The 576,716-nt window shown below is 43.8% G+C and overlaps 1 protein-coding gene and 1 non-coding gene across 6 annotated transcripts; one reads left to right on the top strand and one right to left on the bottom strand.

Moving 5' to 3' along the window:
• Positions 1-150,035: 150,035 nt before the first annotated feature.
• On the bottom strand, positions 150,036-150,154 carry LOC121158880. The gene has a single exon (XR_005884252.1). It is a non-coding gene; the product is annotated as a U5 spliceosomal RNA (small nuclear RNA).
• Positions 150,155-191,284: 41,130 nt separating this feature from the next.
• BACH2 (BTB domain and CNC homolog 2) lies at positions 191,285-561,357 on the top strand. Of its 5 annotated transcripts, none has more exons than XM_040983783.1 (7): positions 191,285-191,480; positions 278,460-278,556; positions 388,436-388,584; positions 468,078-468,332; positions 532,823-534,433; positions 549,316-549,522; positions 555,244-561,357. In XM_040983783.1, exons 4-7 carry the CDS (start codon positions 468,090-468,092, stop codon positions 555,736-555,738), a joined length of 2,556 nt encoding a protein of 851 aa, XP_040839717.1. In that variant the 5' UTR covers positions 191,285-191,480; positions 278,460-278,556; positions 388,436-388,584; positions 468,078-468,089; the 3' UTR covers positions 555,739-561,357. The 5 variants fall into 5 exon arrangements, with proteins under 5 accessions (XP_040839717.1, XP_040839718.1, XP_040839714.1 ...); XM_040983784.1 differs by lacking the exon at positions 191,285-191,480 and adding an exon at positions 191,857-192,737; XM_040983780.1 differs by lacking the exons at positions 191,285-191,480; positions 278,460-278,556; positions 388,436-388,584 and adding exons at positions 393,851-395,196; positions 400,693-400,784.
• The last annotated feature ends 15,359 nt before the right edge of the window (positions 561,358-576,716 follow it).

The raw sequence follows: 576,716 nt of genomic DNA, 5'->3' as shown, positions 1-576,716 counted from the left end.
GGCCCCTGCTGACACATGTTCTGCTCTGTATTTTCTGCCAAGCCTTACTCTGTTTTCACCATGAGTCCCATCAAAAGAAATACTTGCCAAGCAGGCATCCACACCGTAAGACCTCAACAGAGCATGTGTTCCCAAGGATGGTAACTTGGAAGGAATTTAGATGGGTTTTCAGACTAATGTCAAAGATGATTTCATAGTTCAGACACGGAAAAATCAGTCACAAACCTACAAGGCCCAAAGAGGAACCGTTAGCCCAAAGGTTTATTGTTTTGTGGGCTATTCCCAGAGTTTTATGCTAAAATTACAAATATTTAAAAATAAGTTCAAAATAACTACAAGAGCATTTGATTATTAGGAGTTTGACTCTAATTTTTTAAAAATGGAAGCAAACCTAATTAGCAATATGTTATTGACTGAATAAATTGTTACAACCCTATGATTGCAGCTAATTGTCTTGTGTATGTCATCACATTTAATTTTCAAAATCCTACTTGGGGGACTTACACGCAGTGAGTATAAACTACTCAGAAGGGAAAAGTTCCTTGTGTCTGACCATAAGTGCCTGCAAGATAAGATACCCCGTGATCTCTCAGAATTCACCTCCACCTAAAAACCTCAAAACATAGACTAAATTGGAAATAGAATCTTTGCAGATGTAATTAGTTAAAAAAAATACGAGATTGGGGGGGTCAGTTTTGAGGCACAATAGGTTAAGCTTCTGCTCGCGAGACGAGCATCTCATATCATAGTGCTGGTTCGAGCCTCAGCTACTCTGCTTCCGTTCCAGCTCCCTGATGGCGTGCCTGGGGAAGCAGCAGACAATGGCCCACGTACTTGGGTTCCTACTGCCAAGGTGGGAAAGCTGAATGTAATTCCTGACTTGCAAGCAGCCCAGCCCTAGCTGTTTCAGGTGTTTGGATAAATGGAAGAGATCTTTCTCTGTCTCTCTTTTGCTTTTTGTCATTTTGCCTCTTAAATAAATACGCATTTTTCTTTTAAAGATTTAGACAAGAGATTTCTGGTGGGCCCTAAGTCTAGGGACGGTATCTCATATGGGAAAGAAGGGAATGATTTGAGACTCGGAGTCACGGGGTAGAAGCTGATGTGAAGAAAGAACCGACTGAAATCACCTTTTTCAAGGCAAGAAGGCCAGAGGTTGTTAGCATCCACTAGAAGCCAAGAAAAGGCATGGAACCAGTTCCCCCTCTAAGCTTCCAGAAGGAACTAACCTGGCCCACATTTTGATTGCAGCCTTCTGTCCTCCTGAAATATGAGGGAATCAAATTCTGTTGTTTGAAGCGTCTCAGTTTGTGATACTTTGTTATGGGAGCCACAGGAAACAATCCAGCAAGTGAGCAACACACAGGACCCGAGCCCAGGCTGACCCCAGAAACAAAGTCCTCTGCTGCGCTGTGCTGCTTCCAATTGCAGGGCTCGAAATTCTACGCACAAAATCACAGTTGCGTAGAAATGTGAATATATGCACAGAAAAGAACTGGAAGAATATGCAGCAGAATGTTTATTTCTGGGTGGAGAGATTCCAGATGGATTTTAATTTCCTTCCTTTTCCTTATCTGTGTTTTCTTTTTTCAGCATCGAAGTGCAGTACTTTTCCCAGCAAGATACATGCTGAAGTATGGCAGAGTAAAGGAGCATCATGCTGCAACTTGCTCTGAAGCGGTTCAGACAAAAGCTCATGTGCACAGACACGCAGACAAAGAGAGAGCAATGTGGCAAAGCCTTAGCCACTGGGGAATCTGGGGAAGGAGCTGGGGGAGCTCTTTGTATTGCTCTTGTAGCTCCTCAGCAATTCTGAAATTATTGTGAAATTTTAAAGTGACCGAAACAATTAAACGTGTTTAAAGAAGTACAATGTCCAACACCAAAACAAAAATTTTATAAGAATAGAGTGAGAATGTCCAAGAATCAGTAAGATTACGTGAGGAATGAAAGTGAATATTGGTGTTGCAGCAAAGACATATTTATGGAAGAAAAAATGCAGAGGCAGGGGGAGACAGACAAGGGGTGATGGAAGAAAGCAACGTGGAAACCAACAAGCCCGTGGCATGATGGCAGTGAAGCCACTACAGGCCGTGCAGTCCCAATGCAGCTTTCAAATGCTCTTCTTAGCCCCTAGGGGAGATGGACTGATTTGGAGGGAGAACTCAATCATGAGTCACAAAACAAGGGTTCACTCTACCTGCAGGGGCAGAAATGAGGACCATATCAAGCTCAGGATGCAGCTTTGATTCCAGAGTTCCTCCATCCAGCCTTACCCCTCAGGGTGGTCGTCCATAATTATTATGCAGACCACATTTGTAAGATGCTATAGATAGAGACAAGCCTGAACACGATTTCGTGGTGTCTCAAGCATGCAAAAACTATTAACAGGCCACTTGATATTTTTATTTTAGTAGGACAGAGATTCTAATTATGTGCCAGTTTTCGAGCTCACTTCCAACCCACATGTCTAGTTTACCATCTGGACCAAAACAGGGAACAGTATGTCCATCATTTGGGCTTCTTTAAAGGGGAAAAAGTCACATTACTGAATGGCATTATTTCAAATGGCCCACTTCTCTGTTGCCAATTTCTGCAAAAATCTGTGGCCTTTGCAAAACCAGCTCAGCGTGTTGGCATCACCTGACTCACATTCAAGATGTGCAGCTGAGCTAGGTCTCATCCAGCTGGAGAGACTGCGTGTTCCTCTCACCACAAGGTTGGTGAGGGCCAAGTCTGGTGATAATGGGTCTTGCTCAGGGGTAGCCCCACCCACACTCTCGAATGGCATAAGTGCATTTATGGTTTGGCAAAAGCACGTTGAATGTATCATGTGTGCTTAATTGAATCAAAGAATAATGGGGCCATTTTTATTCCATTCTCAAGTTGTTTCACGTTCAACATTCCTTCATCACAAAGATTGGCTAATTGTTCCAATTTGCAGTGCCAAGCAATTTGTGCCTGGTAATTCTCTAAATGTTTGCATTTCTCGATTCCTACAGAGCAGCTTTACTATGCTTTTAAGTCACCACTTATAGGGAAAAGATCCCTTGAAGAGCATGGAAACAGGTGGTATTCTGCCCTATTCCCTGCATGTGTATTCTGCACACCCCAGAGCTGTGGTGAGTAGCTCAGCCATGAATTGGCTGCTGGGAAGGATGCCACCCACGGACCATTCAAATAGAATTACCAGCCAAGGGAGGTGTCTGGGTGGGAGGTTTGTTGTGTGTATAGATATTTTTTTCCTAATGTATTTAAAGCTAGTTTGAAGTACAAATGGGAAGATTCCTTTTTAGTCTGACTCCTTAGGGAAAGAAAAAGCAGCTCTCTGGTAAGATTCCAGGCCACCAGCCCCACCTCTGCGCTAAGCTCTTTTGATCCTTTTCCTACCGGTTTTATTAACATTTCCTGCTTTGAGCCTTCATCATGGGATACGCAGAATGTTTCCATTTTGACCCTCTATCTTTTTTCCCCCAAGGTTAGACCTCCTCCTGAGGCTGTAGTGGCTATGACATTTTGAATTTTTGTTTTAATTTTTTTTTTTTGGTGGTAGCAACAGTGCTGTCAAGTTTCTGTGTAAATCATGACCTAGGGTCATGATGAACCTGAGACCAAAAATTGCTTTTAAATGGTTTAGGTCAGCCTGGCCCTGGATCTGAAGATGGTGCTGTCATTCACGGGGCCTTGAGGGTGTCTATTGATGGCAATTCCTTTCAAGCCGTGTTCCAGGGGAACGGCACAGAAATATAGGGAAACATGGCCAGCCCAGGTTTTCATGAAACTGGCTGAGATTTTGCAGATCTCAGGACACTTGCTCAATACACATTCCCTGCTCTTGCACGCGTCTGACAAAGGAGGCAGGAATTCAGTTCTCGTGTTTGAAGAGTACCCGTACGCAAGGTGATAAGTTCTAGTCTGTCCACTTCTAAAGGGCTGAAACCATTGAATACATGATGCTTTGGGACAGAGTTTCTGATATGGTTACGTATTTCTTAGAGCCCTGACGTTGTGTTCCCTAGGCTGTAAAGTGTGCAATGGTCACCAAAGAAGCAGAGGTGTATCTCTTAGGTTTAAGCTGGTGACACACTCAAACTGCAGCATGTGTAAGAATCAGCTGTCAGTGGCCTAAGTGGGGACTGTTAAAAATGTGGAACTCTGGAGGCCTATGCCATGTATCAATTCTGCAGGCTAAGAGATGTTGGCACTACAAATACTCTGGGTGTTTCCACTGTAAGCGGTTTGCAATAAGAAACACTGTTGTATAAATCCTGATGGAGAATGTCAAGTGTGCTTTGGGGTTTTTAAAATTTTCCATTCAAACTTAGAGTAGTTCAAATATTTTTTTGAATTAAAAAATACATTTAGGACATGAAAAGTTTACCCAACACCAAGTACTCGAATGCAATTGAAAATTACAGTGATAAGTTACTGCGTATTCATTTGAATAACTATAATGAAAAACACTAGTGGACAGTTGTGTGACTCAGCGGTAAAGATGCCCCTACCCCATGTCGGAGCACCTGAGTTTAACTCTGGCTTCTAATTCAGTTTCCTGGCAGTGCAGATCCTGGAAGGTGGCAGGTGATACCTAAGGTGATGCCCACGTGGCAGACCTGGCTGAACTGCCAGCTCCCAGCTTTAACCCAGCCCAATCCATTCGTGTTGTGGGCATTTGGGAGAGCCGAGCAGATGCTCACTTGTTCTCTTTCTATCTCTTGAATAAATATTTTATACACACACATACTTGTGTATGTGGATGATAATACCAAGCATAGATGGAGAATGTAGAGAAACAGACATCCTCATCTATTGCAAATTGGAACATACAATGGTAAAACACTTTGGTGGCTTCTTAAAAAATTAAACATATGCTTACCATATTACCTAGTAATTATACTTCTATTATATAACAAACAGAAGTAAAAATTTAGGTCTAGGTTGGAATTCCAGCTTCCCGCTAATGCACACCCATTGCTGATACCCCAAGTACTTAGGTTCCAGCCACCTGAGTGGGAGACCAAATGGCGTTCTCGTCTCCTGGCTCCAGCCTGGCTTAGCTCTAGTTGTTGCAGGTAGATTTCTGACTCTTTCTGACTCTGTCACTCTGCTTTAAAATAAATAAACAACTTTAAAAAGCAAAGAAACTATGGAGTGAGTACATAGCCCAGTGGTTAGGACATTTATTAAATTCTGAGTCTCTGAATTCAATTCCCAGTTTTGGCTTCTGACTCCAACATCCTATCAGTGTAGATCCTGCCTTTGGCTCCAGGCCAGCTAGGTCTTTGCTGTTGTAGGCATTTTGAAAGTAAACCTGTTTAGAAGACCTCTCTCTCTCCAATATGGATGCATTTCAACAGCATGCCAAAGAAAATAAGCCAGACACAAGACTGCAGATCGTGTGATTCCGTTTATACAAACTTTCTAGAAAAGGCGAATCTACAGAGCTAGAAGGCAGCCCATGAGTTGCCTGGGACTGGGAGCAAGAACTGACTATGAACATGTGAAATGGAATTTGTTGGTGAGGTGGTAACATCCTAAAACTGTGTTAGGAGATTTTGCAGTTATCACCCACCACAAGTCATTAAGCTATACATTTACAATGCAAAAATGTTAATCTGGACAAATCATACCTCAAGAAAAAGGTATCGGGAAAAATAATCCCCCCAAATGTCAATTGAATGTTATTTGCATGAACTGATCAACAAATCAAAAAAGTGAATTGATCATTCCTTCAACATTTCAAAGTATTTAGGCAATGGTGTTCAGAAAAGTATGAGTGTACTTCAAAGAGTTTATACAAAAATAGAATCAATTTTAAAATCCATAGTTTTTTTTATTGTATGCACACCCATGAAGTTTTTGAAGACTAATTGCATGCATAGATTTTAAAGTTATTTTGTATAAAAATAAACTTCTTGGGAGCATGTGGTTAGTGCAGGTGGTTAAGTTATCAATTCAGATGCCTGCATTTTATGCTGGAGTGCCTGGTTCAAGTCATGGTTCCTCTGTTTTGGCCAAGCTTTCTTTTCCTTTCTTTCTTAATTTTTTTTAATAAGTCAGAATTAGGCAGAGGAGGCGACAGGGAGATCTTTTCTGTTGGTTCACTCCTCAGATGGCCATAACCACAGAGGCTGGAGCAGGCTGAAGCAAGGAGTTAGGCACTCTACTCAAGTCCCCATTATGGAAGTAGGGGCCCACGCACTTGGGCCACCCTCTGCCGCTTTCCCAGGTACATTAACAGGTAATCAAGAGGGAGTAGCAAGGACTTGAACTGGTGGACAAATAGAACGTTGACATTACAGGTGGCAACTTAATTGGCCACTCAAGTTTCCTTCTAACATGCGCCCTGTGAGGCAGGAGATAATGGCTCATGTACTTGAGCCCCTGTCACTCATATGAAAAACCTGGAGTGAGTTCCAGGCTCCTGGATTTAGCCTGACCCAGCCCTGGCTGCTGTAGGCATTTGGGGAGTAAGTCAGATAATGGAAGGGACCTTTCTTTCTCTCTCTCTTTGTGTATATGTGTGTGTGTGTCCTTGTCTTCCTATCTCTCTGAATCACAAACAGAATGAAATTAAGACATAAATGACAACCCAATCTCTTAATTCCATTTTCCATGGACTTTGAATGGGCCCACTCATCTCCTTATGATTCTGCAGTTCCTTCTACAGCTTGAAACCAGCCGCCTCAGCAGCTGAGGGTGTTCTCTGCAGCTTGCCCTGAGCTGCTGTGCCAGCCTCGCCTTGGCTCACTTCTCCACAACCCTTCAGCTGCCTCCAGCTTCCCAGGTTGAACTACCACCAGAGCCTTCCCCGGGAGGCGCTCTAATTGGCTACTCTGGCCCTTTTGCTTTCTTAACAGCTAGAGATGAGCGTCCACCATTCTCTCTGACGCACCTGCTACTTCTTTTTCTTTTTTTTTCTATGAAGCAAGAGAAGAAAAAAAAAAGAGTTTTCAGTCATATTATATGTCTCTGTGTCAGCAATTCAATTGTTCCCTTAGCAACCATTGCTGGTTACCGTTGGCTTTCCAAGACACTGCCTTCTCCAAGAGCTTAGAGACACAAAATATCCTACTTACTGCCAGAAGCTGCTCTTAAAAAAAGCCAGTACCTCTTCTAAAGCTGATTACTTAAAAAAAAAAAATCCATCTCCAAACACAGCTTTCCCATTGCCAGATGAAAGTCAAAATGGGGACACTCCAGCAGGTGAAGCCTCGTGGGGTCATTTGGCCCACATCTGACAAGGGATGTTTACAGCCACAGACTCACAGCTCCTTTCCAGCCCGTGGATGGCCAGGGTCACCAGGGGGCTGAGTAGTGGGGCACAGAGGATGGGCCCAGGCTAAGAGTTACCCGGGGAGCCTCCTGCTGTTGGAGGGCAGGGGACCTGGTCCGTTTGTGTAGAGGCTCCAGAACACACAGGGTCTCTCAGGACTCCTTGTGGGCATACACGGCTCCTCAGTGTGTCTGTACCTCCAGGTAAAACCAGGATCAGCAAACAGCCTGGAATTACATATGGTTTCCTTCATTGTTTAACCCTTTCGTTTCCACCAGGGTCCATCATTCTTCTTCCTGAAGCAAAGAACACATTTGTCTGTGATCCAGCACTGACAGCAAGAACATCCCAGGCTGTGAAGAGCAAACACGTATTTTTTGAGAAAACACGTATTTCCCCTCACCTTGGAAGGGTTTGGGAGTTGTGGTCATTGTTCTTCACGGGTCCATCTCTTGGAATAAAAATCCCCTAGTAACTGCTTCATAGCTTTTTTTTCATAAATTTATGTACATTAAAATATTCAGTTAATAATAATTGCACTGCTTAGGGAGTATAGTGCAACAGTTCAGGACATGCTCACCAGTGTCCTGATCAAACCACAAGGTAATGAACATTTCCCCTTTGTGACTACTTTGCGATTAGAATCGGATAGCACCTCCCAATTTTATTTTTGTTGACATTTAATTTGTAGAAGTCGCTCTGTCAGGACACTGTGGCCACTCGGCATTTTAGAACACATTCACAGCACATAATTGGTACCAAAGAGCTTTACTGAACATCTGCTAAATATTAACTCTTGGGCACTTGCAGTTGGGTATGTGGATTACAAGATTTTGGCACCTTCCTCTTTTTAATATACATACATCAACACTCAGACTTCACTGGGATGGCCATGAAGCAGGTGGCTCTAGTAGGAAAAGCCCCCAGATTTAGCTCACATGCAGATGGGTGAAGATCTATCCACTTCTTTTTTCAGAAGGGGAAAGAGAGTTGTCACAAAATGGGTTTGTCTTAGAGAAAATGCTAACATTTGTTTCATTTCAACCAAAGGAGCATCATGCCTTCTTCATTCCTCTAATCTTAATTAGACTGGTGCTAATGCAGGCAAGTGCACTGAGTCTAACCCAGGCTCACTTAGTGCCTGCAGAACCGAATTTTTTCTGTTGAGCTCAGTGTCCCTGGGCACCAGTGAGGACTGGTGAAGAGAGTGGCTGGGAGGGAGGTCCTCTGAAACCCCACTAGCTGGGACCCATGTTTTTCCTTGTTTTGGGGAGACCATCATTCTATGGTTTTTAGGTACCTGGATCTTCTGCTGGGAACAGAGGCTTTCACAATCAATAGACTTGTACTCCAGTTCACGCAAGCCTTGCTTCTGATCGACCTACGTGTTCCACTCAGAAGTGATAAAGGGAAGAATGAGATATATATGAGGGTACTTAGGAAGGTTCACTGAGGAGCTGTGGTGCTCTGGTCTAGCAGGGAAAGCTGGTGTTTGTGGCGATGCTGGTTGGAGTCCCTGTAGTTTTGCTTCTGACCCAGCTCCATGTTAATGTGCCGGGAAAAGCAGCAGAGGATAGCCCCAGTCCTTGGGACCTTGAACCCAAATGGCAGACTCAGAGGAAGCTCCTGGCTTAGGACCAGTCCAGCTCCACCAGCACACCAGTTGGCGAATGAAGCAGCAGATGCAAGACCTCGCTCTCTCTATGTAACTCTGACTTTCAAGTAAATAAATAAATCCTTAAAATAAATAAATAGAATGTTCATGGAAAATGGAATTAGAGGACAAAAAGTCTGAAATTCATCCATAGTTTCTTCATAACGTACATGCCCCATGACCTTATTAAAGCACCTCATACAGGTGCATATATATGCACTTTTAACTACATTACTAGGAAAGTTCAGGAGTGAGCTAGCATGTTTCCTGCTCTGAGTCATCAATATATCTACCCTTGCAGGAAGGAATCTTGTTTAGTCACATGGGAGTCATTACACCTCCCCTTCCTGGTTGGGAAAGGCTAGCCTGCTACCCAGCCTTGTTTGCAGGCTAGAATGACCAAACATTCAGCAATTTCTTTATAAACTTATAAGGCAGTTGAACTCAGGAAGTTGTATGTTACTGCCCCATCTGCAGTTGCAGCCCACACCAGCAGCCTGCCTTAATCTTTCACATAAACCCTCTGTTAAGTAACTTGTCTTGAGTGAAAGTCTAGTATGACAAGTGGCTTCACACTCTCAAAGTTGGCTGGTCATTTTACCAATAGGAAACAAAAGATTTGTCCTAATTGTCTTAACTCTCATTTAGGAAATAAGGAACAGAAATCTTGTAGGGTTCTTATCTCTACCCCTTTCCCTGGCCCATCAAAAGCAGATTAAGAATGCAAAGGATGAGTGGCTGTGCTTGGCACAGAGGTTAAGATGCACCTCAGGACACATACGTCCCATCCCATCTCAGAGTGCCTAAGTTCAAGTCCTGGTGTTCGAGCTGTGATTCCAGTTTCAGGCTGATGCGCATTGTGGGGAGTCAGCAGGTGATGGCTCAAGTATTTGGAAGTTCCTGGAACATTGTGGTAAACCCACGATGAGTTCTAGGCACGTGGCGTAAACCTGACTCAACCCCAGCTGTTGTAGGCATTTGAGAGAGTAAACTGGCATAGAAAATCTCTCTCTTTCAAAACATCAAATCAGTAAAGAAAAATGAAAAAGCAATACAGATCAAAGCCAAGATGTTTCTCTTGCTAGGTGGCAGCTTCAAGGCTTTTGGCAAGTGACAGTTTTTAAGTGAATGAATGATGTCTGATGGCTGTGTGACTTCTGTGGTTCACATCAATGATGGGATTTTAGGCTAGAGCTAAAGGGAGATGAGCCAGGCGGTTGGGGGACAGGGGTAGGAAACAGAATGGAGGAGGAGGTATTCAAAAGGGAAAACGAAATATATTCACGAATGTATGTAATTTATGTAACATGCATATACTAAGTCACAGTGAGTGAAAGATTCAAGGAATAGAGAAAAGTTTAAGGGAAGAAACAAACTACAGCTTTCCTCCTGAGACAGAAAACCCTCGCAGACCCAGGAGTATCTTTCATTGATCTTTAGTTCGCTTGCTGCTGTGAGTAGGATTTTGATTTGAGGCTGCATAACCCACTTTCATTCTTGTTGCTCCTATGTCACAGAACACTTTGCTGACCAGTAGGCTGAGCTCCTTGAAGCTCTTTTGTCTTATTTGATGGCTCAGGATCCAGGCTTTGGATTGGACCTGAGTTCAGTGAGGATAGTTTTCAGAGCTGCAGAATGACAACCTGCAGGAGCTTGAAGGGTCTATGAGTGCTCCTGGAAGTCACACCTTTCACCTCACATCCATGTGCAAACTGAGCCTCACTGCAGCGAACACAGGACTGGAGCCAAACCCATCGCTCAAGGTCCGCAAAGCTGAAAAGTCTTCCCTTTCTTCCAAGAGCTCATGAGAGAACTCCAAGTAGAAAAGGGTGTGCAACCTTTTCAAGAGCTGTATTTAACAGTGATGGCTCTGCCTCATCCAGTAGAAGGAGAGGGCTGAGTGGGAGCAGGCACAGGGCTCAGCCAGGTATCACAGACAAACTGTCTAGCTGTTCCAATCCAGCAAAATGCCCAGGGGCATACTTACCCTTGCAGAGATATACCCACCCTTCCAGAGGATGAGTCCTTATAGCTCAGCCAATTCTCACTCCCCGCTCAGCTGCCACCCTACTTGGAGCCCAATTCCTCTCTGTCTCTGGGATTACTACAGAAGCTCTTTCCTTAACCAACACCCTTGCTTCTTCCCTGTTCACCGGTCCCGTGGGGCAGAGCTCCTGCCGTGGCCAAGGGGATCCTTTCCAAATACAAAACTGTTCAGAAACTGCAAGGGTAGCCACAAGTCCCATGTTACTCTGAGTGAAAAGACAACGCTCTTACACTGTCCCCAGGTTCCCTCCCCACTCATCTGCCTCTTTGTGCCCCTTTTGCTGGGCTCCTGCCAGCCTGGCTGCCTCTGACTTTCTCAACTTCTCTTCAATAGAAGTAGATTATAGGAACCTTGCAAACTGTCTGTTTAATTAGCCAAGGGCCTTTTATTACAAGCCATAGGCACCATGCATAGCCAGCTTAAGGGGGAAAGGAAGGTGGTTTATTCCAAGATCTATTGAAATCTGGAGGTATATAGTCCAGAGAGAAGGATGAAGCAGCAGACAAAGCAGCAGAGAGAAGCCAATGGGAGAAAAAGAGCTCTCACCTCTGGTTTCAATACCTTTGGGAAGCCAGACCTCCTCTCCTGCACCTGTAGGAGCTTACACTCCAGTGGGAGAGGCAGGTTGCAACACAGCACCAACTAGCATCACACAGCATGTTGGATGGGAAAGAAAAGCAGAATGGAGGATGGTGATGGGACCATGGGAGCCCAGGCAGCTGGGATGTGGTATTTAGTGCAGGTCAGAGGAGACCCCAGTGAGATGAAGGGGCTTGCTGAATGTGAATTGAATAAGAAAGAAAATGATGTACCAATACCAACGGACAGCTCAGCTCCTGCCTCCTGGGGGGAGGCTGCCATTGTCCATTCAGAGCACCAGCAGACTCAAGCCTCATCTCTACCCTCAGGATTTTCTCCTGGAAAGAGTAAAACATCCCAAAGGACTAGGGGAAAGCGAGGAATAAGACAAGAAACAACTTGTATGATATTGTGGCAGAAGCCATGGATATGGGTTACTTCCTTCAAAGAGAGGCAAAAATAGGAACAAAAATCAACTCTAAGTCCTCTGATGCTTTGCAAGGAAAATCCAAGGGACTTTTGAGCCTGGAGGGCTGGCTCAGGGGACCACTGAGTGGTTACATCTAGGAGAAGGAGAAGAGTAATATCTACACACTTACAAATTTAGAACCGTCAGACCCCATGATTAGACCCAAGTAGTAGTGTAACTCTTTTCTAGGTTCTGGTGTTTTGGTATAGCAATTTCTGGGACACCTTTAATTTTTTTTATTCCACATGAGTGCTGGTTTGAGTCCCTGCTAGTCCACTGCTGATTTAGCTCCCTGCTTATGTGCCTGGGAAAGCAACAGAGTGGGCCCCTATCACCCATATCGGAGACCCAGCTAGAGCTCCAAGCCCCCGAATTTAGCCTGATCCACTTATGGCTGTTGGGGGCCATTTGGAGGGTGAATAAGCAGATGGAAGATGTCTCTCTCTCACACACACACACACACACACACAATCTTGAAAAAGGAGTCTTTAGGAGTTTCACATAGTTCACCTCTGGCTGGGAGGTAATGGCCAAGCTCTAAGCTGACCTCAACCTTTCTCATATTCACCACTCTGATTGGTAAGCCCCCACTTGTGAGACTCCTTGCAAGTGGTAGAGGACAGTGGAACAAAGAATATTCTTTGTCAGCTCTGTGTGTGTGTGTGTGTGTGTGTGAGAGAGAGAGAGAGAGGTACTCCCAATTCCTGGGACTTTTTATGGAGGTTGCTTGCCAAAGACCTCCATGCCTGGTGAACAAGCAAGCAAGCTACCTAAAAGAAAGCCCTGATTCTGGTTTGCACCAATTGCAAGCAGCCAAAGCTCTGGGGAGCTCCTAGGGAGAAGAGGCGTGGTCCCTGGGTCACCTTTGATCATTTGCTTCCTCAGAGGAGGCAATTAACGCATAATCACAAGCACAACGGGTGTTTGCAGAAGTTAAGATCAGGAAAGCTTGTTCTGAGAAGCCCTTGAGCCTCAGGAGGATTCGAACACTGACTGGTCAGTCATGATTGTCATGATTGTCAGAGTCTGCCTTTCATGCTTGGAGACAGATCCCTCAGGGACTGGCTCCTCCCACACCTCTGACTATGCAAGGACCACACAGCAGGGACCTCAAAGGCATTTTGGAGACTCCCGAGGCCACAAGCAGCTGCTCTATAAAGTGGGAGCATCTTGGCTTCAGTAGCCAGACAGAAAAATGTCTCCATGGGTTTTCTAGAGCAAGAGGAAAGCCTCGCAGGTGCAGCTGGCTCCTCTCCCTATATGAGGTTCCATTTGAGGGGCTGCCCAAGGGCCTCATCTTGGGTCAGCTGCACCAGGGCCTCATCTCTCAAGGGTTGGAGCTCAGCCAATGGCTCAGCCCACTCTCCATACTGCAGGCAGTGAGCTACACACCACCGTGTGGGCACGTGCTGCTCCCTGCTTATGTTAGCAGAGCACCACTGCTCACTATTGGCTTCCCCCAGGAATCTGGCCTTGACCTTGCTGCCTAAAAATCTACTTGGATGGAAGAAATTGTACAAGCATAGCACTTAGCTCTTTTCAAATCATGTGCCTGCTGTGTCTCCCAAGCGACCTTGCTGAGTTCCCGGGAAGATGGTGATGGGAACATGCCAAGCAATGCATCATCCCACAGAGAGCGAGAGTGCAGGGAGCCCTGTGCTCAGGGTCATTGGCTGAGTCCCAGCTGGGTTCCTGGCATCACTCAGATGATGACTTCCGCCTAGGGCAGATAGATTTTTCTCTTGAATGAATTCAAGGAGTTGTAAGGTAGCAGCCAGTGAGTAATGTTTGAAACCTGCTATAAAAAGAATGTGTCAGGATTATGAAGAAACACATATTCCTGTGTGAGTTCCTCAAGGCAAAGGGTGGGCTGGGCAGGATATTGGCTTGAGAGTCATGGAGATGGAAATTCAAATGCCAACTCTATCCCTTGCTGATAGGAAGCTTGTGGACTCTTTTGAGCCTCAGTGTCTTTATCTGTCAAGTGTGGACAGTGATTTTTGACCTTGTAGATAGGATTAGAGTAATTGGATTGGATGCTAGGTCCTGACATCAGTGAGTATAACACCTGGAACATTCCAATGCCCATTGGATAATAGTTGCTATTTCTAATAAAAAAAAATGGCAGTAAAGGTCACAAGAAAACTGGCTGGGATGGATGCATCACAATACCATCCCTGATGCTGAGGAAGCAGGTTCATGGTTTGACACATATAGCTATCAAGTATGGGGTGCGGGGTAGTGCTGACAGGCCATCTTCCAATCCTCTTTCCTATTCTCACTTCTTCACTGTGGAGATATCAAATCTGAAGAGTCACCTTTTCAGCCTCCCTGGCAGCAAAAGGTTGCCATTAGACATAGTTTTGACCAAACAGGTGTAGCCAAAGAAATTTCGTGATAAAGACATGGCTAGTGTAACTTTCACCTTCACTGAATGTGAGTGTGATGCATGGAGCTGACACAGCCATAGAGGTTTCTTAGAGATGTGTTTGGGATTTCACGATGGTTCTATTGGCTAATCCTACACTTGCAAGTGCAACATCCCATATGGGCGCTGTTCGTAACCTGGAAAAACAGTAGAGGTTGGCCCAAAGCCTTGGGACCCTGCACCCTCATGAGTGACTTGGAGGAAGCTCCTGGCTTCTGGCTCCTGGCTTCAACTATTGTGGCCATTTGGGGAATGAACCAACAAATGGAAAGGTCTTTCTCTCTGCCTCTCCTGTTTGTGAATCTGCCTTTCCAATAAAAATAAATTAATATTTTTGTAGTTTAGTTTTGATGATGTTTACCTGGTTGATTAGGTTGGTAAGAGTCAAGGGTTAGGAGAAAGTGGATGAGACCATCGTTCCCACATTTTAGTTTTTCTTTTTCCTGTATCTTGGAAAAGGGGAGAAGGCACATCCAGCCTCCTAACTGCCTCAGTACCCAGCCCAGGGTCACCGCTGTGCAGCATGCTCCAAGGGTTCTTAGGTGGTTTTGACAGTTCTAAAAGGCTGTCAGTTTTGCTGATCTGAGGATGAGGACATCCTTCCATTGGCTGACACAGTCCTTAGAGTCGCCATTCGCCCAGATATTCACTGCCAACACTTGGCTGGGGTAGTTGATCAATTTGTTCTGCCCTTCCTCCTCTGTTATGATACCAAATGTCCTCTGCAGGCTCCAATGGACTGCCGTATCCTCCATGTGCATCTGGGTGTGACGTCCACTGCTCCATCGAAGCCACTTAAGAGGACTCTGACACATGCACTCCATTATCAGATCATAGATCCTGCAATTCTCCCCATGGTTGAAGTTCTGAGTAGGGGGGTTCAGTTGGGATAGTCCCCAAGGAATCCTCGTCTGAAGTGATCCCACCTGATTCATGTGTGCTTGCCAGTACAGGGTCTGTCATCCACATCAGCCTACACAAACACTGTAGTGGCAATTGTTGGGTCAGTTCTGTCTCTAGTTCCTTCTCCTATGCAAACAAATGGGTGCTACAGCCCAAACCCAATCCTGCCTACCATACACTTGGCCCTCATGTATACCAGCGAGAGCTACAAGTTAGTCAGAGTGACCCATAGAAACCCCCACTGGGCTGCTTCCAGTCCTGGTTCCACTGCTTGCCATGATGTGCAGCAGACTAGTCCAATCTGTTCTCATACACATCCATGGACATTGAAGCCTAGCTAAACCCAACCAACCCCACTATCCAGCCACACTGTGCTGGTGGGTGTCACTACCTGTGTAGCCAGGCCTGTCAGCAGCCCTGGTTCTCATACTCACCAGGGTCTGGCTTAGTCTGTCACCCACATCAGCCTACACATACACACTGAGTGGCAGTTGTTGGGTCAGTTCTGTCTCTAGTCCCTTCTCTGATGAGCTGCAGCCCATCAGAGAGGCACCCATAGTTTCCCTACTGGGATACCTCCCAGCCCCAGATCTTGCACTCTCGAGATGGTTCTGTAGTCCAGCTTGTCAGGATTTGCCCTAGTCCCAGTGTTGCCAGCTAATGCTGTAGCAAAGCCCAACCAGCCCGCACCCACTCTGGCTTATACATGTACCAGTGGGTATAGTTGGTTAGTCCAGCCTAGCTCTCTCTTTAACCTAGTTCCCATGCAGATCAACAGGCATTGTAGCCCTGCCCAGCCTGGTCTGCTCCCAATCCCAGTTCTCACGCTCACCAGTAGGAACAGTGGCCCAGCAGGGGAGCACCCAACTGCCTACTTACTGGGCTTGCACCACACCCTGCTGGGTCTCACATGTGCCAGTGGGTGCTACAGCTCAGTCTGGCATGGCCCACCTCACCTCAGCATGCATTTGCTGGGAAGTGCTGCAGCCTAGCTTGGCCCAGTCTGTCCCCAGTTCCACCTCATGTAGATGAATGCTGCAGCCTAACCCAGCCCAGTCAGCCACCAGTCCTGGTCCTAATGTGAACTGGCAGATGTTGCTGTTCAACCCAGGCCTGTCCTGCACACCTCCCTTCCTGGTTCTCAGATCTGCCAGTGGGCACTGTGGACTGGCCCTGCCTGGCCCATCCCCATACCTCACCTACATGTATGCTGGAGGGTACTGTAACCTGGCATTGTCTGCGCTTCTTCCACCTTGATTCTTGGACTCATCTGCAGGGACTGGGTCCTGACAGAGGAGTTCCCCAAGCTCCTCCCAGTGGCAGGTCTCAGGCACACAGGTGGGTCATTAGCCCAGCCTGACTTTTACTCCATTTCCTTTCCTGGTAGGAACAGTGGCCTTACCCAACTGGCCCGCACACATTCCTGTATTGTTGGATGCTACAGCCCAGTCACACCTGGTTCACACCCAGACCCGGCTCTTTCATGGCTCAGCAGGGGCAAAGATCTAGCCCAGCCAGTCCTACATCCATCCTGGCACCAGTGCGTGCTGAGGTCTAGCACAGTCTGGCACTACTCAGAACTAGTCCACAGCTATGCCAAGACACACTGCAGTCATATCTAGCTTAGTTCACTGCCCCCATTCCAGCTCTCACATTCACCAGTGGGAACTACAACCCAGCCAGGGTATCCCCTTAGCTTCTCAACCAGGCCTGTTCCCAGCCACAGATTTTGTGTGTGCCAGTGGTTGCAATGACCCAGATTAGCATAGTCATTCCCTGTCTTGGCCTTTGTCATCGGATGCTACAGCTTGACCTGTCCTGCCCTGCCCCTAGTCCCAACTCTCGCTGGCAGGTGCTGTAACCTGGTCCTGCATAGTCGGCTCCCATCCTTGGTTCATGCAAATTGATAGGTGTGATAGCCTAACCTGGTATGACTTACACTCTAGCCTGGCTTTACATATGCCTGTAGGGTAAGTTAGCCCAGCTCCATCCTCCCCTCCTCCCGCCCCCTGCCCCCCAAACCAACCCACTCACTTGTCAGCAAGTGTAGCTACATTGCCCAGCCTGACCAACACTCAGGGCTGAATCACATCCTCTCCAGTGGGGCCTATAGACCACCAGGGGAGTTTTTTAAGCTCCCCACAGGTCTATCCCAAACCTAGATCTCACATGTGTCAGTGGGTGGTAGGCCCTTACCCTGCATAGTCTGCCCCCTTCGTTCAGGTCTTTGTATGAGCTGGTTGTTGTTGCAGCCCAGCCTGCCTCACCCTCTACTTTTGGGTGTGCCTGTGGGTGCTATAGCCTGGACCTACCTGGCCTGTTCCCAACCCCAGTACCCATGAGTGTTGGAGGGTTACATGGTTATCCCTAGTTCAGGCCATCACTACCCCTAGCTCTTAAGCCAATCAGTGGAAATTGCTGCTTCACAGGGGTAGATCCACACATACCCCACAGAATCGGATCCCAGATCTGATTGTCTTATGTGCTAGTTAATATCATGGCTCAGCCTAACATGACCTGTTTCCTGTTTCGATTCTCATTGGAAGATACTGTTATCTAGCTCTGCCAGTAGGCCCCCAGCTCTAGCTTTAGTGTGCACTAGTGACTGGTGGTCAGCTGTAGACCATGCTAACTAGTCCAGCTGATATCTCCCACATTGGCCTGTGAGCCTGTCTGACCCGTAAAAGTCCTGCAGCTTCCGCCTTCCAAACTGCTGGGTCTTAGTCCCCTTGCTTACCGGCAAGTACAGCGGCTTTGTCAAAGGGAGTCCCTCAGAAGTCAATTATCACCTGCAACATATTCCCTCAGTGGTCTTCCCTTCCACACATCTCCTTGCCCTCCTTCCTGATCAATCCATGGACCATGCTTGTGGGGAGATCCCTAGGCTCGCTCTGCATACCTGAACCCAAAGTCCCAGGTCTCCCCAGGCCCCTGGAAGTACCATCCCTCTGTCTCCCTACAGACCCATACCACCAGGCTCCTGCATGGTGCCTGCTGGCCAAGGAGCATAGGCCCGGGTGTGTGCAGGCATTGGGGCTGGGTCCCTTGTGCCTCAGGGGCAGCCAGCCCACATGGCCAATAAACAGATCTTTAAAACTATATTAGAGAAGAAGAGAGAGATACTTGCTGCTGGTTCATTCCCCAAAGACCTCATGAACCTGGAATTCCTTGCATACATCCCATACTGGTAGTAGCAGAAACTTAGTCCAATTATTAGCTGCTGCCTCTCAGAGCTCACATTAGCAGGAATCTGCACTCAGGTGCCAGAGTTAGGAATCAAAATCTCGATGGTGGATACATATGTCCCAACAGCCAGGCTCCTACGCCATCTGACACAGTCCTGTGGAAGCTATAAAACAGAAAACCAACGTGGGAACATGCATCAGACAGGTCTGGGCTGCCCACCTACTTTCAGACTTCTTTGTTTCATAACACTTTTCTGTTTGTTTAAGTGACTCAGATGGGTTCTCAGTTGCCTTCTCTACTGCTGAAAACATTCTTATCTGATAAACAACTTTATGATAAGTTTCCTAAATACCTTGCTGACTGAGCAGAAAATCCACCTTCACTTTGACATCCACTTCCACCCCTTGGGGTGCATAAGATCTGCCTCTGCTAAGAAATCCTAAAGGCTTTCAGTGGAAATAAATGTGCATCAATGTAAGCAGACACACAGTTGAACTTACACAGTTGCTTAGGCAGCCGGCAAAACAGGCTCTAGATACAATCTTTGGCCTTTCATACATACATGTGCATCACAGTTATGGTGACAATCACCTGTGCCTAGGCTGAAACCCTGTACATTCTGGTTCCAGGGCCTCTGTAAAGATTAAGCATCACAAATGTGTAAGGTGCCTGTACGCCAAGTGAGAACTACCTAGAAGCTCTCCTTACTGGGAAGTGAGCTTAGCAAATCCTGTCTCCTAGGTAACTAACTCCTCTGAGCAACAGGTTGGAAATGTACAATAGCCTTATGGGCAGCAAGGGATAGCTCAACTGTTTCAATTAAACAGAATCCTCACACATAATTACAGAAAGTTGTCAGGTTTACCATACCATGCAGGACTTACACCTACCCTACGGTAAATTACTTAGGTTTCTGCTTTAATTGTGTACAGTATATGTCTCAATGAACCTCACTCAACCTGGTAGAGACCAGTGCTATCAAAATTGCCATTTTTTAAAAAGAATTACCACATGTTTATTTTATTTTCACAAACCTGGATAACCACAGTGTAAGCGTGATGTGCTGGCTTATGGCCTGTTAACTAAACCCCACAGAGTCGCATACAGGCAAACTAGAGTCCTCCTGATGCCACCTATGATATATGGAATCCCCTGGGATGGCAAGTTCCAGATGGTAGCGTAAGACACATTCCAATTGCAATCCAGTATGTTTCCCTTCAAATTTCTAATTTCCCACATTATCTGTAATTCCTCTGTTACATTTACACACTTGCCTATATTTCCTGTATAGTGTTTGAATGAGATATTTACCTCCACAAGATAAATATATGTAAATACCTGAACAGTTCTTCTGATTTTTGCTTTAGTCTCTACAAAAGTCTTTATGGGTCAAATTTGTTAGCTGGTCAGTTAAGCTTCTATTCTAGTATAACTCAAAGAAATAATTGCTAACTAATCTTCAGATCATAGATTAGGTGTTGTGTTAATTCCTTTACCTACTCTGAACAATAATTGCTGTGGTTCATGTTAGAAAACCTGTGAAATAATTTTGGTAACACATTTCACATTGCAGTTTTGGTTTTCACCAGGAATAATAGTATAGCGCTAAAGAGCTCTAGATATATTGAAAATCATATGTTGCTCTTTATATAAATTATTGCATTTAATGCACCCCTATAGTAGGGGTGGGTACTGTTATCATGACCATTTTATAGATGAGTAATCTGAGTTTGGGAATCACCTGGCTGAAGTAAAAAAGCTGGTAGGTAATAGAATCAGACTTCAAACCAACATTGTTTTCATTCCAAATGCTACCCTCTTACACATGATGCTCTGTAGCATCATTTTCCACCTGCAACTGGAGGCCATATTTTCCTAAGAGGCATGTTATGGGAGTCTGTAACAACTGTCTTGCCATGAATCCCCATCAGCAACCCCCAAAGTTGGGCTCTGCTACAAATTTTCTGTAAAGTCTTTTAAACCCTGAAATGGTCGCAGGCCTGCATGACATTGCTCCCATGGCGGATTTTGTTGTATCACTGCTTCAGAGGCCCATGTGAGGGTACGAGCACAGGCTGTGAAGTCAGAGGCTTTGTTGAGTAGCCCTGGCTGGGCATTTAAGCACTGTAAGCTAAGGTTCACATTTCTAAAAAGGGAGGTGTTGATGCAGCCCTTCCCACTTCCCAGGCTTGTTTTAATGGCTGAATAAGCGAGCTGAGAAGTGCTCTGTGAACAATGGTGCCATACACATGCATGATTTTATAACTTTCTTATCAGTACAGTTTTTCTTCCTGGTTTCACTCCAACTTACAGCCTCACATCTCACACTGGCCCTTGGCACTGCCTGGCATCTCCATGCTCTCTGTATCTGTTCATTTACGCATTCTTTGGAGTAGTCCCTTTCACATTGTCTTCTCCCTAATTTTAGCTGATGACCTGGCCTCACACTTGATCAGGAAAACAGAAGCAATCTAAATACCCTCCCTCATCATACCATAGCACCACCACCATACATTCTCAATACTTCTTCCTATCATCAAAGAACAAGGATCCCTCTTTCCAAGGACTGACCATCTTGCGGCTCCCTGCTCCACCCTGTCCTTCTCTTTGGCATCATCAATTTCACAGCATGCGAAATCCATCCTCCATTGATGTGTTGGGTCACTAGGTCCATACAGCAATCCATCCACAGGGTGTGATCTTCCTTGCCTATCCAAACATAGTCCAAAGAGGGTTGGGTACTTGGCTGAGATGCCGCCTGGGATACGCACATCCCTGATTGGAGTACCTGGGTCTGTATCCCAGCTCCATCTTTTATTCTACCTTCCCACAATTGTGCATCCTGGCAGGCAGTAGGTGATGGATCAAGTACTTGGGTTCCTGCGAGTCATGTGGCAGGGTTGACTTCTGTGCTCCTGGCTTCAATTTGGTTTGTTCCTATTTGTTGTGGGCATTTGAGGGGAATTGAAATATTGGATGGAAGATTCCGCCATCTCTGTGCCTCTCCTTTCAAATAAGATGAAAGTAAAACGGACAAAAGAATAAAAAGCTCCCTTGACCCCCACATAACTGTCCAGCTACTACCCCTTCTCTCTGTTCTTCATGGCAAAACTTGTTGAAGTACTTGGTTACTCTACTGCTTCCTTGTCTTCTCTCACGTTTTTTGCTTAATTCATGTCTGGCGGATTCCTCCCCAAAGCCCTTCATGCTGTGAAATTCAGCACGTACTCCCTGTACATATTAAATTTGATCTCTCGTTCAGGAGAATCGGCTGCTCCATCCTTTTAAAAACATCTTCTTGGGGCTAACATGGTAACACAGTGGCTAAGCTACCTGCAATGCTAGCATTCTGTATGGGTTCTTGTTCTCATCTCAGCTGCTCTCCTTCCCATCAAGCTTCCTGCTAATGTGTCTGGGAAAGCAGTAAAGGATGGCCCAGGTGCTAGGGTCTCCCTTGTGCCCACCTTGCCACATGGCGGTCAAGCAAGCATTCTAACCTTAGGGTCCTCCAAAACTCTTGATTTCTCCCTCCTATCTGTGTCCATGAATGGTGTTATAGGAAAAGGAGTGATGGTGGCAAGGGGTAATCCCTTTTCTCCTTGTCGTAAGAGATCCTGCCAACATTTCACAACCAAAAATAAACTAACAAGAGAAAAACACACAAAATCTGCTTGATCAATTTTTACTGACATGGAAGCCATCCAACTGAAGACCCAAAGAATCAGGGTAAACTATTCACTTTTAGGCTTATGTTTGATGAAGCCTAGAAAGCCTTAAAGAAACGTGACTAGAGCTGGCCCTGTGGTGTAGCAAGTAAAGTCACCGCCTGCAATATCAGCACCCCATTTGGGTACCAGTTTGAATCCCAGCTGCTCCACTTCTGATCCACATCCCTGCTAATGGTATGGGAAAGTAGAGGTAGATGACCCAAGTGTATGGGTACCTATAGTCATGTGGAAGACTCAGATGAAGCTCCTGACTCCTGGCTTTGTCCTGGCCCAATCCCAGCTGTTGCAGCCATTTGGGGAGTGAACAGTGGATGGACGATCTCTCTCTCTCACTATGATTTTCAAATAAATAAGTAAATCTCAAAAATAAAAAAAAAATTATGACTGAACCAAAAAAGGATGGCCGAACAGTACTAGACTGAAAGAAGGCAGAGGTCCAGGATGAACGATCAGTTGAAGTTCCTCTTTGCCCACCTGTCCAGCAGTCCTTCCTCCTGAAGGACTGAGGCTGGAGAACTTCTTTATAATCAGCTTTTACACAGACAGAAAAAAGAGCAGTATTTTTGGAACTGTAGCTGACTTTTGGAAAAATGGGGGTTTGTTATCTGTGAATGATCTTGAGGAAGAGGAATTCTAGTTGCTGCAGCTTGCCTTAGGGGAGGATGAGGACAAAAGGCAGGAGGCAGAGAAGCTCAGAGAGAAACTTGGCTTCTGAGGCCTTTGCTTTGGGATACTGCTTTCTCAGCTCCAGTAATATCACTGATTGAGACCACCAATAGTCCCATTTACTCATGACAAAAATGTTCTTTACTAACAATTTCCACATTATCCCCACATCTAAACCATCTAAACCTTGCCTCTGAAACACAGCCTGATCCTATATGTTTCTCTCCCTCCCTCTGCTCTGAGCCTTAGGATCAAGCCATTATTACTACTCAGGTGAAATACTTCAATCACCTAACTGGCCACCTTCTTTACCTTTGCTATCCTACTTTGAGCTTTTTCACACATACACACAGCAGAAAAAAGGAAAGCTCTTACTTACCCCTGAGTTTCAAATAAGTACAAAAAAATGATGACTTTAGAAATTCATTAATGGATCTTAAAATTAATAAAATTTGGATGAGCAACAAGAATATTTATAAATTTCCAGAGAAAGTGTTCCATGAATTACTGATTAATTACAAAGGGGGAGGGGAGACCTGGAGCACACTAAATTAACCAAGTTATCAAAGCTAATCTCAGCAGCACGGGAACACATGGAATCACTGGCATCTTGACATCACACACTAGGAAGGACACATCGAATCCTCTTCTGCTGGTGCTCCTGCCTCAAACAGATGACTGACTAATCATGAAGAAAAATCAAATGAGCTTAAATGGCAGGACATTGTACAGAATAACTGGCCAGTGTTACAAAAATCAACATCAAGAAACACAAAGAAAAGCCAAAGGACTGTTCCAGATGGCCATGCCACAGCTGCGTCCTTCGTGCCCGAGTCCCCAGGACACACCCAGTAAACACCTGCTGAATGATGCTAGGTGTGTGCTATGTATCTTGATACTACTGTCTGTTATTCCATATTGAAATAAGTCTGTTTTGGTAGAGAATGTGCCTCACAACGGTCATGGATACTCTCTGCTGTTAACTCCAGGATTTTCATCCTGGGGGTCACTCTTGTTATATTCAAAACAATAGATGTTTTGTTTCAATTCCTTCCCCTCCCCCAGAAGCCAAAGCTCATTAAAGCCCTTCCCCATTAGATCCTTGGGGACTGAGGCAATTACAAAGAGGACAATGGGCATTGTGTGCTGTTACACTGGCCAGAAATGATGCCTGCATCTCCTAAACGCAGAGCTTGTGTGCGCAGTGATTATTTTCATCCTCATTGTTCCAGTTGCACCAATGAAACACCCTTCCTTTGCCAGTCCCTAAGAGACATAGAACAGCAATAGTTGTCATAAATCAGGGGTCAGGAGAGGAGTTTGATCCTGCTATCTTTTACTAGCTCTGAGTTGAGTCTTCGGTTTGCCATGCAAGTTTTCTGTGGTAGCTGCTTTTTTTTTTTTTTTTTTTTTTTTAAATTTAGAATCACTCTTTCAGCTTTGTGAAGGAAATGTGGAGCCTGCAGAATCCTAAGCCAGGTCCCTTCCCCTCTGGGAACCTACCTTCACAACCTCCTGGGTTAGTCGCATTCATGCACAGCGGTGAGTGAAACACTATGGATGATGTGCAGTCAGAGAAACATTTGATCTGCTCCATGAAAGTCAGGTCTGTTGTCATCATGCTTGCACCCCAGGAGGCCCATCAGTGGCCTGCCCTTCAAACTGGCCCCAGATGCTCAGGAATACCGCGCCGCTCTACTAACCCACATGAAGGGAGCTGGGGACTCCAGGGAGTACAGGAGAACTGTGTGCTGACGTAAGAAACAAGTCTTTCCTAGTGACTGTGATTCCTAGGAGGTTGGTCCTGCTTTCGGCAGCTTCGCAGGAACAGCTGTGCGGTGTAAAGGGATACTGGCCGCAGGCGCCGCTGGGCAGATGGATTGATTACACCATCTAATGAAAAGCAGTGATTCCCTGTGCCTGAGGGAGGAGGTTAGAGCATAAAGAAGGTGCACACACTTGACACGCATGCAGGATTTCAGATGGGGCAAAGCCTCACAGCAGTCCTGGTGACAAGAAGCTGGTGTTCCTCTCCCGGCTGCTGAAAACGCTCCATGACTTGCTTCAGGTTCATGTCCACATCCTTGGCATGTCTGATGTTTTAATAGAAGCCAAATTCCCTTCCTGGCTTATATGGAGCTGTACAATCTGCCCCCTACCTGCCTCTCAGACCTAATCCCGCTTTACCCTTGCTTACTAATCTGATACCAGGTTAGTCCATTTCCTTACCTGAAATGTATTCACCACATTCTCATATTAAGGATTTCTGCAGGTTAGAAAACAGACACAGGGGCCAATGCTGTGAAGGCAGTAGGTTAAGCTGCCATTGATGATGCTAGCATCCCATAATGGGATGTTTGTTTGAGTAGCCACTTCCTACTAAAGACTCTGGGAAGGCAGTGAATGATGGTCCAAGTGCTTGGGGCCTTGCCACCTGTTTGGGAGACCCAAATGAAGCTCCTGATTCCTGGCTTCTGACTTTGGCCTGGCCCAGTCCAGGCCATTGCAGCCATTTGGAGGAGTGAGCCAGTAGATGGTTGATTTCACTTGCTCTGTGTCTCTACTCTCTCTGTAACTTTGCCTTCCCTAGCCTCTGGTCCAGCTGTGACTTTTGCAGTCATTTGGGGGGAGTGAATTACTATATGGAAATTCTGTCTCTTCCTCCCACCTCCCTCCCTCTTTATAGGGCCAATCTGAAGCCAGGAGCCAGAAGCTTCTTCTAGGTCTCCTATGTGAGTGTAGGGGCTCAAGAACTTGAGCCATTTTCTGCTACTTTCTCAGGCCATAAGCAGGGAGCTGGATTGAAAGTGGAACAGATGGGACTCGAACCAGCACTCATATGGGATACTAGCACCTCAGGCAGAGGATTGGCATACCAAACCACCAGACTGGCCCCTAATAAAAACATTCAACACAGGTTGTCAGACAGGTTGTAACGGTTACTGTGTCTCTCTAACCACAGAAAGAGGTTTTAAACCAGGAGAGCCTCCCTGAATAGCTCTACTTCTCCCCTCTGCACTGATCTGATACAGTTTACCTCGCTAGAAGAATGTCTCTAAGAACCAGCCTGATTTCCTCATCCACCCTGCAGTAGCCCGAGGGTTTACGTCTCAAATTTTCACCCAAGGTCCCTCACCCTATCATTCTGTTTCTAGTCCTTGGCATACATCCTCTTCCTTTACCAACAGCCTCTTAGAAGCCATCATAGTCCCTGCTACTTCAAGTATACTTGGCATCACCCAGGAGCTTATTGAAAGCGCATAATACCAAACTTCTTACTGAATCACTGCATCTGAATTGCAATCTGAATTGGAATTTTTTTTTTTTAGCTTGTTTTATTCTTATTGGAAAAGCAAAATCTACCGAGAGCGGGGAAAGACAAAGATCTCCCATCCACTGGTTTACCCCCCAAATGGCTGCAATGGCCAGAGCTGAGCCGAATCAAAGCCACAAGCCAGGAGCTTCTTCCAGGTCTCCCATGCAGGTCCAGGGCCGTCCTCTGCTTCTCCAGGCCACAAACAGGGATTTGCACGGGAAGTGGAGCAGCTGGGACACATACCAGCACCTACATGGGATGCCAGTGCTTGAAGGAGGAGGATTGGCTAATTAAACCTTTGCGCTGGACTCTGAATCAGAATCTTAACAAGATCCTCAGTTAACCCACAAGCCATGAGGCCTGAGGAGCCCCGCTCTTTGCTCATTTCTTGGCAAGGTAGTAAATGAATCCCCTTGGATTTGTCCCTCTGGTTTTCCAGCCTCTGCACAATCAGAACATCTGCCCCTCCCCCCGCCAAGCCCAAATCAGCATTCTGAACAGCTCCACCTGCTCCTGACAGCTTGCTCCCTAAGTCTTTCAGCCAAGAGGCAGTTAATTGGCCTTTATAGACAGAGCAAAACAGACCTGTGAGATGCTCACTCACCCCACTTAGAGGTGTTATTTCCACGTCACCTGGCATGAGTCCCAGCCACACAATCTGATCGTTATTGTTAAATGAAACGTCATAAACAGAAGAGTTTGGTTTACTGTCTGAGGACCAAGGCACATGTCAGTTTCCATTAAGCAGACATAGCAATCGGGGAAGCCCATCCATAGGCTTCTGCCTCGTTCTGGTGTCTCCTTGCTAGTGTTGCTTACTTTTGTCCAGCTCCTGGATCCCAACAACCAGTAGAATAACATTCTTAAAACGGAGTTGAGGAAACAGATGTTAGCATAGCAGTGAAGTCATCCTCATCCTGCATTGAAAGTTCTGGGTTCAATTCCTGGCTCCAGCTCCCGGATTTAAGTTTCCTGCTACTACAGACCCAGGGAGGGAGCAAGTAAGGACTCAAGTAGTTGGGTTTCCACCACCCAATAGGGGATCTAGACATGTCCAAGGCTCCTGACTTGGCCTCTACCCAATCCCAGTAAACAGCAGCGTTTGCTCGCTCTCTCACTCCCTCTTTTTCCCTCCTTCCTCTGCCATTCTACCCATGTCTTTCTGCTTCTCTGCCTCTCAAATGAATAACAATTTTTAAAAAGACTTATTTATTTTTATTGGAAAGACAGATACACAGACAGAAGGACAGACAGAGATAAAGATCTTCCATTTGCTGGTCCACTCCCCAAATGGCCACAATGGCCGGAGCTGAGCTGATCCAAAGCCAAGAGCCAGGAGATTTTTCCGAGTCTCCCATGTGGGAACAGAGCTCTAAGGCTTTGTGTCATTCTCCTCTGCTTTTCCATCCCATAAGCAGGGAGCTGGATGAAAAGTAAGGTAGTTGGGACACAAACCAGTCCTATGCGGGATCCTAGCACTTACGAGAGGAGGATCAGCCAGTTGAGCCATCACGCCAACCCTAGCAAATAAAATTGAAAATAAGTATAAATGACTTGCTATTTTGTATAAAGACATTACCAGAAAGATTAAAGGTATTGTTGCAGACTTCGAGTCTACGGGTTTCTGAATCCTATAGCTTTATACATTACTGTCAGACTACAAGAGTTAGGGATACTTTCCAGAAAAAGTCTGATCATCATGATGGAGCCATGGGGATAGTTCAGCCAAACAGCGCACTCTCTCCCCAACCCTACTCCACACAAACATGGCTATTAAAATCATCAAATGGGCTAAAAATAAGAAAAACGTCAGTCATGTGCAACCACATCACAGATTTCACATTGACAAATCCACCTTCGACAAGGAATGCTCTGAAAGATCCGTTGGAAACTTCCCTTCTGCCATGCCCAGTTCTCTGCTGGTGGAGCCAGGCTCTCCGGGAAGGGGGTGTGGGAGGAGTGAGTGTTCCTCTAGGGTCCACCACAAGTGTTCTAAGAAGAAACATGATCAGTACAAGGATTCAGGGAGATGGGAATCAGATGATTTTCTACCATCTGAGGTCAAGTATAGATGATGTAATTTTTTTCTCATGTAAACCTCAACCCAACTTTTTTAAAGAGACCAGACAATAGTACTTGAACTGCTTCTCTGGGCCCTCTTTTTTTTATTGTTGTTGTTGTTCTTTTATTAATAACAAAAAAAAAAGTGATGAGAACAAGGTAATATCCTCTCTAATATTACCACTAATATTCAGAAAGCTCACGTTTTTCTGACATTCATTCACTTCTCCTCAATCATCTGACTCTGTTAATAAAGCTTAGACAATAATGTGGCACTTTGGCACTTTGAGTTAAATTTTTAACTACACCAGCCCACCAGCGGGTCACCATTCCTTTCCAGGAAATGAAGTGAATAATTAAAAAAATTGAGAAACATTTTCCACAGCCTTTGCTTTCCACTTTCCTGTTTAATTTCCTCTTGCAAGTTACCTTTTATGATGTGAGTTCTTAATGAGCAGCCTTATCTCTTGCCCTGAAATAATTGACCAGGCGAAAGGAGTTCTCTGAATCCTGCCTTTCAGAACGCTGCCTCTGTCTCTTCATATTCTATCTTTCCAAAGAGTTGGCTGAACATCTCAAGCTTGTTATGTTCACAGAGAATAATAAGTGTTCACATTGTTTCCTTCTGCCATCTTGAAAGAACATTCTATCCAGTACATGTTTTCAGATGGCCACTTATCTACAATGTAACATTAAAGCATGAAATAAAAGATAAAGCCAAATAAGTTCAATGGGGGACAAAAAAGCACTGGAATATACAGAGTAGATTATTTCATTTCTTTTTCTAGAGGAACACTCATTGCCTGCCCTCCCCCTTTCTCAACTTTTCTATCTCCATAGGCTGGATATGAGCTCTGAGTGGTGAAAGAAACATAGGTAGGTAGGGTTTCGTTAATTGTGTAATAATTCAACAATGAGATACATTGCATTAGCAAGCAGCTTTCCATGTTCTACTCCATGGTGGCCCTCCTGCTCTGGGAAGCAGCACTGGCCCTGGTATGTCTCATAAGCTTTTGATTAACACAGCATAGAGGCCCCAAGCAGATAAGTAGATAAGTGGCCCTACTGTTGTGGCCATTTGAGGAGTGAAACAACTGATGCAAAATTTTTCACTGTCTTTCTTTATAGCCTGACCTTAAAAATAACTCATTGAAAATTAAAATTTTATTTTATTTGTGAATTTTTTTTTTATCTTTTATTGTTTCTTTTTTTAAAGTTTAATTTTGAATTCTGAATTTTATGGTACACATCTACAGAGTTTGGGATTCCCCCCTCCAGATTCCCATTCCCTGACTTTCCCTAAGTTATTACAGCAGTACAGTCCCGCAAAAGGAGTATGATTCCATCAGCCCGTGTGTGCCCCAGCATTGCTGATACAATGTCAGCCAGTCCAGCATCCCGTTGTCTAGATGTGTCCAGCAGTTTCACTGGGAGTCCATCTTTGATTTGGAAGTAGGGATGTGTATTGCATGCATCTTCACATCTGGATAAGGTAGTCTCTACTATGCCAATTTATTTATTTTGAGATGCAGAGAGACAGTAATACAGAGACACAGAGAGCACTCCCCTCTGCTGGCTTACTCCCCCAATTCCGCCAGTGGCTTAGGCTAGGGAGCAACCGAAGCTGGCAACTAGAGTTGGATCCAGATCTCCCACGCAGGCAGCATGATCCGGTTAGAACTGTGGCTACCTCCGAGAGGCTGCATTAGCAAACATCTGGATTCAGGAGCTGAAAAGAGTAATCATACTCGGAGGGGAAGTTAGGCTAAACACCCTCTCCTCTCAAGTGTTAATAACACCAGCCCTTTATTATCACGGCTGCTTTTCTACCTCCATGCGTTCCACATCCGAAGACTCACCAATTCTAAATCAAAATTGCTAACCAACTGAAAAGCAAACGTATACGCTCTTTCTTGTTAGTACTCCCTGAACAGTACAGTGTAATAACTTTTTCCGTAGCATTTATGTTTTTTCAAGTATTATCAGTAATACAGAATTTAAGATTTATTTTATTTTTATCGGAAACTCGGATATACAGAAAGTAAAAGAGAGAGGAAGATCTTCTGTCCGAAGATTCACTCCCCAAGCAGTTGCATTAGCTGGAACTGTGTCAATCCAAAGCCAAGAGCCAGGAGCCTCTTCCAGGTCTCCTACATGCATACAGGGTCCCAAGTCTTTGGGTCATCCTTGACTGCTTTCCCAGGACACAGGCAGGGAACTGGATGGGAAGCAGGGCAGTCAGGATTAGAACTGGCGCCCATATGGGATCCCGGTGCATGCAAGGGGAGGACTTTGCCACTAGGCTACCACTCAGGACCCTCAGAAATATATTAAAGAGTGCAGAAAGACATGCAGAAGTTAGATGCAAATGCTACAGCATTTTGTACAGGAAATTTGAACATCCATGGATTTTGCTATTCCTAGGGGCAATCCTGGAATCAATCCCCCAATGAATACTGTGAAATGATTATGTTAATAAAGCTTAAACTGTCTTGGCAGAAAAAAACAGAATAGACCAATCAAATTTGCAACATTCACACCACGGTGTTGGTGTGAGGATAGATACATTTGTAACATGTTTTATGTGAGAATAGCGCACTTGACTTTGGAGTATCGGCAAGGTCACGACTGGATACCTAGGTAGGGCTCCAGCAGCACGGCGGTGGCTCTCCTAATTGGATGTGCTGCTAACGAGAGGGGAACTTGCAGTTGCTTTCTTTGTGTACGCAGCTTTTCGATGATGCACACGTTCTCTAATTTAGAACACAGTTTAGTCTGCCAGTTGGGAAAATCAGGCCTGCAGGGTCTGACTTCAAAAACAGAAATAAAGAAAGCTCCCAACCCTGGCTCCACTTTGGCCTTAACTAGCTCCTATTGTGCTCCGTATGGCAAGACATATGTTTCTCACTGCACACATTTAAAACATCTGAAAGCCCTATTTCCCTGTTTGTGCAGCCATTAGGGATGAGGCAGCATTTTCTGAACAGAAGATCGAGTGGGGTGGACCTGCGAGGCAGTGTCAGAGGGCTGGTTCACTGGGGCGTATCTCCAGTTCCCCAAGTCCCAGCCGCAGGGGCTGGGAGGGCAGCTGACCCTCCCTAACCTTCTGCACAGGCCCACTCGTGGCTGGAACACAAACTTCAACCTGAAGTAGAAGAAGGAGAGAGACACCTTAGACCTGCACCAGAGCAGTATTAAAATACAAGGTACTTCAAAAAGGTCATGAATGATAGAACTAAAAGATGAGGTGTTTTTTTTTTTTTCTTCAGTGCAAAGGATTTGAGATCCATGTGTGGTTTTCTTCCTTTTCCTCGTGAAAAAACATTTAGTTACATGAAAGTCAGACTTACAAAGAGAGAGAATTTCCTTGCATGTGCTGATTCACGTTGCGTATGACCACAAAGGCCAGGACTGAGCTAAGCCAAAGCCAGGGGTCTGGGGCTCAATCTATGCCTCCCACATGGGTGGGAAGGGACCCAGGCACTGAGCCCATTTCTACTGATTTTCCCAGGTCATTAGCAGAAAGCTGGATTGGACATAGGGCAATTGGGATTCCAGTCGGTACCCACATATCACAGGCAGCAGCTTTATTCCCCCCATACCACAGTACTGCTGCACAGCCAAGGGTAATGTTTCTGTGGTCTGCATTTTCCATAAACTGTTTGAAGGCCTCTCATATACATATTTAATGCATTAATTCTTTTTTAGAAATTTTTGTTTTTTAAGATTTTATTTATTTTTGTTGGAAGGTGAGATATACAGCGAAGAGGAAAGACAGATTCACTGTTCGCTGATTCACTCCCCAAAGCAATGGTCGGGCCTGAGCTAATCCAAAGCCAGAAGCTTCTTCCAGGTCTCCCACACGGGTGCAGGAACCCAAGGTTTTGGCCGTCCTCAAACCGCTGGAGGACAGCCATAAGCAGAGAGCTGGATGGGAAGCAGGACTCCTAGAACATGAACCAGTGCTCATATGGGATCCTGATGTATACAAGGCAAGGACTTTAGCGGCTAGGCTATTGCACTGGGCCTAATGCATTGGTTCTTACCATCATATCTGTACTTTCCATAAGGTAAATTTTAGGCTGTGGAGAGTCTCATGCATACACTGGCAGGGCAGAGAGACAGTGGAGACAGAAAACTCTTCATGGATACTATGTCAGTTGGGTGGCATCAGGCCTGGCATAGAACAACATTCAGAACAGGAACATGTGGCTGGTGGTGTAGCCATGTAATGTGCATTATGAGAAGCCCATTGGAGAACTTAGCTTGTGGCAGGTGGAATGCAGAGAATGTTGGCAAAGATGGAGATAGCCTAATTCACCAGGGATGCTGCTTCAGGCCAGCTGAAGGCAGCATCCCATTCAAGCCTGACATGTAGAAGCCCGAGGAAATTCCTAATCCAAGGCGATCTGCAGAGGCAGCCAGCAGCCAGCTCCAGAAAGCAGCGTCCATTGAGCCAGGAGGGCTGCTCAGACTGGACTGGAAAAAGGAAAAGAGAAAGGAGGCTGAGAAGAAAGGGAGGTAGAGGGGAGGGCGCAGCATTCAAGCACACAGTATTCAAGATGTGGTCACCTTCCTGCCTCCTCACTCCCTGCTCCAATCCAGTCACCCCTTTCTGTAAGGCTGACACTGGGTCCCCTCCTGCCTCCATCACATCTCACTTCTGCCTCACTTCTCAGAGGCCTTTGGTTAAAATGGACCTCACCCTGTTCTGTCAGCTCCCACGTCGCCACGTGGCTCTTCTCCTCTCTTATGTCAGTTACATTAGAGGGATTTAGATGAATGCCTTGTCTGTAAAGAAAGAGATTTTTTTTTTAAAAAAAAAGATTTATTTATTTTTATTGGAAAGGCAGATATACGGAGAGGAGCAGATACAGAGAGGAAGATCTTCTGTCTGGTTCATTCCCCAAGTGGCCGTAACGGCCAGTGCTGCACCGCTGATCCGAAACCAGGAGCCAAGAACTTCTTTCCAGGTCTCCCACACGGGTGCAGGGTCCCAAGGCTTTGGGCCGTCCTCGACTGCTTTCCCAGACCACATGCAGGGAGCTGGATGGGACATGGAGTTGCCGGGATTAGAACCGGCGCCCATATGGGATCCCAGTGTGTGCAAGGCGAGGACTTTAATCACTACACTATCATGTCAGGCCCAAGAAAGAGATTTTGATTCCTCTAGAATTCTTTGACTCAATTCACAAATATTTAAGGAGTGCTACCTTTCTAGATACCTTTCAGAGTTCCAAGTGACAGACAAAACTGATAAAACCTTTGCTTTCATGCAACCTAACTTTAACAGTTGATTCTGAGCCAGTAACATGTGTATCACCCTCCCCACAACCCAACACTTAAGAGGTGGGCTCTCAGGTGCCCCCAGACCTAAAGACATAAAGTTTGTATTTTTAATAAGATCCCAGTTAAGTTCCTGCTCACATTAGGTTTGAAAAACTCTAAAGGAGAAGATGGCAAACAGGTAGATAAATGTAGAGTATCCTATCTTTGGCATTAACATTAAATTGCTATCATTTCAAAATAGCTTATTAAAATCTAGAGGTTTTTTGTAAGCTTCACAGTTTTTTAAAAGCATTTTTTTAAAATTTCAAAAAATTTACCAAAAATAATAAGTGTGACTCAAAAAGTACTACAAAAGAATGTCATTTAACCACAAAGGAAGATCATAAAAAAGAAAGGAACTGCCACAAAATTAGAAAACACGTATCAAAATAACAATAGTAAGATCTTGCTTAAAGTCAAATTATCTTAAAGTTAAATTCATTCAATAACCTAGTTAAAAGACATAAAGTGATTGACAAGAAAAAATACTCAGCTACATTCTACTTATAAGAAATTCATCTCTAAGGACATTCAGACTAAAACCGAAGAAATGGAATAAAATATTTTATGCAAATGGAATCTAAGAAAAGCAGGAATATCTATACTTGCATTGGGTAAAGTAGACTTTAAATCAAAAGGAGCAAAAAGACCCAAGGAAGGTCAGCATATAATGATTAAAGGATTGATTCAGCAAGAGGAAATAACATTTATAAATATATATACACCAAAATATGTAAAGCAAATATTAGTAAACCAAAAAGAAGGGATATACTCTAATATGGTAGCACTAAGGGACTTCAGTATTCCATTTCTAGAAGTGGCCAGATAGTTCGAATAGATCATCTAGACAGAAAAATCAACAGAGGATCATCAGAGCTTAACTACACCCTAGACCGAGTGGACCTAATAAATATCTACACAATGTTCCACCTGGGCGCAGAACACTTCCCAGCAGTACAGGCATATTCTCCAAAACAGATCATTCGATAGGTCACAAGCAAGTCTCCAACGTACAAACATCATACGGAGGAGTATCTTTCATGGCCACAATACAATGCTGGAAACCATTACAAAGAAAAGTCTCTGGAAGTTTTAAAAACATTTGGAAATTAAACACCATTACTCTCTTAATGAATCAAAGAAGAAATTAAGAAAGACATTTTAAAAATTCTTGAAACAAACACAAATGGAAGCATAGCATACCAAAACCTTTGTGATGCAACAAAAGCGGTACTAAGAGGGAAATTCATAGCAATCAGTTGATCACCTCAAGGAATTAGAAAAAAATAATGACAAATAAATATACAGAATGAAACAAATAGCAAAAATCAGAGCAGAGATAAATGAAATAGAGTCAATAAGATGATGATGTTTCAAAAGTGGTTGTGGAAAAATGAAATTAAAATATCATGCTCATTTTGAATCCTCCTTGCAGAGAAGTTCAACAAGACAAAGAAATGGCTCTTTGAAAAGACAATCATCGATACCCTAGTGAGGAATGACTGATCTTTGTGTCCTACCTAGTGAGGCACACCCCCAAAATTGTTCTGCTCCTCAATAGTTAACATATGGCTTGTTAGAGTTATAAGCCTATTTGGACTATTTTAAAATTCACGAAGTTCAGTGAAATCATGCTTGAATACTATAAGCTGGTAAATATAAATATGAAGAAAAAAAACACATGAGACAGCTGAATAGTATCCTATAACCATTTTAAGGTTTATAGCAGTCAGTTATATATAAACTAAAATTGAGATGTCAATGAAATAATTACAGGATGTGGTTAAAAATTTTCATTTTCTAACATATCGGTCACTCAGTAGCATGTTAATTAACTTCACGATGTTGTAAAAGTTGATGTTTCTTCTTTTGTTGAATTTGTGTTGTGACTTTTCAGTGGAGGGGATGATATTCTGCCAGCTCTACTTTCAGATCAAGGATGGTTTGCCAATGAAACTATTGAATTTATCTGGACAACAAGCTGCTGAACTCTGCATGGTCCATGCCCGCAATGATGGAATTATGACTGGCTATGAGCTGTACTACTGTAATAATATGGAGGAAATCAATATGGGAGGAGGGCTGGGGAGGGGTTGGAGGAATCCCAGAGCCTATGGGACTGTGTCACAAAATGAAATGATAATAAAAAAAATACTTAAACATAAAAAAGACAATCAAAACTTACAAGTCCTGGGGCCCAGCAGCGTGGCCTAGCAGCTAAAGTCCTCTCCTTGAATGCCCAGGATCCCATATGGGCACCAGTTCTACTCCCGGCAGCTCTACTTCCACTTCCCATCCAGCTTCCTGCTTGTGGCCTGGGAAAGCAGTCGAGGACAACCCAATGCTTTGGGACCTTGCACCGGTGTGGGAGACCCAGAAGAAGAAGTTCCTGGTTCCTGGCTTCGGATCGGCGCAGCACTAGCCGTAGCATTCACTTGGGGAGTGAATCATCGGATGGAAGATCTTCCTCTGTGTCTCTGCTCCTCTCTGTATATCTGACTTTGTAATAAAAATAAATAAATAAATAAATAAAAAACTTACAAGTCCTTAGGTAGACCAGGAAAAAAAGAGAAGGTGCTAATAAACTTAGCAATTAAAAGGAAGACATTACAACTGATACCACAAAACACAAAGGATCATTAGAGATTATTACGAATGATTATAAACCAACAAAGTTGATAATCTAGAAGAAATAAATAAATCCCTAGACACACACATCTTATCAGTAGTTCATCATGAAAGAATGCAAAGCCTGAGCATTCCAATAACAAATAGCAAGACTGACTCAGATAAAAAATCTCCCATGAAGGAAAAGTCCAAGACCAGATGATTTTACTCCTAAATCCTACCAAGTTTTCAAAGAACTAATAAAATTCCTAAATTATTCCCAAATATAGAGGAGGAGGGACTTCTTTCAAACGTATTCTACAAAGGCCAGTATGATCCTGATGCCCAGCCTAAGAAAGAGAAATCTATACGCAATGTCCTTTATCAATATACTTGCAAAAACTTCCCCCAAAAATGTCCAGAGCAGAATTGAAAAGCCCCTTAAAAATATTATTTTTTTACTTTCTTAAATATCTATTTATCTGTTTCAGAGGAAGGGTCACAGAAGGAGAGAGAGGGAGAGACAGAGAGGTTTTCCATCCAAGGATTTCCATAATCCATAAACAGCTACGGTGATTTAGGCTGGCCAGACCAAAGCCAGAAACATCTGCATCTCCCGCAGCAGTGCAAGGCACAAGCACTCGGACTGTCATTCACTTCTTCCTCTCCACACCAGATACAATGGCAGGGGGCTGCTTTGCAAGTGGAGTAACTAGTATTTAACCAGCAATCATATGGGATGCAGGCATCACAGATAGTGGCTTTACCTGCTATGCCATGGTGCCAGCCCAAAAAGATTATTTAGAGATTACTCACTATGATGAACTGGAAGTTGATTCCAGGAATATAAGGCTGGTTCAATATACCTAAATCCTTAAGTGAGATACTCCACTTTAACAATATGAAAGACCAGGACCATATCATCATCCCAAATAATGCATAAAAGGTTTTGTTAAACTTTAGTATTTGTTTATGATATAAAATGCTCTGAATAATTAGAGGTAAAACAGGAATATACATTCAACATAATAAAGACTACATACTACACACCAATAGCCAACCCCATTCTAAGTAAGGTAAAGCTGAAGATTTCCTATGTTCTGGAAAATGACAAATGTGTTCACTTTTAATCAACATATCACAGGATGTTATAGCCAGAACAATTGGGCAAAAGAAAGAAATAAAATACATCCATATTAGGAAAGAGAAAGACAAATTATCAATGTGTCCTGAAGGCATTTTGTATAGAGAAAATTCCAGGTACCCCACCAAAAGAAATTAGACTGTATGAATTAAGCAAAGATGCAAGATACAAAATCAAAATACAAAAATCAGAAGCACTGTACCATGCCACTACTGAATTATATTAAAAAAAAAAGTTTGGAAAAAGATCCCATTTCTAATGGCTAAAAAACCCCTAAAATACTTATAAAAAGTTTATTCAAGGAGATGAAACATCTCTACAATGAAAACTAGAAAGTATTAATAAAGGAAATTTTAAAAGACACAAACAAGAAGATATCCCATGCTCTTGGACTGGAAGAATTATTATTGTTAAAATGTCTTTATTGCTCAAAGCAACCTGTAAGCTTAATGAAATCCCTATCAAAGTACAAATAACATTTTTTAGAGAACTAGATAAAGCATTGCTGAAATTTATGTGGAATCTCCAAACTCCCTGAAACACTAAAGCAATATGGAGCCAAAAAAAAAAAAAAAAAAAAAGGCAGGACACATCACACTACCTGATTTTGCAACAAAACTATAGAAATTGCTTTTATTTGAAAGACACACAGAGACAGAGAGATGCAGAGATAGACAAAGACAAATATTGAACCCACTTGTTCATTCCCCAGATATTTACAATAACTCACAATGAACGGGAGTGTGGAATTCCATCCAGGTCTCCCATGTGAGTAATGAGTTTCTAAATACTTGGGCTATCACCCACTGCCTCCAGGGTGTGCGTCAGCAGGGAGCTGGAATCAGAAGTGGAGTTGGGATTGAATGTGAGCATTCCAGTGTGCATTAGAAGCATCCCTAGCAGAGTCTTTACCATTGCATCGAACACCTACTCCTGGACCACAGTAATTAAAACAGCATGGCATTGGCATTAAAACATCCACACAACTGACAGAGCAGCAAGCCAAGAAGTAAGCTTCCTCATTACAGTCAGGTCCTCTTGGACAGATATGCTAAGAATGCGTCTTTTCTGTAAACAGCGCCAGAAAAATTAGATTTTCACATTCAGGAGAATGATCTTATTTATCACGATATACAAAAATCAACTCAAAATGGACCAGAGTCTTAAATATGAGACCTGTATGAGGCTACTGGAAGAAAACAAGGAAAATGCTTCAGGTCATTTCTAATGAAATAGATAAGCAGGATTTATTTGTCCCTCGATTAAGACCCCAAAAGCAATAATAGATAAATGACATTGTATCAAATAAAAATGCTTATGCATAGCAAAAGTAATAAGCAACCAAGTGAAGAAAAAACATGCAAAGTGAGAAAAGATATTTGCAAACTAATATCTGCCTGGGAGTCAAAATAATCAGAATATGTAAGGGTCTCAATTCAATAAGCTTAAATACACAGCTTTCAAAATTACAAATTGCCAACAGGTACATGAAAAATGTTTAGCATCACTAATTATTAAGGGAAAACCACAGTAGAGATGTCACCTCATTCCAGCTAGGTTGACTAAGATAAAAAGACAAAGCTGGCAGTGCTGGTGAGGACCATGTAGAAAAGCTTGCTCACTATTTACAGGAATGTAAACTAATACAACCATTGTGAAAAACAGCATGGAGTTTTCTCAAAAAAACTAAAGCCAAACAGCCATCTGATTCAGCAATCCCATTATGGAGCACACAGGCAAGGGAAATAGAGTCCCCCTGTCACAGGGACATCTGTCTTCCTATGCCTATGACAGCAGTATTCACAATAGCCAAGAACTGGGAGCAACCCAAGTATCCACGCACCGAGAATGGATGCTTGATGAGAAAATGTAGCATCTGTACTTGGTGGGCTAACTGGCCAGAGATAGAGGAAATTTTGTCATTTGTGACAGCATGAATAGAAGTAGAAGTCATTATGTTAAAGCAGGCAGTTACAAAAAAGACAAATACCACATGATCTCAATTCTTGGTGGAATCTAAACAAGCTGATCCTGCAAAAGCGAAAAGCGGCATGGTGGTTATCAGGGGCTGGGGAGGGAAGGGATCACTAATGGGTATCAAGTTATAAGGGCAAGAAGTTGCAGTGGTCTATCTATTGCATAGATGTGTACCTATGGATGCTGATAACTTTACTGGATCTTTAAAAGTGGGGAGAAAAGAGATTGAATTATTTTCTTATAAAGTATACCTTTTTAAAAAAAGGATTTATTTATTTTTATTTATATAGAGAATGAGAGACACAGAGAGAAGATCCTCCAACCACCAGCCTGCTCCCCAAATGACTGCAATGGCCAGATATAAGTCAATCTGATCAGAAGCCAGGAGCATCCTCCAAGTCTCCCAAGTAGGTGCAGGATCCAATGGACTTGGGCCATCCACTGCTTTCCCAGGCTATAAGCAGGAAGCTAAATTGGAAGCGCGGTAGCCAGGACTAGAACCAGTGCTCATATAAGATATCGGTACTGTAGGCAGAGTATTAGCCTTAGGAAGCATCAGACCAGCCCTGAGAAATTATACTTTTTTTTAAAGTGTATTTATTTTTCCTAGGAAGGCAGATATGCAGTGAGCAGGAGACACAACAAGAAAGATCCTCCATCCTCTGGTTCACTTCCCAAGTGGCCGCAAAGGCTGGAACTAAGCTCCAATCCCAAGCCAGGAATTAGGAGCCTTCTCCAGGTTTCCTGCGTGGTCACAGGATTCCGAGGCATTGGGACTTCCTCCACCGCTCTCCCAGACCACAAGCAAGAAGTTGGATGGGAAGTGTAACAGCTGGGACACAAACTGGTGCCCGAATAGGATCCTGGCACATGCAAGGCAAAGATCTTAGTCACTAGACTATCATGCCGGGCCCAAAATGATGCATTTTTAAGGCAATAAATGCTCAGCCTAATTTGAATGTTACACAAGATACACAAATGGCAAGCATAATGAGCCCCCCAAAATATAAACACTTTAAATATATCAGTTCAAATTTTTGAAATTTGGAGGCCCTGTGTTGTAGTGTAACAGGTAAATCCAGCATCGCATCACATGTGAGCGTTGGTTCAAGACCCAGCTGCTCCACTTCTGATCCAGCTCTCTGGGAAAGTGGTGGAGGATAGCCTGAGTGCATGGACCCCTGTATGCAAGTGGGAGTTCTGGCGGAAGATCCAGACTCCTGGTGTTAGCTTGGCTCAGCCCAGGCTACCTTCTCTCTTTCTTCCTCTCTGTGTTTTTCTCTCTGTGTGTAACTCTGACTTTCAAATGAATAAATCTTTTAAACATTTTTCATTCACAGTCCATTAAAATGTGCAGTAAAACGTTAGAAATACTGAAAGATGAAGCAGAGAGGAATGAGAGCAGTGGAGATCTTACTGAGCAGAGACTTAACTTAGTTAAAGCAACTACCACCAGTGACCTGTGCGCACTGATGTGATATTGTTCCATTAGAAATAGCATAAATTGAATTTAACTGAACCCCAGAGTTAAAGGAACTAAAATTGGGGTGGGGTAGCAGTGGGGAGAACAAGCCATGAAAGAATGAAAGACAAAGAGAGAAGTCACATTGAGAAGGCGTGGAAGGCAGGTGGCACCTGAACCTGGTGTAGGCAGTGAAGGCAGGGCCCCATCTCCTCTCCCCTGAAGCATCACTAGTGCTTCCTATCTTCACTTTTCCTTTTTTTTTTCTACATCTACTGTATATTTATTATACTTTCTTATTTTCTTATTCTTTATCCAGCATGTAACGTAATCTAGAAAAGAGCTGAAGACCAGAAGAGTGAAGGACAAGGTTAAACTATATGAAAAGTATCATTTTGCCATATAATTACATCCAATATTAACATTGTCCTATGACAGCTGTATACCCAAGATTACACACTTGGGTAGAGAAATATAGATGAAGATGCACATCCTTCTGTCTAATTTCAGTGTCCAAGTTCAAGGGCAAAGCCATTCCTGGAGGAAGTACACCACAAAAAGCCTTGTCATTGAATCTCATTAGAATAGTCTTACAGTGAGGAATGGGATAGGGAAAAAGAGGTTGAAAGTAATTGTGCGAGCTGCAGCCATATGGCCTTCCCAAAATAAGACCTTAACTGTAACCTGAAGCCTCCTTATTTAGCCTCAAAAAAGAACGAAATTCTGACATACTCTGCAGCATAGTTGAACCTTGAAGATACTTAATAAGTCAGATGTAAGTGGGAAAACCCTATATGATGCACTTACATGTGGGACCTAGACAAGTCAAGTTCACAGAGATAAAAGGTAGAATGGTCATTGCCAGAGGCTGGGAGGAGGAGGGAGTGGGAAAATAATTTTTAATGGGTACAGGATTCCAGCTGGGAAGGATGAAAAAGCACTGGGCATCTACATTGATAATAGTCACACCACAATGTGTGTGTGTGTGTGTTTGTGCCTGTGGTGTATTTGTTAGCCAGAGTCAGAAAGAGGTGATCTTCCAACCAGTAGTTCCTTTCCAAATGGCCACAACAGCCCGATCTAAGCAGGCTGAAGCTTGGGTCTGTGACCCAAGCATTTTTTCATCTCTGGTGGTTTCTTAGGTACATAAGCAGGGATCTAGAACAGAAGCTGAGCTGTCAGAACTTGAAATGGTGCTCTGATGTGAGATGCCATCGTGGCAAGTGGCAACTTGGCACATATCTCTGCTGTACCAGCACATTGAGTCATACATCTTTAAATAGTTAAAACAGTAATCTTTATGTTGTGTGTTTCACTTCAATGACATAAAAAGGAAGCAACTTGCTTCAATTCAGATCTGCCAGTTCTAAGCACTGTTGGATACTTTGATGGTAAAAGATGACTATATCACCCAACAGGATGCCGATGTCTTCCTTTTGGTTTGCACTCGCCTGCTGTCGGAGGTCCATCACCCCGCTTGTACCATTCAGAATCTATGGAGCTTCAAGAATAAAAGGCTCTATAACAATGACTGATTAGGAGAAGGAAGGAAAGATAGCCGACCACAGAGGGTTGGTGTGAAGGAGACTGCAAAGAGAGAGGGATGGAATGCGGCAGAAGAGCGAGCAAGGAAAGCACAAAATTGCAGGGAGAGGTGCGCGAAGTTCCCAGGACATCCCAGAATCAGGAGGATCCAAGCAGCCAAAAAAAAAAAAAAAAAAAAGGAAGGGAAGGCAGCACCCCACTGGAAACTTGGTGAGTCATGATCCCAGGCAGGGGGAAGGCCAGCTGGAGTCTCAGCCGACCCAGAGGAGACAAAGGCAATTGGAAGAATCTTTTACAAGTACCCCCACCAGCGGCGGTGACAGAACGTGGGAGTGCCAGAGGCCCTAATACAGGTGGCGATGTTGAACTTAGGGGTCACCCACGCAGAGGCAGTGGCCAAGCGGGGCTCCCAGAGCCCACTCCCTGAAAGGGAAACACCTTTGAGAGAAAGTAGTGGGAAGTTGAAATGCACAGACTGGAGCCGCCCTGACCCTGCTCCCCAGTAGCCGGTGGTGAAGGCTCCAGGGGAGTTGCCTGAGGTGCAGCGGAGGCCTGAGAGGTGGTGAGGTGGTGGAGAGTTTGAACGCAGGGCCAGCCCAGGCAAAGATGACAGCCAAGCGGGGGCTCCCAGATCCCGCTCCCCCAAAAAGGAAACACCTTTGAAAAGGAGAAGTGGTAGTTTAGATGTGTGGGCTGGAGCCGCACAGAGAGCACCCGACCCTGCTGCTCAGTGGCCAGTGGCGGTGGCTCCAGTGGAGTTCCCTGAGGCGCAGTGGAGGTCCCAGAGATGGTGGTATGGCACCTTCTCCAGAATCAACCACATGATAGAGCATGACTCCAAAAAATTGAAATCATACCATGTACCTTCTCAGACCACCAAGGAGTGAAACTGGAAATCAATAAATCAAAATGCCCCAGGAAATATGTAAACACTTGGAGGTTGAACACTATGGTACTAAATGAACAATGAGTCAGAGAAGAAGTTTAGGATGAGATTAAAAAAATTTATGAAAACCAATGAAAACTCAAATACAACATTCCAAAACTTGTGGGACAACACCAAAGCAGTGTTACATGGTAAGTTCATAGCAATTGGTGCTTATGTCAAAGCCCAAGAAAGCACCAAATACACAAATTAAACACACACCTCCAGAAATTGGAAAAACAGCAGCAAAATGACCCCACAAAAAATAGGAAACAAGAAATCATCAAAACAAGGGAGGAGATAAACCAAATGGAAATTTAAAAAAAAACTATACACAAAATAAACAAATCAAAAAGTTGGTTTTTGAGAAGATAGACAAAACAGACACACCACTGGCGCAACTCACTAAGAAAAAAAAAAAACAAGAGAAAATGAGGATTAATAGCATCAGGGATGAACAAGGCAACATAACGACTGACACTGTAACAATTAAGAAAATAATTCGAAATTACTATGAACAACTGTACTCCAACAAGTCAGAAGACCACCAAGAATTGGAAAGGTTCTTGGACTCCCACCACTTACCAAAACTTAGCCCTGAGGCAACAGACCTGAACAAACCTATGACTGAGGCAGAGATCGAATCAGTGATTAAAGATCTCCCAAAAAAGAAAAGCCCAGGTCCAGAGGATTTCACTTCAGAATTCTACAAAACATTCCAAGCAGAGCTAACCTCAATCTTGTACAAACTCTTCAAAACAATAGAAAAGGAAGCAACCCTTCCAAACTCAATCCGTGAAACCAACATCACCTTAATCCCAAAGCCAGATAGAGAATTAACAGAGAAAGAAAACTACAGACCGATCTCCCTGATGAGCATTGATGATAAGATCCTCAACAAAATCCTAGCCAAGAGAATCAAAAAAAAAATCAGACAGATCATTTAGCCAGATCAGGTAGGATTCATCCCGGGAATGCAGGGATGGTTTAACATCTGCAAATCCGTAAATGTAGTACACCACATCCAAAAACTGAAGAACAAAAATCATTTAATAATATCAATATACACAGAAAAAGCTTTCAACAAAATCCAGCACCACTTCATGCTAAAAAGTCTAAACAAGGAACAATCCACAACATAATCAAAGCAATATATGAAAAAAACAATGGCAGCATCATACTGAAGGGAGAAAAACCGGAACCCTTTCCACTGAGATCTGGAACAAGACAAGGATGCTCGCTATCTCCACTGCTATTCAACATAGTACTAGAGGTACCTGCAGATGCCATAAGACAAGAAAAAGAAATCAAAGGAATTCAAATAGGAAATGAAGAAGTCAAGCTCTCACTATTTTCAGATGACATGATCTTATATATAGAAGAACCAACTGACTCAATACAAAGACTGCTAGAACTTAGATGAGAGTTTGGCAGAGTGGCAAGGTACAAAACAAATGAACAAAAATCAACAGCCATAGTGTATGCAAACAACCCCAAGATGGAAAAAGATCTAACCAGCAGGGTACCATTCAAAATAACAGAGAAGAAAATGAAGTACCTAGGAATAAACATAACTAAAAATGTAGAAGACCTCTTTGGAGAAAACTACAAAAAACTTACAAAAGAAATTGAAGGAGACCTCAAAAGATGGAGAAACATACCATGCTCCTGGATAGGTAAAATCAATATCACTAAAATGTCTATATTACCGCACCAGGCCGGGCCAGACCCCAACACTCTCTGGTGTCCTGGAGGACCAGGGTAGATGTGGGACGAACTAGGCTAGGTCTCGACCCCTACTGAGCCATATGTGAACCATATGTGGCTATGGACGAGCCATGGCTGGGCTGAAACATCCAACAGTAAGAACCAGATTGGGTTGAAGGCCAGTCAGGAAAAGCCACTGCTAGGACAGGAGGTGAACTGAGTAGGGCTGGTTCATGGACCCCCTGGTATGTGAAAAATCTGGCATTGGGAAGGGTTCTGATGGAGAAGACTGGGCAACTCCTCTGGCAGGACACAGTCCCGGCAGGTAAGCGCAAGAAGCATGATAGGAAATAGCCCAGAAAAGGCCATTGAAAGTTTCCCACTGGCATACATTTGGCATGGGTCGGAAGCAGACCAGGCTGAATCAGTTCATGTCATCCACTGGCAAATCCAGTCACCAGAACAGTGTGGGTCGAGCCAGGTCAGCTCGCAACGAAAACCAGTGCATAATACAGAATGCCAAGCGGATGTGACCACAGCACCCAAGCAGCACGTATGAGAATCAGGAAGGGAGGGGGCACAGCCGGTTGGGGGAAGAAGGGGGTTGCCTTGCTGGACAGCTACTCCCACTGGAGAGTCTGGGCTGGGATGTGGGCAGACCAGACTAAGCAGGGCTACAACACCTGTACCCTCTGGTGGACTAGATCAGGGAAAAGCCAGGCTGGGCTGATTATTCCTACTGTTGCAAGCATAAATTAGAGTGGGTGAGGGTTGTTTGGGCTTAGGCACAGCATCAGCTGGCAGAAGCTGGCACTGGGGGGGCTAATTCTGTCAAGTCTAACCACAGAACCACCTGAAGAGTGCATAATCCGGGAGTGAGAGAGACCTGGGAGGGAAATAGTGGGCTCCTCCCTCTTGGGTTACCACCCCCCACGGGAGGGCATGAAAACTAAGACAGGGGCTGTGGTGGCTAGACAGAAAAGCACTCAACAACATCCATGAGGGCTGGATAGTTGAGCTGGTTACATAGAACTAAGCTTCAATACCCATCAACGTGTACGAGAGCCAAATGGGATGTAGGACAGACTGGACTAGTCTGCTACACGTACTGGCAAACCAGGGTAGGGGGCGGGCCTGGTGGGGGTTATTGTGGGTTCCTCTGACTGGGCTGCAGCTGGCTTATGTGAGGGCCGAGTATGTACTGGGCAGAACCAGGCTGGACTGCAACACCCGTTGGTTCCAGTGGAAGTTGGGTGTGAAAACAGAAACAACCCAGCAATTGCAACCACCAGCTGATCAGAACGATGGACTGTGCCGGGCCCTGTACTTGCTAGAACACACAAAAATCTGGTCTGGGAATACCTGAAAGTTTCTTTGGCGATCTCCCCAATCGAACGGCCAGACTCAGAACCCCAACCAAGAAAAGAGAGAAGACAAAAGAAGTCAATCAACCACCTCAGCTATATGTTGGCAGCGAAATACTGGGCAAATGGGAGACTCTATGATGGACTGTGTCAATCAGTAGATTCTTCAATGACCTCATAGTGCTTGAAGTGGTGAGATTGGCAGCAATTCATAACTGGTGAACTATCAAGACAACTTGAACAAATATCTCAGAGCATGCCCCACATCCAGGACCTGGGGTGGGTGGGAGACTGGGTGGGGCTTTTCCCTCAATATCCCCCTTTACCTCAGATACATGAAGGACACAATATGGAAATAATAGTCTTACCCACTTTTCTGTACCCCTTGAACCTTTTTACCCTAATTAAGTATGTAAAGATTGTCAAACATATAATTTAAAATTTTTTTAAAAAGATGTATACTAATTTGGAAAGTTGTGGTTCAGAATTTCATTTAATTATGCCTTAACAATTTCTTAATTAATAAAAACCACATTAACCAGAAAAAAAGTCCATATTATCCAAAGCAATATATATATTCAACGCAGTCCCAATCAAATTACCCAAAACACTCTTCATAGAACTGGAAAAAATGATACAAGGTTTCATCTGGAAACACAAAAAACCATGAATAGCCAAAACCATCTTGAAGAATAGGAAGTTAACAGGGGGGATCACAATTCCAGACCTCTGGACATACTATAAGGCAGTGGTTATCAAAACAGCCTGGTACTGGCACAAAGATAGAGAGGAGGATCAGTGGAGTAGAATAGATGCAACAGAAGGAAACCCACATAGATACAGCCAAATAATCTTTGACAAAAAACCAGATGGCAATCTAAGCAAATGGGAAGGTCTCTTCAATAAATGCTCTTGGGACAACTGGTTGATAGCCTGCAGAAACAAGAAGATAGATCCACATCTTTCACTGTACACTAAGATCAGATCTAAATGGATAAAACACCTAAACCTGCATCCAGAAACCTTCAAACTTTTGGATGAAAATGTTGGAAACACCCTGCAAGATTTAGGTGTAGGCCCTGACTTGCTAAACAAAACACCCAAAGCAATAGCAATCAAGACCAAAATAAACAAATGGGACTACATCAAACTAAGAAGTTTCTGTACAGCAAAGGAAACAATCAACAAAGTAAAAAAGCAAACCACAGAATGGGAGAAGATTTTGGCACACTATATAGGTGATAGGGGGCTAATCTCCAGTGTAAACAAAGATCTCCAGAACAACCAAAACACCAAAACACCAAAACAAACAAACCACTCAAGAAATGGGCACAGGAAATGGGCAGACACTTCACAAAGGAACAAACCCAAATGGTAAACAAACATATGAAAAAATGCTCAAGCTCTCTGGCAATAAGGGAAATACAAATTAAGACATCGATGAGGTACCACCTAACACCAGTACAAAAAAACCACTGACAACACTTGCTGGTGAGGATGTGGGAAAAATTGAACCCTACTGCACTGTTGGTGGGGCTGCAGGTTGGTACAGCCTCTATGAAAATCAACACTCAAACAACTAAAAATCTGCATATCACATAGTCCAGCAATAGCACTTCTAGGAATATATCCAAAACACTTGTTACATGAGAAACCAACATGCACCCCTATGTTCATAGCCACACAATCAATAACTGCAAAAATTTGGAAGCAACCAAAAGGCCCATCAACAGAAGACTGGATAAGAAAGCTATGGTTCATCTACTCCATGGAATACTACTCAGCTATTTAAAAAAAACAAAATGCAGTTCTTTGAGGCCAAATGGAAACAATTATGCTAAGGGAGATGAACCAATCCCAAAAGGTTAGATACTACATGTTTGCCTTAATTTAAGATGAAATGATGTCAATATGAAAAATAGTACCTGTAAATTGTAATATTATGTCAACCTCAAACAGCCTATATCCCATGCAACAAGATATTGTGATATAACCAATGAACCAACAATCAACATGAATCAGACTGCTTATGAGCTACATCAAAGAACTAAAAAACCTAATTTGCTTTTAATACCCTGTTGTTCCACAATGGGTCGGGAGAGCAGGGAAATCTTCTACCTTCTTAGAATGTGTGAGGAAGACATTAGGTATAACCTATCAAGAATATAACAGGTAACTTATAGACAGCAGAATCGAATCTGCATTAGACATTAGCAAAACTATATAAGCATACAGTGGGAATCAGGAGCAATCCTGACAGCCTCTTAACAGGAGGTCATATGCACAGAGCAGGGGGAGACCCAGAGTGGAGTAGGAGGACAGGTGGAGGCTTGTATCCCAACCCTGGAGACTCCCGGATTCACCAAGGACTATCAGCACGGGCACCAAAGGCTATATCCCAACTGCCAAGGAGACTATTGAGACTATTGAGAAATGGAATGCCCTCATAGGCCGAGAACTCTGAGGTCATCCATTCCCTTTCAGAACTCCCACATGGGATGCAAGAAGCCCAGATCCTTCCTCACAGGATTTAATGTCATCGGAACAACAGCCGGGAGCCCTGAGTGGTCCTCAGAAACAGAAGAACAGTAAACTTCCTTCGGGACTCAGGAGAGAAGCTTCCTCTGGTCCTTACTTAGTTCCAACTTTAGATCCCCACCCTCTCTTTCAATAACCATCAGGATTATTCCAGAGGCCCCCTCCAAAAAAAAATTAGATTAGACAGACAGAGACCAATAAGGAAAGCTTAGAACAGACAGGAAACATTCAGCTTGGACTCACATATGCCTTACTAGGTAGGACACAAAGATTAGTTACTCCTCACCCCTCCTAATACTCTTCTGCCCCAATAGTTAACTTATGCATTGTTAGAGTTATAAGCCTGTTTGAACTGTGCTAAATTCGCCAAGGTCAGTAAAAATCGTGCTTCAAAGCTATAAGCTGCTAAATACAAAAATTAAAATAGAGACGAGACAGTTGAAAAATACCCTTTAGCCATTTTAAGGTGTAGAGCACCTGGCTGTGTATAAACTAAACTTGAAATGTCAAAGAAGTAGTCACAGGATGAGGTTAAGAACTTGCATTTTCTAACATATCAGTCACTCAATACCATACCAATGAACTCCATAATGTTGTAAATTGTTGTTGATGTTGTATTGTGAGTTTTCATTGGAGGGGATGATATATTCTGTCAGCTCTATTTTCAGACCAGGGATGGTCTCCCAATAAAACTGTTGAATTTATCTAGGCAATAAGATGCTGGACTCTATGCATGGTACATGCTTGCAATGAGGGAATCATGACTGGATATGAACTGTACTACTACAACAATGTGGAGGAATCCAACATGGGGGGGAGGGCATGGGGAGGAGTTGGGGGAATACCAGAGCCTATGAAACTGTGTCACAAAATGAAATTTAAAAAATTTTTAAATTTAAAAATAAAGTGAAAAAATGTATGTTAAGACAAATATAGTTTTTTTCCTTCTTTATTGGAGTGGTAAGCAAATCCTGAAAACTGTGTTAAAAGTTAAAGAATAAATGCAGTTTCTTTAAAAACAAAACAAAACAAAACAAAACACTATGACTGATTAGGCCAGAGGCAGGGAACCACCCAATCGACATCCTCAATACATGTCTAAATGACCCATAACCCAACTGAACGACCCAGGAGTCCTTCACCTTCAGCTTTTCTGAGTGCATTCCTTGATCTTTGCTATCATCCGAGCGTTATATAGGGAAAAGAGGAAAGAAAACACACACACACACCTTGATGAAAATTTCTGCCGCAATGCGTTCTGATACTTTCAGTGGAATGTGACTAAGTACTGCCCAGGAAACCTGGCTGTATTTGGAAATGGCCTTTTGTTTGTTTCGCCCAAAGTGTAGACTCTCACAAAAATCTCAGCCTTTTTACGTGAAGGCGTGCATGCAGTAGCTTCAGGTGGCCTGGCTGTTTCTGTGGGTGAGGTGACCTCTCTCCCCCCTCCGCCACCGTCTCCCCCCTCCCAGCCTCCTGAGAATTGGGACTTTGTGTAGTTTGACCACAGAGTATTTTTAGTTCCAACTCGCATGACTAGAAGTGGGTGTAGGATAGTCAGCTAACAGTTCTCTCTAATTGTCACACCTACTACACAGAAACTGGAAAAAAAAAATGATTGAGGCTCCAGTCACAATTCTGCCAGGAAAGGTGTGATGTCTGTCAGCTCCGCAAGAGTTAAGCAGCCACTTCCCCCTCACGTTCTTAGCCCTTGTTTTGCAAGAAGTCTCAAGTGAAAACAATGAGACAAAACGATGCTTTTGTGAAAGACAGTGACATCCGTTCAAATGCCTCTCATTATCTCCTTTCAATTCTCCTATTTTGCACCAACTTGTATCCAGAATTATCCTCTTCTATTAACTAGTCTGGTACAGGCTCAAAGAAAAAAAAAAAGACAGTATTTTTCCTCCTTAAATGCTGGTAGTGTGGGAGAGAGAGAAAAAAATGAAAAGCAAAAGGCGTCTCTTTGAATTCGTGGAGTCCCAGAATCCCTGGGCTGGAGAGGTTGTTTCTAGTCAATTCCTTTCAGCACTTCATTGGAAGAGCCAAGAGCTTCTTGGAGGCGCAAATTCCCAAGTGCATGCTACGGATTTAAAATAACTCACTTCTCTACAACAAAGTAGCCCCCACAGCAGGAGGCAAAGGAAATGTCCTTCTGCCGCTTTTCTCCTTTTGCTTATTAACAGGATTCGTTGCAAAAATCCTGGAAACCAGGGAGAAAAGCAGCTTTATTAGGTTTGGGGTCTGTTGTGTTGCATTTCCAATTCCTTTCAACACATTCCGCAGAGATTAAACCCTCAGATTCTTAACTAGGACGAAGGCATGCTCAGCACTCCCCAAGGAGCCGAGTCCATCATTTATGGGATTTTGTGGTCAGGACATTTTGACTTCTGGTCTGTGGTTCAGGTTTATTGCAGTTCAAGTTCACGGCACACAGGGCGCAGGGAGATTGGGTGGCAGGAAGGTGATCTCCATGCAAAGTTGTTTGTGAGGTTCAGGCAGTGGGAGGTGTACAGGGAGGTGGGTGAACAGGGCTCAACAACAGCATCTACATAGCAGCAATGACTTCAGCTATGGCTTGGTTATAGCAACCCTCAGGGGGTAAATTTGTTAGCTATCTATCAATCAATTGTGTATTTGCCTATCCATCATCTATCTAGTTGTGTTAGTCTATCATCTCTCTTCCTACCTGTCAACCTGTCCACCATCTGGATGTTCTCCCACTCATCTTTACCACTCTTTTCTGAAAAGCAATTGCGTTCTCACAATAACCACAGCATAGTACCATGATCTTGCATTAGACAATTATTATCATACGGGAATTTTGGGGGAAGCGCTGCAAATATGGAAGTTGGAGGAGATGTGATATTTGAGACCCTTCAAGCCCACTAAAATCTTGGCCACACCTTCAAGTGCATGGCGCAGGAATTGTCCATCCATTTCCTAATCAGTTGGGTGACCACCAGTGGGGAATGTCTTCCCTGCACGTTCCCATTCACACAAGGAATCAGGGAATGCTTAAAATCCCAAGACCCTTCTGAAAACCTTTGGTGTCTCTCCCTCTGCCCTTTCAAGAGGCATCGCATCTCCTAGCTCTCGCCTGGGAGGTGCTTTTCCCTTTTCTCTTCTTTCCACATTCACCTGGTCACTTTACAAATAAAACTTCTCTGTCTGCAACCGATTCCCAGCTTCTATTTTTATGCTAACAGGAAAGAAGCACCAAACTTTGCCAGTAACAATATTCACTTGAAATGCTATGACAGCTGGACCCAGGCAGTACTGCTGTGGGTCTTCCGGCAGAGAATTACCAGCTGGAACATCCATATTCTTTAAATTCAGCTGCAGCACTACCCTACCCCCCATCCCGGGGTGGGCATTCCCGCAGGTCTACGCTAGGCTCTGTGCTGACGGGGAAGAGTGGTGGTAGTGACAGCATGGGCAGCCAGGCCTGAAGGCCAGCAAATAAGTGTCTTGGTCATTCCTGTGTGACAGGCTACTGGGGTGTTCAGCCCAGTGCTCAGTAACAGCGGGCTTCTAGAGGTAACCACACAGAAGGCTGGTTGAGCAGGCTGCCAGAGTGGACAGGTAATCAGGCAATTAGGAGTAGAGAACTTTGTCGAGACTCCTGTCACTTCTGCAAGGAACTGATGGTGATGACTGGTTTACAGGCACTTTGGAGAGAGCTACCAGGGATAAGACACTTGGGGGGGGGGCGGAGTGGCCACAGGGGAGGCGGGGGACAGAGCCCTTAGAGCCTCTGCGAGTTAAAGCCTAACCGTAAACATGACCCTTTTTTTTTCCCCTCACAGGTTGCTGAAACCAAGGACAAGTTTTCTGAAACCAGGGACCAGTACAGACTAGACAGTTTAAGTGAAAAGATAAAACTTCAGAGTTCAGCTAAGGAGAGCTAAGGAGACAGCCAAGGTCCAGGGAAAAACATCCAGAAAGAATATGCAGAACTAAAACAAAGCAAAAGAAAATGGAAAATTGTTTCGCCTGCTTTAAAAATGCCAGTTAAGGAAGCAGCTAGCTCAAAAGCTAGCCTGCTTAAGTGCTTGAGATAAAGACCAAACCAGGCCAAACCCAGGGAGAGTAGCTAGAGAAATTCTGAGAAACATATGAGATCTTACATCAGAGAGCCACTCGTCCAAACCCCCAGGGCTCTCCCAGCTTGGGATGGCAGAATCCTTGGCTCAGGACCTTGGCATAAATCTCACTGACAGCGTCTCCAACCAAAATTCACCTTCTCAAATGGGTCTCACTCTCCAGGAGTGCTTGCCAGAGGCCCTGTCACACTGTCCCTCAGACATTGGCCATCAGTCACTTTCACCTCTTACTTCTCTGTTGGGCTGATTGTGCCCTGTTCTCTTCGTGGAAATCTGTGAAAGGGCAGAGCTTCACGTACACCTGGCTAGGTGTGGGGAGAAATTATGTTATACATCTGAACTCCAGATTTTGAATTAGGCCATTTCATTTTTTAAAATGTTTTTATAGATTTATTTATTTTGTTATTACAAAGTCAGATATACACAGAGGAGGAGAGACAGAGAAGAAGATCCTCCATCCAATGGTTCACTCCCCAAGTGACTGCAATGGCTGGTGCTTTGCCGATCCTAAGCCAGGAGCCAGGAACCTCCTCCAGGTCTCCCACAGGAGTGCAGGGTCCCAAGGCATTGGGCCGTCCTTGACTGCTTTCCCAGGCCACAAGCAGGGAGCTGGATGGGAAGTGGAGCTGCTGGGATTAGACCCCGCACCCATAAGGAATCCCGATGCGTTCAAGGTGAAGACTTTAGCTGCTAGGCCGCCCTGCCAGGTGAATTAGGCCATTTTATCTTAACATGAAAATGGACAGTATTAGGCCATTTTATCTTAACATGAAAATGGACAGTATCAGAGTCTCCTTGTGCCCATTCAGACCATGATTATCATACATCTATGACCATCCATGCATATCCAGGACTGACAGGAGTTTGAAAGAGCAGGAAATTAAGTTACTCAAATGCACTGGAACAACTCCTAAGCAGTCTAACACACCCTTCTCTAAACTAGTGATTTTATTTAATTTAGAAAACACTTAGGACCCAGCATAGCAGCCTAGTGCCTGAAGTCCTCGTCTTGCATACACCAGGATCCCATATGGGTGCTGGTTCATATCTCATCTGCTCTACTTCCCATCTAGCTCCTTGCTTGTGGCCTGGGAAAGTAGAGGAGGATGGCCTAAAGCCTTGGGACCCTGCACCTGTGTAGGAGACCCTGAGGAAGCTTCTGGCTCCTAGGTTCAGATTAGCTCAGCTCCAACCATTGCAACCACCTGGGAAGTGAACCAATGAACTGAGGCTCTTTCTGTCTGTTTTTCCTTCTTTTTGTAAATCTGACTTTCTAGTAAAAAATAAATAAATAGGAAAAAAAGGAAGGAAGGGGAGAGAGAGAGAGAAAGAAAGAAAGAAAGAAAGAAAGAAAGAAAGAAAGAAAGAAAGAAAGAAAGAAAGAAAGAAAGAAAGAAAGAAAGAAAGAAAGAAAGAAAGAAAGACAGGAAAATAAGAAAGGAAGGAAGGAAGGAAGGAGAGGAAACTTTTCCTGGGGCAAGCATTTAGTGCAGCAAGTAAGATGCCACTTGGAATGCAAGCATTGCATTTTCCAATGTCTGGGTTCAAGTCCTAATTTTATTTCTGATTCCGGTTTGCTGAGAATACCACCATTACAAGCAGCAGGTGATGGCTCAAGTGCCTGCCACCCATGTGGAATACCCACATGTGTTCTAGGTCCCTAGCTCAGCTGGGTCCAACCCTGCTGCTACAGGTATTTGGGGAGGGAGTGAATCAGCAGCTCTCATCCTCTATCTTTATCTGTTTCTTTCAAACAAAATGAAAAAAAAAAGTTGAAAAAATGAAAAGATGTTTATTAAATACCTGCCAAATTTCTGACATTCTGCTGGGCAAGTACAGTAGAAAGACATCTGAAGTACAGTCCCTGTCATTGAGGAATTGAAGTCACTGGGGACTTAGAGAATTCAGATTTACAGATTTTTTAATATGACATTGGGAGAGAGATAAACACAGGATGACCTGGGGCATCTGATTTGAAGGGACAGAGTTGAAACTTGTCTGGGGCAGGGCTTCTGGACACACATGCTAAAATGCTAAAATTTAAGCTTGCAGTATCTCACATCAAAGAAAAAGGAGCTATATATGTCTAGGCAACTGAAACAATCATAATAAGCAAAAGCACTGTAAGATGTGTTGTTTTGCTTTATTTTGGAGGAGGAGATCATAAGAAGCAGTTCCATATTGCTGAGCTGGGCAGAGACTATGACCCTAAAAGCTGATAGATGGGCAAAAACCCTGAAGCTGTATGTTGCAAAAGATTGGGAGCTAGAGAAATGCCTCAAATAGCAGAACAATGGTTTCAGTCTTGTATTTCTACTGAAAGTCAATTTCTAAATAAATTTTTACTTATATGAGAGGCAAAGAGACAGACAGAGCTCCCATCTGTTGGTCCCCTCATCAAATGCCCGTGATAGCCAAATCCTGTTCTCCTATAGGAAAGGCAAGAAGTCAATTGCTGTAGCCACCCTTGCTGCCTTCTGGGCATCTGTGTTAGTGTGAAACTGGAGTTGGAACCTAGAGCCAGGAATCAACCCCAGATACTCCAGTGGGGAACAAGAGTGTCTTAACCACTACCCGGCTTTGCCTTTTAGACAACTCACTCCAGTGGCATCGTGGAGCAGGGCACATCTGGAGAAAGGGGACTAGGCAAGGGCAATGTTCAGGCGATAGCTGCTGAAGCCCACAAGGGACTAGAGCAGGAAGAGGACCTGTGTTTTCATGGGTATCTTCCCTAAATCACAGCATTTCACTAAATGTGATACTTCAGATTCATATCTAATGTCATACCTCATTTCTCTAGAAGAGATGAAATTGCTATTTCAAGAATGAATCTTTAGGTGATCATTTGTTACAGCAGACATGCTCCTTGGGACACCTACATTGCGTACGGGGTCCCTGGGTCTGAGACCCAGCTTTGCTTCCAGGTCCATTTTCTTACTATTGTACATCCTGAGAGGCAGCAGTGATTGCTCAACTCTTTGGGTGGGAATCTTTGATTGAGTTTCAAGCTCTAGCTCCTGGCTTTGGTATAACTCAGCACTGGCTGTTATGGACATTTGAGGAATGAAGCAGGAGAAGGAAGACCTCACTTGACTATCTCTATCTCTGCCTTTTCAATAAGACAAAAATGAATAATGTTAAAATTTATTAAAATAACGTCTATAACCTATGTGGCTAGCATTATTTACAGTTGTTGGAAAGAAGAATTAATCCAAATGACCATCAGTGGATGAATGAATAAACAAAAGCATGATATACAGTCATTCCCTTTAGAGATATGTTCCAGGAGCCACTGATGCCTGGAGCTACGAACAGTGTTAAAAGTCATATGTCTTATGTTTTTCTCTATACAAGCATTATAGTCATGTAATGAGATTAGTGATGACAATATAGTGATTAGAACAACACACTGTATGAAATGCCAGCATCACCACTCTTGTCATTTAGAGTCATTATTATGTAAAATAAGGATTACTTGATTACAAGCATCCCAGTACCATGACATTCCATCTACAGAAGAATCAATGACTAAGTGACTAACAGGCAGGTAATATATACAGTGTAGGCAGCTTGTAGAAAGGGGTGACTGACATCTCAAGCAGGACAGAGCAGAATGGTGTAAGAATTATTATTCAGAACAACATGCAATTTAGGAGATACAAATTGCTTATTTCTGGAATTATCTATACGCTATTTTCCTTTTCTTCTGAAGTTATTTTATTTATTATATAAATATAACAAAATATTATATATAAGGGCAGAGTGAAAGAGAAAGAAAGAGAGATGGAGGAAGAAGAACTCTCCAATCTTTTACTATCTGAGTCTTCCTCATGGGTTGAAGCTGCCCAAATGCTGGGGCTACTGTTTGGCTGCCTTTTTAGGCTTGTTAACAGACATCTGGGTTGAAAGTAGAGCAGCCAAGGCTCAGACCAACCCTCTAACATGGGTTCATAGTGTTGCAAGTGGTGGCTTAACATACTGCATCTCAGTGCCAATACCTCGTGTATTTTCACATCATAGTTGAATGCGGGTAACTAAAATGCAAAAAGTAAAACCTCAAACAATGGGAAAAACTCAAGATCTATACAATGTGATATAGTAAGTTTAAAAGGAACAAAATTCTGACATATACTGCAGTATAGATTTATCTTGAAGATACTGTGCTATCAAACATACACTAAAAATTCTGTATGATTTTAATTGTTTGTACGATGCTCCTGAGCAGTCAGCTTCATACGAACAAGAAAAACAAGAAGTACAGTGATGTTTACAGGAACCGGAGAGTGAGGGGAGGGGAGGTGAAGGGAGAATCATGTGAGTTTCTGCTGGGACAGTTTCAGGTGGGTGAGACAAGCATTTTCTGAAGCTTGGTAATAATGGGGGTTGCACAACAATATGAATGTACTGAATATCAGCTAACTGTACACTTAAAAGTAGCTGAAATGCTAAGCTTTATGGTATTCATATGTTACCATTTTAAACAAGAAAGGAAGACAGAGCAGTGTAGTATTTACAGTACAAGTCAATGCTTTTCAAACAAAGACTTGACCTGTAAGAAGTAGGATCTTGGAAATGAAGAAATGTAAGAGGCACTTGACAAGGGCACATAGTTGGATAGACAATCCAGGTCACTCACAGCAAATCGTCCTCCAAGAGAACTCTGACCTCTGGAATGTGCCTCACGCTGTGAAACTTACTAATGCCAAGATATCACCATAAGCCAAATCTTACAAAAAAACAAAAGAATGAGTCTAGACCAACCCATCACTTGTTTTTATAAAATAGTTTCACTGAGATTTTATAAATAAAGTTTTATAGAGTAGTTGTAACTAAAACTGTCTCAGATGCAAAACTCAAAATATTTAGCATTAGTGTCTGGTCCTCAGCAGAGAAAGCTTGCCAAACTGCTCCATGCATTCACATATAAACTATAAATTAGGTAATTGCATTGCATCATATGAACTTTGTCTCATGTGAGGCCCTATTGTGATTATTGGTGAGAATGTCCTTGCTCTTTTAAAAGAAGTGCTGCAGGTTTGTGGGGGACATTAAAATGATATATAGCCTGATGCCAAATAAATTAATAGAGAGATAGATACATACATACATGCATACATAGATAAACTACATAGATGGGCAACACACATACCAACATAATACATTTGATGAGCCTTGATAAAGGGTAGAAAAGACTTCATTTTCTTATTGCAAATTTTCTAAAATTAGACGTTTGTCAAAATAGGAAGAAAAAACCAGCCCTACCTTTACAACTCAGTGCCTGCCTGTCTTGTTCTGCAGCTTCTGAGTGACTTGGCAGCTTTATAAATTCTTAGGATTGCAGATGAGGAACAGATTCACATCAGGGATACGATCAGGCCCTCTCTGCCCTGGTAGGGCATATGCCAACCAGCCATAGCCGTTACACCCTGCATTTTTTTTTAATTTAAGATTTTTCTTTGGAGATTTATGTTGTGAGGATAATGTGCTATGTGAGTCATTCCAGTAAATCATCCTGCAGATGGGCTAGATAAATAACAAATAGGAGTGGGCACTTGGCCTTACCATTCAGGTTGACCCACTGCATAGTGCCTGAGTCTTACGCCAGCTCTAGCTCTTGATTCCAGCTTCCTGCTAATGCAGACCATATCAGTCAGTGGCAATAGTTCAAGCAATTGGGTTCTTAGGTTCCCCCACTTATGTGGGAGAACCAAATAGAATCCCAGATTCCAACTTCAACTCCTAGCCCAGCCCAAACCTTTGGAGGAATCTGAGGACAAGTAGATAGTTCTTTCTTTCTTTTTTAAAAGATTTTATTTATATATATATATATTTATTTATTTATTTATTTATTTTTATTGGAAAGGCAGATATACAGAGAGGAGGAGAGACAGAGAGGAAGATAATCCATCCAATGGTTCACTCCCCAAGCAGCTGCAACAGCTGGAGCTGATCCGAAGCCAGGAGCCAGGAGCTCTTCCAGGTCTTCCATATGGGTGCAGGGTCCCAAGGCTTTGGGCCATCCTACTTTTCTTTTCTTTTTTCTTTTTTTAATTTTATTAATTACATTGCATTATGTGACACAGTGTTATAGGCACTGGGATTCTCCCCACCCCTCCCCGAACCCTCTCCCCGTGGTGGATTTCTCCACCTTGTTGCATTACCACAGTTCAAATTCAGTTGTGGTTCTTTCATTGGAAATATTTACCAAGCATAAACTCCAGTGTCTTATTATCCTAGTGGGTTCAACGATCTCTTGGTGAGACCATCTCTGGTCTGAAGGTAAATCCAGCTAAGTATCATCCCAAATGATTAAAGGCCCCGACATGACCTCAACAGCCATTTACAACCTCATGGCATCAATTGACATGACATTGATTAATAGTATGTTGATAGGAAGATGCGGTTTCTTAACTACATCCTGTGACTTCTTCATAGACATTTCAACTTTGGTTTGTATTCAACCTGATTTCATACAGTTATCAGCTTAGATACAATACATTTTTTTTTTTTAATTTAGGATGGTGTGCAGAGAAAACACCAATACCCCAGTGAGGTGTTACTAATCTTTGTGCCCCACCTAGTGAGGCCTGTTTGGGTCCACGCTGGGCGTTTCCTGTCTGATTCTAAGCTTTCCATGTTGTTGCATCCTTGACTACTTTTCCAGGCCACAAGCAGGAAGCTGGATGGGAAGCGGAGCTGCTGGGATTAGGACCGGCACCCATATGGGATCCAGGAGTGTGCAAGGCGAGGTCATTAACAATTACGCTACTGTGCCAGGCCCAGATAGTTCTTTCTTCTTCTCTTTATAGCTATATATCCCCTTTTGTGGGGAGCTGTAGGGAGCCTGCAGCCCACACCTAGACGGACAGGCGCCGAACTGCTGCTTCTTGCTGTGGTAGAAAAAACAAGTCTCAGGAAGTCTGCTGTGATTGGCCCAGGGGTGCGTGGATGGCGCGTGGACAGCGCGTGATCTGTGTGATGATTGGCCTGCCAGCTGCGTGCACAGGTGACCTTTACGCTGATTGGCCGGGTTACCCAATATATAAGCGAGCCAGAGAAACAGGGGGAGAGAGAGGGAGAGAGCGCGCCTCGCCAAGATGTAGCTGCTGCGCGCCTCGCGATGTGGTGGCTGCGCGACAGCTGCATGGCAGCCGCTGTGCAGCCGCTGCGCACTGGTTTTGCTGTGTCATCTCTACAATAAAGGTTCCACAAAGACAACGAGTGTCTGGGTTTGACTTGCTGGCCAAGGGACCCCGACACCCTTTTACATAAATTAATTGATTTAGTTTAAAAAATAACAAGTGGCAAATAAAAACCACACTAAGTTTCCACCTAACTCCAGTGAGATTGGCCTGCATACAGAAATAAATGAACAACAACTGCTGAGGGGTATGTAGAAAAAGGTACCCTAATTCACTGTTTTAAGTGTAGATCTGTGCAGCCATTACGGAAGTCAGCATGGAGAGTGCCAAGACAACTGATAATTGATCTACCATATGACCCAATCATCCCACTATTGGGAATATATCCAAAGGACATGAAATCTGCATATGAGAAAACGACCTGCAACTCCATATTTATAAAAGCACAATTCACAATATAAAGACATGGAAACAACCCAGATGCTCATCAACAGATAAATGAATAAGAAACTGGTGCTATCTACTTTATGGAATACTACTCAACCACAAGAAAGAACAAAATTCTATTATTTGCAGCAAAATGGTTCTCACTAGAGACCATTATGCTTAGTGAAGCAAGCCAGTCTCCAAAGGATAAATATCATATGTTCTGTCTGATACAAGACTGTCTTTAGACAAATTAGAACATAAATAGATATACATAACCAAGTATATACATATACTCTCACAGACAAACAATATAGCAGAAACTAATAGCTGCAAATTGAACAGAGAAAAGCAAAGAAGAAATGATAGGCAAAATTAAACATTGATACGTTCTTTAAAAAGAGAATGACCTAGAAGAACCACTGATGAGTTTAAAGTCAATGTAAGAAGGAAGCGCTGGAAATACATGTGTGAGGAAAGCATGAGGTAAGAGGCAATCAGGGGAGGTGGTTGACTGGGGAATCTTTTCGGAAAGGTACATTAAATGTATCACACTTCATCCCTTGTTGCCATCCCATCACTATCACTTCAGCTACCACAAAATAGCTGCAACCATTGCATCCATTAGCCATACTTAATGATAACACTATGTTCTGAATATTCACTTAGTACCAAAATACAATCTTGAATCATTTAGACACATCATTCCACCTCCACAAAATTCTATGAGATGATAATAACTGTTCTTCTGTTTCACAGATGGGGAAACTGAGACCCAGAAACCTTCAGGTTTCCAAGGTGATAGCAAGGCAGAATGGAAGAAAACAACACTGATGGGAGGGCACTCCGTTCTCTTTGCCTACAAAGGCTGTGCTCTTAGCACCCTAATGTTGGTGGCACACAGTCGACAGGAGCTCGCGCAAGGCCAGGTCACATGGCACCATTGCTCTTACAGCATTGTTCCAAATTGAAGCCAAACATATTAAAACATGTTAACAAACATACTTGTAATGACAGGCTGCTCCAGTCCAGAATCTCTCTAAGTTTGCTCACTCATTGAAAAAGAAAAAGATTTATGTGAGAATCTGCATGTGAGCCACTGTTGTAAAGACTAAGGATAATTTGGGCCTGGTCTCTTGATTTCCAGTGCAGAATCTTGCTCCCCACAGAGACTGAATCTAGATGGAGGCAGAGTATCATGTACAAGTGAAATAAGATTTATTTATAAGATGAGAGAGTGAAGATATATTCATACTTGAGAATTTGTGCCACCCCCCAGAAATACCATCATGAGTGGGCCAAAGGACTACATAAAGACAGAAGAAAAGGGATTGACACTGTGGCCTAATGGATATTGCCGCTGCCTGCAATGCTGGAAACCCCCATGGGAGCTGATTTGTATCTCAGCTGTCCCATCTCTGATCCAACTCCACAGGGGTTTGGGAAGGCAACAGAAGATGACCTGGGTTCTTGGACCTCTCTGCAACCAAAATGGGAGACCCAGCTGGCTCCTGGCTTTGAGGAGTAAAACAGATGATAGAGGCAGAGTTCTTCTGTCTCTCTTTCTTGCTTTTTCTCTCTCTCTCTCTCTCTCTGTAATTTTGACTTTTAAATAAAAAAAACCTTAAAAATGAGAGAGAACTGACTATTGCAACCATCCATGATTGGCACACAAAGAGGCCTCGCCTCCATTCTCAACCTCTTTGGCAAGGTAGAGGACATTGTTTTCATTGAACAAACAAATGGGCTGGGGTGTTAACACACATGAAGTCATCTGGGGTTTTATGGTACTTCCATGTGGCATTTCACATCTGCATGGTCATCATCTTTCTCTCCGGTCCCAGGTAAAACACAGGTACATCCTGGGAAAGGCGGGCCTTTTAGGCTAACAGAACAAAAAGGAACATTATATGGCAGAGTTGGCAAAATTCCCAGTTCACCTAGCTCTAACTAACTCTGACTATCCACAGCATAACATGGATACAGCAATGAGCCATTCAGACGAATCTCCTGCTTTCACGGACTTAGACTGTGGTGGAGGGGGACTGAAAAGTGACAGAAGACAATGATCAAGGGGGAGTTTCTGAGGATAGAGAGACCAAAACAGCGCAAGGTGATAGAAGTAGAACATAGAAGGCCACCTTACCTGGCTAATCAGGAAAAATCCTCCAAACAGCTGAAGTTCCTGCTGAGATGTGAAATGACAAGAGTCAACCCCAGACCCAAGGAATAGGTATTGCAAAGTCCTAGGGCAGAAGCCAGTTTTGTGTATTCAAGAAACCTAACAAAGGTTGATGGAGGCAGGCAGTGAAGTGGGGACCCATAAAGATGAGAAAATCAACACTAGGTTAGAAGAACCTAGAAGATGAAAGCAAGGATTTTGGATCCATTGTAATGACAATGGGAAGTTCTCACAGGATTTTGCGAAGTGTTATTAGTTGACTTAAATTTTTATGAGGCAGGGCTAGCACTATATGAGTTAAGCCACTACCTCAGTGCCAACATCTCCTGTGCATGCCAGCTCCAGTTGTGGCTACTCCACTTCTGATCCAGCTCCCTGTAAAAGCACCTGAGACACAGAAGAAGATAACTCATGGGTCCAAGGCTCTGTATCCATATGGAAGAGTCAGACCTGGCCACTCAGACCTGGCCACTGCAGGAAATATGTGCATGGAGGAGCTCCCTCTGGCTGCACTTTTCTCTCTCATCTCTAACTCTGCCTTTCAAATAAAAACATAAATCCTGAAGCTTTTTTTCAATAAGGCCACGTGATTATGGATGCAGAAAGGATGATAGGGGCATGAATGGTAACCAAATAGAATTTAAATGGCTTGTTAAAAAGTTGAACCAGGGTCCAGCACTGTGGTATAGCTGATAAAGCCCTGAGTTGGTGCAGCATCATCCCATATAAGTGTCAATTGGAGCCCAAGCTACTCTACTTCCAATCTAGCTCCCTGTTAATATGACAGGAAAGCAACAGAGGATGGCTCCAGTGCTTGTGTCCCACACGGGTGACCTGAAAGAGGCCCCTGGATCCTGACAGGAGCTATTTGGAAAATAAACCAATGGATGAAAATCTCTATTTCTCTCTCTCTATATTTCTCTCTGTAACTTTTGCTTTCAAAAATAAACTTTCCAAAACAAGAGGGGGGATGGTGCAGTGGTATGTAATAGGCTAATCCTCTGCCTGCCAGCTCCAGCATCCCTTATGGGTCCTGGTTCATGTCCTAACTATTCTACTTCCTGATCCAGCCCCCTGCTATGGCCTGGGAAGCCAGCAAAGGACGGCCCAAATTCTTGGACTGTTGCACCTGCATGGGAAACCTGGAAGAAGTTCCTGGATCCCAGCATCAGAATGGCCCAGCTCTGGCCAATGCAGCCAGTTGGAGAATGGACTAGCAGATGCGAGATTTCTCTCTGTCTCTCCTTTTCTCTCTGTAACTCTGACTTTCTAAGTAAAATAAACAAATCTTTAAAAACGTTTTTAATAAAATAAGCAAAGAAATCAATAAGCAAAAAAACAGTTTTCTAGTTCTGACTACAAATATATAGGTAGTATAATATCCTCGTCCTATAAACCAAAAATATACTGTATAAATAGAATATAAAAATATACTCTATGAATATAATATAAAATTGTAAGTGTTTATGTGTGTGTGTTTGACATTTATTTGGATGTTCACCCTAAGCATGTGTCCCCACCTGTTGCTGGGAAATAGAATCCAAGTGCCAAACAGTTATGGCCTCACTGGGTAGAAGAAATAAATATAAGAATCCAGGAGCAGAGTACTAGGAAAAAAGATGACCACTCCCACAGACAAAAAGAGACTTCAGAAGTTGGGTAATATGCTTAGTCATTCGTGATTACCTCTAAGGATGGTTAATTGCATAAGTTAACATGGATAGGCCAAATCCAGACGTCTGGTCAAACATCAGACTACGTGTCATCATGAGGGTATTTTTTTTTTAACAGAGATTAACTTTTAAATCAATAAAGTGAATTAAGCAGATGAGCATCCACAATATGAGTGAGTTCATCCAATCAATTTAAGCCTCTTAAAGAAGTCAGGTCTCTCAAAGCAGATGGAATTCCGTCAGCAGACTTGTTTTGTGCCTGAGACATTGGCTCTTCCCTGGATCCCGCTTCCCTGACAGCACTACAGATCTTAGACTCGCCTGCCTCCAGAATCACAGGTGCTAAGTCCTTAAAACCGTTCTCCAGCTCCCTTTCAGCCACTGGAACTCTATCTCTGTAGAAACCAATGTGGCCCTTGAGCTGCCTATGCCACATACAGGGTAACAGTTAAGTGGTCAAGTTTGAGACCAACTGGTTCACTCAAAGGAGAAAATGGAAAGAATCAACCAATATTTCCCAGGTAAAGCATGGAAATCAAAGATTGCGCAACTAATTTGATCTTACAGAAGTTGTAGGGGACTTCATTCCTAAGTTTACAGAAAATGAAGCATATGAAAAGTTACATCAACTGTTAACTCTCAATAAAACACAGTACCTTTCTGACTAATCAGTTAGTAGTAGTTAGACACTCATTAAATGAAAACACCTAATATAGATTGAACTAATGGTTTTAATATAAATAGAAAGTCAAGATAGGAAGGTAAAGAGCTACATTAAAATTAAAGTTGCCATGCATTATACTGAGTCAAGATGATTCTAAAATATTGTAAGTAATGATATGCATGTATATTTGAAGAAAACATGCAAGCAAATATGAAAAAAATTATTTGAAAGTAGTTCATGTAGTTACTTCAAGAGAATGGGATGTGTTTTTGTGTGTACGTGGTGGTACTTTGGTATACATTTTTGTAGATTTTGATTTTTTTAAACTGTGCGCATGCATTGCTCTGTTAAACCACACACTTACCAAAGCTGGGAAAGACCTTGAATGAGACCTACAGCAAATAATTCATGTATTTTTCAATTTAGTCACAGCCTCTAAGTCATCAAAGAAATTATCCTTTTTTTCCAAATGTTGTATTCCTAAATCTTGGAGCATTTATTGCCCATTCAAAAGGTTAAAAAAGGGTTTATTACTAATAAGCTTAGTTTTAAGATAACCTGGGAAAGTTTGTAAAGTTATAAAGCATGTTTGTTTATCATATCTAGTTTACCAAAAAAAAAAAAGCAGTCTGACCACAGACTCATAATTTGAAGAATTCTTATCCAGCTCGATTCACTAGCTACCAACTGAATTAAATCCAATGATGATTCATAAAGATTAGGAAAATGTAAATAAAAGTAATAATGATATGAGTTACAGGACTGGTTATCATTCAAGAGCAGCAAAAAGAGCTTGAATTGCTTTAAAATGGGAAAAAATAGACTGGGATAAATATATGACTTAACCTATCTTTTTTTTTTAACAAATATAAATATAATATGATGGTGGGGACTGTCCAATATATGAACTTGCAGCAGATCAATATACATCAGATTCTGACACTGACAGGCAAATTGCTCTCAACTGTTCCTTTAGTAGTATCAGGGGGTTTACCTACACATTTTTCCACATTCATTGCTAGTGTTCATTGTAATTTGCTTGATTCTGTTTCCGATCCTATAGCTTTTCTTTTTCAGTAAAAACCAATTATAGTACTTGATTTAATGAGATTCTAGAAATGTTGGAAAACAATTCCAAGATACTGACAGTTTGATAAATAATTCTTATGAGAAACACCAAAATAGTTAGATCCAGTAAGTCAGAAATAAACAGAACTTAAGGCTCTTTTCTTCAGTTTGTAACCAAACCAACAACAACAACAACAACAAAATACAGACAAATGAGCAGCCAAGATAAAAGTGGAAGTCCCTAATTATAACTGATTAAATTTTGCTGTTTGTCCTACTACTGACTTTAACGATTTGGTTCCCAATGGCTACTAACATTTAGTCTTAATGAACACAGATTCTAAAAAGGACTAGGATTATCTCTCAGTCTCTAAATACAGTTGACAAAGCAAAACAATAACATTGTTGTTAAGGTTTAATCTGTCCCAACCAGTCCAAATGTCATTAGTTTTCAGGTATTACATTTCCCTGCATGTTCTCCCACCAGTGACTTGGCACTAAAATCCATCTTCAAATTTGGCCACACAGGCTTGACTTTGAACCAGACAGGGGATTTCCATGTTTTCCCCATCTTTGCTTTTATAAGCTCCCCTCTGTGTTTCCTTTTTTTTTTTTTCCAGGAGAGCTTTTTAAGCACAATGCTCTACTCTTTAAGTACAATACTACACTCATTCAAACTACAATACTCTACTCTTTAATTTCTTGGACACAGAACTTGAATGTTAATAATAAAAGAATTGTCTCTAAGAAATTTAAAAATTAGAATTACAGTTTTTTAAGACGCTTATTTAATTGTATTGGCAGCTCCCTGCCTGTGGCCTGGGAAAGCAGTCGAGGACGGCCCAAAGCTTTGGGACCCTGCATCCACGTGGGAGACCCGGAAGAGGCTCCTGGCTTCGGATCGGCGTAGTATCGGCCGTTGCGCTCACTTAGGGAGTGAATCATCGAATGGAAGATCTTCCTCTCTGTCTCTCCTCTCTGTATATCTGCCTTTCCAATAAAAATATAATAAAAATAAATCTTTAATTGTATTGGCAAGGCAGATCAGATTTATGGAGAGGAGGCAGGACAGAGACAAAGATCTTCTGTCCACTGGTCCACTCCCCAAATGGCCACAACAGAGCAGAGCTGCAATCTGAAACCAGGAGCCAGGAGCTTCTTCTAGGTCTCCATGTGGGTGCAGAGTCACAAAGCTTTGGGCCATCCTCAACTGCTTTCCCAGGCCAAAATCAGAGGGCTGGAAGTGAAGTGGCGTATCCGGGAGACAAACTAGGACCCATATGGGATCCTGGCACTTGCAAGGAGATAATTTAGCCATTGAGCCATCATACTCAATGGTTGTCATAAGAATTTTAGTTTTAAGAGATCCAGGTTTAAAATGTCATGTGTGATAGACAGAAGTATGAATGAAACTGTAGAACTGAAAATGAAATACAGACATTAAGGGTATAGACAAAGGAGTAGGAGTGCGGAACAGATAAAGCTAAGGGCGTGGTGGATTGAATTAAGATCTTGGTAGTAGAAATGAACATCTAAAGCATTCAAGTGTGCCTCAGAAGCAGATGAGTCATCAAAGGCAGGTAACAGATGATGGCAAGAGGGGACAGGATGGTGTCTAAGCTCAATAGAAGACTAGTTACTGTGTGGGCTAGGGCATAGGTGAGGAGAGGACCATTGTAATCTTGTGGACATTTTACTTTCAAGATGCCTAGCAGGCTTTTAAATGAAGATATTAAATATGTTATTAGAAGTACGACTTTAGAATTCCAAGAGGAGGCTAAGGCCACAGGAGTAGATCCAATCATCTTTAGGCATGTAGATTGAACTCAAAGTCCTAATCTCCAATGAAATGACCTAGAGAAAAAGCGTGAAAAACCGAGAACGTGGGCTACAAACATGTCCCAAGTTTAGATTTTGCAAAGAGGAAACAGCAAGTGAAACTGAAAAGTTGTGAACAGAGGTGAGGGACAGCAGGAGGATGATGGATGATGTGACAGAAACTGAGAAAAGAAATTTACAGTAGCTGTGACAGATGGAGTTGAATAAGGAAGGAAAATGACCTGATACTTTGACCATATAGAGATTAGTAGGTCAACACTGACCTTGACAAGAACTTTGATATGAGTCCATGGAGTCATGGGAAGAAGCTTGAATGGGAGAGGAAGTAAGGAAATAAAAACCCTGCATACAGTCAAAATTTTCAAGATGTTTTGATAGGAAAGAAAGTACAGAAACAGTATGGCAATGATAGGGGAACATGAAACCAAGCTGTTCTGTTTTCCGTTGCTGTGGTTTTTTTTTTTTTTTTTTTCCTTTTCTCTTTGGAAACTTCCATACTTAACATCCACAAAGTCAGAGAATGGTACCCTGAGGTACTCATCACCTAGCTTCAACAATGATAATTTGTCTGTTTTGCCTATAGACCCACTAATTTTTTTTATTATGGTGAAGTTTATATAAATAATCACTCTTCTTGGGATCAATTCCAAAAGTTTGTGTAAATTCTTATAGCTGCCTAACTGCCATAAAAATCAAAATACAGAGCAATTTGGTCCCATCGCCCCCCATCACCACCCTTCAGACTACCTATCCCTCCCCTTTGTTGTCGTGCCATCTCACCACATCCCCTAACAGTCTGCTTCCTCTCCCTTCTCCTTTACTTGACTCTCATAGTTGAAGCGGACTTGCATTCTCAGGATAAAGCCCACTTAGGATGATCATTTTTTTTAAATGTTGCTGGATTTCTTGTTAATAATTCTATGGAGATTATTCTACCTATTTTCATGGAGAAAAAGTTGATCTGTACTTTTTTTTTTACAGTGTCCTTTATCTGACTTTAATAAGAGGGTAATGTGAGCAATAGAAATGAGTTTTAAAAATTTCCTTCTTCTGAAAAAGCTTGTGTAGAATAAGTATTATTTCTTTTTTAATTTTTGAAGTTTTTGTATAGTATTGATATGAACGTGAAGGCATCTTTTTATTTACTTTTATTAGAAAGGCAGATTTTGTAGAGAGAAAAAGAAAGAGAGTGAGGTCCTCCATTTGCTGGTTCACTCCTTGAATGACCTCAATAGTCAGAGCTGAGCTGCTCTGAAGCCAGGAACCAGGAGCCAGGAGCTTCTTCCTGGCCCACCCCTTGATTGCAGGGGTCCAAGGAACTGGACCATCCTCTGCTTCTTTCCAAGACTGTAAGAAAGGAGCTGGATTGCAAGTGGGATGGCCATGACAAGAACCAGTTCCCCTTATGGGGATGCCAGCACCACAGGTTAAGGCTTAGCCTACTATGCCATGTCCCCTAAGTTAACTACTTAAAAACAAACTTAATTTCTTTGAAAGATGAAAAGACATAGATCTCCCATGCACTGTTTTATTCCCCAAATGCTTCCAGTAATCAGGGCTGGGCTAGACCCAAGCCAGGAGCCTGGACCTCAGATCCAGGTCCCTCGGGTGAATAAGAAGCACCCAAGAAGTTGAGCCATTGTCTTCTGCCTCTCACGGTGCACATTAGCAAGAAGCGAGAATTAGGAGCAGGGCTGGGACTTGAACTTTGGCATTCCAAGCAGTCTCTTTACATGAACATCAAATACCAACCTCATGTTGAAATCATAAATGAAAGCACAACAAAGAGAGAAGCAAGCATAAGTTCATACAAAGACTTGCACACAAAGGGTTATCATGTTATTTGTAACAGCCTGGATTAAAAGCAATGGGAATATCCAACAACAGCTGCTTGGCTTTAAAAATTATACATCCGTAAAAATGGGACATATTTTGGCAACAAGAGGAAATGAACAGTAGTATGTATCAGTACTATGTGTATATAAGGCATGGGTGGATTCACAAGTTATGCTGAATGAAAGAAGACAAGCAAAAAGGAATAAATCTGTTCTAGAAAATTCATACAAGTTTATGGCACAGAAAGCAAATGAGTATTTGTTTCCCTGTTGTCTGGGAGGAATGGAAGAAAGGACTCCAAGGAAGCCCAGGAGATTTTTGAGGATAATGGAACTGGTCTTTATATTGGTTGTAGGAATGGTTTTGTGGATATAAATATGTTGAAAATCCATCAGACTTACATTGTGAATAAACATAGCATCTGACCAATTATACCTCAGTAAAGCTATGCACAACACCTGCCAGACTGACCCCTCTTTAATTAAGGTTCTCATTTTTTTATGAATGGCAGTACTCTCCCCTTAGCCCAGAGCCAGCACTCTATAGTCCGTAGTCATCTCTGATACCTGTCTTCTTCTCATCCACCACTCAAAAAATAATTGTTGTGCCCAGGGCAATAGCATAGTGGCTGGGGTCCTCGCCTTGTACGCCCCAGGTTCCCATATGGGTACCAGTTCTAATCCTGGTGGCCCCACTTCCCATCCAGCTCCCTGCTTGTATCTTGAGAAGGCAGTTGAAGATGACCCAAAGCCTTGGCACCCTACACCTGTGTGGGAGACCTGGAAGAGGTTCTGGGCTCTCAGCTTTGGATCAGCTCAGCTCCGGCCGCTGCAGCCACTTGGTGAGTGAATCAACAGATGGAAGATCTTCCTCTCTGTCTCTATTCCTCTTTGTATATCTGCCTTTCCAATAAATAAATAAATCTTTTTTTAAAAAATTAATGAGATATTGACACACACATACATTCTATTGTTTTACTTTACATGCAGATTTCTTGACCAAATATCAATCACAAAAGCAGATTTCTTGGCCAAGAGAAAACAAATAACAAACACATAATTTTCATGCTGTGTAAAAATAAGCAAAATATACACAGTCTTCAGATATATGTTCACTGTGTCCACAGAAGCGTCTGAGATATCATGTTGGAATACTTTTTGGAAACAATTGTCTTTAACACAGATGGAACAGACACTGGTAAATTGCACATATAAGTCTATTATTTTACCTTTCTCCTTTATTCTACTTCGGGGGCATTTTCAAGTACTATCCTTAAGTATGCCTTTTAACCTCCTTAAGGTACCTCTTATAAGATGCTAGGGAAATACACATTACTTGAGAATTAATTACAAAAAATTTGGAGGAATGTGTTGTGTGGCATGATACCTGCTTTTAGCTTGCCAACTCTAAAACAATACAACAGATGCTTAAATATTAACATTAAATACAATTCTCTTGGAGACTGCTTCAGCTCAAACTTTGCATGTAATCATTTTGGCCACAGCTCTGCTCTCAACATGTCTTTGTAAGATGGCTTTTTCTTCCTGTTTTCAAGCATCACCTACTTCTGCTGTCTGTGGGTATCTCCCCAACACCAGGCATATTGTAATCCACCTTTACCTCAAAGACCAATAATTAGGATATGTGCAGGAAGCAGGCTGGGAAAGATAGCAGTTGTGGACACATCTGCCAACAGCTCAGGAGCAAAAATATGGTTTCACTGGTCCTACGCACTAGGAATATCTTGAATAGAATATATTCATATACAAGTATATATATATGCACATATACAAAGAAATAAAAATGTACTTATTTCCTGCCTTTCTCCATTTATTAAAATTACCTGGAAAATTTCAATTGCTTCTATTCAGCCATACATTCTTTGCATTTGGTAACCTTGGGATTTCTCCTCATCACAGGCAATGCTTCTACATAGTGCCAGTATTGCAAGGACACTGACTTGTAACTAGACGACAGTGTCACATCAATGATCTGTTACCTTTGGGAATAAGTAATCTATTGACACCCACTATTTCCATTAGAAACAATGGTGCCTTCCATCATAAAAGAAAATAGAATGTTCCCATATTGAGTGCAGAGGAATGGGAACCCCAATATAAGCTCTGAGAGACCTACCTGCATGGTTATAGTGGCTGAAGCTATCCGCTACATTTTCTGTGACTGTAGGAGACTAACCAACATACTGTCTGAAAATAAATGGATATAGTTTCCAGGAAATATGGTATGTGTAACTGACATGTTCATGGAGTCTTCCTTCTAAAAGCATCTGGAAATGCTTGGCGAAATAAAGCAAAAATAACTTGTTTTATATACAGTCAAGCTCAAAGTTAAGGAAAGAATATTTCTAGAGGCTTGGAAAGAAGTAGGCTTCCAAACCTGAAGAATTAGAGTAGAGGAATACACAGCCAACACTCAGAGGCATGGATGCTCAGAGCTTCAGGCTACCAGATGTCCTTACCAGAACAGAGACATGGAAGCCCCATGCTGTTGAGAGATGAGATGTGAGTACTGGGACACAGCAATCTGTCCAGTTCTCCCGGCAGTTCTGAGGATCATCTCCAGAACAATGAGTGAAGAGACCCACCAAAGAAACATGAGACACAGGAGCCTGATCTGAGCTTGTGGTATCTGAACATGACAGGAATTTACAAAACTGTGCAAGACACAGACAGATCATAACATCTCTGCAGAGGCCCACCCAGCTTCAAGGAGATGTCTACAGAAGGGAGTCTACTAGCAGTGAAGTTGATAGACTCCTACACAGGGTTACCCAGTAGAACAAGAGCATGTAGAAGTAGCAGAACAAGCTGAAAAGTTCCACCAAAAAAACATTTCTAACTAGACTTTAGGGGTAACAGAGAAAGCAATCAGCCAAGAGTTTCAGCAGTGCTGACCAGGCATGAGATGGATGCAGAGAGATGGTGAGGATGATTCAAGATGGCTGTCTTCATACATGAGGATGGAGGACAGAAGAAACCATCTCGTATCTCAGCTCCATGGTAGCAATAGAAATAAGGAGATTTCATCATACCAAAGGCCAAACTGGCAGCACAAATCTATTAGAAATGGTCATGAATTCTGTAATAGGTAACCATGATAACTGCCAAGGGAACCTGTTCTACAAAGATCCTTGAAGACAGTTCAAACAGCATCCATAAAGATGGCTCAAGTTTATCCAAAAGGCATCAAAAATGAATGAATAGAAGGTGGGGTCAGTCAATCCAGTGGAGAAACATAATCCATTACTTGATGTTAAAAGTAGAACTAGTTCCCTGACCCAGAGCCCACCGGGTAAAAGAGAGGCTGGCTATCCACTGAGAAAGTGCTCTGCACCAAAACAGCAGCAATGCACCTGGTCTTTCCCAAGGAAAAGCCTATGGCTACTAGTCCAGCTACATGGATTAGGGCAAGAGGAATACTCAAAGTGCCACCATGGCTCTCCTTGTAAAGCAAAGACAAGTGGTGGTCAGGCAGTAATTAGTAATTCTAGTTGGTATAAACCTACACCATTTTGTCACTGTGATCTTATGCCCTCAGTGGATTCCAAACACATGCAGACTCATCCACTGGCCAATGTCTTGGATCCCAGATGTACATTTGCAGGGGATTGATCTAACACCTCACATCTGGTTTTTGACCTATGTAGTAACAGCTATAGAGATAGGAAAAGGCCAAATAGATGAAAATATTGCTTGACCAATGTAATAAATCAAAGTAATATCAGTACTAGAAGAATGGCAGAGGCTATCGTGAAAGACTTGGAGGATTTTGGATGGCAGTCCTCATTCTACATTTCCATTTCATTCATCAGTCTATCTCCTGGATTGCACATGGCAGTAAACCATCACAGCTAAACCATGTAGAAGCCCTAACCTCAGTTGCTGTGCCAGATGTGGTACCTTGCCTGGAGTAGATGAACACAATCCCAGGTACACAGTACAAGGTTATTGGCGTGTTGTGTAGGGTCAGAAGCACTTCGCATTCACAAAACAGCCAACTATATGTATTTATAGTTTTTCTCAAAGCTATATCAAATTTTCTAGTCTCTGTTGTAATAGAGTTTGAAGACATAGGGTTAGGTGATTTGGAAAATCCACTAGCTTTGAGGACAAGAAAGGATTCTGTAGTGAAGTCCACCTTCAGCAGAAACGGCCTTGCCACCTGGGTCCCTTAGTGCTTAAAGGTATCTGTGGTAGAGAAAGGCAATACATAGCCCCTCTGGCAAGTGCTATTAGAAAATGAAGGGTTCTGTAGCAAACCGTGTAGTCTACAGAACAGTAAACAGCAAAGCAATTCTTGATTTGCTCCTAACCTTGGTGAAGGCTAGTTTCTGAATGTGCCGTCAGAGTCAACAAGGCATGAAGTGGAATGGGCTGAGACAATCTGCCATAAGATGGAAATGCTGACATGTGAGGACAGGATCAAGAGGATGCAAAGGGCACAAGATGTTGGGTTGTAGGTGGATGGAATTTAAAAGTTGATACAAATTGAACATTGAGTGCTTGTATCCAGCAGTCCAACTTAGGGTCTTTCAGGAGATACTAGGGAAAGAAAATCCTTCTGATGAATGCATTGGAGTGGTGTCCGTCACCACTTACTCATCTTATCTACCCCACATAAAGGTATTCATGAAATTATGGGCCTCAGCAGGTAGTTGAACTGATTAGTCAGGGACTTAGAAGGAGTAAGGCTAAAATACTAGTATAAGAAAATTAAAGCTGGGAGATGGAAACACTGCAGGCCAGTGCGTCACTCAGCATTTCTCCAGCTGTGGTCCACTGTTGTCCAGGGACATACTCAGGCCTGTGTCTGTCTCCTTCCTGAGTAGGCCAGAGGAGGTAACTAAATAGCCTTCCTACAGTAGCTCCCCACTGCAGATCACCAAGTAGGAGTTCCAGACCAGTATTGCCTCCTGAGACATTAAAACAGCAGCCAAGTTTATTGGTGTTGGGGCCAGCACAGTTGTATGTAACTAGTTCAGGGGCCAGCACTGGCACAGTGCTTGAGAGCTCGATCTTTGGCAATGCCAGGTAAGTCTGAAAAGGGCCACAGAATCACCCACTGTGTGTTCCACTCTGTTCAAGTAAAGCCTTAGCAGGGTGGCTGGGGTGGTGCACTCCGGATTGGTTTCATCCACCTCCCAGTTTCCCTGAATTAGAATTTAAATGGGTGGCCACTCAGGCTTACTTCATCTTGGCCAGCCATGATTGTGTCTACCTGTCCCAGTCCCCAGCCCTCTCCCACTCTAGGCATACCCCAGTCACCCTAACCCCCTGGACCCTCAGCCCTCCCTGACCCGGAGCTGGCATGGATCTCTGTCCCTGGAAGAAACCAATCTCTCAAGCAGCACCTCTTCTCCTGTGCCATTCTGGGTTCTGTGCTGTCTGAGGCTAGGGGATTCTTCTGATTGATGCTGCCTTCCTCATCCTTTTTGCCATGTGAGGCTCCGGGAGGCTCACCTACCTGTCCTGGCTGCTTGGGACTCATTGCCCTTCCTGGTGTTGGAGTGCTAAGATTCACCATTAAATGACATTTATCTAAATAAATAAATAAGAAAAAAGAAAAGAAAAGAAAAACAAAGTTTAGAGAGATCCAGGTGGATGGACTTACATAACAAGTATACAATGTGAGATTATCCACTTCTAGCCAAAGAAGGGCACCAAAGCAAAGAGATAACGAATAAGCAGAAAAAGTTATTTACAAATCAGTATGCCAAGAAGTCAGAGAGTTCTGGCTTGTCTGCCAAGGCCTGCAGATGTTTGCCATTTTATAATTCTTCATTCCCTCGGAAAGCAATGAAACGCAGGCACTGCTATGGCTAGAGGCGTTGTACATAAAGCCTACTTCATTGCAGCCCAGGAGATAATTCACACAAAATGCAATTCTTGCATCTCACTTTCTGTTCAAGAAAATGATGTCTGCTTGCCGCTGTTATCAGCAGTAAGCCCACATCTCAGTGTTCCGAACAAGCATATTACAGTCCCAATTGGATGTCATTTCTGTCCGTCATTCTAGTGCATGGGAAGGGGAGTCAGGATCTTCCCACTGGAGCGAGTTACAAGGCTATATCCACTGAAAGGCAACCTTTCATTTAATTTTAGCAGCAAAACCCAAGAAGACAGTACAGTTAATTAATATTTAGACATAATATTATTTTAGTTAAACAATAAAAGAGATTTATTTATAAAATCCTTGGGCTAATATTATTCCTTTTGAGTTGATATCTCATATATAAAAGAGACAACTAATTCATTGATGTGTACCATAGAGAAGAGCGTCCCCTCTGTTCTTTCTGAATATTCTAAAGGTATCCCCATCAGCAACAAATGTCACTGCTCAGGGTGCTTAAAGATCTCCTGCAAATATACAAGATTTAAGTAAACATGCAAGAGAAACTAGGCAAAAGATTCACAGAAGAGGGAATGCGGAATATCTGAATGGTCAAAAACACATAAAGAAAGAAGTGCAAAATAAAACAGTGGTAAAATGTTATTCGTTTCTGAGCTTTGGCAAGGTTGCACAGGAATGAGACTTCTCATGAAGCCCTGATTGGAGCTCAACTCTTTTGGAGAGTAAATTTAGTAGTAGCCGGAAAGTTGAAGCTTTGTATCCTATATATACATCAGAAGTTCTGTCACGCTGTGCACAAGAAGATATGCACAATAATATTTTTAGTTACACTGACATAGAAAATGTTGGCAGCAACCCAGATATCCATCAATTAGGGAATTCAATTATGATATATTCCTAGCTGGAAAATTATATAGTTATTCAAAATATGAATGAACTACTTCTACAAGACTCAAAGTTGGTAAATCTTGGAAACACCGTATTGAATAAAACAGCAAAATGTTATATGTGTGAGCATTTTAGATACTATATGCAGCGGCGCTTGTGAATCTGTGAAGCACAAAAGCATGAACAAGAAACAAGAATCAGCGCAGAGAATACTTGGCCCTGGGGAGGGAGAAATAAAGACGTGGGTTCCATCTGTATCATTGTGAAAAAAACATTTTAAGTGATCTGAAGCACGCAAAGCTAACATTTGTTAAATCTGGGCAGAGGGTTTGAAATGTTTGGTTACTTAATTCAAGCAAACAATGTAATCAATCCATAAAACTGAAATATATGATGAAATAAAGCCATATATTTATAAAGGATGTAGGCCTGGGTCAGGCAGACTGTGTACTCCTGGACCAGAGCAGGTGGAGCACACAGGAGTGCTAATGGGGGTCTCCAGGGAGCTGTCAGTGAGAGGCTGTGGCCAGGCAGGCCCAGGTAGCAGATGCCCTGATAGAGATAAAGACACCTGACTCAGACTGGAAGAAGGAAAGAGGTAGGCTGGGGGCATGCACAGGCCTGGCAAAGAGTGAAGAGTTGGCTGGGGGGCACTCTCCTCCCCTTCCAGTCCGCTTCCTCACCATGGAATTCTCCTTTCCTTGCCTGAACCGCCCTCTGCTTTGTCTCTGTTACAGCATTGATATCCGTATTAGTTTATTTGCTCTGTTTTGTAAGAGATTCAGGTTTCTAACAGTCACTCCACATACATTTTTCTTACATGATCAGCAATTAAAGTTCAATTAACTTTTAAAATGTCGTGGCTTCCAGCAGATACTCCCTCACCCTATTCAGCAGCCTTTGAGAAGAAAAAAGGATTTCCCTTTCAATCCCTTCTTTATTTCAATAATAATAACAATCCATGAAACATCTACTGTGTGCCAATCTGCATGTGATATCAGTACTTTACATGAGTTATGTCTTTCAATGCTTGAGAAAAAGACACAAGAAATCACCATAGGAGGTAGCTCATCCCTGCAGGTCATTACCACTTCACAGATGGGAAGCTAAGGCTCCACGGAGGTTAAGGGTCTTAGGTAAATTCTGCAAAATGGTCAGTAGCAACTTCCATTCCATCAGCATCCACAGCTCCAACTCTCACCACTGGGCTACTGGGGAACGGCTGCCCTGGACAGAAAGTTAGAAAGGACCCCCAGAGCCTCTTATTTTACTCAGGATCATAAACATTTAGAACTCCTTAACGTTAGTTAGAACCGTGTGGCTTTTCAGTGTAAGTACACAGATGCTTTAAAATCTTCAATAATAAAACTGAATTTTATTTTAAAAAGGTGTCCTTAAACCTGAAAAACTTTTTATGGGAGAAACATCAGACATCAAATAAACCCATTTCAGCATCTCAGGATGTTTCTCTCTCCTTCTTACACACACACACAGTCCCTCCCCAAGGCACCCACACTTGTGGGCTCTGCTAACCTAATCAGCATGCTCCAGGGTTTCTCAGAGACTGCCCTTCGCATTAAGGATGCTAATTGCTACTCTCGGTGTTACTGGAAGATCAAAGAGCCGCCCACAGAGCAGAATTGCCGTTTCATCTTCCGCAGACTAAACACTAATACTCCTTACCCCTCCCCCCACCAGCTCCCCCTCTCAAGCTGGCGCTTTTGGACAAGTTCCCTCTCCCCTTCCCCACACGCCCCTCCCCTCCCCCTAAAATAGCACTATGCCAAAAATAAATGCTCAGAAAAATGCTGGCGGAATGAATGGAGAAAGGTAACATCACTATCATTATGCCTCCCTTCTAATTACGGTGGTTTGTCTAAGGATGTGCTTGTTTGTTTCCGGTAACCATAGCCAGGCAGAAACCATCACAGAGCTCTTCTCCACTTTTCTGCCAGGAGCAGGGGCAGGAATGCAGAGCCTGCTCAGCCCGGGGATGTTAAAAGACACTGGGCACAAACTGTGACTCGCCTTCTGGAACCAAGGAAGCCCTGTGCCTCCTGGGCTGCATGCAGTCAGGAGATTTTTCATTCATCTGGGTTTTGTGTTTACTGGAAGGCAGGGCAAGAGAAAATGGTCCGCCTCCTGGGGCAAGGCTTCCCTTTCTTGGGCTAGCACAATGCGGAGAGCAGCTGTCATCGTGAATAGCCAAATGGAATTGGCATGACCAGGGGGACCTTGTCATTCTGATGTTGCAAAATGTCTGGCCCTGATGCCAGATAAATGAGCCTGCCCTCCACGCTGTAGGGGTCTCTGGCAAAGCTCTCCCTAGTTCAACAGAGAGAAAAAAAATCTGCTGAGTCTAAAAGGCAAGCCAAGGAGTGCCAAGGAGGAGAGGAAACAGTGTCTCAGAGAAGTAGGGCCTGGGGCACAGGGAGCGGAGCAGCCTGGGTGGATCAGGTGCATTGGGCCGCCCATCACTGAGGCTTCACTAGAAGCTGAGTCCCACTCCCATGAAGAGGTTTGCTGCTTCTCCAGACCCTGGACAAGGGCCCTCTTTCCACTGCCATTCCAGGTGGACAGGCACAGCTTCTCCAGCCATGGTCACTAACAAGGAGCTGAGGCCTGGTCCTACATTTACATTATCGTACCTGCCCTTAGTGCCTGCGGAAAGCTCAGCCAGTCTCAGCCCAGCTCCCACTGCCCAGTCTGTGTCACTGTATCCTCGGGCCACATGTTTTCAGGTCCCCTGCTATGCTGAATTCCTTTCTGTTCCTATTCTATGAAAACCTCTACAGAGATTTCTTACCTTCCTCTTTCCCTCCCTCCCTTCCTTCCTTCCTCTTTCACATGGTTTCCTCCAAATCATTTTTTATTATTTTTTTAATTAAAAAATATTTTTAATTGAAAAATGGATATACAAAGAAGAAGATCTTCTGTCTGCTGATTCACTCCCCAAGTAGCCGCAGAGGCCAGAACTGAGCCAATCCGAAGGCAGGAGCCTTCTCCAGGTCTCCCACATGGTTGCAGGGTCCCAAGGTTTTGGGCAGTCCTTGGCTGCTTTTCCAGGCCACAAGCAGGAAGCTGGATGGGACACAGGGTGGCCAGGACACAAATCAGAGCCCATACAGGATCCTGGCACTTGCAAGGCAAAGACTTTAGCCACTAGGCTACCACACCAGGGCCCAATTTATTTATTTTTAAAAATTTTTCATTGGAAAGGCAGGTTTATAGAGAAAACACAGAGAAAGCTTTTCCATTTGCTGGTTCATTCCCCAAGTGGGTTAGCCAGAACTAAGCCAATCCAAGTCTCTTCTTCCAGTTCTCCTACACGGGTGCAGGGTCGCAAGGCTTTGGACCATCCTTTATTGCTTTCCCAGGTCATATCTAGGGAAGTGGAGCATCCAGGATACAAAACGGCACCCATACGGGATCCCAATGCATGCAAGGCAAGAATTTAGCCACTGAGCCATCACACTTGGCCACCTTCTCCCCTTTCTGTGTCTACCCCAATCTCTCCTGTTTGGGGCTGGTGCCTTGGATGAATGAGTCTCCTAAAGATTGGCCACTTCTTGTCTCTACAGCTTCAGGCCTGTCAGAAAAAAACAGTGAGGGCAGTATTTCCTGATACAGATGCTATGCAGGGACTCAGGGCTCAGATGCTCCCCATAGCTCCCCCACGAAAGACTTTATTAATGAAACCATGGCAAAGATCCCCAAGCAGAGATTTCTAAAGTGAAATAGCAAACTGAGTTCTAATTTGTGCGATCTTTCTGTTTGGGCAAAGGGACTTGGCACACAGGAGTCCACGTTACAAAATGACTCTTAAAGCTTAGAAACAAGATTGGAGCTAAACGAACAGGTGTTGAATTTTAGATTCTAAGACCCCTGAATGATAACCACTCCCCAGCATCCTGGCTCCAGAAGCACGGATTGGAAGAACTCTGAGTACGATAAAGGACAAGGTCGCCTACATGGTCTTCCATCCAGAATTCCTCATCCCATTCACTCCTTCCAATCTGTGTCCTGAGATAAGCAGGCAAGGGAAGACGAGATGAGAAGGCGGCAAGCAGAAGGTGAGGAACAGCCAAGTTGCTGTTGTCGAGGCACTCTGACCACCAGCTACCTGCGTCCTGTGCTGCAGTCAGAGAGAAGGTGCAGGTGCCAGATCCTCTACAGCCAGTTGTGGTGACACCAGCGCCGCAAGCCAGGCTTCTCAGACTTGTGGGAAAGCCAGAGGCTGAAAGGAGAAAGAGGAGAAAGACATCACTTGTGAGTTATCAGGCGGAACACCCCAGGGATCCCTTTACAGAAGCAGTAATCCCTTGTCTACATATGCAGGTTGGTAACATGAGGGGATGTAAGTCAGAGCTGAGTGACTTGAATAAAACATGCCGCGTTCTCCTTGAGCATTCTCATGCCGCCCCAAGCTCTGACACAAGGCATGACGCATCCCCGAGTCACTGCTGAGTGCTGGCACCGTCCTTAAGCTGGGGAGAGCCCTCCTGCCCTGCACTTCTCTAGTTTTTGTTTTAAAGCACTACGCACTCATCAGGACCCAGCAGGAAGCTCTGCTTGAATGTCTAGGTCACAGTGACGCCTCTCCCCGGTGGCACTCACAAGCCACTTGTGCCTGCGTCAGGATCCCTCTCACCTCCCCCTTGGTGAGAGAGCTGCATGCAAGGGTGGGAGGGAACCAGTTCCTTTCCAAGAGGCTCCATCCCAAGGGCACTTTTGGTCCTCGATGCCCTTGATCTCTTAATAGTATTTCACACTCTTGAATGTGCTCGTCTTAGAGTGTTTATCCTTCTGATATCTGATAACACAGCAGGAATGTTGCCTGCCTGGCTTCTTTGCTTGTTTCCTCCTCTGGGGACAGTGCTCATCTTTTTGGAGGAATCAGACTTCCTCTGACTCTTGCTCCCTGGGGGACTGATGTCAACCCCCAGCCCTCAGCTCACACTTAAGCTGTACTGACAGTAGCAATACCTGCTGCTTTGCTGGAACCGATAGAAGAGACATATTCCCTCCTCCTAGGGTCGGATTTAAAGCTGACTTTTCTGATGGTGACCAGACCAGACCAGACCAACTGCCAAAGAAGCCCATGCAGAAGAAAGCAAAAGTGAGGAATGGAGCAGTGGAGAGAGCGCAGGAGGCCCTCGGACTCGGCCTTGCACGCCATGCTCCTCGTTCTGTTGGGGAAAAGGGAGATGATCTGATCTGTGTTTTGAAAGATCACATTGGGTGACATGTGGAGATCAGATGAGATGATCCCAAAAGTTCGTCTTACACTGTTTGTTAAAAGACCAGGGGAAGAGAGCTGTCAGGGAGAGGAGAGGTGGTAAGTCAGATCTGAAGCAACTACCTCGAGCGGCGGGGTGGATTTGAGTAGGCACACTTAGGAAGCAGGTGCACATGCCTGCTTGGAGTTCTAAGAGAAGCTTGGAGTAAATTAGCTGCACATGTGAGAGAGTACCTGAAGCCCTGGGTGGTTTGAGATTGCTTCAAGAGGAGAGCAAGTGGAAAGGGGTGGCTGGGGCCTGTCTGTAATGAAGTCTGACACATGAAGTCAGAGGTGGGCCAGGTATTTTTAGCAGTTGACACTGGTTAAAACACCGTCATCCTACATTCGAGTGCCTTGGTTCTGTATGCAGTTCCAGCTCCGGATTTTAGCTTCTGGCCAATGCAGGCAGGCCCCGGTGTGTGTATGTCTATGTGTGTGGGGGGAGGTGGGGGTAAGCCAGGAGACTGTAATGAGACAGAGGCTGAGTAAGGACACTTTCAAATGCACGTGATTTAAGTTTACCTTCTGCTGGCGTAAGCAAAAGAGAATAAGCTATGAGCTCTTCTAACTAAAAATGAGGACGACTCAGAAATGGCTGGAGCCAAGAGCTCCAGCACGCCCTTGGGAACCTGCTCTTCAAAGCACCCAGCTGTCCTTCATTTATCACCACTCTCCACACCTCAGCCCAAGCAGACTCTGAGTAGTTGATTAATATCTGTGTTGCTCAGGCAGCTGTACTTGAGGCCATTTTTCTCACACACATTGCCTTAGCCTCTACGCCTGACTTCATTTCTGCGGATCACAGTGAGGCCTGTGTGATATCTCCTGCTACGGAAATCAGTTCCCGCAGACATGCAGAAGCAAATGGGAGGCCAGGGAGGGCAGCAACCAATCTGTGGTGCTGCCCATGGGGAGGCCAGCCAACGCATGGGGGACCTTCCAGGGGAAATAGCTCCTGTGGGCAGACAGAGGCTGGGACAACACAGGGTGAGGCCGGGCCTGAGTTAAGGTCGTGCTGATGAGGGAGAGCAGGATAGGACAGGACTGTGAAGCACTGTGTGTGAAGACAGATGCTGGCGGGGTGGAAAGCCCCGCTGATGTTTTCTAGCACAGATGAGCTTTGAGGAACAGCACGATAACCCGATCGAAGGGCTTCTAACCTGCCCGTGATGTGTATCACAAAGAAAACCAGAGTGAGACACAGCGTGGGATGTTGTGGACGCGTCTGTTGCGCAATCTTCAGATAGGTGATACTCTTGTTCTCGCTGTGTGCTCAGAACTTGGAGGGGGATGCAGAGCTCTTCTCTGGCTAAGTGAGCAGGGCAGGGCCCAGTAGCAACACCTTTTGCAAGTCCCACAGGGGTCTTCTTTGTTACTGAGCAGTAGCAGCCACCTGGGCAGGAAAATTCAGAACAAATTACTTTTTAAAGCCTAAAGAACACGTATTGAGTACTTCATGTAAGCTACTCTGCAGGGCCAGTATTGTGGCATAGTTGGTAAGGCCACATCCTGCTGCACCCTCCCTTCCTCTCACCCCATAACTCTTTCACATAAATAAGTGAATAAATAATTTTTTAAAAAGTTTATGCCATCCATCTCTGTCATGTCTTCAATATGTGCCCTCATTTAATTTCTTGGTGTCTTGTACAACCAGGATTTAAAATTTGTTAGGGAAATACTAACACATGTAAGTTTCTTCAAAGCAGTACCTGTCGCACTAAATAATTAACCGTTATTGTTCTTGAAACTTTGATTACGACTAGTGTGAGGAGTGATTCAAACATGCCATCTTGGACCCAGCGCAATTTCCTGCTTCCCCTTCCCCATAGTTCAGAAAATTCACACACTCCGGTTATCCACCAATCAGATATAACCTTGCGTCTAACAGAAGAATCCCACCGCCCAATCTCTGGCCCCTCTCCCTCGTCTCCACCCACCTGCCTGTGGCTCAGACAATCTCAGCCACCAGTTCCTGGAGCCAGCACACATCCCACAGAGTCCCTCCCTTCTCCTTCCAGCTCCCCCTTCCCTTCCCTTCTCACCTAGCTTTTCCCCTTCCCCTTCCATCTTGTCCCTTCCTCTGCCCTGGCAGCCCCCAACCTGCCACCATGACAGGAGATGTGTCCCTTCCAGTTTTCTTCCCCTCCACCCCTGCTCCTGTTCCTACCCTGCTGGAATAAAGGACCTATAAGCACCTTGCCGCATCTGGGATTATGGCTTGCGGTAAACATCGTGAATAGAGGACTTGGCTGTGGGAATTAGCTGCATGTAACAACGTAAGAACTTTTTGAGAACTTTAAATGAGCTTTAAAACGTAGCAACTAGATCCTGGGTCCTTTCTGGGAGTTGAAGCTACTGTTGTGAAGAAGAAATCGGGTTTGATCCTCGGGAAGTTTCCATTCCAGGGAAGATAGAGAAAAACTGGTACCTGAATTAGTGAACAAGTTCATTCAGAGAGCTATCGATGCAGAGGCGAGCAATGACAGAGTGTCCCCGGAAACAGAAGCCATTCTAACAAGGGCAGTTAGGAAAGGCCCCTCTGAAGAGATGACAGCTGAGGCATGGGCAACAGGCGCTCAGCCCAGCATCCTAGCAGGGGCTTTGCAGGCCTTTGTGGGACAGATATAAAGGCCTTGAGGAAGAACTTGGCTGAAGTAAGAACAGAGTGACATGGTTCCTTGTCCATTGTAAGGCTCACAGCCAAGATGAACAGGAACAAAGCAACTTACTAGTCGGAGTTTCACTAGTCGGGCCCTCAGAAATGAAGACCCAAAGACCCAGGGGAAAGTGCCCATTTTGAGACCCAGAGGAAGCTCCTGACTTCAGGTTGGCTCAGTTCCTGCTGTTGTGGTCACTTGGAGCATGAACTAGCGAAAGGAAGATCTTTCTCTCTGTATCTCCTTTTCTCTGTGAATCTGCCTTTCCAATAACAATAAATAGAATCTTATTTTAAGTGTCCCCCCTTTTTAAACAAGAGTTATTTAGTTGAAATGGAAATTTACAAAGATACATAGAGAGAAAGAAATAGAGAAGGAACTTCCATCTGCCATTGATTCCTTGCTAAATTGCTCCCCAACAACCTAGATACCAGGAGTCTGGAATTCCATCAGGGTCTCTTATGTAGGTGGCAGAATCCCAGGTACTTGGGCCATCTTTCACTGATTTTCCAGGAGAATTCGCAAGAGCCTGGATCAGAAGTGGAGTAATCAGGGAACTGAACCAAAAGTGCCCACTAAGGATGCTGTCATTATAGGCCAAGCATAACCTGCTCCATCACAATGCCCACCCCAAGCTGTCCATTCTTATGCTTGGCTTTGATAAAGAATGGAGAGTCAGATGGAAATGTGATTGGACACAAAGGATGTGACCTGATGCAACAGACAGGAAGGGAAGCTGCAGTAAGCCCTGACTGTTGCAATCCTTTCTGGCCTGAGTCGCATTCCTTTTTCCAGGGTAGGAGACAGGACTCTGTAGGAAGAGGACCACGAGATTGTTTCCAGTTAATGAGGGTCAGAGACTTTCTCTGTAGCCAGCCCCTAGTTTAGAAGAACAATTTTAGGCTTGCGGCTGGCTTTGAAGGAGAGTGGTCTGCGTTCTTTTGTCCTCCCTTGGAGAAGGAAGGGAAGCAAGAAGTAAAAGCATGGAGATTCAGAGACTTTGCCTTCAAGGCCTTCCTGGTATCTTTGAGGTCCAAGAACCCAACAGATTGAAAAGCCAGATTGGGGGTAGGCATCATTTTCTGAGCCTGTGTGAAGTGTGAAAGGCTCAGGAATGCGCTGTGGCTATGGTAGGATGAGAGAGGAAGAAAGTGGTACAAGGCAGGGTCAGGTGTAGTGAGACAGAGAAAATCAGGATGAACAAAGCAATGCATTCCTTCCTCCAGGCTTGGAGTCTTGAGGGCATGTGCCCGTGAGCTGGAAGCCATCCTGTGATGTGAGCTCACAGGTAAGACAGTGCATGGGCAGAGCGTTACTGCAGAGGAGCCCTGGAGGCAACACAGCTGGAGAAGGAAGGCAGCACACTTTCACTGGCACCTGTGCCCCACCTAGTCATGGTGGCAAATACCACTGGTTGCCTAACCAATATTCGCTGCCTCTTTCTTGCTAGCAGCAGAAGCTTGATTTTGTTCATGACAAAAGATTTAATCCAACCCAATCAAAAGAAGCATGCCAGATGAATTGAGAGGAGGGGCCTGGGCAGACTTCCTTTCTCAGTTATGTCCAACTGGGAATGGAGGTCACCTACATGAATATGATTTTGCTATCCCACTGTCTTTGTTCCTAACACTTAACTTCTCCAGCAGATTCCTGTCTGGACCTCATGGGAGACTCGTGGTCTCTGCAACACAGGCGTTATCACACCACTTCACCCTAGGACCCTTTGTGTCCCTCATCTTTCCCTAGAGATCTTACCTTTAATGCAATTGAATTCTGACAAAATGGTCACAGCTATGAAATATGCTCACTCTGCCAAGATGGCATGCCTGGTCTCCTACCATAGTGACCAACCTTCTTTTTGTCCCATGTGGTAAAGGTCCTGCGGGTCATGGTTAGGGAGCCAGCCTTTGTCAACAGCCTTTATGAGTAAGCAGATCCCATCTTTGGATATATTCCCAGAACTCCAGATTTCAGTGGTGGCCAAAGAGACAGAAATGTACCCATTCTGACTATCCCTCTGAAAATTAAGGGCCCTTTTGCCAAAATATCCGCTCATAAATTTCCTGCAACGTATAAACATTCTGAAATAGACATGTAGAGCAGGAAATGTATCTTGTCTTCACCCACCTGAGGCAGATTAACGAAAGAAGAGCATACAAATATATTTACGTTTTATATAGTACAGGATTCTTCATGAGCCTGCCATGATCCAAATAGTACTTTAAATTTTTTTTTATTATTATTATTTGTTTGTTTGAAAGGCAGTGTGATAGTGAGTGAAGGATTGAGAGAAGGGGAGTATATACAAGATATCTTTCATTTGCTGTTTCACTCTCCAGATGGTAGCAATGGCTATGGTCACTCATTGGGTGGTAGGGATCCAAGAAGTTGGATGATCAGCAGCTGCCTCCTTATTGCACATCAGCAGGAAGCTGGATCAGAAGCACAGTGGCTGAGACTTGAAACTGAACTCCAACATGGAATTCAGGTGACCCAGCTAGCAACTTAATCCAATGCACCACAAGGCCTGCTCCAGAACATATTTTTCTTAATTACCTTATTACCTTATTTACTACCTTAATTACCTTATCACCTTATTACCTTTCCAGAATCTGGACAAATGATAACTATTAGGTAAATAAAAATACTTTGAAGTTAATGGAATCATTGCTCATGTTATTAGGATCAGCAAATATGTTAGCAACCTATTGTTTTAAAATCATTTCTATATTTGGAGTTCTAGATAGGAGCTTATTGTTATCTATTTATATACAATTATTGGTTGATATTAATGAATTTATTAAGTCGGTTGATTTTATTTGTAGACTGAGTTCCGCAGCCAATGGATCCAGCAGGCTTTCTACTTTGTAAAATGGAGCAGAGTGTCAGGCAACGTCTTGTGAAAACAGAACGTTCAGGAGAGACACCTTGGATGTGTAGTGACAAAGCACAGCCACACCCCATCATGGAGTGGGCCATCAAGTGAGGACGTCTCATGCAGGAGAGCCTGGAGGAACCGTAGGATGCAGGCAGCAGAGGCACTGCCCCTGGTCTCCTGCTCACCAAGTCCAGTGCACGCACGCAAGTCGACACTTTCTGCGCAAAACCTGGGCTCATATAGGAGTTTAACACTCCCTGGAACATCACACAGCTAGTAAGTGCTGAAAGTAGAATTCAAGCCAAGGCCATCTGTCATAGGCTCTGCATAGTCACACCCACTGGCAGTGGCAAAGGAGAGGGGAGAAAGCCAAATGAACATGCACGGCCCTGGGGAGCCAGTGGGTAGACCAGGAGGCTCATGTTCACCATGGTTTTACACCCTAGCTATGTTGCAGGAACAGAGATAAGATTCTGTCTCATTTCCAGCCCCAGAAAAAGCTGCTCCTTGCTCCAGCAGCCATCAGAGAGGCCTGGTTAATAATGCAAGCGTGTAACCCAAGCACTGTGTCAGTTCTGCAGCAACACTTGCCAGCTCTGCTGGCTCAGCACACAGCAGGTGAGCTGCATGCCGTGGGCCCATGGGATACTGAGATTCTATTAGTCTTGGAGAAAGCCTGGAGTCCAGGATGTGGCAGAAGCCAGGAGGCTGGGGGAAAACACTGGTGAGAAACGGGCCACCCACTGAGATGACCTGGAGGACAAGGGCAGGCCAATGGCAAATGCTGAGCAAGGTTGTGAAGACAACCACACACAGAACTCAAGGTAAGCGAAGCAAATCCCTTGCGGGGCTGGAAGAGGGATGCACCAAAAAGAACAGATTAAAGCCACAGGAGGGATTTGCTCATGTGTGACACAGATGTGACCCCACACATCCACAAGGTTACAGGAGAGCCCCAGTAGTCATGATGGGAGCGTGGACCAGTGCCTCTGCTGCCAGCAGCCTTGGCCTCATGGCTGTGAGTGGGTGAACAGCATGGTGGCCAAGCTGTGATGATTTTACTCCCGTTGTACAAAGGGGCCTCAAAGGGCAGATGGAGTGAACAGAGAAGTTAATTTTGATTACAACCATTTTTGGAACTTAATTCTAGTGTTTTCTGAATACACATTTTCCATGAGTTTTTGAGGACTGCTTGTAATTCTAGGACACAGCAAAGTATCCGGAGTTTAAAACAAAACAAACAAAATGAAAGAGGGAATGAAGGAGGAAGGGACCCAGAGCTGTGACTCAAGAGCAGCACCACACCAGAAGAGACCAGCTGACTGCACATTGGATGCCACCTGCCTCATTCTACCTCTCAGCCTCTTCTCCCAATGTGACATGATCTCAGGCCCACAGCTCAGACACAAGAGGACCAAACAGCCCAGGCATGTAGAGAAAAGCCCCAGGAGCTTCGATCACACTAGCCGCACTCCCAGGGCCTGCAGTGGAGCTTGAAGCCAGTCTCTGCAGCTTCTGCAGCTGCTCTGGGGTTCACTTCTAGTCCCTGGGCACTTGGAAGCACAGTCCAAAGGGTGAACTGGCATTACACATGCTCGCATGTCCTCAGTTGCTCAGTGGACCCGCTGTCACACTCAGAGCTTGTGGAACCTCATCGTTCAAACCAATACTACCTCTTGTTCCATCCTGGGACATCCTGGGATTATGGCCAAGAGGAAAAGGACAAGACCCAGGCTCAGATCTTGCGTGTAAATCAGGACAGAATATTTTGGAATGAAATAATGATTCTCAGGCAGGGGGCCAGTGCAATGGCTCAATTGGTTAATTCTCCTCCTGCAAAGTGATGGCATCCCATGTGGCTGTCAGTTCATGTCCCGGCTGCTCACTTCCCATCCAGCTCCCTGCTGGTTGTTTGGGAAAGCAGAGGAGAACAATCCAAAGCCTTGGGATCCCGTATCCATGCGGGATACACAGAGGAAGCTCTTGGCTCCTGACTTCAGATCGGTTCAGCTCTGTCCATTGTGGTCATTTGGGGCAGTGAACCAGTGGATGGAACATCTTCTTCTCTGTTTCTCCTTTTCTCTATAAATATGCCTTTCCAATAAAAATAAAATAAATCTTCAAAATAGTCATAAGAATCCCCAAGACAGGCATTTCGTACAGCTGTAAGGTTCCTGCTGGCGATACCTGCACTCTCAATTCCAGGACCTGCGGTTGAGTCTACACTCTGCTCTAGATTCTACTTTTCTGCTACTGTGCACCCAGGGACAGCAGGTGATGGCTCAGCTCGCTGGGCCCCCATCACCCACTTGAGAGACCTGGATGAAGTTCTCAGCTCCTGGCTTCATCTCTGCCCAGGCCTAGCTGTAGCAGGCGATTGAGAAATGAATCAACAGATGGGAACACTCTATCTCTCTTTGCCTTTCAAATAAAAACAAAGGAAAACCCCAAACCTCACTAACTGAGAAGCAAGATTTATCTCTCACTCGCACTTTCTACCTACCCCAGCTGGCTGGTTCTCTGGGACCCAAGCTAACAGAGCAAGAACAGTGTGCCTCTGGTGGAGGGAGAGAAGACTGGGGAGGGTCTCACCCTCGTGTTCATACACTGCAAGCCTCAATCACATATGTCACTTCTGTGTGCGGCCAATGGCTGAACACTTATGTGCTGCTATCCAAGTGGGAAATCATGACTTCAGTTTGCTACAGAATCTTAGGTGTGTAGCCCAGTAAGTTCAAGGCCCCTGCACACTTGACTGTGGATGCCCCACTCAGAGGACTAGGGGTGGTGTCTACTCAGTGGTGCTCTGAGACCCCTTCCGCATCCACTCAGGTCATAGTGCTCCCGATGGGGGATAGCTCTCATGAGGACAGTAACCATGTGCAAGTGGCCCTGCTGAGACCCCAGCTCTGGGAAGACTATCATCCTTAAACGGCCCACCGGCTCCCATCAGAATCCAGTGATGGTAGTGCTGAAATACAACTATAACAAGGTGGCTGGTTTGAGGACTCGCTTCTTACGCTAAACAAGCAAACAAATAAATAAATGAATAAATAAATAAGTCTTTTACTTCTGTTTAGGAATCCAGCAATAAACAATCTCCTTCTCCAATCTGCCCATTCTACTGCTTGATGTCACTGGTGAGAGAGTGATGTCACCGGTGAGAGAGTGATGTCACCGGTGAGAGAGTGATGTCATTGGTGAGAGAACAGGCAGATGGGCAAGAGAAGAGGGGTGTTCTGAGCCCCATACTGCAGCAGAGTGGCCAGACTCTGCTGGAGAGAGCAGCCAATGAGTGGCAGGACTCAGGTAGAACCGTGGGAAAGGAGAGCCCTGGGGGAGAATGCCAGAGGCAAATTGCTGTCCCAGCCCCGGGAGGTAGATTTGCAATTTAAAAACTTTCTCCTCCTTCAAAAGTGGGTCAGGAGGGTTTGTGATTGGGCAGAGCCCCAGCATTAAGACGGGGACAAAGATGGCTCCTGGGCTGAGAACCTCTCCTTGGGCAGGTGTGCAGGCCAAGTGACAGGGAATGAAGGCTTCACAGGGCAGGGGAGAGGCGGGGCACTCAGCATGCCAGCACTGTGCACACACTCTCCCTGCGGTCAACAAAAGGATGGGTGTGGAGGAGGAAGAGCTTGGGAAATGATCTGTTTAGAGCCCTGGGACAATTGCATCCCTGGTTCAAGTCTCAAGTTCTCGGTTTCCAATTCAGTTTCCTGCTAATGGGCATCTTAGGAAGCAACGAGTGATGGTTCTAGAACTTGAGTCCCTGCCACCCATGTGGGACACCTGTTTTGAGTTCTGGCCTCCTAGCTTGGCCTGACCTAGCCCTGGTTATTCCAGTCATTTGGGGGAGTGAACCAGTTGGTCAAAGACCTCTGTCTCTCTCTCTCTTCCTTACTCTCTTTCAAATACAAAGAAAACAGAAATTTGAAAAGAGAAGTAGATAGAGGGTCCAGTGCAATAGCCTAGTGGCTAAAATCCTCTCCTTGCACATGCTAGGATTCCATGTGGGTACCGGTTTGTGTCCCAGTGGCCTCGCTTCCCATCCAGCTCCCTGCCTATGGTCTGGGAAAGCAGTCAAGGACAACCCAAAACCTTGGGACCCTGCACCCACATGGGCGACCAGGAAGAGGCTCCTGGCTCTTGGTTTCGGATAGGCTCAGCTCTGGCTGTTGCGGTCACTTGGGATGAATCAGCAGATGGGGGAACTTTCTGTCTATTTGACTTTCCAATAAAAATAAATAAAATCTTAAAAAAGAGAGAGAGAACTAGATAGAATCTTTAAAATATCAGATTAAGAACTATTTTTAGTCTAGACCTCAAAAGGTAAACTAGGTGACTTCTATTTTTTTTTTAAAAAGATTTATTTATTTTTGTTGGGAAGTCAGGTTTACAGAGAGAAGGAGAGATGAAGAGAAAAATCTTCCATGTGCTGGTTCACTCCCCAAGTGACTGCAACAGCCAGAGCTGAACTGATCTGAAGTCAGGAGCCAGGAGATTTTTTTGGGTCTCCCATGTGGGTGTAGGGGCCAAGGCTTTGGACCATCCTCTATTGTTTTCCCAGGCCACATGTGGAGAGCTGGATGGGAGCTGGAGCAGCTGGGATACAAACTGGATTCCATAAGGGATCCCAGAGCATGCAAGGCGAGGATTTAGCTACTAGGCTACCACTCCGGGCCCAACTCCTATTGTCTTATTGTTTTGTTGTTTTGTTTGTTTGTTTGCTGAGAATAAGAGAGAGCTCCTACATACTAATTCATTTCCTAAACACCCACAGTGGCCTAGATTGAGCCAAAGTCAAGAGCCTGGAAGTCAATTCAGGTCCCCCTTGTGGGTGGCAGGAATTCAGTTCCTTGAGCCATCACCCCACCTCCCAGGGTCTGTCCTAGCAGGCAGCTGGAGACAAAAGCAGAACCAGGACTGACACCCAGGCAATCTGGGACGAGATGTGGGTGGCTTAACCACAAGGCCAACCATCTACCCCTCTCCTGGGCTACTCTGACTGTGTTTGCTCCCTGAGAACCTGCACAGGTTCTGGAACCTTGTGAAACCCGTAGAAAGCTGTGTGGGCCCTGGTGCTGAGCAGCAAAGCAGGACTCTCAAATGTCCTCAAGATGATGATAGCATCCCTTCCCTTTTCATCACTGCCCATCCAGAGTGCCGCTGCTCCCAGCCCACACTGCCACACTCTCACCTGCCAGGCTGGTACTTTCTTGTTCTGGCTGCAAACTCTGCTGGGTGACAGCCAACAGGAAGGAATGAGTCTCTGCCAACCCCAGGCTGCCCTGGGGGTCTGCTTCTGCTGGGGCCCCCTCCAGAGGGCAGCAACTGAAACTAAAGACACTCAGCTCTAGAGAGGGAAGGAGAGCAGTGTGGAGCTAGCCAAGAAGGTGGGGCAGCAGCCAGGACAGCCCTCAGGGCTGTGATGGGAGAGAAGTCTTTTTTGAGCAGTGGCATTCTGGCATTCTTGCTGCCCTGTACCAGGACGTCCGTGGGCTGCCCAGCCTCCAGCATGCCCTGGCTGGGCAGGCAGGCCACATGCTGTCATCACCGCAGTTGGAAGCACTGAGCACACTTATTCATAGGAGAAAGAATCCCACCACCCTTTCGCGCCAGCTCCTGCCCTCGTTTCTGCTGTCGCTTCCTCACTCTCTTTCCATAACTCAATGGGAGGAAGCTGAAAGATGTTCAGAGCTAGCCTTTCAGCAGCCGGTCTCCAGGGGTGAGGCATATACAAGGATGGATTCAGCCACCCTTTCCTTGGCTGAGCAAAATATTCACAGGGAGTATGCTGTGGCCCATGCTGTGATTCCCACTAAGGGATCCTTACCTGTGCTCTCTGTCCCTCTCTAATGAATAAGTGCACATTTGTTGGTAAAAAAAAAAAAAAGGGGGGGGGTTGGGAGGGAAGGAGGAGGGAAGAGGGAAGAAAGGGAATGAAGGAAAGGAAGGGAGGGAGGGAGGGAGAGAGGGAGGGAGGAAGGAAAGGTAAGTAAGCAAGGAAGAAAGAAAGAATGAAAGGAAGGAAGGAAAGGAGAGCAAACCATGTGTGAAATACAGCTGGAGACCGAGGCCCACGAAGGCCACAGGACTTACCCCAGGGCTCCTTTTCCCAGAGCCAGCATTGGAGACAGGTGAAGTTTCTGCAAGTGACTTCCCATTGCACATGCACAGTAGCATCTGTTGACCAGATGCCCAAGCCTTTGACCTTTTTGTTTTTCTTCTTGGGATTCCAGGGTGTACATACTGTACTGAACACTAGTTGTGTGACATCTAGTGGGTCTCAATGTGAACCTCTGCTGGGCCTCAACATGAACCTTTACTGGGCCTTTTCTGCTGGGGCCGGATGGAATCCAGAGGTTCTCAAGGCAGAGAGCCTGGCTAAATGCTTGTGGTCTGAGTAAGGATTGAAAGACACACTTGCACCCAAGCTCAGATGCATGATCAGCCCCTGCTGTCACACTCTGCTGTCTCCCTTGGGTGGGGTGGGGAGATCGTGGAAGTGGGCGGCATAGAGCAGCCGCTGTGGCTCACACAGACACCCGTCACCCCCTGTGATGTATTAACAGAAGATAACCTCAACGAGTGGGAGGAGGGGGCTGATGCTTGGCCTAACCAAGATATAGAATGACAATGTCTCATCGAAACAACGTATTTCCTTCTCAACACCACCTCTGTAGTCAGCTTTTCCATTAGGGCCTGGCGTTCTCTTCCTGTCAGCATAAAAAACACTCAAACTGTGCCTGATACCCTCACAAGCGCATGCAGTAAGAGGTTTCACTGCTATCGATCTGCTCTCTCTTTCCCCCCATTTCCTCTCTGAAGGTGCTTATAACCCAATGCCTGGCAACCCCATCCAGTGGTGCCCCGTGAGGCAGGCCGGGCCAGAGGCCACCGCTCAAGGGAATCCCCCAGCTGAAGGGCAGCTCTGCCAAGGACATTATCAGATGAAGCGAGGGGTGACTCAGATGCTAAGAGCCATTACTCATCTCAAATCACACTTCCCCTTGATCAGTGCAGGCTGGGGCTAACCAGCTGCAACGAACCAGGGGCCTGTGCCACATACAGGTTAGAGAAGCTTGCCTCTCTAATGATTCTCATGGGGCACCCTTTATCTACAAAACTTCATTCATTCATCCAGATGCTCATTCATTCAACATGTCCATATTTAATCAGGATTTCCGGAAGGGCCCAGGCATAGGGATGGGAGAAATCAGATGTTTTCCAGCACGTATAAGCTTCTGCTCATTGCACAACCACAATAACAGGGAATGAGGACTGGTGAGGTGCTAATCAGTTCCTGGCTACAATGGTCCTTAGTAACAATTGCCTATGTCAGACGAGTGACAAAACGGAATCCAGTTCCTTTTTCCTCCTTTCTGAACCACAGCCCTACCACCCATTTCTGCCTGTTCTGCCAGAGCAGGATCTCTCACCTCTTTTTGTCCAGTGGGTTCATTCTCCTTAGCTTTGGTGCAAGTTTTAGAAGCTATTTCATGTGACCTGCAGAGCTTGTACCCAAAGTATATCTAGGGAATTGATTCCCTGAACAGAGAGCAGGAGACAGGAGCACGTAGTCTATGGACAGAAACGCTTAGCAACATCCCATAAAGCAAGTAGGTTTCTGACTGGGTGAAATTGGGTGTCTGAAACAGTGAAGAGAGAATGGCTATAGGAAATAAGAGGAAAATCCCATACCAAGTTTAACATCACTGCTACAGTTCCTGACATCTGCTTTCACAGCAGAGAAACCAGCCCCAGGAGTTGCCATGACCCTGCCCCCAAGGAAGATTTAGCATGCTGTGCAAGTTCATTTTGTCAGGCTTCTTTCAGTTCAGAGCAAGAGCTGTTCATTTGTTTGTCCTGTGAGGGTGTGTCTTCCTGCCCAAAGGGTCTTAGCCAGGCCTACCCAGCTAAGAGCTGCCATCACACAGCATTACATCAGACTCAGAGTCCTACCGTATGACCAGGAAGGCACTACAATGGCCCACAGCCATAGGACACACCACACTTCATTTCTTCCAGTCCAAAGGCTGTCATTAGATGGGCCTCTCAAGGGTCCAGCCCATGTCCAGGCTAGAGAAAAAGTCATCATTTACTATACCTTTGAATCATGACTCCCAGTGACCCAATAAGGAAATGTGTACTTTCTGTTCCTTAAATTTTACTCAGGGCTAGTAGGAATCCAAGAGATGGAAGAAGGGAGCTGAAGGGCATGCTAGTGAACTAGCAATTTGTGACAAGGGTAAGGAGTTGGAGGAGGCAGACAAAGTGGCAACAATAGGCAGACCTCAGACCATGGAGAGTGCCAGGGTCCTTCTTTGGGAAGCTCAGTTATGTCCCAGCAGCACTAGAAACCCACAGACATAAAGGTATGACCCAACTGGTATATGGGGAGATCAGTCTAGCTACTGGTAGAGAATTCTTTTGAGGGAATAAGACCGGCACAAGGAGATTGATGTTTATATTGTATGTATAGATCTGGGTCTGGTGTGCAGGAGGTGGTGTGTATCAGTGCTGTCATGAAGTCCACTGTAGAGGGAATGAGATGTCATAAAGAGAATGTTAATGGTACAGTGGCTTAATAGGCCGATCTTCTGTTTGTGCTGCCAGCGTCCCATAGGGCACCAGTTCTAGTCTCAACTGCTCCTTTTCACAGCTCCTTAACTGTGACTTGGGTCAGCGGTGGAGGGTGGTTCAAGTCCTTGGGATCCTGCACCCATGTGGGAGACCTGGAGAAAGCTCCTGACTCCTGGCTTCAGATTGGCTCAGCTCCACCCATGTAGCCATCTGGGGAGTTAATAAGCAGATAGAGGATCTCTCTCTCCTCTCTATAAATCTGCCTTTCAAGTAAAAGTAAAATAAATCCTTTAAAAATAAAGCAAAATTTCAAAAGTAATATGAGAAGGGCAGATAGCATAGGCCTAAGCCCCAATGGAGACAAAGACTTCAGGGAAGAGTAGAGGCAGAGACTATGGAGAACGCAAGGAAGAATAGCCAGAGAGGTGATGAAAAGCTAAACGAGGGAACCCTGGGCAACAGACTGCTTGGAGAGGGTAAGGACAGTCTGCAGTAACAGGTACTCTTGAGAGGATTAGAAGAGAAGTCACAGCCACTGTTCTTGGCACAGTAAAACAGCACAACCTTTCAGGCAGTCAGTTATGCCCAAGAACTGGAACCCAAGCCTTCATATTTCATAGGAAATACAAGGTTACTTCTTAAATTTTATGAAAACAGAATTAAAAGGTAAGTTTATATGGGGGCCAAAATATGTTTAAAGTCTATGTATACAAGCATACAAGGGCTCCAGCTATAGGCAACATCCTGCAATGCATTGTGCCTAGACACATGTTACACTGCTGGGAAGAAAGCAGCTACTAGTTGGTAGGCATTCTGGCCTGATTAATGCCAAATTTGTGCTAACTATACCAATATGCCAGCATAGCTGTCTATTCTGTTTTCTTCCTTTTCTTCTTCTTTTTTTTTAAGATGTTGGCGGGCAGATGCTGGCATACCAACATTCAGGGTGTGGGGACCCACGTGTGAGTGTTTGTGGGCCCTGAGTAGTCAGGCAGGGCCCCAGGCTGGCATGGCACACCACTTGGGGATCTGCATGCTTGGAGACATGGGGGGCTATGGATTGCTCAGGGAAGAGGTTCTGGAGATGTATGGGAGTGAAAACTGCTGAGGGAGAATGTAACAGGTAAGGAGTGACATCTGGGGGACTTCCACCAACTTGGCTGCTGTGCTTGCCGGCAACTTAGGAGGCTGACACTGGATGATTTAGAGGAGGGAAACCAGAGGACATTATGAGGCCAAACCAATACACCTGGCCACATGGGAGATCTGGGCTGGGCTGGTTGGCATTGACCATCACCTACCAGCACACACGAAAGCCATGCTGGGGGCCTGCCTGGCAGGGCTCAACTACTGTACTCACTAGTGAGTGTCAGGGCAGAGTGTGGACCACTTTAGGCTGGGCTTTGACACTAAACAGCTCAAAGGAACTGGGTCAGGGAGCAGAGACTGTGGGGGATTGTGGGCTCATCCCTCTGGGACTATGGGATTGCTATACCAGCTGGTTTGCTCAAGATCTGGGAATAATTATGGGTCAAGCTTGACATGACCATGGAACTCACCAACATCCATGGGCACTGGGATTGGGAACAGGTTGGGCTGACCAAAGCTATAGCACCCACAGGCAAACCGAAGAATTGGGTGTGGGGCAGGCTGGGCTGCAACAACCTCCGATATACATTAAAGGCCAACACTGGGAGGCAGACTGTACTGGGTAAGGGCTTAGCACCCACTGGCATGCATCTGGGTCTAAGAGTGGGCCTGGTGGGGGTACTTAGGGAACTCCCCTGGTAGACTGTCACCCTTGCTGGTGAGGATGTGATTCAAGGCTGGGTGTTGTTCAGGTCAAGCAGAGCTGCTTCACTTGTTAGTAGATGTGTGGGTCAGCTTGGTGAGGGGGCGAGGGCAGACAAGGCAGGATCAGGCCAAACCACAACACACTGTTATTCATGGAGAGCCAGGAGGGGATGTGGGTGATGCCACGCAAAACCAGGCTATCGTACCTACTAATTTGCCTGAAAGCCAGGGATGGAGGCAGGCTGGGCAAGACTAGGCTCTAGCACCCACCAGTAAGAGTTGGAGCTGGGGGGTTGGGGTGTAGGCCAGGTCAGGCTGCAGCATCTGATGGCAAAGGCCAAGACAGGTGATGGGTTATGCCAGGCTGGTCAGAGCAACCAGCAGCAAGATCTATAGCTAGCCTGGACGGGGAGCTAAAGGATGTCCACCCAGCTGGCCTGCAGTTTCCACTGGTGAGCTCCTGAGCCAGAATGAGGTCAGTGAACTGAGCTGGATATGGTTACAGTATCCCTTGACATGGATGAGGACTGGGACAGGGATGTGCCAAACTGGGCTGGACCCCGGCATCTGCTGTTGTTTGCAAGAGCCAGAGTGGGTGTAGGATGGGCTGGGCTAGTTCTTGGCACCTGCTTGGATCATGTGAGAGCTGAGCAGGTCTGAGCTAAAGCACCCAACAGTAAGAGCCGGAAGGGTGAGGGCTGGTCTGGCAAGGCCACTGTATCTGCCAGGACAGGCGATGGGGCAAGTCAGGCTGAGCTAAGAACGCACTGGTATGAATGAGATCTGTGGCTGGGAGATGACCTTACAGAGGAGACTGGGGAACTCTTCTGTCAGGAAGCAGTTCCTGCAGATAAAAACCAAGGCCAGTAATAGCCTAGACCAAACCGGGTTACATGTAGGTCAGATATGGGAATGAGCCAGGCTAAGCCAATTCATAATACCTACCAGCAGATGTAAGAACCAGGACAGGGTGCAGGACAGGCTGGGTTGGGCCATAACACCCCTCCATTCATATTAGGGCCAGAACTGGGGGCTGGCTGAGCTGTAGCACCCACTGGTGAATGTCAAGGTGAGTCGAGCCATGTCAGTCTTAGCCTCAGTTCCCACCAGCACACTTAAGACTCAAGATGGGGAGCAAGCCCAGCAGGGGAGCTGTGTGAGATCTGGGACTGGGGGCAGACCAGGCTGGGTAGGACTACAAAACCTGCTGGTTTGCATGTGAGCTGGGTCATAGGGAGAGCCAGGCTGGGCTAAGCGACCATATCCATTGTGCATGTATGAGCCAGTTAAGTACGGGCTTGTCAGGCTTTGCCACAGCACCAACTAGCAGATGCTGGGGCTGGGAGCAAGTCCTGTCAGGCTACCCCACAGAACCACCTGGAAAGTGCAAGATCTAGGGATGGGAATGGGCCTAGTAGGGAAATTGTGGGCATGTCTCTGATGGGCTGCAGCTCCCACCAATGAGTATGAGAACCAGAGCTGGGGGCAGGCCTGTCTGGACAGGCAGTAGCACCCACCAGCATGAGTGTGGGCTGGATTGTGGGGTCAGTTGGGTTGAGCCAGGCTCCAGTGTCCATTGATTTATACAAAAGTCAAATTGGATGTGAGTGAGATAAGCTTGACTAGTCTGCTACACATACCGGCAGGCGCAGGAACCAGGACTGGGAGTGGACCTGCTAGGGGTTATTGGGGGTCACTCTGACTAGGATGCAGTCCCCACTGTTGTATATGAGGGCCAAGTGTGTGCTGAACAGGGTTAGGCTGGGCAGCAGCATATTGGTTTGTGTATGAAATAGGGCTGGGAACAGAAAGACCAGGTGACTACAAACACCACTGTGGGTATAAGGCCCATGTGGGTGATGGACTCAGCTGGAATCCACACTGGCTGACACACAGAGGAGTCAGGTTGGGGTCACCTCAGACAAGGTTTCTTTGGGGATCTTCTCAGCTGGATCATTGGACTCAGAACTCCAACCATGGTGAAAATCACAGGATCGTGGAATGTGTGTGTCAGAACTGGGTCTCCACAGCAGCGGATGGCATACCCGGGTGCTCATGGAAGACATGGCAACCATTTCACTGAGGCCTTCAGGGGGTGCCTAGTACCTTGGAAGGCAGAACAAATTGGATAGCTCTCCTGGTCAAGCTTTAACAGTGAGCATCTGGGAGAATCAAGACTCGAAGGTGGACTATGTCAGCAAATAGACCTTGAAAGGACTTCCTCAACCTTGGAACAACGAAATCAACAGCATCTCAGAACTATCAAAACCACTTAAGCAATACCCTCAGAACATGCTCCACATCAGAGACCCGGGGTGACATTGGGTGGCTGTCCCCCATCCCTATGTACTGATGCAGTTGGGTTGCTGGGAGAGGCCCTCTTCCCTTCTCTCCCCATTTTTCCCAGATACACGAAGAAAAAAGGATTGGAGGCAGTTGTCTCATTCACTTTGCCCTATTCCTTGATCTTCCCCACCCTAATTAATAGTCTACATAGGCATGCATTCCTCTCAATTATTTAAACATCATCAACAATAAAATGAGCTATTATTTTAAAAAAAAACAAGCACACACGGGATCTTCAGAAAATTCACAGAAATGCATGTTATGAAAAATTATGCATGAGATCCAAAAATTTTTATTAAAAGCGATTTTAAGATTTTAGAATTTTAAAAATGTTTTGCATCAAAATAAACTCATCCTTTGTTTTTTTTTTTTTAAATCACTTTTGATTTAAAAAGCAAGAAGAAAGACAGACTGTTGATTTACTTCCCAAATGTTCACAGAGCTAGGGTTAGTCCAGGGCTGAAGTTGCCCAGGAGCACAAGGCAGGCAGCTCACATCATGGCAGGAACCCGGCCACTTGAGCCATCACTTCTGTCTTCTGGGATCTGCATTGGTGGAAAGTTGGAATCAGAAACTGGAGTCAGAAACCAGGTACTCCACGACGACATGTAGCCCTCTGAAACAGTGCCTCGCTGTGAAGCCAAAAGGTTGCTTACCTCTGAATTCAATTTCTCCATGAACTTTTTGAAGTATCTTCAAATTCAAGCACAGGAAAAAAAAGCTCTACTTAGAAAACTATACTGATATTCATAAAGGTTACAAAGAACTAGCCAGCACCCCCCACCAAATCTTTAATGCCTGCGATAAATAATTGGCTGAGTAAATTAAAAGATATAAATGTAATGAAGTAATTTGCAACCATTAAAAACTTCAGTTATGGCTTTCATAAAACATTAAAATTATGTAAAAACAGCTTCAAGTGAAAAAGCAGAAAGAAAGGTTTTTTAAAAAAATATATATTTATTTATTTTTATTGCAAAGTCAGATATACAGAGAGGAGAAGAGACAGAGAGGAAGTTCTTCCGTCTATTGATTTACTCCCCAGGTGACCACAACAGCCAGTGCTGAGTGGATTCAAAGCCAGGAGCCGGGAACCTCCTCCAGGTCTCCATGCAGGTGCAGGGTCCCTAGGCTTTGGGCCGTCCTAAACTGCTTTCCCAGGCCACAAGCAGGGAGCTGGATGAGAAGTGGGGCTGACAGGATTAGAACCGGCTACCAGATGGGATTCTGGCACATTTAAGCTGAGGACTTTAGCCACTAGACCACCATGCTGGGCCCAAAGGCACGACTTTATATATAAAAGTATTCACATGAATAAAGATTAGAAGAACACAGAAATTGAAAACCCCTTCCCACCTGAGAGGAGGGGGATTGTGCTTCTCTTCTTGGTTCTTGCTATTTACTGTTAAACGAGTTACAGATCACAAATTACAGTGAGGAGGGAGCTACTGCAGAGTCAGTATAAACACCAAAGAATTTGCTGTCTGAGTAAAGAGGAGAACAAAATATAAATTTTGCCACATCTAGTGGGATTTGGGGGACATAATTATTGCTTTCTGGATCAAAGAGAATCAGACAACCATATTTAAACTCAGTGATCATCCAAAGAGAACAAAAATCTAAAATAGCATTTAGTGTAAAAAGTGTTTCATTTGGAAGCTATGAAAATAACAGTAAATTAAGTATAATATTCACTGGAAATAAAGAATTTTCAAAACCACACATTCCACACACACTCTCCCTTCGATGGGGAAAACAGAAAGAACATTTTTCAAGTGCCAACTTGCGTTAAGACTAAAGTCTCTGGCACACATACAATAGCTCAGACCAACTCAGGAAGCAGGGGACTCCTGTGTCATCAGATACGTCCTGTCATCAATAAGCACCAAATCCCACCTGTTCCTGCTTTGTTTCCCTCTGCTCATCAGAGAATCAAAAGAATTTCAGCGACTATCTGCAAGACTGCTGGAATCCAGTGAAACGCAGCTCTGTGTCATCCATTCATCCACATTTCAGGGTTTGATTGCCACCTCCTCCTCTTACATCCCCTGCCTCTCCTCTTTGGTGCGTCCTCTCAGGAATGCAACTCAATGTTTCGTAAGCCTACAGCGATGTCTCTGCTGTGGGGTGTTCTTTCACCCTAGTATTTATCTTCTTTTCTTCTCACCCGTGTAGCACAAAGCTGTGGAACATCAGGGCACGCTCTTCTGATTGGTTCATCAGGAAGACTTCATTTCATCCCTTGGAAATCACATCCTGAGTTTATTTACTCTTCTAATGACTCTATTAGAATGTTTATAAGATGGTGTGCTTTTAATTGTTTCCTTCATCACAAGAATACCCAGTAAGTTTCTCTCATGTGCATTGCCATGTCCGTGCTGTATTTTTATTGCTAATGGGCTCTCCAGTAATATAAAATGACTGATGAGCACAGACTGAGAAAAGCAGAAAAATCAATACCTGCCCAAGCTCCCCATTTGTTTAAAGCAGGTGAGCAGACAGGCAATAGGATTTCCTCTGCCTCCCATGTACTGCAAAGGGATGAAATTATCTCAGATGGGCTGCAAAGCTCTCCACAAGGGACACTTTGAATGTGGGGCATTGGAGCATGGAGTGCTGAAATGATTTGGGTATTCCTAATACATCTGTGAGCATTGTCTCCAGTAGAGGGCAGTGGAACATGCACATCCTGACCCCAGGCTTGGCCAATTATGCTGCCTCTCTCTGGTTTCTCCCCTCACCTGCCATGAGGATAGTGCCTCTGGCTCTACCAGACTACAAAGCTTGGCTTAGGCATGGTCATTGAGTGGAGCCTCAGCAGCTACAGGTTCATATCTGATGAGTCCAGTTCCCCCTAGCAGGCATGCTACCTCCACTGTGTATATATATCATCTCATTTAGGCATCACAACAACCCTAGATATAGGTACTGTCATCAATATTGTCCCCTTTATAGGTAAGGATAAAGAAGTTAGGTTACCCAAGCACTCCTAGGCAGTGGTTAACAGACCCGAGGTTGAAGTGGACTCTCCTTTGCAATCTCAAAGCTCGGCTGCCATGCACCAGGCTCAGGCCTTGGTTCCTGTTCTCATCACATCCATGACCTCACTCTGTGAAATTTCTACATGGCAGTCCCTGAGCTGCTCACCCTTCCACCCATCCATAGCTAACAGGGGCTTTGTGTGTAAAATAGAGGCTCCATAAATATGCTTGGCTGATTCATCATTCAAGAGTACTCCAGTGTGTCTTTTTACAATCTTATAATGGGTGGAGTGGGTTTAGACATGCTTCCCCTTCATCTTCATTTACAATCTAGACAAGTAAACAGCAGCGGCAAGGATAAACCTGTTGAAGATGTAGAGAAGTGAGAGATAAACTTGAACAAACACATATGGATACAGAGCTTGGGCTATATATAAAAATCCTCAGACAAAAAGGCTCAAATAGTTGTATATGCCTGCTTCATTAGACTTCCCACTGTGCTGCTCCTAGTTTTATTTTTATTTCCTAATTTTTTTAAGTTTATTTATTTTATTTTTATTTGAAAGGCAGAGAGATGTTCCATCTGTTGGCTCAATTCCCAGATGCTGCAACATTTAAGGCCGTGCCAGGCAGAAGCCAGGGTCGCAGAACCCAACCCGGTTCCCCCCTGTAGGTGGCAGAGACCCAACTCCTCAAGCCATCACCTGCTGCTTCTAGGATACAAATTAGCAGGAATCTGGGTCAGAGACAAAGGAGTCTGAGCTTGAACCAAGCACTCTAATATGGGATTCAGACATCCCAAGCAAGGCTTAACTATTGCGCCAAAAATCTTAAACCCCTAGACTTCTTCAAGCCTTCCATTAAAGTACAGACTAGTTATAACTTCTAATTGCTGTCTCCCAAATTTTCTGCCAGTGGCTACCCCGGGGTAAGGTGGATTTGAGTGGGTTTCTGCGTTGAGCCTTCCCTTTCAAGTTTTCTCCCAACCATTACTCTCTTGCTACCTGCTTCGCTCATCCCCAGTCCCACTCTGTCAGAAGCTGTGACACGGACGTCCATATTGTCTTGATCCAGACTAAATACATACTTACATTTGAGGGAGTCTACAGGTCATCTCTTTTGCCATCTCTATGATTATGAGCGGTTTTGTTTGTTTGTTTTTACCAATTATCTGATACAGGGCTGTGCTTTTAGAAATTATCTGTTAATAACTGAGATAACAACAGAAACAAGACATATTTTCAAACTCTAAAGAACACTATGTAATAATGGCTTCTGCTAATAAATAATAAAGGATTTCAGGATAGAGAATTGAATGATGAGTTCTTAAAGAAGCTTATAAAATATTTCTAGGTGAGCCTAAAAACCATCTAGTAGACATCTTTAATTTTGTGTTTTTAAATTATAACTAATCAAAAGCTAAAATAAACATAGTACAGATTATGATTGCCTTGGAAATGTTAGGAATATAGAGGTTATGAGCTTGGTTCTGCAACAGATTGTCTAGGTCCTTCTTACTAACCATGTGACCTTGGAAGTTCTTGCTTTTTCATCTATAAAATGGAGTAACTTCACGTAGTAAATAGTAAGAGTTACATGATTAAAATACATAAAACACTTATGATTGTGTCTAACACCCTGTGGGGCCATTGTAGCTGTTGGTCATGTTTTTATTTAGTAGGAAAAAAAATGCCAAAGTATTTCATGGTTGATGTTTGCCTAGGTAGTTATAACATTATCACCATTGCCATGATTTGACCTTCAAAGTAAAAAGAGAAAAATAAAAGAAGCCTGGATACACGAATGATGTACACACACCAAATGAAGTCCAAATGTTCTCACAATGTGCCAGGCAATGATAAAATTGTAGAAGTTTTCATGGAGAAAATGGAGAATTGAATCACTCACCAAGGCTCACAGTGGGAGGAAACACTGACCTCAAAATAATGTGTTTCAGGCCCAGTGCGATAGCATAGTGGTTAAAGTCCTCGTCTTGCACTAGGATCCCATATGGGCACTGGTTCTAATCCCAGCAGCCTTGCTTCCCATCCAGCTCCCTGCTTGTGGCCTGGGAAAGCAGTCTAAGACAGCCCAAAGCCTTGGGACCCTGCATCCACGAGGGAGACCCAGAAGAGCTCCTGGCTCCTGGCTTCAGATCGGCGCAGAACCGACCATTGTGCTCACTTGGGGAGTGAATCATCGGACGGAAGATCTTCTCCTCTCTGTATATCCACCTTTCCAATAAAAATAAAATAAGCTTTTTTAAAAAATGAATTTGTGTTAATCATAGTAGGCAATATCATATTCCCATTGCACGAGGCAGTTTATTCTTAGCAAAATCCCATCTGTCAATATTAAAATAGCTTTGCTATTTTAAATCTGTTTGTTTAGTTTTATCAAATTTCATTTATAAATCATATTAAAATAATGTAACACCTTTAAGTCTGATGAGCTTATGTCTCATTTTGATTTTAATGACATAAGTAACTTGAGTTCAGATTAATAGTGGAGCTCCAGACCACTTTATGTTTGAGAGCTTCTTTGGAGCCTCTAGCAGGGGAGTGCAGCTACTCAGACACCCTTGGCTGAAGACCCGTCCTCCTCTGGCGTGGAAGGTCTCACTGCTCCACCCAGCGTGCAGCTTCGACAGGGACGTACAAGCAGCACGAAGGGGCGGGGGGACACCTACGCAGCCAGCCAGACGAGCCGAATCACCCTCCTATCAGTAAGGTGACAGCTGTCACAGTCAGATCGCCCTCACAGCAGGCTTTTTACCTTTGAATATTTCCCTTCATTTACTCGGGTTTAAAAGCTGTACGCACTGCTACAGCCTCCCCACCCTGGGTTAGTAGAGAGGCCATCGGTGGACCAAGTTTTTTCACAAGTTAGATCCAGTTTGGCTTTGGTCATGACAACCCCCGTTACTGATGTGAAACTAAAGCCACACAGATCCCTGTTAGCATTCCATGACCACAGCCTGATCATCGTATTAACTCATTCAACTTCATAATTATCGAACTTTTAACATTTGAAAATGTTCTTATGGCCTAGGGTAGCTCATCTTACATACTGTAAATTCATTCAAATGTTTTGTACAAATAAAACAGCAGACAACAGTGTTGCTGACGCAGTCATGAAGAAATTAGATTTGTCTATATATTCAGCAAGCCCCTGTGCTTTGCATGAAACACGTTCAACTGACAAAATTCCTCCAGCCAGAAGAAATCTAAGTAACCAAGCAGAGTTGGGAAAATAATCCAAGGTTGTGGCTGCTGTAGGTCCTTCGTCAAGCCTTTACATGTATACCAAATACATAAAGGGATGAAGTACCGTCATTTAAAATCTACCAGGAGGACCCAGCGCAGTAGCCTACCTGCTAAAGTTCTTGCCTTGAATGTGCTGGGATCCCATATGGGCACCGGTTCTAATCCCAGGATTCCTGCTTCCCATCGAGCTCCCTGTTTGTGCCCTGGGAAAGCAGTTGAGGATGACCCAAAGACTTGGGACCCTGCCTCCACGTGGAAGACCTGGAGGAGTTTCCCGGCTCCTGGCTTCGGCTCAGGGCAGCACTGGCCCTTGCGCTCACTTGGGGAGTGAATCATCCGAGGGAAATCTTCCTCTTTTTCTCTCTTCCTCTGTGTATCTGACTTTGTAATAAAAATAAATAAATCTTTTAAAATATATATATACCAGGAAATGCCTACTTCTCTTACCATGCATGCACATAGAATGTTCTGTTGCTTATACAAGTAGAGGTATATTTACAGAAGCCTTGAAGTTTTAATTAACTGGACTAAATTGTTGAATAAATGCCCATGTCCCTAAGGATCAAACCCCAACTGGCTAAGAGGAAAGAAGCTAAGTGTATCGACTGAGACAAATTCCTAGGAGTAACATCCAATTAGTGGCTCTTTCTTTCCTCAAGTAGTGAAGGGCTATTGATGTCATCATAAAATATAAGAGTTGCATACATAGTGAAGAAGGTAGATGCGCAATCAGTCATTTTTAGCATGATGAATGCAAGCCAGGGGTGATAGCCAAATTAGTTAACTGCTGGGAGGGAAAGGGACTTGAATGATCATGCCAGCTTTCCTGAAGGTCCCAGCTGTGCCAGATGTTAACTTCTCAGTGACTACCATGATGAGGGTGGTCTAAGAGATCGTAGAAGGAGGTGAGGGAGTAATTTTTTTTTCTTGTTCCTTTTTTTTTTTAAATTTTATTTATTTATTGGAAAGGCGGATATACAGAGAGGAGCAGAGACAGAGAGGAAGATCTTCTGCCCAATGATTCACTCCCCAAGTGAGCGCAACGGCCGATGCTATGCTGATCCGGAGCCAGGATCCAGGAACTTCTTCCCGGGTATCCCACATGGGTGCAGGGTCCCAAAGCCTTGGGCCATCCTCGACCACTTTCCCAGGCCACAAGTAGGGAGCTGGATGGGAAGTGGAGCTGCCGGTATTAGAACCGGCACCCATATGGGATCCCAGCACGTTCAAGGCAAGGACTTTAGCCGCTAGGCCATGCTGCCGGGAGTAATTTTAATGGAGCTCAGAGTGCATGGATTCATTTATTTCTCTAATCCGCACTCACTATGGTTATCCTAGTGTTACCAGCTAACTATCATCACTTTGTATCCCAGAATATCTTGATGCATCAAAAAGGCTGATGGTAGGAAAGTAGGCTTTAGCTTAGGTTAAGAGTAGTTTACAAAATGTGCTTATATTCCTATTTTCCATTAGAGAGCAAAAGTAGGAGCTTCTTCGATGCCAGGCACTTGAATTAGTGTATCAGAGGCAGCCGCAACACAAGAGATCACATCAGAATCTACCTGAGTTTGAGGGCAAGACCTTAGATTTTTAGCTGAAGTGGACAGAGAGTGGGTTTTAAATTGAAGTCACGAGCCACTTAATGATGTCTAGATCAACAGTACACCACACAGATGCAGGTCATCGCATAAAGTCATAAGCGAGTAATGCAGCGTAGGTGTGTAGCAGGTGTACCATCCAGGTTTGTGTAAATACACTCTGTGACAGCTGTACAACAACAAAGAACCTAATGGTTCATTTCCCACAATGAATCCCATCATTAAAGGTTGTGATTATACAGTTGAAGCATATAAGGATACTTTAAAAAGTTCAAGGAAAATAAAAAGATGAATTTGGGGCCGTGTTGTGGCCCTGCAGGCTAAGCAGCCTGTACTACCAGCATCCATATGAATGCAGTTCGAGTCTCAGCTGTTGGACTTCTGATCCAGCTCCCTGCTAATATGCCTGGGAAAGCAGCAGATAATGGCCCGGTTGCTTCAGCCTCTTCCACTCAGAGGAAAGACCCTCGTGGAGCTTCAGCCTTTTGGTTTCTTCCTTACCAACCCTGAGTGGAATGAAGCAGCTGATGAAAGAGCTCCATCTCCTGTCTTTCCGTCTCTGTAACTCTGACTTTCAAACAAACAAATATGTCCTTTTTGGTGTGTGTGTGGCGGTGGGGGGGGGGGTGGAATTTATTTGGGTTCTAAGAACTTGAAGTCTAAGCATTTTTGATGTGAAAGGGGCAGTCAGGCCTCCAGGACGAAACTCACAAGATTTTTGATGAAACTGAGTGATAAAACTGTAACCACTGAATTGAAGAATGGAATACGGGTTCATGGAACTTTCCCAGGTGTAGATGCCAGTGTGAATACACATGAAAGGCCTATAAAAATGACCTTGAAAAGAATAGAGAATCCACTCTGAGGACAAGAGGACATAACATCTGATATTTTATTCTACCGCATGGCTTACGTCTGGACACACGATTAGTGGATGGCTCACCCAGGGGAAGCCTAAGAAAAGGGAAGCTGCTGCAGGACATGGCGGTGGTAGAGGAACAGGGGTCCAAGGTGACGATGGCACTCACAATTACTGTTTCAGGGTGATAAACGATTGCACATATTTTTTGGTACAGGTTTTGCTTGTTTATGTCACTTTCTAATAAACGTAAGTGTTGAACAGAAAAACAATCGAAGTATCGCATAGTTTTTCAAACATACAGTTTCCATAAACCTTTTTGGAGGCTGATCTTTCCATGAGAATTTGCTCATATTCAAATCCAGTTCCAAACCATTCACTGCACAGATTTATTAAAAGGTATGTTCTCTAGCTGATTTCAAACCAGGTGCAGAAATCAAAGCTCACTCACCGAGGATGAAAGCCCATTACTCTGGGGGTGATTTTTAACTTGTTGTGGGCTGGAAGTTAAAATCCACTTTTTCCCATCTCTTGCAGGAACTGCAAGGACTGGGTGCAGAGGGAGAGGCGAGGGTAGGCAACTGAGAGAAAGAGAAGCAGTGCCTGCATGAATGGGAGGGTGGGGGTTCAAAAGGTAAGTGTCAGGATTGTGAATGATTGAAGGAAATGACTTTTCTCAACCAACCTTGCAAGCTGATTAAGTCAATCGGAGCGCAATTCCTTTCACACAACGTGGTTCACCCACCCATCCCATCCCCAGCTCCCACACAGCCCACATGGACTCTGAGCCATACTCAAAATAGCTCGAACCCACTTTGCAATCTCAAATAACAACACGTTCAAAGACACAAGCGCTCACCAAATCTGACATGGTAAACTAAAGCTATCATTATTTCAAATCACTCGTTACTTAAATATCTTCCAGGCTAAGCTACGCTTTTCTGTTATTTTTTTTCCTTAGGAAAAAAAAATAGTTCCTCAAGTCATGTTATTTAAGGCAGTTGTCCAAGCTTGTCATTTAATGAAAATGATGTGAAAAAACTGCCAAGATAGGAGTCTTGTAAGCAGAGGCAGGGAAACGGAACAAATTCTCTCTGTCTGCACTTTGTGAATTCTAGTGAGGGGAGTCATTTATCCTTTCCACCCTCAGGGATGGGATGCGAATAGTGACTTTGACATAGAACCCCTTCCAGCCCAAATGTGCATCTAATAATAGATCACCTTTAGGTTAGCGTGAAAAAAAAAAAAATAGATCACCTATCCCCATCCCTTGGGAGGGCCAGAGCAAAACACAGCTCCAAGCAGGTGTCTAAACACAGGTCTGCAAAGAGCCTCATGGTGCCTGCAGTGTTGCTGTTTATGATCTCCAGAAACAAGTTTCATTTTCTTCTGGAAAAAAATGAGTGCTTTTGTTTTGAGAAACAGAACCAAGCGGCTGCTGCCTCATGCCCTTGCCTGGGCTTTGTTTTGCAAATGTAACCTGAGCACGAATTAGTGGGTCCTCAGAAGGCTATGACATGGAGACCACTCACAGTGCCTGGGACTGGGAGATGACAAGCTGTAGGGCTGCTGCCTCCACTTCTTTCCTTCTGTGGCAGCCAAGGCACCCACCCAGCTGAAGGGCTCCCTGAAAACCAAGCCCTGACAGAAAAATTAAGCATTTGGATGTCCTTTGCTGACGGACCCCAGATAGTTACGTCATCAACAAATCCCTAGAGAGGTTGCAGGGACTGTGGTACAGCAAGTGGAACTACTGCTTGGGAGAACTGCACCTTCTATCAAAGTGCCAGTTCGAATCCCCACTACTCCACTTCAGATCCAAATCCCTGCTAACGCAGGGAGGCAGCAAGGTGGTGGTACAGGTACTTGGGTCTCTGCCTGCCACATGGAAGGCCTGGATGGAACACCTCACTCCAGGCTTCATTCTGGCTTAACGCCAGCCATTGTGAGCAGTGGAGGAGTGAACCAGAGGTTGGCACATCTCTCTTTCTCTGTCACTCTGTCTTTCAAAAAAATATGAAATACGTGTTTTACAAAAAATTTCTGTAGGTGTTCCATTTGATGGCAGGTTTGAAAGGAAATGGAAATGGATGTGGAGTGAACACCTCTTTACACTGGGCAGGAAGTAATTTACTCTTTCCCAAAGCTGTTAACATTATTTTCCGGATGAGGAGATTGGGGCTCACAGAGAGGTAAAATGAGTCAGGAAAAATGGATTAGGGATCAGAAGAGAAAGGGAGGCGCCCCCTCCTCTTCCCTCAGCCTCTCAGCCCTCTCTCTCTATGATAACCCCCCAACCCCAGTTTCAAAATGCCACCCTGGGACCCAACCAACAGCCAATGCAGCACTGTGCTTTATGGTGGTGCCCACCTAGGCTGGAGGCTGGCAACTACAGGCCTGTGGCAGCATCCATGAGGCACTCAGGCAGTGCATTCAGTCCAAAGGAAACCTGGGGTTCATGTATTGCACGTGATCTACCTGCTCCACTATGCTTTTTTCAATCTTCTCTCCAGTGATTTCTTGTCCTGTGCCCTTTCCCTTCTTAATTACAGTGTTATATGCAGATAAAGTGACCCTGGCCCCATGAAACCCAATCCCCAGCTGATTTACTTGCCTTGTGGACAACTTTTAAGTGCTCTCCGCAGAAGTCTATAAAGCTAAGACAAAGGCACTAAGCCCAGGAACCCTACACACCAACTTGTTAATGCTTTGGCAAACATTAACTCCTCCATAAAGGCTGAGATAAAATCCTGCCTTCCCTTTCTGCTCCTTTTTTTTTTTTAATCCAAGCCTAAATAAATAAATATACTTCTTGCTTACTAGAAAGCTGGTCTCTATTTTTTTCCAAGACAATTGTAAAAACCAGCAACATGGATGCACTGGGGGAAATATTCAAACTGCTCATGTGCACACCTCACTTCTTATCTACAGAACAGCACAACATTATGGAGGCACAGATGCCTGCTCTGTGAGAGCCATTGCCACACACAGCTTGGCATCCCTCATCTGTCACTCTGCCCTCTATGCAGTCCCAGGGCTTGGGAGAATCAAATCCAGGGGGCCATGTGTTCTCTGTGTCCAAATTCATTTCACAACGCATCCATTACAAAGGATTTCTGATATGTCACCCAGGGGAAGAATGGGAGCAGTGATGATGGTGTGACAGCAGAAGGACTGGCAAGCCTGGGGCCACATCCCCCTTCCACCCAACCTTGCAAACACACGTGTTCTCTTCTGAATCACCCCTGAGCCGAGGCTGTCATTTACACCTGAGCCAGCAGTGGTTTTTCCAGAATGCACAAAGGGTAATTAAGGCAAGAACCCTGCTGGTTTTCATAAATAATCCTATCCTAGGACTTGAACTCAGACCCCCAACTTCACCTATTTCCTACATAGCTTACACCAGATCAACACAATAGACTAGAACTCCTCTGGAGAGAAAAGAAGTAAGCAGGGGGTGGAGGTGAGAAAAGGGAAGTGCAGACTAGCTGAGTCCCTGCTCATGAAGATTATTATAAATCCTTTAGCACTGTTGTAACAATTAGATCACTTGATTAGCCTTAACATTCCACATCCTATAAATTAGTCTGGTGGGTGCCTCATACTGTTAAGAATGCATTAGGTTGTTCATACACCGACATCTGGCCACAGGAAAACAGACCAATTTTAATTTCAACTCTTAGAAATTATACCTGTTCCAGTCCTTATGACAAGCTCCATAATGAGTATGTAGAAATGTGGCTTTTGCTGCTAACACTGTATTTCAAAAATTAGTTTTGCTTTAGGTGTAATGTGAATAAAACTTTTAAACATAGCTCAACTTCGAAAGTTATTTTCTTCCTTCCTCAAAATTAGGAAGGAGATATTTGCAAATGGTAAATTTTACTCAAAATTGGTTTTTTTTCAGCTGCCATATTTTACAAATTGCATATAATAATACTTCTGAGATGGACATGTTCACCATGCTATCTGGCACTCTAATATGAAAGCAAAGAGAACATGTGTTCCTTGATTCTTTGTGATTCTTCTAAATGATAAAGCAAAATAAATAATATGCCCATTGTTGGAACTCGTACAAGAAAAGGATGTTTCAACTTCTTCATTAATTTTCACCTATATCACAAAAGAGAGAGGAGACAAAGAGGGGACATACAGGAAAGAGGAGAAGAGAGAGAAAAAAGAGTCTAAGGACAGTGAGAACAAAAGTAAAACGGCAGCCCCTGGCCTTGCTAACAGGGAAAGCCACTGCTGACTGAGGAAGCAGCCACCTACCTAAGGTCCCTGGGTGGGTAGATGCAGCAGCGGGGACCCATAGTGGATGATGGCAAAGGAGTGATCAACCCTAAAGCAATGCCTATTGTGTGCCAGGCACCTAAATATATTAACTTCTTCTAATCCTCCTAACAACTTTTACAGATTCAAGTCCATTTTCAGGTGATGAAATCAAGAGATTAAGAAGCTAAGTAAGCTACCTAAGGTCATGTGTCCAGTAGGTGAACCAGGATTGGAACAAAGAAGATAGACTGTAGCACCTCATTCTGTTCTTTCCAAGGTTTCTGGAAGTGGCCACACTGGTGTCATCCCACAAGACCAGGGCCATGATTATCTCCATCCTTATTATTTTATTCAAAAATAAGACCACTGTTCAGCCTTTGATCACCCCCTTTGGAATTGTCCTCAGACCTGTTCCACATTCTTGTGCCTCTCCAGTAGTGGAAAATTTGTAACTTTTCAGAATAAATATAATTGTGTGTATGTGTGAGGGAAACTGTCAAAAATCAGAGCGAGCCATGGTTAACAGGGTGAGCTCTAAAAAACATATTTTACATGAAAATCACTGGGAGATGGTGAAGTACCGTAACCAATTTCCCTTTGTGGCTGAGGAATGTGCTATGATAGTAATAAAGGAGCTTCAATTGTGTAGACAATTGTATATAACTCAAATTTGCACGTAAAGGCTATTTGGATTTTCTGAGAAGTTCGATTGTTTTTATAACTTCCTAGCCATCTCCAGATTCTGCCATCACTTCCCAGGTCCATACAGCCTCTCTACTAAGCTATAATGTTTACCTGTAGTGTCTTGTAACCTCACCTTTCCCATGTGAACATCTACAACATCTAGAATATTCTGGTCTTTTTCAATAAACAGAGAAAATATTAGGTTCCATAACATTGCTAGCATTGAAATAAGTCTTGATCTTTTCTAAAATTTTTTATTTTTATTGGAAAGGCAGATTTTAAAAAAAGAAGAAGGGACAGAGACAAAGACCTTCTGTCTGTTTGTTCACTCCCCACGGGGCCCCAGTGACCAGAGAGCCAGAGCTGAGCCGATCCAAAGCCAACAGCCAGGACTTCTCTAGGTCTCCCATGTGGATGCAGGGTCTCAAGGCTTTGGGCCATCCTCGGCTGCTTTCACAGGGCACAAGCAGGGAGCAGGATTGGAAGTGGACCAGCCAGGAAACAGACCTGCACCCACATGGGATCCCAGCATGTGCAAGGTGAGGATTTACCCACTGGACCCAGAGTCTTGATCTTTTAAACTCTGATATCTAATGAGAGATATACTACAAAGAGGCATAACAAATTCTCTGCCCATATTCCACAAACCATGATCTCTAAAACTTTCAAAATCCAGGGGATTCAGGACCTATTGGCTCTTGTAGTTAATTAATTAGGATCAGAGTAAACAACATGTTACCGGCTGATTTATAAACCAGAATAGGCTTACTTATTTGCCACAAAGGATTTGTCTTCCCATAACTATTCAGCCTATTCTGATCAAACAGTCTAATCCCATGGTGTTACCACTTATTTCTCTCTGGACTTCAAGGTCTTTGATCATTTGCCACCATTCCAGAAACAATGGATCTTATCATAGATTAAGTTACTAATCCTGCAGTAGATTATTTGCATTATCCATTTCCTTTGCATTGTCTTTTATGTTTGATCATCTTAAGTGAACTGGTGGTTTCCCAAACTATCTCTAATTCACCTTTTATAATTTGGACCACCACCTAGAGTTTTTCAGTTGATGATCTATATACTCCTTCGTAGGTTTGTTAGGATTCAACCATATGGTAGTAATTTCAACTAAAATAAAAGCATGAACCGTCCCCTGTCACTACAACAGCAATGATGGCTGACCTTTGTCAACTTCCCACTCTTACGCAGGTGCTATAATAGCACTTTGCAGGTATCAACTCATTTAACCCTCACAGCTCTTCTTGGTGGTAGTTTCTATTATTATCTACATATTACAGATGAGGAAACTGACCTGAGAAATAACTTCATCAGGGTCACAGGGCTAGCAAGGGGCACAGCCAAGAGGCAATCACAGTTTGATGCCCACATTCTTAACCGCAACACTAAATTACTTAGGCTCTTGGCTACTCGGGGACAATTAAAGGGTGAGGAAGGCGGAAGCAGCTGTTTTTCTCACTTGTTCTGACTCTAGCTAACTGTCCTTGACATTTTTGCATTTTTTATCCATGCGGAACAAAGCTATATTTGTCATTAAACCCTAGATAAGCAAGTACCTGTTTTTCAGCAAGGTAAAATGTGAAAAGGTTTAACTGAAGCTGGTAAAACAATTAAATCCAATAACATCCTCAAAGGAATGCAAAGATCCTTCCTTGTGCCACCACAACCTAATGGTATCCACAGCATCATTCCTTTTTCATTTTTAACATTTATTTATTTGAAGGCAATGTTACACAGGGAAAGAGAGAGATGGAGACACAAAGATCTTTTTTTCTCCTGGTTCAATCCCCCAAATGAACACATTGGCTGGGGTTGGGCAAGATAGAAACAAGGAACCAGGAGGACTTTCATCCAGTCTCCATGTTGGGTGACAAGGGTCCAGTATTTGGCCATCCTCCACTGCTTTTCTATGCATGTTGCATGGCACTTGATCAGAAGTGGAGCAGCAGGAACTCAGATCAATGCCCATATGAAAACCCAACATTGCAGGCAGTGGCTTAACCCAGCAGCAGCCCCAGAATTATCCCATGTACATTATTTCTAGTTGCTTTTCTAAGGGATACCCACTGTTATCCTTACCTCCAGTCTTTGGGGCCACCAGCTAGGTACTCTTGTCCCTGGGCATGAGATAATGTGAAATGTTAAGGTTGTGTGCAGAATGAGGAACTAGATGAGGGGATGAGGGAAAGACAGCAAAAATGTCAGGCATGAAGAATTGCTATTCCCTTGTGGTTGGCAAATCTTAGCTCATTTTATCATTCTGCCTCTGTTCTTCTCCCTTTGAAATGGCATCAACAGTACTCACCTCTGTACCACATCAGATGGTATTTATATACAAGAAGCAACTTTTAAAATGTTTAACCCATTTATTTATTAAATCACGGAGACAGACACATTCTCCCATTTGCTGATTCATTCCTTTAATAGCTGCAACAGCTGGGGCTGGAAAAGGCTAAGGCCAGGAGCCAGGAACTCAATCCAGGTCTCCTATATAGATAACAGCAACTCTTTGACCCCAAACTAATTGAGCCAACACCTGACGCCTTCTGGAGTGCATATTAGCAAAGAAGCAGGAATAAGGATTCAAACCCAGGCAGTTAACAGGGCATGCATCCTAAGTGGGGTCTTTATGACATGAAATCTTTGTCCCCAGTGGCAATGGTTGAAGAAGCACTCTGCCCTCTTCAACGTGTATAACCCAAACAGGAGCCATATGCGGTGCACTGTTTTCTGCTGCTGTACACCTGCATGGGGGTCATGTTCAAGCTCGCTTCTTTTAGCCTCTTTATAGAAGCAGATATATTTGGTATGTTTAACCTCCACACAGCCTTCAGTAATATTAGTAAACAAAGCAGACAGCCTGAGTTGGTCACAGTTGAGGTGCCATGGAAGGACTCAGGGTGAAGCCAGGGTGCCTGGGCTTGAGATCTGAATCTAGGCTCTGTCCTGGGGAATCAGATGACATGGAAGGAGGGAATCTCTTCACTGTAAAACAGAAGCTCCTGCAGGGACTTGGTGGTGACCACACTGATATGGCTATGAAACGTTTTCCCAAGTGGCGAGGTGCCAAAATGGAACTCTCAGCCTCCTCTGCCTTGTTTTAAAAGTGGAGAACTCAAAGGCTTGCCAGTGCATGACTCTTTCATTGTACAGTTCTGAATCTGGAGCTCACAGAGGCCAAGGCCTGTCCCCTGACTCCTGTACTCACATTGTCTGTGTGTGCCCTAGTTCCTGCGTGGTTCCTTGCAGCAGAGGGTACAGGCCCCGTTTAGGGACAAATGGCTCTCAGCTGAAAGGCTGGACATGGGAGAGGCACTATTTAAGGACACAAGTCGGCTGCCTCTCAGCTGTATTGTCTGCACAGAGGAGAAAGTCTATGCTTAGATGTCACTCAGGGTGTGAAAGAGACTTGGCCATTAAGGCATTTCACACACAGCTCAGTGAGTAAATACAGTCACCCATATAACAGCTGGCAGGAACAGAACAACAGGTGCTTTAAAGGTTTTACAAGAAGCATTTGTACCAGGACCATGTAAAAGCCACTTCCAAGCCAAGAGGAAGGGCATTTATTATTTTCCTTTATCATTTATTAAACAAAGTATGTCTCCGTGCAGGTTCTCATAATCAGAGCCCCTTTTGGCTACATGCCAAAGCTTCTCAGATACCTGCAATTCCTTCCTCCTCCTTACAGGGATACCCACTGAACCACAAAAGGAAACTCCACGTCAGGAAACATCTTGAAAGAAATCAGACGACTAGTTGAAAGGCCTGTCTAGGTAGAAGGGATCAGCTAACTGACCTTTGGTGCATCCCATAAAATGCCAGCCGAAGAGACCAATCCTCAAACGTTGGTTCTATTGGTTACCAAGAAAAAGCAGAAAAGCTTCACATCTGTAGGAACACTCTGACTGGTCTAGATACCCAGGGACCTTTTTGAAATGCAGATGCCATTGGCCTGGGGTGTGTGCCGAGATTCTACATTGCTAACAAGCCCCCAGATGACCGTGATGCTAAACTAGGAACTGCACTTTGAGTAGCAACATCATTCTTCAGGGATCCATCCCTTACATTTTTTGGACGGTCTGCAAAACTTTCTGGGGCTAGCATTAAGCAGAAGACCACTAAACAGTATCTCTGTGACCAAAGGCAAATGTCTGAAAGTTCTCAGTTACGTGTTACAGAGTCTCAATCCACAATGTCACCTTCTCACACAGCTGCCTTTTGGTAAGGGCTGGAGGGAGCAGACAATGTTTGGTACACTGTTCCTGCAGTGATGTCTTCAGGCATGAACAAAGGGTTGGTGACAGAACCTCCTTGGGGATCATACCTTTTGTAGCATCCCTCAGTTACTTGAAAACATTCTGATTTGGGGCTATCAGTTTTGGACATCCACACCTGGAGTAACCAGAAGAAAAACATAGCATGTATGTATAATTTTGTAGAACCCTAAGCAAATTTCCAAGTGTAGAATTTGAATTTCCAGGAGAGGAAGGATTACAGGTCAGCCACCCTGCGTCTCCCACTGCATCTCGCACTATGCTTAATTTGAATAAACCCCTAATAAATGCATCTGGCTGAAGGAGACTGAGTGGTTATCTATGCCTACCTCTGGGAGATACACTGCTTGCAAAAATTATCTCTTACTGATTCTGAAAGGCAAAAATGACAGAACAAACTGGGTAATTCATTAGTTTGTCCCCAAGCTATTGGCTGATTTCATGTAATTAGATACAACCTTAAACTGTCCCAGGAGGTCTTCGTAGCCAGCCTCTGTTGTTTGTGGAGAAATTCTGACATCAAGGGGCACACGTGGCAGCAAGCATGTCACCTGGAACCGTAAAAATTCCAAGACTCTTAATAAACACTTCACACGATAGTTGATCCGTGTGACAGATCAAGAGCTATAAAGATGTACCGATTCTGAGAGAGCTGTATAGACCCTAAACAATATTATCAAGTTAATTTTTGTTATGGACACCTTGATTTCAGTTTTTTCAACCAAATATTTTCTGGACAATGAATTCAAAATATCATTTTTTCAGTAATAGAAATAACTTCAGTGTCAAGATGGCAGCTAAAACACTTTAAATATTGGGGCAGAATATGTGGGGCTGCACTCAATGGAAACTGACTCTGGAGCTATAAAAATATAATCATCTCCCTTAAGAGGGTACTTCAAAAAGCTGGTGGGGAAAATTGAATTGAAAATTAAGTTTGGGGCCAGCATGGTGGTGCAGTAGGCTGATCCTCTAACCTTCTGGCACCAGCACCCCATATGGGCATGGGTTGGTATTCTCGAAGCTCCACTTCCAATCTGGCTCTCTGCTTATGGCCTTGGAAAGCAGCAAAGAATGGTTCAAGTCCTTGGCCCCTGCACTCACTTGTGAAACTCCTGGTTCCCAGGTCCAGATAAGCTATTTGGAGGACGAGCCAGAGCATAGGAGATCTCTCGCTTTCTCTCTCTGTAACTGCCTTCCAAATAAAATAAGTTTTTATTTTTTAAGAAATAAGTCCATTTTTGATACAAAAAATTGAAATCTATGCATAGCTTTTCCTAACATATATTTCCATGAATTTCTGAAGATATTTATGTAGTTCAGTCACAAAGAATCTGTCACATTATTTTGTCAAACTAATTTATTGAGATGCATTTTTTCAAAAGATTCATTAATTTTTATTGGAAAGCCAGATATACAGAGAGGAAGAGAGACAGAGAAGAAGATCTTCCATCTGATGATTCACTCCCTAAGTGAGAGTAATGGCTGGTACTGCGCCGATCCGAAGACAGGAGCCAGGAGCTCTTCCGGATCTCCCACATGGGTGCAGGGTCCCAAGGATTTGGATCGTGCTCAACTGCTGGTCAGGCCACAAGCAGGGAGCTGGATGGGAAGCAAGGCCGCCGGGATTAGAACTGGCATCCATATGGGATCCTGGCACATGCAAGGTGAGGACTTTAACCACTACGCTATCACACTGGGCCCGAGAGGCATTTTTAATATGAAAAGCAAAGAGACAAAGAGGGAGAAAGAGGCATGGAAAGAGCGCGAGAGAGAGCTTCCATCCACTGATCTACTCCCCAGTTGCCCTTAACAGTTGGGGTTAGGCTTGAGCCTAAGGTGGCAACTGGCAAGTCATTCCATGTTTCCCATGTGGGAAGCAGAAACACCATCATCTGAGCCATCACTACAACCGCTCAGGGTCTGCATTCACAGGAAATTAGATTGAAGAGCCAGAGCTAAGAATCAAGCCAAATAGTCCAATGTGGACTGTGGGCCTCTGAGTCACTACACTAACCACCTGCTCTCAGGGTATAATTTAAAATGGACAGCTCACTGTATCCTGACAAATACCACATCAATTTCACTACAATAAAGAGCTAGAGCATCCTGTTCATTTCCAAAGGTGCTTCATGTTCTTTCACGGTCAGTCTCCCTCCCACCCCCTTGACAACAACAGCTCTGCTTGATATCACTAAGGTTTTCCATTTCCAGATTGTCTTATAGTTAGAACCACATAGTAGGTAGTTGTTTCTGTTTGTTTGTTTGCCCAGCTTCTTTCACTTAGCCTGTTGCTTCTGAATCTTATGTCTGTGTTTATTGGTTCCTTTTTATTACTAAATACGATTCCTTTATGTGGCTGTATCACAGTGGCCCACTTCCCAGCTAATGGACATTTGGTTTGAGTCTAGTTTGGAACTATTGTGAATGAAACGTCCATGAACATTCGTGTTCAGGTTAGTGCAGACGCAACAGTTCATTTCTCCTAGAAGTAACACTGGTGAGTCATATTGTGAGTGCATAGGAAATTGCCAGGCTGTTTTCAGAAAGTAGCTGTAGCATTTTGCATTTCCACAAGCAGAAACAAGAGCTCTTCTTGCGTGATAATTTTATTACCACCTAGTATCGTCCGTTACCTTAACTTTAGCCAGTTGTGTGTGTGTGTGTGTGTGTGTGTGTGTGCGCACGCACTTGTGTGTGTGTTTGTGGTGGTGCCTCTCTATTTTAATTTGCACTTTCCTAATGACTAGTGATGCTGAGCACCTTGCTAGATGCTTATTGGCCATATGCATAGTTTCTTCTTCAGTTCACAATTGTTTATAATACTTTTAGAGAAAATGTGGCCCCGCTTTTTAAAAAGGTAAAAAAAATTAGCTTCCACATTTATTCCACACAGCCTCTGAGACAATGACTTTAGAAAATAGGTGAGAGGTGGGGTCCAGCGCGGTGGTGTGGTTGGGGTCCAGTGGTTGAGGTCCTTGCCTTGCATGCCCGGGATCCCATAAGGGCGCCGGTTCTATCCCGGCAGCCCCGCTTCCCTTCCAGCTTCCTGCCTGTGGCCCGGGAAAGCAGTCAAGGACGGCCCAAAGCTTTGGGACTCTGCATCCGCGTGGGAGACCTGGAAGAGGCTCCTGGCTTCAGATCGGAATAGCATCGGCCGTTGTGCTCACTTGGGGAGTGAATCATCGGACGGCAGATCTTCCTCTCTGTCTCTCCTCTCTGTATATCCGCCTTTCCAATAAAAAAATAATAAAAATAAATCTTTTTTTTAAAAAAAGAAAATAAGTGAGAGGTTTTATTAAATAAAGTTAGAAAAACTGGTATGTGTGAATTTCCATGATATACTTGATTATATGCATTCATTAATAGAATAATTTTCAAATGAGAAAAAATAGACACCTAATGCCTAAACAGTAAGTTAAAGTTAGGGAAAGACAAGCCCCTAAAACATGAGCTTTAAGTCAGGCATTTAACACAAAGGGATCACAGTCTGATGGCTTAAAGTGCTGGCATAAAAATTGGGTGGTTCTGGTGCAAATGGTGGTTGCCACATGCAGGTGTGTAAGCCAGGGTAGCATTGGGCTGCTTGAGTCTCAACATCCTCCTGATTAAAATAAACATCATAATAGTTACCATGAGGCGTGTTGAGATTACAAATGTCAAGTATTTAGACTGGTGTCTGACACATTGTAAATGCTCAATAAATATTAGTCACTAGTATTAACACATAAACCCGTAAGAATGCAATACTGCAATAGGGACACATAAAAGCCTCTGAACTAATACATAATTATATGTGTGTATACATACACACACACTCATTCCATTTACTCTAAAGGAGACCTTTAAAGTCTGACACTTGGGATAAATCCAGGTTGGCTTTGACTGGAATGAGGTCTCTTTTCTCTCTCAAAACCTACTCAGCAGGATTTCTTTCTGCAAGATCTTCTCAGACAATATACCAGGTGGATTGTCCACTTTCTAAAGGAAGAGCTTCATCCTTCCATATTCCAGCTCCAAGGAAACAAGGCTGAGGATGGCTTTTCAATCCAGTAATTGGCTAGTGGCTCCTAAGGAGTTCTGTGTAAGACATTCTGCAGGGGAGTTCAACCACTTGCTGGGGTAGCAAGCAACTCTTACACTGTAGTTACATGCAGGTTTCAAAAAAACACAAGTAAATCAGTACAAATTTTAACATGAAAAGCAATTGTGAATACCAAAATGTTGATATTACATTAAAATGAATATTTTAGCCGTCATTCCAGTATTCTCATCTTTATGAAGAAAAAAAAAACACCAGTACATAGATGTGTCACATTATATTACATTGGCTAAGAATGTTCAGTGCTGCTAAAATCTGGGGCTTACAGATGGGAACCTCCATGCTAGAACACACGTGCGGATTTTCTAAGCCATGACTCTTGTGAAGGGACCCCTCCCTCCCACTCCATGTTGTGCTCAATGATGTCGTCTTGATTACCCTCAAGATTGTGACATAGCCCTGAGAGTTTCACATTCAGCAGGAGCAGTCAGTCATACAATGTGTGTCCAACTCACAGAGGCCATCTTCAGGGTCTCCCAGTGCAGGAGAGACCACGAGGTCTTTCAAACATGGATTCTATCTGTGTTCATGACCATGTGGTAGTTTCTGGCACCTTCCTTCTGTTTCTCTCAGGATCCTCTTGGTGGCTGATCCTATTTGCTTTCGAAACCAGCACAGATTGTTCAAAGAAGAAGCTCTTCTCCTCTTGCATGGCATAGATGAACCTCCTTTGGTGCAAGGACCTCAGGCACCTCTGTACACGTTCAAGCCTCATCGGAAGCCCCTGCAGCGGCAAAGTGCCCGGATCCTCTCTGTCTCTGACCACCGGGGAAAGCCAATATCAGGTAGGGAGGGCAGTCAGAAATGAATAGACAGCAGGGGCCAATTGGTGGGCAACCTTTGCAGCGAATTCCAAGATTCTGGAGTCATTGGAGCTCCAACAATCACCTGGGCGAGTGGGGGAAGGGAGAGCAGTGAGAAAATGGAAGCGAGAGAAATGCAGAGTGTCCTCGCTGCTCGTTAGACCAGTGCTGAGCCAGTTCTGTGTGGACTCAACAACGGATCCTTTTTTTATAAGTAACTGAAGAGCTAGCTATAAAAAGACTCACGTTGAAGAAAACAGCAAACAGCTGTGGTGAGTGAGCAAGAAAAATCTAAACAGTGAGTGTGTCTGGGTGGCAGAGGTCATGCCGCTTGAGGAGGAAGTGCTAACCATCACTAGCATCTGCTACAGCAGTGGAGTCCCCTGGCTGGTCCCCGGCCCCCCTCTGCCCCCGCCCCCAGCCTCGCCCTCACTCTCCTATGAAAAATAGAACAAACTCCTGCCACCAGAGTGCTCGGCAAGGAGTTCCTGAAAACAGCCTCACTCCACACGCGGTGCCTAGCCATGTGTTAAGAGGCGGCGGTGCACGTGAGGCGTTCCTGACCAGCAGAGTGAGCAAACAGCTCCTGGCCGGGTTCCCTGTGCACTCAGCCTGAGCCGCGTGGCCCCGGGGGGCCCTGGGTCCAGTGCACGTGTCTCTTCAGGTGCCATGCAGCTGTTCTTGCCTCTAACGGAAAACGCCATCTGCAAGGGACCAAGGCGAGATGGGCAGCAATAGCCTCCAGCCCCCACTGCCTCTGGTCACTGGGCATACCCTCAGTGGTGAGGCAAGTTACGGGGGCGGAGGGGGGCGGGGCGGGAGGAGGAGGCACTATGGCAAAGTGATTCAGTACATTGGCTTTGGCTCCTGAATCCCAACTCTCATGCTTGCTGCTTGGTGCTTTGGAGCCGGTCAACGAACCTCTGGGTTACCGTAGTATCCTTAATAGTGATCAATAAATCAGATGAAGTTTTCCTCCCCTAGTCTCCCGCTGTGCTTTAGATGGGCTTGTTAGATTATACTCTGATAGCTTTGAGGCGTACCAGGCAATCTTCTCTTCTTGCTAAGTCTCAGGTAACTTTTCTGAACAGTGCATGCTAAATATGAGTTGGATCAAAGAGAGTAAATAGGAAAGTGGTAGAGCTAAATTCAACTATAACTGTGTTAAATCCAAGTCAACCAAACACTTTGAAAAACAGAGATTGTCAGAAGAGATAAAGACCAAATCTCAACTTTGTTGCCTATAGGAGATATACTCTAAAAATAGTGATTCAGATCAATTGAAATAAATTAGGTGGAAAAAGATGTAATGCAAGCAGTAAGCACAAGAATACTGCAGTGGCTGTGGGAGCATCAAATAAAACGGACTTCAGTTTTGCTGAAGAAAAAAAGGAACTTTTCATACACACACACAAAAGTAATAGTCATAAATGGACATTTTGCCCACCTGAGAATAGAACTTAGAAGTACCTAAAGTGAAATTGACAGATAATTTTACAGAGCTGGAAATTTCAACACCCCCGTAGCAATAGATAGAACAGTTAGACAAAAGCATTCATAAAGACCTGGAGAACCTAAACAGCATGATTGATAACTATCAGCTGCCATAATTTTCTCTTTCCTTTCATTTGTCTTTTTAGCTGCTTGCAATGCTGCCAGTATAGTCCCCTGGCCCCAGGCAAAAAGCCACCCAGGAAGGCATAGCAGTAAGGATGCAATCATACTGCGTGAGCCTGTTAAACCTTGGTCTACAGAGAAATTGCTTAATGCTGTAAGGTCTATAAGCATACTTATTTTTCCTTTCTGAGACAGTCTTCTAGGAACCAAATTGGACCATCAGTCCGTTCCCACAGCCATCCTGCCATCTAATTAGGCGTGGTAGCTATCACTGCAGCTTATAGAATCTTCCCCCCAATATGTTGGGAATGTTGCCACAACAAATGTTTACCTATCACATTTTATACCTATTCCTACGGGAAGAACTTCACATGTGGAGATGGCTGGAGATTGAGCATGATATTACAGTTTTCTCAAGAGTCAATAGCAAAAGAGTATATATTTGGTCTCTGCCCTTCAGGTAAATTCTAAATCATGTTTTGGTAATAAATACTTGTGTACTCGCTGGAGTGACACAGAGCAACACAGAGAGGGGGAAAAATGGAGAGATCTTCCATTCACTGGTTTAACCCCCAAATAACTGCAACAGTCATGGCTGGAAGTTAGCAGGCCATAGCTCCACCCTTGTCTCCCACAAAGAGAACAAGAGCCCAGGAATTTTCAGGCTACCATTGTTGCCTTTCCAGGCACATTAGCAGGAAGCTGGATTGAAAACAGAGCAGCCAGGACTTGAATTTGGTATCGGATGTGGGTTTCCGAGTACAGATTAACCCACTGAGACACAATTCTGGCTTCCTCCTTTATCTTTATGTCAATTACCTTTGGTTTATATAGCCTTAAAGATTGTATTTGAAGGGGAAAACCCTTGCCAAAACGATTGTCTTTTTGAAGTGCATGAAAGACCAGCTTGCTCTCAGTGTTGCTACATCATAGTGGTCAAGTCCATGAAGTGTTTGTGGAATGAGACATATGTGAGATTACAGCCTTCTTATCCCAGATAAACTGAGGAAAAAACCACCTCGTTCACATGAACCCAGGTGTTAGATTTAAAAACTTTTTCAATGTAAAGATCCGCAATGTGAGAGTCTTCCGTTAAGACACCTCTGAGCACCATGTATCTTCCTTCTAGTATTCAGTCACTCCATGGTTCTTGTTAACCTGAGGCTGTGATGGAGGCCAGGCAGTCCAGGAAAGTCTAGGGAGTGTGGATGTGGGGCAAGAAGGAGTCTTTGTAGAAGTTGCCTTTAAGATGCATGAGGTACATTTACACTGTTGGTTCATTGAGACAAGGACTGAGGACATAGAAGATCATGACCTGAACGGAAGGAGAGAAGCCATGTCTGAACAGTGAGGGCTTCTAGACTCAGGGTGCCCTTCCAACACTAAATCAGCTCCTGCAGGGAAAATCTCCTACTTTTCAAGTCCATTCACCTTGACTCCCCCTGGCAACATCCTTGTTCCATCTCCAGGAGTATACCTAGCACATGCTTCTCGAATGCCAATTTCACAGTCCAATCCACTCTAATAAGATGGCCATTAATACCAAGATAGTTCCTCCCTCCAGGAACGGGTCTGTCTGAATTCTTCCTTTACTCAAACGCCCTGTTAAAAATGGAACACAAGTTTAGTGGCCTTCTCTTACAAAAGAGATTTATTCTCTGTTGACCAAATTAGAACCTCTGGTTTATTCTGCGATGAATCTTTTCATTGTTCTAGAAGGGCAGAAAGGTGACAGGCCTGGGAAAAAGCACTTCCATGAACACATTCTTTACTGGAAGTTGTCCTATTGCAAAGCTCTCCTGCCAGAATCCATTAGGAAATTGCATGAAGATTCATATATCCAAGTGCTCCTCTCTCTCCTACTCATAAATATATAGGCATCATATGGCAGGGAGAGAAAGAAGCTGACTCTCCTGCATGGCATACCCTTGCACAGCAGATGTGTAGGCAAATGCAAATACCGAACAGGGTAGCTGGTGCATATGTGCACATGAATATATATCACATTATTACTACTCATCAATGAGATTCCAAGTTGCTACCAGGGAGGGAAGAGCAAAGTCATAATTAATACATCTGTACTTCAGAATGTCACTGGAAGGCGGTGAGAGGAAGATGGGCAGGCTGCCCCCAGCAATATGGAAATAACAGAAACACCTAAAGATTGATTAGGGGCTGGGCCAAATTCCAACCCTGAACTCATCACAGATTATGCTAAGAGCTCCCGAGGGAAAACTCCAATTGGCATTTTTGAGCCACATGTCCCATTCTTTTGATAACGACACTGGGGACTGCCTGGAAAATGATTATAGAATTTAAAAGCCTAAGCAAAAAGTGATTTTGGGAAGGACTGCTTTCCCATCCAAGCGGTTTCAACTTTCCTGAGCAATTGCTCAGCCTCTTTAAGACCAGCTGATAACATTATTCACTTTGCCTTTCTTGGCCCTGATGAAGGACAAAGGCAGTGTGCACAAAGCTAAAGTGATGAAAACATTCATGGACAGTCTGCAAAATGACAGTGCCCTCCAGCCGGAATCAACAGGAAAAAAAATATCTTTAGGACATTACTCTGTAAGGCTTTTTTCCTTTTCTTCCAGAAACACTTGGGTCTCGTCTTTTTGTAGACAGTGACATACACTTAATCACAAACATATTGTATGAAAACAAAAGTATAGACCTTCTAGACCCCAAAATATATAGTGATGGTTCCAATTTTCATTACCAGAAATAACTAGAGGAAATGAGAAGCAGGTGTGGGAAGGCTTCCCTGAGCAATGCCAGGGCTTCCTTTTAATTCAGCTGTGGACGGCCTGCCTCTGCCTCCCAGCCCTGCTGTTCACACACACAGAGGTCAAGGTATTAAAGTCAGCCCAATATGCTCCAATTAATTACTTTTAGAACCCAGCCTTGCCAACAGGATACCATGAACTTCTGGCAAAAGCAGCTTTAAATCTCTGTGACAGGAAATAAAATTTCTCCACAGACAACAACAAAAAAATGTTTGGCACATAAGCTTATGAGTTACGTCTTCATGGAGTCTGATGTATTTGGTTTACTGATATTATCAACTACAAATATGCCAAGAATAGTTGGTAATGTCTCTTGTTTGAGGACTGCCACCTGCAAAAAGGAAAGAGGAGGTAGATCTGAGGCTATACCCCTTTTCCTTCTCCTAAAAGAACCTCTTACACAACCCTTTTAGTTCTTTGAAAGTTGGGAGTTGGCCAAGAATTAAAATCTAGTTAGCATCTTCTTTGAATATTTGTACCAGAGCATAATGCACGCAGAGAAAAAGTGAAAAGTAAGCAATTCGTTGGACATGAGTCCGTCGGTGTCCCTGTTGTAGCGTGGTGCTCACTCTACAACTCAGCTCTGAGATTATCCTGTGGCTGTTTTGGTGGACAAAGAGGACCAGGAAATGGGTTGGAGGCCTACTTCCACCCACTTCCTGGTTACTGACCTCTGACAAATCACTGAACTTCTGTGGAACTTGATTTTCCTATCTGTAAAATGAAAGCCTGAGCTAGATAATTCCCAAGGTCACTTTCCGCTATAAAATTTTATGACCCAAGTCTCTGGTTCTCTGCACATGTCACTATGCTTATGTGAACTTGCTACACTTAGCTCTATAATGAACAAAAAGACCTTCAAGTGGTCTTTCAAATGATTATTTCTGACCCTAATAGGCTAGCCATGATCCTGATGAATGAATTTGCTCAAAATTCTTCTCCTTGTCAGGCACATTAGCACAGTAGTTGTTTTTGGCCTTGATAAGCTGATTGGATGAAAGTTTCTTTCCCTAAGAAAGATCTGCGTTTCAAATGTAGTGCCTGAGCACTTTCACTGGTGATTTCACCCACTGGCTTCCTTCTACCTTATTCAGTTCTACTGGACTTCACACATAGAGAGCACAGTGTTCACAGATGGATAGAATTGAGTCCAGGCTAAAGAGATAGGTTAGTACATCAGCTAATCACTTACTTTTCAAGGCCAGTATGATCTCCTTTCTGTGATCGTCATCAGAGATAAAAAGATTCAACCCACGAATCCAACACCTTCCTGAACTTAGGACCCATTTACTGTCTAGCTGAGCTTTCTGCTCTGCTCATCTTGCTCTTTGACATTGGGGCCCAAGTGTCTCATGGTTGTGTTTTTTCACTTTCATTTACTTAACAGGCTTGCAACTGTTGGAAGTAACCCTGGTGTAAGTTGCACACAAGAATGTATTGCTGATTACAGGTATGTTCACACATGTGCCCACTCACTTTACAGGAGTTGTCAAAAATAAAATAAGCAATTTGACAACCTAAAAAAAGCAAGAGTCATGAAATTGTAGATAATCTTACAATTTTAACAAACTTGTTAAAATGTTGTCTACTGTTGTTAATGGGGAGGGAGTGCTTGTATGGCATTTGCATTTATGAATGCAGATGTTAATTTTTCGATATTGTACCAAGATGACAGGAAAAGAAATATGCTTTAATTACTCTGGTGCTAGAAAGACTCTCTCTCTCTCTCTTTTAAAAGTTTATTTATTTCTATTTAAAAGTCAGATATACAGAGAGTAAGATCTTTCATCTGTTGATTCACTTTCCAAGCGACCGCAACGGCTGGAGCTGAATCTGTCGGAAGCCAGGAGCCTCTTCTGGGTCTCCCACATGGGTGCAGGGTCCCAAGGCTTCGGGCTGTCTTGGTTTCCCAGGTCACAGGCAGGGAGCTGGCTGGGAAGCAGGGCTGCCGGGATTAGAACCGGCACCCATATGGGATCCCAGAGCGTGTGCAAGGCCAGGACTTTAGCCTGTAGGGTACCATGCCAGACCCAACTCTCATTTTTCAGTAGTCATTCCTTTAACATGAAATGCACTCAAATGTTTTGTAAACTCTGAACTTCAAACAAAGCCGAACATTCAGTCTCACAGAATTTCACAGGGAGCTTACTTCTGTAATAAATTATCTGTGACTGACAGGCAACTTGTATGTGTCGAATTCTTTCTCCCTCTCAAAGTCACATGTGGACATCCTAACCCTCAAGACCTTCAAATGCAACCTTATCTGGAAATAGGGACATTTGCAGTTGTCATGACTTAAGATGAGGTCATGCTAAAGGAGAGTGGGCCACTCATCCAATGTGACTGGTGTCCTTATAGAAATAGGACATGCAGACAAATAGGACATTTCACTGTGATGTGAAAGCAAAGATCAGGACGATACCTGTGCAAGCCAAGGAATGCCAAAGATGGCCAGCAGTCCCGTAAGTCAACAGAGAGGAGTGCAATGGAGCCCCCTTCCCAGCCCCAGAAGCAGCCAACTTCAGACAGGCTGAGCTCAGATTGCCACCCCTAGGATGACACAGTCTGGATAGCTCTAGAAATTAATTACAATAGCCACATTCTGAACATTTCTTCCAGACTTTTCTTTAATTTTCCAGGAAATTAGAAGTTTGTTTCCTTGTCCTGCTAACCACACACACACACACACACACACACACGACCACGCCTAAACACCAAGATATGTGTCTGAACTTGGCCCCGTTGAGAGAGGCTGTTGGGAATGCCCCGGAGACCATGCTGTAATAGCAGACGTCAACAGTGATGGTGTTTTCACTCCCAGTCTTGAATTAGTAAAAGACGAAGAAAAAAAAAAAGAGCACACTTGCGTATTCATTGGTTTAGGCCCAGTCATGATTCCTTTAAAGATGCTGCCAATAGATTTTAGTCATTCTCTGGCAAAGATTTCTCTTCAACCGCAAACACTACATAGTTGCTGAATGAGTCACCTCCTTGAGTAATCTAATGCCTTGACCAGTACATGCCTGCTGCGTACAGCACATGGTGTCTTGGGCTGTGTGTTCTGTTTTGTTCCATTCTCTAGGTCGTCTTTAACACTTCCTTAAAGGGATGGTTAAATATTCACCATAAATCCTTACAGGACAAATCTCACTGAGTCAGCGGCATGGGAACTGGCGAGTCATCAAGATCCAAACTGTTCAGCGTTTATTACCATCTCTTACCGGAGCTCAGCTTTATGTGACCTTGTTATTGCAGAAAAAGTAATACATATGGACTAGAAATGTTTTCTCCTTGAATGTAAGCCTTGGGTTAAAATTTTCAGGGGGAAACAGAAAGAGACTGGAAAGATGCAGGGAAAAGGCGACACAGGGGCTCAGCCTTCCCTGGCATCAGCCGGGCCCCAGCAGGAGCCCCCTGTGCCACCGGTAGGAAGAAAGCAATGGAATGACCACCAAAAGTGACAGAATGTGGCATTTCTGTCAACAAAGAGAGAAGCCAAAAATATTCTATGCTTATTTTTGCATAAGTCACTTTTGAAAGTGTGACTTAAACATATTTTCCCTCTTGACGTATTATAACCACAGACTCTTTGTTCTTTAACCGAGAAATATTTTATTTTCCGAGGCTGCTAAATTGAAGCATTGTGAATATATACCATTTTCTTGTGCAGACAGTCTTATGACTGTCTGGCCAACTCTTCCTGAGTTCCATTTTCTTGCTTTTTCTTTTAAATGCTTACTTAATTTGATTCTTCCATGAGTGGGTATTAATATGAAAATAGACATTGAAGGAAAGTTCTTTAAATCCACCATGCAGATGCCACCCTATCACCTAACCTTCCTAAATACAAGGAAAAGAAAGACTATTCATAACTCACCTTTGTAGGGTAATTCACGGCTCTCACAAAACCCACTTCATTCTCAAAATGGCCCCAAGAGCCAGATGAAGAGTCTGCATAGCCAGCAGAAGTCCCCAGGCTATGCGGGAGGTGATGGGGCCACAGATTTGGTTCAGTACTCCCTGCTTCTCACCCTGCTAAGACCACTTGCCCTGGTTCATGGCTCGGCCACTGGCCACAGAGAACGTTGTAGTTAACTCACCATCAAACTCCTCTCTGCCTAAAGATACCTAACTAAGGCAATAAACTTGAAGCCTCTCTCTTCTCATCTACAAAACAATACAGCCCTCAGTTCCCAAGTCAAGCATCATCAATAAACTCAAAAGTGTGATACAAATTCCTTCTTGAGAAACTGTTGGTGCGTATGTGAACTAGTAAGGACAGCACAGAAAACTACATGAAGGTTCCCATCAAAAATTTCAAAATAGAACTACCATATGACTCAACTCTCCTGAATATGTACCTGAAGGCACCCTTCTTCTGAGCGGACACTCAAAAGAAACGAAATCAGCATTTCATCAAGATACCTATGTGTCTATGTTCATGCCAGTATTATTCACAACAGCCAGCATAGGAAGACAACCTACATCTGCCAACAGATGTGTGAATAAAGAAACGGTAGCACATCAGGCAAGTGTTTGACCTAAGGTTATAACACCCATGTGCCTTATATGAGTGCCCAGGTCGGAGTCTCATCTGTGTTTCTACAAATGTGCATCCTGGAAACAGCTGGTGATGGCTCAAGAATTTGATCCCTGTCACCATCACAGGAGAACTGGATTGCCTTGTTGGCTCCGGGCTTCTGCTAGCCCGGTCCCAGGCATCGCAAGTATTAGGGGAACGAATGCCTGGATAGGCGTACTCTTTCTGTCTATCCCACTCTTTCTCTTTCTGTTTCTTACATAGAAATACTTAAATATTTTAAAAAATATTTTATTACTTTAAAAATTGGGAAATTTAGTAGACAAATGTGATGGAATATTGCTTAGTCTCCTAAAAGGAGATCCTGCCATTTTTGATAGTTACAGATGAACTTGAAGGATATTATGCCAAGTGATAAAAGCCAGACACAGGAGGAAAACCACTGCATGATCTCCTATGCAGAGCCTATGAAACAGTCACATACATAAAAACAGAGAGAACAGTGTTTGCTAGAGTGCTGTGATTTGAGCATGACTTGGCTCTCCAACACATATGGACGTTTGAACTTCAGTCTTTTAATAGTTCATGGGTTGCTGTTAAATGGTTGCTGGATTAAGGGTGGAGGCTCGATCCAATTATGGTGTCTGGGAGGTCTTTGGGCCATTAGAAGCTTGCCCTTGATAATTCTCATGAGAGAGTTGTTTATAAAGCTAAGCTGAGCCTTTCTCTCTCTATCTCACTCTCTCTCTCTCTGCTTCTTAGCTCACTGAGTGATCATGCCTTCAGCCATCACCCTCATCAGACACCAGCTTAATGAACTTGGTATTGGTCTGTGACTCTCCAAAATTGTAAGTTAAAATCAATCTGCTTGCTCTCTCAGTAGCTGCTCTTGACATTTTAGTTAAAACTGATTAATGCATAGGAGCACAGAGGTGTGGGAGATGAAATGAAAAACAGGTAGGCCAAAGGATATGGAATTGCACTTGTAGGCTAGAAAGTCTAGTCACCTAGTATTCATCCTGAAGACTAAGCTTATCTTGTTCTACATCTGGGAAATTTGCTAAGAAAGATTGCAAATGGTCTTATCACATGCACAGAAAATGACCATGTGAGGTGACATAGACAAGGGTACTTCAAAAAATCATGGGGGAGTGGAATAACGAGTTTGTTTTGGTGCAAAAATGTATAAAACCTGTGTGTGGTTTTTTTCATGAACTTTTGAATAGCCCTCACGTACTAATTTGCTTGACAATGGCAGTATCCCTTTATGTATAGAAAAATCATGTTGCACATTTTTTTAAATATGTTTTAATTTTGACTTTTGAATTATGTGGTACAATTTCATATAGGCTGGGAAGAGGCAGAAGTGAGCATTTCATTGAGTGGTTAACACATAGCTCAAGTCAGAGTGCTGAGTTCACTGTTTGGCTCCGATTCCTGATTTTAGGTTGCTGCTAAGGCAGCCGTGATGGCACAGGCAATTGGATTCCTACCCCCCCAAATGGAGAACTGGATTCAGTACTCTACTGCCAGCTGCAGCCCAACCCAATCCCACACATTTTAGGTATTTGTGAAACAAACAATATATTGGAATCTGTCCTGTCTCTGCCTTTCAAAAGATTAGAACAAGATAAAGAAGGTATATGGCAAAATACATGAGGATTTTTTTAATTTTTCTTCTTTTTGATCAGCCTCAGGTAAGTTTCTTAATACTTATAAGACTTGGTTTCCTTATCAGTTAAGTGAGGAGAGTACTAGAACATTTCACATTACATTATTGCTAAAGAGTAAAGATGTCCAGGCCAAGCAGGTGGGCAGAGGAGGGACATGGCAAATCCCAGCACATCTTTAACTGGTAAGGTCATCCACATTGGATCCTGGTTTTTTACCAGCCTTAGTGAAAGCAGCTGAGCAAAACCCAAGGCAGTCTATAGACCCCATGTTATAATCCTGTCTGTCCAGGCCTCTTGGCTTGGATGGCCATGTCGACTCTGCACTCCCCATAAAGACATTCTTGGAAGAGTTCCACTTACATTGGGTTTTGCAGGAGTAACATCCAGGCCCACAGCCAACGATCAGCTATGGAACCAGGTCACTCCCCTTTTGCTCCTCTTGCACCAGATTTCAGGGTGTGGTTGGAAACATCACCGCTACCTTGGCACTGATCTGCAGGAAACCCACACCTCGATTTTCCTACTTGGAGAGGAGACAGTGCTCCTTCTAGGGCATCAGGCAGCAGCAGAGCCAAGCCATAACACACGCAAGACTAAATCCTCTCATGTGCTAACTAGGAAAAGCCAATTCAAGTTGTCATCGGGTGAAGGAACGCAAAACCCAGCAGTGTTCCTGACATTGCATTGGCACTTGAAACAGGCTGGGGTGGAAGACATAAGTAGCTTGGTGTCCTCTTGATTGGGTTGGTGTCTGATCACAGCTTTGAAGAATGTTTCAACAGGAAGAGCAGAATAAACACCGGCACAAACTAATCTCCCCATCTCATCAGTCTCTGGCAATGTACACTACCTCTTCATTTCATCAGGCAACTACATTTTCTGTGACTTAGATCATCTGAATATATGTATCTTGACACGTTACCAGAGGGTCAGATAAATTACACATATCAACACTCACATGAATGGAAACTGTGTGTTTTCAGGTACAGTGGAGGTATCGGGGCCAGTTCCCCAGACATTGCGATGTCTCAGTGGCTTTTAGAGAGGAATGAAACTTAAACTTGAGACAGTGAACGCAGATGTACGCTCCCTGAAATGCTGGCATGGTCTTGTACTTGACATTCCAGAAGAAAAAATGTGCTAATCACTCTCAAACATTTTATTTTCTCCTTAATTCTTTCTCCTGGGAGGTCTTATAGGATGTGTTATTCAGATCTTGGACTTCCAAGCCTGTCTGTTTGGATTTTTTTCAAAACCTAAAAATGGGAATGTATGACTTGCTATTGCATGGGGCGAATTCACTCTGAAGGTTTATTAAGCGCCTACGACCCAAAGGCACCCTGCAAGGCTGTGTGGCTGACACCCTAAAGCCTCACTCATCTACAAACAATACTGAAAGCCAACTACAGAGCACTCCAGATGCAAATTTGAATCAAGTTTATCGTTATTTCCTTGATTTATGGACAAGTGTGTGTGTGTGGGGGGTGTAGGCATGTCGATAAGGAATTATGATGCAAGGCAGAAAGTACAAACTTGGTGGCAGACCTGTGGATTCCCCTTCCCGCACCTTGCCCACTGAAAACGTGATGGATATGGTAGTAAACCTGGAGTACCTCCTGGGAAAGCTGCTGTCAGGGCTCCAGCCCCTCTGGGCATTCCCCAGCACAGCGCATGCGCAGGCGGCTCTTTGTGTGTGTTTGCACTCCTTCTCCTAAGACCCACAGAATCTCCTTGTGGCTCTACAAAGAGCAGCCTTTCTCCATGTCGTCTTGTTCTTCCTTTTCTTTTTCTTTCATTTCCCCAGGTCCACTGGCATTTGTGACTTCCTTTCCTCTTGTTGTTCCGCTGCTGCTCTCCTCTCGTCATCTAGGAGCTGCTCCAGGTGGCTTCTTATCAAAGTGCTGACTCCCTAAGATCTGCCCAGCTAGACCTGTGGCAGTGGGGGTGAGTCTGCCACACAGCCAGGCCTGGGTACCTGTACCTTCTGGAGACATGGATTCAAGCAAGTGCAGTTCAAATACGATTGGGAAAAGAAACTGTGCCTCTACTGAGCGTATATGAACTTGTTTTCTCTTGTCATTATTCTCTATACAATACTGTATGGCGACTGTTCACACAGTATGGACACTGTGTTGGGTATTCTAGGTCATCTAGAGCAGTGTACGAGGGAGTGTGTGCAGGTTCTATGTCAGCACTGTGCTCTTCTATGTCGGGGACTTGAGCACCTGCAGCTTTCAATATGTGCCAGTGCCATTCAGCTACGGAGGAATGGCTTGACTATTGCAACACTTGAAGTGTTGGATGTGACCATATTTATGCTGAGTATTTTGGGTAGAAAACAAAAGTCTGTAGGCAAAATATCTCTCCTTTTAAGACTGGAATAATGAGTTCATGAAAACCTGCACAGAGCCTTTAGCTCTTTATGCTCATAAACTTGACCCAAATGAAAACATTAAGAAAATTATGTCCTTGGGAGTGCTTCCTCCCTGCCTCACGATGTTGACATTTCTGGAAAAATCAAGACATGGGGAATTCTATGTATGAGATGAACTAAGCCAAGGGAGGGGCCTGCATCACTTTTTGTGGCCTCTCAGTCGGCTGCTGTGGCTTTAGGGCGCTTTTTCTCCAAGTGGGCGAGACAAGAATGCCATGTGGCTGCTTTTCCCACAGTTCTGTGAGCCAAGCAGAGCAAACCTTCTTCATTTGTGCATCCCACTGTAATCTCTTGGTAGAAGATCTGTGTTCCTGAAGGTCTCAGTGTGAAACATGTATTTGGAACCATGTTATCCGGAAGACATGCAGGGTGCTGCATAGCTGCGCTGACCCCAGGCCCCCGAAGCCAGGTGGTTCTGCTTCTCTGTGTGTGGTGGGCTCAGAGGTAATGTTGGGACCCTGAGAGGTTATGGATATGAACACAGACTCAGGTCTGGCTGGCTACAGGCAAATCATGGCTCCTTCACTTCCCAACATGACCTTGAACTTGCGACTGAATTCCTCTGCGCCTCAGCTTCCTCTCTGTGGAATCAGGCAGGAAGGACAGTAACGGGCCCCTTTGGTCCTTATAGGATATGAGTGTTTCTGAAGTTTTGAAAGCCATGTCTGGTGTGAAGGAAGCAGCTGAGTATATGTTTGTCACTTGATTGCCAGGGAGTAGCAGCATGGCTGTCTGTATCGGACGTGAATCAGGGAGTGCCAGTATTTATTATACTGACACCTCAAGTCTCATAATCCTGAGCCCTCAGCACAAATATTCGAAAAAGACCCCATTTCATTGCTCCACCATCCCCAGGTCACAACATGGGGCAGAGGACAATGCTGAGCCATCTCCATGCCCAAAATGAAGTGACCCAACAACAGTCCAGGGTAGTATCGCTGCCCTCCTGATGCTCCCCTCTCAGGCCTTGGCTGTGGACCAGTGGCCAGACGCAAACCCCATGAGACACACTTTCTCCCCAGACTCCGAAGCTTGGAGAAACCCACAGTTCACCAAGACAGTTTGCTCAACCCTAATTAGGAATCTGATTGCTGGTTGGCCTTGCACAAAGGACTTTTAATTAGGGCTGAGAATGCTTAGAAAAATCCACTTGGCAAGTTGACTCCCTCTCTCTATCTCTTTTTTAACATCTTGCCAAGATCATAAGGAAAGAGAGAGCTTAATTACAGTTGGTGTATATATCTTTAAGAAAAAAAATACATTAAGTGCTTTAAAATAGGCTCTCTTGGCTCTGTGATCACAAGGATTTTACTCACTTCTTATCCCTGATTGGTCTCATTCTCAGTTACAGATGAATCAGACACATTTTGAGCAGCTTTAAGATTTGCTTTTCATCCGCAGCCAAGTAGGCAAATGGCAGTGAATTCACAAGCTTTTCCAAATGATCTCATAGGCTGCTCTGGCTCCACTGTGGGGCCGTTTGCCCTCTGCGATGCTGTTATCTTAAACACGCCCGCCTGCTTGTGTCCGAGTGTGGTGCAAGGCGCTGCGCTCTTCTCTAGAAGGCAAGCCTGAGCCCCTTCACATGTGCACATGGCAGCTGGGAATCAAAGAAGGAGAACAAAAAAGAACACATGAAAGCGCCTGAGCCAGAAAGGTGGGCCTGGCAGGGGAGAGGGGGAAGGGAGAGGGTCTCAGAGACGGCTGCTGCTGCTGTCCTTAGATCCTTGGCAATAGTTTTGTCCTCTCCTGAGGCACTGGCCACCCTCTCATTAAGTCATCCAGCCTGCAAACAAATAACCCAAACTCCTTTGCCATCCATTTGAATTTGGCCTTGGCAGTCAGTGGCCTTTTCATTATTGATAGGACATTCTGATATTGCTGTGGAGCAGCTGGCCCCAGTTCTCCGGTGCTCGGGGTGTTAGGGCAGTGCAAAGCACCCACTCAATTGCCCAAGATTTTTCCCATTGAAGTTTGCCCTTTACTACTCCTTTAGTCTCTGCCTTTTGTTTCAAGTCTTTGTGTCTTGGTGCTAAGGATCTCTTTCATCTCATCTCAGGAACCTGAAGCTCTGCTATTGAATTACATTTCTTCCCTTACTATTTATGTTTGATGCAAAAAATAAGAAGCTGAGGAGGAGCAGAAGAGGCTGTCACTTACTTCAGAAAGGACATGTCGATCATCCCTGCACCCCATCCAGCTCTTTCACACTGTTAAAGGCAATGCTTCTGTGTAGACTCTTGAGTTTGGCTCTATAGAGTTATCTTGCAATTTCAGTTGCCTCTCTTCTCTGCTCAGAGCCCACTGCCTTTTAACATAAGAAAACCAAGGGAGGAGGGGACCAGGATGCCTGGAAATGGTCCCTACCACCCAGCACTCTGATCGCTAAGATATACTTTCTTACACAGACTGCTTTCTCAGGTCACTCTGATTCTGTAGTAGCAGCTGCAACAGATTCATTTAATGACTTTATGGTGAGTGTCACTGGATTAAAAAAGAAAACTTCCTGTCAAAGAAAACATTGGAAGGAGAACAACTTTTTAATTCATGCCAGGTGAATTTCCCAGAGATTTGGCTGATTTATTGCACTATAGGTATTCCTCTCCTTAACATTTTTTTTTTGCTCATCTTAAGAGATCAGTCATCTATTTATCACTGTTACATTCTTCGCATTATTAAAAATAATCAGGTTTATGAGTTCCCTCCTTCCCCAACCACCAAGAACATGCTCTGAAACTTCACATTCGCAGGTCTGATGGGCTGGGGAGGAAAATATCATTATCCTGGTTTTACAGATGGAGGAATCTGAAGCCCAGGGAGGCTGTTTTGCCTTAAGGTGAAAGTGTTGTTTTAATCCTAGACTTTTATTTTTATCTCTTCAAATTTCTTCCTGAGGGTGGTAATGAGCTCAGAGAATTCATCAGGATGAAACCTTGTCTGAAGGCTTGTTTATAAAATTATTTCAATAAAATCCACAATCAGATTGCTGGGGCGGGTCTTCAACCCGAGTGTCTTCCCTAATGAGCACACGCTCATCAGGGCAGCCGAGCCTCCTCGTTAGGAGCCGGCCGCTCCCACACTTTGTCAAGACGGGTGGTGGGGGCTGGTGGAAACTTATTAGTAATAAAGAGCAGGGCCTTAGGAGCTTTTGTACTAGGATCTGGGTTCTTTTTTCATTTGTTTAATTATTTAAGAAGTGAGGCTGGAAAATGTTTGTGGAGCAGCTAATAATGTGACTTCAGAGAGGAACGTCTTTGGCACATCCTGCTCATTAGCTCCCAAGACCACTTGAAGTTGGACTTGCCTCATTTCGCTGCTGTGTCCTAATTTTCTCTCCTTGTGGTTGTTCTGTTTTGCCCTCCGTTTCTTCCTGGCTCCTTCAGCTACATGCTTACCCTCCACGAAAGTCACAAGGAGACTGTGTAGGTTTTAAATCTCAGGAGCTGGTGTGTCTAGGTACTACACAGGTGTCAAAGGAGCTTAGGATACATAGAGCAAGCCAGAGACCTTAGACGCATGAGGCCACCCTGCAGTTCCTTTGTGAGACTAAGTTATCAAAAGACTTCATCACCATAAGGTGGGAAAGTGCTTTGTAATGCTGAAGTTCCACTATTATGCTCATGCGTGCACACGCACACACAGACACATACACACACATACACACACAACCCCAAGTTAACTGTCCCATGGAGACACTGAAACGGAATAAAGGCACATCTAGTTACACCTCACTAAAAACTGCCTTGCCTAATGGAAGTGCAGCTGCTCCCAGTTGTGCTTCAAACATCCAACGTCTTGTCTAAATGTGGCATTGGATGCAGATGGAGAGATGGTTCATTTTCATTCCCATTTTGGTCATTTCTAACAACACTTGTAGTTTCCCAATAAAGCCTCTGGTTTGCAAATGATAAAGCAAGCCATAATCATTGAGTCACTGTCAAGAATTTAGAAAATAGGAAACAAAGTATTGGGAAGAAAATTACATTTTCTGCAATTATATCACCCAGATAATCAAAGTTAGCATTTGGTCCAGATCCTTCCACTCATTAAAAATGCCTGTTTTTTTTTTTTTTCTCTTTAGGATTAGTATGAATGCAATTTTGAACCTACTTTTCTTTTCCATTCGGTGTTATTTTTGATCATTCTCTCGTGTTATTAGTCTTTGAAAATACTTTTACCAGCTGTTCAAATCTCACTGTCTGATACACTTGATTTATGTATTCATCTCTGTGATGTTGGACATTCAGGCTGCTCTACTTTGTAGTTATCACAAAGCGTTGTGTAATGCACGTCCCTTTACAGCACTCTTTCCCCACACATCTATTTTTGGAAGGATAGACTTTTCAAATGGAACTAATGAGGTAAAGCCTGTTAACATTTTGAAAGTCCTTGGTATCTGTATTCAACTTGTTTTCTAAAATCATAGCAGTGAATTACAGTAAGCATTAATCTGAATCTCCGAGTTCCGTTTTAACCTTACCAATTGGTTAGATGTTCACTTTGGTAAATGGCACCTTATTGATGCTAATTTTTATTTCATAATAACTGATTAAGATCTTCATTGAGTTATATATAATGTATATACTACATAACCACAATTCAAAGATTTTTAGTAAATGTCTACAGTTATAAAACTACTACTAGTTTTAGAATAATTTTAGGACAATGTGTTTTACGATGACTTCTATTATTTACCTTCTCAGATTTCCTCGATAGTTCAACCCTCTGCTGATCCCATCCCAGGACTGCCAATAATCTGCTCTCTGTGGAAGATTTTCTCCAATGGACATTTCAAAAAGGAGAAATGCTCCATAGCATTCTGTGTCTGCCTTTTCTCATTTAGCACATCCTTGAGGTTTTTCTTGCAACAGCATGTACATTTTATTGCTGTATCCCTTAGTCTTCAGACGTTCCTTTTATTTTCCTCTTCAACAGGTGATGGGCAGCTGGATCACGTTCACTTGGAAGCTGTTGTGAATAATGCAACAATAATGGTGGCATAATATCCTACGCTGGCATGTGAGTCTGTGTGGATACAGATTTTCAGTTCTCTTGGTAGATTCCTGGGAGTGGAACAGCTGGGTTCTCTAGCCTCCAGAATGTTCATTAACTGGTGATTGGATAAACAAAATTTGGAAGATTTCACACTTCACTTATTTTCCTGAATGGTTGACAAATCATAGAAATCCCACGTCCTCAGAAACTGAAAAATTCCTCGGTAAGCTGCAAGAACTGGAAAGTTCTTAAAAAGAGATTTTTAATGACTTTTTCAGTTCCTTCTCAATGTTATTGATCTGTTCACATACAAAGTTGATTCAACCTTTAGCAGCTTTCCCCAGAAACTCATCAACTTCATCAATATTTTCAAATTACTAACAGGAATGTTTTTCTACCTAAATCTTCTCTGTAATATATTCATATCCCCTTCCCAATGCCTTATTCCAAGATTAATAGATGAAAAGTAATTCTACTTTTGAAGCCTTAAAAAATTAAGTGTGTTTCAATTTGTAAAATATATTTTGGTATTTTAGTTATAAATTATCATATTTATCTTTAATTATTTCTGCTTTTTAAAAGCTTTCCATTTCCCCCCTTCTGATCATATGTTTATTCATTTTCATTGTTTCTGGTTTAATAGTGAGTGTGCATGGAGCTCTCAACATACCTCTGTGTGGCAATCTGGCTACAATTCCTGAATGATTATCAACAACAGGACTAATGCTATTTTCTAAATAATTGTGACTGTGGTGTTGATTTTCTTTTTATGCATACATGTAGACCATTGTTTTTTACTCCCAAGTGAGTGAGAATTCAGAATTTTATATTTAGTTAAACAAGCCTTTGTTAGTTTTTTTCTAGTTTTGTTGCAGTTTGGAAAAGAGTTTTCCCTGTGATCTTAGAAATTGTTTGTTTTGCCTAGTGTTTCAAATAATACCTCAAGAAAGGATTGTTATTTGTTGTGCTCAGGAACACAATTCAATATTTGCTGAACAATGAATTTTAAAAATTACAGTATGATTATAGTGTTTGTATATTGGTGTTCCTTATATTTCTCTCCTGTTGCCAAATCTGGAGTTTAAGTCTGATATAGCCATTTTTTTCTCTTTCATCATCTCCTTTATTTCTGTTTGTTTTTCTTTCTTATGTTTAATAACGTGTTTTCATTACTTGAGTTAGACCACCATAAGATCTTCATTCAGCATTATACTTTTTCTCAAGACAGAAATCCAATAATTGCTTTGCAGTAAATTCTTCCTCTGTGACTGACATTCTTTTCTTTTTATTTGCATTTTCTTGAAAAATACCTGGCTGCCATTTTATCAGTGTATTCATTAGAACTGATTTCAATATTTATTGGTGTCTTTCTTGACTTCAGGATGAATGTGTGTTCACCAAGAAATTTTGGCTACCACAGAAAAGTACACCAACATCCAGAACTCAGACTTTCCTCCTTTCCTTCCCCCTCGTTTTTTATGCTTTCTTTGATATTTTCAGAGAAAAGCGCAAGAGTCCACACTAGGTCCTGCAAATCACAGACCAAATAAACCTGAATTTGTGCTATTCCACAAACCAGAGCCAGAGGGACAAGGTTCTCAGGGAAGCAGCCCTTGCTTCTGTTTCATTTCATGAAATCCCAAACAACAAATTGCATTTCCCTCTTACAGTGAGAGCACAGAAATAAAATCATCAGGTTGCTAGGATGTCCCAGCAAGAATGCCTTGAACTGACTGTTGTGAATGGGATGAAGCCAGGGTGGTTGCCTTGTCAAGAGGTCAGAGGAGGCAAATATAGGGCCCACCATGTGAAACAAAACCCAAGCTTCAGCAGGAGCCCGTGGTGCATGTACCTGTGAGTGTGTTTGTATGCATCAGTGAGCCAAGAGGTTAGACAGTGGTGGCAAGAACTGGCAGCAGTTCCGAGGTGTGCTGAGGGCAAGCAGATTGCCAGCAGCTCTGGCTGCTTCCTTCCAGACATCCCAGGAGGCCCAAGAGATGGTGGGTCTTAGAGTCACCTCAAGTCCTGTTCACTGAGAAAGCAAAGTCCAGGACTTCCGCAAAGCTGTGCACCTGTTCCAGAGGGTCTAAAATAGGCTCTTTAAGGCAAGCTTGGAGAACTGACTGCCCCTAACATCAAAGCAGAGGCTTAAGTGTCTATGTGATGACCCATCAAATCCATGAATGCTCTCTCTCTCTCTCTCTCTCTCTCTCTCTCTCTCTTTTTAATAGCAGGGGCATGTTAAGCTCCTGCAGGAATGTAAGATATTGTTTCGATTCCCATCACCCCATGTTGGTTTAGCCCTAGTTTTTGTGCAGGGCCCATCTTAGTTTCCCTTCCCCTGAGTCCGCTCAGTGAATTCTGTTGTGGTTTTGGTTTTGGTTATTTGTTTGTTTGTTTGTTTGTTTGTTTAATTGGAAAGTCAGATTTGCAGAGAGAAGGAGAGCCAGAAAGATCTTTCATTTGCTGTTTCACTCCCCAAGTGGCCACAACAGCCAGAACTGAGCTCAGATCCGAAGCCCAGAGCTTCTTCCAGATCTTCCATGTGGGTGCAGGATGCGAAGGCTTTGGTCCATCCTCAACTGATTTCCCACAAGCAGGGAGCTAGATGGGAAGGGAACAGCCAGTATACCAACTGGTTTCCATATGGGATCCTGGTACATGCAAAGGCGAGGATTTAGCCACTGGACTATCACACCAGACCCATTAGTACAGTTTTGATGGAGTGGGCCAGATGACATGTGACCCACCTGTTGTAGCCAGTGAAAACATCTGAGTTCTTTGTCAAGAACAACTGGATCAGGATTGGAAACAGCCCCATTCACAGCCAGGAGAGTTTGCTGCATAAAGTGTGGCCACCTCTTCTCCAGGGCTGGAGTCTTCTTTAACAGCCTGAGAATGAAAACACACGTAGGAGAGTAAGGCTGAGTTCAGATACTGGGAGCAGCCAACTGAACCCCTGGACTTTCTGCTTTGTGACACAACGATTTACACTGTTTGTTTAACCCAGTTTGCATTCCAAGTGCCACAGGCAGTGTAGGCTAGACAAAAATAAATAAGGCTAAAGAGCTGATAAATTATAAATAAGATGTTTGATTATTAACAAGAATAACAATAACACAGGGCAAAATATTATATACTATTGGTTTGGTGCTTGCTCAGTACTAGACACTGTGCTAATCTCTCTATGTGCATGCTTTTATTTCATCTTCACAACAGCTATTTGAATGGAAATTGCAGCCTTTGATCTTGAAATGGGTAGAAGTTGGACAAGTGCAAGAGGAAGGTAGGCTGAGTAGAAGAAGGAGTGAATACAGGCTAGAAAATGCATGCACGGTTTAGGATTACTGACATTTGTGTTACTTGGGGCATGGAGGATACAAAGGACATAGCATAGAATACAACAGGAAAGGCAGATTGTGACCAAAACACAGGGCGTTTGGAACACACAGGCACTGAATCTGAGCTATCGATAATGAGGTTTCTGAAGCAGGAAAAGAAACTCAAATATCTACTCTCACGTAGCTTACATTTATCTGGAGGAAATAATTTTATAATGCAAAAAGTGGTTATCTTTCCTAGGGCAAGAATAGAAGAGGAGAGAAATGATTAGCGTAGAAGCACTCTCAATTTCTGCCCCATACTTTTTGAAGAGTGACATGCTTAGATCAGCAGGCAGGTGCCCTCCCTTGAGTAATTACATAATGGAGAAATAAAGCAATATAGGCGCAGTAATGTTGATCCATATAAAGAACAACGGAGAGAGGCAGAAAAGCTGAGTGTTGCCGCTTGAGGGCTTGGAATTTGGTGAGGCAAGAGGGAGGGGTCCTTCTGGAGCTGCAGCCATGCAGTGGAGAACTCTGCTAGTGACAGGGAAAGAGAGAAAAGTAAACACTTGAGAGGTGATACCTAGAGAAGAGCAGGGCTGTCTGGTCATGAGGAAGGGGAGGAGTATTTTGTCTTCAGCTCAAGAGGAGACCCAGAAAGGGTTGGCACAGGTGATGTGATGAGCACCGGCCTTCCTTGAAAGCAGCACCAGCAAAGAAAATCAGGAACCAAAAATGCAAGTATGTGAAAACCACGGGAATGGGGTTCCTCCAGGGCACTCCAAAAGTTAAACACAGAATTATAACATAATGCAATGTAGCAATAGGAACTGAGAGAAGAGACTCAAGTATTAAAACAATAGCATTTAACAGTACTGTACACAGTAAGCCAAAAGGTGGAAACAACCCAAATGCCCATCTACAGATGCCTGGAGAAGTACAGTGTGGTTTATATAATGGAATATTACTCATCCTTAATGAAGAACGAAATTGTCAAGGATGCTATAAGGTGAATGAGCCATTAAAACATTATGCTCAGTCCAAACAAAGGACAGCGATGGAGTGATTCCACTGACATGAGGGTCCTAGAAGGGGCCAATTTATAGAAACAAGAGGCATAGCCAAGGTTATTGGGCTGGGTGGAGGGTGAGTGGGGAGTTAGTGTTTAACGAGTACAGAGTTTCTGCTTGGCAGGATGGTTCGTGGTGATGGTTGCACAACAATGTGAATGGGTGTAACACTACTGCATTTTACACTTAAAACTCTTCAAATGAGAATTGCTATGAAACTTTTGCTGCAGTTTTCAAAACCACCTGTCATACACAGTTATTGAAGTTCCTCTAAAGAGTGGGGATTGACCTGGTGGCTCTCTCTGTCTAGACAAGCTCCATTCAAAAGGTTAGGCTACCAAAATGTGGTTCTAAGAACACTGATCAATAGCCACGTGGTAGAGAAGCCTGGGCAGGTGCCAAGTGCCAGGCTAACAGGTGAACTCTCAAATCAGGGATGATGTGTTAACTCCAAAAACTCCAAGGCAAGGGAGAATCAGAGATTTGTGATCGTTGCATGGGGAGAGAGGTGTTGAGTAAACTGAACAGTTTTTTTAGATTTTGGCTTTCATTTTTTTTCTCTTTGCAAAATATTTGGTTTCTGCTTTTTGACAAGCAAAGTATCTCCTCCTTACTGTGGCCTAACATTACCTTCCCCAATTGTTGCCACTAATAGAAGTCATCTATAAATGTCAACCTCAGCCAAGAAACAATATGGAATGTATGGGGAGAAGTGGGCAAAGCAGCTGATTTTCTCAATGGAAAAAGACATCCCATGCTTAGATCTTGATCCAGAGTGGCACAGAATGTGACTTTGAGGTTTGTAAATAAACTTTTTTTTGGCACTGCAATGTTTCCTATTGCATCATTATATGCCTTGACAAAAAGGCGAATGCCACTCTCTGTCAATTGATGTAAAAACCAATTTACAGCCTGTTCTTCATCATTTCTCAAGTCTTTGCATGCTGTCATTGTCCTGTTTTTCCAATACTATTTTCAAGATTTCAGCTTATGGGCCCGGCACAGTGGTCTAGCGGCTAAAGTCCTCACCTTGAACACACCAGAATCCCATGTGGGCGCCAGTTCTAATCCCAGCAGCCTTGCTTCCCATACAGCTCCCTACTTGTGGCCTGGGAAAGCAGTTGAGGACTGCTCAAAGCCTTGGAACCATGTTCCCATGTGGGAGACCCAGGAGAACCTCCTGGTTCCTGGCTTCAGGTCAGCTACATCTCACGAGTGATTTTACTGTGGCCAGATTTATACTCAAACGCTGCACCATCCAGACACATTTGGGCTATAGATGGCTAAAGGCAACAGTGTCAGGCAGTTGCTTCCATGGGCTTGTGTGTCTTTGTGTAAATATGTTATAGGCAACAGGCAGCTGAGCCTTGAAATAACAGAGATTCCACTTCCTTTCCCAAGTCTTTTGACTCCATCTCCCCATCTTCGAACCTCTGTAAGGATCTCTTGGTGATCTCTGCTCTGCTCTACTGCAGGGGATCATCTTGGGGCAGTGCCTTGGTCATGCCAGGCCCAGAACAAACAACCTTCATAGAATGTTGCAGATAAAAACTATTTAGTCTGGCATTCAAGATTCTACACAATTTCACTTCTGCTTTTCTAACTTCCCTTCCCGTACTTTCCAACACACACATTATGCTCAGCTAGGTTGTCCTAGTTATTCATTATGCCCTGGACTTAGGTCAAGCTTTCCCACTCTCCTTTTCTCTCTCCTCTTTTCTCTCCAAATCCTGCCCATCCATCATAACCCCTTCCCAGCTTCTCTCTCCTGGAAAAAAACCTCCTGGAGCTCCCTGATGCACAAGGATCTCTCCATCTGCTAATTTTTAAAAATCCTTTACATCTGTGCCTGTCATCAGAAGCTCATTGTACACTGTCTGGCATGGCTCATTTTCTTCTTTTGGGCTTGTGCCATATGGCACCAACCGGATTATAATCCCATGCAGAGCAGATGGCCCACTCAACACTGCTGTGAATACCCAGCCTCGTCTGCGTCCTGACTGGACCATGGACCATGAGGCAGAACGAGCCGACAATGTAGTTGAGCACAGGTGTAATAAACAGACTTCACCCAATCTACTCTACCTACGTTACCTGAAAAGAAAACCTTTCTCTACTCCACAATCATCCTACTTTCTGGTCTCACTGAGGTTTACTATACCTGAGGTAGATATTTGGCCTCCCAAGCAGCTCTCCCATTGATAATATTTTCCAAAAAGACTCAAACTGTTTTCAGTTGATGGTGATGACAGGAGCATGGAAGTCATGATGCTAAGGATAGACTGGCAGCTGTGTTGGACAAAGCAAGCAAGATTATTGTGCCGAGGAAGTTGGTTTAGGACACGGGGCATGACCGATATCTCTGTAGCTCCTGCTAGCTTGCTGGCTCTCAGAGCCACAGCTGCTAAGCAAGGTCTGATTATACTTCCTGTCTGTGAGATCCCCTAGTAAGACTGCAGAAAATTGGAGCTACTTGGAGTGGCCTTCTAGATTTTTGCTTTGTGTTATGGGTTGCCAGCAGAGGAACCCTAACTAGGAAAGAGGCAATAGGAGCTCATCATAATTTGCACTTTCCATTTTTCACACCCCTCCCAGACAGGCCTTTTGCGAGGATCCTTCTCCTTCTCTTCTCCCAGGGCTGTCACTGCAGAATGTGACTCCCGAATTCCTGATGTGGAGAACCAGGGATCAAGTGCTCCAATGCTGTCAAAAAAGTGACGTTGAGTGACAATGATGTCTCTGCTCCTGTCCCTATTCACTTCTCTATTTTTAGTTCTGTTGCTGCTCTCTTAAATCCCAGTGCCTGGAGTTTAAGTAATTGCCAGAAGTTATTTAACAGGAACCTTACTCTTCTTTGAAGATGCTGCTTTGATCTTGAGCCTAGATCCTTCTCTCAGCAGCAGGGATGGTGGAATGTGCCATTTCACAAAACACCCAAAGAGAGTTTGAGTGAAGGGCTTGACCTGCTGGTTGTAGCAGAAACGAGAGCCAGCCACAAGGAGTTTCCCATAGCCCAGTGTCTTCTGCAAGTTCCTCTCTACCTAGAAAATGAAACTAAGATGGTCAGGCTTTCTGAAGGATACCAGGAAATAAATCAACATACTAGTTGAGAAATGTTTTAGAAACAAATTCCAGATAATGTTGTTATTGTCAAAACCCACTTATCCTCCAAATAGTGTTAAATGAGTAAATGTCATATGCAAAGAACTCTGCAGGACTCAAAGTTGAGTGAGGATGCATGGGGTTACATGAGGTCTGCTGGTAATGATGGCTAAACTTTTGATGTGCACCGAAGCCTGTACAATACCCCTATAATTTGTGAATTTTACGTTAAACACAAATTATATCTTCCATCAGAAAATACTTGTAAAGTCTTTTTTTAATCTATATATGAATTAAGAATCAGTAGAGTTAAAGCAATTGAGAAAAACACTATCATTTCCAAAAAACGGCACAGAAATTCACCTGAGTCTTCCTCCAAAGTGGATCTCTGCCCTTCAACATTGGTTGGCATTCAGAGTAAATTGCTGTGAATCAGAGGTCAGGTCCCCCGGAGCAGACGGGGGCACAGGAGGAGTGCTCTGGGGACCACATTAGTGCGAGGCTGGAAGAGCAAGATTGGGCAGAAGAGGAAGGTGGATCTCATTGAATAATAACAAGGTCTCACCTAATTGTATGAGGTGTTCTGTCCATGGGGTGAACCCACCCCAAGCCTTGCTGAGAAGCCACGCCCCTCTTCCCACACAGCCATCACAGTAAGAACTCCACAATGCTAAGAGGGTCTCACGCTAGTATTCTTGTGATTCTACAGGCACACAGCTGAGGGGTAAGAATATATTCCAGACCCACCGGTATGTTAGTTTCAGTAGAATCTAAGTGGTCAGGGAATCTTCATACAATCTCGGCACCTTTACTCCAAGCCCAGCAATGCCAAGTCGCTGGCTTCTTTACCATGGATTTCAGAGCCGGTATGTGGTGCAGTGGTAAAGCTGTGACACCAACATGCCTTATGGGTTTCCGAACCAGTTCCCTGCTAGTGCGATTGGGACAGCAGCGCAGATGTCCAAGTGCTTGAGCCCCTGCATGAAGCCCCTGGCCCCTGGTTTTTGCCCTTGTTCAGTCATTTGAGGAGTAAACCAGCAGGAGGAAGATCTCTCTGTGTGTCTGTCTCATTTCCTCCCTCCATCACTCTTCCTTTCAAATAAATAAACAGAGAGAGAGAGAGACTTGTGCTGTTTGTCAGTTATTAAAAAAAAAAGATTTATTTTAATTGGAAAGTCAGATATACAGAGAGGAAGAGAGACAAAGAGGAAGAACTTCCATCTGATGATTGACTCCCCAATTGGCTGCAATGGCCAGAATTGCGCTAATCTGAAGCCAAGAGTCAGGAGCTTCTTACAGGTCTCCCACATGGGTACAGAGTCCCAAGCCGTTGGGCTGTCCTCAACTGCTTTCCCAGGCCACAAGCAGGAAGCTGTATGGGAAGTAGGGCTGCCAGGATTAGAACCGGCGCTTATATGGGATTTTGGCAAGCAAGGCAAGGACTTTAGCCACTAGGTTACAACACTGGGCCCTTGTCAGTTATTTTATTCCAAGAATAAACCAACCTTAACCCAGATGAGAGAATTATTCCTGTTTTTCCATGGAAATCTTTAGTAAAAGGTAAAAGATTTATGCGATCTGAAGAGAAACCAGAGTATTATTCCTGTTTTTCAAACTTGCCATTTTCTTTAGCACATACACCTACGAGTTAACAGTATTATTTCAAAATGGACTAACAATTAAACAGGCATCATGAAAAAGGAAGAAAATAACATTACATTCCTGGAATTATATTTACAAATCACATTGACTCTGTTTAGAAAATGAATTAAAATGGGCCTGGCTTGATAGCCTACCAGCTAAAGTCCTTGCCTTGCATGTGCTAGAATCCCATATGGGTACTTGGGGAGTGAATCAATGGACGGAAGATCTTCTTTGTCTCTCCTCCTCTCTGTATATCTAACTTTGCAGTAAAAATAAATAAATCCTAAAAAAGATAATATATATATATTCTAGTGCTAAATGTTTTTTAAAATAAAAAAGGAAAAAGAATTAAAGGGCCTGGCACGATAGCGTAATGGTTAAAGTCCTCGCCTTGGACACCTGGGATCCCATATCGTCGCCAGTTCTAATCCCGGCAGCCCTGCTTCCCATACAGCTCCCTGCTTGTGGCCTGGGAAAGCAGTTGAGGACGGCCCAAAAGCCTTGGGACCCTGCACCCATGTGGGAGACCCAGAAGAGCTCCTGGCTCCTGGCTTCAGATTGGCTCAGCTCCAGCCATTGCAGTTACTTGGGAAATGAGTCATGGGATGGAAGATCTTCCTCTCTGTTTCTCCTCCTCTCTGCATGCCTGCCTTTCAAAAAAATAAATAAATCTTAAAAAAAAAAGAATTAAAATGAAAATATAAAATGAAAAACATGAAAGACCAAGATAGCATCTAGAACACTTGTAATATCCTCATTAGATAATAACACATAGTAAAATTTATTTACATACAATATTGTAGGATTGAAATTCTTCTAGGTTATTTTTAAGCTTGCATAAGGTCTCATCCCTTGTAATATTTTTATGTAACTTACTGAGATGAATTATTTAAAAATTTGCCTTGATTTTTATCTAAATCAATTTGTAGTTTGAATCCCATGTTCTAAAGAAAGACATCCCCTGTCACCTAATGAAACTCCAAAGCCACATCGCTAATTACTTCTTTGTCCGTTCCTGTTGATGACCTTAGCTCAGAAATGTATCCAGATCACTGTGATTTCAGCTCACCCCTAGCAGACGGCATGGCCAGGTCATGTCTGCTGAGAGGATACATATATGCGCTTTTCCTGGATGGCCAATTCTTCGTGTATCTGTGAGAGTTTTCATCAAGAAAAAAAATGTACATCATCTTACATTCATGGTTTTTCAGATTATAAAGAACCACTCTTCCTTTCTGATTTGGCTGCTCTTCAGATTACTAAGTGACTTTAGCAGATACTTTGGGTAATTTAGGTTCTTTCCAACTTATTCTTATCATATTGCTGTTGTATCTACTGAATACACTAAATGCCATTCGCTTTATGCCTGAGCCTGAAGCCAACCCCTATCTGCATTCAACAAATTCTCACCAGCTTGTTCATAGCAACGATTCTTGAGCTACAGTCTCTAGCTTCAAGCCCTACCTCTGCCTGCTGCTTAACTCTAGGAATAATCACCACCTTCCATGACTGTTTTACCATCTATATAGTGGGGATATCTGCTCATAGGATCACTATTACAAAGGCTTGAATTATAGACAGTGGCTGACATATTTTAAAAAGCAAGTATTGCTATCATTATGCCATTTTATTTTTTTAATGTACTTGTGTTTACTAGTATCATTTGATGATACAACATATTAAAAATGTATAAAATATATACATTTTAAGTATAATGTATAAGATGATAAAATGTATCATTATGCCATTTTAAAGGATTCAGTTAAAAGCAGTAGTTAGCATATAAATACTATATGTATGAGTATTGTATAATTATGCTACTTTTTACACACACACACACGCACAAACCCACAAATGTAAAACTGTTCCCACTTATAGAGCTAAACTCTGACACTGATCTTTTTTTAAATGACAGTACAAAATCCGTTGTGGGGCTTGATCATTCTCTTCTGTTACAATTGAGATCACATTGCATAACACCAAAAAGAAGATATTCAAGCTAATGAAAACATGTGTTCAATTCCTCCCTCAATAGCAGGGTGCCCTGGGCTGGATGCTGCTTTCTGGTGGTGACTGAGAGCCGGGCCAGTTCCTCTGTACAGTCCTTGCCACTGTTTCTCTCCCATAGGTCCACTAACCATAACCCTTTGTGGACGCAAATCACAGAGTTTCTGGCACATTTTCATTTCTCACATTTGTTCTCAAGTAGTTGTTAGCAAAATCCCTCAAAACCTGAATATGAAGCTTCCTTGCAGGTGGTTGAAAGCTCAAAAGAGGCCTATATTGCATATAACAGAGCGAGACGGTTTCTAAGAAAAGAATTTAGCAGGTGTTGTGTGTTTTTTTCTACAAAATGATTGTGATATCCTACCAATACCTATTTCTAGGCAAGTACACTTTTAACATAGCCACTTGCTACACATCTGGAACTAAAAAGAATGGGTAGTTTTTCCCTTTCCTTCTAATTTCTCAGAATATGGGTTAGCTTCACAGAATCACTTGACTCCTTGGCATCCTCAATAGTATTTCTTGACTGCATCCATCCCGAACAGTCTCCTGTACTAATTGAATCTGATAAACATGAAACCTACCCAATTCATAGAAAAAGTCAAAATTTAAAAAAAGGACCAAAGTTTGAATTTCAAAAATAAGTAAATAAAGGAAAACTATGAATCCAGGAAAGCTCTAATGAGGTGGTATTTTGGGCCAAGGAAATTACCCTACATGGTTTGGTGATCTCAGAAAGAGGGTCCTGGTGTTTACTAGGGCAAAAGGGAAGACTTTAGGAAATCTCCCTCTGGTAACACCACACACACATGTGTGCTTCCACCTCAAGTTTGTATTAGGAGAAGGCTAACCTGCCCATGAACTTGGCAAATATTGCAGAGTGTCTGCCAGGTGACTGGATGCAAACCACAGATGCTATATTCCTTGACCATGACCTTTGTGAGGTTCCCCAGATGAGTTCATCGGGAGTCCCTTCAAGTGCCCCCCTCGCCCTGCTTGCAGGACTCTCAACCCTCAGAGGATAAGCTATCTATCAGTGGACACTGCGTAGTAAATTATAATCCCAGGAACTATTGGAGAGGGATTTTTTTTCTAAAGATTTATTTTATTGTTATGGTTAAGGCAGATTCACAGAGGAAAGGAGAGACAGAAAGATCTTCCATCTGCTGATTCACTCCCCAGTGGTCACAGCTGCCAGAGCTGACCCGATCTGAAGCTAGGAGCTGGGAGTCTCCCCCTGGTCTCTCATGTAGGTGTAGAGCCCCAAGGCTTGGACCATCCTCAACTGTTTTCCCAGGCCACAAGCAGGGAGCAGGATGGGAAGTGGGGCAACCACCTGGAATACGAACTGGCACACATATGGGATCCTGGCATATACAAGGAGAATACATTAGCTGCTAGGCTACTGGGCCTGGCCTGGAATGTTTTGTTTTCTGTTTTGCTCTTGTTTTTCTAGAATGTTTCTTTAAAGGCAGGGTTAGACAGAAGAAAAGAGGGAGAGAGATCTTCTATCCACTAGTTAACTCCTCAGATGGTTTTAGCCAGCTTTTTCTATGTCTCCCATGTGGGTACAGAGGTCATCCTCTGCTGCTTTCCCAGGTGGCTTAGCAGGGAGTTGAATGGTAAGTGGAGCAGTGGGGAATTCAACCAATGCCTATATGGGATGCTGGCATTGAGGAAGCAGCTTAACCTGCCATTCCACAGAGCAGGCCCCGGAAATATTTCTGATCACAGCACAAGAAGTATTCCAGGGCTTCCTAACCCAGAATCCCCAGTAGCTCATGAGGGGCTTTACAGCTGTCTTCCTGTGGCGATAGCACAAGGAAGAAAATAAGATGCTAAAGAAACCACACACTGAGAGAACTCAGGCTAGAAATTCACAAAGCAGAATCATCTGGCTCCAGTTCCCATCATTAGCAAGCAAAGATTAAGACCTCTGGCAGTGATGGGGAGGTACAAGAAACAGATGTCCAGGGCACAGAGTGACAGCCTAGCGGCTAAAGTCCTCGCCTTGTAACCACTGAGATCCCATATGAGCACCGGTTCATGTTCCATCCGCTCCACTTCACATCCAACTCCCTGCTTGTGGCCTGGGAAAGCAGTAGAGGATGGCCTAAAGTCTTGGGACCCTGTTCTCATGTGAAAGACCCAGGAAAACCTCCTGGCTCCTGGCTTCAGATCAGCTGCTATCTGAATAAATCTTAAAAGAAGAAGAAGAAGAAATGAATGTCCACACTTGCAGACAAGTTTGGAACATGAACAGTATAAACATATTTGTGTATCAGACAGGACCAGTGCTCGCTCTCTCTCTCTCTCTCTCTCTCTCTCTCTCTCTCTTTCTCTTTGTCTGTGGGTCCAACAGTGATATGGTGCCTCATATCAAATCTATACCCCAGCACAATCTTAGGAGAAACATCAAAGTCAAACTTTTTCAATACTTTGATCATCATGAAATTCCTTTTCAGTCCTAACTCTGAGCATTCCTGAACCCAAAGAACACGAATTTCAAGGTTACCCAGACTGAAGCAAAGCAAACCAATCAAGCTCCTTTCCTCTGCCTCTACCCTTAATAAATTGTCCTAAAGGATGATCTCTTTTTCTTCATGCCACACACCTCAAGGACACATACCTGGGACACACACCCTGGGCAGACACCAGGCTGGCCTGAGCACCTTTCTGGTATGTTCTGAGTACCTGAACCCTCTTCAGTCCTGAAGTGTTCCTTCAGTACTGCTCTGGACAACTCATTAGAGGAGGGAGCCATCTATTCACCTTGCATTGCCTCAGTTTCCCCATCTTGAACTAGGTTTGTGTTTAACAGGCTCTTAGGTAGTGATGACTACATTCCAGGCACTGCATTAAGTACTTTATAGAAATGACCAATTTACTCCCCACTGTAAACTTCCAATTATGTGCTTTCCTCTGCACACACACACACACCCTTGCCTCCTGTGTGTCTTCTCTGTGTATGCTTTTTATGTAATCATGCATTGTGCACTAGGTTATGCATTTATATCATCCAAACCTGGATTACTGGGTCCTAGCAGGCAAGAATTTCTTGCTGGCATTTGGCCAAGTGCTGCTGCTTCCAGGAACCCCTGCATTTGTTCTCTCACTGGCAATCCACTGAGCAGTATGCCACTTGCTCATGCGGTAGCTTCCTCTCAGGAGCATGCCCTTCAGGCTTCCTGAGAACAAAATAGCTTGCTTCCTTTGTTAGTTGAGGTTCTCCAGAGAATTTGCTCACGCGATGGTGGAGACTGAAAAGAACTGTGAAAGCTGCAGAAGCAGGGAAATCCACGGTGTGACTCAGGCCTAGAACCAAGCAGACTAGGTGATGCCCTCTCACACTGCAGAGGATCACCACCTTATTCACAAACAGAAATGCTCATTTCTTCTGGAAACACCTTCACAGACATACCCAGAAACCATGTTTTACTAGCCACCTGGGCATCCCTCAGCCCAATCAGATGAACACATAAAATTAACCTTGGTCAATTTGACACCTACAAGTGTATACTTTTCCTTCAACTTAATTCATCTCTAAATAAAGTCAGTAACTAAGTAGCAATTCCATGTAACACCATACAAGTGTCCTGCATCCAACCACAAAGGCACTAATTCTCTCCCTCACAACACAAGTGAAATCCTTCAGTGATGTTTACTTTTCCCTTTGATATTCTGTAACCCACTTACAATGTAAAATCAATACTTAAATCATGTTTGATATAAAGTCAATACTTTTTAAAAGATTTACTTATTCTTGTGACCATCAGAATTAGAGAGAGTCAGAGGGAAAGAAATCTTCCATCTACCTATTCACTCGCCAGACGGCAGCAATGGCCTGGGTTGGGTCTTTGTGAAGTCAGGAGCTTCACCTGGATCTGCCATGTGGATAGGAAGAGCCCAAACACTTGGACCATCTACTGCTTTTCTCATATGCATTTGCAGGGAAGAGGATTGAAGCTGAGCAGCAGGGACATGAACCAACACAGATATGCAATGCTGGGTCACAGGCAGCAGCTTAACCCTCAGGGTCACAATGCCAATCCTAATATAAAGCCAATCTATTTTATGTAACATAAGGAGATAAGAAGAAAACAAGCACAGCTACTTGTTTAATATATATGTACACACACAGACATAACAAAATAAGGAGATGTCATGACACTAATGATCTTCATTTTTATAACAGGTCACAGTTATATTTATTACCTTCCTTGGCTACTTACTGCATATTCTTCTTGCCTTCAGCAAGTTATCTCATGCAGTCATGCTTTTTAAAAGATACATGCATATATATAAATATATTTTTTTTTCTCATTTTACTTGAAAATTTGAGTTCCCAAAGGCTGCAATGGCTAGAGCCAGGCTGGTACAAAGCAGCAGACAGTACCTCCTTTTGGGTCTTTCCACATGGGTGTAGGGGCCCAAGGATTTGGACCATCCTCCGCTGCTTTCCCAGGCCACAGTCAGGGAACTGGATCAGGAGGTTGAACAGCTGGAACTCCAACTGGTGCCCATATGTGATGCCAGCCTCACAGGTCAAGGCTTTGCCTGCTATATCATAGCACCAGCAGAGACAGATACAATCTTAACATTCAGTTCCATGAAATAAGGTAAGTCTCCTAATGGAAATTTTCCTGCCTCTGGAATGAAGAATTCCACAGAACACAAAGTCTCGACAAGCAGTAGCAAGATTTTTGCCTGTGGGTCACTTCAGCTTATAAATAAATGGTGTCAATCCCATTTCTGTACGTTGATCTATGAGTTTGTGACCGTGATTCAGAGTACATACAGCCCTCCAGAGAATCTTGCTCCAGCCCTGCCAGCAGCTCTGGCTACTGCTATAACTGAATCTTCAAAGGTTTCCAGGAGCTAATAAGATGGTGGGAGTATAGTAAGGCCAGTGAATTCCACGAGCCTGTATCCATGGCAATTCTTTTTTTTTTTTTTTTTTTTTTTTGCTCTGAGGTAGCCTCTTGATAAGTAATGCTGGGTGGAATAACATAATGATAGGTAAGGCATCCTATGAAGTTATCGATAGTCAAAATGCAAGGTCAATTCCGTTGTGGGATGGTACAGGACTCCTAGCAAGAACTCATCAGATTTTAGGGGCTCAACTTTATCAGGGTCTTCCCAAACATTACTATCCCAACTTAAAGTAGCCCATTCCTTCCCAATAAATACCCTCCCTTTAAGTGTAGATACGCTATCCACTTGAAGTCCATTCAGCTGCAAAATGAAATTCTGCATTTGATTTTCTGCAATTCCTGCTGGAAGCTAAAAGAGGGAAGACTCCTTCAGAAAATACCTGGAGCTCTTAGTTCACTTATACAGCACGTCAGCTTTGATTCTGAATTCCTGAGCTCATCCTTTTCCTTCACCACTTTGTCTAGTGATAGTAGGAGCAACTGATCAGCACTTTATAGTGCCAATTTTTCAAAAGCTACTCGAATTGTCACATCCAGAGTCGCTTGGCGCCTTCCTACAAGTGGTTGATTAGGCATAGCCGATGCAGATAGATAGTTTATATTTGGATGGCTCACAGGCCATAGACTATCAATGTACATCTAGAAATAGATTCATTAGCATCTTTAAATCTAATTAGATAAGAGAGCCAATTCCAGAAACCCAGAAGCAATTTGGAAACCCATCCCTAAAATTCTGCTCCTTTTGGAACCATTCTTAGCATTTTGTATGAATATTCTGAAGAGAAACAGAACTAACCAAGTATGTGTAGGTTTATTATGGAAACTGGCTCGCATGGCTCTGTAAGCAGGCCGAGGAATCCCATGATTGTCCAGTGTTCAGCCGGAGTCTGAAAGCCCACAAAGTAGGAGCACCACCATTGGAGGGCAGGAAGAGACGAATGTCTCCACCTTCACAAGACAGAGCATTCCCCATTCCTCTGGGCTTTGCCACCCACACTGGCCAGGACCATCTTCTTTACTCAGCTTGCAAAGTCGAACGCCAGTCTTTTCCATAGACATCCTAGCAAAACTCCACCAAAATAAGTTTTGTCAGCTCTGACGTGTTGTGTCCCAGTCAGGTTGACATAGAGCATTAATCATCAGACTTCCCCTTCCTACTTTCTCAGACAGGGTTTGTGGTGTCTCTGTGCTGTGAACGCCCAACATGTCCTTCTGCCTCATTGTGGCCACCCCCACAGTACAGGTATCTCAGCATGGCTGGGATATTTGCGCAGACATCATTTTTCTGTTCAAAGTGTAGCAGCCTGTGAACAAGAGTTACGGCCATAGCAATTTTTCCCACTGTGCCTGTGAAGCTGTCTTTATGGAGTACTGAGTGCAGTGCTCTAGGCAATTAGGGGCTTGACAAATGCTTTTTTTTTTCATGATGCTGAAGCTGAAGATCAGAGGAACAAAACAGTCCCTGAAACAAAGGGGTATATTGTGAGTGAATTCACCTTTCAGAGTGAGCTGTCTGGCTCCCATGCCCCTCTGAATGCAGTATGCAGGGGAGCAGATCCCAAACATGCGTGCAAGACTGAGCAGGCAGGGATCAGAGACACTTCTCTTCAACACCAAAATGTCTCCATGGCACAAATGGAGGCATGAAGAAGATCTTAAATGTAATAACCAAGTTAGGACAATATCAGCTGACATCAGGATTAGGAACTCACAAACCAGCACAAGAAATACCCCCACAGATCCTTCAACTCAACAACGAGTGTTTATTCAGAAACATTAATTAGCAGACAAAATGCAGGTTCATGAAAAACAGCTTTTAGGGAAGTGAGGAAAGATGGAGAAGTCAGGTGGGGCGGGGGGCAGGGAAAGGGGAGCAAGGCAATTTTCTTAGTGGAAATGATGAGAGAACTGCTTGCTCAAGGGCAAATTTTATGGAAAATCATGATCTAGTGCTAACAGGGAGAAGCTTTTCCAAAGAGTTAATGGAGCAGTTAGAGAAATTCAGCTTCAGTATATCATGACAACTGTGAGTATCGATCCGAATGTTCTGGTAGATGAAAATACAGAGCTGAGCTGCTGACCCAACTATATAGCAGAAGAGCTCTTCCCAGGTAGCTGGGGATTTAGCTGCCAAGCTGATGCTGAAGTCTTGTCCATGGAGCTCTTCCTTCCAAGCAGATTCTCTTAAGAAACTGCACAGCTGGTCCCTAGAGGTTGGGTGATTGTTAAACTCACATAACTGTACCTCCCGTCTCCCTGATGGTTCCCAAATCCATAAGCTGTGGTCCACAGTGGGTATTTCTGCTCAGGTGATTCCTGCATTGCAGCTTATCAGACCCCCATCATTCTCAATGAAAAAGCAACAAAGCAAGCACATAAGCCAGAAAAGCATCCAGATGGTGACCCCTGTCCTCACCTGTGACTCCTCCTGTTCCTCCAGCTTCTCTTTCTCAGCTTGCCCATACATCAGCAGTGGACATCAGCTAGCTATTCAGCCAGATCTAGAGAAGGTAGCACAGGGTGGATGCATGTGGTGAACAAGAGCAGGCATGTGGCATGCTTACAATGCTATCTGGCCCAAAGTTACACAGGAGCCATATTCCTTCACTTCTTTCCTCAACAGTAGCATCAGCGAGTACACTTGATTGCTTCAGCCCCATGTTAGAGATCTAAGCTGTGAGATCCAGGATACTTCTCAGAGAACTGAAGACCACTCCTTGTTGCTACCAAAATCTGTCGGGAACTTTTTCAAAATGCATATTTCTAAGCCCAACCTTGCCCCTTCCCCCAGAACCTGATGAATCTAAAATTTGGGAAAAGGAGTGCCTGGATGTAATACCGTTTGCTTTCTCAACAGCTTTTCTGTGCTCCCAAACCTGAGTTTGGGAGCCACTGTCTAAGACAATGCTATCGCACTCCATCCTTCTATAGATGAGCAAACTGAGGCAGGGAAGGATACAGAGGTTCCATCAATGATACACAGCAGCTCACTGACAGAGCCAGAATGAAACTCGGCGCCTCTGATTATCCAATGTTGAATGGTTTCACTTCTTTGTCTGGCTCTTCCTAACTCCGTTGCTTTCCAAGTATTTTTCAGTTCTGCTGACTCCACCTCTAATGACTCAGCCTGTATCAGCACTGTCCCAAAACCTACAGTGGTCCCAGGACAAAACCACACACCTGGAATGTGAGCCATAGGCCAATGCGTAGTATCAGGTCATGTGTGCAAACTGAATCTGATCAAAAAGTGAGCCCATGGGAGATGTGGCCATTTACAGATAAAGCTTTAGAATGATGGGCTTTTACTGATAGCCAAATCTGCATGTGAAATTCTCCTCTTCATTCCTCCAGATTGAATTACTCCAAATTAGCAGATTGGAATCATTCTAGAGAGCCAGTGTTAGGCAATCTCACAAATAAGTAAACAAATCACCTGCTGACTAGTGTCAGTGGAAACATGATCCCCAGGCTTCTCTCTTGAATCTGTCTCCACCTTGGTCCTAGGGTCAGCACTCTCCTGAGTGTGGATGTTGGAGTTCTTCCGGATATTTGTTCATAGAATGAATGGAAAGTAGAACAGTCCCATGAAGGGGAGAGGTGGTAAATGGCTTGACATTCCACCCAAATAGCACAAGAAGCCAGGGGCTTCCTTCATGGAAAGCCATACAAGTCATGGGGACCCCTTAAGTAGAGAAACCGAAAGGAAAGTCTTCCTCAGTGAAGAGCATTTACTGTTTCATTAACTAGTGAACAGATTGGGTGGCTACGGACAAGTACTTCAAGGCCACTTTTGCAGAGCTTTATGAGCATGTGTGGCCAATTGCATTGTATGTTAAATAAGTAGGAACTTAGATGCATTAAAAATTAATAGAAAATTTTATGAATAATAAATCTATAGTGGTATTTAAATGATCACACATAACCTCACGGTTAGACAATGTATCCTTGAAATGGTATGGATTATGTGACCTTGAAGTTGAGAACAGGAATAAAAGCAAATAAAATCTGGATTAGGCAAGGTGGAGGACATTTTGCTTTCAAGCTACTTGTAAAGCCCTGTGCAGGAGAGTTCATCCCCATTGCTTCAGAGATGTGCCGCACAGCCCTGAGACTATGAGCCTCAATCACAGGAAATATAAATCCCATGAATGGGCCCATCCTCCTAGGATGGAGAGAGCCCCAGGATGATGGCAAAGTAGCTGGGTCAGCCAACCTGGAGCATCCACATGTGTGGTTATGAGAAACATTGCTATGGCCTGGCCCTCAGATAATGGAGAATCAAGCCATGTTTACTGTGGTGCCACCTCCAATCCACCCTCATCTGCTCCTCCACACCATTATAACGGGATATAATCATGCCAGCTTCCAGCTTCATGATGTTATTTCACAAGAAGTGGTTTCCATACACTCCTTCTCACCCTCCTGTAAGTGTCTGGGTTACTTAGTTATTACACACACACACACACACACACACACACACACACACACACACACACACACACCATGCTGGTATATTTAGGTGTGCAAAGTTCAGGTGGTAGGTTAGCTCATCAATATAAATAAAAACTAGAAATTTGCATTGCCTAGGAAATTCATGGCCAGTAGAACCTGGTAACAGGTGATGAGACAAACATTTACAGAAGTCCTGCCCTCACAGCCTCTTTGATGCAACTCTTCTTTGCTCTGAAGGAATTCCATGGTAAGGAAATCTGTACTCAAAATTAAGTTTTCTAACTGGAGCTATGGTGGGGCTGCTTGCTCTCTGCACTGTAGCTGTGTGCAATATGACCAGTTTCTGCATGTGTGTGTCTCTGAGTGTGTTCTCGGGACAAGGGGATGTCCATAATGGTGTGAGATCCAAGTCTTCAGAGTCTGCTCTTCAACCTGACTCCAAGGGGTAAAATACAATAGGAACCTAATTCAATGAGAGGCTAAAGTCCTCTGCATTCTCTTGTCTTAACAGAATGTTGGTGCTTGTTTTCATTCTAAAGATCTGCAGTAATAACTTTATTCCATGCTTGGAGGTATCCCCCCTGGATGGATAGTGGGAAGTCAAAGATGCTGATTTACAAACAGAGGTTTCTTAAGTACTATTTTTAGAACAATGCTATGCCAGACATATAAGGGGGAGGGGGAGAAACTACAGTCACTTTTGAGCAAAGTAGCATTTCACTGCATAATAATTAAGTACTAATTGCTCTTTGTCATCACTTTTTATGCAAATTGCCCTGCAGCATTTGCCCAATATGCATTTCACATTTTAACAAAGAAAGTGGAGTCTTGACAAACAAGAATCCTATGCCCAAGCAAAAATAAAAATATCAGCTATAAAATAAACCACTTATGGTGCATTCTCCAAGCATATAAGTTTTCTATTACATCGTTCCTGTTGTTAGATCTATTTGACTAGTAAGGTTTATTTGAGCCTAAAGTAATGGCTTACGTAGCGGCAAAAAAATTAAGTTGATGTGCAAAAGTTGCATATTTTACTCATCCTACAATTTACCATGAAAGTTTGATGTGGAAATTATTTTCCCAGCAGAGTTTGACCAGGTCAGAAAGCAAATTGTTCAAGGATGTAAATCCTGTCAAAGCATTTATCACAGACATATGGCTTGCCATTTTAAAGGTTTTGGCTATTTTCTAATGGATTCTCATTTTCATAGAGATAATCATCAACATTACCAAAAAGAAACAAACATGGTTTGAAAATCACAGATAAATACAGAGCTGGAAACACCTCAGAAATGTGTATGAGTTCCAACTCTGGCTGGGAGACCATTACTAGTCACTCGTAAATGGGACTTTCAGAGTAACCTAAATGCAAAACTGGCAGTCCAGGTCATTATGAAGATATATTTGTCAAGATAAGAGGATAGAACATAATTTATTTAACAGTCTGTTAGCTTGATCTATACCATTTAAATATTTAAACATACAGTGTGTGGGATTCTCCATTTATACTCTTGCCCTAGGCTTCCCAAATGTTTGTGGCAGGCCTGCTTCTGATAACCACTCCCTCAACTTCCAGCTCAGAAGCTTCAGTGAAATCTGCAGATGTTTATCCAAAAGTGGAATGCAATTTAAAGGCAGCTGACTTCTAAGGCCAGCACCAATCTTTTCAGTAAATCCACACTTTGCAAATAGTATGTGACAAAGGTGCTGTTTACCAAACAGTGGAGGGTTTCTTCCCAAATGCACTGCAATCAAGTGTTGCCTTATATAGATGACCATCATCAAGTGTTATTTTTCAAAGTGGGATCATTCCTTGGGAGGGGGGGTGGAAACAGTTATTAGACTGTGAAGCCTATTTAATTCTAGACTTCAAAGTCATTTACAGACCTAAAATAATTAGTCTATAGCCCCTTCTTCTAGGGTGGGTCTATAAAGTGTTATCACTCCATTTTTACAAGCACCGCCTCCCTCCTGCTCCATCCAAAAGAGTATTTGCCTAAGGTCATTGAACGAGTCAGGGGCAAGTGGAGTGCGGAGTTGTCCCTCATGGTCCCAGACTCCCTCCATTAGAAAACCTGATTATGAGATGAAATACTGGTAAACATGAGCTCTGAACCCAGGAAATGTACTGTGAAGGGCATAATGAATTACTTATGCTGTGTAGTGTATGTATAAGTCATATTAAAGCATGCTGAATAGTACATTATCATGCTTCTATTTTGCATTACAAAAGTAACTAATGTAAGCTGCAAAGTGTACTTTTAATCCATTATTCATTTCTAAAAGCAGTCAGACCACTATTCAAGCACCATAAAAGGCTACTAGTACAAGTAAATCTGCTTTTCAATTTATGAAGATGAAACAGCAAGATTTTCACATCAATTTTAAATTAGCTAAGTTATATTTATCAAAATTTACATGAAATCTAGGCATGCCTAGCTCAAATGGAGGAATTGTGACAAACCAGAACTTTTGCCCTCAAAGAGATTATATTTCTCAAGTCCAGAATCAACATAATTACTTTCATCGTGTGTGCTTCTCTGATATTTGTTTTTCAATGCTCACACTATTTACACTTTTCATTCTCCTTTGGGCTCAGCAACACACATTCCAGTTTTCTCCAGGGGACTAGCACCTCTCCCTGCATTGTTTGCCCAAGCACAAGCTAGGAGTTGGGGTATGCCTCTTGCCCCAGGCACATCTCTGGAAGGACAAGTGACCCTTTGGTCAGAGCTTGTCCTACCGTGGCTTCAGTGGAGTGCTGCCTGCCAACACCCCCCACAGTGCAGGTACCAAGTCCTTAATTCCCAGGGGAGAGAGGGCACAGCACAGGATCCATCTCAAGCACATACCAAACCTGAGTACAGCTGCCGGAGTGCATTTATACGCATCTGTTCCAGCAGTAATTCCAACTTTTTGTAATAATAATAAAAAAAATACCAGGAAATACCATTCAATAGATGTTATTTTCATCTTGTTTCTTTGGCCTTTTTGGAATGTATCTGAGTTTGTGTACTCAGTTTCAACAACTTACCTTTGCCATTGTTGCACAAAAGTAACCCTGCAAATATGTGAATGGACATGGCTATGTACATTTGATAAATACAAAACTTTATTTGAAAAATAAGAGGTGGGTTGAAATGAGCCCACTCATAATTTGGCAACCTCAGTTCAAATTAGGAAGGAATAAGAAAACAAGTAATTACACAAGAAAAAAGAAATGCTACTACCTTTTAAATTTGCTTTTTGGTAATATATGCTTGGACTACCAATGAGTTACAACTACCATTGTTAATTCCACCATTTCTGATACTCCTTAGAATTATGCCGATTTCTTTTCTACCTAGTCCAAATTTTTTGTTTGCCTTGAATGGTTGAGGAAGGTGTGGTGGGGGGTATCTATAGTACGATTGGTAGGAATGATGCGGGACGGATGGGGGTTGTGGTAATTAAGATGGAAAGGATAATTAAGAGATGTATTTATTAGTTTAATAATAGGTGAGGGATAGTTATTTTGATAGAGAAAGAGATTATAAATTTGGGGGATGATATAAGAGAGTGTGTATGGTATGGGATGATAGGTGTTTTATTTGTTTGGTTTGGTTTGTGGTTTGGTATTTGGGGGTTTTTGGTTGGGTGTTTTGGGTTTGTGTGGGGGTGGGGGTGGGTTGTTGTGTTTGGTAGGGGGGTGGGGGTGGGGTTGGGTTTGGGGGTGGGGGGTGGGGTTGGGTGGGGGGGTGGGTTGTGTTGGTGGGGGGGTGTGGGTGTGGGTGGTGGTGGGGGTTGGGGTTGGGGGGGGGGGGGGTGGGGGGTGTGGGGTGGTGGTGGTGGGGTGGTGGTGTGGTTTTAGTTGTTTGTATGGTTTTTAGGGTATGGGGGTGGGATGTTGTTTGTTGGGGTGGGGGGTATGGGAATTTGTGGTGGGTATTATATTTGGTTTTTGTTTATATGTGCTATATAATTAGATTTTAGATTCTAGATGGCAGATGGGAACACCGTTAGTGCAGTTCAAGGTGAGTCGGGCTGCACAGTCCCTCCTTTCCGATCTGGCTTCATGACTGTTTCTGAGTGGCAAGGTCCAAATCACTCACTCACTGGCTTTAGGATCTTGCCATTGGAACATATGTCTGAATTTCACTGAACTTCAAAACTTAGTGTTTGTTTAGCTTTACTTTCCTACGCTAATTCTGTGTGGGGTGTTGACCCAGCATCAAAACAATTCTCACACACTAGAGCACAAGGAAACGACTAAGATAGCTTTGTAAAAACAGACGCCTGAGTTGCAGCCGCCCGGATAGTGTTTCAGTGGTGTAGACACTTGTCCCAGCTTCCCAGGGAAATCTAACACAGCCACACTTAGCTTAATGCCACACTGCAAGTACAAATCCTGAAGACTTCAGAACTGTCTAATGAAAGAAAACATTTGGCAGAAGACAACTTCCTTGACGTCATCCACCCTCAGTGGGACAATGAGACTGTGTGACAATTCTGGTACTAAAAGATTTAATTCAAATCTCATCTTTTTATTCCCATTCACCTTGTGGAGTTCATCTTCTATCTCAGCCCCATCAATTATTTTCTTCCATCTTTCAATCATCTCTCCGCACCATCTGTGCCCTCCTAAATGACTCATCTCTGAAACATGGCAGATTCCCTTCACGTGTGGTGCCTAGCTCACGGAACATGTGTGTTTCACCATTGGCGCTGGAGGCTTGTCTCTCTCTAACAGAGCCGAGGCTCGCTTTGTCATGTGTGGCGGCAGCAGCTCTTCCACTGCTGACAGGAAAGCTAACCATATTGCCTGAAGACAAAAGTACAGCAGTTTTCAAAGTATAATTAACAGCCCTATTCAGGAGTCAAAGTCTTATGTGTTGACACAGTTTAATTTCATAACCGGCTGAAAGCCATCCAAGGATTGTAGGACACTGAGTTTTGCTGTGAGGTTTGAGCAGGGAAGATATAACCTGATGCTTGCATCGTTCAACATAGGTTCTCTTTAAGTGCATCCTAGGTTCAGGGAAACACAAGGTGAATGGGGGCAAGTATTTCTCCTAACAGCCAAGACACCAGGTTAGATCTGATTGCCTGTGTTTGAGTCCTGGATGTGCCCCCAGTCCCAGCTAATGAAGACCCTGGGCAGTAATGGTGATGGCTCAGGTCGCTGCATTCCTGCCACCCATGTGGAGACCCAGCTTGAGTTCCTGACTTCCAGCTGCAGCTCCCATCATTGTGGGCATTTGGGGAGTAGCTGGGAATTTTCTCATTCCCTCTCTTCCTCTTTCTGCATCTGAAATAAAAGAAGAAAACACAAGGTATAAAAATTAATAATCCATAAAACATAAGATATAACATAATGAAACACATTTCAAATATATTCTTACCTTTTCAAAAAACTATTTACATAAATTTTGAAATAGAAACAGTCTATTCAGCACTGACATATCATTGAATTTATTCATGATACTGTTTCTTAATCCAGTTGCTGGTTATATGAATGTGTTCACTTTGAGAAAATGCATTGAACTGTGAACTTATGTGTACCCTCTACAGTGTTGTACTTTAATAACAAAAAGTTTCCCTAAAATCCATTTGATTTATAACCCAATGTGTTTGCATTTTTTTTATGAATGTAAAACACTGTGTGTTTTGTAGATGCCATGTTAGAAAACCAAACATGGGGCTGGCATTGTGGCCTAATGGTTAAGGCTCTGCCTGTAATGCCAGCATCCCATATGTGAGCTTGTTGATATTCCAGTTGCCCTACATTCAATTCAACTCCCTGTTAATAATCCTGGGGAATTCATGGAAAAGTGCCAAGCGCTTGGGCCCCTGCATCCACATGGGAGATCCCGAAGAAGCCTTCGACTCCTGGTTCAGCCAGCCCAGCCCCACCTTTGTGGCCATTTAAAAATTGAACCAGTAAATGGAGTTATCTCTCTCATTTTCTGTTCATCCTTTATCTCGTCTCTCTGTAAAACTGCCTTTCAAATAAATAAAAAGTGATTCTTTAAAAAAAAATGAAAGAAAAAAACAAACAAACATGGAAGAACGAAAGAGGCAGGATGGATCTTGTTTCTAAAATACAATAAATAAAGGCACAGTACAAGGTTTAAGTAAAGAGTAACTCATGAAAATCAGATGACATATGGCCATTCTTACGGTAAAATGAAATGTCAAACATGACCACTGCTTTTAGTCTTTTTAAAGAAGCCATACAGATCTAAAACATGAAACAATGTAATTTCTCTCTTGGTATTTCTAAGAGAAGTAGTGCAAACCATAGAAGCAGGTATTTGACTTTTTAGATTTTACTTGAGTGACAAAAAAGAGAGGAGAGAATGAGTTGGCTACAAAACTCCCTTACTTCTGTTGATGCACTCCCCAAATGTCCACATGGCCAGAGCTCTTCCAGGCCGAAGCTGGGAACTCATGTGGATAGCTGGCAGCAACCCAATCACTTGAGCTGTCACGTCTGCCTCCCAGTAACAGGTCGGTAGCCAGAGCCAGCAATCAAGCTCAGGCGCTCTGAGGTGGGACGGGGCACCCTAACCAGTAAGCTAAACAGCTGCTCTCAGAAGCCTGAATCTGAATACTAACCTGGTCATTTTTTTTTTTTAGCAATTTTGACATTGGCCTATTTAATCTACCTGAGTGTTAATCCGTTCATCTGTCACAGGGAGATATCACCTATCCTGTGGGATTGTTATGAAGCTTAGGCAAGTAACATATTTGAAGTATCTTGGTCCAGTTTTCACCTGAGATAGCAGTGATTATTGTTGCAGTTTCTGCCTCAGATATAAAGTTTCAGAAAAATAAAAAGTTTCCCAAAAATCAGTTAAACTTGTTTAAATGCAAAACGTTTTTACCAAAAATCTTTCCTTTTCCATGTTAGCACTAAACTCATGTTTAGGATCAGTCGATGATTCCTACATGCTGAAAGCATGTGGTCTGGCATGTTTCCGTTCTAGTTTTTGAGTATAACAAGTAGCTAAGACATCTTGGTGGATTTCGGTTGTTGATGCCTCGGCCCCTGGTGATTAGTATAAGCCCTGGATCCACGTGGCTTTCTGTTTCCTTTCCAACAGTTACAAGAGCTGACTTTGTCACTCTTGTTTGGGGGCACCCAAGAGAGAAGCCAAGGTGAAAAGAACAGCCATGCTGCTCAAACCGTCTTCAGATGAAAATGATTTTATGCAAGTACCAGCTTTCATTTTTCCACCCAAGTCAAACATGAAGTTGGACGTACACAGGGCTTGGATCTAAATCTCAAGTTCAGTTGTGCATTTTTATCTGCAAAGTATTGGAGCAAGGGAGGGGGTGCTTCCCAGAAGGACCTCCTTGGCCATCATATGCTGTTTAGTTAGCACCAAATATCTCTATATTTACAGAAAGCGTTAATATAAACAAAAATCTGTTGACACTAAAATGCTTTAAAATAACCCAGAGGCCACATGAAACCCACAGAGGCCAGGAAGTTTAAGGGCTGCAAGTTGCACCTTCTTTCGGGTGTCCTGTTGGTCTGATGGCTGAGACAGTGAACCGGAACCAAATTCACCAGAGGCACGTTCGCCCTTTCAAGTCCTACAGATTACATTGAGGTCTTGTTTTTAATTTCATTTCCTTTTTTATTTAAAAAAAGAACTTGTTATTCACTTTTCAAAGTAATGCTAACATTTAACTGTCCCAGTGCCACCTGTCCGCCTGGTTGCTCACTGGATAACACACAAACGCATGGTCAGAAATAGCCCCGTGGTGGGTGGCCCAGCACTGCCAGTAGAATTGGCTCAGGAAGACATGAAGGATGACATAACCACTGTCTGGAAGTCTCTTACCCAGAAAACGCAACAAGGTTTTTGTTCTCAAATCAATTTCAAGCACTGGAAAAGAATAGCAGGAGTTTCATCTTGATTTTCCAGAGGAAATTGTTAGAAAATAAGTGCTTAGTTGGAGCCACATTCGAATGCCAACAACGTTCTGGTTTCTTGACTGTATCATAGTCTTTGCCATTACCACAAGTGTGCTGTACCTTCTGTAATCGATGCACCATTGGAAACATGGGTCAGCTGAAAATACAATTCACAGCTTTGACCATGTTCTAGAAAAAAGTCAATATTTTAAGAATCTCTTTTGTGGAGTAAAGAATTCTTTTATACTTTAAAAAAATACAGTTAAGTGTTCTGTTCTGTCAGGAACATGGTCTAAGAAGGGCAAAGTGTGGTGGGTTATCTTTGGGGACACTGCATATTGCCCTGTGAGTTTTACTTTTAAGTTCTAAGCTTTATTGATTTAAATGTTTTTTTTTATTTTATTTTTATTTGAAGGCTTTGAGGGGGAGGGAGAAGGACTGAACAAGAGAGCTCCCATCTGCTGGTTCCCTCCCCAAATGCTTACAAGAGCCCAGAATGGACCAGGCTGAAGTTGGCAGCTGGAAACTCAGTTCAGAAGCTGTGCATGAAACTCAGACTCAGGCCCTCTGATTTGGGAAGCTGACATTTTAACAGCTGCACCACAAGCCTGCCCTAAGGAACTTTCAGAATGTCTGCCTCATTCCTGCTCAGCTTTTTGCTGCATGCCAGGGTGGTAGGTAGGTGTTGGTAATGGAGAGGTCTGTAGTTACAGAAAAACTTACCAGGCATTCCAAAGTTTCCATTGTTGGGGGACCCCTGGGAATGAGAAGTATATGCTAGCACAGGACAGGTGAGCATTAAGGTGAGGAGGAAGAGCTGGGCTGGTGAGGTAGGTTAGATAATAGCTGCTAGAGAGAATGATATGTTGGAGAAACTTAAAGTGTGGATGAATGAAGGGAAGGAGGTACAAGGGAGGCCAGGGCCAGGTCCCACAAGGGCTTGGAGACTATGGACAGGATGTTGAAATTGCAGCCAAACCTCAGTGTGATGCCGCTAATAGGTTTTGAACAGAGGGGTGACACAACAGCATTCACATTTCAAGAACTTGTTTTTACCACCAGGTGAGCATGGATTTGGAAGTAAGCAAGCAAAGAGACTGCTCTTCAGTAACAACTCAGTGGACTTGCAGTGCACCTAGTCTAAGATGAAGGAAGTGCACATGGACAGCAGTGGACATCTATAGAACGGGACTTGAGAACAGGCCTGTCAGCGAGAGGAGGACGACTTGAGGGGAAGGACTTGAGGGTGATGCTACAGTTCCTAGAAGGAATGATGGAATGCCATTTGCTCCCTTCGGTTCTCTGCAGTCTTCTGTGTGTAAGCTCAGTGTCCTTACTGTGTCAGCGATAAATCTACTCACATTGTTGTTCTCCAGCTCTGACCTTTCCCTCCTGTCCCACCAAGATCCAGATTCATATTTCCAGCTGCCAACTGCACATCAAATCCAATCTCTCCTTCCTCTTCTTGTTCAATTCCAACACTTCAGAATTTCAGTTTTTAAAATTTATCTCTCATTCTCTGTTGCTCCCCAACATCAGACCAGTTTCCAAGAGCTGTGAGACTTAGCCTCCAGGATGGTCATACATTCTAATGCCTTCTCTTTTCTGCCCCATTCTTTACTTCTCAACAGCTGCCTCTGTTTTCCCGATCCATCTTGCACTTTCTTCCAGATTGATGTTCTCAGAATGAGAAATCCTGTCATTTCATTCCTGTGCTCAAAAGCAATCAACATGTTCCAACTAGTGAGCAAATTCAGTATAAACATCTATGTTTGCATTTGTCTGCCAAGAGAACACCAGCACAGTTTAGGAGCACTGCCAAGCAGAAGGGGCACAAGACTTTGGCCACTGGAAAGAAGAGACAGAGGGGGTATGTACGTTGATTGGATGCAAGTAGACTAATCATAGAGTTATGTCTGGATTGTTCATATGTATAAAGAACTGCTACTTTTCATGTCAAAGTAAGACCCAGCTCAGTATAAATGCCTAAAGGAGACCATAGTAGGCATTGGCTGCCTCTGTCTGCCCGGCAGCACTTCTTTTTGCTTCAAAATGGGAATATGCCAGTTATGGTTTCCATTGCGTTTTGTTAGTGATGGCTCCCCAGCAGGCACCCATGATTCTGCAAGGCCAACCCAAGATCTTCCAAATATTTGATGTATGGACCCCAAAAGATAATTATTGTTGTTCATCCCCAGAGATGTTGATGAGGAAGGAGCAGCTCAGAGCTGCTGGTGGCCCTCTTTCCCTTCATGCCACTAGCACTGGCTTGAGAATGAGTCTAGGAAGAAAAAGAAACTGAGAGAGTATCAGAGTCCTTGAACATGGCAGTTAGACATCTAAATGGACAGTGTGTGGATATGAAAGAAGAGGGAAATGTAGAACCTCCCAACCCAGTGTCTTTATGAGGGAATAACTATTTCAGTTCACCTCCACCTGCCCCTTGCCCTTGGAGTGTTCCTCAATCAATTTCATCCACCCAGGTCTGTCCCTAATCCTCCAGGGGAGGGCCTGCTGTGGCTTCCTATCCTCCACCCCTGGCAACGGGGCATCTTGTAGATAATAGTGCTGGTTCTTCTCTGCCCACCCCTCCTTGCCACACTGTAGCGTTAGGATGCTCACCTGGGTGTTTCACTGCCTATGTTCTCTTAGGCATCCTACTGCCACTCACCTAGTGATGCTTAAGAAGTTACTTGAAAGCCAAGGAGAATTCCTTATCTGTTAAAACGTTTGAGCCTTGGGCCCTGCCCTAGCGGCTGAATCCTCGTCTTGCATCTGTCACCAGGATCCCATATGGCCACTGGTTTGTGTCGCAGATGCTCTACTTCCCTTCTCATCTGCTCCCTGCCTGTACCCTGGAAAAGCAGCAGAAGATGGCCCAAGTCTTGGGACACTGTACCTATGTGGGAGACCCAGAGGAGGCTCCTCCTGGCTTCTGGCTTGGATAGGCTCGGCTCTAGCCATTGCTGCCATTTGGGGAGGTGCATCAACGAATGGAAGATCTTAATCTCTATGTCCCCTTTCCTCTGTATATCTGCCTTTCCAATAGTAAATAAATAAAACAAATCTCTAAAAAAAAAATTGTGAGCCTTGTTTAAGGGAAAAATGCAGCACTAGGAAGTGACTCGCGGTTGGGTATAAAACCTCATTTGTTTGAGATCAAAAGTTGGAGCACAGGGGCCAGCACTGTGGGTGCTACATGTTGAACTGCCACCTGTGACATTGGCATCCCCTATGGAAGTGCCACTGTGAATTCTGGATGCTCTATTTCCAAACCAGCTTCCCACTAATGTGCCTGGGAGAAGAGCAAAAGATGTGCCAAGGCCATGGGTCCCTGTGGGCCACACGTGAGCCTCCAATGGAGCTCCCTGCTCTTGTCTTCAGCCTAGCCCATCCATGGCCATTGCCAACAGTCTGGGGGGATGACCCAGTGGTTAAAAGATCTCCCTCCCCTACCCCTTCTCCGTGTCTCTCCTTCTCTCTATATAATTAACTCTGAACTTCAAACACATAAAACAAGTTTTTTAAAAAAAGAAAGAAAAAGCAAGGGCATATGGTCAAGCATTTGGCATAGAGACGAAGCTGCAGAGGGAGTGCCCACAGCCCACAATGAAGTACTGGATTTGTTCTTCACTCCAGCTGCCCACTTACGTGCCTGCTAATGGGAGGCAGCAGGTAATGGCTCAGGTAGTTGGATACCTGCCACTTCTGTGATAGATGGGGTCCCCAGTCCATGGCTTTAACTTGGATTAGGTTTGGCTGTTGCAAACATGTAAGGGGTGAATCAGCAGGTATCTGAGTATGCTATCTCTCTTGCTCTCTCTCTTATTCATTTTTTGAAGATTTATTTATTTTCCATTAACTTTTACATTTGTAATTTTGCATTGTCTGATATAGAGTGTGTCCAATCAATTGGAGAACAGCAACTACCTTAAGTTACTCACGATGTTAATAAATCAGTAATAGAAGTCCTTTTTTGGGCCCAGCACAGTAGCCTAGTGGCTAAAGACCTCATCTTGCGATCGTCAGGATCCCACATGGGCAATGATTTGTGTCCTGGCTGCTCCACTTCCCTTCTAGCTCTCTGTTTATGGCCTGTTTAAAGCAGTCAAGGATGGCCCAAAGCCTTGAGACCCTGCACCTGCATGGGAGATCTGGAAACTCCTAGCTCCTGGCTTTGGACTTCAGATTGGTTCAACTCAGGCTGTTGCAGCCACTTGGGGCATGAAAGACAGAAGATCTTTGTCTCTCTCTCTCTCTGCAAAATCTGACTTTCCAATAAAAATAAATAATTTTTTAAAAGAAAAAGTCCGTTTTATTTGCATTTGAGGCTACATTTGAGGTGCAGTTCTCTCCACACCTTTGTCTTTGGGGCACATAAGCTGCCTCTGAGCACTGATTCTCAGGCCATGATAGTCACCATTTACAATATAAAATGTGACACTCATGGCCTGGTGGCATTAATGTACCCTTCAAAAGAGCCCAGTTTTCTCCTTTGAAGTAATTTCAGTGGTGATAGGCTACAAATGAATACTTTCTGATAAGCAATTAGCATTTATCAAATCAAGGCATGTTATTCTCGGTTTATATTGTTGGTAGAGATAGCAGAGATTAGCCACGTCAAGGCATCTATGAAAAACTTGTTATTATTATGGAAGCAGTGGGCAATATTCAACTCAAGGCAACTCAACCATTGAAATAAATGTATTTTTAATCACAAAATGTCATTGCACTGTAGACCTGTTTTTCCTATTAACGTGTGGGAGATAATTGTTAATGAGATTTAGTTAGCGTTTTATTAGTGTTTTAAGAGCCGTTGAAGTCTTATTGTGAAAGGTAGCAGAGGACACAGCAGTATTGTGAAGCTGTGAATCATTACTTTATCTGTGTGAAATCTGATGGTGCTGAAGTCTACATGCAAATCATCCAAGCAACAAAATCACAGCCTACATGACAACACCGATTGTCTCCCAGGCTACTCTTGCACGCTACATTACTTTTCAGCCCTGAAATGAAAATCAAACCAAATCAAACCACAGCAGTGTTGAAAATATGAATGGGGGACAAGGGGTCCCAAGTGAACTAGTTCAAGTCAGTGCAGTGTCAAGTTTGAATATATTAGAACTGACGGTCAGTACATTTGTCCACTACAACCTACATACATTGGGTGCCAAAGTGGAAGGCCTCAGCAACCATGATTTACAACTAGAAACACCTTTCTCACTTGGCTCCTCCCAACCCCAACTTGGCTACAGTCGATTGAACGAATGGTGGGCCCCCTTGACCAATCCAAGGCAGCCAATCCTTGCCCTGCCATTGATGTGGGTAGAGCAATTTCCTGGGGTGAGCAGATTTCTCTTCTCACAGATATGAAGTAAGAAAGACCTAGATAAATGCAGACCTGTCATGAAGAGGAGTCAGAACCTCTATAAGGGCCACATATTTTTTTTAAGATTTTTTTTTTAAGTTGGAAAATCAGATATAGAGAGAGGAGGATAAATAGGAGGAAGATCTTCCATGTACTGATTTACTCCTCAACTGACCGCAACAGCCAGAACTGAGCCGATCTGAAGCCAGGAGCCTCTTCCAGGTCTCCCACATGGGTGCAGGGTCCCAAGGGCTTGGGCCATCCTCGACTGCTTTCCAAGGTCACAAGCAGGGAGCTGGATTGGAAGCGGGGCTGCCGAGATACAAACTGGCACCCATATGGGATCCTGGTGTGTGCAAGCTGAGGACTTTGACCACTAGGCCACTGCACTTGACCCAAGGGCCACATTCCTTCCTGGAACTTTTGTGAACCGGAAATCACGGACCTCAGCTGGTGTCTTGACTGGGCCCTATTCCGGGGCTTAGATGGGCTGGCATCTCAGAAATTGCAGAGGGTGTGGAGTAAGGACACAGCAATATTCGCCAGGTTTCCTGGGGGCTGAGTGGGCATAAGGCTGGCTTCTAGCTTGGCAAAAAGCAAAGGAGAGCAGTTATGGGGGCTGTACCACAAGAAACAACTTCAGGATCCCAGAGAAGGAAAAAAAAAAGTCTACAAGCAATGTTTCTTTAAGCAACATTTCTTCCCTGATGGGGAAGGCTGGAGGAAGTAATGGGGCACAGGCTTGGTCAAAGAAGTATGGTTTTGGATACAGCCTGTGGTTCCATGTGGAAGCCACAGACTTTCCCTCACAAACTTCTCCTCTAGGGAGGAGGGTGACATAATCCAAAGGACTCTGCCACGGGAAGCCGCCATTCCCACATCTCCTAGGCTTCATGGGACTAGCAAGAGAAGTCATTTCCCTGGGAGACAAGCAATGTCTTAGGGTGTATCACAGGGCAGGGCTGACCAGTGCTACTGGGGCATGGATCAAGTCTATCATAGAAAAACAATAGACTGGGGGCCAGGGCTGTAGCCTTGTGGCTAAAGTCCTTACTTTGCATGCACCAGGATGCCATATGAGCACCGATTCATGTCCTGGCTGCTCCACTTTTCTTCCAACTCCCTGTTTGTGGCCTGGGAAAGCAATCAAGGATGGCTCAAGTCCCTGTGACCCTGCACCTGTGTGGGAGACCCAGAACAAAATCCTGGCTCCTGGCTTTACATCAGTTCAGCTCTGGCCATTGCGGCCACTTGGGGAGTGAATCAGCAGATGAAAGATCTTTCTCCCTGTCTCTTTTTCTCTCTGTAAATCTGACTTCTAAATAATAAATAAATGAATCTTTTTAAAAAATCAATAGGCTGGGCCCAGCAGCGTGACCTAGCAGCTACAGTCCTTGCCTTGAACGCGCTGGGATCCAATGGCAGCTCCATTTCCCATCCAGCTGCCTGCTTGTGGCCTGGGAAAGCAGTCAAGGACGGCCCAAAGCCTTGGGACCCTGCAACTGTGTGGAGACCTGGAGGAAGTTCCTGGCTTCTGGCTTTGGATCAGCATAGCACCAGCCGTTGCACTCACTTTGGGAGTGAATCATTGGACAGAAGATCTTTCTCTCTGTCTCTCCTTCTCTCTGTATATCTGACTTTCCAATAAAAATAAAATAAATCTTTTTTAAAAATCAATAGGCTGCAGTAACAGCCAGAAGAGCAAATGGCAGTGGTTAATGAAACAATACACTGAAATGGGTCAGAGTTAACATCTTGCCCCTTGGCAAGTGGGAACAGGGATTCCATTGGCTCCAGAGATATGTTGTTCAAATAGATTCACCCAGGTACTCCAGCTGGTGGGGCTCAGGCAAGTGTCATCAGGATTTCCTGAGGAACTGGGTCAATTGTGAGGAGAATGGCAGAGACACTCACAGAAATGCGAGACCACACAGCCCTTGGGACTGTGAACAGCTGTAAGCCTCCAGTTCAAACCAAGTCTGTACAGTTTCTTTTTGCAATAACTGCTCCTACCTCTTTCTTGCAGTGCCTTGAATTTATTGTAACTAAACAAAAAAAAAAAATCAAAAGACCCAAAATAGCAAGCCTGCATCATTCTTTGTCCAACCATCACCCAATTGTTGGTATATGCACCTGTCGCTGTACCCTTGTGCCTGCAACCACCTTTGTCCTGTCCCACTGGCTGCATGTACTCTTCCCCAACTGTGCCATGCTTCTCACCCCTACTCTACACCCAGTTGATAGATGGGCCCCAGAGCTGAGCAAAGTACATTTGGTTAAGCATCTGCAATGTTCCAAAGGCTTAGCTTATCTCTATCACTCTTGTCATCTCATTGAATCTGTTGACTAGTCTCTTGTGGAGTTATGTTTGTGATTTCACGAATAAGGAAAGTGGGTTTGGGAAGATGGACATGGTAGAGTAAGGACTAGAATATGGGTCTCTCATCCACAGCAGTCACTCACTGTACCACAATGCCCTGGACTAAGAATCTGAGCTGAGAATCTAGTATTTATACCTGCACAGGGTGGATGCCCTGGAGCATTTGCAAGGTAGCGATCGTAGAATGGAGGCAGCAGGAGAAAAGGAGACCGTAACACCAGCTGGGAGACTGTACATGAAGAGAAAGCAAAGAAGCAGAAGATTCTATCAGGTGGACTGTGAGTGACAGTGTTCTGAAGGGATGACAGAAGATGTGAAAGCCCTTCTAAGGTAACCTGAATCCCATGGAATTTCCATGCTTCCCCAACCCACCTTAGAACTGCCTACAACCAAGCTTATCTTTTCCATACTTTCCAGTCCCAGCTCACCAAAATGAAACACACAGCCAAAATTAGAATAAAGTGAGGCACCAAATCCAATAGCCAGTCAAGTCTAGAAAGCAATCTTTGGCATTTTGTCAGCAACAAAGTACAAGTTTCCGTTTTTAATTTTGGGAAATTTTGCATTGCACAATTTACTATTTTCCCCACAGCCGCTAGTGCTGTTTGCCATGCATTTGGTATCTGGACCAAGCCCAAGCATTTGCTGGCACAGGCTGCTTTTTTAACAGGCTTGGGGAGCATTGCATATTGGTTATGAGCACAGGCCCTGGAGCCAGACTGTGTGAGTTCAGATCCTGCTTCTGATACTCAATCAGGGTACATCTTTAGGAAACCACTCCACTCCTCTGCATCAAGTTCCCTAGGGAGGCCAATCTTTCTGCTTTACTCAGCTCATTTGAATGTTTCTTCTAGGCTTTACACATTGGGAACTTAATCCCTACATAAAGGTGTTGATCAGTGAGACCTTTAAGAGGTAGTTGGGGCATGCTCCCATGAAGGAATGAATGGCATTCTGGTAGAATGGTAGTATTCCACCATAAACCAGGGTATATTACCATGAGAGTCAGCTTGTTGTAACACCAAGTTTGGCCCTGCCTTGCTCCTCCCATACATACTCTTTTCCTTCCATCCCTTGCCATGGGAAAATGCAGCAAGAAGAATTTTACTGATGTAAACCCTTGGATCACTCAGTCTCCAGAACTGTGAGAAATCTACTTTCTGTTTAAGAAACTGTTCAGCTGTAAGTATTTTTTTATAGCAGGAGGAAACAGATTAAGCCTAAAACTAAAGAGCTTTCTGCATTGTGGAAATTTCAGTGATGTAACTAGGAAAATCATATAATTAAACAACAGGCAAACTGGGACAAGTTAGTCACCAAAGATACGACAGGCAATGTGCTAAGGATAATGAGTGGCCAACACAGGTTCGTGAACCTACTGCTAGCCACTGGGAAGGTCACTATTTCCCTTGAATTCAGGGCTCTGGACCTGATCCTTGCTGAACAGCATGGCCACTTGTATTACTAAGAATCACTAAGAGCAACAAGGAGAGAGAAGGCATGCCTGTGCTGACTACAAAGTCCATAAACAAAGAAAGAAAGGAGTGCACATGAGCCAGACTCTGGGTTTATCCTCTGCTGACCCAGAACAAAGCTAGAAGCTTTCTTCTTCTCCCTGAATGTCCTCCTCACCTCAGGAGGCTCAGCCTGAAACATGCTAGCTGGCTGGCAGATCTGAGCTGGAAATCTACGTGCAAAGCTTGATGTGCTGAACAAAGACATCTAGTCTGTGCTGACTTCTGCAAGGACACTCTAATGCCCCCAGGAGTCCAGGAGTTTCTGAAGAACGAAGGTTGGGAAAGTCAGGCCGATCCTGCATGCTCAGACCTGGCTTCCTGGGCAGGTCCATCTTTTTCAGACTCTAGAGTTTTCTCACTGTCTGATTTCACATACAAGGAAGAAGGAATACAAATGTTTAGTGCAGGGCTTGGGTACTTAGGGATTCTAGGCTGCCTGTCAGTGATCATGGAAGTCCCAGCCTCTTTCAACCTTGGTTCCCACATTTGCAATGATGAGATTGTTGCTATTATCTAGTAAGCACTTATTGTGCACTAAACACCTGGCATATAATGTCTAAGTTAATCCTCTGGATAACCAGAGAGGCATGCAGAATTGGAATTTCATATTCCAAGTTCCTGAGGCATATGGCAGTAAAGGAGGGTATCCAAGTCCATATGGCTTCCAAGTATTAAAACCAGATTCAAATTTGGGAAGTCTGACCACAGAAGCCAAAGTAATAGCAAGGTATAGTCTGACTCTATGCCTATCAACCTATGTTGTGAAAAACAAGGTAACACATGCACAAATATTTTCCAATAGTAAATGCCCAATAAATACTAGATGCTATTTTTTTTTAAAGAGAGAAAGGTTAAAGAGTCAAGGTAAATGTCTTAACATCAGTGAATGAAGATGAATGAAGCATTAACTTCATTCATCTATAAAAACAGACAGTGCGTCTACTAAACCATCCTGACACTGTCAGAAAGACAGCAGATATTTTTCGAACACACGCAAAGTAATGAGTGCCGTACAAAGAGCCAAGAGTACACCATGACTAAAATCAGAGACGGTTTCCACCTTCTTGAATCTTGTAGCCCCAAAATACTAAAATTGAATAAAAAGCAGTGGATGATGGCCCACGTGCTTGGGCAGCTGCACACATGTGGGAGACCCAGAAGAAGCTCTGGGCTCTTTGTTTTGGCTTGGTCCAGTCCCAGTCATGGTGGCCATTTGGGGAGGATATTAAGAGAAACACCTGCAATAATCTCAAAAGAAAGAAAAAAATATTTAGGATTAAACTCAACTATGAAGACTAAAAGCATATGCATTTGAAAACTACAAAGCATTACAAAAAGAAATTTAAAAAACTAAAAGTAAAGATATCTCATGTCAGTGTATCTGAGGACTTAAGATCGCTGCCTTCTAAGAAGATCTACAGCATTAATGCAATCCCCAGAAACGTCCCAATGACATTTTTGGAATATATGGAAGAATTCATTCTAAAATCACCAGATCCAAAAGAATCAGTAAAATTGTGAAAAAGAAGTGTACTTTTGAAGGTCTCATTTTCCTGCTCTTGAAACTTATTATAAACACAACAGCAGTTAATATGTCATTGTGTTGGCATAAAGACAGGCATGCCCAGTGCCCAGTATGGCAACCTACTGGTTTAAGGCCTTGTCTTGTGCACACCAAGACCCCAATAAGGGCACCTGCTTATGTGCCAGCAGCCCCGCTTTCCATTCAGCTCCCTGCTGTGTCCTTGGAAAGCAGTCAAGGGTGACCAAAAGCCTTGGGACCCTGTTCCCACATAGGAGACCCAGAAGAAGCTCCTGGCTCCTGGCTTTGGATCGGCTCAGTTCCAGCTGTTGCGGCCAGTTGGGGAGTAAATCATCAGAAGGAAGATCTTTCTCAGTCTCTCCTATTCTCTGCATATCTGACTATCTAATAAAAATAAATAAATCTTAAAAAAAAATAGACAGACATGCCCAGACCAAGAGAACCTAGAAATAAATCCTTGCTGAAATGGCCAAATGGGTTTTGACAAGGTTGTCAGAATCATTTAACAGGGGAGAAGACAGCTTTTTCAACAACGAGTGTTAGAAAAACTGAATGGATACGTGCAAAAGAATGAAGTTGGCCCTTTAGCTTACACTATATGCATGCAATAGTATGAGTTATACGGTGTAAACTAAAGGATCAAAAGCACGAGGAACAAGAGCAACAATAGCTAAACCAAGCTACATCAAAATTTGAAACTTCTGGGGCTGGTCCTGTGGTATAGCATGTTAATCTGCCAACTGCAGCGTTGGCACTGGTTCAGGTCCTATTGACACCAGCAGGGGATGTTCTGTTGAAGATCAAAGAGGTGACAGCCAAGAATTACCTGGGTCCCTGAAGTGGATCATGTTCCTCAAAGGAAGAGAGAGACTGATGGGGCAGTTAATGAAATGTAAACAGTCTCTGGATGAGGCTGTAGCATTACCTGTGTGCTGACTTCCTGATCTGGATGTTGTGTAAAAGGGAAGGGGGTTGTGGTGTGCCGTGCTGACAACATACGTTGAAATTACTCATAAAGACACCCGGGAATGGCTACACACACACCTACACATGAGGAGTGTTCAGAAAATCTATGAACAGTGTGTGCTTTGAAAAAAATCTGCATGAATTTCAAAATAGTTCTGTACCAAAATAAACCTAAACTTTAATTCTACTTCTCTATGAACGTTTTGAAGCACATTCTGTGTGTGTGTTTTCGTAAAGTAACAGAGAACAAATGTGCTAAACTTTTTACCAATTGGGATGTCTAGTTGAAGGATATTTGTGAGTTTTCTAAGAGTTTGACATCTAAAGAACAGTCATTTTAAAAAGATACTGTATAAGATTGACTAATACCAGAGAGACCAAAAATGAAGATCAATGTTTTATCTATCTCCAAATTTAAAAAGCAAAGTTTGAGAGGAAAAATTTTTTGTGTTCATTTTTCTCTCTCTCCAGAATAAAGTGCTTGCTGAATCCTGAAAATAACCATGTAAGTCTCATGGTTGATAGGGAATTCCAATTCAGCATCTGTGAGTCACTGGATCTGGGCAAATGGGTCCTTCTGGACAGCACCCAGCAGCAGTCCTCAGACACAGGGCACCCAACCCTCTCTGACCTTTGTCCTTCTGGCAATCGAAGGACAGAGAAAATTGCCAACAGGGTCCTGCCTGACAAACAGACGCATGCAAAGCTATAAATCCAGACAGTGCTGAAGTGAAACTGGAGCGAACATAGGACACTTCGGTGTTTTCATCCACTTGCAAAATTGTCCAGTGCCAGTCTGAACATAGATGTGACTGGGCACATGCATCCAACAATCAAACACAGTACGTGGCACGGTGGAAGAACTGCAGAGGGAGAATCTTGGAGGAATCGGGAGGACACACGAGGTCCACACTGTTGTCATCCACACAGGTTTGGTGCTGGAGACACATATGTGAGCATGGAAGAGCCGTACAAACCTGCGCAGGGCTGTAACCCTGTTCAGGTTGACTGCCCTTGTGTAATTATATCACATAAACAGTTTTTTAAAAATAGATCAGAAACCGTAAGTACAACCCTGCATATTCTTTGGGGAAATCGCTACTGGGCTAGTGAGCTCAACTGTGCACCTCTCAAAAAATCCTACACTGGCTGGAGAAGAACTCTAATAAGTAAAATCACGCAAGCTCTTTTTTTTTTTTTTCATGGTCGTCACATGACTTTTATCTACAGCTAAACTTTCTCAAGTTTCTTAAGGTCATAAAAGTTGGAGAGTTTCTTCATCAAAAGTGCCTTTTTGAGGTGTCAGTGTTGTGACACAGTGCATGGTTAGGCTGTCACTTGTAATCATGACATCCCATGTAGCAGCACAAGTTTGACTCCAAGCTGTACCACTTCTTCTCAGCTAGTGGGTAATGCACCTGTGAAAGCAGCACATGATGTCCAAGTGCTTAGACCACTACCTCAATATGGGAAACTCAAATGGAGTCCCAGACTCCTGGCTTCAGCCTGGCCAGTCTTGGCTGTTTGGAGTCCCAGACTCCTGGCTTCAGCCTGGCCAGTCTTGGCTGTTTGGGCCCTTTGAGGAAATAAACCAGTGCATGGAAGATCTTTCTATGTGTGTGTCTCCTCTTTGTCACTCTGCCTCTCAAACAAATCATCCAAAGCAAAGCATCTTTTTTAAAATGAGCAGAATGAACAGAAAATCAATTTTTTCACTTAGGAAAAGCTGGACAGTATACTCCAGGCAGGAAAACAAATATACTGTTACAGTTGTTAAAAAAAAAGAAAAGAAAAGAAAAACAGAACAAAAAGACCAGGATCTTGTGCTGAGAGTGCTGCTGCTGCTTGTTTGAGCTAGACCTCATCACTTCCTTCTCTGTTTCCCAGGTGAGAAAAAAAAAAAATCCAATGCTTACCCCCAACTCCCTACCTGCTGGGTCTGTCATGATGAATCCTTTGGACTTCACAGTCACCCAACTGGTTTGCAAGTTCCACTTTTCTGAGACTGAAATGTTTCTGACTAGTCCTACAATTAGGTTTAATGCTCACATTCCACCCTCCTCCTACCAGTCCCTGGCCATGCCCTGCTCGAGAGTTCTGGATTCTTGCCCTGTTTCTGCCTCTCCATCCTATGCTTTTCGCTATTATCTTTCTTCATCTCCTGTTCACCCCACACTCAGTTCTCTACCTCAAGGAATGTTTTGTTTTGTTTTGTTTTAAAGAAGACAGAAAACTGGGCCACTTTCAGAAAGATATAAGGTCATTCTCAGTGCTAGGGGAATAAAAGAAAAGCAACTACCACAATGGCCTTCCATCATTGCAGTAGTTCAGTGCTCTTAGAGGTCATGCCAGCAGTATGACCATTTCTTCTTGTTAAAAGACTTATGTATTTTATTTGAAAGGCAGAGTTACAAAGAGGAAATTTTTCCATTCACTGGTTCATTCCCCCAAATGACTGCAATGGTCAGGGCTGGGCCAGACCAAAGACAAGAGCCTGAATCTCTACCAGAGGCAATAGCAGGGAGCTGGACTAGAAGTGGAACATAGAGGATTTGAATTGGTGTCCGTATGAGATGCTGGTGTCACAGACAATGGCTTAACCCACAGTGCCACAATGCTGGCTTCTACCTCCCACTTCTGCCATACTTTCTTTTCTTTCTTTTTTTTTTTTTTCTCAAATTTGAGAGGGAGACAAACACACACATACATAGATAGAACATTCCCATCTACTGGCTCACATTCTGAAGCCTACAATGGCATGAGCAGGGCCAGGGCCAAAGCCTGGAGCTAGGAAGTCAGCAGGTATTACACATGGGTGGCAGGAATTTAATTACTTGAGCCGTCCCAGGTTGCCTCCCAGGTATGCCTCAGCAGGAAGCTGGAGTCAGACCCCAGGCTAGGATGCACTTGCTGTGGGACTTGGTGGCTCCTAACTGCTCAGCTCCACATCCCCTGGTGACCTGCCTTTCTTGGGGTCATCATATCTCACCATTTCTCAGTACTCTGAGCCACGGGTGCTTTTGTGCAACCAGAGTCTGCCTCAGAGGCTCCTTGTGTGCTGACAGCCACTCTTCCTCCTCTCTGAATCCTCCCTGGCATTGAGGTTCAACTCAAATTCCACCTTTTCAGGGAAACCTTTCCTGGGTGTTCCAACTCTTTCATTTCTCTCTCTCTCTCTTAACACCTGTAATATTTCTTATTAGAATTTAATCACACAGATCTGAATTTTATAACTTCTAGTGAATTTCTTTATTAAAGAAGCAATACATTTATATCAGAGAAAGCTAAAAAAATGTTAAGCAAAAAAAAAATCTCATATGTTCTCCTTGAGAGAAGAATTTCAGGGCCCAGCATAGTAGCAGCTAACGTCTTCGCTTTGCACGTGCCAGGATTCCATATGGGCACCAGTTCTAATCCCAGCAGCCCCACTTCCCATCCAGCTTCCTTCTTGTAGTCTGGACAGGTGGTCGAGGGTGGCCCAAAGCCTTGGGACCCTGTACCCTCTTGGGAGACCTGAAAGAGAGTCCTGGCTTTGGACTGGCTCAGCTCCGGCTGTTTCAGCCACCTGGAGAGTGAATCATTGGATGGAAGAGCTTCCTCTCTGTCTCTCCTCCTCACTTTATATCTGACTTTCCAATAAAAATAAAATCAATCTTTTTTTTTAAAAAAGAACTTCAAAAGTATATAGAAATCCTTCTAGACATTTTTATGCCTGCATAGACATTTTTTCAATAAACAAAGTCAAATGACAGTTTTTAAAATATACTAATAAAACCTTACCATGCCAATATACATATTTCTTCTACACTATTTCTGATTAATTCATATTATTCAATTTTATATATGAGTCACAATATGCTTAGCCCATCCTCCACTGAAAGTGTTAGATTTTTCCATTTTCCTTATGTTTTCATACAAAAGACGTTCTGTGCATTAATTCATTCACATAAATTCCAATAAATACAATTTCAATATTACTGATTCTGAGTAATACATTACAATAATTAATTAACTAATTTGGGAGTAAAATGATTGCATTTATCAATTATTCCATGCATATTCACTTTTACTATTTTCCTGGATTTTTAAGTCTCTTAAGGACAGGGTCCAGTATTTTCTAGTTTTCATCTCTCACCAACTTAGCATGCTCTAACATACATGTTGAAGGATTCGTTCATGGATAACAGGGACATTAATTCTTTATTATAGAAGCAGTCCTAGACAATTTTAGCATAGTTTATGAGGCAATAACATTGCTTTTCTTAGGAATTATTTTCAAAGTCTTTCTTAGGAACAAAGGTGCCCTTTAGGGAGAAAGATGGCACAAATAAGAGAAATATATTGTTTCTAAGAAAAAAAAAAAGGTTGCCAGCCAAATTTAACAATAACTAGATGTGAACATTTTGCATGATTTTAGTTACCATGGAAAACTGCAGGGCTCTCCAGTTTGGAATACACTGATCATTTTTTAAACCTGTGTGAGAATTCACACAATGAGAAGTAACCACTAGCAGTAGCCATGTGCACAAAGACTCCCACAGTGACCCTGGGCCCCTGTGCTGCCCAGACACTATCTGCTGCTCTCATTCACAGCACACCTCTTCTCTCCCCCAGTTCCCCACTCCCTAAACTCCATTAGCAAGCAATCTGGCTTCTGAGTCCACCACGACAATAGTGACTCAAGCAAAGGCCCCCACGCTCCCCACAACCACATTCCCACCTGCACTGCCTGTCCCTGTGTTGCTGGGGATGCTGAATCCTGACCCATGTAAGGCTGCATTATATCCAACTCACGAACTTCACCCCAGAAACAGTACCATCTCCCTTTACGTGCAAATCCCTCTACTGATGGGATTATTTCCTGCCAGTGGACTTTGGTTTCTCCCACATTAGTCTAACCAATTCCCCCTTTTCTCTTTAGCAACAAAACCCCTCTGCAGAGTGGGCTACTCTCACCACTTCTGCTCACTCTTCTACTTTCAAACGCACTCACAGCCAGGGCTCATCTCATCAAAGGCACCAATGCCCTTGAGTCCAATGTGGGGATAGAGTTTTGGCCTACAGGTTAGGAGATCCACTTCGCACATCAGAGTAGCTGGGTTTCAGGCCCACCTCCAGCTCCTGCCTCCAGCTTAACTGCTAATGAGGACCTTGGGTGGCAACAGGTAATGACCCCAAAACTTGAGTTTCTTCCACCCACTTGGGAGACCTGGATGAATTCCCAGCTCCTAGCTTCGGCTTGGCTTGGCTTTTGGGAGCACCTGGGAAATGAGTCAGTGGACAGGAGCTAGTCTTTTCTATTTCTCTCGCTCCCACTTCCTCTCAAAGAAATAAACTTTCGAAATGTAAAAAGTCAAAGTGTTCTCATTTTATGTGACCCATCAGCAGCCTTGGCACAACTGACTGCTCCATACTTTGGAAAACACTCTCTCACTGGCTGCTGCCTCTCACCCTCCTGTTCACATTTCCCTGTGTTTCTTCCTCTTCCTGAACTCTGCCTGGTGTGGAGGCCAGTCTTCCACCTTAGGCCTCTTCTCTACCTGCTTCCAGACGCTCTCTTGCTGATGACATACAGATTTCTATCTCTAAATCCCAAATGGCCACATCTAATCACCTGCTCCACCTTCCCACTTAGACTCTCTGCCAATTTTCTATATTCCAGAATCAAATGCTTGCTCCTTCCCCCTTTACCTGTTCCCATTGCAGCCTTCCCCATCTCACTAAATGGACTCTCCGTGAATCAGCTGGCCAAGGTCAAAATCTAGATTGCTTCAACAATTGAATTATCAGTAAACTTCCATCTAATTTATTTTGAAAAATTTTCTGGACCTCATTCAAGGCTGATATTCTTTTATCCTGTCTCAATAGCCTCACATCTTGTCTCTCTGCCCCCATTCTTGTCCTCCCTACACCAAACAAGCAAAGTGATCCTTCAGAACTCAATCTAAGATCATTTTAACTCTCTGCAGAAGCCCCTGTAAGCATGCTTCCATGTCACCTAAAATAGGAGCTTGCAGGCTGTACCGCTGCCATCACCTCCTGCCCCTTCCCCTAGCTGCTCTTCTGTGTCAGCCTTCTTTGCCATCTGGTTCCCGGGACATCTCAAGTCCACTCTATGTCAGGGTCCTTGCATTTGCTCTTCGGTTGTCTAGAAAGCTTTCCCTCTAAGAGAGCCTCAGATATTGACTCCTTACTTAATTCATGTCTGGGCTCAAATGTCTCCATGTCAAGGAAGATTGTGCTGATCCAACTATCCAGTCCTGTAATAGAATCACCCTATTCCTCATGAGCTTCTTACCTAACTGACTTGTGTACACTCATTACATCAGTCCTAACATGCAACATTACATGTTATGCACATACATGTGGCTCATTCTGACTCCTTATCCCAATGATATCTCTAGACCCAGAATTCCTTGGCAGCAGAGGCTATTTGTTGTCACATCCTAGCTAACAGAATAGAACCAACCACACAATGGGTAGTTCAACAGTTGTTGAAACAACCACCACTCAACGCTATTCAAATTTTGTCAGTTCTCCAAAATATCACCTGGGCAGCACTAAGTTGAGGTTTTCTGGTTTAGATGCACTCTAGAACACCTTGTTTTGAAATGATAAATCCTGCTTATAACTGTATAGAATTTGCCCCAGTGAGTGATAACTCAACCCTTAAAGCATGTTGGCTGCTCCACGCTCCTGACAGTCTTCCCTTCACCATCTGCTCTTCATCAGATTATCTTTATTTAGATTATCCCAGTGTACCTGACCCAACGCACCACACTGAAAACTCTGCTTTAAAAAGAAATGTTTGGGGACCAGTGTGATAACTCAACTGACTAACCCTTAGATGTATAGCACCAGCAGTCCTATATGGATGCTGGGTTGTACTCTGGCTGCTCCACTTCCCATCCTGCTCCCTGCTTGTGGCTTGAAAAAGCAATAGAGGATGGCCCAAAGCCTTGGGAATCTGCTCCCATGTGGGAGACCTGGGGGAAGCTCCTGGCTTCAGATTGGTTCAGTTTCAGCCATTGCAGCTATTTGGGGAGTGAATCAGCAGATGGAAGATTTTTCTCTCTCTCTTTCTCTTTCCAAATATGCATTTCTAATAAAAATAAATACATCATTTTAAAATTCAGCACATTTATTTTTGACAGCATCAAATCTCAAACAGCGTGCTGGGGAGCAAGGATATCTGACTCAAGAACAAGCCCTCATCTTTCTCCTGGCTTCCTTGCTTCATTTTTTTTTTAATCACCTGCAAGTTTTAACTTTTTCCTCTTTAATTCAATTGGAGAAATAGTGTGTATTAGTTTCCCTGAGCTGACCATCCAGCATAGGAGAGCCCATCTCAAGCATTCCCAAGTACAAAGGTTAGGTTCCCTGAAAACCCTCTTTTGCTTAGAAAGGTATCACAGAGAAAATCTGTAATTCTGGAACAATCCACACATGTTCTCACCTGGAAAGCACAATGTGCAAGAAAAAGGCTGAACGTAGCGGGCATGGGAAATCCACTGACCTCTAGATCAGTCACTACCCTGAACACACAGAGGGGAGGATCTGCATCTGTTTTCCATTGTAAACAGCCGAGGTGCCGGAGTGGCACATTTAAACCCGGGGCCAGGGCAGCAGGCACTCCCGTAGGGCACAGAACCTGTCTGCAACCCAGCCTCTCAGCAGTACTGCTGAGGGAGTGTCCAGGACTCAGTCGGCCGTTCTACATTGACTACAATGCAGTCTCTGACTGCAAGAGCCCGTTTCTACTGATCGAAACTCAGCCGAAATAACCAATTCCCTCCTTGAAAGCACAGGTTTCATCTTACTGTAAGCCAGAGAAGTAGGTGCTTGCAGATCTGGATGTGACCTCAGGGGTTAGCCGGTTCTGATTCAACCTCCCTGAATGACGGGATAATGCAGCCCATCACCGTGGCACTAGCTTTTGTTCATCACCACTCATTTCCAGCTGGACATCCTGCAATTGACTTGCTGGGCAGATAGTCATGTCCAAAGGTCCAGCCAGCCTTGGCTGTGTGCACCTGGGAGCAGAGACGTGGCGATCAGCCTGTAGCCCCCTCACTCACCTCCACACAGCTACGCCCAGTATTGCTCACTGCTGGGCAGCCAGCACCTGCTTGGAGAGAAGCGAATTCACACAACCTTGACAGACCAAGCCTGACTCTTTTGAGAAAAGCATTGATTGGCACCATCACAATGTATGAAGATAACTCACTGACACACTATTGGGCAGAAAAATCCACAAGATAATACTGGCAGTGGCCTGGGTAGGGCAGAGCCCAGACCAGGATTCTGGCCTGGCCTGGGGCTCAGAACCAGGGCAAATAGACAGTAGGACCTAAACACAAGTGGCTAAGGGAAGCTCCCAGCCTTGTGGCCCAAAAGGATCAGCTGAGAAAACAGCCCAGGCCAGGGCCAGACCTCCCCACCGGCTGCACTAGCAGCGCTGTTACAAAAAAAAAAAAAAAAAAAAAAAAAAAACAGGCGTTAGCGCCTTCAGCTTGCTTTTGGCTCTGGCTTAGCTTTCCACACAGCCTTTCCAATGGGGCCTCTAAAAATCTTGCCCTCAAACGAAGGTGGCTGGAGCCACACTTTGGGATGATATCACAAAACTCCCAGGGCGAGGCTTTCCCTGCTTCCTCAGCATACGCCTGTGCCCAATTTATGGGCGGGATTTACGATCCTTCTCTCAGTAGAGTGAGCCAAAGTTTTATAATATTCATTAAAAATGCGCACCACATGTAATAATACGGAATACTACTCTTACACAAGGGGCCAAGTTATAGGTGTTTAAGGAAACAGGGCAGAGTTTTCCTGGCCGTGCCAGTGGGGGTAAAGCTGCAAGCAGCAGCACTGCGCTCACACAACCTGATTTTACTGCAAAAAAAGATTATTTATTTATTTAGCTTTTTGCCCATTAAGCCTCTAAGGACTCTTTTTAAAACCCTCGCCAGCAGCAAGCTGTCCTCCGAAAGGGCCGGAACGCTCGCGGCTTGACGCCCCTCGGCCTCCAGGGACAGGCACGGGGAGGCGGCTGGAGCGCGGTCGGAGCTGGGGATCGATGCCCCGGGCCGCCGGCTGCAACCCCCGAACCCCGCCAGGCTGCGGGGTGCTCGGCCAGGCCCCCAGCGCTCCGGAAATCCATCCAAACGGCAGCTTCGCTCCTGGGCTCTACGCAAAAAGAGGGGGTCCCCTGTCAGCTCCTGGGGGTACCGGTGAAGCACCTCCAGAGAAAAACAACGCAGGAGAGTCGCAGGTCTCGCTCCCCCTGCCTGAAGACAGTGCCCTCCTCCGCTCCGCACTGCCAAGACCCCAACCCTGACCTTGCAGAGGCCTGGTGGGGTCAGGCTAAAGCGGGCGGCCAGCCCCGCACGGAGCCCCGGGTCTCTCCGGGCCGCGCGAGCGCACAAAGCGGGGAGCCCGTGAGGCGCGAGGCGAGCGGCATGAGGCGAGAGGCGCGAGGCGTGAGGAGAGTGGCGTGAGGCGTGAGGAGAGCGGCGTGAGGTGAGCGGCGTGAGGAGAGCGGCGCGAGGCGAGCGGCGTGAGGAGATCGGCGCGAGGCGCGAGGCCACAGGCGCGAGGCCACAGGCGAGAGGCGCGCCCCCTCCCGCGAGCCGCCGGCCGAGCGCGCGCCCGCCCCCGCCGCCGCCCCCGGAGCGCCATTCGCGGAGCGGCTTACGCTAGTCGCCCGGCGTACGGCGCCCCAGCGGCCGGGGAGGTGCGCTGCCCGGCTCCCGTAAAGTTATTGTGAATGGGGAGCGGGTGACGTCAGCGCCGAATGTCAACAATGTAGCGATTGAGAGTGTGGGCGTTCCGGGGAGAGCGCAAGCCGCGCGGCGCGGAGCAAACAGCGCCGAGCCGCCGCCGCCACCGCCGCCGCCGCCGCCGCCGCACAGCAGCGGCCGTGCACGCCCGGCTGCGCTCGCCGCAGCGCTCCCGCTCCCGCCGCCGCGCCCTCGCCGCCCGCCCGCCCGCTCCCGCCGCCGCCCGGCTCGCGCCCTCGGCCCCCCGCCGCCCGGCCCCTCCCCTCCCCCTTCCCGGCGCACTCGGGGGCTGGGAACGAGCTGCCATGTGATGCGCGTCCCCTCCGCGAGCCTTCGGTGACCCCCCGAACCGCCCACCGCGCCGACTGCCGGGACGGGGCTCTTGCGGGCAAGAGGAGACGGAAAGGACGCCAAGTTCCCTCGGTGAGGTGAGTGTCGGCGGGGCGGCCGGCGGAGCGTGCAGGGGAGCGGGTGCGCGGAGCAGGCGGGGAGGCGTGGGGGAGCCGAGCCGTGCCCGCCGTGCCCGGCACCCCGCTCCGCGCCCTCCCGTTTTCATGGCTTTTTTTCTTCTTCTTCTTCTAGGAACGGGAAGCGGGTGGGCGCCGTGGGCGGACGCGCCGCGGTGAACGGGCGCTCTGCCGCCCGGCTGTTTACGGCGGGCGAGGCGGCATTGTATTTTTGCTCGCGTCGACGGGTGTTTTGGAACAGCAGGGGGAGGAGGAGCGGAGGGTAATAAGTCAGGCGCGGGAGGGCGGGTGGAGCGAGGCGCGCGGCCGGCCGCGGGAACGGGAGCAGCTGTCAGACCCACGGCCCTGCCCCGGCCGCGCCAAGCCTGCGCCGCCCGGTCCCCCGGTCTCCCGGCCCGAGATCCCCGCGCCAGGCCGGGCCGCCGCCTCCTCGGCTCGCTCGGCTGCTCCCTGCCCGCCGCGCGTCGGTGCCAGGAGCTGCGCCGCGAGGACCGCGGCCGCCGCGCCTTTGCGCTCAGCTGTCAACCGCTGCCTGTGGGCCAGACCTCCGCGACTGGCGGGAGATCCAAACCCAAGTTTAGGGTCCCAGGAACCGGCAGGCTAGGGGGTGCAGGGAAAGAGGACAGGGAGCGGCGGAGCTCGCGGCGCAGAGCCGGGTGCAATCTCTGCGTGCCGTGTTGTCGGAGTGCGTCTCCGGGCGCTTAAACCTCAGGGCTCGAGGCTCTTGCAGGGAAACCTCGCACCTTTCCCTCCCAGGGAGAGTCCTTTTGGGGAGCCCTGGCTCCCCAAGCCGGGAAGCGCCGCAGATCTTGGTTCTTGCGCCCTGTATGGCCGGGCGCTCTGGGCAGGGCGGCGGGAGGCGCTCAAGGGCTACCCCAGGTGCCCGCGAGCGGGGACTTCAGCGAGCATCGTGACCGCTTCGATCTAGCCGAAGGTTTGCGAGAACTGAGGCTGGTCCGGACCGGGCAGAACGCACGTGTGTGCAAGGGCCCGCGTAACCCGACTTCGGGGATCGTGGCGCGCGGGTTGCCTGTGCCCTCTCGCTCGCGGGCGAGTTGAATAACTTGGGCAAGTTCCCGCGCAGTCAGTGTCCGGCTGGTTTTGTCTGTGGTCCTCCGGGTCGCGGCCGTCGCCAAGACCGGTGCCGCGGGGAGAACTAGGAGGGACTAGGGCTCCCTGGCCACGAGACGATGCTGCAGACGCCCCTCGGGCGCGCAGGTGAGGGAGGCGCGTAGTTCACCTTTGCTGTCTGGGCTACAGTCTCACACTCTGTACGTTTCATCTGTTGAGCGTGTTTAACTCAAAAGGGTAATTACTTTAGATTAAAAAAATCCTTTCCTGCCTGGTTGGAACCTTGGCGGGGATGATGCCTAATGAGATCTTTTGCTTTTGTCTGTTTAGAGTAAAATTAGAGATGTTAACTCTGATAACGGTTTTCTCAGATCATTAAAATGTAACTTGTAGGAAGGGCAAGTGGAGCCGCGAAGGCTCCAGACTGACGAACAAGGACCGGGGCTGGAGCGTGAAGGGTTGCCGCTCTCGCGGCGGGAGGGGGCGTCTGGCTTCAAAATGCGAGCTCGCTCCACCCTCGGTCTCAGGCAGCTCGCAAGGAAACGGCGTTTTTCATTCTTGCAGGTAATAATCACCGCGAGTCAGAATGACATCTTGTTAGAATTAGTCTTCAGTCTGTAAGCGAGATTGCTAAATTACAGTGTTGCATTCAGGCGGCTCCAGTGAAAGATCTGCCAGCGCCAGCGTTTCCATTATCAATTCAGTGTTTGAGGAGTTTATAATTTCACCACAAAACTTTGAGTGACTGCATTTTTTTTTTTTTGCCACTTTGTTTTTCCCCTTCTAAGGTTCTAGTTTACAAAAACTCCTTGGCTGCCCATCTCCATCCTATCTGCTGATGTTGAAACTTCATCTTTGGGATGAAACAAGGCTGGGGGGCGGGGCGCGGAATGGGTCCCGGAAGCGATGGAAAACGGAACTATAGCTAAATTACTTTTGCTAGAATGTGAAGAATGTAACTTTATTTTTGTAGAGCAGTATTTTCATTCTGGATTTTGGATTCGGCTTTGCAGGTTAATGATCATGAATGTTTTGGACAAATCTGTGTTTTCTGCAGGTGGATTGACTTGCCAGTGGTGATGTGTGTGCTGGGATTGCAAGGAGAGAGACTCTGTGTGTGTGAAGTCACAGATTTTGAACATCCCAGATAGTTTTCAGCCCTTTTTCTGTCGTATGCCAGGACCAGCCCTAGGGAAGCAGGGGTGAGGCAGGCAGGAAGGGAGGGAATGGAGACCTGATTCTGTTTGGTATTGCCAGCTTCTGGGAGGAGGCTCTTTATTCCCTGGCTGCTGAATTATGCCCTCTGCCTTGGTATCTCCAGGCAGTTCCCTTCTAGTTGCTCACCCCTGGCTGCTGGGTGAGGGGCTTAATTATTTGCAAACTGCCTTGAAATCCCTGGATGAAAGACAGTAGAGGAGTGCGAATTATTGTTATTCAGATATGGGATGTAATGATCCATTACAGTTCATCAGGAAAATGCACTTTGCAGTGATGGGAGGAAGCGTTTCCACCTGATCGAGGGTAATAAAAGTAGGTTCCGATTACAGATGAGACAATTAACTCTGGCCATGTGCTCTTCAATTTGTTGCAATTCATTTTGTGATCAAAGTGAGTCTTGGAGAGCCAGATGGCCAGGTTCACGTTCAAGTCTCTTTCCTAGGCCAGCCCTTCACTTCTGGGCCACTGTCTGCACAGCCCCTGGGACTTTGTCATTCATTAGCATCTGTGTCTGCGAGCTGCTCCTCAGCATTTGTAATGGAGGCTCCCGAGACACCGACAAAGGGCGGCCCTTCGGCCTGGTGGAGAGCGCTTTAATTTTACTTGGATTAACTCTCACCCAGGTCTCTCACAAGGAGGAAAGAGACCCTGGTGGCATCCTGACAGTGCTGTGGGCAGCTGCCCTTGTCTTTGAATCTTAGCTTTCTGTAATGCTTTAAAGGCTGACCTGATTGTTGAATGAATGAGCAAACACTTGAGGCTGTGACCCCTTTGTGTTGGTGGAAGGGAGGACTGGAGAACAGTGGGGAGGACCTGAGACCTGCATTTTTTCAGATGGCCCTGTTGCCGGTCCTCTGGGTCCTGTGCCGCTTAAGGATTCACACCTGGCTGAAGGTTCTGTCTCTGTTTCCAGGCAGTCCCTCCTATTTCTCAGATGTGTGTTCACCACACCCTCAGATGATCTTGTCGTGGTGAGGAGGGGGCACCTGCTGGGGCCGCAGGCACCCATTGCCATGCATGCCTCAGCCGGCCTCTGTCAGAGGGAAGCTGGGTTGTGGGATTTCTGAATTCAGACAAGTAAAGTTGGATGAGCAGGCATGTAAGAGCTAAAGCTGACCAGGGGAGCACCTGTCGTCCCTTACCACGCAGCCCAAGGGTGTCTTACTTGCTGCATTGTGGGACTTATTTTCTGAAGACCCCGCACATCATGCAGGATTTGTGAGTGTACAACAAAGAAACGGTGATGATTAGAAAATGTTGCATTCAGAACAATCAAAGCTATTTCAAATCCCATCAAGACCAAGTCTCACTCAGGGGTTGGCAGCCCTCTCAACAGAGAATGCAGCCTGAAAGGCCACTTGATTAGTCACCTGGGCACAGCGTCAGCCTCTGCAGGCAGATACGCCATTGCTTTTTGAGTGACCTGCCCTCTTGTTCCTAAGGCCTGAAGACCTCCAGGGAAGGAGTTTGGCATTTGGGAGCATCCAGCAGAACCATGAATTTGACCCTTTTCTGATTCCTCCCTGTGTGCCAGACACAGTGCTGACTGCTTTCCCTGTGTGTACCTGTTTGGCCTTACAAAGTTATTCCTGCAGAGTAGGCATTGCACCCATGCTACAGAACTTACGGACCTGAGCTTGTGCTGGGGTAAGTGGAACACAGTGTGTTTTCTCAAATGTCTAAAGATGATTTTCCCATCCTCCATGTGCCTGTGCGCACGCATACACACACACACACACACTGAATCCCTCAGTCAGTGATGGGTGTAGCATAGGACCACAGCATACACAGAATGTCATCTCTGCTCTGGGTGTAGGTGGAACACCTAGGATGGAAGGTGTTGGGTGAAACGTGCAGTATAGACAACACTGCCCAGTGGCTTTTCACTCTGCTTTTCCCATCCGGGTGCAGAAGGAGCTCCATTGACACATGACCCTTGTTGGAGGATTTTGAGGTTCTGAAGTGAGGACTGGTTGCTCCAGCAGATGAACAGCAGCTTGGCTCAGGGCTGCAACTATGCTGGGAAAAACAGTACACAACCTTGGCAGTGAGGAAAATGGCCCTGTATCAGCAGGGACAGTATGCATCCCATGGCTATCTTGTCTTGCAGTTTTGTGCAGATATTTGTCAGTTGTTCAAGTCTGGAAGGAAATCTGTTGTGAACCATACATTGTGTCCCATTCCTATAAGATCACCCAAAATGCAGCTCACCCTAGTTATTATTTTGGGGAGGAGGAATCTGGAATGATGTTTAATAGACAGGTGGTTCTCTTGGTCAGTTTGCAGTTTTGCATTTTTGTTGATTTCCAGTTGTGGTTGACCCAGAACTGGAGCACAGCCTCACCATCAGCATGCTGCCTAGTTTCCTCACTATGGGTCCTTTGCAAGGGCCCTTTTCTTTCTGAAGAACACGATAATTCCAGAGCCTCCCACTTCTGCTAGTGACACTACTTCAAAAATCAGGTAGTAATCTCGCCTTTGTTTTCCCAGAATAATAGCCCTCCTGCAATCTCAAAGCCTTTCGCGTCCATTCCTGTGGTCCCTGGAATTCACACAACTCTTCCCCTGCAGCTGTGCCCACCAGGTCCCTGGCACATTCGCCTGCTTCTCTTTTGTTCCTTAGCCTGATGTGGGTCTTTTGTCCTGAGGTGTGTCTTCCCTCCCTGACCATTTTTTTGGCCCTCCCCTAAAGGCTGTGGGCCAGGATGTGGGCCAGGCTGTGGCTGCTATGATGTAGCACATGCTGGCACTGCCTCCTATATTGTGTCAGCCATACTGTCCTTCTGTAAGCACCCACCGCCTCCACCCCTCCTTATCCTGAGCTGGTCACCCAGTTAGCTCCAGAAGGAAGCTCTTAGAATGTCCCAGGCCATTGTTACTAGATTCCTGCACTGTCTTCTCTTCCCTGTACAACATCACCTTCCTCCTAGGCAGGGCTGCTGCACATGGGAGCCTGTGGCCGGCATGGGAATCTCCCATGGTCCTTTGGAGCAGGGGGCATGATTCCCAACCTGCAAGCAGGAAACAAAGTGGCTGGGCATGCTCAGGAGCCTGCCTTCCCATGCCAGTATCGAGGGGTGCCTGCTGGTTCTTATTTCCTAACCATCCTCTGAAGAGGCTTGAGGATCCTGCAGAAAGGGCGCGGTGTCCAAACACCATCCTTTAGGCATTCGTTCATCAGGCAGGAGTGCGCTGAGTGTGATTTGCAGCGTGCATCACTTGAGATGCCATTGATGCCAATGGGGAGCAGCCTCTTTCCTGGCAAGGATGGCATGAGTCAGTCAGAAGCAAGTCACTGATGCTGTGAAGGACGGATGTTCCCTGCATGAGGACTGGAGCCACCCCCCCCCAAGATGAACTGCCCCCATGCTGGTCTGAAGCTCTAGGCTCTCCTTCCTCTGGCCTCATCCTGCTGGTTCACTACTGTCCTTCCAAGTAGGGCACATGCAGCAATAAACTGTCTGGAGCCATTTTGGCAACAGAAGGTTCCTGTATACAGAGTCCAGAATTGATTTATTTACTTGTGTCCCCAGAACTCGATACAAACAAAATGAGCTGCCAAGATTTAACTATTGACTCCCGTACTTGGTTAAAGGACAAGCTGGCATTCTTTTCTTGAATGTAGCAGGGAGGGAGGGGCGCATCTGATGACACCTGATGGATTGGTCAGATGTTGCTTGGACAGCCTCTCCCAGGCCCTGGAGTGGACAGGATGTGAGGATCTTGCGTGGGAAACCTGGGTCCAGCTGCAGTCTGGAGTTTGCTTCCCCAGAGCAGGGCATCCTCATCCTCCAAAAGTGTCTTGGAAGTGCTTAGTAGGGATGTGGATGCTCTCTGCATAAAGCAAGTTTTAGTATTCTGTGTGCCAGAATCCTCAGTTGCCTTTTTTCTTTGGTGGCAGCTTAGCTCCGCGGAGGACTTCTTTGATGTGTCCCTTGCGCTGGCTCACGAGAGCCTCATGACAAGTGAAGCTGGGTCTGCATGTTGCCGAATGCTTGGCAGAGCTGCTCTTGCAGGCCTGCCATCTGCCCTCTCCCCTCCCACACCACACCTTTCTCTCCTTGGTAGTTCCTGCATTTGAGGTTGGACCCTCCTCTGCAGGAGTTCCCTGGTGGAAATGGAGGCTGTGTCACCCTACAGCATTGGCCATTTTGTTGACATTTCTCTGAAAGACAGAATAGAAGAGCCATTGCTCGGGGAGCTGGAGTGAATCCAGTCCGTGTTTTGTCTCTCGCGTGACACACTGGCTAATGCAAACCATTCTTTCCGTGTTGGGATCAGAGAGGGGCATGATGACAAGCAAAGACCAAAGGAGAACTGCTCTTAGCACAGGAATCCCATGGCTCCATCCTCAAGAGCCGCCTCTAGCTCACCTTCCTACCTGCTGTCAGTGAAGAATGTGGCTTTTGGGCCCAGTGCAATGGCTCAGGGGCTAAATCCTCATATTGCATGTGCCGGGATCCCATATGATGCTGGTTCACGTTTGGCTACTCCACTTCCCATCCAGCTCCCTGCATGCAGCCTGGGAAAGCACTAAAAGAGGGCAAAAAGCTTGGGACCCTGTACCTGCATGGGAGACCTGGAAGAATCTCTTGGCTTCACATTGGCTCAGCTTCAGCCATTGCAGGCATTTTGGGAGTAAACCATCAGACAGAAGATCTTTTCCGCTGTCTCTCCTTCTCTGTACAAATCTGCCTTTCCAAAAAAAAATTTAAGTAAATCTTTTAAAAATTTTTTGATTTTTCTTTTTTTTTTTTTTCTATTTTGATGGAATAGATAAAATGTGAGAGGTGATTCCTCTACTAAGTATCCTGGGGAAGAATTTCATTCTGAAGTGATTTCATTAGAGCCCCTATTTAGAAATCCCAGGTACCAGTAACAGGCCAGGGCAGGAAACCTTTGTTCTCGTGCTGGTCAATTTCAGGAAGTGATTATGTTGCCAGATGAGCCTGTTGCAACTCTCACACTGAGATTTCAATGGTTTTCACCGACTCAGCTTGACATCTGGCATAGCAGTGAACCCCAGCCACCCAGGGTGGACAGGGTCACTCTTTAGAGTGCTGGCTCAGCTGTGCTGGGGCGGTCACCCAGGCTGTCACCTTCAGCCCAGCGGTACGTGGAACACACATTGGAAGTTTGGTTTGGGAAATGATCGTGGATAGGGGAATGTGCTGTGCTCCTTCCTCAGCGTGTAGTTCTGACTCTGGAGATGGCTGAAGGGGGGATGCTTAGTGTGTCGGAGGTTCTGAGTGATTAAAAAATCAAGTAGATGAGTGCGTAGAGATTTCTATGCAAACAACCACGAGCTTAAATGGAAGCAGCTGATTTCGTGTGAGAATTGCTTGCATTGATTTGTAGACTATATGGGTTCAAGATTCCATATTATGCAAATGAGCAAGCCTTGAAAAGTCAAACTGAAAAAAAATTTTTTGAAATCAACTGTGAAAGACATTATCAGCAAGAAGAAAATGTCGATCCATTCAGAGTTAACTCCTGTTGTGGCAGGTGGATGTCAGGGCTGCTGGCTTCTGAGGTGGGTGTACAGCAAGGAATGGTCCCTTTCAGCGCTGCAGTCCTCCTGTCCTGACTCCCTGGCTCTGAGCCCTGCAGAAGGTGCTGGGCCTTCAGCTCTGGACCACCACCATCCTGCATTCCTCGGTGTCACACTCAGCACACCACGTGCATCCTTTTCTGGAGACATCAGCACATTCTTGGGAGAACAAAGCCAGAGCAGCAAAACCCTGAGGATGAGGTTACTAGAATCCCACATGCTGGTAACCTGGACACACACCTCTGAATGAACAGGGGACTGTTTATGAAGCCAGCCCTGGGTGAAGAACACAGGCAAGCCACTGATAGGATACAGACCAGAGTCCATTAGAAACACAAAGGGCAGGTGCCTTTGAGTGCTGCTGTGGTTGGTGAGGCTGCCTGCTTGGCTAAACGCTGGGTGGGATCACAGAAACCTATGTGGCAGGATGGGGTGGTGTGTGATGTGTAACCAGACTTGCAGGCACAGCCCACTTGGCCTGTCAGTAGTAATGAACCCAAGGTTTTCTCTCTCATCCTTGAATGTTGAATTTTCAAAGCAAAAGCAAAAAGCATTTAAAAAAAACGGTAGGATGGTGGATCCAGTCTTACCACCTCTGTTCCCTCTAGTTTCATTCATAAAAATTGAATTGATACTTTTATTTCCATACGGATGTGCAGTACTGCTTGGAGTGGCGGTGGCATCTGGAATTTGGGACAGGTGATTGTTGGAACCGTGTTCACTTCAGGTTTGGTTATTGACTGGTAGATACTGACCAGGAAGGGGCTGCGATGCCCTCCAGGCTGCCCCTCCCTCCACCCCCCCCCCAAGCCTCTCCAGCAACCATGCTATGCTGAGTTGATGGCGCCATCTAGTGCCCGTATGTGGAACTGTTGCTCTGGGCTCTCCACTGTCCTTGTTTCTCTGGCTGTAACTAGCTCCTTTCTCTGGTATTGCACTGTCCCCTGGGGACCTGGCTCAGCTGCGAGGTGTGCTGCGTCTTTGCAGTTGAGTCAGGGGCCGCCTTGTGTCTTTCCTTCTCTCAGATCCCATTTCCTTCTGACACCTTCCCTCACCCCCACCTCCACCCAGTGTTCCTGCTTTGCAGCTCCTTATCCCTCCCACATCCCTGTTTTATTCCACTACTAATTCTTGGTCAGTGTTTTTGGAGGGAAAATGTGGATGCTCACTGCTTTTAAATGTAACAATGCTTCTGACGTTATGGTCTACCAGTGTGAGAGAAAGCCATGCGTGGCAGAGTGGAATTAACCACGTGAGTTGTATCGAACTAGAGTGAAATTGGAGGCAAAGTCCAGTCGTATCAATGACACAGGACTTTGTGCCCTTGCCCTGTTCTAACTAGATGTTTCCTGCAACTCGGCCAGGACTGCTTTATTTTTGCTGCTGTTGAAATGACCAGTGTGTTGTCATTTCCTCTTTAAATTGCACATGTAACTTCTTGCTCATACTTTAAACTGGAGCTTTTTTTCATGGGTAACTTGGAAAATGGGTATGCCGTCTTACTGACATAAGACTGTTACTGTGGGAAAATGTGTTCTGGGTTAAGGACAACCGGGTTTCCTGTGGCCTTTTGGATCCTGCGTGAAATGAGAGAAGCACGTTGGGCGAAGCCTCACATGGATCTCTGCGTGGTGTTTGTGGGATCTGAGCTGGTGCACAGGTCTAAGTCTCCCACGTTAAACAAGTTTAAAATTTCCACTTGGGTTAAGCATCTTGATATTGTGGGTTTGAAAGTAAGTCCCCTCTGAAAAACAGGAACTGTGCTTGCCTGTTACAAGTTCTGTGGTCGGTATGGCGACTATTTTGATTTTTCAAAAAGGAGGAAAAGCAGTTAAATCTAGTTAAAGTTAAAACCAGTTAAAGCTAACTGGCTCCCGAGATTTCAGTGCAGCTGTTGCACACATGGCGACGCCGAGAATAAGTTGTTTGTTGATTACAAGCATTAATTGTTATTAGTCGTTCCTGCTGGCTGAGCAATGCCATGCATCTTTATATTGTTGGCCTCACCTCGGAAAAAAAAAAATAGGAACTTACAAGGGTAGAGAGGTTCCCACTGGCTCGTTTGCATGTACCCTGTTTTTGTTTTTGCCCGGTAGGTGTGTGCACCTTAAGTATGCAAGAGTAATTTAGTCTGTCAGCAGTTTCCTTCCACAAGCGCATGCTGACTCACGCAGCTGTTCAGCATTCAGCTGGCTGCGCTGTGAGCTGCCACCACTGGGGCCAGCGTGCTGCCCAGAGGCCCCTGGCAGACCCGTGGGCACCCTTGAGCTGCATGCCCTTCTGTTTCCAGAAGCCAAGACAGCCTTCTGCTTGCAGGGTCAAAAACCCGAAACCATTTCTACCCTCTGGGCTGTGAGAGAATTACTGTGTTTCTGCAAATGCCTTAGGGAAAACTGATTTTCATTTCATCTCCTGGGGGAATCTTTCTTGGAGTGACTGAACCCTGACCCACTTCTTCCTCACCCCCTCCCCAGCCCAGGAGGGGGAAGCAGGGTACCCTGAGAGGGAGAAGGGAGGTGGTGGAAGAAGTGAGAGTGACATGCCCAGCTCGGTTTCGTGTGGCTCAAGTCCCCAAGTGATGACAGCTTTTGTTTATATCTGTTGCGTGTTGCTGAGGTGAAGACAAAACACCTGACCCCCAGGCAGCGTGTCTTTGCAGAGATGGTTTCACTGTTTGTTTTCAGAGGTTGGCCTGGCTTATTTTCGTCGGAAATTATGAAATGGTGCTTTTCAGAGGTTTCTGAATTCACTTCCTCTGGTAGGCAGGAGTTGATCAGATTACCCAAACACCCCCTGGAGAGGAGGATTAAGGGGAGCTCTGCCAGGAGATATGTCCGGCTTGGAGGCGAACGCCTCCTGCTCCTCTCTGCCCCGGTAGAGCACCTCAAAGCTGTTCTGACCAGTAACGAAGACGAAGCCGCAACACTGGTGTAACGTGAGGTGGATGGAAGTCCTGGTTTCCGCCGATACGCATGACTCATCAGTATCAATAGAATTGTGACTTCTAATAATAACACTGTGCAAGACCTTCAAAACATGTGGTTTTAGCCCAGCTCTTAGTGAAAGGTTGGAAAATATTAGTTGGAGCTTTCTTTTGAAAAAAGAAATCCTGAGCTCTTGAGTTTTATCTGAGTCTATAGGAGTGACACTGACCCTGCTGGTTTCTAGGTCCACTACTGCCCAGAGACCAGGCATGCGTGAACTGTTACCGTTCTTTAGCAATCTCCCATCATGGCTGGGTCTGCAGGGAAATGTGGCCAAAAAGTTAACCTTCTGCCCACACAGCCAGAAAAACGGGTGTAGACTGCAGTTCCCGCGTGCTGCTGGCATCTATTGTGCAGCGCTGTGGGATTGCCCAGTAGCCCCACGGCCTTGTGAGTCATCACCAAAGGATTCCAAGAGGAAGGTCAGAGGAGATGGCAGAGTGGGGAACGGAGCCGCTGGCACCGGAAGACGTGTGCTGCCTTGGCTTACACGTCACGGGGAGGTCACATGTCTGCTCAAGTGTGTGCTAGTGTGTTCTGCAGCTTATTTATTTACCTGAGTCTGCAATGGGTGTGTTCTTGCTTTCTTGTTTAGCTCGGGTTGGTACTTCCTGCACTCTGCTGACTGCCATAGCGGCCTCATGGACACTCGAGAGCTTTTTGCATCATTTAGTCTAGGCAGCCTCATTTCTATACTGTCAGACCATGTGCCTATTTACAAGTCCCCCCCACCCCTGCCCTGCCTTTTTTTTCCACCCTCCATTCTAAATGCTCGTCCTTGTTGTCTTCCCTTGTCATCATTTCTTGGTTGCTGAAGCCAGAGGCTTCTGTGCTTGCTGGTGATTTTCAGTTTGATCAGGGAAGTAAATCCTGGGCAGTGAGGCATACAATTGGAGTTTTTCTGGGTGGAAATGTTGTGTCTGCCTCGCTTCGTAGCCACCACCTTGGAGATGGATTCTTTTTGTCTCCTGCCATTGTCGCAGGATGTACGACCTTTCAATATAGACCCGTCTGTGCTTCTCTGTTCTTTTGACTTTTGATTCACTGGGGGTATTCCCCATGCCTGGGAAAGCATTGAGGGGGCACACAGTAAATGTTTGCTGAATCAGTGGCTGAACTCCTTGATTCTCCTGCTGTAACAACCCCCGTGATGCCTTGTTGCAGAGATAAGTCAGACTCCCTGGTACAGCATCGAAGGAGTTCTTTATGATCCATTTCCAACCTACTATTTCAGATGTGTTTCATCGGTAGTTTCTTTGTATTAATGCTGATCTCCATTGAAATGTCTCTCGAACCAGTTTATGTTTGCGTTTTGTTATCTATTCACACATGGGTCCTTTGAGAAGTGTGTGGGGACTGGAATGAAAAGCTAAGTTCATTTTAGTGCAAAAAATTAAACTCCATGACTAGAGAGGTCTTCGGAAAAGTTTGTGAAAAAAAAAATCTCTCTTATGAAAAATCTAAGCGAGGGTCTCAGTTTTGTGTCAAAAATAAACTTCCCTTTTCATTCAATTTTCCATAAACTTTTTGAAGCAGTCTTTCACATGCTGCAGTCCTCTCTTGTCTTGATAGTTTTCATGCATGAGTTTGTTCTTGAGTTATGTACATTGAGTCTGATGTTCTTGCAATTTTTTCCTAAGCTTATCTGTTGAATGAATCAAGAGTAATTTATTGGTAGTTTATCATTTGTATATAACTCTGTTAGGCACAAGGTCCCATGTCAAATATAATGCCAGCAGAAATGATGGTCCTTGTGTGCAGGAAACTTGATGTCATATATGTGTGTGTATGTATACAGACATATATGTACACACATATATATAGCACACATATAAAAAACTTGTAATGTAACATGTGTGTGTTTAAGGGCCTGAATGGACAGCAGAGATGAGTGTGCTCAGAGTGGGGAAAAAAGAGGGGCTGTTATGGCACAGCATGGTAAGCTACTGCCTACAGTAGCTAGCGATCCACTGGGGTGCTGGTTTGAGACCTGCCTGCTCCACTTCCGATCCAGCTCCATAATGATACACCTGAGAAAGCAGCCCAAGGTGGCCTGATTGTCGGCCTCTGCCACCCACGTGGGAGACACAGGTGGAGTGCCAGGTGTCTGACTTCAGCCTGGCCTATCCCTAGCCAGTGTAGTCATTTGAGGAATGAACAAGTAGGGTGAAAGATCTCTCTCACTCTCTCATGTCTTTATTATTCTTCTTTTTGAATAAGTTAATTTTTCTAAAGAAAAAATTGAGAGGAAAGAGAGCAAGGATTGGAGGAACAGGAAGTTTTAAAAGGAGTTAGAACAGGCCCCGGCGCAGTGGCTTAGCAGCTAAAGTCCTCGCCTTGAACGCACCCGGATCCCGTCTGGGTGCCGGTTCTAATCTCAGTAGTCCCACTTCCCATCCAGCTCCCTGCTTGTGGCTTGGAAAAGCAGTCGAAGACAGCTCAAAGACTTGGGACCTTGGACCCACCTGGGAGACCCGGAAGAGCTCCTGGCTCCTGGCCTTGGGTTGGAGCAACACCGGCCGTTGCGGTCACTTGGGGAGTGAATCGTTGGACAGAAGATCTTCCTCACTGTCTCTCCTCCTCTCTAAAATCTGACTTTACAATAAAATAAATAAATACATCTTTAAATAAATAAATAAATAAAAGGAGTTAGAACTGAATGTGTGCTTAGGATATTGTGGGATTTGCTGAGATGATCTTCAGCTGTCTCATTGAGCTTATGGTTGGTTTTCTAAATGTCACATCTGTAAACTTTGTTGCTGGTCAAAATTGATCATGGTCATTGTACTGTCCTTTTCTTGGTCATTCACAAATTAGATCTTCTGGAGGTGTAGTAGTAGTGAGATTTGCAACACATATATAGGACTGGCCTTAAACATGTAAAGGACATATCTGAATCAGTAAAAGAAAGCCAGAAATCCACTAGAAAAATGAAAATATGGCTTCATTTACTTGAAAAGAGGAAAGTCGGTCAGTATGCACACTCATATGTATTTCAGTCTTATTAATAATCAAACACATATAGATTAAAATCATAATGACATAGCTTCTGGACTGGCACAGGTGAAAAAAATCTGATTATACAATGTGTTGGTTTGCTTGTGGATGAATAAGAGCTCTTGTAGATAGCTGGCAGGAGTATGACTTGGCATACTAATACTAGAAAACAGTTTGTTATTACCTAATCAAGTTGCACCTGCAAATAACTTACAACTCAGCAATCTTACTCCAAGGTTTGTATCCAAGAAAAACCTCGCCTGTGTGCTTCCAAAAACACAGACCAAAATGTTCAAACAAGCGCGTTCCTAAGAACAAAAGCCTAGGAGTGGGTGTTTGGTGTAATGGTTAGGATGTGACTTGCGATACTCACACCCACATCAGGCTGCCTGGGTTCAAATCCCACCCAGCTCACCATTTTTCAACTTTTAGATAAATGTTTGCACACCCTGGGAGACAGCTGTGGCTCAGATCCCTGTGTACCCAAGTGGATTACCTGGAGTGAGTCCTGGCTTCAACCTGGGGCAGCCCAGCTGTTGAGGGGGTAGGGCAGGGAAAAGGGGGTTGAGGGGGGGAGTAAACCAGTAGATGGAAGATTGATCTCCTTTTCTTTGCCTTTCAAATAAATAAAATTAATGTTAAAGAAGGAAAAAAACTAGAAACAACCCAAATACTTACCAGCAGTAACTTAGATCAACACATTTTGCTGTGTTTATACCACGGGCTACTATTTGACAGTGAAAAATGAGTTTTAAAACCACAGATAGGAAGATGTGGAAAGGCATCATTGCTCAGTGGTTAAGAACAAAGATTCTGACCAGGTTCAATGTTGCCACCTACTCTGTGACCCTCGGGCAAAGCTCTTAACCTCCATGTACTTCATTTTCCTCTCTGGACATCAGAGGCCGTGAATGTCTATCTGGTCGTGGTGTTGAGAGAATTAAATGGAATTAGCATCAGTGGCATGCTTAGGAGAGGGGCATGTAATAAGTTCTGTGTGAGTGTTAGGCAACTAAACAGGCATCCTTAAGCTGTGGAAACTATATGGAGTGACTATTCATGCAAGTGCCAAAGCAGGCAAGACTAAAGATACATGCATGGGTGGTCAGTCTAGGAAGAAAATGACTGGAATGGTCATCACAAAGCCAGTATAATGGTTACTTGAAGAGGTGATGGGAGGGATGATGTCAGAGGCAGATGGCTAGCTGGGGCCTTCTAAGATCCTGGTAGTGTTTTATTTCTTGGCCTGGATAGAGAACCCAGGAATGTGTTTTTTTCTAATTATTGACAGTGAGTGCCTATGTTTTGGATACATGAGCTAGTGAATAAATTTATTACCTCTAAGTTTTTATTTTTTATTTTTTTTAAAAGATTTATTTTTATTATTTTTTCATTGGAAAGGCGGATATATACAGAGAGAGGAAAGACAGAGAGGAAGATCTTCCGTCCGATGATTCACTCCCCAAGTGAGCACAACGGGCCGATATTATGCCGATCCGAAGCCAGGAGCCTCTTCCGGGTCTCCCACGCGGGTGCAGGTTCCCAAAGCTTTGGGCCGTCCTCGACTGCTTTCCCAGGCCACAGGCAGGGAGCTGGAAGGGAAGCGGGGCCACCGGGATTAGAACCGGCGCCCATATGGGATCCCGGGCGTGCAAGGCGAGGACCTTTAACCACTTGCGCCACTGCGCCGGGCCCATACCTCTAAGTTTTTAGAAGGATCTCCTGCAAGTTATGATCTGAACACATTTCTGATGTGAATCCTTTGTTTTCAAAACTTGACCTTATCATGAAGAATGCCACACCCAAAGCTGCAAGATGAGATTGAACAGAAATACCTGCACATTCCTATATTTGTGTATAGAAAATTCAACCATCTGTGAACAGAATGTAGAACACCTGCTTGGCACCTGTCCTACACCAGTGAGTCCACAGGCTGTGAGGGCCTCACGGAAGGTGACAGCTCCCTGGGGCCGTGTTAGGAGAGCTGGCCTGTGTTGACCAGGGATGGGGCATGTCTCACCCTCTGTTCTACCTCGTTGCCCGAGGCATTTACTGTAAAGGATGTTAAGATATTGACCACATCTGTGATCAAGATGTGGAGGTGTCTAGAAGCTGCCAGTTCCAAGAGCAGCTAAAGGAGGCAAAGATGCTCCATGGAGAGCAGATGCCAGTGGGGAAGTGAGCTTCTTATGGTTCTGCAAGTCAAATCCCTATTGGACGCAGCCTTCTGCTGCTGGTCACTGGGGAAGCCACACACACACACACACAAAAGAAGAGAGAGAAGGAGGCGTTGGGAGCTGTGCTTTTTAGGATCTCTCACCAATTTTTAAGATTTGATGATTTTTAGTAAATTACACACTGAAAATTACCAGTTTATGCAGCAATATTATCAATTTCAACACAGGTATTCTGTTGCATGCATGAAGCCAAGACGTATTTGTTGGTGAATTAGTTTTAAATTGATTTGTTCATTTTCACTCAAAAGTAAAAACTAAGTTGTTTTCATAATAAGGCAACTTTAGTGATTAAAATGCAGTATTTTTTTTTTTTTTTACTTTTTTTGTTCTTAATGTGTAGGGCTAGATTCATGCTTTAACATTTTCCTTGAAAAAGTGGGGAGGGACACAGAGAGAGATTAAGAGAGATCTTCCATTTACTAGTTCACTCTAAACGTGTGCAGCCAGGACTGAGCCAGGGCTAGGCCGGCAGCCCAAAAGTCAGTTTAGGTTCTCCACTAGAGTGGCAGGACTCAGGTCCTTCCTGCAGGTTGCACATTAGCAGGAAGCTGAGTTGGAAGTGGAGGGGATTCCCTGCAGGCACCCTGACACTGGGTGCAGGCATTCTGAAAGACGTTTTAATTATTGTACCATATGCTTGCCCCTGGATTCTAGCTTTAAAATTCTCTGTTAACATCTTCAATTTTTTTTTAATCTTTTATGTCCACTAACAACTCCAAAGTAGCTTATGATTCTGAATATCTGCTGCAAACACTCAGACATTTAAATAATAAAAATATCGCATAATACATTGAACTTTACATTTAACTCATTTTTAAGTGTTTATTCCTTGTTTTGATCTTATGGGAAGCCTTTGAAGTATTTTAGAATACTTCTGTACAGTACCCCTTATCTTTCACATTCTAGATTCTGAGATTAGGCAAGTAAAATCATTTTATCATTTTCCCCTTCAAAGACTGTGACTAACTTAAGCCAATGTCTTTTTTTCCCCTTCAATATTTTAACAATTGTGATTTCAACAGTTGAGGAAGTTCTACTGGAATCCATGATTCATTCAGTCTTCCCCTTCATGTAATTAGTCATTTTTTCTTTTGATGTCCACAGCAAAAACGAATCCTTAACATGATCATTGCAAAATTCCAAAATAAAAACTTCTCAAATGACTGAGTATCAGATGTAAAATATGCTTCACTGTTTGGTAAAAATGAATGGAGAAAATTTCTCATGAATAGAAGAGATTCTTTAAGACTGTTTGTTACCATGAGTTCCTTGGCTTGAGCACATATTATCAGATCTGTTTTCTTGTGGGATGGAAGACAAAGAAGTGACTGTAACAGGCTAAGTTTGTTGTCTGGATGAGATGTGACAAAGGGCTTTATAAAGTACTTAAGTATATAGACGGTTTAATAACTTGTGCTTCATGATTATGTTTACTTTGAGTTTAGAGCAAGGTTTCTCACCCTTTATAGGACTGTAAATTCTACCTTGGTGATATTCTTTGGGTTTCATTTCTTGATTTGTGAGTGATAGCAGATGTCACCTCATGCCACCATGTTTGTGACTGTGGTCCGTTGAAACGCAAGCCCCCTCCTGCCAGATCCTTGGTTGCCTACTTCCTTCGTTCACCAAGGATTTGTTACCTAGCCCTTACTGAGTGCAAAGCTCTGGGCTGGCCGTTCTGATCAGGACATTGAAGAACAACACCGTCCCAGGAGCCATGGAGCTGACTTTGGGCCTATGAAAATACTTTTATAAATTTATGCATTTTATACTATTCATAAAGTTGGCTTCAGAAATCATAGCAATCTGTGACATTTTGGATTATTAGATTCACATGATAAAACCACTATTTTTAGATTACTAAGTCACCATTTTAATACTAGATAGGTAAAAATTATGAGACGGATGGATGTTGAGTTCTCTGTCAGAAATATAATTGCTTGAAATATATTTCAAGAACAAGGTATAGGAAGATCACCACAAATCCCAGTAGGATTTGTCAGATGTTAGAGCTGTTTTCAGAGTGGATTGAAACCACATGCTGTAATGTGGACTTTCACCTGCACTATCTACTATGGTGGCTACTGACCAACCACATGGAGCCTTTGAGCATTTGAAATATGGCTAGTCCAGGTTGAGATGTCCTATGAAATGCATGTCGGATCTCAGAGATTTTACACAAAAAAGGGTGACATCTATTTTAATAATTTTTATGATGTTGGTTCTAGGTTGAAAGGATAATTTGCATAGATAACATTTAGTAAAAAAATACTAAGATTAGCTTTGCTTCTTTCTTTTTTCTTTTGTAATGTGGCTGCTGGAAATGTAAGGATACGTGTGGGTCACATTATATCTGTGTTTCACAGTGCTGATCTATACTCCAAAGCTCTCAAGGAAAAGAGGGTCAGTGCGTGACAGAATTCTAGATGTGACATGCCACTGACAGAATCCACTTACTCAGGAAAGAAGTCCTGGTCTGCCCCTTAGCCCTGCATTTAGATGTGCCTGCTTTCCTGAACTCCCAAGAGCACTGGGTAGTAAGTACTTAGCACTGTTCTTGCATCCTGCATCCATGGTATGCGGTGGGTGGGGGTGGATTAAAAGAAATATCACACAGGTTCTTTACCTTTAAGGAAGAACAGTGCCGTCTCATAAGGAGACAAGCTGTGAACATGTGCCTTGTTAAATCATGAATGGCAGTTGAGTAGTTCTTCAACACTCTTGTACATTAGAGGAAGGAATGGGATCCCACAGCCTGGATGTGTGTCCCAAGGCAAAGGCAGAGGGGAGCTTGCCCACTCAGTAGGATTTTAGTGGGCCGAGAGAAGGGAATGTGGCTGAGTGAGGAAGGTGGGAACGTTGAAAGGTGAAAAGGCACAGACAGTTGGAAGATGAGTGAGAAAACAGTTACTGAACCAGAGGATTGAGGCCTGGAGGAGGGAGAAGCATTGTCCTCTGTCTGATGCACTTAATAGTGTTCAACTTTGTTGATTTGTTTATTTAATTGAAAGGCAGGATTAAAGAAGGAGAGACAGAGGAAGAAACCTTCTGTCCACTGACCCACTCCCCAAATGGCCACAACAGTTAGGGCTGGCTGGGCTGAGCTGGGGCCGGAAGTCAGGAACTCCATCTCGGTCTCCCACATAGGTGACAGGCCTAAGCCCTGGCCATTTTCTGCTGCTTTGCCATGTGCGTTAGAGCAGAGCTGGGCCAGAAGTGGAGCACCTGGGACTCCAGTCAACACTTGCTGCACCACATCAGCCAAGTATTCAGCTTTGCTCTTTGTCGTTACCTTCTGGAATGCATCATGGTGCTTTTCCCAAGTTCCTCTTAATTGTAGATTTAGGTAGGGTGCTTTAACTGGGATAGAATGCATGATTGCATAGCCTTTGCTAGAAAAGTCTTTAAATGCCAAATTGGTAGTCCTATGCTAATCATTCCATTTATATGTAAGTTTCTTTCGAACCTAATAACTTAAAAAACTTATTTGGAGCAAAGAACGCTATTTAGTGTTTCAGGCAATATTGGTAGTAATTTGCATATCTGTTTTAGGTGACTCAGTCTTTCCCCTTGGCCTTATTTATGTAAGTGGACACCAGAGCTGTTGATTGAATAATGATTGGCAAAGCCTGGAATTTGAACCCACGTCGTAAGCTCTATTTTAGTACACTGAGTCCCTCTGATTTTCACACCTATAAATCTGTTTCTTGAGAGAAGCTAATTTAATTGTAGTTAACTTTTTAAATGAAAGAGAATACGTAGATAAAAAGATGCATATCACATACATTCATCATGCTGATGTTTTTTTTTGACAACTCAGGGCACAGAACATTATTAGTATTCCAGAAATTCCTGATACTTGCTTCTAGTAACCACTCCACCCATGGCCTCTCTGGCTTTGAAAAGGATGACTTTTTCTGTTTTTGAGTTTTATAGACTTAGTTATTTAGCATATACTATTTTGCAACTATTATGAGATTTATTCAGGCTGTTGTGACTGATTTTTTTTTATCTCCATTGTATATAGTGTTTCATTGTGTGACTGTACTACTGTTTTTCATCTTTTTAGTTTCGGTTTGGTGCCATCATGAATTACACTGCTTTTGAACATTCTGGAAGGTATCTTTGGGTGAACAGAACATTTTCATTTGTGTTGGGCAGGTACATTACAAAAGCATTACAATATTTTGTAAATGAGAGTGCCATCTGATGTTGTGATACTCTTTTGAAGAAAAGAAATAAAAATGGCAAACTGTCGATCTCTTAAATCATGTGTGGGGTTTTTCTTGTGGTTACACTTTTTTTTTCTCCTGGAGAAGTTCTAGCAGGTGATGGTGGAGGAGAGAGATGGGCTTGCTTCCAGAGAGGCCATTATGCCAGCTGTAAGGGGTGGGGAGTGGAGGAGGGAGCTGATGGCAGGAAGTGACATTTCCGAATCTGCAATGAAAGCTGCAGTTCTCCAAATTCTACTGATATTTCCTCCCTCCTTCCTTCGCTCCCTCCCTCAGCTTTAGGATTATCTGAAAGGCAGTAGAATCTGCATTTTTATAAAGAAGGCAATTGCAGATGGAGTTAACCTGTTTTTAAAAAAAGGCAGCGATTTCTTGCTAGAGGCATCCCAGATGAAGGCAGCATGGGCATCCACCCACAGGGTTTTCCGTCCTCTGAAGCATCTTCACACTCATAGTGCCACCTAGGGATGTGTGTTTCACTGCTGTGTTAAGCCTTACCTGTGTTGGGCAACTCTGTGGGGCTCGGCCGGGGAAGGAGGTCTCTGCTCATACTGTGTGCTGACTCAAGACAGTCCTGTGCAAGTTACATGGGACATGCCTACACTCTCAGTTTCTTTGGCCTCCTCTGGTAAAGAGCATTAGTGGCCAATTCCAGTTCTGAGGGATAACAGGACATGTATTTGGGACAGGCTCTTACAGATGAAATGCTGTGCACATGTGTCGCGTGGTAGAGTGCCCTGGGTTGGTGGAAAACGCCTCCTGATCATGATGATGGCCGGGAGGGGTGATTGCTGTGGGCTCCACACACTGAGTGTCATTTGGATTTTGGAAGTATATTAAATCAGGTTCTTTTAATGTCCTGGATTATTTCTTTAGGCTTATCAGTTGTGGTTAAATTTTGAGTTTATTTCAAATTAAATAGAAGGTAGTTAAATATAAATTAGTATAAGAAAATAAATATAAAATGAGTGTGTCCCAGGACAAGGTGGAGGGGTAGAAACCACATTATTTTCAAGCTATATTTGAAGAGCAGGTGTGTTCTCTCACAATTTACAGTGCAGGTGCATTTTAATTGAACTACTTGAAATGGTGATAAAAATTACTCAAGTGGAACAAAGCAAGGTTTTAAAAACGACTTGTAAACAGTTGTTCTTAATTTCTTTTTTTTTTTTTTATCTTTTCCTGTTTTTTCTCCCCTTGACTTCTTTGTCTGTTTGAAGCATGCCCCTCAGAGGACACTGTTCCAAACATGAGTTACATTGATTCAGTAAGAAAGCTGCAGACTTTTCAGTTGACAGTGTCGGGTCATCAGGCCATGAGTCTCTTCTTTATCCAGCCCGCATTGAGAGTAGGCGCTGGTCTTCCCTGCTTTAGGAGCCTGTGGTTATTTCCATTCTTCAGTGAGCACGGAAGGCAGGAGAAGGACAGACCCCTGAAGGACCCTCCCCCAGCCTGGCCCTCACTCGCTACCAGATTTGCTGCTCTAACCTTGTGCTTGACACCCAAGATTGGACCCGTAGGAGGCCAGCGAAGTCACACTGTGTGGGTGTGTTTAGAGGGGTCTCCCCTTGGCACGGCTTTGCTTCAGGTCTTGGTGACAGAATCTGAATAACTCAGGTTCCCCGTCACGAGTTGAAGATCTTTCCCTTTCACACTGATGCTTGTGATAGGATCGTACACGGTGGCCGACTGCGTGTGCGCACTTTGTGGCTGCCAAGATGCAGCTGGAAAGTGTGTGGGGGTTGTCTGCTTCCTCCGAGGCCGCCACAGGTGGTCATGTGGGGGCGGCCATGACAGAGGTACAGCCCCCACTTCCGCCAGCTTGTCTTGTGAGTCCCGTCACCCACCACCCCAAGCCGAGTTGCATTCAGCCGGATTCTCTCCTTGACTCTGTGTCTGCAGCTTCCTATTACGCCTGCTGAAGGCTTATGACTAAGGTTGTGGTTAAAAATTCCCTTTTTAGGTATGAAAAATCAAATGACTTTGTGTTGCCATTTCTTTTTCTTCTTTGCGTGGACTTTCTGGATTTTATTAAAGCAATCTTGAAAAAATCAGATCAAAGTTAGGTAAAGGTTAGGTGGATAATATATTCTCTCAGAGCAAGGATAAAGTAAGTTTATGTTCTTGCAGGTTGAGCATGTTAAAATGCATTTTATGATGGAAGCACTTGCCATTACTTAGAATGGATTTAGAAAAGCCCATTTCAGAATGGTAACTTGAACCATTAGACCGGGGAAGGAATCCATGTCTTCAGCTTTCCCCTCCAAGTCTTTTACATCTCTGCCTGGTTCTGTCCTTGGCGCTGGGGCAGAGGAGAGCTGCCCTTTGGGCGGGGGTTATAGTGTCCCTGGAAGGGAGCTGACATTTCTGTCAGAAGGTGTTGCAGGAGCATTGCCTGTCCTTACCTGATCTTTTTTTTTTTTTTTTTTTTTTGGTTTGTTTAATTATTTGAAAGAACCTACACACAGAAAGAGGGAGCAAGAAATTTTTATCTGCTGGTTCACGCCTCAAATAGCTGCGAGATATGGGAGAGTCCTGTGCCAGGAGCCAGGAACTTCATCTGGGTCTTCCACGTGGGTTATAGGGGTCAGCACCAGGCACAGTAGCAGGAGGCTGGATCAGCAATGGAGCAACCAGGTCATGAACAGATGTTGATATCACAGGCTGCTGAGAAAGCCTTTTAACTGAGATGGTATCGTTACATCCTCAGAGAAAAAAGCTGGGGTTCCAAGACATGAGGCACCCACTTGGAGGCCCCCGTACTAAAGATTGAGGGCTTGCTTGAACACTAGTGCTCTCTTTGGGGCATGATCTGCCCTCCATATTTGGCCATTTATTTATTTAAAAGTTTCTTTATTTTTTGGAAAGAAGAGTGAGCGAGACAAGGAAGTGTGTGGGAGAGGGGGCAGAAAGAGAAAGAGAAAAGAGAGAGGTTCATTTCCAAAATAACTGTACAGCTGGGGATGGGCTGGGCTGAAGCAGCCAGTCCAGGGGGAACCTGAGTACATGAGCCTCATTCACTGTCTCCCAGGTGTATTAGTAAGGAGCTGGATTGAAGGCAGAGGAGTGGGACACAACCTTTGCTCCACTGTGGGGTGCGGGTATCCTAAGGAGTGACTTAGCCCTTGACGCAACATCAGCCTCCCCTGACCTACTCATTTAGGAGAACAGGTTGAGGGCTGCTGTCTGGCCTTGTGATTGAGATGACTGCGTGCCATGCCTGGGTGCCTGGGTTGGAGTAGTAATGATGGCTGGGACAATTGGATCTTGTCTACCCCTGTGGGATACCTGGATTGAGTTCTTCAGTCCTGACCTCATCCTGGCTGTTGTGGGCATTGGAGAGTGAGCAAAAGAAAAGAGCTGTCTGTCTGTCTCTCAAATAAATGATAGGATAATTTAAAAACATTCTGGAACCTCTACTAAGTATTATAGAAATTCAGAAGCAGGACCCGGCACGGTAGCCTAGCAGCTAAAATCCTCACCTTGCACGTGCTGGGGTTCCATATGGGTGCTGTTTCTAATCCTGGTTACCCTGGGACCCTGCACCTGTGTGGGAGACCTGGAAGAGGCTCCTGGCTCCTGGCTTCGAGTTGGCTCAGCTCCAGCTGCTGCAGCTGCTAGTGGAGTGAATCATTGGACGAAAGATCTTCCTCTCTGTATATCTGGCTTTCCAATAAAAATACATAAATCTTAAAAAAAAAAAAAAAGAAATTCAGAGGCAAGAGAAGAAGTGAGGCTTGAGCAATCAGCAATGAAATGAGTCACTGGGAGGGAATTAGACCTGATCTTTGACAAGTAGATTTTACCTAGGATGACCAAAAGGTGAACATGTGTCAATGTAAGCTGAATAAGAAGGTGTGATAATGAAAGAAGACTTGCACATGGGTTTAGAAGACAATGTGTGGGTTAAGCCAGCTAGGCAGCACTGAAGTTAGACACTTGGTGCAGTGCCTTCCAGGCTGGCTGGTATTACATCTTTCAACTAATCTTCTCCTCATAGCAGTCCTTGGAGGGAGATCCTGTTACCACACCCACTGTGGGGATGAAGGGACGGAGGCACAATGCAGTGGTAGCACTGTGGTTCAAAACGTGACCAACAGGCTCCACAGCTGGAGTTCTGTCCTATGCTCTTATCCTGGGTGGTGCACATTGCTTCCTAGGGTGATGGGGAGGATTTTGGAATTGCTGGGGATTGTGACAGCAAGAGGTGATGATCCAGAGATCCCAATGGTGGGATCTTGCTGCCAGCCTGAAAGGACACATTAGGAGAGAAGGGGGGATCTGGTCACTGCCAAGTCGGTGGGAGAGAGAGGAAAGATGCAAAGGCTGCGTAGGCCTTGATGAGTGCTTGCAGTTGATGACAAAGAAGGGAAAGGAAGCACAAAGGACTCCAGCATTTGCAGCCTGCACGCATACTGCTGGTGCAGAAATGAGTGAGGTCAATGGAGAAGCTCCTTTGCCCAGTGGAGAAACACCATGGCAAGAAATAAAGGCTTTGGAATGAGTGACATATGTGGCAGAGGCACCACATGTAAGGGAAATGGTTTCCTGGAGATTGGAACTAAGAAAGAGGAGCCTAAGGGAGAGGATAGGGATGACTTGAGGCTGTTTGCAAGGAGAGGATGGATGCCCTGAGAAGAGATGTGATGAAATACCTGTATCTGTTTTGTGGAAGGTTAGGGAGGCAGAGATGATAGATACATTGGCTGTCCCAAGGCCTTGCAAAAGTTTCTGGTCAACAAGAGAAAGAGATACAGGCCTTTAGGAAATCGAAGAAACTAATGAGAGGAGGAAGAATTAAAAGCTGCTAAACCTTTGCCATTTCCAAGAGACCAGTGAAAACACAGAGTTAGGGGAGCAAATGAGCTGATGAAGGAGAAAGTGGTTTATTCTCTGCTGAGAGCTTGACAGAACAGGGAGATGGAATCCACTTGAATTAAAACTCTTTTTAAAGGATACAAATTAAAATTAGAAAAAAAGAACTTTGGTGTTGCCAAGTTCTTCCTCAGTGGAAATACATGCACCTTTTCTTGGAAATGCAGGGTTAAAGAAATCTTCCATCTGGTGGGCACAATGGCCAGTGCTGGGCCAGGTCAAAGCCAGGAGCTTCATATGAGTCTCCCACGTGGGTGCAGGGGCCCTTGTGCTTGGGCCTTCTCATGCTGTTTTCCCAGATGCATTTAACAGAGAGCTGGATCAGCAGTGTAGCATCTGGGACTCAAGCGGTGCTTGTATAGGATGCTGGGCTCACAGCCAGCAGCCTAACTTATGAGCCCCCTGCACCTTTTCTAGGCACCAAATTTAGATGTTGTTCCATGCCAAGCAGAAAGGGAGCTTGGTTGCATGGTATTGCACTTTCCTACGCCAGTCCACCTGTGTTTGTCAGATGGCAGCACAGTCGTTCACATGGCTTTGTTTCTGACTGAGCAGGTGTTCAATGTGTTACCACCTGCTGAAGACATCATTTTGGGGTCAAGTTGATGAGCCCTGGAAAGATAGCAGGTGAGACCAAAGACCATCATCACCTTGGAAGCACATTTGCTAAGAGCACATAGCTGCTATCACGTGTCCCACCATGCAGAGCTGCCTGCTCTTTGCATGTGTGTGTGTTTCTAAGTCCTGTGAACATGCTTATTGTTGTAAGGAAGCTAGGCTGTGGCATAATATCATCATCACACACAGGGCTCTTACTTGTTTTAGGGATCCTTTGTCTCGTAAAGCTCAACAGATATGAAAATTGCCTACATTTTCTCTTAACTTTTCAGAAACCCTCCACCACTGACGTGTGCTACAGAGCCTGTGGTGCCTGGGACCCCACTGATAGGAATCCAGGATACCCCTGTGTCAGCATTACGGCTATGAATTGTAAAGCATTTCATGTCCGCCCCCATACCGCATGAGCTCCCTCCACCAACCACTGCAAGTAGCAGTCACATTGTTTTTATTTGAGCTGCCAGATTTGGAAATGCACTTAGCTGTAAGCATTAAAGATTTTAGAGGAAAAAGGCAAAGAATTTACAAGTGACCAGGGCCAGGCCAATGCAAACGGAAAGTAGGCCTTCCCCACAGCTGGCAGGAAGCTAATACTCAGGCTACCACCTACTGCCTACCAGGGCCTGCTAATGCAGGACAAGAGTGAAGGCCTGGGATTGAACCCACAGCCCTTGAACCCACATGTTTGGTTTCTTTTCAGATTTTATGGTAGCATTGGGTCACAGGCCTATTTGGTTCTCTATTCTGCCGGTCCATCTTTCTTGGAAGCTGTAACTCCTATCCTCTGCTGTGGGAAAATGGGTTTCCATCTAGAAAGTTCAGAAGACTTGGGGGATCTGAGCTCTTTTCCTCCTCCACATCAGAGATTACAGATAGGCAAAGCTTGAGAGTGGAGTCACCCCAGGGCAGACAGCTCCTCACACTTGCCACCTCCCCTTCCAGCCCTGTGCCCTCAGCTGCTTGTCCTGTGTCCATTGGAGCAGCTGCACTCAGAAGTAAAGCAGGTTGGTGTTGTTTGTTCTCAACAGTTTAGCCTAAAGTCAAAGTGTCTTTGATGACTCAGATGTCAGTAGCTGGTTTTGAAGATGTCAGGAGTCCCATTTGTTCTCCAGGTCCCAATGTCTTCACTTGTCACTGCATCTGGAGTTTCTTGTGAGAGGACCAGCTAATCATTTACTTAGAAGGTTCAATAATCCATCTTGATAGTCAGAGTTTACTTCTAATGTATTTAGTATCTTTTTTATAAGTATTTGAATACATTAACATAGTCCGAATATACTTAATAGAATTTGATCTTTTCCATTGCTAGAGTTCCCAGAAGTTATCTGCCAATTTTTTATTAGTGTAAACATTGACCTTGAGCGTTTAGAACAGTGCTTCTCTAGCTAGCCATCTTAGGCAGCAGGACCAGTTTTAAATTTCCAATATGTTGCAGATTGATAATATAATTATCAGAAAAACTAGATTAAAAAGACGAATGAGTTTTTAATTTTTAATTTTGAAGAGATAAAAAATTACTCTAGATAACCACTATAATATAAAAATCTCTAATGTGTCTATTTAAGCAGTTGAAACTCATGTCCCACATCAAAGGGCTGTGGGTTCAATCCCAGGCCTTCACTCTTGTCCTGCATTAGCAGGCCCTGGTAGGCAGTAGGTGGTAGCCTGAGTATTAGCTTCCTGCCAGCTGTGGGGAAGGCCTACTTTCCGTTTGCATTGGCCTGGCCCTGTCCTGGCTGTTGTGGATGGGACATTTGTCTTTCTCTGCTTCTCAAATATAAATATTTTTTTAAATTAAAAAAAAAATACCTAAGCAACCAGTAATGTCTAATAAGATGGAATTCTGGGACTAAAAAAATTCATTAATTTTAAAAATAGGATTCTGGGACTAGGGCTGACCTGCAGATCCACTGTAGGGTGCATTGTCTGTACAGAATAGACCTAGTTTAGGAGGCTCAGGATGAAGTTGTACTAACTTTAGGATATACAGTCAAAGTCAATTACTGGAAAACTGTTGTCTTCTTATTTCTTGGGTATACAAAAGTCAAGTGCAGAAGAAAATGTATTTAACTTTTTCTCCTTTGAAAAAATTACAGGGCAATGCCTGCTAAAATGTTTCAAGCAATGTAAAGGTAAATATAGAAAAATATTTTCTAAGATCTTATTTGATAGGCAGAGTGACAAGAGGGAGGGAGGGAGAGATAGAGAGATAGAGAGATAGATAGATATCTTCTATCCTCTGGTTTGCTCCCCAGATACTGTAATAGCCAGGGCTGGGGTGAAGCCAGGAGTCTGAAACTCCATCTGGGTCTCCCATTTGACTAGCAGCACCCAGTCACTTGGGACTCACTTGCACCTTTCCCAGATAGACTAGTAGCAAGCAGGCTGGGAAATGATCTTTCCCTCACTACTCTGGGTTGTTTCTCTCCAGTTCTCTGTTCACCAGATACTGGCATTATGCACTTATAGGCTTAAGTAGACTTCAGAAAATTCTTGGAAAAGTGGAGTTAAAAGACAAGTTTATTTTGGTGCAAAAGCATTTTGAAATCCACGCATAGTTTTTTTTAATATAAAATTCATTTCATTCTGTTTTTTTGTTTGTTTTTATTTATTTATTATTATTGGAAAGCCATATATAGAGAGAGGAGGAGAGACAGTGATGAAGATCTTCCATCTGTTGATTCATTCCCCAAGTGGCCGCAACAGCCAGAGCTGAACTGATCCGAAGCCAGGACCCTCTTCCAGGTCTCCTATGCAGGTGTAGAGTCCAAGACATTGGGCCATCCTCGACTGCTTTCCCAGGCCACAAGCAGGGAGCTGGATGGGAAGCAGGGCTGCTAGCAACATGAACGGCACCCGTATGAGATCCTGGCACATGCAAAGTGAGGACAGTAGCTGCCAGGCTACTGTACTGGGCCCTCATTCTCTCTTTTTCCTACCTTTCTCCCCTTTTTTCTTCTTTTCTTCTTTAGATTTACTTAACTACCAGCAAGACAAAGTTACAAAGAAGGAAGGAGAAACAGAAAATGAAAGATTCTATGTCTGCTGCTTTACTCACCAAACATTCCCAACCCTCAGGACTGGGCCAGGCTGAAGCACACACAAGGGAGGCAAAGTCCCAAACCTTTGGGCCCTCTGGCTGCTTTCCCAGGAACAATAACACGGAGCTGGTTTGGAAGTAGAGCACCTGGGACTTAAACTATTGTTCATATGGGATGTCAGCATAGTGAGTGGTGGCTTAAGCTGTTATGCTACAACGTTGGCAACCTGGTCACATGCTGTTTGTGTGAACTTCTTGGGAAGCTTTGCACACACGTGATGTGATTTCTGTCAACTTCTATGCAAATGGCATCACAAATAATACTCAGCAACTACTTTTTTTGACTTGTTTTTAATCATGGTGGTTTTCCTTATCAGAAGATTGAATGGAATGCTTCATATTAGCAGGTGTATGCCAGCTACTGTGACCAGAGTTCCCTTATTTCTTCCATGATTCCCCAATTGTAGGCATTAGGGAGTGTGCCGGCTGTTGACCATTCCCAACAACTCTGCAGTTACAAGTCTTGCACATGTGTTCCTAGCCACCAGTTTTGTCACTGTAAGAGAATGCTCCTCACAGCAGAGCCACGGAGTCCTGGGTGGCATTAGGGGCACTGGCAGAGCGTCTTCACAGGTGACAAGAGAGTGGCCAACGTGTCACCTCTGCTGGGTGCTCTGGGTGCCCAGTTTTGTGCAACTTTTCCCACTCTGTTGGAGGAAGGTGATAGCTTGTCACTGAAGTTGAGTTTTCCCGATTGTCAGTGAATGTATGCCTCTTTTGTTTAAATGCCTGTCGTCTTTGTATTCAATTTGGGAGAAACACACCATGACAGGTTTCATTTTAGGAGCCCTTTGAAGTGCCAGTTCTTCTGTGTGTGCAGCCCTCGGTGATTAGACTTCTATTATTTGGGGACATGGGGTGGCAGAGATGGAAAGAGGACAAAGATACAGTCTGGAGGCTTGGTGTTTTTTTTTTTTTTTAAGTTGGCTTAGTTCTCATTTTGTTTCTCTTACTGTATTTTTTTTTTCTTTCAAGTTCAACTTACTTACAGGAAATCCGTCTCTTTCTATTTGTGTGTAATGTAAAAAGGCCCGGGGTGGGGCATCTTTATGGTTTGGCATAGTGTATATCGTTATTCAAGATTGCCCAGGCAGAGTGCAAATGTGCAATTCTTTTTTATGGAGGTAACTTCATGCACTGTAAAATTAACCCTTTTAAAGCATACAGTTCAGTGGCTTTGAGTACGTTCATTGTTGTGAAGCAGTCGTCTCTGCCTAGTTCCTAAACTTTTTTAAAAAAAAGATTTATTTTTTTTTTAATTGAAAAGGCAGGTTTATAGACAGAAAGAGAGACAGAGAAAGATCTTCCATCTGCTGGTTCACTCCCCAAATGACCACAGTAGCTGAAACTGGGCTGACCTGAAGCCAGGAGCCAGGGGTTTATTCCAAGCCTCCTATGTGGGTGCAGGGTTCGAGGTTTTGCGCCATCCTCTGCTGCCTTCTTAGTCCATAAGTAGGGAACTGGAGGGGAAGTTGAGTAATCGGAACATGAACTAGTATTCATATGAAATGCTGTCACTTACAGGTGGAGGATTAGCCCATTGAGCCATTGCATTGGCTCCAAGTTCCAGAACTTTTTCGTTTCCCTGAAGGAAACTGCATGCTCATTAAGCAATCATTCCCTATTACCATCTCTCCCATCCAGTAGGAACTGCCAGTCTGCTCTCTACTTCTATGGTTTGCTTGTGTGTGTGTGTGTGTGTGTGTGTGAGAGAGAGAGAGAGAGAGAGAGAGAACACAATATGTGACTTTATGCTTGGCCTCTTTCATTTCATGTGTTTTTGAGGTCCATCCATGGATCAGCATGTCAGTCATTTCCATGCCTGGATCATATCCCATTTGATGCCACAGATAAATGATACCTTGTTTATCCATGTAACAGCTGCTGTTGCTGTGTATTAGGGTTGTTTCCATCTTTGGGCTTTGGTGAATAATTGCACATACAAATTTAGACCCAGATTAATCATACAGTGGAGGTGTGAGAGGCAAGAAGAAAGGTGCTTACTCTGGTTAGCACCCAGAGTCTTGCACAAAATTGGATGTTTTCTGGATGCTCAGCAGGCCGAATCAGTCTTAGGACAAGATTTAAAATTATTTTTATTAGCCTTAAGGTCTGTGTTAAACCAGAGCACAGAAGCTTCCTGTCACATCCTATGGACTTGACAATGGACATCATTTTAGCCCTCAGGGCACTTAGTGGGCTCCAACCTTAGTGGGTACAGTGGCTGGCAGGAATATTCATGTCTCCTTCCTCTGGCAGCTACCACTGCCTCCAGCATCTGGTTTGGAGCTGGTTGGAATGTGGTGACCAGAGGGAAGAACTGTGCCCATGTTGTATCTGTCTGAGACACATTTCCCATCTCTGCAACCTTGGGCCAGTTACCTCCCAGTTTTCTCCTGTAAAATGGAATTACTAACGCTTACATACTTGGGTTGTTGTAGAGACAGTTAAGAGGAATCAAGAGTAGATGTGGGTCTGCTTATTCTTTTTACTATTATAAGAACTGCTTTTTCCTCCCTCCTCCAACATCGATGACATCACCTGTTTCCCAGTATCACAGTAGGAGTAAAGTCAGTTAATTGTACATCAGGGTTCTTAGACTATGCCTACCGTATATGTCAGCCCTCACTGTAGATAAAAAGACACCTTACTTTTCAGATAGTGTTTGTTACTGGGAAAATGTCATCCAGTTGATTACAAGCCATCTCATCTGCTTTAAAAAGTGAAGATTTCACCTGGATATAGTGAGTCATTTATAAGCAAATGCACAACAGGTTCCATAAAAGACAGCCATATTCAGAGTAGGTAGAGGCTGTGGCTCCAGTCCTGGTGGATGAGTGTAGAGCATAGCATCATATTGGTCCAAATATCTTAAGGGAATTTATATTTATATCAAAATGTTCCATTCCAAAGAAAATTACAGATGCAGGAGGAAGTCCCTTCTCTTTGGAAACTAACACAAACTTCTGCCTTGCCTTGGAACATGATCATGGCTACCCTGTTTGGAGCACTGCTTCAGTGCTGTTTAGAATTCTTGTTTTAGGGCAAATTGGGAAGTAATTTTAGAAAAACTAACAGAAAGGAGAAGCAATTGCCCCCTATCAACTATGCCACTTCTCAAGTGCTTTATAAGCAAACCTGTTTATGAGCATGAAGTAGTTTTTCCCAGTGTGGGAACCACATGAGACAAGGTGATCTTGTCTCAGGTGCCAGTATAACTGAAGCAGAAAGAGCGCTTACATGTCAACAGAAATGGTGTATGCCTTTAGTTACCATCTTGTGTTTCTCTTAACAAATCTGTATTGATTATAACAGCAAGTTACAGAAGATTTGTACAAGGGTGTTTGAAAAAACATGTATGTCTCAGCTGAATCTTGAAAGCACTTATTTGTAGCACATTTTATTTTTGTGGGATGATGCACAGTTTTTGGATGATGAAATAATTTCATGAATGCGTTGTAAATATACCCTTTATGCATTGCTGGTCTCCTCGGCTTCCTAAGGGGCCGCTAATAGCAGCAGGGGAGAAGGACCAGAGGAACTGGTCCTTTTGGCAGGTAAGCAGCAACAGACCTTGCAGGGCCAGATTGGGGGGACCTTCTGGGGTGAACTTGCCTGGATTATGACTGTGTTTCTCATGCTCATCACCTCCTTCCCAGACTCAAATCAAAGCCACTCCCAAATCCCTGCAGATTTAATCAGCATGATGAAATGTATCTTTTGTGGGTCTTGACATTTCTTTTGCACAAAGCCCCTCAAGTTTTAGAGTTGGGAGGCTCAAGAAATGCTTTCACAATTTGTGAACCTGGTGCTCATTAAGTAATTCTTTTAAAACTTTCTGCTTTTGGAAAAATCCAAACCTAGAAGCAAGATGAAAGCCTAATATGAAGGCCACTTGGGGGTCGTTGGTTCACATTCCCCAATTATCCACATTTGTTATTTGGTCTCTTTGTGTGCTGGCAGGAGGGCTCAGTATTTTTCACAGGGAGTTTCAGCCCTCATGAGTGATGTTTTACTCCTGAACACTTGAGCATCATCACAGAAGAACACGGATGTCTTCCAGCATAACCAGCACAATGTTGTACAGTAAAGCTGAATTGAAAACTTCAGAAAGAGGGTGAAGACTAGAATGGTTCAATGCTGTGATTGAACTGGGAAAGTGATAAGAGGAAGTGTAAGGAGATACTTAGAATTCCTCTTCGGTTCCTTAGGGGGGTAGGTTCTGCATGAACCACTGCTCTACCCAGCTGATGGATCTTCTCTCCAAATATTTACTTTACCTAAAGTAAGAAGCTTCTCTCCATGCTCTCAAGTCCTTTGGTGTTCTGGCCAACGTTATAAGCTTTCCATCCTGTGATTACATTTTTCTACCTCATCCTACTTGAGATTTGTGATTATGAGCAAATTTTCAAGGGATTTTACTGGTGCCATTGCATTGAAGACAGTGGGAGACTTCAGTTATTAAGGTCAAAAAGGTTTATTAATGGACTGTTGGATTAAACATGGGAGTTCTGCCCTGACATTTCATTTAGGTTTGAGTAAAATCTAATAGATTAATACTCTATTCTGAGAAGTAATTTTACTGCCCTGGCAAAATGTTAAGCTTGATGTAATCACAGAGTTTCACAAATTTAGGCATTATGAGTCAGGCCAAGGAAAAATATTGTTCTTATAAGGTTAACCAGCAGATAGAGTCAAGTGGATGGTATCTATAAGCATCACTGATTTGTGTATTTTAGAACAAAGACAGGATTTTCTTGACACCATTAGGTCATAGAACACTAAAATAAATAAATAAATAATAAAAGCTTTCTTTGACTTGTCTTCCAGAGAACATCCATCTTTGGTAGGATTTCATATTTTGCTGGAAGAACTATTTGGGATCCACTAAAGCTTGGGATGGGAACCATATGAAGCTGTCTGCCTGAATCAGTTTATCAAACATGGACATGTCAAGAATAAGAAAAAGGATGTTTTCTTTAACAGGGGCATGCGTCATGGGGATACTCAACTTGTGAATGTTCTCGGCCAGGTTCACTTTCAGTAAACTCCTATTCACCCAGTGTCCTGAATGTGATCCCTGCCGGGTCAGCCATCCAGGGGGTGAGGGCAGCTCACAGAGTTTGAAACCATGTGTTTTTGTATCTCATTTTCTTTTGACTCTTTCAGGATCCAGTGATCATGGAGACTTCAGATTTAAAATTCCTATTTTAAGTATCAAATTTACCAGCCATGACTTTTAGAATAATTTTTGTATTCTGCTCTGTGAATAGAATTTTTTTTAAAACACCATTGAATGTAAATGCAAGTTTAGTTTTTTGGATCTCAAAGTCATGTTTTTCCTTTTTACCCAGTTTAATTGTCTCCTGTTTCCAATTTGTGTTAGAACGTTTTTGTGAAACTTGAACTCTGGTTTATGCAGTTACTAACAGCGAATGTGTGTCCCCTGGGATAATAGCCCTTAAGCTGTCTTTGTGGCATTCTAATGTGGACTGTTTGAATCTTTCTCCTTTAATGCCAAGTGCTCACTTTTCACATGTGAATTGGAGATGTCACTACTTGAACTTGGCCACCAGTGTGTGCCTGTAATGCTGATTGGCATCAGCATGTTTTTTGGCCACTCTGTGAGAATTTTGTTTTTAAGAGGCAAATTTTGGTCAGGCCAAACTTACTGTGGGACATTGTGTGTGTTGATCATTCATTCCTCCACTCAGTAAACACTCATTAGGTGCCTCTTATGTGTCAGTGTGTTCAAGAGGAACAGGATTGGCTTGCTGCCCTAGAATCCTGTGGCAGGTGCTGTGAATGGGTTACTAGTACAAGAGCCAGTTAAGTGGCCTGGGAATGGAGATGGAAAGAGGCACCACAGAAAGTGACTTAACACAGACATAGTGGCACAGAGAATGAATTCCAAGCTGAACATCAGAAGACTGGGTAGTAGACTTTTTTTCAGTAGGCACAAAATGGAACAGTAAGAAAAAGAGAACACAAAAATTAAAATATTTAAATATTGATCATTAAACCTCTCTTTCATTTTCCACTCCACCACATACCCAAATAAAAATATAAATCACTATATAATTTTCAATTCTCTCCACAATTCTCCTCACTCACACCCAAACAACCCCCCACAAAAACAAATACCCCAAAAAAATACCCCTTCCTTTATCCTCCCCCACATCCAACTTCCCACAAACCAAAATTAACCAACCCCCCCAAACTATCCCTTTATTTCCCTCCCCCTCATTCTCCTTACCTAAAAACCCACAACCAACCCAACAACAACACAACCCACACCACAACAATCCTCCTTATTACTATAAACTCTCCACTCTATTCTAATCAACTTACCCACCTTCATTTATCCTTATACCCCCTCTTCCACACCCCCCCTATCTTCACATATACCCCACAATTATCATCAACAATCCCAATACTAACAATCCTTCCTTCTCCCACCCCTACCATTATACAACCCCCCCAACTAAAATTTATTCACACACTCCAACATTTATAGCTTATCATCTCCCCCCCCCCCCGAGCAACCTTGGCTCCCAAGGAACCCCACCCCCCCCCCCCCCCTTGGAGCATCAGTTCTGAGCTCCAGCTGAAGTGTATGGGAGAAAGGGTGAAGCATCGACTGTAGGGACAAGAATTAAATGATGCTTGTGCTAAGAGTCCAGTAAGAAGCATAATTCTCAGGACTCCGTAGCTACTGGATTTGGGTTTTGGAAAAAGAGGAATTGAGGACAGTTTCCTTATTTCTGGTCTGGGTGTCTGTATGAAAGATGACATCAGTGTAAGTACTCAGCTAGGTCATGAGTCCCTGAGATGAAATTAGTGTGGGTGACAGAGAACAAATAGGAACTATGATGGAGGCACTAGGAAGTGAATGTTCATGAGGCCGTAGAAGGAATGATATTTAAAGGAGGGAAATCTGAGGATTCCAGGACTGAAAGCAGAAGCTTCTAGAAGGAGTAAGCGGTCAAGAGGGTTAAATACTTCAGATGTGAGTCAGTGGTCCTTAGATTTTATGTCCAGTTGGTTCAGTATTCCTAATAAGCATTTGGTGAGCAGTGAAACCTAAGTATGTGATGGTCCCTTTATACACCTCTCACAAGCAGCTTTGATGTGATATGAAAGAGCGAGAGGGTCAAGGTTTATTGTTATTTACTTGGGAAGCAGAGCTCGAGAGAGTGTGCTCTCATTGGTTCACTTCAGATACTTATAACCATCAAGACTGGGCCAGGCTGGGAACTGGGAACTCATTTCAGGTCTTCCACATGGATGGTGAGCTCCTCCAGGGTTTGTATGGGCCAGAAGCTACAATCAAGAATTGGAATTAGGACTCAGCTAGCTTCTGCACTGCTAGGCTAACTGACTACTTTTTTGAAGTGGAAAATCTTGAGAGTGTGTTTGTGTACCAAAGGCTAGACCGAATCTAGTAGGGAGGAAAAAGTTGGCATAATGAAAATAGTAATGTCTTTATAGACTTGCTGACAGCATGTTAGTTGGAATACCCACAGTGATTAGCTTTGGACAAGAGAGACAGCAACTCTTCTTATGCAGAGGAGGAAGGGCTAGGAACTAAGTCAAAGAAGGAAAACAGATGCAGACCTTCAGTTTGCAAGTTTGCCTGGTGGGGTCCATGCAGCTAAGTGCTGAGGTCTGTACATGGATGGCCCAGCAGCTGCCTCTCTGCACATGCCCTGTGTTGGGACGATGGCCACATTGAGCTTCTGGTTTCTCCCAGTCAGTGACCCAGCAAGCAGGCAGGCGCTCCTCACTGAGCCTCACTGCACTGGGAGAAAGGCCTTTCCCAGTTGATTTCCGGGACTTTAGAGCCCCAGGTACCAGCACTGATTCACCCTTTCTTAGTGTATTACAACTCCAACTCCTCTTCTCACCCTGCCTTCCTTCCTTCTCTGTGTTTGTAGACATGGTCTGAAGCACCCTCTGTACTCTGGCTTCCTTGCCCCATTCCTGTCTTGGTGCCTGCCTCTCCAAATACAAACTAGTGCAACATGGGCAGCTTTATGTATTAGCTGGTGTTGACTGCTGTAAAACTCAATTTGCAGTTTAGCAGTCAATCAGTGAGCTAGATAGAAAATGAATAATGAAATACTGAACTTGAATTATGTTTTTGACCAGTGAACCTAACACAATTCTTTGACAACAGAATACAACCTTTTCTCAAGTGCACCAAGAACATTTTCTGGATAGAACACATGTTAGGACACAATGCAAATCTTAACACAGCTTTAAAAATTTATGTTGGTTTGGACTACCGTGTAAAAGTGGAGGAAATGAGACGTTGGTGAAGGATGCCCATGGGAAGTTTCAGAAACATGTGGAAGTTTGGATGATGTGCTCCTGAACAATTTGTGGATCTAAGGGAAACTGAACAGTCACTGGAGACAAACAGCAAGAGAAACACATGACCAAACCCATGGGGTATAGCAGAAACAGTTTTCAGAGGGACATTTATAGCACCAAATGTCTATATTAACTATTAATAAATAGTCTGAGATTATGCTTTAAAGGGTAGAAAAACCCAAAATCAGAAGAGGAAGTAATAAAAATTAGAACAGACATGAATACAGAACAGGAAATTCTTAGGAACAATTAATAATATTGAATTGTTTTTAAATTTATTTTCATTTTGTTTGAAAGGTAAGGACAGGTTTTTTTTTTTTCCCCCCCATCTGCTGGTTCACTTCCCAAATCCTAAATAGCCAGAGGTAGGCCTAATGAAATTTAGGAACCTGGCTCTCAATATGGGTCTCCCACATGAGTGGCAGGAATCAAAGCACTTGAGCCATCATCTCTCTCCCAAGGATTCATAGTGATAGGAAACCGGATCAAAAGTGGAGGAGCCAAGACTCCCATCACACATTCCAGTGTGGGCTGTTGATGTCCCAAGTGGTGGTTTAGTGGCTACACCAATTGCTGACCTCTGAGTTGTTTTGCTTATGTATTTTTAACTTGACCAGCAGAGAGAGGAGGGAAAGGGGATAGGGGAAGGTGTCTTGCTTTCTCCAGTTCACTCCCCAAAGGTCAGTAACAACCAGGAGGTCTGTGGCACATCAGAAGCCAGAAGCGGAGAACACAATTGGCTCTCCTACGTAGGTGCAGAGATTCAAGCCCTTGAACCATCATTGCTGCCTCCCAGGGAGCCCATTAGCAGGAAGCTGGGTCAAATGCAGAGAAATCAGGACTCAGACCTGAGTCAGGAACTTTAGCATGGGACATGGGCATCTCAGGCAATGTCTTAACTTCTGTATCATCCCACCTGCTCCCAAGAGTTTGGTGTTTTGAAAAATAAAACATAACCTCCAGCCAGTCTAACTAAAGAAAAAAGGGGGAAGACTCATAAAAAGTGAAACTGGAAAAATTACAACAGATGTCTCAGAAACAAAAAATAATCAAAATGGACTATTATGAATAGTTTTATTCCAACACATTGGAGAGTCTAGAGGAAATGGGAAAATTCCTAGGAAAATACAGCTACCAGAATTGAGTCAGGAAGAAATAGGAAGACTGAAAGAGAACACTAACAAAGTCATCAAAAACCTCCCAACAGTGAAAAGCCCAGGACCAGATGCTTCACAATTGAATTTGACCAAACATTTGGAGAATTAATACCAGCACTTCTTAAACTCTCACAAGAAAATAGTACCGAAGAAACTACTCCCAAGGACATTTTATGAGGCCAACATCACTCAACATCTTGTCAGATTAAGATATCACATGAAAAGAAAACTGCAGGTCAATTTCTCTTAAGGAACTTTGATGCAAAAATTCCCAATTAAACATTATCAAACCTAATCCAACAAATCAAAAAGAGTATACATAATCATCAAGAGGGATTTTTCTTTTCTAGTGCTAGTTTAACATACCAAAATCAATCAGTGAGATACAATGTGTTAATAAAATGAAGGATAAAAACTACATGATCACATCAGTTACTATAGAAAAAGAATTCCAGGTAAAATAGGATCATTTCATGGTCAGAAACTCTCAGTGGTCTAGATATAATTAAGGCACTTGGAAAAATCCTGCAGCTACCCTTATAATCCATGGAAAAACTTCTTGGGAAAAAAAAGGTGTATTCTGGCTTACAGTTTGGAGATCCTAATTCAGGACTGGGTTGCTCCGTAGACCAGTGTCTTGAGGAGGCTGATCATGGTGGGTGCAGGGAAATGATCACATGGTGAAGCAAGAGGCGGGTAGACAAAGAGCTAGGCAAAAAAGTTCAACTCAAATAATCAGCCTTCTCACTGGGCATGTCCCCTGTGACCTAAAGACCTCCCACCAAAACCACCTCTCAGATACCGTAATTAGTTCAAGTCATCAGCTTTAATCCATCAACTATTAAAGACTTCAGAGTTTAAATATTTGCACCAGTTTTGTGAGGCAGTTTCTGCTGAAACCATAATGAGTTAATGTCCTAACCTTGTAAAGAACTCATACAATCCAGTTACATAAAATAGCATTAAGAAACATGATCTTTAAATATACAAAAGACATTTGTCTAAGAAAGATGTAAAAATGCCTAACAGGAATTTGAGAGGTTCTCAGTATCGTTAATCATCTGGGAAATGCAAATCATTCAGGATGGTGTATACATGTTTTCAGACATCACACTGCACACTTCCTAAGTTATGTGCAGTTATGACAAAATGTGCAAAGCCCTTGTGGAATCAGAAAAATTAGTAAAAACCAAAACCAATGTGAGATACCTGCTCACCTTTGTTGGCATGGTTGTTGTCAAAAAGTGACATGATAGCAAATATTGTCAAGGCTGTAGAGAAAAATGAAGCTTTTGTACTATTGGGATGGAACCAGCAGCAACCAGTATGTGGAAAACCATATGGAAATTTCAAGAGAAATTAGCAGGTAGGATGAGTGTAGGAACTGGTAATCCCTCTTCTGGGCATATACTCAAAGGAAATGAAATCAGCACCTCATAAAGATAACTGTGCCCTCATGTTCATTGCAACATTATTCATAGTAACCAAGATGTGGAAGCAGCCTAATTTGTCAGCTGACACACGGATAAAGGAACTGTGGTATAAATAGTGGAATATTATTCAATCCTAAATAAATTCAGTTCCGCTGTTGGACACAACTTGAATGAGCCTATATGACAGTATGCTAAGTGGAATAAGTCAGACTCAGAAGGGAAAGAATTCACATGATCTGACTCACATATGGAATCTGTTTCCTTAAAAAATCTGAGTACACAGAGAGTGTAACAATGGTTATCTGGAGTGGGACTGGGTGAGGAAATGGGGAGATGTTAGTCAAAGGTTGTAAAGGATGAACTAGTCCATAGAGAGCTGATGTACACCATGAGGGTCACGGGTAATACAACTGAGCTCTCTTTGAATTGATACTGAGTAAACTTGAGCTGCTCTTGCTAGGAAAGTCATTAAAAATGGATAATGTTAAATGATTGATTTTAGCTGTATATCTTATAACCTCATTATATATGTAAAATTGACACAAGGAAATTTATTTTTTAAATTAAGAAGTATTCATTTGAAAGGCAAAGGAAGGAAGAGTGCTTCCATCAACTGGTCCATTACTCAAATGTCCACAATGACCAGGTCTGGGCCAAGCAGGAGCCTGGAGCTCCATGCAGGTCTTCCATGTGGGTGGCATATATTTTGGCCATTTGCTGCCGCTTTCCCAGGTACATTGACAGGGAGCTGTCTTGGAAGGGGAGCAGCTGGGATTCAAACCAACACACATATAGGATGCTGGCATCACTGTGATTTAACCACAACATTGGCCCCTGAAATTCATTTTTTTTTAATTAAAAATGAAAAGCTATCAGTTCTCATTGGTTTAAACTCAGGAGAAGTTCCTTATTAGCATGATGTCTGAAATGGGTATTAATCAGTGGCAGTCTGCATTCCTTCTGCTCATCCTTTTGAATTCCAGATCGCTCCCTTACATGGTCTCTCCTTCAGTAGGTAGCTCCCAAAAGTTACTGGGCTTTTTCTTTTTTTCCCCCTCACGTTAAGAGAGGAGAAAAGAGTATGGGAGAATCCCACCTGGAAGATTTTGAAGGACCACACCTGAGAATTAACATAGTCACTTCCATTGATATTTTGCTGGCAGATCTGTGCTGTATGTCACCAGCTCACAGCCAGGAAGACTGGACGCTGTTGCCTGGCTCTGTGCCAGAGAGAGGATGCTGTCAGTTTGTTGGACTTGTCCCTGTAAGGCCTGAGGGAGCGTAGCAGGAGCTCTGAGAGCTTGACAGACTTCTGTGCGCCGTCCTCCACTGCGTGCAGTGATGGGGAAGGAGCAGAGAAAGCAGAGAGGAAGCTTACTCCTCAGACCCTGTGCAGCCACTGACTGTTGAGATGAACAGTTTGGCTTCCATCTTTCTCCAGTGAGGGACGCTGCTTCCATCAAGTGCCTTGACTAGCCTGCTCTTATGGGAGAATGCAGCTTGCACTTGCTACTTTTGCAGTTTTCTCATTGTGTTTCCCCATCTCTTCTTTGTCCCTCTTCAGCTCTTGGTTTCACCATTCAGATGCCACTGTCTTCCTTGCAGAGTAGATACTTAGACCACTAGATTGAATATTAAGTGATAGGGCTTTTTTTTTAGAGTACTGCCTAGCCCAGTGTCTGGCACACTGTAATTTTTTAACATATAATAATTGCGTGAAAATCAGCAAATCTGGCTCATATACAGAGCAGCAGAGGCAACTAATAAAATTCAGTTTAGAAAACCAGGTTTCTGTAGCTATAAAACATGTGAGAGATATATAAGTGAAAAAAAAAAACCCAAACCTAAGATATTATGCTAGGAGGGAGCCAAGTTGTATAGCAATTTCTTAAATCTCTAATGACTATTAAGATATAATTTGTGTTGTTTATGGGAACCAGACTGAGGTGTATATCTTAGGGCTGCTTAGTGTGAGAAGGCTACACCCACCCATCTGATGTTGAGAGATTCCACCATTTGAGAATCCATCATTTTTGTAAACTTTACGTCTCTTCACAATTTTGCCATTATTAATGGAGGCAAATTGAGATGTTGGTTGGTTGTGGGAAGTGTAAGTTATATTAGTGCTCAGGAGAATAGTTCTGAGTTTGAAACTTCACAATAGCTCCTTTGGGTCTTTTAAAATGTATGTAAAATACTTATAAATGGAGGATAATGAATTGACAGGAGACCTCTCTATGCAACTGGAAGATAGTAAGTTGTTTCTTTTCTGGATACCTCCTCACAGATTGGGATTTGTTGATCCTGTTTGAAGTGTTTCCGTGGTTGTAGCTGTTTATTATAGGATAAAAATCCAAGGGAAAATAGTTCTTAAATATATGTTAAAGAAGCCCAATCTGAAAATCTAGAATGCTCGGAATCCACAACTTCTCTAGCACAAGTGTGATGTCACAAGTAGAAAATTTCATACATGACCTCATGTGAAAGCTCTCAGTCCAAATGAAGGACATCAAAGATTTATAAAATTATTTTTAGGCTACATGAATAGTGTATATATGAAAATAAATTTTATTTTATAGTGTATATATGAAAATAAATTTTATTTTATTTATTATATATAAAAGATATAAATAGAAATTTTATATGAATATAAATGTTTAGATTTGAGATCTAGGTGCAAGATATCTCAATTATTTATATGCAAAAGTCTGAAATATTCTAAGCATTTTGAGATCACATTTTGTTAGATACATATTCCAGATATAAAGATATTGTGTATAAGATAATATCCTTTTTTCTTCTGTATTCCTGTTACTTTCTTAAAGTCAAACATATTGTTTGTTAAAACTAACATGAATTAACATGTTAAAACTAACATGAATTCTAACATTCTCTATTATGCTTAAAAGATGTTGCATCAGGGGGACGGTATTGTAGCACAGTAGAGTTAATAATGCCAGCATGCCCTACCAGGATGAAGTTCCTAGCTTCTGCCTTGAGCTTGGCCCAGCCCTGGCTGTTGTGGCCTTTTGGGGAGTGGAGCAGCAGGTGGAAGATAGTATCTATCTATCTACCTGTCTATATATCTCTCCCCTTCTTTGTGTCGCTCTTCCTTTGAAATAAATGCATAATAAATATTTTAAAATTTTAAAAAAGGGTGTTACACTATGTGTGATCCAGACTTTATTTGGTAGGTTATTTTATCATGACTCTGCTGAAGCAACCAGTTAATCTGTTTCATTTTTATTTATGTCATACTTATTTATTTGTTTGTCTTATTTTTTTAAATTTGAATTCTAGAGTTCAGAGAGAGGAGAGACAAAGAAATCTTCCCTCTTCTGGTTCACTCCCCAAATGGCTGCCATGGGCAGAGCTGGGCAGGCCAAACGCAGGGGTTGCTGGTTTCCCTTGTGGGAGACAGGACTCAAGCAATTAAGGCATCTTCTGCTGCTTTCCAAGGCGCATTAACAGGAACCAGGGTTGGAAATGGAGCAGCCAGGACTCAGACTGATGCTCCTGTAATGTGCTGATGTCCACAGGCAATGGCTTAGCCAGTGGTAACACGACACCACTCCCAGTCTGCTTCGTTTTACTAACATGCTTTAATATGCCTGTTTCCTTTATGTTTCCTGAATGTTTTAACGTAATTATGATCAGATCTTGATAGACTCACATACTCTGTGAATTGTATTTGCATGAACAAATTAAGTGGTGTATTTAATTTGAGTGTCTAGAGGGAACATTTATTTCAACTTACTATTACCAGCTATTTCTTAAGTTTGGTTTGACTTGTTGAGATTATAACCTACTGCTTTCCCTGTCTCTGTTGCTTCAATATGTTTTTTTTAAATTTTGTTTCTGAATCTGGTGTTTATTAATGTATTGTAGCTCTTGGTTATGATTTGTTGCTAAATCACATTTGAATTTTCATAAAAGATTATACTTTTGAAAACGATTTTCTCTGGATCCTGACTGGTGAGATAAAGGTGAAGATGTATTGCATGGCTGTGTGTGAAAGGTTTTTTGGAATAATAATGTCTTATGTGTTAAAAAAGCAACCTGTACAATAATAGCTTCTTAGAAATGACATAGTTGTGATGCGTTTATTTGTTTATTTTTATGTCTGTACCATTTGGACCACCAAGAAGTCCTTTGTAATGGCTAGAACTTCCATATAACCAATTTCAGGTCAATAGGGTGTACATGATACAATAACTCCTGTATTTTCTCCTTCTTAACAAATCTTTGAGATATATCAAAAATTGGCTCAGCAAGCTTAGCTCAACTATGGTTGTGCATTCATTCATGAGCTTGGCTAGAAATATGAACTCTAATACAGAATGAAGAAAATCTATATTACAGCACCAGATCAGTGGCTATGATTTAATTTCATGAGGAGTTTGGCACTGTCCCCTGTGAATTACAGGCTGCTAGAGTTGAATTGGCCCTAAACATCCTCAAGTTCAACACCCATCAAATACCTCCTCTGAGGTGGCCTAATTTCTAACCAGTTCACATGACAAGGCTGTAGTTGTTTGCACAATCTCCTTTTTCCAACGTAGTTGGTACTTCAGGCTCCTCGAATGTTCCTTACAACATATCTGCTTAATCATCTAGTATCTCTCCCATTTATACTCTGCAGTTTATCAAAAGATGCCTTAAACCACAGTGGGCTGCCTATGTATGGTGAGGTTTGAACTGCCCTGGCCTTCAGGATGGCGCTTGGTTAACTTCTAGCAGTGCATGTTAGCAGCCTGCCTGAATGTTAGCAAACCTCCAGGGAGTGACTGGGCAGGGCCTCACAGTTAAACCAGCAAGTTTGATTGTTAATCATTTTGGTCCATTTTTCACCTGGAAAGCACTTTGCGAATGTACTTGGTGTTGTGTTCCGTACCAATACGTATCTTGGATCATGATTTCAGTCAGTAATGAAAATGAGCAAATGCAGACCTCTGTCCAAAATATTTTCTTAATTTTGGTTCATAGTGTTAATCGTCTGTGTCTGGGGAAATTGTGTGATGATGAAATGAAAAGAAAGCCTTTCTTATCATTGCAAGGATTTAAAGAACATAGACAGTTAAGCTAGGTAGGAAATTGAAATTTTTCTGAATTTCATCACATGCTTGTACAAGAGATCCAGAATTGCCATTGGAGACAAAGGGTTTGCACTAGAAACTGATTCCAGTCTTTCTTTTTGAGCCACTAACAGTGGGGGCCAAAGCTCTCTTTGATTTGGGAGAGAGACTCTCCCATATTCTAAGGAATTTTGGCAGGAGACATGATCCAGCTAGAAAGATGAGGCTGACTATCTGAAAGGGGCTTGCGTGCTTCTCTGTGCTGTTAAGGAAGTGTACCTGGGTTGTCTTCAGACCAGGGCCTCACATCTTTTGTACTTTGAACCCTCGTGATGGTCCTGTTTGGTGAAGCTTTGAGCTTTGTTTGAGCTTTGCTGTGATGTGGTACTGTTGAGATGCCAAGCAGAAAGTGGTGACCACAGAAGCTTCTGCACAAGCCAGTCCCTTCTTTGTCTCCTTCCCCACTCCCAGCTCCCTCTTCTTACGTGGGTTCAACTTTCTTCCTATGCCTGGAGAGATCAGCCATGGAGGATGTCCTGGGCTGCTATCATTCTCCTCTCCTAGCCCTGCAGATTACCAGCATGTGTTCCAGTGTCACCTTGAATAACATGCATCCATCATCATAGAACAAAATTAGCTTTCCATTCCGATCCTAACAACTGCTCTAAGTGGGTCTGTTTTTCATCCCATGAGGCATCTTTTGCTAAGGGGAAAGTTGTATCTTCATTAGTTCCACGTGACTTGGTACAGGTGTGACCTTGGAGGCGAAGGGATGTTCCACACACAAGGCCCTGATGATGCGTTTGGGTTTGGAGAAAAAATTCTGAAACTGAAAGGGCTCTTTTTTGTTTTAGTATGACGAACAAAATACTGTGAAGATGTGTCAAGCAGGTGTTGGGTATATTAAACTATTTAATGATTCTCAGACTACTGAATGGCTATTTTTAAATGTTTCTGTATTATTGTCAGCCAGGCTGCTGGATGAGAAGTACAAAGGGTCTAAAAATATTTACAGTTTCAGTAAAGTCTGTTTTAAAAGAAACTGTCCTGTGTGATTTTTTTCTCCATTTGTAGGAAAAGAATGTTATGGCTTACAGAACAGTGGTTAAAAGTAAGTTCTTTAACGTTTAGGTTTTTTAAAATTATTAATAGCTACCCAAAGGCTGTAAGTTGGGTTACAGATTATCAAGGCTTTTACAATCCAGATTTAAGGATAAACTTACTTTTGAAATGATTATGGTTTCATTGCTGTAACTATACTCTCATTGCCATTTTTTGGCATGATAGAGTGTCATCAAAGTTGAAAACAGTATTGCTTATTTTCACATTGTGTTAATGTTTGGGCTTGTGTCTCAGCTCCAACCCTTAGCTGTGTAGTTTTGGCTAAGTCACCTGTGTGCATGCCTCTCATGTAACCATCTGATGTAGGGATGATAAAAAAATTAGGGCCCGGCACGGTGGCCTAACAGCTGAAGTCCTCACCTTGAATGCACAGGGATCCCATATGGGCGCCGGTTCCAATCTCAGCAGCCCCGCTACACATCTAGTTCACTGCTTGTGGCCTGGGAGAACAGTTGAGGATGGCTTTGTGTTCCTGCACCAACGTGGAAGAGCTAGAAGAAGTTCCTGGCTCCTGGCTTTGGATCAGCTCAAGCTCCAGCCATTGTGACCGCTGGGGAGTGAACCAACAGATGGAAGATCTTCCTCTCTGTCTCCCCTCCTCTCTATATATCTGACTTTGCAATACAAAAATTAAAAAATTAGTAATAATAAAAACAATAATAAAGTGGTTGTCTCCTAAAGTTGTAAGAATTGTATGAGATCTAATTCTGCTTACAGTAGAACCTGGTATGTAGAAATTCTCAATACATATTAGCTGAGGTTTGTTTTTTTATCCACAATGTTTTTCTTTTTTCAAAATCTGTTTGCTTCATTTGAGATACAGAGATGAGAGAAACCTCCTAACTGCTGGTTTGCTACCCAGTTGTCTACAGCAGCCAGGGTTGGGTCATGCCCAGCCAGGAGCTTTGAGCCCCATCTGGGTCCCTCACAGTTGGTGGCAGTGATCCAGCTTCTTGAGCCACCACCTATTGCCTCCCAGGCCGCGTGTTAGCAGAGCAGGCCTTCGACCCAAACACTATTACTTGGCCTGTGATGTGGGTATCCAAAGCAACTCCAAAGCAACTCCTGCCCCTTATACTCCACTTTTCAAAAAAAAAAAATTAAGATGTTTATTTTTATTGGAAAGTTAGATATACAGAGAGGAAGATCTTCTGTCCACTAATTGACTCCCCAAGTGACTGCAATGGCCAGAGATGAGCCTATCCAAAGCCAGGAGCCAGGAGCTTCTCTAGAGTTTTCCACTTGGTACAGTGTCCCAAGGCCTTGGGCCATCCTGTACTGCTTTGTCAGACAACAGGCAGGAAGCTGGATGGGAAGTGGAGCAGCTGGGACACAATCCAGCACCCATATGGGATTCTAATGCATGCAAAGTGAGAACTTTAGCTGCGAGGCTACCACTCCGGGCCCTCAACATTTTAAAAAAATTATAATTCAGTAAGCACATAGTATGACTTTTGTCTTCTTACCTCTTTTTTGACTGGGTTCACTGTGGTAGCTGTGTTTAGAAATGTTTGTTTTATATGCTGTTTTTCCTACACAGTGACACTGCTCTGTGAATAGAACACAGAAACATAGGCTCCACCGCACCAGGGAGTTAGACACTTGTGTTCATTGCTGTGTTGCAAGTGCCAAGGGCAGCACCCAGAGCTGTCTGTATTTGTCATGTGAGGTTCCATTGGAAACAATAGGTGTGGTTTTAAGATTCATTTCTCAAATAGCAAGTCTGTAGTATGAATTTCTTAAAAAAAAAAAAAAAGATTTATTTGGCTTTTAATTAGAAAGGCAGATTTCCAAAAGAAGGAGAGCAAGAACTCTCATCTGCTTGGTCGCTCCCCAAACGGTTGCAAGCTGGTCTGAAGCCAGGAGCCAGGAGCTTCTTCACCGTGTCCCAGGCAGATGCAGGGTCCCAAGGCTTTGGACCATCCTCCACTGCTTTCCCAGGCCACAAGCAGGGGGCTGGATGGGAAATAGAGCAGCTGGGACACAAACCGGCATCCATATGGGTGGAGGATTAGCCAGTGGAGCCATTGCACTAGCCCTAGATGTATGACTTTCAAAAGTATTTGTACTGAAACAAACTTACCCTTTAATTCTATTTCATTGAAAGTTTTGAAGTATTCTCGTATATGGAAAGGCGATTTCTTTCATAAGACAAAATGATTTTTAGAACTATTTCTTGATTATCTGTAAACTATCATTTTGATAGGTCAGCTTGTTTTGAACTGAGGGGGTAGATTGTGCTCATGGTGCAGGTGTCAGTTTGACAGTCTGCCCACAATTTGAACAGGGTTTGCTGTAAGTATAGACCTTGTTTTATTCACTCAGATTGGGCTGCCAGATCTACTTTTCCATTAAGGAATGTATGAATCATGTTGCTCTTTCATTTGGAAATCACAAGTTCAGGTCCAGGGAAGGCTTTACCACAGTTAGCGCAGTGCTGTGTGTTTCTTTTTTCTTTTTAAAAGGTTTATTTTTATTATTTTTTCATTGGAAAGGCGGATATACAGAGAGGAGAGACAGAGAGGAAGATCTTCTGTCCGATGATTCACTCCCCAAGTGAGCGCAACGGGCCGACACTATGCCGATCCAAAGCCAGGAGCCTCTTCCGGGTCTCCCACACGGGTGCAGGGTCCCAAAGCTTTGGGCCGTCCTCGACTGCCCTCCCGGGCCACAGGCAGGGAGCTGGAAGGGAAGCGGGGCTGCCGGGATTAGAACCGGTGCCCATATGGGATCCCGGGCGTGCAAGGTGAGGACCTTTAACCACTTGCGCCACCGCGCCGGGCCCAGTGCTGTGTGTTTCTACTCACAGAGCATTTGCCCTTTAAACCTCGTGTCAGCTGAACATGGTCTGCAAATGACCAAGATTGTGGGCAGAGAGAAGGGAGGGAAGACTGTGTCTCTTATTGAAAACCAGCTGCTTGTGAAAGCAGCTGTGGTCTTGCCAGGTGGAGTCTCCAGATAGATGATCCATTATGATGCAGCTGTGCATTTTGGATAAGGTATGTTTGCCTCTGAAGACATCATTCCATGTTCCTTTTCATTGCCGCCCCACATCAGATTTTGCTGTTCTCAGTAAACTCGAGGGCATTACTAGGAGGTAGTACTGTGGCCTCCACGTGTACCACTTCCTTCTGCCAGAAGAAGATGACTTTACTTTGCCCTGGGAGGAAGACGGGGCTCATGGGACCATGTCGCAGCCTGCAGTCAGGCTGCATCTCAGGGTGGGAGGGTGTCTGCTTCCAGTCAGAGCTTGACAGACTCTCACTGTGCTCCTGTGGTAGACACCTGTCTTCTAAAACGTAATGTCTGGGGCCATTTCCACTAGAATCTCATGATGAGGGAAGATGATCCCACCTAATCCCTTGTCCCAGGCTACAGGGCAGAGTTATCTCTAAGTCAGAGGCTATTCACCTTCTGAAAGACCTCTCTCCATACTCCACTCCCACCCCCACCTGCCCTGCTTCTCTGAGCTACTGAAGTAGCTTTGTACTTGAATTCTCTGGCAGCAAGAAAATGCATCAAATCATGAAATCTTTGATCTTTTCTAATTTAACATACCCCACTCCCTTTTCCACCCCTAACTTTTGGGTTTACACTCCAGAGGAACAGAAACCAAATAAAAGATAGTTCCTTGGTCTGCATCTGAAGAACAGATTCAGTGAAGCAGCCCTGCGGCTACTCGGCATTGGCAGAGTCCAGCCTGTCCTAGGTGCCACAAGGCCTTGGGGACCTGGCCCTGGCTAGCATCTCATGGGTGCCATGTGGCCCTGGGGACCTGGCGCTGGCCATCCTCTCCTAAACACTAGAGGCCCCTGGGGACCTGGCCCTGGCTAGCCTCTCTGGTCTCATCCAGTTGTCTTCTCCTTGCCACTCTGACCTTTCTCACTCTCTTGACTCTTTTCATCCTTCATTCTCCTCTTAATACCACTTCCTCTGGGAAGCGCCACCAACCCCTGCCCGCCCCATACACCACCCACTTGTTCCTACTTTCCCTTCTCCTTTCCTTACCAGCTCTCATTTGAATTTCAACTTCAGGCTTCCCTGTGGTCTCTTTTTGCAATGGTCTTCTCTCCCATTCTGAAATCAGAGGCCACAGCCTACCTGTCTGCTGTATTCCATGGGCAGTTGGCAAGCAAGTCTATTGCACTCAGGGACTATATATTGAATGGATTCATGGTTTTCTGTCTTACCAAATGAAATGCCCAAATCCCCAGTTCTGAGCATGTGCAATTGTATCAGGAGTGTTACATGTGCAGAGAACTCCAGTAGATGATGGATTGATTTCACATTCGTTAGCTGAACATGGACAGGGAGCCCTGGTGGTATGCGTTTTTGGTGTTGAATGAGGACACGTGGACAAAGTAGGCCTGGCTTTGCTTGGATCTTGCCTTTGGGGAGGTGTCTGCTGTGAATTGTGCTCCCACCTGGCACATGCATATGTTGCTCAAATTTGACTCACAGAGGTTTAGTTCACCAAATGTTTATTGATCAAACATCCTGTGCTGGATATCTCCAAGGGGATACAAAGAGAAATGAAATTAGTTCCTTTCTCTCAAGCATAAAAAGTATTTGTTGAGAACTGCCGTATACTCTAAGCTAGAATCTGGTCAGCAAGTAAGACAAATACTTCCTGGAATATAGTGGATATAATTTATGGAAGAGTAAAATTACTCTGTTAAGAACGTCACAGAATGCTGCAGGTGAAAACTAAGGAATGATACCTGATTCATGACATCAGAAAGTATGCTGCAAGGAGCTGGCATTGTGGTATATTGGGTAAAAAGCCACTGCTTCTGATGCCAGCATCACTTATGGGTGCTGGTTCGAGTTTGCGTTCATTATCTGCGTGACACACTAATGACGTGAAGATTGGTGTTTGGTTGCCTGTGCTAATTGGTACAAGTGCCCGATGTACTGGGGCACCCGTTCCCACATAGTAAAAACCCACATCCTTGCAAACTGTGGTCTTGGTCTTGTAGTTCATAGGAAAACAGTTTATAACAGGTCTTAGTGAGTTTTTATCCTGAAGGTAAAACTGAAAGACATTTTTATAGTAACCTGATATTTGAAGTCTTTTGTATATTATAATATCAAAAATATGAGTCTTAAAATATACCATAAATTGACAAATGCACTTTTTATTTATATTAAGAGGAATTTTTCATAGCATGTTAACATTAAATTGCTTTTGAGTGCAGTCCCAAATTATACCTAACTTTAGTGTTAGTTTTTTGTTTTTCTAATCAAATTCTGTTTAACAGCCATGTGTGTATTTGAGCCCAAATCCTCTGCCTTACAGATGTTTAAATTGTATAAATTTGGGTGTTCCTAATATACAACTTGTAGGCAGTCAATAGGGAGGGATTGAGGGACTCTCAGGGAACTTGACCCCAACATAAAGGATTTTTTTTTTCTTTTAAATGGAAGCTTAATGAAACCTGTCTAAAGAGTTTTGAGAGTAAACTCAGAACGTAAGGTTTTCTGATTTGTTGGAAAATACAGTTTGGCAGTGTCTTGTCATAAGCATAAAACTACTGATTAATACTTTAGATATTACAGTTTTTTGAAGTTGATCAAGTCTGCTATATATACTACGCTTATAAAAGCGTTGTAATCTATCTGCTTTATTCCTGTTTCGTGTGGATTATTTAAGGGGCAAGAGGGAATATGACAGAGAAAAAACAAGAATAAGAAAAAAATGTACAGTTGGCACCGCAGAGCTCAGTCCCTTTAGAGTTAACTTGACCTGGCGGTTCCTGGCTCTCTGCCTTGAGTGCAGGGCCTTCCGGGGCTGCCTTCTGTTGCAGCAGCGATGACTCAGGCTTCACGTTGACCACCGCAGCCTAACTTCTGCCACTTCCCTTCCCACTACTCTCCCCCGGCGGTTTCTTCAGCTGCTCTTGGTCCCCCTCCTGTGCCAGCCTTCTGCAGGGGCTGAGCCCCGGGCCTGAAAGACAGGAGAGCTTCCCTGGAGGGAGGTGTTGGCAGTTCTCTGTGGAGTTCTTGCTGATTCCACCATCCTTAATGCTTTTTTTCCTTTTCCAAAATCCAAATACTAAACATTTCAAACACTCAGTCTTCACACATTTCAAATTCAGATTATTTCCATGCACGTTATGGCTAGGTCGGAGATTCATTTTTGGAGGAATGGAGTTAAGCTAGTGGATGATGGTAAATAAACATGTAAAGGCTAGCTTTATTTAAGGGGACAAATTGCTGTGAGCCAGTTTGGGAATCTTCACTGATTTTCAGAAATGAGTTTATTTTAAGGAGCAGTTAGCTATGTTTAAAGGATGATTTTTTTTTAGCATTTTATAAAATAATCACAAATTATTTTTAAAGCAAAATTAATATTACCCTTCATGGTATGTGTTTGGTTGATTTGTGGATTAAGCAACATCACCTGGAGCCACAAGGATCCATGATGGTGGCTAAGGGTCAAGGGAAGAAAGAAGTAGTTTCTGTGGAGAAGTCTAATTGAGCAGGTGCACATAGGGTATGCCTGGTATGAGGCCAGAGGTCCCTGTGATACAGGAAGTGCCTGTGAGACCAAACCATGAACTTGTATGTGTGTGTATAGAGGGATTGTCTGTGGCAGGTGGGCAGTAGGCAAAGATGAAGAACAGGAGTCTGGACTAGTCCATCAAAGGAGACAGCAATATCTATAAGAAGGCTAGGCCCAGCCACTCATTATCCGGGGTCCCCAGGTCAGGGCTCTGGTTCCTGACAGTAGGATTGGAACCCAAGTTTTTGCTCAACCATCCTGATATTTTATTTCTAAATTTGTAATATGGGAGCTGTAATGGCCATTACCTCCTGAGGTTACTTTGAGGGCTGTTTGAAAGAGTGTGGGTGGGACAACATGTATCTGATGCATAGTAAGCATTTAGAGAATGTTCACTATTCCTCTATTTATATGATAATGGTACATGTCCTATTTCTGAGTTTTATTGTCCCTCAACTCAGTCTTTTCAATCAATGAAATTTTGCGACACTGTAAGTAGAAGGCTTCCAGAGTTCTTTGGTGGGATAAAACTGTTTCAGTTATAAATCTGTTCAAGAGAAACAGGATTATTCAGATGCTGGGAAAAGAAAACTTGCCATTTTGGACCAATCATCATTTCTGCCAAATTCATAGAATTCTTTCCCAGTGGTGTCAAACTTTAAAGTTCATGGGAACAAGGGGTGCAGTAATTACTCTGTAATATGAAGGAAGGTGTAGAAATAAAGAATGTGCATTTAGGTAAAATTGGCCATGCTAGTCAGATGGAAAGATAATGCTTTCCTCTGTCAGTGGTACTAAACCTTTATGATCTAGAACCTTAACAATAACAAAAACCATAGGAACAACAGGCACAGCAGTCTGGGTGCTTTTCACCATCATGACCATTATGTTTTCCCCCAGAGGTCTCAACTAGTTTATTGAAGCTTCACTCAAGATAATACCAGAAATTTTTTTGTTTGAGAGGTTAAATGACCTGAATCATAAAGATCATAATCCCCTTGTTAAGAACTACATAAAACAATGTGAAAGATAAGCTTTATGACTGCTTACATTTGTCAAAAAGATTTATTTATTTATATCGGAAAGGCAATATACAGAGAAAAAGAGAGGCAGAGAGAAAGATCTTTGTCTTCTGGTTCACTCCCCAAGTTACCACAATAGCTGGAGCTGAGCCGATCTGAAGTCAGGAACCACGAGCTGCTTCTGGGTCTCCTGCATGGGTGCAGAAGCCTAAGGCTCTGAGCTGTCCTGTACTGCTTTCCCAGGCCACAAGTAGGGAGCTGAATGAGAAGTGGAGCAGTTGGGGCATGAACCAGTCCCATATGGGATGCCAGCACCTGTTGAACCTGTTGACTGCTAGACTAGCATGAATGTACTGGAATCTGTCCCATGCTGCCCCCAACCTCCTGTGTGCATAGGAGGGAAAGGGAATTGTGTCCTAACCCAGGTGCTTTTATCTGTGGGAGTTACCACCAACCACGGAGCACTCTGCCACCCAAAATCTTTTATTAAATTAAGACACATTATTATTATCACACTGTCATTTTTATATCCATATATTATTGCAGTATGTGTGAATATATCAAAAAGCTCAGGGAAATATATGTTACAAACAAACTATGAATAGATTTAAATTTTTTTGCACCATAATTATATAATTTCACTAGCCACAAACTTTTTTGCAGTACCTTCTTATATAGAAACCATATATGCTCTTGATCAGCTCTCCATTTCTAGTGTCATATTTTAACAAGGGTAGAGAGAATCCAAATGCAGTATCTGTTTGACTATGGAAATACTATCATTAAAGATTTAGCCTCTTAGTGATTTTGGCTGCAGGCCGTGTTGACATATGGTTGTGGTCTTGTAGCCTGCAGATGTTTGTGATGCAGAAGGTAAAAACCTGGTCCCTGGCTGGGTGAAACTTAACGTGTGGTCTTGTTCATGCCAGTTTATTCAAAGGGCAGGTGCTTCATATGCTGAGGATCAGGGGGTGATTTGGTATGGACTGTGGTTTTGAAAGCTTACTTTTTGGTGTGATGACTAGTGAAGATTTTTAAACTGTAGCCCCTCTTACTGGTTTTTGTAAAGTTCTTTTGTAGCAGTGTGGAGGGTGGAGGAGCAAGTACTTGTATTCCTTTTTCTAGAGTAACAAAGCAGGCATGAGCAGGGTATTTTTTTAAAATCCTGACCGAATGTTGTGGATTTAATCCTGAATCAAAGCAAAATGTTTTCAGAGTGCTTGAACTATTTATGACATAAGTTGTACTTAAAATTTGTAAGGTATATTAAATTTTTTGTAGTTAGTCTACCTGTGCTAAACATAAGACATGTTTCATTGGTGTTAGATTTATGTTACAACCAACTTTATAGTTTTTATGAGGCAAAATAAATTTCAAAAGGATTAACATGTCAAACTTTATAATATTTAATAAAAAATTTTAGTATTGGAAAAATCTACTTTTTGTTTGCTGCAAAGAGTTTTAAACATTTTTGACCCAGCATGTTAATTATTATGAATAGAATCTTTTAAAGACGTACCTGTTACCTATAGGATTAATTTTTTTAATACTCAAATCAACAAAATGTTACATATGTGTTTATGTTTCCTCTGAGAATACAGAAATACTTCCTTTCAGATTTTTCCTTTTTTTTTTGATAAGGGCCTTTGTTTATTTGTTTAGGATCTATTTATTTTAAAGTCATAGTTAGCAGAGAGAGAGGGAGAGACATAGATCCTCCATTGCTGGTTTACTCCCCAGATGATCTTAAAAGCCAGAATTAGCCCAGGCTGTGAAGTCAGGAGCCAGGAGCTTCCTCCATGTCTCCTGTGTGGGTGGCAGAGGCCCATGCACTTTTTGGGCTTCCACTGCTTTTCCCAAGCCAATAGGAGTGGAGTTTCTGTGACCTGGACTGGTGCCTTTCTGGGAGGTCAGCATTGCAGGCAGAAGCTTAACGTGCTGTCCCATAGTGCCAGCCGCTGTGTGGTTAACCTTTATGTCTTTATTTTACTTTGCAGGTCTGAGTGGTGCTGAAATTTGCAATGTATTTGTTTGTCTAGTTGTCCCACTGTTTTTCTAAATCTTGTATGGTGTTTTTAAAAACTTTCTAAAATAGCAAGTGTGTGTGTGTGTACTCAGGAAATACATATGTTTCTCTTCCTCCCCCACCATGCTGTATCAGTGCTGAGCTTGGGGAAAACAGAAAAACAAACATGACCTTTGATCCCACCAGAGATAACCATCATCTCTTAGTCATCTCGATAAAATTTATATCTTAGTCATATCTAGCCATAGGTAACAAATACATGAATATGGCCAGAGATAATTAAAATACAGGCATGCATAAGCATATGGTTTGGGAAGCAAAAGGGAATTCATACCATGCTTTTAGAGTGGCTGTGTCCCTTTAATGTCTCCGGTTCTGGAGTTAACAGCTGGCTCAGGTTCACCCATGACATTTTCAATTGATCTTTGTCTTGCTTTCCTTTCTAGTTGACCTTCAGACAGAAAGTTCATAGCCTCCTCTCAGCTGTAAATGTGATTGACTTCTTCAAACTGGGAAGTCAAGATTGTTACTGGATTCATTGTTTTAAGCCATTGAGGTTCTTGGTCTAACGCCAGAATGTTCTTGCTAACAGAAAAACTCAGTCCACAACCCAGCCTCAAACATAGTCAGGGTTATAGCTCTTGAACATCCTAGATGCCAGGTCAGGCGGCTGACTGGCAGGCTGTTCCTGGCACATCCCATACGTGCTGTGCTGGCTCAGTTATAATCCCAGTATCACTTGGCTGTTCGTTCATTCACAAACTCTCAATGTTTTCTGTCAGAAAAATTTAATGCTGTGCCTTTGCTAAAATCAGGTGGTCTTTTGTTCATTTGTTTTACTGACTCTTGCAGTTCTGACCCTGTATTCAAATGGATATCTTTTCTTAATTTGAAAATAGGAACTACAAGACATGTTTTTCAGGCCCTGGCTCCCAGCACATCTATGATAAATCCAGCATAAATGTGCAGGGGAGGCTGTGTGAAGTCTGCACACAGCAGTGCTATAACCCTCACTCCTCCACAAAGGAAGTGTGCCATCATTTCTCACATTGCGAGAAAGAGCCATCTTGTCGTAAAATAAGAAGGTGCAAGTATTGGTTTTCTTCAAAAGCAAATCACTGGTACTACTGTCTAGTTAACCAGAAGTGGTTTGGGACCCAGCAGGAGACTCTCACGCAACACCACATTGGTTTCCTGATTTTGTGCCCTGACCTGTTTTACGTCTTTCCCATCTTCACTCTTTATGAAACAATGGGAAGGCAGAGCTTTTTTTTTAAAATCAGTTTATTAGCAGTGAATTTTTTTTTCTTATGGGTATCAGTAACCTAGAAGTAGAATTGTTGAGATGATTTATAAAGCATGTAATTTAACTGGACAGTAGCCGTTGTATGATTGTAGGTCTATGTAAATATCCCAAGGAATTTAATATTTTATCAGAAGGCGGAACTCCAAAAATGAAACCTGCCGGCTTGTTTCCATGGTAACTGTGATAGAAATGTGTCTAGCCAGTGTGTTTCTGAGAGTTTCAAGGAGTTCATTAAATTTGCTTTGCTAACGCAGATAGATGGATAGATAGATAAGGATACAGATCCAGTCCTCTCCTTAATGGGTGTGTAGGACTTGTGTACATGTGTACATTTCCTTTAGATAAATATACAGCGTGACTTCATTCTTATGCATGAATATACTTGGCAAAGGGACAAGTCTGTTTTATAAATTTAAGTCAGTGCTTAAACCAGGTCGAGACTGATTCCTAAAATGACAAGAATTGCTTAGTACTTCCTTTTCTTTCTTTATGGAACCGTTAGATTGAGCGCATGTTGATTTCTAAAATGACCGGTGTGGTTCTTAAAGTCAAGTGCTGCCCCAAAAAGATCTAATTCAGTGCATTCCTTTCCTTTTCTGCTGCCCACCAGGCCCTTGGGTCTTGGACACAATGCAGTTCTTCAACCCACCACATGGCTGTTCTTGCTTATCAGAGGTTGTGTGTGACAGACATTTATTCTAAGAGCTCAGGATTTCCCCACAGGTGCTTCTGGAAGAGTTAACTGCTGTGGCACAGATGGAATTCTGTTGCAGTATATGCTTTAGATAAACTGTTTTGAGAACTGTCCACCTCCCTCAAGCCTGTCATGTTGCAAAACAAACAAGTGTGGTCAGATATTCTTGGGATTATAAAATGTAGGTTCCATGAGAATATTAACATTCAGACAAGGATCATGGCATTTCAGTGATTATGTTCAAAAAAGCAACCGTTTTATGAAGTGAAAAAGCAGGAAGTAGAGAAATACTGAGGAAATAAAACTGCTCTGAGCCTCACAGCTCGGCAGTTTCCTGAACCTAGAAAGATCCCAGGAAGGCCAGCTGTCTCAGAGCCTGTCCCATAGCATTGCTCCCAAAGGTGCTTGGATGCTTGCTGAGAAGTCATGAATATTTAACTTGAAGGCCCCTTTGATTTCAGGCTATCTTGGATGTCTTAGAGGAGAGCCTTAGCACTCTTGTGTGATAGAGGATGGGCTTTGCACAGTCTCACAGATTTTGTTGATGTGGTCTAAGAAGCAAGGTAGACATTACTCTTAGTCTGTGGTATCAGTTGCTTCAAGAAGCAGCCCAGCAGGGACAGACGCACTTTTCTGTCCAGTGAGCTGAAGGAGGACAGCATCATGGAAGCTTTCATTTTCTGGAATGTCTATTGCTTTGTCTTTTTTTTTTCCCATTATGCTCAGGCTTCCATACTTCTCTTCTGGGAAGTCAGAGTAATTGCCTCACTGTTTTCCTGGTTTCCACAGAAGATCCCTTCATTCACCCTCTATACTGACAAGTGAAATGATCTTTCTAAAGGAAAATGGAGTGTGATGATGACTTGAAATCTCTTGCAAAGCCTTTCTTCCTTAGTAGACTATTTTCCTTCACAGGACACCTGAAGTCCAGAAAGTCTGATCTGGGACCGACAGGTATTCCCAGTTGTTCCCTCACCCATTCTACTTCCTCTGTGCTATACACGTATCTTTGGTTTCCCAACTGCTTTGTGTTTAATGGATGAATTCCTTTTTTTTTTAAGATTTATTTATTTATTGGAAAGTCAGATATACAGAGAGGAGGAGAGACAGAGAAGAAGATCTTCCATCCGATGATTCACTCCCCAAGTGAGCGCAATGGCCAGTGCTATGCCGATCCTAAGCCAGGATCCAGGAACTTCTTTCGGGGCTCCCACACGGGTGCAGGGTCCCAAAGCTTTGGGCCATCTTCGACTGCTTTTCCAGGCCATAAGCAGGGAACTGGATGGGAAGTGGAGCTGCCGGGATTAGAGCCGGCACCCATATGGGATCCCAGTGCGTTCAAGGCAAGGACTTTAGCTGCTAGGCCATGCTGCCAGGCCCTAATGGATGAATTCTTCCTGAGCTCCCCATTGCGTGTGCAAGCTCTCCTCCCGCCAAATGTCCATCTCTGTCCCAGCACACTTTTTCCAGTGGTTAGTTTTTTTCCTTCTTCTCTAGACTCTAAGCATCTCAAGGACTGTTTCTTGCTTGTTTTTGGTTGTGCAGTACGTGGAATGTAATAGATACCCAATAGAGATTTATCATATGAATGAGTGAATAAATGAGTTAGTGACAGTATTAAGTCGAAAGCTGCATTTAGTTGGTAAGCAAAATAGGCTTGAGTTGAAATTAATACAGGTTTCAACAAGAAGCTGAGTGCCTTCTCAGATAATCCTCTGCTGGACGGCCACAGGACCAAGTCGGCCTTTCCATTCTAAGACTTGCAGGGATTGAAGTGTGATTATATATATGGCAGATCAGTTCGCAACTATGATGCTCTTGTATTCCTGGATGATGAAGAGGGAGGTTGGGCAGCAGAACTGACATGGTAGTAGTCATGCTATTGAATTTATGCTAATCTGCCTTTCTTGGAAGGCCACCAGCATTTCTTGTTTGCTTCATGTGATTTCATTGACTTCTCACAGCAACGAACTATCCCAGATCCACTGTGGTTTGGGTGAAAGCTGTGCAGACTGGACAGTCTGTCCTGCTTTCTTGCAGGTGGTGGCACCATTACTCAGGATAGCGCTTTGCTTGTTTCATTGAATGTGTACTCTGATTGCCTTCCTTGGGCCTGTTTCCCAGAAAGTAGCGTGCATGCCTTTCTTTAATCCCAAACACTCTTTTTTTTCTCAGAGTAGTTACACATGCAATTTAGTTCATGAGATATTTTTACTATTTCTCCACTTTAGATGGTGACCTTTTTCTGACCTGGTTCCAAATTCTGGAGAAATCTTGACTGTGACAGCCCAGAGCCTTTTCAGACTAAGGTTTATGCAAAACACTGACCTTCATGGTCTTGATCACTTGGGGAGGCTGGTTCACGGACATGCTCACCGATTCAGATACCAGTACATAGAGATCTGCATAGATGTTGGAGGGTGGTTTACACCTTTGCTGTCACCTTACTTCTGTACTGTATAGACTCTTGCAAGGGTGTCTGCTCTGCAGGTGATGGGCCCTGCCCAACACTTCTGAATGTGTTTATGAGTAGGTGACAGTCGTTTTCAGCATTTACCGCACCACCAACTGAAGCTGTGATCCTTGATGTTCTTAGTTTTTACATGTGCTCATCTCTACATCAAAAGCGGAGGAAGCCACAGGAAGTTGCTGCCTGTATTTCCAGGAAACGTAACTACATCATCAGCTCCCCACTCGGCACAGCCCAGAAGGGCCCGATGCGGGCATCAACATCACTGATGAGGGCACTGATAAGGGGCAGGAGTGTTCTCATCCTGTCACTATGCCAGTGACAGCTCAGAGAAGACAGCCTCTTCAGGCTCACAGGAAAACTCGCAGTCTGATTCTTCGTGTTCTGGAGTTCTGCAAACATCAGTGCTGTGTGTGTGGAGGGAGGTCAATTCTAGTGCCATCCATGCCCCTCACACTTTTTGTTCTGGTGTCATTCGGAGAATTGAAATGATCTGCGGAGAAATTCATATGAACTTGTGCTTGGTGGTAGTGGGTTAGGAGGTGATGTTGACTACCTCCTTTTTTTTTTTTTTAAGTTTTATTTGTTTATTAGAAAGTCAGATATACAGAGAAGAGGAGAGACAGAGAAGAAGATCTTCCATCTGATGATTCACTCCCCAAGTGAGCGCAATGGCCAGTGCTATGCCAATCCGAAGCCAGGAGTCAGGAACCTCCTCCAGGACTCCCACACGGGTGCAGGGTCCCAAAGCTTTGGGCCATCCTCAACTGCTTTTCCAGGCCACAAGCAGGGAGCTGGATGGGAAGTGGAGCTGCCGGGATTAGAATGGGATCCCAGTGCGTTCAAGGCGAGGACTTTAGCTGCTAGGCCACGCTGCCGGGCCGGACTACCTTCTGTTTAAACACATTTATTTATGTAGGAGAGAGAGAACACAGCAAGAGAGAGAGAGAAAGAGAGAGAGAGAAAGACAGAACTCCCGTCTACTGATCTGTTCCTCTAGAGCCGACAGCAATCAATGGGACTGTGCCTGGCTGAAGACAGGAACCAGGAAGTCAGTCCAGGTCTCCCATGGGGATGGCAGGGACCCAACTACTTAAACCGTAATCTTCTGCCTCTTGGAGTCTCCATTAGCATGAAGCTAGTGATCAAACCAGGTGTCAAACCCAGGAACATGTATGAGATGCGTTTATCTTTTTTTTATTTTTTAAGGTTTATTTGTTTTTATTGGAAAGTCAGGTATACAAAGAGGAGGAGACACAGAGAGGAAGATCCTCTGGCTGTTGATTCACTCCCCAAATGACCGCAACGGCCAGAGCTGAATCAAGCCGAAGCCTGGAGCCTCTTCCAGGTCTCCCCCCACCTGTGTGCAGGGTCCCAAGTCTTTGGGCCATCCTCAGCTGCCTTCCCAGGACACAAGCAGGGAGCTGGATGGAAAGTGGGGCCACCAGGATTAGAACTGGCACCTTTATGGGATCCTGGTATGTTCAAGGCGAGGATTCCACCCTCTATGCTACCACACCAGGCCCTGAGATGCAGGAATCTTAATCAGTGTCTTAGCTGCTGAGCTACCTACTACCTACCTACTAGTTTATTTTTTATTAACATAAAAAGAAGAGATTTTACATATTTTGTAAATAAATCTAACAAGCTGACTACACTTCCCTCCCTCCCTTTACCATTTAAAAACATGATCATACTAATATTAGTAATTCTAATCATTATTTCCTTATAATTTATTGAGTTTCACTGCAGTGTGTCGGAAATCTACTAAGAAGACTGTCAGGCATCCCTCCATTTAATCCTCATGGAAACTTCTAAAGGGATCTTTTTCCTTATTCATGATTTTCTAAGTTTCCTAGAGTTGAGTATGTGTGCAGGGTCACCTGGACAGTAGAGACTGTCTTTAGTTTAAGATTTTAAACTAAATTCCTGTTGCTTAGGACAACATTGTAAATACTAAAGCATTTTTCAGTGATCATTGGAAAATGGAATTCCAAGATACATTTATTTTGTTACCAAAAACATTGAAATTTGTTATACCTATAAATAAGTATGTTTTGCAGGAGGTGGAGCGAGGCTAGTGATCTGTGTGCACTTGTACATGGAAGTAATCAGGATCCACCGAGGTAGGCTGGAGACTGACCAGCAAGAGCAGGCTTTGGTGACATTCTCACATGGAAGAAGAGATTGAGTGAGAGTCCAGTAAACACTGAACCACAGGGAATTCATGTGGCCTCTGGGCACTGGAGAAGTCCTGAGCCCCAGATGGAAACAGGTGGCTCCTTGGCACATGCTGATGCCAGCTTGCTAACATACCTCTTTTCACCGTTTGAGCTTCTACATTTAAAGTATGATTAGAAAACGTATGAGAAGTAAGCTCCTGCGTAAACAAAGCAAATGCTTATTTTAGCACAAAATCTTCCATCTATTGGATGGGAGAAAGACAGTCTTGATGAGAAGCTCCCATAAATGTCTGCGGCTTACTCTGAAGACTCTCCAATAACAGCACCATGTTATTGCAGAAAGACTTAATTTGGCTTAAGAGATATACTGTATTAAATAAAAAAAACTTTAAAAAATTCTGAGCAAACCACACTATGAAATTAATCTGAGATGGCAAAAAGACTGTTTAAGGAACTGTTTGAAATGAATGATAAATGTGAATACAATAAAATGGTTTTTTTTTCTGGCAATTACTGTTGAAGGAAAGATAAATTTGGACATCAATCTCAAAACTTTAGAGGAGAAAAGTTCACTTGAAATATTGGTGGAAAAACAATAGGATTGGCTTTTGTGTATTCACTGTGCCTTTCCTTTTTGGTTTGTAGCTCATCTTGTTCTCATCTCTGCAAGATCATAAGCAGGGAGAGTAGCAACAAACATACAACTCTAGCAGGTATTTGAAAAGAGATTTTAGCACATTTTCAGCTAACAGGAATTTAAGCAGAGATCTTCGAGCATCACTGTACTCATAATGGAGCTTCCGGCTCTCTTGGGTACATGCTGCGACCCATGTGTGCTTAACATGGCCACAGCTAAAGGCCACTCCAGGTGAGTGGATGCAGCAGGGATGGGACACCTTTTTCCAATAAGGGCCATTTGAATATTTAGTACATCGTTTGTTGGCCATGCACAGTTAACAACTCAAAAGTTAGCCTCACGTTGATTTATTAAATTTCAAGTTCTACCTGTGGTTGCCTTAGCACAGCCAGACTAAATGATTTCACAGGCTATGTACAACCATGGGCCAGATATTCCCCACCCCTGATAAGAGTGTGAAAAGGGTAGAAACTGTAGGTTGAAACAAGGTGTTTGATTACCTGGATTTATCATTTTCTCAGTGACAAAAAGTTGAAATTCTTCTGCCGCCACTTTGGCTGTCCGTACTTCATACTGGAGTGTATGGTTCAAGGGCTAGCTGCTCCGTGTTTCTGATCTGTTTTCCTGCTAGTGTCTCTGCAAAGAAAGCAGGTGAGGGCCCAAACACTTGGCTCCCTGCCATCCTCATGGGAAAGCTAGATAGAATTCCTGGTGTCTGGCTTCATCTTGGCCTGGACCCAGTGGATATGGCCAAGTGTGAAATGAACCAGTAGATGGAAGAGCTGTGTGTGTCACTTGGCCTTTGAAATAAATACATATTTTTAAAAAGTTGAAATTCTTGCAAGGCACCCTTGTGTATTTGTGTCATTAAAGGACTTAGATCACAGTTGGGGTTTTCTTTTCTTCCCCTCTCTCTTTTGCATCAAATAGACTGTCTTTTGAAATTCTGAAGATCAGCGGATTTCCTCCTGTTTAGAAAATAATAATGCCTAGCTTTCACTGGAGTTCTTTTCATCTCCAAAGCCCTCTTAAATATTGACTAATTAAATAAAAATGGAGGAAGTTAGCTAAATGGCTTCTTTCTGAGCACCAGCTCAATGAACTCAGAATGCACAGTGATTTGCTGTATCTTTGAAACAGAAGCTACTAGCAATCTTTATTACTGACTGTTAGAGCAAGTGGCATCTCTTATTATGTTTGACAGCTGACATATCAGGTTGCATTTCAGTTGGTTGTTATACATGAAATAGTGGGATATGAGTAGACTCAAAATGAGCCCAGGGATGTGGAAGAGCTGCCATTTGGGGTTGCCATGGCAACTCATCAGGATGTTGCTTTGTAATTTTTTTGGATTAGGTTCTAGCCCAAGGTCACTGTATTGGAACTAGAGGGGGGTTTGGTAACAGAATATGAGTGCTGTACCTTTACTCATTGGTGTTTGAATTTGCAGTTTAGTCCTGTTGATAAGGTCAAGTAGAAGTGACACTGGGGAAAAATTTGAATTCCTGCAGAACGTAAACAAGGTCACTTCTGTTAGCTGGAATAGCCAGAATGGGTGGTCTGAGACTAAGCAACTGAAAGACAGGATTTCCTGTCCTTGGTCAGCGGATAAATATGTCCAAGTGTGTCTTAATATAAGTATATCCCTGCGCGATTACAGGTAATGAAAATTTGTTAAATTAAGCTTTTATTTATTATTATTATTACTATTATTATCATCATCGTAATTTTAAAGATTGCCTTATGTTGTAAAAGAGCAATTTAATATCTCTTTAAGAAAAGTAGTTTGGCCACAGAGCAAGCTCCAGCTGCTTTCCAGTGCTGCATCCTCCATCTCAGCCAGAAATGGCCTGCAAGGTGTGGAATTTGGACCAGTGAAAGGAATTGACAGAGTGAGGAAGGAAGTAGTTGGACAACAGGGCACCACATCCCTTACTTACCCCCATGTCCATCTTAACCACAAAGACAGCCTCTTTCATGGAATAATGCATCTCTCACGCACACTCCCCACAGGGAGTGAGCAAGGAGAGAGTTCCTCAGCTGTTTTTACCAACAGTATGATTTTGAACATGACACATTTCAACACTGAATTCTCCCTAGGAAATGAGGGTGTTGAGTTTCCTTTGGCTATCAGGCTATGCCATTTATCATCTTGTTGGGGAGGTCAAATGTCCATGTTGCTCTTCTTGGCCATGGAAGCCTGCATTCCCATTGTCATTCCTTTTCAGTAGAACTACTCCTCCTGGACCACGTGATAAATGACAGAGAGGACAAAATGATTTTCCCCATTCCCGTATGTTTTTGAGGTTTTATAATTGTGGTTTTCTGAAGCAAAGACTGTCACACAGTGAAGGAGGAATGAAATCCCAGACAGGAGACAGGAAGTTGCAGTAAGTTGTTAGCACAGCATACCGAGCTCTGCCTGCAGAGAGACGCCACAGCACATGCCATTTCATCCTTACAACAAAGATGCATGCACATGTTTTTGGATATGTGTTGATATCCAAGAGCACTCTGCAAAGTTCATGGAAAAATAGAATCTAAAAGATAAGTTTAGTTGGGAACAAAAGACTTTGAAATTTGTGCAGACTTTTGTCATAATCATTTCTCATGAACTTTTGAAGACCTTCTATGTGCGTGGGTTTCAAAAATGTTTTGCACCAAAATGAACTTTTCAATTCCTTCTTTGACGTAACCCTGTATATAAAATTGAGCGTTGGATATGTACCAGGTGCTGTGCCAAATTCTCACAATAATGCAATGAGGTAGATAAATTAGTTGAGTCATTTAAGCCTCATAGCAAAGAAAGTATTATCAGTTATACTGAACCATAGCTAATTTGTAGTGGTGGAGGGAAATGAACCCATGCAATTTGGCTTTAGAGATATATTCCCTGCCTATGGTCCTCTGAATTCAGATAACAAAATAGCCCTCCTGCCCCGGGAAGCCACTGAGATGAAGAGGTCTTGTTGCTTCCCTTCAAAACAGTCAGACTCTCTGGATACTGCCTGCACCTAAGTGTGTGGACTGTTACCAGAAACACTGCCTAGATGCAAGGGTTAGGAGTATTGCCTGCAGCTCCACAGCCTGCAAACAAGAGACAAGTACCTTTCTGTTTTTAAAAGATTTTATCTGTTTATTGTAGTGTCAGAGAGAAAGAGAGGTGTCTTCCATCTACTGATTCACTTTTCAAATGACCACAATAGCCAGGTCTGGGCCAAACTAAAGCCAAGAGCCAGGAACTCTGTCTGGATGTGGGTGACAAAAACACAGTTACTTGAGCTAACATCCACTAGTTTCTCCAGTGCAGTAACAAGAAGCTGGATTGGAAGCAGAGCAGCTGATCCTCAAACTAGCAGCTCCTATCACCCCTGTATGGAATGCTGGCATCCCAAGTGGCAGTATAACCCAGTACATCATGGCATCAGCTCCCTGGCACACAGTGTGATGATATACAGGTGACATTTAGCTTGTAAAAGCAAAAGAAGCACTTTTCTGCATTATTATTTATAGGAATAAACCACTCACCATTTCTTTTCCCAAATGGTTGACCTATACAGCACATTCACTATTGAGTGACAACAGCTGGCATGCCTCTAATTCTTAACAGTGGGTGACATCTTGGAGCAGCCTGGACCAGGGTTGGAGAGCAGGTAAGGAAGAATTGACTCAGACTTTATTCTCTAAGAACTTAGTAAAGTCAGATTAGCATAATCAAGTGGAAGCTGTAGTTGGATTGTAAAATCATATTAAAGCAAAATGTTATCATTGTCGGCAAATTTGCAAATGTACTTGACCAATCTCAATTTTTTCTTTTTTTTTTTTTTTGCATGAGTAGATCTTAAACTCAAAATTTTAAGTTGAGAGGTGTTGGTTGGTAAGAGAATGCAGGTAATTTGCAAGTGGAACAGTTTCTTGGGAAAGTCTAGGGGATGAAGAACAGAGAGCATTGGAGCCTGGTGGGTCAGCTAGCTAGGCTAGTACGTAAGTGAACAGTATGGGACAGGCATTTATACCACTCAGGAAACTCTGCCCTGTGTCAAGTGCCAGGGTTCAAGTCCTAGCTCCACTCTCTGTTCCAGCTTCGTGCCAAGGGGTACTACCCTGGGAGCTTCCCCTAAGAGCAGGTGATGGCTCAAGTATTCGGGTTCTCTGACACCCACTTGCAGAACCCTATCTGAGTTTCCAACTCCTGGATTTGGCCTGACCCAGCCCTGATTATTGTGGGAATTAGGAAGTAAGCCAACAAATGGGAGATCTGCCTCTCTGCCTTTCAAGTAAAATGTGTAAGTAGATAAAAATTGGGGATGGCTAATAATGAGGAAGGATAGCTGAGGTGAATCCCACTGTTGTGTGAGCTTTAATGGCAACAGTACATTGGAAGAGTTTTAACAAGAGGCATTCAACGCTTCTGTTTTACTCTGGGCAGTTGGCTGTTAAAGTCCACTTGGTCTGTGATGGTGCTTGTATTTTGATTCAGTGATCAAGGCTGGTAGTGTGGGTTGATTATGCTTTTCTTGAGAATAGCTTTTGAAATTAACTCTGCCCCCTTTTGATGTAAAAAAAATTTTTTTTTTCATTCAGATGTCTTGTCTAAATTTGCTGCTGCAGTTCGCAGGAGAGGGGCAGTGGGGCAGTGGGGCGGTGGAGCCACTGGTGTGTGGGGGCAGTGGTCGGTTAGCATGCCTCTCTCTCTTGAAATGGAAGGATCAGAGCAGACGGGGCTGTCATGGTTGTTCTTCTTTGTTCAAGAATTAGAACATGTGAGCCAGTGGTGCCTCCCCTCATTTTGTGAGTTGTTTTCTTCCAGTATTTCCTAGTTTTTCCCATGACGCTTCAGCCTGCCTCTTCACAAGATTGCAGAGGCCTGAAAGACCCCATTGTTTTACGGGAGAGCAAGCTAGTGCACATTTGCTGATCTGGCTGTCTGAGTGGGTGGTGCTTTACCCAGGAACCGTACAGGCTGGAGAAGGCTAGAGCTGGCTCCTGATAGTAACAGACATTTTCTGTATATCAAGAGTTCATAGCATGTTATGTTGATAGAAAATGCTGGACACTGTAAGTATTATTCACAAACTGCCATCTGATGGGCAGAAATAGAGATATTCCATTTGGAAGGCAGGTGTCCTAATGGTAGATCAAATGAGGCCTTATCCAAACGTCATCTTCAGAGAAAGGCAAACTTTTGCTCTTGCAATGCATGTACATACTCCCTTGATGGCCTGCTCGGTGTTTATACATACTCTTCAATAACAGCAACTCCTCTGTATATTCTGCATGGCCAGTTCCAGTCAGGTCAGTGCATACTTTATTTGAAGGTATAAATGACTGATTATAAGAAGAAGGAAAATGCATTGTCAAAAGAAAGCCAATTAAAGTAAAATAGATATTTATTTATTTATTTTTATTAAAGGAGAGTGAGGTTTAATTTGTTTGGGGCTTTCTGTAAATGAAGTCTGTATCTTTATATTCTAAGGAACTGGAATCAGTGTACAATTAACAGTAATAAACCAGCAGAAGCAGATGTGTTTCTGTAGAGTTACAAAATAACTAACATTCTCAGTGAGCTTTACAGAATTCCATGTCCCAGTGACGCTGGGTCCTGTGGGCAATGTTGTGAGTCAGTTGTTCACAACTCCTCAGTCAGTGAGTCATGCCAGCAGCTTGGAATCTGCTACTCCATGGGTTGGGAGCATTTACACATGGAAATCAGTAGGCACTGCGCCCCACCCTCAGGGCTGTTTTTAAGTGTTTAGCAGCACATTGCTGCCCAAAGTGGAATTTACAACTTAAGGAGACTGCTGGAATGAGTAATGCAGTGCTTCCACTCAAGACAATAGCCAGCGTGAACATGTTCAAGTGTAGCCCAGGCCACGTGACTGCTCTGCCTGAAACCTTTGAAGGCTTTCCCGTTTCGACTAAGTGAAACTTTCACTGTGACCTATAAGCTGTTCAGGTCATGATTGTCCTCCACCTCCATCTTCACCTACACTGCTCTCCTCCTGGCCTCTTGCTCAAGCCACCTGGTTTCATCCCTGTTTCTGTACAGTATCTTGATGGGCTTCTGTCTTAGCATCTTTTCTCTCAAACTCCATGGTACAGCGGAATCACCTGGAAGACCCCCACTGCAGCATTTCTGAGCCAGGAGCTGGTTTCCAGGTGATGTTGGTGGTCTTACACCTACACCTTGTGAGACACTGCTGTGCGTGCTGGCCCCTTGGTTTACCCCTCACCTCCTTCAGGTTTTTTTTTTTTGTTTGTTTAAGATTTATTTATTTATTGGAAAGTCAGATATACAGAGAGGGGGAGAGACAGAGAGGAAGATCTTCCGTCCGATGATTCACTCCCCAAGTGAGCGCAACAGCCAGTGCTATGCCAATCTGAAGCCAGGAGCCAGGAACTTCTTCCGGATCTCCCACACAGGTGCAAGGTCCCAATGCTTTGGGCTGTCCTCGACTGCTTTCCCAGGCCACAAGCAGGGAGCTGGATGGGAAGTGGAGCTGCCAGGATTAGAACCGGCGCCCATATGGGATCCCAGTGCGTTCAAGGCAAGGACTTTAGCTGCTAAGCCACACCGCCGCCTGGGGCCCCCTCCTTCAGGTTTTTGTACCTGCTGCATATGATGAGTCCTGGCCCTCAGTTAAAAACTGCAGCCTTCTCCTCCACTACATTGCAATTCTGATTCCAAGTGTTGTCTTATTGCACCTGTCAGTCATAGCAAAAGTAATTCATTTGTTAGGTTTCTTGTGTTCATTTTCTGTCTCTGCCTACCAGATAGAATTTCACAAACATAATAGATTTTGTCTGTTTTCTTTGCTGATATTTCAAACAGGACTTTATAAATGATTGGATGGATGAATAACATGGAGAAATGCAGAGTGTATCTCAAGTTTTGGTCTCATCCCCTTAATTCTGACTCACTAGAGAAACTTAACACATTTTTGTTATTAAGTGTTCATTGCTTTTAGTCTATTGAGAAATGGTTTCCACTCTCAGATAGATTTTTTTAAAGACTCAATGATCTTTAAATAGTAGATGAACCGCACGGTTGCTCTTGTGTTTTAACGAATTCAAACATGTGCATGTACATATGTTACATAGCAAATTTTGATACTGTGGGGCCTCTGGCAGGGCACATTGAACTGGACTGGCCAGCTCGCCTTGTGCTAAAGTGTGATCTCTTCTCATCTAGCTTAGATATTTGAGTTTGATGATGATGATGATTAGAAAGTCAGATATACAGAGAGGAGAAGAGACAGAGAGGGAGTTCTTCCATTTGTTGATTCACTCTGCAAGAGGCCACAACGGCCGGAGCTGTGCCAATCCAAAGCCAGAAACCCGGAGCTTCTTCTGGGTCTCCCATGCGGGTGCAGGGTCCCAAGGCCTTGGGCTGTCCTCAGCTGTTTTCCCAGGCCACAAGCAGGGAACTGGATAGGAAGCGGGGCTGCCAGGATTAGAACCAGTGCCTATATTGGATCCTGGTACATGCAAGGCAAGGACTTTAGCTGCTAGGCTACTATGCTGGGCTCACTTGAGCTTGCTTTGAGTGAGTCATTGATCAGGACATCCTGTACAGTGTTGCTGCGATTCCAACCTGATCATAAATTGAACAGGCAGATTCCTCCCTGAACATATATCCCGACTGCCCCATAGTAGGCCAGTGTCAGAGCCACTGTGGATTGTGGGCTTCTGTATGGATTGAAGGCTACCTTCACAATGAGTGAGCACAGCAGGTGTCTCTTAGAGTCATCTGTTCTGTCCTGGGGTTGTGTATACCCACTCTGCATTTGCTGATTTTGAAGGTGCTCAAATAGTTGTCAGATAATCATCAGTAGTTAAAATTTGAAGTATAGGACAGCATGATAGTGTAGTGGCCCATATGTGCTCTGGTTCATGTCCTGGCTGTTCCACTCCCCATACAGCTCCCTGTTTGTGGCCTAGGAAGACAGCAGAGGACAGCCCAAAGCCTTGGGACCCTTTATCCAAGTGGGAGACCTGGAAGAAGCTCCTGGCTTCAGATCGGCTAAGTGCTTGCTGTTGCAGTCACTTGGGGAATAAACCAGTGGACAGAAGATCTTTCTTTCTTCTCTCCTCCTTCTCTCTGTAAATATGCCTATCTTTCCAATAAAGATAAATAAATCTTTAAAAAATTTTTTTGAACTAAAACTATTTGGTCACTGAATTTGCTTCAAGCTTTTCGGTTTATTTGAGGCAGACAGGGAGATCATACAATGACATGCTAAGAAACAGTCACTGATTTCCATGGCAACCATACCTTGCAGTTCAAATTTTTTCATTTCTAGTATCCAGATGCAGAAATTTTGCATGAATCCTAACAGCAAAGAATACGGTGTTTATTCACGTTCTTTGGTTTCTAAGTTTCAGGTGGTGAGTAGTGAGGATAGCAAATTGCTAAAACTTTCTGTGAAGATTTGTGTTTTTAAAACCAGAGATTCCCATAACAAGTGCTGTTTGTAGTTACCTGCAAGTATTAGAATTTTCTTAATTCAGAGCAAACTATCCTGAATCGTGCATACAAGACAGTGGATAAGGGGTCCTGCTCTCTGAAAACCACTTTTACTACTATCTTAAAAGTGCCATTGGGAGTGGATATTGTGGTACAGTGATGCCCATGTGGCCACTTGAAATGCTCGAGTCCCATATCAGAGTGCCAGGGTTCAGGTCTTGCCTCTGCTTACAGCCCAGCTTCTTGCTGTGTACACGGTGGGTCATGGCAAATAATGGCTCAAGTACTGGAGTCCCTGGTACCCAGGAGGAAGAACCTCACTAAATTCCTGCTCTTGATTTGAGGCTGGTCCAGCTTTGGCTATTTTGGGCATTTGTGGAGTAAATCAACAGATGGAATATTTATCTATCTCTCTGCTTTTCAAATCAACAAAATAAATGTAAACTTTGAGAAATGGAAAGAGTATAAACTAGCCCAAATATGGCCACCAGTTTACTTAATCCAAGGTGCTCTAAGTGTAAAGTACTACTTCTTGGAAGGCCGCTATGCTCACCACTATACCACCAATGCCGCTGAGTGTGAAGTACTACTGCTTAATATGAAAGCATTCAAATTATCTCAGTTTTTACCTTAATAGCCCACTGAAACAGTCTTTCAGATTTATTAGGCTAAGTAACAACGTGTCCTGGTTTTATTTTTTCAATGTGGTTCTGAGAACATTTTAAATTTCATGTCTGCTTCATCGTGAGTTTTCTGTGAGTCAGCGCTGAGTGAAGCTGTGTCATCACATTTAATGTTTCTCACCCTTAGGCTTCCCATACCTCTGGGCCCTCCTGTCTCAGCCTTTGCTGTCCTCCGAATTTCTCAGAACCCACAGGTTCCCCAGTCCTAGTGATAGTTAGGAGTTTTTCTATTTTTTCACATTTTGTTCCTTTTTTTATGACTTCTTTCTGTCTCTCTGCTCTTCCATCCACTGGTTCACTCCCCAGATGGCCACAGTGGCCAGGGCCAAGCTGATAAAAGCCAAGAGCCAGGGGTCTCTTTTGGGACTCCCGTGTAGATACAGGGTCCCAAGCACTTGAGACATCATGCACTGCTTTGCCAACCACAAGCAGGGGGCTGGATCAAAATGGAGCAGCCACGTCTCTCAGTGGTACCTGTGTTGACGCTGGAGCCATAGATAGGGAACTAGTGGTTATGCCATGCTCCAACCCTATTCCTCTCTCTGTTTTTTAATGTTTTATTTAATTTTATTGTTAAGTCAGATTTACAGAGAGAAAGATCTTCCATCTTCTAATTCACTTCCCAAGAAGCCACAGTGGCCACAGCTGAACTGGTCTGAAGCCAGGCGTCAGGACAGGGGTTCAGGGTCCCAAGTTTTTGGACCATCCTCTACTGCCTTCCCAGGCCACAAGCAAGGAGCTGCATGGGAAGTGGAGCAGCTGGAACACCAACTGGCATGCATATGGGATCCTGGTGCATGCAAGGAGAAGACTTCAGTTACTAGGCTACTGCTCTGGGTCTCTCTTCTGTTTTAAAAGTAGCTGTAAAAATTCAGACCTGCCCTTGTTTGCCCCATGCAGGTGAAAGGACAGCTGCTGTCCTCAGCACAGTTAGCCGCTCTGCTGCCTGGCCAGCTGAGGCACCTGCAATACTGCTCTTGCTGTACTCTGCTGCTCAGAGGCGTTCTGGTAACTGCACTGAAGGATGTTTAGGCTGCCTCTTTCTCTTCCCATGACCTTGGTGTCTAGAAGACACTTGATCGACTTTCATTGTATTAATTTGTGAATTCATTTTGTTCTTCTGCATACACTGCACTTTCTGTCTGCCTTGGGCCTTGCTCACATTAACCTCTGGTGGAGGAAATATTTAATTCTGGGGTGGATGGACCAGACTGGGCCTCTCAGCCACAGCATGATGATTTCAGATTTGGTGTTCAATGAAAATGCCACACTGAGTAGCTTACAACAGAGACTATAAAGCAGGATGTATAAAATCTGTGGCTATTTACAGATTGATGTATCCCGTGACAGTTCAAACCACCACTGTTGCCTGTTTTGTTATGGGGGTTTCATACAAGATTTTATTGCATTGAAGATACTAGTTCTAAACACGTTGAGAAATCCTGGCTATAACCCTGCATTTCATTCCCATCCCAAGTGTTCCATTTTGATTTTGATGAGGTGGTCTCTAATGCTGACCCAACTTTTGTAAAGCAAGATTCTCCTTCCCAGCAGCATGGAACTGTAGAGTGTCTTATACATGCTGGTAGCCAGGCCTACACCAGACATCTAGGGAATATAGGACTTGGTGGAGTATGCCAGGCACTCTATTTAAGAAAAAATATGATTGTTTGGTAATAGTGACTCCAATATTTTTTTTTCTTTGTTTTGAGAGAGGTTCTTTCAAACTGTTGGCTTTGAATTAATCTTTTTTTTTTCCTTTGATGCACTTTCTAGGGAGTCAGGCTATTGCCATCTTAGGTTTGTGCTAAAAACAGCATCACGTAGAAGCTGCCCTCTGTGGCCAATCTCCTAAGGCTTCCCTGCCTTTCTCTAACAGGTACCAGCAACAGCTGTTTGATGTACATGATTAGTAAGAATAGCCGACCCGGCAGCTGTCTCAGATAGTAAAAACAAGGGCTACCGGGTGGCCAGTGTAAGACATTTGCACAGGTAGTGACTGAGCTCACAGCCCCTTGAGCCTGTGTGCATGGTCCACCCCAGCAGTCACAGTGTGACTCTGGACATCAGGTGCATCCACATGGGGACATCCTCCTTAATCACCTTTTAACATTGTTCTCACTTTGGTTCTTGGTGTGTGAGGAATCAGCCCTGCTCCCCTTTAAGTTGTGGGAGAGAATTGACTTCAGTTTCCTAATTCAGTAAGATGAGGTAGTCATGCCATCATTATTTTTAGGGAGATGGAAGAAAATGACCTACTTTCTGTATATCATTCCTCTCTTACTGTATTTTTTGAAAAGTTACTAAGTTACTTTAGGGGCTAGCATCTTGGGTACAGTGGGCTAAACTGCTGCTTGCAACATTGACAGCCTGTGTCAGTATACTGGTTCCAGAGTCCTGGCTGCTGTATTTGCCACCCAGCTCCCAATTGGGAAGGCAACGGATGATAGCCCAAGCAGTGTTTAGGTGCCAGGCAGACATGGGAGACCCAACTAGGAGCTCCTGGCTTTGGCCTGGCCCAGCCCTGGCTGCTGTGGCCTTCTGGGGAGTAACCAACAAATGCGAAATCTCTCTCCCTGTTTTTCTCTCTGTAATCCTGCCTTTTGAATGCAAGTCAGTAAATAAATAAGTTGAGACTTTTTTTAAGTGCCTTAAATCCTAAAAAGGCGAATCTGAGTTAAACTCGCCACATGCACGTTGAGAAAATTGTGTCAGTTCTGAAAGCAGCTTCTGGGTTAGGACTGTTGACTATTAAAAATGCAGATGTGAATAAGCATACATTTTGTAAGTTACCGATTTGGTAAAAACAACAGCAATACAACAGCCCCATGCTGTTATTCTAAAAGCCTTAGGTCTTTCAGTTTTGGCTGTCTAATGGGAAAGAAAGAAAAAAAAAACCTAGAAAACTCCACACCGGGTATGGAGTCCTGTAGTGACTTGGCTATTTGCAGTCCAGTCGGTGGAATGTCTTCCCATGTGAGACTGACGTCAGACAGAATGAATGCAGAGACAGGCTCTGGATGTGAGTGTGTGTGTGTGTGAGAGAGAGAGAGAGAGAACCCACTCCCAGAATATGAAGTGAGTATGACGGGCACCGACCATGCGGCCCCTAGATCTGTCAAGAATGTCCCTATTTTTAACCTCCGGGCTCTGCTGTCTGCACTGGCTGGGCCCTGGGGAAGGGGTGAGCCGTCCGTGGCGTTTGCCGGCTGGTCAGGGACCCTGTGGTATGTTTGCAGTCCAACTGTGCACACGCATCCTGGCTCTGCTGCTGCCCTGTCAGGTAAAGTTGACTTTGCACTCGATGAATGGTCTTAAATCCTGTAGCCAAGGAGATCAGGGCTCTGGGGGCAGGAAGACAGCAGAGGAGGGGAAGGGAGAGAGGAAACGCATGGAGAACCTTGGGGCTGCAGGGGGCTGGCTCAGGATCCTTGCAGTTGCGGTGTGGATGGAAAGCAGATGGTAAGCGGGAACACCCGCCTGGCAGTCGGGGGAGCCAAACATATGGCTAATGGTCTGGAGAAAGTGCTGGAGCCAGGGCTTTGCTGAAGGCCTCATATTACAGATTGTTACAGTGTGTCATTACATCGCCAACCTAAGTGCTTAATACCCCACTGCGGGCAGGCGGGTGCCCGACACGCACTTACAGGAAGGACTTTTGCATCTCTTTGCTGGCTTAGAGCACAGATGTGACATCAGAGGGCGGCTCCAAAGGTCTGGGCTTGGAGGTGGGCAGAAGGGTAATTTTGTGATGGAAACAACCTTTTCCCCCCTTTTCTTCCTATAAGCCAATTCTGCACTCCAGTGAACTGTGCTGTTTTCCCAGAACCTTTTTATACTAGACTGATTCTGGCAGAGTGTCACACACACACACACACACACACACACACACACACACACACACACACACACACACACACACTGGGAGGCGCTAAATCTGAAATGCACAAGCCAGGTTCTGTCCCCCAAAATCCGGTGGATTTGACAGTACCCCCTCCACCTGCCTGGGAAGCCACACCCCAGCACTCAGAGCACCCTCCCCCCAAACCTGGGTGTGCAGTTTGTTGGGGGAGCTTGGGGCAACAGCAGGCCTGTGTTATCGAAGGGATTGCTGAGCCCATTCATCTGCTTTTCACGGCCCGCTTCCTTTTATTTTTAGCCAAATCCGTCAGGCCTGACAGGCGGGTAATTCGAGCCAGACAAAGGGCAGAGCTCCAGGTCTTTTCCACAAAGCAATTCTTCTCCTCCCTCCTGGGAGGCCTCCAGACTTGGCCTGCTTCATGCAGATGGATTTGTTGAGTCATGTGAGATCATTTACACAAAAACACAGCGAGGCAGTGGAAATTGAAAAAAGGAGAGCGAGGGAGAGGGAGCAAGCAAGCAAGCAAGTGCTAGAGAGGTGGGGGTAAGGCAGGAGGAGGAAGGCCAGGGGGCTGTGCTGGCCAGGCTGCTGGGAGTGCAGGAATTTCTCGCAGCCAGGCAGCTAGACTGAGGAATGCAAGAGTCATTTGTGTATAAGGTAATGTCTAGTTTATACAATGGGCGGAGCCAGCTCCCAGGCGCCTGCAAAGAGGAAGGGGGTGTGAGGAAACTTTTTTTTATAAAAAAATTTTAAAGCAACACCCACTGAACAAAGCCCACACTGTTGACAGCCTGGGGTTCCAGTAGCAGTAAACTACCCCACAGGCTGCTGGAGGGAAAGTGAATTTGCTCCATGATGTAATACAAGTTTGCTTTGTCCTGACGCCAGTGTGACTAAGGAAGTAGGGGAGGGACCAGAGGAAAATTGGAACCGGACTCTTGGATAATGGTTTCCAGAGGTGATTTAGCCAGCGGAGAGAGGCAAGATAATGTGGGGAACTGCTGCAAGGTGTCCCACCGTTTAGGGAGGGGAAATGGAGCCCTTGCCATGGCTTCCTGGCTGCAAAAGAATTCAGCAGGATTTGGAAATGTCCAGGAAGGTGTCATGTTTTTCTCCTGACCCTGGACTCACATTCCTTTAGCTGCTAAGGCATAGAGAAAAGCCCAACTCTTATACTGCTGCATGACCATGAGTGAATCCATTTTATTGTTGGTACCACAAACCTTTTCAGCCTTCCATGAAAAAGCTGTGTCCTACTGATTCATGGAATTATTTTTCCTCTGCAGATTTGTTTATGTGCATTAATCGTGCCTGGATGGGGAGTTGCTGTTTTGAATAAAAGAGTTGCTAAGAGGAAAATGACTAGGTTATCTAAATGTCCATTCTTAGCCTCCTCAAATGTCAAGTGATGTATGCCAGGTACAGGGCAGAAGCAGGAACAGAAAAGGAGACCATTGCAAAACAGGCCCCATGATTGTTTTCCTTCTGATGTATTTCTGCAATCCTGTGTTTCAATTGAACCCTTCTTGTCTCAGTGTTTTCTAGCCACCCTAAAATGTAGGTCAGTATCACTGTGGTTCCTCATATTCTGTTGGTATTTCAAAAGCAGAAACATCTAGCTTTCCTCCCTTCACCCTCCTCCAGACCTAGATACCCTTGGTGACCTGCACGATTTCAGTAATCACAGAACTTAGCATGTCTGTTCCTCCCTGAACACTCATCCCGGAGTGGTGATAGCAGGCACTCGAATCACACCTGGGACAGCACCAAGCCCAGCACTCAGGTTTGTGAAAACCCTAATGCCTTTCCCCACACAGGTGAAGGACAGCCTTCATTAATCTCGCTTGAAGGGAGAACCAAGACATGTGTTGTCTTTGTGTGGTGTGGATCCCAGGCTGCATGATCATCAGCATGATAGTAACGTGTCTGTGAACTGGCCTCATATGTCTGTTACTCATCTACAAGTGTTCCCCCTGCAGCAGCTTTCTGCATCACTGATGTTTTCGGTCAGGTAATTCTTCAAGATGGGGTGTTAGTAGTGTCTCTAGCCTCAACCTACCCTACCCCAGTTGCAGCAGCTGAAAATGTCTCCTCCCATTATCAGAGCTACTCATGGCTCAGAACTACTGCTATGCCCTCTGACTTTGATTTGGAAGCTCACTGTCTATTTCACGAACTGGGTATCCAGTTACTTCTTAGATTGAATTAAAAGGACACAAAATGATATTGTGTGACTGTCCATCCATTTTTAAATGAAAAAAATGCCAAACGAAGTGACGTTTTCCAGGATGCAGGCAAGAGTATTTTAAGGGGAAGGTCTCCCTGCTCCCAGCACACACAGACACATAGACGCACACACACCTCGCGAAAGGCTTAGAGCTGCAAGCTTGGAATTCTGGCAATGGGACCCCTTTGAGGCTGCCCGAGAGCGACTTTCCCAGAGCTATTTGGGAGGAAGTTGGCCCACTGTCTGAGCTGAGGGATGTTGACATTAGCAGAAAGGAAACTTCTCATCAGGGACAGGAGCACAGAGCCCTGGCCCCAGAAAGAGGGAAAGGGCGGCAGCGACAAGTTCTTTCTTGAACCTCTCTTCTCCCTCCCATCCGGGTGGCTGGGCTCTCAGAAGCTGGAACTCTCATTAGCCAGGAATGTGGAGCTCTGCACCAGCTAAGGCAGGCATAAATTTCCTCTGTTTGTTTTGTGAGGACTGGTGTCGACTGCTGTAATGAGATCAGAGGAGACCCAAGGGATGTGGCCTCCAGGTTGGCCGTGGTGGCTGTTCCTTTGGCTGGCACTAAACATGTGAGCACTCCCTGCAGATCGTGGCTGTGATGTAATGAGGTGCTTGTGCCCTTGTTTCATTTCTTGCTGTCCTTGCCTTGTTCGCTTTATCCACAGATCAGCGTAGAGGCTTCGTTTGCTGTAGGTTTCCACTAAGAGATTGTGGAAAAGCAGGTGTAAGGCAGAACTCCAGGCAGCCTGGGGCAGGGAGCTGATCTGTGTCCTGGAGCCTCAAGCTGGGCTGCTGAGGCCTAAGCTGTCCATGTGATCTCTCTTGCCCAGTGTCAATCAGTTGGGAGGAAGAGTTAGTGAGTTACCATTAGAGAGCTTATGCTACATGTGAGAATACATTTCTGTCTCTAGCCTGAAAGACACCTGCATGGCCACACACAGGACCTAGGCAGGACAGAATAGAGTTTACGAAACCCCACACTAGACATTCCTGGTAGTTAGTATAGACTGAGTTGATGCTGGTTGGCCCACTTCTGACCTCCTCACCCTTTTCCCCAAATATCCTAAGGTATGCTGCTTAGAATGGAAACATTCCTTTAAAATGCTTTAGACTTGCACTCCAGAGAAGAAAATTTCCACATTCTGAATACTTTGATGCCACTGGCCTGCAAGGGTGCCTGGCTGTGGGCTCCAAGCTCTGGGGGTGAGTGGTTTATACTCACACACAAACTGTTTAGAAAAAGGAACCAGAGGAATGCCTGCTCCACAGAATGAGTCTGGAGCTTTGGCTCTGTCTGCTTTCAGGGCACAGAGGAAGGGGGTAGAAATCGAGGGTTATGCCATTTGAGCAGCTCTAGGGTCCTGAGTTCCTCTCACTACATGGTGAAGGGACTTTAACTGTATTGATAATGACTCTAGGTCAAATACTTGGACAGCCTTAGGTCCCTGGTGGAAGCAAGCGTTGGTTCCTGATAGCATCTGCTGATGACCCCGCACACAGAACTTCCTGGAAAAGAACAAGGCACACTCTGGAGGTGCGGGTAATGCCAAGTACAGGATGTGCACCTCGGAAAGCAGAGGCTAACAGGGAGCTGCCGAGGTCGCCTTCCTCCACATTCCAGTGTGTCCAGGGAACTTTCTTCTGGCGAGTAAGGAAAGTCTCTCCCAGAGGACCAGAGCCTCTCATCCCATCTGGCTCATTTAGCAGCCAACCAAATTCCTAAGATTGCACAGCTGAGTCCTCAGGTGAGGCTATTTAAATTTTTAATTGGAAACTGGGCATTGGAGAGCACTGACCCATCACGTTGAGCTGCTTCCTGGGTAAGAGATGCCTTCCTGGTGACACTTCTCCTTCTCACCTGGATCAGCTGAAGGACCCACTTAGAGTATGTGTGGAGTGGGATTGTATGCAGAGCCCTGAGATTCTTTCAGCATTAAACCAGAGACACTTATATAAGTCAGGCAGGGCTGGCAATCATTTATCCTGGTTGAATCCAAATCGGTCTAATCTATACAGAATAGTCAGGTGGATTGGGAGTTGCCTAGAAGCCTAAGTGACTGTCCAAGACATCCCTTGCATGTCACATAAACATGCCTTCTGGGTGCTGAATTTGATGTGAGACTCTTGATTAACAGCATAATGGAATCTCTTGTGTTCAACTTTCTTCTTCTGAGGCATGAAAAGTGTGACATTCCCAATAATACACAATGAGTGCCCCCACTGACCTATCAGTGGTGACCTGCTTCCCAAGGAAAAACTCTCCAGAGTTCTATTCTGATTTGGGACTTAACCTTTTTAGTTGATCTCCAAATATTGTGGGCAAATGAGAAGTCGGTATAGGAATTGACATTCAGGCCTTAGGGGAAAAATGAAATAAGAGGAAGTAAGGACAACAGGTAGCAGGCTTAAGGAAAAACTTCCTAAACATATTAACTGAATTTGGTATATATTGAGCACCTACTGTCTAATACAGGGAGGGAGATGCTGAGTGTGTGGGTACTGGCATGAGATAGGGAACTTCTTTCCTCCTGAAAAGGTAGAATAACTAAGGGTAAACACCTGCCTGCAACCTAGGGCAGAATGGGATTGTGCTGAATGGTGATAGGGCAGGAAGGAGAGAGGGGCCCATCTTCAGTGAGTCTGGAAGTACATTTCTTCATGTTGCTCCATTGAAGCCTCATAGTAATCTTAAGATGTACAGACAATTTCCCCTGGTTTCGAAGGAACAAAAGTGTGGGATCGGGGACTTTGAGAATCGTACCCTACGAGACAGAGGTGATGTTCAGGTTGCTTTGGTTCCTGTGCTGTGCTTCTTGACCCACTCTCCCCTTGGGCATTGTATGCCCAGGGAAGCCATAGGTGCCATGTCCTGGAGTGGCTGGGAAGGAGTTTGGAAGCTTACTTCTGTCAGGGCTTTAAAAGAACTGTCAGGAAGGATCATACACAGTAGTAGATGCAAATGAGCCCACCCAAAGCAGCCCTACTGGATTTTCAAACTATTAGGATCAATCTCCTGTATTTCACAAAAACAACAAAAAACAGCAGACCATTTTGTCTGGTCTCAGTTTCTCAGCCCCCTTTGCATGTCTGGACTTCTAGGCTCATGTGCCCTGTTTCAGTTTTGCTGGGTAAGTTTGAGGGAAACAATATCCCAACTTTAATTCCTCGCCTTCCTCTCATGTCCAACCATTCAGTCATTGCACTGTTACAGGATTCCAGGACATGACACCTGGTTTAGATGTTCACCCAGTCAAGCCATTTGGAGGCTCTTGTTTGTTGTGCCTTTAAATTGAGACAGTCCCAGCTTACTTGGAGAAGCCGTTTGACCTTTGTTGATGATGGCTCTACATCTGCATGTCACACCATTGGGCTACGGGAAACCCCTAGGCCATGTGCCAGTAGTGCCTCTGTGGAAGCGCTGAATGCTCTACCATGGCACTTACTGGCTGGCCTTCTCCACACCTGGCTCTCAGATCCACCGTTTTAAGATACTGCAGTGGTACTTCCAAAAAAAAAATGCATGGAAATTGAATTAAGATGCAAGTGAATTTTGGTGTAAACATTTGAAAATAGTTTTAATCATCAAACACATTTTCCATGTACTTTTTGAAGAATCTTCTTGCTAGTGTGTCTCTTTTTTAAATTTAGAATCTTCTTGGTCCTTCTTTATCACAGTTGCCCATTGAACCATAAATCATGCTAGTTAAAATTTCAGAATCAAAATATTATTTTACAAATGATCTGCAGTTACCTGCCACCTGGGGAAGGAAGTGTTTGATTGGGAGTTGATGGAACGATGACCCACCCTTGTGGCCTAGGAGGCATGTGTTCCTTAGTATGCTGTGGCTGGCACACAGAGAACCCATATACATGGTGCACATTGTCCAGTTTCTTGGAGCAGAACCATGTTATGGTGTGTTTGGGAGAAGGGGTGTGTGTGTAATGGGAGGGGGCAGGTCAGGAAACTGAGATCCCAAAGAAATGGAGCCACACATCTGTGTTTTACCTTAAGGATGGAGAAGGACTTACAAGTCCTTGTGTCATTCTGCTGCTGCATTAGAAAGGAAGGAGCAAGCCAGCCACGTGCGAGAGAAGGGTGTGTGGGGTGGCGGTGGCAGGGGCAAGGATTCCTTGACTTTGTATCCTTTATTCCTAGCACCATGCCCCTTATTGTGGAAAGGAAGGATCTGGACTTTGTATAATAAAATAGGCTTGTGTTGACCAGGTCTTGGACATGGATTCTAACTGAAGATTGTCAGGACTTAAGATGAGGCACACGTGAATGTCTTCAACCCTAAGAAATGGGAGGATGAGAAGAAATTGGAGATTTTTCTCTTACCTGCTCGTTCACTGGATTCTGTAAGAGCTGAAGTCCTAGATTTTTAAAACAAATTTCTAGATTCCTCTCTATGTTTTCTCTTCCAAACCCGTTGATCCTTTTATTATTTTGCTTATCAGCTTGAGGCCTATTACAAAAGATTTCTGGAATAAATATCTCAAAAGCAGGTGTTGGAGCTGCAGTAGGGAGAAGAACCTAACTCATTTCCATTCTGCATTGGCTGTTTTTGTTGCCTTTTAAAGGACCAACACACAACACAAAGTTCCTGACATTTTTAAGTTCTGAAGTTGGCTTCTGCTGTTCTCAGCACACCTCTAACCTTCATTACCAGTTACCCAGGTAGACCGCTGCCTTTGGCAGGTGGAGGCTTATGGTAAACAGTCATGTAGCAGGTAGGCCTCATCCTTTTACTCCAGCTCCCACTTGCTGACACTAGAAACTGTAAACCCTAGAGAAGCCTCAGGATGTGATGTTGTCACCAGGAGCCTGAATCTCCTGATCTCTTCTGTAGTGAAGACTTGGCTGGAAAGAGGCATGTCCATAGCATCAAACCTATGTCTAGGTGCCTGTGTTTGCCCCTATATCCGCCCCTCCTTTTTTTTCAGCTTTTGCCTCTTACATTTAAGCTGTCTCCACCTTTCTGCTTACCCACACTTACATTGTATTAACCCTTTAGAGACCTAAGAAATCTGAGGTTGACCACAAGGTTTTTTGCCTGTTGACTCTGTTGGGATCAACTGAGTGGATATTACAGGTTAGTTTATTGGATTGGCTTTCTCAAGACATCCTTTTCAAGACAACTATCCACTCCTTTCATTGAGCAGTGGAAGAATCTAACTTTATAAAAGGTTATAAGAAAACATTGAAAAATAGAATATAAAAAAGAAGACACCCTTTATTCTTTTGTGACCAAGGTGTTTTTTTTTTCTTTTATGTTTTATATTTAAGATGCAATCTCCTTTTTTTAAGCTGTAGATTTCTGTAAACTTCTTGCTGAACTGATTTGGCCGCACAACAGCCATGCTGTGTTTCAAAGGAGAGAGCACTTGCTGCAACAAGTCCAGTCTTTTTGATGACTGCACAAAAAATGCACTGACTGCATTTCTGAAACTGTCACTTCTCTAAGGTGTTAAAGGTAGTCTCTGAGGGGTGTGTGTGTGTGTGTTATACTATAGGTACTGATGTTGATTTTTTTTGTATGTGGCCTTTGCTTTAATTCACTGGTGTCTTGTAATAAACTTACTTCTAGCCTAGCATCTGCTGCTTGGTATGGTGTAACGAAGAAGAATTCATTTACCTCTCTGTATCTGGTTTCCTAAAAAGTGACAGTGTATGTGGAGTAGCAGTTTATCTTCTGAAGACATAAATTGCATCCTCATTTATTTGGTAGTCAAGGGTGTTACTGTAGGTTGTATAGCCTTGGATTTCTCCAGTGGGCAAAGGCTGCTTGGTTGAAACCAAATGTGGCCATGACAGGCTGGTAGATTTGAGTGCTCACTATAAACATGTGTTAGCTGGGGCTGGTGTTTGTCCTAGCAGTGACACTGATGAAGATTCCATATCTCACATTAGACCACCTGGGTTTCTTTCCTGGCCCTGGCTTGTGGTTCTAGCTTCTGACTGATACAGACTGTAAGAAGCAACCAGCTAATTGGTTTCTTCCATCCACCTGCGTGACCTGGATTGAGTTTCCAACTCCTGGGTTTCACCTTGCCCAGACCCAATTTTTGTAGGCATTTAGGGAATGAATAAGAAGACAGGAGTTCCATCTCAAATGAAAGAACAAAATGTAATATGTTGTACAGTTTTGAGTACTAAATAATTGTACTATGTCATTCTTCATAGTTGTATCATGATATTCAAAGGTTTTTTTTTTTAAAAAAGATTGACAACCCTGGCACTGAAAGATTTTCCTTTATTGTTAAAAAAAGTCTGCAGTGATTATCAAATGTTTTTAAGATCCTGCATTAAATCTGTGTTATCTTAGACTCTGAATGTGAACCTAATTAAAAAAAAAAACTATTCATAATATTTCCTCAAAACTTTCTACATGACTAGTATTTCCCTTAGAGGTTTTAGTCTGGGTTCATTGCAGAATGATACATATTTAAAAGGAGTATTTAAATGGTGATGTTGGTGCTGGTGGAGGGGACAACAAGGGAGGGATCCATAATTTAGATTCTGTCCTCAGGATCTGAGACACTGAGGACTGTGGCATGATTGGAGCTGGGTGGGTTTCCTCAGGGAAATTATGTCCAAGAATCTTGTCTGTTCGTTATTATCTTCTTGTTCCCACCTTTCCTGTGCTGATAGCAATGCGTGTATATTTGAAGGGAACTGTGACACCAGGCATCTGTGCAAGGCATTTGGACAGACTTCCTAGTTAAGTGCTAGGCTGTAGTTTTTAAATGTCTCGGAACATACAAGTATATTTAAAAGGAAGCAGCATGTATAGAATTCTACTTTAAAACCCAGAAATTCATCAGCATCTGCTTCTGGAAGTTCGGAGGGAAGAGATTATATGCATTTTTTCAGTCACTTTATGATAGATGAGAACTAGATACTAAATGTTCTTGACTCTAAAGCTGTGATTATTCGGGCACCATGAATATTTGGATGCATTCAAGCTACCCACTTGGCATTCCAGGTCTCTCTATGTTGTACTTCCTTGTCAAAATTATGCTATCCCTATTACTGAGAACAGTATTTTCTTTGGACTCTGTACGTCAGATAGCCAGGGAGTAATTTGCAGTTTCTTCTCCCCCAACTTCCTGACTTAGAAAAGGATCTTAGGAAACAGCATTGTGGCACAGTGAATGAAGCCACCGCCTGCAATACCACCATTCTATATGGATGCCATGCTGAGACCTGGCTACTCCGCTTGCGAGGTAACAGGTAGCTTGGCACAAGTGTGTGGGCTCCTGCACCCATGTGGGAGACCTTGATGAAGTGCCAAGCTCCCAAACTCCACCTGGCACAAACCTGGCTGTTTGTGGATATTTAGGAGTGAACCAGTGGATGAAAGAGCTGTCTCATCCTCTCTCTCTCTCTCTCTCTCTCTCACTCACTCACTCTCTCTCTCTCCGATTCTGCTTTTCAAAGAAAGAAGTCTTTTTAAAAGGAACTTTTCATGTAGAGGATTTATATAAAGGAGACTGTCATACCAGGAAGTGGAGATATATTGTAGTGTATGCATCTCTACTCCTGATAAAAGATGGATCCCAGTGAAACTGTTAAATATATCTTAACAGTAGGATGCTGAACTTTCTACCACCATCTGTACCTACAGGGTCAGGATACACTTAAATAGAAGAATGTTGGACTTGTGACTGCTGCTGAAGAACGATACTATTGTAATAACATAGGGGAAAGCAGTGAGTGGGAGGGAATGGAGAGGGTGGAAGGGGAATTCACTGAGCCTATGGAACTATATAATGAAAAGCAAAATTTTTTTTAAAAAGTTCATGGAAAATAGAATTAAAAATAAGCTTGTTTTGGTGCAAAAAAAAAGATTTAAAAATATGATAGGGTGCACAGAGTGTGACTTTATCTTTTGAAGATATAAGTTGTATCCTCATTTGCTTGGTAGTTAAGAGCGCTACTGTGGTAATATAGCCTTGGATTTCTCCAGTGGGCAAAGGCTGTAATGGCAGTCTGGTGGATTGGAGTGCCTTCCCTTTGTCCTGTTGAACGTGTGTGGGTATTATGAAGAGTTGTGGAATGATAATTCAATGATCATTTCCATGTAGAAAATTTTGAAACTCATGCTTTTTAGAATAATTTTAATTAATTTTTGAAAACATGTAGTCTTTTAAATAATATTTGTGAACTTTTTAGCACCCCTCATATTCTGTGTTATCAACATACTTTAATGTTTTTTGCATTTATAAGCACAGAAATTCTATATACTTCCAGCTGCATTCTTCATGAAAAAATTCAGATATCTAAATCCTTATTAGATGCAGCTTGAAAAAAAATACATGAAACAAGTGATTTTCAAGGCAGCTTACAATGTTTTAGTCCCCTCTCAAATTCACTTTTAAGCATTTTTGAAATAAAAAATCTACAGGGTTAAGGGTTAAGTCTGTTTAAGTGTTTTTCTCTTAATATTTGAGAAATTAAGAGCCCTCAAACCATACAATAAACTACTTTACTTTAAAGTACAATAATGTGAATCAAAGGACCCTGTGTGAAGAACTAATAACATGAAGATAAACATGGAGCCTTCCTCTGTCATGGGCACAGTTGGATCATTTAACCTATGGGGTAGTTCTTGACTGGATAAGTGCTTTTGTTCTGGTCACTGACGTGCCAGGTGTCTGTGGCCTCCAGACTTCTGATTTGAGTATCTACACCTGTAGTGACCAAAATGGTAGCCACTAACCACATGTGACTATTTAAGTGCAATTAGAAGTACAGAACATTTTCCTGTGTACCAGCTGATGGATTTCTTGCTTATGTTCACAGGGCATCTGTCTGTTCCAGGAACAAGGAGAATCTTCAAGGGCTGACTCACTGCATGACATGCCTGATCCCTTGCCCGCACTCCTGCAGGATGAACAAGGTAAGAATCACCAGAGGGAATCAGTAATTTGGTTGTTCTCTGAGATATCATTTTTTTCCTGGGAACACAAGATCTTTCTGTGGTTCGAGGAGGTTGCTTCTTGGAGAGTTACATGTGACCCCTGCTGAGTGGAGCTTCAGCCAGGGTCAAGGAGCCAGTGGATGCCATATGGTTGTGCAGGCTCCTGGAGATGTTGTTTATGTTTGCCAGAAACCCTCATGTGGGCTGAGGTTGTGTGAAGATTGGGATACCAAGGCTCTGGAACCAAACTTCCTGAGATTCAACACCAGCTCTCAGATTCTAGTTTAATGACCCTTGGCTAGTAGCTTAGCCCCTTGTTGCTTCTGTGTTCCTGTCTGTAAATTGCTGGTAAGAAAGGTGACTGCCTCTCAGGGTCATTGTGAGGATGAAATGTGTTAATATTTGAGCCTGTGCTTAGTGTAGTGTCTGCTTGTGTAATGGGCACTTTAAAAATATCTGCTGCTATTGTTTGTTATGTTGGGGGCACCATTATTGCTTAAACATAGTTGCAAGTGTATCTATGTATACACTATGTATGTGTATCTGTCACGTTTCCATTTATTCATTGACTAAGATACCAGTGGGTGACCAGATGGACACTTGGGGGATAAAGAATGTGTAAGGTTAGGGTCATGCCTTCAACCTGTGATTGATTATTTGAGGGTCCCATGGCTAGTGTTCCAGTGAGGTAAAGTGAATGGGAAAGAACATGGAGAGGTTACATCTTAGCTTGGATCCTGGACGGTAAAGGATAGTTTCCTGGACAGAGAAAATAGGGAAAGATGCTTCAAGTAAAGTAAACAGCTTGGGTTTTATTCATAAAACTTGGAGAAAGTGTGGTGTGGGAACAACAGAGACATTAGTGTGACAGGAGCAAGGTGTCTCCAGTTCTACACCTGACACGGAGACCCCGTAATTCTTTGTATGGGAGATTTTAGCCCTGTGGAACTGTCAGTGGTAGCTCCTTCACCCAAGCTAATTGTGATAGCCAGAAACATCCCAAGGTATTTTCTAATGTCCCAGATTCTGTAGATGTTATCTTCTGAGATGGCCAGATAGGAGATCCAGAGAAGGAGGCAAGGGTAAATCCTGCAGACCCAAAGATGTCAGTTGGGACAGAAATGTTTCCAGGAACCTGCAAGAACAGCTGTGTGACTGCCTTGTCTGTGGGTCGTGGTAAAGACTAGCACTTTCAGATGATCTTGAGAAGATCTAGGCTTTAGATCATCTCTTTAGCTTGTTGAGATCCTCTTAGCAAAAATTCTTTTCCAGTGGCATGTTCTGTTTTCTTTATTTTTGTCTTTCATTTCTTGGTTTTGTCACTGATGGAAAGGCCCATGGGATCCTTCAGTGCCTGGAAGATGCTCGGAATGCTCTCGGCACACCCCTCCCTAGACTGAAGTTTTATGGGAGGCTGTTGCTGCTTAAATTACCCTGTCTGAAGGAACTAGGAGAAAGAAATCCACCAAGCAATCCTGGAGTTTTTCTTTTGGCTGAGCCAAGCCTAAGAGAAGGCCTCCACCCAAGACTGATTTAGTTATCCACCTGGAGTGGTCCCAGGGAACCAGGTTTGGCTTATGGGAGGGTAGGTGACTCATCTGTCCCAGGCTCAATCATGGAGGGGCAGAGGAAGGAGATCCTTTTTGCAAACTGTGGCTTATGTTGATTATAGTTTGGTGTACTGGAAAGCTCAGGAGGCTCTTGGGAAACCTCTGAAAAGCAAGTGCACTTTGCTCTGCCTTAAGTTCCTCCAGGGCAACTCAAGACCTGATGTCAGGGGTTGGCTCTCGACTCCCAGGACATTTTAAGCGTCTCTGTAAGTGTGTCTGTCACTCGGGAGTTATATTCTGCCTGCATGGTACAGTGTGTGCCTTACATTATTTTTCAGCCCAAGTGGTGATTAAGCCTTTGTCACCTCCATAGCTCAGCATTTTCCTTTGTGATTTTCTTGGCTTAAGACAAAGAATAGGTCATTCTCTGGGGGGAAGGAAACAGCTTTTCTCTGCACAAATACAACCAGAGAATCATCTCATCCATTAGGGTGTGGGCATTTGAACTTGGAAGCGTTTCTGTGACTGATGTTCAAAGAGCTGTTCCTAGAAAGTTGGAGGATTGCTTTGTGCTTGCTCTTGTCCTAAGACATACTGTCATACTCTCTGTCCTTGCAACACCCCAGCCTGCTGATGGGTTGTCGCAATTAGGGAGGTGTCAGGATAAAGGAAAACCACGTTGATATAGGGTCCTTATTATTCCTGGGAAGCACCAGGGCAAAGCTGACTATAGTCACGCTCCACTTGCTCTCTTCTGGCACAGTGAGGGACTGTCTCTCCAGATAACACAGGAATGACCTCTGGGGTACAAAGGGGTTAGAAGTTTGTTTTAGGAATTTGAGCGGGCTAATCTGACAGCCAGTGAACTGTTATCGACCCTGTACAGTCTTCCTTTCTTACAAAGTAAATTTTGAAAGTATTTGCTTATTTATTTACTTTAATGACAGAGACCAGAGGGCAAGGTAAAAGGGAGATCTTCAAAATATTCAGCAGCAGCCAGAGTTGGATCAATGGAAACTAGGAACCAGGACGCCATCTGGGTGGGAAGTACCCAAGTACCTCGTCCATCTTTGCGACCCCCAGGTTCAGCATGGAGATGGATTGGAAGTAGGGGCAGGACTATATTCCAACCAGGCTCATGTGAGATGCAGTCATCCAAACTGTGCCTTAGCTTGCTGCACCGCAGCACTCACCTCAGTTTCTTATGTTCTTGACCTCCTGTGTGTACTAGCGTTGGTGGAAACACCAGGAAGGGCTATGGTTCTGGCTCTCAGACATCTAGCATATTGGTGCATTTGTGGTGACAGAGAAGAATCTCAGAGCACATTCCTGGACACATGGTTCATCTTTAACTTGCTGCATAGGACAGGGTATATGCAATCTGTCAGTTATAAATGCACCTGGTAATATTAATACAGAGGAGGTACCCTCATGGTTATTCACCCATTGATGTTGCAAATAATCTTTAATCACTATGGATTCTGAGTCTTACATGTCAGAGAAATTGTGGGGCACAGGTTTTCCCAGGTACAAACTTGCCCTGCCCCTTTGAAGACTTGGAGACAGTGTTTCCAATTTCAAAATGCTCTTCAGTTCTCCCTCTGTTGTTGAGAGGGAGAGAGGGAGGGAGGAAAGAAGGGTGAAAGGGAGAGAGAGAAAGAGAGAGAGAGAGAGAGAGAGAGAGAGAGAGAGAGGATTCCCATCTACTGGTTTACTTCCCAGACACCTACAGCAGACAAAACTGGGCCAGGCCAGTACCAGAAGACAGCAACTCAGTGCAGGTGTTCCACCTAAGTGACAAGAACCCATTACTTGAGCTCTTGCTAGTTGGAACAGAATAGAATTGATTTTTTTTCTGCTAGTCTGCACAATTACCACCTCACTCGCCCCACAGTGAAAGAAAATCTTGGAATGTTCTTGAGAATGGTTCCTGCCTGTTTCTATTCAAATAAAGCCAGATCCAGTTTTTATTGCATTGGACACGTGCCACAGCATCTAACCAAATAGTATAGAACCTCTTCCCTGTCTTGGTTGGTGCATGCCACTATTTGGCTTAACTCACTTCCCTACAGAATTCTTTCTCTATATATTGTCAACTTTGAGATTAAGTTCTCTCTCTGTAGTCAACTAAAATGTAAAACTTCAATCTCTAATACGGTAAGTATTGGTTGAAATCACGCAGATGCACAGCAGCTGCTTAGGACCCATGATACTTGACGAGCCTGTAAAGGGCCCCTGAGATAGGAGAGTGAGAAGTAGTGGACTGGACACTGCCATGTACATGCAGGACCCAGCGCTAAGGAGCACTGAGTGTGCAGCGTTTCTGTTCTCAGCATCTACTGCGTCAAAAGAAAATTGCCCTTAGCCCTCCTAAAAATGTCACTGTGCAGAATTTGGGAGACTAACAGGAACATAAGACCGGTGTGCACCAGTGCTGTGTGTACATTAATTGCTGCTAAATATGAGTTGTATGGAGATAGTGACATTAGATTTCCAGACTCTCTCCATGTGCATCACACTGGGAAATGCAGAGAAGATTCAAGAAGGTAGCAGGAATACCATTTCCTTTACAGAGGTATAGGGAAATTTGAAATGAAATAGATCATGTATTATCCAGTAGATGGATGATTTGGTATGTTGGTGGGAGAGAGAAAAGAGAGAGATTGCTCTCATCTCCTGATTTATCCCACAAGTATCCTCACAGCCAGGACTAGGCTGGGCTGATGCTGGGATCCAGGTGGGCAAGCCAGATGTCCCAGATGAGTGGTATACATTCAGTTACTTGAGACCTCACCAATGCCTCAAGAGTTTGTGTTAGCAGGAATCTGGAGTCAAGGAGGCAGAGCTGGGGACTGGCCTAAGTCATATCGTACAGGATGCAGGCATCTTAATGATTGCATAGGCTAATTGCCCTGCTCTAGAGAAAACAAACTTAATGCATATATATAACTTGTTTTTTGTAAATATGTCTATAAAATACCAGTTTTATGAAATTGCTTCCTATGTTGGATAAGTTATCTCTTTACACAGTCATTTTATTAATAGAGCAAACATTGGGGTACTTATTATTTCATTCCCAAAACGTCTCCTGCTTTTGACTTAGCCAGCAGTGGGTTTTTGTGGGTCTGTCCATGGGTGCACAGCTCGCCTCTTCTGCGTGGTGGGGTAGTGGTTGGTGGCTTCTCAGAGGAGTAGTCTTCACGGTCCAGGGTACATGTAACAAATCTGAAGCTTCCTGTAGAGAGATGTTAAGCAAGCAGAAGCTTTGTCTCGTGTCACATGGCATGGCTTGATAGCCACCAATTCAAGTCAGAAAAGGTAAAGGTGAATCAGAGCAGACAGGAAGTGACAAAAGCTTTGGGAAAGAGAGGTGTGTTCAGTGTGACAGTCTTAGAATTTCCAGTCCCACAAGCCCATCTGTGAATCATATTTAGCTCTTTGGAAGGTCCTAGCTGTACCACTTCCAGTCCAGCTCCCTGCTAACGCACGTAGGAAAGGAGCAAAGATGGTTCAAGTGTTTGGTATCTGTGTAGGAGATCAGGAAGAAGTTCTAGGCTCCTGACTTTAGTCTGGCCCACCCCTGGCTGTTGTACCCATTTGGGAAGCAAACCAGTGGATGGAAGGTCTCTTTCTTGGTAACTCTTTCAATTAAATAAAAGAAGTCTTAGGAAAGAAAGAAGGAGAGAAAGGGAAAGGAAGCAAAGAAAGAAAACCAAAGATGATTACAGCTCCTGGCCAGCAAACTGGTGTCTCTGGGAGCTACTGGCTATGCTTGTCCCTAATTTTTACTGGCACTTTGACATAGGAAGGTAATTTCAAAGTCCATGAAAAAAAACTGTGGAACCAAAAGATGGGATTATTTGGGGACACAATGAAATGGAAATCTTGCCTAGTTTTTTCACAGTACTTGTTTTCCAGGAACATTTTGGAGACTCCCCACCCCCATCATGTGATCCTCAGTTTGGCAATGTTGTTCATTCTTAGTTTTGGAGAACTTCAAAGCAAGTGTTTAGGGTTTTCTTGATTAAAGCAGTCCTTTTTTTTACTCCCTTCAGACTGAAAAGCTTCCTATGCCAGCCTTCACACTGGGCTCTAATTGGATGTTGGCGGCCCTGGTGGGTCCTTGTTCCACATCACCATGTTGAACGGAGGCCACCCAGGCCTGCAGCAGAAGGAGAGAGGCCTGGCAGCCCCCCGATGTGTGCAGTGACCTCCTTCTTTGGGGCTGCTGGTTGCTGGGTCTCTGTAACAAAGAGGCTGGCGGCTGCTGGTCTTTCTGAAGCAGGCGGAGGAATGAAGGCTCCCTGTTCCTTGTCATAGCTCTCAACTTTGCCCCATTCCTCTTAAACAGTTGGTCTTAGTGGAAACAGTGAACATAATATCCTCCTTAGTGAATGGATTATTGGAAACATGATTATATTGTTAGTTCTTTCATCTGTGGCTTGTCCATCTTTATTTAAACAGTCAGCTTGACTGGTCTAGTTTTGCAAAGGTGCTGTCTCCAATGGTGGGATTGCTGTGGTTGACAGGAAAAGTATAATGGAGAGATTGCTTCCAATCCAGTTTATTAATGGAGTAGCCATTTAGATTGGCTTTTATCTCCCTTTTTTGCAGCCTAGATCCTTTTTAACACAAAGCCATTTGCCCATGCTCTTCCTGGCTCTTGATTATATGTTGCTGTGTAAACCAGCCTAACATGACTATTGCCTGTAAGGTGTTTTCAGAGAGTATTGTGCTTCTGAGTGCATGTGCATTATTGACTTCAGTTTGAAGGACTTCTTACTGTGTGATAAAGTTAATAAATGTAACAGATGTGGTAGGAATGGAGACATGCCTATTGAGGAGTGTATTAAGCTACATAATGTGCAGACATTCTACAGTTACTGTTGAGAAGACCTATACTCCAAGGCACTCATAAACGACTATGCTTACATTTAAATGAAAATGTTTAGACTTGATTCATCACAGTTTATATGTTCTTCTGGTTTATTTGGCTTTCTTCCTTTCTTTTTTTTAATGGAATACTTTTGTAACTTCTTACCACCCTTAGGCGATAATAAAGTCACTTTGAGAGGCCAGTCTCAATGAGATATAAATGTAAGCGGTTAATTAAGATAACCAATCCAACCAAAAAGGTACAATATCATCCTTTGTTGTGCTCATCAAGAAGCACCTGTAAATTAGAACAGTGGAAAAACTGCATGAGTTACAAAAAAAAGAGTTTTGGGTGAAATTAATAATGTCTGTGTCTCTTGTTGTGTCTTAAACCCAGCCTGTAAACAAAACTGTCATGATAGCTCAGGGCTGGGATTGCTGCATTTTGGAACAGGTCTGATTGTAGCTAAAAATAAACCCATGTATTGAAGATCAGAAAGGGAATATTAAACAATTGAAATTTTGTGAAAGACTGATGCTGTTTCATTGTAATAATTTCCCCAAAGGCACATTAGTAATGCTGCTAAATACAGACTTTAATCGACTTTAATAATGTGTATTTTAGAGGCCTGATACACAAAGGGATAATGTATAAAACATTCATTATGGAAAATTGCTACCTTGTTATTTAATAAGAAATCTGTTGAAACAAAACCGTTGTACTGCCTGTAGCATTGTGTTCCTGGGTATTTCCAGGAAGTGTCACCTTATTTTGTATTGTTTTTCACCTGTTCTAAATCAGGTTGCAATCGTATTTGCTGTGTTTGCTCATACACCCAATGAAGGAGAGTGGAGAATTTTTAGAGTTTGGGGTTGTTTTTGGGGTACACACATTGGATAGGCCCTGATTTATATTATGACTCAGCCTCTCATTACCTATCCCGGACAAATTACTGAACATCAGGCTTTCATTCTGATTTGCCAGCTGAGAACTGTTCTACCTCATGGCAAGGTAATGATAAGAATAAGTTAAATGTTGGTGCTGTGGAGGCCCCACCTAATAGACATTCAGTAATGCTCCCTATCATGATTATTTTCTGTATTTGCTTGTCTTCATATTGCTCCTTTGCATGGACAACTGTGGTGGGAGAGCAGATGGGGGTCGAGAATAGGAAAAAGCAATTAACAGAAGCCTTCCTAAGCAGCTCTGTCGCCAAGCCTTGCATTGGATTTCAATGTGATTTTAATGCGCTGCTGCTGAGAGCCGTGCTGTTGAAAAGGAGAGAAGAGTACGAAGCAGATGCTCTTAGAAGAACAGTGGGGGCATTTATCTCTTTTAATGAGATAACATCATTAGAGTGACAAAGTGCAGCGAATCGATACTCGAATGGACTGGTGCTATCTTCCCGAAGTGCACCGATTGTTCCGATTGTTCCGCTTCACGGCCTCCAAATCCGCTGAATCACGCATTCTGTGTTATCTGTTATTGGAGCCACACTGGCTTTGATCTCACAGAATAGATCCACACCTTAGGGATCTCCAGAGGAGCGGAAAAACAGACTAATTGGATAAATGAGAAAAATCCAGGGTGATTTATAAGCTGCCCTCTAATCATGGAACCTCAGAGGCAAGGAGGTTGAGCCACTTTTTTTTTTTTTCCCTTCTTTGACTTCTTTAAATGGCTGCAGATCCTGACTGCCTTCCCCTGCACCCTTGCTCTTCCCTCTGTGTCTGCTTCGTGGTGTAATGTCAGAAACACTAATCATGTCAGACTGTGACACTGACAGCCCTGACATTCACAACAAAGAGACAGAGAAAGAGAGGAAGAGACGCAGGGGGAGCAGGAAAGTAAGAAGCAGCAGCAGGGGAGGGATTTTTTTTTTATTGCATATAAAATCCATAGCTGCAGAACCGTCGACCTGCTGGACATATCACATCCAAGGAAAATCAGGGCGTGTGCAAGGTGAATTCTAATGGGTTAAAATCCAGCTGAGGAAATTGTATGCCGCTGTTGTTCCCCTCCACTTAGATTTTACTGTGTAGCCTGTATTATAATTATTGTGACTGTGATTTCATGCCATCAAAGAAAAAATGGTATTGAAATGTCTCTCCCCCCCTCCTTCCCTTTTTCTCTTTGAAACAAAGCAAAGCTCAGCACCACCAATCTTTGCAGGAAGTGTGTGCACTCTGAGGTTTTCCATTTTATTTACCAGAAACAGTCCCCACCCACCCCCACCCTCACCCTGCGGATCCCCCTCCCCCTGTGTATTTGCATCAGAACAATAGCCACTTCAGGAAAGAAGTCATTGGTGAGGGGTGTTTTCTGACCATGACCAAGTTCAATAGACTATGCTCCATGTCATCCTCAGGCCACCTTAACCCTTGGCCACCCCTGCACCTGCTCATGACCGCTCCATGGAGGCATGCCAGTGTTACTCACTCCTTATTAGTCTGGAGTTTCAGTGCCTTGGCGGTCCACCAAGTACACTGTCCTTTTGGAATCATCTGGGGCGTGGTGTCCAGGCTTGTCTTGGCTCCATCACACCCTGAAAGCCCATGGCCACAACTCACACATGTGTTTTGAATCCAGATGCTAGGATCTGGATTGAACTCAGAGCTTAGAATGAATCATGCAGCTTGTCCCTCACCAGGAGAATCCAGCTGCCAGTTGGGCTTTGGAGGCATCCTGAGCTCAGCTCCATCTTAGCCAGGATGTCTGCCCTTTTCTGTTTTTCTCAAGCAAAGGAAAAAGAGCTTAAGCATGGAAGTTGGGACACCGATCCTGCATGAGTTACTCTGTCCTAAAGGCAGTGCATGTTCTTAGGCATGTTTGAATGCAGAGTGTGAGGTCCATGGCGACTTCTTTTTGTAATGATTAAAAATAACATGGAAAACTTAGAAAAGGGCTGGGACTCATTTTATGGTGTTCTCATCCTCAAGCAACTTTATATACTTTGGTAGCTTGGAAGAAATACCTCTCTGAACTTTTTTTTTTTAAGATTTATTTTGACTTTTTTTAGAAAGTCAGATATGCAAAGAGGAGGAGAGACAGAGGGGAAGATCTTTTGTTCAATGACTCACTCCCTAAGCGGCCACAACAACCAGAATTGCGGCAGTCCAAAACGAGGAACCAGGAGCCTCCTCCAGGTCTCCCACGCAGGTACAGGATCCCAATGCATTGGGCCATCCATGACTGCTTTCCCAGGCCACAAGTAAGAGAGCTGGATGGGTAGCAGGGCAGCCAGGATTAGAACCAGCACCCCTATGAAATCCTGTTGCATGCAACACGAGGACTTCAGCCACTAGGGTACCATGCTGGGTCCTGAATTTGTTTGAAAAAAAAAAAGGAAAATTATGGGCCTGGTATGGTAGCTTAGTGGCTAAAGTCCTTGCTTTGCACACACCAGGATCCAAAATGGGCACACCACCACTGAGGGTTTGGGTTATCTGCACCTTTCTGGTGGGGAGGGAAGAACATGAAGAAGAAATATTCCTTTCTTACTCTTGATGGTCTTGAAGTCAGATCATCTTTCCAATTCATAGAACATTGGCATGAACTAGTCCCACATATCCTCCGAATGCAAGGTGGCCTGTGCAGTGCAATCCCCTGCTGTGGAGTGCCAAATGATACAGACTTACAGTTAAGAACCCAGATTAATATGCCATGTCCTACATATTGGAGTGCCTGAGTTTGATTACCCCACTGACTTCCAAGTTCTAGCTTTCCACCAGTGCAGACTGTGGGAGCCAGCAGATGATGGCTCATTGGGTCCCTGATACCTATATGGGAAGGCTGGCTGAAGTTCCTGGCTCCTGGCTTCAGCCAGGCTACACCCAAGCTACTGAAGGCATTTGAGGAATGAACCAACCAATGGGAACTCTGCCTCTGTTTCTCTGCCTCTTAAGCTTAAATAATAATATAATAATATTAATAATTGATTTTATGTGATAAAAGGAGTTGCCACGATGGTTCAATTGGCTAAACCCTCTGCCTGCAAATGTGGGTGTCTTGTATGGTTTGTGTCCCAGCTGCTCCATGTCCCATTCAGCTCCATGCTTATGGCCTGGGAAAGCAGTAGACAGTCCAAAGCTTTGTGACCCTGCACTCTGTATGGAAGACCTGGAAGAATATCCTGGCTCCTGGCTCCTGGCTACAGATCAGCTCAGGCTGAGTTGTTGTGGCCACTTGGGGAGTGGACCAGAGGACAGAAGATCTTTCTGTCTTGTGCTTCTCTCTGTGAAACCGCCTTTCCAATGAAAATAAATACATCTTTAAAAAAAGTTAAAACATACTTGTTTGGGGGACAAACAAAACTGAAATCCATGCTTTGTTTCATCATCATACCTGCTTTGTACAACTTTTTTTCAAAAAGGTTTATTTATTTTTATTGGAAAGACAGATATATAGAGAGGAGGAGAGACAGAAAGATCTTCTGTCCAGTGGTTCACTCCCCTAGCTGCCACAATGGCTGGAGCTGAGCCGCTCCGAAGCCAGGAGCCAGGAGCTCTTCCAGGTCTCCCATGTGGGTGCAGGGTCCCAAGGCTTTGGGCTGTCCTCGACTGCTTTCCCAGGCCACAAGCAGGGAACAGGATGGGAAGTAGGCTGCCAAGATTAGAACCAGGGTCCATATGGGATCCCGGAATGTTCAAGGCGAGGACTTTAACCACTACACTATCGCGCAGGGCCCTGTACAACTTTTTCAATACCTCTGGTACGTGTATGCACATGAGCTGCTCTGTCTTTCAGGTGTCTCCTGTCAGAACACTGCCAAGTCTGAGAGTCTCATTCTGGCCTGGCTGTGTTGCTTTTCAATAAGAGCTGCATGCATTTATATGTAAATGTGGACTTAGAGACTCTTCACTGTTTGGTCTCCTTAAGAATTTAATGTATTTTCAAGGAACTTCTATTTATGCTGTGAATGGGCACATGTTATGAAACTAGTGAGATCCAAATTAATTTATTTTACTCTTCACCAACAATTTAGCTGGTGTTTAGAGTGATTTCTGACAGTATGGTGACTGTTTTGCAGTGCATTCTAGCATTACTGAAAAATGGTAAACATCCAAGAGCAGAAAAAAGTTACTGTTGAGTGCAGAGGACAATTATGTAACCTGCTGTGCTTATCTGCATTGGCTAGCCTTCTAGCCTTCAGTATTTAATGGTAGAAGTCTTGTCTCTCCTATCAGGTTAGTCATTATTTCAAAAGTTGAACGTGGGTTTTCTAAGTGACGAAGTAATTGCTCTGTATGCTTCTTTTCAATGACAGTGAGAAGTCATACTTTCTCCCCATTTAGAACTGCTAAATATTATTTATATTTGCCTGTTGAATAGACTCATTGTTACCACGGAAGCTTGGGGAAAATTTTCCACTGTATGTTTTTAGCTTCTCCAAGTGATTCGTATAAGATTTCTCATGAAAAAGAAAGTGATAGCAAATTGAAAAGTATGAGTAGGTGCATTCTGAAAACTTGGTAAGCCGTGTGAAAACACGTTAATCCTGAGCCATAATATTTAAAAGAGTTTCATCTTGAGTTCACATCAAGAAACCATTATCTTCTGTTTTCTTGTTCTATTACTTTGAAATACTGTTTTTATCTGATGCCTTAGATTCAACCAGAACCCGCTACTGATTTCCTTTTGGTCAAAAAAACCCCAACATTGGTGCTTTATTAAAGTTAGTCATTTGAACAGTGACCTTTTCATTTCATTATTAGAATTTGTCCAACTAAAGCAAATGAGTCACATTCAAAATGAGCTGGATCTTCATTCATTAGACATCATGAATTCAGATTTGAAGGTTTATAATGAGGTTTTTGCTTTGAGGATGTCTGATAGATAATCATTATTTTAAGTAGTACCAGTATACCAAGTGCCTAATGTTTGCCAGATGTTGCATTAGCTTTTTTTTTGCAGTGAATTATATTATTTCTAATTTTTCCAGCCAAGTTGTAATTTTTTCCCACTTACAGAGGGCAAAACCTGAGACCCTTAAGTACCAAGCCCAGTATCACCTCCAGATAAAGTAGAGCTATATTTGAATTCGAATATTACCGAATCCACAACCCATGCATATTTCCATCATAAGGAAAATATTTGTTGAATTGAATTTGAAAAATATTGAATGAATTTGCCAAGCTGAAAGCAAGTGAAAGAACCCAAGATGAATGTTTTCATTCTTGAAGGAACTGGCAATTTGCAAGTGAACTAACAAAGGCAGTTGAAGTTGTAACTTTGTTCCATCTGATCATTAAAGCAGGTCCCAGGACTTTTATTTGCTAACGATTACCACTTCCTAAATAAATGAGCAGTCTGATTCAGTATTCAGCATCCATTATGTGAGTAAAAAAGGGTTCTTTTCTTTAGAACTCTCTGGTTTCTTAAAACTGGTTTCTGAGTCTTTTCTCACACTTGCTTCCCTTTCTGAATGTGCCCACATCAGGCAGATTTTATTGATTTGCTGGAAATGCTGGGAAAGGCAGGCTGAGGCCCGAGTGGGCCTGGTGTGAACGAAGACACTACCAGGGGGAAGCTCTGCCAGAAGCCATAGGTCCAAGTGTATTCCCCTGCAAGCCTTTCACCTCTGGACCTTACCTAGCCAAGAGCCTGGCTCCAGAAGGGTGAGAATCACTGTGGCCGCAAGGTTCCCTTTGCTCTGCTCGTGGTTGCTGCAGAGTGACTGTGGCTAAGTCACAGCCCCTAGTAGAGCCACGAAGTCTCCTTATGTAAAAGGAAGCAGAGGAATTATGCCTGGGTCTTTGGCCTGGTGTTTTAGCCAGGGAATGATGGTAAATGTGAAGAGGCAAGTATAGTAGTGCTGTACTGCTTCTGTTTTTCTGGGGCAGCAAATGGCTCACAGCTCTCATCAGATTTCTCAAGGGTCCAGCATGCAAAGAAATCAATAGACACGATTATCTCTGAAATCTCTGTGGACTCCAGCATTCTAGTTTTCTATAAATTGTATTATGCACAGACTATCACCAGCCCAGTACATGAGCAAATTGAATGCCTTCTGTCTTCTTTCTATGGCATGGCAAGTAAGGGAAACTTGGAGGTTTTTCACTGTAGATAACAGTTTTGTTCCCTGAGAATTCTGTATAGTAATGTGCAATTAATGTTTGTGAATGGTGAAAAAATTCTATTATTAAAAGAGAAGAAATTGTAAATCATATTCAAAGTCATATTTTTATGAAAAATAAACATTTTTCCAGGCCCGAGTATTTCTTGTAGTTATCTGGGGCAGTAATTTTTAAAGGGCATTGAAGAAAACACTGGGGTGAGTGTTTAGCCTCGCTGTTTAAGATGCCAGCGTCTCGTATTCAGGTGCCTGGGACTGATATCCACCTCCAGCCTCAGACTCTAGTTCCCTGCTGATACAGATCCTGGGGGCCAATGGTGATGTCTCAAACAGTTGGTTTCCTGCCACCCATGTGGAGCAACCTCGACATGAATCGTGATAGCTCAGTGGCTAAATCCTTACCTTGCATGCAACAGCATCCCATATGGGTGCATGGGTGCTGCCTAGTGTCCTAACTGATCCAGCTCCCTGCTTGTGACCTGGGAAAGCAGTAGAGGATGGCCCAAATCCTTGGGATCCTGTACCCCCATGGGAGACCCAAAAGAAGCTCCTGGCTCCTGGCTTTGGATCAGCTCAACTCTGGCCATTTTGGCAGGGTGAGCCAGTGGATGGAAGATCTTTGTCTCCTCTCCATAAATCTGATCTGTCTTTCCAATGAAAATAATACATCTTTTTAAAAAAAAAATAGAAAAAGTTTAGATGTGAGCTCCTAAGGCACACATCAGTCTAGGCCTCCTTTGGGTCAGCCTCAGTATCACTGCCTTCACACTCACATGTTATCCCACGGGTAGGTCTTCATGGACAACAACGCCTAAAGAGCAGTTGTCTCCTGTGGTGACAGTGCCTTCACTGGACACCTCCAGAGGGACCCGCCTGGTAGTTTTTCCTGAAGAGTTGTAACTCTTCCCAGAAAACCGTGTGTGCTGGTTTGCTTGATTTCTTGTCTTTTTCTCATCATGTATTTTCTTGCACCACAATAATGCGCCAGGAGCATTCTGCTCTATTCTTTGATATTAGATTCCATGCTTTAAAACTTTTCAGGGACTTTTCTGAGTCCTATAGAAGCTGCTCAATCATCCCCTGTGAATCTTCTTGAAGGTTCTTTGTCTTCTCCTATAGTTTCCTTCTCTCTCACGCCCCCTTCAGTTCTGCCTTGCTGTCTGGCTCTGTTACACTTAGCAGAGACCACTGTCATCTGTTTAGTGCGTCACTGGTCAAAATGCCCTGATGCTGTGCATGGGTTCTTGGTTCAGTTGGTGAATTTGCAAAATATGCTTTTGACTCCTAATAAAAATGACCATGTATGTGTTGTGCAACCATTTTACTCTTCTAGTTTCTGTGTAAGTGTCTTGACTCTGTTTTCTTAGGAAAATTTCCAGAAGGAGCGTGTTCAGGATAGACCACAAATGATATTTGCTTAAATGTGAACAGTCATTAAGCTTTATTCTCTGTTGAGATTTCAATTCAAACTTAACAGGGAATAAACTATTTAGAACTGGTCTTTGGCAACTGATTATATTTTATTTACTTGCTAATGCTAAAATCAACAACCGCTCAGAGACCACTTTTGCAATTTTTAAAAAAATTTTAGAAGCCTCACTTCCAATATTTAGCTATCATGAACCTCTCATGGTTATAAATCGCCAGTTAAACTTGTCTGGACTATATTGAGTTATACAGTTTCTATAGCAAGTATTCAATAGTAATAGGAAGCTAGTATAAAATATTAATTACTGTTTTCCTTTATTTAAACAACTTATCACATTATCAGTGTCTTTTAGTCATAAATACACAGTGTGTCATGAGACATTGTATTATATATTTATTTGTATTTTTTTAGCAGATACAAATGAGTCTTTTCCCAGGTACTGAAAAATGAAAATCATAAAAATTTAAATTTCAAGGAATATTGGCAGAAAATATCACATTAAACAAAAATCATCACATGTTAGCATCACACATTAGAAAGTTTAAAAAATGATGGAAAAACCACATACAGAATTTCCAGAAGTCAGTCTTCCCTTAGATGTATCAAGCTTTTGTCTGTTGATGGCAGAAAAAATAAAAATATGGCACTACACCATGGCATATCAGGTAAAGCTGACACTTATGACACTAACATTCCATATGGATGCCTGGTTTGAATCCTGACTGATACACTTTGGATCCAGCTCCCTGCTGTGGCCTAGGAAAAGCAACAGAAGATGGATCTAGTGCTTGGACTCCCTACCACCCACTTGGAAGACCTGGGAGAAGCTCCTGCTCCTGGCTTTGGCCTGGTCCCACTACAGCTATTGTGGCCATCTGGGAAATAAACCATTAGATGAAAGATACCTGTTCTCTCTCTAACTCTTACTTTCAAATAAATACATGAATCTCTTTGAAAATTAAAATCAATATGGATGTATTAATGACACTTAACAAAATGTTGTGACACCACTGGTTCAGTCAGCAGAGAAATGCCCTCAGCTCCTGTTGGAGTGCTTGATTCATTCTTAGCTACCCTGCCTCCAAATCCAGATTCCTGCTAATGTGCATATGAGGTAACAAAGGTTGACCTGCATACTTGGGTATCTGCCAACCACGTGGAATATTTGGCTAGAGTCCCTCCCTGGCTCTTGACTTCAGCCTGGCCCAGCCCTGCTAGCTGTTGGGGTAATTTACAGGACAAACCAGCAGGTGGAAGATTTCTCTGTCTTTCTCTGTGTCACTCTGCCACTCAAATAAATCAGTCTTGAAGGAAAGGGGAAGGGAAGCAGAGGGGAGGGAAGGAAACGAGAAGGGAGGAGGAGGGAATGAGAGGAAAGAGAGGAGAGGAAGGAAAAAGGAAAGAGAGGGGAAAGAAAAGGAAGGGAAGAAGGAAGGAATTCTATTACAAATTAGTATAACAAAAAAAGTTTTAAAAAAGATGTGTTGTGTGAATGTTAAAACTATTCGTGAGAAAGTGCCTAAGGCAGATCCTCAGCCACAGAGGGTACTCAATGAATGTTTTAATTTCAAATTTAAAATCTGTCCCCAATATTCTGCTTTTTTGGAAAATTATACACGGGAATTATAGACAGATTATAGAAAAAAAAACTGAAATATAGCTTTATTTTTAAGTTTAAAAATTTATAATTTTCTCAAGATTCTCATTTTCCTTTTGAAGACGCTGCATGTTTCCCAGTGTAAATTGATCCGTAAAGCCTCCAGGGTGGCTGTCTCGCTGTTGAGTTTTGCTGGAATGAGTCTTCAGTTGAGAAAGCACAGATAGTTGGTGTTCTGTGGAGAGTGGTGGCCTGGTGGCCTGGTGACACAACAGTTAGTGAGGGGGACACCCCCAGCAGAGACTTCCCCAAGTCCCCAGCTGACCTCTCTTGGTTACTACAGAATGGTGTTAATCCATGTCAGTTTTGTTAAATTGGCTTGAAAAGTTAACTACTGTTGTAATTTAACAAGATGCAGAAACTGAATGTGAGACATGATCTAGCCAATGAGAGAAGTAGAAATCACACTCACAATATGTCTTTCAGATGCTGTTAGCCCAATTTGTTTTACTTTGGTACTTCTGTTTAGGGGTGCTGTCCACAGGCAGATTCTATTATACAATAGAGATTGTGGCACATTTTTCTTCTAGGTTTCCTCCAGATCCCTAAGGTGTCCACACCTAAGCCTCAGTGTTGCCATGCTCATAATAAGAGACTTGAGTTATTACTTTAATGAATGATCGTAATTTCCCTCGAGAGGTTTGCGTTAGCAGGATTTGCAATTTTTTTTTAATGGAACACCGTTCTTCCTATAGCAACAGATTCACAGGTGGTGTGATAGTGTGTATTTGTTACTTTTGACTTCACACTTAATAAACCTCTTGCCAACAACATGTCCTTAGTACTTACAAGTTTTCACCCTGGGAGTTATTAAAGACCTGGGTTCAAATCCCCCGCTCCAAAACAGAGGGTCCCTAATCTTTTCCTAACCTTTCCTGAAACTGGTCATCTGTGACATACTTCTAGAAATATGCATGTTTTGGGACTCTCTGGAACAGTATACACACAAAGCACTTGATAGCAACTGGTCAGAGCACGTAGTGGCTGTTAGCCACTAGGATGGGGATGGGAGAGGAGGATGACGACAGAGTTCTCGAAAAGTGACTTCTCTGTTTCTGTGTAATCACCTGGGATTTCACATTTGCCTGCATGTCTATTTCATGATAACCTTAAAAGGAACTGACTAATTTGGGCCCAGCTTGATAACACTGTATTTTCAATCTCCAGTAAGAACAGCACCTGGAAACACCAACAGTCATTTGTATCTTCTTGTAGCCACTGCACTGGAAAATGAAAAGCTGCCATTTATAGATAGCAAGGTACAGCATGAGAATGACCTCAGAAGTTACAGTAACCTTGGCTGTATTGTGGGAGGGGGAAGTTGGGGCGGGGGTACTAGAGAACACTGTCCACGGACAGAACTCAGTTGGGCAGCTTGGGTGTTCTGGACTCAAGAACTTGGGCAGCTTGGGTGTTCTGGACTCAGGGCTGTTTGGGGTTGGTTTTGTTTAGTATTTCCCTGTTTTCTGTTAGTTCCAGGGGCAGCGTTCGTTGGAGGTGAGTTCAACAGTTGACTCACAGTGTAAATCAAACTGTAAGCCTCTCCTTAGATTACCACCATATGTAATACCAGAGTGCACCATGAGGAAGAGAAGGACAGATTGTTTTTCTTTCTATTTTAAATATATTAAAGGAATGAGTCTTCCTGATGGATTTATGGGCTACAGAAAAGTAGCCCATTAATCCATTGCATTTTTTAAAGGGAAGAGGGATTGCAGAAAGTGCAGTTAAAACATAAGCATCTTCTGATGCAATCCCCCAAATGTGAATTCCATGCATAGTTTTTCATAACATATTTTCCATGGACTTTCTATAAGACCTCCCCTCAGTAATACTGAAGAATTTTCCAGGCCACTATGAGAGAACCAAGTGCCATTGTGCCATTGTTTCAAAAATGATGTTGCAGTTACATTTTAATTGAGCTGAACATTACACTGACTTAGACACAGCCTTTGCTGTCCAGAAGTTTATAGTGTAAAGAGAAATTGTGCACAGATGTGAAGACAAATTCAGTTGATATTTCATAAAGAATGTTGGTTCCATTCCAAGCCTTTTTGGATTTTTTACATTCAGGTACCTTATGATCAGGTTTCATTTCAACAACAGGGTGGATATATAACTATCACAAGTTTATTTGGCAAAAAATTTAACTTGATGGTGTGCATGACCAACCTTTACATCATAGCAAAACAGGTCCTTTGAGAGTGGTCATGGATTTAGTTGCCAAACATTCATTATTATATTCACTCCCAGGGTTCCGACATGATGATTAAACTATTTCCTCATATAGCCACCATTCTAGTATTATTTTGCTGTCCACCATTTGTCATCTCTACCTACTCATCTATCACAGGATTCAAAAAGGAATCAAATCCTTTCGGTGTTTCCTGGAAATATCTGCCACCACTGAATGTCAATGACAACTTCTTGTCCATAATTTTTTTCAACTCTGTGGGTAAGCGTTGCTCATGGTGTCTGCTCAGAGTACTTTAGAAACAGAATTCATGCACAGGACAATTTTTTTTTTTAATTTAACTATCTTGGCTTTTTCTTGACCATTTGAAAAAGAATTCGAATGTGGAAGAAAACCAGAAATTCAGCCACCTAGAGAAACCCATCCAGTGTTCTATTTTCGTGGCTTCTTAAATGTGTCTATTTTCCATCATTCAAATCTGTATTAAGAATTTTTTGAAACATTGGTTTAGTGGGGTTTTATAACACGAGGATAATTTCCAAGGTGAGGATCCCACTTGTGCTCCCGTGGAGCCATCATGTAATGTATAAAAAGTCAAAGGGTCATTAGAGCTGTTCTCCAGCCCATCCAGACCTATTGTTCACCTAAAGTGGAAGCTCAACCAGCTCGACATACTTCCTCCGGCTGGCGTGGCTGTTCCGCGGCCCTCTTCCCCCGTTGACTTATCAGGCCCCATGCACACATGCACACTTGTTTATAGCTGTCTTCCTGACAGGCAACCACGGCATCGGGTTTGGAGAACTGCCCAGCTACATACCATTCCTAGCAGCTGACATTCAGCTTCTGGGAGTGCATCAGGTGCTCTGAACTCCCTCCCTCCAGTGCCACCCACCTTGGAGTTGACATCCTTGCTCATTCTCAGCGTGTTTATCCTTATGTACACAAATGAGAGAGCTGGAATGATACAAGCCTTGTCAAAAGTCACTTGTATAAACCGACAGCACTTCCTAACCCTCCCATAGCCATACCATGCTTGCACTTATTTCTTTCAGGTTAAGGTAATGCTTCCCAGTGCAGGAGGGGATTCCAAAAAAGACCAGGGGCCACTCCCTACTGCCTAGAGAGTACCGTGACCCCTGGACTGGACCTGTCAGCATGAGTTGGCTTCTGCATCCTGGCCCTCACCTTTGCCCTAGAGCCTGCTTGTTGTCACTTCTGCTCCCGAGGAATGACAAGATGATGAGGGTCAGGGTAGAAAGTCTCATCTGAATGAGCCAGGCAGGGAGAGGGTGAATGGACAGGGGACACATTAGTTGGAGAGATGTTCGGCATGGTGAAAGTTTTCATTTGAAGGTTGGATGGCCTTCAGATTCTTTTTTTATATATTTTTTAATACTAAGGCACTCCCTTACATTTAAAAAAAATATTTATTTATTCTTTTTGCAAAGTCAGATATACAGAGAGATGTAAAGAGATGTAAAGGATGATCTTCCATCCATTCATTCACTTCCTAAGTGACCACAACAGCCGGTGCTGCATCTGTCTGATGCTAGGAACCAGGAACTTCCTGCAGGTCTCCCACATGGGTGCAGGACCCCAAGGCTTTGGGCCATCTTCAGCTGCTTTCCCAGGCCACAAGCAGGGATCTGCATGGGAAGCAGGGCTACCAGGATTAGAACTGGCAGCCTACGGGATCCTGGCACATTCAAGGCAAGGACTTTAGCCACTAGGCCACCACCCCTGGGCCCAGATTCTTTATCTTACCTCCAGCAGCTTTTTACTCTGTCACGTCAGATTACCTTCTTTATTGGGAGGAATCTACAGAGATGTTCCCAGTGCTCATGCACCAGGAAGGAGGAACAGGGATCAAGGGAAGCTGTTAGGATGACATTCATTCTGCGGGCAGACAGCTGCACTGAGCATGGCTTGGCTGTCGGAGCTCTGTTGCCTGACGCTCTCTAAAATGATATCATTATCTTACTTACCAGTTTAGCAGTTCCCAGCATACCTTGCCTGGGGGTCAGGGTGCTTGGTCTCTTCAGGCAAGAAGAAAAAATTTAGCTGAGCATGTTATGTGGATAACACAGGTACTGGCAATAGTTCTCTAGCCATCTAATGCAGACAGTGAGAGGAGGCGTCCCCTGCCACTTCTCATGGCTAAGCCTAGTTTGTTTCCCCTCAAACACACTGAACTGGGTCTCTTAAGAGACCAAGGCACCTTTGAAGCTTCCCTGGGAGGCCATGCAGCCCATGCCTAATTGCTTCACGGAGGATGGAATGAAACTCAGCCATCATCATTCACTCACTAGCTCCTCTCATTAAACCTTGACAGCTCCTGGAACGCAAACCCCCTTGATTATAGGCAGCTAGCTCCTGGAGCCTTGAAGCAGGGTGGGAAGAATGGGTGATTCTGGGAGCATCAGAGTTGTCTGTTTGAACTTGTCCTCCTCTAAAGCTGGTGGAAGTGAATTTTCCAAATGCTTCTCATGCATTCCTCGATGACAGTCAGAACAAGTAAATAAATGGCTGTTTTCTTCATTGGGATTCAGTTCACAGTTATTAGCAAAAAGTGTCAGTTCTGTTATAGTTGTTTGCCCGACTGAAATTTCTGCTACACACTAAGGAAGATGTCTGTTGTGTGATAGGTTAACCATTCCCAAATCCGGCTCCTCACAGCAGGAACCCACAGTCAAGTCAACAATTTGTGATAACAGTGTGTAGTGCAAGCCCAGAGAGCTGACAACTGCCCACCTCTGAGTGGTGCCAACACAAACAAATCAGGTTGGTTGATTTACTATTTGCTCCAGACTGCAGATCAGATAATAGCTGTGGAAGGGAACACACTTAAAACATTAGGTAAACATCAGCCATTATTTCTGTTACTGATGTTATATGAGGAGGTGAAGGTTGGCTTGAATTGGTGAAGAGGCTTTGTAAGTGTACACACACACACACACACACACACATCTCATGCTCCAGGTGCAAATTTAAACCCAAAGCCCACATTGGAAATGGTTTCTAGTAGGTCTTTCTGCTGTTGCTGAGTTGGGGAAGGACAATAGTGCAGGTTTGCCAGCATCCATGTAACCTCTTTAGTTAGCCAATTCATGCATGGAAGATTGCATGAGTTGCCTGAGTGTTCACATCTGTTCCTTTCTCATCTTCTGAATTAAGACTCTCAATCTCACGGTTTCCATGCATCTAGTAATTAATGGAAGACCTCTTCTGATTTACCAGTCACTGTGTTAGCCACGGGGGTAAGGTGAGGGTGGGAAATGGTATGGAAATCCTGAAGATACTTAACCCTAGAGGGAAACATCACCATGGTGGGAAGATCAGCCACGGCAGGAATTATAAAAGAGGCCTGTCTTGATCCAGATGCACATGCCCAAGGCTAAGCAGGTCTGTGTGGAAGAGATAGACATAGTGGAGAAGGTGACTTTGGAGCTGCATCTTCAAGGTTATGCAGGACTGCAGCCCAACGCAGAAGGAGATGAGGGGCCTCCCAGGCAGAGGGAATGGCATGGGGGTGGGCCTATAGGAAGAGTGCATTTTGCACCTTCACAGATGGGCAAGGTGTTTCCTTTTTTAATGTACCCCGGAGAGAAGATGGAGACGCATTTGATCAGAGACAGGCAGGTCAATGAGAACGGCATTGCCATGGTGGGAAGAATGATACCTGTGGAGCAGCAGACAGCTCGCAGTATCAAGCACAAGGCCTTGTGACTGAGCCCTGTCTGCAGCATCTCCCATCTCAGAACGGAGCATTTGGAAGGACAGTTGACTGTTTTGGAAAGTGGACCTGAGGTTTCTGGGCAGTGCTCTGAGTTCGGGCTAGGGAATGCCAGCTGCAGGCCTTGCTGAGACCCAGGGTGTCATGGCCCTTCTGGCTGCCCAGGACCCAGCATGCTTCAGAGTATGATCTGCCTCAGAAGAAGGACTTTGGCACAAGTTCTGGTTCTGGTACTCAGTTGGGGACTTGGGACAGGTTTTTTTCTTTTTTTCTTTAAAACAAGTTAAATAAATAAAATGACTCAAGTGTGTTGATAGCACATATACTTTTTTTTCCCCTTTGCCTTTTCTCCTTTTTGCTGGATTACTTTTCCCTCTTTTTTTCCCTACACCCATCCCGTTGAACTGCCCATCTGGGCCTCCATATGTTCCTGCTGTCCATCTACTCAGTCATGTGAGTGTGTGGGGGCACACGTACACTCATGTATCCCCCTGCACACCATGGGAACAGTGGGATTGTCATCTGGTTTTAAAGAAATGAAAACCTAGAGGGATTAGTGTGCTTGTAACATTGGAAGTACAGTTGCTTTAAACTTAGAAAAGAAAGATTTGAATATTTATACTTGTTTAGCTTTATGATTTTGAAATAATGATTTGTTGTATTCTAATAAACTCAGTAGTTCAAAATATAGATGTTCATTTGTTCAGGTATTTTTGTGAGTGTACAGCATTTGTACTTTTGAGATGATTCAGTTTAAATATGAGCCAACAAATTGGTCTCCCATCTCACGCTCTGCTCATGTCTGGATTTTCAAAACTGAAAAAAATAATCAGAATCTCTCCACTTTGCTAATAAGCAGTGGGATATTCTTTTTAATGGCGGCTTAATATTCTGCAGTGTTTAGACTTATGAATGACTATGCTATTGTAATAATATGGGGAAAATCAGTCAGGGGGTGAGAATTTGGGGAAGGGGATTGGGAAATCCCAGACCCGTTGGAATGTACTACAAATGTAGATCTCTTAAAAAAAAAATTCTACAGTGTAGTTGTTGGATTCTGTTTGACTCTCTCCCCTGGTCCTGTATGTTTCTGCCAGTGTCACCACTGTAGTGTGGACATCTCTATACCTGCCCATTGTTCCTATGACATAGCTTCCTAAGAGCAGAATTACAGGATTGAAGAACAGATGTGATTTTAATGTTAGTAGATGTTACTATAAAATACTTCAGTTGATTAACATAAAGTGCCTTGATGCCAGAGTTTTCGAAAAGTACATTTGCATCCATTGTTAGTTTGCTGCTCCTGGTGACCCTTGCAGTAGCTATTGTTATTATCCCCACTTTATTGATTGGAAAATAGATGCAGAAGATGCCAGATGGTTTCTTATAATCACCCAGCAAGAAAATACTTGACCTCAGCCTAGATACAGGAAACCCCACACAATCTGTCTTTATCTGCATTGCTAGATTTGATAATTTAGTTGGGTGAATATTTTGGAGATTCAATGAGTTAAGGAAAGGAGATGTACCTTGGTTATGCAACAAGCAGAGGCAGTGGTTGAAATATGTCTGTTTCCCGAGATATAAACTTCCTACCCCCATATCCCTTGTTCCACAGACATTTATGATGCCCTAATTTTATCTCAGATATTTGTTCATTGAAATCCTTAATTAAGATTTGATGGATACATTTCATCAGATAGATATCCTCAGATAGTCATTAAAAGATTTAGTAAAGCACACACCAGAGTGTGATTCAAGGGCTGTAGAAGAGTCCACGTCATCTCGTTCCCTTGAAGAGTTTCACACATTCAGAGTCTGAGTGACTGTTCATATTTCAATTTTGCCAGTTACTGGCCTTGCAATTTGGAGCAGCTCAGATAACATTCAGTTCCCTCTTCTGCAAAATGGGGAGAATATACATACCTCCCAAAGCTGCTTTAGTGGGTTGCAAATGTAAAACTGACAGGCACGACATGCTTTCGCAGCAAGGGTTCTGTGCATATGTGTGCATGTGGAGTCCCCTGTGTCATCAGGCTAACCCTGTTGATAAGAAAGATGATGGAGTCCAAAAACCTGCAGATAGGATGGACAAACCACTACTAAGCTGCTCTGCGTAGGGTACCCAAGGCAAGTATTGTTATAACACCACAATTTAAATAGAAGGGAAATTATAGGAAAGCTCTTGGCATTTCTAGGTACTACATTTTGAGTGACAAGTATTTAAACCACAGTGAATGCCTCTGTTCCTGCAAGAGTTTGATAGAGAGGAACAACAAAAAGAATTTTAGTTTCTCTTCCTGCAAGTGCATGTTGTTTTCTTAGCTGTCTTTGGTGGGGGGAAAGGAGTGTGGGGGAAGGGAGAGTGGTTGCTTAGAACCAGTAGTGTGTGTGAACAGGAGTGACAGATGTGGTTGGTGTTTACTCACATTCACTAATAGACAGGCACCATGTATGTGGCTTGGGAGACATCTGGGAACAGAATTTTTTTCTCCTTCAAAAAATGTAGAGAATCTTTTTGTTTCTAGAAGGAACAGCTGGAAAATTCAGCTGTACATTTGTAGCATGGTGTTTGAGCGAAGGATGACATCTCTAGAGGTTGTATATTTATATCCAAAATGTCGTCTGCGATAATAGTAAGGTGGTGAGGTAAGCAGAGTACAGCCAGGAAATTCAGAGTTACAGCTGACATTTCATTCTCTCCGGGGTTTGTGCAAAGGCCACAGCTAACTTTGCATTTCCCCAGGAAGGAGGGCGGGGGTCTTGTCGGTATCACACCCTTCATGTTATTTAAACACAAGGTTGTTCATTCTCTCTTGTGTGAAAAGCAACTACAGAATGTGTCTGTTTGGCTGGCTTCACCCCAGAGCCCTGTTGTTCTACAGGGCTGTAGTTCAGCACAGGGAGTCCAGTGAGCGCTCCGGACCAAGAGCAGGTGTGGGTGCTGTGCTGACCCTCCCCTAGTTTTTAGACAGCAGAGATGGTTCAAGGCCAGTCACTAGAAAGGGTGTGAGATTGGTTTGGAAGAGTAGGTCATCCTCTGTATAAAATATCCAGATCACTGGTCTGTTACAGTTGGTTTGCTTAGATCTGGAACAGACAGGAATAAAACCCAAAATACAGATGCACTGTTCTGGAGTAAAGGGTCAGGATAAGCAAGATGGCCAAGGGCTAGCATGTGGAGGATCCTAGTGTGGTAGAGGTAGCAATGCTTCGAAGAGGATCCAGGGAGAAGGAAGGGAGGGACGGTCAAGGGATAGGAGGAGGCCAAGCCACAGGGAGGTGTGGATGGGCTGGAAAGAGGAGTGTGGAGCGAAAGGATTTCAAGGTGGATTCTCCTGTCATGGCTATCCCTCATGGTAAGATAAAGAAGTATATACCTGGCTGTAGAACAGGGGCAAGTATGAATACTGTTCCTTAGGCTTTACATTAAAGAAATCACAGATTAAATTCTTGGTGTGAACAATTCTACCAAAGGCATGAAGATAGTAGCTATATTTTAATGGATTGAGGAGAAGCTCTTTGCATATACAAATATTTTTGGGGATCTGGCATTATAGCTCCATTGGCTAATCCTCCACCTCCAAGCTCTGGGATCCCATATGGCTTCATGTCCCAGCTGCTCCACTTCCCATACAGCTCTGTTTATGACCTGGGAACGTAGTGGAGGATGGCTTAAAGCCATGACTCTGTACCCATGTGGGAGACGCACAAGAAGTTCATGGCTTCCAATTGGCTCAGCTCTGGCTGTTGTAGCCATGTGTCCTTTCTTCCATAAATCTGCCTTTCTAATAAATATAAATTTAAAAATATATTTTGGAAGATGCAGAGACAGCAGAGACAAGACTTCTGCAGTTAAAGTGAGTGATTCTCAGGCTGAGCCACCCTTGCACCTGTAGACAAGGGAACAGGTCCTAAGAATGCATAAGGATACACACGCTTCTTGAGGAAGGGTGCTCCCTTCTTTCCTGCCCCCACATCCTTCTCCTCCAGTGTGTGGTTCCAGACCCGAGTAGCTCTCTTGGTTTCTGTATCAGCTGTAGATTTTCAATTTCTTTGGTAGCTCCTCATGGTTGCTGTGTTGCTGCCAGTCTCCTTCCCAGTGTGCACTTTTCGTAGCTGACTTTTCTGATCACTGGCCTCTCAAATCCTCAGTAATTACATATTCTTGTTTCCTGCCAAGTTGATCCTTCTTCACTAAGCCTTGCGGACTCTGAGCTCCTAAACCGTCCCACCCTAAGACTTTGGTTGAAAGCAGAGACACGTGGCTCTCCACGTGTTTGAAGAATGCACGCGATGGGAGTGGTGTGGGAAGGTCTGTGCAGCCACGGGAGGAAATGAGAGGGAGGCTGGACAAGGCAGAGGTTTATTAACACAGATCTGGAGAGAGGGTCACTGCTTACCCTGCTGAGCCACAGGGCAAAGAACCAGTGTAATCAAGAGGCGGGAGACCAGGGGAGAGCGTGGGCCAGCCAAAGGCCCTGTGGAGTTTTTGCAAGGAAAGGTGAGCAGAGTAGGGATCCCCAGTTTAGGGCTGCCAATCTTGAACAATTTGGGCAGACTCTAGACCTGCGTGCATAGTACCTGGTCCTGGAGTCCTAAGGGCAGAGGGGCACTGTCTTCCAGAGTGGACAAGAGCCTAAGTGCCTGAGCCATCCTCTGCTGCTTTCCCTGGCCATTAACAGGGAGCTGAATTGGAAGTGGAACAGCCAGGACTTGAACTTGTGCCCGTGTGGGATGCAGGTACTGCTGGCAATAGCTTAATGTACTACACCGCAGTGCTGGCTCCAAGAGACAGATGAATCTGACAAGGCTAGGCATGTGACAGGATTAGAGATAGGGAGAGTGGTTAGGAAGCTGTCAGCGGAGTATAGGTCTGGGTACAGAGGGCCCGGAAATGCAACATACTCCATAAAAAGTAGAAGGAACACAGCTAGGGAAGTTTATGTAAGGTTTCACAGTTATAGTTACTTATAGTGTGTGGACAGGAAGGAGAAGAGGTTAAATTCAAATCTTTTATTTTACTTTATTTTTGTAAAGGCAGATTTACAGAGAACACAAGACAGAGAGATCATCTGCAGGTTCACTCCCCAAGTTGCTGCAACAGCCAGAGCTGAGCCAATCTGAAACCAGGAACCAGGAGCTTTTTCCCTGTCTCCCAAGTGGGTGCAGGGTGCTAAGGCTTTGGGCCATCCTCCACTGGTCCTGTGTCCCAGGCCACAAGCAGGAAGCTGGATGGGAAGTGGAGTAGCCAGGATGCAAACCGGCCCATATGGGATCCTAGTGTTTTGCAAGGTGAGAATTAGCCAGTTGAGCCATCGTGCCAGGCCCAAATTAAAATCTTGTTTTAATGTAAGTGCTGTAAAAGCATTGCTTTAGAGAAATATACAAATATCCTTTTACTAAAGAATCATTTGAGCTTCCCAAGTAAATGAACAGACCAAATCAGTGTAATTCAGATAGTATGACTATCGGTTATATTTGTTCTTTTTAATACTATGCATCCTGAATTATTAAGTTATTCTTAGTTAATGGAGAACTTGTGGTAAAATAAAGGTCTGTGATAGTATGCCATAGTTGTATAGCTTGGGACAAACTGTGTAGATATTTTTAATCTTTTGGTGCTCAGGAACCAAATTCTTCAGGCATTTCAAACATCAATATCATTCCAAAATATATTTGCAATTTAAAGGCAATCGAATGAGGAGGGGAAATACTTTCTCTCCTGCCATTTCTTAGCCCATTCTTTGCAGAGTTTCATCTGTTGATTTGAAAGGTAGGGCGACATAGGGAGAGACTTTCTCTGCCTACCGATTTTGTGCCCCAGGAGTCCACAAAAACCTGGGACTTGGCCAGGTGAAAGCACAAGCCAGGAATGGCGTCCAGTCTCCCTCCTGGGTAGCAGGGACTTGAGCTGTTGAATCATCACCGGCTGCCTCCTGAGTGCTCTGACTGGGCTGCATGCAGACACCAGGCTTGACTCCGGCTCTCCTCTTTGGCCATTGTGAGTGGCGGCTTAACCCGCATGCCACTGTGTCCATTGTTTTTACCAAAACAAAAATTCTCTTTTGAATTCTCTTTCAAAAGAAGAGATTCAGTTTTGTTGCCACCAAAAAGTTCAGTTTTTTTTTCTTACTCTCATAACTCAAGCCTTTTTAGCATTTCTCGTTAGTGAATATGTTTCCCTTAGCATTCTCACTACTCCCTTTTGGGCTTTCTTGTGTTTGATTCAGGCAGTTGGGAGAAGCACTAATTTTGCTATCTGCTTTTTTGAGCCTGCCGAGAGAAGCTCTTAGGAGTTTGGTGAGTTTGAGAATGCATACTACACGAATGAACACTAACAGATGCACCCTCTCAACTTTCATAAAATAAGGAGTAAGAAAAAATAGTAATATTAATTTCAACACTTAGATACAGAAAAGGGGTTTTCTAAATACTTACATTTCCAGTTTCAAGAACATTTTACTGTAGGCCAGAAATCCCCAAGTCCAAAACCCAAAACTCTCCCAATTCTCATGATCCCACATGTGCAAAATTGCATGGATGATCTCCTACGACAGGTCATTGTCAAAACACAGGTGCACTAAAAACACAGTAGAAAAGCACCATCAAGTTATGTGTGTAAGGAGTCTGTGAAACACAGCTGAGCCTTGTGTTTGGACCTGGGTGTCGTCCTGAAGATATTTCATTATATGTAATTAAATATATGCAGATAGTCCCAAATCTGACATCTGAAACATTTCTTGGTGCCAGGTATTTCAAGCGATGACTATTCAGTCTGTGCTGTAGAGCGTGTATTATCTAACAAAGTTCATCTCAGGTTTGTTTATTTATTTAAATTAGGAAGTATTGTACACATGCACAAGAAAGTATATATAAAGCACACTGCAAAATAATTACATAAAGGAAACACACATATCCCCCTCTGAAGCACTATTTGCATTCTGGAAACACTTGTGTGACTTTCCTAGATACTGAGTTCATTGCTCACTGTCTTGCCTTCCTTTGTTTTATCACATGTGTATAACTAAACAATAGATGATATTAATATTATTATTCATACTATTTTGTTACTTGATCCACCCAAGCATTATGATCTGTATAATGTTAGTTAAGTGACTTTCCATACTATGTAGTATTTTATTGCATTTATACTATAATTTATTTAGAGATTCCACTGTTGATTATCATGTATATGGTAACCTTATTGGCCTCTGTATTATAAAAATAAATTTGTAGATTCTCTGGGGTTTTCTATTTAGATGATTACAGCATTTACAAGTAATGTTAGTTTGGGGCTTTTCCCCCCCCAACAGTTTCAAACTACATAACGTTACTTTCTTTTTCTTGTCTTTCAAGTGGTGATAGGTAAAACTTCAGCCCTTTGTTGGCTTTTACAGGCAGTGGCTGGAAAGTTTCATCCATGAGTATGGTGTTAGCCAAATGCCTGTTTTGGGATACCTTTATTCAGTTCAGGAAATTTCCTTCTATCCCTTGTTCATTAAGAAATTTAATCATTTAATCAGGAATTGCTTTGTATTGAATGTTTTTCTCTTTCCTTTGAGATGATAAATGTTCTTTCCTCTTTAGTCTGTGTATCAGTTAACATTGATGGATATTAGAGTAGCTTGACACATGGCAATAATTCAACTTGAGGCACTTTGGTGCAAAAATTAATATAATTGAATTATTAATATTTTATTCAAGGTTTTGACATATTCAGAGATAAGTCTGTCCTATAAACAGTTTTTCCTTGAAGTTTTATGAACTTGGGCTTTGTATATTTTGATGACAGATCATTAAGAACATATTTCTACTGCTTTCTGGTGAATTAAATACTTTCATTCACATACAAAATCCTTATTAACTCTTTGGCTAAAATCAATTTTGTATGGATTTAATTTAGCTAAACTAGATTGCTGGATGGTTAGTATTTATCTGTGTCTATCTTTCCGCACCCTCCTTTTATCAAGGACATGCAGAGTTTTAAATCTGTCCTTCATAAATCATGTAACTAGACTTTTGTTATTAATAATCTTCGATTTCTTTTCATGCAATAAAATTCACACAGCTGGATGAATTTTGGTAAGTGTTCCAGTCACGGAGCCACCACCACAATAAAGGTACTGCCCATGCCCATCGCACCAGAAGTGCCTGATGCACTTTTGCAATCAGTTGCTTTCCCTCATCTCTTACTCTGCTATTATTAGTAGTACTACTGCTACTGCTATTGGAAATCCAGATATATGGAGAAGAGGAGAGATGTAAAGGAAAATCTTCCATCCATTCATTCACTCCCCAAGTGGCTGTAACGGCTGGTGCTGCACCTATACGACGCCAGGAGCTTCTTTCAGGTCTCCCACATGGGTGCAGGGTCCCAAGGCTTTGAGCCATCCTCGACTGCTTTTCCAGGCCACAAGCAGGGAGCTGGATGAGAAGCAGGGTTGCTGGGACACGAACTAGCACCTATATGGGATCCTGGCATGTGCAAGGTGAGGACTTTAGCCACTAGGCTACCATGCCAGGCCCTCTTGCTCTGCTTTTATTACTGTCATTTGTTTTTCCTAAAATGCCACCTAAATGGAATCTTAAGCATGTAGTCATTACTGATTGACTTTTTTTTCACTTAGTATAATGCTTTTGAGATTCGGCCAGTTGGTAGATTATCACTGTTTCATTCCTTTATATTGACATTTTACTTTTTGAGTTTTTCTTTTATTTTTATTTGACAGAGTTACAGAGAGGATGACAGATTGTCCATCTGCTGATTCACTCCCCAGATGGGCTTAGTGAGGTGATCAGAAGCCAGGAACTTCTTCCAGGTCTCCTACACGGGTCCAGGGTTCCAAGGACCTGGGCCATGCTCCGCTGCTTTCTCAGGCTCTAAACAGGGAACTGAATTGTAGTGGAGCAGCAAGGACTAGAACTGGCACCCATATGGGCTGTGCCACAGTGCCAGTTTCTACTTTTTGACATTTTGTTTTTGTTTTTGTTTGGGGGGATGAGGGCACAGGGGATGGATAGGGACAGGTGGAGCTCCAGTGCACTGTTTATACCGGCTAAAGTTTGGCTGGGCCGGGATCAGAGCCAAGAAATTAGTCCACGTCTTCCATGTCAGCATTAGGCACTCCACTACTTGAGCCAATATTTGCTGCCATCCAGGGTCTCCATTGGCAGAAAGCTGGAATTGGGACTTGGAGCCAGGCATCTAACCCAAACATTCTCTGATGTGGGTCTTGGGTATCTTGAGTGCTAGGCCACATGCTCTTTTTTTTATTTATGGAGATTATCCTGTTGTGTGGATATACCACAGTTTGGCTGTTACCTAATTGATGAACATGAGTTGCTTCTGGTTTGGAGCTATTATGAATAAAACAAGAGTTGTGTTGTATAGCTGGTGAAGCCACCACCTGATTCCATGTCAGAGTAATAATTTGCAATTCAATTGCTCTAGTTTTCAATCTAGCTCTCATGTAATATGCCTGGGAAGTCAGTGGAAAAGGGCCAGGAGCTTGGGTCCCTGCCAGCCATTTTGGAGATCTAGGTAGACTTTCTGGCTCCTGATTTCAGCTTGTTCCAGTCGTTGCTATTGAGGCCATTGGGAAGTGAATTATCCGATGGAAGATCTCAATGTCTCTCTCCCTCTAAAACTTTTAAAAGTTCTAAGAACATTCACGTATGTAAGTCTTTGATGGTTGGGCATATGTTTTCTGTTTACTGATTCAATCTGACATTTTGTCTTCTAATCAGAAAATGTAGTTTATTTCTTTTGTGTAGTAGATTACATTCATTACACTAGCACATTTATATTCATTTTGACCCTTTTTTTTCTATTTGTCCCTTTGTGAGCTTGCTTTTCTTTTCATTTGAGTTGAATGAGTTTTACTTTGTTTCTTGTTGTTGTCTTGATTTTCTGTCTTTTTCTTGTACTGGTTTGGCAGTTGTCCACCATATTCTGCCTCAGCACTTTCTCTAGAGATGCTAGCATCCTACCAAACTTAATAAAGTATTACATGAAACAGTGTTGTGCTCTTCGCCCAACGAATTTGGAAATCTCAGAAGTCTCTAATTTGTATTGTTCTTTTCCTTAAACCTAATATGACATAATTACCCAGTTCATAGTTTTGCCTTGCTTTTTTTATAGTATAGAGTGATTCAATTTCTACAAAGTCAGAATTTGTTTTTGCATATCCCATATCCAGGTTTATCTTAGATTTGTTGGTTTCTTTGCGGCTTTTCCCTTGTTCCATTTCAGGTCACTGCTGTTTCTCTGAACTGTAAGTATGTTCTTTAGAAGTTCCCTTAATTTAATGAATCCTTTGGAAGTAAACTTCACTTTTTGTTAGCCTGAAAATGCCTTTGGTTTGTCCCCATTTGTGAATGATCTGTAGATCCCAGGTCCTGTGTTGCCTCCACAGGTTTCTCTTCTGATGAGGAGGCAGCCATCAGCCCACCACTTGGAGGTAGTCTGCTTTCCTCCTCTGGCTGTCCTGAAGGTCTTTTTTTCATGATGGTACTATTAGATGATTTTTTAAAAAATTTTGTCTCCTTGGGATTCATCTGACTTCTTGAATATAAGGATAATAGTTATGAAAGTCAAAGAGAAAGAAAAATCACTCTTAAGTTGGGTTCTCTCACAATTATAAATTTCATTTGTATTCTCTTCTGTTGCTCTTAATTTGTCTTTCATTTATTTCCCATTTGTGTACAAGATTATGTATAGTTTCTTTATATCCACTTAACAAATTATTAATTTTCTTTTTAGAAAAGATTTATTAGGGAGCCAGCCCCATGGCACAGTAGGCTAAACCTCAGCCTACAGTGCCAGTAGCCCCTATGGACAGCAGTTCATGTCCCTGCAACTCCACATGTAATCCAGTTCACTATTAGTGGTCTTGGAAAGCAGCAGATGACGACTCCATTCCTTGGACCTCTACCCACTTGGGAGATCCAGAAGAAGCTCCTGGTTTCTGGCTTTTACCTGGCCTAGTCCCTTCATTGTCACTATTTAGGCAGTAAACCAGCAGATACAAAATCTCTATCTCTCCCTCTCTCTGTAACTCTGTCTTTCAAATAAAATGGTAAAAAAAAAATTTTTTTGTTTGTTTGAAAGAGAGAAGGAGAGAGAGCATGTACAATCTTCCATCACTGGTTTACTATCTAAATGGCCATAATGGCTGGGGTTAGGCCAGGCCAAAGCCAGGAACCAGGAGCTTCTTCTGGATCTTCCATATGGGTGCAAGGGCCTAGGGACTCCAGCCATCTTCTGCTACTTTCCTAGGTGCACTAGCAGGGACTAGGATGGGTAGAGGAGGAACCAGGACCCAAACCAGCACCCCAGGTGATGCGGCATTAGAGGTGACACTGTTCCACAGCACCAACCCAAAATCATGTTGGTTGTGCCTGACTAATATCAGTCACTCACATGTCTGATTAGAGTTCTATTAGCATTTCTAGAGCATATTTTTATTTCTCAAATCTGCCTAATCATCTTTGACATCACTATTTTTTAGTATGATGATGTCCTATTTTATTTCTTAAATCACATGAAACCTCTCTGGCATGCTGGGTTCATCGAATACCTGCAGCCTTTGAGGCTCTCATTCTGCAGTTTATTTCTTCTCGTCACGCCATTCATGACATTGTGCGTTGTGTGATATTTGATATTGAAGTTAGGTACTTAGGACTCTGTGAAACCCTTTGAAACTTGGAATCTAAAGTTAGTTTTTCTTGAACAGGCTTTATAGTTGCTTTTGCCACGTGTTTGATGGTCCTGATAACCCTGGGCTTTTCTGCTTTACATGCTTGGGTTTAGGAGAACAACTGATCACAAACAGCGAGTGCTCAACTTGTTGTTTTCTGAGGAAATGCCTTTTTGCTCTTCTCCCACCATCAAGATGTAATATTTCTTCTAATCCTGTGGAAATTTAATCTATTTGCTCACTACAGATTTCACCTTTCAGGGATACTGACCTTGGCCCATATATCCTAGCTGAATATTGCACTTTTTTCTGTCCCATAGACTACTTGTCTCTTGAAACCCCTAGGTTTGCTTATTTACTTTTTTGAATTTTAATATGTGATCATTTCCAACTCTGACAACAGCTGTTATCCTTCTGAAGGTTAGGTCTTTAAAAACTGTAGTTGTCCTGGCCTTAGCATGTGTTCCATATGTTGACTCTCAGGAGTCCTCTTAGGCAGTGCAAATATTTCCCAGAAAAGAAGCAGTAATGCATTAGTTAGGTCCTTGCCATTCTTATATGAGTATTTGACTACAATCAGAAAGCTGACTTTAAGGCCCAACACAATAGCTCAAAAACTAAATTCTTGCCTTGGATGCACAAGGATCCCGTATGTGCGCCTGTCTATGTCTGTTCTGTTTGCCTTCCAGCTCCCTGCTTGTGGCCTGGGAAAGCAGTGGAGAATGGTTCAAAGTCTTAGGACCCTACACCCACGTGGGGGACCCCAAGAAGACTCCTGGCTCCTGGCTTCGGATAGGCTCAACTCTGGCCATTATGGCCACTTTTTGGAAGTTAACCAGCAGACAGAAGATCCTTCTCTCTGTAAATCTGTCTTTCCAATAAAAGTATTTTTTTAAAAAAGTTGGCTTAACACCACATTGGAACCATAATTTCAACTATACAAGTTGCTTATATGAATATAAAAGTTCAATTTTAAGAGATTTAGATTTTTTTAGTCCTTTGAAATGTTGTAGAAGTTTAATAAATAATCACTTATTCATTTATTTTTTCAATGCATAGCCGTTGAGCCCTTGCATTAGAGTTACTAGGGATAATAAGATAGATGACTGACAAAAGTAGACAATATCCCTGCCTGTTGAGCTTACAATCTCATTTGAGGAGCTAGACAATGAAATAGCTGAAGTATATAGTATGTTAAAAGTGGTAAAAGCTATAGAAAACAGTCTACTTCAAAGAGGATTCAAAGTTCTTATTTTCCATTTTTTAAATAATATATTTAAGACTTAAAAGCTGTTCTAATTAAAGTTTGTGTGAAAAAAATTACTCAAACATTCTACTACTGTAGCATGATTAATTCTAACTTAAACTTCTAAAGGTTAAGTTGAAATTGACATGTATATTTTTAGAAGCTGCTAGATTGAAAGAAAGAAAGTGGGTTTTCTTTTTCGAGATTTATTTTTGTTTATTTGAAAGGCAGAGTTAGAGACAAAGCATGAGATCTTGTGTCTGCTGGTCACTTCCCAAATGGCTACAGAACAAGCAGAATCCAGGTGGTTTTTCCAGGTCTCCCCTGTGGGTGCAGAGACCCAAGCAATTGAGCCATCTTGTGCTGCTTTCCCAGGCCATTAGCAGAGAGCTGGTTCGGAAGCAGCATATCCAGCACTCAAACCAGAGTCCAAATGAATTGTCAGCGTCACCAGCAGTGGCTTTCTGTGCTACATGACAGCACCAGCCCTGAGATGTGTGTTTTTATAATTCCTTGGGCACTTATTTGGTAAATAAATAGAAAATATCAATCACAATAAAACTTAATCAGTGTGACACCAAAACTTGTTTTTGTAAATCCTCAGGTTTTTAACATAGCATTAGACTGGAAATTGTTCCTTTCTATTCCCCAAACCGAACAAGAGCAGCTAGTAAATACCAAAGGGAGCGAACTACCCATTCTAGTTAACTCACTACATGGCTTGAAAAGTCCCAACTGGTGAAGCTTTAAAAGGCTATTCATGGCTTTAGTGCGAAAGCTGACAAACGGGCCAGAAGTAAGCAGAAGAGAACAAAGCCAGCCACGGAGGCCTTAAAAGACAGCAGCCGCAGACACCAGGGTAAAAAGCCGCAGGCCTCATTTCTAAAGGAGCACCATTAATGTGGAGACGAAAGCGCTACAGACCAAGAGCAAAGCACCATTGGCAGCTCAGTTCTCACAAGGGCATGACCACGCTCTGTGACAAGGGCATCAGCCATGGAATGGAGAGTCTATTGTGAGACAACAGCAGTGGCTGCCCGTAGGAAGGAGGGTGAGCATCTGGGTTCGTGGCCTGACTCCAGTGACTGCATTGATTCCACCTGTGCGAGTGTGAGGGCTGGGCTCCACAGAGGCAGAATGACTGCAGAAGGTCATTCGGAAGTGAATGTGGCATCGTGAAAGCCACTAAGTGAGACTTGCCATTTCCATTATATCTGCTTAGAAATTTCTTCAGAATAATAATAATAATAATAATAATAATAGAGCAGAATATCTGTCATCCTTTGAACACAGAGAACTTTGGAGACGGGACACCTCCCTGATTTTTCTGATTCTAACAAGTGACAGATGTTTGCTGGGCAAAGGTTCTGAAAATCTTCCAAAAGAATCACTGATTTAACTGGAAAGAAAGCTTTGGGAACATTTCTGTCTTGTGTCTGTGGGTTCCAGGCTGTGTGTCACAGTGCTGTGGGGACCCTGCTGCAGCTCCCATGTGTAGCTCAAGGTTGGATCAAGATGTTCTCCAGCAATGAGAGAGATGGGTCAGCACAGCATTGCTTTCTCTGTTAGCTGAACTGGAGGTGGGTCTCAGCATAGAGCATGTGGCATTCCTTTTGATGACAGCAAACCTTTGCAAAACTTGATTTTCAGGGACTGCTGAAACTTTAGTGATAAAAAGTAAACCCATGTGGAAATCAGTGTGGCACAGGAAATGAAGGTAGTGGTATCCAGTTTCATTCCAAGATTTGAAGCTACATAATACCTAATAGGCATACACATGCTGTTCTTAGCTTATTGTCAAAGGTTACAAGCAAGGTTGCTGTTGTTGCTGTTTTAATGTTTGTTTGCTTGAAAGGCAGAATACTCTAGTTCACTCACAAGATAGCAGCAACTGCCAGAGACACCTGAGGCCAAAGCCAGGAACTTCATCCTGGGTCTCCCTTGTAGGTCGTAGAAGCCTAAGCATTTGGACCATCTTCTGCTTGCTTCCTAAACATGTTAGCAAGAACCTAGATCAGGAGTGGAACACTGGGCCCAGCACAATAGCCTAGTGGTTAAATTCTCACCTTTCATTCACCGAGATCCCATATGGATGCCAGTTCATATGCTGGCTGCTCCACTTCCCATCCAGCTCCCTACTTGCAGCCTGGAGAAGCAGTAGAGTATGGCCCAAGACCTTGGGACCCTGCACCCCTATGGGAGACCCAGAAGTTCCTGGCTCCTTGCTTCAGATCAGATCAGCTCTAACCATTGCAGCCACTTGACGAGTAAACCAGCGAATGGAAGATCTTTTTGTCTATCCTATTGTGTGTAAATCTGCCTTTCCAATGAAAATAGCTAAATCTTAAAAAAAGGGGTAATGGCCAGGGCGCAAACTGGTACTCTGACATGGGATGCTGGGATTGCACACTACAGCTTAACCCATGAGTCTTCCCTTGTTAGAGGTTTAACCAAACTTCACTTTCATGCTCACTGAACATCCTCTTTGTTTATAAATCTGATGATTTCTTAAAGCTAGATTCCTAAAAAGCTTTTGTTAGGAGAAAAAAAAAATGCCTTCTTTCCAATCCTTTGCCTTCCATACATGGAGGAGGAACTCCAGATTGCCATCTCAGAGAAAGGGAACCAATTCCCTTCTGAGAATCCTTCAGCAAAAAGAAGAGCACCAGGAGACTCACAGCCGCTGGGACCTGGCTTTGTGCACTGGCCTGTGGTACTGCCGCTTCCTGACCACTGAATAAACTGAAGGCAGAACAGAGCTGAGTGAGTGGTTGCTGTCCAACAGCATAAAGGGATCCTGCTGAAGGGAGAAGTTGCTGATACAGCATCCAGGAAGAAGCTGTTTGCCCAAGTCTCTCCAAACTCTGATGTACCAGTTAGTTTTGAAGCACCATGTCGTGCTGCCGGAAGAGTCATGCTAACACTGCGTGGCTTCCAGTCTGCCTCCATGTAGAGACGGCAGTGACCCAAACAGGAGCTGACAGCATGCATTCCAAGAACACAAATTTCAGAGCTCTGTGAGGAGCATTCCCTCGCCTCAATCCACAGGATGTATATTTTTATCTGTGATCTACATTCAGTTTATACAGATGACCCATTCATATTAACCCTGAATATAAATGGCTTAAACTCATCAATCAAACATCATAGATTAGTAGACTGGATTAAAAAACAAAACCCTTCTATTTGTTGCCCGCAGGAGACAGCTCTTACCAACAAAGATCAGGGACACTATATCTAATGGATTTTTACTTTTTGTTGTTAGTTTCATCTCTTCAGCATACTTTTTCTCATTAAATTCTTCACTGACTCATAGATCATACAGTAGCATCATTTTCTTCAAGAAGGTTCTTGATTTTCTTTTTCATTTATTCAGTGACACATTAGTCACTCAGTAGCATATATTTAACTTCATGGTCGTTTTTAATTTCTTTTTTTCTTACTGTTGTTGATTTTGTTTTGTGGCTTCTCATTGAAGGGAACATATAGTAACTGTGTAATGGAGACTGTCATATCCAGATGTGAGGATACAATGCAGTATGCATCTCTACTTCCAGATCAAAGGTGGACTCCCAATGAAACTGTTAACTATATCTTGACAATAGGATGCTGGACTCTTCTGCCATTGTCCATGCCCACAATGATGGACATATGACTGTGTATGAGTAACTATACCATAGTAATAATATAGGGGCACTCAGTGGTTGGGGGAGGACATTTGGGGAGGGGGAAGGGAAATCCTACAAAGCCTATGGAACTGCATCGTAAAATGATACAAATAGTAATAATAATAAAGTAAAAATTTTTTTTAAAAAGTCCTCTGCCTGCAGGGCTGGCATCCCCTGTGGCCACTGGCTTGAGTCTTGGCTACTCTACTTCTGATCCAGTCTCCATGCTTTTGGCCTGGGAATGCAGCAAGGCCTTGGTCCCCTGCACTGAGGTGGGAGGCACAAAAGAAGCTCCTGGCACCCAGCTCCTCACTGGCCCGTCTCTGATCATTCTGGCCCCTTGGAAAGTGAACCAATGAATAAAAGATTCTCTCTCTCTCTCTCTCTCTCTCTCTCTTTCAAGTAAATAAATCTTTTACAAAAAGAAAATGTTATAAAATAATTCAATATTATAATTGCATAAAGTGTCCTGTTTAATACCCTAGATGAACACTTACTGAAAAAAAAAAAAAAGAAAACTTATTGAAGTATTAGTCCTTAGGTAATTTGAAAAGGTGAATGGGCTTCCCAGTCACTGTTTTCAAGTGGATGTAAACATCAATAGGAAGAGATGTTATGCAGAATGAGCATATATAAGACAGAAATCCTGCCTCGGCAGCTTTGATAGAGATCAGTTAAATCTCCATGTAAATTCTCACCGCTCCACTGCCTCTGCCTGATGCCTCCTGCTCGTAAGACCAAGAAGCAGGGTCCACCTGTATCAGAAAAGAATCCAGAAGACCTCTTTGGGCTGTTTATCAAACAGCTGACAAGGTCTTTGGGCCCTTGTGTAGACAGAGGAGTGAGCTTTGGAAAGTCTTCCTGTGACTGTCCACTGCCATGAGGGCATTCCTTTGGAATTCTCATTGGAGAACTCTGGCATGTGCACCTGTATTAACATAGGCTGAAGCCTTTGTCCCTGTCACATAGGAAAAGTAAGCTTTACAGAAACATCAGTAATTTGAAGGCCACATCAGTTATTCGTATTTGATGAGCATGATCTCACTGTTATTTGTTACAGGGCAGCTACAGATCTGCTCTCAGAGCCGTGGCTGTGCTCCTAGATTTAGGAGGCACGCACTAAAGATAGACTAGATCATGTAGCCCTTACCTGTCACACCCCAGAGCAGGGTTCCTATGAGGTCAAAAAATGGGCAGCCTCCATCATGGGTGGGAAGTTCCTTAACACTCTAAGCGTTTAAAATAAAAATGCATGTTTGTTGTTCTCCATGTTCTTGTCCATTCTCTGAATTTTCTGCTTTTACTCAAAAGACTTTTGGCAAAACCTTCACCACATAAACAAACAATCTGTTAAATAACCTCAGTAAACCGCATTCCATTGCCTATCCACTCATTCAGCAGACATTTCTAGAACTCCATGAGTTGGTAAGCATTCACGAGGCTCGGGAGATGAATGAGACAGAGATATCTGACCCCGTGCCCCACCCCCAGGTGGTGCTGCCTGGCTCTGAAAGCTTTCAGGAAGTCCTTGTGGGAGAGTCGCTGAGGAAGAACTGAGTATGGCTGGAAGGAATGGCTCCGAGCCAGCCCAGGACTTGGGGAAGCTTCCCTGAGGATCTCTGGCTTCATCTGGTTTGCAGAGGCTCAATACAAGTCAAGGCACTCCTAACTATGCAATCCAAGTAGGGTGAATTCCTCTGCTTCTTCTTCCAGTAGGCCACCCAGATGCCAGCTCTTACCATTGTCTGGCTCCATAGCTTTTCCTATAGTCCCGTGTGATCCATCATGGCTGTGATTGGCATTGTGGGCTGCTGACCACTGTTTGTTCCAGGTAGACAAGGAAAGATGAAATGGTATCCATTCTGATATTTTTTCTTCAAGAATGACACTAGAAGAAGCTAGTAGGGCTGGGTGACCTAGATTTAACTTGATTTTTTTTTTTTAGTCAGCTCTGAATAACTTTTACTTAGTTGCTTAACTATGACAAGTCATATTACTTTCAGCAATTCCCATATGCAAATAAATACATGTGCACATTATTGTTTGTGTTTATTTAAAATAAATCCAGGAGCAGGTACTTAGCCTGGCAGTTTAGATATTCATATTCCAAATCCAAGTGCCCGGATTCAGTTCCTTCCTGCCAGTGCAGACCCTGCAGGACAGTGGTGGTTGTTTCTCTGGGATGCCTGGGTTGAGTTCCTGGCTTTGTGGACACTGGTGCATGAACCAGCAGATAAGAGCGTGCACTGTCTCTGTCTGACTAATTTTGTGTTAAAGTAAATTCAGATGTTTGGTCTCCTGTGATTTGGGGCAGGTTGTGATCCTGATCTTCCCACTTGTACGATGTAGTGGAAAGTAGCTATAATTTCTCTCATGGTGGTTAAATACTTAATATATGTCAAATTGCGTATGTTTCATTAGGGAGAATATCATGGTTGCAGTCATTAATATGGTTTTCAAAACTCCTGATCACAGATACTTTACCTAGAAGAACACCATGTTTTCTTTTTCAATATTTAACTTTTCTAACCCCAAAATTTTACTACAAAGTTTCTAGAAGGCACAGAGAATTAGGGCAAAAATTCTTCCTGGAAGACCAAGAAGGAGGTCCTGATTTTGGCTCCATAGGTTCATTTGGCCCAAAAGGCCGCACAGCTATGTATAGGTAGCCTGGCTGAGAACCATGTGGCCTTCCTGAGGCTTCTCGTAGAGAAATGGTGTTTGTTTGAAGTGTGCCAGCATCTGTCGGCTGAACAATCTGCAGAACAAAATTCCCATCTAGTTTGTTTTTAGCTGGAGTCTTCTCCAGTACTAGAAAATAAAGCTATTTTTATAAATACTGCTTCTAGTACTTGCACCCGCAGAAACAGTCCCCAGTGATAAGCGTGTGCAGTGTCCAGATTGTTGCCGAACTGGACTTGAAATAAATCCATTTATGATAACTGAATTTCTGCTGCATTGTGGGGATCAGCTCACATGATTCCTGTCCCCACAACACACACACACACACACACACACACACACACACACACACACACACACACGGGAATTGTCCCCTCCTACTTGCTTACAGTCAGGACTTGACTATTAGTGTGTGTGCTGACCATTCCCTGTGCCTTGTCTGTGGCCTCCCACACACACATAGGCACAGAGTACATGTCTATGACTCAGGTTCCACTGAGGTGAAAATGAACTGCTCTTTTAGGGAGTTGTGTGTTTCCATAGCAACCCACTTTGTAAAACTTTGCATTTTATGCACATATGTTTCACAGGTACTGCAAACAAGACTATGCTTCATTTAGAGAAGCTTTAAGTTTTGAAGAAGAAAGTACAGCTCATCAGCAAATGTCAAGTGCATACACTCTTTGAAAGCTCGTTGAGAAAAATGATTCCTTTTATACTTGACACTTACCAAAGACACAATGTTCCATTCAGATAATCTTTGCTGTCAAATGCTCTTGCTTCTTAGAGTAAAAGTCACAAATATATATACAATTTGATAAAACTAAAGTGGAAGAAAGTAGGTGCTCTATCTTTCCTGCCTGTTTGCACTGCTTTTCCATCCCTTGTTCCACAGTGGAATGTCACTAGCTCATGTCCTTTTATTGACTGCAGTATCAGTGGCCTCACAGCCAGCTCCAGCTGACCTAGAGAAAAATGGTCTGCAGCCAACCATTTTTGGCAAGGAGGATTTTCCCCATGGCACAAGACTTTGTGTTGTGTGGTGGTTGGAATTCTGGAAGGGAATGATAAAACACACACACAGTGACCATTTCCGAATTCTCTAGGCTAATTCAGATCAAGCAATATTGTCCTCTTAGAAGTCTCTGTGTGTAGGAGTTGTACTGTGCTTTCTGGTTGTCATATTTTACTTGCAGAATAGTTTGTTCCTGCCTTTTATCCAAACATTTTTTTTTTACTCACTTTCCTTTCTTTCTGAAACACACACTCAGCTTTCTTAAAATCAAGTCAGCTGTGTAGCAGACACTTTCCACATGTGCTAATTCTGGGGCTTGTTTTGTTTGCTGTTTTTGCAGACCCAATTTGCCATGGTCAGTGCCCTTCGTCCTACCAGTCTGTCACTGATTTCCCAGTGGGGAAAAGGCAGGGTAATTAGTTATCTCATTTCAAAAGGAAGAGGTTTCTCTGAGATGACTTTGTCACACTCTAAATGTCTGCTTTGGAAGAGCAGAGCCCTTTTAGCTACTTGCTCATCTGTGTGGTGAAATAAATGCATAGTTAGTCACCATGGAAATTTTGAAGTATGTGAAGGGGCAGAAGATGGTTAATGGGACCATTTCTACTCAGCTATTAGGAGAGTATGAGTTAGTTTGTTGACGTTAAGAAACCAGAGTAAGAGACGGGAATTTTTGGCCCCTCGAGGAAGCAGTAATATTATTGATCCTTGCAGTATATTTTCATTTACTAATAAAAGGGTCAGGGAAATTTTTCTTCAGTATTTTTTTAAGGGGAAGGAGTAATCCTCTTGCTGAATATGCAGGTAGCCACCCCCACCCTGAAAACACAGAGGGACCCCAAATTCTGCATTCTCATTGGTTGTACCTGTCAGGCAGAGAGATGCCCTGTACGTGTGGGCAGAGGGGATAGGGAAGTCCTGGGTCTTCATGCCTGCTCCAGCTCGCTCACTCTGACCTTATTCCATACACTGCCAGACTTGGCCCTGGCTTGGCCTTGATTCTATTCAACACTGCTTCAAAGCCACACTCTTTTCTTTACGTCCTTGCCTATCTTGGCCTCCTTAATTATTTCCTTCCTTTCCTAGTCATTGACAACCATGTGGCTTCATCTTTCATGCCTGGCTCCCTGCCTGTATTCTCTCTGGAATATATTACATAAAGCCAGTGGAAGCACACACTTAGCAAGGAGAGGACACAGCCCTTTAATTTTCTCATTTCATTTGCACACGGAGGCATTTTGCAGCCTCTGGTTGTCTGAACCTTTGTGTGAACAAAGGATCTAACATTTTTTAAGTTTTAAAAGAAGTGTTAACATTTTCTATTGATATCAGCTCATATGGCCTGATTCTTTTCTGCCTCTTCCACTGTGTTTTGTTGCCAGCCCATCCTCTACATTTTTTCTCCACCTCAGGATAGGTTTTAAGACAAACCGTGTTAGTGGTTATTGTTGGTGGAATTTTTTTCTTAATTTGAAAGAGTGCTCATCCTACCTGCTGGTTCACACTCCAGATTCCTGCAGTTGCTGGAGCTGAGCTGGGCCTTGCTCTGGAAGCAGGAACTCAGTTTGGGTTTCCCATGTGAATGTCAAGAACCCAACAGTTGGAGCCATCACTACCTGCCTTCTTCAAGTCTGCTTTAACAGGAAGCTCAAATTAGGAGCCACGATATTAGGACCAGATATTGAACCCAGGCTCCCATCGGAGTGCCTGGTTTAACTAGTGGGCTACACTCATAGTCTTGGGAATGATTTTTGAATGTGCCGCTTGACCACTGCTTGCGCTCCATGTGTCTGATGTGTTTAACCCTGCACCATACCTCATCCCAAAAGCTCCAGTGACCATTTAGGGAGTGAACCAGCAATACAAGATGCTCACTTGCCTGCTTTCGCTCTCTGTCTCTCCTTCCGAGTGTCCTGCCCTCCTCGCTTTGCCTGTTCCCCCGTTATGCGCTTGTGACACCACCTAGCTTTTATTAGTTGCAGTGCTGTCATCCCATGTGTGAATGTTACATTCATGTCTGTCTCTGGGCGCTTACCACAGGGTAGCTTCTTGACTCTGTATTTCCTGGGACCACCCCAGGAGCAGGCCCATCATAGGTCCCTTGAGCAATTTTTCCACAACTGTCCCGTTGCAAGTCAATTTTCTCTCTCCATGTCTAGGAAGTGCTATTAGGAAAGATGTTCACCTGTAATGAGCCACAGCTGAAATCTCAAAAGAACTCCAAAGTATTTTGAAGACTGCTTTCTTCTACTGCGCGCCCTGTACCCAGCATTTGAACTTGTCTTCTTCACCCCTCACCCTTTGGCTCTGCACTTTGCTCGTAACTTTTGGGGGCAAATGCTTCTCTAGGAGGTTGAGAGTTGGGTTAACTCATCCCCAGCAATTTCCTGTTTGTGAGCCCTGAAGCTCTTAAAAAGCACAGGCAGGTTTGACAGAATCTGTAGGTGTTTGTAGACGCAGACTTGATTCATTCCCCCGTGGTAGTTAATTCACCAAAGTTCTTCGTCTCCTACCTTTCAAGCCTTCTGTGCTCTGGCTGCGGCAGTTTCTCCTTGTGTGGAAATGACTTTTTCAGCACCTGCCTCTTGTTTCTGTTTCCTGTGTCTTGGGAATCCGTGAGATGCACTCTAAGCTGCACTTTCTCCATTGTTGGGAAACAGTTACTACTTCATTGAGGTGTTGTTGTTGTTGTTACTGCAGGGCTTTTCCTGACCTTTGTCAAACCTACTTTCTTCTTCTTAGACTTACACAACATGAGCTAAGCAATGCAGGGCCTTAAATAAATACCAGCGGAAATGCCTGCTTGTTTGGAACCGAAGACTTTGGCATTCTCACTTGTTTACTGGCTTTCTCTGCACTTCGGCCATGAAACCAAGTCAATCACCCGATTTCAGAGAACACTCCCCTGGTGAGAAATTCTGGTCAGTGGGCAGCCAGGTGACCCATTATGGAGATAGTGTTACTTAGACCATGCCATGTGGAAGAAGTGCAGAATATTAAAACAAAACAAAACAAAAAAAACCTCCAAAACTTGCCCTCTTATGGCAAAATAGTAGTCTTCCTTCTCTGGCCAAGTAGGAACTTGCCAAGATTCAAAGCACAATCCTTGCTGCCTCATGGGAATATGTAGAGGTCAGAATATTATGGGCTTTTAACAGACCTTGGAGGCTGGCATTCTGGCATAACAGGTAAAGCCACTGATTGCAACACTGGCATCCCATAGGGGCACCAGTTGTAGTCCTGGCCACTCCACTTCTGATTCAGCTCCCTGCTAACAGCCTGGCAAAAGCAATGGAAGGTGCATCAAGTGCATGGCTCACTGCCACCCGTATGGGAGATCTGGATGGAGCTCCTAGGTCCTGTTTCAGTCTGGCCCTGCACTGAGTATTGTGGCCATTTGAGGAGTGAACCAGCAATAGAAGATGCTTGTTTGCTCGCTCTCGCTCTCTGCCCCCCATAACACTGACTTTCTAAATAAACAAGTTATTTTAAAGTAGACATATATAATACTCTTTGTGTAATATTTTTGCCAATAGTCCAGTGCCTCCTGCCTCTAAAGCTGTACAGGTCATGAACGTGGCCCTGTGCTTTAGTGCCCATTCCTCTGAAACCTGCAGAATGAATCCCCTGATTTTGAGAGCAGAACTTCTCCCAGACTCTGAATTTTTGTGTTTTAACCTTAGTAATTTGATGGAGGAAAAAAGTCCCTTATACTTAGTGATTAGGCGACTTCCTTGTTATCTGCAAAGACTACAAGGGTGAATGGACAGCACATACACATCTTGTCTTATTTGGTCCAGCAGAATTTTTGACGTGTTTGTCTAGAGGGATGGAATACATCGTCAACCAGAAAGAAATTCCTTCCTTGTTGAGGCTTATATTCTGTTGGGGAAAAAGCAAGGTTAGCAATAAGCAAGAGGTGATACTATGTTAAGTGAGTGGTTATTACTATAAAGAAAGGAAAAGCAGGGGAAGAGGAGAACCAGTTTGGGGATGAAGAATAATTGGGGTTTTCCTCTAAGTGGTCAACATAGGCCTTCTAGAGATTTTTACCATTGTTGTTTTTTTATAGAATGTTGTGATAATTTAGCACTGCAAATGCATCATCTGTGTAAATTCAATATTATGTGAAGTGAAGGCAGTTAAGCAAGAGGCTAAACTCAATTACTAAACATTTACCTAAGCATGAGAAATGCTCTAACTCTTGTCTGGCATACTCAGGTTACTTATTCTTAGTTTCCTTTTCAACAAATAACATTTATTATGGTCTTCCAGTGGAGTATATCCCCAACACCAACTACCATGTGTTTATAGTTAAACGTAACAAGTCCTCTTTCTTACACGAGCAAGAGGTTCATCTAAAATGTTTCCGGTTAAAGTTCTAAGGAGGCTCTCCTGGTTGGCTTCCCAGCTTCTCACAATGATGGATTTTGCAGCCCTGCTGCTCCAGCCATGTGGAAACGTTAATGCTGAGAATAATTCAGCACTTGAAACATGTGCTTTGTGTTTTGGCAGTACTTGTCTGGGGCTGCTGTGTTTTAGGTATGGAGCTTATTGCGTCCATACTTACATTACAGATGGCAGGTACCCTGTCCTAATTAGCGCTTATGGTCCACCCTACCTCTGTTTGGGCTTACCTCTCTCTCTCTCTATGTGGATGAACCTCTTTCCAGTGTGGAATATGTGTGCCCTCTCCATGGCAGCTTACCTGTCTTCCTCTTTTCTGTTTTCTGCTTTGGTTTTGAAAAATAAGTAATTAATTAATTAAAGAGGCAGTAGGAAAAAGAACTTTCCTATCCACTCACTAAACGCCTGCCAGAACAAAGGCTGATGCTGAAGCCAGGAGTTGAGAACTTCATCCAGGTTCCCTCCATGTGTGGCAGGGACACAAGTATTGGAGCCATCACTTGCTCGTTTCCAGTAGGAAACTGGAAGGTTGAACAGAGTCAGCACCTGAACTCGGGCATCTCAATGTGCCACTCCATTTGGCACTGTGCCACATGTCTGCCTGCAGCATTGGTTTTCTGCCCTGAAGGAGCGTGCTTGTAGCTCTTCCCATTATCTGAGCCTGTGTCAGCAGGCTCATTGGAGTCCCAGTCCAATTGCAGAACTCTTTTCCAGGCTGCACGTGTGACTAGAGTAGTGCTTCTCAAGTGATAAACTCAAACTAAGGCCGTCAGAATGAACAGATTTTGAGCACAGGTAGGTGTCCCTCCAACCCTGACCTGCTGTTCCCTCTCATTGCCAGAGTTAGAAAGTACAGTGACCCATGGGACAAAACTGGAGCATAGGGAGATTGTTCCAGGAATTTGGTGGCTACCCTGGCTCACCATGACTTCTTGGGCTCTGGACCCGCCCCTCATCATGCTGGATTGTATGGCATACTTCTGTCACCTCCTGGTAGAGAGTGACCAGGGGAAACCTCCTCTGTCTCCTCTGTGAAGTGAGTAGATCAGTGTTCACATAACCTTCAAGGCTGCTTCACTTTTGTTGGTTGATGTTGACACACCATTGGTCACCCTTCTCCTAGAACCTCACTTTTTGGGTGTGATTGGCCTGTTTCTTTTTCTTTCCCTTGTGTCTTTGCCTGATTCTCCTCCTCACATGATTTTGTTCATTCCATTATCACTCCACCTCTCTGTGCTTGGTAGCCCCATTCTTCCTGCTTCTAGCACCTGCCACTCTGCCAGTGTTACCTGCAGTGCAACTGCATGTAGTTAGAATGTTTTTCCTCCATACTCCTAATCCAAAGTGCTTTTGCAATAATATATCTGAGAAGAGAGTTGAACTGTTGAGGCAAACATGTTGTAATCCCAGGTCCCTGTTTTAAAAGAGATAGAGAATGGAATGATGCGTTCTTTTTGACGGTACAGGCTGCAATGACCACACTCGGGACAGACCTGTATTCAGGCAGTCAGAAGGTACTATATGTGAATCTTCTCATAATGGGACTCAAACACAAAAGCAGCTGCAGCACTCTGTAAATTGGATGGTCTGCACCGTGATTTTTTTTCAAAATGTATTCTGTGAACCTTGAGAAGCATTATTTTCTCTAACTTTAGTAGCATAGAAAATGTGTTCTATTTTCTCAGTGCCCTATGCATGGGAATTTTGAAATGATAGATTCAGTAGTTATAGAGTAATAAAGTCCTACAGTAGGAACACCAGTGTGGAGAGAACTTGGTAAAAATACATGAATGTACTTGGATTTTGATGGTAGATATTTATGATCATTTAATTGTCACAACCAAAATTTATCTGTTAGCATTTGCTTTTTAGTTTTCGCCAGTGTGATAGGAGCTCTTCTTTATATATAACTTATTTGGGAACAGTAAAGGAGGACATAGTCTTTTTTTAAAATTAATTTTTTGTTTGTTTGTTTTTTGATACAATTTAGTTGGCCCTGGGCTCTTCCCTCCTTCCTCAAGTTCCTTCCCCTCCCCTCTGTTGAGGACACAGTTTTGGAAATGCACTGAAGTTATAGAAATTAGATCTCCTAAGTTGACTTAGAAGTCAAATTTTTCCTATTTATTTGGAAGTGAATGTGGATAGTAGATATCAGATGGCTTGACAAAGTCACATAGTACATGAAAGCCTGGACCTGCATCTAGGTCACCTCTTTGCTCTATGATTCATATTCTCCACTATAAATTGACTCCAATATAAATTTTATATGAAATGTCCAAACTCTGGAAAAATATATTATTTTAGATATACCTTTAAATACTTGTCTTTCAGAAAATATTAAAACAAATTTCTGCTTGATATTTATTTGGGGGCATATTTGATGATATATCTACAAATGTGATTGCATTTTTTATTATTTTTATTTATGAAAGAAATGAGGATCGAGGAGAAGGAGAACAGAGAGCAAGAGTGTGTGTGAGATAGAGAAAACGTGCTTATATGATGTGTTTATTCCTCAACTCTCTGCAGTAGTCAGATAGCCAGATAGCCAGGCCTGGTCCAGGGCCAACGCCAGGAGCTGGTAACCCGGTCAGGTATGCCAGTGGGGGTAGCAGGACCCCCATCACTCAAGCCTGCACTTCTGTATCCCAGATACTGTATTAGCAAGAAGCTGGATTTGGAAGCTGGAGCAAGATATCAAATCCGAGTACTCCAGTGTGGAGTGTGGATAACTTCACCAGCATGAAAACTGAAAAGCTAAATACACACCCCCATCATACTTATAGAGACTTTTAAAAAAAGACTAGGTGTCCTCAGTAATCCTCACTATTGCATAATTAGATTTGATGAGAGAATGCTCTCTCTTGTATCTTTTTTTAAAAGACTTATTTATTTTTATTAGAAAGTCAGATATACAGAGAGAAGGGAGAGGGAGATCTTTTGTCCGCTGATTCACTCCCCAAGTGACCATAGTGGCTGGAGCTGAGCTGATCCGAAGCCAAGAGCCAGGAGCTTCATCCAGGTCTCCCACATGGATGCAGGATCCCAAGACTGGGTCATCCTTGACTGCTTTCCCAGGACACAGGCAGAGCTGGAAGGGAAGTGAAGCAGCCAGGATACAAACCAGCACCCGTATGCGATCTCAGCGCACATAAGGCAAGGACTTTAGCCACTAGGCTACCACCCAGGACCTCTCTCTTCTATCTTAAATCTTTCATCTTGTACCTTGAGTCTTACTTTCTCTCATTCTACCTAGGAAATTGAAAACAGTCGATCAGTGCTATCCATAATAGTATTCATAAAATCCTCATCCTCTGTGGAGTTGAAATTTCAGCACTATTAACTGACAATAAACATAAGTCTCAAATACCAATAAATTTTAAAATAGAGAAGAGGGACCAGCCTATAATAAATATAGATGACATAGTAGCATTTGGTGTTGATGAATGAATTCTACTTACTAATGTGATTTCAGCAGTCTTAATGGAAAGCATTCATCTATTAACTCATTTGCTTAAATATTTATCAGACACCTGCTTTGTGATTTGTGCTACACTTAAAAGTTCAGAACTAAATAAATCATGAATTCAAGATGGGTTTGATGCAAAGGGTTATTTTTCTAAAAATTAGAATTTATTAGGTTTATTTTTCAGAAAGGTGAAGGTAAAAGACAGGTGTTCAGCCTAATAATTAAGACACCTACGGTACCTATCTCCGTGCCTGACTTGTGCCCTCGTCTGGGTTCCAGCTTCCTACCAGTACACACCCTGGAAGGTTGTAGATGGCCTAGGCAATTAGGTTCCCGGCCCTCTTGCATCACTCAGCCTGGACTGAATTCCCAGCTCCTGACTTGGGCCCTGACCTAGCCCTGGCTGTCAGGGGCATTTGGGTAATGAACAATAGATGGGAGCTCTTGCCCACTCTCTCTCTCTCTCTCCCCATGTGTGTGTTTCTTAAATAAATAAAAGAACTGTGAAATAGAACAGCCTCATCTTAAGCAGATAACTGTATGTGCTATCTAACGACCCGTGGTATTTATTCATATCTGGAGGTGGGGCTGGAAACGAGATCAGTTCTGTTTATTTTTGTAGTTGTTCCATTACTAACAACTTCAGTGAGCACAAAAATTCCACTCTGCACCGTCACTGCATCTTTCACCTGGAAATCTCTGCATTTTGACATTAATATCAAGAGCTACCTGTGTCCTTCTGTGTATGTCTGGACATATGTGAGCGTGCATCAGTGGAGGACTACCAGTACTTTGTCCCTCGAAATAGATTACAGAGTCATGCAGTGTGAGCATGATATGCCCAGGTTACCTTCTGCCTCATTTCTTTATCACAGACAGTGGAGCAGAAAGGAGAAAGAGATTTATTTGAAAGCCATTTGAAGCTGACCAAGCAATTTAGAACAAATGAAATGCTGATTTATGGCTTCAAAGAAAATAATGAGTGTTCCTGCTCAAATGCCATTAATAGTTTTATTGTTTAAAGTGCGAATTACATTCAGCAATTTGTTAGCCTGCATTTTGAGGACCAGTTGAAGTAATTCACTGTATGCTTTTAGCAGGAAAAGGACTAAGTAATTAGTAAATAGACAGTCTGTTCACCAAGGTTGGATGATATTTGAATTCTTTGACTATAAAGATATAGAAAAATGCATTGGAGGAATACAGTATGACACATGTTTGTTTAAAATGAAAAATAAAAACCTACAGAGTTGAAAGTGAAGCACTCTACAGAATTAAGAGTGTGCCTTCTGTTGGGACCTATAGAAGGAATGTATATAAGACCTGGTCATAGTCACCAAAGGGGAAAGAAAAATTTTGGGATGAGGGGAACATATGGTCTCAGCCCTTAGGGATCTTACTTGTGATGGCAAGAATAAGACAATTCAAAATTAATTTAGAAATATAGTGGGATTGGATTCCTATTTCAGGAAATTGACACATGAAATAATTGCAAAGAGATAAAGATGATATCTATAAGGTGATATTATCAGTTTTTAAAAGATGTCAAAGACTTTGGCAGCTGTGGTTTGGATTAGGAAGCGGTTCCAAGCTGATAGAGTCCCAAGAAGTTGAGATATCTCTGCTCATGGACATTGAATAGACCCTGTTATGCACCTGTGGCTGTAGGGTGACCAAAAGTTCCATTCTGCACATAATGGTCCTTGGTTCTACCTGTAGCCCCACAGTAATTTTTTAAAAAGATTTATTTTATTATTTATTTTTATTACAAAGTCAGATATACAGAGAGGAGAAGAGACAGAGAAGAAGATCTTCCATCTGATGATTCACTCCCCAAGTGAGCACAACGGCCGATGCTATGCCGATCCGAAGCCAGGATCCAGGAACCTTTTCCAGGTATCCCACACGGGAGCAGGGTTCCAAAGCTCTGGGCTCTCCTCAACTGCCTTCCCAGGCCACAGGCAGGGAGCTGGATGGGAAGCGGGGCTTCCAGGACCAGAACCGGCGCCCATATGGGATCCCGGCACATTCAAGGTGAGGACTTTAGCCACTAGGCCACGCCGCCGGACCCCACAGTAATTATTAATAGCTTCTTTTCCCACTCTTAAAAGTGCTGAAATTAAAAAATGAACAACCATCTGAATGAAACTGGACCCTTATCACCTATGACACATAATTAACTCAGTGAGGATTGAAGCCTTGGCCTAAGACCAGCACTGCAAAACTACCAGAAGAAAATGTGAGGGTGAAAATATAAAACAGTGGTCTGAAATAGAGTATTTTTAGATAAGACTCCAAAAGCGTGTGCAACAAAATGAAAAATAAACAAGTTGGATCACCTCAGAATAATAAGAAAGGAGACAATAGGTCATTCAGTTTTTCTGCCGACCTAAGAGCTGTGAGTTTAGTCAAGTTATTTATTTTCATTAAATTGGATCTCTTTTCCTTCAGAGTTCTCAGTGGAATAAATAAATGTATGAAATACAAACAGAGAGAGATTGTCCAACTGCTGGAGTACTCCCCAAATGACCGTAATGGCTGGGGTTGGTGCAAGGAACCAGGAGCTAGGCGATTCTTCTGGGTTTCTACATAGGTGTAGGGATCTAACCACTTGGGCCATCTTCTACTGATTTCCCAGGAGCGTATACAGGGAGCTGGATCTGAAGTGGAGCAGCCACGCCCTAAACCAATATCCATATGAGATGACAGCTCTGTAGGCATCAGCTTAACCTGCCACCAGCCCCTAAAAAATAGCTATTAAATATTTGACTCTATTGATCATTGAAACAAAATCAGTTGGAGGGGTACAAACATTTTCCAGTTAGAGTCTGCATTAGTAATGTATGTGATTGTCAGTACTAGCAGCACTGCCAGGGACCCTGCAGAAGTAGGCTTTGTGGCTGCTGACTGTAGGCATCAGTGATCAGAGAAGGCTCTCATGCTGGTCAGACCTCTTTGAAGAGAGCAAAGCAGTAAGTAAGGAACGAAAAGACTGTTTTTCCTCATGCTGCCATGAAGAGTATTGTAGAACCTGAAGGACAGTGATCTTGTCTTGAATTTTGCATGTAGCTCTGCAATTTCCAGGACTTCCCATCTAATGAGATCGGGACTTTGTGCTTTCCATTTTCCATGCCAAAAGAAAGGATGCCTCCAAATAGTTGCCAGCCTGGCCTGCAGTGCATAGCTAATGCTAAGGACTAGGTTAGTTCAGGGACAGCTCCTATTGGAATACAGTGTGGGATGTGGGCTTTGTGTTGGAGTAAAAGAAACACAAGCTTCTTAACACCTGAAGAGCAGGTTAGAAAGACATTTGGAAACTGGATTTGGGAAATACCTCTCCTTCCTTTCTCTCCATCTCACTGCCATGCTAAGAGGTAGTTTGGTTTCTCTAGTCTCATGAGTCGATCCTTTTGAGTTTTTGCTCATTTATACTGGGTTTTCCTGTGAGCATCCTCCATGTTTTAAATCACCCAAGTTGAGGCCGTTGAAACCCCTAGATGCCTCTGCCATAAAAAAACTTGTGTGAGATGTTTCCATCAGGAGATAGAAGAAAGGAAGCAGTGTAGGGCATGGTAGAAAGAGGATGGTGGTCCTCCTGAGGGTGTGTCGTGACTCTATTACTTGACATCTCTGAGGCTAGTGCTAGTTACTTGAATTTCAATTTTCTTCTCTAAAATAGGAATACAGGTGTGTTCTGCATTCCTTAGAGCATTCTGTGTGTTAACATGAGCTTTTTCCATGCGAAAAAAAGTTAACTTCCATGCTGTATCTCTATGGTATCTACCGTATTTCTTACAATTCCGTATGTGATTGTTCCAAACCATGCAGTCACCTGGAATTCATAATCCCACTAAACCCACATTCCCAAATCATCCACCATGTCACTTGCATTGCATTTACTTACTCATCAATGCTGGCACAACCTTCTGCAGCTGTTTTGCCCTCCCTTGCCACAATCAATGGAAGGTCTTTCCTGAGCCTTTCTGAGGTCAGGACCGACCTGCCCTGGAAATGTGTGATTCCTCAACTGTCACGTGATGGCAGTAACTGAAGAAGCTCAAAGTTCCTTTCAGACCTGACATTTGCTGGGTATCCATACACAAGACTTTCACCTGGTTCCATTTCTTTGTTTTAATTGCTTTTTCTCTGTATCACAAGCCAGTACTATTTTTTAAAAAAATTAAAGCTTATCTTGAAATGGAAGTGGGTGAGGCAAATTGTAACATCTATATCCCACCATCCCTAGACACTACTGTGCACATCAGGATTGTGTCTTAAAATCCAGAGTTGAGTGAGTGAGTGTATGTGCGTGCACATGTGTGTGCATGCAAAACAAAAACTACCCTTAGCATCTCACTTTGGAGACATTCTTCATAAATCTCATGATTTTGTGAAGATTTTCCCATGACACATGAGCATCTCACTATAGTGTCATATCAGGTAGGTCTAGAATGCTGTGTGTGGGTGTCCCATGGTTTTTCTTTGGGAAGCCAGTTTGGGGCTTTGTTTTCTCCCCTGTTCTAAACAAGGTAGAACCTTGGAAGAAGGCATCCAGTATCATCCTTGGCTTCTCTCTGTTCACATATTCTATGAATGGACTTACAGATCAAAATGCACACTTATTCTTAAGGTGCCTGGTTTCCTACTGTGAGATAGTCCCACAGAAAGGATGGAATCATGTGTTGCTTCCTACTAGAGCCTAGAGGCTCTAACAACTGGTTTCTCCAAGTACATGTAGTTGAACTTGGTGGGAGTGGGGGGATGAAAGGAGAGAGAGAGGGAAAGCTTAGCCTTTGTCCCTCCTCAGATGAATCCAGTTCCAAATCTCCTGTGTCTGTAACTTCTCCTTGAATGGTGCATTACCCAGTCAGTATGCAATGGCTCCCACTTTTTAGCCACCAGCTCCTCTGGCCCAAGTCCCCACCTTTAAATCAGGGAGCTGTTCCTTTGAAATGTGAACCCTTTGGAAAGGGCCTGACTTTGAAGTGAATGGTCGACGATCTCACCTGTGTGTCTTTCCATAGTCTTATCTCATTTCATTTTGCAACCATATTTTCCATCTTCTCTGTCATCTGCCCTTTGATCTAACGCTTTAAATTTGGCATGTAGGGTATTTGAATCACAGTTTTGGATCATTCGTGCCATTCTAAACTGAGTATGCCATAAAGTTTTTGTAAAGCATTGTGTTGTTCAAAGTATTTTATAGGCTCAGATTATTTATTCTGCAGAAGCACAAGCAGGAGAAAAGGCTATATGCATGTTACATAGCTTGTTTCTTTTCACACCCATTGCTCAGACGTGAACTGCCTGTCTTTACTGCTAAAAGATAAGGACAAGCTCTCAGATTTTTCCTAATAGACTGGGACATGGTTTGTGCTTAAGCTGCTTGACCACAGTATATTTAATAATTTTGAAAAAGCATGAATATCTGGAAAGAGGATGCTGTAGTTGGCTTTGACCTGGTAGAGAGTGAAGTACCCTCCTTGAACGTGTGCTGGGCACATCAGTGCATGCTGCCACAGAAGATGCCTGTGCCCACCTGGTGTCCTCTGTGGCAGCACACGGGAAGGCTCATGGAGCTGTGATGTGACAAACTGTGAACAGCAGATTGGGAGAAAAGATGAGATAATTTAACTGAGGAGCTTGGAGAGAGAACAGCTGAAGAGCAGAGAGCCGGGGCATGGCAGAAAAAGGGCATGGAGGATGGAATAAATTAAGAAATAGCATTGCGAGGGCAGTGTGAAAAGAGTGCTTCCTCATTTCTCTGGCAGTGGAGGGGGTCAGTTTCCTACCCTCACACACGTTGCAAAAAGGGAAATAATTTATTTTTATTGCTGTCTTGTTCTTGTTATGGCATTTTTAATATCACAATTAGCAAGTCACTCCTTTCCATGTAAGAGACTGACTTCCTCTTTTCACTGAGTTTGGTATTCACAGTTTCCGCCATGTTCTACGCCTTTCTCTTCTTCAAGCAGTAGTAGAAATGAGAGACCATCCATCAGTGTGTTCTTTTTTAACTTGGCTCGTATCTTTTGGGAGCCATGGAATGCCTTCCTGTTGCTTCTACTGTCACTGGCTCTAAATCCTGAAATGAATAGTTTTGAGCTTTGTGTGTAAACCCCTGTTGCAGATTGGTTTTATGTGGTATTCCTTGTTGTTCACTCTCAGATTATCTTGATAAGATGTGGTAAATTTAGCTTTCTCTAGTCCTTTAGTAAATCTGGCTCCTGATAACCATACTGAATGCTGAACTTCTCCTTGAATGGTGCATTCAAGGAGAATGCTCAAATAGAGCTCAAATATGATGTTCCTGGAAATACGAGGGTTTGTATTATTTACGTTGAAGTAAGTAATGTGTTATTATTTCAGTGGTCCATTTCTTTCTGTGTTGAGAGCCAATTGTTTAAACAGACATGGTCATCTCATTGAGAACAAAATCTTGGAAATGTTGATCTTGAATTAGCTCTGGGTTATGGAGTATAAAGGACATTTTTACGCATCTTTTTATTTCATTCTAAAAAATTTGCACGCCACGTCAGTAACAGAATCAGCACCTCAGCATCAAATCACAAACTTATTCCATTGTGACTTAGAGTTGAACATAGTGCTATGGCATCATGCATGTATATATCTTGTGGATCTCTGATCACACATGGTGATACAGTAATATTGATTGCAACTAAGATTTCACCCCAGATCTCACTACTCTCACATTTATAATTTTGCAAAAATGCTTAATCTTCTGTTTAGAATTCTCCCATGCACATGCTCATAATCCCGTGTGTAGGATTTAATGGTGCTCATTTTAAAAGTTCTAGCTTCAAGTTGTTGACCAAGTCTAGTGTGTTCCTGGTTCCACAGTTGAAGACAGAGGAAATGTTTTGGAATTCAAAGAGGAAACTCTTGTAGAATGACTTAGCCAATCCCGCAAGGACACAATTCTTTTGTACCTTATTTCTCCCCAGTTGCCTTCTACACTCTGTCTTTTCTTCTTAGTTAGCTCTTCTGTTTCCCTCCCTGGACAGATGCTTTCCTGTACTTTGGGAAGATGACATTGTCCTTTTGGGGTGTTGCCATTTTCTGCAGCTAAGAGGGTCAAGAATTCCAAATTAAGCAGAAGCAGACTCACTGGTGAGTTCCTCTATTTCAATGCTAATGCCTGGCACATCCTTCATGTTTGGGAGAATGTCACTCCATGCAATTCTGAAGGCTCTATCTGCTGAAAGAAGCCCTCCAGGGAGCTCCAGGAACCCTTGTCAAGCTTTTTCCCATCATTCTGAGGGAACTTTGATCCTATTTTAAACTCTTCGCTGCAGAAGTTTTCTGTGAGAGCTAGTTTATAAAAAAACTGTGTACCAGTGTTCTAAACAACCTCTCCATTCCCACCTCTCACATCTTCCTAGGATTGTCTCTAAATGCTTCATCTCACCTAAGCACTTAACCAAGATTGCAGACATTTTCATCTAAGCTAGTAGCAGCTAATTACCTATCTTTGTCTGTGTTACAGCACTTAATACTATTTTGACAGGGGTTGCATACTCTGTCTTTCTGGAATTTTTTTAAGTGCTCTTATGAGTAATTTGAGAAATTCCAAGTACAGATTAGATGAGCTGTTCTTTCCTTTGTTGCTTTTTCTTAAACATTTACAGAGGACCCACTATGTGTCAGATACGCTCTCATTTCTCCCACCTACAGTGTCTAATTTGATCTCTTGTGTGCACCTTCCATCACTACCATATTCTCAGTGTCTGTTCAGTGTGGGTTTTGTATCCTTTGAGAGAGGAGGGTAGAAAAGCCCCAGTCTTTGGGTGGAATACCCAGTTCAGTCCTCAGGGCATCATTGCTCCCATTTCTGTTTGTGTTGTTGGTCAAACTCTTGCTGTTTTTGAAAGAATTGCCTGGCAGGCAAGGCTGATAGCCCTCCTGGATTCTTCAACATGCATTTGTTTCTGTTTCTTTTCAGAAGCCTGTGTTTGTTCACCTGCATTGTAGGTGAATAGGAGGCTCAACTCACCAAATGGAGTGTGTGGCAAGGATTACGGGGCTGCTCAGGCTTGCTTCTAGGGCATTTATATATATTGGTTTTCATTACTCTCTTCAATGGGACTTTGACACCCAACCAGTATGTAGGTATCTCAGGCCTGTTGGTCTGGGACAGTGGTGTTCCTAAAGGTGTTCTCCCAAACCCAAGTAGTAACACCTGCCCCTGAAGCAGGCAAGCCCAGCCTCTTGCCTGACCTGAACCTTGCACTTCTGCACTCAAAACAGACCCACATTTGCCAGCAGCTCTACCTGGAATGGGATCTTTTACTTCCAATTTTTTTTTTGGCACATCTTAATTTCTTTTTCTTTTTTAATTTTTATTTTGAACTCTAAATTTTATGGTACAATTCTGCAGAGTCTGGGATTCCTCCCACCACCAGTTCCCACTCCCTGATTTTCCCGATGTATACACATTGTTACAATAGTATAGTCCTTCATAAGGAGTTATTATTCCACCAATCTGTTATTTAAGTGACTAATTTTTATAAATTCCATTAAGTACATTACAGTATTATAAAATTTAAAATTCAATTTTAAAAAGAAAATAAACGCATGCATAGAGTATTGTATAATCTTGGATTTTAGCTACACCACATTTTCAGCTGCATTGCATTGCTTAATCTTTTATGTGACCAGAAGATGTCTTTTCAGGAAAGCACTGATCTTCAAATTTTTGAATATTCAATATCTTTCTGCAGATACCTTCTGTTTAATAAGTTCATTCAATTTAGAAATGTGCTCCAGGAGTGTCTGCTTTGATGAAATACAGAACTGTAGAATTCAACGGAACTTTACTACACTTCATTTTACCCAAAAAGCTGAGCAGTGACAGAATTCAACAGTACTTTAAATAACTTCAGTTCTATCATGCTTACATGCATGTCCACTGTAGGACTTGGACAGAGACAGCCCACTTTCAAGAAAGCCACTGTGTTTCATCAGTTCTGAGGGGCACAGGGCTTTGGACAGGCACATACTTTCCCTCATTTAAGTCACTGAGTAGCTGTAGTGACATTGAAAGGGAACTTGGCCTGCCTCTGACCTTATCACCCACCTCTGCTGTCCTCATCCAGTTCAGACTCCAGGCCATCTAGAAGGTAACAAGAGCCTATCTGACTCAGGGATTTTGCATCTGCTCTTCCCTCTGGCTTGAAGACTCAATCCGGGTACAGTTGGCTGCTGCTTCTCTTTAGCCTTCAACTCTGAGTTTTTCTTGTCCACACTTGCTGCCTTACCTCTACTTCACTGCCTGGTACTCTGCATTGATTTTCTGCAAAGCATTTACTTCTATCTGCAATGAGTTATTTATATTTTGACTGTGTTTCCCACTGGAATTTCTGTTCTGAACAAATGAGATCTGTTTTGTTTACTTTCTGTATTTCAATACTTAGGTGAGTACCCGGCACGTGACAGGTACCCACCAGAAGCTGACTGAATGAATAAATGTTGTTTTCAGCTGTCTGGGATACTACAAGGAAAGGCATCAGCACCTCAGCTTTTATTATGCTTCCAGACACACTGTATAAAGAACAAACTGATATTTTAAGAATATACTGGCACTAATTTTGAAGGTATAAATTACATAGAAATACTTGTTATGAATGTTATGAAAGATTTATTCTGGTCTTCTTAAAGATTTATTTATTTATTGGAAAGTCATATATACAGAGAGGAGAAGAGACAGAGAGGAAGATCTTCCGTCCGATGATTCACTCCCCAAGTGAGCACAGTGGCCAATGCTGTGCCGATCCGAAGCCAGGATCCAGGAACCTCTTACAGGTCTCCCACACAGGTGCAGGGTCCCAAAGCTTTGGACTGTTCTCAACTGCTTTCCCAGGCCACAAGCAGGGAGCTGGATGGGAAGTGGAGCTGCCGGGATAGAACCGGCGCCCGTATGGGATCCCGGCGCATTCAAGGCGAGGACTTTAGCCACTAGGCCACGCCGCCGGGCCCCTGGTCTTAAAAAAAAAGTTTTTATCATCTGAGAGGCAGAGAGACACAGCTCCCAACCTCTGGAACACAGTACCTGGTTTGCTGATCTGAGACTTAAATTCTTATATGGAATGTAGGTATCCCCAACAGTGGGACTACGCTATGTCAGTGTCGCATGATCAGTACTTGAAATCATCTAAATTCAAAAACCAAGATCAGTCAAAAATAAGAAGTATGCCCATATTACATTTTCAATATATGCACAAAAAATCTAATTTTTTGGTTATTAACACTTTCTTTTTTGTTTTTCTTTGTTTGTTTTGTTTCAAGGCAGTCTGCCTTTGGTAGCTTCATTATGGACCAATGTAGATTTTCATTTAAATTTTCAACAGGACTCTTGGTACTGTTTTTTGTTTGTTTGTTTGTTTGTTTGTTTGTTTGTTTTTTCTCTAAAATATTTTATTTGTTTGAAAGTCAGAGTTCCAGAGAGGGAGAACAGGGAGATAGATGTTCCATCTGCTGATTCCTTCCTTAGACGGCTGCAATGGCCAAGACTGAGCCAAGTCGAAGCCAGGAACCAGGAACTTGATCCGGGTCTCCTGTGCGGGGCAGGGTCCCAAGGCTTTGGGCATCCTCTGCTGCTTTCCCAGGCCACAAGCAGGGAGCTGGAAGGAAGTTAGAGCAGCTGGGACATGAACCAGTGCCCATATGGGATCCCAGTGCATGCAAGGTGAGGACTTTAGCCACTAGGCTATCACGCCTATCCAGTAATTCTCAGGCTGCTGATGGTTGAGTCTTTTTCTAGGTTTAACAGTTTCATGTTTTGTGTGTAGTATCAGCAATTTTATATGTGGGAATACTGTTTGAGCATTAGTAAATGAGTAAATTACATTCATAAATTAGGAAACAGTCCTCTCTTGTTCACTCCTGAACGTTGGTTTGATTTTCTTCCGTTTGTTTATTGTTATAAATAGCCTTAATGAACATCTGCATAGTTGCACCTCTAAGCGCATCCATGGCTATTTCTTCTTATGTTAAATTTCTACAAATAGAATCAGTGAGTCACAACTATGCAGAATTTTAAAGTATTTAATGCAAATTGACAGGTCACATCATCCAGGAATACTTTCATTCCATCTTGGGGAGTTACTCAGTTATCGTTCCCTTGTGACAAGTTCTTAATTAACTTTGAGTAACTCTTGAGCACGTTCATTTTATTGCTATCCAACATGGTTGTTCTGGGCCCAGCGTGATGGCTCAATAGCTAAATCTTCACTTTGCCAGTGCCGGGATCCCATGTGGGCACCAGTTCATATCTTGGCCGCTCCACATTTTATCTAGCTCCCTGGTTATATCCTGGGAAAACTGCAAAGAATGGCCCAAGATGTTTGTGGTAGCTCCTTCCTTACCTCTAATGCCATGAGATAATTCCAAATACAAATGAAAGGTTTCTTTTTTTCAGATTTTATTTTTATTATTTTTTCATTGGAAAGGCGGATATACAGAGAGGAGAGACAGAGAGGAAGATCTTTCGTCCGATGTTTCACTCCCCAAGTGAGCGCAACGGCCGATGCTATGTCTCCCACGCGGGTGCAGGGTCCCAAAGCTTTGGGCCGTCCTCAACTGCTTTCCCAGGCCACAGGCAGGGAGCTGGAAGGGAAGCAGGGCTGCCAGGATTAGAACCGGCGCCCATATGGGATCCCGGGCGTGCAAGGCGAGGACCTTAACCACTGCGCCACCGCGCCGGGCCGCTTTGTACCTATTTGTTGCCCAAGCCCTATTGGTTGACATTGCTTGGGTCCGGGAGGGTGTTTCTGCAGCACTATGTGACCTGTAACCTCTCTTGTGTATGAAACTAATCCTTAGGAGACATCCTCGAGTCTTAGGAGAGAGAGGCTCTGTTATTTTCCTTACATTGCTGTATTCCACAGCATAAAACTCATGTACTTAGTGTTTGTTGTAAATGCTGCTAATTCTCATATTGGACAGATGCTGATACTAAGGAAACTTGCAACGCCTTCTTTATAAGAGAGACTTCTAGTTTGTCATCCAAAGGAAAAAAAAAAAAATAAACCAGTGAGCCTGTTCTTTTATGGGTGAGATTTTAGCCAACAGATCACATTGTCTTAAAGTCAAAAGCCTTGTGAACTGGTTTATGGCCATTGAGATGTAAGGGGACTTGGAGTCGGGAAATGTAAGTCTTAAAGGAAAGGGACAACACTATTCCATCTTGATCTTTGGAATGTGAGTGTGAAGGCTGGGGTACTGGCACTGCTTTACCTGGAGGAGGGAGATTGCATCCTAAGATAGGCAGAAAGGAAAACTGAAAGGAGCTTAAGGAATGTCCATGCAACCCTTCAATGCTTGCTTCTGACTTCTCCCATGTGAAACAAGTTTCTGTTTCTTAGGCTGGGGTGGGGGCAGGGGTTCTTATTGCTTGGAATCTGGCTAAACTCTGGGACAGTGATCTCTCACTGGTTCTCATGGCCTTCTCTCTCCACGTTTTCCTTTCCTGCCTTCATTTTCCGTCTCCCTGGCCTTATCAGCTAAAAGGCTAGACAGAGTAGCCTAGTGCCTAAAGTCCTTACCTTGCATGCGCTGGGATATCGTATGGGCACTAACTCTTATCCTCACTGCTCCACTTCCCATCCAGCTTCCTGCTTGTGGCCTGGGAAAGCAATCAAGGACAGCCCACAGCCTTGGGTCCCTGCACCCTTGTGGGATACCCCAAGAAGGCTCCTGGCTTTGATCGGCCCAGCTCTTGGCCATTGGGGAGTGAACCAGTGGACAGAAGATCTTTCTCTCTGTATCTCCTTCTCTCTGTGTATCTGCCTTTCCAATAAAAATAAAATTCTTTAAAAAGGAATGCCTTGGTTACGTTAAAGGACCTCTGTCCCATGTGTGTGAAAGTACAGCCAATAGTGTACTATTCAGATGGAAGATAATGCCATCCTCTGAGCACAGCATTATACAATCACCTTTTCCATGTTCATTTGCAGATATTGTGGGGGCTTGTTGGCTTGTTGAATGTCCCTAGTCCTCCTTCTCATCAGAAAAAAGAAAAAGGTGGTGGGGGCGGGGACATCTGCAGAGGAACTAGCAAATGATTGCGCAAGGAGGTGACAGTAGGTAACGGTCATGAACTGTGTATGTTTTAAAAGCTAGAAGAGAGAGTTTGCAGTGACTTTACTGCAAAGATAGGATCAGTGTTTGTGGAGGTAAATCTGCTTGTCCTGATTAGAAATTACAGAGTGTACACATGTGTCAAAATACCACATGGTCCCCCATAAATATTGACAATTGTTATGTGCCAATTTAGAAATAATAGCAGTTTAAAATCATGAATGCAAATATGCTCAAGCTAAAATAAAAGAGAACTCTGTTGTGTGAGCAGGTGGGTGGGGCAGTGTTTTCCTGGAAGTGGGAGGTAGCAGGTGGGCTGTAACCAGCAACTTCACGCAGTCAACATTAAGGTCTCAGGGACTCACCGTGGTTGCCAACAAGCTGCCTTCTGCGCTTCTCTACCTTCTCTCTCTCTTTCCCTCACAAAAATTGGTTGTGTTTGTGTGTTGGCTTCATCTAGACTCCCACGACACAGCCAAGATATACAGCGTCTCAGAGGGAATGAAAAATGTTCAAGGGTGGCCTTGAGGAACAGGGAAGAACTGAAGGAAGGCAAAGAAAGGGTAGAGTGCGAGAGAGTGGCAGAGTCCAGGTTCTAGCTACGGACACACAGGGCCACTGTGAGCAGATGTGTTCTGTGCTGGTGATGTGCAGATATGGACGCCTCCTGAGCAGGGACAGCCCTTTAGGAGCAAGCAGGGAAGCTGAGTGGGCATATCCTGTTTATCATCTTGCTGAAGTGTGTGTGAAGAGGAAGAGGGTGAAACAGCAAGGGCATTCCTGCACAAGCACAGGCCTGGGTCTGGCCCCATCATCCTGCTTGGTAGCTTGAGGAATAACTCCCCTCACCTTTCTCTCTACCTTGTTTCTTATTCCTATACCATGTGGTCTGTGAATTCACACACAAGCATGGAAGTGGGTTCTGGGGATTGCAACTATAGTGCCCTACCTCACAGTTTTTGTCTCATTTCCTGATACAGTTGAATGGTGAGATGTAGGTGAAGCTGGAGCTGGCCTTCTCTTCCAGCTCCTTCGATTGTACATTACAAGTTTAGTCCATTTAATGAATTTACCCCAGTCATTGGACATTTGGTCATGTGGTATCCAAGCCTTGGGGCAATTAAAACTTAAGTAGATCTTTTGATAAATAAAGAAAGAAATATATTTATCTCCATTGTAAAGATCAGCTTGGTGGCTCAACATGCTAATCCTCCACCTATAAGCAAAGACATCCTATATGGATGCCAGTACATGTCCCAGCTGCTCTACTTCTGATCCAGCCCCCTATTTATTACCTGGGAAGGCAGCTGAAGGTGGCGCAAGTCTTTGGACCCCTGTACTCCTCTTGGTAAAGGAGCTTCTCTGTCTTTCATTCTCTCTGTAGATCTCCCTTTCAAATAAAAATAGCGTGTCTTTTTAAAAGTATATCCATCGTTGCATTTGTCTTGATATGCCTGAAGGTTTAAATGAGTTCCATATTTTTCCCATCTGTCTCTGGTGAAATCTACAGTGAGCCTTTGGTCATGAGAAAACACATCTACTGTTGGTGTGGATGTCATCAAAGTGGAAAGGTCCTAGTGTCAGAGAATGAGGACGGGGGGAATCTGAGAGAGACTCTTCTACCACTTCCATTTTATATTTACAAAACTTGGGTCCCATAGAGGGTGCAATCATTTGCTGTGATTACAGCAGGTAGAGCTAAGCCAAGACCCAGGCAGCCCAACCAGCTGTCACACATTGCATGGCTTTGTGAGCCAGTGGCCAGAGCTTATTAGAAATCTGGGCATCAAGTCCTTCATCGTTTAGAATGGCCTCAGAATAAATCATCTCGATTGGGAAGAGCACCAGAGGATTGCTGAATCCCACAGGCTTCTCAAAGATAATTCACTTTAAACTGTTCTCAGTAAAAGCCACATAAAAATGTCCAACAAATCATAGGAAAAATGAGCTCATGGAGTTGTTTAACCACAAACTTGAATAAGAATCTATTTGTCCAGAGATAGAAGTATGTAGGAGAGATTTTCAAAAGTGTGGCAAGTACTAAAACATTGGGAGAAGAAAGAGCCTGGAGTCTGTTTTGGTTTCCATTGTTTTTCTGGGAAAGAACAGAGAAATGGTTTAAGCCTAGTTCTCCCTAACCCACCCTAATTTTCAGTTTTTTCTCAGAATTTGTTTCTTTGAAGTACAAGCTAATGGGTTTAAGGCATCCTTACCCAGTTGAAAACCATCACATTTCACTCACGAGCACATGCTGCTCACTACCACAGAACCATCCAGAGCTTCCGCTGAAGTTTTTGCAATGTCTTGGTTTACTCGGCAAACAACACAGAGTTGAGAGAGGACCACTTTCGTGTGTAATTCACCTCTCTTGGTCTGCAGTCAGGGATTCTGGAGTGAGTGTAATGTGTGAGTTTTCCTTCGGGGAGTCCTGACTTGTATTTACAGATGGCGCCTGCAGTTGAGACCGCCCATCCCTCCTTCTACCCGAGTCATGCTGCTTCCCTCCTGGCATTGTTCAAGTGGGCATTGTGTGTGCGCTCGTGCACACACGTGGTTCTAGCTTCACAGGATGACTTGATGCACTTCAAGAACTGCCTCACTTTCAGAATGCATCTACTTAAACTACCAGGTTTTTTTTTTAAATGGGAATCCAGTCTGCGCATTTGCATGTTTGTTAGTTCTGCACTGTAAGGGCCAAGTCTGTGCTAATACCACAGTTTCTTTATATTGTGCTTCTTTATATGACACTTTACAAAACAAAGGGTGGGCTTACTGCGTATTACCATATGGCCTGGCTGTTGGGTTCACATTTGGCTACCTCTTCTTTCTTCTTTTCCTCTGCCTCTGTGCAACTCATTTTATTGCTTTTTTGGGGTAACATCTTAATCTGTAGATTTTTCCAGTGGGCCAGTCTTGGTAATATTAAGTGACATTGGTGACTAATCTATTCATTATTATCAGCTTGGATTAATTGGTGCAAGGGTGTCCTTGCTCTTTTCCCTTACCATCTTCTGTATCCCATGTGCTATGGCGATGTAGACAGTGAGTGGGGGAGAGGGACCTCATCCCAGGTGCCTCTGTATAGGAGGCATCCACATGAGGTGAGAATTGTTTTCCTTTATTTGCAGATATGTCCTTGAGGGCAGAAGAGCTACGTGACTCCTCAGAGACATCACAAGTATTACAGCAGTGGACCAGGAATTCAGATGAGGTCTCCGGGGTGGGTGTGTGGTGCCTGGGTTAAGGCGTGACTTGGGATGCCCACTTGTCATGTTAGGAGTGTCTGGTCTCAAGCTCCGGCTTCCTGCTAACACACTCCCTGGGAGGCAGCAGGAGAGGCTCAAGCACTTGCACCACCTGCCACCCACGTGGGAGACCAAGCTAGAGTTCTTGGCCTCTGGTTTCTGCCTGACCCAGTCCTGGCTGCTGTGGACATTTGGACAGTAAACCGAAGGAGAAAAATTCATTCATTCATTCATTCATTTATTCATGTTCTTTCTATTTCACTCTCCCTTTCCCACTGCTTCCTCCCTTTAAAGTAAAATAAAATAGCTAAATAAAAATATCATTCTAAGAGGGGCCGGAGCAATGGCTCAATTGGCTAATCTTTTGCCTGCAAGCACTGGTATCTCATATCGGTATTGGTTCATGTCCTGCCTACTCCATTTCACATCAGCTCTCTGCTTAAAGATAGAGAAGACAATACAGGATGGTCCAAAGCTTTGGAGCCCTGTATCCCATGTGGAAGATCTGGAAGAAGTTCCTGGCTTCAGATCAGTTTAGCTCTGACCATTGCAACCATTTGGAGAGTGAGCCAACAGACATAAGATCTTTTCTCTATCTGTCCTTCTCACTGTAAATCCACCTTTTAAGTGAAAATAAAGTAAGATCTTTTGGACCTGGCATAGTAGCCTAGTGGCTAAAGTCCTCACCTTGCACGTGCCAGAATCCTACATAGGCACTGCTTCTAATCCTGGGGCCCCTGCGTCCCATCCAGCTCCCTGCTTGTGGCCTGGGAAAGCAGCACAGCCCAAATCCTTGGGCGTGGGAGACCCGGAAGAAATTCCTGGCTTCTAGCTTCAGATCAGCTCACCTCTGGTCATTGTAGCCACTTAGAGAGTAAATTAACAGATGGAAGGTCTTCCTCTCTGTCTCTCCTCTCTGTATATCTGACTTTCCAATAAAAAATAAAATAAATCTTTTAAAAAAGAGAGAAAATAAATAAATCTTTTTTTTAATTGGCTTCAAAGCTAGGCTGCTTTCCCACCATTACATTCACATGCTGACTGCCTGATTTAATCATTCCCTTTATAATAGACCTGGCCCTGAAAGTTTATAAAAGAAAAAGAAAGCATTGTAGAAGAAACATGGTATTAGCAATAAAGGACAGGAAAATGTAGTGCAGACGACTGTGGTGGTCACCAGAAGGAGGACCCTGGGTCATGGGTGAAATCTGTCAACGGGGAACCACTCTCAGGGAGATGGAGGAAGCTGGGGTGAGGCGATGTGGTGAGAGAGAAAGATGAAGCAGGGCACCAACAGGAAAGGAGCAACTAAGATGAAAAAGAAGGATTAGGGGCTGGCCACAGAGATGACAGGCAGCCACAGAGGAGACCACGGGCCAAGGAGGGAGCTTGCCATGGAAACCAGGTATTGTCAGAGCTCTCACAGCCCTGAGATCTCAATCAGCACTGATGTGTATGCAGTACATACCTGGTGGGCAACAGACTCTGTGGAAGGTGGGTAGCTGATGAGAGTATACAAGGCCCTGTGTCATGTTGTCACAGCGAGATCTGGTCAGCATCGGGTAGTCTGTAAAACTTGGGGTTAGGGGCTCATAGCCTCGGGTAGATTGATGTAAAAGCAGCATGGTTCTGACAACCAGGTCCAGGATGCATGGGAAGGAACAGGTGACAGAGGCAGCCATGGGACTAGGCCTGCGAGGAGGAAGGCAGAGATGTTTCAGCCATGGCAGGTGGGAAGACTGTGACAGCAACAGGAAATAAAGCCTTGCAAGTGAGAAACTATGCTAAAGAGGGAAGACCAGGCTGCTGGGGAAACCTTGACTCACTGATTTTCTTCACATCTCCATGGGTGGAAGGGTGCTGGCGATGACTACTCCAGAAACGTCTTTCTCATGCGTTCTGCCAGCATCTGTCTCCTTTTCAAAAACTAGTTATATATTCTCTCAAGATAAGAAGAAAGCAAGAGATATCCCTTCCACGTGCAGATTCACTTCCCCAATGCCCACAATGGAACTGGAGCAGGCTAAAGCCAAAACCTCAGTCTGATTTTTCCACATGGGTGACAGGAACCCAACTACTTGAGTCATTCATTGCCTGCTGCCCCCTATGGTTCCCAATAGCAGGAAGCTGGAATTGGGAATGTTGCCAGAACGTGAACTCAGCCTGTAATGTGGACATCCCATGAGATTTCCTGACTGCTACATCAAACATCTGCCCTCGAGGTCTGTTCCTGGGTCTGCTGGGCCAGTGTTCACTGTGCATTCCAGTTGTGCCCAACCCAAGGCCACAGGAATGTGGAGACACAGTCCTTCTAACTTCATGAGGAAGGAAAGATCACAGCCTTCTCAGCCAGCTCCCTCAAGTGCTGCCTGCCTCTACCAACTCAAACACCAGTTCTTTGAGCTTTTAACTCAGACGATACAACTGTCAGGTTAGACATAAGTGTAAACCTGTCCAGCAGACTCCCTCACCCTTCCTTTCCATCAAGACAGGCTCAGTGAAAAACATCATTTTGGAATTGGTCCTTGGGATGATGGTGATTGTCAGACTGTTCTGGGCCCTGCCTGTCTCTGCTGTGGAATGAGCCCCATCCTGGTGCACACCTGAGCCATGCCACCTGCAGTGCCAGCTCCCCAGCTGCTCGAATCACATGAGCCCTGTCAGCTGGGAAAGACTTGCCCATCCAGCCTTCTATAATGGCCTGCCACCTCTCTCTTTGTGCCCACGTTGATTCCAACCCCGGAGTACTGGTGTAATTTAAAAATTTCTCTGCTATAATATAGAAATATTTCCAAGTTAAGACTAATTGAAAGAGGAAGTATTTGTAGAGAGGAAATACATTTTTTAAAATACTTTAAAGATTTATTTGTTTACCTGAAAGAGTAATGGAAAGAGGAAGAACCTGAGGGAGGAAGAATGATTGTTCTTCCCTCTGCACTTGGCCATAGTGGCCAAAGCTGAACCAGGCTGTAGGCAAGAGGCAGGAAGTTCATCCTGTTCTCTCGTGTGAGTAATAGTGGCCCAACAGTTGGGCCATCTTCACTATTTTCCTGGTACCTCCCTTGGTACATTATCTGGGAACTGGATCAAAAACACAGCAGCCAGGACTCAGCCTGGTGCCCATATGAGAGTCTGCCATTGCAGCAAGCAGCTTAACTCACTGTGCCATGACCACTGGCCCATGGAAATACAATTCAAAAGATAAATCTTTGCTCATTTCCTTTCCTTCCTGTCACTTGCAGAGTTTGGGATTGCTTGGGTTAAACGTGGGGGAGGGGTTTGGCAGTGGTGCAGATTTGCTGACAGCAGATAGTGCTTGTTTCTGGGTGAGTTCGGTGCTTGGTGACTCCTCCCAGAGAAGCTGGTCATACCCTTGCTGAGTTGATTTGTGTATCTTATTCACATTCCCTTCTTGATTCCTCCTCAGGACATAGATAAGGAGAAGTCTTAATTCATCACAGTTGCTCCTGGCTTGCAATCTCTGATTGGCATCTGAGTAACCATCAAAGCTAGAAGTGCAGGCCTGGGGTGGTAGGCTGGTTGTTAAATCCTTGCCTTGCATGCACTGGGATCTCATATAGGCACCAGTTTGTATCCCAGCTGCTCTACTTCCCATCTAACTCCCTGCTTGTGGCCTGGGAAAGCTGTAAAGGACAGCCCAAAGCCTTGGGTCCCTGCACCCACTTGCGAGACCTTTAAGAAGCTCCTGGATCTTGACTCTGGATCAGCTCAGCTCCATCCATTATGGCCACCTGGGGAGTGAACCAATGGACAGAAGATCTTTCTCTTTCTCTTCTTGTCTACTCTATATATCTGATTTTCCAATAAGAAAAAAAAAAAATCTTTTTTAAAAAGCTAGAAGTACTATCACCCAATGACAGGGGGATATGCTACTGACAGCAGGTAAATTATCTGCATCAGGCTACACATTCTCCTGGGATGACCAGGGCTCTCTTACTGGAGATGTGTGGCTTCAGTGGGATCTTAGAGTGAGACCATATGGAAGGAAGGAAGAACATTCAACTGGGGGAAGGTTGTGTGCCAAGGGGGCACAACTCCAGGCTCTAGGAATGGTGTGTGCCAGGATGAAACAAAACACAGGATTGAAAAGGCAGCATGGTAGCAGTGGGCTGAGGACTATGAACTCTGGCTGAGCATGCCCTATGAAAGCCCAGAAAAGCCACTACGTAATGTGGTGGTGGCACCCATGACAGATTGTTAGAGGCAGACCCCAGAGTCGTGAGCACTGTCAGATGGGCAACTCTGAGGAAAACTGAATATGAGCATCAGTGGAGTTGGCACCACATGGGAACTGGAGAGAAAGAGAAAAATCAGAGATGATCCTAGGGAGCTCCATGTCTGGCTGCCGGAAGAGTGACTGATGGACACAGGAAGGTGGAAAGTGGGGCTGGGCGTAAGCCAGCCTCGTTTTAATGTTTTCACTAGTTTGTCCAAGCCATTCAGAGGCTGAAACCAGCACTTCTGCAGCCTGTTTGGTGCCTTAGGAATAACTGGATGGCCACCAAGTCAGGTGTACTGTACAGAACACTGCACATCCCTGTCCCACTGCTGGCAAATGCAACTTGTGACTGCCTGGTAAAGGGTGTGGCATACCCTCTTTGGGTGAAGTGTCTAGGGTTTGGATGCCAGCCTCTCTTAACTGTCTCCCACTGTTGCACCCATTCGTACTTCTCTTTTCATTCACAAAAGCTTGGGTCTTCTTTCATCATCAGTAGCATCAGTGTGAAACCAGCCTGATTGCGGGTCCTGTCCGTCATCAAAACCTCTTGACCTCCTGGTGTGAACATGCAGTGCCAAAGAAAAGCAGCCTGGGGAACTCTGTTTTCATTTAATTTAAGGAAGCAGTGACTTTTGTTGGCCAACATAGCAATAATGAGCTTAATGTTTTCATGGTGAGCAAAGGCTGCTTGCGCTGCTTACGTGGACTTGGCATTCTCTTTTCTCTGGCAGCTGGCCCACTGACCTCATCGTTTGGAATCCCTGTTCTTGTAGCATGACCAATACCACAAAAGTGAGATGCTGTGTTTTCCAGAGTCATGATACATGTGATTGTTTGTTTACAATGACATAATGCTTTTAACTTGAATTCACAAAGATGGCCATAAATGTGGTGCTTGAAAGATGAGGTCATGTGTAGAAAAGGGATTGCGATTCACCACAATTAAAGGGTTAGCTTCGTAAGCCAAGTCTCTCCTCCTCCTGGAGCTTGCCATCCATTCAGAAGTGTTGGGAGATTCAGGCCATGAAGGAACAGCAAATTTAATACCTCCCCCATGGCTGCCTATGGGGATCAGAAGGTTGTTATCCTGGACCCACGCTGAAGTGACTGCATTTGGAATTGTTAGAAACTCATGTGTTGAGTGCATGAAGGCAATCCTTTCTTTTGAACTCAGTATGCAGTGTGCGGAGGCATCAGTATAATTCCCTACAAGAGATGCTGCCTCCCAGGCTGGTGCAGCAGAAGAGCCCTGGATCCTGGGGAAGGCTGTGAGCGTGGAACTGCTGGATTCACTGCAAATTAGTGTATGGTATCCACATGTTACTGAAGCTTCTTGTGTTGGTTTTAGGGCTAGACTTCATTATTAGTGGTAAATGCCTGTCCACCCACTGCTGGCACATGCAAACCTGGTGCTGTGCCCTTTTCCCCAGTGATCATCCTGGATGCCCGCTCTTAGGCTTGTCAGGTGAGGTTAGTTGGGATCCACATGAAAGTGTTATATTACAAATGACTCTACCTACTTTTAAAAAGACCATGTGTGTGTTAACAGTGAGAATTCAGGGAAGTTTATGCCTCCTAAACAATTTTCTGTGTATGCTTCCTGACTGAGCCCTCACAATCAGTTCTGTGCGTAAAGCAGGTAGTGACAGATTCATCTTACAGATGAGAAAACTATATTTCAGGTGGTGACCCTAAGTTATCCAGTAGACAACGGGGTCATAATTTTAACTAAATCTGTCTATTTTCAAGCACCGTGGTGTTTGTGATATGCTACATCCATGCAGGGAAAACTGTTGCATGGGTTTAGGGTTTCTTGCTCTTCTAATGTTTCACCACTGGCCTGCACTGCTTTTCACATTAGATGTTTTATGTCTGGATAAAATTCAATAGAGAGGGTGGAGAGAAGGCCACTGGCTTTCAATTCCAGTTTTCTTCTTTGTCAGCTGTTACAGCTGTAATGAGCAAATTATTTAATCTCTGGGAGCCTCCATCTCCACCTTAGTAAGTAGGAATGATGGGAGTACTCACTCTCAAGTTGTCATGAATATTGGATGAGACCACATATGTAAAAGCATGTGGCGCAATGCCTGGCCCAGAGAAAATACCCATTGATGCTCATTGCTCTGTCAGCATCTTTAGCATCATCATTAAGCCAAACCAGTGCCTCTTAAGAGGGTGGCCTTCTTGGTCAGCTGAGCCCCTTGCTGCCTGCAGGTTTACTTGAATCTGGGCTCTGGCCATCTAAATAGAATCTCAATACTTCTCACTTCATCCCATCACCAGCTCAAGGCACATTGTAAGGGCTTGCTGAAGGCTAGGGAGGGTGAATAGCGAAAGTCACCAGCCATCTGCATCTTGTGGCAGATTCTGGCCTCCACTTTCTTCATAAAGCCAAAAGGAGGGAGAATTAAGTGCTGATGCAGAATGAGAAGGTGAAGTGTAGGCCAGGGCAGGGGTAAGGGATAAAGGTGAAGAGCTTTAGGGGCACCTGCATACCAAGGATGGTTGGGGGGAGGGAGAGAGTGGAAATGAAAAACACACCTGAGGGAAGGAAGTCTTTGAGAGGTCAGAGAACTTGCTGGCCAGTTCCTAGGTTGCCTATGGGGGCCAGACTTCATCCTCAACAGTTCAGGTTGCAGTGACCTGAATGGCAGCTTCCAATGGTGAGAAGCCCCCTGAGAATGTTACATGGTAACCTCCATGTGTAATGCCCTTGACCCTTAGAGAGAAGACAGGCTGTTCATAGAACAATAGACAGCTGAACTAAGCCAAAGGATCTATGAAACATTCTCAAGATAGAGCCAGATATTTGCTGTCCCACCTGGTTTCTGCTTTTCCTTATAATTATCTCAAGAGACTTGAGATAATTAAATCATATCCCATTCTTTCTGATTTTTTTTTGCCATGTAAGTCATTTCTGAGCACAGAGTCATATGCACTCAGGTTCCCCAAAGCCATTGTTAGTACAGGATTGCTGTTTTTTTTTAAAGGAAGAGGCAGGTGTATTGTGTCTCCCCAAAGCTGTCCCCCTCTACTGTGTGCTAGAGCAATATGCAAAACAGCTCTGCCCTGTGTCCCTGCCTGGTGTCTCTTGTTCTCCGTCCACCTCAGTTGCATCCACACACTCCTCATGCCCGGAGTCCCCGCGATCAGAAACCCTCACCTGCAGGGTGGTGCTTAACAATCAGACACACTTTGCATGTTCTTTTCCTTGGAACCACGTTACTGTGTATGGGCTGGAAAAGAGGAGAAGTGTGTTACTTTTTTTATCCAACAACTTATAACTATGTCAACACATGAGACAGTCTGTCAAAGCTAGCTGCTGGTGTTGCTGCTGTGAATTAATTTTGAGCCTCACTTGTGAGCAGTGAACACTTTTGCAGTGTGAACAACTCTTTGTACAGTAGGAGTTGTCAACAGCTTGCTGTCCCTCTCTCTGAGGATGCCTCCTCTAATGAGTGGAGCTGGCTGGAGGATGAGGAGCCAAAATTTGATGCCAGTCCCATTTCTTGTGTGTCTTTTTATGATTTTATCTTCTCTTCTGATCACTTGCCTATGAGATGGTCACTAGGCTCGAGTGATGAAAGGACAATCTGCCTGAACTGGGGGCCTATGGCCACTCCTGATGAGTTAGAATTTGCTTCTAGAATTTATTGGCTCACATCATTTTGTGGGCAAGATGTGTAAACTCCCACACATGCATCACATGCATCGGACACTGACCTGCAAGAGACTAGTCAGTTTTCTGCCTGTGATTGCTGCATTGTTGAGTATTCAGTGGAATTTTATGCATGTAGTTAAAACAAATGGTTCACTCAAGCTGACACTGCATGTGGCTGTGTGTAGTTCTCTTTCCTCATTTCTTTTGTTTGAAGGTGGTCATCCTTTCTCCTGTCTTCGTCCTCTATTCCTTGCATGGAAATCTACCTTTCTGTAACCATGGCAGACCCCATGGTCTTTCTCTGTGTTTGTGCCAGTGGCACTGAAAGTATTTTATGCTTACTCTACTCCTTACTCAAGCTTCCTGCTAATGTACATGCTGGAAGGTAGCAGGTAAAAGTTCAGCCACTTGAATCGCTGCCACCCACATGGGGGGTCCAAATTGAATTCCTGGCTGCTGGCTTCAGCCTGGCCCAAACACAGCCCTTGCAGACATTTGGAGGTTGAACCAGAGGATGGGACTCTCTGCCCCTTCTGTCTCTCTTTTTTTTTTTTTGGACACCCTGCCCCTTCTGTCTCTCTTTTGCCTTTCAAATCTTACTAAACTTGAAAAATAAAAAAATAAGAAAACCTGGTGAGAATGTGCATAAAATTCCCATTCCAGCAGCTACTGAATGTGTTCCAGCCTGCACGGTCCCAAGGGTGTGTGTGATTCTTGTGTTTACACAGAACCTGCTCTGTGAGATCAGACTTATCTTTGTGTGCTAAAACTCCTGCTTTGGGTTTTTCTAATGGGGCCCTCTTGTTCTAACATCCCAACATGTGTTAAACAAGACCTTGCCCAACGTGTTTCTAGCCCAAAGCTTGCAAAGTAGAGCCTAGGGACTCTGTCCCTCTCCATCACCATCTCTCCCCACCTGGTGAGAGGCTCCAGCTGGAGCTGAAACATGCTCAGTAAATGACAGAGACTGATTCCTCTCCATCGATAAAATGTGTTTTGGGGAGAGAACAAAGTAGAGGAGATGGATTTTTCACTCACTCAGCATCTTTGCAGGTTGACAGGAATTTCCAGGACTCCTGTGAGAAGACCACTGCCACTTGGTGATGAGAGAGAGTACAGGTGCAAGGTGTTGAGACTCCCAGAATGTAAAGGCCAGACAGGTTCTGTGAAAAGATGCAACTTAAGCAGGACATGACCATCTGATCCACTTGTTTTATGTTGGTTTCTCAGCCCAGAACCAGTGTTATTCCAAGTAAAAAGGCCCCAGCTGCTCTCTCTACCCCTGAGAAAAAGACATTTGCAGGGGGCTGGGCTTCTTCTGAGACAGCCATGCTGTGTGGCTTCTCCAGCTTGCCTGGGGAGGGTGGTGAGCTTCCCACATTCCAGACCATAGCAGAAGAGAGGCTGCAGAGGAAACCCTATCATGAGAGCCTTCAAAGAGTTAACGAAGGATGTTTTTCAAATGAGACTCATCAGGAGATGTATGGAACATAAAAGGCAAATGCAAAATACTTAAATGACAGGTGGCACCGTTTGAAAAGGATGTGGGGGCTGATCCCAGAGCTGTGATCATACCCAGCTGCATTAATTTGCCTAATCACTGGATTGCCGTAACCGGTGTCTATAAATAAACACACAAACTAATCTTTTGATTACCCTTTTTTTATGGCACATTTCCTTCTCCCTTATTTTTTTTTCCATCTTCATGTCTTTTCATTGTGATTAATCCATATTTTTAAACTTTGTAATTCCACAGATTTTTCTCCATGGCTGTTATTTTGAAGAACCAGAATAACTTGGGGCAATTCAAAGGGAGAGATTTGAATGGTCAGAAATATATTTTTTTAAGTGGAGGGTTTTAAAAACTGAGGGGTTTTTTTGGCTGCTGCTGTTTTAGAAAAATTCAAGAGGAAAGAGATCCGTGAATTTTCATTTGTAAATACTAGGTAGGCCTAGGATGAACCGATTGGGATAGCTATGTGTGAGGAAATCAGCATCATGTGCAGAGATAGCCATGGGGCATGCCTGCCAAAAGTCTGTGATCAGGTAGCAAAATGGTGAAAATACCTGTCATTTGGTTTGAGAGAATCATCATGATAAAATAGAGCAGTACTTTCTCAAAGATTCTTAAGTCAGTGTTGTTTACAGTAGTAGGAGGGAAATGGGAAAATAGAACCAATTATCAATGGGGAACTGATTAAATTCTGACACGATCTGTGGATCTCCTAGGAGGGATCCAATAGGTCCATATGTTCTGGCAAGGACAGATGTTTTTAATGCCTTACTGTATGAAAAACTCAAGTTTCAGAGAAGGGGATTTAATGTATTTGTGGTTGCAGCAAGCCAGTGCTTCTCAAATGCTCATGTGATGCCTCCTCAGCAGGACTGGGGAAAGGCTGAGATTATGAGCTGTTCATAGTGTCCCAGTGCAGGTGTTGTCAGTGCTGCTCCTCTGCGGACGCCACCATCAGTTGCCAGGTGAAAGTCCACACACTGATTGACGTGTGGACAGTCATTTGGAAATGTGTGCCAAAGGCACCCCAAGACAGAAGGTTTCCCAAGATGTGAGTGATCTTTATTTTTGTCACTGTTTCATGTTTCTGAGTGCATCTGCATTGATTTTACATAAACAGGACAACTAGTGCTTAAATAGTAAATAGCCTCCTAAAAACATGACTTAAAACATAAGACTGGCTCTGGGAGTATTTACCAAAGACAGATGAGCACAGCCATCATTTTTGAGGATGGTGGATCAGATAATCATGCTGAAAACTTGAAAAATACAGGTTCTTGGGCCTGATCCCCAAAATTCAGATTCAACCATCCTTACTTAAGTGGAAAAACAATTTTTCAAGCTCCTCGATAATTTTGCCTCATCCTAGCTTTGGCCATTGATTGAGAAGCAGTGTTGGAGCACGTGGGTGAAATCAGGGATGCCGACCTCTGTCCTGCTCTCTCTCCCTTCAGACTGCACTTTAGGGGAGCAGAGGAGGGTTGCTGGTGCTCATACGTTCATCTTCTATTGCCACTAGGAATGTCTGGATATTTTTGCCTCACCCCTCTGGCAAGCTGTCCTAATCTTGTTTCCTTGGCTTTCTGTAACAATCACCACAAATACGGTGAATGTGAATTAAAACAATAGAAATGTATCCTTTCATAGTTCAAGAGACCAAAAGTCAAAAATCAGAGCATTGGCCCGGTCCTGCTTGCTCCCAAGATTGGCAAGCAGAACCCTTCTTCCTTGCCTCCTCAGGCTTCTGGTGAAGTTTTTGCCACCCATTAGCTGTGGCTGCACGATTCTAGTCTCTACCTCTGCCTTTGCATAGCTTTCTCTGTGGCTTTTTGTTGGACTCTTGTAAGAATTTTGGTCATTGGACTCTAAAGTGATTTCAGATCAAAACCTTCTCCTTCATTAGATCTGCAAAGACCCTTTTGCCAAGTAAGGTCACATTCGTAAGTTCCAAAAGTGAAGACAGTTACGTCTCCTTAGGGGACACCAGTTCAACCCACTGCACCTTCTATGCAGTTCAACAATGCTACAGAAACTAAAATTTTACATTCACTGTTTTGTTTCTCTGTAGGTTCACTGTTTTATTTTTCTCTGAGCCTGAGTATCAAGTTTTATTTCTCCTTTGCTCTAGAAATTCTTCTTGAAAGGCTGAAAGGCTACTGCGAGCAGTCTAGTAGCTATACCAGTGATCCAACTGCCCCATGGAGTTCAGGGTTCTTGTGCTGCGGGGTCAGCTTCTGGTTGAGAAAATTCTCAGCCATCAGAAGGCTGATGAGCCAACATACCCTCTGACGATATCCACAATTCTTAAAACTATGCTGTAAAGGAGATGTGATCTAGCATTTGTGGTTGGCCCAGGCTCTCCTGGGATATGAAATTAGGGACAAGTTTATATAAAATTAAGAGTAGTGTCTTAGTAGAAATTTTGGAACAGCATCACCATTAGCATAGGAGTTGTGCTCAGCTGGACTATGAATGGATTCTAGGCAAGTGTCTCCATCTCAGCCAGTCATCACTCAATTGAGTCTGGCTGTGGATCCCATCTTACTGCTATAAGCCAGTCCTTTCCTGTAAATCTTTTCTCAGTTGTTGCTATTGTTCTGGGAAAGAAGGCTGAACTGTATTTGACACTGACCTAAGCTGTCTTCCTTTCGATGTCTTACTGACTGGATCCTTGTGCGGTTGTACATGCTACAGATTTCTCAGAGGGGCTATTTTCAGTTGAGGAGGAGGTTTCTCAAAAATGCTTTGCCAGTGTCTGGTCATGCACAACCCCTGGGCATCCCCAGCGAGGTGCTTTGAGTCACAGCCACTTTAAGACCCAGGCAGAGATGTGCACTTGGCCAGTGATGTGCTTTGCCTTATGTCATTTCCCAAAATATGCAGGAGGAGAATCAGATTAGTAAAAGGAAACCTTGCTCACACATGGTAGGGTTCTGCTGTCCCAGAATCACCCTTTACACTTGCAAAGGTCCAATCTCTGTTACTTGAAAGGTTCATGTTCAGTGAATTGCATTTGTATCTTTCCTTATATCAGAAATGGGGCCCAAAAGCCAGGTTATTAAATAAACATGTAAGAAACATGCAAATGAGAACACTTGACCCTCTATTTAGAAAAAGATATCTGTAAACATATGTGCATTTATATGTATATTTTAATTAATAATGATTTTTAACTAAGCAGCTAATGACTATTGAGGAAAATTACAACATTAAGAATTTGAAATAAAAAAGACGTAGAACCCCATCTACTTAGAGAATCTAGGGGTTCATGGCAGGCTTTACAGTCTGACCTGTGTTAGCTAACCTGAGACCTTACATTTTCTGGCTAATTGAAAAATCAGTTAAAGAGTGAATCATTTTTTACACAATAGATGATACTGAAAGTTACAACTGAGCAGATACTTTCCAATCTTTTGGTATGGGCCCAAGGCCTTTTCTTGGAATTTGGGTCTGCTGATTGGAATTCTTCATCATCTCTCATGCCAGCATTACGTGATTTCCATTTTCAGTCTGGTTAAGTAGAGGAATTTTTTTTAAGACACTCACAACACAATCTGACTACAGAATCATTTCAAACTTTTTGTTCCCCTGCCTTTCATAGTTGTCTTATTCATATCTAATTCAATAGCAGTTTCCGTTCAGCAGCTTACTTTTTTCATGTCTTTCATCTCACTAAACTGTCATGAAAATAGCTTAATTTCTACATCAATATTTCATTGGCCAACATATTTAATTAAGTTCTGTAATTACAACAAAAGTACAGCCGCCGTGAACAGTTGAAGTGCAGCTGAACCAAGGTAGCTGACGTGTGTCACCAACATTCTTTTCACTAGAGCATCTGTATTTTGTAGAGGTTCTGACTGATCCATCAGTGCATTTATTGAACTGAAGAAGGTTAAGAGTTACCAGTTAAGAACCTGCTAGGTTTTGAATCTTGTTTGTCCCTGCCAAATCTCATGTTGAAATTTCATTCCCCAGTGTAATATCACTGAGGTTGTGGTTCCTTTAAGAGGCATTTGGGATCAGGAAGGATCTGCCTCGTGAATAGGTGTGCCTTTTTCTGGTTAGATTAGACAGTTCTCTTGAGACTGGCTTTGGCCTCTTGGGATTGAGTTAGCTGCTATGAGAGGAGAGTGACAGAAAGTGAATCTGGCTTCCATAACTTGCTCCTCTCTTCTCTCTCACCACGTGACTTACTTTTCACAAACATGCTGCTGTCCATCCACCATGAGGCTGTCACTAGGAGCAGGTGCTCTTGGGTCTCCCAGTCCCTGAGCCCAAAGAAACCTGTGTCATTTATGAATTCCTTGGCAAAGAACACAGACCAAGATAAAGACTTTGTCCTAGATACATGCCTAACTCCTCCAAGAGGCTCACAGGTTCAAAACCTGAACAAAAGCTGTATAGTCTTCATATCATTTAAGCAATATTGCCAAACGTAGAAACTCTGTATTATGACCTGCAAAAGAAAACCTAAGATGTTTTAAGGAACCTTATAGTTAAGCAAATATTTGACTTTTTCCAGACGGTCAATGAAAATTCCTGTGAAATAAGACAAGCTTTGTCCTGGGAATGCTGAATTTAAAAGAATTGGTTTCCTAATAGTTTATTTTGAAAGAATGAGATCTTTATTTCAGATTTCCATAATTCACCATCAACTGCTCTCTCAGGGCCTTACAAAGTAGAGAAATCAGATGTTTCTGTTCCTATTCAGTAAATAAAGAAGCAAACCCAAAGATTTTTCAGGTACATGATGGCAACAGTGACCATCCAGTGTACTATTTAGCTTACTAAACACTTTGTACTTACTTACTGTCTCTGTAATCCCCTCTCCATTTTAGAGTGTTGGTGAGGCCTTTTTCAGTAAGCCCTGGGAGAGGCAGGCCTGTGTTTTTCATGGATATCCCAACAACTACAGTAATCGATTAGGTGGATGACAAATGAGACAGGTTATAGAGCCAGCAAGGACTGGAGGAATGTGGTTAGGGCCAGGTCTTCAGCCTCCTGATGCTGTGTTTTTCTACTCCACAGGATTTCCTAAGGCTTTGCTGGGTTTTCTGGGTCCTTAGTCTGCCCACAGTGAGTGTGAACAAGACCCCTGAGTCTGGCACTGATGATATTAAGCAACACAAACCAAGATGAATGACTCCCTGATTTCAATCCATTTCATTTTGATAAGAGGCAAAACATGTATATTCTTACACTTATCTGAGAGTGTTTAATTTAGGCTTCAAAATTATTTGGAAATGACCAAGTCAGTAGTCTTCTTTTCAGTGTAAAAGAACATTATATTATAAGAGATTGGTTTTGCCAGTAATGAAAAACTACAAAATATTTAATTTAAAATATTTTTATACACTAAGAATCTTCAATAATGATAATTATATTTTTCCAGCAACTTTTGCAGTTACTGAGTAATATCACATTCTGAATAATTTCAATAAATAATTTCTTTTCCAGCTGCTGGCTCATCGCATATATTTTTAGAAGTTTGTTTCTGCAGCTGCTTACTATTCAATGCATTCAAATTTTGGATATATGATTTTAAATTAATAGCTGAATAAACTGGTATCACCAGTCAAGTAGAAAATTGAACTATCATTAAACATTCCTCTGTAATATGTATGATATTTTAAATAGTGAATTTTTTATATAGTAATGTATTTAAGCTGATGTTGGTATATGTGAACTATGCTCATTATATTCCTACTAACATTTACATAATTTATTAATGACAGACTAGCTTAATGAGGGAGATGCATTAGCGGCTAGGCCTGCAGGAGAACCTGTGAAAGTCATGGCGTGATCATCATCATTACCTGTAGCTTCAGTGCATAACAGATACAAATCCTCAAAGTTCAAATGCCACGCAAATAAAAGCTCCCAAAGGTCACAGACACATGGAAGATTCTAACTGTCACATAAAACCTCACCTATAAATAAGGCATTCACATTTTATCTGATAGGTCATATCACATGTTGTTTGTATATATTGCAAGGGAGGATGAAAGATAAAATATTTTACTTAATGTGGGGAAAATCTTGTGAAAATTTGCTTTGGTCCTGTAACTGCACTTAAATTTTACTTTCTGCATATTATCTTTAATCTTCATGAAAAGCTTATTTGGCAAGTACTGTTACCTCCATTTGGTGATACTGGGTATAGAGTTAATGTAATTTTTTCTAGATACCTTAGCGCAATTAAGTGGAAGGGCTTAGAACCAAAACCAGTTTCTGCAGAGGCTCCAAAGCTACATTTTGATTATTTTGTTCTTCTGCCCTCTGGTAACAGTGAAGAAAAAATCCCCTCTATTCCTCACACCTTGGCTTCAGATTCTGGGAGTGCTGATCCTGTTGGCATCCTGAGGTCACTTTTCTAAAGAAGCATCTTGGTCTTTTTCATTCTTTGGTGTGTCTCTTGAATTAACAAGATATAAGCATTAGCAGATTAATTGGAGCTCATGTGTACCGACACAGTTGGGCCTGTATTAGCTATAGATACATATGGATACGATGGAATTATTTATCAGAATTCTTCCAACTGTGGGACAAGAGGTTTCAAAGGAAGAAATTTCCCCAAATGATAATAGTGGTGGATTTGAATACAATAACACAGGCTCTTAGAAAGTTATTTCAATCATTGGATTTCCCCCAACTTCCATTCCAGTTCTTCAAAGAGTTATTTGCTTATGAAATATCACAACTCTTTCATCTTGTCTGTGTTAGGCACAGAACAGAAATGAGCCAGTCAGTAGTAGCAAAGAAAAGTCAACTCTGTGAAACCAGTATCATTCCCCTAGCATGAATAATAAATGGTTTTTCCTCAGGTTTCTTAGCTGGCATGACACTCCTAGAGAACATCATAGGAGACAGCTTTGTTTGAAAGCTCCTTAATTATCTGAAATTTTCATTGCTGTAGGCACTTTAATCTTAAGAACCTTTACATTATCTATTAGACATAAGTGTCCTTTAATATTAGCACATAGTAGATGAAATCATAATGAACTGTAAGGGAGGCCATTGTAGCCAGTGATTATTTTTTTTTTAGCGCTGTTGAATACCTTAATGTGTGACTTAGATGTTTGTAAGCAGGGGACAGTATGTCAAAAAGTAAAGGGGAAAAGACTAGAAAAAAGAGACTCTGCTAAAATGAAGGTTAGTCTTTCTTGGTATGAAAAGTACAAAATAATAAAGAAATAGATGTGAAACTAAGTAAAAATTAGCAAGTGAAAACAAGAATGCTGAAAATCAAGTACAGAAATTAATGAGGATCAAAGACATTAAAGAGAAAAAACAAAGCTAATCACAAAAAGAGATCTCCAAAGAGTTCATGGAAAATAGATAGTATTTACAACTATGCATGCATTTCACAAATTTTTTATACCAAAATAAACTTACCTTTTTAAAAAAAATCATTGATTTAGTTGGAAGTGAAAGTTATATAGAGAGGGGAAAAGACAAAGAAAGTTCTTCTATTTGCTGATTTACTCTCCAGATGTCCAGGAACCATGAATTTCTAGGTCTCCCTTGTGGTTTGCAGGTACCAAAGAACTGGGGCCATTTTCTGCTTTTACCAGGCCATTAGTAAGGAGCTGGTTTGCAAGTGGAGCATTCGGGTCATGAACCACACCATTAAGGGATGCCAGCATTGCAGGAAGTGGCTTTACACCACAACACTAGCACCTAGGCTCACCTTTTATTTGAATTTTCACACAAACTTTTGAAGTATCCTTATATACATATGCTAACATTTCCTTTTTTCTTTCCTAAAATTATGTCTTTCCTTTCCTTCATTTCTTCAATAATTCCACAATTAATTACTGAGCAGCTATTTTATCTTGGGTAATCTGCTAAATGCCAGAGATGAAGAGATGAGCTGAGTAGAGGAAATGAAGAAATGAGCATTCATATGAGAGACAAAAGCAGTGGCTATGGAAGCATAGACTTCTATGGAATGGCAGTAGGGAACTCTGGGCAGGTGTTTAGTCACATGGTTGACATGCCACTTAACATGCCTGCATCCCATATTGGAGTACTTGGATTTCATTCCTCATTCTAGCTTCCTGTTAACACAGACACTGGACAGCAGTGGTGACAGCTCAGTTGAGTAGACTCCTGTCACCATTTGGGAGACCTGATCATTCGTGACTCCTGGCTTCATCACTGGCACTTGTGAGCATTTCAGGAGGGTGTATGAACCAGCAGGTGATGGGGAAGAGAGTGCCTTCTCTCCCTCCCCTTCACTCCTCAAATAAACATTTTAAAAAAAAAAGTTAGCCTAACCAAAAGAAGGTCAGGAAAAATTCCAAGGGGAGTACTTTGTAATCTCACATTCTGAAGAATGAGTTAGCCAGGGAATGGGGAGGAAAAGAAGAAGAAATAAATTTAAATCCCAAGAAGCATTTTCTGGTGCTCCCAAAGCATTGAAGGGCAGAGTGGTTGGTGCAGAGTAAGTGTGGTAAGACACAGGCTAGACAGGAAGCAATAGCCTGACCGTGAGCAGCCTTGAAAGCCGTATTTGAGCTCTGTTGTAAGATGAGTGAGAAGCAGAAAAAGAGTGTGAGCAGATTTCCATGTTGAAAGATTACCTACGTTGCAGAGATTACCTGAAATGGAAAAATATGGGTGGCAGGGAGATTAGAATAAAGAATAAAAGAAACGTGAGATCTTGGGCTCTTGTTTTATCTGTAGAAATTATAGTCAAGATAGCAAATATTCAGTGTGAAAGGGTCACCTGTGCCCTGTTGGAGAAGGCAGAGTATGCACTAATGAGGGGGCATCACAGATTGAAGCCTATTCTTTCTCTTACTTCGCATGCATATGGGATCCTGCCATACACGGAGTAGAGTTGTACTGCCTGTTCATCAAATCATAATTAATCATCTGTTGTATTGTAAGTTCTGTCTGGGGTGATAGGGAAAGTTTAACGCAAGAGATGATAGTACTGCTTTGGTGTTCAGTCACCTGCTGTTTTAACAATATGAGTGCAGACTATAGGGCAACAATCAGATTCATGAACAGTGTATAACTTCACGGAGCAGCAAGTGCTTTGAGGGTAATAAATGGAGCTATGTGATCCAGAGGACGTTGTTGATGGAAACATCTGTGGCTAGTTCCGGCTGTTTCTGGCACACAAGTTCAGACCTATCATGCTAAAATTTGGGGGGAAAAGCTTCTAGTGTGGGACAGAAGACAATGCCCAAGTGTAGGAAAACACAGGCTGAAGAATGACCTGCAGGCCAGAGTAACTAGAAGAGGAGAGAGATGAGGCAGGTGAGATGGAGGAAAGGAGCCAGATCAGAGCATGGTGAGAAGCTCAGATTCTGTCTGCAAGCAGAGGAGAGTCTAAAATAAAGGTTTCAGGCAAACAAGCAATGAGAACTGATGCACATTTTCATACTCTGTGGATATGGACTTCAGCCAAGGCCATAGCATGAGCAGAGACCAGAGAGGAAGGAGGCCTCTGTGCAGATCCAGCAGCATCTTAGAGGCCGGGACAGAAAATAGTAAGCCAGTTCCACTGTTCTCAGACTGTGGTCTTTGAGTTCCAGGGAGTCCCCATGACCCTATTGGGAAACATAGAGTTAGAGCTTTTTTTCATAGCCATAGAAAGATGGTAGTTGCTTCTTTGGTGGGGTTGACAGGGACACTGATTGTACAGTTTAATTTGGAGGAGGGGTAGGGCTGGCACTGCTAGTATTTCAGTGTGAGGCAGGACAGGATACCACACTATATTGGCTCTCCCTCTCAGCAGTGCAGGATGCCACACTGACAGCCGAGTGTCCTTGAGGAAACAATGACAGTGAGGCCTTTCGTTAAACCTCAGGAGTGATATCTGTGTGACAAACTGGGAAGACCTCATCCGGCAAATCCATCATGTCCCCAGATATGCTGGCCATCTAAGCAGAGCCCCTGTGTGCTCCTGGCGTCTCAGCTGAAACAGCAGTCCTTCTCATGGAACACCAGTTTGACTTAGAGGAGCAGCAGACAGATGCCAATTACTCAGTATTCGCATGTTCATTTGACAGACATGTTCTCAGAAATGAATGAAGTGCTTCTGATACTTCAAGGGATACAACTGACAGCTTGTGTTGCCAGGCTTGAGACACAATTTTGGAAAATGGATGGCTGCCACTGTGAGCTTGACAACTTCCTAATGCCTCTAAGCCTTTTCTAATAAAACTGGAGCTGTAGATCAGTGTGGATATCTTCATATTGGACAATGAAACATGTAGAACATTTAAAGGATCTCCATAATTTAGTGAACAAGCATTTCCAAATGACCAAGGTGTGGTGTTACAATAAATCACGCACAGAAAAGGTGCAAAGTGCACAAAAGACAGATTTTATTGTAACAGAATTAAGAAAAGTTTGCAGTGTTAGCCTCCACATTTCTGATCCTACGTTCTTTTTTTAAACTGCCGTATGTTGAGTTTAGAAATGGAGTCCAAAGAGAATATCCCATTGTCAGAAAATAGTTGAAATACTGCACTGTATTCAGCTCTGTACTTGTGTGGCCTGGGTTTTCTTGTCCTTCAGCATGTGATGCCATATAGGAGAATCCAGAAATCTTCTATTAAGCTAAATGCTAACAAGATTTACAGAACTATAAACCTGCATGTTATTAGGCTCCCTATTATTTTGGAAAACAGAGTTTTTTGTCCATAAAACATATCATTTGTTTTAATCTAGAATTGTTTTGTTATTGCACGTAAGATACTTTAAAATGTTCTATTTTAACTTTTAGCACAGTAAATATCAATAAATATGCTGTACATAATCAAGAACTCTTTGAGATCTTTGTATATTTTTAAGAATATCAACCTTTTTGAGAAACGAGCCAATAAAAAGTATTTCAATCTGACATGTTACTGTGGGAGAGTAGGTGGAAGTCTTGGGCTCTCTGATCCACCTTCAGATATTTGTTGTAAGCATCTGTGTTGAAAAAGCCTGAAGTGAAAGAAGCAGGCTTGGAGAGAGGATAGAAACAAGAATTCCTTTTGGCCACTTTCTATTTTAGATACATGTTGGATCTATAGGTTCCGCTGCTGAGTAGGAAATTAGATGTGGGAGATTAGAGAAGGGATCGAGGTAAGATACAAAACATTTTGAAGCCCTCAGCATCCAGGTAACAAAAGTCACAGGCTTAGGAATGAAGGTAATGGAAAAAAAAAAAATAGAAGTTCAGGCATGGTTGGAACTCTGGGGGGTCTGAGTTGCCCTAGCATGAGCAGAGGAGGAGGAGCCAGCACAGGCGGCTAGGAGGAAGTCCCCAGTAATATAGATGAGAAGCTGGGATTGTGTGACTCACTGAGGCCATGAGGAAAAGTGGTTCATGGAGGAAGCTGGCACCTGTTTGCACATGATACTGATGAGGCAAAATGGTGAGAAGAGAGAACTGAGCATGGCATCATGACATTGGCAAGAAGACCAAGATCATCAAAAACTATTCTGGAAGGAACAAGAACCTACTTACAAAGAAGTCAAGGAAAGAATTAGAACACAGAAGCAGGACATATCAACTTTTTTTTTCAAGGTTTATTTATTTAAATGAAAAGCATAGTTACAGAGAAGGGAAGAGACAAAGATCTTCCATCTGTTGTTTCACTTTCCAGTGGCCACCAGGATAGGCAAGGCTAAAGCTGGGAGATTCATCCAGATCTCCCACAGGGGTGTAGGACCATCCTCCTCTGCTTCCCCAGACACAAGAGCAGGGAAGCTGTATTAAAAGTAGTGTACCTGGAACTGGCAACCAGAAAAAAGATGCCAGCCTTGCAGACAGCAGCTTAACTCACAATGACACATCACCAGCCCCAAGGATCAACTTGTTTTGAGGGTCTTCCCTCAGGATAGGGGCAGGAATTGGGGGAGGTACTATCTAGTGGCATCAAGAAGTACTTTTAAGACAGGAGACATTAAACATACTTGTTACTTACAGAAACAGCTCAGGAGAGAGAGAGAATAGACATTACAAAGAATATGTGGAGAATTCAGAAACAGATTCTTTAAGTGATGAAGAGGTGGGATCCAGAGTTGAAGAACAGAGGTTGATTCCTGGTAGGAGAAAGAAGAGCAAACAGAAGTGAGGTTGGGGTAGTTCATTGCTGTGTCCTCATTAAAAAGACGGGCCATGGGAAACAGCTAAAACTAAAGACTTCAAGATAAAAAAGGACTGTCTGAGCCCATTTTTGGTTAGTTACAACACAGTACATAGACTGGGTCATTTGTACAGAAAAGAAGCTTATTTTAGCTCACAGTCCAAATCCAAGGTCAAGGGATCATATACAGTGCTGGACTTTGTGCTGGCAGTGTCCAGAGGCAGCACTGGGTATCACAAGGCAGGAGATGGGGTGTGTGCGAGAGACCCGGCGTGGTGGCGCAGTGGTTAAGGTCCTCGCCTTGCACGCCCAGGATCCCATATGGGCGCCAGTTCTAATCCCGGAAGCTCCACTTCCCATCCAGCTCCCTGCTTGTGGCCCGGGAGGGCAGTTGAGGACAGCCCAAAGCTTTGGGAACCTGCACCTGCGTGGGAGACCCGGAAGAGGCTCCTGGCTTTGGATCGGCATAGCATCAGCCACTGCGCTCATTTCGGGAGTGAATCATCAGATGGAAGATCTTCCTCTCTGTCTCTCCTCTCTGTATATTTGCCTTTCCAATAAAAATAAAAAAATAAACCTTTAAAAAAACAAATGAAAAAAGAGACCTAACCATATTGGGTTTATGGGAGTCCTCTCTCAAGATAACCCATTAGCTCACTAATTCTTCTCAAAACAAGTGGAGTGATTCATTCTCAAGACTAGAGTTTTATTCACCTCTTCAAGGTCCCATAGCTTTGTATCCCATGATGGGGAATAAATTTCCACATGCCTGTTGAAGGGAATAAACCATAGTCACATCATAAGAAGGGCCTCAGCTCTGTGTTCAGCCCATTGGTTCGTTGACACCCTTGAGCTTGAAGAGTTGTTAGACATTCCCACTCCCAACCACCTGTTTTTTTGCTCTGGGCTGTAGGAAACAGAGACCTACCTGGTTACTGCCGTGTTTTGGCCCCTTCTCCCTGATTGCCTATCATCAGAGGTTTCCAGAAATCTGGAGGAAGAAGCAGCGTGTTAGACTGGGGCCTTGCCTTAGTTTTGATGACAAAGCCATGGAAGTGCATGCCAGCATCCATGCCTCTCTGATGGGATGCTCCTTGATGACTTCTCATTGTCTCAGTTAGCAGACGACTCTGGGCACAAACTGTCTCCATTCTCCTGTTGAAGAGGCAGGCAGGCAGCAACGGGTTGAGAGACTCATGGGCACTTTATTCCACCCCAGCCCAATGCCGTCCATCTTCCCAGGAAGATATTTTAAATATTGTTATTGTTCATGGTCATGAGTACCAGTCATTCCCTTCAGTATCTCAGGTTGGTGATACATGACTAACTCTGTGTCATCTCAAGACATCCCCCAGGTGAGGGGGTGGCGTAAGAAAAAAAAAAAAAAAGGAAGTGAGCTGTGTCTGGTTTCATTATGAGGCTCGGGCTCACATCAGCCCTCCAGCCCCGTGGGCAGGACGCTGCACTGAACAGAAATCCTGAACTCAGTCTCATCGTTTAACATCCTCTTGTCTTAGAGAGTTCTCGGTAGGAGAAATAAATAAAGGCAATAAATATTTATTCAGAGTTTCCTCTTGGAAGTTACCAAGCAGATTTGAGCACAGCACTGAACCTGTTCGTAAAAGATGTTGACTGAGTTAGTTTTCACCCCGATTGCCCACTGCTTTGTAAGAAAATACAAACTTGTGCACACACATATACATGTATCTTAAATTCAGTTGTCTTTCACATGCTCCTTTGCCACCAAGTGAACAAACAGAAAAAAAAAACTAGAAAAAAGAGGGGTGGGGCACTAAAATTGTGTTGACATTTACTAATGGAAACAGGTGCCAAGATCTTCAGTTGTTATCTCTTCATACCCCCCCCACTCAATCACAGAAAGAGAATGTAAGAAGTAAAATGCCATCACAATGTAGGAGAGAACCTTGGCGGGCTTTCTGTCTATAAGTCTGATCATTATCAAAGACCTGATGGTGCTGCCTAAAACATTAAAGAAAAGTGTCTTCCCTGAGCAATAGTTTTGACTGTTGTCCACTGTCACAAGGTGCTAGATTGAAGATCATTGTCGTGGGCAGGCTTCTATTGGCAAGTGACGCCCTAATGTGATATTAAATTACTATTTTTTTAAAGATTTATTTTATTTTTATTTGAAAGGCAGAGTTATAGAGAGAAAGATATCCTCCATCCACTAGCCCATCGCCAAATGGCCACAGTGGCTGGAGCTGAGACCATCCACAGCCAGAAACTTCTTCCTTGTCTCCCACATGGGTGCAGGACCCCAAGGAATGTGATCATCATCCAGTGCTTTCCTAGGCCATATGCAGGGAGCGGGGTTAATAGTGGAGCACCTGAAACATGAACCAGCACCCATATGGGATACTGGCACCACAGGCAGAAGCCTGCACATGGCACAGCCCTGCAATGACTATTCTTGACTGCACAGCTAATTTTTTTCCCAGAAATAACAACTTCAGGATACTGAGAGAACTTGAAACCGTGTCCCAAGTGATATTTGCGGGACTGGAAAACAATATCCCACTGGAGAGCCCAGTGCAGTAGCCTAGTGGCTAAAATCCTCACATTGCATGTGGTGGGATCCCATGTGGGCACCGGTTCATGTCTTGTTTGTCCCACTTCCCATCCAACTCCCTGCTTGTGGCTTAGGAAAGGATGAGAATGGCCCAAGGCCTTGTGACCCTGCATCCTCATGGGAAACCTAGGAGAAGCTTCTGGCTTCTGGCTTTGGATCAGCTCAGCTCTGTCTGTTACAGCTACTTGGGGAGTGAACCAGCAGATGGAAGATCTTTCTCTCTGTCTCTCTGTAGAGCTGCTTTTCCAATAAAAATAAATAAATAAATCTTTAAAAAATAATAATCTTGAGTAAAGAAAGAAATGGCACTGTGCCTTCTACCAGCTCCATGTGGGTGCTGTCCTGGTGCTTGTTACTCTGGACCTGCAGGGCAGTGCCATATGTTAGGACACAGGAAAGCAGAAGTGCTTCAGAGAAAACTCAAGAATATCTGCATGGTGCTTGCAGGTGATCCTCCAGAGTGGACTGGCTGCCAAGGAAGCAGAAAACTTTGGTGGAGGACTTAATGAGAATCAGTTACTGGTAGTCAAGCCTTTGAAGGCAAGTTGTACTGGCTGATCCCAAAAAGGGACTCTCACACTGTAGGGGCATTCGTTTCATGAACAGTGTAGGTGTGCTTTTCCTTAACCATCAACTTCCTTAAAATATGTACCCACAATGGCCAATTAAGAAGAGACCGTGGAGCCACATTGTGGCACAGCATCTTGAATGAGCACTAGCTGCACCACTTCCAATCCAGATCCCTGCTGATGGCTTGATAAGACAGTAAAGAATGACATAAGTGCTTGGGTCCCTGCCAACCCACCTGGGAGAACTGGATGGAGACTCTTAACTTGGGCCTGGGCTCAGTCAGTCCTGGCCAGTGCAGCTACTTAGGGCTTGGACCAAGGGATGGAAGATTGATCTCTGTATCTGTGTGTGTCCATTTCTGAAGCCCTGCCTTTTAAATAAATCAGTAAATGTGTCAAATAGAAGAAGGGCCACTTTATCAGAGCTGCCTTCCATATCTAAGGATGACTTTGTGAGCTCAGTCTCCCTAAATACTCTAACCTTTTTGAAGCTTCAGCTTCTAAATATGAGAAGGTCCTTCTTGAGTCAGGGCTGACCCAAGGAAGAAAGGCAGAGCACGGCCAGCAAGTTTCTGCCCTTGGTTTCCTTCTCACTCTTTCAAGATCTGTGCCTCACCAGGGAGTTTTGGAGCGATAGAGAGCAGAGCGAATGCACAGAAAATGTTGGTACAATCTGTGGCTGTAGGTGGGATAGGTCTTAGAGCACTTTGAAGCCTAGAACCGCAAATGACAGAATTAATACTCTAAAAATTAAGGCCTTTGGAAGTAGGTTTTTGATGACTAGGACCAGGAAAATTGCCCCAGCCTTCACTTGTCTTTGCGTTCAGTTGGAAGCGGTAGACTTACCACCCCTTAAAGAGATAAAAGGACTGAAAAACAGGAAGCAACATCAAATGGTTTTAAATTACTTTGGGAAACTCCTGAAAGTGGGTGTAGCATGTGGGCCTTTAAAATTGAGTCATATTTATGCATTTGATGTCCGACTTCTTAATTAGTTGTAATAATTCTACCTAACATTCAGTGGTACTTTTTATTTTCTTGCCCATGTTTTATCGCTCCTATCTGTAGGTAACTGCAGTTGGCTTTGGTTCACACTAGTAGCATGGAATTGTTCATCTATCTGCTGACAGAGTACAAAATATCTATGCATGTGGACAAAAGAAACCACAGGAGATAAAAGTGTTGGGTGATATTTTTTTTTTTTAAGATTAGGGCTTGTTTAATTTGTCTCTAGCAAGGCCCTAATAGAGTTGATGACTGCAGGACAGCCCAACAGGAGACTTGACTTTTCCCTGTTCAGCATTGTTTCCCCAATAAGACAGTGGAAGCCTCGGTGTTCTGAAAGCTGCTCGCAGCAACGCACACGTGCTCACCTAAAGGGTCAGTGTCTGCTACGCCGGGGCTGAGTCATCCACAAGCGCCCACCCCATTGCAGGCTATCTGCTCCTCCTCTCCCTTGGCCAGGTATGATCCTTACATTTGTAAGGGCGCAGGAGCAAGGGCACGACTGAAGCTCACAGGCCAGCTATTTCATTGTGTGCATCAAGCTGACATAGTGTTTGCACTATTTCCTGTTCTTCTGCCTTGTGATGACTTTTCAGAAAGCCAGGTTTCAGGATAAAATTCCCAGGCTCCTCTGGGTCCCTGGAGGACATGGGATGGTATGTCAGAAGCCAGTCTGCATACCTGGCCTCTTCTTTCCTGTTCCTTCACTTGCCAGTCCTTCATCCTGCAAGGGCCTTAATCCATGCAGGCACTCCTCAACCTTCACATCCAAGATGACCTCACATCTCTATCAACGGCTCTTGTTTTTGGCGATTTGCTTACCTTGCAGACAGTGCAGCTTACCAACAGGAGAAAGAACCCAGATTTAAGGCCTCCCCTGACCCTGAGATACTGCTTGGGGTCACCACCATGAGGAATTCTGACAGATCCCAAGGGAAGTCTGTGAGTCCAAGCAGAGTGGGAGTCAAGGGTTCCTCAGCCTGGTGGAAGGAGGGCAGGTCCCTTGTTACCTGCATGTAAAGGCCGAGCTGTCTGCGGGGCATGAAATGGAACCTGCTATGTCTCTAGTTCCCTCTTGACAATAGCTAATTCCATGCCCCACCAGTAGGCTGACCCCTGCCTGCGTGCCGAAGGCAGCAAGGTGCCTTTGCGCTTGTCAGACAAGCTCCAAGCTGAACATGCAGTCAAGGATTTTGCCTTGAGTCTTCCTATTGCTTCAGCTTTCCCTCCCAGCCTGGGTGCCACTGGCTTAGCTAAGCTCTACCTCTCCACCCATACCTGGATCTCTAACCTGAGCCCTGGAAACAAAGAAACCACTGAGTATTAGGGTTTCTCACCCAGCCTCTCCTTCTGTCTTCTCCAGAATTAAGGGATTGTCTCAAAGCAAGAGTGAGGGACTGTGACATTTATGGCACTGACACCCGAGGCCCCTTGGTGCCTGAAATGTTTGGAGCTGGTGCAGCATCCTTGTGTACAGCAGGAAGCCTGTGGTGTGTGTGGTGCCTTCGCTGTTGCTCCTCTCAGTGACTGACCAGACCATGTAACCTTCACATTCCTCATTGTCCCTACCTGTGAACACAGAGGCTAGCGAATACCTCTTCGTAACTGCAGCAGGTGGATATTTTCAGGACCGATGTTAAAATGCCTGTGTGAAGAACAGCCGCAGTGATGTACCTTCCAGACGCCTGCCAGGAGGACTTCATGTAACTCTCCAGGAGCTTTCTTCTCTATTACCAGGAAATCTGATTCAGATTTCCCTAAGTTGACAGAGAAGCATGAAATCTGTTTCTGACAGATGTTCCCGTGATCCGCGGAACATAAGCAGGCTGCACGGTGATAGCGAGACAACCTGTTTACACAAGGAAGTTCTTTAAAAAGCAAACAAGGAAGCCTCACCCAGAGCAGTGGCTGTGATCAAAGTGCCGTCAATTATTAGGGTGTAAAGGGAACTGATGACTCAACTTAGCACCATCGCGGTCTCCAGATTTCAGTTTCGTAACAAGAGTTTCTTTTTAGGAATATTCTTCATTTACACACAAATCCGATTTTCTTTCTAAAATGTTTCTCGATTTTTGTCAAACCGAAATACCAGGATCCCTTCAAAAAGATGAGTTTGATACCCAAATTATGCTCAAATTGGCGTCGTGCTGATGCAGTATGCCAAGGAGAGCTGATGTGGAGCATGCCTGGGATCTCGGTGCCCGAGAGGAGAGCCAGGTGTCGCGCGCACTGATTCCTAGCCCTCTGTGCTCTGGCACAGCCCTGTTTAGTCAGCTGCCATACAGAAACTTGCAGACTGTGTAGCGGTAGAGAAGAACTTTCTGAATCAGTCAGAGGGTGATATCTTGATCCTTTTGTGTGCCTGAGTATTCTGGGCAAGTATGCACTCAAATCGGTGACTCATGGATCAAGATGCAAAGTAGATCTGTTGACAAGCTGGAAATCAGATTTTAAACCTGAAGCAAATTGTAATCCAGTTTTAAAAAAACTTATAATAAAAAAGTTCAGCATGTTCATAAGATTTTAAAAGCCTAGTATAAAAATCAAACTTATTTCTTCACATTAGCAAAACATTTTTGAAAATTAAACTAAGGCAACAATTCTGTTTATAGTAGAATCAAGAAGAGTGAAATACATGGGAATACCTTTAAGAAGAGAATTATAGGGCCCGGCACTGTGGCGCAGTGGTTTAGGTCCTCGCCTTGCACGCCCGGGATCCCATAAGTGTGCCGGTTCTATCCCGGCAGCCCTGCTTCCCTTCCAGCTCCCTGCCTGTGGCCCGGGAAAGCAGTCGAGGACAGCCCAAAGCTTTGGGACCCTGCACCCGCGTGGGAGACCCGGAAGAGTCTCCTGGCTTTGGATCGGCATAGTATCGGCCATTGCGCTCAGTTGGGGAGTGAATCATCGGATGGAAGATCTTCCTCTCTGTCCCTCCTCTCTGTATATCTGCCTTTCCAACAAAAAAAATAATAATAAAAATAAAGCTTTTTTTAAAAAAAGAAGAGAATTATAAAAGGATTTTTGTTAGTTTTTTGGGTTTTGGTTTGTTTTGTGTTTGAAAAGGCAGACCAGATTTGTGAAGAGGAGGAAAATCGAAACATCTTTCATCCACTGGTTCACTCCCTAAATGATACAACAGCCAGAACTGAACCAGTCTGAAGCCACAAACTTCCTGCCGGTATCCCATATGAGTATAGGGTCCCAAGCCTTTGGTCATCCTTGACTGCTTTCCCAGGCCACAAGCAGGGGGGCTGAATGGGAAGTGGAGCAGCCAGGATACAAACCAGCACCCATGTGGGATCTCAACAGATGCAAGATAAAGAGTTAGCCATTGAGCCATCGCACACGGTCCAACGTATGAGCATTTAAAACCAAAAACTATAGAACCTGATGGAAAGAATATAAGGAAACCTAAATAATGAAAAGATACCAATCATTTTATGTGAAATGACAGCATTATCCAGACTGATTATTACCTTTACACAATCACTTTTAAAATTTCAGCTAGCTAAAATTCCAGCTTACTAGCTAGTAACTGACCAGTTGATGTAAATTTCATATGAAAATGCAAAGGATGTGGATTAGCTAAATTTCAAATCTTGAAAAAGAACAAAATTGGACAACTCAAAATTTCCGTATTTCAAAACATACTACAGGGCTATCATAATCAAGACGGTGTAGTCTAGTAAGATAGAAAGTAAAATAAAATTAAAGAGTTCATGACACATTTCTGGTCAAAAAGTATTGGCAAGAGTACCAGTACAGTTTGATATTTAAAAGCTAGTCTTTTAAACAGACAGGACTAGGATTAATTAATATTAACATACAGAATAATGAAATTGTAACCCTGTCTTATGCCACATATGAAAATTAACTCAGTATGTGTCATAAGACTAAATAGAAGTGCAAAAGCTCAAACTGGTAGCAGAAAGCATAAGAACAAATCATTGTGAACTTGAAGTACACAGTACATTCAAGATATGACACCAAAAGAAGAGGCAAAAGAGGGAAAAAACAGAATTTTATGAAGATTTAAGACTTTTGTGCTTACAGAAAACAGGCAATTTAAAAAACACAGAATGGAAGAAAATATTTTGCAAATGATATATCTGACGAACAATTTGTGCTTGAAGGAAATTCTTACAAATAAGTAAAAAAAAAAACAGCCTTGGTTAAATAACAAAGAATTAATGTGTCTCAAAAAAAAAAAAAAGGTAGACAAATATCTAACAAGCACATAAAAATGTGCTCAGCACCGGTAGTCATTAGATAAACACAAATCTAAACCATACAGAGATACATAAGTGTAGGTGAGAATGTGGAACAATGAGACCATTTATGTTGGATTGTAGGATAATGCAGGTCATTTTGGGGAACATTTTTGGAAGTTGTTCAAAATGCTAACTATAACTTTTCATATGCTATAGTATATTACACTTCTCCAGAGAGAAGCAAGAGTGTGTGTGTGTGTGTGTGTGTGTGTGTGTGTATGTGTGTCAAGATTTGATTTGCTTTAAGGAATCACAGGATTGTACAGGTTAGAAGCCCACTGTTTTGAGGGGAGACCAGCAGGCAGGAGACCCAGGAAAGCATTGATAGAGAAGTTAGACTATAAAGGCAATCTGGTGTCAGAATCCCACTTTGCTCAGGAAAGGTCAGCCCCTTTTCTTGAGGCCTACCCATGTTTTGGAAGGTCACCCGTTTGACTCAAAGCCAACTGATAATAAATGTTAAGCTCATCTAAAAGTATTTTCATGGCAATATTCATATATATTTGACCAAACACCTGAATACTGTACCCTAATCCTAATACTGAAATAAGAAATTGACCATTACAGTAGACTGTTCCACTCCCAGTTGTATATCCTAGAAATTAAAATCACATATGAATATGCCTGGCTGTACATCAACGCTTATACCAGTCACAAAGTAGAACAACCCACAAGTCCACTAACTGATAAGATGGATAAATTGGATGTACAAATAATGGATTGTTATGAAAAAGAATGAATTATTGATCCATGCTATGTCTTGTGTAAGCCTTAAAAAATACTTTAAAGGATACTCTTGGGGAAAAAAGTCAAAGAAGTCAGACTCACAAGATTTTATATGAAAAATGTACACAAGAGACAAATCCATATAAATAAAAGGTAGATGAGTGGTCATCAAGAAGAGAGAGGGGTGGAAATGGAGAGTAACTGTGATGGACTTGGGGTTTCTTCTTCTGAGTAATGGAAATGTAATATTAGATAATGGTGATGGCTATTCCGAAAATCACTGAATTGTGCACTTTGAAGGTATGAATCTTAGGCTATATTAATTGCATCTCAATAGACCTGTTAAAAGATAGCTAATACTCAGAATATAAATGATCTTAGCTACCTAAGACTTGCCAGACCTCTTCCATGTCTCATACTGTGCTTGTTTCAGTTCATGCAGTCTTCCCATAACAAAAGTAAAAACCCCGGGATTGGTACTATCATTCTTCCTCTCTCTGATTGAGAAGTTAAGCCCTTATTTCCATTCCTTGGGCCAAGTCCATCAGCTGGGACCCTGAGTTGGGCACCAGTCTAACTTCTGACTTCGGTCTCCATCTTCTCAGTACCCTGTGCCACATTACCCCTGCAGGAGGAACCCCAATCTAAGCCGAGCACAGAACGGTAGAGAGAACAGGTGGATTATTCCCAAAGGGGCACAGATACACTAAGACTAAAGGATATGCTTGGGGGAGTGGGAAAAAGCAAAGGAATTAAAGGCAAAGGGAGGATTTCAAGAAAAAAACATCAGGTTCAACTTTTTTTTTAATTATAAGAGTGCCACCAAGGACCAGCAAGGGCAGTGACAGGAAGACAAGCCCACAAGATCCAAGATGGTCAACTCAAGAGCAGAACCTAAGAATACTAAGGCAAAAGCAAGCACACAGTAGACTGGGGAAGAAGTAGGTATGCCCAGGGCTGCCCTGGCTGACTTGGTGAAAAGCACAGCTAAGCTGGCTACATATTTGCCCAGAAGGCAGGAGAGGACGTTCCTGAAGCTGAAACAAGAAAGGTCATTTCTTCTTTCTTTTTTTTTTCTTAAAGATGTATTTATTATTGGAAAGGCAGACATGCAGAGAGAAGCAGACACAAAGAAAAAGATCTTCTGTCGGCCCGTTTACTCTCCAAGTGGCCACAATGGCTGGAGCTGAAACCAAGAGATTCTTATGGGTCTCCCACGTGGCACAGGGTCAAAGGCGTCCTTTACTGCTTTTACTGCTTTCCCAGGACACAAGTAGGGAGGGATATAAGTGGGAAATAGAGCAGCCAGGATAGAAACCGAAGCCTATATGGGATCCTGGTGGATGCAAAACGAAGATTTAGCCATTAGTCTACCATGCCTGGCCCAGAAAGGTCATTTCTTAACCCAGTCGCTCACCTGGCTTCAGAGTACATCTCTCTGGGATGCCCTGGGGAAAAGATCTAGCACAAGGGATTATGAACAAAGCAAATTCCTGTTGGATATTTTAAAAATAAATGTGATTTATATGTATAAAATGAACACATGTCACTTTTGCAGCAGATTTTAACCTGAGGTGTACCACCTCTTAGCAGATCCTTGGACAGACTTCACAGACTCTTTGGTGAATCCTATAAATGTACTTTTTTCTGGAGGAGAATCATCAGGTTTTTCAAAGATCTATGACAGAAGAAAGACCTAAAAATTATTTAGATGTCTCTGTTCAAGTGCTAGGCTAATTTTTCACTGTGGGACAGATTGTGTTAAATGGTCTGGCACTCCTGATTTTTGGAATAAAAAATGAATTCTTGCTGAATGATCTCACAGCCTGCAGTGCAGTCTGATTCGGTCCTGGCATTTGATAGAACTTGTTAGGGGATTAGGTAAGGCAGGATGTTGGTACATTTGAGGTTGTACAACTTAGAAGGGAAAGCAAAAAGGAAATATAGATATATTGTGGAGTTGGATTGATTACACCAAAGGCCATTCTTTGTGTTCAGGGCCAGAACCATGTTAGAAACAAACTGGAAAGATTGTGCTTACTCCATGGAGATAAGTACTTACCTTAATTTTTTTTTTTAAAAAAAAAAAAGGTGTCTGTCTTTCCAAGAAATACTGTTTTTCCCTCTGTTTATATATGGAAGCTGGTAATATCCTGGGTTGTGTAACATTTTTGTTAGTGGTTACATCTAGTGTTGAACTTGGAACAACAACTAAAGCTTGCTGTTTTTTTTTAATCTAGTGACCAACATTCTAACTGCTCTGATTTCAAGACCAAGAGAAAAAAGAAAGACATGTCACAGAGAACTAATCTGTATGAAAGGTTTCATAGATGAAAGGCAACCCCCAAAGTTTTATTTCCTACCTGTCATTTCCTTCAGCTTCTTTATTATTATTATTGTAGCTTCCTTCAAGCTCATATTGGATTTCCTATTAAGAAAATACTGACCTAAAAGTGGGTATGCATGTAGTGCAGCAGTTAAGGTGCCAGTTGGAAAACCCACATCCCTTATCGAGTGCTGGCAGTCAAGTCCCAGCTCTACTGTAGTTTCCAGCTTCCTGCTAATGCAAACCCTAGAAGGCAGCAGGTGATGGCTTAAGCAGTCGGTTTCCTGCTGCCAGGTGGGAGATAGTTTGAGTTTCAGGCTGCTAACTTTAGCTCACTCTCAGATTTTTTAACATTTTGAGATGAGTGAGCCAGTGAATAGGAGATTCTCTGTTTCTCTCTTTCTTTGAATAAGGTAGATAACTTGGTGGGATTTTTTTTTTAATGTATTGGATAGATGGTGGTGTTGGTTGCCTAAACAAGTGTACTTAATGCCACTGAACTGTACACCTATAATCATGAAATAGCTGTTGTTATGTTTTGAACTGAGTGAGAAATTATGGCGATGCAGTAAAGCAGGAAAGGAGTGGACCAGTTAGCGATAAAATGCTTTGAAGATGGAAGTGACAGTGATGCTGATGGAGTAGATGTGAGAAGTGCTGGCAAGGGACAGGGAAAGGGAGCTCATGTGAACAGTTGGATCAGTGGGAATGTCTTGTCCTTAAATGCTGCAACACACCCCTTTGAGATGCCACCTGTCTGAACTTTAAGCTTCTTCTTGCAGCCCTTGCCCCCTGCTGCAGCAGTCAGCTCTGTGTGGATAGCCTTGTATGGGGTTAGCCAGTAGCACCTTGTCTTATGGAAGCCATTGGAGACCTACATGGCACCCTCATCCATGTAATCTGGCAGTGTAGGGGCATCTGATTTTGGCAGATGAGGCTGGCAGGCCAGTGCAGCTACCTCAGAGAGGGTTACGATTTGGAAGATTTTTTTTCTCTGTATAAATGATGCAGTGACAGAAGTAAATTTTTCAGCGAGAAGGAGGTTGAGAGTTCTGCATAGCTCAGACCGAATGTGACTCCTGGGAGCAGGCCAGGCTCTGTTAATAACTAGTTTAGACTAGAAAATTGTATGATGCTTCAAATTCACCTTAAAGGAGTAATGTTCATATTTCAGTTAACGATAGAAAAAGCAATTCAGTTCTAACATATACACGATGAAATATAACTGCTTTAGCACTAATAAGCAAATTGACTATTTTACTCAAATGATTAAATTTCTGTAGGACCTATAGTTGTGTCACCTTAATTGATACTTTCTTGGTAGCATATGGGGAATTTCATGTTTCCTTTGGTGGGGGAATGTTTTTGTAGTGACCAGAGTGTGATATAGAAAAGAGTATAGGCTGGGCATTGTGGCACAGCTACTTAGGTTGCTGCTTGTAGGTGTCCACATCCCATATCAGAGTGCCTAGCTCAAGTCTCAGCACATCGATGCACTTCCATCCGGCTCCCTGCTGATGCATCTTGGGAGTCAGCAGATAGAGCTTAAGTACCCAGGTCTGCACCATCCACGTGGAGGATCAGGATGAAGCTCCTGGCTCCTGACTTTGATCTGGCCCAACCCTGCCAGCTGTTCCAGGCATTGGAAGAGTGAACCAGTGCATGAAAGATTGTATGTGCCTGTATGTGTTGTTCTACCCTTCAAGATGAAAAAAAGTTATTTAAAAAAAAATGTTTTTAAGGTAACCTTGGGTTCAAATCATGAGTCAGGGTTCTCTCATCCACCATATGGGCTAATAACATATGTAAAATTCATGGCACAGCTCATGACAAATTGAAGTTTTCAATAAATGGAAATCATAATAATGAGGAAGACGTATCAACATAAGGGATTATTCTGGTTTTTATAGATAAAGCCCCAAATTATTTCAAGTTTTGTCTTGTCAGCTCATTTATTTTAAGCTTTTTGTCTTTTTTCGGATCGTGGCAAGTAGTTCTGAGTGCGTCTCTTTTTTTGTTATTGTTGTGGAGGTGAAAATCTGAACATCCTCCTCGCTGTTTTTGTGAACTCCTTAAATATCAAAGAAGTTAATTTTCTAGTTGTGGTTCTCCAACTAGAACATCTTGGTCCTAGAACCTAAAAGGTGAAAGTGGAAACTTTCAGAATTGTTTTATCTTAATTAATTTTCTCCATCCTGCCTGGCAGGGTGTGTTTCCTCCTCTCTTCTTTCTCTGTGGCAGAAAAAAAAAAGTATATTTCCTTGCATCACCTTCCCATGCCAGTAGAACAAAACACAAAAGCCACAAACTCTATGATTCACAGATCTTTTGTTTCATATGATTGACTGTTTAAATTCTGCTTGAAGGGTAGATTTTTGCAAAAATTTATCTGTAGTTTCCCAACAGTTCACATCAATGGACCCCTTTCTTTTTTGAAACCCTTCTGTCTACAAAACAGCATTTGACTGCTTCGCTTGGTGTTTCTGAATATGACTAAAGGCTCCAGGGACATTCCAGCCACCATATTTATCACTAAAGTTGTCACCAATTTTTAGTGATATGTTTATTCAGCCTGAGCCCTGGTAAGACATTTGAGTTTTGACCATTTTCAGAGAGAAGTCTCTCAAAGCAATTTACATTTTTGGATCAAAGTTATGAGCTCTTCTTTTGTTAGCTGACCACTGAAAAGCTGTGGTTCTACTCAACAAATGGGGAAGACATGACGGAGTGACCACACATGTTGAGTGGGTATCTTTGTATAAGTGCAGGAGTCATTTATTAGCCCTAAAAGCTGGTTGTCTGACTTTAGGCAGGGGGACCAGGAATGGTATTTTTGAAGGTGGAAAAATCAATGACTCACAGGTGTGTCATTCATACAGTCTCATGAAGATGCTGAACAAGACTCATCATTTGGCTTGGCAAATCTTTCTCCTCACGAGAGCAAACTAGTGTGGTGGAAAAAATTAGCTTAGAAAGTCTGTATTCCAAAGTGTGATATCCCTGGCCTTGGAATTTAGGCAAACCTGAATTCAAGTTCCAACAAGAGCTTCAATCAATTCTGAGTATCTTGCTTTGTGTACTTTGCATCCTTCCAAAACTCAGTGGGGTGGGAAGAGGAGATTAGGCTAGTAGAGACTGACAGGACAACATGGGGAGCTGTTTTGTGGATTGGAAGATCACTAAACCCCTTTTGTGTTCCTCGGAAAGTCTGTTGTTGATATAAGATATATGGTACAGATAAAAAGAGCTGCACCGGTAGTTTCCTGAGGGAAAGCAAATAGGGCTTTGCTCATCAAATCCTTTTAAAGTCTCTAAGAACAATCACAGCTCAGAGTTGAGTTGTAGGGATAAAGAAGGCAATCAGCCTTGCTTACACAAGAAGCACCTTCTAGAAAACCTGATCATGCCACAACTAATCAGCATAAATGTTCCCTTACCCACTGTTTACAGCTGGAAACCTTGTACGTTTTATGATTGTTGCTGTAATTAAGTTCCATTTTCTTCTTCTGGGCTTTAAGAATGCATGTCCCACTGAGTTTTTCTTTTAAGCAAATTTAAGATTATGCAAGAGGGGATTACTTACAGATAATTTCCCATATCTGGGATATGTTACTTTACTTGTGTGTGAATGAATAGTAACCATTCAGATCTTTTTAAACTTTCCCCGCAGCTTCGCTAACAGTAAATCTGAAGAAATGAAAAAGCAGTGCTTTCATGCTTAGTGTAGCATTACCATATCTGCTCACCCACCTTTTGCTAAGAGCGCTCTAGTGAGCCACTGCAAGGTTTTGTGAGGTCTTCGGAAATCAGTCTAGCTTTAAAAAATGCCAAGAGGGCAGAAAGAGTCCAGGACTGTTGAAGTGTCCAGGACTAGTCACCACTGTTTGAGACACCTCACTGGTGCTTAGCACCCATTTAGCGAAAAGATGTTTCCTGAATAAATATATTAGGTGTTGTTCAATGGGCTCCTGGGTTCTGAAGTACTGTCCAGCAAAACTAGTATGTGAAGCGTCCTAGAGCTTCCCTGACCAGTAGCCATGGACTGCATAAAGCTGTCTTAATGTCAGTTCACTCAAATTGGTTAGAGTTAAATACGTAGTTCCTCATTCCACTAGGCATCTTTCAAATGAGCACTAGTCCCACGTGGTGGAAGGCTGCCATATTAGATGATGCAGATCCTCATTGTTTCATCATGCCAGAAAGTTGAACCAGACCCTGGTAGATGCTTGAGTCAGTGGCTCCAGTCTATTAAGGTGAAATTTCCATGTGACTTTGATGTGAGCTCATAATCTCCACTCCCCCCCCCCAATAGTACTTTTACATCTCTCTCCCCATACCAGGACCTCCCAGCAAAGGTGGATGCCCACAGGTTGGCCATAACTTTAAGAATCATCCAAACAACAGTGAGACTGTGAGCAAGACTGATATTCATGCTAGACTTCTATTTGACTATTCCAGTTTTTAAAATAGTGAGATGTTGAGACCAGTTAACAAAGGTGTTTCAAGCTTTTCTAGAAGCCCTAGCCATTTCTCTACAATATCCCCAACTTCTTCTCAGACTGATGAAATGAGTGAGTTCGTGTCTTTCCCACCCTGCCCCCCGGGGGTAGAGAGTCACTCAAGGACCCTTCCTCAGCACTGCAGGCTTCACTGATGGATCCTGTCGTCACAAAGACCTGAAAGTCATCTTATCTAGTCCCCTCATTTTACAAAACAGATTAGCTCCTTGAGAGCCACTCAGCCAGTGTGTGACCAATTTAGAAATAAAAACCCAAGTCTAACTTGGTCCTTTTTGCTGTCGTAGTTACTATATCTTCCAGTATCAGTTTCCCTATCTGTGAAACGAGCATTGGTATCTTAGTGCCTCACAAGATTGTTAGCATAAAGAAAACTGGTGTGCATTTTTATGTCTATCTTACCATTTCCCAGAAACAATAATTTCTTCTATGAGTTGTCATCTAATCCTCAAAAATCCTGCTGGCAGTGGTAAAGGCAATGACTGACCTGTCCAACATAACGAAACTACTGTGGTGTAAAACTGTACCTCATGTGGCTTGGAAAACTATCAACTCTTTCGTAAATGCAAGATAACAACCATGCAACATTACTAGTTTTTAGCCTGTGGCATTTTGCAGTTCAGGATTTAGTGGCTTTGGGGAGTAATAACTTTTTCAAAAGATGTTGGTTTTGGTTTTTGTTTTTTTGTACTTTGAGACTATGCCATTTAGATAGACTTTAATTCAGTATTGAAACATAAATGGGCTGCTTTGAAGTATTTTTTGAAATGAGAGAATCCAAATTAGTAATTAGCCCTACAAGTGCTAGCTGTACTGTTAGTGCAGTTAAAGAGCTCCTGGCAATCATGTGTGTTATTAGTAGTGGTTTGTTTTTTGTGTTTTCCACCCAAGCAGTTAGGCCTTTTGAAAAAAAAAACAAAGTATACTCTTTGAGGGTCATTTCCTCTATGACCGCTTTTTTTTTTCACACCCTGTAGTCCTAATGTGCTTATACAATTACATGCTTATATTTGATTATGACCTGAAAAAAAAAAAAACATAAGCCCTTTTGTCCACTTTGACAATTATCAGGAGGATGGTACTAACATTAAAAAGAAAAGCCACAGGAAAGATACTTTTGATGCAGTTTTGGCCTTTTGATCTTTTTTTTTTTTTTTTTCATTTTTGTTGTCATTTTATTGGAAACGGAGAGAGAGAACACACAAGCAAGCATCTTCCATCTGCTGGTTCACTCACCAAATGGCCACCACTACCAGGACAGACCACACTGAAGCTAAGCGCCCTGCACTCCAACTGGGTCTCCCATGTGGATGGCAGGGATCCAGGTGTTCTAACCATTACCTGTCTCCTGGAGTGCACATCAGGAGGAAGTTGAGTTATAAGTGGAGGATATACCTGCTCCATTTTGATCCTTCTGATAGAAGCAATCCTGTTAGATAAGGTTGTTGGGAAACATTGATTTAATTCATTCCCAAAATAATGTTGACAGATTTTTACACTCCTACTCCTCCCCAAACCACAGCCATTTTATAACATATATGCTTGCAGAAATTGAGCCTAGATGAAATCAGCTAATATGGAAAGAGTGGTTATTTCAGCCCATGTAATAAATAGCTCATCAATTTCCTTTTATTGGAATCTGAAAATTTTGGCATTGTCTGGCAGGAGTTATTCTGTGGGTTTAAATACATCTAGAGGGGGAAAGCAAGAAAAATTATCAGAAAAAGTTACAAGTGGAAAGGAGAGACTTCTTTGATGATCTCTGCCTCCTACAGAGGAAGGTGGTGAGAAAAGCGGGGTGGGGTGGGTTTCTGTCATCTGCGAACTGGTGACCGAAGGGTACACATTCAGCAAAGCGGGCTTCAGGAAGTGTGCCCATCAAGCACTCTGGGATCTGGAAGTTTGCCAGGAAGAAGTTGACTGCTCTAGATATGTGCATTGATACCAGGCTCTGAAAGCCACGTGAGCCGAAGGAGCAAAACATGCTCCTTGCTGCATCTGCAGGAGACTGCCCAGAAAATGAAGATTCAGATGTGCCAAACAAATCTTTTATTTGGTTACCTGCACACCTGTCACCACATTCAGAAATCTTCAGCTAGTCAATGCAGATGAAAAGCTGATTATAAAAATGCTCCCCCAAAACGGAAAGGAACCTCAGGCTGTGAGCACTGCTTCAATAGTCCAAATTTATAGTCACATTGGGGAAGACTGTGTTTATGCATTTGCTTTTTAAAGTATGTTTTGTGACTTCATCTGTTTTGTATCATATGAGACTCCTTTTTTAAAGATTTATTATCTATTGCTGGACTTTATGCTTGGTAAATACTTCCAAGGAAAGAACCTCAACTGAATTTAAACTGTGGTAATGCAACAAGGTGGAGAAATCCACCATGGGGAGAGGGTTCGGGGAGGGGTGGGGGGGAATCCCAGTGCCTATAACACTGTGTCACATAATGCAGTGCAATTAATAATAAAAAATTATTATCTATTTGAAACAGTTATGAAGAAAAGGGTAACTAGTAAGTATATGAATCAATCCTTCATCTGGCCACAATGGCCAAGGCTGGACCAGGTCAGAACTGGATCCTGGAACACCATACGCCTTTCTCATGTGGATGGCAGGGACCTAGGCACTTGGGTCATCTTCTGCTTCTTTCCCACACATATTATTAGTAGGAAGCTGAATCAGAAGTGAAGTAGCCAGAACTCACCGCACTCATGTGGGTGTTGCAGCAACTTAACTCACTACAGTGGCAATCCTGTGTTTCAGATTCTTACCTATTTTGCTTTCAGAGATAACAACTTACCTCTTGACAATATACGACCTATAAAGGATTTGCTCTTATCTGGAGTTTTCAAGGATATTTTACTGCCAGTTTCCCTGCTTCTCATTGATGCTAAGATGGTTCTGAAAGAAGTGTAGAAAGATGAAGTTTGTGATTTATGGCCAGACTTGGCATCATCTTGGTACTTAAAGATACTAGGCTCAACAAACTTTTGAGATTCCAAAGCTTGAATTCCTCTGAAAGTATTTGAAATAAAATATTAACATACGCTTTTATACTTGGCGACCATACCTTTTTATACCAACGCAGATCCACTCAGCATGGCATGAGACAAAGTGTGCAAGGCTCCTGTATCGGATTGACACACCATAAGCATACATACAGGTCACCTTATGCTCACCTGTCTGACTTGAGTTTGTCTTCACGTTTGAAGCCATGATGAGGATCAACAAAATGTCCAAGAAATAGGAAAAGAGCAAAAGGAATGGAAGCAAAAGGCCTCCGTGTCCTAGCAGCTGGCACCTTAAGCCGCAAATCACTAGCAGTTTCTCTTTGCATGATATTATGTGAATGATTTCTTAACTTCCGCACACTCTCTCCCTATGAAGGCCACACAGACAAGTCACACACACCGACGAGACTGAATCTGGCCTTTGGCAGGTGAATTGATGGTGACCCTATAGTAATCCCATGTCTCTTCTGTGCTGAGAACAGCAAAATTCTTACTGTGTACAGAAAACCAAAGGACAATCTCCTAGGATTCATCACCAGTGCCTGGGACTGTGTAGAGATGTGTAAGCTGCGGTGTGTCTCTCTGAGCCTGTGTTGCAGATGGTGAACTTATTAACCAGGCAACCATGCTGCTAGAAAGGGGGTAAACTGGCTCAGTCTTTGTAGAAAGCTATTGTGAACCTTTAAAGTTCCCACTGTTTCACTCTTTAATTCCTTTTCAGGGCAATGGTTAGAAAATGGTCAGAAATTCAGGCAGTTTGATACTCAGGTAGCTCCCTCAAGAAGTTATTTGTTGTCACAGATCGAGCAGTCCGAAACTGCAGTTTCAGTTTTCCAGTCTCTCTCTACCTCCATTGTTGTGGGTAGGTTACAAGATGTTGCATTTGTGCTTATCATTAGATCTGCGTTCCTTGGAAATGACATTCACATAGGATGACTTCATCTATCAGTTTAATAACTTAAGTAGATGTTCCTATAACTCACATTTTATTTGCTAGTTAAGTTAAAAAGTAGAAACAAACACTAAGTATGTTTGTATATGTGGAAAGAATATTGAGCCACAATCCTTTATCCGTACTTTTCTTTTTTATTTGTTTTGAAGGTAGAGAGAGAGGGTGAATGGGAAGGAGGGAGAGAGAGAGCAGTGTTCTATCCACTAGTTCACTAACACATAACCACAAAAGCCAGAGATGATCTGGGCCAGAGCCAAGAGCCTGGAACTCCTTCTGTGTCGTCTCTCACATGGGTGGCAGGAATCTAAGTACTTGGGCCATCTTCTGCTCTTTTCCCAGGAGCACTAGCAGGGAGCTGGATTAGAAACAAAGCAACCAAGACTCAAACAGGTACTCCAGTATGGGATGTCATTATTGCAAACAGCAGCTTAGCCCGCAGTACCACAGCACCAGCCCCCCGATCCCTATTTCTAAGTTCAAGAACTTTTGGAGTAGAAGGTTGGAAGGAAACTTCTGTGATAGAAAAACCTGGCAGGAACTAATGTGAGCCCCTATTTCATCTCACTTAGTAAGAGTAAGCATCTATCTTGTGCATAATTATTTCATAGGTTCAATTATGGGATGATACTCTAGACCCTTAGAGGAAATACATACTAAATGGTAGTTACAGCAAAAAACTCTATGAAATCCATAAAATTCTGAATTCAGAATCCCATCTTGCCCCAAGAGTCACAAAAAAGGCATTCTGGACCTATGAAACGAAGCTTCAAAAGTGATTTGTCTGTGTCACGACCATCATGGCTTATTTTTGCATGATGCTTTTCTGTATTTTCTAAATGTGGCTAAAACATGCCTTATTAAAACAGTTATTAATTCAAAAATAAGCTGCTTGAGGCAACCAAGAGACATCTTATTTCAGGCAGAATTCCCGTGTTAGTCACTTGCATCCTGAATCTCTTTTAGTGACACTAGCCACGTGTGTCTTGTACTGCGGTGTTCCCATTTATTGAAGGAAAGCCTTCATGACATGACATAGAGGAGATAACTGGTTGGATATTGATCTGTCTCCAACCTGCTTTAGGATTCAGGGGAGCACCAGTGAGGGTTGCCTGTGTAAATGAAACACCTGCGGGAATAAAGCTCGGGGTGGAGCACAGCGGTGATGTTGTGGGCAGCTGCATGATGTTCTGTCTCGGTGGCTTGGTCCAGAGACAGTCAGTCAGTGGCTAGGTCACAGGGAATAAAAGGGGTGTTGTGAGATCACACAAAGAAGTGGGGAGCATTCCCCGGATTTACTCTGCTAATGAACATTTCTTTCCCAACCAGGTGGTTGCTCACTGACTCATCAGAAGGTAGCCCCGCAAAGCTTTGGGGTCCATGTCTGAATGGATTGCTGTAGCCTTCCGATCTCTCCCTGTGCCCAGTTCCCCGCATCCTAAGACTCAAAGCCAGCGCAGGACCTGGATAAATTTTATGTAAGTTATTTGACCAAGTCTTTTCCTTCATAAGTGATTCTGACCTTTCTGTTAGGGGATGGTTAACAAATAGCCAAGGATGAACAAATTGCTTCTCTTTTAGCCAACTGTCTTAAAAGTAGAAATGAACAAAGAAGAAATGGTAGGAACCTGTGTATTACTGATCCCTTGGCTTCCATGATTCTTAAATGTTTAGCTTGCAACAGAATTACTTGGAGGACTTATAAAAATGCAGGTTGGGCATCACACTCAACGTTTCTGACTCAACAGATTTGCTGGGAGTCACGAGTTTACTTGTCCAACACATTTCCAAGTGATGTTGAATCAGTTGGTGCAAGCAACCTACTCTGAGAGTCACTGAACCCCACATGATTGAAAGGGTGCATGTGGTAAAGGAAGAACACTGACTATGCAGTGATAAAATAGAACATGTTGCTTAATGCATCGACTTGGATCTCAGAAAGAGTTCCCAGGCATGCATGATGCCATCACATTTGGACAGCCAGCCACAGAGATGCCACTATTCTGTACCGGCTTTCTTTCTTAGGCGCTGGGACCAGTCATTCTTTGCCCTTGGTTTTCAACACCTGTGACTAATAGTGCTGTTATTAGGCTTAAACAGCAGCACCGGTCTTTCTGCAGGTGTGCCCATCATGCTTTTAGATACACTGAAAGGGGAAAATCTTTTTCCCCCTAGGTTGGGAAATATGTTGTTCCCTTTCACAGTGAGTCATCGTGGTATTATCCCTTCCTCCTAGGTCTCAATTGGACTTGATTTACAATACATAAGTGAGAAGACAGGTACTCCTCCCATAAATAGCCCAAGTCAACAAGTCCAGATTTTGGGGTGCCGGGGTGGTTAATTCTCAGGATTGCCGTATTTTGGGCATCAGCACATGACTATGGTAACTTTAGGAAAGGTAATCACCTGACCTCCCAAGACTGAGAACAGCTCATTCTAAGCTAATGAATAGGGGGAAGGGAGTATGTATAATGAACCAGAGAACTTTCAGAAAATTCATGAAATGCATCTCATGCATGGATTTTGAAATATTTTATAACCAAAGAAACTGTTCTTAGTTCCATTTTTCTGAACTTTTTGGTATATTGCCTCTTGTGTGTGTCATTTGTGTATTTCTGAGCTTTCATTGTAGGAATTTTAAACAACATTTCTGCTGCTTTCTTGAGTGGTTGTGAGTGCAAAAATAGTCTGAGTGATGCTTCCCAGGAGATGTTTGAGAAATTTTTGGGCATTTAAAATCTGTGGGTAAGCACTGTGATGTCTAGCATTCTACTTGGATATGGTAAATGTTATCACTCAAAGTAGCACTTAGAATTTACAGTTCTTTTATTCTAACTCTCTGGAATTGAAAATAATTACTGTTAATAAAATGACTGCCAAGTAACTTGGTAATGAAGCAGCATGGCTATTATCTCAGCACCAGCAGTGCCAGAAATCCAGGGATGGATTTAAATGCAAATGTTTAAAGTAAAACTCAGAAACTCAGAAAAAACAGACCCAAAATGCTGGGTGATGAAAGAGTTCTAGAATGAAGTTAAGCCGGGGCTTTCCTCTGGGGGTTGGGGCTGACGGAGTTGTGAACGATGTCCATTAACCCTGCAGCCTCATGAAGTGCAGTGTCACTGTCCAGCTCTGGCCCCTTCTCTTCACCTTGCATTTCAGCAAGGGAGAGTCTCCGTCTGGGAAGCCATCTCACCAGAGAGAGAAAGAAGTGGGGCTCAGATCCAGTGCTGTGTCTATTCTGTGGCTTGGCATGTCTACACAGGCTTCCCTAGAGGCTGGCCTCACTGAGGGTCTGTTTCCTAGGAAGGAAGAGACTGCCCTGAATCAGGGGGCTCCTGAAGCCTTTAGCAGACCACTCTGTCACCAAGTGCCCATCCAGCTGAAAACTTGGGCATGTGAGTGAGAAACCATTGTACGTTCTGCTCTTTACAGTAGTTCATTAAAAATCATACTCAATTATATGGCAATTCCTCAAAAACTGAAACAGAATTACCAAAGGGGTCCAGCAGTTCCACACTTCTGCATAAGTGCCCCATAAAAATTAAAGTAAGGATTTGGATAGATTTGCCCATCCATGTTTGTTCACAGTAGCCAAAGGGGACCCAGAAATCACAAAGTAGATAAATGGGTGACCTATAGTCCTGTGAACCCCTTTCAAGACAGAACCCATTTAGTTTATTGGCCTTGCTTTGGGGCTTGGGCCAGGGTGGGGCTAGGGGTGGCAGGCAAAAGAGTGGTTTGCCTTTTACATCTGTGTTTCTAGAAAGCTGGGCTTGAAAAGCAACCATCAAGTCTCATCATGCCCACTATATGTGTTTTCTCAAGGTTGCCTTTATTACCATCGGCCCAGTCCTAGGGCTGATTGACCAAATGTTGAAATTCCTGAAGAGCAGGTCAGTAGTTTCCAAAATAGTCAAGAACACTATACTGAATTATCCCACCCTGGTTGATTGATTGATGTGAAAGGTGAAGTGATAGAAAAATCTTTCCAGTCTACTGATTCACACTGCAAATACCCACAACAGTCAAAACTGGACCAGGTTGAAACAGAGCGAGGAACTTGGTCCAGCTGTCCCCCATAGGTAGTGGGAACCCAGCTACTTGGACCATCGCATATGGCCACCAAGGATGCACATTAGGAGGAAAATGGAATGAAGAGCCAAGATGGGACTTAAAGCACTTCAAAATGGAGTGCAGCTGTCCCAAGCTGTCAAAATGTGTGTGTGTGTGTGTGTGTGTGTGTGTGTGTGTGTGAGAGAGAGAGAGAGAGAGAGAGAGAGAGAGAGAGAGAGAAATACATTAATACATTTGTGTATTTGGCTTTAAGGAAAAGGTATAAGCAGAGAGAAAGAGGCAAAACTGGAGTCCCCAGTAGAAATACAACACACATATATAAATCCATCCCCTCTTTCTCATGCCAAAATTTGCAGGCCTGCTTAGAAATAAACTCTACAATTTTCACATAGCAGGTGGAGACAAAGGCAAAAGACATTCCTGAGTCAGTTGCTGTGGAGGCCCTGCCAAGACTTTTTTTTTATAAGGACTGGGGGGAGGGGAGGGTAAGGATGTGGGAGGGAATAAATCCAGGCCAGCAAATATAAAGAGAGGAAATTAAGGACTTCTTTAGCTTCAACATCTTGCTGTACCTTACTGCAGCCTGCCTTAGGTAAAGGATGTGGATATAGAATCTAATCCAGGGAAACCAAGGGCTGCGGGTTCAGAGCAAGTCCTTCTCGATGGACATGTTGATGCAGAGTGTCCCAGGAAGTCCATCATCCAAAGGGACAGAGGGTGGAGAATACCAGTCTGACAGTCCCCAGGGGACTCTCCTGTTGCCAGATTCCTAGGAACCAGGTGTGCCTAGTTTCAGGTGCTGAATTCATGTTTACTGATGGTGTTAGCTCTCTGGAATCTAACTAACCAGAACCATGAATTAACTAACCATCCTGCCCCACCCCCAGCCCATCGCCTCCCACACACTGTAACCTACCACACATATCCCACTTCCCCTTTTCGGAGATAAAGGTTCAGAAAACAAGACAGCTTTGGTTTTTAGTAAAGGGGGGAAAATACGCCTGGGAGGATATTTGTAGCTGAAGACTGACCTGCTGAATCACTGAGACTGGCTGAATATTTAAAAATTAGGGAAGAACATTGGTTTGGGAAGACTGTCAACAAAAACATTTTCTAGCTGTTAGTAAATGTAAACAAACAAAAATATTCTTGTATTCAAATGGTCTAATTAGCGGATGTTTCCTTGTACCTATTTTCCTGCCTTAATAATAATCTAAAAATATTGCTTGAGGCTAGAAAGGCAGAATATTCATTTCTGTTCTTCTTGAGAAGCTGTGCAAGTTTGGTTTTTACCAAACTCAGTGCCAAGTTTAAATGTTATATATTCTGTTTGTTTTCAAAGCACTGCTGCAGTTGTGATGTTATTGAATTTAAGATGATTGGATCTAACAGTCTTATGAACCTGTGTATTTAGCTCCTGTTGTCATCATTGGGGAGCCATTGCCATGGTTTTGAAGCCAATTTTTTTTTAAAGAATTTATATGATTCCTTGTAATGGATTCACTTTTAAGTTTATGTTCTACTCAAGGTATCATTAAAATTAATTTGCATTCTCTGGGTACTCATCAGTGGTACCCTGAGTGACAACATTACCAGGATGGTAATATGATTAATATATCAAACAGTAATCCCTGTGAGTCTTCAAATAAACTAAGCCATGTTGTTGTATCCAACTGACGGCCACGCAGTAGCAGTGGTTGCAGAAATTTATCCATTCATTCTAAGTTTCCAGTGTATTGAATTTTGGTTTTTGGTTTTGGGATTTTTTTTTAGAAATGGCTGTTTGGATGCACCTGATTGGACCTGATTTAAACTCTGGGAACTGTAGCATCTTTATCCAAGAGCACCCTTTGTGCTTATCAGGGCCTGGCACCAACAGCTTTTTCCAACTATAAGGTGCATAGAATATGCATGAAGAAGAGTGTTTTTGCTATCTCCCCTACAATGGGATTTGCAACACTTTGAAGAGTGGTGGGATTTCTAGTTTTTACAAGTGCTTCACTGGAAGCTGTCATCTGTTACTTCTAGCAGATTTTTCCTATATCCCACAATTTTTTCGTTTTATCAAAAAACAAAAGTAGATATGTTAGGTATATTACAAAATTAGTATAAATGTATAATTATTCATTTAAAAAGAATAAAAAACAAAGCAAGTTTCCTGTTATCTGGCTATTCCGATGTAGCCTACCTGGTGACTCATACTTTTATGTAAGTTTTTTTCAGAATTTGTTTCAGCTAAACCAACTGATTCCAGATCTACAAGTACCATCTTGGAATGACTTTCTCTTAAGTTGTTGGTCCCAGGAATGATGTCTTTAGGTATCCTTTCATAGCACAGTGTTCTCTCCATGTCCCAGTGAGGACAGACAGCCATGTGAACACACCAGTAACTCTGTCAAATGAAAATTGCTATGAGTATCTTTATTATATTTTATTGCTAAAATGATATGAGTGGCCCTGCTTGTTCTTAGAGTGCTTTTAGAACAGGAAAGAAAGAAGCACCAGCACACACAGCGATTTTAGTACCAGGTCAACTTACTGTGTTCTAGTTATTTGAAAGTTAGTAATTAGGGTACTATCAGGCAGTTTGATAGAAATAGAAAAGGTTAATGTGGCCACATGGTCCTTTCCCACATTCCACAATCCAGAGAATAAGCTGCAATAAAATTCTGGGTTTAGAGTTGATGGTTATCAAGTATCATCTCATTTAAAAAATATCTTCTTGTCCTATTAACGGGAGTTGTTCAGCTTCGCCTGCCTTTTCCCCATTCTGAGAAGCATCTCTTCATGTTCCTCTGGAGGTGAACTCGCAGCTGCTTGAGTTGGGCTGAAATCCCTGTCCGTCCTTTGAGAGAGTGCTTGGACTCAGTACTAGGATGCATTCCATTGCTCCACCATGATGAGGAAGATTTTAAGCTCTGAAAGAAAATCCATTTACAAATTAAAGGATTGTTAAAGTACTCATCTGAGAAATGTCCTTCAAGTATCACCTACAAACTTTGAGTCAACAGGAGAAGCAATACTTATAAGCAACTTCTAGAAGAGGTTTTGAATGTTTTTATAAAACATCTGTGTTTGGTGTTGCTTACATCTAGACGTTGTCATCTGCTATACAGGACTGTAAGTTCCTTGAAAGCAGAGACTCTGCACACCTTGAGACGGTTCGTGTCCTTAGATGTAACAGGGACTTAGCCATGTCGGCTAAGCTCATTTTCTGTGGCGCTTCAATGACAGATGTGTGATAGTGCCCAGCCCAGCTCCGCACATTTCACATTCTTCCAACAGCAACCGAAGGGTGTTTTCTTTGATGAGTGTCCGCATTTCTGTGCAGAGTCCTGGTTGGGTACAGGTGTGGGGAAGTGGTATATAGTACTTCAGTCCTCCCTTGGAGAAGAAGATGCTAAGGTGGAAAGTGAGAATCTGGTTCTTTGTCTTCACTTTCAGTTTGACCACCCCACCAAGGTGAGTCACTGTACTCGCTGTTTGGCCCTTGGCATGCCACATCACCTGAGACTGTCCCTCAGGTTGTTGATGACCTTGCATCTGAATCTCCTCTTACATGAATACAGCCAGCGCTTGTCATATAATTTCAAGAACACGCCACAAATTAGTTGACTTTGTAGTTGACATTGAGATTAACTTTCTCTAACCTAAACCAGTGAAAACTAAAATGCTCCTCACCACATAAAAGTTTTGCTTTCACTGTGTTCAGACCCCTCCCACTTTGTCACAGCACAGTCATTTGGAGTGTGATCTGGGGGCGGTGTGGTTGTTTCTCAGTGGTGTATGACCCACTTTTTTGTAATACTGAATTGCCCATGTTTTTACAATACAAGTCAGAAGTTCTGACGCTAGTGGACTATAACCTCAAAAAGATCTTAGGAGACATCTCGTTGGTGCTTCTCCAGTCCTGTGCTTCTCGGAAGAAAGTGCTGGCTCTGCAGGACGTGTGAGAGCCGCCAGAGGACAAGAGGACATTTCCTCTAGTTTCTGGATGATGAGCAAGTACACAGGTAAGGATGCCTTGCTCAGCATCAAAACGTTTTGTGCCTTCATTATTTTGTCGAGCTGGACTTTGTGATTGCTGTTGCCACGTGCGTGTGTATGTTGTGATTCGTGGAGGGCTCAGAGGGCCAAGCCTTTGAATGGGCACCCTGAGACTTTAAGAACTTTGCCTTGAAAATCTGAAAAGATCGTAATCGGATCTTTGATCTCTGTCCTGGCTGTGCCCCTGGCACACGCCCTCGTCACCAGTTTGGTTTTCTTCTTTGCCATCCAGGGTGGTTGTCTGTAAAACCAGAGTAGAGTGACTTCACCCTGCAGCAGTCTCCATGCATGAGCAGGTGCTTGGTGAGCTCCAGGCTGTTGGGTGGTGAAGTGTGGTCATGACAGCCAAAGAGGACAGAAGGCTAAGAAGGGAAGGGATGGCCAGGAACCCCGTGCCTGTGTGAGATGGCTTTGCTGGAAACCAGCAGCAGAGTTAAGTCAAGGGCGATTGCCTTCTGTTTGGCAAATTCGTTTGTGACAGCATGTTCTGATTTAGGATTGTCTCATTTTAGGATTGTTTCAAGAGTCCTTCATTTGAAGGACTCTTGAAATGCCGTTGTTGCTTCCAAAGAAAATAGTGTGTAGCAAGCCCCTTCCTGAATGTGCAGAGGGTTTTGGGCACCATCCTTTGCTGAGGGCTGGCTGGTGTGTGGTCCGTCAACAGGAGAGAGGGGGACGCACCTGTGCCTGGGGGACATGTCCGCTGAGCGTCTCTCTGCGTGCCCAGAGAGAAGTCAGCCTTGTTTTCCCTGAAAGTCCTGATGCAGAAAAAGAATGAAAGTACAAACACTAACTGGAAAAAATGTCACACATTTGAGCCACTTTGCATCCCTTGTTAGTTCGAACCCTGGGTTTTTCACATTTATGAACTTGTGCAGTAGGTGGAGCAGTGTGGGTGGCCCAGAAAAAGCAGTGGTTAGAATAAGATTTTCCATTTATTGCCCTTTGTGCATGGCTAAAAATACAATTCATACAAATCAGAATATGTAGTGCTAGCAAAATCACTCTGTTAATTCTGATGACCGGCTTGCCCACATCTTTGCGTCTGTCTGGTAAGTGGGAAATTGGGAATGAAATGCACTTCTTCTGCTTAACTAGCAAAAGGCTATCCAGGATTTTGCGCCTTGGGTCTACAAATAATTGTTTATCAACATTTTCCCCTTCTGAAGGAAGATAGGGCCAGTTCATACGTAAGCATATTGTGCTTATGGCAGGTTGAGGGAAGGGTACGAGTCCTGGTGTCTGCTCTGAAACGGCACTGCGTAGTCTGAAATGCTGTTTGGCCGTGTCCGTCTTCTCAGCTCATTGTTAGAAAGAAGAGCCAGGGAAGCATCTGGCAGTGGCATTGTCTCTGAGACTGGGAAATTCTTCTGTTTGCATGGATGGGGGTGGGGTGAGGCTAGGGGACAAGGATGAGCGCACACCTGCCCTTTAGTCCCCTCTATAGACACAGATGGTGGAAGGACAGTTAACCAAGAAAAAAATCCCCTTCATCTGGCTACCGACTCTGCCGCCACCACAGTCAGTGATAACATGTTAGTTTGTGGCTAGAAGAACCACCAAAGAGAGGTGGCGTCAGCACTCACAGGGAAATTTGTAGCTTCGTGATCCCAGCGGTGGTGCTGTCCCCTGCCCCTGGTTGAGCAGTGGCGGCATTTCCAGAGAATGAGAAGGGCTGCCAGTGCTCTGAGCCTGTTTTGTTTGAGGTAATTGGTGAAGTGGATGAGTCAAGAGAGCAGTCATTCCAGAAGCCTCTGAAAATTGAAGAGTAAAAAAAAAGAGAGAGAAAAGAAATTTCGTTCCACCGATGGTTGGCAGCCGGCGCTGCGCGACACGGTGATTCACATGAAATGAGAGCGGACTGCAGCTCCAGTCTTAGCTCTGCCACCTGTTGACCTGTTTGCTCAGCCTCTCCTAGGTGCGGTGTCTTGTTTGGAAGTGAGGACAGGAGCAGCACTTGCACCAAAGGGAGGCTGTGTGAACTTTCATGTGATAAGGTGCAGAGAGCGCAGAAATCACAGTGTAAAAACAGGGGGTATGACTCTTCCTTTTATCATCACGTCGTGATGGAGAAATTAGGTGCTCCTCTCTGTGTTCCCAGCACAGATGCTGAAATTCCATGGCCAAACATCACATGATATGTTTCTTGATCAGAAAGATAAAGGCATTTACAGGATGAATTGATTTTTGTGGGTGACAGTGCCATCTGGAATGGGAAGTGTGTCTTTTTTCTGTCTTGCCGTGAGATTACACACTACAAGCCTCTCTTGAGATCAGCACTATTTGGGGCATATTCAACTGTTTTTTGCCTTGTCTCTGTGCTTTTCACTTCACCATGGACATATCTGTCCTAACCTCTGTGTGTTGCTGGTAGTGCATGCTGGTGATGTGGCACTGATGTGGTCATCAAGTCACGTTTGAACTATTTCAGGTGACAATCAACACAACTTTCATGGTGTTGCAGTTCCCTGCAGAAGATAATTGCATCCCGTTACTGATCGGTCCAGTGGGTGTCAGGTGCTGATAGGCAGGAAAGAACTTCTGTTCTCCTACTTTTATGGACTATGTTTTACAGGTCACTTTGTGTTTCATACAAACCTGCTTTTCCGGGAGATTTTTCCCACCCTGCAAAGTGTGTCTCATTATACAGTGTATTTCAAAATACAGTGCTGTAGTTGTGATCCTCTCTCTTGTGATTTCTTTATAATTAAATGATAAGAGCCCAAATCAGACTCTTTCTCTAGCATTCTTCATGACCTCCCAGGGATGCCATTTCTTCCTTTGTCAAATTAAAAAAGAAATCAGGATGGCACCTTGAGTTTGCCTCTCCTGGCACCTGCCAGGAGAAGTGATAAATGAGACCAATAAGCTAAGGAATTAAAACAACAGTGTGTTGGTACAACAGTGATGTCTTCATTTTGTCACTTGGTACATTTTTGCTGGGTTTTTATGTCTGATTTCTCTTCAGATTTTCATCATGTGTCCTCGCCGTCCTATCGCAAATACAACTTCTCACTTGGGATTTACATTATTGGTGCTGTCATGAGATTGTCTGGGCTTTTGATGTGTGGAGCCATCAATCTGGGATGAAGACACTTCTTAGGGGAGAGCCACCTCTCCTTAAAATAGTGCCCTGGTTCCTCCAGTGAGACCAGCTGATACTGGCTTGTCCGTTTTTTGTCTTTTGAACATTACAGAAGAGTGCTGATAAGATTTACAGAGTTCCTCGCTTTACGGGTACAGCTTTGGTCCCAGCCCCACACCTGACGTAAACCATTTTCTTTGCAAGTGTATTGCACTTTGCCACAGATTGGAGCTTCTGTACAAATCATGGCCAAGAGAAGGTGGCAGACTAGACTGTGGCTGTGATGCCCAGCCACATCTCCATGGGGAGTGACAGAATCTGAAATGCCTCCCTCTGAAATACCTTGTGCTTCTTCCTGCACAACAGCCAGTTCTAACCTATCCTTCATGTGCAATTTTGAGCGTGCTGGCCAGGCTGGGCTCATTATTCCTTTGGTTGAATAATGTAGAGCATTTGCAATGGAGATTGACTCTAATGATATATTTTAAGTGCTTGTCCACATGGCTGGTTTAATGCACTCAGTCATGGAACGCTTTAGAGTTTATTGCTAATGGATGAATCCTCGAGAAAGCCAGGATTTTCAGTAAGATTGACATTTGGAGTGCAAAATAGAAATCTAATGAAAGTATTTTGACCAAGGTTTGTAATTAAGGCTGCATGAAGTAAATCTGCACGCACAATGCCACAGAAGGGCACAGCGCAAGATGAAGATGCCCGCTCCACTGTGAACAAGGGATGAAGGCCAATGTATCAGCGTCAGGCCACGGCAGTATGGAGTATAAATGATACTGTCGCAAAGCTCCAGTCCCATGGGAATGATGCCACTCTAGTAAATTGCATTACTTAGACCTGCAGGCATTGTGTTGGGATGAGAGGACAGCTGCACAGGCTGTCAGCGTAACACACGGGAGCTGCTGTGCTGCTACTGGCTGCAGGTGTGGAAGCCACCAGTCTGCATTGTATGTGCTCTTTTGTATCCTCATTTGTTAATGTGAACATTTGAGTAAGCATGTCATTCCTGCACCAAGGGCTAGATTACAGCAGGCTCTAGGGCAGTGAAGGTAGAATAATTTGTATCAACTATTCCTTGTTGACTCTCATACTACTCCCTGCTGGGTGATGGTAGGTGTCCAGTAAAAGCTTAACCTTAGCCTGTTTTCTTGCTGAGAGATGCTGCAGCATGCACTGCCAGGATTCAGTTCTCGACTTTGCCTTGATAGCATTGTCTCTGTCCCAGATCTGCCTTAATAAGGACACGTGTTTTCTAGTCCCTTCTGTCCCTGGCTCGCGCCCACCATTTCTTCCCTAAGGGAAATACACTGTCCTGGACGCAGCATTTCATTTTGTGAAAGAACTCCAATTTAAGAACAGTTGAGTCTGGCTTGTGAAGAAAAGACTGGCTTCTGGCTTCTATTTTCTGCTATTCCCCAGCACTGACATGAGCCCCCTTCCCTCTTTGGATTGCTCTGGTCTTAACCATCTCTGGGAAGGAATGAGATGAGAATAATGCCATCAGTCATACCTGCTACTTTTGGATCACAGAAGATGTGCTGGTCACCTTTGTTCCATTTGACTTCCAATGCCAGTTCTTGAAAATTTCAAGCCAGGAGTAAATGACTTGAAATTCAAAAGGAGTCTGGAAAGGATTCTGAAGCAATGTCAGTGCTGACCTCCTCAATTCTGTGTTGTCCTACTTGTGTAGTGAGCTGCATGGGGGAAACCCTGGAGTCTGCGTTAATGGCAGGAGTACCCAGAACTCCTGTGGGCTTCAGCGGCTTTTCAGAAACAGGGACACTTGTAGACAGCAGTGACAACAGCAGTGGCTTGATTTGATTTTTATTTTTTTCAAAAATAATTCTCAATAACTGGGTATGACAGTTTTGTCTTTTGCATTATTGTCTAGTGACAGTATGAATATTTAGTAGTAGACTTGGAAAGCCAAGTTGGAAGGTAGACTGGAGAAAACCTGGTTAATAATAGCCTGGTTGATAGTTTTGTTTTCTGCAGAGTTCTTTCACCTTACAGTATCTTTAAGTTGATGGCCCTCACGTAACTTCTGACTGTAAGAAGTATCACATCGGACGCCTCCATGCCACATGCCAAGCCCAACACAGAGAAGCCATGCCTACAGGATTTGCCTTATTCTCTGAAGCCTTACAATAAGCAAGAGGCCCTTGGCTGGAGGTGGGCAGAGATGAGAGCTGCTTTGATAAATAAAGTTACCCTTTTCAATAAAGAATTCCTCCTTTCTTCATTCACTTCACTTGTGTTACACGCCTTGTGCCCACGTTTTCTCTTCATCATGCCATGGACTGGGAAGTCACACGTGTGTGAGCATTTGCAACGGGAGTCCAGGCATGGCTTTTTCTTTCCCCAGTGTCCTGACACGGCATGCTGCCTGACCGAATCTTCTCCGTTCTTCTGAACTGAATCCTGATGGAAGGGCTTCAGCCACATGGAGAAGAAATGGTTTGCATTCTCTTCCATTCTGCGGGTTCCTTTGTTCCTACCTTCTTACCTGTGACTGACTCTATTCTCTTTCTTTTCCTGACATGAAAATTAAAAACGGAGATTGGATGGGGGGGTTGCTCCTGGGAAGAAACGGGTCTGTGGAGAATTGCCAGGACTCATTCAGAAGCTGTTCTGAGTTCTGAGAAGTATAATGAACTTGAGCTTTGAGCCCTGCTGAATCTCCCATTGATATTCCCACTGTCACCACCTCCTGCCACCCAAAAACGCTTTCCCCACAGGCTGCCAGTATTTGTCTCTTGCTATTCTGAATGAAGTGTCTTCTGGATAAGGTGTGTCTGGAATGAAATGAAATCCTATTGCAGTCATCGTTTCCTAGATGGTTCATAATCATAGGAAATGCTCTGGTTTGGCATAAAGATGCCTGTGAAGGCACTTGCCTCAGACCTTGATTGACTCGCCAGAAGTCAGCTCATGGGCCACAGTTCACTTAGCATGACACGCTTCCAAGTGGGAGCTGCTGCCACACACTGCCATGTGCCTGCACTCTGAGTGCCACAGAAAAAGAGACTGCTGTTCTGACTTGTTGAGGGGAAAAAAGTGCAAACAGCAACACCAGCTCTGCCACCAGAGAGCCTATAAAAGGCATGTTCAGAGGAACAACGAGGTCATTTGTTCGCACATGACATCAGGGTGTAAGAATTTAAACAATAAGACCTCTTGTGAAATGTGGCAAAATAGGCACCGCCAATGTTGTGAAGTTCTCTGTCCCCTGGCAGGCAGTCTTTACAGGAGATTCAAAAAGCCCCATTAACTTGTAAGCTACAGTTAGAGAAAACGATGAGAAAGTTACTCACCTCGCTGTAACATGTCAGGCAATTTCTGTTCTCATGGAAGCTATGATGCATTCATTTTCTAAAAAGGACCTGAGCTGGAATGTATAAAAATTAATTTACTGCATTAGAGAGTACAGCAACCTCGTCCCTCCTTCCCCTGGAGTGGGAAATCTGCCGTTTAGTGAAGACCTTGCTTGCTGTGAATAATATTTATTTCTTTAAAATAGGGGAAAAATCCTTTAAGTCACTTAAAGTCAAGAGGAGGTTTAAGGCTTGGCCCTAATTCCCTAAATCCTTCTGACATCGGTAGAGCATAGGGAGAGAATAATGGTGCTTTGAAGAGAGATTTTAATTTAATTTCCTTGAATGTGCACCCCAGCCTCTTCTCCCTGGGAGCCTGCAAGGGAGACCTGGTCTCTCTGCAGCCCTCAGCAGGGCCATGGCAGGAAAAGGCATCGACTTCCTCACCCGCTCACATCTGGGCTCTGGCAGCACCCCCAGATGTCCTGTTTTGCTGTTTGAAATCTGACCTTCCTGGAAAAGTGGCCCTGGGGAAGGGGGAGGAGGACCTGTGTTCCCTGAGAAGGTGCTCCTGGAGAGGACTTGGTGGCTGGATGCGGAAGCTTGTCAAGTGTATGTGGGTCCGTACGGCATCCTTACAGAATCCTCTTAATTGAAGAAATGTTTCATCTCTGTCTCTGTTGACAGGAAAGATTGCCTACTGATAATTGCTTTGCTTAAGTGTCTGATAATATGCCAGGAATGAGAGCATTCTATGTTAGGTCATCTTTAATTATGCATGTACCACCTGTCAGCTCTAAATCAGTACCAGATAAGATTCTTGTAGAGTCAGCTTGGGAGGGTGGCACAGAGGCTGGCATGATCTGTTTTAGAAACAACAAAAATAGAGTGTAGTAAACAGACCTGACAACCTGCAGCTTTTTTTTTTAATGGGAGCCACGGGTTGTTGGGTTTCTGTTTTGATTTTTCTTTTTTTTTTTTTTTTTAATTGTCCTTGAACAAGACCAAGTCGTTGGTACCTCTGCACAAGGGGGTTTGAAACCTCACCCGAGTGAGATAAATCGCTGTGTGGCTACATCGCTGCGCGAGAGTACGGAGGTGCCTCCCCTCTCGGCACCATCTGTTGCATTTCCTTTTTGCTCTCTCTCTCTCATCGTTGTCAGTGAGCCAGGGAAAAGCTCAGAAACACTTTCGTAAGCTATGTGAGGATAGGAAATATGTTCACGATGTTAGATTTCTTGTGCTGCAGAGTTTTTTGGGTTTTTTTTTTTTTCAGTCCTTGGTTGGCTTTTTTTAGCAGGACAAGTGTGGGTTGGAAGGAATGCTTGTTACCCTCTGTCAGCTTTGGGTAGTTTTATTCTCACGTTTCAGGGTTGTTTGGGACTTTCTGGCGGGGTGTTTAGGGTTCTTTAACTGAAGGCTCCACTCTCTTCTCTGGTTTTTGATAGAGCGTACGGTTGAGAGGTATTTCTTCACCTGTCGGTAGTTTCAGGGCAGCCTCAGGTTACTGTGTGGTTTTCACAGAGGTGGGCTTAGGTAACTGAGAGGCCAATGCCAAGAAGGGCTCAGCAAAAGGAAACAACAGATGTGTGAGTTACCAGGTCAGGTAGTTCTGACGTCCACCTACAAAGGTGAGACTCAGTGCAGGCACTCTCCAGCAGTGATAAGAATTCATGAAATGGGACCTTGGGAATAATTTCAGAGCCTTGGAATCCTTTATTCCAAACACTACTGGCTGGCGACCTTGAAGAGAAGTAGCAGGCCAGTTCAGAAGCAAAGACAGATGGCTCCTGTCCCATCGCATCAGAGCACTCTGTGACTCTCATGGCACTGGGTGACTCTCGGCTGCCATGTGATGCATGGGATGCCGTGATTTTCTTATCTCCCCTAATCAAACCAAAGTGGAAGAGTAGGCTCAAAACTGCTTCCTGCAGTCCCATTGCTGGCACTGTGATTATTGAAGGCTACCATAGTGCATAAAGTCATCAGATGTTACGTGAAGAACTTCACAGCCATACAGGGGCTATTTCCTAAAACAGAAGCCAAAGTATGTCCCAAGCCTTCAAAGAAAAAATAACCTCAAAAAATAAAGCTAAGTCAGAGGAAAGGAAAAAAATAGTAACTGAAGAAAAGCAAAATGGCAAGGCAAAGGTTTTGCCACCTCATCTCTCCCTCTAGCTCATCTTTGGCATCTCTCTGGAAGATGCTCTCCCCTCCTGACCTGATTCACTCTGACTTTGAGTCCATGTGTATCATATCCACCAGAAAGGTGTTGGGCTCCTTTCTAAGATAATCTGCAGCCCTTCCCCTGAAGCACACTGCCTGCTTCGAGAGCTGGCCTCCTCCTTCTTGGCAAGAATGGCTGGTAGGATGGCCACTGCTATCTGTCTCTCATCCAGGGGGAAAGAAGAGTAGCAGTGACTTCATTGGACTCCACAATAGTGATAACTTCACTGGATTTCTAAGACCACATGAGGGATGTTAGACAAGCACATTTGAAAAGAAAAATACAAGGACACCTTAGAAAATTAATGGGGAGTGACGTTAAAATATATGTGTATTATAGTGTGTGGGTTACCAAAAACTTTTGAAATGCACACAGTTTTTATACAAACACATTTTCCATGAAGTTTTGGGCAAACAAACTCAGAGACAAATTGTAGTGTTGCCTGAACAAAACACCAAGTAATGGAGAAGATGGCAGGCAGTGTGGCTGAAGGCACAGAAGAGGGGCAGCCTGGAGGAGAGAGAAAGGAGAGATGCTAAGAGCTGGGTATGGATGCCTGAACCACCATTTGTGTGCAGCAGGAAGAACTGACAAGGGTTGGGATCAAGAGCAACAATTTCCTTGCAAGTGCAGTTCTTCCACAGCAGAACCTACAGCTTAGAAGAGCCACTTTGGTTTGAGACCATGTTTGGGTGGTATTCTAGATTGGTTTGTTCTGCACTGTGTGGGAGCACAACCTAGACATCCTGACCACATGCGAGGCGACAGAATTGCTATTCCAAATAAATCACAGTGGAGATGACTGGGGAGCATCAGCCCCAACCTCCCTCCATGCAGTGCCTGGGTGGTCTGCTTCTCAGCACTCACCTGGCCACCAGCGCCAGCTGGAGTTCAGCCTGAGATGGGTGGGAGGAAGACAGCTTGTTGCTTAGGAAGCTGCACAGTGAAGCCAAGGACAGGAGCACTGGCACAAGACCCAGCTCACCTGTTTCCTGACCTCTTGCTAGCCATGTGACTCTGAGCAGCTCCCTCAAAGCCAGGTGAAATAACAATAATGGTGCTCACTTCATGCAGTGGCCATGAGGCGTACAGGAGATAAAGAAGTCCTTGTGAGTGGCAATGTGCCATCCATAGGTGGGTGTTAGTTCAGAGCTCCAACTCCATTGTATATAATCTCAACTCGGCTTGATCAGCAGCACACAGGATGTAATTTCCTTCTTTCCAGGGTTACTGTGAGTTGGGTGACTTAACTAAAATATCCCACATTGGGGATGGGAGGCTGGCACAGTGCCAATCTCTCAGGTCAGAGTGCCCAAGTTTAAGTACCAGCTCCACTCTGAATTCCAGTTTCCTTTACCTTGTACTCTGGGAGGCAGGCGGTGATAATGGCTTGAGCTTGATTGAACTTCTTGTTATTGGCCTTTCAGCCTGGCCCATCCATGTCTGTAACAGACACTTGCGGGTGACCAGCAGTAGGGAATATATTTTCTCTCTTCTCTCTCTCTCTCTCTGTGTGTGTGTGTGTGTGTCTGTGTGTGTGTGTGTGTGTGTGTGTGTGTGTGTGTGTGTGTGTGTGTGTCCATCTCACTCTCTGCCTTTCAAATAAAATATTTTTTTATAAAGTGTTTCAGGGCAAGCTGAATCAGAGGTTGAGATACCACTTGACACTCACACATCCCACATTCCTTATCCAAGTGCCTGAGTTCAAGTCCCAGCTCTGCTTTTGGTTCCAGTCTCCTGCTGGTCCACACTTTGGGAAGGAGCTTGCAATGCATCAAGTACTTGGGTCCCTGCCACCCACCTGGGAGACCCAGATTGAATTCCGGACCCCCTGCCTTCGACCTGGTCCAGCTTTTGCTGTTGCAGGCATTTGGAGAGTGAATTAACAATAGGAAGATCCCTCTCAGTATATCTTTCAGATAAAGATAAATTTGTGTTCAATCACAAAAATACAAAAATCTGTTTTTAGAGAAATAAATCAAGCCAATAATGCAGTGCCTACGCCAGAGCAGAGAATCATGATTATGAGCTGCAGGAGCTGATGGAAGGGCTCCTCGGCACTGTTGCTAATCAGCTACTGGAAGCAGCTCTGTACCTGACCTGACTCTTACCCTCACCCGGCCATGTCAGAATAGAACACCTTGGGCTCAACACTATGGCATAGCAAATAAAGTTGCTACCTGCAGTGGTGGCATTCCATATGGATGCCAGTCGAAGTGCTGGCTGCTCCACTTCTAATCCAGTTCCCTGCTAATAGCCTGGCAAAGCAGCAGAGGATGGCCCAAGTCCTTGGACCCCTGCATCCACGTGGGAGACTTGGAAGAAGCCCCTCTCTCCCCCCCTCTGTTCTTTCCTCTCTTCCTCCTCCTTCCTTCTCTCCCTCCCTCCATCTCTCCTTCCACTCTCTCCCTTTCTCCCTCTAACCCTCCTTTCCTCCTCCCTCTCATCCTCCTTCTTTCCCTCCTCCCTCCTTCCTTCCTTCCCTCTCTCTCCCCTCCGTTCCTTCCTCTCTCCCTCCTCCTTCCTTCTCCCCCTCCCTTCCTCCCTTACTGCTTCCCTCCTGCCTCCCATCCTCTTCCTCTCTCTCCCCCTCCCTCCCTCATTCCTTCCTTCCTTCCTCCCTCTCTCTCACCCTCCTCCCTCCTTTCCTCTTCCCTTCCCTCTCCTTCTGCCTCTCCTCTCTGTAATCTTTCAAACACAAAAATACATCTTTTTGTTAAAGGAAATAATGGAGCACCTTCCTCATGTTTTCTTTTTTTCTTCTTCCTTCTTCCTCTGCTGTTTTTACTTATTTAGCTCGAGCTAATTTCCCTATTCATATCTTTTCTTCACTCTATGTAGGATAGTTCAGGAGAACACACACTGAAAATCATTCCTGATAACTTTTTGGGTTTGTTTTTTTCCATTTTCCTCTGACCTTGCTTAAATCCTTGTTTTCTGTGCTAGCAGTTTCCCATCCTTGTGTCCCTTGGGTGTGTAGTTATTATCGTGCCAGCATGCTGCACCTGTTGTCCAGTGACGTTGCTGGAGCCAGGAACCTCCTCTCTGTGCGCTAGCTGAGACATGGCAAATTGCCGAGTCTGTGCCCGAATACAAAGGGTTCTAGCATCCCATCCTGATTCTCCTGTTCATGTCTTCTTCCGTTTAAAGAAGGTTGCTGAGACAGGATAAAGGATGGGCGAGAGAGGGCAAGTTTCAACCATTGCACTGAGTCAGAAGCTGACATGCTGCCATTCAGATACAGAGTCTCCTGCAGCCACCTGAAGATCAGGAGACAGGCACCCAAAGGGTGAAGCAACTCTGCCCCAGGTCATCAGGTCACTGTGGCCCTAATGTACCACTGGAGCACTGGGAGCCATGGCCGATTATACGGCTGTTCCCTTATATGCTCCAAGGGCGAGCAGTTTCAGTAAATGCAGGCATGACACGAGAGTAGAGGGATGGGGAGTGGAAAGAAGAAAGGTAGCAGGGCAGGTGCAGGAAAAAAGGCAGTTGAGTTGCATTCAGTGCTGGGAGTGTCCACTGGTGTGCTCTCTGACATGCTGCGGGCATCACAGTGCACCTGCAGGGCCTTGTGGCTGTGGAGATCTGAATAAAGCTTCCAGGGAAGTGACACTGGCTAGAAACTTCATGGTGGAAGGCACATGTTCTCCATGCTTGTCCCCCAGTTCACACCACACATTTCACTTGCTTGTTCTCCCACTAGGCTGAGTTGGAGGGGGGTTGAGTTAGAAAAGTGTTACATGGCCAATGTACTTAATCCAAACTTATAAGTAGGAAATCGTGTCCATTGTCTTTGAGAAAAAGAGAACCATGACTCTCTTTGGGAACCTCTGATCCAGTAGGAAGAGTATCGTTCTTCATTCTTGAGCCAGTTTTTTTCTTTCTATTTTTTTAAAGAATATTTATTTATTTATTTATTTAAAAATTAGTTACAGAGAGAGGGAAAGACAGAAAAAGAGAGAAATGGTCACAATGGTCAGGTCAAAGTCTGGCACCAGGAGCTTCATTGGGATTGCCCACTGAGTGAGGGGCCTCAAGTTCCTGAGCCCTCCTCCTCTGCTGCTTTCCCAGGCACATTATTGGAAAGCTAGGTGGAAAATGGAGCAGCCAGGACTCAAACCAGTGGCCATATGCTGCAGGCTGCAGCTTCATCCATTGTGCCACAACACTGGCTTCTCCTGGGTCAGTGTCTGGCTACTGAGTTCCTGACCTCAGCATCTCTTGTGAAATAAAGGGAGAGCAAAGCCTATTCCCAGGCTACCCAACCTCCCAGGCTGTCCTGTCATCTGACCGAGAAGAAATGCATGCACAAGTGCATTAGGAATGAAGGTGCTAAATACATGAGGAACTTTAGTGTGGCATGGAAAGATGTTGGCTTTATTTTTCACAGTACACTTGTTTCAGAAAGCTTGGCCTGGGCCCGGCAAGACCTTGCACGCACTAGGATCCCATATGGTCACTGGTTCTAATTATGACAGACCCCATTTCCCATCCAGCTCCCTGCTTGTGGCCTGGGAAAGCAGTCAAGGATGGCCCAGAGCCTTGGGACCCTGCACCCATGTTTGAGACCCGGAAGAGGATCTGGGCTCCTGGCTTTGGATTGACACAGCACTGGCCATTGCGGTCACTTGGGGAGTGAACCATTGGATGAAGATCTTCCTCTCTGTCTCTCCTCCTCTCTGTATATCCACCTTTCCAATAATAATAATTAATAAATCTTCAAAAAAAAGCTTGGCCTAATACCTGAGGTTGTTTGCTGTGTGCAGTGTAGTCAACAGCCAAGTATGCAGCCTCTGAAAAGAACACCATTTTCTTCTTTTTGCAAGGTGTCCTAGATCTTGGTCTCATTCACAAGTATGCATGTGATATTTTTTTCAAAAGCTGATGCAAAGATCTTTGGGTTCTCTACTTTTACTCCTCTCAGTTGCTGCCACATTTTGTCCCTGTTCTTCCTGACTATTGCACTGCCTGGAAAGAGATGTGTGAATCCCAGTGGTGGCCCTCCTAGTAGAGCATCTAGCAGAGGAGCTCGAGACCTGCACATGTAACCATGGCAGAGAGAGCAAGTACTGGGGTGGTGTGTTTGATAGATCGAACAGGGATAGAAAAAAAAAGAAAAAGCAGACCTGGGGCAGGCACCTGACCCTTCAGGCAGGACCAAGAGGAAAGAAAAAAAGCAATGCATTGTCTCACCATCTGATAGCTGTATCTTCGTCTTGTCCCTCTTATGATGTCATAGGCTCCCTAGGGACAGGAACCTCTGATTCATCACTTCTGCATTCTCTGGTGCCTGCAATGATTTTCAAATAGTAGGTCTTTTTTTAAAACTCTGGGGTAAAAACAAATGCTGACTTCAGGAAAAGTTCTAGAACACAGAATATTTACAAGGATTTTTGTCTATGCTCTGGGCGCAAACTTTGTGCCAAAAAAATTGCAAGGAACCAAGAAATACTCTTCTATTCCTTCAGGTCTCCCCAGCACCTAGAACTGTGCCTGACATGTCAAAGGTACCTGATAAATGTTTGTTGAGTAGTGAAACTGAATCTGTAGGTATTGGTTGAGCAGCCCCTGGGTATCAAGTCCTGAAGTAGCAGAGGGATGAGAGGTTTGCTCCAGGAAACCCAAGTGGAGAAGATAAACACTGAAGCTAATCGTTAGTTTACAGAAGTACTGATAATGCTACTGTAGAGAATTGATTTCCGATGGCATCTAAACATTATTGTTAGCCCCTTGCAACAAAAAGTGTTGAGGAGAATCAGTGTTTGTCACTTGTCCTAGCCTTTGTTTTCCTAACCTTTGTCCTGTTACTGTCATGTTCCAAGGGTGGTAGAGGCCTGCAGTAAGTTCCAAGCCACAGTCTATGATAAAGGTCACCTGGAAGATAAGTGCATGTCAAATGTCAAGGCCGAATGCACTCCCCATCTAAGAACAGATGCTATTGTCCAGAATCATTCGGTGCAGCCTGTTGCCTAGTCCTGTTCCCTTGGTGGTTCCTCTTCTCCCTTCCCCTTTGCAGGTTGGTGTTCTCCAGCTGCCTGCAGCATTTCAGATACCACCTATGGGCCAAGGATTTGACTTGGCCTTCTTTCCAGGCTCAGTCCTCACCCCAAAATCACCCAAGATGTTCCTGGGGAATTTCTTAATCAGCCTGTTGCAGGTGACACTTGCTCTTTCACTTTCCCATTTCTTCACCCAAGAACAGTCCCTCCATATCCACCCATCAGATTGAACAAACCCAGGAGTCATTCTTGGCCCTTGGCACCCTACCTCCAGGCAGCCTCCAAACCTCTCTTGGTACAGTCTTTTCTTGGGATTCACGTTGGACATTAGACTCAACAGGTGTAGGATCTGCAGAGAACTTACCCTCTTCCTGTGGGTTTTCAGTCATCTCTGTGTTCCATGTAATAGCTAATCCCATGGCGATGCTACTACATGTTGTTTACAAAATAACCAGAAGAAAAGTCAGTAGGTGCTCAGTAGAGATAGAGTTACTTCCTGAAAACCTTTGATCCACAGCGGGCTGGACCCATGGATATGGGGTGCTGACTGTGCTGTTGGAAACCTCTTGAGCCTGCCTCTCCTCTGAGGTTTGCAGCTGCAGTCCACAACCGACCACCTACCTCTTCTGCTGTCTTTTTCTCCCCTACTCTGTTGTCCACAAAGAAGCTTCCCCTGGGTCTGGCCCCTGCTAGTTTCTCTAGTTTCATCTCCTGCCACTCCTTCATTTTCATGCTCCCAGGTCCAGCAGGTTGCCTGGGCTCTGTGTGGCTCCAGCCAAATGAGCCATTCTCCTGGAACTGGAGAAGGAGGTAAACGTTTCTGTAAAAACTGTCTCAAGTGAAGGCAAAGCTGCATACCTGCTGGAGAGGGGCTAGTGGAGTGGCTCAGAGAGAGAATGCCGCCTAGAGGACAGGAGATGGAGCTGGACACGCAGCCAGCCGAGGCTGGCTGTGGCCACACTAACCTCCTTGAGGTTTCTCTGGGTGCCCTGTGGTTTCACAGTTTCATGCGCTGGCTGCTCTCTCGGGCCCACTCTTGCCCTCCTTGCCTCAGCCTGCAGGCACACCTGGCAGGTACCTCCCCTGTGAAGTCTCCTCTAGCCTAACAGCCTTCCAGTCCAAGGGTCAGCCACTAACCTCATACTTAGGCCTAGGAAGTGCATCCTTGCCCCCCACAGCAATCCTTTATTACAGTGTACAAGCCCCACAGTCACACCAAGAATTGTTGCATCCTGGTGTCACTGTTGTAGTCAGACTCCATGTGAAGGGTTTGTGTGTATCTTTGGTCTCTCCCCTCTGTCCTACCCTAGGCAAGAAAGAAGGGGCCATGCCTTACCCATATGCCACCGTTAGGTCTGGCCCATGGTAAGCAAAGCTCCATGGGAGCGGCATGGAATGAATGAATCAACCCATCAGTATGCATTGCTGTTTCACAGTGGGCTGTGGCTTTGCCCTCTCCCTACTATTGCCAGTTCATCCTCCAGAGCTGTTTATGCAGCTCCCTTGCCGCTCTGGGAGTGGGCCAGCATTGCTTTGTTGCTGGCATTAGACCCTCCTGCCCATGAGGCACTCGGCATGCCCCCCCCATGCTCTGATTTGTTGTAAGGTCACTTGGGTCACATCTTCCATCCTCTGCAGCCCCTTCAACAACACCTTGTCACTCTCTGAGTAATGTGCAAAGAGCTTCTCTTGGAGTTCCAGCCACTCTCTACTGTCTGCCTTACCTCCCGTCTTGGAACAACCATGCTGAACTCCTACCAGGTCCACAGAGGGGCTTCCACTTCCAGTTCTATTCCATTTCATACAACACTGACTTCACAGACTGACCATACCCTTCTCCCACGTGGCAAAATCTCCCTCATTCTTCTACCACTGCAAATGCTCTTCTCATGCTTCAATATGGAGTGACTATCCCAGCCAAACTTGATTGTCCTTCCTCTGCCCTATTACGACACTCTGTTTATTCCAGCCATGTGTTCCCTGTTATGGGTGGCTTTTAGCATAATTATGAATCATGAGTGCCTGCTCTATTCAGAATGTGGCACTGTGCCCGTGATCCACCCACCAAGCAGTCAAGAGAAATTGATCTTCAATGACGCTTTGGCTCTCCAAGGTCAGCCAGCTACCGTAGAGCTAGGCTGCAAACCCTGGCTTGACACTGTGATTACTGGGCACAGCCCCCCCTCAGGCATTGTCACAGGCCTACTTTTGACTCAGGAGAGGTCTTTAACCTTTCATGTCCTGTTCCAAACACAACAGAGATCTGTTGACCATCCTCTTGGGTACACGATACCCGTGTTGGGAAACAATGCCTGTGCTGTCATTGGCTTTTCCACCTCAGGCGAGACACACACTCAAACCTAATGTGTCCCGGGGCATGGTGTGTCATACTGTCCCACAGCCTTGCTTTCCCTGATCTGTTCTCTTTCTCCTGGATTACTAAACTGCTTTCCTTGCCTGGAATCTACCCTAACCTGTACCACCAAAGTGATCTTCATAAGCTTTAACTTGGTCCTTTTGCTCCAGGCACTTCGCTTCTAACTCCCTTGTCTGCCCTTCTGGAAGCTGCTCTTTGCTACATCATCCTACCGCCAACCCAGAATCATACATCCAGCTGTATCTACCAATCCCCAGATTTAACTCCTGCACAAGGGCACTCCAGAAAGGGTGGGGATGAATGTTTAGTAAAGCTTATCTTGTGGGGGAAAAAAAGTGTTGAAATTCATGAATTTATGGAATGTTCACATTTGTGGAAAATGTGTATTATGAAGAAACTACACATGGATGTATCTTTTAATTGCATTTTCCCATTAATTTTTTGAACTCCTGTAGCTAAGCCACCAATATCCTCCCTTGTACATGTCACAGTATTCCCATGTCATCTTTTTATGCCATTTGGTCTGTTTTTTCCTCCTTGCCTGCTTTTAGTTTGCTGGTTTCTTCAGTAACCACACACTGATCCTGCTGTAAAGTAGGCACTGCTCTGGGCTCTGGGAACATAGAGAAGAAGCCACCTTTTGCCCCTGAAATTTATATTCTTCTGGAGCCTATAGACACAAAAGCAGACAGCATAAAGAATACAAGAAAAAGGAGCAGAATTGTTGAGTGAGCCGTCATGTTCTGCCCATCCCTTAAAATGTGACAAATCTATTTTTTGTCCAAATACATTTTTCCCTTTTGTTAAGTCCTTAGAATTACTAATTATTATGTATTGAGCATTTGACATTGAATCACATGCTGCTTTATGCTACTATTTAAGAATTTCCCCCATCAATGTCCTGCTTCTACATGTCTTATACCTTATATAAGTGTATTTTATACAAGCATTGTCAATTGGTATTTTCTGGATAACAAAATACTTCCACATTTAGTGGCTTAAAACAACACATACTTATTATTTTCCATATGTCTGTGACTTGACAATTCTAATTTGTTTTGGCTTTAGTAGGGCCAAAGGATCTTGGACAGAACTAAGCAAACTATAGCACAAATTTCTGCCACCTACTTTTTAAAATAAGATTTTGTTGAGACATAACCATATTGTCCATGATGTTGTCCCACTGCATCGGCAGGGTGGGACACAGTCATATGGCCCCTAAACCCCAGATCCATCCTGTTTGTTCCTTTGAGAGGAAAGTTTGTCAAACTCTTTGGGTGGGAGAGGCAGAAGGCCTCGCCTGGGATGACTCATCTCTGCTCCACGTGGTGTCTCATCCTCCAAGGGGCCAACTGAGATCCTTTGGGTGGTGATCTCAGAATCCTGAGGAGTAGAGGGTGCAAGCCTTGATATACAAGCAGCTTTTAAGTCTCTACCTCACAGTTTTCTGTGGCAACACCCAGACTCAGTGTCAGGGGAGTTCCCTAGAGCTTACATTGCGGGTGAGAGGCAGGGGTCGGAATTATTGCAGCTGTTTTGTAAGCAGTGGACTACACCAGCTCATTCTTCTGTCATTCCCCTCCATCCCCTAGCACACAGCATGGAACATGGGGTAAAAACACAAATTATGTCTTGCAAGGAAGGAAGTACAGCAAGTGATTATTGTGTCCCTGCGGGAGGTGGGGTACGCTGTGAGGGGGTTAGGTCCTGCCATGGGCCCTGGAATCCAGTGATGATGTAGGCATGTCGTTCCTGTCCTTGTGGAATGTGGAGCTGAACCTCAGTTCTGTGAGGCGTTGGTTGTAAACCAGGATTTCTCTGTGTAATTCCCTCAAAGGGTCTTTAGCATTCATCTGTGATTCTGCCATCTGTTATCCCCTTTACTGCTGCTCCCACTGACAATCTGGACCTTGCAAGACTACCCAAGGCCTGCTATAGGATGCCTCAGCTTCCAGCCTCATCTTCACTCGTCCTCCTGCACCACACCAACCGATCCTCCTCATGTCCCACTTGCTCCAAGCTACTCCTTGCTGGAAACCTTCCTCATCCACCAAAGCCAACCCAAACTCTTAACATCTCAGAGCAGATAGTCAATACAGTCCCTAATCGCTTTGCTACATCACTTCACTACATCGCTTCCTGTTCTTTGAATACCATGCTTCTTTATGTCTGTGCTTCATGGCCACGTGTGTGAAGAACTGTTCCCCTTGCGCTGGTGCCTGTTGAGAGACCACCCAACTGCAGGGAAAGTTCAGGTCTGCCTCCTTCATGCTCCTTCCTTTGTTGCCTCTACTGAGAGTTGACATCCCAGTTTGGGATACAGCTCAGATGGCACTTGTCAGTTGGAGGTTTGAATTATCCTTGACTCATTCATTCCATGCATTATACCTGGCACAAAATCAGAGACCAGTCTTTATCATTCTTTTCCAAACTCTGAACCCTGTGTACAAAGAAGACTCTCAGCAAACCTTGTTTCAGGAATAAGTGAGTAATTAACATTTGCATAGCGCTTCTGCAATTTCCAAACTTTGTTATTTGCCATTTTTTTTTCCCTAGAGATCACTGACTTAAATGTTTTATGTCCCACTGAAAAACAATTTTAAAAAATAAGGGAACTGGCAGGCTAAGTCTGCACTTGTGACAATGGCATCCTACGTGGGTGCTGGTTAGGGTCCCAGCTGTTCCACTTCTGATCCAACTTCCTGTGAATGGCCTGAAAGAGCAGCAGAGGTTGACCAGGATTCTTGGGCTCCTGTGCCCATGTGGGAAGCCCATAAGAACCTTCTGGCTCCAGGCTTTGGGCTAACCCAGCTCCAGCCATTTTATAATGTATGTCAATCATAGATGTGTGTGTGTGTGTGTGTGTGTATATATATATAGAGAGAGAGAGAGAGTATGCTATAGTATATGTAGTATATATATATATATATGTATATATATATACTAATTTCTGAAGTATTATGATATGAAAAAAACAGAAAAAAGAACTTCAGAAAGTTTGGGACATGGAATGATTAGATTAGCATGCCTTGGTACAAATTGATACAAAAATATTAAAATTTGTCTCAGAGTGATCATCAAAAAAGTTTGTGGAAAATCCATGTCCTAAAAAAACTGAGTGTTCGTGGATTTCAGAAATAGTTTGCACTGAAGTAATTTTAGTTTTCATTACATTTTCCTTGAACTTTTAAAAAAGTAGCCTCTTGGGGGCCCAGGGTGGTGGCCTAGCAGCTAAAGTCCTCGCCTTGAACACACCAGGATCCCATATGGATGCCAGTTCTAATCCCATTGGCCCGCTTCTCATCCAGCTCCCTGCTTGTGGCCTGGGAAAGCAGTTGAGGATGGCCCAAAGCCTTGTAACCTTGCACCCGTGTGGGAGACCCGAAGAGCTCCTGGCTCCTGGCTTTGGACCGGCTCAGTTCCAGCTGTTACAGTCACTTGGGGAGTGATTCATCGGATGGAAGATCTTCCTCTCTGTCTCTCTTCCTCTCTTTATATCTGACTTTGCAAAAAAAATAAATATTTTTAAAGTAGCCTCTTATGTCCTAGAATCAATGAAATAACAGAATATTAAATGCAGTTTAAATAGATAGGAGTATCTGGTGAGATATTTGTGAAATATCTAAATGTCCCAGATATTGAACTCTTCCAACAGCCAAACAAGTAATCCCATTTTACATAGGAAGAAATTAGCATCCACCTTCTCAAGTGGGAACATATGGCCCATGGACCATATAAGACCAGGAAAATCATTTGGTCCAGTTCTACCAAAGCAACCAGAGGCGGGACGTGAGATTCAGTATGGCTAGAGCAGGATCATTTTTAAGTTGACAATCTTGCGTGATCTGCAAATGATATTGTAAAGAATCAAATGGCTCTTGGCAGAAAACAACGTTCTCTACCCCTGAATTCAGAGTGAAACAAATGCAAATCATAGAGTCAAAGCTTATGCCACAGATGTTACCGTGGAGACATAGGTGCCGTGCTAACATCGCCTAAATCACCATGCTAAAATGTCAACTCTAGGTGTAATTATCAACATGTACTCTTTTCTTTTCATAGCACTACTTACCCAAGATTATATGCACACATGCTAGCCCTTCAATTTGTTTTTCCCAGCCATATTGTTCTGTCATGTTACCCCCAGGAACTTCCTGTTACTTGACATAACATAATGTGATGTGATGTGCTATCTCATGCTGCTTAGGAAAAATTAGAATGATTGTTAGATGCTTAGATTTTTTTTTCTTGGGTTGTAATTAGCAGGCAGAAGGAATCTCACACACACCCATAGGAGTTTCTCAACTGTCATTAGCCTCAAATAGTGAAAGGTTTCCCAAACCCGACATTCCACTAAATGACTTCATCTGAATACTGGCTTTGGGATTTTATGAAACAGTTGCTGGAATATGCAGTCAACAGATAAAGCTGTTTTTAATAAGTGTGTTTGGATGTTTGTTCTTCCCTGGGGGGGGGGGGAGGAGCGAGTGGGTATGGGCTGATTTTGATTTGTAGAATTTATCAAGCTAGCTTACAAGAAGATAGGAGCAGTAAAAATACTTTCCCATGTCCATCTACTTGTAGTTTCATTTTATTCAAATTGCTATGTAAGAGAAGAAAAATGTAAGTGAAAGAGTCTCCCCAGATCAGCAGGAACTGGATTGGGTTCAAGTCTCAGCAGTCAGGCCAGCCCTTGATCTGGCTAAGGGAGATGTGTTGAAATCCCCCACTGTTCTCAGGATTAGTCAGCCATGACTTGAGTAGCTCGTCAGTTGCTGGTCACTTGCACTTAAAAATAAAATAAAATAAGTTGGAGCCAGTGAAAAGAGCTGGGCAGACTAGCCAAAGACTACAAAAATAGGATGTTTGAGAGAAAACTAAGAGAAAGAAGTTGTTGAGCTTAGAAAAGAAATGGTTTTTGGCAGAAGAGAGAACTAGTATGTTGGCTGAGCACAAAACAAGAGGAAGTTGGCTGCTGCTTGTGTTGGATCCATGACGTGGGGGCAAAGTTTCCTAAGTGGGTCCCAGTGAGGTGTCCATTTGAAGATGTTTTGGAATTAGTTGCCTATTGCCTAAAGCAGATAGGTGATCAGACCACAGCATCTCTTAAGTTAACTTCAGCACTATAATTAAGTTAATCACCTGCTGTCATAACTATTTAAACAACTCTTAGGTCATGACTCTGAGATACACTCTGTAACTTCCACCACTGGCTGCTGTGACATGGGTAAACTGGAAGCAAATATGTAGTAGCCCTAAGGAGAATCTGACTGTGAGTATACAGTCCAAGTCCTTATATTCCCATTGGTATCTCAGCCCCTCTCATCCATGGGTTATAGTGAATGGCTCTAGCCACCCAAGTTTTCTGTGTCACATCTTACAGACTTTCAGGTGTGTGACAATTTCAAGAATATTGCCCCTGAAAAGTATCCCTTCCCTGTGTGATCAGTGGTTCTCTTTCACATTACCATATGAAATTTTTAATATTGCAAAATCAAAAACCTCTGCCACCCCCTCCTCTCCTGACTTCCCCGCTCTACTGCTCCCTTCGCACAAACAATCTTGAACCTCTCATGGGAAGGTACCATCTCTTCTTCATTTCCTGTTCTGTCAGAAATGTTCACATCAAAGCTCCCAGTGGCCACCCGGTTCTCTCATCTTTCTCAGTATCTCACTGGCCAGCAGCACGCGCAGTCACTTCTTTCCTCGCTGGGCTTCCACAGCTCTTCTTTGGCCTGCTTTCAGTCACCTGCTGTCTCCTGCACTGCTCAGTGTCTAAGTTGCCGTACCCTGCAGCTCCCACCCTGGACCTCATCTTTTCTGCAGTGCACTTGCTGACTTGTCACCTCGTACCCTCCATGACACTAGCTCCCCCAGTTGATGCGTGCACCTCTTATCTCTGCCCTGAATATTGGGTGTGTGTATCTAACGGGAGACTTGATATAGCCACTTACATGTCCATGTATATTGAACTTACCTGAAACAGAATCCTTAATTTCTGCCTGCACCCTAACCTTTGTGCGCGTGCATACACACACACACACACACACACACACACACACACACACACACACACACACACACACACACACACACACTGGAAGCTGTCTCTGTCCCAGTTGTCTTTATCTCAGTAAATGGCACCAACAGCCAGGTGTCCTGCACCTCAACATCCAAACTTCTACCCATTCTACTGTTCGTATGTCCAGTCACATACTGTGGCTCTTATTTCTGTGCTACTTCTCTAAGCCAGGTGATTTTAATGACTCAACTGTGTGACTATACTAACCTCATACCTGACTCTGTGCTTTTATCTTTGCCTCTCCACAATTCATTGTTTACAGGGTAGCTAGAATAAGCTTTTCAATACAGCACTGACACATCACTGCCTTGCTTTCGGAAACCCTTCAGTGAAGACCTCCTCTCTGGCAACATAGCATTTTAGTATTCTGAGGGGAGGTCTCTGTTGCATTTTGGAGATGTTGGGAAATAATACATGCTTTACAATTTTTTAATTTACATAAAGAGAATAAATTTCACATATTCTTATATACAAATTTAGGAGCATAATACTTCACACTCTACCCAGCCTCCTTCCTCCCTTCTTACTTTTATTTTTATAATGACATACTTTAAATCTACGTTCTAACCTCTAACTTTAACCCTCTACTAACTAAAGGATTCAACAAGTAGTAAGTAGAAAAAAAAATAATTCCTCAACAGTATAGACAAAGGCTATAAACAATACTCAAATATTAAAGTGTTGGTTTTGCTTATATAAAAATAATAGGCACTTTTAAAGGAAAAAATGCATATAAGTATCTAACTACAGTTCTGAGCATGTTAATTAAAAAACACAATAAAAGCCAGAACTGCCCATTACTTGTGTTTCTGTGTGGTGGTGGTATAGGAGGCATAAATGAAGACTTTGCAACTCCCAGGGTACTTGGGACTCCAGAATGGAGAAACATCAGCCTCGGTTGGTGATGCTTCTTAACTACAGCCGAAGCAAGTGTAACCTGGGCTTCCAGTTGTATTCCCAGAATAAGCTCTTTTGAACTCCCAAAGAAACAAATTACCATGAGTTAGAATCACCAAAAGTAACAGATAATATATTGATTACTCTTTTTTCACCAAGAAATGTTTGCATTAGCAGATTTAAAAAAATGAACTTCTATATTTGAAATAAATTTTAGTTACACATAGAATGCAATAATGAGAACGTGTGGACGAGGTGGCCGAGTGGTTAAGGTGATGGACTGCTAGAATGCAATAATGAGCTATCAGAATCACCAGAAAATTCAAAAGAAAAAAAATAACCAATGGAAACCTTAATAATGAAAACAATTAATTGATTACCAGAAAACTTAGGGGATAAGCTTATTTGTAATAGCAGTTAAGTGGTTTTGTAAAGTGGAACACAGGTGAAAATGTAGGAAAGGGAGGTTAATGGGCAAAATAAAACAACAAAAAACCAACATAAGGCTCTTTGGGATTTCAAAGAGAACAAAACTTTGCAGAATGGAAGCAAGATGATATTTGAAGAGATTACAGCTAAGAATTTTCCAGGTGAAGTAAGAAATTTTGATCCAGAGATTTAGGAAATAGTTTATACTAAGCGGACAAATAAAAAGGCAGTCGCAACTTATTTCACTATAGTAAGACTGGATTCCCTTAGGAGGAGCTCCAACAGGCAGGCATGGGCCAAGGTGTCACCTGGGACCTCCACATCCCACATTGAAGTCCTGGTTTGATTTCTGGCTCCAGTCCTGAAACCACCTTCCCCTCTTGCACACCCTGGAAGGCAGCAGTTGATGGCTCAGGCATTTGAGTCCCTCCCACCCAAATGATAGATGCAGATTGAGTTCCAAACTCCTGGCCATGACCTTGGCCCAAACCCAGCTGTTGCAGGCATTAGAGGAGTAAACCAGCAGATGAACAATCTATGTCTCTTTGTCATTTTAATTAATTAACTAATTGAATTTTTTTTTTAAGTTGAAGCAGGCCTGTGGCACAGTAGGGTAAGACACTCCTTGGAATCAGAGTGCTGTGATCAGGTCCCATCTGTACTTCTGATCCAGCTTCCTGCAGATGCACACCATGGGCAGCTGCAGGTGATGGCTCAAGTACTTAGACCTCTACCAGTCATATGGAGATTCACATTGTGTTCTGGGTCTTTCCTGGCTTCAGCGCGGACCAGCTCAGATTTGTCAAGGGCATTTGGAGAATAAACTGAACAGAGAAGATTCTCTCTCTCCTCTCCCCCCTACCCTCCCTCCCTTTCAAATAAATAATAAAACATAAAAAACTTAAAAGAGAAAACACAGATTGGATCTACAAATAAAACAATAACTAGACTAGCAAGAACTTCAATAGCGACAGAAAAACATATTTGCTTTTTTGTAGTTGTGAGAAAATAATTTCAACCTAAAATTGTGTATTCAGCAAAAATAACCTTTAAGAAAGAGTGAAACACTGTTTTTCAGAAAAACAAAACCTAAGTGAGCTTACTGCCGGAAAACTTACAGTGAAGGCACTTCAAAGGATGTGCTTGAGAAGGTAGGAAAGGGGTAGCCCAGAAAGCCTGAAGGCAGGAAATGGTAAATAAGGAACTGGTCGAAATCTAAGTGAACCTGAACCAACATTGTTGGTTTCAAGTAAAAATATCTAATGTAGGAATTTTTTTAAATGTAGACCAAAATGCAAGATGAAGTCTCATATATGTAAAGTAGATTATCAGGTTAGTATTCTAAAATTTTTTAACTGTTCCGGAGATGTTAAAGTACTATTTTTTAAGAGTTTAAATATAACTGGTAGTTTCCAAGGCAGTTTTTTTAAGTCAAGAAAGGGAAAAATAAGTTATAAAGAGTAGGACAGACACAAAGCAGAATTAAGATTATATAAACAAATAAAAGTATTAGCAATCATTAATACATAGGAGTGGCCTAGGATTTCTATGTAGTTTTTATTGAAAGAGATACCTTAAAAATAGAAAAGGGAAAAAACTATCAAAAGTATGGGTATGGGAAAAAAATTTCATATATTCTAGTAAATCCTAACCAAAGGGAAGTTAGGTAAAGTTTGTTACTGTCAATCCAAATAGAGTTTAAGATAAAAACTTTATTAGGAAGAGAAAGACCACTCGCTACATTATTGATAAAAATTCTAATTCATGGGAAATGCATCATATTTCTAAAGTACATGAAGTAAGCTTGACAAACCTGTAGGGAATTTTCACATGTTTCTCTAAGTTATTGCTTAATCAGACAACAAATAATTAGTAAAGGAGTATAAAATTAAGCAATCTAACTAGATAGTTTGATTCACAGAATGTGAAATCTTGCAACAAGTAACTAACCTGTATGTATTCTTTACATTACAAAATTATAAAAATTGATTACATGCTAAGCCACAGAATAAGTCTCAGCAGATTTCCAAGACTCACTCTAATAATGACCACATTCTCTAATCATAATACAATTAAATTAAAATTCAACAGCAATGAGAGAATTCCCTCCAAATTCCCCTTATAAGTGGAAATTTTCTAACATTTCTAAAAAACTCATTCATCAAAATATCATAATGGAAATTTTTAAATACTTGGAACTGAAGGACAATAAAATATTACAGATCAAAACTTGTGGGATGCATGAAATTATACTTAGGGGAAAATTTATAGTCTCACACGCCTTTATTAGAAAAGAAAAAGGTGAAAAAGTAATAAGCTAACTTTAAGGAGTTTGAGAAACAAAGAAATGAGAAAGGGAAGATGTAAAAAGATGAGAATAGAACTAAGTCAAAAATAAATATTCCACATAGAGTATCTAATGGGGTTAGAAGTTGGATTGGTGCATGTGGTATGTGAACCGCATTGTGATATGGGATTTGGCTTTTTGCTTCTGCCTATGCAAAAAAAGAAACAATGTTTTTGGCTTTACGTTGCTTCTACTCAACTCTGCTATTGTAGTGTGCGGTGGCTGTAGCTGTGGTCCAAATAAAATTTTTATTCATTTATTTATTTTTATTTGAAAAAATAGATAGTACTATCAGAGCATGCTCCACATCAGACACCCTGGGATGACATCTGGTGGTTGTCCCCCATCCCCAGGTACTGATGTGCTTAGGATGCTGGTGTGGCTTTTCCCCTTCTCTCCCTTTTTCCCTTACATACAGGAAGAAGAAAAAGGGAATCAGAAGCAGTGGTTTCATCCACCTTCCCTTATTTTTTATGCTTCCCACCCTAACAGGTGGTCTACATAAGTATGCATCCTTCTCAACTGTGTAAGCATCATGAAAAATAAAGACTTTTTAAATGCAGAAAAATTTTAAATAGAGACAAAAGCAGGGCTTCCATCCGCTGATTTATGTCCAAGTGTCAACAGTAGTCAGTGCTGGGCCAAGTGAATCCAGGAGCCCAGAGTTCACTCGAGATCTCCCACCAAGATGGCAGTGATCCAGCCAAGTACATGAGCCATTAACTGCTGCAGCACTAGGTGCACATTAACAGGAAGGTGAATGGAAGTAAAGGATCTGGAATTTAACCAAGACTGGAGTTTGGGATAATGGAATGTGAGCATCCAATGCAGAGTGTTCAAGACTATGCCAAACACCCATTCTTCCAATAGCGTTCCACTTACTAAAACTGCCAGTGCCGTATTTATTTGTAGACCAGTAGTTGTCCACATCCCCAGGCTAATGGTAAGACTGATGTAAAAAAAATAAACCTGATGAGAAAGTTTAACAAAGCAACTAGATCTCAGATTAATATTAAGAAAGATTAATATTTAAAAATTACTTTTTACAGAGGAGTAACTTTTTTAAAGTTAGCATTAGCCATGTAAAAATTAAGTGCCTAAGAACAACTCCAACAAAGTTTATATAAGACCTGAGGAAACTTAAACTTCACTGATACATCTGCCACAGACTAAATAGTTCTCAAATTTTGGGGAATCCAATAATGTACTAAAAATTACTGAAGATCCTAGAGTGCTTATTTGGGTTTTGCCTGTATTTATGTTATTTAAGTTGAACTTTTAAAGAATTTTTAATATAATAGTGATCATAAGTCAATATGAAAAATATTTATAATAAAACTTTTCCACAAACACATTGAGAAGAATAGCATTGTTTTATTTTTCCAAATCCTGTCAATGTCTAGAATAGCAGAATACACTTAGATTCCATTATCTATCTCAGTATTCAGTCTATTGTGATATGACTTTGTATTTTCTTATATAAAAAATATCCTCACACAGACATTGCTAGAAAAGAATGGAGTATTTTATCTTTTCAAATAATTGCGAATACTGTTCTTTCATAGAACATCAAAATTTGACAAATAGTACTTTCTTAAAAGTTAATTACAATGTGGAATTTAAAACCATATTAATGAACTTTTCATATTCTGTTACACTCAAATATGTTTGTCTGCCTTTCATGTTGAGTGTATCTTTCACCCAACTATGATTTTGTCACATCATGTTGGTTACTTGGAAAACACTGGTTTAAACATTTCTTCACAGTGGCAACGCTATTTTATAATGTCCCCCAAAATGCATTAATATTTTCACCAGTCTTACCAGAAAAGTCTTTCAGATTTGGGGAAGCTGTCAAAAACACAGTAGCAAACACACATTTTTCCAAGAATCTAATTCTCATTTTCATTCAAAAGCTTGAATGTTGCTATTGACAACAAATACTGTTTGCCTTAGAGTGACATTTCAAGAAATGTTCATTTTCAAAAAAGTATCTGCCATTTACGCAAGTTTGAATTATGAGAGTTTGCTAGTCATTCTTTTGAGTAAGAACAGTGTTCTGTGGAAAAAGTGGCTTGTTCACCTTGAACTCAAAACAATCCCACAAATGCTTTTCCTGCCTCAACAGTCATATTTCAGTAAGGGATAAAGATACTTCATGTGTATTGTGTTACATTGAATGTTAAAATGCTGTGTACCAGGAGTTGACATTTAATGCAAATTAAGTTTATTGCTTGTCTCCAACACATTCATAAATAAAGCTAGCATTGTGTTTGGGGGTTTTAAAAAAAGAATGTAATTTGGTGCCACTGTCTTGCTCCAAGCTGAGGCACCAACAGTTTTTCCCACTATTTTATCTGTATCATTAATACAAATATAAACACTGCTTAAAAAATGGCAAACAACATGTTAGTATAATTAAGAAAGTAATATGGAGTTCATGGGCATTTTTGAAAGGGTCTCAGGAATTCCAAAAGTTCCATAAAAATGGATAGACTTCTGCATATCATTCAAATTTCAGTTTAAATGTCATGACTTCCAAGAAATCTCCACAGCATCCTCACACACATACCCTACAATGACTTCCTATCTGATCACTCTTTTTAATTGTATGGTACACTTATCACTACTTAATAGTTTTTTTTATTTTAAAACAAACAAAAACCATTTATTTGAATGAGTTAGAGGGAAGGACAGAAAAAGGCCCACTGGTTCACTCTCCAAATGTTCACAGTGGCCAGTCCAAAGCCAGGAGCCTGTATCTCCATCCACATTTCCTGTATAGAGTCCCAAGTACTTGGGCCTCCTTCACTTGCTTTCCAAGGTGCATCAGCAGGGAGCTGGACCAGAAGTGGAGCAGACAAATTCAAATTGTTGCTCCTGCAAAGCACCAGCATCACAGATGGTTGCTGAGCAGCAACATGGGTCCCACTACTTAATAGTTTATTGCTTACTTATTGTCTGTCTCTCCAAACTAGATTATACGATCTGAGGATGTAGAAACTTTTCCTGCCCTTTTTAGTCTAATACCTGTGCCTCCAGAGTCATACTTGGCACTAAATCACTCAGTTAAAGTTTGTAAAATTGTTGAGTCAGGTTAAGATGGTGGATAAGGAATTGGGATTCCTATCATTTCTTCAGATGGCCTCATATTCGAAAATAGGATTTTTTTTTGTTTTGTTGCTCATTTTAGATTCAGTGGATAATATCAAAAGGAACTTGTGGAGTTCTGAGCTTTGCATTCCTCCCTGTATCCCTTCAGGTTGGGTGTTACTCACTTGCCCTTTTTTACAGGAGAAGCATTGGAAGACCAGCAAAAACAGAGAGATAAAGAGCAAGAGGGGTGCCAGTGCCAAAAACTGAGCTCATATCCTCAGCTTCCTTCCAGCAGAACAGTAACTCAATGGACGCACATTAAGATAGTCATAATTATTGCTCAGAGTCCCAGGGTTTCAAGAGCTCACTGCCAAGTAATGAGGCAATAGTCATTCAGAAAGTGTGTTTGTTAGAGGGAATTTTTTAAATAATTAAAATTGAAACTCTGAAGATATAACAAATGAACACCAGATTTTCAAAATTAACTTTTTGCCACATTTTAGAAACATTTGCCTCAACCTTCAATTCCCAGGAAACCATTGTATTTCTTCAGTCTTTTGCCCAGAAGCTCTTAGGATCTTTCCTGAGAACTGCAGCAATACCAAATGAACATGGGTTCCTTATGTTACATGCACAGCAAACACCTCCCCCAACCAAAACCTTGGGCTGTTCTTGGTGGAATCAATTACATAGTAATAGCCTGTGATAACATGGCATGTTAGTGTGAAGGCTGGGCTTGAACATAATCTCAGCGATTACAACCTCACTTTGTGAAATATGCCACAGAGAAACTCAATTTTCCAGGGTCAGAGAGAAGTCAGCGATAGAACATGGAATGTGCATCCAACCTCTCATAGTCTAGACAGATGCTCTGTTTGCTACAGATTTTATTTGAAATCTTTAATATCATATAGAAGACTTACAAAGAGACATTTAAGGGAGCTCTAGACTAGACATCAAGAGACAAGATTTTTGAGTCAGGTCCCTAGCATTGCGTTGGCTAGCCCTGTCACCTATACTTAAAAAATTGAATGGAGGTCAACACAAATTCCATTTTTCAGATCTGCAAAAGAGAACTCAGGGCTAGCTTAATCCACAGGGCCAGTTATGTGACTCAACAAGACACTCTGATAAGGTCCTTCCTCCCCACAATTATGTTAATTCCTCCTCGGGAAGAAGATGAATCAAGGGACATTATCCACAAGGCAGCCACAACTTTCTGAAAACTAAACTCTGAACACCCGAGGGTGCTCAGCTTTACCAAAGAAAGAAGAAAATTAGTTAAAGAAGAGGGAAAAGGTGATTTGGAGAAGGTGGGAAACACAAAGGGGTGCTATCCACACAAAAGAATTCATATCCAGGAGTCCAGTGAAGGGAAGAAGGGCATCTCTGTGACACATTGAGCTACCTCTGTTTTGCCAAAGCTGCAGCATGTGTGTCCAGTGCGGCTCAAGTTGGCACTAGGGCCTCCCATACGATGGGATATGAACCTCCCAGTACCCTGCAGAACAACTGCACTGCAGGCCTCTCCCACCCACCTGTCACCTCAGGCTTCCTCAAAACCCCAAGAGGATAATGATTTATAGAAACCCTGAGGCCAGTTGGCCAGGGCCTGAGTTTGGCCTCTGCTAATGACTTGCTTGGGTTTGAGGATATGGTTTAACTTGGCCCTTCTTGTAATTACGGTGTAAAAAATAACCACATAATCACCCTATAAGCATAGTAGGTGAAATTTCTGCAAAATATGCAAAGGAGATGTCTAATCTATTGTCTTCCTGACCTTTTTTGAACCCGTGTTCCTTGAAGGCCGTTCTCACTCTTCTTGTATACGTTCCCACCAGAAAGGTGGTGTCAAAGGTGTGGTTTCCATTTAGCAGATATGCCAGGAACCTTTTCAGGCTGCCTGTGTCCCCATCCCCTGTCTTCCCAGAGCGCACCCACCAAGGAGAGTGATGATTCTGGTGCCTATCATTTAAAGTCCTTCTCCATTGCGTCCACCTCTCTGAAGACTTTGTTTTATTCATTGTAGAGTTCTTAACAAGGGTATTTTCCTTCTTTACTGTATGCTGAGATCCCTGCTGGAGTTTAAGAAGTCTTAGGCTTCCAAAGGAAAAGCAACAGTCCATAAAGCTGAGAGGCTACCTCCAGGCTGCTGAGCTGTGGTTGGTGGTACAGACCATTTCTCTCTGGGATTTGGTAAGGAGTGAAGGGATCATGTGTTTCCATTAGTGTTAAAGGGCGTAGTTTCATGATACCCCAGTTTTCTTGGTTCCGCTTGTTGACTGTGCTTAAGCGAAGCCATTGACCCAACAAGAAATATGTAATAGCTCTGATCAGCCCAGTTTTGAATACTCATGTTAAATTTTTCCACATCTCTATAGGTCAGTGAAGAAAACAACAGAAAGAACCCATTGAATCTTCTCTCCAGAAACTTTCTGCCATCATACCTTCCCTGCCTGTCCCTCCCCCACCCCAGATAAGTCCAATGCTTCTAAACAGCTCCTTAGGAAGTCTTCCTATTGAGTGGAACCTGTACCAAGTTCATCTTTGTACACTTAGCTGTAAACTTGGAAGGCAGATTATAATTAGGGCTCTTCAAATATTAATTGATTCTTTCCCATCTCATACATAATTTATTTTTTATATTTAGGATTTAACTCTTGCATTCTTTTAAGATTTATTTATTTGTATGGCAAAGTCGGATATACAGAGAGGAGGAGAGACAGAGAGGAAGATCTTCCTTCCGATGATTCATTCCCCAAGTGGCTGCAATGGCTGGAACTGAGCCAGTCTGAAGCCAGGAGCCTCTTCCGGGTCTCCCACACAGGTGTAGGGTCCCAAGGCTTTGTGCCATCCTTGACTGCTTTCCCAGGCCACAAGCAGGGAACTGGATGGGAAGTGGGACTGCCAGGATTAGAACCGGCACCCATATGGGATCCCGGTGTGTGTAAGGTGAGGACTTCAGCAGCTAAGCTACGCTATCGTGCCAGGCCCTACCTCTTGCATTGTTATTGCTTGGAAAGGCCTGTACTTGATGGTGGACTCCTGTAACATCCTGTGGCCATGGGATCTGAGTGCCTGGTCAACCACTTTAGTGTGAGCTCCAGGGACTTTTGTTTGTATCCCAATTCTAGCCAAGTGACTGGCATGTGGAAATACTCAACAAATGTTCTCCAGATACATGAATGACAGAGTCTATTTCTCTTTTCAAAATCCCATACAACTTTGCTTTTCTTCCTGCTTATTTTGATTTTCAACTTCAAGCCACCCAGATCCCCCTTTGGTAGTCAGCTATGCTTGGGACATGTACAAGGTGAGAAGATTCCATCTTAGAGCTATATTACCAATTATGAGCATTGCTGAGATCAGGAAAACAATCTGTGATTGCGATGCAGCACTGATGACTTTTAGTTTGGGGAAGCCTGGAATACTGTCACAGTGAATGAAGGTCAAAATGTCTAAAGGTCAGAGTGTCTACAGCGGAACTTTTGAATATGCCAGGTTCAATATTTTGTGGTTAATAAGGCAAAAAATGAGAAACAGAATACTCTTTGTATTTGGAAATAAATACTAGTCTCAGAAAATGTACAAACAGAGTTTTTTTCACAATGGATGTCTCTTTCATCACTATCCTTTTTGTGGTTCTCAATGTGAATAGATTCCTATAGACCTGAAAAGCATTTGGCATTTGGTTATGTGGTTTTCAAATACATAAAAGAATCTGGTGAACCAACAACCTTGCTTTTGACTTCTGTGACATGCAGCTAAACTGTCTCAAATTCTGGGAAAAAAAAGCAAAAAGGGAGCTTGGGCTCATAAGCTGCTACAGTATTATAGCTGTAGAAGCTATTGGTTTAGTAGAAATGACTTGTTGCACATGAGTGTCTGCAGATGTTCACTGGTGACTGTCTCTCCTTTCTTAATTTAAAACACATTGTACACCTCTGTTAATATCATTTTTTCTAGGATTCTTGTGGCTTCCAGGCTGCATGGTGTTTTGTAATGTGCTTACTGTATAACCAAGTGACCTGAAGTAGGTTGACTTGTTGACACACCTTGTATATATGCCAAATGAGAGAAACTTGGCTTGACAAAGGCCTGTGACGTACTCTGTTCCCAAATAATTTAGGATACAACTTCTTCTGAGAGCTCAGAGAAGGAAATATCTGAATTGGCCATCTAAACAGGAGGAAACATTAATTCTATTTGCTGTCATCCCTGTATGTATTATTTCTTCACCCAGTCTCTGTGGAGTGAGATTATATCAACCTGTTAACATTTTCCTTCTTGCACACCATCTTGTTTATTCATTCAGTTGGTCCTCATGAGCTTTCTCCCTGGGTGATCTCATCAAATCCTGTGGCTTTTAAATACCCTCTTCCCACTAATGGCTCCTTAGTTTTTATCTCCAGAATCAATCCTACCCTGAATCTCAGGCTGTATGTTCCGTTGATTATATAATACCTCCTAGGGCTGTCCAACAAGCTCCTCAAACCAAACACATCCAAAACTGACATTTGTTCTCCGCTCACTCCCAAGATATAATCTCTCCTGAGATTCCCCATTTCAGTAAATAACACCTATTTCATCCTACTTAAGCTGGAATCCCTGGAGCCATCCATAACTGCTCATTCTCTTACTTCCCACATCCAGTCCATTAGCAAATGTCATTGGCTCTGCCTTGCCTTGATGTCAAATCCAACCACATTCTCACCACTCTTCTGCTCACTCTGTATTCTAATTCATCACTATCACTTACCAGGACTGCCACAGAAGCCTTCTGACATGCCTCCTTGCTACTGGTCTGACCCCAACAGCAATACATATTCTGTGCAGAAGCCAAAATCATTCAACAATGCAAGTCAGGAGTAGATACGTGGTGCCACACATTGGCATACCACACCATTTGGGATGCCCATATCCCATGTCAAAATGCCTAAGTTTGCGTCTCTGTTTCTAATTCCAGCTTCCTGCTAATGTGCTCTATAGCAGGTAGCTGATAATGGCACAGTGCTTAGGTCTCTGCCACCCACATGGAAAACCCATATTGAGTTTCTGGCACCCAACTTTGGCCTAGCACAGAGCTAGCTATTGTGAGTGTTTGGGGAATGAGCCAGTTACTGTCTCCCTCCTCCTCTCCTTCTCTGTGTCTCTCTCCATCTATGTATCCGTACACACATGTGTGTGTCTTTTCCTCCTCTCAAATAAGTACAATAAATAATTTTAAAAGAATGGCAGTATTCGTGTTTTAAAAAAAAAACCAGTAAATGCAAACCTATCAATAGCTGTCTCTTGCTCCCATTGCACTTAGAACAAAAGTCAAAACTCCCATCTTGATTCACTGGCCCTTTACTGTTCTGTCTTCCTCAGTCATTATCTCTGGACATGACCTTCTAGGCACTCTGGCCTTTGAGATCATCAGTGCATACAGCACATCCCTGCTAAGTGATCAAGTGATCGTGGAACCAGCTCTCTGTTCTGTCAGAGGCATCTTCTCCACACATCTGCATAGTTGCCTTTCTAACTGGATTGATAGTCTGCTTCAGTGAGCCTTTCCATGACCATATTGCCTATATCAGCAATTTACCACTTTATCATTCAATTCTCTTCCCCAACCTTAGTCTCTCCAACACAGAATTATAGGTCTGCTGGACAGGTATTACCATTCTCCCAATAGAAGGCAAGGTCCCTGACAAACACAACTTTGCGTTGTTTATTGCAGTATCCCCAGGTGTCTAAACCAGTGCCTGATATGCTTGCAATCTTGTCCATGTAGACATGTAGTCATTATTGATGGAACAATATTTGTTCCATCAATATTTGCTGAGTAGCCATCTGGGTTTCAGGTGTTATGCTCCTGGGGAAAAAAAAAAGAACATGACTTCTGCCCTGGGAAACTTGCCCTGGATGGTAAAAGCAGGTGCATAGCAATTCTGCAATACTCACATGGCAAGCCTGGGTGCTGCAGAAGCTTACAGCAGGAATCTCCCAGCTGTATCTGCAGGAGTGTCAACTGGGAGTAACATGGGAGCTGTCAACTGCTTCTCAGTTAGAACTAAAAATGTGACTTATCCCAGGACCAATTAAATGGATGCTCATTAAGGATGCTGTGTGACTTTAAACTGAAGCACAGACATTCTTTTCATGTCAAATAGGTACATTTATATTTTCTCTATGCCTTGTGTTTCTGCTTTAGTGATATCATGGTATGTGGTTATTTGGTTGTTTGTAGGACTTTTTTGCTTAGCTGTGAAATGACAAGGAACCTTTCATGCTTGTATTCAGTCTCCTAATACCCAAGACAGTGTCTTGGATGCATCACAATATACCATGAATTACTCTATTTAAAACACATTCAAAGAGGCTGGCACTGTGGTATAGCAGGTAAAGCCTGCTGCCTGCAGTGCTGGCATCCTTATGGATGCCAGTTTGAGTCGTAGTGGTCTGGCTCCCTGCTAATGCACCTAGGAGAGCAGTAGCAGATGACCCAAATGCTCAGGCCCCTGCACCTACCCACATGGGAAACCGGAAGAAGCTCCTGGCTTTAGAATGGCCATTTAGGGAGTGAATCCAGAGATGGAAAATCTCTCTGTGCATAAATCTGCCTTTCAAATTAACAGATAAATCTTAAAATAATGTAATAAAGCACACTCACTGTTAGGCTGCTTTAGAGATCTTCTCTACCATCATTTTTTTAAATTTTTCTAAGTTCTGTTCCTCTCTACTGCATACCTTTTTTCTTGTTTTTCAACCCATCAAGTCCCAAGTTTTCAATTTTATATTTGAATATTAAAATTTCTTTCAGAGTTGCTGTGTTACATTACTCAAGTATTTTGACACTTATTTATCTACTCATTCATTCGTTCATTTGAAAGAATTAGCAGAGAGATTGGGAGAGAGGATTGAGAAGAGATACTTTTCATTTGCTGATCTACTCCCCAAATATCCCAAGAGCCAGAGCTCAGCCAAGCCAAAGCCAAGAAACTCTACCAGGTCTCCCTTGTGAATGACAGGAGTCCAAATCCCCGGGCCATCATCTGCTGCTTTCCAGACACATTAATGGAAAGCTTAATCAGAAGCTAAGAGGGGATCATGCCAGGCACTGCAGAAGGGGATGTAGTATCCCAAGTTGTGGTTTAACATGCTGTGCCACAGCAGCTTGCCCCATCCCTACAATGTGTTAAAGGGATGGGTTTCCTAGAGTTTATTTGTTCATAATGTTCAGAAAAAAGTATTTACTATATGAACCCAACAAGATCTGTCTAAATGTCTTTTTAGAATCTAAGAGCTGCAGCTAAAATTTTGGTCATGATAGAAGTTATAGCCTAAAATATTTGGCAAATAAGACAAATAGAAATAAATCAACCAAGTATCTAAATAAAAAATTTGGAAAATGAATGATACAACAAATGGAAGAAATAAGTAGGAATGAAATAGTAAAGTAGAAAAACATTAGTTCAAAATATAAATCAAACAATACATGCAAAGAATGAGGTTTAGTTGAAAACTTTAATAAAGCATAGGAAACTTTAGCTTACATGATCATTAAAAATAAGGATTATGTGAGTTTATTCTTGGAGTATATGCTTCTCTGTAAATCAATGGTAAAATTGTTACAAACAATAATAATTTACTAAGTGCCAGATAAGGCAAATGAAAGTACATTAAAAATGAATCATAACATCTTTTATTCAACTTTTTAAAAGCCAATGTGGAAATCCAAGTGAAATGCATTGTTGTCTAGGAAGATATAATTTAGTCAGTATGACTTTTAAAAGAGGAGAGAAATTTGTCAGGCTAAAAACCGTACAAAAACACAAGCATAAAATTCTAAATAAAATATGAGCGAGCAGTATCTAGCGACATTTGTAAGAACAACGTACCTTGATCGCATACAGTTAATTCCAGAAGAACAAGAATGATAAAACATTGGAAATCTATTAGTGTGACTTACTATATTAATAGATCTTTATGTAAAATTCATTTGATCATACTCATAGATGCTGCAGTAGTCTTGATATATTTCCACATCCACTTTTATAAAACAAAAAATGAGGTAAGCCTCCTTAACATGGTAAGATATACGCCCCAAATTTGAGCTAGGCTCCATAGGGAAATTATCAGAAGGCATTGAAACAAGAATAACCATTTTTATAATGTTTTAATATTTTACATTTTTAAAACAAGATTTATTTAACTTGAAGGTGTTAGAGAGACAGAAGAGTAAGAAATCCTTCATCCATTGGTTCACTCCCCTAATAGTTGCAACCAGCATAGCTGCCCCCAACCAAAGCTGGAAGCCAAAAGCGACTTCCAGGTCTCCCATGTAGGTGCAGGGGCCCAAGGCTTCAGATCATCTTCTTCTGCTGTACCAGATCATAAACAGGGAGCTGAGTCAGTGAAGCAGCCAGGGCTAGAACCAGCTCCCAGATGTGATACCACAAGCAGGCAGAGCATTAGCTCCCTGTACCACTGCACCAGCCCCATTCTTGCAACTTTGTGTTAACACTATTCTGAAGGCACTGACCAGTGTAGGACAAGAGAGAGGGTAAAGGTACAAAAGTTTGAATTAATGTTTGCTATTTGTGACATTTAAACTATCTGCTTAGTTCTAAAAATGAACTGGAAGATCTAAAATATGAGACTTATTTATTTTATGTTTATTTGTGTGAAAATCTCAGAGCGAGAGGGAGAAAGACTGAGGACAGGAGTCAGGGACACTGTGCTGGTGTCCCACATGGCTGGCAGGGACTCACATCTTTCTGCAGTCATCCATTGTTTTCCCAGGAGAGTTAGCAGGGAGCTGGATTGATCGCAGAGCAGTTAACACTCCAGTGTGTGTTGCTGGTGTCACAATGACACCTGCCCCCACACCCTCCCTACAAGTGGAGAAGTGTTACAAGTGGCAACAGAACTCATTCAGTACCCACTGCTGCTATTAAAAACAACTCTTCATATATGTGAGCAACAGCTGGTTAGAAGATGTCGTGGAACTGAAAATCTTATTTACGATAGCAAGACAGAGAAGTCCAAATAAAAAGGCAAGCATATCTGTACATGTATATTGTGTATGTAAATACATTAATTATACTTAAAAATCTTTGAAAGATAAATCTTTGTTCCTAACAAAGAATTAACCAAAGGAACTCCTGAAATACAGAGGAAAAACAAGGTTAAATAAATGAGAAGGAATTTCATGTTCTCAGATGAGAAATTTCAGTGTCACAAACTTAATGTGATCTCATTGGCCATAGCAACAGGATATATTGTAACCAAACAAGCTTCTGATGAAGTTCATGTGAAAAAGAAAATTGAGTAGTCAAGAGTTTAAAAAGGGATGACATTGACGGGAATTACAAGTGTATATTTGAATTAGGGTGTTAAATGGTCAGCAAATATTGAGCCTATGTGTTTAAAATTGTAGGCGACATTAAAGAAACATCTCAAATCAGTGCAGTAGACACTTGTTCAGCAAATTGTGCTGGGATAACTGTCTTGCAGGGAGTACTTCATAGTTCACATTTACACAAACACAAGCTCAACATCATTTCAAACCTTGCTTTTTATTTGGCACATCTGGTTAAACCACTGCTTCAGACACCTGTGTCACATAAGAGAGCATCGGTTCAAGTCCCAGTCACTCCACTTCCTATCCAAGTCCTGCTAACGCATGTCTTATGAGGCACATGATGCCTAAACTATGTAGGCTCCTGCCATCCACATGGGAGACCTGGATGGAAGCCTAGACTCCTGAATTTGCCCTGGCCAGCTCTGGTTATGGTGAGCATTTGGGAAGTCAATCAATGTTAGGGGTGCACTTGCTCACTCTCTCTCACTCGCTATATTTTACTCTCGCTCTCATTCCTCTTGTGCCTTTAAGTTAGATTAAAATTCAATGAACGTTTCTGAAACCAATCTCAGGGGTGGGCATTTGATGCCGCAGTGAAGACACAATTTGAGACACCTGCATCCCATATTGGAGAGCACAAGTCCTGGCCCCACTTCTGACCCAGCTTTTAATGCTTACTCTGATAGGCAGCAAGTAATGATTCAAGTACTTGAATGATTCATGCTACGCATGTGAGAGGCATGGATGGAGTTCCTGAATCCTGCCTTGACCTGCCCAGCCCTGACTGGCATTTGGGCAGTGAGCCAGCAAATGGAAGATCTTTCTTTACTCCCTATTTCTCCCTCTCCCTCTTCTTCTTCTCCCTCTCTTCCCTTCCTCACTCACTTTGTCACACTAGCCTTCAAATACAATAAACAAAAACTATTTTTTAAAAATTAGGCTGAAAAATAGTGAGAGAATCCAGGGAGAATTTGTTTATATCTGTATGTGGAGAAGAGCTCTCAAAGTATGACACAAGATCTACAAGCTCTAAAGGAAAAGCCATACAATGAATTTTGTTACATAAAAAACCTCAAGTATTAGACCCAGCACAGTAGCTTAGCTGCTAACGTCCTCACCTTGCAACAACCAGGATCCCATTCGGCACCAGTTCATGTCCTGGTGGCCCTGCTTCCCATCCAGCTCCCTCCTTGTGGCCTGGGAAAGCAGTCGAGGATGGCTCAAAGCCTTGGGACCCTGCACCTACATGGGAGACCCAGAAGAAGCTCCTGGCTTCGAATCAGCTCAGCTTTAGCCATTGCGGCTACTTGGGGAATCATCGGATGAAGATCTTCCTCTCTGTCTTTCCTCCTCTTTATATATCTGACTTTCCAATAAAAATAAATAAATGTTCAAGAAAAGAAAAAAACTCAAATGTTTATGTAGGGCAAACAGCACCATAAACAAAGGCAAGTAGGAAAAATACTTTGTGATGCATCTAGAAAAGGAGTGATGGCTTTAGCATGGGAAGAGCTTACATAAGAAACTAAGGAAAAGGCCTGTTGGACAACAGGGGGAAAAATGTTATTAACATACAAAATTTATGAAAGAGAAAATATATTTAACTGTCAAAGCCATAAAATGGTGCTTTTGAAAGTATTTATTTGAGAAAGGCAGTGATAGACATACAAAGTGAGTGGATCTTCCACGCATTGCTTTACTTCCCAAATACTTACAAACATCCACAGTGCGTCTGAGCTGAAGCCAGGAGCCCAGAATTCAGTCTGTGTGTCTCACAGAGTTGGCCTAACAAGCTGAGTCCTAACCTACTGCCTCCCAGGATGAGCACCGCCACGGAGCTCTCCCTCCACCTCTCTCCCTCCGTCTCTCTTTTCCCTCCTTTCCTCCTCCCTCCTTCCCTTTCTCTTTCTCTCTCTTTTCTCTCTCCCTTCCTCCCCCCACCCACATGTATCCTGTCCCTCTCCTTCTCTCTGTCCCTGTTTCTATGTGTTTGCCTCTCAGATAATAAACTTGTTTCAATTGCAAAGTTGTCGTTCCACTTGAAGGTTATATTCCCAGACTTCCAGAAGATGCCTGGAACCACAAATAATCACAAGTCCTGTATTTAATGCCTTTTCCACCCTAACTAAATATTTATGACACATTAAGTGATCATTTCCGCTATCAGAAACGCAGAAGAACTTTCATGGATTACTTTTCTTCACAATTTCACAGAAAAAAGGTTCTTTCTTATCATAGATCTTAGCAGCCTCACTGTATGATTTTTTTTTCTTTCCTTTTTTTTTATATTAAATTGAGAACTTTCACTTTCTCACTTAAAGGAAGCCCTTTGCGGCTTCTCTTTGACATACCAGAATTTCTGCACTTTTGTTCATTGGGCTGTTGTTGAGTGAAGTAAATGGTGCCTTCGGAAGGTTGATCTGATAACAGGTGGCTGCTAGGTGGCTCCTGGGTTACTGTGATTACAGCAGGGATACACTGGTCAGACGACTGGTTCAAGGTGCAGGTGGCACAGGGTAAGATGATGTGAGAGTTCATCCTCAAATTAAAATTTCAGCATGCAGTTCAAATCCTGTGGATCATTACTTCTGGAATTTTTCACTTAATATTTTTAAGCCGTGCTTGACCGTGAGTAACTAAAATTGCAGATAAGGGGCCCGGCGCGGTGGCGCAGTGGTTAAGGTCCTCGCCTTGCACGCCCGGGATCCCATATGGGCGCCGGTTCTAATCCCGGCAGCCCCGCTTCCCTTCCAGCTCCCTGCTTGTGGCCTGGGAAAGCAGTCGAGGACAGCCCAAAGCTTTGGGACCCTGCACCCGTGTGGGATACTCGGAAGAAGTTCGTGGATCCTGGCTTTGGATCGGCATAGCATCGGTCGTTGCGCTCAGTTGGGGAGTGAATCATCGGATGGAAGATCTTCCTCTCTGTCTCTCCTCCTTGCTGTATATCTGCCTTTCCAATGAAAAAATAATAATAATAAATCTTTAAATAAAATTGCAGATAAGAGGGAGCTTCTATGTAGCTACTGTATATCATTTCATCCAGCAATTTTACCTAGGCAAAATACATAGAGATGCTTTACATTACAGAATTACCAGGTTTCACACAAGATTGACAGCAACCCAAATAGCCGTCACTATAAAATTGCATATGTACCTTATACTATATCCTTATAGTGGAATACTGCAAAACCATTAAGCAAGAATTAGAAAGCTTTTTATGTATTACTATAGAATGATTTCCAAGATACATTGTTAAGTAAAAGAGAAAGATATATAAAGTGATACAGTATGAAAACTTTTATGTAGAAAAAGGAGATTTGTCTATAGATGTATGTATCTTTGCTTAAATAAACACTCTAAAAGGATACACAAGAACCATTTATTACCTTTAGAAATTGCAGCTGTGTGCCTGGGTAAATTTTTGGAGACATTCTCTATATATGATTTTGTTTCTTTAAGTATTTGACCCAAATAGTAAAAGAAGAATATTTTTAAAGTACAGAATAAACAACATAAATGAATTTCATAAATCAGAGTGTGAACAGGGCTATTGCTGGAGGGAAGACTCCTTCCTTGCCATTCATCCTTTTATCCACTGGCTTGCAGCTGTGTCACTCAGATATCTGCTACCATCTTCATAAATGCTCTGTGTATCTCTGTCTCCATGTAGAGTTCATTTCCCTAGAACGCCAGTCATATTGAACAGGGGCCCTCCACACTCAAAGCCTTATCTTTCCTAATGACATCTACATAGAACCTATCTCCAAATAAAGTCACACATTCTGAGGGACAGGGTAGAGGGTGGGTGTTAGAGCTTCAGGATTTCTTTTGGAGGGAGGGAGACCACAGTGCAAGCCCTGACATGGGCTAGTGAAGACCCGTTAAGAGTTTTGGAATTGGCACAGAAGAACATTGTAATCCAGTTTTAAAAGACAGGTGTGTGGAGTGTGTTGTTGTCCAACTCTTGTAGAAAGAGCTTACTGTTTGATCAGGGCAGGTCACCTTCTTGATGATGAGTCAGCTGCTAGAAAATAAGGGCTCAATCCACTGATAACCAGAGTTACATCAAAAGAGGAAACAAACTTTTTTGCTCGTGACTTTTTTTATGACACAGTTTAGTAGGCAGTGGGGTCTCCCTTTCTTCTCCCAGAGTCCCCTTCCCTCCGCAGTTACCCCCTCCAGGCTTACAATGGGTGTCTTTTGTGAATCTTCACAAGTCCATCATGCTGCCACTGAGGTGTCTCCCAACAATGTAGGACATAATCAGCCTTTTCCCTGTGATGAAGGGTCCCCAGTTTTTTTTTCCCCCATGGTGGACTGTACATAAGGAGATGCATAGTGGAAGTGTGGTGGAAATAATTATCTTCACATATACTTTGGCATAGGTGGAAACAGAAAGAGGTATATCCCCATGCATACGGTATAGGGTCAGACTTGCTCATGACTTCTTCTAAAAACTAGGGGCTATGTCAGTTTGGCCTTAAGCAATATTACTGGTTTGAAGATGAGTTTTGGTTTTCAAAGCATCCTCGTTTTTTCAGATCAACACCCAGGACTCCATAGATCCGTCTCTCTTCACTGGATATGGTATGGGTTCTGTTTTTCTACCGAAGAGTCAGCAAGTTTCCAAATGAGTTGACAGGCACAGGGTGTGGTATGCGGCTTTGCTTTGGGTCATGCATCCGGATCACCTTTGAGATGCGATTAATCCTGTTGTTCTTGCCACTGCTGAAGTTACTTTACTAATTTAATGAAATAATGACTTCACTGTCACTGGCTTCAAGTTTGTGTGCCTCCTTGGGGTGCTCGGTGAGTGTATGCTGACAAAGAAGGAAAACAGCACTTAGCCATCGTAAGTTTCAACAGTTTAGAAATTGAACTGTTGTCAGGCAGGCTTGAGTAATCTGTTTTAGATGAATGTGAAGGCTGCGGGTTGACTGGCCAAAGCCCCTGAGGGGAAGAAGGGGTTGTTTCACTAGGATGGTATAAGGGGAATCTTTCTGGGGTGATGGGTACATTCTGAAGTTCATAAGGTTTGGATTGCATAGGTGTGTGCGTCTGTCAAAACTCTCATGAATGTGGAGATATTTCATTGTTTATAAACAAATGTATAACCGTAATATTTTTCAAACATCTTGAACTCTGGCAAATGCCCGCTAAAGTGTTGAGGAGAAAGTTGTGCTGACTCCTACAGTTCACATTGATACTCGTTGAAAAAAAATCAGTTGGTATAGTGGATGACTAAAGCCTTCAATTATACATGGACAAATGTGTAGTAACATAAACATGATAAAATATTAGTGACATAACCAAAATAGTGAGTATACAACAGTTGAATATCCCTTACCCTCTACTTGTGTTTCAAATTTAGCATATTTTTTGACTTTAAAATGTTTGTTCATTCACAGTGGGATATTTTGGGGAAAGAATCTAAATCTAAGCAAAAAAATGCACTTTTGTTTCATATATAGCTTATATACTTTGGCAGAAGGTAATTTTATGATGTGGAATTTTCTACCCATGACATTGTGTCAGCACTTACAAAGTTTCCAGAGTTTGGAACCTTTCAGATTTTCAGCAGAGGGATACTCAACTTGTATTTATTCATGTTAAAGTGCTAGAAAAAGTTCACAGTGCCAAGCCATTCATGACCTTCCAACCATTGAACCAAAGTCTACTTGACTTTTTTTTAATCCATCTCAAGCTTGCACATCAACAACTTAAAGCAGGAAACAACAGCACTTGTTAGATTTTTCCCATTGAATTGGACACAAATTTGCAAGATATTCAGGAAGCCTGTTTCAAAGCCTACTGGGAAAAAAGGCTTTGAAAAATAGTCTGGAAAGGGCAAAGGAAATCTATATATAGTGTGGCATCATACAGTGTGGTCCTGTGTCAGCTGTCCACAAGTAGCCCAGGAAGAAATCCAAGTGGGCACATTGAAAACAATGCCTTGTTTCATAGTTGTGCTCATGACTCAGGGGATGCCCATCTTACTTTCATTTGAAGAAAGACATCAAGAGCTCAAAGTCTGTGATCTTCCCTTAGAATTACTCTTTCTCTACCCACCCTTTATCTTACATATAACCTTCCAGTGGAAAAGAAATTAAATGGATTAATTTTGAAACCAAAATTGTCACTTCTTACTCTCCTATGGCCCCCTCCTCCTATATTTTATTTAACACAACATAGTAGAACCTAGGAGTAAGACACATTTGAGTTCCCTATTTCTACAACTGACTGGTTCCATGATCTTGAATAAGTTGCTTAAAATCTTTTAGCCCACATTTCCACAGTTTGAGAATGAGCAAATTCAGTCAAATCCACAGGTCTTCTCTGTAAGCAGAATGAACCTGCATTTTCAGCCTGTCTTCCTCCATCATCTTCTTGGGGGCCAGCTACAGTGAAACCTTGAATCTAGACACTGACTTTAGCAGTTGGAGAAGGCTTAGCCCCAGCAAGACACACAGAAGACCCCACATGGCTTTCATTTAAATTGTGTCTTCCAAGATTTTATTCTAGTGAGTTCTGTGTTCCTTCGTGCTAGTTGAACATAGAGCTAATCAGAAACTTGAGATGTTAGGAAGAATGAAATGTCAAAAATATTTCCTAAAAATATTCGAAAAGGAGGATGATGGTTCCTTGTGTGGAACTGTATGTTTAATTCATTTGGCCTTTCAACCAGCTGCAAATTCTGTTACACTGGTTGTGAGAAGAGGTTATCAGTTTCTTTCCAGGTTCCTGTCCTTCCTCTTCATGAGAGATGGAAGTAGAGCAGAGAAAGCACTCCCAGGAGCATGAAACTATTTTCATTCTCAAAATGTAACACAACTCAAAGGCAAGAGTACTTTGGTTTATCACAATAAACAATCTGGAGAGGATACTTAACTTGCTTAACTTTCTTGCCAGAGACTGAGCTTCCATTCTGTGTGTCTCTGGCTTGGTATCTAATTACCTGAGGGTAGCTATGCATGCATTAATATACGTGCATTCATAGTCACACGAGATGTAAGTTAGATAGCAAGTGTTGTTGAGTCCACACATATTCTATGAGTTGTTACTGTATTTGCCTATTGCAACATTTATACCTACGTACTGTATGTCTTGGGTTAACCATAAAATGAATGTAAGGAGTGGGACCACGTAAGTAATGCAAGAAGCGAATTATTCAAGGACTTGACTCTACTGCTGTGTTCAGGTTGGAGATGTTTCAGGTAAGGAAAGCTGGGACAGGCCATCTGACTTGGTCCGTTATTATATTTTCAATTATCTTTGGTGCTCAAAGAAAGACATTAATGTTGCTGAGGATGACATAGCAAATTACCATAGCTCTCTAACCTTTTAAATTGCCAACACTGTTGTAATCTGTAATTATAGAAATCAGTGTGAGAATTGTGGGGCTGCATAATTATCTTTCCTGATACTTCATTGCTGAATGAATTATTAATCAGAACCAGTCTTGTATAGTATTTGCAGCAACTCAGAAGAATAATGTATAATTAAATTTCATTATTCCTATTTTTGTGCTAATGTTTTATGATGTTGTAATTGATAATTAATTGGCCAAAAACTCACACAATACTTGAGAGTTTCAGGTGGCTGGGAAGGGTTCGGTGTGCTGAGTTCATTAAGTGAGTAATGATCATTCTGTAAAGATCACAGAGTCTGGTCCAATCTATACAAGGAAGCTTTTCAAATTGGTCTATTAATCATTAAGCTTTACATGTTTCCTTAAAAAGAAAGCAATGGCTTTGAGCACATACGCATAATTAAGAGATCTTAATAGATTTGAAGTCTGGTCAATTTTAAGCAATCTGGTGTAGGATATGAATATCAGGCTGCTACACTGCATAAAGTTGGTATTCTGCTCTTTGGATCCATTGCCATTCTGATTCAACCAGCCATCTCCCTATAACCGCGTTGTCAAGAAAGTCAATAGCAGCACCATAGCCTAAAAGCCATTTCCTTGTGCCTTTGATGATTATAACCCATAGTGTAACACATCTTCATAGACAAAGTCTGATTTAATCTCCTTTTCCAAATGTCCCCACGTACTAAATGGTTCTCCTCCTCACAAACACACAGAATCTAGTGTCTGAACGGATTAGGAACTTTTGCTTGACTGACATTCTAACTAAAATTTCCTGGGGTGAGTCTCTTTTGGTATCCTTTGCAACCTAGGTAACCAGTAAAAGCTCAGTATCCAAGAATGTCTTTCATTCAGCCCAAGTCCTATTGAAAAGAAACATAGTTGGGCATTTTGTGTGAACTTCTGCCATGCTATTGTGTTTGATTTTTTTTTTCTAAGAAGGTGATGTTTCTTTCTGATTTTCAAGTGTCTTTTTTAGACACATGCAATTTTCCTTTTGAGCAGGTGGCTAACCTTTTTTTTCTTTCTGAAGAATTTCGAAGACATTGTAGTAGAAAACTGGACAGTGCGTTTGCTCTTTTTTTTCCAATCAATCCTTTTCTAAGCCGATCAGCAAACGATCCACAGGGGACTGTGCCTGTGGATTGCTGTACAAATGCAACTCCACATTCCCAGGAAGATCATGAGTGGTTTCATTTTACAGTGGTTTCATTGGCCCTGATGTCTTACAATTCCAAGTTATTAATTATTAAAGAAGAGTTTGTCATCAGACTCGTGTGAGTAGAACTAAAGCACATAGCTATAGTGCACAAGGAGGAGTTATTCAGTGGCCTTCCCAGTTGTCTGGCTTAGGAATATGAAGACCAGAAGTTTTTTTTTTTTTAGACCAAAAATCTTAACAGCAAGTTAAGCTACTGCCTGCAAGCCCAGCGTCCCATATACAGATAGGTTCAAGTTCCAGCTGCTCTACTTCTAACCCAGCTCTCTGCTAATGCATGTGGGAAAAGAGCAAAAAGTAGCCCAAGTTCTTGAGCCTTTCTACTTAAAGGGAGACCCAGATGGAGTTCTAGGCTTCCATCTTCCCAGCCCTCACTATTGTGTCCCCACTATTGTAGGGGATGAACCAGCAGCCCCTTGAAGGCTCTGACTTTCCTCTAAAACTGTCATGCTAGGGATACATTCGAGGTTGTACCATTCATGTGCAAAGGGACAGGTACTGCTAAAAGGGAGGACATCCACATAACAGATTGAGCTGGGAGGATGAAACCGAAGTAGCAGGAGGTAGGCATCTTTGAGAAGCAGGAGTGGGGCAGCTTCCAACAGGAAGAGCAGCTATATTATGCCCTTTAAGGATCCACATGGAACATAACCAGTGGATAAAGAGTATACTCCAGAGTTCAGAGTAATCCAGTCCAGAAAGCTTTGGAAACAAAGTATGCTTAAGAGCCTTCCCCTCATACACTGAAAACATCTGCTTTCCTTTTTGCCTGTCACCATGGCATCCATGCCTGTGCCATGGCATCCATGCCTTCCCATGATCTTGTTTGCATGACTTAGGTGTCCTGCCGTCAGTTTCCTCTGAAGTTCACATTACTCAGTGAACAGAGTTTTTTGTGGGTATGTGGCTAACATGAGGCCTAGGAAAGACAAGCAACTCTTACAGGAAGACAAATGTCTGCTGAGGTCCGCGAACACGTACCTCTTGTGTTGAGTGTTCACTAGATGCTTAGAACTTTTGAAGCCCTGGGCTTGTTTCTATGGTTAGGAGAAAAAGTTTGTTAGAAATGCTAAAATCTACTCCCTCAAGAGAAAACTAGACAACAAGCACATGAATAAAATATATCTTACATATCTGATGGCTGGGGTTGTGGGCATCTGGTCTAGTGGTTAAGCCATCAGTTAGGAGCCAGTGTCCCCTATTGGAGCACCTAGATTTGGGTTCCAGTTCTGCTCTTGATTAGTTTCCTATTAATGCAAACTTCAGGAGGCAGCAGGAGATGGAACAATTCCGTGGGTACCTCCCACCCATGTGAAAATGTGAATTGAGTTCCTGACTACTGTTTGGGGCCTAGTCCAGCTCTGTCGGTTGGGATGTTTGAGAAGTGAGCCGGTACATGGAATTTCTTTCTCTCTCTCTCTTGTTCTCCACCCCCCTCTTCCTTTTCCAATCTTCATCTCTCTTCCTCTCAAATAAATACAAAATGGGTAGCAAAGGAGATTTCTGGCAAATAATATCTGAGCAAAGTTCCAGAGGCTGCTTCCTTTGGGGTGAGTAGACCGAGGGGGGAGGCCTCTGGGACCCGGCAGGTCCGGCACCCAGCCACCGCCCTCATTGGGCGGTGAAGGGGATTTGGGAGGGGCGCGACCTTGGGCCTGGGAATTTTAAACCTCCAGCAGCCTCCCGGCGGCTGGCGGGTCTCAGGACGGGGCGTCTCATGCCTGGATTCCGGACGGCCGCCATGGGCACATGGTGAGCCGTCCTCCCCGGGCAGCCAGTGCGCCATTGGTGCCAGGCTCCGCCTGCTGGCCGCCCGGCTGGGGAGCTCTGGGGATTTGGTTCTTTGATTCGCTGCTTAATTAGCTCCAGGTTGAACCCATTGTGATTCTCGGACCTCAAACAGGCAGTAACTCTTTCCTTGTAAAAGTTGTAATCACTAATAATGCTGGGCACCAAATACCAGTCCATGCAGAAGCCTGGGCTTGGGGCTTGTCCTGCAAAAGTAGCTCCAACGGCTGGCTAATGTGTCAACTGGTAGGGAACAGAGCAGATCTGGTACGAATGAGCAAACCTTAGCCCACAAGTAAAACTAGAAACCAGGAGGGAGCAAAGGTCATGCCAGGCTAGGCTCTTGTACCTACTGGTCTGCAGGAGCCAGGGACACGAAGCCACAGTGTCTAAGGCAGAGGTCGGGACAGGTGAGGAGCTGTGCCAAGCTGAGTCAGAGCAACCACTGGCATGCGAGTGATCTATGGCTGGGAACAGACTCGGTTGTGGAGCAAAGGGGACAACCCTAGCTGGGCTGAGGTTCCCACAAAGAGGTGCATGGCCTGGAAGGGGGGCTGCGTTCTGATCTGGATACAGTTGTAGTCTCCCTTGGCACAAGTGTGGCCTGGGATTGGATGCACCGAACCGGGCTGGACCCCGACTCCCCCTGGTGTTCTGGAGGACCAGGGCAGATGTGTGATAGACTAGGCAAGGTCTCAAACCCCTACTGAGCCATGTGTGAGCCATACGTAGGTATGGACAAACCATGGCTGGGCCGGAACATCCAACAGCAAGAACCAGATTGGGTGGAAGGCCAGTCAGGAAAAGCCACAGTTCCTGCTATGACAGGAGGTGGACTGAGTATGGTTGGCTCATGGACCCACTGGTAAGCGTGTAACCTGGCATTGGGAGAGGTTCTGATGGAGGAGCCTGGGCAACTCCTCTGGCAGGACACAGACCCGACAGGTCAGCACAAGAAACATGATAGGAAACAGCCCAGAAAAGGCCATGGAAAGCTACCCACTGGCATACACTTGGCAGACGTGGGGGCAAGACCAGGCTGAATCTGTCCACGTCATCCACTGGCAAATCCAGGCACTAGTGTGGGTTGACCCAGGTTCGGTCGCAACAAAGACTAGTGCACAATATGGAATGCCGAGGTGAGGTTGCCTGTACCAGAGGGGACCGCAGCGTCCAACCAGCCTGAGAACAAGAAAGGAAGTAGGCAGAGCCAGCAGGGGAATAAGGGAGGGTTCCTTTGCAGGAGAGCATGGGCTGGGATGGGGGCAGACCAGACTAGGCAGAGCTACCACACCTGCGTGCCTCATGTGGACTAGATCAGGGAAAAGCCGAGCTGGGCTGATTATTCCTACTGGTGCAAACAGAATTAAAGTGGGCGAGGTTTAGTTGGGCAGCAGTAACTGGAATCTGGGAGTGGGAGAGGCCTGGGAGGGTAATAGTGGGCTCATCCCTCTTGGGTTACCACTTCCACGGGAGGACATAAAACTAAACAGTGGCTGGGGTGGAATGGGGTGTGGGACAGACTGGATTACTGCTACACTTACTGGCAAACCAGGGTAGGGGCGGTCCTGGTGGGGGTTATTGTGGGTCGCTCCAACTAGGCTGCAGCTCCCACTGGTTTAGGTGAGGGCCAAATATGTGCGGGGCAGAACCAGGCTGGACCGCAATACCCATTGGTTCCAGTGGAAGTCGGGAGTGAAAACAGAACCAACCCAGCAATTACAACCACCAGCTGATTGGAGCGATGGACGGTGCCAGGGAGCAAAGACTTGAAGGAAATTGGGGCTTGAGCTTAAATCTCCAGGCTGTCTCTGGAGAGGCAGGTTTTGTCTGTATTTCACACACAAGAACACTCAGGGAACTCAAATAAGGTGCTGAGTCACCCAGCTTGAGGCATTGGCAGGGCAGGGGTTCCCAGTTTGTAGAAATGTTTCATTTTGTATTGTTTTTAAGATTCTTTTATTTGTATGAGAAAGGCACACTTATATAGAGAGAGAGCCCTGCAGGTTCACTGCCCAAATGGCTGCAACAATCAGAGCCAAGCTGATCCAAAGCCAGGAGCCAGGAGCTTCTTCTGGGTCTCCCATGTGGGAGCCAGGAGCTTCTTTCAGGTCTCCCTTGTGGGCTTGGGCCATCTGCTGCTTTCTCAATCCATTAGCAGGGAGCTAGATCAGAAATGGGGCACCACCCATGTGGGATGCTGACACTGCAGAGGCTTATTCTGATATGCCATAGCACTGATCCCTATAGAACTGCTTTGATTTAACTGCCATAAGGTTTCAAGTGCTTAATTCTGTCCACGCTTTATTTGCTTTGAGAACTTTTATGGTTGCAATAGATAGAAAGGTGCCTGGAAGAATCTGAATTGGATACTCTCAGAAGAGCTGAAAAGCTGGAAATACTGATGTGAAGAAAGGAAGCCCATGTCAACTTGGGAATGAAAAGTAAAGGTATCCTTGTGGATTTGTCCCTGGTGCCATACTTCTGATCTAGCTCCGTGCTAATGGCCTGGGAAAGCAGCTGAGGCTGCCCCAAGTCCTTCAGATGCCAAATCCAGAAGAAGCTTCTGGCTCCCGGCTTCAGACCAGCCCAGCTCTGGCCTTTGCATCCTTTTGGGAAGTGAACCAGAGGACAGTAGAGTTCTCTGTCTCTCCTTCTCTCTCTAACTCTGCCTTTCCAACAAAAAGAAATCTTTTTTAGAAAGTGAATGGGGATGGTTGGGTTGAACTAGGCTTCAATACCCACTGACATGTATGAGAGCTGAATGGGATGTGGGACAGACTGCACCAGTCTGCTATACGTATTGGCAAGTACAGGAACAAGGGCAGGGGGTAGGCCTGATGGGAATTATTGCGGGTCGCTCCCACTAGGCTGCAGCTCCCATTGGTTTGTGTGAGGGCCAAGTATATGGTGGGCAGGATCAGGCAGGGCTGCCAACACCCATTAGTTTGTGTAGAAGACAGTGCTAGAGACAGAACTGACCCAGCAATTGCAACCACCAACATGTGCATAAGCTGATTGGGGCGATAAACTATGCCAGACCGTGTACTGGCAAGCACACACAAGAAACAGGCCTGGGATCACGTTAGATGAAGTTTCTTTGGGAATTCCCCCAACTGAATTGCTGGACTCAGAACCCCAACCATGGAGAGAATTTCAGGTTCCATGGTCTGACCATGGAGTCAGAACTGGGTCTCCTCAGTAGCTTAGAGCAATGGACAGCATATCTAGGTGCACATGGAGGATATGGCAGTACATTGGAGTCTGCAGAAGACACCTGGTACCACAAAAGAGGATAGAGGATAGAACAAATCTATCAACTACCCCAGCCAAGTGTTGACAGTGAATACCTGTGCAGAGAATCTCAGGTGGACTGTGTCAACCAGTGGATTCTGGAAAGATTTCATCATGCTTGGAGTGGCGAGATCACCAGTAATTCAGAATTATTGAACTATCAAAACCTCTTGAGCAGGGCCCTAGAGCGTGCCTCACACTGGGGACCCTGGGGTGGTATCTGGTGGCTGTCTTCCATCCCAAGGTACAGAGGCGTTTGGGAGGTTGGGTATGGCTTCTCCCCTTATCTCCTCCCGGATGCAGGCAGGAAAAAAAAAAAGAGAGAGAATGTGGAAATAATTATCTCAGCCATCCTCCTGTAGCCCTTGACCCTTCTCACCCTAATCAACTGTGTAGAAATCATCAAAAATAAAAATAATTATCGTATAAATAAAAGAAGAAGAAAAGCAAGTGGGAAAAGTTGGCATGGCTGAGAAAGAAGACTGGCCACTTACTTGGTGTTGAATGAGTTTATTGATGAATAAGCGAACAGACACACATGAGGATGGTTTTCATCATCACAATCCCCTGAGCTGGGTGTTCTCTGTCAGGAAAATGAGGCAGAAGAAAGGTAAGTGGCTAGCCGGAGGTTTTGCAGTTTGTGAGTGGCAGAGTCATGATTTGGTGCTGAGTGGTGTGGCTCCAGAAGCTACTTTCACAACCAGGGTACCACTTTGCCTCTACAAATGATTCATGTTTACAGTGGTGAGTGCTTACTACTCCATTGATTGTCCCAGGCCCCTAACAGTTTTCTAAGTGGCTTACTCCTGTAATACCTGGATTCTTAGAAGAAACCAAAGCATCAGTAGAGTATGTGTGATGTCTCAGGGAAGGTAATGGCGGCCATCCAGACACAGGCAGGCCACCCCTGTGGGACAGATTTGCTCCCATTTGTCCCCGTTGTGCTGTCTCCCATAATGAGAGGATTCTGATTTATGCAAAACATATGCATGAAGATCAATAATGGCAAAGAGGGAAAGCAAGGCACTGTGCAACAAGAAGGTGGCAATAGTCAGAGAGGAAAGATTGATCTCTTTTACAAAATGTTACTAGATAAGAATTGATACAAGTGGCCTAACTGCCAGATGCCTTCTTTTGGCAAGAGAGGGAAATATATCCAGAGTAAGTGCTTTTTAAAGCAGATGTACTTAATGTAATTGTGTGCAGAATTAGTCACATAGTAAGGATAATGCCTGATGTAAGTGGAGTACTTCATGCAGCTCACATGCATTGCCACCTTTGACCTTCCCGGTCATGATAGATTTTGCCAGAGGAAGAGTATTGTGGTGTCATGGCTGAAGCTTCCAGAAAGCAGTATAACCTACGCCTTGCCTATCACTTTCTAGCATGCTTTGGATGGAAAATAAGCCTACTTGCTTGAACACAAGATTAAACAAGAGAATTTCAGGGTTGGCGTCATGGAGCAGCAACCTAGTCAGCCACCTGCAATGCTGCCATCCCCTGTTGGAGGTCTGGTTCTGATCCAGTTCCTTGCTGATGGAGCTGAGAAAGCAACAGAAGATGGCTCACATGTTTAGACCGAAAGCCACATATGGGAGATTCCTACCTTAATCATGGACCAGCCCTGGCTTTATAGCCATTTGAGAAGTTAAACAGTGGATGGAGGTTCTCTCACTGTCTTACTGTCTCATTCTCGCTCCCACACTCTCATTCTCTGTCTGCCCTCCATCATTCTCCTCTAGAAACAAGCATATAAATATTTTATTAGCAAGGTGAAGAATCCAATAAAAATATATTGACCTTCATACAGTCCAGAATGGCCTCAGTGTAGGAAGTTCTCATCATATAGAGAATTATAAATTTAAATGCTTTGCAAAATTAGTTTTCATAACAACTTTTATTTGTGCAGTATCCAGTATAGAACAATATTGTATCTCATTTAGTCTTTGTATAACCATGTTCCATTTATGAAAAGACCAAGGCTTACAGCCCAAAAAGCATGGCAAAAGCCCTACGGCTTCCAGTGGAGGCCCCTCAGCTGGAGGAATAGGGAGTAGATGCCTTCTAGAGACAAAACACTTCTCCAGGCTCCTGTGGGAAGGACCAGTCTTTGCTGCATCCATTCCAGGCCATTAGGAGGCAGGAAATTTTGTTCCCTGTGACAGTGCTGTTCTGGCTTTTCATAATGCATTAATTGGAAAATGATTGTCATTCAGAGGGTGAGTCTTTAAAAAATGCATGGGAATGCATATGACAAAAAAAGATTATGTATGAATTTCCCAAAGCAAAAACTTTAGTTCCATTTTTCCCTGGGCATTCTGAAGGGCCCCTGAATTCTAAACTGCTGAATTCTGTAGCATGTAAGGATGGTGCTGTGGCCACAAAAGACTTTTTGTGCCTGAGACTACACACACAGTGTGCTGAGCATGCATGCCACCACCTCTTGATGACAATAAGCATCACTCTAAGAGGCTGCCAAGGACAGGACAGGGACTTGGGAAGCCCCATGTGCTTCTTTACCCCTGTCCCTCACCGTTGACCTCCCACCTTTCCCCTCCAACTCCCAGGTCAGCCCCTCCCTCCCCTGCACGTTCATGGTCCAACTCCATGTGCCCTCCTAGAAGGCAACTGAGGGTCCAGGTGCGTTCATTCCCTGATACACAGTGGTAGGCAGCTGCTTTTAATCTTCTTTACCTGGCAAGGAAGTGGGGTGCCCAGGCTTTAGCGGCAATCCAGAGACCTTCTGGAAACACTGCCTGACTGTCCCTTAAGCCGGCTTGATGTCTTTGCTCTGATCACATATTCCACATGCCTGCAGCGCTGAGCCTTGCTGCCCAGCCTTGGCTCTGAGGTGAACCATCCTGCAGCCTGCTTCACCCACCCAGCCTGCATCCCCTCAGTCAAGGGCAGGGTCATGTTGTCCGAAACACCCTGGTGCACTACAAAAGCAAATCTGCTTTGATGAAGAACCTGTGTTTGGACCAAGTCTTCATGACCCACTTGGATTTCTTCTGTGCCCTCTGCCAGGGCAGGAATTTGTAAGGTAGGCATCACAGGGATGGGCTTACACCCTCACAGTAGAAATCCTTGAAGTGTAGGCAGCGTCTGCCAGCAGAAGGGTGTGTGCTGCTGGCTCCCATTCCCTGAGAGGAAGTTAGAGTTAATAAGCAGTCTTTAGACTCCTAAGTCATAGATGACCATGGCTTTGGCAAGTTACACATATTAGCTCTCACCAGCAATTGCCAGCCTGGCCAAGAACAATGGCATTTGAATTACTTCTTGGCAGCACATAGAGGCACGCAAGCCCAGCCTTCTTGCTGACCTTGATGAGTAAACTTCTGATAGTATTGATCATGCCCAAAGTTCTTGAAATGAGCTTGAACAGCATGATTTAAATATAGAGCTTAAAAGTTCCCTTCTTTCCTCTCCCTTGTCCTTCCTTCCTTCCCGTCTCCTCTCCCCTCCTCCCTTCTCTTTTTCCCTGTTCTTTTCCCTCCCCAGACCCCACCACTCATTTATCACAGTGCCTCGAAGTCTGCTAGTTCCCGAGTTGAGTTTCTCAGGCTGTGTGTTCACGCTGACCGTAATGCTAAAGTTGGCATTAGGCAGATTTGCTGTCTCTCTTTGCCTCTGCATTTGACTATCTGTTGTCTTTTCTTAGTCTCTGAGTCTCTGTTGTGAGTTTTGATTCGGTTCTTTTCTAAGACAGAATAATTTCTGTCAGGTTCTGGGAACTCCCCTCCTACCCGATGCAGCTTTGGGGCGGAGTTGCGAGCCCGGCACTGAGGCAGGCACGCTGGCTCGGCAGCAGAGCTTGCAGTGCCTTCTATTAAAATGTAAAATGATCCGTTGAGTCATCCTCCCTCTGGTTTGACTCAGATGCTTTATGGCGCACTTTGCATGTCATTTCTCTGTAATGATTTCCCCATGGAGAAGGGTGTCTGATAGAATCCAGGCAGACTGAAGATTGCTCTGAGTCAAATGGATCTTTTATTCTTTTACTATTAACCCTTATCTCTCAGTTTTCCCATGCTCACATTTTCCCTGAAGGAGCCTTAATGAAGTCAAGAGGCTCCACCACCCTCATTTAGCCTCCTAATCACTGCTCACACTTTCTTCTCACATTAGCAGCATGAGGCTCTGGGGTAATATTCCTCTGGCAAAGAGGGGAAGGGAGGGAACTCTGGGAGCGAATGTGTCACCTAGATGCCCCGATAAAGAAAAATGCCAGAAAGAAATGACTTTCTCTGTCCTCTAGCTCCTAAGAAGCAAGAGGCAAAATGCTAATAGGAAGCTGAGATTGATCTATGAGAAATGAATATGAATGGAGAACAGAGACACAAAGGGCTGATTCCAGAGACAAGCTGGAAGTGACAGTTGGAAGAAGAAAACTGGTCAAGGGTAGAAAATGACCTCTCCCAGAAGAACAGATGGGGGCTTTGACTGTTCCCTTGTTTGAGGGGTCTGGTGGAGGGGAAGGGCTGGTTATGACAGAAGAACCAAAGCAAGCCTCAAACTAAAGAAAGCAGCAGGGAAGGTTACCGGAAAGCTGCTTCTGCTGCTCTGCCCATTCCCAGCCGGACACTTGCTCCCTGTTCCACCCACCCACACCCATGCCTCCATCAGCACCCACAGCCACCCGCAGCAAATCAACCCCGGGGACAGCCTGCCATGGTGTCCCTTTCACCTGCTGATTTCAAAGCATTCTTTTCTCTCCTGTTTGAAGGAACACACCGCGAGATTGCCAAGCTCAAGCTAAAGAGTTCTTCCTCTGCCCCTTAACCAGAGGCACCTCACCTGCCATCTCTGGGCTAAATTGCAGACAGGAGAGGGTGGGCACTCAGCCAGATTGCAAAGCCACGTGAGAGCCCCTGTCCTGCATGTCAGAGAACTATTTAGGAGATGGATGGAGAGAAAAATGTTGATTGTTTCTCATTACCAGTGGGTCCTGTGCACCGTGGATACAAGTGTATGGAAATTGGCCTTTGCTTTGTCCATCCTTTGGGTGACTCCATTTAAAAAGAGGGGAATTATCACACTGCTCCTGAGAAGGTCTTCCCTCTTCCTCAGCTCCCCCGTGCTCTTTTGAGTATTTCTGACCTCTTAAAGACTCCTTAGGAACTACATTTATGGAAGCTTGTGTTCAGGATTTTCCTGTACTTTCACAAAACCATAGAAATTAAAGTGGAAGCACCTTGGAAGTCTCCTCATCTGTTTCCTTATTTCATAGATTAAAAGTGGAGGTACATCAAGTGATTTGGTTTTCACACAAAAACAAAGCAAACAAACAAACAAAACAAAACAGCATCTCCAAAGAGTTTCCTGTGAGTCAAACGCCTAAGCTCACATTCTGAACCATCCATCAAATGGCTGGTCCCTGCATTTATCCCATTTGTGTCAGTTCTTTTTGAAAACTTAAATGGAGCCTGGCACAGTGGCTAAATTCTTGCCTTGCATACACCAGGATCCCACATGAGTGCCAGTTCATGTCCCTGCTACTCTACTTCCCATCCAGCTCCCTGCTTGTGGCCTTGAAAAGCAGTAGATGATGGCCCATTGCCTTGACCCAAGCCACATGGGAGACCCAGAAGATCCTGGCTCCTACCTCCTGGTTCCTGGCTTTGGATCAGCTCAGCTCAGCTCTGGCCATCGCAGCCACTTGTGGACTGAACCAGCAGTGAGCCATTGGACAGAAGGTCTCTCTGTCTCTCCTTCTCTCCGTAAATCTGACTTTCCAATAAAAATAAAAAGAAAAACATGAGCCCAGCGCGGTGGCGCAAGTGGTTAAGGTCCTCGCCTTGCACACCCGGGATCCCATATGGGCGCCAGTTCTATCCCGGCAGCCCCGCTTCCCTTCCAGCTCCCTGCCTGTGGCCCGGGAAAGCAATTGAGGACAGCCCAAAGCTTTGGGACCCTGCACCCACGTGGGAGACCCAGAAGAGGCTCCTGGCTTTGGATGGGCATAGCATCGGCCGTTGCGCTCACTTGGGGAGTGAATAATCAGATGGAAGATCTTCCTCTCTGTCCTATCTGTATATCCACCTTTCCAATAAAAAAAAATAATAAAAATAAATCTTTAAAAAAAAGAAAGAAAAACATGATTGAAGGTGGAATCTATGTGGTCTGCTTACCATTTATATATATTGGAAAGGCACAACTACAGAGAGGAGGAGAGAGAGTTTCCATCTTCTGGTTCATTCCCCAGTGGCAACCATGGCCAGAGCTGGATCAGTCTGAAGCAGCAAGGAGCTTCTTCAGGGTCTCCCACATGGGTACAGGGGCCCAGAGACTCGGGCCATCTTATACTGCCTTTTCTGCTCATTAACAGAGAGCTGGGTTAAGAGAGGAACAGCTTCTAGTTGAACAGATTCCCATATGGAATGCTGGCACTAGAGATTGCAGTTTTACCCACTATACCTCAGTGCCAGACCTGATATACTTTCCTTTAAAAACCCTACTGACCATCATTTGCAGGCCATGAGCTGTGGCTGTGTCTGTTGTCACTTGAAACCCAAGCTGAAACCTTTGTGACTCAAGTCCTGCCACACACTCAGTAGACACCTGAGTACCTTTTCTTCATGATTTTTAAGTTGGAAGGGAGGAGTTAGATTTTTGTTAAATAAAGTACAATGTGATTATAAAAGAAATAAAGACATAATTTAATCTTACATTAACATACATATATCTAGTTCCAATGTCAAATAATGAAAGATTGTGACTGCCCTTGAGACAAACCCTACAGTGTCCTTCAAATGGGAGCTTGTGTTCTAAGCTTTTCCCATGTCTGTCTTAGCTCTGACTTCTAAGTGCTACACTGGTACAACCAAGAATCAGACTGTGGCTTAAACACATACATTTCTTTTGTTAGGGGGTTGGATGTTCAGATGGGAGTGCCAACAGGATCTGGCTTTCTGATTTATAGCAGCCTTTATGTTCCTGTGTCCACTCATGGTGGAAAAAGAGGAAGACACAGATTCTCTAAAGACTCTGATCCCATCCATGAAGATTCCACCTTTGTCATTCAAAAGTCACATCTCCAAATACTATCACATTGAAGGTTAGGATTTTGACATGAATTTGGTGACACATATTCTATGTATAACAGTACTGCCCTAGTGTTGCCACATTTATTGGGGTGTGTGTGTATATGTATGTGTGTGAAGGCAAGGCAATGGGAAGAAGATGAGATATTTCGTCCTTTGGTTCAGTCCCCAATTGGCCACAAAGCCAGAAACCCTAACTCCTTCCAAGTCTTCAACATGAGTAGCGAGGCCTCACATACATGGACAATTATCCTCTACTTTCCCAGGCACATTAGCATGGGCCCTATTGGATGCAGAGCAGCCAGAACTCAACCAGCACTCCAGCATGTGATGCCAGTGTCATGAATGGTGACCTAAGCAGCTGTACCACAATGCCTTCCCCATGCCCTTATTTGAACTGGGTAGTAGAATTCGATTGTCTTCTTATTTTGAATCTGTTTGTAGCACCATATTTAGCATGAGGTGTGGGGGATTCAGCTTCATTGCTGCATGTGGCTGGAATGTGCTTCATATAGTGGATCTGTACCTCCATTCTTTTATGCATACTGCCAGGCATTGTGTTGCCTCCTGCTAGCAATTCCTTTTAACAGTGCTGCTATGAGTACTCATAATGAGCAGAGTATAGCTCGGATAATGCCAGACTCTTTTCCTAAAAGGTAGAGCAAGCATCAGTGGATAGGAAATCGTGTTGGTCTCTATCTCTGCCAGGATTTAATACTCTCACAGTTTCTCATTCTCTTCAGGTCTGTGTCTAGATAGTACATCCCCCATTCTTTGTCCTTTTTACATCCACATACATAGGTCAGCTGCCAACATAATTTCTTCTAGCTCATCTCCTGTAACAGACCCTGCTTCTCCACTCAGTGTATACTTAAATGTAGAGAAGATGCTGGTAATTATCACTATTTTATACTTTATACCAGCTGTTTTAAAAGTTGGGGTTATTTTTAAGTTGGATCTGAATAAAAGAGTAAATGAAACAAGATCAACAACAAAAGTTACCAAAAAGTTGATGCTTGTTCTGATTGTCCCTTTGTGTAGTTTTACAGTGTTGCTTTCAGCTATGTAGCAAAATAAACCATTGTCGCAAACAATGTCAGTAAATTGAACTTCCTCCTGAAAGGTTAGGGAAAATGGAAGTTTGTACTGAAGTATGAGAGCCATTCGGAGCTGTTAAGGATTTGATGATAGAATTGCAAGTGCTTCCTCCTAACAACAGCCTTAAATTTCAGTTCCCTTGGCACTAACTAGTCTGCACGCAGATGGAGTGTTTGAGTAAATAAAGAACATGAAACGTTTTAGCTGCTCCAAGTCAGGCCCTTACTTTAGCAGTGAAAGGCATTAGTGACATTAAGTGACAAGCACTGCAGTTTTCCATTAGAAAATACTGAAATGGGATTGCTTTCCACTCTAAGTAAGAAGTTGGAGTCTGTAAGCAGTTAGCAAATGCTTCCAATCCAAAAGCAGTAACTAAGTAATGTTAATAGCAGTATGCACTCCAGAATTCTATAGACTTGATAACTTTCTTTTATAAAAGCTAATCTTTACAGGTTTATGGCAAATAACCTTAAAAAAAAGAAAGCTTCATAAGAGCAGAAATTTACTCAACAATTACTAAATAATTTAGTGTTTGATTCACAGAAGTACTTACTTGATGTGCTGTTTCTGGAAGAAATGTGGTTGGAATTTCAAATGAAATGGCTTATAATTTGGTCTTTTTCATTACCTGCTTGGCATATTCATTTCTTTTTATCTGAAGCTTTCTAGACATGACAGCTTGTCTGTTAAAAGTTAACATTCTAATTTTTTGTGAATTGTAGCTTTTCAGATTTCCCACTGTGGATTTCTTTTTTCTTTTCTACTTTTTTGATTTGTACTTTTACCTTCGAGGCTGTTAAGTTGTGAATGTGACCCAGTAATGAATGGAGAGAATGAGTGAGTGAATGAGTGAGTCTACATTCACTAATACTCTATGTTTAAGTGAGAAGAATTGTGTTCCATGTAACCTTTGAGGGGATGAATGCAGAATGATAAAATAATAATTAACTTTGCTGAACCATGTAAGGAAATTGGGATCTCTGTGTATGTACATTGCATCTGGGGATTTTGGCCTACAAAAGATAGAGTTTGATCCAGCCAAAACCCAAAGCAGAACCTTTGGAAAGCTTCCTTTCCATCTGACTTCATCTCATGTCTCCCTACTTGAACATACTGTCTAATGCTTACAGTAAAAGCCTACCTGTTAGATTCCTCCATGATATTCTGTTAGTCTACCATAAAGTATTTGATTCTTGGCTAGCCCTGATTCTGCTGCGAATTTTATGATTTGCTGTACTAGGAGGGAAATTTTATTTCATTAATGTTAGTAAGACAAGTGAAAAAAGAAAACTGAACACAGTGGAAGTAGGCTCTGATTTAGCCTTTGGTCAGCCAAAAGCATGCCTTGGAGTATGTTCATAGAACATCCAGGATTGATGGATGTGATTTTTGTAAGGAGAAGAAGCAGTGTGTTCCATTATACTCGAACAGGGGCCAGCTGGGAAGAGTGTGATAACAAGACTCTATAGAAGCATGAGGGCCAGGAAGAGGAAGGAAGTGTCTTCTGGTATGGTGTAAGTGGCAATTATCCAGGAATCGTGATGAAATCAAGAAAATCCTCAGACAGGCTCATGTCTAACAACAGCTTCATGATACTGACAGCCTTTAGACTGTCCTCTTTGATCAGTGGAGCTAATGCTTTTCAAATGCCTTCCAAAACTCTCTGGAAGGTTTAGCAAACAAAGCAGATGGTCATGATTATATGACTGTGGTAGCTTACTTCAGCAACTTGGAGTACACTAGTGCCACAGCTCCTTTATTTTTTCCCAAACCTGCCTTGTTATAATAGAGAGCCTCTACTTGAGGACCCACCCCTCCTCCACCCAGATTCCTGAGAGCCCAGAAAGAGTGCACTCCCGTGCGAGACCTGGGATCTGAATGTTCACCCAGTCTTTTGCTGCACCATCGTCTGTGATCTGGCTGCTGCCTGGCAGGACGGACCCTCACTGTTGCTGTGACAGTCTCGCTCCCCCCCCCCCAATAAACACTCAGACCTCAGCCATTTTCTTTTAATTCATATTTCTTTGCTCAATCATGGCTCCCAGAACAAACCTCTGAGCTAAGATTTGGCTAGGAATGACAGAGCAAGTAACATCAACTCCATATAGCATGTCAGAATATCATTGTAAGCTTGGATTTTCTGTTTCCAAAAGGGTAATTTACATCAGGGGACTTGTTCTCCGCTGTGAGGGTACCTCACAGGCAGATCTTGCTAACCCAGGAATCAATACAGACCAGGTCCTAGGATTCTAGTTTCTTCTCTCCTAGAGAACTGATTCCTAATAGTATCTTCTACCCAGTCCCTGTAACCAGTTCTATAGGGGTAGTTTAGTTAAGCCATGTAACATCAAAAACAGTAAAACAGTATATAATGGTTTTTAGATGCTCAAAGAAAGCTAGTGTCTCTGAATTAAAATGCCATATCCCATTCCCTATTATCAGCTTGTCTATTTGTTTCATAGATACTTTTACATTTTTTTAAATTTATTTCAGAGATACAGCAAGAGAGGATGAGGGCAGCCAGAACCCATCTACTAGTTCAGTTCCCAAATGCCCACAGTGGCCAGGACCAGGAACTCAGTCCAGGTCTCCCACACAAAGGACAGGAAGCCAACCACTTGAACCATCACCTCTGCTCTGAGGATCTGCATTAGCAGGATGCTGGAGTCAGGAGTCTAAGCCAGGAATTGAACCCACATCATTCATTATGCACTGGGGCTTTGGGACATTATAAATGCTAAGCTAAATGTCAACCCTATTTTTGTAGACTTTTAGACTCAGAATTACAATCTTTACTGGTCTTCTGGTTTAGGCTTTTCATTGTTCAGGCATGGAGGCAGCCCATAGTTAAGACAATATGTTCAGATTTACACAATGGATCAGTACCAGAGCAGACCCCAAAACTCCTAACCCTTGGTCTCCTCCTCTTTCCACTGGATAACCCCTTCTAAATCTCCTAGTGAGTGAAGCACACTCTCTGTGTCCTGGGACATCAGTTGTTCCATCTAGTTTTGAGTGTCGCCTGCTGTGTGTAAGCTGTTACGATTTTTTGAAGAAAAAATGAACAGATTTCTGTAGGCAAGTTGAAGAAACTGAATATGATCAAAGAAAGAGTAATGACCAAAACTAAGAATGAGGAAATAAATCAGAATTGAGATTCCAAATGGAGGACAATCCTAAAAATCCTACAAAGAAACCAAGATAATTAAAAAGACAATAGAGACTGTCTTTCTGCCAGATATCTAGCAGATAATACAGAATTCAGCAGCAATTTCTTAGGCATAAACAGAAGCCCATGACCTTCATCTTCTTCATGACAGAGAGTCATTAGAAGTGAATTGTGTCATTTAAAATGCTATTCCAGCTGCATTTAACAATGATTTTAGATAATGAACCTCACGGATATTTTGTCTTTTATTGGAGTGCCGAAGAACCATAATTTTTTCTCACAGAAACATTTTTGTAATTATGTCTGACAAACCATTTACAGCCACGATTAGACTGTAGTGCTAGCAATGCTGTAAGTTATTGTTTCTAATCTACTTAGACTAGTTGCAGTACAAAGAATAAATCTAGGAATTTTGCTTCCAGTTAAGGTGGAATAGCAGGCATCATCTTCTACCTGAAGCAACTATAAAAAGAAATAAAATGTATGAAATGAGGGGGTGTTTAGATGCTGTATACAAGACAACAAAGGACAGCAATCTCTTGGAAATAGAAAGCAAGTCCAGCCCAGCATCCTGCTCTGAGAGTTCCCCAGGCCCTGGCACACGCAGTAAGGGCAAGGAAGAGCTGGCTGAGGAATTGAGGAGACAGAGCTGAGAGACTAGAATGGTGACAATGGCCAGAGTTCAGAAAGCAGAAACACACAGAGAGTCCTGCAGTGTCTTCCTGATTGGCGCATGTATGTGGAGAAACCACCTAGAACACCTAGAGGGAACATAGAGCTCACAGAACACTGGGCCTGACACCTGTTCCTGCCAGCCATCTTTCAAGGAACACTGGGGAAAGTACTCAGAAGTGTTTGTGCATCCGTCATGAGGAAGAATGAACCCCAGACAAAGTGCTATTTTCCCATACAACCAGGCTCAAAAGCAAAATCTTAAATGGTCTGGCACCCACACAGGATGCCAGGATGTTCGTGTCCCAGCTGCTCCCCTTTTTTTTTTTTTTCCATTTCAGCTGCTCCACTTCTGATGCAGCTCTCTGTTAAAGGCCTGGGAATAGCAGAGAAAGATTGTCCATGTGCTTAGGCATAATTTTTAGACATAATTTTTTAAAAGGCAGCAGAGAAAAAAAGAAGACGTTCTACATGGAATGTAGTAAGGGTAACAGGTTTTTCACTAGAACCAATGCAGTAGAAAAGACAGTGGGATGACTTCCAAAGTACTGAAAAGAAAAAAATAAAAATTGGAGTAGAATCTATAACCCACAAAGGTAACTTTCAAAAATGAAGATTGCAGTATCTTTTTCAGAGAAACATAAGCTCTTCATCTACTGATCGCTCTAAAGTGAAAGAAAAAGGAAGAGAATCATGACATAAATCCTAAAGCAATCAATAAGATAAAGCAACATGCAAATAAAAGGTAAAATTGAATCATAAAAAATACTGCATTAGTACCAGAGGCCTCAAAGTGAGGGAAAGAAGAGGGAAGATGGGACTAACAGAAAGTAGCAAAATGGCAGAGTCATTGTCAACAGGCTAAGCAACAGAAACTACAAGTCGGAGATTGTCAGATTTTTAAAAACTGGAACAAACCCCAAGTAGATGCAGCCTGTAAGAAAATACGCATTTTTAGATGTTAAACTCGTGTTTAAAAGCACACCTATTTACAGGATACCATGCAATGTTTTGGAACATGTGCATTGGAAATATTTAGAGAGGTTACGTCTATCTCCTGAAACATTTATCATTTCTTTATGGGGAAAGCATTCAAAAATCTGGTTTTCAAGCTTTTTTTAATAGAAAAACATGCAGTGCACTGCTGTTTTTCTCTGTCACCCTACTGTGCAATGCAACCACAGAATGTCTTCACTACTGAGTCTTAGCACCTGTTCATCAGCCTTTCCCCATTCTTCCCTTTCCTCTGCCCCTGTTAATTACCATTATACTTTCAGCTTTCCTGAGATCAGTTTTTTAGATTTCATATGTGAGTGAAGACATGCAGTGCTTGTCTTTCTGTGCCTGATGTGTTTCACTGAGCATAAAGATCTCCAGAAGTAGTACATTTTAAATATAAAGTCACAGTTGAGCTAAAAGGATAGGAATAAGAAAAGCTGGAGTGGCAATATTAATACCAAACTAAATAGGGAGGTATGTTTCTAGGAATTAAAAGGTGACTTAATAGTTTAAAAAAAAAAAAGGAATGAATGTTGTAAGAGAAAATAGAAATCCTAAATAGCAATGCATCTAAGAGAAGTATTTCAAACTGCATGAATCAAAAACTGATAGAGGGCCCGGCGGCGTGGCCTAGCTAAAGTCCTCGCCTTGAACGTGCCGGGATCCCAAATGGGCGCCGGTTCTAATCCCAGCAGCTCCACTTCCCATCCAGCTCCCTGCTTGTGGCCTGGGAAAGCAGTCAAGGACAGCCCAAAGCCTTGGGACCCTGCACTCATGTGGGAGACCCGGAAGGAAGTTCCTGGCTCCTGGCTTCAGATCGGCATAGCATCGGTCGTTGCACTCACTTGCGGAGTGAATCATTGGACAGATCTTCCTCTCTGTCTCTCCTCCTCTCTGTATATCTGACTTTACAATAAATAAATAAATCTTTTTTAAAAAACTGATAGAACTATAGACAAATGTGCAGTAATTGAAATTTCAATGCAACTTCTCAATACTTAGTAGAACCTGTATACAGGAAATCAGAAAAGAAGTGAAAGACTTGGACAAGAATCTTCATACAGCTTAACCTAATTGACATTTACGTAACACAGCAGCCAACAACAGAACACATACATTCTTATAAAGTGTATTTACCAAGATAGACTGTATTCTGAGACATAAAACATGAATCAGTGGATTTAAAAGGATTAAAGTCAATCAGAGGGGCTGGCATTGTGGCATAGCAAGTTAAGCCTCCACCTGTGGTACTGGGATCCCATATGGTTGCCAGTTCAAGCCCCAGCTGCTCCACTTCTGGTCCAGCTCCCTAATAATGCATCTGAGAAAGCAGTGGATGGTGGTCCAGTTACTTGGGCACCTACGATCATGCGGGAGATCTTGAAGCTCCTGCTACTAGCTTTGGCCTGGCTACCCTGCTATTTCAGTCATTTTTGGAGTGAACGAGCAGATGGAAGGTGGCTGTGTGTGTGTGTGTGTGTGTATGTGTGTAAGTGTAAAATTCTGCCTTTCAAATAAAATAAACCTTTTTAAAAACATTAATAAATTGAACCCAACAAGGCATAACAAGGCAGATATGTCCTGACCAAACGGAATTTGTCCTAGAATGCAACATTGGTTCAACATTGCAAAATCAAACCTATTACTCATATTAACAAACTAAATGAGAAGATTGATTAGCTCAAGAAAATGAACTTGACAAAATTCAACATCTGTGCCTGATTTAAAAAAAAAAAAAAGCCAAACTCCCAACAATGGGATGTCACCTCCTCATCTCAGGAGGGCCTCTGTGAACAGCCGTGGCTGGCATCACACGAGGTGCTGCAGGCTGTGGTTTCCCTCGTGTCAGCGAGGCGTGGACCTTTGCTCTTAGCACCTCTCTTCAAAACTGGACTAGAGGTTCTGGGCAACACCTTTTCAGGCAAGGAAAAAGATATCATCATCCGGTTGGAAAAGATATACAATGTCTTTATTTACAGATGACATGATCTTTTAGGTAAGAAATTCTGTAGACCCTTCCAGAAAATAAGGCTATCAGGATTGATAAGTAAGCTAATCAAGGTTTTTGGAAACATAAATACATATATAAGCAATGAAAAGTCAGAAATCAGAATTAAAACATGATATTGCTTACAAGTGACACTTGAGTCCAAACTGAAAAAGATATGCAAAATCTATATACTGCCATAGAACATAACTGGAAAGATTATCATAAATAAGTAAAGAAAGATACTACATTCATGGCTCAAAATATTCAGCATTGTTTCTATAGCAATTCTTTCCCAGTTGATCCGTAATATCAGTGCAATCCTAGTGAAAATCCCAGCAGTCTGTTTTGTGGAAATTGGCAAACTAATTCTAAAATATCTTTGGATGGGTTGGGTGTTGTGGTGTAGCAGTCAAACTGCTGCTTAGGCAATGTTTATACCATTTCAAAGTACTTGGTTACTCCATTTCCAATCCAGCTTCTTGCTGATTTGCAACCTGTGAAGGCAGCAGGTGATGGCTGAAGTACTTGGGCCTCTGCTACCCACATTGGAGACCCGGCTGGAGTTCCAGGTCTTGGCTTCCTCTTGGGCCAGCACTGGCTATCACAGGCACTTGAGGACTAAACTAGTGGATGGGAGGTTATGATGCTGTCTCTCTCTTTTCAAATAAAAAAACTATATGGAAATTCAAAGGAAAGGAGTGATTGAAAAAGAGCCAATCAAGAGATTGTGATAAAATGGCATAAAGGTAGACAAGTAGATATGTGTGAAATACAGAGACCATAAGTAGAGTCACAGATGTATAAAAGAGTGATTTTCAATAAAGGTGCAAAAAGAATTTGGTAATTTGTGTGGAAACAATTGGATAGCCCAAAAAAAGCCTCAGTCCAGACCTTGTTATATATACAAAAAGAACAAACTAAAAATGATTGTATACCTGAAAAATTAAAATCTAATAAAAAATAATTTTGTGTACTTGGTTTAGGCAGCTTTCTTTAAATGTGACAATAAGAGCACAATCCATAAAAGAAAAATTGATAATGTGGACTTTGTCAAATGAAAACTTTTTTCTCTTGGAAAAAGAATGAAAAGATGAGTGAGAATGAAAAGGTATGCTGGGCCCAGTGTGATGGCTCAATAGCTAAATCCTCAGCTTGCAAGCACTGGGATCCCATGTGGATGCCAGTTCATGTCCCAGCTGCTCCACTTCCCATCCAGCTCCCTGCATATGGCCTGGCAAAGCAGTAGAGGATGGCCTAAAGACTTGGAAACCTGTACCTGCGTGGGAGTCATGAAGGAAGCTCCTGGTTCCTGGCTTCTCTGTCAGGACCTGCTCCAGGCATTGCTGCCATTTGGGAAATGAATTAGTGGGTGGAAGATTTTTCTCTCTGTCTCTCCTTTCTGTAAATCTGGTCTCCCTATCTAATAAAAATGAATTTTAATAAAAAGCTGAAGAATATTGGGGAGATTTTAATCAATATCTGATACAGCATTCTTGTTCAGAACAGATGAAGCACTGTCACAATTTATTCAGAACACAATCCAATGAAAAATGGGCCAGAGACAAGCATCTGGTTCAGTGGTTAAGATGTCAGTTAGAATGCAAGTGTCTCACATCCAAGTGCCTAGCTTGAGTTCTCCATCACAGCTCCTGCTGATGCCTGGGAGGCAACAGTTATAGCTTAAACAGTTGGGTTTCCATACTGTCTTGAGAGACCTGGATTTCATTCTCAGCTCCTGGTTTCAACTTTGGCTCCTAGGTGTACTTGGGGAGCGAACCAGAAGATTGGGTATTGTTTGCACATTATTTGCCTCTCTCTCTCTCTCTCTCTCTCTCTCTCTCTCTCTCTCTCTTTCTCTCTCTTTCTCTCTCTGTGTGTATGTCTTCCTCACTCCCTTCCTCCCTCCCTCCTTCTCTCTTTCTCTTATATAGTATACATAAAGTCTAAAGAAAATAACCAGATGGCAAATAAACACATTAAAATGCTCAGTATTTGTGGTGTAGCAGGTAATGCTGATGCCAGCATCACCAGCACCCATATCAAAAGGCTGGCTGTTTCACTTTCATTCTAGCACCCTGCTAATATGCCTAGAAAAGCAGCGGTAGATGACCCACATGAGAGACCCAGAAGAAGCCCCAGACTCCCAACTTCAGACTAGCTCAACTCTGGTCATTGTAGCCATCTGGGGAGTGAAGCAGCAGATGGAAGGTTTTTCTCTCTCTGTTTCTCTCCCTGTGTCTCTGTAATTCTGCTTTTCAAAGAAAGATAAAACTTGAGAGAGAGAAAGTGATTAAAAAATACTCAATATCTTGAGTCATTAGAATAACTTAAAATCACACAGACATACCATAGTGTACCTACTAGTATGGCAAAAATTAGAAAGATTGACCATACCAAATATTGGCAAAGAAACAAGGAAACTGGAATTTTTATATGCTACCAATGAAAATGTAGAAGTGATGCAATCATTTGAGAAGGCAGTGGTGGTTTCTTTAGAAGTTAAGCATACATTTACCGTATGACCCAGCCATTGTGCTTAAAACAAATAAGAGCGTATGTTCATTCAAAGGCATAGACATCTATGTTTGTAGCAGCTTTATTTGTAGTAACCAGAAACCAGCAACAACGCAATATTCATCAGTAGATTAATATTAGAAATCATATCCATACAATGTGACTCAGCAACAAAGAAACAAACTTTTAATACGTACAAGTTATGCTAAGTAAAAGGGAGATCTCAAAGAGTATATATTAAATGATTCCATTTGTCTATAAAACTATCAAATACCAACTACCACATTTCAGAAAGCTGATCTCTTATAGTGGCAAGGTGGAGAGAAGTAGGAGGAACTGTTAAAAGATGTAGTGAAACTTAGGGGAAAGATGGATGTGGTGACTGCCTTAGTGTGATAATTTCACAGTTGCCAAAGCATCAAGTGTACAGTATAAATATGTCTACTTTAATGTGTGATGGAGCTGGTTTAAAAAGTAGTTAAAAATATAAGTCTAGAGGACAAAAGGACTCAGTACTGGAATTTATATTAATAGTAACTATTATTGGGACCTGTGCAGTACTCAACACTAATCCTCTGCCCTACAGCTCCGGCATCCCATCTGGGATGTCCCGGCTGCTCTACTGCCCATCCAGCTCCCTGCCTGTGGCCTGAGAGGACAGTGGAGGATGGCCCAAAGCCGTGGGACCCTGTGCCTGCATGGGAGAACTGTAAGAAGCTCCTGGTTCCTGGCATCAGATTGGCCAAGCTCCAGTCATTGTGGCTACCTGGGGAGTGAACAAGCAGACAGAAGATATTTCTCTCTGTCTCTCTTTGTGTGTGCATATCTGCCTTTCCAATAAAGAAATTTTAAATATAGTAATCATTATTGGTAAAGCATGTTATTTAAATTAAACATATACACCTAATTTAAAAATACCTCAACGGATACTTTATAGAGCTAAGAACCCTTCTGTAGGGACCAGATTGTGCTGTAGTAGGTTAAGCCACAGCCTGCCTGGCTAACATCCCATATAAGCAGCAATTGGAGACAGGCATCTCCTCTTCAAATCTTGCTAATGTACCAGGGAAGGCAGCAGAACATGGCTCAAGTGCTTGGGCCTCTGCCACTGACATGAGAGACCTGGGTGGAGTTCCAGGCTATTGACTTTGGTCTGGTCTAATCCCACCTGTTGCATCACTTGGGGAGTGAGTCACTGGACAGAAGACTCTCATCCTTCTCCTTTCCTCCTTCCTTCCATCCCTTCTCCTCACCCCTCTCACCCCACTATTCCCCCACTCTGTCTCTTCCCCATTGCCCCTTTCTCTCCTTCCCCCCATTTTCCCTCCCTCTCTTCTCTGCCTCTTGGTAACTCTGCCTCCTTTTAAATAAGTTTTTTTTAAAAAAGAACCCTTTTGTAAAACGAATTCTTCACTCTGGATACGTACATAAAAAATCTCTAAGATTTTTAAATTGTATTTTAAAGGTAGATTTACAGTGAGGAGAGATGGGGGGTGGGGAAGGCAGGGACTTCCATCCAGTGGTTCACTCCCCAAATGACTACAACAGCCAGAGCTGAGCCAATCCAGAGCCAGGAGCTTCCTCTGGGTCTCCCATGTAGGTGCAAGAACCTAAGGACTTTGAACCAACCGCTGCAGCTTTACAGGTCAGAAGCAGGGAGCAGGATCAAAGAGGGAACAGAGAGGGAGCAGGACATGAACTGACATCCATATGGGACACCAACACTACAGAGAGAAGATTAGAATGCTACACCACTCCACCAGCCCCGAATATATATCTTTCTTTATGGCTCCTATTGAGATGTTTTATATCCTATTAAAGAAGATGCATACACATCATGATTCCTATGATAATGCACAATTCTGAATATTTTTAAAAGCCAAGCAACAATATGTTAGCCTTGCTTTGTCTTGAAGTAGCAGCAGGCAGTTACAGTAGCTGTCTGTATCAGACTCTAATGTTCATACAGTTCGCTTGTTAAATTATGTATTGTGAGATTTTTACTCCACTCGGCCTCCTAGCCAAGTTTCTACTTAAGAACTGACGTGTACTCTGTCAAGACAGTCTCTCAAATGCTTCAAAATGATTCATTTCCTCAGCACAAATCTCAATTAGCACTTGAATTGGCCCTCTATATGTGAGAGTTCCTTTGCAGCCTTCTAAGAAAATCAGAACTACTGAAAGTACGGACCATTGTATATGTTTTATATATTCCATTTAAAAAGAAAAATCTGGCTTTGCTACCTGCTACTGGAGAGAAGACTAGAGTAAATGGAGAGGGTGCAACTTAGTCCTAGAACTTGACCTGCCAGCTGTGTCTGGCTTGGTTTTCCAGGTATGTGCTCACCAGGCCTGGATGTGCCGATTGGCAGTTGCCCTCCTTTCTGCAGGCTCATGGCCCCTGGGACCCTGGTGTTCTCTTACATGCTCCATCTGACTTGGTCACAGTGTTGACTTAACCTTGCTTTCTTTCAGGGTGTGAACGGCATGTCTGTGGATGAGAAGCCTGACTCCCCCATGTATGTGTACGAGTCCACAGTCCACTGCACCAACATCCTCCTCGGCCTCAATGACCAGCGCAAAAAGGATATTCTCTGTGACGTGACTTTGATCGTGGAAAGGAAGGAGTTCCGTGCCCACCGGGCCGTGCTGGCCGCGTGCAGTGAATACTTCTGGCAGGCACTGGTTGGACAGACGAAAAATGACTTGGTCGTCAGCTTGCCCGAGGAGGTACTGTGTTTGGTTTTATTGGTGTGGTCATTCAAAGGGGGTTAACTGACACTCGGAGTGACTGACAGCCAGAAGGCATGCCTGGTACACGGCCCTGCTCAGAGGCTCATGTCCAGGTGCCTACTCGCTAGCTTTGTGACCTGGCCACTGGGATGCACTTGAAGTCTTAGAGGCAAAAACATGAAAAAGAGCCTGTTTCTTTAAGGAGACCAAGCCCCACCTGGGGCCCAGGCACTCATCATTTCTCATTGTCTTACATTCAGGTTTTGAGTGGTTCACTCCTAGATATGGGACCTGAAATAACCACTCTGAGTTCTCTCTTGCAGATGGTTTAGGGATGGCTAGATTTCCCTTGAGAGTGAAAGAATGAGAGCATTCACAGCAAACTTTCTTGCTTGGGGAAAAAAAGTTGTGAGTCGTTTTCACTGTTAATATAGGCAAATTCTAAGAAATGTAAGCTTGCTTTTCTTGCCATTGTTGAAAATCCCCCATTTGGGTTTCTTGATTCCTTCTGTGAAACCTGTCACTTCTATGTTTTGGGAATGCCAGAAGCTGGGCCTGCTTTATGTACACATGACCTTCAACTGAATAGAGGGACTTCACAAGGGCAAGCCTTTAAACCAGTCACCCTTTGAACTGTGACTACAATTCCTCTTCCCTGTCTCCAGCCTTCCCTTCTTTCTCATGGCACACAAAGTGATGCTGAGCCACCTGGGGTGCCATGTTCTGGGCAGAACCATCACCTGTGTGACCCTAGGGCCTCTTCCAACAGCTATGCAGTTGTGTACTATACAACTGCTTAGGCTTTGAGAACAGAGTCCCAGGGTTGTGAGCATTCTCATTGAGCAGCTCTTGGCAGCAATCCTAAGAGAAACCATCATCTAGATACAAGGCGCCGGTGCTTACAACTAGCCCTCAGTCCCAGGGGTTGCAAGCCCAGAGATGCTTTCAGAGACCTCATAAGTAACTGAAATGCATGAAGCAGGTTGTGCAAGAGGTCACAAAATAGTTCAGGAAAAATGTATGTTATGAAAAATAAAACTGCACGGATTTCAAGATGTTTTTTACCAAAATAATCTTAACTTTTGATTTCATTTGTTGTAAACACATTGAAGTACCCTTGTACATGAGACTGTAGAAGGTGATTGGGCAGGCACGTGCTCCACTGAAAGGCTTCTGGTTCAACATGAAAAACAGAGAGGCAAACAAGATGTGGGGGAAAAGTGGGGCGGGGATTGGGGTCACCATGTTTCAGTCCCCTTCTTAAACAACACCTGCTGCTACCCCTGAAAAGCAGAGGGTGAGGAAGCTTCGCATTAACATGCTTCCTGTGTTCTCATTATCAATTCCACTGTGACAGGTCCCAGCCCACTAGTAAGCAGATGGCAAAAGAAATACCAGGAACTGAAAGACAGTAGAGGGGAAGGAAGGACTTTGTTCTGAGAACATGGAAAAGCAGAGGAATAGCATCTCTAGCTGCAGGGCCTCCTCATCCGTGCCAATGGAGGCAAACTTCACCAGTCAAGCTGCCCAGAGGATTAGAGGAGATGAGAAGTATCAAAGTTCTCAGCACAATGCTTGTCTCATAGTATGAATGGGTCAAACATAAGATACTCAACTCTAGAATCCTTTGGAAATACTTGGAAACTTCCAATTACCCAAAAAGGCTGTGGACATAGAAGTGGGGCATGCCTTTTGTTTATATGTTTTCTATTTGAAAACCATTTGTGAGTTTACTGATTTTCAAAAAAAATAATAAAACAGTTCATATCAGAATATATTTACATATGAAGAGGATGCTTGACCTCTGTTAAGTCTGCCTTTGGTGACTGTTGGCTCCGTGGTCCCATTGCCATGCCTGCCCCCAGTTAGCACTGAGATCCTGGTCTGGTCGATCGCCTTATCTCCCTGAGCCCTGGTTCTTATGTGTAAAAACCCCACGAAGTCTAAATTCCTCAAATCACTTATTAAAGAACGTTTTTAAGGATGATCATTTGGACTAGCAGTTAGGATTCCCAACTAAGGTGCCCTCTCTACAAACCATACCAAAAGTACCTAGATTTAACTCCTGGATCTGACTCCTAGCTATAGCTCTTGACTGCAGCCAATGCAGACTTTGGGAGGCAACAGTGATGGCTCAATTGATTATGTTCCTGCCACCTACATGGGAAACCTGGATTTTGTTCCCGGCTTCTGACTTCAGATCAAGTCCAACCCCAGCCATGGCAATTATTTGAGAGCTCATTTTCTATCTTCATGAATAAATAATTTTTAAAAATTAACAGTACCAAGACAATCAAATACAAAGGAAACTAGAGTCTATGTGTATGTCATAATCACTGATAACTGCTTATTTCTAGCATTGTACTCTTATTTTGGTGCAGATGACCCACAAAAATCGGCTGGGCCTTTTATGTTACATTCTAGTAACATGAGAGATGGTTAAATGTTGATTTCCATGCCCTTTAGCCCAGGCAGAGACTGCTATCCTTGTTTTTTCCAACAACTATTGAAATATCCTGGTTGCTCAGTGGCCTGGGATCTTCAGGTATAACCAGATTCTTTCTGTGTGGGACACAAGAATTTGTATTATCAGTAATCCAAGCTCAAAGTACCTTGCTGATGGGCCTGAAACCCCAATGGCATTTTCCTTTGTCGATCTGTCACTGTTTCTGGGGCCTCTTTGACAGGCCATCTCCCTCTGCTCAGAGCACCTGCCTGTAGCCACACATGCTGGGCCTGACTTTCCTCCACCTGCACTGTGAATAATGGCACATTCTCACGTACTCAACACACTCAGTGGTGTCATACTGAGCTCAATGAGGAAATTCACAAAACTTGAATGAAATGGCAAATCAGCAAAGATCCCAAAGTAGCTGCCTACAGCTAACTGGTAGTTGATTCCTGTGTTGTAAGAAAAGCATTAGAAGAGGTCCTTGGAAATCCTTCAACCTCGTCTTGAGGCTGACACTGTGGCAAGACAGGAGAAGCCTGTACTTGTGAGACCAGCATCCTGGCCCCGGTTCATGGCCTGGCTGCCCCACTTCCAAACCATCTCCACTCTAATGGCCTGGGAAAAGCAGTAGAAGATGGCCCAAGTGCTTGGGGCCATGCTACTCATGTAGGAGACCTGAATGAAGCCCCTTGCTCCTGCCTTCAGCCTGGCCAAGTGCTGTCTGTTCCAGCCATCTAAGAGAGTGAGCTAGCAGTACAAGGTTTCTCTCTCTCCTCCTCCTCCTCCTCCTCCTCCTCTTCCTCCTTCTCCTCCCTCCCCCCTCCTCTTTTTCTCCCACTCTGTAACTATTTCAAATAAATGAGTAAATACTTATCTGAAAACTAAAAAATGAATCCTATCCTAAACCTGTTACTAAATTCAGAACAACAACTGGCTTGCCCTCCTTCCTTCCCTGCCAACTCTTTTTGCTTCCCCTCTAAGTTGCACTTTGGGTCATGCCACTTCCAAATACTGCTGACAGAACTGCTGTCTCTGTCTACCTCTGGTCCTCCTTCCCATTCCCCACACTCAGCTCTTGCCTCCAGCTATATCCAGTCACACAGCTATACCCCCAAATCTTGGCTCCTGATACCCAATGCCATTACTTGCAAATCAGAGCCACTCAACCTTGTGAGTAACCACTCAACCCAAGAGAAAGAGACAAAAATAAAGACCTGCTTCTAGAAGTCAAGAGCAATTGAATTATCATGTGGTTTTTTGGTTTGCTTTTTCTACAATGGAATAGCAGTCTGAGATTTATAGGACTTGAGTTTTGCCTTCTCATTGAAACACACACAGGTATGAGGATCAGCAAGCAGTAAAAAATTAGCTACTGTACCTGGTACTTTCGTCACACAGTGGAACAGATCACTTACTTTATGATTAGTAAGTGTGTTTTGTGCTCAGAAATGAGGAAAATGGATGTGAAGCATTATGAGCCATTCCTCCACTGTTCGTTAGAATTAAAGATGGCTCAGCAGACATACCCTTTGCTGTGGTCCCGGAGACAGATCCAGGCTGGATGCCGGCTGTGCCAGAAGCAGCATCACAGTGACCAAAGTCACTCTAAGGATGTGTCAGAAGTGGCAAGTAGAAATGGGATAGGCATCAGAGAAATGGGCAGCCCACAGTGGATTTGTGCACTGAACCCATTTTTCCTTAAAGATTTGTTTATTCACTTCAAGGTCAGAAGAAGAGATTTTCCATCCAGTGGCTCACACTCCAAAGACTACAGTAGCCATGGCTGGACCAACCTGAAGGCAAGAGCCAGGTGCTTCCTCATGGTGTCTTACCTGAGAACCCTATCCCCAGTCTCTCTACCCCTCCCCTGATCCCTACCCACCTACCAGTCACCTGTGATAATCTCAGTCACCAGTCCCTGGGAGCCACCTGCAGCCACTCCCAACCAGTTCCGCACACCCCCACACACACCTTTTAGGCTCACCTGATTGTATAAATGAACCTTCACGTGTGCACCCTTCCCCCTTTTTCCTGCCTCTTCCCCTTCCTCCTCTATCTTGCCCCTTCCCCTGCCCTGGCAGCCCCCATCCAGCCACCATGGCAGGAGACATTAACTTTCATGTTTTCCTCACCACTCCTACTCCTGTTTCTATCCTGTTGCAATAAAGGACCTCCTAATATCTCTTCATGCCCTGTATTTTGGCTTGTGGTCAGCTGATCATGAAAAGGGGAGTTGGCTGTAGAAATTAGCTGTGCATAAGAACTTACTGCATTTAAAAACTAACATCCCATGTGGGTGGCAGGGGCCCAAACACTTAGGTCATCTTGTGATGCTTTCTTCGGGCCATTAGCAGGGAGCTGGATTGAAGGAGCAGCCAGGACACATCAGCACCAGAAAGCAGATTAACCAACTGTGCCACAACACTGGCTTCCTCATCTCAGTCTTAAGACTCTGCTTGGCTATCTCCAAGAATGACAGGGGAAGAGAGGCAGCCAAAAATTATTGCCAAGTCACCCCCACATTTTTTTGCACTTGTTTCCTGTGTCATTTCATCCTCATGCAGTTGATGGATACCAGGTAGCAGTGAGTATGGCCCATTTAGATGAACCTTACATTTTCTTAGCCTCAATTATGTTTCAGATTTCTACTGGCTCGTACACACTGCTGTGTCTTGTTTTCATTCTCTCTCAAGACTGAAGCAAATCTCAGTGCTAAACAAAAAGGCAAGCTGATCTAGAGGGGTTCAGAAGACAGGGCATGCATTGTACATCTTAACCACAGGGAACAGTAAGAACACCCCTGCAGCAGCACTGCCCAAGCACAGATGTCAATAGGAAACCAAGGAAGCATCTCGCCTGGGAGATCTCAGAGCATGAGAGAGCTGTTATTGTCTCTTGGGTGGGTTTGCTCCAGACTTTTAAGGAAGCAATAAGCTAGCCTTGATTGACTTTGAACAACCCTCTCAGGATGTAATGATACAGAGAGCGCTAATGCTACAGCCCAGCATGCCAACAGCATTCTGAGCCAGAGTGTGAACTGGAGGGAAGAAGCAGGTTTGGGGAAGTGGTAAAGAGTTCTCAACCAGCAAGCATAGAGGCAGCCATTTGGGCTTGCTTCGTTCACCCCCTAAACTAAAGAGACATCACTACTGTTTGTCTGAAGAAAAAAGAGAATAAAAGAAAAGAGAGAGGAGGGAGGGAGGAAAGAAGGAGGGAAGGAAGGAAAGAAAGAGGAAGAATGGAGGGAGGAAGGAAGGAAGGATGGAAAGAAAGTGGGAAAGAAGGACGTTAGAATTTGAGGAGCACACACCCTTGGAGACTAGGAAAGCAATGACCTGGGCCTTTGCATAGCTGCTATAAGGCCTTAAACCAGGGCTTCTATGTCCTCACTCATTCATGCAGTGCACACTTGCCTACCAAGGTTTTGGTGTTTTCTTAGAGGCATCATCCCAAGTGCTAGATAGTCCTGACTTTCATTGCAGTATCTAGAGGAGAAAAGAGAGACAAGAACTAAATAGGAAGTGTGTTTTGTTACATGCCATTGAGGGACATCAGAGAAGGGAGTTTGGGAATGTCAGGGTGCAGGTGTTGGCATTTCAAATAGGCAGTCATAGGAGGTCTGTTTCAGCAGGAAGACTGGAGGAGAAATGTGGAAGAGGTAAGGGAGCCAGCTCCAGGGAAAACGTCAGGGAAAGACCCCGAGGCTGGAACAGGCCTGGCAGGTTTGATGAACAGGGACGGAGCAGGCAGCCAGAGAGTGGGACGCAAATTCTCGGAGAGTGGGTGGAGCCAGCCTATGCACCTTGTTGAACACATGGTTTTGCTAGGACTAGGCAGGGAGGTCTTCAGAAGGTTTGCCAGGAGGTCATTCTGATTGCTAGATTTAAACAGATTGCAAGAGGACAGGGGCAAAGGCTAGGCAAACCCTTCAGAAGTTCAGGCAATAACCCAGAGCTGACATGGTGCCCCAACCAGGACCATGGCAGTGGGGCAGCAGAGCCTATAGATTTTTCTTAGAGGGGTTACATTTAAGGTAGGGAAAAATAAAAATAAATCGCTCCAAGGTTTGGGTTTGCCATTAACTGCAATAGGTAAGACAAGAAGGAATATGTTTGGCAGGAAGGATTGAGGAAGGGGAGAATAAAATTGTGTTTTTTACAGATTCAGTATGAGATATCTGTTCACATCTAAGCAGAGGTACCTATTCACAATAAGAATTCTTAGGAAGGATCTAGCCTGGAGCTAGAAATTTGAACACTAGAGTTCTGGAATATTGAAAGCCAAAAGATCTAATATGAGCATAAAAGAGAAAGTGGGCAGAAAAGAAGTCCCAAGGTTGAGCCTTAATGCTGTCTACTGACAAAGAGTCAGTAGGGTTGACCAGCAAAGGGCAAGCTTGGAGGGAAGAGGAGAGGAGGCAGTGTGTGTTGCAGGAGGCGGGTAAAGCAGGTGTTTCAAGGAGGAGAAAATAATCAGCTGTGTCAAATGACAAGCCAGCCAGCGAAGATGAAGGCTGAAAATTGGCCATCTAGCAATTTGGAGGCCATTTGTGATTTTGCTGAGCACTTTGGGGGAAGTAACAGGAGAAAAAGCCAATTCAGTAATTTCCAGAGAGTGGAAAGAGTGGAATTGGCAAGAGCTAATGTAGGTTACATTTACAGATTTCAAGTTAACAGAAGAGAGAGGGGATAATGTCAAAAGATGCTGCATTTGTCTTTTCAAGTACAAAGAAATTCCAGCTCATTTTCACTATGGTAAAGATCTCCAGTGTTCACCCACACCCAGTTTTCTTTTCTTCTTGGACATGTAGGAAGACTAAATTTGGAAGTCAGGCTGCATTCCCCCCACCCTTTCCCATTTGTTTACCTGATGCCAAAGAGCTCCAGGTTGAAGATGCTGAAGCCCAGATCCCTGAGTCATTGTTGGATGATGGTGAGCAAAGAACCATCTGATTTGATTCAGACTGAGACAAATGTAAAATCAACTGTTACACTAAGCCATTACCTTTTCTAAAGATTTATTTCTTTTCAATTGAAAAGGCAGATTTTACAAGAGAGGAGAGACAGTGAGAGAGAGAGGTCTTTCTTGTGTTGATTCACTCCCCAAATGACCACAGTTTTCAGGGCTGAATGGATCCAATGCTGGGTGTCATGAGCAACTTCCAGGTCTTCTTGTGGTTGTAATGTCCCAAGGACTTGGACCAACCTCCAGTGCCTTTCCAGGTCGTTAGCAGACAGCTGGATCTGAAGTAGAACAGCTCAGATATGAATCAGTAGCCATGTGAGATGCCAGTGCTAGTAGGAAGAGGATTATCCTGCTATGCCATCACACTGTCCCTAGACATTAGCTTTTTTTTTCTTATTTTATGATACAGTTCCATAGGCTCTGGGATTTCCCATACTCCCACCCCATATTCCCTCCCTCCCCTGCTGATTGCCCCTCTATTATTACTATAGTATAGTTCTTCATAAACATCATAAGTCCATCATTCTGCTATTGCATGGACAATGGCAGAGGGTACAGCATCATATTTTCAAGATATAGTCAACAGTTTCATTGGGAGTCCATCTTTGATCCGGAAGTAGAGATGCATACTGCATTATATCCTCACATCTGGATATGATAGTCTCCATTATACAGTTACTATACATCCCCTTCAATGAGAGCCACAAAGCAAAATCAACAGCAGGAAGAAAAATAGAAATTTACAATGTCATGGAGTTAAATAACATGGTATTAAATGACTAATGTGTTGCTGGAAAAATTAAACTCAAGAACCTTCTTGAAGAAATAATGTTACTGTATAATCTGTGAGTCAGTGAAGAATGCAATATGAGGGAAAAAACTGTTCTGAAGAAATAAAAGTGAAAGCATCAAAAGATATAGTTTCCAATGATCTTTGTTGGTAAGATGTGTCTCCTATAGGCAACAGATAGATAGGTTTTATTCTTTGATCCAGTATACTGACCTATGATGTTTTATTGATGATTTTAATCCATTTACATTCCCATTTAATGTGAATAAGTGGCAATTTGGTCCTGTCATTTTAGCAGTGGGTTGTTCACTCTGTTGTCACTTACTGGGATATTCTCCACATTTGCCTTTGGTTTTGGTAGGTGCTATTCCTTTTCTCCATGAAGAGAATGTCTTAAAGTAACATTTGTAGGACAGGTTTGGAAGAGGTGAATTCTTTGAGTCTTTCTTCATTGTGGAAGAATTTTTTTTTTTCATTTTCAAAGACAAAGGAAAGCTTTGCTGGGTATTTTATTCTGGCCCAACAATTTTATCCTTTCAGAATCTGGAGTATGTCACTCCATTCTCTTCTGGCCTGAAAAGTTTCCTGTGAGAGGTTAGCTGTGAGTCTGATTGTGGTTCCTCTGTATGTGAATTGATTTTTTTTTCACATGCACATTTAAGGTTCTTTTCATTATGTTTGAAGAAAGCTTGATTATCATCTGTTGTGGTGAAGACTGCTTTTGGTCAATCCTGTTAGGAGTGCTGCATCCCTCCTGTATTCTGTTTCCCAATTCTCTCTGCAGATTAGGGAAGTTACCCTTTATTATTTCATTGAATACGTTTTAAAAAAAACATTTTATTTATTTTTATTGGTAAATCAGATATACAGAGAGGAGGAGAAACAGAGAGGAAAATCTTCCATCCATTGATTCACTCCCCAAGTGGCCGCAGTGGCCAGAACTGCACCCGTCTGAAGCCAGGAGCCAAGAACTTCTGAGTCTCCCACGCTGGTGCAGAGTCAGTCCCAAGGCTTTGGCCCGTTCTCCACTGTTTTCCCAGGCCACAAGTGGGAGCTGGATGGGAAGCATGGCCACCTGGATTTGAACTGTCGCCCATACAGGATCCCAGTGTGCACAAAGCAAGGACTAGCTACTAGGCTACTGTGCTGGACCCTTGTTGAATACATTTTTTAAACCCAGCTTCTCTTTCTGCGCCTTCTGGAACTCTGTTAACTCTTATATTCGGTCTCTTAATAGTGTCTCTTAATTCTGGAATACATGTTTAGCTTGACTCAGCTCTGCTTCCCGCTTTTTGATTGTTTCCCCATTATGGCAAGAAATATATTCCAATTCTGTGATTCTTTTCTTCTGCTTCATTCGTTCTATTGTTCAGGCTTTCCACTGAATTTTTTTATTTGTTCCATTGTGTCATTCATTTCTAATAATTCTGCTTGATTTTGCTTCAGTGTTTTTGCTATTTCCTATGTGACATATTCCCTGAACTCATGTATGTGCTTCTCATTGTTGGTAAGAAGCTTTATAACAGATTTTTTAAGTTCTTTATCCCTGTTTCCTTGATGTATTCCTCAGTTAACTTTGAGGTTGACAAAGGCTTTTACACCTTTGTAGGGGTTCTTTAGTAATATTCATTGTGCTGCTGTCTCTTCTTTTATTTATTTATTTGTTGTCTCTTCTTTTATTTATTTATTTATTTGTGTTATTTATTTCTTTTATTTGCACTTCTGGTTAGCCAATTGTTCTCCTTAGGGTAAGATTCTCAGCTGTGTCACTCACAGGTCTGCAGTTCAGTTTTACTCATTGTGTTTGGTACCCAGTTCTTCGTTTGTAGTCAACTTGTGCCACTCCTTCCAGTGATTTTCAGGCCTAGGGTATTAAGTTGGGATTTCACCACGGTTTCCATAGCACCAGTTTTTGGCTCACCACTCTCCACCTCCTATAATGCTGTGCTGTGTATGCACCATTGCCTGTATAAACTTTCTCCCACTTCTGGTTTGAGCAGTTTCTAGGAGTAGGAATTTTTGGTGGTGCTGATCTTGCCAGAACCTGTGGGCCATTAGGTCTGAGGGCCACCTAGACCTAGTTTGGGTGGGACCTGTAGGATGCCAAAGTTGGTATTACTTTCCCTGTGGACCGTTGCAATGCACTGAGCTATAAGTGAGTTCACTCCCAGCTTAACGCATATACAACTCACTGTTGTCCCTCCAGTCCCACAGTCTTTACCACACTGTATAAAATGGCGCCTGACATTGCACTGGTTGGTGTTATGGATTTGTTGGTCATTAATTCTGGGGGCTAACCAGACCTGTTTTGAGTGGAACCTGTAGGATGCCATTTCAGAACTGTTTTCCCTGTGTAACCAATGCAATGCACTGAGTCAGAAATGAGTTTACTCCTGACTTAGCACAAGCACAGTTCACTGTTGTCCATCCAGTCCCACAACCTTTACCTCACTATAGAAAGTGGAGCCAGTTCATAGCTCTAGGCTATGAAATCCACAGTGTTCCTACACTGCCTTTTTGGGGTCTGCTGCTCTGTCTCTGCTCCTGATTGGATCAAACAAATCAGCAGGATAGGCAGTTCTTTGAGTTCACTGCTTGAGCTCCCAGTGAACTCCCCTTCCTACCTGGCTGCAGGTGGAGCCCTGGCTGCTGGTAGAGCTTGGATTGCCACTTGCTGACTGCTGCTGGGGTATCTGGTCACTGAAACATTACTCTGTTGTCTCAGCTGCTTGTCTGTGTCCGTCAGTCTCCAGGTGCCCCTCTACTATTGACCTGTCCTCTCCTGTTTCCTGGGAATCTACCCTTTTCTGCTTTATCCTGGCTAATGATTCTCACCCATTTAAAAATTTCATTACCCTACTCTGCCATTTTGATTCTCCAGCCATAAACTTTTGATGGCTATGTATTACCTCAGCATAGCCTAACCTGTCCTGACTAACACCTGGGCAGATGGGAAAGTTCTAGGTAGGAATATTCTAGAAGATCGAAGAAATGGAAATGTATTTGCTAGGGCAAGCGTTGTGGTGCAACCATGCCAAATCCTCTATCAGAGTGCTGGTAAAAGTCCCAGCTGTCCAAGTACTTGGGCTCCTGCTATCCAAGTGCTTGGTTGGAGTTTGGGGCTCCTGGCAAGTCTTTCCAGCCCTGTCTGTTGGAAATATTTGGGGAGTGGATCATTGAGCAGTGGATGGAAAGATGTCTCTTGCTTCTGTGTGTGTGTGTCTCACTGTCTTTCAAATGAGTAAATCTTTCTCACTGCTAAGGGACATCACTGAGTACACAGTACGGGGTGGGATCTACTGAGCAAGTAGACACATTGAACCTTGCCAGGCACAGCCTTTTGTGAGAACCATTGAGTTGGACCACATAATCTGTTGAGCTCTATCTTATGTTGGAGATTTATAGTTCTTTTACACTTGGCCTGGCTGCTCCTGGAGGGAGAGAGAATTCCCAGTGGTTGGAAAGTATGAGGAAAGATGTTCTGCTGGCAAGATAAGGAATGACCATGAAACTAGGAAGCAAACTGAGGGGAAGGAGAATATCCCAGGCCTCTGGGAAAGGAGCCCACTTAATGCTGTTACTTATTTTTGTGACAACTCCCTGACTTAGCAGAAATTGTGCTAACAGGCAGTTATAAAAGCTGGTGGCTGTGGGGCACCGGGCTGTTGGATAACCTGAAATCTAGGCAGATGGTAGCAGAGACACAAAGAATCATGGCTCCCCCAGCTGTTTCAGAGGGTTTTAGGATTTTGAGCATTTCACATTCAACAATCTCAGCACCCATAGGAGTGCATGGCAAGTAACAATGCTAGTTACCAGGCTGACTTGGCAGGGCTGCTGTGGAGATTAATGAAATGTGCCATGTTAAACTTATTGGAAGGATGATGCTATATGGTAGGTATTGCTAGTCCCATAAAAGGAAAGAAGAGGCTTCAGTGATGAAACAGCTCTTACCTCAGGATACTCATTAAAAGCTGCTTGCAGTTTTCCAAGTTACATTAGTGAGACTTGGCAGCCGATGAAGAAAAAGCAAAGAAATATGAAGAAGTCAAAATATCCCAGGTAACTGCTTGCTGGTAGGGAAGAAGTTTTCAGGCCTTTGCATCTCATGCTGATGATTCCAAAATGCCTTACAGGCAGAAGTTATTTATAGAAACGCAAAGGTGACTTCCAGCGCTGAAATCTGGGCCTCGGCTCACAGCACAACGGGGTGCCATAAAACAGTGCCACAAAAGGGGAGCTAATGCTATTGTGACCCCCTCTCTGCAGGCTGCAGGAGGCTGCTGATACAGAGGGAGGGAAATCTAGTGCAGAAATAGCCACAGCAATAGCTAATTTTAAAACTGAGACACATAAGCTGTTTCCAAACCTCTTACATTTTTTAAATCCTGAGGCCAGTAAGTCCTATTTAAAGAAATTTATACAGAAACACAGTCCTCTTTTGGCATAGTAGTAGGAGTTGAGTAGACAAAAACCTAAGGCATTTCTAAAAATTATTTTCAAATGACCTGATTGGAAAGCCAGTTTTCAGGTTTCCTCTCACTCTTCCTATTTATCTCGCTCATATCTTAGGTGCAATCACTATCTCAATATTCTGAATTTCTAATGAGCATTTTAACTGGATTTACACTTATAGTAAAGGCTTTAACAATAACATTGCTTGCAGTAAGCCTTATACAATTGATTACTCATTTATCTGTTCATTTTAAAACATTTCTCTGTCTAGGAACAAAATGTTTCTTACATTCTTTCTTTCTCCTGTTATGGAGTCCTTTGGCTACTCCAATTAAAATTAATACATCTAAAGACAAAGTTCAGAGCTATAAAGTTTCTCACTTAATCAGTAATTATAATTCTTATTTTGTCATATTTAATCATAGAGCCCGGGCTTTTAACAGGGTACTTAATTAAAGTTTTAATTCATGATAAGAAGTTAAATAGTGCTTGGGAGGAATTTTTTAATTATTTCACTTCCCATCCAGATTACCCAAATGAAACATATATATATATATATATGTAGAGAGAGAGAGAGAGAGAGAGAGAGAGAGAGAGAAAGAGAATGCCATAGTGGCCACCAGCCAGGGGTTTTGTAGGTCATGCCAACAGAAGCTGGCAAAGAGCCCTTGTCCAGTTAGCCTGGCTTCATGGCTGCAGAGTAATCACTCCTGAGTAGGTGCCCAAGTCACTCATGATGTACTGGGGCTTGTGTTGAGCCAGCACTTCTTAGAAACACTTTCTTTTTCACCAGTATTACCTGTGTTGTTTTGCCAAAAGAAGTGCAGGGCCATTGAGGCTGAAAGCCAAATGAAAGAGAAGCATTGATTACATCTCTTAGTTATTCTCTGCTTCACAAAAGTGAAGAGGGCAATTCAGCAGTGAAAGCGTGATGTGTTGTTGAAGTGACTTACAAGAAAACAGAGTTTGCACACCAAAACAGCCAGTGTTGGAATCCTGGAGTCAGGTTTTGTTGAGTCTGTCTTTGGCAGCTTTAACACTTGGCACTGATGTGAGGCTATCAGTAGAGTTACCTAATAATCTTAGTGGATACACATTCCATTCCAAAACTTGGAATGTCACCAAACTGCCTCAGGTTTCAGCCCTATTGTTGGGGTATTTGAGACATTTCTGGTAGATGTGTAGTTATACAAGCAGACAGCTTTGGAAAGGGGCCCTTCTTAGGGTGAGACTATGTGGAATCTTGATTGGATAAGCCATAGCCAGAAAAATGACTCCAGTATTTTTTTTAATAAAATGGATCATATCCAAACATTGGAATGATGCATGATTTTCAAAAAGGAAAAAAAAGTTTTGAGTGTGTTCTTAGAGGCACAGAAAAGCAGAATAAGTTGTGTATACTAGTCAGTGAATACCTTTATATTTATGTTCTTTTTTTTTTTTTTGTTCTTAACTAAATTACATAAGGTTGACTTTTTTCTGCTTTGAGGGATGGAGCAATTAAATAGCAGCACTTTTGGTTTCCTGATGTCTCAGAAGTGTTCTCTTTTCCTATAACCCTAGTATACACAAACACCTAAAACATGTGGTCTTCCTAACCAACATTGGCAGCAGCTCCAAACTAACGGTGATGCAGTAAGCTGAGAGGGACTTCAGTGCAAGACCCATCCCAGGCTGTGTGAAAAAGTTAATATAATCTGCATGTTGGGTGGAGTGGAGCCAGGCCTCCCACATGAGTGCCTTTTTTTGACTGACTGGCAGTAAAATGTAATACTGGCAGCTGTTCCCAGGCAAACCCAAGAAATTGACCAGGGCTGGAAAAAAAAATGCTAAGATTTAGCCAATAAAAGGTTCCTGAGTTAGAAGAAAATCAAAGGAAAGATACAGAAGGTCTGTAGTTTACTGAAGTAGCAACTATTGCATTTTAACTCCTGAATTATAAAGGATAGCATTAAATGTCATTGCTTCCCATTTTGTCTGAGTTTCTCTCAGCCATTAAATTTTTTTTTCTCTCTCTCTCTGAAACCAGATGACAGATTATTCCTTCTACAAATTCTGTCTACATGACATCATTCTTGCAGGTGGCATAAACCACAAATGGATTAGAGCAGGTGTCTGCAATCAGGGGCCACACTTGTGTCTGTCAAGCCGTGTTGAATGACTTGGGTTAAAATAGAATGTCCTATGCAGTCCCCTTCAAAGACCTGTTCCAAGAGGTGCTTCTGATGCGTCATGACTTATCTGTTATTTTATTAGCTATCAAGAGAGAAAGGTGGGGAAATCAGAAAGTACTGGCAGGTCAGGGAAGTGGTTGCTAACAAACCCCTCAAGTGTCTTGCTTTTTAAAAATTGGCATTCCATGCCTAGAAGAGAGATTCAGCTGTTTGTGTTATAGTTCTTTTTTCCAATCAAACGCCCAAACTGTGTGCAAATATTTTTTGTGTCTCTGCCAAATGGAACAGTACTATCCCAAGAACTGGCTCGTGTTCTACAAATGAGAAAGTACAAAATCAAAAGCATGGAACCCCAAGATTCGGGATAACAATTTCATAGTTTGGGGGAAGCACTAGAAAACTAAAGGAAGCCTACTTTATGTAACTCTAGGGATTTGTGGGATCCATGGAATCCATCAGATCTATATCATGTTCATACAAAGATGCAGTCACCTTTGTAAGTTATTTGACTGAGTATGTCAGGCCTTCTGTTTGAGGCTGTTGTAGTAGATGTTGACCAGATGTTCTGATTCACTGATAACAAGAAGAAACTGTGTCACAACTACACATAGGGAATTTCAGCTCTGTTCAAGAGGAGTTTTATAATAGTACAAGATGCTGGATATGCAGTCAGGGACCAGAAAATATAGAATTACCTTCAGAGGAGTGTACATGCTTGTGTGTGTGTGTGTGTGTGAGAGAGAGAGAGAGAGAAAGAGAGAGAGAATCAAATGCTCATCTGGGCCAAGATGGCTTAAGTACAGTACTCTATGCAAGCAGAGGAATGGATATCATGACCCTCTTTGGGGGATTAGCTTATCAATGTAAAGTCAAACCAACTCTTTCAAAGAATTTACAAGGTAGTTAAAACATCACCACAACATGCCATGTTGTGTTGGCAGCTATTTGTGCTACAGTTCTTCAGATGGAGGTGAGGATCAGATTGTTCCTCCATATAATCTGAAATTTATAACATCTGAAACCTGCCTTCATAGTATTGATAGAACTTGTCCAGGAACAACTGTGGAGAGAGTCTGTAGGAGTGGGCAGTGCCCAACCATGCCCCACAGGAAGGCACCCAAGGGAGCTGAAGAGCCTGCTTTGATCAGCACCAATGGTAGACTAGAGGGAAGCATTCAAAATATGGTCAGGCTACATGGGGCTTATTATGAGAGAGTGAAATTTAAACACAAAAATTTGAAGTTGATGAGCTAATGAACAATAGGGGTGCCTCTGTCTTCCTGTGAGACCACCACCTCTGGGAAATGTTAGTGTTATTTTTCATGGAAATAACAGCTGTTCTCCAAGCCTCTGCCCCTATCTATCCCCCTGGTGGAGAAAGAACTAGTATCTGTGCTCAAACTTGAACGACTATGAAGAAAGTAGGGGATATGCATGTTGGTGTTCCTGGCCATGGTATACGAGTGCTGAAATTGAGCAGGGGAAAGAGACCCTTTTGTGGGTACTGTCCAACACAGAGAGATGTAAGTGTGTGCTTTAGAAAGTCACTCATAAGCTTCATGTTCACTTCATGCTCTGCTTGTGTATAGGTTATTTTCCTATAGCCATTTCTTCAAATATATGTCAGGGTATTAAGAAATGAACACATATTTTTGTTAATCAGCTGGATAATAATAATTTTTAGAAACTCATAATTTACAAGAAAGGTAATTTGCATCCTCAGGAGAACCTTATTAGAGGAAAACTTAGCCCAGAAGTGTTAGAGAGCCTGGGTTTGATTCCTGGCTCCAGCTCCTAGCTCTGGCTTCCTGCTAATGCAGACTCTGGCTCAAGTGATGAATTCCTGCTATCCCTGTGGGAGGCTTGGATTGTATTCCTGGCTTCCACCCTAGCCATTTAGGTGTTTGGGAAGTGAACAAGCAATTAGGAGAAGTATCTACCTACTTACCTACCTATAATATCTCTACCTCCCGAATAAATAAATTAAAAACCAAGAAGTCATCTCCAGGCCCTGGCAAGGCTGTCCACGGGTATCCCTGGACCTCTGCATTGTGCTGGCATCAGTGATGGGAGCTGTTTTGTGAACTCTGCTGTTCCAAGGTAGTTTCCCTCCATGAGCCCAAAGCCTGGCAGAAGGCAACTGACACATGCGTGGTCAGACTTGGGAAGAGTGAGTCAGAATAGAGAGTGACGTCCTAGTGGAGCTGCACCTGTAAGTCTCGCACTGATGCTGAAAACAGCCCGAGACAAGCAGGTGCCTCCTCTGTGCTCCACCAAACACTAGTCTTCTTCCATGGAACACCAGTTTTCTTCTTTCTCCCTTCCCAGGAGACTCCAGGAATAGCTTCTGTTTCATTAAGTTTTTTTTTCCAAGTTAAGCTATTTTCTCTTAATTCACCCTTTAGCTTGTTTTCATGGCCAATCTACAATATTTAGCTCTTAATACTCAAGTATTGGTTTGCCACGACAAAACACCACAGTCTGGGTAGCTTAGCCTGCAGACAGTTATTTTCTCACAGTCCTGGGTAGGCCAAAAGCCCAAGATCAAGGAGTCAGCAGATTTAGTTGTGGCTAGGGCCTCTCTCCCTCAGTATAGAAGGTCCCTTTCTCACTGTGTCTTCACTTGCCCTTCCTTCAGCAAGTGTGTGGAAAGGAGAAAGCAGCCTGATGTGCTGCTCCTCACTTGAAAGGACATCCTCTACAGGCATGCTAGGGGCTCAGGCTTCAGGATGCGGAATTAGGAGGGACACTGTTTTGTGCATAATATCCCACTAATAATAATGGATTTTTACAAACACAAACAACATTTGCATAGTTACCCACTTATATATAGCTGTAGCACCACATACCATGTAGCTGTAACAAAGAAAGGGAGGGAAGCGAGGAAAAGTATGGAGAAGAAAGGAAGCACTGTAGATCTCTGTGAGCTGATACAAGGTAATTTCTAAAATAATATTTAAAAAAAACAAAATAGGGAAGTGTACATACACTATATGTGGGTGTTTCCTTCTGTGCAAGATCGAAGGGTATTTCGAAGTGTGTAGAAAAATAAGATTAAAAGTGTACTTCAGGGCACAGTGGGTTATACTGCCATGTCAAAGGCCCATATCTCTTATTAGAGTGCCGGTTCAATTCCTGACTACTCTGCTTCTGATGTAGTTTCCTGTTGATGCATCCTGGAGGCAGCAGATAAAGGCTTCAGTGTTTGGGCCCCTGCCCCCGAGTGGAAGTCGCAGCATTCTTACTTTAACCTGACCCAGCATTTGGGAACGGAACAGCTGATAGAAGACAATTTCTCTCCCTTTCTCATTCTTTCTCAATCAGGCAGATGAAAATAAACATTTTTTTAAAAGATGTTTATTTGGGTGCAAAATATCTTGAAATCTAAGTGTACTTCTTTATAATATGCATTTTCATGAATTTTTTGAGGACCCTTGTATTTATAACCTATAATTATGCATGATTTATAAATATGTACACCTGCACACATTTGCCATCTTTTTATAAAAATAAAAAGAAGGGATGTGAAGAAAACAATCCCAGTTACTTACAAAAAGTAGGTAGAAACAGAATAAAAAGAATGCGCTAAACATGAGAGTCTTTGGGGGGCATTGTCCATTTAAACATTTTATATAACCAAGAAAGTAAAATTTAATCATGAAAGGTGATAATTGGCAAATGTGAACATTTAAAACTGAAAAATTAACTCACTGTAATAATAAATTAGTTAATTAACCACACAGAAGAAAAGCACAAATGAGGTTAACTTTTGAGCACAATATTATGACTTGATATCCTGAGTGAGACATTTTTCAGAACAACCAGTCTGAGCTTTGCAGAAACTTCTCTGTTGTGAAAAATAAAATGATGAGGGGATTTTGCTAGGTTCCAGGAGACGAACAAAACAGAATGAGTAATCCTTGATTGGCTCCAAGATGAAAAAAAAATCTATGAAGGACATCCATGGAGCAGGTTAAAGAATGTATATCCAGGCATAATATTATGTCAAATTTAGGGGTTTCTTCCCAGAAGGAAAAAGTGAGTTCTGATTATATAACATGCTCTGGTTCTCGGGATGTTTATGCTGAATGTCACCACATCTGCAGTTACTTTCAGATGATTGTAGGAAAAAAATGTACACAGGCATTCATCTGTGTGTACACACATGTGCACATACCCAAAGATACAGATCAAGAGAAGAGAGCAGATTTTATTAAAAATTAACTTATTGAGGCTGGCATTGTGGCACAGTGGCTTTTGATTTGATCCAGCTCCAGCCATTGTGGCGATTTGGGAAGTGAACCATGAGTGGATGGAAAGATACCTTGTGTCTATCACACTAATGAGTTTGGGTTGATTCTTGTCATCAAGGTGTGTCTCACTTATTCTACAAATATTTACTGTGCTGAGCCCTGTTTCAAGTGTGGAAGATGTAGCAGTAGGTAAAACGAGAGTGTCTTGGGGCTGTCATGTAGCTTTACATGTTAAGCTGCTACCTGCAATACCGCATTCCTTGTGGGCATACAACTCTTAGACTTCTGATCCAGCTCTCTGCTAAAGTGTTTGGAAAAATAATGAAAGACAGCTCAACTGTTGGGCCCCTGAACCCATGTGTAAGACTAGGAAGAAGCTTCTGGCTCCTAGCTTTGGCCTGGCCCAGCTACAACTGTTTCAGCCATCTGGGGAATGATGTAGCAAATCTCATTCTTTATCTCTCCCTCCTTTTCTCATCTCTCTCTCTCCCTCCCTCCCTCTCTCCCTCTCTCCCCTTCATTCTTTATTTCCCTCTCCCTCTTTCATTCTCTCTTTCTCTCCCTCCCTCTCTCTTTAATTCTGCTTTTTAGCTAATTTTTTTAAATCTTAAAAAAAAATGCATTGGTGTTCCCATGGGCCTTCATTTAGTGGGGAAAATAAGCTTTTAAAATGTCATAAGTGCTAGAAGCAAAATAAAGTAGGGTGATATAATAGTAATAGAGAGAAGTGGCATGAAATAAAATGGCTAGGAAAGTCTTCTCTGAATGACCTGAAGCAGTGATTCATTCATTCAGCAGGTTTACATTGAATAACTGCAATGTTCCGTGTCCTGGGTAATAGCAGTGATGAGAACAGTGAAAGCAGACAACTTCTCTGCCTTTACAGAGCTTTCTGTCCAATGATTGGCAACAGAGTATCAGCAGGTAATCAATATTGGTGACCCATGTTGTAGGAGAAAATATAGCAGGGAAGGGTGTAGGCTAGATGGTGGAATCATAGATACTCTGATAGCTAGGAAAGCACTCGCTTTGCAGCAGTTAAGGCCAAAGAACAGCATCTAGACCTGGAGACTTGGGGAGAGACACAGTGTGCAAGGCTTGCTGGGTATTTCAGTGACCCTTCCTTAGAAAATGAAATCAAATGATGACATCATCCAGCTTCGCTTTTTCAAGGATGGCTCTGGGTGCTGCTTTAAGAGTAGGCTGTGGGCCCGATACATTAGCCTAATTGGCTAAATCCTCACCTTGGCAACCACTGATATCCAATAGGGATGCCAGGTCTAGTCCCAGCTGCTCCACTTCCCAACCAGCTCCTTGCTTGTGGCCCTTGTGGCCTTGGAAAGCAGTAGAGGATGACCCAAAGCCTTGGGACCCTCTACCCACATGCAAGGTTCCTGGCTTCTAGCTTCAGATCAGCTCACATCTGGCCTTTGAAACCACTTGTGGAGAGTGCAGCAGCAGACGGAAGAACTTTCTGTCTCTCCTTTTCTCTGTATATTTGCCTTTCCTATAAAAAAATAAACTAATAAATCTTTTTTAAAAGAATGGGTTTCTCGGGAGTCAGGAGAGCAGGTAGACATCTCCTGCAGTGATCCAGGCCAAAGAGTGTGCAAGAGAAGACTTGGATACTGACTCCCCTGTGTTGAAGGCCTGTCTACCTTCAATTGAAAGTGGGGTGTGAGAGAGAAAGAAAAAGAATCTAGGGTGACTGTTGTTTTGAAGACAGAACAAAGAGAAAGATGGGAGCTGCCATCAACTGAAATGGGAAAGCCTTTGCAAAGAGCCAGGATGGGAGAAGACACGGGGGTGGTTCAATGACAAGGTAAACAGTTGATAAGTAGCTGACCAGCGCATAGGCACGCAGAATCAAAAGGAAAAAGCTTCCAATTCTGCTGAAATCTGCACAGTGGAGTGTGCCAGGAAGAGTCAGGGGTCCCCCTAAAGCTCTCCATGTCAACGTTTATCATTTGTGAATTCACCTCAGCGTACGTGGAACACCAGCAGCGCCAAGGAAAAGGTCAACTCGCTGACTTCCTCCCCCAGAGGTCCAGCTCCCCACGTGCAGCCGCTGTGCAGCCGCTGTGGGAGGCCTCCCTTGTTCCACGGTTGGTGGGAATGGGGGAATTTGTGCTGCAGATGTAGCCCTATTCACTGTGCCGCGGGAGGTGGCGTCGGTGGGCGTGGCCCACGAGGTTCAGCCAGAGTCTAACAGTGGTTCCCAGACATTTTTTGCTGGTGACCTCTTCAACAAGTCACTGAATTTCACAGGCTGCCTTTCAGTTTTGGAGCCAAATTCCTCTCCGTCCTGTGCCCCACGCCTGAGTCTATGGAGGGACACGCATTCTAAGCATATTTCGTTCCTCAAGAGCAGGCTCCAGCAGCCCTGAGACTATTCATTCACATTCCATTGCCTCTTCTGCTCTCCCTCAAAGATTCCGACAGTCTGCTCTACAAATAATGCCAGCATATTTACTCAGATTCTTCCTCCCTCAAGCGCACATGTAAAAGGCTTGTCCTGGGAAGCCGTGGAGAGTTGCTGAGACTTGCTGACTGCTGGGAACTAATTGAAATGGAGATCCAACAGCTTGAGCCTTCAGCAGGCTAGCCTACCTCAGATAACAGTCAGAGGGACTTTGCTTGCTGGTCAGCACCTGGACACAAGGGTTGTCACTTGCCCTTCCTCTCTTGCTCCTTATGCCTTCTCTTGCTGCCTCTCTGGTCCAGCAGTGAAGGTGCCACCAGGGACACTCACATCTGAGCATCACAGCACATGGAGCCGAGCCCCAGCTCTGCTTAGAATTCCAGCTTCCTGCTAATACACACTCTGGGAGACAGAAGGATGACTCAAGTAGCTGAATCCCTGCCACCCTTAAGGGAGACCTGGGAATGAGTTCCTGGGTGTCCTGGCTTTGGTCTGAACCAGCCCATTTTTGCAGGCATTTGGAAATGAACCAGAAGGTGGAACCAATCTCTCTCTCTCTCTCTCTCTCTCTCTCTCTCTGCCCCCCTTCAAATAATCTTGTATAGCCACACATGTGAGATAAGCCAGCCACAAAAAGACAAAGACAATATGTCCACTAATATCTAAAGCAGATTTGTGGAAACAGGGCAGAATGGTAGTTCCCAAGAGTTACTGTTTACTGAATGTGGAGTTTCAGGTTTCTAGTACTCAAAGTCTCACACAACAGGAATACACTTAGCAATGAACCAAACATGTTTATATCCAAGGAGAGCTTGAAAGGAGCCTGAATAGCCGCTTCCATATTACAGAACTAGAGAGGCAGCTTGGCACAGCCTGCCAAATGTGACCATTTCCCAAGAGCTGGGAGAAGGTCCTTCCACTGCCACTGGGCAACATGAAGCCTTGGCTCAAATTGGAATCAGCACAACATCAAGGTTAAAGGCCTGGGAGAACTCCCAAAGCCTTCCAATCCACAGTCAATTGCTTGCTGCTGGCACGGAAAACATTTTGCCAACCAAGAACTAGAAGAGGTACATACAAAAAACTAGCAAGTCCTGCTCTTTTTGGCTTCAGCTGAAGTTGCTCCTGCGGTCTTGATAAAATGCGAACATGTATTGACTATCAGGAGTAAATTGCAATCTTTGCGGTCGTGCTTTAAGACTGTGTTCTCCACCCTCATTCATTGCACACTGGCTTGCTTCCTCTAGCATCCCTGCCTATAGTCAAATTCTCCAGTTACTCTTTGAGAATGAACCACTCATTAGCAAAGATTTCGAGATAACTTGGTTTGGACCTAAGCCTTTTCCAAGAGATTGTGAAAAAGCAGGAAAGGCTTGGGGCCATTATCTCCTGCCATTTTAGGGTGCAAGGAATGGCAGGGTGTGGACAACATTTATGATGTTTTTTCTTAATGGCTCAGTTATTATGGCAAGGCTAGTAAAATACAAGATGAGGCATGCTGTTCTCCATTCAAACAAAACTGGGGCTGTACCACCAACAGCCTTTGCTCACCTGACAGCTCTAAATAGAAAGGGCTTACTGATTCATTGAGGGAAACAAATGCCTGTATTAATGTTTTTCAACCTCAGACTGCTGATTCTGCATCAGAGTTCAAGGTTCCCAGATACTGCATTGGTCTACTTGAATTTTTGTTGAATAGGAATCATACCCTTTGAAAATTAGGGAAATTCTTGACTTCTTTCTTTTTTTAAGACTACCTTCCATTACTTTTTTCAAGGCTCCATATGTTGTCTTCAAATTGTCTGTGATCTCAGCAAACTGGTTGGACAGTGCAGGCATTCCAGTTTAAAGGAACTTGAAGGTTTCATTCATAGAGTAAGGAGAGACTTGGGAAGATTCAAGGGAGCTCTGTTTGTTTTGCCACCTTGCAAGTGTATGTGCTTTGCCAGTGGTTTCCAGAGTAAATGAAGATACTATCAAACTTGTCTTTGTTCCTGTTAATTTTGGGCAAAGGACTTGAGGAATATTAGCAACCAGAATACCACTCAGATTATTGTAGTAAAAGTTGAGGAGCATCAAGGAGTGACGGTTAAAACAATAATGCAAGGTGGAATCTAGCCTCCCATCCAACTTGGAACTTTTTTCCTGACAGCAAATTCTCCAGCCTTTTCTTCAACACCTTGAGCAATGAGGAGCTCACCACCACTTAAAAGAGTACCTTCTGTTTCATACGACTAAAATTACCTTGAAAATTCTTCCTTTTCTGTAGAAATCTGACCTCCTTAAGTTTTCATCTCCAGAAAAATGCGGGGCCTCTGGAATGAAAGAGAGGTAGTCTAACACCGTCTTTCAGGGCTGGTCTGTTAGCTTGCTGAAGTCAACTCTTACTTGGGTTTCCCCGAAAGTCTCGCTTTCTCAGAATTTCATAGGCACCATTCCAGTGCCACCTGACACGTGGATTCAGTGAGTGTTAAATCTTTGTGGGTCAGACTTTCTCCTAACAGCCCTAAATTTGAGGGTCTTCCTGTGGCCCGAGCAGGGGTTAGGGGGAGCAGAATGGAACCATGACACTGGGTGTGTGCATTTCATGTCTCTCCATAAGGCCCAGGGTTGTGCTCTGCTCTGTGGAGACTGTGTCACAGTCCTAACCCACCTGCCTGGTTAAGCCAGGACTCTCCCATCTACCTTACAAAGTCAAATTTATGTCAGGATGAGGTCACACATCTGTTTTGTTAACTGGGATCTTCATGCACTTGTTCCATAATATCAGTCTGCGATCATCATTTGGCATTTTGATTCTGATCTCCTGGAGTAACTATCCAGTTGCCACCCACATTTTTTCAAAGGAGAGAAGTCGAGCATGACAGAGCAAACAACAAAAGACTGGACTGCGTCACTGGACACTACTCCTGGAGTTGAAATTGACATTGATTCATCGACCACATGCTGATTGCCTAATTTTACCATCATCCAGGCCTAATTTTTTTTCATATCATTCAGAGAGTGACCTAAGGGGTGTCAGCTGCCTTAATGAAACCCTAGGATGCTATTGCTGCTAACCAGTAATCCTATCAAAACCAGAAATTCAGTTATTTTGGCATGACTTGTTCCTAATGAAGCTTGAATCATCTGCCTTTTTCCTGTCTGGGAGCTGAGTGAGTGATGGCACATTTTTCAGGCCCAGAAATATCAAGTCCACAACTACAATGGAGGTTCTTGTTCAGAGACTTTTTTTTTGTACTCACTGTGAGCATCAGAACACAACAGAGAGCAGGTGGAAGGGTTTAAAAGTGCCCCAGAGATACCTGGAGAGAGAGAGGGAGAGGAAGATGTCATCATTTACCATAATGGGCTTGGGAATCCCACAAAAAAACAGTAATTAACACACACATACAAACACTCTATCTGCAGCTGGTTTGTATCCAGGCTGCTCCACTTGCCATCCAGCTCCTTGCTTGTGGCCTGGGAAAGCAGCACAGGATGACCCAAAGCCTTGGGACCTGCACCCATGTGAGAGGCCTGGAAGAAGTTCCTAGCTCCTGGTTTCTCTCTCTAGCCATTTCTGGCCATTGCAGCCATTTGGGGACTATAGCAGCAGATGCAAGACCTCTGTCTCTCCTTTTCTCTCTGTAGCTTTGCCTTTCAAATGAAAATAAATAAATCCTAAACACATACATATACAGAGCCATCTTCACAGAGTCAACCCTATCCCCACTTGACCTAGTACATGGTCCAGGCACTTAACAACCTGATGCCCCCAGCAGGCAGAGGGCGGAGTTCAGTTTGCCTCCAATATCTATCTCCCCAATGGTGTCTCACCATTTTCCTGTGTTTGTTTTCTTAAACACAGAGTTTATGAGAGAGGTTCGCAGGCCCTGCTGTCCCAGGAGCAGGTGGCAAAGGGGACACAGCCCCTGACCCCGGCCCTCCGGCCCCTCACCAGTTCTCAGACAGATCTGCTTCAGCTCCTCGAGCTCCTTCCTTCCCACCTCAGAGGTGACTGAATCCTGAACATGACTGCTGTGGAGTTATTTTTGGCTCCCTTCCTTCCAGCCCTTAAGTTTGCCTGCTCATTGACAACCATTAGCAGCTGTTAGAAGGGGCTTTCAACTGCCTGGCTTCTTGCTGAAGTGCTCTAACACCAGCTTTTGCACACTCAGCTGCACAGAAGGGAGAGAAAAATGGCAAAAGACTTGCATTTTTTTTAAAAAAAATCCCCCTCATTTGGAGAGTCGAGATTTTTCTCCCCTGTTGGCAAGAAGACAAAGCCTCACCAAAGCTGCTTAGCTACTGCCCAGCTGTGTCCCTGTGGAGACCAATTCAGATGATCTCATGTGCCAGTCCCAGGGGAGAGGCCTTGTGTCATTGTCATAGACATGGTGGAGACATGTGGGGCCCCTGTGCATTGCTGCTGGAAGGATCTTGGCATCCACTCCCTGAGTTCTGCCACCTTCCTACAGCACCTGCACTTCTAAAACAGGCAAGGGGAAAATGACCCCACCCAGGCTAGAAACTGCCCCATCCTCTGGGTCCCCTGAAGCCATCTGCAAATCCCAGCCCTCCCCTGCCACACACACACACACACACACACACACACACACACACACACACTAGTTGCCTCTCCCGATGAGGCTCCCCTGTGGCCTAATGAGAACCCAGTAAATGTTAGAAAATGCTGTGCTGCTGCATCTGGTCTATACATGCTGCCTTCTCAGTAGCCCCAGTAAAGCTAGCATTGTGCTGTTGCTGACCAATGGTTAAACCCTCATCCCCACCCACACGTGGCCACCTTTCTGCTTCCTCTCTTTGTAGAGTTCCCACCCCCAGCGCAGGAGAGCTAGTCCTACACCCGTGTTTCAGACTAGGAAGTAGATCCAGTGACATCCAGTTGTCCAAATCTCAGGGTGTAGTGAAATAACTGACTGAATGTTTCCCAGAATATGCCAATGTGGTCAGCACAACTTGGAAGTGAAATGATTTGGGGTATACAAAACCTTGTTTACAAAATTATTGTATCTGTTTTAATACATTTTTAGAAGGAAGAGAGTTCATGTGTAAAACCTGAGATCTTACAGATTGCTTAGGATCTGTTTCTTTTTAAAATATCCAAAGAAGAAAAGTAAGCTTCATGAGGTAAAATATTACAAAGGAGACATTGGGTCAGAAGTGTTTGCAGTTTGTGATACATAATCCAGTCCTTCCATCCACTGACCCTGTCTTTTGCATTCTGTACTTGACCATCTTATTCTTTTGAAGATTTTTACAAAGTCACATGGGAGTATTTTGGAATGAGTACATGGTACTGGCTGTCGCCAGGCTTTTGTTGCTGTTTTGTTAATTTACATTTTATTTCAAAGGCAGAGTGACAAACAGATGGAGAGAGATCATCCATCCTCTGGTTCACTCCCCAAATGCCTGCAGCAGCTGGGCTGCTCCAGGCCAAAGCTGGCAGCAAGGAACTTAGTCCCAGTCTTCCACAGGGGAGTTGAGGACCAAAGCACTTGACCCCTCACCTGCGGTCTGCCAAAGTGCTGGCTTTGGGTCAGAGCTGACATCTGAACCCAGACATTCTGATATAGAGTGAGGTGTCCCAAGTGATGTCCACTCAGACATGTTGTTGGGAACACCTGTTTCCTGAGTCTTATGTCAAATGTAGGCACAGACTTTTTTTAAGATTAATTTTATTTTCATTGGAAAGTCAGATATACAGAGAAGAAGATTCGTCTACTGCTTCCCTCCCAAAGTGGCCACAACAGCCAGAGCAGCATCAATTCAAAGCCAGGAGCTTCCTCTGAGTCTCCCCCACAGGTACAGAGTCCCAAGCTTTGGGCCTGCCTTGACTGCTTTCCCAGGACACAAGCAGGGAGCTGGATGGGAAATTGGACCACCAGGATGCAAACTGTCACCCTTATGGGATCCCAGCATGTGCAAGGTGAGGACTTCAGCCACGAGGCTACTGTGCCAACCCCAGAAACAAACTTCCAAGAACACCTAGAAAAAAATGCCCTGTTTTTGTTTCAGTTGACCATTCTCAATTATCCAATATGTGTGTTTCATCTGGAATATCCTAGCTCTCCACCTGGGTAACTGGGTACCCAGACACCTCTGCTACCCCCTTGTTTCTGCACCCTGTGTATAGTGAGATGGAGGACTTTCTGCCAAACCATTGCTTAGTGTGCCTGATTTCTTCAAGATTATCTTAGATGATATACAGTCATCTTGTCTCACTTCTCTACAACTACACCTCTACCGACATCCCTCTTCTCTTATTTTAATGCTCTATAGTTCTAAGCAGGACCTATTTGTTTGACTAGTTCAGGTGTCCTTGTAATTTCATGCTCCTCAAGAGAAACGATATAGAAGGCAGTGGATTTTGATATAACTGGCTCCAGTTTTTGTTGCTGAGTAAAGAGGCAGAGTTGTAAATGGGAGACAGGACACAGCAGGTTGGCAGAGCCCCAGTGTTAAGAGCCTTGGCGGCCATGCACAAGGCCTTGGAGTTTGTCCTGCAGGAAGTGAGAGGTGACGTGACTGACCTCAGGATGGTGATCCAGGTGGCAGCAATGGGAGGAAGTGCTGGAGGAGACAGCAACAACAGCCAGCTTTGTCACAGTGACTAAGCAGGAAGTAATAAGGCTCTGAAATTTATTTTCTTTTTGTTCACTTTTAAAGAATGAAAGAAGCTAAAATTGGATCTGAATATTCAGCCGTGCACTCACTGACTTGAGTGTTACCTGCTTTTCCCCCCGGATCAATGCTCTGCAATAGCCTTTTCTAAAGTGATGGAAATGTTTTGTTTCGTTTTGTTTTGTTTTTAACCCTGTCCAACATGGTGGACACCAGTAGATGAATGTGGAGTACTAAAAATGTGGTTAGTGTAAATGGCCTCCTGAATTTTTCATTTCACCCAGAGAAATAATCACCTGTAGCCCCTGGCTACTATAGTAATGGTACAGAATTAGGGTTCAGATTCTAGTCATTCGTGTGTGCCTTATTCACCATTTGGTTTCTACAACTCAAGACAATGATTGGCACATAGTAGGTACTCAATAAATGTTTACTAAATGAATGAGTAAATAAAAAAGGAATATTATAAAGCGAAGCCCTAAAGTAGGTTCTATTCAAACCAATATATAAAGTATAGAAAATATTGTCTCTGACTAAAGGAGAGAAGGAGGCTGGGGATTTCCCATATACACTTAGGATGTGTCCTAGATATTTAAACTCAGCACCTACATGGGGATCAAATCAAGCCAAAGGGACTAGCATGGTGGGAAAACCCAAGACCTTTCTGTGAGCAAGATCTCTCTTCTTGGTCTTCCATTTCTTTCATGTATACTATCTAATGCCCAAGTTTTCATTTTTCTTTTTAAAGCAGCTTGAGAATAATTAAAATGGGGGTGGGGACTTATTTTAGAAGGAATGGGGAAGAGAAAATGTACAAGAGCCACCTTGTTCCAATGCACATGATGTAGCATGAGGAGCTATGACCATGGCCATGGACGAGTGGCTTTCTGCCCTCCACAGCACAGTTTTCTAGACAATGAGAATGCACATCAGAGTGCCCCTCGTGCCATGGTTCTGTGAGGCATGAATGATACAGGCATGGGAATGTTCATGTTTCCACACAGGCTGGAGTTCTGCCGGAACATCTGCCTACAAGGCACAGCCAGCTGTGTTAAAATCCAGTTCAGAAATGTGCCTTTCAGGAAAGCAACAGTTACCAATCTTCTATAGGTATCCGAAAATAAAACCTAAACAATGCATGAAAGACTTTGTCTTAATACTAAAACAGCTCCGGAAAAGCTGATACCACCACCTTTCCATGAGCTTCATGACACTGTGCATGCTTACTGCCAGCATGTTGTGTGTGCCTCCGTCTTGTGTGTGTGCCCTGTGAGATGCAGTGGCCACCTCCCTGACTCTTTAGGACCCAGGGTCTCCTCCCACATGGCGCTGCAACCCTTCCTGCCTTCTCTCATGATCCCCTCTGAGTGCTCGCCACCTGCCCCTGGCATCAGCAGTATGTTTCGATTCTTCTCTGTGAACTGATGTCCCTGGACTCACCTGCAACACCTGTAACCTTCCAGTGAGAAACTTGTGCAGCTGCAGAACTGTGTATAACCATGTCAACTAATCATGCAATAACTTGGCAAAACACTGCTTAGAAGAAAAGCTCAAAACCCTACATGTGTGTCAAGTTCTCACGATGTTCAGACCTGAAGGAATTTCCATTGCAAATAGTGTAGTTGCCACGAGAATTGTTTTCTCACTAACAATCTGGGCTCCCCAAGATTTCCTTCACCATGGCCTTTTCAGGTCACCCTTGAATCTCTCAGAGTTTAATATACGTGTGGCCGTGAATCGTGAGGCACTCAAATGATGCTCATCAATTCAGGACCCTGAACATCAGTTTGTGGTTTTCACCTTTTCTTCCCCATTATTTTCTCCACCTAGAACGCTTTCTTTCTCTCTTCATATTGAAGGTAGGAACAACTATGAAACCTAATGGTTTCCATCCTTTGTAGGCTTCAGTGATTTCTATCTATGTTGCATTTCGATTATCTTTTTCTCCCCAAAATATTACCATCCAATAAAGCTTAATCAGAGTCAGAGTATTCATCATCCTTAAACTTTAGTGCCGTTTCAACATCTCTTTCTGGTTAATACATAAAGCCTACCCTAACCGCAGTCATTGGTAGAAATTCTGATCATTAATGGACCAATCGCGAGGAGTCAATAATAAGTTACATGATTGTGATGACAAAAATGTAATGGTAAATATGCCAAGATTATACAAAAGACTGGCAAAGTTAAAGTGTAATTTTTAAGGCCCATGATATTAAAAAATAAAACCTGGGGCCTGGTATGATGGCTCAGCAGGCTAAATCCTCACTCTGTGAACACCAGGATCCCATTTGGGTACCAGTTTGTGTCCATTTCCCATCCAGCTCCCTACTTAGGGCCTTGGAAAGCAGCAGAGGATGGTCCAAACACCTTGGGACCCTGAACCCGCATGGGAGACCTGGAGTAAGCTCCTGGCTCCTGGCTTTAGATCAGCTCAGCTCTAGCCATTGCAGTCATTTGGGGAGTGAAGCAGCAGACAGAAGATATTTCCCTCTCTATCTCTCCTGCTCTCTATAAATCTGATCTGCCTTTCTAATAAAAATAAGTAAATTTTTTTTAAAGAAAGAAAACCTCAAATATTTTACCTACTAGATATCATGTTCAGTCAAACACATACATCACATATCCAAGAGCCTGGGTTACTGCTAATTTGTACTCTAGAAGGTGATAGCTCAGGTAACTGGGTCGTGCCACCCACATGGGAGACCTGTCTTGAGTTCCTGGCTCCTGGCCTGAGCCCAGCTGTTAACACTGCATGCATTTGGGGAATGAACCAGAAGATGACAGATGGCTATCTCTCTGACTCCTCTCTATCTCAAATAAATATTTATTTAAATGGAGGGGGCGGGGGAGGACTTCTTGTGCACTACTGGTAAAATCATACATTGATGTCATGCTTTTAGAAGACAGCTTAGCAGTTGGATCAAAAGGCCCCCTCCCCCCTGCAAAAACAAAATAAGTGAGAGAAAAAGTGGAAGTCTAAGACCCAGCACCTTTGCATGGGAGCAGCAGGTTCTACAGGTGCTCTGGAGATTATTTTGCACCAAAGTCTTGGTTCTTAGAAATAGAAAGTTTCAAAGGTAATCCACACCTGGCCCTTCTCCTTGTAAAGGGTTCCCATTGGGTCTGTGTACCTGGCAGTAGTTTACTTAGCTGTTTGAACCCAGGGTGCATTTCATTCTGGAAACAGGCTCATGAAGAGTGGCAGGTTTCCTGAATCAGCTCCTCTAGTGTACGTGGAGGTGAAGGGCTATGAAAGTACAAAGCAGGTGCAGATGGTCCTGATGAGAGCATAAGTGAAGAGCTCGCGGAAGAGAGGCAAGAGGTCTGTTTGGGATCTCAGTAGGTGTGGAAGAGCCGTCTTGAATTTAGTGTCCCTTCACTGTACACCTGTTATACCCTTTCCTGATATCCGTCCCCACAGTTACTCTGTTGTATTGGAGTTGAATTATTGGCTTTCTGTCCTTTTTCATTCAGACAGGTTCTAGGGTAGAATGTGTCTGTGATGGTGATTGTGGAGGGCAGTTTTTCCTTCTGTTCATATACCATCAGACAAGGCCAATACGGCAACCATGGGGTTCATGTTTCTCCACTGTATCTTCCTGCTGGCTTCCTTTAACAAAGGCCTGTGCGTTAGATGAGAAAGTGGAAGCTTTGGAACTGAGTCACTCAGGACCAGGATCCTTGAGCACCAGCAAACGTGCTCTCTTTGCCTTTTGGTTCTGCCACACCTTTTCAGCCACACTAAACTTCTGTTCATACAGTGATTTTTTATTTCTTTTTTAAATGGAAAAATATCTTTGGAGTTCTAGCTAAGGAAATTATCTTCTTCCAGTAACGAGGACACCTTGGCCTTCTGTGGGGAGGGACACAGCTTTGAAGGCAAGAGTGATGCCTCTCTCTAGATTGTGATAGATGAGCCAGTGAGTGTGTCTCCACAGTCCCCCCAGGGGCTCAAGGGCAAAGAGCAAAGGCTAGCTGCTCCCAGGTGCTTTCGCGGGGACTTGCCGCCACTCACTTTCCGATACAGCTTTTTCATGAAGTGGGGGGTGTCTCCAAGTCAGGGTCAGCAAGCATGTATTTTGTAAAAATGCAGCCTCAGATACTCCTTACTTGTATCACCCACATAAATGTAATCTAGAAAACATTGCTCATCTTCTCCTTGCATTCTCAATGTATTTCCATTCCTCCCCTTCCCTCAAATCTAAACTTAAGGTTTTTATGGTATATTTTTCTTTTTTGCAATTTTTTTAAAAACCAGCACAACCCAGTCAGTTACATTCAGTTTCAAGTGGCATTCATCCCAGCTGATGGGGGGAAAAAAACTGCAAGCCTGGGCGGCCTTCTCAGGGAAGCTGCAGAGTTTGCTCTCTAGGCTTCAGTCTCGCCACTATAATTATGAGCAAGAAGCCTATGGTTAATTACAATGCATGAATGGGAGATATTCCTGGACTTATTTGCATTCATTACTCGCTGGTAGTTTCGCTGTTGAGGTCTCCATCCTTGTTTTTACAGAGCTCTTGGCAGTGTTTCTGCAGTCGGTGTGTGAATTTTTATGATCTGTTGCATGTTATTCATGCAATTTCCTGCCCTGTAATGGTATCAGTTTTCCAGACGCAGAGGAATACAGACTAAAACCCAGGAGCCTGCATTAGCATAAAATGTCCCAGTTCTGTCAGTTTGATTAATTTGTCTCTTTGTCTCCACTCTATATGATAAGTGCTATTAATGGTTGCAGCACTTCATACGTCAAAGTCTTTCTTCCTAATGACTTGAAAATGTGGTTTATTTCCCCCCTTTTTGTATTATTTTTCTCATTTAGCATTCCACTCAAGTATAGATTTATGCCATGCTCTTTCATTATCTTACTGGTTGCAGCACTGGAGTGACTACATATGGTGTAGAGTGTGCGTAAAGATGTGATCCCAGGGCCAGCAGCTGCTGATGCAAGCTGGAAATAGATCCAGCGTACGCTCAGCACTTTTCCCAGAGGCCTTTTATTTATTAGTAACAGTCCTGGTACAGGACAGCTTGGATCCTCATTTAGCAAGATGACTCTTTGCCTCTCCGAACACAGCCGTGACTTTGCTCTGTTTACTGGCACTGCTGTGCAAATTTTTTTTAACTGCCTCGGAGCTCAGCGATGACTGAACCTAGCATAGATTGTAAAATAATCTCGATGGATAATGAACTCAAGAAGCGACAGGCTCCATTTGAAGTAATAGAGCTTGACAGATCTAAGGTTTAAATTAAATAATCCCATTTGTAAGACAGCACTCATACATGGTACACTGCTTTAAAATGAATTTCTATTCTTCACTGATGATTCTTACACCATTTTTAGAATTTTCTCTTTCAAAAGGACCTTTCTCCAGCAACAAATGCATTAGGAATCCAACAGCCCTTTCATAAGGAAAGAATAAGAGGAGATGGGTTTTTGCCCAGTTCAGTCATTGAACTGGAACCAGCGTCATCAGTGCTTTGAGATGGGTGATTAATCCAGGCTAGCAAATCCAAATACCTCTGACTTTTTTTCAAATCTGTGATTTAAAAAATAGTAAATTTGGGGGCTCAGGTAATAACTAACCTTCTCATTATTTTAGTCTCAAGTATGATCTGTGCTTTGTTTTAATCTGAGAAATATTAATAGTGACTCTGTGTTTATTTTCTGAATCAACTCAAGAAGGCCTCCTGTTGTAGAATGTCTTTCCTCTCTATGAGAAGTGTGCTCCACACAGGGTCAGGGGAGCTCATTGTGCACCTCAGCAGGGAGAACTGACAGAGCCCTCACTGCAGGATAAAATTTCACAAACTGTGCAGATGAGAAAAATTAAAATGTTAAAAATTCACAGACAGATGACAAATGAAGAGCTTTACTTACTGGCAGAGGACCTGGTGGTAATATGATGAGGAAGCTTGGAAGAAAAATGAATTGGTAAATAGCAGACTGCTTGCTGGTGAAGTGGTAGACAAGGAAAGCAGAAAGCCCAGGTAAGTGGATAAATCCCCTTTCTGCTGCTTCACCTACTCCAGGGCGAGCCAGGCATCAGTGGCCACAGGGTAATTCCCTTCTTACACCTGCCACTGCCTCGATAGGACCGTGACTGCTTCACTTTGCTCAGAGTGAATACAGTCTACTCACTCTGTGGTTGAACAGGGCTATGCAGGATTTCCTGCTGGGTTTAGCGAAAAATTAAAACAGGGCTTCATGATATAAAGAAGTAACATGCAATTGTCCCATTTCAGTGGACACATGACTTCTGATGTTGTGGAAACAGCCGTCCTTCAAGCCATTCCTAAAATGAGCACATTGAGGAGTCTTGGGGAAGGGAACAGAAGCCCCCTGCTCCAGCCCCCATGCATGATTGCTCAAGGAAGTTTGAGACAAAAGCATTTTATCAGTCCTGATCCCTGTGGCTGACAGTCTTTCCAGTTTGTTTGGGAGTTGAGACTGCTAGTAGCCTGGCTGCTGTAATGAGAGAGCAGCAAGCCAGCGCCCTGCCTTGAAGGTGCCCTCTAAGGCAACAGTGAGGGGCTGGTGATAGGGTGGAAGGCAAGCAGGAGCCTGCCTGTGGCTGATGCACCTGCTTTCTTTCTCGTCTTCCTTTTATTCTTTCCTGCTTCGAGCCATTACATACAGAGAGCACCCAAGCTCATCCTCCAGGGTTGCCCCTCATTCGCCCCATTGTGGCACCAGAATGTAATAGCTGATTTCATTCTTGTCTAGTGGCTTCAGAACAGCGGGTGAGCTTGCTTGCTACAGGAGGAGTGATGCTCAGGCATGACAAGATGAATTAAGGATAGTGTTTAAGTATTAACTCTTAATATCCTCGTTCTTGTGCTTCCAAATTAGATTCCATGGTGTTAGCAGTGGGAGGGAAGATGGGAACCTTTTATATGTATGTGTGCCAGTCACTGAAACAGTGTTTCATCAGTTGAGTTGACCTTGCTTTTTCTTCCCAAAACACACAGACTACATTACAGGACAAAAATAAAAACAGACCAAATGAAGGAAAATGTTTCATCTGTCAGCTATTTCATTGGGCTCTCTGGAAGCTGAAATCCACCCCCATACACACATACATACCGGTTTTTGGGGGGGTGGGGAAAGCATTTCATTTTGCTAGGTGTGACTTGGTTTTCCATGATATCTTTTCATTTTCAAGATGTCTTAAGAGAGTGACCCCCATTTGAGCTGAGCACACAAATGATGCAGGGCCTGAAGGGGGCTCTTTGGAACAGGCTGTTTAGCCAGTGGTTTCTGAACCAAGAAATAGAGAAGCACATCACCAGAAAGGAACCAGGCAGAGGGAGAAACGAACTGTGTGGAGTGCTGACTGTGCCAATGAATATGAAAACAATGGGAGCCAAATCACAAAGATCCTAACATCAGAACAACACAAGAAGAAGGCTGAGGGACTTACTGAGTCATGCCTTTTTCAACAATAGGAACACTGTTTTTGCAGAAATGTTTGAATAGAAGAAAGGAAGAAGGACAAAGGGGGAAAATGAAGAGGTTGCTCAAGTCTGTCTAAAAAGACAATTAAGATGAAAGGGTTTCAGCCACTGAGAGCCACACAAAATCAGGCAAATTCAATACCAAGATAGTTGCTAGTAAGTAGAAACACAATATTCATTATTGTTTCGATATTCCATTAGCAATTTCTGCTTTTTCCGGTTCTCTAGAAAATAAGAGAAGAAATCTATATGCAAAGCTTTGCTTGGCTCTGTCTAAGCTCTGCTTCTCCCAGAAAACACCATGCCAAAGCCCAAAATCAATGAGATTTTTTTTTTTTTACAATGGCTAGCACAAGCCAATCTGGAGTGTGATTTAAAAATTCCCTGTGTCAATGCCTCCTGGCCTGTTCCAGCTGCGAGCATATTCTTTTTTCTACTGCTGACTCTCAGTAAAACATACATCCACTCCACTTGCACACTTCAGCTTTCAAGTGCAGCAGAGCTGTTTAGAAGGCCTATCTCAGCACAGACTTATTGGACCTTGTGGAACTTGCTGTGAAGGCCGCCATGAGTACAGCTGTGTGTGTGTGACTACCTTTTGAGAATGACTTTTAATCCAAGGAGATCACAGCATTTGTGTTTACAGGCATGTAATTAGGCACCAAGCTTTCTTAAAGTTCTGTCATCTACAAGCTAGAACCCACATGCTTTCCCATTTGGGCCATGCCCTCTTGCGCTAAAATGATACACATGTTTAATAAGCTAAGATTTATGAGTAAGGCCAGCAGGTGATAGCAGAACAGTGGTTTTTACATATCAGCTTTGACTTGCTGGCCTTTTATTGGCAGTGAGAAGAAGCATTACAAGATCTTGCTAACACAGCATGAGGCCTGGGAAGTGAGGATGACAAGGGCATTTTCCGTCGCGTGATATATGGAGAATCATAAAACCTTAGTCTTAAAAATCACCGACCCAGCACTAAGAAGAGTGATACTTTGTCTTTTGTGTGTCCTTTGTGTCTAATGCTAAATGATGATGGTAATGATGGCCAAGAAAAAAAAAACTTATTGTGTGTCAGTCACTGCTTGTACTTTGCAAGCCTGGGATCACTCCATGGGCCTAATGAGGAAAGTGACGTGAGAGAGGCTCCCCTTTCTTTCCATGTTCTTCCCTTGCTCCAGTAGAGACAGCAGTAACACTCACTACAGATGCAAACATCTCTGTTTACAGATAATGGGAAAAATAAAGGGCAGATCTCAAACCTATCAGCTGTACTTTGGGGAAGTTAGCAAGGATTCCAGCCTTAGATCAAGGATTCCCTGTACCACTGAACCAGAAATTCACCTTCACACAAGAAATCACAGGAAAGATGCCCCAGAGAACGAAAATAAAATGTCAAATGATAGCAGAGGGGAAATAGCAGAAATCTGGAGGCAATTTTCATCACTCTTCCTTCACTTTATCTGCTTAGAGAAGTCGTCTTTGCTTATGTTCCTTGGTCACAAAAAGACCATAATGACTAGATCCTCTTAGCTTTCACAGGACCTACCTTGGTCTGGCTTGCATTTTGAGGCTCTGAAGACGTAAGATGACTTGAAGGAAACAACTTGAGTATTTTGTGATGATAATGCAGCATAGAATGCCAAATAGTGCGCCCCTTCTTCTGAAACCTTGAGTGTGTGACTTTCCATGGCCAAACAAATCTTGCAAATGTGATAAGGAACTTGATGTGGGTAGATGATCCTGAATTGTTGAGTTGAGTTGTGTGATCACAGGTGCCCTTGGAAGAGGGAGGCAAGAGACTCAGAGTCCAAAGGTCTGCTTTGAAGTCCACTCAAGTGGTGATGGAAAAAGCTTCCAGAAACCCACTTGAAGGTCTTGGCCATAGAGCCAACTGGTTGATCCCTGATTATCATGAAAATGAATGAATGGGATGGAGGAGACATTTAACCTAGCGATTAAGCTGCCCACTTCACACATCAATTCCTGGTGCTAGCCCCTGATTTCCAGTTCCCACTAATGCAGATACGGGGAGGCAGCAATGAGGTCAAATAATTTGGTCCTTGCAATGCTCATTGGAGACCTGGATTGTGTTCCTGGATCCAGTACCGGCCCAACCCAGCCCAGCCCAGCAACAGGTGTGGGCATTTGGAGAATCAGTCAACAGATGGGAGTGTGCTCTCTCTTTCTCCCTCCCTCCCTCATCCTTTCCCTGCCTTCTTTCTCCTCAAATTTAAAAGGAAAAAGTCAATGACAGCGCCTTGAATGAAGATTGCCTTTCCCCTGCATTTTCCCGGTTTATAACCCTGGAGACTTGACACTTTACCTCACATGATACTTGTTCATTTACCCTCTATTCATCTTTAAGGCTTTTTTTTAAGATTTATTTTATTTTTATTGGAAAGTCAGATATACAGAGAGGAGGAGAGACAGAGAGAAAGATCTTCTGTCTGATGATTCACTCCCCAAGTGAGTGCAATGGCCAGTGCTATGCCAATCCAAAGCCAGGAGCCAGAAACTTTTTCTGGGTCTCCTACACAGGTGCAGGGTTCTAAGGCTTTGGGCCATCCTGGACTGCTTTCTCAGGCCACAAGCAGGGAACTGGATGGGGAATGGAGCAGCTGGGATGAGAACCGGTGCCCATATGGGATCCCGGCACATTCAAGGCGAGGACTTTAGCCACTAGGCCATGCCGCCGAGCACATCTTTTAGTTTTTAAGTAAATCCTCACATCCTGTAGACACTTTCCCCCTTTATTGTTGTCAAACCAGAATGATTTGTTGGGCAAGTTGACTGTTTTTTAAAACTCTTACATCATGCTAAAACAACTGCCTGGTATCTATGTGTCCCCTTCAAGAAAGCTCTAGGCTACAGAATTCTGTGCCCAGTTCTCAGTGATTTGAAACCCCACCTGCTGTAATGATGCCTGTCCATGCTTACATAATGCCTATTGGAAGGTATCCCCAAGGGTTTCCATTTGGAACCTTCTTTGTGACAATGGGATCTCCAGGTTGTGCTTCTAGTTAGTTAGAACTGACATGGAGATCTTAATCTCCATCTCAGACTTCAGTTTTTCTGTGCTCTCTCACTTACTGCCAGCTCTTCCTCCTCAGGCCTGCTCTAATCTGATTACATTTCCCTTTTGCCTATAGCCTTATACTCCAGCCACAGTGGGTGCTCATGCAGGCTTCTGTGGCTGGGTTGCAACCCTTCTGACTTCCTAAAGGCAGCCAGAGTGACCACCACAGACTCTGGTGACTCTTCAGCCAGCCTCCCGGGGGTGGCATCACCTCCTGGCCCTGGTCACTTCTCCAGGATCACCTGTGCACCTTCCCTACCTTACCCCAACTGCCATCCTCATTACTGCCTCCCTAGCACACTGTGCTGTGCCTTGTCTCATGCCTTTTCACTTTTCTTCCCCTTGGAACATTTCTTCCCAAGCCCTGGATCATCTTCCCTCAGGCTTCAATCTGTCATTTCCTTGGAGTCAAATGTTCTTCTGCCAGCAGCTGTGTTCCTCCCATTTCAGCTCTTAGCAAGTTGTGCTGTAATGACCTGCTTGCTAGCTGGAATCTTTCAGTCCTAGTTCCCTTCCTTCTTGCTCATTGTTTGTTTCCCTGGCCCCTGAGCTGCATGGAACCTGGAATGCCTTGTTCTGGGTGACATGGACTTCTCAGCCCTCATACCCAATCCAATGCATTTGAGATGCACTGATCCCCACTTGACGCATGTGTTCCTGTGTGACTGTATGCTGTGATGAAGGTAAACAGCCATAAGCAGGACAAGCTAGGAAGTAAAAAAGCATTAGCATTACTAACAGGCAAAGTAGCCAGTTTCTAAAGTAATAGCATCATCCAGGACATTACCAAGGGCAAATACAGTGGCTTTTGGAGTCTCCCATTTTAGTAGAATCAGCTCTTAAAAAAAGTCTTCATGAGATAACAACCAGCACCTTCCAAATCCCTCCTCCCCACCCCCAAAAGTCCCCTATTCAGATTCCACGTGCATTTTGTGATGTGGTTTTCTTCACTTTGCTTCATTCTCTTTCTCTGACTTGCCACACAACCCAGATATGGAAATATCTTGTGTTCTTGTGCTCCCTCTCCTGGTCTTTTGTGATTTTCAGCAAGACCATCTTGATAGAAATCATGCACCCCCAGCTGCAGGCCTGTGCATTTGAACAAAGCAGCTCAGCAGCTCAGCAGTGCTTATTGTAAGATCCATGGGGTACCAAAAAAACATTCCCTCCCCCTTGTCTGCAGGCCAGCTTGAGTAAGTGGAAAGGGCCGTGCTGGCACAGGAGAGATCTACCTGGCATCTGTTTGGAGAAATGAATTGCTTTCTAGTAAAAACAAATCATCGTAAAAAGCACTTTATCACTACACTTTTCAAAATTTGCCTCCCGGACATAGACAGATGCACGGACGCATGCGCACAGTATGTTAATAGTGCTGCTTACTTAATGACTTGGTCAGGCGCAGTCACAAAGCCCTTTGACATCATGCCTCTCCCATGCTGGATGAAGTGTCTGATGATGAATAAGCCATTCGCTCCCTGCCGAGAGTCAGCATGCATAGTGGACCTCAGAGCATGGCTGGCAGGGGCTGACTGCAGGGACACAGGCTGAGAATAGGGCAGGGCCCGCTCAACATCCTTTGAACTTGGACCTGCTCAGCTTCTTTCTGCTTTACATTGGTTCTGACCATTTTATCAGCTTTGCTTTTTCCATTCTTTCTCTTTTCCCATTTGACTTTCTGATAATGCCTCCCTCCTAACTGTGAGTATGCTGGCTCCTATTTAGGTTAGAGAGATTTTCATTTTGCTTTGTCCAAGCAGATTTAGAATAGCCACCCAGATATAGCATTCTCTAGAACTCTTAGCAGGAAGACCCAGTTTTGCTTACCCACTTGACTTTCCCAGCCTGAATGCTCTTGCTCTCCATCGTGCAGCTCTGATGGGGTGGTAGGTGTGTCCTGGGCTTTGCTCCGTGCCTTACCATTCACTGTCAGCCTCTTGGCAGTGCAGCGCTTCGATCACACATTCCCTCCAGTGAGGCCCGTTGGAAGCTTCATTTGGGTAGAGCGAGCAGCAGTAGTTTCTCTCAGGTGGGAAAGGGTGTTAATCCCAGGCTCTTGTGGAAGGGCCTTTCTGAGAAAACCACAAAGCTGTCTGCAACATGGGCCAAGGTCAGGGTCATAGAATTTGGAGGACTCATGTTGGTTTTGTACTATCCTGGTGGACAGCCCACACCTGCTTTTCTTGTCTCATCTTGGGTTACAGCAAGAGTCTCCACACTACAGATTTGCATTAAATTGTTCTCCTCCTGTTTTTTTTATCTTTTTAAAGATTTATTTTATTTTTATTGGAAAGTCAGATATACAGAGAGGAGAGACAGAGAGGAAGATCTTCTGTCCACTGGTTCACTCCCCAGGCGGCTGCAACGGCTGGAGCTGAGCCAATCCAAAGCCAGGAGCCTCTTCTGGGTCTCCCACGCAGCTGCAGGGTCCCAAAGCTTTGGGCCGTCCTCAACTGCTTTCCAGGGGCACAAGCAGGGAGCTGGATGGGAAGCGGGGCTGCCGGGATTAGAACCGGCACCCATATGGGATCCCGGATGTGCAAGGCGAGGACCTTAACCACTGTGCCATTGCACTGGGCCCTCTCCTCCTGTTTTATATGTCCTTCATCTGTTATAAACTCCTCCAGGATAAAACCATATGTTTTTTCTTCTTTCAAGTTCACCTTTCAGCCAACACAGTAAATGCTCAAGTAAAAAATTTTGCATTTGCTATTGAATATGAGATCTTCTCTGTGTAGGCTACTTCATTGTGAGCACAACCTCATGGCTGTAGCACATCTCTGTAATCTAGTGATTTCTTGTTATTCAACCTTTCTTGAATACTGTATTATCCAGTGGACATGAAGAGATGACCTTTTCTTGATTATTTCTAAATGTGTAATTTCATTGCTAAGAAATCTCTTCCTCATAATGCAGATATTTAGCAAGTTCTAATTAGAATTTGCTCAGAAGACATATGAGCAGTACAAAACTCAGTCCTTCACTTTGAAGATTTTATAATCAAGACAAGCAAGCAACATGGAAATAATAATGTAAAATAGCACTCATGTGATAAAATGCTAAGTCTATGAGCAGTAGCTTCTGTCCATGTCTAAGGAAAGCAAGTCCACCTCCATTGCCATCTTCTTTGCAAGAATTTCTTCTGTGGCCCGCCATGATGACCAAGTGGCTAAATTCTTGCTTTGCACACACTGGGATCCGTTATGGGCACTGGTTCATGTCCCGGATGCTGCATTTCCCCTCTGGTTCCCTGTTTGTGGCCGGGGAGAGCAGTAGAGGATGGCCCAAGGCCTTGTGAGCCTGCATCTACCTGGGAGACCTGGGAGAAGATCCTGGCTTCTGGCTTCGGATCAGCTCAGCTCTGGCTGTTGTGGCCACTTGGGAAGTGAACCAGCAGATGGAAGATCTTTTTCTCTGTCTCTCCTTCTCTCTGTAGTGCTGCCTTTCCAAAAAAAATAAATAAAAAGAATTTTTTCTGACCCTTTCTCTCCTTTTTTAAATTTTGTTTAAATTTAAAGGTATAGCAACAGAGTGTGGTCATCTCTGTGCTGTGTCCCTTTCTCTCTCTGTTGTGTCATGACCACAAGAGCTGGAGCAAGGCCAGACAGAAGCCAGGAGCCCAAACTCCATCCAGGTATTCCACATGGATGACAGGGACCCAAATACTGGTACCATCTGGGATGTAAAGCAGAGCCAGGATATACACCCAGCACTCAGATGTTCTAGGCAAACATCCCAGGTGATGTATTAACCACTGCACCAACCACCTACCCCTTCCTCTGGCCTTTTCATTCCATGTTGACAGACATCCTTTCCTGTCCTTCACAACTTTCAGAACAACTGGTTGAATCAGTAAAGCAATGCATCCAGACAGTGAGCACAGCTGAAAGGGACACTAGAACTAAGAACACAATAAGAACTGAGGCTGAAAAGCAGGTAGACTGGGGACAAGTTCCAAGAGCGAAGTCAAGTTCCATTTTCCAAGAAAGCAGTGAGTTACTGCTTGAGAAGTGAGCAATGGTAACTCAAACACACTCCAGCTTCCCTTCAGTTGACTATCCAGAGATGCCTGGAGACACAGGAGAGAGGAAGCCGACATCAACAGAGAAGAGAGTTCATGAGCAGAGAAGTGTGAAAGCATCAGCGCTTTGACACTGAGTCTCTGTAGGTTTACCACAATGGTGACTCTACCTGGGAATGCTTAAGCCCTGGCCTTCCATGCTAAAGAAAGATTATGATACCATATAGGTACCTGCCAGCTTAGTTGAGGCTTTCAAAGCTACTGTGCTCTGGAGAGCTACTGTTCAACCACTGTGGAGGAGCCCTCTGTGTTCTCCTTCCCTGAAACAAATTATGTCCTGCTGTATTAGTTCAGGGACACTGGAGCACTTGTTTTCTGTTGTGATTTCCCAGGTTTCAGATTTTCAACTGCAGTGACTGAAATTCCATCAAAATATGGAAACACTCACAGAGGTCTTAGGCTCCTTAATGCCCATCCTTACAGACATGTTCAGAAATGGTTGGATTCACACTGAATCAAAGTGCTTAGTGTTCTTGAGATTTAGTATTTGTCACAACTTTGAAAATGTTAATAGAAAAGGTGTTTTCCCAATTGGGTGCAGTGAATGAAGGGATCTTTGCTAACAGTTCCCAGGCACTTTCATATCAGATGGTCCAGAAGAGCCTGCCAGGTGCATCCTGGATACACCTGTGGCTTACTTCCTTTTCCCACCATCCCCCAAATTAGTGTGAAAAGTATGCTTTGACTCCACAGAAACTGGACACAAACTGGTCGGTGTTGAAAATGACTCTCCCCTGCCTCCAATGACTCCATTGTCAAGAATGGGACCTGGCCTTCGTGACCTTAGCCAGCTTTAATCCTGGGTGAGCTGCTCTTGCCAACGAAGGCTGACTCCCAGCCCCTGGGCAGTCACTTGCACAGATGAAGCACTCGTGTCCCAGGGCAGACTCTAGGAAAGTTACAGGAAAGGAGCCTCACTGAAACAGCCAGAGCCTCGCTGTTGGGCAGCACCAGGTTCCCATTCATTCCCTCCCTAGACAGGAACCCCAAATGGAAAAAAAATTAGAACCTCCTAAAGGGGAGGAAGGGGAAGTGGCTGAGAGCATACCTGACTCGATGCTCCAGTCCAGGTTGTAGACACGGGAGCCTTACCAATTCCTGTGGCACTGAGCGCTACAGCACTGTTGGCTCTGCCTGCAGATCCCACAGCTCCAGGCAACCATTGTCCAACTCTCATAGGGGGTTTTGTGCTAATGGTGGCTGTTTAAATCCTCACGAAGCACAGATGGTGCCTGTGTGGTGTCAGCATTAACTGCTCTCCATTGGCAGAGCCCATTGTGGAAACAAGGGAGGAGAACTCGGAAGTGTACAGTCCCTTTGGCAAATAAGGCTGCTTTGCATCTGTGATTATACCCCAGCTTTTGTGGCACCTTGGCTAGCCCAGGCATCACATCTTGGCTTCTATTGTTTTCTGGTTAGGATAAGACTCAGATGAAGGAAGCTCAGGACTGGTGTTAGCGTGCTGCTGCTGTTGTAGAAACCACTGCTCTATGACAAACTCTAGCTTTGTTCTTTCTGTTGGTGCCATGACATCCACCGTTACTGCAAAGGAAAAGGCTCAGAATTTTCAGCATTTATCTGTCTGGTGCCTTTTAGTCTGTTGCCTTTGTGGCTTCAGCATGTCCCTGCTAACTCCTGGCATGCAAATAAGGGAAATGGCTGTAGATGGGTTGCTCAAAGTGCCTGTACCCCTTAGAGAAAACAGGGACCTTCCCTGGGTGGTCTCTGAGGTCCCCCTAGCTAATCTTGGAGAACTGGTTCAGTGGCAACCCACTTGCATCTGGAAGTCGGGGAAGAAAAGTAACATTTTCCCTGGGAGACATGTAATCCATCACTTCTTCAGTTTTTATTTTGGACTGAAAATGTGACTTCAGATCTTAAAGCAAATTTTTCTAAACAGGCACAGCATCTGCCTTCAAATATGTGAAGGATTGGTAAGTGCAGAGGATTCAAGATGTCTGCCAGCCCCAGGGCCAGCTCAATTTAGTTGAGCTAGTAACTGCTGAGAACCTATGGTGCACAAAGTACATGCTTTAAACTGAATGCGGTAGGAGATGGCGTGAGGGGAAGATCATGTCAAATCCATGACACCAATTATGTAGGTTTGATGTTGAACATGCAAAATATTTGGCGAATTATGGAATAAACCACAGAGAAGAGGAAGACAAGAAGTATTTTCCATCTGCAATGTCTGTCCACAGGTGAAACTGGAGTAACTAAAAAATTGAGTTGCAGATTATTGTTATAGTAACAAATATAATTTTTCCAAAATACTGTTTATTTGAAAGGAAGACTTATAGAGAGAGGCGGGGGAGAGACAGAAAAAGGGATCATTGCCCTGCTGGTTCACTCCCTAGATAACCACAGTAGCCAGGGACATGGCCAGGAGCTTCATTTGGGTTTCTCCCAATTCCCCAGTGAATACAGGGGATCCAGGCACTTGAGCCATCCTCCACTACTTTCTCAGGTGCATTAGCAGAGAGCTGGATCAGAAATGAAGCAGCTGGAACTCAATGGCCTCACCCATTGGATCATAACACCAGCCCCCAATAAATACAACATTTTAAGTCACTCAGCCTGATGTGTATGAGAATATCACCTTAAAATGTAGCTATAGGAAGGAATCCCATATCCAAATTAAAAAGTAACCTCTGGAAAGGAAATCAGTACCTAAATTTGAGTATCTAGAAGTTCTGCAAATAAATCCAGAGCATGAAAAGTTGTGGAGGTGATTAGGAAAGGACAGAGTGGGTAGAGCCACCACCTGCAATGCTGGTATCCTGTAGGAGCACCAGTTTGAGTCCCAGCTGCTCCACTTCTGATCTAGCTCCCTGCCAACAGACTTGGGAAAGCGGTAGAAGATGGCCCAACTGCTTGGGCCTCTGCCACCTTTGTAGGCCACCTGGATGTAGTTCCAGGCTCCTGACTTTGACCTGGTCCAATTCCTAATTATTGTGGTCATTTGGGGGATGAAGAAGCCCATGGGTAGAAGATTGTAGATTATGTGTATGTGTGTGTGTCCCCCTTTCCTCTCTTTCTCTCTCACACAAACACACATACTCTTTGTTCACTATCTCTCCCCCAAACTCTGTGACTCTACTTTTTAAATAAATACATCTTTATAATTAAAAAAATAGAGAAACAAAATTGATGTTGAGGGAGTTCATCCTGGGTCACAAAGTGTGGGTGACTGTAGCTTCCACATTTCTCTTCCCATTTATAAACTTAGGACAGAGGGGAGGCATGATTCAGAGCCTGAACCATCTGATCCAGCGTTCTTTTCTAATAAAGTACCTGGGTGATTGTGTGCCAGATTAGCAGGTTAATCTCTCTGAGCCTGGAGACTGTAGGATAGAACTGCCACTGGGGTCCTAGTCTCACTAAGGTATGGACAAGAGAATGCAGGAGGGGATCCTTAGAAGAGACAGTATCTTCTTAAAAAGCACTCTAGTCAAAGAGATTTTTACAGATTGAAATATTTCAAGACCTTTCTTTCTTCTACTATGAGAAAAAAATAGATAAAATTCATCAGATTTCTCATGTTCAAGTATAGGCTTCAGCAATGTGAAGTATACTTACATGGTATTGTGGAAGATCTATGGAACTTTTCGTCTTGAGAATTTGAAACTCTCTACCTATTAGATAGCTCTTTTTCCTCTCTCGGTCCCTGGTGAATACCGTTCTAGTTCCTGTTTCTGAATTTAACAATTTTAGATAATTCATGTTGTACAACCCTCTAGGTCTTGTCTTTTGTAACTAGCCTATTACACTTAGCATAATGCCCATGAGGTTCATCCATGTAAACAGGATTTTATTCTCTTTTCAGACTGAATAATATTTCATTATATATGTTACCATATTTTGTGCATCTTTTCATCTATCAGTGGATATTTGAGTTGCTTCTACATCTTGGCTAATGTGGGTAGTAATGCTATGAGAACAGATATACATATAATATACAGATACTTCTACAAGGCCTTGTTTTGCTTCTTTTAGATTTGTATGTGAAATTGATGGGTCATATGGTACTTACATGAGTACTTCTTAAAAATTCCTATTTATTTTCACTTTTTTTGGAAGACAGAGAGGGAGAGGGATCTTCCATCTTCTGGTTCACTCTGCAAATGTCCACAACAACCAGAGCTGGGGTAGGCTGAAGCCAGGAATACAGAAGTTGTTAGGTCTCCCACCTGGGCGGCAAGAGCCCCAAGTAGCCCACTGCCTTCCCAGGTGCACTATAGCAGGCAGCTGGAATCAGAAGCAGGGCCAGTTCTTAAAGCTAGGCACTTCAGTATCAATGTAGGTGCCCTTAGCAGTGCTTTAACCACTGCTCACTTATTAATCAGGTTACTGGTTTTTGTTATTGTGTGGTAGGAATTCCTCCATAGTCTCATACTAACCCCTTAACAGAATGTGATTTGCAAATATTTCCTCTTTTTCATTTTCTGCATTATCCTTTGAAGCAGTCCTCATTTGTCTGTTTTGCTTTTGTTTCCTTTGCTTTTTGATAGCATATCCAAATCTAATATAAAAAGTTTCCTTTTCTGAAGGATTTAAGACATTTTGCAAGGCTTTTTTTTAAAGAAAAAGGAATTATTCATCTATGGGTAAAAATTATTCAGAAAGGTTAGAAATGCCCAAAGCATAATTCATGTGAGGACTCTTTTTCAACAAAAGTGAATAAACTGCCTGCAGTTCAGTGTCTAGTCTATATTTTCGTTTTAAATTGTATAAAAACATAAGTACAAGAAGGGGTATGAAGACACAGAAACATTGTTAAGAAAGCTCGGGCCCAAAATGAGTAGATGCCTCTTAGGAGAGGCCATGGGCAAGGAAAATGAATCCAGGATTTCTCTAAAGGACAAAGGGAAGCCAGCAGCCATTTCCAGGGGTGGACAATGTAGTGTTGAGGGTGGTCAAAGGGCCCAGAATTACTCCCCTTTAGGTGTCAAAGGAGAATCGTTTAACCAAGAGGTGCAAACACACATAGAGAAGGGAATGGAAACCTAAGTACATGAACTACAAGAAAGCACCTAAGCTCCCAGTCTACACAAAGCAAAGCAAGAAGAAGTTAGCCATGATTATGGTACATCTTGTTATGATCAATATCTTCAAGACATTGTAGTCCAGCAGAGGAAAATGAGAAATCAGAAAGTGGTACTGTCTAAAAATTTGGCTGAAGAGCAGTAGTAGAAACAGTTTCTGAAATGAGTGCCTACTCCAGGATGAAAACTGCAGTTTGATGAAGTTGAGACAGACATGTGGCTTAGCAACAGCTCTTACCTGGTAGATGTCCCTTGTAGGCAGAAGCTGACAGTGAACTTAGTCCCAGCCAGCATGACTAGAAGAGATGCTCTCAGCTGGAGAGATAGTATCCTGTACTCCATTGATTAGGGAATTTACTCAGGTCAGACACACTGCTGATGGTGAACTCAAGATGGTTCAAAGAACAGAAATGATAGAGAGACTCAGACCTGGTTTGGTTAACACAAACAAATTTGGCATTAACCAAGACCAGAATGCCCACCAGCTATTGGCTGCTTTTTTTCCCAGCAGTGTAACACTTACCTAGATACAAGGCAACATAGGTAGTTACCTCCAGCTGGAAGGTGAGAGTTGGTTAGTTTGAAATGACTTAAAAGGGTCAAAGAAAGGAAACGAGACCATGATTCAAGAAAATCCTTGTCAGGGAAGATCACTAGTTACCTGATTAGGGAGAGGGTCATTTAAAGAAGTAATTAGTAATTTTTTCTAAATCATCTGTAAAAAATGCTTTTGTTGGAGGTGGTTTCTCAAGTGAAACTGTGAATGTACCGCATTACCAGTGAGTGGGATGCTTTTCACTTTCATTTTACACTGAAATACATAAAAGGATTACTATTTTATATCTATTTTAGGATCTACACTTATACCGAAATTAGATTTTTTAAAATTATTCCGTGAACTTCATTACATAATCTTTCAGAAGGAATGTTTTCCATTTTCATTGTGTGCTTTTAGAGGTAAATATGAATATAGTATATGACTGTGCTACACATGTCATGTAGTATGCTTATAATACATATTTGTAGAGCATCTTTGACTTTTGCTTCTGGTTTCACTGGCAAGCATAGCCATCTGCACCTGATTGAGAAAGTGCTGAAGGTTCCATAGGCGCATGGTGTTGCCATTTCTCACCAAAGACAGTGCTCAACATTTACCATCCCTTCCCTGTCCTCACCAACCTTGAAACAGCCAAAGAAGAATATAAAAAGGGGCTGATATGGTGGGTGTGCAAGCTGATCCCCTGTATGCTAGTGCCAGTATCCTATATGGGCACCACCTCTAGTCCCACCTGTTCCACTTCCTATCCAATTCCCTGTTTAAGGCCTGGGAGAGCCGTGGGGGATGGCCCAAGGCCTTGGGTTCCTGCAGTTGTATGGGAAAACAGGAAATAGTCCCTGGCTCTTGGCTTTGGATCAGCGCAGCTCCAGCCATTGCAGCCATTTGGAGAGTGAACCAGAAGATGGAAGACCTATCTCTGTCTGTCTTCTCTCTAGAAGTCTGCCTTTCAAATTAAAAATATATATACAGAGAGAGAGCATAAGGAACATTTTGATCTATTGGATCACCCCATGATCCTTCTGTACCAGCAAACGTGGGCAGAGACGTAGGACTTCTGTCTACACCTGCTTCATCAGAATACCTTTCTAATCTGGAACAAAGTGGACATGCCATATGGTTTCCCACCAGAAAGGTGTTTTTGCTTTGATCACTTCCAGAGGTTCGGCTCTGATGCTGAGCTGAGCCTGCTCATTTATCAAATCCTGCTGTAACACATGGGCCTCACTGGGTCCAAAGAGTGCCATTCAGCTAAAGAGATGCAACAGTTACCTCCATTCTCTGGGAGATATCTGAGCAGTGGGATCGAAGTCAGGCAAATAACAGTAGAACCAGAGGGCTGATGCTGTGGCTTAACAGGGCGAATCACTACCTACAAGTGCCAGAATCCTGTTTCAGCACCAGTTCTTCTCTCAGCTACTCCACTTTCTGATCCAGCTCTCTGAAAGCAGCACAGGATGGCCCACATCCTTGGGCCCCTGCATCCACATGGGAGACCAGAAACAAGCCCCTGGCTTCCTATTGGGTCAGCTCTACCCATTTGTGGCCATTTGGGGAGCAAGCCTGCAGATGGAAGATATTTCCCTCTCTGCCTTTTCTTCTCTCTGTAAATCTGTCGTTTAAAATAAAATATATATATATCTTTAAAAAATACAACCAGGTACAAGGTTCACTTATCTTCATTTCCAGGAAAGTCCTTCTGGATAGAACTATGTAAAACTGAATAGTTTAGTGCAATAAAGCTTGATATAATGTCTTTTAATATGAACTAGCATTTCTGGTTCATTTCAGATACACAGTAGCAGGTAGGAAAGAAAAGGCTGACCAGCTTTGTTACTTTTGGGTAAATTCTTTCATCTTTTCTGAACTTGGTCTGTAAAATGGGTGATTAAACTGGAGGAATGGAAACTGCCAGGGATTTCAAACAGAGGTCATAAGAAGTGATGGGATGCAAACAGCACATGTAAAAATCAGGAGAGGAGGCAAAGCTGACAGGGGAATGTGGGCTCCCCTGATGGACAACTACTTCCACTGGAAAGCGTGAGTCGGGATGGGGGCAGATCAGACCAAGCAGGGCTGTTACATCTGTGGGCCTCATGTGAGCTAGATAAGGGAAGGGCCATGGTGGGCTGGCTGTTCCCATTGGTGCAAGCAGAAATTAGAGTGGGTGAGGGTTGGTTGGGTTTAGCTGCAGCATTAGCTGGCAGAGGCTGGCACTGGGAGCTAATTCTGTCAAATCAAATGCCAGAACCACCTGGAGAATGCATAATCTGGGAGTGGGTGTGGCCTAGAAGGGAACTAGTGGGCACCTCCCTCGGGGTTACCTCTCTCACTGGACAGCACGAAAACCAGGACAGGGGCAGGGGTGGCTAGACAGAAAGGCACCTGCCAGTAGGTGTATGGGCTGGATAGTAGGTTGGTTGGGTTGAGCTAGGCTTCAATGCCCACTGACATGTGCGAGAGCTAAATGGGATGTGGGACAGACTGGATAAGCCTGTGGTACATGCTGGCAAGCATGGGAACCAGGGTAGGGGGCAGAACTATGGTGGGGGTTATGGGGAATCGCGCCAACTAGGCTGCAGCTCCCACTGGTTTGCTTGAGGACCAAGTATGAAGTGGGTAGGATCAAGCTGGACTACAACATTGTTGGTTCACGGGGAAGACAGGGCTGGAAACAGAACGGACCCAGCAATAGCAATGACCAGCATGTGCATAAGCTGATTGGTGTGACGGACGGTGTTGGAGTCTGTACTGGCAAACTCACGCAAGAATCAGGTCTGGGATCATCTCAGATGAAGTTTCTTTGGAGATCCCTCCAACTGAACTGCTGATCTTAGAACCCCAACTATGAAGAGACTGTCAGCCAGGGGACTCTGAATAGGTTTCATTGTGATTGGAACTGCAAGATTGGCAGCAATCCAGAACTGATGAATGATCAAAACTGTTAGAGCAGGACCCTTGGAGCGTGCCTCCCGTTGGGGATCTGGGATGGGTGGGAGGTTGGGTGGGCTTTTCCCTTTGTTACTCCCCTAACCCCAGATACAGGGAAAAATGATAATATTAGTGTGGAAACAATGGCATTACCCACTTTCACCCTGTAGCGCTTGACCCTTTATACCCTAATCAACTAAGTAAGATTATTAAAAAATAATTTTAAAAAAAGCAATAAAATTACAAAAAGCAGAAGAAAAAAAAAAAGAAGTGAATGGCTGGCTGAACTGGATGCTGGGTGTGGAGGGAATGGGCACCAGGGTTGGATGCGTGCAGGATGCCACAGGCCACTGCAAGGGCTAGAAGGGGAAAATAAGAATAAGCTCGAGAGGAAAAAAAAATAATAAATAACTAAACTAAAATGAAGTAAGATGATAAAAGTCAAAAGTGGTAGGGGGTGAGAACTACTTAGGATCTCTGTGTATGTATTAATGTGGCATTAAGGAAATACCTTTGTGGTTGACTTAACCACCTGTGAATGGCTATATATTTCTATGGGTTTCAGAGTAAGTTTAGAAATTTTTAGAAAATATGTAATGGTTATCTTATTGGCATTGTTTTACATTTAAAGTTTTCACATTTGTGGGTTATTAATTAGAAATTATTAATTTATTGCATTGTATTCAGGTGACATCTGTTTAATACACATAGCTTGGATGGTATTGAAGTTTCCATTTTATGCTTAACTTATGGTCTATGTTGGATGTGCTATGAAAAGCTTGTTGTCTTTTCTTGGGTGAAGTGTCGTGTAAAGTTATCTGAAAGATGAAGTTTGTGTTCAAGTGGTTGAACTAATGGCCATCATGCTTATTTTGTTTTTTTTTTTTCAATCTATTAGTGTCTACAGGCATATGTTAAAGTCTTTAATTATGAATTGTTGACTTGTCTTTTTTCTCCCAAATTTGCACAATTTTTGCTCTTTATTTACTGAGTCTGTGTACTTAGGTGTCCAATTATTTTCTTTTTTTTTTAAGATTTATTTTATTTTTATTGCGAAGTCAGATATACAGAGAGGAGAGGGAAAGAGGAAGATCTTCCATCCAATGATTCACTCCCCAAGTGGCTGCAACAGCCGGAGCTGAGCCAATCCAAAGCCAGGAACCAGGAACTTCTTCCAGGTCTCCCATGCAAGTGCAGAATCCCAAGGATTTGGGCCATCCTCGACTATTTTCCCAGGCCACAAGCAAGGAGCTGGATGGGAAGCTGGGCTGCGGGATTAGAACCTGTGCCCATATGGGATCCGGCGTGTTCAAGGAGAGGACTTTAGCTGCTAAGCTACCACACCAGGCCCATGTCCACTTATTTTCTTTCTTTTTATTTTTTTAAAGATTTTTTTTTTTTATTGGAAAGGCGGATATACAGAGAGGAGAGACAGAGAGGAAGATCTTCCATCCGATGATTCACTCCCCAAGTGAGCGCAACAGCCGATGCTATGCTGATCCGAAGCCAGGAGCCTCTTCTGGGTCTCCCACGCGGGTGCAGGGTCCCAAAGCCTTGGGCCGTCCTCGACTGCTCTCCCGGGCCACAGGCAGGGAGCTGGATGGGAAGTGGGGCTGCCGGGATAGAACCGGCGCCCATATGGGATCCCGGGCATGCAAGGCAAGGACCTTAACCACTTGCGCCACCACGCCAGGCCCCAGTTATTTTCTTATGTACTCTGATTTATATGTAATACTCTTTATGAGATACTGAGACTGTCATCACTGATTAAATCCAGGTTCTCATTTACCAGATGTGCTTTTGTTTTTTTAAATGTCCCATGATGTTTTGTTCAGACTGCCACTTTTTGGAATACTTACAGCTAGATCTTATTTTTATATACTTTTAAATTTTTGGCTTTTTAATTGATGGATTCTTTCAGAATTTGAAGGTGTAGTCAGATTGGGTCTTGTTTGTGGCCTTTTATTTTCTTTTCAGTTTCTTTTACAATCATCTCATTTAGTTTTGCTGTTATTTTAAAATATAGCCCTTGTCCAGGACCCACCCGCCACCTTCATTGGGCAGTGAATGGGATTGGGGAGGGGCGCGACCTTGGGCCTGGGAGTTTAAACTTCCAGGAGCCTCCCTGCTGCTGGTGGGTCTCAGGACAGGGCGTCTCATGCCTGGATCCCAGACAACAGCCACCATGTGCACGTGGTGAGCTGTCCCCGGGTAGCCAGTGCGCCATTTGGTGCCAGGCTATGCCTGCTGGCCGCCTGGCCAGGGAGCTCTGGGGTTTTGGTTCTTTGAGTTGCTGCTTAGTTAGCTCCAGGTTGAACCCATTGTGCTTCAAGGACGTGAAGCATTCGTAAAGATTCCCATTGGCAGTAACTCTTCCTTTGTAAAACTTGTAATCACTCAACAATGCTGACCACCAAATACCAGTACGTGCAAAAGCTATGACTCGGGGCTTGTGCTGCAGAATTATATCATGTTACCTGACATGATGATGGATCAGGAGAAGGGTCACATTAAGCAAGCCGTTACATTAACTAGCACTCAAGAACCATAATCGGGGGTAAATTCTGTGAGGGATGTGTGGGCCACATCCTGTGAAAATTCTAGCCCCATTGGTTATCTCAGGAGTTGGGGTGGTGATGGACTAAGCTAGGTGTGACCAAGGAGCCTGCCATCAATCACAGGTAAAGGAACCCTCAATAGTCTGGACTAGTCAGGGCGGCAGCACCCAATTGTGCATCCTGATTAGGGTTTGGGGTGGGCCGGGCTGCAATGTTCACCAGCTCATACAAGGCCAAATGGAAGGCCAGACTTCTCCGGGCACTGGCCTATAACCCATTGGCATGTATGAGAACTGGGTCTGGGAGTGAATTAAGTGGAGAAACTTGGGAAACTCCCCTGGAGAGTCATAGCTCCCGCTGGTGAACATGGGGTCCAGACCTGGGGATCGGACAAGCTGGGAAAAGTAGCTCCAACAGCTGGCTAATGTGTCAGTTGGTAATGGAACAGGGTAGATCAGGCAGGACTGAGCAAACCTTAGCCCACAAGGAAAGCTAGAGACCAGGACGGAGCACAGGTCATGCCGAGCTAGGCTCTTGTACTTACTAGTCTGCGTGAGCCAGGAACACTAAGCCACAGTGTCAAAGGCAGAAGTCAGGACAAGTGAGGGGCTTTGCCAAGCTGAGTCAGAGCAACAACTTGCATGCATGTGATCTATGGTTGGGAACAGGCCCGGTTGGGGAGCTAAGGGAACATCCTAGCTGGGTTGAGGTTCCCACCAAGGGGTGTGTGACCTGGAATGGGGGCTGCGTTCTGATCTGGAAACGTTGTAGTCTCCCTTGGCACAAGTGTGGACTGGGATTGGATGCACCGAGCCGGGCCAGACCCCAACACCCTCTGGTGTCCTGAAGGACCAGGGCAGATGTGCAATGGACTAGGCAAGGTCTCAACCCCCTACTGAGCCACGTGTGAGCTATATGTGGGTATGGACAAACCATGGCTGGGCTGAAACATCCCACAGCAAGAACCAGTTTGGGTTGAAGGCCAGTCAGGAAAAGCCACTGTTCCTGCTATGACAGGAGGTGGACTGAGTAGGGCTGGCTCATGGACCCACTGGTATGTATGAAACCTGGCATTGGGAGAGGTTCTGATGGAGGAGCCTGGACGATTCCTCTGGCAGGACACAGACCCGACAGGTAAGCGCAAGAAACATGATAGGAAACAGCCCAGAACAGGCCATGGAAAGTTACCCACTGGCATACATTTGGCAGGGGTTGGGGCAGACCAGGCTGAATCTGTCCACGTCATCCACCGGCAAATCCAAGCACCAGAACAGAGTGGGTCGAGCCAGGTGTGGTCGCAACAAAGACTAGTGCACAATACGGAATGCCAAGGTGAGGTTGCCTGTACCGAAAGTGACCACAGTGCCAAACCAGCAAGCATGAGAACAAGGAAGGGAGGGGGCAGAGCCAGCAGAGGAATAGGGGTGATTCCTTTGCTGGACAGCTACTCCCACTGGAGAATGTGGGCTGGGATGGAGACAGACCAGACTAGGCAGGGCTACAACACCTGTACGCCTCAGGTGGACTAGATCAGGGAAAAGCCAGGCTGGGCTGATTATTCCTACTGGTGCAAACAAAATTAGAGTGGGCGAGGGTTGTTTGGGCTTAGCCACAGCATCAGCTGGCAGAAGCTGGCATTGGGGGCTAGTTCTGTCAAGTCAAACCACAGAACTATCTGGAGAGTGCATAATCTGGGAGTGGGAAAGGCCTGGGAGGGAAATAGTGGGCTCCTCCCTCTTGGGTTACCACTTCCACGGGAGGGCATAAAACTTGGACAGCGGCTGGGGTGGAATGGGATGTAGGACCGACTGGACTACTGCTACACATACTGGCAAACCAGGGTAGGGGGCGGGCCTGGTGGGGGTTATTGTGCATCACCCGACTAGGCTGCAGCTCCCACTGGTTTATGCAAGGGCCAAGTATGTGCTGGGCAGAACCAGGCTGGACTGCAACACCCATTGGCCCCAGTGGAAGTCGGGAGTGAAAACAGAACCAACCCAGCAATTACAACCACCAGCTGATTGGGTCAATGGACTGTGCCGGGCCCTGTACTTGCTAGCACATACAAGAATCTGGTTTGAGGACACCTCAGATAAAGTTTCTTTGGAGATCTCCCCAATCAAAATGCTGGACTCAGAACCCTAACCAAGAAAAGAGAGAAGACAGAACAGGTCAACCAACCATCTCAGCTATGACCGACTATATCAATCAGTGGATTCTTCAAGGACCTCATAGTGCTTGGAGTGACAAGAGTGGCAGCAATTCATAACTGTTGAAATATCAAAACCACTTGAGCCAGAACCTCAGAGCACACCATACATCCGGGACCTGGGGAGGGTGGGAAATTGGGTGGGCCTTCTCCCTTAATACCCTGCTTTAAACATGAAGGAAACAATATGGAAAAAATACTAATCTTATCCACTTTCCTGTAGCCCTTGAACCTTTTTACCCTAATTAACTAAGTAAAGATTGTCAAAATTTTTTTTAATTTAATAAAATAAAATAAAATATATCCCCTGTCCTTTCCCACTCTAGCTTAGAGTGCATTTATGCAAGTTTTTCTTAATGTGTGATCTATAATGCTTGCTCTTATTATGAAGAAAACTATGTTCATAGTTGAGGCTTAGCATGCAGAAAAAATTTGTATTACCATGTAGCTAAAGATCTTAGTACAGAGGAACTGTTCAAGAATCTCTTCAATTCTGATTTTGTTTTAGTGGCACAGCACACAGACAGTATCACACATTGACAACTTCTAGAATTTTTGCCAAAGATTTATTTTTATTTGAAAGGCAGATTTACAGAGAGAAGGAGGGACAGACAGAAGAGTTTTCTATCCATTGTCACTCCCCATATTGCCACAATCGGGAGAGACCTGGCTGATCCAAAGCCAAAACTTCTCTATGGGTCTCTCTTGTGGGAGTAGGGGCCCAGGAACTTGGACCATCCTCCATTGCTTTCCCAAGTCAAAAGCAGGGAACTCAGTTGAAAGTGGAGCTACCAGGACTCTGACCAGTACCCATATGGGATGCTAGCACTTCAGGCAGAGGATTAGCTTGTAATGCCACTATAGCAGACCCTTTATATTAGATTTTTTAAGAGTAATCCTATAGAATAACTCTTTTAATGAAATACACCTGTTGTGGTGTGCTGCAATTTTCTTCTTTAGCAGACAAACTGGTAACTTCCATTTCCAAAAGAGGTAGACCACTGTCTGCTACTGTACTTCCAAATTTACTTTTATTGAATTTCTGACTTCCTTAGATAGATTCTTCTTAGCCACCGTGTCTTGATTTAACTTATCTCATTGGGTATTATATGAAGATTAAAAAACAAACTTGCTTGCTGACTGAATAAAAGAAATATTAAGTTAATATGTATGATATATATAATTTTGTGCTAATTAGTTGGATCACTGTGAAACACTCAGAAGAATGATTCAGTTGCTTTGGGTTTGATAAAATAAAAAGGGAAGGAAAGGAAAGAAGGAAGGAGAGAGATTTCTTTGTGACCAAAATACAGTAGATTGGCTTCCTACCTGAAACATCTCCAAATAACTTCTAATGTGTTTTTTTGTTGAAAAACAGTTTGTACTGAGTCATGATTTAGGAAAAAAATATGAAATACCTGTTTCTGCAAATCGTTGTGATAGGAGCAATCATAGTAAAAATGTGGGTTCTCATGGGCTCTTCCTGAGGAGTTCCCAGGAACCCTCCAGTGCCTTCTCTCCCAACCTCGATTCTTCCAGTTTGCCAACACCCACATCTGGGGAAACCAACTCCCCACCTCATGTGACCTCTGCTGGGAATCACTGGCGTGGTTGCTTTTTCCCTGACTTAATCATCCATTTTACAGACCAAGTTCAAGAAGGTGAAAGAATTGCAGGGTGTCTAGGTTTGTAAACTGACTCTAGTCTGGACTCATAATTCTCTGGCAAAGAGGCTCAAGTCAAGTCTTTTGTCCACTAACCCTACAGATGATCTCTAAGATAAAAACAATCCCAAAAGCTCACCTGTGGCACTGACCGTGTTCTTCAGAAATTCCCTCTGCTCACCCCTGACCTAACCCAGCCGATCCCAGGAGCAGTGCCAGGTGGCCCTCAGAGCTTACCCCAAATGGATTTCCGCTGTTAGGCATCTAAGCCCCTCCCTGAAACGAGGAGCCTGCAGCAGATGAGAGGTCAGCCTCCTAGGTGTTCTCAAAAGAGCCCTGCATGTGCAGAAGATGCCTGCTGTCCCTGGCATGAAGTTCCTAAGTGTCTCTGAACAAGGAGCCAGGTTTTCCTTCTGCACTGTAGCCATTTCGGGCATTGGCAGGAATGGGTAGTTGTGACCAAGGGCCAAGGGAGAACTCTCTAAAAGCACTGGCATGCGTGTAAAAGCTGAAACAGCTGAGAGAGAGAGCCATGTCTTTCTTTGACTTGCTTTGATGAACTTCAACTGAGCGGCTAACACTCAGCCCACACTGCCTGCTGTAGGCAGCCTGATACCAGTGCCCTTGGCAGTTACAGCTCTCAGCTGTGTCCTTCCTCAGTACCCTTCAGGTCCCTCGGTGATGAACCCAGGTGGCATTAGAAATCTCTATACTGACATCTGTCTTCCCCGGTCACCTGTGGTCAGCCCTCTGTGTGCATGAGGGGCAAATCTATCCACAGATTCAACCAAACATGGATTGAAAAATGTTCCAGGAAAATCATGTCTGTGCTGAACACATACAGACTATTTCTTCTTGTCATTATTCCCCTAAACAATATAGCATCACTATTTGCATAACATTTTCTTTGTGTTGGGTATAGCCTGTGGGTGATTGACAGCATCCTGAAGAATGTAGGCAGGTTCTATGTAAATATGTTACCACTTTACATAAGGGACCCAAGTATCTACCAGTCTTGGGTAGTCTGGAGCCAATCCCCCATGGATACCTAAGGGTGATTGTATGTATTCATATTTGTAGTAACAAGTATGCTTGTTACCCAATGCCAGATTCTGTTCTGCAGCTTTGACTCTCAGGCTTGCACCATCACTGTGCCTGTCTTACAATGGGGGAAGTTGGAGCCTAGAGGGTTGAGTAACCAGCCCAGGTTCCACAGCCATAGGGCCTGAATCCAGGAAGAGCTTCACAAGGTGTACAGTGAGTGCCCAGGATCTAGCTGGAGAAGGAGTGAAGACTTAAAGAATGATCAAATGCGCACAGTGTCCAGAGGCAGACACACCAATTGGAGAGGCACTTTGTGTTGTGGCTACACAGCCAAGTTCAAGCCCACACAGAAGAAACACTTGATTTAACTCACATTCACTAACACACAAAGATGCCATGGTACAAAATTATCTAATTGTATGTGTAAACCAACATGAAGGTTGATTTAACTTTTATGTTATCACTTTGGAGTGGAAAATAAGACTGGCTCTCTATCTAAAATTAATACTAAAAATACCAAAAGTTTTGTTGAGAGTGAGGTTAACTTTTTTTCTTTAATCTTCAACACATTATACTGATAGAGCATGCTGCTTTGGGGAAGAAAATGCAAAACGTGTGTGTGTGTGTGTGTGTGTGTGTGTGTGTGTGTGTGTGTGTGTGTGTGTGAAATATAGAGAATTCCTATTAGAAGTGAGGCCTCATGGCTGAATCAGTCTATCCTGCAGAGAAGGCTATGGTGCCTTGTGGGCGTGGGGAGGAAGAATGAGTTGTCACCTGTGTTTTCCTATTTGGTAAGTGCCTTGCTGTGCAAATACAGCGCAGAGGAAGGGATCAGTGGCCTCAGCATTGGGGGCATAGCCTTGTTACAGTCATCTTGCCAGCTCTCAAGGTGTGCAAAGTGGAAAGTGTACATGATATTACATGGCCTGAGTGCCCATGTTTTGTAAGGTTAGAATGAAGGAAACTTGAGAAGCATGCCACCCCTCTCCTAGGGGGCAGTGGCCAGCCTTCTACAGATGGGCCCAGTGCCACCACTGTGCACACTGCCAAAAACAACTGGATGCAAGGAAAGAACAATTGTCCACGGCTCATAAAAACTCCCAGACCACATTGTTTATATATTCCCGAAGTCTGCTTGCTTGATTTCTGTCCCAGCCCAGTGATGAAACTGTTAGGAGGTTCCAATCTGAAAATAACCCCCAAACCTGTTCTCCATCAGTTGCACTTTCATCAGCAAATAAGTAATACATCAGAGTGCAAAGGAGCAAAAAGGGATAAAGACCGTACTTTCAGTAGTCAGCTTCCCAACACATTATTGTCATGTTGACACACACAGTAACACACAAGTTTGGTAGCCTGGCCTCACTTGTTTCAGGGCTAACACCTAAAGTTTATTGCCACTTGTCTCGTGTGTGCCAACTGCTGGCTAAAGTCATTGCCTCAGCACGGGAACCAGGTCAGGGGGCTGGCCTGGTGGGGGTTATTGTGCGTCACCCGACTAGGCTGCAGCTCCCACTGGTTTATGTGAGGGCTGAGTGTGTGCTGGGCAGAACCAAGCTGGACTGCAACACCCATTGGTTCCAATGGAAGTCAGGGCTGGAAAGAGAACCGACCCAGCAATTACAACCAGCAGCTAATTGGGGCTATGGACTGTACCAGGCCCTGTACTTGCCAAGTACACACAAGAATCTGGTCTGGGAACACCTCAGATGAGGTTTCTTTGGGAACCACCCCCCAACTGACCGCTGGACTCAGAACTCTAATGGATTGCAAGTGCTAGAACTGAGCCTCTTAAGAGGCTCAGACAGAGCAGTGGACAGCATAACCAGGTGCACATGGAGGATATGGCAGTACATTTGAACCTGAAGAGGATACCTGGCACCACAACAGAGGACAGAACAAATCAATCAACTACCCCAGCCATGTGTTGGCAGTGAAAATCTGGGAAAAGAAAGACTCTGAGGTGTACTATGTCAATCAGTGGATTCTGCAGTGACCTCATCGTGCTTAAAATGGTGAGATTGGCAGCAATTCATAACTGTTGAACTATCAAAACCATTTGAGCAAGACCCTCAGAGCATGTACCACATTAGGGACCTGGGATAGCTGGGAGACTGGATGTGGCTTCTTCCTTTATCTCCCCCTTTACGCCAGATACAGGAAAGAAATGTGTGGAAATAATAGTCTTTTAAAAATAATAAAATAAATAAATAAAGGCATTGCCTCCCTGGGAGCAGAGATCAAGGAGTGGTGGGTGGGTGGGAGACTGGGTGGGGCTTCTCCCTTAAAATCCCCTTTTACATCAGATATATTAAGGAAACAGTACGGAACTAATTGTCTTACCCATCTTCCTGTAGTGCTTGAACCTTTTTACCCTAATTGTGTCAAGATTGTCAAAAATAATAAATTAATTTTTAAAAGAAGGAGTGGTGACTGGGCTGTCACTTCCTGACCTCCTGCAGACCTCTGCCCCATGTGGCACATTCCATTCTCTCCTTTGCCTGTGATCCCACTGCCTCCAAATCACCCTAGGAGAGCAAGAAGTTAGATATTTAAGCATGATTTTAAACTATTCTTCAAAATGGTCCATATGAAGTAATGTGTTCAGATGCAAGGGTATCATCTCAGGTTGTCCCTAATACTGTATTTTGTGTCTTTATCCTATTCATGGGCCATTCCTCAGCAATAGATTTTAGCCTAGATCTGTTTCTTTCCCTTTAAGTAATAAGACATATCTCCATTAACATCAGTGGAATGGAACTAGTTTGCTATTTCTAGTCACTTCCTTCCACTGTAGCTGTATGAACAGGCCTTTTTTCAAAATACCATTTTCATGGGTCATTAGTTTTGTGTGTGATTCTCCACCTCCCACACCTTCTTGTGTTTTTCCATTATCAGAGACGGTCTTGCTAAGAACAAAAGGTAAATAACCATGCAGACTTGTGGTCACGGCTTTGAGAACATGCAGCTTCACAGTAGTCCTTGAATATTTGCCTTCTGAGTATGATGAGTCAGTTTCAGTGGCTCCTTAAAATGGACAGGCAAGACCAGCTTCTCAAGATGGAGGATACGCCAGCATCTAGGGAGCCTCTATCCCTTATCATCACATTGGCTAGCAGGTACTATGGACACTTGGCTTACTGTGGTCTCCATTTGGAGCTGTTACCACTGATGCCAGCTAATGCATCAGCAATGGGTTCCTGGGATGACCCATGATGAGTGCAGAAAGTCCCCCAGTATATTGAAGTAGCCCTGCCCCGGAGTTCAGGGCCCACTAGAGGGATGGGACTCTCCAGGGGACCCCATACAACAGTTCAAGAGACCTCCACAAACCTCAGCCACCTCCACCTCTCCTGAACTTGTCTGAATTTCCCAGTTAACAATGGGTCATATACTAGGTGATGGCCCTTTGTGTTGACCAACTTCTATTGCTACTTAATCATCAACTTCTTGTTTGTGCCTTTTCTACAAAGTTAAAGTACAGATATTTGAACATAGGACCAAGTCTTGTAGGAAAGAAGTCAAAAAAGTTCATAGAAAATAGAATTTCAAGTTAGGCTTACTTTGGCTGGGGGTACCCATGCTGGCCCAGGCTTTCTGCTGGGAATCCTGACTCCCCATCCACCACTGCTAGGCTTGATGGAAGGGTCCTGGGCTTGTGGATGCGCCAACCGACACCAGGATCTACCTGCTGGCTACCTGGTGGCAAGCTCTGTGGTCTTGGGCATATGGAATTACTGCCTAGGCATATCCATGGATACACACACAAGAATCAGGTCTGGGATCACCTCAGATGAGGGTTCTTTGGGAACCACCACCCCCCCAGCTGACCGCTGGACTCAGAACACCAACCATGGAGGACATTGATGGTTCCATGGTCTGACTATGGAAAGCATGTGTCAAAGCTGGGCCTCCTCAGTGGTTTCAATGGAGCAGTGGACAGCATATCCAGATGTATGTGGAGGATATGGCAGTACACTGGAGCCTGCAGAGGATACCTGGTACCATAATAGAAGATGGAGAACAAATCAATCAACTACCCCAAGCAAAGAATTGGCAGTGAATATCTGGTCAAATGGAGACTCTGAGCTGGATTATGTCAGCCAGTAGTCTGGTGAGATTTCATCGTGACTGGAATGGCAGGATTGGCAGCAATACAGAACTGTTGAACTATCAAAATCACTTTAGCAAGACCCTTGGAGCATGCCCCACATCGGGGACCTGGGATGGCTGGGAGGCTGGGTGTGGCTCCTCCCCTTATTTCTCACCAGGAAGCCCATGACCAAAGCTCTCCTCTGATTCCTACACCTGATTGATAGACCTGCTTCCACTTCCTTTCGGGGCAGGAGTACTTGCAAGAACCTGGAGGATGCTTGGTTGGACAGAAAGGGTGAGGAGCCTAGACTGAGCACCAGAAAATCTAATCCATTTGCATCTGAAAAAGCCAATTGGCCCTAGGCAGCATATTGCTAATTGTCTAAACTGCCACATGGTTGTGCAAGCTGTGCAGAAACTCCATGTTTTCAGTGTGTATGAGAGAGAACAGATGAACGGCCAATGGCAGGTGACTTGGCACCTAAAGAGTTCCTGGGAGAGAAGACAGCTGCACTGGAGGGAAGAAGCAGCCACATCGCCAAGTCATGCAGCTGCTTCAGCCGTTCCCACGAAAGCCAATTGCTTTAGCTCTGTAATTCCCCCATTCTCTGGGGACTGGAGCTGATTTCTCATGAAGACCATTGCCCTTGTGTGTGGCATCATTCTAAAAGCAGGCATGGCCTGACAACTTGAAGTCCCAAGGAGAAGCAAGGATGATTGAGCAAAAATAAGAGCTACTCTTAATATATTTTTTGACATTGGCAGTGAAGGGGACACTGGTTTGGTTACCCCATGGCCAGGGAGGAGGGGAGGTTGTGCGAGGGGCCAGGTGGCATAATGACTCAATGACTAAAACTTTGCCTTGCAAGCGCCAGGATCCCATGTAGGTGCTAGTTTGTGTACTGGCTACTCCACTTCCCATCCAGCTCCCTGCTTGTGGCCTGGGAAAGCAGTAGAGGATGGCTCAAAGTCTGGAGACTCTACACCCATTTGTGAGACCTGGAAGAAATCCCTGGCTCCTGATTCCTGGCTCAGGCTCAGCTCAGTTCTAGCTGTTACAGCCACCTTGGGACTGAACCAGTGGATGGAAACTCTTTCTGTCTCTCCTTCTCTCTCTAAATCTGCCTTCCCAATAAATATAAATAAAATGGTTTTTTAAAAAGAAAAAGAACTTTGAGTTAGAGCAGTGCCCTGTTTCTGATGCCATGACTAGTCAGAAAATGAGCCTGCTGTTCAAGTGAGCGGCGAGAAAGATCAGGACACTCCATGCAGAGAAACTCTCCACAGGACTGATTGGAAGGGAAATTAATAGGCTGCCTATTGTTTGTGCGTGCTTTTGCCAGGATATTTCATTAGTGTAAACACTAAACCCGTTGTCATCTTGTTCAGCCACTTGACCCCGGTGATTTTCAGTTCCACCTCTGCCCATGATGAAGTACAACGGTGGCACACCGGAGACAGGCACTAATTATTGCAAGCGGAATCACTGCTGACCCAGTACGAGATTAACTGCTCCTTTGCAGGCTTGATTCCGGGATGTTAGCACTGTCTGCTTATCTTGCTTCAGTTGAGAGGTTCAGGACAAAAGCCCTGCTGATGGTAATGTTGGCAATTTCCCTGTTTGTTTTGCAGGTCACAGCCAGGGGCTTTGGGCCGCTGTTACAGTTTGCCTACACCGCCAAGCTGTTACTCAGCAGAGAAAACATCCGTGAGGTCATCCGCTGCGCTGAGTTCCTGCGCATGCACAACCTGGAGGACTCCTGCTTCAGCTTCCTGCAGACCCAGCTCCTGAGCAGCGACGATGGCCTGTTTGTGTGCCGCAAGGACACTGCGTGTCCACGCCCACACGAAGCCCGTGAGAATTCAGCTGGGGAAGAGGAGGAGGAGGAAGAAGAAACGATGGATTCTGAGACAGCCAAGACGGCTTGCCCCAGGGACCAGATGCTTCCAGACCCGATCAGGTTTGAGGCCACTACCACCATCCCAGGAGCCACGAAGGCAGAAAGGTTGCTGGTCGAGTCTGATGTAACCACAGACACCAAGGAGCGCTCCGAGAAGGATGCTCGAACACAGTACCCCAGGTACAAGAAGTACCAGCTTGCATGTACCAAGAATGTCTACAATGCATCATCTCACAGTACCTCAGGTTTTGCAAGCACATTGAGTGAAAACTCTGGCAGCAGCCTCAAGCCTGGGCTGGCCATGGGGCAGATCAAAAGCGAGCCACCTAGCGAGGAGAATGAGGAAGTCACGCTCTGCCTGTCCGGAGATGAGCCTGACATCAAGGACAGAGTAGTGGACGTGGAGATGGAGCGCAAGCAGCCCAGCCCCTCCCCGATCCCCAGCGTCCCCACCACCATTGCCGCAGCCACCACCACCACCACAGGAGCCACCACCTGCCTGGACAGGGCCCGGAGCGTGGCCTCACCATCCTGCTTAAGGTCTCTGTTCGCTATCACAAAAGGTGTAGAGTTGGCTGGGCTGCCCAGCACATCTCAGCAGCACTTTGCCAGCCCTTTTGACAAGGGGATCACTCAGGGTGACCTTAAAACAGACTACGCCCCCTTTGCAGGGAATTACAGCCATCCCCCTGCGGGCCCAAAGGACTCGTCAGCTGCCTTTGCCATGGGGTCGCCCCTCAGGGGCCCTGGCCTGGAGCCCCTGTGCAAGCAGGAGGGCGAGCTGGACCGAAGGAGTGTCATCTTCTCCTCCAGTGCATGTGACCAGGGGAGCACCGTGGTACATCAGTATTCTGGGGTGAGCAGTTTGGACAAGGAGCTCTCGGAGCCTGTGCCAAAAGGCCTGTGGATGGGAGCTGGCCAGTCCCTGACCACCTCCCAGGCATACTCCCACGGTGGGCTGCTGGCTGACCACCTACCAGGAAGGATGCGGCCCAACACCAGCTGCCCAGTGCCCATCAAAGTATGCCCCCGCTCACCTCCACTGGAGACCAGGACCCGAACTTCCAGCTCCTGCTCCTCCTACTCCTATGCAGAGGACGGCAGCGGGGGCTCACCCTGCAGCCTGCCCCTCTGTGAGTTTTCCTCCTCACCCTGTTCCCAGGGAGCCAGATTCCCTGCCGCGGACCATCAGGAGCCAAGCCTGATGGGAGATGGGGTGTACAACCAGGTGCGGCCCCAAATCAAATGTGAGCAGTCTTATGGAACCAACTCCAGCGACGAATCTGGATCGTTCTCGGAAGCAGACAGTGAGTCGTGTCCTGTGCAGGACAGGGGCCAGGAGGTAGGGAACACACCTGAATCCTAGTGTGTGACCCCTTTCTCTCATTCCTTGACTCTGCTTGTCCTTGCCACCCACTGCCAGTTCCAGATTGTTCTTGTGTGCCTGGATTCAAGGGGACCTGAAGGCACATGTCTCCCCCATGCTTGGAGAAGGCAAGGTACTTCCCAATGATCCGTTCTTGTCCTTAAGAGGCACTTGATATTTGATCTAGATTTCAGTATTCCATACCAGGAAGCAAGGTACTCAGTGAGGAAAAAAAATAAAACGAAGCCAATACATAAAGAGCACTCAGCATTTGAGATCTCTCCTCCCTGCCCACCTCCTCTCCATCTGCCTTAAAAGGCTGGCATACTCACCCTCACCCTTGAACCCTTTGCTTAAGAGGGAGAATAAGCATCTCCTTCAGAAGTGATTGAAACCAGATAGAGCCCCACTAAAAACGTGCTTGGCTGGCCCCAGGGCAGTTTTTGTGGTCAGTACAAAGCCCCAGCACCCCCTCCCCGCCCACATGTCCATCATGCTGCAGGTGCTGGGCTGCCTGCCATCACTCGCTGTCCCAAGGTCACTGCAGAAGCCCCTCATCAGCCCCCTAGTCACACATTAACTGGATGATGAATTTCCCAAGCTCTGACTAATGCATTTCCTAGAAGTCATTTTGAGCAGTCGGGGGAGTAGACTAGCACTCCTGTCCACCCTGGAAGCAACATGCTTTATGGATGACAATTCCCAGAGGCTCCATCCACATCTGCCCTCACTGGGGAGGGGGCAGGAGCAGCAGCAAGCACAGCGTCAGCAAGATTTCAGGTGACTCAAGAGAGAGAATGAGTGATGTAAGCATTGCCATAGAAGATTGCACGCTATCTCCCTCATGCCCTGGCCCCTGCGTTCTGTTGCCTCGGTGTATTAGTCAGCTTCTCATGACTTGAAAAGACCCGAGAGGAGCTTCTTGGAAAGGGGAATAATTCTTGCAGCTTGCAGTGTAAAAGGTCACAGTTCAGAATCTCACCAGCCCTTTAGTCTGGTGCTGGCAGCTGGCAGTGGTGGGATGGGTCCACAGGAGTCCTCATGTGGGGAGGCAGGAGGCAGAGCACAAAACTAGGCTCAGCTGAGCTGAAGTGAGGAGCCCTTGGGGCCAGTGCAGTGGCATAGCAGGCTAATCCTCTGCGGTGGTGCTGGCTTCACATAGGGGGTCCCAGCTGCTCCACTTCTGATGCAGCGCCCTGCTTGTGGCCTGGGAAAGCAGTAGAGAATGGTTCAAATCCTTGGGACCCTGCACCCATGTAGGGGACCTGGAAGAAGCCCCTGGCTCCAGGCTTCAAATTAGTCCCACTCTTCTCATTGCAGGCACTTGGGGAGTGATTCAGCAGATGGAAAATTCATTGTCTGCCTCCCTCCCTGTATCTTTCTCTGTCTAACTCTGACTTTCAAGTAAAATAAATTTCAGGGAAAAAAAAGTCACCAACCCTCCCAGGAGAGCTACTGTCAGAGGGCAACTGAAGACCCCAGTGGCAGGCTATCTCCCACCACACTCGGCTATCAGGTGTCCTGATGAGATCAAGTCTCCATGCTTAATGCATCAATCCTTAACATAAACACTTCAGGATTTAAACACCTACTTGAATTGGGGTATCAACCCTTAACATGAACACTTTAGGGTCTAAACATCTACTTAAGTTGGGGGAGCCAAGCTTTCTGTCCAGTCCATAACGCCTGCCGATGGTCAAGAACTAACTGAGACAGCCACTGATGTCCCAGGAATGTAAGAGTACAAGAGTGAGTGACAGGTCACTCCTCAGAGCTGTATATCCAAAAAGCACAGGAACCACAGATGTGCCAGGCAAGTACACTCGGCAGTCATCTGCTCAGCCTGGGTTCTCCTCCTTCGAGAGGCAGAGGACATTCACCTAGGCCGACAGCAGAAATGCCGCACATGGTAAGTGGATTTTCACTGGGCCATGTACAGTTTATTCCACCGCTGCATGAGTGGCATGAAGCACATGAGGTTTTAGTTCAGGTGTGTTTTGAAGCCGAGTCTAGAGCTCCCCATGGCACTAGGGTCACTTCCTGTTCTTTGAGGGTCAATCAGATCTATGCTCCCTGTCACTTCCCTGCTGGAAGTGGAAAAAGACTGAAAATCCCTGAAGGGCTTTGAAGGACCTGAAGGAACATGTGAAGGAGTTGGAATGGGAGCTGTTCTGTTTTGAGACACCACATCCCTTTGGCATGTGGGTAGCACCCTGAGCCAGGTGCACTGCTGGGTCCTTGACCCCAAGAAGATTGTGATTTCATGGAAGGTTGTGCCCTCTGCCTGTTCAGTCGTTCTTTCCCTCCAACCACAATGTTTATGAGATTTGCTTTTGCTCCCTGAAACTGTTAGTAAGTGAGCCTGATAAGACAACTCAGGACTGGGTCCAGCTCACCCACATGATGAATTGACATTATCAAGGATAGTGTAGTGGTAAGAGGACCAACTCCAGCCTTTGCCTTTTCTTCTCCCTTAAGAGAGTTTCCCACCCTCTGTTCAGTTCAAGGTTGTGTTTGTATGACACATGCATATAATCAAGCACTGTCAATTGCACATATGTCTCCTTTTGTCCTTGTACTGTAGAGCTTACAGTCACCTTCCAGGACTCAGTGCCATCAACAACACTTGGGTTCTCCTCTCTTCAGACACATCAGTTGTTTGCTTTAGAACTGAAAGTGGTGATTCAGTTCAAGGAAGGACTCATTTAACCTTCAAATTAGTTACAAATAGGACAAGTCTCCCCCTCAAAAATACTCCAACTTTTTTAAGATTGTTTCTAATGTTTAACAAAAAAGAAAGAGAAATCTCTTGTTTGCCTTTTTAAACAATGAGAAGGGAAACATTAATCGAAGCTCTAAACCATTTGGGGAGGCACAGGCAAAGAGGACAGTTTGGAGCATATAGCTTCAGTATAGCTAGGGTCTTCCTTAGTTTGACACGTCACCTTTCCAAGAGTGGAGGAGATTGGGTTGTCCCAGAGTTGTCTCAGTGGCTTGGCTTGACTTGGCCTCTGGGCATCGGTAACTTGCTGTTGAGAGTCATGTGGACCCTGGTGGAACTGTCATCCCCAGATGTGACGCTAAGAGACTAACCCTTCCACACATGAGTCATAACCAGAAGAGGCCTGTCCCAGCCCATCACTAATCTAATCTCTCTCCGTGCTCCTCTGAAAGGAGCACAAGTGTTAGATCACAGGAAAATATTAGCACAGTCAACATTCTGTAGGATACTATGATTTTTCCATGTCAGTAGTTCTTCCTTCTCATAAACATTGACTTCTCCCATCCTTTTCCCCTGACTTTATAGCACAGCTTAAGTCAGAACAATGCTGTCTCTTATTAATAATCAAAAAGCTCTATTCTTAATAAAATACAGTAATTCCAGCCCTAATATGCCAAAGTTAATAGACTTTCCCTGTGCCTAAAATAATACTTAATAGGTCTTCAAAAAGCTTGTGAGAAATACATATTAGAAAAAACTGCATAGGTTTCAAAAACTTTTTGCACCAAAACACATTTTTTAGAATATTTATTTGCTTGGGGCCAGCACTGTGTCTCAACAGGTTTACCCTCCACCTTCTAGCGCCAGCATCCCATCTGGTTCCCAGTTCATGTCCCAGCTGCTCCATTTCCTGATCAAGCTCCCTGTTTGTGGCCTGGAAAAGCAGTGGAGGATGGCCTACGTCTTTGGGACCCTGCACCCACATGGAAGACCCTGAGGAAGCTCTTGGCTCCTGGCATCAGATCAACTCAGCTCCATCTATTGTAGTCATTTGGGAAATGAACCAGCAAATAGAAAATCTTTCTGTCTCTCCTTTCTGTAAATGAATCTTTCCAATAACAATGAATACATCTTTTTAAAAACATTTTTATTTCCTTATTTTTAAAATAGAAAGACACACAAAGGCAGAGATCCTCCACTTGCTGATTCACTTCCCAAATGCCTCCTACACTTAAGGCTGGGCCGGGCCAGGCCAAAGTCTACTGAGGTCTCCTATCCTGGTGCCAGGTTCCATGTATTTCAGTTGTCACCTGCTCCCTCCCCTACTGCTTTAGTTGGAAGCTGCAAGCAGGAAAAGAGCTGGGACCTGAACCCACACCCTGCAGTAGGAAATGAAGGCAACCCATACAGCATCTTACTCATTGCCCAAAACACCAGCCCCGGTTCATCTCCAATTCTATTTTCCACAGACTTATTTTTAGAAGATTTATTTATTTTTATTAGAAGGCAGATTTAGAAAGAGAAACAGAAACAAAGATCTTCCATCCACTAATTCATTCCCAAGTGGCTACAATAGCCATTGCTGAACCCATCCAGAGTCAGGATCCCCTTGTGAGTCTCCCCACGTGGGCTCAGGGTCCCTAGGCTTTGGGCCATCCTCAACTACTTTTCCAGGACACTAACAGGAAGCTGATTGATAAGTGGAGCAGCTGGGACATTAACCGACACCCATACGGGATTCTGGCACTTGAAGGGGAAGGATTGAGCCATTTTGACAGAACCCCCATATACACAGAGACTTTTAAAGTACCCTCATGCAAGTCCACATTAATGTGCTTAGGAGTTTGGGTTTTATTTTTATGGCATCATTCTGTGTAATTACTCAGCAGCTACCTTTTCTTTTTTGCCCTTCACACTGCTGTCTCCTGCATACAGGCTTTCAGGCAGATCCCACAGGGCTAACACGTGCGCTTTGTGGGGTCATCATAAATCATGATTTATTCAGCTATTGTCTGTCAGCAGACATTCCAGTTGTGCCCAGTTTTTCCCTCTTATTAACATTCCTGCAATAAACATTTTGTGAAATATTGCTAGCGCTAGTGTTTTTATTTTTGTAGATTTGAGTCTTATAAGTGAAATAAAGGCTGTGCCCATTTATTAAACAGCACCTAATTAATTACCCTTCCAAAAGGTTATAGCAACTTGCATTTCCAGTAGCAATTTGGGAGTGTCCATCTCTGCCTGTTTAAGAATACGAATTGTTGCCTGTCTTTTTAATTATTGCAAACATGATAGGCAAAGAGTGGAGACTGCTCTTAAGCCTGATAGCTGCTTTGTGTGTCCACTATTTTTTTGTCTTTCCTTGTGAACTGCAGTTTATGTACTTGCCCAGGTTTTTTTCATTTCTTTTCTTTTTTTAATTATTTTTTAATAATCTTACTTAGTTGATTAGGGTATAAAGGGTCAAGCGCTACAGGGTGAAAGTGGGTAATGCCATTGTTTCCACACTAATATTATCATTTTTCCCTGTATCTGGGGTTAGGGGAGTAACAAAAGGAAAAGCCCACCCAACCTCCCTCCCATCCCAGATCCCCAACAGGAGGCACGCTCCAAGGGTCCTGTTCAAACAGTTTTGATAGTTCATCAGTTCTGGATTGCTGCCAATCTTGCAGTTCCAATCGCAATGAAACCTATTCAGAGTCCCCTGGCTGACAGTCTCTTCATAGTTGGGGTTCTAAGATCAGCAGTTCAGTTGGAGGGATCTCCAAAGAAACTTCATCTGAGATGATCCCAGACCTGATTCTTGCATGAGTTTGCCAGTACAGACTCCAACACCGTCCGTCACACCAATCAGCTTATGCACATGCTGGTCATTGCTATTGCTGGGTGCATTCTGTTTCCAGCCCTGTCTTCCCCGTGAACCAACAGTGTTGTAGTCCAGCTTGATCCTACCCACTTCATACTTGGTCCTCAAGCAAACCAGTGGGAGCTGCAGCCTAGTTGGGGCGATTCCCCATAACCCCCACCATAGTTCTGCCCCCTACCCTGGTTCCCATGCTTGCCAGCATGTACCGCAGACTTGTCCAGTCTGTCCCACATCCCACTTAGCTCTCGCACATGTCAATGGGCATTGAAGCCTAGCTCAACCCAACCAACCTACTATCCAGCCCATACACCTACTGGCAGGTGCCTTTCTGTCTAGCCACCCCTGCCCCTGTCCTGGTTTTCGTGCTGTCCAGTGAGAGAGGTAACCCCGAGGGAGGTGCCCACTAGTTCCCTTCTAGGCCACACCCACTCCCAGATTATGCATTCTCCAGGTGGTTCTGGCATTTGATTTGACAGAATTAGCTCCCAGTGCCAGCCTCTGCCAGCTAATGCTGCAGCTAAACCCAACCAACCCTCACCCACTCTAATTTCTGCTTGCACCAATGGGAACAGCCAGCCCACCATGGCCCTTCCCTTATCTAGCTCACATGAGGCCCACAGATGTAACAGCCCTGCTTGGTCTGATCTGCCCCCATCCCGACTCACGCTTTCCAGTGGAAGTAGTTGTCCATCAGGGGAGCCCACATTCCCCTGTCAGCTTTGCCTCCTCTGCTGATTTTCACATGTGGTGTTTGGGTGCTGCAACCACATCTGGTACGGCTCGTCTCACCTTGGCATTCCTTAATGTGCACTGGTATGTGTCGCCACCGAACCTGGCTCGACCCACACTCTGTTCTGGTGCTCGGATTCGCCAGTGGGTGATGTGAACTGGTTCAGCCTAATCTGCCCCCAACCCACGCCGTGTGTATGCCAGTGGGATAATTTCCATTGCCTGTTCTGGGCTGTTTCCTATCATGCTTCTTTTGCTTACCTGCAGGGACTGTGTCCTGCCAGAGAAGTTGTCCAGGCTGCTCCATCAGAAACTCTCCCAGTGCCAGATTTCGCGCATACTAGTGGGACCATGAGCCAGCCCTACTCAGTTCATCTCCTGTCCTAGCAGGAATAATGGCTTTTCCTGACTGGCCTTCAACCCAGTCTGATTCTTACTGTTGGATGTTACAAGCCAGCCATGGTTCTTCCCTACCCCCATACAGCTCACACATGGTCAGTAAGGGCTGAGACCTAACCTAGTCTGTCACACATCTGTCCTGGTCCTCCAGAGCACCAGATGGTGTTGGAGTCTGGCCTGGCCTGGTGCTTCCAGTCCCAGTCCACACTTGTGCCAAGTGAGATTACAATCATATCCAGATCAGAACCTAGCCCCAATTCCAGTCCATGTGCTCCTTGGTGGGAAACTCAACCCAGCTAGGATGTCCCCTCAGCTCCCCAACCGGGCCTATTCCCAGCCATAGATCACGTGCAGGCCAGTGGTTGCTCTGACTCAGCTTGGCAAAGCCCCTCACTTGTCCTGGTCCCTTAGATGCTGTGGCTTAGCGTCCCTGTCTCACGCAGATCAGTAGGTGCAAGGACCTACTTGGCATGACCTGTGCTCCAACCTGATTTTTGTTGTTTCTTGTGAGTTAAGGTTTGTTCAGCCCTAACCATTCTGCCCCCTTCCAGTGGCAGTCCGGCCCACCCCACATCCTGTTTTTTTTTTTAAGATTTATTTTTATTATTTTTTCATTGGAAAGGCGGATATACAGAGAGGAGAGACAGAGAGGAAGATCTGCCGTCCGATGATTCACTCCCCAAGTGAGCGCAACGGGCCAATACTATGCCGATCCGAAGCCAGGAGCCTCTTCCGGGTCTCCCACGCGGGTGCAGGGTCCCAAAGCTTTGGGCCGTCCTCGACTGCTTTCCCAGGCCACAGGCAGGGAGCTGGAAGGGAAGCGGGGCTGCCGGGATTAGAACCGGCGCCCATATGGGATCCCGGGCATGCTAGGCGAGGACCTTTAACCACTTGTGCCACCGCACCGGGCCCCACATCCTGTTTTAGGATGCACATTTAGGTGCTACTGCCTTGACCTGCCCTGACTGTTGTGGGTCCCTTTACCTGTGAGTGATGGCAGGTGGCATGGTCACACCTAGCTTAGTCCACTGCAACCCTAGCTTGCAAGCTAACCAGGGGGACTTGTATTTCCACAGGGTTGGGCCCACACAACCCCACAGAGTCTACCCCCAGACCAAGTTCTCTCGCATGCTGGATAGTGTCTTGACCCTGCCAAATGTGACCACTCCACCACTCCACCGCCCAGTCGGGTGATGGTACTTTCATGACCCTGTCACTGGGAGTCACCCGAAATTCACTTCTCACCTACACTAAAACTGGCCTTACTCATGGGTGTCCCCAGACAGCAACTACATATCTTTAAAACCCCAGAGTTCGCCGCCGGGTGGCCAGCAGGCAAAGCCTGGCAGCACTTGGTGCACTGGCCACCCTAGGAGAAGCTCAGGTCTCGTTCACTGCCTCCCGGCAGTGTCTTTGGCTTGAGTCCCCAGCATTGGGTCTGACCCGGCTGTGGCACCCCCCACAACTGCCACACTGCAGGGAGCTGCAGTTGCCCCCAACCCTAAGGCCCGAACCCCAATTTTGTTTTGTACAGTTTGTGAGTGAATTTATGGGAATCCTAATCCCTAATGTTAGGAACAGTACCCTTTTTCATAAATGTTACCTAAGATTTCTCTATTACTTCACTTATTTAGTCTTTTTCTGATAAGGACAATTTGAATTTTTATGTTACCAATGCATCCGTCTTTATTTCTAGATGTGTTAGTTCTTTAAGAAGCCAATTTGAGATTTGTTGCCTCTAGTGATGAGAAAACTGAACAAGTTATATGATGTGGGAAAAGGTGACAAAACAGAATGCATAACAAAGTTAAGTCCTCATTTGTTTCATACATGTACATATCAGTAATCAAATCAGGTCAGACAGCAAGATAACATTGGAATTGAAGTTGCAGGGTAAGCATGTAGGAAAAGTTTTTTTTCTGTAAAGTTTGACTCTTGTATATGTGTGTTCCAAGTACGTTATTTTATTGAGAACTGTTTCCCATACCATAAAATCCATACTGTTAAAGAGAACAGTAGTTTTAACATGTCCACAGTGTGTACAAACAGCACCACTGCCCAATTCCAAAGTGTTTTCAACACATCAGAAGGGAACACCAGACCAGTTACACACAACCGTCAACACCAGGCAGCCACTCATTAACTTCACTGGACAATTCACGTAAATGCAATCTTACCATATGTGGTCTTTCGTATCTCAGTTCTTTCATCCAACATAATATTTTCAGGGTTCACCCCTGCCATTGGTAAACCACCCAGGAACATCATCATAATCAGGAATTCATTCCTTGTTATTGCTGAATGTTCTGTGTGCTGCTGTCTTTGTGGCTTGAGGGAAACAATGGAATAGCCATTTTTTGGTTCTAGTGAATGGTACTGCCATAAGCATTTGTTCACAAGATTTTTATAGACTTATGTTTCATTATATGTGTGGTAGTGAAATTTCTGCCTCTTGTGATCACTCTATAGTTAACCCTTAAGGAACTACCAGATTGGTTTTCTCATTGACTATATCATGTTTCATCCCCACCAGCAGTGTAAGAGGGATCCTGTTTCCCCCACATCCTCAGCATTGCTTGTTATTATGCACTTGTTTTATGACAACCACCTGGGTGTGACATGATATTTCATTGTGGTTTACAGGTTTGTTTCTAAACTTTGAAAATTATAGAGAAATAGCAACCGCTTTCCAAGTAGCAAGCTTTTTACACCCAAAGCATTTCTGGTGAATTGTAGATTTTGGTAAAGCCGTACTAGAAAGATAATTCATTTACACAACCAAAAGTGTTGATGAGTTGGATCTGCTTCATTATCATGGTTTGCAGTGCAGGAGAAGGAAGTGTAACAGAATGAGTAAATACTGAGTGAAAACTGCAACCGTAGGGTCATGCTAATCCACCCAGCAAAGTAGAGGACCAAGCAAGAGAAGTGTGTATGAGGCATGGCAGTGTGTGTGTGTGTGTGTGTGTGTGTGTGTGTGTGTGAAAGAAAAGAAGAGGAGAAGAGAGGAGGTAGGGGAGGTAGGGGAGGGAAGGGATAGGTAGGGAAGAGAGGAGAGGCGGGAAGAGGGAAAATGAGGAGAGGAGAGAAAGTCCAGAGTAACTTGGAGGAACTACGTCTGACTAACTCCTATCACCCACATGCTAACTTTGAGACACACTTTGTGTATAAAATTTTTACAGTCGTGCTTGTGGTTTGGTGAATCAGGCTTGTTTTTTGAATTGTCTATAATTGGTCTGTTTAATAAGGAGGCCTCACTGAGCACAGAAGTCAGCTCTATTTCTGATTAAAGCAGTGTTTTCATGCTTTCGGGAAGAACATTCTTAGCTTCTGGAATTCTGAAGCATGCCAGATGCCCAGGAGAAGAAGCTATGTGATGGAGACATGAGGCCATTCAGACTTTTCAAAGCACTTGTTCTAACCGTTAGCCAATTTTACTCTTCAGGGTCAGCGTATCAGCTAAGCAGGACAGCTGTAACCTCTCGCTGTTCCCAGATTCTCAAAGGACACTGGGACACAGAATAAAAGACTTGTTTGAGATCACACAGCTAATGATTCGCAGACCATGATGGGATGACCAAATCCCTGGTGTCCTGTAGTTGAGCCAGAAACGGCACTATGGGGAAAGAACATGGAAGGACGGTTGTACAGGAAACATTTCTTTGCCAGGGTGGAAGGACTTTTGTCATTAGCGTCTGCTTGACCCTGAGCAGGTGTGCCTGCCCTGAGAGCCTCAGGATCTTCAGTCCAGTGGGTATCTTGCTCCATCTCCCAGCGATTCCCTGGATTCTGTGGGTTTGCACTTTTCTGTATGAAATTCTATAATTTTTTTTTTGAAAGACGTTTTTGGCAGGGAAGAAAGAGTGTAGTTGAGACTAAGAAGCAGCAGTAGTGCTAACTGGGGTGAGAAGTGAATCCATTGGTTTCTCTTTGATGAGAAGAAAGTGCTGGCACTGGGGGTTAGCTGTAGCCACTCCCATGGGGGCCCCTGGCAGATGCACGCCGCACACCAAGAGGTTCATTGAGATTTCAGACTGTATCCCAATGTCACCGCTGCTCCCCATCAAGGCCACCTGCTGGGTGCAGGCAGGCACCATCATGTGACTGGTACCAAGCGCAGACCATGAAGGGTTAACCCTCCATGGGTTGTTGCTCAGCCAGGCACCACAGGTCCCCTGCCAAAGCCTGACCTGCAGGCTATTGCATTCAAGAGAGAAGAGGAGAGTCAGAGCTTGGCAGGAGCTAGCTAAAATCAACATTAGCTTGCTGTGTAAACCGTGGCTGCGGCCCCTGGTGCCCTGTTGACCCTTGGCTTACTGACAGAGTGGCTGGCCTCTGCCCCTCTGCTGCAAAGCCAGGTGGTGGGCCTGGAGTCGCAGACACATCAGCACTCACCAGCAAAGCCTGTGCCCTGCTCTTTGCACACAGCCTGCCTGCCCAGAGCCACGATGGTCACAGGCTGTGCAGGGCCACACTTCACAAGTAGAAGTGGTGGTTGGCAGGGCTCTGCCTCTGAGCAGGTTGGCTGCTCTGCATTAAGTGAGAGAGCCTACAGAGTTACAGTGAGACCTTCCCCAAGGTGAAAACCAACAGAAGAACAAGTGTGGGGCAGGATAAAAACAAGGTGGGGGGTGCCTTCTGGGTAACAGTAATGTCCTGGAAGAAGGAAGCCAGGGCCTTGACCTTCTCCTTGAACTTTCACTCTCCAATGCCAAGTCATCTGGTCTCACCTTTTGACCTCACATGGGCCCTGTTTGGGCCACCAGAACTATGTTGTTGCCCAAGACTGGAATGGCCAAAGACCAGAAGGCCAGGACACTTCTCCTGACCTCCAGAGCAGGTGCCTGCTGGCTAGGGACCCTGCTGCTGCTCCAAACCTACGTGGATGCAGTTTGGGAAGCAAGAATGCATCCCAGACCATCCTTCTGCTCACCTACAGGTGTTCTCCTCTGCTCACAGGGAGAAATGAGATGGGATTTCTCACATAAAAGGAAAACCAGGGTTGACTGTTTTTCTTTTTCTCTGATGCTCTGACCAGCAGCTCAAGTTGCATCAGCTCTGCTGAAACTTCATGTGGCCTTTTAGCTTCAAGGACTTTGAAACTGGCTTGTTGATTTTTTCCTTGTGGCTGCCAAGCCTGTCTCCCCTCGTGTTTTCTACTTGGCATCAAGCAGATTTTCCACGCAACAGCTACTGGTGGGCATTCCCTGGAACCAAAGCAGTAGGAGTATAGGGCAGAGGTATAGCAACTTGGCTGCCAGCAGAGGAACCAGTGCCTCCGGCCCCTGAAGAGCCCACAACCCCTGCTGGGTGGTGAGAATCCGTGTCTCCAACAGACAGACCTCTGTGCTGCCAAGCCACTCTCCAGGATCTGAGCGTCCGTTTGTTAACCAAAGCATATAAAAGACAGATCAAACATTCTTCCATATCATTATAAGCCCTGTGCAAACACCGCCCCATGGACAACAGCCTTCCCCCAGCTCAAAACAAGGCGCCGCTTGTCCTGACTGCTCATCTCTAGCTGTTGGAGCAGGGCAGTGCTGAGAATGGTGGAACATGCTGTCATAGAATAAATTGTGCAGGTGTTGTGGGCCAAACTTCACCCCACAGAGGCTGAATATCCGTTGGAAGGCTCCAGCCAACACCACATTGAGTAGGCTCAGAGCTATGAAGTGACCTGACAAGAAAGTTGCACTTGACCACAAAAAAGCCAAATGATTATTTCCTGTGTTTGTCTTCGTACCTGGAATTAACTCACCACAAATGCCAAGATCAGGACTTGGCTCGACCTACGTGCAAGGCCACCCAAAAACAGGCCTGAGCATGTTGGGGTCAAATATTCCCCTTCTTACTCCCTTGGAGAACCCCAGCACCATACTGCAGCCTCCAGATGCTAACTGGGGCTTGGTGTCTTCACCCAATTGTATTTTAATCAGCTCCAATCTAGGCCCATGTGCTTTTTCTGACTCCTTGAATTCACTAGCGGCTGTGTGTTCAACCTTCTCAAGCGCTGCTGCCCTGACGATAACCACACAAATTTAGCTGCTGACACCTGCCACATGGCAAGCCTTGAGTCATGATGCACTGTAAGGATAAGATTCGCTTTGGATTGGTAAAAATACACCACTGAAAAATGGAAAATATCTTAATAATTCTCCTATCTTAACTATGTGTTGGGAATATCTCAGATATATCATGTTAAATAGCATATTACTAGAATTAATTTCTGCTCCCTTCTGTTGATGGAGCTGTGTGGGAAATTAAAAATCAACCTCATAGCACTGGCTTAGTGCTAGATGGAAGTTTAGGTTTGTAGCGCCATCTGCTGGCCCAACTAAAGCCAATGTAAATGTGAGCAAAGATAAGCAGGAGCAGCTGGGAAACACTTGGTCTCTTAGCCTAACAATGCATTATTTTTCTTTCCCAAGAGCTTCTGAAGCAGGACCAGAATGGACCCTGGAAGCCCCTAAACCATCAGCAAGAGCCTTAGAAAGAATAGTGACAAACTGTGAGAACATGAAGACCTCATGGGTGCCAGCAGTAACCGGGTCTGCATCTTCTCATGGGAAGGATGCAGTGGTTGCTATTGTCAGTAGTTTAGGCAGGCTGTCATAGGATTGTGGCCAACAACAGAGGGAGGACACACACGCCCATCTCTCCAGGGAGGGTGTCCTTTTCAAAAGATCATGCTTACTTGCTTTGATTTGTCAGCTGTTTGAAAGTAGGACTCTTGCCAGTCAAGTGCCTGTGTTTGTTAGCCAAAGTGGCATAAGTCAGCCCCCAAGACTTCACAGCTTGAAACAACAGTGCCCATGGTCAGCTCACAGTTTGTGAGGGGCCACCATCGGAGCCATCTTGGCTCAGGATCTCCCCCAATGTGGGAGTCATGCCTCCACCAGGGCTGCGGTATTCTGAAGGCTTGACTTGAGCTGGAGGAGCCCTCTCCATTGGGCCTCACCACCGGGTTGCCTGCAGTCCTTAAGGCGTGGCACCTGGGGTCCTCTGGAACATGCAGTCCAAACTGCCTCCTGTGAAGCCACAATGCCTTGTATGCACTAGCGTCCCAAGTGACACCCAGCACTCCCTCTGCATTCGAATGGTTCAGAGACAGGAGCAGGCATGCTACCTCTTCCAAATAAGAAATTCAGTGTTATGTTGTAAAGGAAAATATGCAGTGGCAGCAGGTGTCATGCATAGTAGGTTAAGCTTCTGCCTGCACATCCCATATGGATCCCAGTTTCAGTCCTGGCTGTTCTACTTCCAACTCAGGCTCCCTGCTAATGGCCTGGGAAAGCAGTGGAGCGTGACTTAAGTGTTTGGGCTTCTGTGGCCATGTGGTAAACCAAAAAGAATCTCCTGGCTTCAGGTGGACCCAGCTGTAGCCATTTGGAGAGTGAACCAGTAGATGAAAAATCCTGGTGTCTCTTCTTCTCTCCATAAATCTGACCTGCCTTTCCAATAAAAACATAAATTAATTTTTAAAAAGAAAGATGCCATGGAATGTGTGAAAAGGTGCCTACTACTTGTCTAGCATCATACAGCTAAAACATATGCCCACTTTGCACATGTACAAATCAAAACTCAGGGGAAGGAATTTGTCTGGGGCCTCCGGTGGGCAAGGGCTAAGGCCCAGGCTCCTCTGGACGCCCCTCCTGGGTAGGTTGAGCCTCTTCAAGTGATTTCTGTTCATCTCCCTGATGCCGTCAGCACTGAGAATAATGCTGATTGCTTCATCTTTCCACATCTCTACGGTGGGTGTGGCTCCGCTCATTCCAGTGCTTTGCCCAAGTGCTTATGGTTTTACTGCCTTGGGCTCTGTGACCTGTGGCTGCAGGTCAACACTAGCAGCATCCTTCTTACAGAGTGAGACAGCAATGAAAAGTGACCCATTTCCCAATATTCTTGCATGTCGTTTGCTTCGAAAAGATACATCATCATTTGTGTGTTCTTGTTATTTTTGATTATCTGATATGGCACATTATTTCTGCTTGAAACAGGCAAGGATGGATGACTGTTGCTTTCGGTTGCTTTTAGCTTTCATTTAACCTGGTCATCCTCCAAGGAGGTTTTACCATTTTTGTCAACAAAATGGTAAGTCCAGCCCAGTGGCCACTGTCACATTCTGTCATTCTTGGCTTTCAGGTCAAACTCCCTTTTCCTGTAGACCAGATCACAGATCTTCCACGGAACGACTTCCAGATGATGATTAAGATGCACAAGCTGACCTCAGAGCAATTAGAGTTCATCCACGACGTCCGAAGGCGCAGCAAGAACCGCATCGCAGCCCAGCGCTGCCGCAAGAGGAAGCTGGACTGCATTCAGAATTTAGAATGTGAAATCCGCAAACTGGTAAGTGGACCCGGATTGTGGGGAGCAGGCAGGTGACCTCAGGTCACAGCCATGTGGGCCGCTGGAGTGGAGGAGGGGAGATCTGTAGGAAAGTGGTGTGTGCATGTGTGCTCCCACGCGAAGTTGTGTGTGCATGCACGCACACTCCTCCACAGAGAGGTGACAGTATGGGATCTTCTGCATCTCTCAGCCCTCCACAGGGAGAGTTCTTCTTGATGTCCCTTCAGCATGTGTCTGCTGTCTGCATCTATGATGTCTTCAGGACTGTCTTAGTGAGTGATCACACTCAGTCCTCACGTTAGCTCTGTGACTCAGTGGTGCTTTGATCCCCGCCTCCAAAGGAGGGACCCCTGCCATGGAGATGAAGTGACTTTGCAGCATGTACAAGGGTTTGAACGCAACCCCGCCCCCCACCAATCCAGTCCTCAGCCATCGAGGCTGGAGATGGGTTATCAGGAAGGAACTTGAGGAAGTCCATGAAAAATAGAATTAAGATATTAGTTTATTTTGCAAACTCATTTTGCAAAAGAAAAAATGCAAAGATGCACATGTAGTTTTTCCCGTAATACTCAGATCCAGGAACTCACTGAAGGCGCCTCGAGCAGCCCACCTGCCCCTGCGGGTCCCAGCATCCTCAGGCTTGCAGTCCAGCATCAGAGCGGCTGCCGCCCTTTCATTGTGCCTCACAGTGCTGGATCTCAGTGCCTGTTCCCGGAGAAGCAGCCCTGAGCCATGGCAAGTAGATCCAAGCTGTCTGGCTCCTGGCAGGAGCTGGAAGGCACTGAACTTGAACTCAAGCAGCCTGTCCTTCCTGTGTCTGCACCCTGGGAACTCAGCCCGGGTGTGAGCCAGGCGGAAACACAGTGAGTCCATGCATGCTGCTAAACTGTGCTGGGGTCCTCATACTGCTGCCAGCAAACCCTTTGCCAAGCGAGAATCTAACAGCAAGGGCGAGGCGCTGGAAAAGCCTGGGGACATGTTCTATGTTCCCAAGATAGTGCTGGACTTCAAGATATTTTTTTTTCCTGAAGTTTTATTGATTTTATCTATTTGGAAAAATGGGGGGAAAGCACAGAGGAATTTAGGGCTTCATTCCTCAACTGCCACAGGCAGGAGTCAGGAATTCCACGTGAGCCTCTCACATGGGTGGCAGCGTCCCGGATCCGTGGGCCATCAGGTGCCTCCCACGCCTCCCAGCGTGCACACCAGCAGGAGGCTGGGACTGCATAGAGAGGCGGGATTGTGTCCCAGGCCTCTGACACTGACTTTTTGTGATCAACATCCACAAGATAGAGAGTCTGCCACATCCCAGGAGCACCTTCACCCACCAAGTAAAACCTGCACTCCTTAGTAAGGCCTCTGTCCTACGTGACCCAGTCCATAGCTGCCCCTCCAGCATCACCTGCCATTTCCTTCCCAACAAGACCTGACCCCTCATGCAGTGAAACTGGCTGCAGCTCCCCCACATCTGCTGTTCTGTGTGACTCTGCCACTTGCCCACTCTGTTTCCCCTCTTCTTTGGGCATTCCTCTACTTTTTCCTTCTCTAACCAGTTCCTTTGTGCCTTAAGGATCAGCTCAGCTGATGGGTTTGACATTATAGTATAGCAAGTTAAGCCTTTGCCTCCAACACAGGCATCCCCCATGGCCAATGGTTCTAGATCAAGCTACTACACTTCTTTTTTTTTTTTTTTTTACAGATTTATTTTTATTATTTTTTCATTGGAAAGGCGGATATACAGAGAGGAGAGACAGAGAGGAAGATCTTCCGTCCGATGATTCACTCCCCAAGTGAGCCGCAACGGGCCGATACTATGCCGGTCCGAAGCCAGGAGCCTCTTCCGGGTCTCCCACGCGGGTGCAGGGTCCCAAAGCTTTGGGCCGTCCTTGGCTGCCTTCCCAGGCCACAGGCAGGGAGCTGGAAGGGAAGCGGGGCTGCCGGGATTAGAACCGGCGCCCATATGGGATCCCGGGCGTGCAAGGCGAGGACCTTTAACCACTTGCGCCACCGCGCCGGGCCCAGGCTACTACACTTCTAATCCAGCTTCCTGATTATGGTCTGGGAAAGCAGCAGAGGTGGTTCAGAGCCTGCACTCTGTGGGCCCCTGCACTCACATAGGAGGGCTTCTGGTTTTGGACTGGCCCCAGGTCTTTGAAGCCATGTGAGGAGTGAACCACCAGATGGAAAATTTCTCTTTCTATTATCTCCTTCTCTCGTAGTGCTGACCTCCAAGTAAATAAATCTTAGAGAGAGAGAAAGGCCAGCACAGTGGCTCAACAGGCTAATCCACCACCTACAAATGCCAGCATCTGATATGGGTACCAGTAACTATCACAACCACTCTACTTCCTATCCAGCTCCCTGCTTGTGGCCTGAGAAAGCAGCAGAGAATGGCTCAAAGTCTTAGGAGCCTATACCCACGCGGGAGACCTGGAAGAAGCTCCTCTTTCTGGCCTTGGATCAGCTCAACTCCAAACATAGTAGCGGTTTGGGGAGTGAACCAACAAATGAAAAATCTTTCTCTCTATAACTCTATATCTCTCCTTCCCTCTGTGGATCTGATTTTCAAATAAAAATAAAATAAATCTGTAAAGAGAGAGAATCAACTCAAGCATCACAGCTTCAGGAAATCAGCCATGCCTTAATCCCTTGCTGGCTTGGGCCAGCGGCCTCGGGACCCTGTCTCACCTTTGGCTGAGGGCTCACCCGTTAGTCTGGGATGTGTGTGTCTGTCTCCCCATCCCACAGCCGAGAGGATGGCTTCCTCTAGGAAGGACAGTGTCTGAACGTTGTCCTCTTGTTGGCTCTTGGACAATCCTGTTGTCCTAAAATTTGCTGAAACTTGTGGCCTTTCAAGTTGAGGGAATATGAGGGGTTTTTTGGTTGGGTTTTTTCTTCCGGTACTTGGGGGTTTTGTTGTTTTGTTTTGCTGTCACCGTAACCACACTCTGCTGTAACTTACGCTGTGAAGGAATCACAGGGCTGCTGCTGTAGAAGATGGCCCTTCTGGGTGAGAGCGTGCAGGCTCAGTGACCCAGATCTGCAGCCGCTCATGCCTACAGCCCTCTCCTAGGCATAGAATAATGCTAATCACGTCTATTTCAGACATGCCTGGCATGGGCAATCACATGCTGAGTAATTCTCAGGACTTTTGTTATTACTAAATAAGCCAGAGGCTATTTCAAGAATATCATGGAAAATGGAATTTGAGGATAAGTTGATTTTGATGCAAAAAAAAATTTGCAACTCTATACTTAGTTTTTTCATAATACACATTCCCACAAAAAATTTTTTTATGTATAGTGTGGTTCATTAAAGAATATTTATTTTCTTTTTATTTGAAAGACAGTTACAGAGTAAAGGAGAGACACAGAGAGAAGATAATCTTCTACCTGCTGGTTCAACCCCAAATTGCCACAAAGATCAGAGCTGAACATATCCAAACCTGGGAGCCAGGAACTTCTGTGTCTCCCCCATGGGTGCCAGGTGCCTAAGCACTTGAGCCATCTTTTGCTGCTTTCCCAGGCCGTTAGCAGGAAACTGGATCAGAAGTAGAGCAGCCAGGCCTGGCATGATAGCCTAGTGGCTAAATCCTCACCTTGCATGCCCAGATCCCATATGGGCACCATTTCGTGTTCTAGCTGCTTCATTTCCCATCCAGATCCCTGCTTGTGGTCTGGGAAAGCAGTAGAGAATAGTCCAAAGCCTTGGGACCCTGCACCCTTGTGGGAGACCTAGAAGAAGCTCCTGGCTGTTGGCTTCAGTTTGGTTTGACTCCAGTCATTGCAGCCACTTTGGGAATGAACCAGCAGATGGAAAATCTTTCTCTCCTTATCTCCTTTTCTCTGTATATCTGTCTCTATAAGAAAAATAAACAAATATTAAAAAGCAAAAGGAAGCAGTAGTAGTACTGTAGCCAGTACATGAACTGGTACCCATAAGGAATACTGGCTTCACCGGCAGAGGCTTAGCCTACTATGCACATGGTGCTAGCCCCATTCCACTAAGTTGTGAAGCTCTCTCATGACCAAATCTGGCACTAACATTATGGTTCATTGAGTTAAGCTTTTATCTGCAACATCATCATCCCATATCAGAGTGCCAGTTTGAGTCCTAGCTGCCCCGTTTCTAATCCAGCTTCCTCCTAATGCACCTGTGAAGGCAGCAGAGGATTGCCCAAGTACCTGGGCCCCTGTCATCATCCATACAGGAGACCTGGAAGGAGTTCTGGCCTTGGCCTGGCCCAATGCCAGCCATCATGACCATTTGGGGAGTGAACCAGTAATGGAAGATCTCTTGCCCTCGCTCTATCTCCCTTCATCTCTCTAAGCCCACACACCAGGCATATATATAAAGCATCTTAGTGGAATTGCCTAGTTGATAAATCAAGAGGACATCTTACGATTTTCCATCCACTTTTGGCAGCCCCTTAAGTATCATGTTGCATTTCAATGCAGAGTGGAAATTCACATTGAACATCTCTCACTTAGAGCTTGGTGCTTCTAACTAGGGCATGCTTCATGCCAGGCCAAAAGCCTATCACACGTGGGCACCTTGGCCAAGACCACTCTCCTGGTGCCCACTTTGCAGATTGCCAGGTTTCCAGGAGAGAAGTCGGGGTGGGGGATGGGTTATGTCACATGTCACGTGATTTCTCCCAGATGTGTGACCTCTCAGCCCCGCTGCACCCTGCCTGGCTGCTGCCAGCTACCCTGCTGTGCCTACCCATCTGAACTGAGGAGCAGGGATGGGGTGGATGGGAGGAACAAGTTCCCCTCCTCCCCTAGTCCCATCCACAACAGCTCAGCAGGCCCACTGCCACACCGTCTCCCATATACCCAAAACTTGGCTTTTTGCAAAATTGCACAAGCATCTTAGACGGTGGATTAATTTATTGTGCCACAGTGCAAGGTCCCAAACACATGTTTGTGAGTCCCTACATCCTGACCTAGTTCTTCACTGACATTTGTTTTTAACATGTATTTATTTTTATTGGAAAGGCAGATTCACAGAGAGAAGGAGAGAGAGATCTTCCATCTGCTGGCTTACTCCCAAAAAGGCCACAATGGCCAGAGATAAGCTGATCCAAAGTCAGGAGTCAGGAGCTTCTTCTGTGTCTCCCATGTGGGTGCAGGGTCCCAAGGCTTTAGGCCATCCTCCACTGCTTTCCCAGGCTATAAGCAGGGAACTATGTCAAAAGTACAGCAGCCAGTACATGAATCAGGACCCAAATGGGATGCCAGTGCTTTCAGGTAGCTTAACCTGTTGAGCCACCATGCTGGTCCCCATGATGAACATTCTAAACACAGATTATGGAGCTGGCATAGTGGCACAGCACATAAAGCCACTATCTACAAGTGCAGCATCCCGTATGGATACCAGTTCATGTCCTGGCAGCTCCACTTCCCATCCAGCTCCCTGCCAGTGGCCTGGGAGAAGCAGCAGAAGATGGTCGAGTATTTGCGCCCCTGCCACCCGCATGCAGTACTGGGATGAAGTTCCCAGCTCCTGCCTGACCCCAGCCCCAGCCACTCACTGCAGCCAGCGGGGGAGTGTACCAGTATATAGAAGATCTCCCTTGCTCTCCCTCTTTTCTCTATAGCTCTTTCAGGTAAATAAGTAAATTTTTTAATAAAGGTTGGAAACACCCTGAGAATTGAGATGCATGCAGTGTGCACCCCAGGCTTAACAAAGCCTTCTTTTTTGTTCCCAATTCTGCAGGTGTGTGAGAAGGAGAAGCTGTTGTCAGAGAGGAATCAGCTGAAAGCATGCATGGGGGAACTGCTGGACAACTTTTCCTGCCTCTCCCAGGAAGTGTGCCGAGACATCCAGAGCCCCGAGCAGATCCAGGCCCTGCACCGGTACTGCCCCGTGCTCAGGCCGGTGGATCTGCCCGCAGCCTCCAGTGTCAGCCCCGCGCCCCTGGCTGTGGTGGAGCAGAGCCTCGCTGCCTCCCAGTGTGCCGTGGGGGAGAGCGCACCACCGCCCTGCTGCTTGGAACCCGGGCCGGCTCCGCCGGGGCCTTCCTGGGGTCCCAGCGCCCCCTCTGAGAACTGTACAGCCAGGGGGAGACTGGAGGCTGCCGACCCGGGAGCCTTCTCCGAGAGAGGCCCTCCCCTGGAACCTAGAAGCCAAACAGTGACCGTGGACTTCTGCCAGGAAATGACCGACAAATGTACAACGGACGAACAGCCCAGGAAGGATTACGCCTCGTGACTCGTGACTCGGCGGCTCCCAGTCCTCAGGGCGGCGGGGGGCCTGCCCCGCAGAGGGGCCTGCCCACTCATCGGTGGGCTGGAGGAGCCGAGAAGGAATTCGGTGCACACTACAGCAGCCTCAGCAGCAATACCGTTCCGAAGTATTCCCTCCTGCTTGCTGGTGGGAGCGACAGCTAGTTACCTGATTCACTATGGTGCTACCCCTTGCCTAGACCAGGAAGGCGACAGTGCCACCACTGTCTGTCTAAGGGTTCATTTCAGTCTTCACAGGGATAAACTCTTAACACCTCTAGGACCCACCCACGGATTTTTTTCTCAGTGGCCCATGTCACAAATCCGATCTCAGGAATTTCTTCTGAATGTTCAATTTTTTTCATTGAAGACAGCTTCTATACACATCAAAGTTTTATAGCTAGACTGTACATATTATATATAATATATATAAAATATATATATCTCCATATGCAAAGGTCCTGCATGCCTCAGTTTTCTCATCCAGAAACTGGGAATTTCCCTTCTCATTTATACACCAGTTCCAACATTCCTCTTGTTTTTGTCTCTGATGCTAGACCTCATTTGGTAGCTGTTGACATGGTCATTTTTTTCCCTTTGCTTCGTGATTCCATTTGTACTTATTTATGGATGAAATTCAATGTTAGAAGCTTTTTTCAAAGTTTTATTTCAGGCTTTTTTTTTTTTCGTTTTATTTTGTTTAGGCACCACCAAAGGGTGTCATTCGAGCATTGTGGGTTTGTTTTTTTGGATTTTTTTTTTCCTCAGATACTGTACAGTAATGGTCCACTTTGCCACTTGCACTGAGTTTTGGGTCAAACCTATTTTTCTGAAATGAAGTTGTAACTTCGGTATAACTCAAGTATACTGTATATTCTTTGCTTTTTAGTTAAAAGGTAAAACATTTTAGCTAATGAAAAAGCACTCAGGTGATAATTATGTAGGAAAAAAACTTGCCAAATAACAAATCCATCCTCGGATGTGTAAGACAATAACCTGCTTGAATATTTTTATATTTCACCTCCTCCCCACCTAGCCCTAAGTCAAGTTTAAACACAGTTGGAGAGTTCACACTGGATAGTGGTGTTCAGATTTCTAATTGGGGGCAGTTTGGACATCTCTCTCCAGGGTACATCAGAACAGCAGCGTCCATGATTCTCTACCAGAACTCAGTAGCTACTGGCTCCTGGAAACCAAGTCAGAACAACTTCCCACTTGGGGAGTGGGACCCCTTTCTCTTGGAAGTGTTGGACAGTGGGCCAGCCCCTCTCCCACCCAGGCCAGCCCCTCCCAGGACATCTCACCCAATCCCACCCCGTGGGGCCTGCCCTTAAAGAGGCAGCCCGCGGGGTGAATGCAGCTCTCCCTGGGGAAGGAGAGAAGGAGGGGTGGCCTGAGGCCTGAGCCCCATGCCTGAGGCAGGTCAGTGCATTTCTTTCTCCTTTCCTTTCAGTTCTGTTCTGAGGCTTCTCCGCAGCTCTCTTGTCTAAAGCCAGCTTTGGGCTGAGGCTTTGCACAAGAGAGATCACCAGGAGCCCTCTTCCCCAAACAGCACACCACCACCACCCCCATCCTCACCTGACGATCATTTTCTTCTCTTGCTGCAAAAAAACAGGTTGGCTTGCAACCCGAAAGAGCAGCTTCCCTTGGCTCTGGGGTGGATGGGGAAGGGCTGGGCTCTGGGCCACGTTTACAGGAAAGTGTGCCCCCCACAAGGAGGAGGCAGCGGCTCCCTCCCTCCAGTGGTCCCATCTTGCTGTGCAGCCCAAGGGCCGCTCCAGCCTGGCTGTGGAAGACAGTCCTACAAGGTTTGATGCGGGGTGGGGTGGTGGGCAGTGGGGGTTAGATGGTTGACTTTGTTTCTTTCTTTGTGCCATTGTTTGAACAATAGTAAAGCTGCATGTAAAAGGGGGACATTAGTATACGATTAGTAGGCGAAAAGTGAAATCATAGTAACATGTTTTAGTATTATTAACTCTTTTCTGTACAAATATTAGTGCTAAATGTTTAAATATGTATGAATGCCAGAAATTTGTTGGTTCATGCAATAGGATTTGTTTTTGTTTTTGTTTTTTAACAAAAGGCTTTTCTTTTTAAAAAATAGTTCCACTTGGAAAGCCTGCCTCTGGGTTTTGGTTTGCTCTGCCGTGCGTGCGTGTGTCTGTTTGCGTGCCTGTCTGAGACGGATGGTGATAGAGCTCTGTCTCCTGACAGTCGGCTGGTGGAGTCGCTTGGCCTAGTGGAACGGTTCTGTGCTTCCCAGCAAGGTTTGCCATAGTGAGGAATTGGTGACAGCTGGGACGAAAGCTTCATGTGAAGGCTTGTGTTACAGAGGAGTCAGCGGACGGTGTTGTGTTTATCAACTCTCCTGTTGCCTTTGCGTTTTTAATTAAAGGAATGTTTTCTGCTCAGACCATAACAAGATCTACACTGGCTGGTTGGCTTGGTGTGCCCTGGTCACCACTCATCTGGTCCTCTTGGCTACATCCCATCCTCTCCTCCCAACCCCCCACCCCCTCACACACACATACGCACACCTGCTTCTGCTCAATGACCCAAACCTGTGGCGGCAGCCAATTGTGAGAGGCCCCAGGTCTCTTGACTTCTCTCCAGCTAAGTCAGCCCTTGTCCTCCTCCCAACAACCCCTGTCTCTTTTTCTTTCTCTCTACCCAGCCCCTTGCCATTGGAAACTGGTGAACACATTTCTCTTTCCACTTCTTAGGGATTATTACTAAGGCATTCGTTGGCCACCAGGAACGGTGATTGGCTTTGTGCAGTTGTCTGTGTGACGTGTCTGTGTCTTGGCCGTTCTGAACCATGTGCTTGTCAGAAGTGTTTCTGGGTCATTCAAAGGGAGGACTCACCAGGGACCGGAATCCAAACTTGCCTCAAGTGAAATGGAGAGGCCCAGCCTGTTGTCTTTGCCTGGGGTCCCTTAGTGAACCCCATGCTGTTTCTGAAAAGAGCCTGATTTTCCAGTATGGTGACCCACAGCTGTATTCTCAAAGATTCTTTCCTTGTCATGAACTATTTTGACTGTCCCCAGGAGAGCCTAGGTTGGGTCCCAGCAGCTGGGATGGGGTAGGTACTGGGGCAGAACCAGTGGCATTGACCCTGAGACCAGCAAGCTCCCACCTGAATGTGGTCCCTCCCTTGGATCTGCCTTTGTCCACTAGGTTCAGATTGGGCTGGTTGTGAGCAGCCATGTGCTTCGCTGTGTGTGTTTGCTTTCTCTGCATCATCTGGGGTGCCTTGAATGAAACTGAACTTTGTAACATGCTGATTCTGGAACAAAACAGTTATAAAAATTTGCTTTACAAGCTGCAGATTCCCTAGGCCATCCTGCGACTCCCCTTCTGGGAACCCTATCAGTGACTCAGGCATCAGAGGGATGCTGCCATGGAAAATGATATTATATGTGTCGTGGAAGTAATTTATTAACTCTGTCTCTCTAAGGTATGCTGCTATGAAGATACACTATCATTTTGGATAGAATTCTTATGTTGCTTTTCCAAGAAAGGAAAAAAAAAAGAGCTAGCTAGTGCTTAGTATGCCAACTGCCACTTCTCCTTAAAAAAGGAATTTGGGGACCAGCTAACAGGACTTGCAGGAAAGGGACTGGCTGCAATTAAACTTGCACAAAGTCAAGTTTGTATGGCCCAAAGGCCTAGACACACATCGTCCTTTCTTAAGTCTGGGTTCCCCTTGAAGGGTGAAGGAAAAGAAAAAAAGGTTTGAAAATAAGAAGCCCTTTAAGAAACCTCAAAGTCCTGTCCCAGGAAGCTGCTCTGCCTGCCACAGAGTCGCATAATCCTCCCCAAATGAACATAAAGCTTGCAGAGCCTTCTCAAAGCCCCATTTGGCCACCCCTGTCTGGCTCTACCCCATTCTAAGTAGGAGCTGATTTGCAAACAACTTCTGACTGCTTAACTCTTACCTACAGCTTAGGAAACATCTCAGATCTAACAGGGAGCAAAAGTCAAGTTTTGTCCTCAGATTGCTGTAAATAAACTAAAACACAAGATCTTTTTTGTTTGTTTTATTGTCTTTACAAGAAAGAAGATACATATTGTATCCACATTTCCCCAAATGAAAGATTTCATTGTTTAAATCAAGTTCTAGCAAGTCGGTCTAGCAAGTGGGGTTGGAAGCCATGCAGGACCTTGGTATGCATGGAGGCATTCAGTGCGCAGGACGTATGTTTATAATACTGCCTGAGCCACCTATGACCCAAGCATCAAACACTGATGCTGCAGAGTAGAATATATTGGTCCATAAATAGTATATGCTAGTGGTATTTGTACATAGAGAAACTTATTGTGGCAGATTGAGGTTAAATTAATCAACTGACAGTGCAAAAAAAAATTACTTGCAAAGAAAAGTAAGTGTATAGTATTTTCCTACACTCCATCCTGGGAGATAATATTTATAGCAGATGAATATCAGTGCATTTCCATTGTCATATGAAAATGACACTGCCACTTTGTGAAAAATACCCACATGGTTGCAGAGGCCAGCTTCCCTCACGTTGTGACTTGGTGTTTGTAGTTCGCCCGCAAACAGTGGGAAAACAACCCTTGACTTTCATTCCAGTGTATTGACCTCAGCCATGAAGCGGTGGCCCTTTGTCGAAGCCCAAGTGCACTGAGACCATTCATTTCAGGTAGACCTGCAATCAGTGCCAAACACTCCCAGTGGGCATGCTCGGAGCTGTGCATCAGGAGAGTGGGAAGGGACTCGGACCAAGAAGGGTTTTCCTACAACTGATGCTAAATCCTCCACACAAATGGATGTGGTGGCAGAGTGGTGACCCTCCCCCCCCCCCACCCACTTGAGTGCTAAGGGAGCATTCCACATCCGGCCAAATATCGGCTGCCCCATTGACACTCTTGATGTGGAAGACCTGGCCCATCAGGTGAGTCATCAGGAAAATTGGGAATTCTTTGGGGAGCTTCAGGTGCTTGTTAGACACAGTGAGCCATCGGAGGCAAGTGCCATCTTTTCTGGTGGGGGCCTGTGAGGGTTTGTTCCAGAACCAGTCTGACTCAAGTGCACCTCTTATATATGCCTTACAGACTCCAGAGGCCATACTCAAAACAGGGTCTTCTCAGTGTATGCAAGGGGCCGCAGCCCCTCCTCTCCTCCTCCCCAGGTCGAACAATACGGACAGTTTTCACACATATCTACCTGTATAACCCTCTGTACCTCTCATAACTGGTCAACGACTGTAACAGGTTACATCAGGTGTTTTTCTACATACTTTTTACACAGATTCTATGCGATTAACGTAACTTAATACATCATTTTATTGTACTAGTTCTTAGGCTTGTCCTTTTTTTTCTAAGTGATTGTGGTTTTTCTTGTGGTTTTTATTGTAAAAATGAAATGGCTGTTGATGCTTCTCTGTAAGAATTTTTACATTTGGCGGGGTGGGGGGGAAAGCATTGCTATGAACTAATGAATTGAAACTTCATTTACTCATTGTAAATACACTATTGTGCAAAAAAAAAAACAATTTTCACTCAGTTGAATTGCTAGTGTTAACTGAATTTTGTCTAGACACCATTTCTGTTGATGAAATAAAGACATATCATTATGTATTATAAAGTAAGTCTTTCTACCTCGAGTCCCCACATTTTACAGTCTGAAGTAGGAAGCCTCCGGAAATATTTGTCCCAGAGAGACTGTTTATCTTCCTCTGCCTGCCCCCTGATTGACCTAATTAGAAATCAAAATCTTGATAATACAAATGGAATGCCTACACCCTGGATTTAGCATCCCACCAGTGCATATGGGGGTGGATTAAAGGCATGAAGGGCTGTTACTTGGTTTGGGCTGCAGTCCTGCCACTCTGCAGGGTGGTGCCACGTAAGTACTGCTGTGGGACACCTATGATGGGTGGTGTTTCTTGCAACTACATGTGAATCTATGAGTATATCAAAATAGAGCATGTTAATTTTTAAAGTCCAAGATGCAGTGAACTAATAGGGGAAGAACTTTACAATTGGGGAAGGAGAATAAATAAGGTTAAACCAGGAAAGTGTGTTTGCTGGATTATGGTTTGGTGAAAAAGGAAAATGAGATTCAGTGGTGGGCAGGCCAGGTGACCAGGAGGGATACTAAACTTGAACTCTGCCTTGAGAGAAAAGCCATGAGAACAGTACAGAGAGCAGTGTGACCAAGCTGTCAGCCTGCGGGTAATGAACGTGTGTGGGCTTCCGGAAGTACAGGAGATTGGCTGCACCCATCTGCCAGATGGGAAACTGAACAGCTGCTGACATCTCCCTCGAGTGAGTCTGTATAGGTACTTTGTTTTTAGCTTTTAAAAAGTGTATCTGAAAGGTAGAGAGACGCATACAGAGAGCTTCTGTCCACTGGTTCACTCTCCAGATGCCCACAGTGGCCAGGGCAAGGCCGGGTTAAAGCCAGGAGCTGGAAACTCAAACCACTCCCACGTAGGGAGGGACCAAAGCATCCACATTATCACCCATTGCCTTCCACAGTGTGCTCTAGTAGGAAGCTGTGGGCCAGGACCTGAGTTCAAGACGTGCTGATATGGTGTGGATGTGTTCCAAACTTCATCTTAACTACTGTGCCAGATATCCACCTGTCCACAGGCACTTCCAAGGAACCTTGAGTGAAACTGGCAAGTGCTTGATCTTCTGAAAACTTCATCATCACAGGTAGTTCTTGCTTATTCAGTCCATTCTGGAACAAACAGATGATTCTAAGCCTTATGATTTTCTGTAGAAAAAAATCTGGTCATTTAGAACTCCATGCCATTTACACCTCCAGCCCTGACATTCAACGCTTGTAGCAGCAATGACAACCGTGGTCTAACATAATGACCTACCAACTGCCACATCCTGAACAATGAAACATTGGACCATCATCCAGCCCCAGGCAGGCAGCAGCCCTTGGCGTCCCTGCTCTGACTGTGTGAGTGATCTGTATCTAGTGCCGAAGCACACGATGGGCACTGGCCCCATTCCCACTGGGCCCTGTCAGCAGTTTTGTTGAATGGATTTGGAAATAACTGAACTGTTCTTTGAACTACTCAGTCTTTCCCACTCTACCCCACTTCCCCAACTGGGTTCCTTTGGTAGATGCCAGCTGGTGAGGGTGTCCTCAGTACAGTGGCTTCCTAATTCTCCCCCAGCTGAGCACCTGGGCCCCCTGGTATCCATGGACTTCATAGTTCCTGATGTTTGGGAGACAAGGCACAGTGAGATGACACCACACATTCCTTTAAGTCTTTTCACTTTCACTCAATATGACACCTCCTGTCCCCCAGACCACCCCAGGCTCTGGAAGAGCCTATTACACCTGCCACTGGCTTGAGTGATCAGCCAGAAAGGCATTTTTGGGTCTCTGGGGCACAGACCCTCATTCAAAAGCAATGGGAGGAAACCTTCCGACACCGCTACTAGCAGTACTGCCAGCATCACGACTGAGCCCAGGCCCTTTGTGCTTTTCCTTTATCCTTCATTTGTGCTATGGGGTTGACAACCTTCTAAAAGCTTTTCAGGGTGAAGGAAATTTAAATTACAAAAAGAGAGGAGAAGGACCAGCACCATGGCCTAGTAAGCTAAGTCTCCAATTGCAGCATCCGTTTGAGTCCTGGAAGCTCCACTTCCTATCCAGCTCCAAGCTGCCTGATGATAACCTGGCAACTCCTTGGGCCCCTGCACCCATGTGGAAAACTGGGAAGAAGCTGCAAGCTCCTGGCTTCAAGCCGGCCTAGCTCTAGGCATTGTAGCCATTTGGAGAATAAATCACCAGATGAAAGATCTCTCTGTCTCTCCTCCTTTCTCTGTAACTCTGCCTTTCAAATACAAATAAATATTTAAAAAGACAGGGCGGAAATGCCTCCAAAAGAGTCTCATAATAAGCCTGTTGGCGAGATACAATGTAAGAATGAATAAGAAACAGAGATTCAAGAGTTGGAAGTGACAGCCCAGCTGTTGTCTTTGGCATCTATACATAAACATATATTCATTCAACCAACACTGTGAGGAAGTCTAGGTATCCAGGGCTCGACATGCATGGGCCTTAGCTTTCCACCCTTTCCATGGAGGGGTGGGAAGATGCCAGGGGAATCATTGCCAAGAAGCTACTGGCTTTCTTTTTCTAACTGCATTTATTTATTATTTTCCACAATATACTTTTATCAAAATAGGGGTCCATCCTGTCCCCTTCCTTTCCTCCCTTCCATAATCTTCTCCCACTATTTGTCCTCAAGTTATGACAAAAGCGCGTTCAGTTTACCATTATAGATATCTCATGAGCTGGTAAGCATAGGAAAAGGTAGAAAACAGCATCGTGCTGAAAGGGTGCATTTGCAAGTATCAATGGAAATGCCACTGTTAATCAGTAGAGATGGCTGCTGTATTCATCCGTTTCTTTACAGCATGTTCATCTTCCTTGTACAATTCACATGTATTAGTAGCCATATATCAGTGACATTGTGTATTAGTTGTCACATATCAGAGAGAACATACGACTTTTGTCCTTTGGGGATTGGCTTATTTCACTAAGTCTAAAGGCTTGCTGACTATTAACGATGAGGAGAAGGGCTTCCACGCTGCTACCTGTGGACTTGGAGTTCAGAAAGGGCTTGAACTGTGTGACCTTTGTGGAGAGAAATTACCCTTTTGAGCCTAGCTATCCATAAAAGGGATAAACAGTAACAACTTTACATAATGATACGCAGGGATTGGGTGCCTATTTTTCTGCCAAGGGTCATTTGCATATTCACTAGCCATAGAAAATGTTCAACTTAAAACCCAGCCTACTTTAGATTTATTGAATTTTGAGTCCTGCCACTGGTTACTTTGGCAGAGCCAGAAACAAATTATCTCATAGACCTTGAATGTCCTGTGCACTGAGCATTCCCTCCCCCCGAAATATGCTGTGAGCACTGGGAACATGGTGTGCCTCTTGAAGGCACCGGTATGGGTATGGGCCAGTGTTCCTGTCATCCACTAGTCTATACTAACCCTTCTATAAACGTGCTGTGAAAGAGTATGTTGTTTTTACATCATTCCTGACAAATATAGGTACCAAGGAGACCCAGAAACAATTCAGGCAAGAAGCACAAAGCAGCCACAGCCAGTGCTAAGCTCTCTTCTGCAAACCCCAGCTCCCTGTGATAGGCAGCCGATTTCTAATGGTTAGAGTGCATCCGAGAAATAAGGTACATCTACAAAAAAATGAAGCATCTACTGCATGCCTCTTTTGATGAATATATATATATATATATATATATATTATATATACACACACACACACACCTCCTCGAAACTGTATCACTGTAAGGCTGATTCAGAAAAAGCCATGATAGATATTAGGTAGACTGCCTGCACAGGAAATTAGTTCCCGAAAGGCAGGCATGGGGTGGTGGAGGTTGTCCAGCAGCCCACTGACAAGAAACAATGGAGACCTGTAAGAATTTGTGACCATGCATGAGGTAGAAATGAGGTCCGAGGTAAGTGCCAACAAGTGAATTTCCTCTGCAGTTTACCTCACAGGACATCCATGATGCAGTACCTTGTGACTTTGTACCAAAACGGATCTCATCACAAAGTGCTTTTTACAAGGTGCATAATCAAGATTGGGAAGTCTGGCCATAGGATGAAGGAGCTAAGTGGTGCTAACCATGAGAATTGAGCCCTTCCCTTATGGCTCTCCAAACTTAGACAAGTAACACATGGTTCCACAGGTCCGCTCATTGATGTACATACTTTAGCTGCCCAGTCTCTGCTCCAGGAAGTTCTGAATGCTTTTGAGGCACCTGTCCTGGATGACTCAAGACCAGTTAAAGGGCAGGGAGGTCCAGGAAGAGGAGCTGGTACTTGGCAATCCCCAGGAAACACCTCTTGGACCATAACAGGCATCACCAATACCGTGAATTATCCTAGCAGAAGGTAAAATCATACAGAGGAACGAGCATTAGACATGTAGGTAGGACTACGCATGGGACTCCCACATCAGACTGCCTGTTTCAGGTTCTGGCTCCTGTGCTAATGATCCAGCTTCCTGGGAGCCAAAGCGGGATGGCTCAAGTACTTGGGGCCCTGTCACCTACATAGAAGACCCAAATTAAGTTCTGGGCTCCTGTTTCTGGTATGGCACAGCTCTGGCTGCTAAGGGTATTTGTAGAGAGAAACTACAAGTGGAAGGTGTGTCTGTCTGTGCAAACCCCTCCTCTCCTCTCCTCTCTGTCAACAGGAAATACATTTGAACTGAGGCTGAGCACAAAACTCTAGGCCTATTCTAGACTCACATTCAAAGAACCCACTGCTACTGCTACTACTGCTGCTACTGCAGGGCTGGGGTGCTTTCAAGGCCAAATGTGCTACCAGGCTGCTGGGGAAGGAGGCCATGTCCCAATTCCCTTCTTCAGGGCAATAGCTGCCCATGCCATAGATTTTCTCTGTTGGTGCGCAGCTGCCCCCAACAGTACGACCAGGGAGGGTTGTGAGAGACTGGCCCTGGCGCTGCAAGGAGAGGGTTTTCTGGGGAGGTGAGCCCAGGTTGGAGCATCCTGCACAAAGCTCTTTGGCTGCTGGTGGTCTGTGGACGACATTGGCTCTGTCGTCCTGAGCTGATGAAGCTGGAGCGTTCACCCTGCAGAGCCCCACTGCTCCCGGTTCATTACTTCTTCATAATTGATGAAAGCTCCAGAAGCATGTTCTGAAAGAGATAAGAAAAACAGACTCAAAGGGCTTACAAAAATGAATCCTACCCATCTCTCTGGGACTCTGAGTATCACAGAGACCGGGAGTCCAAGCGAAGCTGCAGAGGTCAGACTTAGCTGCCTCCCACGAGATGACCGTCCACAGGAGAGGACCTGCAGCCTGATGGCACTGTGGCGGAAGACCAGACTCAACCTCTTGTCTTCTCTTTCTGTCATGGTTTTGTCCAAGTCTAAGCCAAACACCAAAAGATCAACTTTTACCTGTGCTCTGTCTGTGCCTTTTACAATTAGCCGGATCTTTGGCTCTGGATACCTTGGAAGGGGAAAACGAGCTCAGATGTGGAATGTTCCGTTTTATGATCACCTGTCTCTTACCCTGAACATGTGAAGCCCAGGTGCCTTTGTGCAATGAGAGCACAAGGCCCCTGGCTGCTCCCTATCCCAGTCCTGGCCACTGTGGCCATGGGAGAAGTAAACCAGCAGGTGGGAAATATTTCTCTCTGCATCTCTTCATCTCTCCCTCCTCTCTCTATAACTCTGCCTTTCAAATAAGTAACTGGGGCCCGGCAAGATAGTGTAGTGATTAAAGTCCTCGCCTTGCACGCCCAGGATCCCATGTGGTCGCTGGTTCTAATCCTGGCAGCTCCACTTCCCCTCCAGCTCCTTGCTTGTGGCCTGGGAAGGTAGCCAAGGATGGCCCAAAGCCTTGGGACCTTGCACCCGCATGGGAGACACGAAAGAAGCTCCAGGCTCCTGGTTTTAGATTGGCTCAGCTCCAGCCACTTGTGGCCACTTCCAGCAGATGGAAGATCTTCCTCTCTGTCTCTCCTCCTCTCTGTATATCTGCCTTTCCAATAAAAATAAATAAATCTTAAAAAAAAACACAAATAAATAACCGAATTAAAAAAAAAACTTTAGAAGTGTCATAAACAAAAGCAAAAGACAAGCACAGTGGGAGAAAAATTTTCCGGCATCTATATAGACAAAGGATTAATGCGATAAAATGTTAAGAACTAAAAATTAGAAGGAAATATCCTAACAAAAATATTCTAACAGGAAAATTTATGGTAGAAATACAAAAGACCGATGAACACATAAATGTTCATATTCGTAATTACTGAAATGTAAACTAAAATATTTTTGACTGAGTATCTTACTGTTTGTGTGTGAGATGAAGTCCGCTACTGGCGTAAGTGTGGGGAAACAGGTGCCTATGTATGAATAGCCTTGGCTGGCCTAATGACGGCAGCTAACTGGACCTCAAGTGTGCATGTCCATTAAAATCAACAGTTACCAGATAACCAGAAAATCCCCTCGCAGCTGAAGAGGAAGGTAAAGCACTTGGATCAGTGCAAAAATATCAAAAGAAATGTAAAATCTCATAAACGAAGTGAAAGTGGTGACAAAACAGCAAATACTTAAAATGTAGCCAAAGTGGTACTTAGAAATTCATGAGTATATATAGAAATATGTATGAAAATAAGAAAGCTCTAAAATCAATACCCTAATTAGGAAACTAAAATAAGTGCAGAAAATCAAATCCAATGAAAGCAGAAAAAAAGAAATAATAGAAATTAGAGCTGAGATAAATAAAATTGAAACAGGAAAACAGGAGGGAATATTTTTAAAAACCAAAAATTGGTTATTCTAAAAGAGCCATCTAATTGATAACCTCACCAGACTAACTAAAATAGTAGATGCGGGCCTAGCACAGTAGCCTAGCAACTAAAGTTCTTGCCTTACACATGCCGGGATCCCATATGGGCGCCTTTTCTAATCCTCTACCACCATTTCACATCCAGCTCCCTGCTTGTGGCCTGGGAAAGCAGTTGAGGACAGCCCAAAGCCTTGGGACCCTGTACCTGGGTGGGAGACCTGGAAGAAGTTCCTGGCTCCTGGCTTCAGATCAGCTCAGCTCTGGCCATTGCAGCCACTTGGAAAGTGAACCAGGGGATGGAGAATCTCGCTGTCTCAAGCTCAGCTCTGGCCATTGTGGCCACTTGTGGAAAGAACAAGCTATGGAAGATCTTTCTCTCTATCTCTACTTCCCTCTTAAATATGCCTTCCCAATAAAAATAAATAAATCTTTAAAGAGAAGGAAAGAAAAGAAAGCAAGGCAGAAAGAGATAAAGAAAGGAAGGATGGATGGATGGAAGGAAGGAAGGAAGGAAGGGAGGAAGGGTTATTATTAACAAGTAGTACTTGTACATTTTTATAGCTATAGGGCAATATTTCAACATGTATAGCATAAACTGATCAATGAGTACTTCCATTTGCTTATTTCTTCTTTATTTTGGAGCATATCAGTTCTTTACACAGTTTATAATGCATTACAGTGAACTATAGTGGCCCCATTGTGCTGTCTTAACTCTGTTCACTATCCTAAGATCGGGCCAACTACTTTCACATTTCCACATATGAATGAAAACATGCAGCATTGCACATGACCTCCAATCCCATTCATTGTGCTGCAGAACGTTAACTTTTTTAGAAGGATTTATGTACTTACTGAAAGGGAGAAGAGGGGGAGGGAGGGAGGGAGGAAGGAAGAGAGAGAGAGAGAGAGAGAGAGAGATTACTTCTGTCTGCTAGTTCATTCCCCCAAATACCCACAACCACCAGGGCTAGAACAGGCGGAAGCCAGGAGCCAATAGCTCATATTGATCTCTCACACTGGTGGCAGGTGCCCAAGTATTTCAATCACCTTCCCTTGCTTTCCCAAGCATATTAACAGGAAGCTGGATTGGATTAAATCCAGCTCTCTGTTAAGGAAGCCAGTGTTGCAAGTGGTAGGTTAACTTGCCCCATAATCCTGGCCTCCTGGGTTTCATTTTGTATGGCTAAACAATATCCCTTTCCACATATATAACACATTTTATTTATCCATTCATCTACCAATGGATGCCTAGGTTGGTTGCATATCTTGTACTATTAGAAATAGTGCTGTAAAGAACATAGAGGTGCAAATATTTCATTTTTAAAAAGATTTTTTTAAAGGCAGATGTACAGAAAAAGAGAGACAGAGAGATCTTCCATCAGCTGGTTCACTCCCAAGTGGCCACAACAACCGTAGCTGAACTAATCTCAAGCCAGGAGCCAGGAAATTTTACTTAATACTTTTTCTGCAACTAAAAACAATAATCACATCAGTTTTTCATCCTTTATTCAGTGAGTCTGATGTATTACGTTATTGATTTGTATTCTTGTAATTATCCCTGCATCCTGGAATAAATCCCACTTGGTCAAAATGAATGATCTTTTTTATGCATTGGCGAATTCGATTTTGCTTAATTTTTCATCAATGTTCAGTGAGATAATATTCTACAGTCTTTTGGTTGTTTCCTTATCTAGTTTTGGACTCAAGGTGATACTACTCTGATCTAATGAGTTTGAAAGGGTTCCCACTCTTTCCATTTGGGGGAATGGTTTGAGAACTGGTGTGGTGTTGATTCTCCCTTGAAAGTTTGGTACAAGCAGACACTTGACCTAGTGAGTGAAAAGGGCTGCATCTGACATCAAGATTCTGCATTCAATTCCTACCTCTGGGACAGACCCTGGGAGACACTGAGTGATGCCTGAGGCCCAGTGGACTGGTGTGGATCCCTGACACCTAGTCTCCCAAGCATTGTGCAAGGGAGGGACCAGAGCTCCCAGTGCACAAAGTTCTGAGTAGTAATAGGTAAATGAGGTCCTGTTGTGACATTCCCTGAATGATAAAAGGGAGGGAATGGAAGGGGGACAGGCTTAAATTTAAGGGGGCAGATGTTCATACTTCAGGGGTCCTGGAGGCAGGATAGGATCCCCCTTTCCCTGGTAGGGCAGAGCACTGTGTGGACTAGGGTTCTTGGCCACAGCTTCTCTCCCATGGTATGGCATCAGGTCAACAATGATTTCTTCCTTAAGGTGCCTGCTACCTCACCACATGCTATGAGGATAGTAGTGGGCATAATGGTTGCTCCTTCTCTGAATCAAAGCAACCCTGAATTTTCCATATCTTTATGGGATGATGGTGACCATGGGTTCTTCATGTAGCTAGAGTTGCCCAGGGAAGGCACTCGGACAAACGGGCTGTCCTGAGGCTCTGCTATTGCTCCTCCCCGCTGGCAGTGTGGATTTCCTCTAGTCATGGGACTGAGTGCTCAGTTGCTGGTTGGCTTTGTCCCTCATGCTGGGCTTCATTCCTGAGTCTATCCTTTTGGGTTCCTGTTATTCCCTCCTTTAACTTGTTCTGCGGCACTACTGGTGTAGCCATATTGCTGGTAGTGAATTCGCTCAGTTTTGCCTCATTTGTGGAGGATAACTTTGCTGGGTATGGCATTTTTGGTTGGCATTTTTTCACTTTCAGAATCTGGGATGTATGATACCATTTTATCAGTCCCATCCCCACAGCCAGGGCTGTAAAGCTTCTGTTGAAAAATCTGCTACTAGTCTCCTGGGAACTCCCTTCTGGATGACTTGGTGTTCTACTCTTTCAGATTATAGAACTACTTCCTTGTGTTGCAATTTTAAAACATTGGCTATTATGTGTCTCCATGAGAATATTTTCTGGTCATGTCTATTTGGGATTCTAGGGACCTCCTGGACCTATAGGCCTATCTGTCTTAAGATTTGGCAGAATTTTCAGTTATTATTTCTTTAGATAGGTTTTTTATACCTTTATTTCTCTCTTTCTTTAGAGATCCCTAAAATTTGAATATTGGTTTATTTAATGGTATTCCAAAATACCATTAAAAATTTGTCTTCATTATTTATTTTTGTTTCTATATTTGGTAAATTTTACATTTTTAACAAGTATGGTTCCTTTTAAGATTTGTCTGTTTTTATTGGAAAGGCTGGTCAGATCTGTGGAGAGAAGGAGAGATACAGAGAAAGATCTTCCATCACTGGTTCACTCCCCAAATGGCCACAATGACTAAAGCTAAGCCAATCCAAAGCCAGGAGCCAGGAGCTTCTTCCAGGTCTCCCACATGGGTGCAGGGTTCCAAAGCTTTGAGTCATCCTCTACTGCTTCCCCAGGCTATAAACAAGGAACTAGATGGCAAGTGGAGCAGCCAGGATATGAACCAGGCCCATATAGGACCCTGGCATATGCAAGGTAAGGATTTAGCCATTGAGCTATTGCGCCAGGCCCTATATTTGGTAAATTTTAAGGAAAGTTTAGAACCAGACAGGAAATGGTCAGTGGGGACTCATATATACCTTACTAGGTAGGGCATGAAAATAAGTTACTCCTCACTGGGGTATTGAAGATTTCTCTGCATACCCCTCCTAAAACTGTTCTGTGCCTCAGCTGTTGACATATGCCTTGTTAAAGTTATAAGCCAGTTTGGACTATCCTAAAATCTGCCAAGTTCAGTAAAAATTATGCTTCAATACAATAAACTGCTAAGTACAAAAATGAAAATAGACACGAGACAGCTAAATAGTGTTCTATAGTCATTTTAAGGTGGATAGAAGCTGGTTGTATATAAACTAAAAATGAAATGTCAGGGAAGTAGTCACAGGATGTGGTTAAGAACTTGTATTTTTAAACATATTGGTTATTCAATACCATGTCAGTTGATTCCATAATGTTGTAAACTGTTGTTGATGATATGTCATGGCTTTTAATTGGTCAGAACGATATTCTACCAGCTCTGCTTTTAGACCAGAGATGGTCTCCCTAAGAAACTGTTGAATTGATCTGGACAATAGATGCTGGACTCTATGCATGGTACATGCTTACAATGTAAGAAGCGTGACTGGATTTAAACTGTAATACTGCAATAAGGTGGAGTTATCCACCATGGGGCAGGGTACAGGGAGGGGTTGGGGGCACCTCAGAGCCTATGAAATGATGTCATAAAATGAAATGCAATTAAAAAAAAAGAAAAGAATTGCAGATCATTAAAACTACAATCATGTAATATTCTTGACCAATTGTTTTGATAAAATATTAAACAAAGTTTGACAAAAATTTTTATAGCAATATTGATCCAAACAGGCATTTTTTTCTTCTGTTATTTTTCGTTAAAATATGCAATATTCATCTTTGTCCAGCTTATTTCACTCACTGTGAAATAAATCTAGTTTCTTCTACTTTTATGTAAATGATAGGATTTCATCCTTTTTATAGCTGAATAATATTACATTCTGTATGTACATTTTATATATTCGTTGGTTCCATGATGGATATTTTGGCTATTTTTAAATTTTGACTATTATCAACAGTGCGGTTACCAATACTGTAGGCAGGTATCTCTTAGGGGTATATATCCAGTAGTGGGATTTCTGAATCACATGGCAAGTCTGTTTCTAGCTTTATAAGAAATCTTCACACTGTTTTCCTCAGTGTCTGCCCTGGCTTACATTCTCGCACACCGTGCAAGTGTTCTTTCGCCACATCATTGCCAACACTGGATGATAGACATTCTAGTGGAGGTGAGGTGAAACCACATTGCGGTTTTGATTTGCGTTCCCCTGATGGCTCATGATGTGGGGTAGTTCTTCATATATTTGTTGGTTATTTGTATTTTTTTTTTTTAGTTTGTCTACTGTGATGCTTTGCCCACTTGTCAATTGGCTGGTTTTTGTTGAGTTGTTTAAGTTGCTGGTATAGTCTGGATGTTGTTCCTTTGTCAGACAGGTGGCTTGCAAGCATTTTTTTTTTCATTTTGTTGGATGTCTAACCACTCCATTGATCATTTACTTTGTTCTGCACAAGCTTCTGAGTTTGATATAGTCTCATTTGTTTAGTTTTGCTTTTGTTGTCTGTATTTTGGGGGTCTTATCCAGGAAGTTGTTACCAGGGGCCAGCACCAAAGCATAGGACACTAAGCTTCCACCTATGGTGTCAACATCTCATAGGGGTAATAGTTTGATTTCCATCTGCTCCATTTCCAGTCTAGCTACCTGCTTGTGGCCTGGAAAAGTAGCAAAGAATGGCTCAAGTGCTTGGGCACTTATACCCGTATGAGGAGCAAAAAGAAGTTCCAGGCTCCTGGCTTCAGACGGGTTCAATTCCATCCACTGCAGCCATTTGGGAAGTGAACTAATAGATGGGAGATCTCTGTTTCTCCGCTCTGTAAATCTAACTTTCAAATAAAAATAAATAAAACTTAAGAAGAAAAAGAGAGAGGAGGAAAAAGAAGCAGAAAAAGAAAGAAAAGAGGAAAAAGGAATAATAAGAAGAAAAGAAGCTAGGACCCTGCATCCACGTGGGAGACCCAGAATAAACTCCTGGCTCTTGGCTTCAAATCGGTTCAGCTCCAGCTCTTGCAGCCTCTTGGGGAATGATCCTCTCTTTGTTTCTTTCTCAGTTTTTCCTTCTGTCTGTAACTCTGTCTTTCAAAGAAGAAGAAAAAAAGGAAACCTTTATTTAAAAGAAAAGAGAGAAGAAGTTGTCATCTACATCTATGTGCTGGAGTGCTTCCTATACACTTTCTTTCAGCAACTTCATAGTCTCAAGTCATACAGTTTGAGCTCTTAAGTTGATTTTTATATATGGTGAGAATGGATCTAATTTCATTCTCCTGCATGTGTATTTCTAGTTTTGCCAGCACTATCTATTAAAGAGATTATCCTTACTTAATGTTACCTGATTACTGTTCCCTAATGCCATAATGCATGGTCTGGGCACTCTTGTCAAAAATCAGTTTGCTATATGAGTATGAATTCATTTCTGGACTCTTTATTCTGTCCCATTGACCTCTGTGTTGGCTTTTATGCCAATGCCATGCTATTTTGCTTACTGTTCCTTTTTAATGTGTTTTCAAGTCAGAGGTGGTCATGCCCCCAGCTTGATCTTTTTCCTCCTCAGAATCTTTTCACTATTCTGGGTTTTCTGTGATTTCTGGTTTTTTTTTTTTTCTAATTCTGTGAAGAATATGATTAGTATTTTTAAAGAGATTGCGTTAAATCTATGGATTACTTTAGGTAACATAAACATTTTAATGGTATTGATTCTTCCAATCCTTAAGCAAGGAATATGTTTCCATTTTTTGTGTCCTTGCTGAATCCTTTCACGGGTGTTCTATAAGTCTCGTTGTAGAGATCCATCATTTCTTTGGCTAGGTGTTTTTCTAAATTTTTTATTCTTTTTGTGGCTATTTTAAATTGAATTTCTTGGGCCCAGCGGCGTGGCCTAGCAGCTAAAGTCCTTGCCTTGAACGCACCAGGATCCCAAATGGGCACCAGTTCTAATCCTGGCAGCTCCACTTCCCATCCAGCTCCCTGCTTGTGGCCTGGGAAAGCAGTCGAGGACGTTCCAAATGCTTTGGGATCCTGCACCCACATGGGAGACCTGGAGGAAGTTCCTGGCTCCTGGCTTTGGATCCGAGCGGCACCAGCTGTTGCACTCACTTGGGAAGTGAATCATCAGACGGAGGATCTTCCTCTCTGTCTCTCCTCCTCTCTGTATATCTGACTTTCCAATAAAAATTAAATCTTTAAAAAAATAAAAGAAATTGAATTTCTTTGTTTCTCCTTCAGTCAGTGCCATTAGCATATAAAAATTACCCTTTCGTATATTTACTCTGTGACCTGCAACTGAATTATCAGTTGTAATAGCTTTTGGGTAGACTGTCTAGATTTTTCTAGATTTTTCCTTGTACAATACCATATCATCTGCAAACATGGATATTCTGACTTCTTTTCCAAGTTTGATGTTCTTTATTTCCTGCTGCTTGCGTCTTGCTCTTGCTGACACTTCCAGAACAGCACAGAGTCAGAGTGGTGAACGGGAGCATCCTTTTCTTGCCCCAGATGTGACAGGAAATGCTTTCAGCTGCTCCTCTTTCAGTGTGATGCTGGCCATTGGTTTAGCATTAATAACTTTTAATGCTCCTTTCATGTCTGATTTATGGTGTTTTTTTTTTTTTCATGAAACGACCTTTATTCTTACTTACCAAGTGCTCCTTCTGCATCTATTGAGATTGTTTTGGCGTTTCATTCTGTTGATGTGATCTATGATGTTTATTGCATCCCAGCAACAAATCCCACTTGACCAAGTAGCTGGATGGGAAGTGGAGCTGCCAGGATTAGAACTGGCACCCATATGGGATTCCAGCGCGTGCAAGGCACAGACCCTAACCACTACACTATTGCGCTGGGCCCAAAATGTCTTGTTTTTAAAGACTGAATAATATTACATTATATGGACACACAATTTAAATAATACACACTTGTATACATTACATAACATATGAACATTAATATACAAACATGTTCCACTCCTTTTAATTCTTTAGACTACATAATCAGAAACACAATTACTGGACCATATGTTAAAGAGTTCTTAGAATAAATAGATGTCATGGAAAAAACTAAAACTTCTGCTGTGCAAAGACTATGCCAAGAGAATGAAAAGACATGCAACAGATTAGGAACAAATGCTTACAGAAGACACAGCCAATAAAACACTTTTATCCCAAAATTATACCAAAAATTTCTAAAACTCAACAATAAGGCAAAAACTCAATTCAAATCTGGGCAAAAGATATACAGTTTCATCAAAGAAAATATACATATGGCAAGTGAGCATTCAAAAAGTTGTACCACATCATATTTAACTAGGAAATTGACATACTGTGTTATGATAATTACACCCTTATGATTACACACCTACTATGATTACACACTTATTAGAATGCCCAAAATCCAGAGCAAGGCATTTAGTCCAGTGGCTGATAGGCCACACACCAAATTAGAGTTTCTGGATCCAATAGCAAACTCTGGGCCCAGACCCCAGCTTGCCCCTGACGCATACCTTATGCTCATGGAATCGGGTTCCTAGGTTGAGATCCCAGATTTAGCAAGGCTTGGTCTCCTCCTATCTATTGTGGCATGGGCATTTAAAAAATTAACAAAGAAAGCATTCTTTTCCACCTTTATTCTTTCTTTCTGTCTCTCTGGTTTCCACCTCCAAATCAATGAATAAATAAATAATAACCATCCAGGACCAATGTTGTGCACAGCAGTTTATGCCACTATATGTGATGCTGGCATGCTGTGTCAGAGTTCTTGCTGCTCTGTTTCACACCCAACTTCCTGCCTTTGCATCTCGGGCTCCTAACACCCATGGGGGAGACCGGGATAGAGTTCCTGGTTTTTAATTCTGAATTCTTGGTCCGTCCTTCGCTGTTGAGGCTATTTGGAGAGTGAATCAGAGGAATAATAGATTTCTCTCTGTCTTCCCCCCTTTCCTTCCTCCATCTCCTATTTTTGCTTCCATTTCCCCTCCCCTTTATGTTGCTCCACCTTGCAAACACATGAATAAGACTTAAAA

Source organism: Ochotona curzoniae, unplaced genomic scaffold (genome assembly GCF_017591425.1).
Source record: "Ochotona curzoniae isolate NIBS_2020 unplaced genomic scaffold, NIBS_Ocur_1.0 contig_3819, whole genome shotgun sequence".
Classification (NCBI taxonomy): Eukaryota; Metazoa; Chordata; class Mammalia; order Lagomorpha; family Ochotonidae; genus Ochotona; species Ochotona curzoniae.
This window is presented reverse-complemented; position numbering and strand designations above follow the sequence as displayed.

Coding starts and splice junctions, on each gene's coding strand:
- BACH2 (XM_040983780.1), top strand. CDS start 400,752: ATGGAAGGGCTTCAGCCACATGGAGAAGAAATG. Junction 468,333..532,822: donor TCGTCAGCTTGCCCGAGGAG/GTACTGTGTTTG, acceptor TTTGTTTTGCAG/GTCACAGCCAGGGGCTTTGG. Junction 534,434..549,315: donor TGCAGGACAGGGGCCAGGAG/GTAGGGAACACA, acceptor CTTGGCTTTCAG/GTCAAACTCCCTTTTCCTGT.